The 576,716-nt window shown below is 36.3% G+C and overlaps 1 protein-coding gene, 1 non-coding gene and 1 pseudogene across 3 annotated transcripts; 1 reads left to right on the top strand and 2 right to left on the bottom strand.

Moving 5' to 3' along the window:
• Positions 1 to 127,322: 127,322 nt before the first annotated feature.
• On the bottom strand, positions 127,323 to 127,396 carry TRNAL-GAG (transfer RNA leucine (anticodon GAG)). The gene has a single exon. It is a non-coding gene; the product is annotated as a tRNA-Leu (tRNA).
• A 134,337-nt stretch (positions 127,397 to 261,733) lies between these two features.
• Positions 261,734 to 262,535, bottom strand: LOC134391758 (serine/arginine-rich splicing factor 10-like; annotated as a pseudogene).
• A 21,938-nt stretch (positions 262,536 to 284,473) lies between these two features.
• PDE3A (phosphodiesterase 3A) lies at positions 284,474 to 565,808 on the top strand. Of its 2 annotated transcripts, XM_063075635.1 has the most exons (16): positions 284,474 to 285,448; positions 454,840 to 454,890; positions 513,816 to 514,073; positions 516,104 to 516,258; positions 520,920 to 521,035; positions 532,789 to 533,008; positions 536,252 to 536,337; positions 538,773 to 538,927; positions 540,235 to 540,372; positions 545,472 to 545,583; positions 551,693 to 551,806; positions 551,943 to 552,142; positions 553,881 to 554,084; positions 554,746 to 554,901; positions 557,153 to 557,411; positions 564,977 to 565,808. In XM_063075635.1, exons 1-16 carry the CDS (start codon positions 284,474 to 284,476, stop codon positions 565,216 to 565,218), a joined length of 3,441 nt encoding a protein of 1,146 aa, XP_062931705.1. In that variant the 3' UTR covers positions 565,219 to 565,808. The 2 variants fall into 2 exon arrangements, with proteins under 2 accessions (XP_062931705.1, XP_062931706.1); XM_063075636.1 differs by lacking the exons at positions 532,789 to 533,008; positions 536,252 to 536,337.
• Positions 565,809 to 576,716: the final 10,908 nt, after the last annotated feature.

Raw genomic sequence — 576,716 nt, 5'->3', positions numbered from 1 at the left:
CAGGGGTGTGACAGCTGAGCCATTTCTCTGAGCCAAGGGCATGGTTGTATTTTGGCTTGGCTGGCTGAGCACAGGTCTGGTGGTGGCCCTTCTGCTATTCCAGTTGTTGGAGCCTGATGCAAGGTCATTCTTTCCTCTGTGGTTCAGTAACTGGACTGCCAAGGGTGGAGCGGCTGAGCTGCTTCTCAGGAAGTGGGCAAGGCCATGAGGCGGGGCTACAATGAAGTGAGTTGTCCAGCTTCTTTTGGGTGGCGGTTGGGGCTAGTAGGCAGACCTGCAGTGAAGGGGTTGGTGCAGATGCTTCTGGGACTGCTGGCAAGGCTGCTAGGTGGGACTGTTCAGGACAGAAACACCTGGCCACTTTTCTAGGAGGGGGTGGATGCACTTTATTTCCACCAGCTTGAGCACATATTCATTAAGGTAGAGATCTATGAGCTGTTTTTCTGGGTTGGGGGCTCTGGTGCACACAACTCAGTCAGCTGGTGGGGCTGGGGGTAGAGGAAGAAATGAGAGGTGGTTTGCCTGAGGAGGGTCTTCCTATCTGATCTATGGCTGGGGATGTGGGAGTGTATCAGTTCAGCAGGACTAGAGTTGGCTTCCCAGAATATAAAGCTATAGTCACAGCTACTATGAGCCCAGGCTTCAAGCCACTGGGATCAAGGCATTGTTGTCTTTCCTGTGGGTGTGCTGGAAGGAGGGTAGAAACTTAAGTCTGAGGAGGCATCATGGCTACTGGCCCTAGGGCGGGTCACACTCCCACAAGGGCCCCAGTTTCAAGATGGTGCTGTCCTGCATAGGCATGGGGAATGTACCATTTTTGCTAGTGTTCTAGAGTGATGCAGTGTGTGTATTCTATGCCAAAGGATCTGTGGGCCTCTGTGGTAAGGATGGGGGTTGATGTGGGTCTTCTGCCTACTTTTTCACTGCAAGTGAAAATTTTTCCTGCACTGAACCCAGTGTTAGAGATGTGGTTTCTGAGGCTGTGTGCCTCTCTCATCTCTCTGCCACCATCCTGGGCTTTTATGCTCCACAGGGATCTCATCAATCTCCTGGTGCACTCCTATGCTCTTCCATGGATGCTCCTATCAATATTTAGTTGTCTGTTAGTTGTTCTGGTTCATTTTTGTAGGAGGAACATGCCCTGGGCACCTCTAGACTATCATCTTGCCCTGCCTCCTTCAAATAAATTTTGCTAAATTTAACTTGTCTTAGGTTTTTCTTTAACACTAGTATCTCTAAACAGAAATGTAGTCATAATTGTCATAATTAATTAGTTGTTAAACTAGATTTGGCATTCTAAGTTATCTTTAAAGAAGATTTTGAATTGTACAAGGATTATTGTTACTATATTTGGCAGACAAATGTCAAGATGACATATTTTGTAAGCTTAAATGACCCAGGAAATTAAAGATTACTCTTTCATTTACTCATTCTAAACTATGTCAGTCTCTGTATTAGTTAGGATTAGATTTAACTGTGTGTCAGGAAATCCAATAAACAGGGGTTTGTTGGATTTTAACTCAACATATTTAGTGATCAAATAAAAGAAAATTATGAGAACAAAGTATTATTATTCACCTTTTAAGTCAATAAACCTATATGAAAACAGGAACAATTCTAATATTTTGTGCCAGAATATAATTGGTATAATCATTTTGAAATACAAGTTGGCAATATGTATAATACAGACAAATATTTTGAACAAGGGGATTTGTCTTATAGAAATAATCCAAAAGAAATAATAATGTGTAAAAGAATATATTGATTGTAGCATTTTAAATAGCAGGCAAAATTAGAAACCACCCAAATATTGAGGTATAGAATAGTTATGTAAATTGTGATTCATAAACAAAGGAATGCTATTTAACCATTCAAAATGGTAATTACAAAATTGTATAAACATCACTGAAAATTATAATGGTGTATTAAATTAAAAAGATGCAATAGAGAACTGTACTACATGAAAACCTATATAAACAATAAAAGTATAGTTATATGCAAAAACAAAAAGTTGTATTAAAAATATAATGTTTTTCTTACATTTTAATTTACTGGAGTATATTACCTTTACAATTGATTGGATTCGATGTTTGCATACATTGAAATCACTAACAGAAGGATACTAAAGCACCAGATATGTCTTCAACAAATATTATAAAGTTTTAAAAATATCTGTACAACTAATGAAAATACCTAAAAGGGAGTGTTTGGGCATTCAGAAAGCTAATTGAGCCAGGTTGACATAATGCTACTATGCAAATTAACTTCGATGTTGCAAAATTTTAATCCTGTGATATTCAAGGCAGGTGTTTTGAAATTTTTTCATGTGTAGAATTATCAGTTTGCACTCTGATCCTCTCCATCTTTCCTATATGATATTGCTCAAATCAAAAGGTTCATAATAAATACTTTTAGTCTTTTTAAAAAGACTTTACATTTAAATTTTTAAATTTAAAAACTTAAATTGAAAAAAATGAAACAAGGAGGAAAAATGAAACAAGGAAGAAAAATGAAACAAGAAGCAAAAAAACCTTTTCCCCTGGATATTTAGTAAAAGTATCCCTTCCCATGTCCCCCTTCATCCCTATGCACACCTTTCCCCCCATTTTAAAAAATTGTATTAAAAACAAAATATTTAAATACACATAACATAAAATATACCATCTTAGCTATTTTTCAGTATACAGTTCATTGATATTAAGTACACTCATTCCTACACACACACAAAAAAATTATACTGGAAAGACTTTCTATGCCCTAAGTACCTTTTGAATTTACTGAACAGTTGGTTTAAACTAGAGAATGGTAAGTGTCAAAAGGTTTGATTCTGTAAGTTCCAAATGGTATTCATCTCCTTTGATGTTGAAAACTTACACACTTTTTATAAAGATTTCTCCTTTTCCATTGAAATTGGTGGATGAATCCTCCAAGAGCAGTCATTCTGCTTTTACAAACTCTTGAGGAAAGCAAGGGCAGAGTTGAGCCTTTGCCAACCACATCATTTAACATTTAAGTGCCTACTATGTGCTAAGCTTTTGCGTACAAATCAGAATTACAGCAACAGTCCTCTGATACAGGTGATATTACTCATTTCATTTGGCAGATGAAACTGAAGCGCTGTGATTTTAAGAGGCTTAGCTAGAGCATGTAGGAACCAGGGTTACCAGCAAGACTTTGGTGTGCATGCCCACTGCTGGTCCCACCCACCACAGCTGCCTCCCACGTTTGCAGCATCTCTCAAACAAGTCCAGGTGTGGATGTTCACAGGCTGACTCCCAAAATGCCACACAAAGGTGAATGTTCCAGATACAACTTTTTATCTTGTCTTAACCACTCTTTGGCATTCAAGACTTAAAAAACAAACAAAAAACTCCAAACAACAGCTCCTGGGAGTGGAGCTGGGTTACATTTTAGTGATTGCATTCTAGACACAATTCCCTTCTGAGTCATGGTATTTGCTCTAATAGAATTTTTCTTGTTTGATTGTGTATCTGTTAAACTAGCACATGAACAGCAAGTCTGCAGTACATAGATATATAATATATAGAATATACAGAACATATATAGAGAGAGTTTACTACATAGAACGTATAGAAGTAGAGTACTGACACGAGGACTGAGGTGCCCACACTTAGACTGCATTTCCTTGGATTCTAGAAAGACCAAAGCCTTAGGGCTACAAGGATTCTTCAGCACCTAAAATTAGTTGAAGAGAGGATAGAGTTTTAAATAGTTTGTGTGTGTGTGTATAAAATCTAAGTCCTTCTGACCCCTTTACCCAAAACTTGTTGAGCTGCCTTGCTATATTATCTCTCTCAATAATTTAAGTCTTTGTAATGATTCTACATTGTAAACTTAAAAACCAGCTCCATAATAGAGTTATATATATAAGTATTATAGTTTAGGGCCACTGGGGGGAAAATATACATATGTGCGTGTGTGTGTATATATATATATTTGTGCCAATGAATAAAGGAACAAGTGAGCATTTGTACCTTTATTCAATGGCCCAAGACTACAAGGCTTTTTGGGTTCATGACACTTAACTTTTTCTATTCTATTCCCTCCTTTGCTGAGCAGGGAGCCATCCGTGATCAGAAGTGTGTGGTTTGTAGAGTTAGAGGGATATATTCAATTCCAGCTCTGACGAAAACGATCATTGTGATTTCATTTTCTTCATCTTTAAAATCAGTGTAATATTGCTTACTTTGAAGAGGATCAAAAGGGAAAATGTAGCTAAGTGTCTAATACTGTGGCAACCAATGCCAGTGGCTATTATTATAGCATATCGCTGCTGTCAGGTGGCTAGCCATAATTTCTCACTGCTATCAGTGTTCCTGTTATATCTGGCTCTTTCACTAATTTGTAGAGTCTAATCTGTTTGGGCTTAGAAAACAGTTCCTGTATTGGTAACATAGCAAAATGGACTTGTGCAAGATATTGGCACTGAGATGAGGGTACAAAGTCAAGCCAGGAACAAAACAGGCTGGAAATGCTGAGAAAACATGGACAGCATTCCAAAGCCCAGTCCATGCAGTTGAAACAGAATCAGGGACGTGACTGGGGCCAGATATTGGGGTAACAAAACAGATACCAATGGCAAAGCCAAAGTCCAAGGCTCAGTCTGGGGTTGCAAGCTGACAGGAGCAAAGGAGAAGATAAAGCAGCAGGGCTCGGGGGAGACAGGCTTGACTGGCAGCAATTCTTGTAGCCAGCAGTTGTGCTAATTAATGCTGCTTTAGAAGATCTGCAGTTTTCCACAAGTATACTTTGATATTTTTTACAAGTGCAAGTCTCCAAGACTAGCATCTCTTAATCAGAAAGGAAACTTTTTAGATCTGAATTAAGGTACATAGACACTGAGTGAAGACTTAGGGAATATTTCTTTAAATAATAACTATAAATTTTCATGTGTACCTTTTTTTTTGACTGACTTAGATACCTTTTATTTACCATTAGAGTTTTGCTAAATGATAGATAAATGAATTTTCTTGATGGCATTATGTATAAATAGAGTTGCTTGATGAAATACAGGATGCCCAATTAAATTTGAATTTCAGATAAACAATGATTAAGTTTTTATGATAACTGTATTTCAAATACTGTATAGGATATACTTATTCTAAAAAAAGCATTTGTTGTTCATTTGAAATTTAAATTGAACTGGGAATTCTGTTTGTTTGTTTTTGCTAAATCTGGAAACCCTCTATGTGAATGACTACCATAATATAAATAATAGTTAATAATTATTGAGCACTTCCAGGAACAGTGATACTATTTTAACACACATTATTATACTTCATTCTTATAAGTGTACGAACACAATTGTTATTCTCATTTTCTAGTAATAAAACAGGGACCAGAAAGATTAATTTCTAATAGTTTGCAATTGGCAGAGCTAGAATTCAAACTCAGATCTGACTCTGGAGCCTTAAATAACACACTTAGTATATTTTTATTAATGTAAATCCATACACATAATCTGAGTATGTAGCTGAGAGGGTAAATACACCTGTACTGGCATTCTGTGATATTTGGTTATTTGGATTCTGGCTACAATCGTTGGTAGTTATACCTTAGGGTATACTCATAAACTGCAGCCATTTTATCTTTGTGTGTTTTCTTTGATCAAAAAGAGAAAACAGATTTTTGATTGCTGGAGTTCAGACATTTGTGTTTCTGGGCTTTCTCAGCAGGTGCTAGTTTTCCTGTGTAGTTTGAAGCTGTGTTTTGGTGACTCAAAGAAAGGCTTCTAATCACCCTGCTTCTGATTGTGTCCTGAGACAGAACAATTTCACTTTCTTATTCATTTTGTTACTTACCTAGCCTTGGGAACTCTGTGGAGGCAAACATCAGTTTAATGTGGATTGACTGGCCACTTTCCAGAAGCTAATTGTTGGCAGTTCTCCTTTACCATTAAATATTAAGTATTACAAGTAGGTGAGGCTAATAAAACCACTTAAGAAAATGAATATCATGTTATCATGACACCTAATGATGGATGTCTAAAGCTATGGAGGTTCCCAGCCTTCTTTGTGTTTTGGGATTTGGGAATTTTTGCTTATTTACCATAGCTAAGCTCTTTTAAATGGTTACTTAGTCACTGAAAACCAAACTGCTGCCATCTAAATTGGAAAACACTATTGATTTTTAGGGAATGTATTATCAAGGACCAGAATTTAAAAACTGCAGTTTATATTCCCGGTCAGCCCTTCTGCTGTTACTGGCTCCTACTGGTGGAACGCTCTGGAAGCATTTACTAAAACATGACTAAAGCAATTGTATAGAAGGCTTTTAAATAATGTCCAGCAATTGTATCATTTACTGCATTTAACATTAAGGATTTATGTCAGTTCAGGAGCACGTTATCATTAAATAAGAGATCATTATCCCAGGAGGCACTATAGAAACACATTGATTTTTATTTATTTATTTATTTTTAAATTTTAATTTATCAATATACAATATAGTTGATTTTCGTGTCCCTTTATCAATTCCTCCTTTTCCTCCCTCCCTCTCCCCCTCCCCCACATCAACATCATATCTGTTCACATGTCTTAACAAAATCAAAGAGTTGTTGTGATTGTTGTGTTTTCTTCCCCCCCCCACCTTTTGTTTGTTTATTTACTTATTTTTATTGGCTCCCAGAAATAAGTGAGAACGTGGTATTTCTCTTTCTGTGCCTGGCTTATTTCACTTAATATAATTTTCTCTAAGTCCATCTCTGTTTCTGTGAACGGTAGTATTTCATTTTTTTTTTTTTAGAGCAGAGTAGTATTCCATTGTGTAGATATACCACAGTTTCCTTATCCACTCATCCAATGATGGGCATTTAGACTGGTTCCAACTCTTGGCTATTGTAAAGAGTGCTGCAATAAACATGGGAGAACAGGTATCCCTTCGACATGATGATTTCCATTCCTCTGGGTATATTCCCAGCAGTGGAATAGCTGGGTCATGTGGTAGTTCTATCTGTAGTTGTTTGAGGATCTTCCATACTATTTTCTATAGTCTGCACCATTTTGCAGTCCCACCAACAGTGTAGGAGGGTTCATTTTTCTCCGCGTCCTTGCCAGCATTTGTCATTCTCAGTCTTTTGTACAAAGCTTTTAGTTAATTCCTCTAAAAGCAAAATCAGTAGAAAAACTTAATCTATTAAAATAAGGTCTATGCATCTTGTCTGCATGATATATTCATATGTTTATATTTTTTCATACAAAAGATGGTCAGTATTTCAGTTATTTTATTGCCATTTTGTTGTCTTTAAAGAGACCACAACAAAAACACCAAGATTTTATTTCTTGAGTTCTGGTTTCATATTTGAAAATATATGCAACTGAAACATATTATTTTCAACTAGTTAAGTGTTGTATAGAAACATTCAAATGATTCATTGTATTTTTCACTTTTCATCTGGGTTTGGGTTTTATGGCAATGTAGTCACAGCTTGAATTTACTGTGATAAACTTTGGCAAGATGCAACTATCTCTCATATGACATCAGAGTGTTTGAAGGGAAATGAATGTACTGGTTTCTCTGATGCAAAAATCTGGACCTGAAACAGCAGTTGTGAAATCTCCAAAATGAACCACCAAAGTATAGAATTAGAGTTCTTGTGATAAAAGAAAATAATTTATCAAATTCTTCAGGTACCAAGTGAGCAAAAATATCTTGAAACTTATTGGCTTGATTATCAGGAGACTGGGAATACACGTAGTCCTATGATGATTGCCTCAAACGTCACAGAACAGTTTACAAGCTTCTCAGAGGTCATCACTTACGTTCTTCTTAAATTACGTTTTTAAACACTCGAGACAATGGTGTTTGCATACTGAAGCACATGCCATTTATTTTCATTAGGTTAACTTGACACAATCCTGTACAAAGCATCACTTTTTAAATAATCAGCATGCAAAAGTTTAAAGAAAAATTTACCAGCTGTTGCCAACATCAAAAAAAAAAAAAAATCAAGGTTAACAAAAAAGAACACTATGGTTATAAGTCAGTGATAGAATAACATCTCTTTCTGAGAGCTAATCATCTTTTTTCTGTTCTCTGCCTTCTATTTTAAACAATATCATTATAAAATTGCAAATTGAGGGACCATACATTTTATTATAGTATTTGGAAAAGACAGAAAGAAAAATAAAAGACATGTAATATTCTAATCTTCTGCCATGATTTTATTTTTTTCAATACAACATTTTTTAATGAAGAGGTGTTAATCCACACATGATGTTTTATTTCACACAAAATGAATTAAGTACACAAGAGCTCTGTGAAGGGGTATGTATTTTCACATATTTAGCATCAAATATCTTTATTCTCTTTGTTTTCATGATATTAGAGGGAGTTTTCTATGATAGCAGTTAGAACATCTTTAAAAAGGAAATTTTATTATGGAAAATCTCAGACATATACAAAGGGAGATAATTGTATAATGAACCCAATGTAGTCACTGCCCAGCTTCAAGTGTCAGTAGGTGACTGATGGTTTCTTCTGTCTGTCAACTACTCACCTCCTTCCTGCCCCCATTATGTTAAATCCCTGACATTATATTCTTTCTTCTGCAAATATTTCATTTGAATCTCTAAAAGGTAATGACTATTACAGAAACCCATAATTCTACTATCACACCTTGAAAATAACATTAATGTGCTGGTACTGTCAAATATCCAATTAGTGTTCACATTTCTCATTTTTTTCCAGTTTGTTTATTTGAAAAAGAACCAAATAAAAGCTATTTATTGTGGTTAGTTAATACGTCTTTCAAATTTCTTTAGTGTAATTTCTGGAAAAAGATGGTCATAATGTTTTTTCTTACACACTGACCTTGTCCTTACTACTAAGGTGGTTAAGATAAAACACAATGTTTTCAGATTGATTTTTTATGAATGTAATGCTAAGTAAAATGGTAAGTAAAACAATCAATTTTGATACCTGGATCTAAGCATTGTTTACTAAAAACAAAAATTTGGTGATTTATTTCTTTCCACTTTTATTCAGTTATTTTATTAGTATGTGCATGTAGAAATATTATGAACATAAATTTAAATTGTGACGTTTTTAAAGTTTTGCTATTGATAGATACCTTTTAAAAAACAGCTCTCAGATTGAAATACTTAATTAAAACCATAATATGTTGCTGTTGATACTTTGTATGTCATGCTAATTATACATTTTCTCTTACTTATATCAAGATCTTTAATTCAGTTCCTAGGTTATCTTGATCATGAATTTAGGTTCTTTTTCTGAACCATGGAAGTTGAATATAAAACTGTCAGAAGATATTTATGTACTTCATTTAGACATAATGTATATAATTAATTGTAATTGGTACTGTAGTTGCTAGAAATAAGTTAAAGCAAAATAATCCACCAATCGTTTAATTTACTTTTTGTAAAAACATCATCATATTATACTTGGTTTTGTTCTAGATAGATATGTGTTTGACTTAAAATGCCTTTTGATTGAGTAGTTTCTACTCACAAGAAATGACTGAAGATTTTCCCCCCCTAAATTATTTAATTCACTTATCCAGGGCACTAATTAAAGATGGCATTTGAATATAAAGAGCAAGATTAAGAAGTAGATAATGTTACTGTTATTATCTCTTAACAGACACCTAATTTACTTAGACCAATGGAGAAAAGCTAGAGTTTTTGTTTGTTTGCTTGCTATAGAATGTGTTAAACAATGCAAACTATTTTTTCTCTTTTCTGAATAAACATGTGCTCTTCATCAGACTGATTCTCCAATAAATACACATTTTTTGCCTTCATAAAGGAAATGGAATTGCAACATCGTATCTTCAGTTGAATCTTCTAATATCTTTAGTAATCGAAGTTGCTTTCATATACATATTTATTTCCTGTTAAAATTCTGAACAGCAGATAATACACAGAGAAAGCAGTGGTCCATGCCATCCTTATGCCTTCCTTATCTAACAGTAAGTCTTTAAGCAAAATTTGTGCAGGCAGTGGTAAGTCCTCACTCTAGGAACTCCACTAATGCTTATATGGCACTTAATATGTGCTAGGCACTGCTATAAAGTCCCTTATATGCATTAACTTATTTAATCCTCATACCAACCCTAAAAGAAGTTACTATTAGTATGATCTGCATTTTGCAGATGAAAATACTGAGGCACAGAAAGGTTAAGTACCTTATGGCAGTCACACAGCTAGGTGTGGTGGAGATAGGTTTTGAACCAAGGTAGTATGGAGTCACAGATCTGCTTTTATCCACTGCCCTATACTGTGTAATGAACATCTGCATGTCAGTGGCTGCCTTAGATTGAGAAGAGCATTGACTGTCAGGGGCATGAGAGAGTTAGCAGATTTTTTTATAAAAGAGTGTTAAGACTGGCTTTATGGTCCATCATATGGTAAATTTTGGTAATCTTTATCAAGTGGAAAACTTTGGTAATTTTTGAGTGCTATGCTCTCTATATGACCTAATTGATATATTGAGAACAATGCACTCAAAAATTATCAAATACACATCTCTTTGAAATGCAATGGAATAGTTAACAAAATTTACCATGGGGTAAATCATAAAGTGTGTTTGCCACTATGGATTAGTTTCAGATCTTCTACATCCTTACTAGTTTTTTGTCTGCTTTCTCCCTCACAGCAAAGAGATATGCATTAAGATGATTGTGAATTTATTTTTACTTTTCATCCTGTCACTTTTGTCTTCATATAGTTTAGATCTTTTTTATTATGTAAAAATAGATTTGTTAGCATTGTTATATTTGCTACTCGGTTGATTTCTTTATCACGAAGAATAGTCTGTCTTGCTTTCTGTCATGATTTTTGACTTAAAGTCTTCTAAAATTTATATTAGTATAGCTACGCCATGTTTCTTTTGGTTAACGTTTGCATGTCATACCTTTTTCTGGCCTTTTATTTTCAACCTGTTTTCTATATTTTATTATAAACTGCACTAGTATTTGGTTTTGCTTTTTGTATTCTAAGCATACACGCTTGTATTTGTTTCATATATGTAAAGGGCTCATGCTTGCTTTGTTAATGACTCAATAAATATAGGTATTATTATTATTATTTAGTACTATATACCCAATGCCTGGCCTGGTATGTTGTACAAGCAAGCACTAAATACATATTGGTTGAATAAATGAAAAAATGAATAAGTAAAAAAATAGCTGGTGTCTTTCTGGAACCCCTGCAGTTCATTCTCGGAAGGCTTTAACCTTTTTAGGGGCCTGAAACATGACAATACTGGGTAAGCCCTAGGATCCACCCAATCAGCTAAAAACTGTCTAGCAATGTGGGTGAACTTGAACAAGAACAGCAGATCTCATTCTCTTCCCTTGAAATTTTCAATGCATCTCTCCACTTACATCATCTGATTTTTATATTTTTTTTAGTCAGACTTCCTTCACATATATGAGGAGCACTGAGATTTCTTCCTAGAGAAAGAATAATGATGAAGGAAATAAATTATTAATATTAGTGAAAAACTTGAAAATTAGCATTGCTATATATTTTAAAATATTTTTTGTTCATAGTCAATTTCAAATGGTATAGATGAATATAAAGTAAAAAGAATACATTTTTCTTCTTTATTGAACCCTAGTCCCAGTTTCCATAAGGAAAGTGTTTGCAATTTCATCTGTTTCTAGAAATTATCTACACATACATAAGCCAAGGTTTATTTTTGTTACCAAAGCAGAGAGAGAGAGATCTTATATACAAACTTTTTTTCAGTTTGCTTTTTAATTAATGATTTAGCTTTGATATTTTTCTTCATCAACTCATTTCTCATTTCTTTTACGGACATCATGACATTTCATTGTATCAATATACTGCTATTTATTAACCAGGCTCTTACTGGTAGATATTTTAGTTGCTTCTATTTGGTTGCTATTATACAGAACTCTGAAACTGAAATATTTGCACATACTTTGTAGACTCATGGGAATATTTCTTTATGATAAATTCTTAGAAGAGAAATCTCTGAGTCAAAAAATAAGTGCCTTTGAGTACAGGGTCCTGGAAAGGGCGGAAGGCTCAGGGCAAGTGGTCCATGAGCAGCTGTTTTCTCCCTTGGTGCACTTGCCAGCTCTGAGCATGGAGCAAGGGGATGAGGATCCAGCAAAAAGGCTGAGAAGATGTCCCTGCCAAGAGGCAGGAAAACATCAGAACTTTGGGCCATCCCATGAGGTTGGGGATACTTAAATTAGAAACTTGAGGAGGTGAGATTCCAGTAAGAAAAGAGGGGCAGAGGACAACGTAATATAAATTTTAAAAGACTTTAAGTCAAAAGGCATGCCTAGAAATCAGGAGAAACTATTCTTGATGATAAAGAAATCAGTATAGTAGCCGATATAACTATATTAAAAAAACCTATTCGTCCCTAGTGAAAAATATTGGGCTGACCCCATGGCGCACTCGGGAGAGTGTGGTGCTGGGAGCACAGCGACGCTCCCACCGCGGGTTCGGATCCTATATAGGAATGGCCCCGTGCGCTCACTGGCTGAGTGCGTTGCGGGCGACACCAAGCCAAGGGTTGCGATCCCCTTACCGATCATGAAAAAAACAAAATATATATATATATATATATATTGAAAATTAGGGCTTAGAGAGATTGGGTAGGTTGCTCAAGATTACATAGGTAATAAGTGATGACCTTGCGGTTTCACCCTAGACATCTGATTCCAAAACATGAGCTTCTAAACATTATTATGAACTGACTTTAAAAGTGCCAGTAATCTCTCTACTGAGTGAGGGATGCAGCCAGGATAGTATAAGTGAATATGCACAGGACAGTGAAGAGTGCATAGTGATATGCACTCAAACACATTTCCTTTGCCTCTGGGCACAGAGCTAAACATTTCTCAACTTCCTTTACAATTAAATGGGCTAATGGAATGTAGGCAAAATTGACAAACTCCCCTTCAATCCCTGGTGCCAAACCTCCCCTGTTACTGTCACATATACTTCCCTCATCTCCCTGCTGGGTACAGAAGATCCAGCGACGGGACATGAGACCGTGGAAAGTGACTGTATTGCAAAATCAGGTCCCTGAATTCCCATCAGAAAGGCTGGCTGTAGAAACCTGGCATGAGCTGATTGGATGTGGCATGACTGCAAAATAAACTTTTTTTGTGTATATAATAAACCACTGAGATTTGGGGCTGTTATAGCAATAAGCACATCCTGACATATAAAGTGCTATTTAGGCTAAGTCTTGAGGGATGGGAAGGATGTAATGTACATAAGAGTGTTTCAGAGAGAGAAAACAGTATAGGCAAAGGATCTGAGGCAGGAAAGAAAACCCCATGTACAATAAACTGAGAGATGTCAGGGTGCCTGAAACTTAAGTGAGTGAGGGTGATGAGAAAGGGAAGAGAGGCCTGCAGCCCAACCCTGCAGCTCTCTTTATTCAAATGCAATGGAGAGCCATCCCTGTGTTTAACAGGGCAGTGTCATGATTAACATTACCAAAATATTACCCTGACTTTTTAGCCTATGGTGGATGAGAAAGGCCAAGGCTGCAAATGGGGACAGACAGGCTACATAATTTGAGAGGCCCAGTGCAAAATGAAAATGTGGGGTCCCTTGATGAAAGATTTCAAGACGACAACAGCAGAGCATTAAATGAAACACAGGGCTCTTCTAAGCACAGAGACTGTGTGACTGGACAGGTCTCTTTCCATGAAGTCTGCTGCAGCCCAGTTAAGGGGCTTGTAGAAAAATCTAGAAAAGAGGTGATGATGGTTTAGGCTGGGCTGATGGCAATGAAAATGGAAAGAAGTGCATGGATTTAAGATATATATTAGTGGAAAATTTGACAATTTTTTAATGCATTAAATGGTGACAGGTAATGAAAAGAAGAACCAGCGATGATTCCCCTGTTTCTGTGGCCTGTGTTGGTGTCTGTGCGTCTGAAGAAGCAGGCACCTCTGCTAATCTTTATAGAGTGGCTTCAGCAGGAAAAGCCCTTCACCTGTCAGCTCATTCAGAGATTCTGGGTGGGCTGGCTGGCAGGGGCCATGGGCAGCCTTGCTGCTGGATTTCTTGGGCCGCCTGGCCTGGGGCCTGGGGCCTGGGTCAGTGGGTGGGTGGACCTGGAGATTGGGTCCACAGGAGCTGGCCTGGTGCTGGGATTTACTGGGATGGGCTTGGTGTGGGGGTCTGGGGTGAAGATGGATACTCACTTTTGTTCTCTTTCCTCCAAGAGAAGGGTCTCTCTCCCTGAGTGGCACTGCACAGGCTTGGGGACGGGGTGACATGAGTAATGTGAAACTGTCCTTCCTCCCATCTTCGACGAGTCTTTTCCTATTTCTGTGCTGCACCCAGGTGCTGTAATCTCTCACCTTAGCTCTTGCAATTTTCCTCAGCTCTTGTGAAGGTATTTTCATGCATGGATGCTTGTCCAAATTGATGTTTCTGTGAGGGAAAAAGCACTGAAAATTCCCCTTCCACCATCTCACTGACATCACTCTCTTCAGAATCTTGTTTGTATGTAGAAAGAGTGTTGACAGGTTGAAGAGTTCCCAACTAATGAGGTTGACTTTTTTAAATTTTTAATTTAATTTTTTTCATTGTACATGTTTATGGGGTACAATTTGTTGTTTCAATACATGCATATATTGCATAACAATCTAATCAAAATAGTTAGCATGTCTATCACCTAAACATTTATCATTTCTTTGTTTTCTTTTTTTTATTGGTTATGAATATTCATGGGGATAATTGGGTGGGGGACACGGGTTATAATCACAATTTGTGGTAATGGACATGCTGCCAGTATGGATCTGGCCATTGCATCTTAGACATGAGTGGTGACAATTTGCTTTGTACCCCATGATGTTGACTTTCTTAATTGACATATGAGGCAACGTCATCAGCTGAGGAACCAAAAGACCTCAGGATGAAGGTTGAAGAGAGACAGCGGGTGAGAATAATGACCTTGGGGCTAGAAAAGCAAGCCTGTTAGAGAAACATAAAAGACTGCTCATAGTACTGAATGCTGATTTAATTTAAAAATACATTTAAAATAAAAACAGTCAATTTGGTCATGTGACTTTTCTGTGCAATATTTGGCTGAAAGGAGAATGTAAATGGTTTGATCTATGCTGGATTAGCATTTGAGGAAGCTGGTACATAGGGAAAAATGGCATGAGGGAGTTGAGGATAATTGGGAAAGATCATTTATAAAGCGGGACCACATCATCTGAGATGGAGAAGGAGAAGAGTGAAGCCTGGAGGGGCTGAAAGAAATTGAAAACATGGTGGTTTGGTCTGTTGACGGCAAAGGGCTGTGATCCTAAGGCATATAGGTGGAAGGCTAAATGGTGCTGGTGAGAGAAGGTAACATGTGCAATCGAAATTTTAGGGGTGGTGAAGATTTGGTGTAAACAGTCTAGACTGAGCCCTGGAAGAAGGTGGCAAAAGTAGAGCAGAAGGGAACTACTGAAGTGAGAAGCCAAGCTCTGAGTGGGTCACCTGTGAAGATGTTGGAGTCACCGTGTGTGACAGTAGATCTGAGTTGGAAAGCCATCCTGAGTGTTAAAAGTCTTCAATAAATGATGGCGAATAGATGGGAGGTCAATGGGTAATAGCAGGAGTAAAGGGGATTGAGTATTTTCTCCAGCTGGCATGAAACACAAGCAGGGGATGTGCAGATGAAATAAAGATACAAAATCAGTAGTGATGAGTGATGAAGACACCTATACCACTTGTGAGAGAAGAAACAACCTCCCTTTGAGATGACTGCAGGGGACACTGAGCCTGCGATGAGATCCACAATTTAACTGAGGCAAGGGGTTGCGAGGGCTTTCATGGAAGAGACTCAGGATATAGGCTTGTTTGCTGATCATAGTGTGGGAATTCCAGAGGGCACAGTGTGATGTGATGAGAGTAGCTGACGATTGTGACTCATCCAGGATGACATTCCATTCCAGTGACCTCTGCTTGAATTCTTGCCTTGATGGTATGTCAGTGATGACTGTGGTGCTGCGGGTAGGAAAGAGTGTGTCCTCTCATATTACTTTTGGTTCTGTTCCCAATGACATTCCAATAAAGTGGCTAATAATACTAAAGCAGAGGGGACACTATTTAGAAAGTCTGACGATTCCCAGAATCCCGGATGACCAGCTTACCCAGGGCAACACCGAACCTCCCGTGGTGGTTAGTGTCTCCTAGATCTCTGAAGAGCACTTGGTTGGTCCAAATTATTTACAAATCTATTCTTAAAATAATTTCAAACAGTTCAAGTTATTACTTTATAATCTGATAGAAACAAAACACATTAGATTATTCTTTGAGTTAGAGTACACCTTTGAACCTATAAATGATCTCATAGCAAGAAGGTAAACCCACACCAACCCAAAGCAAAATTAAATATGCAGATAATATGCTGGTGAAATGCCATTTTGCATAGATCTAAATAGTGTTATTTGCTGGTTTTGTGAGTCAAGCGGATGCGCTTCATTTTGAAGCAGCCTTTGGGTCTTTTCACATGATTTGGCTATTCTTAGATTTCTTAGTCATTCTGTCCTCCATGCTAGTCATTTTTCAATTCCATATTCTCTATCCATGGGGGAGATACAGCATTAACTATTCCAAATTTGGCTATGTGGCTTAATACTCCAAGCAAACAGGCTATATATTCATTCCTATTCTTAGCATTACCTTGGGACGTTGAATGTAAATAAAATATTTGGGTGATACACTCTACACTGTAGAATTTCTGGTAAGTGATGCCAGGAAGCCTTGGCATGCACTTTATTGCATAATTGTTTTGATTCAATTTGATTGTCCTCTTAACGACTAAAATCCCAAAGCAGTAGGAATACTTACAAAAGGAACAGAAATGTGGATAACATGGGATGAGCCAAAAGACTCTGCCAATGTTTTATCCACCAGAAGCAGCATATCTTAAGACTAATGCAGGAAGTACATTAAGACCTCCAATAATAAGTTTACAGGGAAGCAATTCCTTTTAATAAACTGAAAATAGTAATAAAATCTTCATCCAGGGTGTCATTAGGGGAGCTCAGAAGTGTAGGTACAAAAAAGTTACAAAGTCATAGTTCGATAGGAAGAATAAGTTCTGGTGCCGTAGGGTGACAATATTAATAATATTGTATTGTGTATTTCAAGATAGCCAGAAAAGAGGATCTTGACTTAGAACCACAAGAATTGATAAATGTTTAGGTGATAGATATGCTAACTAATCTGATTGGATCATTATACGATATATGCATGTATTGAAACAGCAAACTGTATCCCATGGACATATACAATAAAAATTTTTTTTAAAAAAATGTGTAAGCACAAATAGGATTGTAAGGACTGTGGGGAATAAAATTTGGGATTCCCCCTACATGGGATGGTGAATTCAGCAGCGGAGAATGGAGAAAGCCCACCAGATAAGTTAGGGATTTCTCATGTTTTACTGGGAAAACTCTGACCCCCACCAGATGAAATTGACTATTCACTAGACTGATGCTGCTTGAGGATAGAGGCTGTGACTTCCCTGTCCTCGTGTCCCTATTGCCCAACGGGATGCCTAGCATATGAGAGACATTCAATGAATTTTTTTAAAGCAAAAGGAACATCAGTGGTGGGGGGAGGGGTGGAAGGGTTGCAGCAGGCCGACGCCTACCCTTCCCCTGCAGTGTGCTGGGGAAGCCAGCGGATCATTAGAAGCACCTCCTGCCCACCAGCCAGCCTTTAGCCCTGGCCTCATTGCAACTGCTCTGAAAACTCGAGTGGAGGAAAGAATCAAGTCGGTTCCACTTTTTGTCTCTTTCTCCATGTTCTTTTTCCATCAGGAAAGTTTAGGGAACCATATATGCCTCAAGTGCAGGAGAATTCCAGCTCTGAATAGGTGACTTTCAGGAAAAGCATTAGGCTTTGATGTAACTTGTCCAGTAAGGGCTGGAAATCTGGTTTAGGCCTGGGGCCATCTTCTCTGTCCTCAAGAATCATAACCCACTCAGGATAATTCCTGGCCCCCTCAGCCTGCACCCCTTCAGTAAAGTTAAGCAAGTAGACATTAAAGACCAAAATGCAGCCTGTGTGTGCAGTTTTTGCTAACTAGTACCCAATGTGTGGTGAGAAGTTTCATTTTACAATTCACATGAAGATTGACATTTCATGCTTTTATGCATGTTTGAGATAAATTTCTCTTGTACTTAATATAAATACCCCCTACCTCCCCCAGGAAGCCAGAAGAAAGAAGTGTCGCACACATCATAGGATAGAATTCCAAGAAAGAGGGAACGATCTTAGTGTCTTAGGCCACAAGGAGTTTAGATGAAATAAATTTAGAAGTGTATCCACTGCAGCTAGTGATTGGGCCACTGGCATCCTTAGCAGGAGCAAGTTCATTCCATGCGCTGCTGGGAACAGAAACCAGTATTCTGGGGCTCATGAAGTTAAGAAATAGAGACTGAAGTTTAGTCTCTGCTTTCAAAGAGCTTGATTTAAAAGAGAAGGAGATAAAAGGATTGAGACTACAGAAGAATTTAGGATAAGTAATAGAAGGGTTTTTTTTGTTTTTTGGTTTTTTAGATGGGGCAGGCGTATTTAAAAACTTTGAGAAAAGACTTAGTTTCAACTCTCTATATGGATAAACAGAGGCCATGACTACAGGAACCAGGAAGCAGTCAGCTGGGTGAGGGCAGGACTGGCCTCTGGGCTGCAGAACACAGAAGAGTCCTCTGAGAGGAAAAAGAAAATAAAAGGCAGGCAGGTTTTCCAATTCTTGTGAATCTAAAAGGAGACTCGATTGGGGGGCAATAGGAAAAAGCCAGAGTAAGTAAAGCCGTGATGGAAGGCATTAAGGTGGACTGCAGGAGGTAGATCCTGGAGAAATTGCCTCTGCATTGGGAACACAGCCACCACTCTTCTTACAGAGCTCCTGTCGCCCACAGAGTAGGAGCAATTAAGGGTGCCAGCCTGGCTGGGTAAATAAAGATGTTGAAGATACTGGAGAAAGAGTTTGTATCAGATAGAATAAGGTCCCTGAGGACATGGGGTGGGTTGGCATCCTGACCATAGGTTGAGTAATTAACTTCATTAACATCGGACAAACCGTAGGCAAGATTCTGAGCCAAGAAGGAGATTTGGCCTGAAGGCATTTTCTACATGCATATTTACAAGAGATCTAGAAGCAAATTCAACTTGCTGTAACAGTTTAAGAGAAAAATACATATATGCACTAAAAAGGCTGCATATTGTGTTTTTTAAATAAATCTCCAATATTCTTAAACATTCTACAAATTATAGTCAAATAGTCTTCGTGTAATATTTGTATTGAAATGGTGTTCGGTAGTTTTTAAATGGTTATTATTCTTTCCAACTGAAAAGAAACTTCTCAACCTGATTTTCTCTGTACCAGTCCTCCAAAGTACTCTTCTTCATTTCCATTTAATGAAAATCTCTGTACTTATGGGTTTTTGTTTCCTTTGGATTTAAACTAATCCTTCAAGAACAGCATTACCTCTATCAAGCTACTGGAACTCCACTTTTTGGAACTGTTATGTTTACTCCTGGGCAGTGACTTTGGCACCAAAGAGAACTTGGCTCAATGAATATTTTCAACAACAGTGCTAATATAATAAATTTTATATTTATGATTTATACTTTGCTATTCCATTGTGTTTCTCTGAGAAGTCCTGGTGCTTTGTTCTGCCTGTTGATAGTCACTGGTTCCGTGCAATTTGGCATTATTTGAAATCAAAATCTAGTATAACAATGTTACTCTCTGGTTTGATGAAATTAAATACCTGGATTCAAAAAGAAAATAAAATGAGTGGATGGGACAAAAGCAACTAATAAACAAAGTCATACTAAGGATTATTTCCCTTTCTTTTCATTTTCTTCTTTTTGGATAAAAAGTATTAATACAAAGCAAGAAGTTTAATCTTATAAACAGTGTCTTTGCAGTGGATACTGTGTTATTAGATGCTCATTTACTTAAATTTACTAAGTAAAGCTAGTGATCTAAAATATTTAATCAGATTTTGAAATTTGCTTTCCAAAATCAAAGTTTTTTTCAAAATTTTTATTGGACTCTTCTAAGAGTCTTCCATATTTACTATTGCCATTCTACTCTTTACAATAACATAGAAGGCTTTCTTTACTTTGTAAACTTTGACATACACATGTATAGAAAGCATGGACTATTTCCAAAAATATTTTTATTATTTTGCCTTAAAGTTTCGACAGGGTCTGAAAAGAGATAAATAGTTAATGATTTGGAGTTTTGAACAAATGCTGCTCTTTAGTTAAATTGAAGCTCTTGCCACCTGCTAAATCACACTGATAACCTGAAAAATTTGTAGAGAATTTATACTTTTTATTCATTATAGCGAATGACATTTGATTTATGTTTCATGCTAAATTAACACTCCAGAGTCTTGCACTGATTCCCACATAACTGAAATATGTGGATATCTGAAATATGTCAATATCTGAAATATGTCAATATCTGAAATAATCACTGTGTCTTAGAATAATAACAATCAAAGTATCCATTTATAAGGACATTTAGAAAATCAGCAAGCTATAAAATCTACTTGATTAAAGCAAATTGTAAACCACAGCTATTGTTCTATTGGATTAATCAAAGTATCAAAAAATTATAGATTAAGGACGACTGGGTCTGATTCTCTATTTCTAGCAGAAAGGGAACTAAGAATATGTTCTTGTGGATATGAAGTAAACAACAACTCTCTCTCTTCCTCTTCTATATCCCCTTTTCCATTTGTCTCCAAGCTGAAAATAATCCAGTAGGCACAGGTAGTCTCTGGAGAAGAGAAAAACCGTAGATAATACATAAACTAATAGCAGCCATAGGTAATACATAAACTAATGAGCAAGGCTGTGTTCCATAGCTGTTTAGAGACAGATTTATGCCAACTGACTTTAAAAAGATTGTAGACAACACCATCCTCTGGAGAAGAGAAAAACCGAATATGCAAAGGGCATGAATTCTATCTGATAAATTCATTGACTCGGTCAATAAGTTATAATTACACGTTTGGTATTTACCATGCATAAAACTGCGCAAAATGTGGGAGTGCTTAAGAAATTATAAGTGGATTTACTGATCATATACTTACAATTTATTTGGATACATGAATACACTTATGCTTCCCACAAAAGTCTCATCTCTCGGAGTGTTTAGACCTGTACTATGCAATAATACATTAGTCACGTGCCACACGTGCCTCTTGAACCCCTGAAATGTGGCTGATCCAAATTGAGATTTGCTGTTATTTGAAACACACACAGGATTTCAAAAACTTAGTAGAAAGAATGTAAAACATTTCTTTAATACGTTGAAATATTGATTATATGTTGAAATGATAATATTTCGGACATATTTGGTTAAATGAAATATATTATTATAATTAACTTCACCTGTTTTTAAGTTTGTCTAATTTTTTAATGTCGCTACTAGAAAAAATTAGATTACTTATGTGGCTTGCATCATATTTCTGTTGCATAGCACAGATTTAGACCCAGTGATTGGCAAACTTTTTCTGTAAAGGGTCAAATAGATTTTGTGGCCCACACAATCTCCATTGCAACCATTCAACTCTCATTGTAGAGCCATAGGTAATACATAAACTGATGAGCACAGCTGTGTTCCAGCAAAACTTTATTTACAAAAACAGGCAGCAGACTGGATTTGGCCTGCGGGTGGTATCTCATAATACCTGGTTTAGATCATTAACATTTAATGTGATTGTTGATATAGTTGGTTTTTCATTGTGCCCTTTTTTTTTTTTTTTTTGATTATTTGACAATTTTTTAAGTATTCCATTTTAATTTGTCTATTGGCTTTTTGGTTATATTTCTTTTTCCTTTTTTTTTTTTAGTGGTTGTTATGAGGAATACAATATACATACTTAAACTTTAATACATATCTAGAGCTAAATACATTTATCTTAGATCTCTTGATATTGTCCCACAGGCCCTTGAGGCTCTGGTTATTTTTTTAAATACTTTTTTTTCTCTCTGTTCTTCATATGAATAATTTTTATTGATATATCTCCAAGTTCACTGGCTCTTTTCCTCGTCAGCTTCATTCTGCTCTTGAGACTATCCATTGAAATTTTTATTTCAGGCATTGTATTTTTCAGTCTCTAAAGTTTCACTTGTTTTTTTAAATAGTGTATATAATCTCTATTTTATAGGGTATATATACATATATCATTTTTTTGTAGTGCATGTATATATAGTGTAATTTTCTATTTTTTCATTCATTTTGTGTTTTCCTATTGCATAGGACACAGTTTGAATAACTACCTTTCTCTTGGGAATGGGTCTTGGTTAAGTAGTTTGGATTTTATCCAGAACACTGTGAATACTATGTGCATAGACTCCAGCGTCTATGATAATTCTCTGGAGAATGTTGTTTTTGTTTTAGCAGACAATCAACCCAATTAGTTGCACATGGTAAGCTTTGGCTCACTCTCTGTGGGTGATACATTACATCTCTGTTTAGTTTTCTAAGCCTTTACTACAGTGATTTGGGTTTTTCCTACGCAAGTGTGGTTCAGAACCTGGACAAGACTCGTGTTGGTTTATATACAGAATTAGGAGAAACCCTTCAATGACTCTCTCTCTTTTATTCTCCTGCCTTCTGGGGCTCCTTTCTATGATTCATCTGGCAAAAGAGATGGTGGGGTTTCTGAGTTTTACGTGTCTGCACTGTAACACTCCCCAACTGGGGTCTACTCTTGGAGCAAAAATAGAACCAAAATAAGTGAAATTCACCTCTGAATGAATTACTTCTTCAAGTTTTGACTCCACTTCTCTTTATGTTTCAGAGATCCTCTAGTAGTTCCCCTCACCCCCCAGAGATTTTAATTGTGATCAGTAGGAAATGGGCTATAGTAAATTTACTCTGCTATCATAGAGCCAACATCCACTTTATTTTTACTATTGTTTGATTTTTTCCATTCTTTTTATCAACCTTTATGTATTTTCATAAATAGATGTCTTCTGTTAAAAACAAATAATTGTTTATGTCTACTTTGAAAAATTTGTCATTTCACTATAGTACTGTCTGTTTACTTTTAGTGGAATTATTTATATATTTGGATTTAAATCTACGATCTTATTTTCTGCTTTCTATTCATCTCAACATTATTGCTTTATCTCTTTGTCTCCCCTTGGATTGATTAATTTTTATTATTTCATTTTCTAACTAGTTCAGAAGTTACTTATTCAGTTTCTACTCATTTAGCATTATACTTGAAAGTATAAGAGCTATATTTAACTATCAAATCATTATTAGTTGGTACTTTTGCCATTCTTTTAGACAATAAAAGTCATTTTTAATGGTATCTTTATCCACATTTTAATGACCCTTTATTTGTTCTGTATTCTTTTATGACACTCTGATGTTTCACTGGGTATCCTTTTTATTGTGAGTTAAGGACATTCATTGGAATTTTGTACTGGTGGTAAACTTCATTTTTTCTTGCTCTAAAACTGCCATTATTTCTTTTTTATCGTGAAGTATCCTTTTACTGAGTGTACAATGTAAGATCAATGATTATTTTTCTTCAGTTCATTAATAATATTCTGGCTATTGAAAAATCAACTGTGAGTCTCTCTGTTGCTGTTTTGAAAGCAGTCTATATTTCCTCTAGCTCTTTTTAATATTGTCTCCTTGTTTTGATTTTTTTGCAGTTTCACTATGATGCATTTAAGTACAGATTTCTTTCTGTTTATTGCGTTTGATATTCATTGGTTTCTTGAATGTGTGGGTTAATATCTTTACAATTTTATGTACAATCTCACCTAATTAATAAAATATTACCTTTGATCCATTTTCTTTCTTCTCTTTTCAAAGTTTTCTGCCAGCTCTTCCATATTTTATATCTTTTTAACTATTAATGTTAAATAGTTCTGCATAGTTTCTTCTGCCTTATTTTCAGTTTGCTAACTCTTTCTTCAATCATACCAAATTGCACCAATTCATATAATTGCACTTGTTATATTTTTCAGTTAATGAATTTCTATTCAGTTATCTCTCATATCTCCCATGTCATGTTTTGTATTTTCTACTCCCCTACCAAAATTTTAAATGTTGGTGTTAGACTTTTATTGACATTTTAGATGTAATTGTCTTATGGTTTGAGGATGATGATTCCAGTAAGTCATGGTTTTAGCTTTGTTTTGGTTTTGGGGGTATGTGTGTTTCTATTTCCTTGTCTATTGTGTCTGTTGGTTTTCACTCATGGTGTTATCTTTCCTTGTGCACCTGTTTTTATTTGACCTGTGATAATATTATATTAAAATCATTTGGAAAAAATGTGATGCCTCTCATGTGGTATCGTCCTTCATAGAGGATTTTTCTTTGCTTTTTCCAGACACATAGGGATTTTTCTAATATAGGATTACTATAAACTAATTTCAGGAGTTAGGCTTCCTTGGCCTAACAAGTAATGGCATGCTGGGTTGTATGTTCCAGAGGGGACTGGTTACTTCCAGCTTATCCTTTGTAGTGAGTGAGTTATCAGTGTTCTCCCTCCTAGTAAGTTCCTGATTTTTGACTTTCATTTCTCCAGTCCCACGAGGAGACCAAATGCACTGCTCAGCCTTTCAGCTGCTGCTGTAGAATTGGCCAGCGCTCTTAGAGTAAGTATGTATTGTGTGCCTGAGCTTATAGCTTTGATTTCTTGTCTGCTTCCAGATCTTGGTTCAGCAAGTGCTGGGGGATCATGTAAGCCCTTTGATATTTTTGAAAATAATTTTGTCTTCTTATTTATGTATATTTACCATTTATATATATTTATGTATATATACTTATTAATCTTCAGGTTTACATGTAACATAATTTTGCCACTCTTTTTCTTCAAGTTAAAAATGACATTTATAACTCTAAAGTGTATGATAAAATTCAGTGTTAAGGAAATATAACCATAGTGACATTAGTAGACAAGTTTACAGGATTATTTTAATTAGAGAACTTAATAGACACCCTTATCATGCACATCTGTTTTCCATATAAATTAAAAGATTTCTTTCTAGGAATTGTTTAAAATGTCAAGCATAATCTAAAATTTATGCAAACATTGAAATACTGAGATGTGCAGGATCTGTGGGAAAGCAACAAGTATTTATATATAAAATGAGTACCTAAATTCAGAATTTCATGCATTCTTATTAGCTCTTCATGAACGTTTTAGATTAAGACATGGGATAGTTTTAAATATTTGAATGAATTCTTTTTCTCTTTTTGAATTAAATCTATCTCTTTCATTCAAAAAGAGCTCCGATATAAGATTTCATCCTATTTTTTTAAAACTTCAATTTAAATTCTATCATAGTAGCAAGAAATCAAGTAAATGGAATTTTGAGAGAAGTCTTCACTATCTACTTCTAATGGACAAAATACTGCAATGCTACCTGGACAAAGCAGAAAACCAGGAAGGTACTTATCATAATAACAAGTGAGGATTAAGATAGGAGCTTGGACTTGCCACTACTTTTGAATATCACATGTGGTGAAATCCAAAGGCACTGTCTCTTTAGCACAATGCTTTAGCACAAGATTGTCTTGCATCGATGTATATTGTAAATGTTGCATGATTCCCAATATAGCATCAAGCCACAGTCCTGGAAAAGCTTCTATTTATATCTCTTAGAAACAGCTTTTATCAGGAAATATTTTGCCCTCCTGACCAGCTTTCTTATAACCTTCATGAGAATATCTTCATGAGAATGCAGTGACACCAGAGACCTAGGGCTTGCTTTCAAAATAAAATGTTCTATAGAATGATTAAATACATGTAATTAGGATGTAAAAAGGAAAAGGTAGGATCACTACCAGCTGCCTCGGAGCCCCAAACTGAGAGATCTGACCCAAGACATCACGTTCATTCAAAACTAATCTTACTCTGGAGTGGACTCATGAGAGTGTTCAACCTTATGTTTTTCTTTCTTGGTTCTGATGAGCTCCTTTAACTTTTGTCTGAATGTTGGTTCTCTTAAATAAAAGTGAAGTCAGCTACCGAGTTTTCAGGATAAGTTTGTATGAAATAAGTAATGTCTTGATTTAACTACAGTGAGAAAAAAAAACAAACTACTTTTATGACATTTGGTTGTCCCTATTGAATTTAAATAAAATGAAAGCTATAAGTTAAAATCTGCTGGTTCCTGATCACTATAATTTTACAAGAAATGTAAGCAGAGCTTATTTAAGATAAGCACTTGAACAAGCATTTTTTTCTGCCTCTTTTTCCTTTTACTGATCTGAGTTTTTCTTTTAGAATGAATGGTTTTTTTTTTTTTAATTTAATTTTATTTTGTCAATATACAATGTGGTTGATTATTGTGGCCCCTAACTGAAAACTCCCTCCCCCTCCCTCTCCCCCCTCCCTCCCAACAACCTCATATCTGTTTGCGTCTATCAGCTTCAAGGAATTGTAATTGTTGTGTCTTCTTCCCTCCCTCCCCCCGTGGTTTTTTGTGTATTTACTTATTTTTAGCTCCCACAAATAAGTGAGAACATGTGATATTTCTCTTTCTGTGCCTGACTCGTTTCACTTAATATAATTCTCTCTAGGTCCATCCATGTTGCTGCAAATGGCAGTATTTCATTCATTTTTATAGCAGAGTAGTATTCCATTGTGTAGATGTACCACGTTTTCCATATCCACTCATCTGATGATGGACATTTGGGCTGGTTCCAACTCTTGGCTATTGTAAAGAGTGCTGCGATAAACATTGGGGAACAGGTATACCTTCGACTTGATGATTTCCATTCCTCTGGGTATATTCCCAGTAGTGGGATAGCTGGGTCATATGGTAGATCTATCTGTAATTGTTTGAGGAACCTCCATACAATTTTCTATAGAGGCTATTTTGCAGTCCCACCAAATATATATGAGAGTTCCTTTTTCAGAATGAATGGTTTAAGAATCGCAAGTCTTCATGATTTGGGAATGATTTAAAGGTTTATTTCATGAAAAATGTTAATAATAAAGCATTTGAAATATACCAAAAGGTAAGAGTGGAAAACAAAATGGAAATATCCCTGGAGGATTTTACATTTGATCTGCATGATTAAAAACTAAGCAAGGAAAACAATACCAAGAGAATAATGAGTTACATTCTGACCCCAGTTTGAATTGGATGTGCATGTACTGGAGCTTTCCAAGGAAGGATGTGTGCCTTATGCATGAAAAAAGGTTGGGAAGAGGAGACGAGCAAGAAAAACCACCTGGGAAGAAGGGCATGTGATGTATGCCCCCATGAAATTTCAGCATATAGAAAGTACATAACCATTCTTAAAAATAACGTGAAATGAAAGATTGGTGCTCAAACCAAGGTAAACTTTTTCAGCTCTAGAGAGAGTAAATCAGCAGGACACCTTTGTTTTTTCTTCGTCCTTCTCCCTTAGTGATCTGATTGGTACTATAACCATAAAATTCGACATATATTGAGAACTTTAATGTACCACCCCTTTAAATCTTCATAATAAACCTATAAGGCTGAAACTATTTTAGAAATGAGGAAACTGAAAAATATAGGAGGTGAAGTTCTTTGCCAAAGATGACAAAGCTGTAAGTAGTATTCTAGCTCCAGAGTCTGTTTCTTCACCACTTCTATTAAACTCCTGGCTAATACCCTACTTAGCCTCAGAGATTGCAAGACCATGTAGGGGTCTTTTGCCACATCTTTTATAATTTCTTAGAATTCTTAAGATACTTAAGATTCAGAGAACCCTCTAGACTTAGTGAACAAAATCCCACTTGCCTTTATGTTTTCTGACTTAAAAAAATAATTGAAGACTTACTTCATATTCCCATTTAAGGAAAAGACATTTTATAAACAACTGTAACATGTCTCATGTACTGCTATGTTCCGGGTGCTTTTCAATACATTCTGTCATTTAATTCTTGAAGGAATTTGAGGTTAGTATGATCATTAGCTTGTTAATAAGTGACAATACAGACCTGAAACTTAAACCCAGTTCTTTCTGATTTCAATGGAGGTATCCTTTTGAAAATTATTTCAAAGAAAAGTTGAGGTTACTACTAAATATATATGATGATGTTTATAAGATATTTATAATATTGAATACCTCTGGGGGAAGCTATCCAAACAAGGCTGTATCTACAGATGGAATCTGACCACTAGGCAGTCTGAGGAGACTCCCCTGCTGGCAGACTGACGGGCCGTTCACTGAGAGATGGAAGAACTGTCATGAAATTCCTCTAGGAATACTATTCCCATATCTTCTTTTATCCTAAGAAAAGAACAAGAGTGTAGACCACCCTACTTTAACTCTTAATACATAAGTATCTTCTGCCCTCTGGTGTGGAATGCTTTTCCGATAACACTATTTTCCCAGTGAAGAGATACTCATAGAAGACTCTATTGGTGGTCTTAATTATGCTCAAAACTGTACAATATTGCAAACACATGCACACACATACAGGTACACACACATGGAGGGAAGCATTAAGGTAGCAAGAAAAGAAAATCTCAGGTGATTTTTAGAAGATGATTGCTTGAAAACAAAGGAGAGTCAATGCACTTGGCTACTAAGCATACAGCTCCTTAGAAAGGTGTTGGACAAAAATGGAGAATGACTGACTGTGATGAGAGAGTGTGATATGAAGCGGTATCAGGTGGATTTGACAGCAGTAACTCCACTCTTATGCAAATGGATCAAAAAGAAGGTTAAAAACAGAGTTGCTAGTGCCCTTAAGACAAAACTGATTCTGAGCAAAACTGTTAGCTTCTTGGTATAATATTTGTTGCCAAGATCATAGTTAGATACTTTCTCAATGGGCAACAACCCAACTCTGTCAACACATTCCAAGCGTTAAGTCAGGACAACTGACCATGTTCTGATGAAGACACAGTGACCTTGCCCCTCTCAGCATATAACAAAGTGCAAATGCAATAAAGAGACTTTAGAACCAATCCTATTTTGTCTTTTCAAAATATATGGTGCCATTAGAAGAAAAGGACTGTTGCAGTTACTAAACTAAGGTAGGCTATCTTCCCTGTGACATTCTCCAAGGCTTCTAGGTCTGGTATGTGGTAGGCATTTTAATGTTTGTGAAAATGTTAGTTTTTGAAATATTTCAGGATGACATGGCTAGGTGTAACCAAATTAATGTTGTTCTACACTTCATATTAACCATAACAATGGAATCATAACAAGCCAGAGGTTCCATTTTAACCTATTCTAAGCCACTTGAGCCACTTTGATTAGGAAAGAGGCCGGAACGTGGAATAATTGCGCTCTCACGTGCTCTCTCTCTCTCTCTCTCTCTCTGTCTATGTATATATATATATATACATATGTATATATACATGTATATATATGCATACGTATATAGACATGTATATATATATACACACACACACATACACATACACACACATGCATTTTGGTTCAGTGGAATATATTTTCAACTCAGGAGGCTATAAATCAATAATAAGATAACTTTCTGGGAACTGTTATGTTGAAATGATTGTCATTCCAAGTTACCTTTCATTCAATGGGTATATTGATTAGGTACCATGTAGTATTAATTGTGCTGGACTTATTCAAAGATGAGTAAAGCATGAGATCTTTCAGAAACTTACTTTCTAATGGGTCAGATAAAAACAAATAACTTGGAAACAAGTTCTTCTAAGTGAGCACAGAGGAGGTGCACTCAGCCCAGGATGGGTATCAGAGAGGGAAAAGGCATCTGAACACGTCCTAAAGAATGCCAGGCTGACAATAAAGGGAAAAGGTATTCAAAGTTCATGGGAGAGGTGAGAAAATGCACTAAGTTTGGAAGAGCCTGGCTTCTGAAGGGAACTTTAAGTAGTTTGGTATTTCTTTATTGCAAAGTACAAAAGCAGGAAAAGGCAAAAAATGTTATGGCTAGAGAGGGATGTAAATAATAAGCTATGGAGGACAATTTTGTCTTGCTCAGGAGTTTAAATTTTACTTTTTCTAAGTCATGAGAAACAATTTAAGGCTTTTAAATGGTCTGGTAAACATTGGTAGGTTTGTGATTTAGATTGGTGAGTCACTCTGTGTGCAATGTGGAGAGAGTATTTGAAAGGGCAAGGCTGGAGCCTCTGAGCAAGAAAGAAAAATAAACCAAGCAAGTCAACACTTAAAAGGCTACTATGACACAGATCTCCATACCAGATGGCACATCATAGGAAAGATGGTAGCATTCGGTGTTTTCTACGTGTATGAGGCCTGGGCTTTACGTTACTTTCAACTTATTGAATTATTCATAAATCTTATCTAATGTACTTTAAGTGAAACATAAATGTCCAACAACAATGTACCAGAACTTAGCCAGTCTGCTGATGTAGACACCAGCCATACCAAATTGTTGTCTGCACCCCACCCATGCAAGTGTCTATGCCTCTATTCACATTGCTTTCTGCATTTGGAATATCCTCCCTTCCTTTCCTGTCTATCTGGAAAACTCCACTAATATTTCAAGTCTAACTTCTTGTGACTCTTCTTCCATGAAGCCTTTTTTTGCCTTGACCATTCTCTTCTTTGAGCTCCATGACTGCCTGTACATACTTTCATTAAAATATTACCTTTTGCTGATTCCTTACTTAAAGTCAGGCACAATGCAAAATACTTTCACAGACATGTAATCCTGCAATACCCTTACAATAACCCTCTAATTTACCCCAGATCACAGATGGAGAAACTGAAATTCTCACAGATGTGATGTAATCTGCCCAAAGTTTGGTTGTTAGAAAGTTAAGACGAAGATTTGAATCTAAGTATGTTGTATCCCAACATTTATGAAGTTTTACTAATGATAAATTGTTCTATTTCTTTCTCATCTTTTATACTGTGAGAAATTGAGGAACAAAAGGTTATCTGTGCATCCCTATGATGTCTGGCAAGTGAACAATGGATGTTCAAAATTACTTTTTGAATGAATGCATATTTAGAACAATATCACTATTCTAGGTACCTGCAAGTACCTAGGATTCCACATAACCAAATTGGGGCAACATGGTGTCAAATCAGCTGTTTTAAAAATACACTGAAGCAAACATGACAAAATTGGATTTAATTATAGAATCTCAAGAAAGAAGAGTACAGTACAGTGATGTATAATGGGAAAGATCTTTTTAAAGACAGGGCTGTCTGAAAAATGAAAATTTACCACAAACAGTCTCAAGAATCTGAAAATATTGGCTACAGTCAATAAGAGAAAACACCAACTGTGGTACTAGTGTAGTAAAAGTGCATAATGCTGAAAACTTTTTAAATTAATTCATATCTTTATATAAATTATTATATAAATATTGCTGTTAAATGTTAATTTATAATGTCAGCATTTAAATGCCTTCTATATGATAGTTGCAACTATGATTAATTCTCCTACATGACAGTCTACTATATCAAAAATACAATTCTGCTTACTAAATGACAATGACTGTAAACAATTACATATATGATTGTGCCTGCTATATGCGTTACATAAATGATCATTACAAAGGGAAATGTGGTAGATTTCTTGCCACTTAAAGAAATTAAAGCTTTGTAAAAGATATCAAACTTGTAAAGTAATAGAGTATTTAAATTTGGCCAGAGGTGTGCCCTGGACCATTCCTGAACCTGTATGGAATAGAAGAAAGAGATTATCCTGACTTACGCCAATCATTTGGGGTGGGATTGATGGTCTGCAGTCAATTGCAATATCCCCATAGGAAAAACTCACAGAAGGCTTTACAGAGAAAGCGCCATTTGACCTGAAGAGATTAGGGAAAGCAAAGCCCATTCAGATAATTGGGGTAGCTGAACAAAGTTGCAGAAACATGAAATCCCTTAATGTGTTCAGGGAAGAGTGGGTGGTTTAATATAATTGGAGAATAAGGTATAGGGTGTGATATGCCAGAAAGCGATAGAGGGAGATAGGCAGGGAATGGATTATAGAGAACAATATATGGCATGCTAATAAAATTGAACTTTATCTTGTGAGGTGCCACTCAAAAATTTTATGGTGGTGCACGTGTGTGTGTGTGTGTGTGTGTGTGTGTGTGTGTGTGTGTGTGTGTGTGTGTGTGTGTGTGTGTGTATGAAGTTACTTTTTGCCTTTTAGAAAATGTCCATGATAAGGAAAATTGACGATAGAGGGAAAGAGAAGAACTTCAATTTGGGGGAAAGAAAATGAATTTATCTAGTGTGGTAGAAGTAGAAATGGAAATGAAGGGACATGTACTATTCTGAGGGACTAATTATAAATTGCCTCTTTGGGAGAGAGAGCAATCTTAGACGGTGTCTTAGTCAGCGTGGGCTGCTATACCAGTGTACCATAGACTGGGTGGCTTATAAACAACAGAAATTCATTTCTGACAGTTATGGAGGCTGGACGTCCAAGGTCAGGATGCCAGCATTGTTGAGTTCCGGTGAGGGTCCTCTCTGGGGTTGCACACTACCTTGTGTCCTCACATAGTGGAAAGAGGGTGAGAGAGCTCTCTGGAGTCCCTTTTGCATGGCGCTAATCCCATTCATGAGGGTTCCACCATCATGACCTTATTAACTTCCAAATGCTTCACCTCCAAATACTGTCACATTGGAGATTAAATTTCAACATAGGAGTTTTGAGGGGCCACAAATATTCATTCCATTGGAGATGGCTTCTGGTTTTCTGACTTGGGTGACTTGGTAAATTAGGTTGCTATTCACTTATAAAGAAAATGCAGAAAGAAGCAGATCATGGGTAGAGATGGGAGACAATGTATTGGTGTAATTCTGCCTACTGTGAAAATTCAAGCTTTTTAGTTATACAGATGTGAATCCATGTCTAGGTTGTTGCTGGCTGTGTGACCTTGGGCAAATTTTTGAAGAAATCAAGTCAAATTTAAAGAGATATCAATTGAGCTTTTTTGGGAAAAGATACAGTAATCAAGTTAACTAATGAAATATTGAATAATTGGGGAAGAACTGAGGTTAATAAGATTCTTTTATTGAGCCTTTAGCACTAGTCAGTACATGTCCACAATCTAATTTCATAAGCTCTCTCTGTAGACTAATATTTAGAGAAATCCAATTCTAGAGTGTCAATCACAGGAAACCTTAATTAATTAGCTAGTGGGCACATTATAAAATCACTACTGTCCATATTAATATTAGTAGGTTGGTGTAATATAAACATGTGTAAATAACTGTATATAATCTTTAGAGGAATAAACAGCTGATTTATGGTGTTAAAAGATATTTTAGTTGTCGTACTCATACAACATACGATTATAAATATGACCCTTGCCTTTAAGTGAGGACAAGGCAGAGGAACAGAAACAGGTATCTGCAAGAACAATGAAAAGAAACTAAAATATTGCATTCTGAAAACAAATTTCCCCTTTTCCAGGAAACCATACTAGAAAAACTAAAAAGAAATGACTATCGTTTTCGAAATTTATGTACAAAAATCTATTACAAAGTCAACATTAAAATAGAAAAATGTAGGAATTTGTCCTGAAAGCCTATTTGAATCAGGCAAGAGCTGGTTGTGGAGTTCTCATTAAGTATGTAGTAGCCAGATAAAGAGAGGTTTTCAAGAAAGTACATTCATTTTATTTGGAACAAGCCCCTGAGAAAAAAGAAGTACGTCACTGAAGTTCTCTAGACTAACAGTGGCTTTGAAGTTAGACTACTCAGTGGAGCGAACATTTTCTTATTTCATTAATTCTTCTTAATAATAAGCTTACTCATGTTCTCTGGAAACAAAAACCATAAAACTTGTGTATGTTATGAATTCATTTGTCTGCAAGTCTGGAAAGTGTTATTGAACGTAGATTGATGAAATTTATCAATTTCAGCAATAACAAAAAAGCCCACAACATCAGCAGTGAGTGAATGAAAAGTCTTCTGGGGAAGATTTCAGCACCTATTTATGATCCTTAACTTGCTACAAACAGAGTAGTAAGTCTATCATATAGTAGGTCTTCGTATATTTACTGAAGGAATGGAAGAGTTTAGAAAATAAGTAAAGTGCGGTGTTTATTAAGCTGTATGTGTGGCACTTAACTATTACTTATTCACAGGAGTGCGTTCCCTGGCTGTCATCCCATTTATTCAGTCATGACTTTTATCTGACCATTAGTCACTGGTTGATCTCATGTTTCAGAACTTACAGCATATCTGGTATGATATGTTAGAAAGACACCTTGCATTTATAATCATGTATTTATGTCAAAAATCTATGATTGATTTATCAAATAATAAAGATAATTTGTCATTTTCCTTTTGCTTCAATACATGAAGACTTTTTTCTTGCTCCAAATACTAAAGGCTATAAATCTAGTATGACATGTTTATGTATGAGCGGTGCGTGTGGGTGTTTGAATTAGTTCATATAACTTTCTATATCTAGAGATTATTGGGGCTCTTAAAAAAGGAACATTCTAAGCAATTATTTCCTAGTAAGGTAAGTAATTTTCTTACCTTAAGAAGGAGACAAAATGAGGTTTTAGTCTATCCCACACATAGTTGATACATTATGTTTTGTCTAGTAGTTTTTTTTTTTTTTTTAATCAATTGATTTTATCTCTGGAGTTAGGGCTTTTAAATATATTATCCCATCCTGTGCATGTTGAATGTTCTCAATATTCAAAATAAAATTTAATGAGATCACGTGTACGTTTCTGGTTTGTGTACTATGTAGCAGTCATGCTCACTGTTTCTGACGGAACAATCTCATCCTCCATGACCTGTGTATTCCAATTTCACCCATTCATTTGAGGTCATCTTCCTTTTAGGCTGCTTTCTTCTTTCCTGTCTAAGAAGACAGGCAAAATAGAAGCAAACAGTGACTTATTTCATTTTAATATGATTCTCACACCAGAAAGCATGAGAAACATTTAAATAAGAAGGAAAAAAATCAACTTGATTTGACAGTTGTTTGACAAAATATGAAAGTGAATTTGCAAGTGCACAGGGCTGTGAAATCAGTTATATATTTTTGTTCCTACTTTCTCAGGATCTTCTTATTTCTTCAAGGTGAGTTTCCTTGCTGTCCAGCCTGTTGATCTCATGAAAACTGTGGATTCAAGAATAGAAACTGTAGGGAGAAATTTGGCTTCTGTAACCATTGAGATGCTTTGCAGCCCTGATCACAGAGGAATTTGATCTGAGGAAGGCAATCATTATGACTTGCATATGATATATTAAGTTAATGATAAGTAGTTGTTTGACAAAGGAGCATTTTTGACCAAAACTATGTCTGTAGTTATATTTGAATAAGCAAGATTATGCTGGAATTACAATATATCTGTTTTGGAGTCAAATTAAACAGTAATGTGACTATCGATATGTAAATTTGCAGTGATTATAGATTTAGACCATAGATTCTCCTCCTAAAGTAGAGCCTGGGGAAGAAAAACTTAGCTAAACTGAATAGCTTGGGAATTTTTTGTGGTTGTTGGCACTAAGGGGTGAGAGAGATAAGGTGCAGAAGAAATCTCCTTCTACCCTCCAGTTCCAGCACTGCTCACATCCAAGCAATCACCCAATCCTGCCAATGCTTCCTAAACATTTTATAAATCTGGCTTTCCTTTTTATTCTCCATCCCTACAATCACTGTCCTGGTTGTTCTTGTCACCTCTGTCCTGGCTCTGCACAGTCAATGTAAATTCTCATTTCCTTGTCTTTGCTTATGTTACTTTCTTTGCCTAGAACATTTCCTTCCTCCAAATTACCTCATCCTGTATCTGATTAATTCTTTAAAACTTTAAGTCTCAATTCAGGAGATTCCTCTGAGACTTAATGTCAGCTTTTCTGGAAAGACTCCTCATGTCCCTTGGGAAGGTCAGGGGTCCCTCTTCCGTTCTCAGTGCCATGAGTGTAGCACTCCCACTGCACTCGCTACATTGCATTCTACTCTTTTTGTGAAGAAGCAGTCTATCTTAGTTATCACTGCATTCTCTGAACAAAGTACCTGCTCCATAATAGTTGCTCAGTAAAATATTTCTCAAGGGCCTGAAGCTTGCTCTGAATTTCCCCTCTCTAGTAGCACTAGAGTCAGCTTCCACCCTTGCTTCTTACCTTTGTCCAAGACATGAGCTGCTCTAGAAAATGTCTTCCTTAGATATACAAATGGCCAACAGACATATGAAAAAATGCTCAACATCACTCAGCATCCGGGAAATGCAAATCAAAACCACATTGAGATACCATCTAACCCCAGTTAGGATGGCTAAAATCCAAAAGACTATGAACGATAAATGCTGGCGAGGCTGCGGAGAAAAAGGAACTCTCATACATTGTTGGTGGGACTGCAAAATGGTGCAGCCTCTATGGAAAATGGTATGGAGGTTCCTTAAACAATTGCACATAGATCTACCATACGACCCAGCCATCCCACTGTTGGGAATATACCCAGAGGAATGGAAATCATCAAGTCGAAGGTATACCTGTTCCCCAATGTTCATCGCAGCACTCTTTACAATAGCCAAGAGTTGGAACCAGCCCAAATGCCCATCATCGGATGAGTGGATACGGAAAATGTGGTACATCTACACAATGGAATACTACTCAGCTATAAAAACGAATGAAATACTGCCATTTGCAACAACATGGATGGACCTCGAGAGAATTATATTAAGTGAAACAAGTCAGGCACAGAAAGAGAAATACCACATGTTCTCACTTATTGGAGGGAGCTAAAAATTAATATATAAATTCACACACACATACACACATACACACACAAACCGGGGGGGGGGGAGAAGATATAACAACCACAATTATTTGAAGTTGATACAACAAACAAACAGAAAGGACATGGTTGGGGGGGAGCGGGGGAGGGAGAAGGGAGGGAGGTTTTGGTGATGGGGAGCATTAATCAGCTACAATGTATATCGACAAAATAAAATTAAAAAAAAAAAAAAAAAATGAAGTGAACAGCAAGACCTTAAAGTTGGGAGGTATTTTTCCCAGGAAAGCCACCTTAAGATCCTGATGTTTGGCTACATTCGTCTCAGGCTTCCATATCTTTATCTTCCCCATTTCTGAAATTCTGCCCATTGGCAGAAATGAAAGACTCACCTGGATTTTCCGTTCTTCGGGGGCTGGTGCTCGTCTTGACACTTGTCCCACTTCCTCCTCTCCTGCTGTTTCCTTACAGATGTTCCAAGTCTCCTGATTATTTGGTGCATGCAGATCATAGTACTGTGATTTTGTTTTCAGGCTATCGGTGAAGTCTTCAGAGGGGATTTTTCTGAAGAGAAACAAAAGTGAAATTATCAAAAACACTCTTCAGCATGACAGTTTTTCCAAACCGGATGTCTCCATCTAAATTATATGAAAAACAGCAATGGATACATTCCCCAAGCGCTTGTAATATGCCAGGCTCTTTGCTACGTACTTTAAAGAAATTAACTTGATTCTCACAACAACCCTATGAGAGAGGCATTGTTAGTTTTGTTTTGTTATAGGAGGCTAGAAGAAATTTAATAATTTGTCTGAGACCCTCTAGTGGCACAGTCAGGATTTGAACCCAGGTCTGCTCAAGTCCTGGTTCAGAAGCTAAACTGATAGAGCACACTGCCTTCTTATGACCCGTCAGCAAATAATTCCTTTATCTTCACATGTCCACAAATAGTTTTAAAGTTACAGGGTGATGGGAAGCATCACCAGCCCTTAGGAATCAAACTGAGGTCCTCATGTCTGTCCCAACCTCCATTTCACCAAAGTAGGGCTGTCACCACCACTGTGCAGAGCCACAGCAGACACCCAAGAGACTGCAGGTTTCACAGAGACCACCCTGGGCACTCAGCAGAGAGGACTCATCACTGGCCTCACTGTTCTCACCAATTTACCTTGCTATATCTCCAGTTGATTATGTCACTTCCCTATTCAAAAACCTCCTCATTGCCCACAGAATGAGGTCCAAACTCCTAAACTCGCCTTCGGGGCACTTGAGAGCATGGCCTCTGCCTCCAGCCACTTGCCCACGTACACCCCAAACATTGGGAGGAACTCATCATTCCCCCAAAGAACATTCATGTTCAGTCGAGGGGGCTCGATTATGCCCTCTGCCCACACCTCCCCTCCTGACTTCTGCAGCTGGAAAGTTCCACTGACTCGTAAGGTTCAAGGCAGATTCCACCTCTCCCGTGGACCGGAATGATAGGCTCCTCCCTGTGCATGTTTAATTCTTTTCCAACCTTACTCACAGCACATGTCACAGCCTGCAGTGGCTGCAGTTAGTTGTGTGTCTGCCTGTTTCTCCTCCTACACTGGAAGCTCCTGATCGCCTTTGAATTCCCAGTGCCCAGCACAGCATAAGTACCTGAAGGACCTGCTTATGCAACTGCCTGTATCTAAGCAATCTTCTTCTTCGAAGTCCTGAAGTTTGAATAATTGCTGCATTTCTCAGATACGGGGGTACTTCAAAATGTCCATGGAAAGAGGCATATTATCTTTTAATTCTATTTTTCTGCATTTTGAAGTACCCTCTTACATCCCAATGCTCAGTTGTTGGTCTGTGTCAATCCCAGTGATGCCAGCGATGAGCACTGGGAAACTCGCACACTAACACAGATCAAAACCAAAGAAGTGGGGAAATAAAGCAGCTGATTGACAGCACTGTGGGAGTGACGGTCTTCACACCAAAAGTCTAAAGAAACTATCTAGAGAGATCTAAAATGATTCTTCAAAGCCTCAAATGCCACCCCATTCTCCCACCAGACACTGTGAGCAAGGGGCATTTTTGCAGTGATTTTTAACATCTGGAGGGTTTTTAAAGTCTCTCGCTGATTTGCAGATCTCATACCTGAGCTCCTCCGTTTTGGGCACTGCCTTCAGCCGGTTCCTCTCCGCGATGATTTCATCACAGAGCATGTCGTAGGGTTTATCCAGGTGGTGCTCACCCATCACCCAGACCCAGACTTCCTTGTCGGCTCCCAGCTTCCAATGGACCGATTTGCCATTCTCTGAAGACAAAATAAAATTCGGATTAAATATATCTTTAGACAAAAAAAAAAAAAAAAAAAAAAAGAAAATGTCTTCCTTTATCATTCATCACTACCCTATATCCAGCTGTATCATCTCCCCACTTTAATTACCTTCCTATAACTTTCAGGGAAAGTTCAGGATAAAGTTAAAATTCTGGCTTAGCCCTTATACTACCTTTGGATCTGGCCTTGCCTATTTTCCTTTCCAGCCTCACCGTTCTTCTGCATGCAACTTTGACATAGATTTATACAACAACTTGTGCTTTCTCATAATTGACAAGCTTTTATGACTGCATGTACACTTTCTTTTTTACCTAGAACCTCTTCCATCCAATGCTTCCTTTCTTCATCTAAATCCTGTCCCTCTCTTCAAGCATCAACTCTCTTGGGAAAGACGTCCCTGAGTCACCTCCACCCGCATCACCTCCCTGTATTCAAGTCACTACACCCTGTGCTGCTTCTATGATGTACCTATTATATTTCACTGTCTTTGTCAGTTCTGTTTCTATTTTCTCTATATAAGTATAATTTCCTTGAGGGAAGAGACTATATCTGCTTGGATCTGTGTTTTCAGCACTTAGAACAGTATTTATAGTATAGTAGGAGATCAGTTCGAGAGGAAAGAAGGGGAAGTGAGAAAAAGTAAGAGAAGAAGAGAGAAAATCGGACAGGAGGCATGTACTAACTTCCAGATCTTTAAAATCATTCCAAACAGCAATTTCTTTTTACACAAGATGGTCAGTAACTGACTGATCACTCTTGCCTCTGTTTTCACAAAATGTTATAAAATAAAAATTAGTTCTACAATCGAAATTCATTTGATACTCACAAATGAATGGGTTTTGCTGATATTTCCATTTTGAACCCATAGAAAAGGAGATTAATAGGAATTTATGAAGTTAGGAAGTAAGAAAACCAGGATGTGAATCAGTCTGGTCAACATCAATTTTCTGATACCATATGTAGACCTGCTACATAATTTGTGGCTCCACAAATGAAAACATGGGTCATTTTGTTCAAAATATTAAGAATTCCAAGGCAGCAACAGCAGAACATCGAACAAGCTCAATGCCCTTCTAAGTGCAGGGCTCTGGGCAACTGTGCAGTCACATGCCCGTGAAGCTGGCCTTGACATGCTCTTCTGTCATTCTGAGGTGCTGTCCTACTGAGTGCTGAGAATGTGCTTGGCAGCACATTTGCCAAAAGCAAACTCTGTCTTTTAGGACGAGGCAACTTCTGTCCTGTTGAACTAAGAGAAAGTGTTAACGTCGAGCACAAGTGCAGCGTGGAGGTGAGTGTTTGTGTGTTATCTCATCCGTCCTCACCATAACCCTGCACACTGACTGTCCCTTTTGTCTGAGTGCCTTTCTACCAACATGTTCTTCCCCGACTTGAGTCCTCTGCCTCCCTTAAAGCACCAGCTCCTCTGGGAAATAGTTCTTTAAGCCCATTCATCTGCCTGGTCTGAATCAAGGCACTCTGTGCTGCCTCTAGTATGTCACTCATGTTGATTTCACTTTCTTACTTTATATAAGAGAAAATAGAGGCTAGGAGAATCACACAGCTAGGAAATAAATGTTTTTAGACAATTTAGGCTTCCAGCTCCTTTCGTTGCTAATCCAGCATTCTTTCATGCCACTCTAACCTGTTTGAGGTCACTTCCCATTCAGAGTGTTCAGTGCTGGCTGCTCTTGCCATCTCACCTTCCTTTTGTCCCTCTAGAAGAAACACACTGAGGGTGGACAGGTGATACCTGGTTTGCCAGGTCGAAAGTGACACCCTGGCATATGTATATATCTGACCTGGGCTTTGTACTCTGGTGAAGGTGTATCACCCAGTGCATGCTAGGGTAAGTAGGCATCTTTATCTCTTTAGAGTTGGGAGCAAAAAGATGAGCTAAGAAGACTCATTTATCTAAGAACAATACTCAACAAGGGGTCAATTGACTCAGAAAAGGGAGGCCAAAGTTCCACACTTTCCAAGAAGGTTGAAGACAATATTAGCACTCCTTATGAGACATTATTTGCTAAAATGCTAAATGCTCTTAGTGTCTTATTGGAACCACTCTATTAACATAATAAACATTTTACTGTGATTTAGTATAATTTTTGTAGATGCTTGACTCTATAATTTAAATTTTAAAAATACATTTTAAGGGACAGGGGGAAAAAATCAAAATGCATTTAAGGTGTATGTGCTCTCTATTTAAATATAGGAATTAATATAGAGAGCATCAGGGTAGAGATTAATACTCTGAGTGTAACAGAAGATATGTGGATGGCAAAACAGCTTCCTGAAATGTGTTAACTGTGGAGATCTGATCAAGATGAACATATTTCATGTTTAATTGGTTTAATTAACTGAAAATGAGGCAATTGGTTTTTAAAAGGGATTTAAAAACTGTGGTGAGATATTAAAACTTTCTAAACTAAATTCATAAATCTTTGATAATCTGCAAACAGAATAAGGAAGTATTGGTTTAAGGGAGCCTTCTATTAATTAAATAAGGCCATATGAAGTTAAATCATCAAGACTTTAGTTTGTAACCAGATGTTAATTCTCCATAAATAGTAGTATGGTTCATGGTAAAACAGAACCTAATGTGGAATTAATTTTAAAAATTTTTAAAAAATGCCACTTATTTGTAGACGCTCTTCCAATATATTGGGAGGAAACTGAAGAAATGAACAAGAGCCTCCACGGGCACATCCCAGGGAATGTGGCTAATTGTTAAATAGCCCGTCTTTATAGATTTTCAGCCCTTCTCCCCATTGTGGCTAGGGGAGGAGCATTTGCATCCAAAGGGAAACTGTGCAGCTGAGACAGACACATCTAATACAAGACTGATTTATTGTGTCTGCCAAGGTCTCTCGGCATGGGCTTTGGGTCCAAATAATACCATTTCCTAACACTGCATGTATGGGTATTCTTTCAGAAGCACAGCAGCATTGCCTCCTGTCCTTCCAACTCAATCATCCCACTTTTTCTTCTGTATTATTGTAATGAGGGTAATACTTTGAAAAAGTTAAATATACATTCTTTTTTAGCTTTCTGAGCATATAACATTTATTCTAGTTAGCTAAAGAATTCATCAAACCTGGAGAAAATTAAAATAGGTTATTGCAAATAGGATGATGTAACAGCTTCTGACATGGAAAATGCAATTTTTCAAATTCCTTAAGTTTCCTTTCAGAGTATCAAGAACACTGGTGGATGAAGAGAAAGGGAAGAATTAGCAATTCAGTCAGAAATGTGTGTTCTAATTTTTTATTCCTTGGGTTGCTGCTCCAAGACATAAAAGAGAGTAAATAAGTGAAAGCAGATGAGGCCAGAATTGAACTTTTGTGCCTGCTTCTCTCTGGGGACTCTGAGCCTTGCAAAGTACTCCCTACATGACCTTACGAGGTAAATGTTATTAGTCTCCTTTTAAAACTGAGGCAAATAGAGATGAGCAATTTGCTCAAGATAGTGTAGACGGCACAGAGCCTAGGTTTGAACCCGGGACAGATGGATTAACCACTCTTGACTGTCATACCATACTGCCTGTCTTTTTTTTTTTTTTTTTTTTGTCTTTTTGTGACCGGCCGCACCACACTCAGCTAGTGAGCGCACAGGCCATCCTTATATATAGGATCCGAACCCGTGGCGGGAGCACTGCTGCGCTCCCAGCGCCGCACTCTCCCGAGTGCGCCACGGGGTCGGCCCCCATACTGCCTGTCTTTACTGTACTGTGCACATAGTGGTGCTAAATGTTTTAAAAGTTAATTAAAATCATAAAAAAATGGAATAAAGTCAGTAAAATTTTAGTACTTTTCCATTTATGGAATAAATAAATGTCTTATTATATTTTTTAGTTAATGCGATACCAGGGTGTGGCAGTTGCTATACTGGTTTAGCAATATATTAAAATCTCCTAAAATTTTGAGTAGACACACAGACTTTTACAATAGATTTGTAATTTCCTCAGCGTCACAGAAAATAAATTAATCACAACAATAAAAATGATCTTTGAAGCTCTTTTAAGCAGGGTACTTTGTTTATCTTCTAGCCATTCCCTTAGAGATGGTATAAATATGTCATAATTGTTTTGGGAACCAAACTTTTTATATATGGGTGTATTTTGAGTCTTTGTGTTATCTAATCCCACTATCTAACACAATATAAACTATCTCTCTCATCTAGATATTATTTTTACTTTTAGGTACTTGGCTCTTTAACACATTTTAAAGGATTATTATTTTGCAGCAGTTTATATGAACTAAATGAGATATTTCTGACATCAGCTTTTAAAACTCTATGGTTTGGCTCTCTTGTATTTATATTTTTGTAGACTTGGTGTCTCTAGTGCAAGGCTTGCTTTTGCTTGTAAATCCATAGAGTTACCAATTAAATGATGTGGCAGTTCAAATGATGCTAACCACCCAGGATTAAAATGCTCTCAAGCAATAAAGCAGCAGTTGTGAATCACTGGAATTTAGAAAAGTAATCAGTGTAACATGATAGTTGCATGACATTTGATGAATCTGATTTTTAATGTATGAGATCTTGGTTAGAAAACAAAGGGGAGCCTTTTATGTAATTTCATGCATAAGATAGAATCGAGCAGAGAATACATGAATTTTTATTTCCCAGAGAAGTGAGGGGAGGCAAAATTCAACTCTGAGACAAGTGATAAAACCGCAACAATTACATTAATTCAGTTACACAAAAGTTTTCTTTTTACTGTGACTATATGAAATGAATGTTTTTAAAGATATCCTATTTGATAAAAACAAGAAAAAGTCATGGGCAACTTGATGTGACTGACATACTCTAGAATTGCCTTTTCCCTGCTTAGCTGGGGTTGGCTGCCGCACACCAAAGTATGTGTCTAGCTCACCTTGATGGTTTTGCCTTTCTCCGTGCAGATATTTTTATTATCACCGGTCATTTGCTCCTTTGGCCATGATTAATTTGATTTCTATCTAGGTATCTGTGATTATGTGAAAATGGTGTCAAAATAACATTTGTATGTTTATTTTTCAGAAAAATCAAGAATTGGACTGGTGAATCATGCTGTTGCCAATAATAGTCACATGACATAGCTGAAAACTTAATCCTCTTCAATAAATAATCAGCATGGTAAGAATTATACTGTATCCAGCACAGACTGTTCAATTTGTGAAAATAAGTTACGGACTATGTGTCACTTATGATTAGGTTTGTCTGTAACTTACAAATCTCCAAATAACAATATCTTAAACAACACAGAACTTTTCTCTCTCAGGCAAACAGAATCTGAGTGTCACCTATGCAGAGTTCACATGATGGCTCTGTGATTGTCAGGGATACAAATCCCTTCAATCTTGCTGCTGGACCATAGTCACAATGTGGCTTCCACCTCACTGATATGGCTTATTGAACTCCAACGTCTTACAGACCTTCTAGCCAGCAGGAAAAAAAGGACCTAACAAGGGCAAAGTTCAATTATAAAGGAAGAGTGGAATAATGTATGTTGGAGAAAAATTTGCAAATTCTGACCCCACAATATCAACCTAAATTATCTCTAAGTACCAAATTTTAAGGGACAATACGGTTTTAAAAAATATTGATATTCATATTTTCAGTGGTAAAACTTGGAGCATTCTGTTATTTGTGCCAATTGTTTTAGTGAACAATTTAGATTATAAGAACAGACATTTATAACACAAGATGTTTCTAATTGGAAAGAAAACGCTGGAAAAATTTAGAAAACAATAAAGATGTGAAATGTACGTTACATTATCATGATTTTGAAATACATTTTGTGGAAAAACTGTGCTCATGAAGAATTGAAACTTTACTCCACAGAGGTTGAAGAAAATAGAGTGCAACTAAATTTCATAGGTAGAACATGGCATTTCTTAAAAAAACATTGTTTAATATTAAGAGGGTATTGACTGCTCTATGAGGGCAGGAATTTTTGTCTGTTTTGTTCACTGTTACATTCTTGGCACCTAGAAATTCCTTAAACAGAATAGGGGCTAAATAGATGTTTGGTGAATTGATTGATCAGTCAATTGATTGATTAAATTAGACTGAAAGACAAAGAAGAAATATTTTAACATACAAATTATTAGGTGGATTCCTACATAAAAGCATACATCCAATAATAAGTGAAAAAAATTTTACCATGTAGAGTAAATGAGATCAGTTTTTGCTTAGCTTTTTCAATAATGTATTATCGTTTTTGGTATCTTTAACATTTAGAAGTGATAATGATTTATGAGTAAGTAAAAAGGTTGTGAAAAGCTCTCAGTGCTGTACATCTTTTTATGACACCATTCATGATTATGCAAAAATATGAACACTTCCTCAAAACATGTGAGCAGAACAAAGGCATTAGAAGTAAACTATAAAAGCTGTAAACATAGGTTGGCATGTACTTCATCTTGCATTATAGATGTAATTGAGACACATCTGGAGATTAGTAAGTCTTCAAATACGCAGGTGACTGGTGAATCAAGCGTTTGGTTGGCTGAGATTCCAAATTTGATTTTATAATTTCTTTAAAATGCTTTGTTTAAAAAGAAATCCTATACTGTTATTAGAATTATTCCTCATAAGCAATAAAGTAAATGCATTGCATATCCTTTTTCTTGGCCTTCAGTGGAGAACTATTATTTCAATTTTTGTCAGGGAGAGATGGTAAATATTCTAAATGTATTTGGGAAAGAGAAAATATACATCACAAACTAATCTCTAAAGCTTTTGAAGTACATATGCTTCCTCTTCAAAAGAGGAAATATGCATGCATAATGAATTTTTCTGGTTTTATGGAATGAATCCATATAAAGCAACACTAGGATGTTCATTGAAAGCAAGGTTATGTCTGTTTTATTCACTCTATTCCTATACCTGGAAATGATCCTGGCACATAGTAGATTTTCAATACATATTTGGTGTATGAGTGATTGATTGAATAAATTAATAAATGAATGAATACCTAATCATATGCATATGGAATACCCAAACTCCAAATTTACTGAAATTCTGCAAATTCTGACTTCGTTTATGAGTGTGTCAACATAATCAATTTTGGTATTTGGTGTATTTAAGGTGGTGTTCATAATAACAATGCTCAAAGCTAGCACGTAATGTTTTGAGTTAGTCAGTCATTACAGCAACATCTAATGACTCATTTTCATTCCACTTTATCCTTAGGATACTTTAAAAATACCATGGAGAAAAATTAAATTAGTATCTGCCATTGACAGATATTGGGAAATAATTGGTAATCAAATTGATGGACTCAGGAGGATCCTGTGGCACTGAAGAGATTTGCCACATCAGCAGAGAGAAAGTGATGCTTCATTAATTATACCTTTAAAAACATATTGCTGTAATTTCATATATTCCCATAATTCAAATTTCAGATTTTAGCCTGTCACTTCTAACGTATACTCATACTGCTCTGGTTATAATTTGATGCCATATCAACATTATTGCTAGGAATGGCATTAGGGAAATTAAAAATATTTTATTTAAAGTTTCCAGTATTATTAAAATTAATGGTCCTTTTGAAAGATATTACTCTGAAATTTCTCATCAAGCTTTTGTTTTATGTCCTTGCCTAGAGTAACCACCACTACCAGTTCCAGTAACTACCAGTTCCAAGCAATCACAACTGTCTCATAGAAAAATCTGAATTCTAAGCATTAGAATTCAGTCCATCAGGCATCTTGGAATGAGAATATAATCCTTGTTTTAACTGGTTGGAGAGTTAAAAGTTAAGAATAGGACTGAATGGACAGTTTGTAGAAGATAGCTTACCACTTGCCCTTCAAGGAATTCCAGTAGAATTGTGGTGCAAATCTCTGCAGAAATTGTTCCGCCTAAGGTTATCAGTGAATGTTGTGCCAATTTTCCTCAGTTCTAGTTTGTAAAGTGCTAATCCCGTAGCACTGCACTTCCACTTTTCTCTCGAGTTTTGGGTTTTTCTTTGGGCTTTTCTCTCTGGCTGCTTTTACTTTTATCTTCCACTTTTGTATCTTCTGTTTTTTAAGTAGTCGGGATTTGTTGGTATCCAGTTTCTGGTTCCCTGTACCTCTCTTTTAGGATGGGGGTGTTCATTTCCTCTCATGAGCCCCTCCTGCTGAGAGTGTCGTATGGGTCTCACCCCAGAAAGGAGAAAATATATGTCCCCCACACACCCTATCCTGCCACATCTCTAAAATGCACGTCTTCTTTTTTTTTTTTAAGTTTTATTTTGTCGATATACATTGTGGCTGATTATTGCTCCCCATCACCAAAACCTCCCTCCCTTCTCCCTCCCCCCTCCCCCCAACAATGTCCCCTCTGTTTCCTTGTCCTATCAACTTCAAGTAATTGTGGTTGTTATATCTTCTTCCCCCCCCCCGCTTTTTTTTGTGTGTGTCTGTGTGTGTGTGTGTGAATTTATATATTAATTTTTAGCTCCCACCAATAAGTGAGAACATGTGGTATTTCTCTTTCTGTGCCTGACTTGTTTCACTTAATATAATTCTCTCAAGGTCCATCCATGTTGTTGCAAATGGCAGTATTTCATTCGTTTTTATAGCTGAGTAGTAGTCCATTGTGTAGATGTACCACATAAAATGCACGTCTTCTAATGTTACATCCCCATGTACAATCCTTTAATGTCTTCTCAGGATGAAATTGAAATTTCTTAATATTTCCTATGAGGCTTTCATGATGGGGTTAAGGCTCACCCCTCTAAGACCACTCCTCATCATTTAATCTCTAGCAATATTAAAATATTTTCAGTTCTCCAAACATACTCTGTTTTCTCTCCTTTCATGTGCTTCTTCGTGTGCTGAGAGCATTCTTCTTTTAATGGATAATACTATTTACCCTCAGGACTTAGTTTATATGTCTTGTCCCTGAGGAAACCATCACTGCTGCACTGTGGCTTATAGGTGGTCCAGCCACCTGCTCCCTGGCTTGTCCTAACTACTATCAGAGAACTTATCCCCTATATTTGAATTATCTATTTACTTTATTCCCTGCTGGCTTTAAATTTCTTGAGGACAAAGCTTATGACTTGTTCACTACTTTATGTACAGAAAAATACTGAGCATAAATTAAGCAGCCAATATGCTTTTTCATAAATAAATGAAAAGGTAGGTATATTGTCTTATTCAGCATTGCATTCCAAAGACTTAAAATAATTAACATTTTCTTTCTGATTTCCTTAGATTCTATGGATTATTTTTCAAATTCTTGAATTTAAGTTTATATAATGAGACAAATAATTCATTTTAAACCATTTTAAATTATCATTAAAATATGTAATTGTCTTGACCATCTCCTGTAAATTTTGGAACAGAGCTCACTCATCTCATTAGCTCTTGAGTAGTTTATAATTATAAATTTATATTTTTGGTCCAGTATTTGAGAGACTGTTTTCAAATTGCCAAATGATTGGGGTTCTTCTTTACTGTTTCTTCTGTAAATATTTAATTTTACTGTTTTGCAGAGAAAGAAGGTAGATAGCACATTGTTGGGAAAATAGAATAATTTAATCAGGCCCCCTTGCCTGCTCATCTGGTTGGGGGTGGAGCGGCGCATCCTTTGTAAGCAAATTGTGTGTGGGGGGGTGGAGTTAGTGAGCCTGCGCGGCACCACAGCATAACTGGTGACTGCCTTGGGCATCTGTTCCATGCAGCCATGCTCTCAAACCTATGGCTCCACGGCCCTTTTTGCCAGTTACCTGGCTCATAGACCTGTGTGTGAGGGGTCTGGTGACCTAGCCTGGTGTGTGAGGGGTCTGGTGACCTAGCCTGGTGTGTGAGGGGTTTGGGAACCCAGCCTGGCATGTGAAAGATTTGTGACCCAGTCTGTGAATGGGCTTGAAGGTTCTGTGAGCTCCAGACCCAGCCCTAGCTCGACAATTGGCCCAGATGGCAGGATTACAGGCAGGTAAGATAGCTCAACAGACATTTTGGCACTTTGAAATTTATCTGTTTTTTGGCAGACTAATATGTATATTGTTTTTAAGGACCGTGTGCACTAGTTAACTCTCTGTTTAAAGGCTTACAAAATTTCATATATGTAAAATTCTGAATTTTATTATTCTAATTTTTTATATATGTTACATATAATTGGTTAAGGGCCAAGAAATGTGAATTAAACTGAATAATTGTGTCTATGTCAAATTATTGCTAAATGCTGAGAATTTTGCTTTACATGTTTTGATACATTTTATGTTTTCACTCATATTACTTTAATGACCCTCTTTCATCCATGTTTAAAAAAGCTACTTTCAATTCTATTTTGTTCAAATAATGTGGCTATTGTCTCATTTTTCTTGACTTTACCTAATACGTTTTGGGCAATCATTTGGTTTCACCTTTCTATGCTGCTTTGTTTTTGTTACATTAGATGAGATTATTTGATTTGGAGTGTCATGAAAAGTCCCCTTCAACTCCCCTCAAGCTGAGAGAGGGGATTCAAGGAGGCCCTTAAGGGGTTGCCTTGTGTGTATGGGGTCATGGAGTACAGAGATTGCTGCTAGGAAAGCCTAAGGCACAGGCTGCCCTGACCAGCCCTCTGCCAATGTCCTGAGAGAAGGCTGGTTGCCTTATGAATGGTCTACACTGCCAGGGACCTTTGGAAAAAAGACTCCTGAAGGCCACATGAAAGAGAGAGACATACCTGGAGTTACCTCAGAGGCACAATAGACTCCTGAGAGAGTGGAATGGACTTCAGAAAATCAGCGTGAAGTCATTGATGCACTCACACTTACCCAGCTGTGTCGAGCCCTGCTGTGGCCATTTGACATCCATGCTGTGCCACATTATGTGGTAACCAAGACCCCCACCTGGATGTCATGCAGCCCCACATCCTCTCACCCTGTGGTTATACCCCACTGCAGCTACAGGCCCCCTAGGTCTCACCCTGTGGTTACCACAGACTGCTAAAACAGAATTTTTCAGCCTGCTTCTCCTGCTGTACTTTTCTACCCTGAGACAGAGTCATAACCACATAAGATCATAAGATCACTACTCTTGCTCAGTTACAGAAACCTGGAAATGCTATGATACAAAAATAATTGCCCCACTGCATTGGGGTGCTCAAAACTTTGGACATGAATCCTTTTTAGCCAAATGCTGGCATTTCAATAAACTCTATTTTCCTATTTTAAGCCTTGGTGTTTTCTGCCTCTTGCTGCAAGTTCACGGTAACTCACTGCAGCATCATCAATGGACAGGAAGAGGAAACTTCACGTTTTAAAAGAGCAACAGTGGGAGATCCCATCTTCTTGCTCCAGATTGCTTTGGCTATATGGAGTCCTTTGTGGTTTGATATGAATTTTAGGATTTTTTCCATTTCTGTAAAGAATGCCATTGAGATTTGGGGGCTTTTCTTTGTTGGGAGGTTTTTGATTACTGATTCAGTTTCCTTAGTTGTTATTGGTATATTCAGGCTTTCCAATTCTTCGTGATTCATCTTGTTAAGTTGTATGTTTCTAAGAGTTTATTTTTGTTGATTTTTTTCTATTCTCTATTTTATTTATTTCTGTTCCAATCTCTTATTATTTATTTCCTTCTACTAAATTTTGGCTTCTTTTGTTCTTTTTCTAGTTGCTTGAGGCATAAAGTTAGATTGCTAATTTGAGATCTTTCTTCTTTTTTGATGTATGCTATTATTGCTATAAACTTTCCTATTAGAACTGATTTTGCTGCATCCCATAAATTTTGGTACATTGTGTTTTCATTTGTCTCAAGATTTTCTGATTTTTCTTTTGATTTCTTCTTTGACCTAATGGTTATTGAAGAACATGTTGTTTAATTTCCATTTTTTTCCCATTTTCCTTTGTCATTGATTTCTAATTTCATGTCATTATGGTCCAAAAAAACACTTGGAATGATTTCAGTCTTCTTAAATTTGTTAAGATTTGTGTTGTGACCTAGCATGTGATTTATCCTGGAGAATATTATATGTGCACTTGAGAAGAATGTGTACTTTGCTGTTGGTGGGTGGAATGTTCTGTATGTTATGTATCTGTTAAGTCCATTTGGTATCTAAAGTTGTTCAAGTTTTCTTATTTATTTTCTGTCTGGATGATCTATTCATGCTTAAATATGGGGTATTGAAGTCTCCTTCTAACCTGTATTGCTGTACATTTCTCCCTTCAGATCTATCAATGTTTGCCTTATATATTTAGGAGTTTGATGTTGGTTGCATATATATATATATATTTATAATTGTTATGTCTTCCTATTGAATTGACCATTTTGTCATTATGTAATGACCTTTTTTTGTTTCTCATGACCATTTATCACTTAAAGTCTGTTTTATCGGATAAGTATAACCACCTCTGCTCTCTTTGGTTACCATTTGCATGAAATATCTTTTTTTTTCATCCTTTCGCTTTGAGTCTGTGTGTATTCTTAAGTCAAAAGTGAGTCTCTTGTAAACAGCATGTGGTTGGGCCTTATTTTTTTTTTAATCCATTCAGCTACTCTCCATGTTTTGATTGGTGAGTTGAGACTTTTCACATGTAAGTAATTATTGATTGGTAAGTACTTACCATTTTGCCACTTTGCTAATTGTTTTCTTTTTGCTGTGTAGTTCTTTTGCTATTTTGCTGTCTTCCTTTGGGACTGGATGATTTTTGTAGTGATACACTGTGATTCTTTTTCTTTATCTTCTTTGTATTGACTATTGGCTTCTTTCCTTGTGGTAACTGCAAGGCTTTCACAAAACTTCTTCTTTTTCTTCTCCCTCTCTCTCTCTTTTTCTTTTTTTCTTTCTTTTTTTTTTTTTTTTTTTTTTGGCAGCTGACTGGTACAGGGAACCAAACTCTTGACCTTGGTGTTATGAGGCTGTGCTCTAACAAACTGAGCTAACTGGCCAGCTCCAGAACTTCTTATAGTTGTCACAGTCTACCTTGAACTGAGTAACAACTAACTTCAATCACATCGAGTACTGTGCACTTTTATATCCCCTGCATACTTACTCTTATTGATATCAGAATTTACTTCTTTTTTCATTGTGCATCCATTAATACATTTTTGTAGTTAGAGTTATTCTTAATACTTTTGTCTTTTAAATTTTATACCAGGGTTAAAAATGATTTTTGTATCACCATTACAGTATTACATTATTCTGTACTTATCTGTGTATCTACTTTCACTTGTAAGACTTAGGCTTTCATATTCTTTCTTGTGGCTGTTTAGCATTATTTTATTTCAACTTGAAGAACTCCCTTTAGCACTTCTTGTAAGGCAGTCTTACTGATAACAAACTCCCTCAGTTTTTATTTATCTGAGAAAATCTTCATCTCTCCTTCATTTCAAATGGAAATCTTTGCCAGGTATAGTATTCTTGGTATGCAGTTTTTTCTTCTAGCACCTTGAATATATCATCCCACTTGCTCCTGGCCTGCAAGATTTCCACTGAGAAATCTGCTTATAGCCTTACCATGTTTGCTGTGTATGTGATAAGTTGCTTTCCTCTTGCTGCTTTAAAAAAATTTTTTTTGACTTTTGATTCTTTAATTATAATATGTCTTGGAGTAAAACTTTTTGTGTTCAACCTATTTGGTATTTGAGGGCTTCATAAATTAGGGTGTTTATTTACCTCCCCATATTTGGAAAGTTTTCATCCATTCTTACTGTAAATAACTTTCTGTCCCTTCTCTTTCTCTTCATGTTCTTTAACTCTCATGATGCATATATTGGTTCATTTGATGATGTCTCATAAGTCCTACAGGCTTTCTTCACTCCCTTATGTCTTCTTTTCTTTTTGTTCCTCTGAATGAATAATTTCAAATAAGTGAGTTTACTGATTCTTCTGCTTAATCAAGCCTGCTGTTGAACTATCTGTTAAATTTTTTAGTTTAGTCATTATATTCTTCAGCTCCAGAATTCCCATTTGGTTCTTTTTTATGGGTTCTATCTCTTTATTATACTTCTCATTTTCTTTGTGTATTGCTTTCTTGATTTCATTTTTTTTTCTATCTGTGTTGTCTTGTAGTTCATTCGCTGAGGTATTTTAATATTTTAAGATAATGATTTTGAATTCTTTGTCAGGCAGTTAATATTTCCATTTTCTTTGTTTTTTTATTTTAACATTTAATTGTACATATTTGTGGAGTATGGTTTGTTGTTTCAATATGTGCATATACTCTACACTGATTCACTTAGAGTAGATAGCATTGCTTTGTATCCATTGGTCTACCACTTGTTCTCTGCCTCACCATGCCTCTCCTCCCAGCCTCTGGTAACCATTATTCTATTCTCTACTTCTATGAGAACCACTTTTTTAAAATTTAAGATTCTACATATGAGTGAGATCATGCAATATTTGTCTTTATCTGTCTGACTTATTTCACTTAACGTGATGGCCTCCAGTTTCATCCTTGTTGCAAATGACAATATTTTATTTTTTTAATAGTCGAATAGTATTCCATTGTGTATATATACCACAGTTTTTAAATTCATTTATTTGTTAATGGGCATTTAGGTTGATTCCATCTCTTCACTATTCTAATTCCATCTCTTGGCTATTCTGCAATGAACATGGAAGTACAGTTGTCTCTTTATTTATTGATTTCATTTTCTTTGGATATATACCTAGTAGTGGGATTGCTGGATCATAAGGTAATACAAGTTTTATTTCTCAAAGAAACTCCAATACTGTTTTCTAGAATGGCTATACCAGTTCACATTCCCTCCAACAATGTAGAAGAATTCCCTTCTGTCTGCATCCTCAACAGCATTTGTTATTTTCTGTCTTGTTGATAATAGCCATTCTAACTGCAATGAGATGATATCTTGTTATGATTTTAATTTGCATTTTCCTGATGATTAGTTGTGTTGAGCACTTCTTCACATGCCTCTTGGCCATATGTATGTCTTCTTTTGAGAAATGTCTTTTCAGGTCCTTTCCCATTTTTTAATTGAGTTATGTGTGGGGTTTTTTGTTGTTGTTGTTGTTGTTCTTTTTCTGTTGAGTTGTTTGAGTTCCTCATATGTTATGGATATTAGCCTCTTGCCTTATGTGTAGTTTGCAAATACTTTCTCCCATTCTGTAGGTTGTCTCTTAACTTTGTTGATTGTGTTCTTTGCTGTGCAGAAGCTTTTTAGTTCAATATAGTACCATTTGTCTATTTTTGCTTTAGTTGCCTGTACCATTGTAGTCTTATTCAAAAAAGTGCTGCCCATTCCCATTAAGTGTAGCATCTTCCCTATGCTTTCTTCTAGTAGCTTCATAGTCTTGTGTTTAAATTTAGATCTTTAATCCATTTTGAGGTTTTTGTTCTGTTTTGTTTTGTTTTTTTGCAACTGGCCTTAAGGGGATCCAAATCCTTGACTTGAGTTGATTTCTGTGTATGGTGAGAGACAGGAATATAGTTTCAATCTTCTGCATATGGATAACCAATTTTCCCAGCACCATTTTTGAAGACACTGTTCTATCGCAAGTGTAGATTTTTTGCATATTTGTCAAAAATCAGTTGGCCGTAAATGCGTAGGTTTATTTCTGAGCTCTCTATTCTTTTCCATTGGTCAATTTGTCTGTTTTTATACCAGTACCATCCTGCTTTGATTACTATAGCTTTATAGTATATTTTGGTGTCAGGTAGTGTGATGCTTCCAACTCTGTTCATTTTTTTAAAAACTGCAGCCTTGGATTGAATGTCCCCCCAAAACTTGACCTCCACTGTGACTGTGTTAAAAGGGTGGGAATGCTATGATGGTAGCTGAAGGGTGACACCTTAAAGAGGTGATTGGGTTGTGAGGATTGTACCCTTGTGAATGGATCAATCCATTTTTGTAATAGTGGGCATGGTTCTGAGGGCTTGAAAAGGAGGTGCATAAGGAGCTCTCTCTCTCTCTCTGCTCTGCCATTTTCTGCCATGTCAGACCCCTGCATTGCTGTAAAGCCACCACCAAAGAAGATCCTCACAAGATGTGTTCCCTGGACTTTGGACTTCCCAGCCTCTGAAACTGTAAGCAATAAATTTCATTTTCTTACAAATTTCCTTGCTCCGAGAATTTTCTTTTTTAAGTCATGAAAATGGTCTAATACAGTTGTTTAAGCTATATGGGATCTTTTGTGGTTCCATACAAATTTTAAGATTGTTTTTACTATTTCTGTGAAGAATGTCATTGGTATTTTGATAGAGATTGTGTGGAATAGGTAGATTGCTTCAGGTAATATGGGCATTTTGATGATATTAATTCTTCCAACCTATGAACACAGGATATCTTTTCATTTATTTGTGCCCTCTTCAATTTCTTTCACCAATGTTTTATATATTTATATATACAAATAATTTTTTTTTGTAGAGGTCTTTTACCTTCTTGTTTAAATTTACTGCTAGGTATTTCAATTTTTTGATAGTTATTGTGAATGGGATTACTTTTTTGATTTCTTCTCCAGATATTTTGGTATTGGCATATAGGAATACTGTTGATTTTATATGCCACCACTTTACTGAATTCGTTTATTAGTTCTAATTTTTCTGGGTTTTTTGGTCTTTAGGGTTTTCTATTTATATGATCATGTCATCTACAAATAGGGATAATTTTATTTCCTCCTTTCTTGTCTCAATGCCCTTTATTGCTTTCTCCTGCCTTATTTCTCTTGCTTTTGGTATTCATTCTTTGTCTTTAGTTTTTGATAATTTGATTATGATAATTTGATTAAGAGGGACACTGGGGGTGTGCCTCTTTGGATTGAATTTGATTGGTGACCTCTGAGTTTTCTGTGACTGGGTGCTGTCATGTTTTTTTACTCTTGGAAAATTTTCATCCATTATTTCCTTAAATTTGCTTTCTAGGTCTCTTTCTTTTGTTACCTCCTTCAGTTATGTGGGGGTTATTTTTCTTGAAGGAGTCCCATAATTGCTTCAATTGTGTTTCATTTTATCTTATTCATTTTTCTTTTTGCCCCTCTGACTAGATAGTTTCACATAGTCTGTCTTTGAGCTCACTGACTCTTTCCTTTGTATGATCAAGTCTGCTGTTGAAGCTTTCTGTTGAGTTTTTCAGTTCAGATAATGTATTCTTTATTTCTAGAGTATCTGTTTGATGTAATTTTAATTTATTCTATTTCTGTAACAAGTTTCTTGTTCTGCTGCTGGATTGATTTTCAAATATCATTTAATTTTCTATTGTATTTTATTGTGTCTCCCTGAACACCTTTTTTTTTTTTATTTTTATTTATTTTTTTTTATTTATTTTTTTTTTAAATTTTATTTTGTCGATATACATTGTAGCTGATTAATGCTCCCCATCACCAAAACCTCCCTCCCTTCTCCCTCCCCCCTCCCCCCCAACAATGTCCTTTCTGTTTGCTTGTTGTATCAACTTCAAATAATTGTGGTTGTTATATCTTCTTCCTCCCCGCCCCCCGGTTTGTGTGTGTATGTGTGTATGTGTGTGTGTGAATTTATATATTAATTTTTAGCTCCCTCCGGAAAATGTGGTACATCTACACAATGGAATACTACTCAGCTATAAAAACGAATGAAATACTGCCATTTGCAACAACATGGATGGACCTTGAGAGAATTATATTAAGTGAAACAAGTCAGGCACAGAAAGAGAAATACCACATGTTCTCCCTGAACACCTTTAAGAGGGTTATTCTGAATTTTCTGTCATACAGTTCATAAATCCACTGTATTTGGGCCCATTGCTGGCATTTGTAGGTTTCCTTTGATGGTGTCATAGTTTTCTGTTCTTTCTCAATCTTTGTGTGCTTATGCCTGTGCATTTGAGAAGATGGCTACCTATTCCAGGTTTTATAGTTGTTCTTTGGTGGTGTTAAAATTTTACTGCTGAATATCAGAATTTTGTCTCTGGTCTGTTTTTTTCCATCCTGTGGTGGATTAATAGCAACCAGCAGTACTTAAACACCACACTGAAACTAATTTGCTATCCTGTGGTTAATTCCTGGATTGGGGGAAACTTTCTGCAGGGACCAGAAGTTGAACTCTGTGCCTGAGATAAATTCCTTCCTTGTTGCTGTTTTTCAAACTGGGAAAGAGTTTTGGGCACACTAGATTTTAAAGATTGGCTTCTTAGTCACTTCCAGGTTATGTGGGGTCACCACAAACACAACTGGGCTGTATGGAAATTCTGCCCTGGAACTGAGTCTTTCCTGAAAACTGTGCCCCTACAATCCTTCCACACTGACCTGTCTCCACTCTATGGCACCTGTGCTGGTTGGAAGGCCGATCAGCTGCCTACCCTGCTCTTAGATGCACCCCTGTTAGAACAGCTCTTTCCCTCCACCTCCTAGCACTGCAAATGTTTCCCATGAGGCAGGCCCTGCAGGAGTCCCCCAGGAAGACTCACTGACCTCTGGCTGAATACTTTCTCCTGTCAACTGCTGCTTCTCCCTCCTATGCCAGCATAGAGGAAGGCTGTGAGCAGCTTTCTGGCGTGGGAAATAGAATGGTACACTCCTAAGTGCTTTTTATATGTGTGTGGGGGGGTGGGGGGTGTGTGTATGGAAATGGAATAGTGCACTCCAAAGTGCTTTATATATATACACTATTTATTTATTTATTTATTTATTTTTGCCAGCAGTCATGGCACCCTTCTCCCCTGCAGACTCCAAAAATCTTCGCACAAAGGTCAATTAGTAGGAATAGCCAAATAGAAACTCCTGGAGCTCCCATCCTGACCAAAAAAAATAGCACCATTGCATTTGCCACTGACAAAATGAACTTCGCTATCTTTTTGCCTATTTTACTGAAGCCAAGTTTAGAGTCTTGGATAGAAGCATCTGTTTGGAGAAGCCCAGATCCTATGCCAGCACCCTCAGTGCTGGGAGTGGGAGGCAAATAAGGAAATGAGTTTTTGCTCTTTTCAGAGTTTATAGTAGGAGATAGTTCAACAAAACACAGGTAATGGGGAATTCTCCAGATAAACAAAGGTAGGTCAGATTCTATGCCACTAAAGGAATGCAAGGTCAATTTGCCCAAGATCACAAAGCTAAGCAAAAGAGCTAAATCCACCAACTCCAAATCTTTCTACTTTACAACACTGCCACCCTTGTTTACTCAAAGACCAATAGTAAATATTGTGTATGACTAGGTAAATAATAATACCTTAGACTTATATTATTTCACAAAAAATCAAACAAACAAATCCCAAACTACTTTACCACTTGTTTACACTTTGAAGAGTTAGTGGTTTAAAGCAAGTTTATTATTTTATTTAACAGATGACCAAACTGAGTTAAAGGTAAATTAAATGTCTTCCCCATGGTCAAACAGTAATAAATTTAGCATTATTTTATTTTGCTAACTCTGTTTTAACCTATTAGTGTCTGTTACCTGCCGTTTGGGGGGGAAAAAAAAGAATATTCTACAAACTAGACACAGTGAAGGTGAACGGTATGCTTTCCTCACAGAAACTCTTTGTATGATGTAGAAGTTAGTAACAGAAACACTGAAATTTAGGTGATATAGAAAATAATGGATTTGGATAGACTGGACTATGAGAGAATTAGAGCTGAGTTCAATCATCATAGCTTTAAATAATGCAAAGTCCAGCTTAGTAAATGGAAAGGTACTCTGCAAACTTCTTGGCATATTTCCACTTTAATAATCCAACACCATCTGTGAAAACAAAACTAGTATTATAGGCCTCCTCTAAATGGATTATATGTTTCTTAGCAGAGACGTTCAGAGCACTTAGGTATTAGGGGACTCAGGGATCTAAAACACATGCATATCTATCGACTGAGCCTAGATATAGAATTTAAATGTCAGGAAACAGTGGCGGCTTTAAAGCAAAAATATAATCAAATATAATCAAAAAAATTATATATTTTATTTTAAGCTCCTTAAATTTGAGATAATCAAAGGCAAAAGTCTTAATTCATTTGTATGGAACAGAATGATTTATAAAATTCTTTTAGAATACAACTGCACCATGAAGCACTGGCTACTATTGGGACAGTGCAATTACGTGGTCTTATATCATGGGCTAATAAGTCATGGAGTCAGGGAGTGCCCCTGGATCTCCTGGATTGTACAATTCAGTGACTTTCTATAATATTGGGCATGCCTGGCCTGCCTTGCTGAATATAGTGGCCCTGGATTCAGCACTAGAATTAGGTGTTATGATACCTCGTCCAGAGTTTTCTTTACCTTATCTTGTGCTATCCATGGCCTGATGAAGAATCCAGAATAAAGATAAGAAAAGACTTGAATTTTATTATAATTTCACTTGTACTGTAGAAATACTATACACTAAATTTTGAAAAAAGAATCTAGTGATTCAAAAACAAATGGCAAAAATTAAATAGGAGCGAATACCAATTACAAGAAAATGTAGGCCACACTCCAGTAATACATTAGAATTTAAAGAAATCAGAGTCTCCCAAGACCGATAAACAGGAGAATGAATGACTTTCAAACTGATTTTATTTGATATATGGACCAGCACACTTTGTAGATGGTCTAGGAGCAAATCTGCACATCTCTTGAAAAGGCCATATGTTTTATGATAAAACCCAGCCTGAAGTAAGAAATATATAATGTAACTTATGTTTGTTGAGTACTTAGGGAGCAATAACATGAATATTCCAGTGAATATGGTTGTGAAGAAACGCATGAAGAGAAATAAAAGCAGGAGTGGGCAGGTGCAGCTATTCTTCTGTTCTTCAGGACAAGAGGAAAGAAAAGTGGTAGAGTGGGGCATCCCAGTAGAAACAGAAAAGCATTGGAAGTTTTCTCTAGGAGTTCATTTTCCACCTTACTGGGAGCCTCACTGCCCAATACATGGTCTTGTGAAAAAAATCTGGTAAGAAATATCTTTGCACTAACATGATGAAGCTAGATACACACACGCGCGCACACACACACACACACACACACACACACACACACACCTCCTCCATTTAAGTAATATACTGTAATTTGGTGCGCTGATGGGGAACATATTTTGGAATAGGCACTTCAGCACTCTTAAGATTAATTAAAAAGTAAAAGAAAGAAGTGGTCCTTGGTTCTGGAAGATACTTGTCCTTCTTGTTAATCAAATTTCATTTAAGGTTTAGCAAAGAGAAGAGACAGGTAAAGGTAAATCTTTTAAAGCAGGAAAAATGTTTGGGAATGGCAATCTTAAGACTTTTTACTCTAGTTCAGCATATCCCAGCTTTTGGTGTTTGTAAGAATCACCTGAAGTAGGGTAAAAAAATATAGATGCTTATTTTCCTCCCTTAGAAATTTTGATTCAGAGGGTCTAGAGGAGTCCAGAAACTTTAATTCTTAACAACCTTTTGAGGAGATTTTGAAGCACATGGTCTTGAGAAACATGCTGTGATTCCTAGATTTACAAAGTACAGCATTCCTGCTTTGTGCAGCAGTAGCTAAGCTCTTAAAAGTGTGGGCGATACAGCTCTAGAACCTAAAATATAAGGAAGTAAAGAACTTGTAAGAAATTGCAGGGGGCTGAACGAAAGTGGCTGTCCCTATTGTGAGGGATGAGAGGAGGAGGACTTTTGTTTGGAAGGAAAAAAATGGATGACTAGAAAGTCAGGCTTTGCATTCTTTTGTCCTAGTGGATTGCTTTTCAGATATTGTTGATCTTTTGAAATGTGTCCCGTGATCTTATCATTAGCACCAGGGGCTGGTCGCTGGGGTTTTAGTGAGGTACTCTGCCAATTACAAGTGTTAGAATGTACAAAACCAAATAAAATTCAGTACTTTAGCAATGTAAACATCCACCCCAAAAGGTAATATTTTAATCTGTCATTTTAATAGAATACGAGGGTACTTCAAAAAGTTCGTGGAAAGAATGATACTATCTTTCAATTCTATTTTTTCATGAACTTTTTGAAGTACCCTCATATACAAACATGGAAACATTTCTGTATCAACTTATAAGGCATATATATTTCTGTTATAGATTCTCTGAGGAAAACATCTTTAGTACTTTTTAACTATTTGCTTATAGCTGATAAAACAAAAGTGCTGCTTCTCAGAGAACTGAAAACAATAATGAAATATAAAGTTACCTTACAGCTTCCTGGACACTAGTTATCCAAAAAGAGTTCCTAAGCTAGTGTAGGCTGTGAACTTGAATTTATTGACTAAATTAGCACACTCCTAAGAAAAAAATCAGCCAAACCAAAAAATACATAGGAAACTTTATCATAAGGTCAACTTTTCTTTGTGGAAAAGGAAATAGGACAGTCATTTTTAAGCCTATTAATATATACACCATTGAAATTGCTTCTAAAGAAAAGTTAAAGGAATGGAATGTCATGGTAGTGAAACAGAAAATGTTGGAATAAAGTAGAACAAGGTCTAATGCAATGCGCTGCATGGGGAAAATGGAATATGTTTTGACAGAAAAACAAAAGAAATGTAAGAAATTAGGCCAGTAAAAGACCACAGGGATTATTGAGGATGGCCTCCTAAGTCCCCATAGAGGGGCTAAATGTTCTCTGAAGATGGGAACCTGTGGGTCAAATGGACTAAGTTGAATTTAAGGTGAGGCTTGGAAGAAGAAAAAGGGAAACAGTAATTGTGGGATTCCAGGGCTGGGGGGAGACTGGAAAGATTAGTCACATTCAGCCTGACACCTCTCCTTTAAGCTGATGTGACAGTGCCATAGGTATCGCATGTAAGGAGCCTTCTGGTCCCTATTCATTTATCACAGGATACATCTTTAATAATTTTTCTTGACGCTTTTTTTATGCCTACTCCTGTGTCTCACTTCATGCCCTGGTCTTGAGCTTCATTATTTACTACCTATTTTTACCTCTGCCTCATACTCTGGACTTGATAGTTACACTAAAGCTTTGGCTCTAATTTCCTGTTTTCCACATTTGATCCAGTCCTTGATATCCTTGTATCATAACACACCCTCAGCTGCTCACTGCCGAGCCCCAACCCAATTTGCTTTTGCCCTGTGACTACTAAGACTTATGTAGATAAGTTCAAACTATTAACCTTAAAGCTAAAGGAAATAAAGCCCTACAGAAGTTTAGTAGCTTACCAAAGTCATTCAGGTGGTTATTAGTAGACTATCCTGGTCTATTTACATCCATTACAGTTCCTTTTTTTAACCCACAATTCTTTTTTGTTGTTTTTTGTCCTAAAATTGCCTTATTATGCCTTTGTAGATATGTAAGTTTAAAATCTGGCCCTCCTAGCAAAATTTTGAAAACTTTTTTTTTATCATTTGCAATTCCAAATAATAGCACATTGGCCTTTCTTGCATATAATACAAGAGCTGCTTGGGTGAAATTTATGCTCATTCCTCCTCTTGGGTACTTCTTGCTTTTATTCATGCTACTGGAAGACTTAATGACATTCTGACTCATTAAAGAGAACAAGTTTAGGACGTGTCAAATATGTTGCATGTTTTAAAAGCCATCATAATGCTGGAATGCATAAACATACTTTGTGTAAACAGTCCACAAAGCACAGTATTCCTGTTTTGCTCAGCAGTAGGTAAGCTCATAAAAAATGTGTGCTACACAGTTCTAGAGTCTAAAATTTAAGAAGGAGGTGGAGAATCTAGAAAAAATTGCAAGAGGTTGAATGAAAATGGCTGTCCATATTGCACAGGCTGATAGAAATTGTCTTATTTCAGTTTTCCTCTACACGATAAACCGCACTCACAAGGACAATTTGTGTTCAGAATTAGCCATTGCCTTCCAAAGCAGCATCATCTTCTCAAGTGGCTGTGCCCATTTGGCATTTGAGAAAGCATGAAGATTCCTGATTCAGGTCTGGTTATGCTAACTTGATATGCACATTGTAGACAAGAAATTATAGTATTTAGCCTCTGTCTGAGGTAGAGGGAAATTGGGTGTCTGAAGTACCAGAAGGAAAAAGAAAAGCATGTATGGAGCACCTTTGATCCATACATCCAAGGTTCTGAAATTCTGGGCAGACTATCAACATGTAACCCTACACGTAATCCCAAAGGAAGCATAAACAGAGTATTTCCTTTTTATTACCATTTTTACTTACTTTTTCCCAACCTATAAATACAACGAACATTTTCCTGGCTTCAAACTTTATAAAATCAAACATCCTAGATGTTTCAAGTGTAAATTAACTTCTAATAGAATCTTAGAAGCCAAATTTAACTGCTTAGAATTCTATTCTGGGTTCTAGTAATACAGAATATAAAGTTTCCAATAAACTTCAAAGATTGATACCGTGTGTACCAGAAATATAGAAGTCATTGCCTTTAATGCTCAAGTTTAGCTTTTATTTGTTTTAGGCCATCTTCTGAATTTTGGAAAAAATGTCTGGCGTCACAGAACTGCCACTTGACTTATAAGGTCTGACCAATTGGAGGAAATAATCTTAGGCAGAATGAATAGGGAAAAAACTGCCTGGTAACCAGAGAAATGAGAGTAGCTGAGGGAGAAACTTCCCTGTCTGGTTTGGCTATTACTGCCAGCACAATTGTTCCACTTTTGCAGTTAATAGCTTTGAGACTTCAGAAGCATACATATATGAGAGAGTGTCATTAAAAGTGAAGAATTAAGCCATATACGTACCTAAATTATCAGTAAGTCCATGCACTCAAAATCAAGCCTTAAGTGCACAAATTAACCAAAAATTCAAAAAGGAAGTTTTGTCATTACAAGTATTTGGCCACTTACTGATGACATGGACCCAAAATACCAGAGGCACTGCGTGAGGGATGCCTACTGGGCGTGTTTTGTCCAGCTCATGACTGCCTTATTTTGGTAGGAGTTGAGGAGCGTTTCCAAGTCCCCAACTTGGTTCTTCCCCACATATTATTTGTTTTAGTCCATTTTGTGTTGCTATAACAGAATACCTGAGACTGGGTAATTTATAAAGAAAAGAGGTTTATTTCACTTATGATTCTGGGACAGCTGCATCTGGCACGGGCCTCAGGCTGCTTCTACTCATGGTGGAAAGTGGCAGGCAGCCGGCAGGTACAGGCAGATCACATGGTGAGAGGAAGCAAGAGAAAGAAGCAAGAGAGAGACAGGAGGTGCCAGGGTCTTTCAAACAATTAGCTCTCGTGGGAACTAATAGAGCGAGAACTCACCCACTACCCCTCCTCCCCCAGGGAGAGCATTAATCCATTCATGAGGGATCCACCCCCATGCCTCAATCAGTTTCCAATGCTGCCACATTGGAGATCAAATTTCTGCATGAGTTTTGGAGGGGACAACACTTCCAAACTCCATCATTCTGCCCCTGGCCCCCCAAAACTCATGTCACTCTCACAAACAAATACAATCATTCTATCCCAACAGTCCTAAAAGTCTTAGCTTGCTCCAGCACCAACTTAAAAGTCCAAAGTCCAAAGTCTCATCTGAGACCAAAAGCAAAAGTCCTTCCAGCTGTGAACCCGAAAAACAAAACCAAATTTATCTACTGCCAAGATACAATGGTGGAACAGACATTGGGTATACGTTCCCATTCCAAAAGGGAGGAATAGGCCAGAAGAAAGGAAAAAAAGGTCCCAAACAAGTCCGAAACCCAGCAGAGCAGGCATTAAATCTCAAGGCTGGTGAATCAGGTACCTTGATTCCATGTTTGACTGCCTCTGCACACTGGTGTGGGGGTTGGGTCCCCAAGTCCTTGGGCAGCTCCGCTCGTATGGCTTTCCTGGTCTCGGGCCACACTTTACCTCTCCCAGGCTGGTGTTCCATTCTGGTAGCTCCACAGGTCTGGGGTCTCCATGGCAGTCCCGCTCTCACAGCTCCACTAGGCATGGCGCTGTTGGGGTTTCTCTGCTGCAACTCTGACCCCACATTTCTGCTTGGCATTGCTCTAGTGAAGGCTGCCTGCGGTGACTCAACACCTGTGACAGATCTCTTCCTGGGCCCCCAGACTTTTCCATACATACTTTGAAATCTGGGTGGAGGCTCCCAAGCCTTCCCAGCTCTGGCATTCTGTGAGCCTGCAGACCTAACACCACGTGGATGCCACCAAGACTTCCAGCTTATATTTTCCAAACCTGCAGGTCCAGCCATACCTGGGGCCAATTTAGCCACAGCTGGAGCAACCAAAGCAGCTGGGGTGATGGTGCTGGAAGGAGCTTCTTGAGGTGGCCCTGGGCAGCAAGCCCATGGAGGGTGCCTCAGGGATGTTCCCCAAGACCATTCTGTTTCCCTAGGCCTTTGGGCCTGAAATGGGCCCTTCTCTTGATAATCTCTTTCCTTTGTACTAATGTTTTTTGCTTATGGTTGCTGGGCTGCACCATTGCATGCTCTGCTTTTCTACCACATAGCCATGCTGCAAATTTTCTAAATCTTTATGCTCTGCTCCTCTTTTAAATTCTGGCTTTACATCATGATTAGCCGCCATAACTCAGAGTAGGCTCTTAAAAGCAACAACACAGCTTCCTTAATGCTTTGCTGCTTAGAACTTTTTTTGGCCAAATGGTCATGGTTCACAACTCTTAAGTTCCACCTTCCACAAAATCCAAGGGCATGGACACAATGCAGCCAAATTCCTTGCTATGGTGTAGCAAGGGTTATCTTTTGTCCAATTCCTGATAAGTTCTTCATTTCTATCTGAGACCTCATCATCTGCCTGGCCTTTACTGTCCACATTTCTATCAGCATTCTGGTCACAACCATTTAACCAATCTATAAAATCTTTCAAACATTCTCTCATCTTTTTGTCTTTTTCTAAGTCCTCTAAACTCCTCCAGCCTTTGCCTAATACACAGTTCCAAAGCTGCATCCACATATTCAGGTATCTGTATAGCAACACCCCACTCTTCAGTACCAATTTTCTGTAGAAATACCTGAGACTGGGTGATTTATAAAGAAGAGAGTTTTATTTGGCTTATGATTCTGGGACAGCTGCCTCTGGCATGAGCCTCAGGCTGCTTCTACTCATGGTGGAAAGTGGCAGGCAGCTGGCAGGTACAAGCAGATCACATGGCAAGAGGAAGCAAGAGAGAGGAGCAAGAGAGAGAGAGAGAGGAGGTGCCAGGGTCTTTTAAACAATTAGCTCTTGTGGGAACTAATAGAGTGAGAACTCACTCACTACCCCTCCTCCCCCAGGGAGAGCATTAATCTATTCATGAGGGATCTGCCCCCATGACTGCCACATTGGGGATCAGTTTCCAACACTGCCACATTGGGGATCAAATTTCCACGTGAGTTCTGGAAGGGACAACACATCCAAACCCCATCATTATTTTCTGAACCAAATTCTTTCATGGCCCTAAATTCCAATCCTGAACATTATATTATATGAACAACATGTTATAGTGGTGGCACAGGAGGTAGGTTATTATTCCAGCCTAACACCCTGCACTTTTTTTTCTGTACCTCAATATCCTTAACACTGGATCATCAATGGCATCCACACTGAGGTCTCAGTGGTGAAGCTGGGAGAGGTATAACAGGAACCAGAACAAGACATATTCAAGATCTAGAGAAGTACCAAGGATCAATAATGGAATGGCAGGTTGTAAAGAAGGCAGACAGTAGCAAACTGTTAGCATTTTGGTGATGTTTTCATGTTCAGATGTGACAGGGAGATACAGAGTCCAGACCAAAATGAATGGAAGCCAAGACATCAACAGGCGTATTGATACTACTATAGAACATTTATTTCTTTATGCTGCTAAACTCACTAGATACTTTCAAAGTTCATCTATTTGACCACTCAGTAACATTCATACAGTTGACTGATCTTTTTAGAACCACAAGCCTTCTAGATGATACTTTGCCTGCCTTATTTTATTTGATATTCCCAAGAAAACTATGTGAGCTTCTATTTTTATCCTCACTTTCCATGTCAAACAGACCGAGGCTCAGAGAGATAAAGCAACTCACCCTGTGTTACACACCCGAGTCTGTCTGACCTTAGAATCCTAGACTTCAGCCAGTACACTTTGCTGCCTCTTTTGTACCATTGCAAAGAAAGTAAAGACATGAAGGAAGTGATATACAAAGGTGATTAGAGGGGCTAATAGACTGGATGTCTCTATATGACATAAGATAAGGTTTAAAGGAGTAGTGGAGCAAGCAATCTAGAAGCCCAGAAGCTTGCGGTCAGGTGGGAAATGTTAATGATGACAAAAGAAAAGAGTGGGTGATGGAGATAAGAGGAGAACATGAGGAACTGAAGGAACAAGTTATTGGAAACTTCTTTCAGATGAATGTTGACATCACCTAGAATGGTGTCCTCAAAATGGGAATGTAAGATGAGCCACTGGAGTATAAAGAAACTGTTGGAATGTTAATCTAATACCAGTTATAGACTATTTGTTACTGAAAAAGGAAGGTATTTTATTAGTGTTAAATATATGGAAGGATCCTGGTGGCGGCAGTGGTTGTGGCTTCTCCTCCTCTCCCCGTCCTTTTCCTGATCCTCCTCTTCCTCCTCTTTTCCTTGGACATAGATGAGACAATCACATACAATGTATATTTCCCAACACTGTATATTCAGAAAGATAAGCAGAAATTTTACAATACAGAGGGGGTTGACAGTGTATCCACAGTCTACCTAAGCCTAGTGAAGTGCATTTAAGGGATAGAGTATTGGATTTAATTACAATATCCCTTCTTCAAACTGGTAAATGGTTCTAAAAGATTTCAGCAGAAAAACTACAGGCTGAAAAAACTCAGCAATGCAAGAACAAAAAGAAGACAATGGCAGAGCTGCTGTCATTTCCACTCCTAGCAGAAGTGCCTGGTCGGCTGCATCATAAATTAAAATACAGATGATTCATGCCATCAACATATTCATACTCATTGCTCTCGCTGAGTGCACTAAAGTTTTTATACATTAAAAAATGAAATAGTATGAATTTTTGTCATTTATTTCTTCTTGAGCTTTAGAATTCAGCTGTGGCCTTGGAAGGAGGCCTGACAGATGTGGGATATTCTTCACTGGGATGGCCCCATGGGTACAGGAGGCCCCGGAGAAGATTTCAGAAATTGACCTCCTTGGTCCAGCAAGTGGGGTAGGTGGTAGAAGCAGCCAGTTAGGAACAAGAAAGCATGATACACAGCACTTCTCATGTGGGGTGGGCTGAGGGGACAGACAATGGTCCTACGCCCATGGATGCGCTAGTCTGTGCCTCACAGACGGACAGCAGCAGACCGTAGGAGGAGCAATTTGGGTTTCTATATGTTGGGCAAAGCAACTTCATTCATTTCCCCCCTTCTATAGTCTTTGTAAGGTAGAAGAAAAGTTTAGTGGGTTAGATGTGTCCCTGTCCCTGTCCCAAAAGGATATGTTCAAGTCCTAAACCCCAGGACTTGAGAATGTGACAGGTACTTATTTGGAAATAAGATCTTTGCAGATGTAATCAAGTTGAGATAAAGTCATGCTGGATGAGGTTAGGCACTAATCAAATGACTGGTGTCCTTATAAGAAGAAAATTTGGACACAGAAACAGACATATAGGGGAGAATGCCACATGAAGATGGAGGCGGATATTGGAGTGATGCCCCTACAAGCCAAGGAACGTCAAGGATTGCCGGCAGCCACCAGAAGCTAAGAGAGTGTGGAACAGATGCTTCCCCAGGAACTCCAGAGCCAACCAACCCTGCCTATCACCTGGATTTAGGACTCTAGCCTCCACAACTGTAAGAGAATAATACATCTCTGTTGTTTCAAGCCACTCAGTTTGTGGTTATTTGTTACAACCACAAATTAAGGAAATTAAGGAAATTAATGCAGAAGGATAGAGATTAGCTCTCTATTTTAGGAGGAAGTTTATTGATTTGCCCATTACACATCATTATTAAAGGGAAGAATCAAGGCTAGCTGTATGAACTTGGGTGTGTTACTACTATATCTGGACTTCAATTTCCTCTAGAAAAAGAATGGTTTAGAACCCAGAGACAGTTTAAAGTTTTCTTACACTTCTTAAAGTCAAAAATTGTGTGCATAAATGTGTGCTCCCCTCTCTCTTCCTTCCATCCAAGAATCAAACAATTAGTTATTGTACACTATTCTGTTTTGAGCAGGAGTTAAAACATAGTTAGATTAGTACATTCTAGACCAGGGGTTCTCACACATCAGAGTCACCTGGAGGGCTTCATAAGCACAGGTGGGCTAACCCCCGCCGAAGTTTCTAGTTCAGTCGGTCTGGGACTTCGCATTTGTAGCAAGTTCCCAGGTGATGCTGCTGGTCGTCTGAGTACCAGGTTTTGAGAAACCACTGCCCTAGTACATGTCTTCTAAGCATCCTCCTTGATTTTGACCTGGGACACTGTGATGTTCTTGTGTGATAATGAAGTACCCAGTAGCAAGGCAGGGTTCATACAGGTACAGCTGCATGTATGATGGTTGAATTGGTGGAACGAAATGAGAGCATTATCTTCTGATTGCTCCTATAATTGTAGTAAAATAGGTGAGGGTGAGGGTGAGGAGGACAAGAAGTACTAGATATTTGAAAATAAAGTCATAGCTGTGGGATTGTCGCCATGGAGAGGGGGAGAATCTCCTGATAAGAAAATGTAAATTTTCTGGGCAGTTCCAAAGGCTCAAGGCTAAGTGGTTTAAAGTGAGACTGATTAGCAATGCAGCTGGTCTTTAGTCCATCACGTGAACTGCTCATGTGCATTCATGAAATATGCAGAGATTTAAACTAACTAGAACTGGGGTCTTGTTAGGCAAATATAATAAAGGGTAGATGTCCAAGTGTTGAGATTATACACGAGGATACGACAATAGTGATGAACCATGGAATAAGCTGGGAAGGGAGGGAAGGGAGGCCTGAGTGAAAAGATGACAAAATTAGTGGAATGGGCTCAAAGCTGGAGTAAACAATTGCTGCAAGCGAGGTACTGAAAACACAGGAAGGAGTGGTTAGATGCTTAGATTGTGATTTTTGTAGATGATAGAGTAGTATTGATCAATAAATAATTTAGTCGTATATAATAGCAAACCTAACTAAGATTGTCTATATGGGTAAGTGTTCAATTTAATTTGGTCACTTATCAAGAAGTCCCCAGAGAGACCATCCAAGGCTGGTGCACTTATTTATTGTTGCCATCGAGGACTCAGCTTCTCTCTTTCTCTCACTCTTACTTTCTCTCTTTTATATAGTGATGGATGCAGTTTGTTTACCTATTTATTTTTAGGATTTGAAGGTCTATGTTCTTAAGAGCAATTGAACTGCATTTTTTTTTTCTTTCCCGTAATATCCTTCTAAGACTTTGATTTAATAACATGCTGACTTTATAAAAGAAGCTGTGCTGGTCTTTGTTTGTGTTTTCCCCTATTTTCTATAAAGGATTGTGTAACATTGGTGTAATTTTTTTCCTTAGGTGGCTGGAAGAATTCCTTGGTAAAGCCATTGGGGTCTGAAGTTTTTGTGTGTGTGTAAAGTTTCTTAAGAATTCAGATTTGTAAATAGATATAAACTTATTCTGATTTTATATTTGTTTTTATGCTAATTTTGGTAAGATGAGTTTTTCTAAAAATGTACTCATTTCATTTATTTATCAAATTTACTGTCATAAATTTGTTAATAATATCCTAATATGTGTTCCCTGAACCAGCAGCATCAGTATCACCTGGGATATTGTTAGAAATGCAAATTCTCAAGCCCTGTGCCAGGACTCCTGAATCAGAAGCTCTAGGGGTCAGGCAGAGCAACCCGTAGTGTAAGAAGCCCTCCACGTGAGTCTAATGCATGCTAATGTTTCAGAACCACTGCTCTGAATTAAGCTTCAGCAGCAGCCCACAACTTTGGTATGTAGACTTTTTCATTATCATTTTATTCTAATTTTATCCTTTTCATTTTAATTTTTCACTGTGATTTCTTCTTTGATATAAGGATTATTCAGATGGGTTTTGCTTAATTCTTAAATATTTGGTTTTGGTTTCTAGCTTAATGTCAGAAAACGTATTTTATAGGTCAGAAAATACATTTTGTATGCTGTGAGTCTTTTGAAATTTGTCCTAATTATGGCCCAGTATACATTCATTTTTGGCAAAGGTTTCACATGATCTAGAAAGGAATGTTTTCTGAAGTTTTGTGTATAGTGTTAATGTGCATTAATTAGGTCAAGTTTGTTAATCATGTTCAAATCTTATATGTATTTATTTTCTTGTTTTATCTCTTTTTGAGATAATTATGTTAAAATCTCCCATGACAATTGTGGATTTGTCTTTTTCTGATTTTAGTTCTGTTAAATTTCACTTATTTTGAGGCTTTGTTATTCAATACATAAAAATTTGGAATTGTTATATCTTCTCAGTTGATTGGTGATTTTATCATTGAAATGCCCTCTTTATCTCTAATTATGTATTTGTCTTAACTCTACTTCACCTTATGTCAGTATAACTATGGCAATTTTCTGTAACTTAGTGTTTTCATGGTACACATTATCAAAACTTTTTAGTTTAAAATTTTAAGTGTTGTCAGGTTAGGGCTCACAGACCCTTCAAACCTGTTGTACAGACTGGGTCACAGCCCCCTCACATGCCCAGCCTGGTGGGTCACCAGACCCCTCACATACACATCATGAGCTAGGTAATTGGGAAAAGACCCTGGGAGCCATTGGCAGAGTTGACAGGTCCATTCCAATATGAGCTCAGTCCTCAGCTTCCTCAGCAGCAGCAGCAGCAGCTTACAGCAGCCTCCAGCAGCAGCAGCAGTGGCCTCCTGGGGACAGACACTCTGGGGGCCCTGGCAGCAACAGCTTGCAGCAACAGCCTCCAGCAGGAGTAGTGGCCTCCCCATGGCCCACCCAGGGGGCAGGGGGCACTATGCATCAGAGCCATTTGTCCTTTGTACTTAAGTCAGACAATGTGAGTGTCCACGCACATCTACATCAGACAATAGCCAAGGAACACCTAGGCGCACGTGCACAGTTATCATATTTACATCAAGTGCTCGGCAAGATTCCGAACCCCCAAAGGATCCTGACCATTTACTTTCACTTTCCCTACAAGTGTCATTATAATTAAGGTGTGTCTCTTGAAAGCAGCATCCATATACTTGGGTTTTGATTTTTTTTTTTTTTCAGGTTTGAACATTTTATCTTTTAACTGAAGCATTTAACATTCATAAATGTGTCATTTTATCTCTGTTTCCTATTGTCTCGCCTGTTCTGCCTCTCTTCTTATCTATTTTGGCGTACTTGTTTTCTTCCTAATTTTATTCTTTCTCTTCTATTGGCTCATTAGTTTTCCCTTTAAATTTTTACTCTACTTTTAGCAGTTAACCTTTTGCAGCATGAATTCTTTTTTTTTTTTTTTTGATGTTTTGATTTTCTTTTCTTTTCTTTTTTTTTTTTTTAATTTTATTTTGTCGATATACATTGTGGCTGATTATTGCTCCCCATCACCAAAACCTCCCTCCCTTCTCCCTCCCCCCTCCCCCCCCAAAAATGTCCTTTCTGTTTGCTTGTCGTATCAACTTCAAGTAATTGTGGTTGCAGCATGAATTGTTGACTTACTAGAATCTTTCTTATATTGGTACTTTAGCAATTTCCAGAAAAGGCAAGGACCTTAACTACTATAACTCCACTAACCCCTTTCAAATGTTTGCACTACTATTGTAATGTATTTAATTCTACAAGCATTATTATTTTTTATACATTTAGCTATGCCATATATTAACCCTTTCTATTGCTATTTATTTATTTATTTAAATCTCGGCCTCCTTTAGTATTTTCCTTAAGCAGGTTTGCTGTGGACAATTTTTCTTTATCATAAAGTTTTAAAGACTTAAACGTTTATTTTTAAAAGGTGGTTTTGCTGGTTGTAGATTTAAGATTGGCAGTTATTATCTTTCAGCAATTTGATATACATTTTACATTTTCTTTCAGCTTCCATTGTTTCTTTAGAGAAGTCAGCTATTTTCTCATTGTTGCTCCCTTGAAGGTAGTATGTCTGGTTTTTCTAGCTGATTTTAAGATTTTTCTCTCTGCTCTTGGTTTTAAGTAATTTTGCTGTGAGGTGTCTCCATGTTTTCTTTGACTTTATCACACTGGAGATTATAGTATTTCTTGCATGCGTGGCTTCTGTTTTTCCAGGGATTTTGATTCCTCGAATCTTTTCTACCGTGCCTTCCATCATTTTTATTTTCATCTTATCCTGCTCTTTTAGTTGTTCTCAGCTTGACAATTGGACTGAAACAAGCTAAACCATAGTCAGAAATGGAAGGCTTAGGCATTTTCTGTGTTTTGCTCCACTGCCCTCTCAGTATATCGGCTTTGGTCCTTACGCTCTTCAGCTCATGGCTTCCTGTGGCTGCTCCTCCAGGTCACATGTCTGTTCCAGACAAGAAGGAGGAGCAAGAGAAAGAGGCTGCGGACTTCCATTCATATTTCCTGTGGTCACCATTGGGAACCTGGGGGAAAGGTTTTAGCTTTTGCTCTCTCTACTGCAGGTGCAGGCAAGAAAGAGTTGGAAATGATTTTTAGTTAGCCAGTCATCAACATCTGCCACAACAATTATTCACAATGACAATATCTAGGTTTTAACAATGAAAGTGGGTGACAGGTGGGGTAGCAGATAAAGTTATTGAAAGGAAGAAGGTTAAGAAACTGAAACGCTGGAATCTAAAATGAACATTCTACGTGGCTATTGAAATTAGCAAGAATAAGATGTAGTAGGGAAGAGAAAACAGTGATTTGACGCTACACCTTCAATGCCTGTGATGGAAGATTCCTTAAAAGAAGGGGATGGCGTTGTCTGATACTTAGGTTTACAAGCAGCTGTGTGTTTGAGTGTGTGTGAGTGTGTGAAGGAGAGAAATGGTCTACAGCAAGGAAGATACTATATATTTATACTTATTTTCTAAACATTCCATCGCCTCTTATTCCGATGGAATAAAAACCCAAGTCCTCTTAAGAACACTGCTTCTCTTAGTAGCTCTCATAAGTGGAGGGTTCCTCAAACCCCCACCAATGGCATGCAAGTAGCATAGGTTCACTTTGGTTTGTATTGCTACCTTTTTCTCATGTCTCGCTCTTACTCCCAAAGTCACTAACTTTAAATCTGTCAAACTAAACCACATTCCACCTCGCCTTGTTGGAGACAGCTACAGAACTTGTAAGTCACTCTTCCTCATTTCCTGAAGGTCTAAATTTCAGGTTCAAGGGCACTGTCTTCAATACTACCCTTGTCATCCTTCTTAGTGATTTCAATGAAAACATAGATAATACTTCAAATATACTGATTTCTTAACCTCTAAATCTCCTTTCCCCTAATTACCTTGTAGCCACGTACTGTACTCTTGGTTATAACTTAAGTCTTGTCATTACCAATAACCAAAACCTTTTCATGACCTCAATTTCAATTATTCTGTTTTCTGACCACAACCTGCCATCTTTACAGCTTACTTCTGCTGTTAGTCTATCTCAGAAACTTATTCTTTTTTTTTTTTTTTTTTTTTATTTCTTAAGCATTCTTTTTTTTTTTTTTTTTTTTTTTAATTTTATTTTGTCGATATACATTGTGGCTGATTATTGCTCCCCATCACCAAAACCTCCCTCCCTTCTCCCTCCCCCCCTCCCCCCCAACAATGTCCTTTCTGTTTGCTTGTCATATCAACTTCAAATAATTGTGGTTATTATATCTTCTTCCCCCCCCCCCCCCGGTTTGTGTGCGTGTGTGTGTGTGTGTCTGTGTGTGTGTGTGTGAATTTATATATTAATTTTTAGCTCCCACCAATAAGTGAGAACATGTGGTATTTCTCTTTCTGTGCCTGACTTGTTTCACTTAATATAATTCTCTCAAGGTCCATCCATGTTGTTGCAAATGGCAGTATTTCATTCGTTTTTATAGCTGAGTAGTATTCCATTGTGTAGATGTACCACATTTTCCGTATCCACTCATCCGATGATGGGCATTTGGGCTGGTTCCAACTCTTGGCTATTGTAAAGAGGGCTGCGATGAACATTGGGAAACAGGTATACCTTCGACTTGATGATTTCCATTCTTCTGGGTATATTCCCAACAGTGGGATAGCTGAGTCGTATGGTAGATCTATCTGCAATTGTTTGAGGAACCTCCATACCATTTTCCATAGAGGCTGCACCATTTTGCAGTCCCACCAACAATGTATGAGAGTTCCTTTTTCTCCGCAGCCTCGCCACCATTTATCGTTCATAGTCTTTTGGATTTTAGCCATCCTAACTGGGGTTAGATGGTATCTCAATGTGGTTTTGATTTGCATTTCCCGGATGCTGAGTGATGTTGAGCATTTTTTCATATGTCTGTTGGCCATTTGGATATCTTCCTTAGAGAAATGCCTACTTAGCTCTTTTGCCCATTTTTTAATTGGGTTGCTTGTTTTCTTCTTGTACAGTTGTTTGAGCTCCTTATATATTCTGGATATTAATCCTTTGTCAGATGTATATTTTGCAAATATTTTCTCCCACTCTGTTGGTTGTCTTTTAACTCTTTTAATTGTTTCTTTTGCTGTGCAGAAGCTTTTTAGTTTGATATAATCCCATTTGTTTATTTTTCCTTTGGTTGCCCGTGCTTTTGGGGTCGTATTCATGAAGTCTGTGCCTAGTCCTATTTCCTGAAGTGTTTCTCCTATGTTTTCTTTAAGAAGTTTTATTGTTTCAGGGTGTATATTTAAATCCTTAATCCATTTTGAGTTGATTTTAGTATACGGCGAGAGGTATGGATCAAGTTTCATTCTCCTGCATATGGATATCCAGTTGTCCCAGCAGCATTTGCTGAAGAGGCAGTCCCTTCGCCACTGAATAGGCTTGATGCCTTTGTCAAAGATCAGCTGACAGTAAGTGTGTGGGTTGATTTCTGGATTCTCTATTCTATTCCATTGGTCAGTGTGTCTGTTTTTATGCCAGTACCATACTGTTTTGGTTATTATAGCTTTGTAGTATAGCTTAAAGTCAGGTAGTGTTATGCCTCCAGCTTTATTTTTTTTGCTCAGCATTGCTTTGGCTATGCGTGGTCTTTTATTGTTCCATATAAATGTCTGGATAGTTTTTTCCATTTCTGAGAAAAATGTCTTTGGAATTTTGATGGGGATTGCATTGAATTTGTATATCACTTTGGGTAGTATGGACATTTTGACTATGTTGATTCTTCCAATCCAAGAGCATGGGATATCTTTCCATCTTCTTGTATCCTCTCTAATTTCTCTCAGCAGTGGTTTGTAGTTCTCATTATAGAGATTTTTCACCTCCTTGGTTAACTCAATTCCTAAGTATTTTATTTTTTTGGTGGCTATTGTAAATGGGCAGGCTTTCTTGATTTCTCTTTCTGCATGTTCACTATTGGAGAAAAGAAATGCTACTGATTTTTGAGTGTTGATTTTGTATCCTGCTACTGTGCTGAAATCATTTATCAATTCTAGCAGTTTTTTTGTAGAGGTTTTAGGCTGTTCGATATATAGGATCATGTCATCTGCAAACAGGGACAGTTTGACTTCATCTTTTCCAATCTGGATGCCCTTTATTTCCTTCTCTTCTCTGATTGCTCTGGCTAGTACTTCCAACACTATGTTGATTAGGAGTGGTGAGAGTGGGCATCCTTGTCTAGTTCCTGTTCTTAAAGGAAAAGCTTTCAGCTTTTCCCCATTCAGGATGATATTGGCAGTGGGTTTGGCATATATGGCTTTAATTATGTTGAGATACTTTCCCTCTATACCTAACTTATAGAGGGTCTTTGTCATGAATGAGTGCTGAACTTTATCAAATGCTTTTTCAGCATCTATAGAGATGATCATATGGTCCTTGTGTTTGAGTTTATTAATATGGTGTATCACATTTATTGATTTGCGTATGTTGAACCAACCTTGCATCCCTGGGATGAATCCCACTTGATCGTGATGAATAATTTTTCGTATGTGTTGCTGTATTCTGTTTGCTAGTAATTTAGTGAGGATTTTTGCATCTATATTCATCAGGGATATTGGCCTGTAGTTTTCTTTTTTGGTTATATCTTTACCTGGTTTTGGTATCAGGATGATGTTTGCTTCATAAAATGAGTTTGGGAGATTTGCGTCCGTTTCAATCTTTTGGAATAGATTGTAAAGAATCGGTGTCAATTCCTGTTTGAATGTTTGGTAAAATTCTGCTGTGAATCCATCTGGTCCTGGGCTTTTCTTTGTTGGGAGCCTTCTGATAACAGCTTCAATCTCCTTTATTGTTATTGGTCTGTTCAAATTTTCTACGTCTTCACGGTTCAGTTTTGGGAGCTTGTGTGTGTCCAGAAATTTATCCATTTCCTCCAGATTTTCAAATTTGTTGGCGTATAGTTGTTTGTAGTAGTCTCGAATGATTCCTTGTATTTCAGATGAATCAGTTGTAATATCGCCTTTTTCGTTTCTAATTTTTGTTATTTGAGTCTTCTCTCTTCTTTTTTTTGTTAGCCATGCTAATGGTTTGTCAATTTTATTTATCTTTTCAAAAAACCAACTTTTTGATTCGTTGATCTTTTGAATTGTTTTTTGGTTTTCAATTTCATTCAGTTCTGCTCTGATCTTAATGATTTCTTTCCGTCTGCTAACTTTAGGTTTGGATTGTTCTTGTTTTTCTAGTTCTTTAAGGTGAAGTGTTAGGTTGTTCACTTGCCATCTTTCTATTCTTCTGAAGTGAGCGTTTAATGCAATAAATTTTCCCCTCAATACTGCTTTTGCAGTATCCCACAGGTTTTGGTATGATGTATCATTGTTTTCATTAGTTTCAATAAATTTTTTGATTTCCTGCTTGATTTCTTCTTGGACCCATATGTCATTAAGTAGAATGCTGTTTAATTTCCATGTGTTTGTATAGTTTCCAGAGGTTCGTTTGTTATTAATTTCTAGTTTTAATCCATTGTGGTCTGAGAAGATACATGGGATAATTCCAATTTTTTTGAATTTATTGAGACTTGATTTGTGACCTAATATGTGATCTATCCTGGAAAATGATCCATGTGCTGATGAGAAGAATGAATATTCTGAGGTTGTTGGGTGGAATGTTCTGTAGATGTCTGCCAATTCCAATTGGTCTAGAGTCTTGTTTAGATCTTGTGTTTCTCTACTGATTCTTTGCCTAGATGATCTGTCTAATATTGACAGTGGGGTGTTCAGGTCCCCTGCTATTATGGTATTAGTGTCTATTTCCTTCTTTAGGTCTAATAGAGTTTGTTTTATAAATCTGGCTGCTCCAACATTGGGTGCATACATATTTGTGATTGTTATGTCTTCTTGATGGATCAGTCCTTTTATCATTAAGTAGTGTCCCTCATTGTCTCTTTTTATGGTTTTTAGTTTAAAGTCTATTTTGTCAGATATAAGAATAGCTACTCCAGCTCGTTTTTCTTTTCTGTTTGCATGGTAAATCTTTTTCCATCCTTTCACTCTTAGTCTGTGTGAATCTTTATGGGTGAGGTGGGTCTCTTGTAGACAGCATATAGTTGGGTCCTGCTTTTTGATCCAGTCAGCCAGTCTGTGTCTTTTAATTGGGGAATTTAAGCCTTTTACATTAAGAGTTGTTATTGAAAGGTGTTGATTTATTCCTAGCATTTTATTGGTTGTTTGGTTGTCTTAAGTGTCTTTTGTTCCTTGCTTTCTGATTTACTGTTTGTTTTCTGTGTTTGTTGGTTCCTTAGGTTGTACATAGTGTTTTTGTTAGCTTGTTTTCTCTTCATAAATGCCATTTTTATTATACTAGCGGGTTTAGATTTTTCTTGGGTTTTTATGGCAGTGGTAGTTATTTTTCAGGAACCAAACCCAGTACTCCCTTGAGGATTTCTTGTAAGGGTGGTCTTGTGGTAGTGAACTCCCGCAGTTTTTGTTTGTCTGAGAAATATACTATTTGCCCCTCATTTCGGAAGGATAGCCTTGCAGGGTAGAGTATTCTTGGCTGGCAATCTTTGTCTTTTAGTATTTTGAAAATATCATCCCATTCCTTTCTAGCTTTTAGGGTTTGTGATGAAAAGTCTGATGTTAACCTGATTGGGGCTCCCTTATAGGTGATTTGACGCTTCTCTCTTGCAGCTTTTAAGATTCTCTCTTTGTCTCTGAGTTTTGCCAATTTGACTATGACATGTCTTGGAGAAGGCCTTTTTGGGTTGAATACGTTTGGAGATCGTTGAGCTTCCTGGATCTGAAGATCTGTGATTTTTCCTATACCTGGGAAGTTTTCTGCCACTATTTTGTTGAATATGTTTTCAATGGAATCTCCATTTTCCTCCCCTTCTGGAATACCCATGACTCGGATATTTGATCGCTTATGGTTGTCTGATATCTCTCTCAGATTTTCTTCAAGGTCCTTGATTCTTTTTTCTTTCTTTTTGTCTGCTTGTGTTATTTCAAACAGCCCATCTTCAAGTTCAGAGGTTCTCTCTTCAACTTCGACAAGCCTGCTGGTTAAACTCTCCGTTGTGTTTTTTATTTCGTTGAATAACTTCTTCAGTTCAGCAAGTTCTGCTACATTTTTTTTCAGGACATTGATTTCCTTGTACATTTCCTCTTTCAGATCCTGTATACTTTTCCTCATTTCATCATGATGTCTAGCTGAGTTTTCTTGTATCTCATTCAGTTTCTTTAGAATTATCACTCGAAATTCCTTGTCAGTCATTTCAAGGGCTTCTTGTTCTATAGGATCTAGAGTTTGAGATTTATTAACTTTTGGTGGTATACTTTCTTGATTTTTTGTATTTCTGGTATCTTTTTTTTGGTGTTTATTCATTGTGGCAGGGGGTTTCACAGTCCACCGCTTTGAGACTAATGACTAACTAGGATGTTGCTGTGGTTGCCAATTTCGTATGGCTCCCTCCGTGACTGCTCAGTTGGCCTCTAGTGCCTTGTGTGTGTGGTTGACTCAGGTCTTGGGCTTCTCCGGCGAGCCACCTTTCTGGTCAGCTTGGACTCTGCTGGGCTGGTGGGTCACGTACCACAGGGTGTGTGATCTCTGTTGAGCTTTCACTTCCTGTGCAGGACTTCTCCCTGTTCCGTGTGCTCTGGCCCAGGCTGTTAGATCGTGCAGTGGTGACCCCACCGGGTGTGTGGTTTTTGTCGAGTCTCCACCTCCCTGGCCGCACGTCTCCCCACTCTGTGCACACTGTGCTGGGCCGGGGCGTGTCTTCTGCACCCCTCGTCTAAGAGCTGGGCCTTCAAGACCCTGCTCGGCACCACCTCACCCAGGAAGTCTACCAGGTTTCTGCTGGGCACAGACGACCGGTCTCTCTGGGTGCCTTTGTGGCACTATGTAGATCTTTCTCGGGTCTTGTTCACCTTTGTATCCCCCCAGTATAAACCGAGTCTAGCGCCCGCCTGCAGCCTGGTCTCCGGCAGGTTCAAGCAGACCTGGGAACTCTCCTACCACACTATTCCCAACCAGAAATTCGTTAGGCTTTTTTCCAAACTGGTGGCCGCACAGATGGTATCTGCCTCCCAGTAACAGGGAGTTTACCTGGGGCCGGAGTCCAGGGTATGGTGGAGTGACAGTCAGCCCGCCCGTACTTCCTTGCCCTCCCGAAACTGGCCCGGGACGCCCTCCGCCACCAGCCCCGCCAGAGAACCGCGGAGGGAGTGGGAGCCAAGGCCGGTCCGCAAACTCCGGAAAGCCTGGCGCCAGGCCAGCAAGTGGGAGGGCTCAGTGATGGCCGAGCAGGGCGGAGCTGCCCGCACCTGGGAAAATGGAGGCAGCACCGGCGGTGAGTGGGCTGGTGGTGCAGGCGGGGGCCGCTTGGGCATCCACCCCCCGAACAGAGCTGTGCCAGGGATCACTCACAGTGCTGTGCCAGGTCGGGTGCTCGCTCTCTGTCTCTGGTTTGTTGCCTTCCGTGTTCTCGGCGCTGCCGCCTCGGGCTGTTCAGTCGCGGCGCCGCTCGGGCGCTCCCAGGAATCTTCTTTAATGCCGGCCTGAAACCTCGAATCCTGAATAGGGCAGCTGGCCGCCTTCAGCGCGGCCCCAGCCTCCGGGAACCTGGCTGTATCCACAGCAGCCCTGGCGCCGTGTTCCCTGTTTCGAGACTCACTTTTGCAGCTAAGAAACAGTTCTTTTCCTGCTCCACACTTTAAAGCTGTTGTCTGTAAATGAGGCAGCCTCTCCTGCCGGGGGCAAAGTGGCGGTCACCCCCCACGACCGGTCAGCAGCAGCAGTCCTCCCTTAAGAGATGGCGAGAGGAAGGACCACAAGTTTTCAGGCTGCCTGAGTCCCAGTGGCCGCCTTTTCCACCTCAGCTACTCCGTGCCAGCCACCGCAGCCGCCGCCATCTTGAAAAGTAGAAACTTATTCTGCTCCACCTAAATCTACTACCTTTTTGCTGTCGCTCAAATCCTCATTTTTTTCCTTATCCAGCATAAACTCAATTTTCATTCATTATATTAAATAATGCCTTTGTATTTCTGTCCTTTTGCTGTGCTGACCAAGCATAATCCTCAACTCTCTGTTTAGTCAGCCCATATGAGGGGGTCTTCAAAAAGTTCATGGAAAGATTTGTATCATCTTTTTTAATTCTATTTTTTCCACGAACTTGTTGAAGTACCCTCATATTCAGGTGAATGGGGCTAGAAAAAAAATACAGAACCATGGTAACTACTCTCACCTTAAATTCATGACCACAAAATCTCAAGTGTGTCCTCAAAGCTGCCCACAATCTTAACACATTTCTCCAAATCATTTATTCCCTACTAAGCTAGATTTCTATTTTAAATCTTTCCCTGCACAAATCTCCAACACTTCCTCTTCCACCTTACTTTTAGCTGATAACTTTGCTTCCTATTTCACCAAGAAAATAGAAGCCATAAGAAGAGAACCTCTGCACAGTGCTGCACCACTTCTACCAATCTACCTATACCAGTGCCCATTACTCCTTTTCTCCTGTTACTATGAAGGGCTCACCCAAGCACCTATCAAAGGTCAACATTTCTACTTGTGTGCTAGATCTCCTCCCCCTTCCTCAAGGACTGTCACTGCAGCAAGTTTTTCCTCTTTATTTATGAGGATTGCTGTCAGCATAAACTATTCTAAACTCTTTCATTTTTTTAAAAAAACCTTTCCTGACACATTTTTTGTATCAATTAACTTTTGCTCAATAACAAATTGTTCCAAAGTGTAGTGGCTTCAAATAATAATCATTCTACCTTAAACCTATCCTACTCAAGACTTTGGCCTACTACTCCATAGTTGCATTTTACCAAAGTCACCAAATACCTCCATGTGAATAAATCTAACCTATTTTCGATCCGTTTCTTACTTAACCCTTCAGCAGTTGATTATACCTTCCTTGGGAACACTTTCTTCACTTCACTTTCAGGATATCTCATTCTACTGATCTCCTTCATATCATCGAACACTTTAAGTTTTCTTTGCTGTACTTCTCCTCAGTTTCTAAACATGGAAGTGGACCAGGGTTCAGCCCTTGGACATTTCCCCTATCTATTCTAACTCTCTGTGTTACCTGATTCAGTTTCATTACTTAATCTGTATTCTGTTGACTCCCACATTTATATTTCTGGCCTGGATTTGTTGCCCAAACTGTGGAAACTTTTTCAAACAGTTTACTTTTATATGTCTAACAGGCACTACAGATGTAATACAAAAAAACAGACCACCTTATTTTCTTCTAAACCTACTCCTCCATTGTATTTCCCTTCTATCAGCTAATTCTGTTGGATCTCTCTTCAAAACTATCCAAAATTCAACATTTCTTAAAGACTAAATTTGTGCCACCACCATCTGTTGCTTAGATTATTTCAAAACTCTCCCAGTGGATTCATCTGCTTCTGTACTTATGTATGCTCTTTTGGTCTATTCTTAACAAATCAGAGTAATCATTTTAAAAAATAAATATCTTATTAACTTTGTCAAATGAATGAATACTAGGAAGGCTGAATAGATTTTCAAATTTTTAGACATTTGGATTAGCACCTCTCAGAACTGCTAATTCATATCGATGGCCAATTAAAATTTTGTTTTTGCAAAAGCTCTTTAACATTATAGAAATCAACCCTTTATCTTGAAGAAGCATTACAAATATTTGCCCAAACTGTGGTTTGCCTATTGACTTTTTAGTGATATTTCTTAGCCTGTATAGTTTTAAAACATATATTAATCATCATTCCAACTCCTAGATTATGCATACAATTTTCTTCAAATATTTTTATTATTTTGGGTTTCATGTTATCTTTTATTTCATTTGGAATTTTTTTTATATATGGTATAAAGTAGAGTAAGATATAAAGATGGCTTATTGTACCATCATCATTTATTGTATAAACTGGTTTTTTGCACTTCATTCATACATTTATTTCTGATTATATTGGTTTTATCTTTAACTGGTATAGCAAGTTCCTCCCCAATAGTCTTAGAATCCGTGATTACTATTTTTGAAATTTGTTCTTCGTGTAAACTTTAAGACAATTTTATCTAATTCTTTCCTCCTTCCCCAAAATAAGAGGGTTGGAATTAAAATTGGGAAGACATTATATTTTTATATTAATTTTTGGACAATTGATATTTCCCATTCAAGAATATATTTTCTTTTGTTCAAATTGTATTTTACACCCCATAGTAAGACTTCATATTTTTGTTTGTAACTATTAAATTGTATTTTTTTAACCATTTACATCTTTTTAGATAGTTATTACTAATATGGAAAAACTATTTTATATATTTACCCTGTATCCAGCCACCTTACCTAATTATTTTATTAAATATATAGAAACATTTACTAGACTTTGAAATATATAATCATATAATCAGCAAAGTAGATCATTGTATCTCATTTTTTCCAATTTTATATTAATTATTAAATTACACTTCATTATTGCATCCAATAAAACTTTGCCAAAAGTTTAGATAAGTATGGCATGGCAAGCATCTCTATTTTTTCCCCTGTATATTTAATGAAAATGTAATCACTCAGTGATGTTTGTTTTTTTTTAAGCTAGTATTTCCCCTACTTAATTTAATTCCTTCTATTTATATTTAGTTTACAGTATTTTAATAAGAATGGCTACTTATCTTAGAAATTGTAGTTTTATTGACATGATTATATTATTATCATACTTTTGACATGATTATTCTATTGACATGATTATATTAACATGATTATGCCTTACATTTATTATTGTCTTTGAGATCTCTAAGTTTATTCCTCTTTATTAGTAATTCTGCATAGTTAATATATTATAATTAATCAGAATTAATATAGTTTTTTTTCCACTCTGTACTTCCAAACTCAGTACCTAGCTCATTTTGCCTATTCCAAACCATCTTGTTGTTCAGATAAGTGAAATGATGACCTTTTGATATAAGCTTTTCTTAGTGATTATAAACCTCTTTGGAAAGCAGATGTGGTTTAGCATTTTTCCTGTTTAACTTAATTAAATTATTCATCAGAGTGCCTCATACTTGATAGATACACAATAGTTGCTTTCTCCATTTCTCTTCTTTTTCAGGACAGCCAGCTCTGGTTTCTTCTATTGTTCCTTCTACATTATGACTTCACACTCCTACATTGTGATGTTACTCTTTTCTGCATTTGCTCCAATTACTTATTGTCTCTCTTAAAATTTCACATCTAGAACTAAAGCCAGAGCTCCAGATGTGACATGACCAGTAAGAATATTGTTACCTCAATATATTTGAATCCTATAAAGCTATTAATGCAGCCTAAGATTACCTTGTTTTATTTTTTTAGCAATCATATTCTATTGTTGTGATACATTGATTATTTGTCCAGTTCTTTTTTCAAATGAACTGCTCTTGCGGTGACTTTTTTCTACAGTTGCTAAGAATACTTCCTCTGCAGTCAGTTTTTGTGAGTTCAAACTGAGGCTTTTCTAATTTCAAGGTATTTGACTTTAAGCAAGTTATTGAATAGCTGTAGTTCTATCATTTGAAAAATGGGGATATTTTCACTACCAACAGTTTAGAGACATGAACCGTATACAAGTGTGTGTGTGTGTGTGTGTGTATGTGTGTGTATGTATATGTATATATATGTGTGTGTATATATATGAGAGAGATATAGACATATAGATATAGGACAACACATAAAATTTTTAGCACGGTTCTGGGACAGAGTGAGTTCTAAATAAATATTTAAGTTTATCAGAAGCAGCAGTAGTTACATTATTATTTTGTTGTTATTATGTTTTCAATTCACTGCTTGTGCAATTTTTTCTTTTAAAATCAGGATCTTGTATACTTTTTGAATTTAATTTTATTTCTTCTAATACCTATAAATTTCTATAAAGAAATTTTTAAAAATCTGGACAACATTTTGTTTAAGCTCTTGCCTAATGTTCTAATATCAATAGGCTTTCATAGTGAGAAATGATACTGTCTTCTCTTTCAGTTATTAATGGAAATGTTTCACATCTTTCTAAAATGTTGGTGCAGGCAAAATGACTGGAGTTAGCTTATAATCAGAGGTAACAATTATTTCTGTGCTCATATTTCATCAGTCATTTGAAATATAAGCTTGTCATTTATTTTATATTGGTGATAGTCATGCTAAGTATCACGAAGAGTGGAATAGCTGTGTTAAAGCAATACATATCTTCGTACCTACAATTTAAGATCTCTTTTATGTTATCGGTTAGACAATGTAAGTTGTTTAAGCAATTAAATTTTTTAAATGACTTGGCATTAGCCTATTTTCTTCCCATATGTGCAACTTAAGTTTATTGTCTTATGAGGAGTCACTTTAAGGTTAAAAAATAAAATAATAAGCATTTTATATTTTTAATATATTTAATATAATAATTTAAAATTATATAATAATTTAAAATTATATAATAATTTAAAATTATATAATAATTTAAAATTATATAATAATTTAAAATTATATAATAATTTAAAATTATATAATAATTTAAAATTATATAATAATTTAAAATTATATAATAATTTAAAATTATATAATAATTTAAAATTATATAATAATTTAAAATTATATAATAATTTAAAATTATATAATAATTTAAAATTATATAATAATTTAAAATTATATAATAATTTAAAATTATATAATAATTTAAAATTATATAATAATTTAAAATTATATAATAATTTAAAATAATTTAAAATTATATAATAATTTAAAATAATTTAAAATTATATAATAATTTAAAATAATTTAAAATTATATAATAATTTAAAATAATTTAAAATTATATAATAATTTAAAATAAAATAATTTAATATATTTGTTCCCCAAACAAGAAGGAGAAGTACAAGTGAAACCAGAGGGATCTACGTGATTCTGTTTGAAAACAGAATGCAGCAGCCAGGGTGAATCTGGCAGACCAGACAGTTTCTGAGAGCAGTGCCTCTTTTTACATATGAGTGTATGTGTATTTCTTAATGCATACTGTATTTATTTAATATCATTCCTTGAAGCAATACATGCTGACTCATTCTCAACATGTATTTTAGCAAAAGCAGAAAAAATTATTTGCTTTAAATTACTCCTCTTTTCTGGCCTGCAATCTACTTCCCAGCTTCTCCTCTATTTCTTCAATGACTTAGGAAAAGATTAACATGATTTAAGTCCTTATTCTTCATGACTGTATTTATGAGTGGTTTATTCCCTCTTTCTTGTAGACAGAATCGTACATTTTACTGATGTTTTGGCCTATTCTTATAAACTCTGCTGTCTGTTGAGTAGAAACCACTCTGATAAATTATCTCTTTGGGAATAGAAGTATATTTTATTCAGTCAATTATTTTGATAAGTCACATTATATTTGAGTTTTGCAAATTTTATGGATAAACATTTTTACTTGGAATCCCTTTGTTACTCCCTATGTTAATGCCCATGCTTCAAACAATCCTAGATCTTGTTATTAGTGCTGTATGTGGAGAAGAACTCAGTACAGAAATTTTTAAAATGACTTTTTCACACAGCTTCTTTGATACAATATTTCATATCACACACACAATTCAAAATAAAAATAACAAATGAAAATTGGTTGGAAAGACTTAAAGTCACAAAACCCAAGAGACCCCATGCAAGAAATATTGATAAGAATATATCTTAGTTAGGGTCTAGTGATGATCTTTATGTCCCAAGTGTTTGTTTTAAGCTTACCTAGTAGTACCTCTGGTAAGTATTGTTAAAAATTACATATTTGATATAGAGATGAGAAAATTCTAAATGTGTACTCAGGTGCTTGTTCAACAATTCTGGTGTACGGTTTTAAAAAATTGTAAGTTGGGCTGAGAACACGGAAGGCAACAAACCAGAGACAGAGCGAGCGCCCGACCTGGCACAGCACTGTGAGTGATCCCTGGCACAGCTCTGTTCGGGGGGTGGTTGCCCACGCGGCTCCCCGACTGCACCACCAGGCCACTCACTGCCCCGGTGCTGCCTCCATTTTCCCAGGTGCGGGCAGCTCCGCCCTGCTCGGCCATCACTGAGCCCATTTGCTTGGCCTGGCGCAGGGCTTTCCGGACCCTGCGGGCCGGCTTCCTCTCCCACTCCCTCCACGGTTCTCTGGCAGGGCTGGGGGTGTGGGGCGTCCCGACCAGTTTTGGGAGGGCTAGGAAGTACGGGCGGGCCGACTGTCACTCCACCACACCCTGGACTCCGGCCCCGGTAAACTTCCTGTTACTGGGAGGCAGATACCATCTCTGCGACCACCAGTTTGTAAAAAAGCCTAACGAATTTCTGGTTGGGAATAGTGTGGTAGGAGAGTTCCCAGGTCCGCTTGAACCTGCCGGAGAGCAGGCTGCAGGCGGGCACTAGGCTCGGTTTATACCGGGGGGATACAAAGGTGAACAAGACCCGAGAAAGATCTACACAGTGTTACAAAGGCACCCAGAGAGACCGGTCGTCTGTGCCTAGCAGAAACCTGGTAGACTTCCTGGGCGAGGCGGTGCTGAGCAGGGTCTTGAAGGCCCAGCTGATAGACGAGGGGTGCAGAAGACACGCCCCAACCCAGCACAGTGTGCACAGAGGGGGGAGACGTGCGGCCAGGGAGGCGGAGACTCGACAGAAACCACACACCCGGTGGGGTCGCCACTGCACGATCTAACAGCCTGGGCCAGAGCACACGGAACGGGGAGAAGTCCTGTACAGAAAGTGAAAGCTCAACAGAGATCACACACCCTGTGGTACGTGATCCACCAGCCCAGCAGAGTACAAGCTGACCAGAAAGGTGGATCCCCGGAGAAGCCCAAGACCCGAGGCAACCACACACACAAGACACTAGAGGCCAACTGAGCAGTCACGGCGGGAGCCATACCAAATTGGCAACAACAGCAACATCCTAGTTAGTCATTAGTCTTAAACCGGTGGACTGTGAAACCCCCTGCCACAATGAATAAACACCAAAAAAAAGACACCAGAAATACAAAAAATCAAGAAAGTACACCACCAAAAGTTAATAAATCTCATACTCTAGATCCTATAGAACAAGAAGCCCTTGAAATAACTGACAAGGAATTTCGAGTGATAATTCTAAAGAAACTGAATGAGATACAAGAAAACTCAGCTAGACATCATGATGAAATGAGGAAAAGTATACAGGATCTGAAAGAGGAAATATACAAGGAAATCAATGTCCTGAAAAAAAATGTAGCAGAACTTGCTGAACTGAAGAAGTTATTCAGCGAAATAAAAAACACAACGGAGAGTTTAACCAGCAGGCTTGTCGAAGTTGAAGAGAGAACCTCTGAACTTGAAGATGGGCTGTTTGAAATAACACAAGCAGACAAAAAGAAAGAAAAAAGAATCAAGAACATGGAAGAAAATCTGAGAGAGATATCAGACAACCTCAAGCGCTCAAATATCCGAGTCATGGGTATTCCAGAAGGGGAGGAAAATGGAGATTCCATTGAAAACATATTCAACAAAATAGTGGCAGAAAACTTCCCAGGTATAGGAAAAATCACAGATCTTCAGATCCAGGAAGCTCAACGATCTCCAAACGTATTCAACCCAAAAAGGCCTTCTCCAAGACATGTCATAGTCAAATTGGCAAAACTCAGAGACAAAGAGAGAATCTTAAAAGCTGCAAGAGAGAAGCGTCAAATCACCTATAAGGGAGCCCCAATCAGGTTAACATCAGACTTTTCATCACAAACCCTAAAAGCTAGAAAGGAATGGGATGATATTTTCAAAATACTAAAAGACAAAGATTGCCAACCAAGAATACTCTACCCTGCAAGGCTATCCTTCCGAAATGAGGGGCAAATAGTATATTTCTCAGACAAACAAAAACTGCGGGAGTTCACTACCACAAGACCACCCTTACAAGAAATCCTCAAGGGAGTACTGGGTTTGGTTCCTGAAAAATAACTACCACTGCCATAAAAACCTAAGAAAAATCTAAACCCGCTAGTACAATAAAAATGGCATTCATGAAGAGAAAACAAGCTAACAAAAACACTATCTACAACCTAAGGAACCAACAAACAAAGAAACCAAACAGTAAATCAGAAAGCAAGGAACAAAAGACACCTAAGACAACCAAACAACCAATAAAATGCTAAGAATAAATCAACACCTTTCAATAACAACTCTTAATGTTAAAGGCTTAAATTCCCCAATTAAAAGACACAGACTGGCTGACTGGATCAAAAAGCAGGACCCAACTAGATGCTGCCTACAAGAGACCCACCTCACCCATAAAGATTCACACAGACTAAGAGTGAAAGGATGGAAAAAGATTTACCATGCAAACAGAAAAGAAAAACGAGCTGGAGTGGCTATTCTTATATCTGACAAAATAGACTTTAAACTAAAAACCATAAAAAGAGACAATGAGGGACACTACTTAATGATAAAAGGACTGATCCATCAAGAAGACATAACAATCATAAATATGTACGCACCCAATGTTGGAGCAGCCAGATTTATAAAACAAACTCTATTAGACCTAAAGAAGGAAATAGACACTAATACCATAATAGCAGGGGACCTGAACACTCCACTGTCAATATTAGACAGATCATCTAGGCAAAGAATCAGTAGAGAAACACAAGATCTAAACAAGACTCTAGACCAATTGGAATTGGCAGATATCTACAAAACATTCCACCCAACAACCTCAGAATATTCATTCTTCTCATCAGCACATGGATCATTCTCCAAGATAGATCACATATTAGGTCACAAATCAAGTCTCAATAAATTCAAAAAAATTGGAATTATCCCATGTATCTTCTCAGACCACAATGGATTAAAACTAGAAATTAATAACAAACAAAACTCTGGAAACTATACAAACACATGGAAATTAAACAGCATTCTACTTAATGACATATGGGTCCAAGAAGAAATCAAGCAGGAAATCAAAAAGTTTATTGAAACTAATGAAAACAATGATACATCATACCAAAACCTGTGGGATACTGCAAAAGCAGTATTGAGGGGAAAATTTATTGCATTAAATGCTCACTTCAGAAGAATGGAAAGATGGCAAGTGAACAACCTAACACTTCACCTTAAAGAACTAGAAAAACAAGAACAATCCAATCCTAAAGTTAGCAGACAGAGAGAAATCATTAAGATCAGAGCAGAACTGAATGAAATTGAAAACCAAAAAACAATTCAAAAGATCAACGAATCAAAAAGTTGGTTTTTTGAAAAGATAAATAAAATTGACAAACCATTAGCATGGCTAACAAAAAAAAGAAGAGAGAAGACTCAAATAACAAAAATTAGAAATGAAAAAGGCGATATTACAACTGATTCATCTGAAATACAAGGAATCATTCGAGACTACTATAAACAACTATACGCCAACAAATTTGAAAATCTGGAGGAAATGGATAAATTTCTGGACACACACAAGCTCCCAAAACTGAACCGTGAAGACGTAGAAAATTTGAACAGACCAATAACAATAAAGGAGATTGAAGCTGTTATCAGAAGGCTCCCAACAAAGAAAAGCCCAGGACCAGATGGATTCACAGCAGAATTTTACCAAACATTCAAAGAGGAATTGACACCGATTCTTTACAAACTATTCCAAAAGATTGAAACGGACGCAAATCTCCCAAACTCATTCTATGAAGCAAACATCATCCTGATACCAAAACCAGGTAAAGATATAACCAAAAAAGAAAACTACAGTCCGATATCCTTGATGAATATAGATGCAAAAATCCTCACTAAAATACTAGCAAACAGAATACAGCAACACATACGAAAAATTATTCATCACGATCAAGTGGGATTCATCCCAGGGATGCAAGGTTGGTTCAACATACGCAAATCAATAAATGTGATACACCATATTAATAAACTCAAACACAAGGACCATATGATCATCTCTATAGATGCTGAAAAAGCATTTGATAAAGTTCAGCACTCATTCATGACAAAGACCCTCTATAAGTTAGGTATAGAGGGAAAGTATCTCAACATAATTAAAGCCATATATGCCAAACCCACTGCCAATATCATCCTGAATGGGGAAAAGCTGAAAGCTTTTCCTTTAAGAACAGGAACTAGACAAGGATGCCCACTCTCACCACTCCTATTCAACATAGTGTTGGAAGTACTAGCCAGAGCAATCAGAGAAGAGAAGGAAATAAAGGGCATCCAGATTGGAAAAGATGAAGTCAAACTGTCCCTGTTTGCAGATGACATGATCCTATATATCGAACAGCCTAAAACCTCTACAAAAAAACTCTTGGAATTGATAAATGATTTCAGCACAGTAGCAGGATACAAAATCAACACACAAAAATCAGTAGCATTTCTTTTCTCCAATAGTGAACATGCAGAAGGAGAAATCAAGAAAGCCTGCCCATTTACAATAGCCACCAAAAAAATAAAATACTTAGGAATTGAGTTAACCAAGGAGGTGAAAAATCTCTATAACGAGAACTACAAACCACTGCTGAGAGAAATTAGAGAGGATACAAGAAGATGGAAAGATATTCCATGCTCTTGGATTGGAAGAATCAACATAGTGAAAATGTCCATACTACCCAAAGTGATATACAAATTCAATGCAATCCCCATCAAAATTCCAAAGACATTTTTCTCAGAAATGGAAAAAACTATTCAGACATTTATATGGAACAATAAAAGACCACGAATAGCCAAAGCAATGCTCAGCAAAAAAAATAAAGCTGGAGGCATAACACTACCTGACTTTAAGCTATACTACAAAGCTATAATAACCAAAACAGTATGGTACTGGCATAAAAACAGACACACTGACCAATGGAATAGAATAGAGAATCCAGAAATCAACCCACACACTTACTGCCATCTGATCTTTGACAAAGGCACCAAGCCTATTCACTGGGGAAGGGACTGCCTCTTCAGCAAGTGGTGCTGGGATAACTGGATATCGATATGCAGGAGAATGAAACTAGATCCATACCTCTCACCGTATACTAAAATCAACTCAAAATGGATTAAGGATTTAAATATACACCCTGAGACAATAAAACTTCTTAAAGAAAACATAGGGGAAACACTTCAGGAAATAGGACTGGGCACAGACTTCATGAATACGACCCCAAAAGCACGGGCAACCAAAGGAAAAATAAACAAATGGGATTATATCAAACTAAGAAGCTTCTGCACAGCAAAAGAAACAATTAAAAGAGTTAAAAGACAACCAACAGAGTGGGAGAAAATATTTGCAAAATATACATCTGACAAAGGATTAATATCCAGAATATATAAGGAACTCAAACAACTTTACAAGAAGAAAACAAGCAACCCAATTAAAAAATGGGCAAAAGAGCTAAGTAGGCATTTCTCTAAGGAAGATATCCAAATGGCCAGCAGACATATGAAAAAATGCTCAACATCACTCAGCATCCGGGAAATGCAAATCAAAACCACATTGAGATACCATCTAACCCCAGTTAGGATGGCTAAAATCCAAAAGACTATGAACGATAAATGCTGGCGAGGCTGCGGAGAAAAAGGAACTCTCATACATTGTTGGTGGGACTGCAAAATGGTGCAGCCTCTATGGAAAATGGTATGGAGGTTCCTTAAACAATTGCAGATAGATCTACCATACGACCCAGCCATCCCACTGTTGGGAATATACCCAGAGGAATGGAAATCATCAAGTCGAAGGTATACCTGTTCCCCAATGTTTATCGCAGCACTCTTTACAATAGCCAAGAGTTGGAACCAGCCCAAATGCCCATCATCAGATGAGTGGATACGGAAATTGTGGTACATCTACACAATGGAATACTACTCAGCTATAAAAACGAATGAAATACTCCCATTTGCAACAACATGGATGGACCTCGAGAGAATTATATTAAGTGAAACAAGTCAGGCACAGAAAGAGAAATACCACATGTTCTCACTTATTGGTGGGAGCTAAAAATTAATATATAAATTCACACACACACATACACACATACACACACAAACCGGGGGGGGGGGGGGAAGAAGATATAACAACCACAATTATTTGAAGTTGATACAACAAACAAACAGAAAGGACATGGTTGGGGGGAGGGGGGGAGGGAGAAGGGAGGGAGGTTTTGGTGATGGGGAGCATTAATCAGCTACAATGTATATCGACAAAATAAAATTAAAAAAAAATAAAAATAAAAATAAATAAATAAATAAATAAAATAAAAATAAAAAAAAAATAAAAATAAAAAATTGTAAGTTGTATTTTGGGGTTACAAGCTTTAGTCCAGGACTGAGAAAGGAGATAATAGTAATGTGTGAAGTTCAAGAATGTATAATATTGGGAGTTTGGAGATGGTTCATAGCTCTTGTCCTGTTCTCAGGAGCTTTACAAACAAGATGCCAAAGACATGATGGATTGCCTCTGAATACAGAGAGAACAAGTAACAATGACCTGTTGATTGCTTGTTTATGAAAATTAGTTCCTTACTGATACAGCATTAGAAGCAAAAATCTGCTGTATGACCTGCACATGGGATTGAATTGAATGTAGGATATTAGGTCAGAGTGGAGTAGAGTTTTAAAAAACTAAATAAAGGCAATACCTAGCAAAGCTGTGGGTGTAGAACAGCACATGGGTTCTGAAATAAGAAGACCTGGATGTATGTCTTTGCTCAACAATTTGGGTAACACCATCGCTAAGCCTGAATCAGCTAATGTATAATCTGTGGTGAAGATGCCTACCCTAAAGGGTTATTGTAAGGATGAAACAGGATCTTGTGGAAGCACCAGCCAATATTGGCATTACTCACTTCTGTGCTATTGTCTCAGAAATATTATTTTTACATTTCATATATTAATCATGGTATATGTGTCTTCATTACTATGCTGAACAGTTTGACTCTAAATTGCTGACAAATGGCATTTGAGAGGTGCTTAAAAAATATTAAGGAAGTTTAACCTTTGTTAAAATACAATTTTTATAGTGGTTCTACTTACTTCATTGGAAAGTATTGAAGAAAAGTATCAGCAGGTAATTGGGAAATAATGAAAGCACTTGGACATGATAAAGTAGAGAAGGTCGCTTGCAAAAATCATGCCTGGAGGCAGGTCACAAGTTGAAAAGAAACAGTTGCTGTGTTCCATTCTGGGCAGAGTAGTAGAGTATATCCAAAGTGTATCCGAAGTAGTACATTATACCTAAATATTTAACACAGTCTTCTCCCTCCCTTGCTCCATCCTTCTCTCCCATACTCACAGGTTTGATAGTTTCTGATTTATTTGACAAGGGATCCAGCTATTCAGGTAGAATGCAGTAGCCACTCAGAGCAGGCACAGGGTAGCATGCCTTGAGGGAGCTCCTTGAGGCCCTCCAGAAGCTCTAATGTGAGAATGCTTGGAAGCATTCCCAGTGACCAGAAAGATTCCATGTGTAACACAGGGTCTCACTAGATATGAAAACCTTGGTCGATGATGGCTGTGACACAGTTCTTTTTCTTTGGGGCTTATAAGACAGTATGTAGATTTAATACTTCTATTAAAGGGGATGTTTCCAGACATTGGGGGCCTCCTGCTTTTCAAGTCAAGCCCAGGATCAAGTCCAAAGTCAGTGCTCAGGTAATCCCTTGCTGGTTTCTCTCCTTGTGTCCACATACATCCTGGATAATCCATTACCCACAGTGACAGTCTTACTCTGTATTTTGGACTATCTTTTTCTGAAATGGATAAGTCTAATAATGAATTAGGTCTCAGGACCAGAATCTTAGACCCATTCTCGACTTATATGAACAGTCACCAACCTTTTACACATATGCCATTAAAAGATTTAGCTGTCTATATAAAGAAAGTCACCCGTGTGCTTTTCGCCTGGTAGAAGAACAAAACTGAATATACAACTCACATAATTTGTTTTGGTCAGCATACAATGTATTACTAAATAAATTTATTGTTCTTTGAGAAAACTTTGTACTGTGCTCACTTTTAATTAATTAATTTTAATTTTAGTTATACATATTTGTGGGGTACAGTTTCAATACGTGGTGTTGTGTCAGTACATGTATATATTCTGTGATGATTCACTTAGGGTAGATAGCATATCCATCACCTAAGCATTTACCTTTTTTTTGTGGTGATTACAGTCAAGATCCTCTTTTCTAGCTATTTACAAACAGACCATGTAGTATTATTGGTTCTAGTCAGCCTAGAACACCAGATCTTATTCTTCCTACCTACCTATAGCTTTGGACCCGTTAATCCACCTCTTCTTTCTCTCCCCTCCCCACCCCTTTTCCCTCCCTGGCCTCCGGTGACCATTATTCTACTCTCTACTTCCATAGGAACCACTTTATTTTTTTTTATATTCCACATATGAGCAAGTCTCCCCTTTTTAATATCATCAACTTATTCCCCCTTTTGATTCCTAAATCATCACTAATTAGATTCTAGCAGCCATTTCTTCATGCTGGCTTTTTCTTTTGTCCTAGTATTTTTTTCCATAAATTTCATAAATCTTTCTCTCTACTTCCCTCTTCTCTCCCTTCCTCCTTTTTTCTTCTGCATGATTCAAATATCAAAAATATAAAAAGTTATTCAATGATAAGAGTCCTCTATTTTCTTAGAAAATATCTTGCCTCCCCCATGGCCCAGGTAATCACAATTACTTGTTTCCTGTTTACGCTTACAAAGAATTTTTATGTGAATACAAGCCAATAAAATCATAGGTGTTCCCTCTTCTTTTAAAAATACGAGTAGTAACATTGCACACATTTTTTTTTTCATTCAACAATAGATTGTTTTCAATCTTTTGTTATTAGGAAAAGAGTTGGGATGAATAACCTCATCCATACATCATTTCACACACATGCAATTATATATTAGGATAAATTCCTAGAAGTCATTTTGATAGATATTACCAAAGTGCTCACCAAAGGAGCTGTACCAGTTTACACTCTCATCAGCAATGGATGAAAGTATCTTATCAGAATTCTTACCAGTTGAATGTATCGTAAACTTTTGGATTTTTGCCAATCTGAAGAGGGGGATGATGTTTTCTTCTATTTTTTAAATATGTATTTCTCATTTGTGAATAAGGTTAAGCATCTTTTAAAATATGTCAGAATTGTTTGTGTTTGCTTTCCAGTGAACTGTCTTTGCATATTCTTTGCCCATTTTTTCTATTGGGCTGTTGATTTTCTTACCAGTTGGTAGCTCTTTATATGCCAAGGAGATTAATTCCATGTGACATAGAATGGAAATATATTTTTGAAATTTAGTTTGCCGTTGGCTCTTTTCTTTTTTTATAAAGAAACTTATTTATTGACACATTAATTGCACATATTAATGAGTATAGTTATATTTCAATACATGTATACCTTGTGGGATAGGTGATCAACTCATGGTAATCAGCATATTCATCATACCAAAACTTGATCATTTCTTCATGTTGAGAACATTTGATTTCCTCTATTCTAGCCATTTGAGAATATACAATAAATTATTGTTATGGATGCCTAGCACTACTGTATGTAACTAAATCTTATTTTTCCTATCTACTTGCAATTTTGTACTTTTCCCCATCCTCCCATTTCCCTTTACCCTTCCCTTCCCAGTCTCTAGTAATCACAGTTCTACTCTTTGCTTCCAATTTTATAGCTTCCACATGTGAGTGACAACATACAGTATTTATCTTTCTGTGCCTGACTTAATTCGCTTAACATAATGTCCTCCAGCCTTATCCATGTTGCCCCAAATGACAGGATTTCACTTTTTTTCATGGCTGAGTAGTATTCCACTGTGCATATATACCACATTTTCTTTATCCATTCATCTGCCAGTGGACATCTAGGTTAATCCCATATCTTGGCTATTCCAAGTAGTGGTGCAATAAACGTGAAAGTGCAGATATCTCTTTGGTATGCTAATTTCCTTTCCTTTGAATAAATACCCAGCAGTGGGATTGCTGGATCATGTGGTATATTTTTAGTTTTTTGAGGAACCTCCATACTGTTCTCCCTAATGGTTGTACTAATTTACATTCTCACCAACAGTGTATGAGTTCCCTTTTCTCTGCATCCTCACCAGCATTTGTTATTTTTTGTCTTTTTGATAACACCCACTCTAATTTGGGTGAGATGGTTTTTGTTTTTGTTTTTTGGTGGCTGGTGGTAAGGGGATTGTAATCCTTGACCTTGGTGTTAGGTGTTCAAATATCACACTCTGACCAACTGAGCTAACTGGCCAGTCCTTAATTCATGTGAATCATATCTCAAAATAAAATATCTAGGAGGAAATTTAACCAAGGTGAAAGATCTCTATAGTGAAAACTACAAAACACTGATAATGAAATTAAAAAGGACACACAAAAAATAGACATTCTACATTCATGCATTGGAAGAATTAACATTGTCAAAATGACCATACCAACCAAAGTGGTCTACAGATTCAATCCAATCCCTATCAAAATACCAATGACATTCTTCACAGGTACAGAGAAAACAATCCTAAAATGTATATGGAACCAAAAATGCTCCAAATAGCCAAATCAATCCTGAGCAGAAAGAACAAAGCCAGAGGCATTATACTACCTGACTTCAAAATATACTACAAAGCTATAGTAATCAAAACAGCATAGTACTAGCATAAAAACAGACACATGGACCAGTGGAACAGAATATAGAACTCAGAAATAAATCCATGTATCTACAACTAACTGATCTTTGACAGAGTTGCCAAAAATATACACTGGGGAAAGTATAGCCTCTTCAGTAAATGGTGAGGAGAAAACTGTATATCCATATGCAGAAGAAAGAAATTAGACCCCTAACTCTCATCATATACCAAAATCAACTCAAAATGGATTTAAAGACTTAAGTGAAAGCTCTGAAACTACAAGAAAAAAAGATAAGGGAAACACTCCAAGACATTGGAAGAGGCAAAACTTTTATGGCAAAGACTTCTAAAGCACAGGTAACAAAAGCAAAAATTGACATCAAATTAAAAAGCTTCTGCACAGCAAAATAAACAATCAATAGAGTGAAGAAGTAATCCACAGAATGGGAGAAAACATTTGCAAACTATTCCTCTGACAGGGTGATACCTCGAATATATAAGAAACTAAACAGCAAAAAAAAAAAAAAAACCATTTAAAAAATGGGCAAATGATCTGAGCAGACATATCTCAAAAGAAGACATACAAACGGCTAACAGGCAAATGAAAAAAAATGCTCAACATCACTAATCATCAGGGAAATGCCATTTGCTTTTTTGACTATGATGGGTTTTTGAGGGGGTTTTTTGCCATGCAAAAGATTTAAATTTTATGTAGTCAAATGTATCCATGTTTTTCTACCTACAGCTTCTAAATATTTAATTTTTGCTTACCAGTGGTTTTCATTGAACTGATAGGCTCACTTTGCTCATTTTCTGAAGCATGTCTGCTAAATACTAAAATTGGATTAACCATAAGCTGTCAATTATTTTTCAAGGTAAAGATGGCATTTCATGAAAAAAGTGGTTGGTTCCACTCACAGCTTAAACAATTGCCTAAGTGTTTTACTCTTTGGTGTGTAGCAGAAGTGTTCTGTGTAACTCGCATTCTGTTATACAGAATTTTAAGAAGATATATTGAGGTATAATAAAGAATTATTAGCTCACTCGGTTACAATGTGGTGCTGATAACAGCAAGGTAAAGAGTTCAGATCCCCAAACAGTCCAGCCACCAAAACAAAAAAGGAAATTTTTACAGCTTCAACAAAGACATACTTAGGTTAATCTGGAAGTATTTTGGTGTTTTTGTGGGGGTTTTTTTTGGTGTGTGTTTGTTTGTTTGCAGTATTAAAGATTAGCATTTATTTGATTGCCATTTAAAGGAGCCCAGGGTAGCCAACGGAGCTTTTAAGACCCTGGCCTCCAGATAGCTTAGAATCACAAGCATTTATACAGTAAAATTGTGGGTTGGGGGGATCCCAGGAGTCGTGTGTGAATCTGATTGGTTGGCAGTATGGTCTAGTATCTTGACTGATCTTTTCCATGACAGCTTAAGGTCCAGGGTGCGTGCGCATCAAAGCAGGTTTGTAGACAAATTGAGATTGGTATTACAGATCTTATCCTAAGCCATAAGGCGTTTGTTTAAGAAACATTCTGATCTTCAAGTTTTAGCCTAAGGAGCAAGCATCCTGACCTCCAGATCAAGTCTTAAGTCTAAGGAAGTTTGTTTAATCACCTCTCTTCTTACCTTATTATTGTTACTCTTTGGAATCTAGCCCATCCTGCCTGGTCAGCAGTTTTCCTTTTTTAGTTACCTTCCTTTGTCCCCACCATGCCCCACCCCCAGGCTGGGGTGGAGATAGCTGGGGGAGATTGAGGAGGTTTGTTCCCTGGTTTCAATTTTCTCTTCTCTTGATGATACCTCAATCCTGAGGGAAAGTGAGTAGAGACTGCTCTGGCTGTTCTGTACTAAAATGGGACAAAGAAAAAAGGGATTCAGGATTTAAGGTATATAATTTGGACATGTTCAATTTAAAATACTCCTTTGCCCCGGGCTGAATTCCTGGATTCTATAAGATCATAGCTTTAGTTTCTTTAACTATTGCTTTGCCACAGCATTTAAAGATGCATTTTATCAAGATGTATACAAGAAGAAAAAGTAACAATAGAGTAATCCCTAATTTTAATATACCTGTAAGCATGGAACAAATTCCCTGTGGAATCCAAGAAAATACAAGGGAAAGCCAGTCTCCTGTTTCTTGTAATCCAGGCTCTGTAGGTGATACCTGATGGATCCAGGTAGCCTGCTTCCTGACCTTGTCTCAATGTAATTCTACTTCAGATGATTCATTGATATAAATGCAAAGTATTATTTGCCACCATGCAAATTCCTCCTGGTTTGGCCAATAGAATGTAATCTAAGGCAATCTTATTGCCCAGTACTACCTGGGCTAAGGAATTTATTTCAGTTTGCTGTGCCACTATAACCTGAGCAGTTTCATTAGCAATCATTCCTAGAGTTACTGATAAATTTCTAACCATGCCTCTAGGCTAATCGTTCCTAGCCAAGGTACAAATATTTTCGGTAAATTATATCCAGTGCCATCTGGCTAGTATCCCAGTAGGTAACTACTGGGTGTAAAGATTCTTCTCCTTGATCTTAAAAAAATAAAATAAAAAATAAAAACAAAAAATAGTTTAAGTGGCTAGTCCATTGCTTAGATTGGGAGATGTCATGGATTGAGATGGGGGTACCAGATGTCCCAGTAAACAAAGGCCCCCATCTTCCACCTGTTTAGTCAGGGATGACCCCATGGTATCCTCAGGTGTCCCCCACATACAAATATCCTTGTGACTCCCAAAGGACTCCCAAAATGTTTTGTAAATTGAGTCGAGAATCTTGAGGGATGGCTGTCAAAGCAGACTGGAGCCATGAATCTGTTCTTTTCAGGTTTCAAGCACTGGTGTTCTACGTCCATTCAAAAGGGCCCTGGAATTTTAACTTGGGTGGTTGATGCTTACATAAACAGTTAATGGGTCAATATGGTAAGCACTGGGATCTTGATGTTCTGCTCTAATTAAATCAAAGTAAGCTTGAAGTCATATGTACAAAATTGGCTTTCAGTCAGACTCCATAAAAATGTTAGGTTAGTTAGTTTATAAGCCATGGAGCTGTTTACTGGGTGGCTGCAATTAGCAAACTTAGAGTACAAGTTGACCCTCCCTTGGGCATAAGAAGGAGTTAGGAAAAGAAAAGGTAGGGGGCTCCTCCCCATCTCAGCAATCTGGATACTGGAGGAAATTCAAAATTCAGAATTCAATCCAGATAATTAAAAAACTCAAGTGATGGATAGGGCTAGAATCTAACAACAGGTTTACTATAGTTTTCTTTTAAATCTTTCTTAGCAAAGATTTTTATGAAAAAAACTAATTCATTTGTAATATAAGTTTGGTCTTTGGCCTGATTATTTGCATAAAGTGCAGTAAAAAGAATGATTTTTTATACAGGCTCTTTTTAATCTCAGATTAGACTCTCCAAACCCTCTCAAGGCTTAGGAAGAGTATTTCATTTTTGACTGAAAGCACACGACAGTGAAAAATGCCATGAGTACGATTACAGGAAAGTGTCACTGCTTTGATTTCTGCTAAAATGCAAACAATTTTATCCATTATTATTTGGCAGTTTCGGTGCAAATGTATACACAGTAAAAAGGGCAAATAACATCTTGGTATATGATGAAAAATATTTTGACCTCACAAAACTCCTCAAATTTTGCTGGTACTCCCAGATGTTAATATTCTGAGAACCACTGGTCTAATATTTCTTTAGTCAGTTTCCATTAGTTCTCTGCCATAGGCTAGGATAAAAGTAACACATTTCTCTCTGTCTCCTCTCTCCAACTGACTTTAGTCAATAGTGCTATCTTTCTTCAAATTTACCTTCATATTGTTAAATATGCTTAAACATCTGTTAATTGATCTGCCAGCATTAAGTGTATCTTTTGACCCCAGAGATTACAGATGAGGTAATCAGCAAACCTACTGTACCTTCCACCTTCCCCCTCGTCCCACCTGCCACAAATTCCCATCAGTTTCATCATTTCTACATTGTCAAGGTACAAACATTACATTCTGTTGTGTAACTCCCATCCCTACATCATGTCAGCCTTAATCTCATGGCTGGTTCATTTACCATGGTTTTTTCTATCCGTCTCTATCTGGCTGAAGTTTAGCCTATAGTAGTTTTCTCAAGAAATATTTATGGAAACAATATTTCCTGGGTTTTTGTAAGGGTCTTTTAAAAGATCTTTTGGCTATATATTAAAACCTTTGTGTAAACTTTCTTTTCTTGAGTATCTTATACTCAAGATACTGTTATTCTCTGTCTTTCTGCTGTTAAATATTGCTGTGGAGAAATATAAAGCGAGCCTGCTTTCCCCTCTACAAAGAGACTTGATATTTCTGTCTCTCTTCTTTAAGGATTCTTTCTTCATTTTTGAAGTCTAGTATCCTTGAGAGGTTATCTTGGGTGATCTTTCGGTTCAATTTTGCCTGGTTTCTGGTTCATTGTTTTGTATCTCTGCTTTGGATCTCAGTTGTATAAATATTACAACTCCTTTAGTTTATTTTCTTTTTCTATCATTTATCTCCAAAAATTTTATACCATTGTTTTTCACTTTTCCAGTATCTGTTCTCTATATGCTATGTTGTGTTGTTCATGAAGAACTTAGGAGAACACTCTGAGCACTTTTCCTCATCAGGTAAAATGCTGACCGTCAGAGCGATATTTCTTTTTTTAAGTCATGCCCAGCAGAAACATAAACCATACACAGTGCTAAGAAAAAGCAGTTAGTCAGTATTCAGCAGTGCCTGACATCCCAGAAAACTCAGTTTCTTACTGATGTTGTGACAGACCCCATTTCTAGGAACACAGAAGCTGGTCTAGAGGTTTATCTTTCTGTTTCCATTACTGATGATGATAGTGGTAGTGATAGTGGGACATTCACCGTGTTGGAAGCTGCTGTTCTGGTAGGTATCTCAGATTTGCATATCCATTTCAAATTTGGATACGAAATCCGAAGATCTAGCCTCATAATCATAGACCCAAATTCTGATCTCCAATCCAGCTTATCTATAATAAAGCTAGTATTTAGATCTGTCAGACTCTTGTGTTTATATCTCAGTCATTGAGTTAACCAGAGGCAGGGTGGGGCGGGGAGGAATTAGTAAAGGGACACGAAAAACAATTACATTGTATAATGTTGAATATAATAATTATCCTGATTTGAGCATCACATATTGCATACAGGTATAGATATTTAACTCTGTGCCCCACAGATATGCACAATCAACTGTTACAATCAAAAATAAATGAAATTTTAAAAAGTAAAAAATACATACTCAGTTGTTTCTGAACTTACCTGGGTATGAGAAGTAAAGTGAGAATCGTCGCTCCAAACCTCAGAACTTCTGCGCAGTGTAACTTCGTACTCCCAAGCCTCAGTTTTGTCAGGTGTAAAATGGGATTTCATGTATTTAATAGGTTAACGTATATCCTCCCCCCAAATATATGACAATTTCTCTCAAAGAAATGAGGGAGGTTTTTTAGGCCCAGCGATGGTTTCAGAAGTGGCCTCATGGAACTTTTAAAGTATCTATTTGCTGAATATTATGTGTAGGCACTATCTTTCAGGCCCTATGTTAGATTCTTGGAATTCAAATCAAAAGATATTGTCCTTCTTAAAAACTTGGGGTGTGAATTTAAAAAATGGGGGAAAAATGACTATGCAATGTGATGAGTGTTTCTACTGCAGTAAAAAAAAAAAAAAAGAAAAGAAAAAAAGACGGGTATCTAACAGCCTGGAATTGTGGAAAAGTTTTCCCAAAACAGTAGAATTTATTGTAGAATGACATGAGAGACGCTGAACCATTCAGACAACATTAAGTAATTGAAGATGACGCTAGACAGGCAGGCAGAGGTCAGTTACCAAAATGCTTTTCTGTGATGCAATTCGCTGCTTGGACTCCATGCTGAAGGTACAGAAGAGTCAGGAAGGATTTTAAGCAGAAATGGAAAATAGTGATTTTGGTATTTCTGAAATTTCACTCTGGTGACAACACAATACAGTGGACTTAAGTGGGGGGGGGGACAGTAGATGGGACATTAAACATAAATCTGTTTAGGAGTTGGGTGAAAAATATTGGACTAAGGCAGTGGGAATGAAGAATAGAAATGAATTCTTCAATTATCAGGAAAGTGTAATTGACCCAAGTTAGCGATTATTTAAATGAGGAGATGAAAGGAGAGAGGGCATCAAGAATACATTCAGAGACAGATGACTCAAGTGACGATGAGTGAAAGGTTTTTGGGGGAAAGATAAGGTTTTAGTGTTGGATGTGCTTTTTCTTTTTTACTTTCAAAATAAGCTTTTTAATTTTAAAGATCAGTATATTTAGTTACATATAATATGATATATTGTAGATTAAAATTTATTAAAAAGATGCTAAGATAGTACAGAGTTACCGTATACCCCACATCCAGCTCTTCCTTTATTGACATGTTACATTTGTATGGTGCATTGGTCATAATTCATAAACCAATATTGATACATTCTTATTAAGTTCATAATTTATTTAGATTTCCTTAGTTTTTACTTAATGTCCTGTTTCTATTCCAGGATCCCATCGAGAATACACATTATATTTAGTCATCACAGCTCCTTAGACAACTCTTGGCTGTGACACTTTCTCAGATTTCTCTTGTTTTTGATGACCTTGAGATTTTGAGAAGTACTGGTGAAGTACATTTGTTAAATATCCCTCAGTTGGGGTTTGTCTGGTGGTTTTTTTCCTCAGGACTTGACTGGGGTTAAGGGTTTTGGAGAAGACCCACGAGTAAGGTGTTATGACAACATATCAAGATGCGTGCTATCAACATGACTTATCACCGTTGCTGCTAACCTTGATCACCTGGCAGAGGCAGTGTTTGTCAGGTTTCCTCACCGTAGGTTTTCTATTTTTGCCCTTTTCTGTACTAGACTCTTCAGAGGGAAGTCACTATGCACAGCCCACATTTAAGGAGCGGGCAGTTACATTGCACCTCCTTGAGGGCAGAGTATCCATACAAATTGTGTGGAATTCTTCAGCAGGAGAGATGTGTCTCTTCTCTTCCATTTTTTCAATTATTCAATCGTTTATTTATATTAGTATGGACTCCTGGATATTTATTTTATATTTGGGGTTATAATCCAATACTACTTTATTGTTTTTCTCGAATTGTTCTATCTTTGACTGCTGAGAGCTCTTTTGGTTGGCTCCTACAACCTACTGGCATACCCACACCAGTGGGTTTTTTTAGTGCTTCCTTACTTTTTGGCACTGTAAGACACGCCAGGATCATTCTGTTTATTTCCTGCCCTAGTCCTAGCATCAGCCATTTCTCCAAGGAGCTCTGGTTTCTTTTATAAGACAGCAAGGAAATAGATGAGTGTATACTATCCTGTCAATATACACATATCTGTAAATATTTCTATATGTATTCATCAGTATCTATATTAAGCTAGCATGAGTTCATCATCTAATGCCACATGGATCATTTTAGCCTTCTTCCTCTGCTTCCCCTCTCTCCTACTCCAACAGTAAAAAACCTGGTTTCCATCTTTTGCTATCATTTACTTAATTGTTTAATTCTAGTGTACATGGATAGTGGTTTCAAAATTGTTAACCTGTACCCCTGTGAGAAACAACTTTATCAACTAGAGGATATTGCTTATGTGCAGTTCCTTTTGCCTTTAGCGGTATGACTCCACTTATATCTAAAGTTACTTAGGTTAGCAGCCCCCACACCTCTCACTTCAATGAAGCTGCTTCATACTTTTGTAATATAGTTAGGTTATTTTGTCGCAATCTGCATTCAATCCAGTATCCTCAACCTCCTAAATGACTTTTTTTTTTACCTTGCATTAATTAATTTTCTGCTGTAAAGTTCTATGGATTTTGACAAATGCATAAATACATAATTTATCATTACAATATCATACAGAATAGTTGCACCATCCTTAAAAAAATCCCCGGGGTTCACCTATTCAGCTCTTCCTCCAATCCTCAGCCCTTAGAAACCGCTGATCTCTTAACCATTTCTATAGTTTTGCCTTTTCCGGAATGTCATATAGTTGTAATTGTGAAGTACGTAGCCTTTTCAGACCTCTTTAACAAAGCTTAGCTTCTTTCACTTAGCAATATGACAGGCTCCTCCATGTTTTCATGTCTTGATAGCTTATTTCTTTCTATCACTGAGTAATAGTCCATTGTATTAATATACCAGAGTTTATCTATTTACCTATTAAATCTATTTCAGATTGAAAACATTTTGGTTGCTTCCAGTTTGGGATTATTATGAATAAAGCTGCTATGAAAATTTGCATACAGGCTTTTTTATGGACATACACTTCCAAATTTGGATGAATACCTACGGTTGCAATTGTTTGGTTGTATGGAAAGATTATGTTTAGCTTTGTAAGCATCTTCCAAAGTAGCTGTACTCTTTTGCATCCTCACCAGCAATGAATGACAGTTTCTGTCAGTCTGAATCCTCACCAGCAATTGGTAACACTGATTTTTAAGAAATTTTTATTTTATCTAATCTAATAATAGGTGTACGGTGGTATCTCATTGTTGTTTTAATTAGCATTTCTCTAATGACAAGTAATGTTGCGCATCTGTTTATATTCTTATTTACCATCTGTATATCCTGGTATGGTGTTGATCAGATCAAGTTTAGTAGGATTTTTTGTTTTCTTATTGTTGAATTTTAAGACTAACATTGCATATTTTGGATACAATTCCTCTACCAGGTATGCATTATGCAAATATTTTCTTTTAACAATCTCTTTTCATTTTTTAGCACTCTCTTTTGTGGAAAGTTTTTGATTTTAATAAATTCTAATTTAGCAAATTTTTTAATTTTTATTTTTTTAATTTTTATTATTTTATTTGTTTTATTTATTTTTAGAAGCCCTATAGATAATTTTTTTCCCTTTTTTGTTATACATATATGTGGGGTACAATGTTGATTTTCAGTAGTTGTGCACAATGTGTGGTGGTTAGATCAGCATAGTTAGCTTATTCATTATTACAATACAGAATCATTCTTTGTGTCTGTTGACTAATTCCTCATTAGCCCCCCTCCCTCCTGTGTCCCCTCCCCTTTCCACCTCTAATTCTCTAAAAGTTCAACATATTACTGTGATTGTTGTTTCTTTCTTTCTTCCTCTCTGTCTCTCTTTCTTGTTCATTTGTTTGTTTGTGGATTCAGTTCCTGGTTATAAGTGAGAGCACATGGTATTTCTCTTCCTGTACCTGGGTTGTTTCACTTAGAATAATATTCTCCAGGCTTATCTACATTGCTGCAAATGATAGAATTTCATTCTCTTTTATGGCTGGGTAGTATTCCATGGTGTATATATACCACAATTTCCTTATCCAATCATCCATCAATAGACATTTAGGTTGGTTCCATTTCCAGGCTGTTGTAAATAGAGCTGCAATAAACATGGGAGTGCAGGTATCCCTTTGACCTAATGTTTTCCAATCCTCTGGATATATACCCAGGAATGGGATTGCTGGGTCATATGGAAGTTCTATTTGTAGTTGTTTAAGGAACCTGCATACTGTTCTCCATAATGGCTGTACTTTGATTTTAATAAATTCCAATTTTGCAAATTTTTAAATTTTTAAAAATTTTATGGATCATGCTTTAAGTGTTGTATCTAAAAATTCATCACCATACCCAAGATTGAGCAGAGTTTTTCCTAGAAGTTTTAGAGTTTTATATTTTATTTACATTTCAGTCCATATTCTATTTTGAGTTAATTTGGGTGTAAGGTAAAAGATCTATATCTAGGTTTATTATTTTGTTTATGGACATCCAATTGTTCTAGCACCATTTGTTGAAAAGTCTATTTTGTCTCCAATAAATTGTCCTTGAACTTTTGTCAAAGATCTGTTGACTCTATTTGTATGGGTCTCTGTCTAGACTCTATTCCATTGATGTATGTACCTAGTCTTTCATCAATACTCTGATATTTTAATTATTGTAGCTTTGTAGTAAGTCTTGAAATCAGGTAATGTTAGATCTCCAACTTTATTGCTATTTTTTTTTTTAGTAACTCTTTTAGATGTTTTGCCTTTCCATATAAATTTTAGAATCAGTGTGCTGATATCTGAGAAATAGTTTGCTGAGATTTTGATTTGAATCATGTTGAATCTGTAGATCACAAAGAGAAGAACTTTCATTTTAATAATATTGTGTCTTCCAATCGCTGAAGACAGAATCTCTCTCCATGTCCTTTAATTTCCTTCATTAGACTATTGCAGTTTTCAGTATACAGATCCTGTGCATATTTTATTATGTTAATGCCTAAATATTTTATTTTTGGAGGGCTACTATAAGTGGTATTTTAAATTTTTCAAATGTTAAATATTTATAGGTGATACATAAGAAAATAATTGACATCTGTATATTGACCTTCTATCCTGTTATACTTGCATATTAGATATAGGAGACTGTTTTGTAGATTCTTTGGGGTTTTTTACATAGACAATCATGTCATCTACAAATAATGACAGTTTTATTTCTTTCTTTCTAACCTGTATGCCTTTTACTTTATTTTTTCATGTCTTATTGCATGGTTGGGACTTCCAGTACAATATTGAATAGGAGTGGCAAGAGGGGATTGTTTCTTGTCTTGGGGAAAAACATCTAGTCTCTCACCATTAAGTATTGTGTTAACTATGGTTTCTGTAATTGTTCTTTATTAAGTTGAGGAAGTTCCCCTCTATTCCTAGTTTGCTGAGAATTTTATCATAAATTAGTTGGATTTTGTCAAAAGTTTTTGCTATGTCAATGGACATGATCATATGATTTTTCTTCTTTAACTTGTTGATATGGTAGATCACATAAATTGATATTATAATATTGAATCAGCCTGACATAACTGGAATAAATCATGCTTGGTTGTGGCATATAATTGTTTTTATACATTTCTATATTTGATTTGCTAATATTTTATTAGCAAATCTTTCTATGTTCATGAAAGATATTAGTCTGTAGTTTTCTTGTAATGTCTTTATCTGGCTTTGGACTTATAATGTACTGCTGACCTGATTAAATGTTTCCTCTGCTTCTATTTTATGGAAGAGATTACTGACAATTGGCATTATTTCTTTAAATGTTCAGAAAAATTCATCTGTGAAACATTCTGGGCCCTTGTGTATTATTCTTGAGAGGTTATTTATTATTGACCCAATTTCTTTAATAAATATAGGGCTATTAAGATTATCTTTTTCACCCTATGTAAGTTTTGGTGTTTGTCTTTCAAGGAATTTGTCCATGTTTATCGAAGTTATCAAATTTGTTTGCATAGAAATGTTTATATAATTTTTAATGATAATTTTAATGTCTTTTAGATCAGTCTTTCATTTCTGATATTGGTAATTTGTGTCATGTATGTGTATATGTGTGTATCTGTCTGTCTATCTGTCTCCATCTTTCTTTTTTCGTTAGCCTGGTTAGTTTTATCAATTTTATTGATCTTTTTAAAGAACCAGTTTTTGGTTTTGTTGACATTCTCTACTGTTCTTCTGTTTTCAATTTGATTTCTGCTCTCACCTTTTTAATTCTGTTTGATTTAGTTTTAAATTGCTCTTCTTCCTTCAGTTTCCTAAGGTGGAAGCTTAGATTATTAATTTTAGATTGTCCTTCTTTTTTAATAAATGCTATAAATTTCCCTCTACACACTGCTTTTGCTGCATCCCACAAATTTTGATAAATCATAATTTCTTTTTCTTTTCTTTTTTTTTGGGGGGGCAGCTGGCCAGTATGGGGATCCAAGCCCTTGACCCTGACGTTATCAGCACCACACTCTCCAAGTGAGCTAACTTGTCAGCTTCAATATATTATAATTTTCATTTTCATTTAGTTCAAAATATTTTTTAAATTTCTCTTGAGAATTTTTTAACCAACAAGTTGTTTAGAAGGGTGTTGATTAATTTCCAAGTATCTGGATTTTTTCCAGCTATCTTTCAGTTGTTCATTTCTAATTATTTCCATTGTGTTCTGAAAGTATGCATTGTATGATTTCGATTCTTTTAAATTTGTTAAGGTGTGTTTTATGGACTTTCTAGACTATGGTATCCCTTGTTGAATGTTTCATGTGCACTTAAGAAAAATGTATATTCTGCTATTCCTGAGTGAAACATTCTGTAAATGACAAAGAGAACTATGAGGATATTCCTGAGAAGAAACTGAGAAAGAATCTGATATTATATCCAGTGAGGCTAGTAAATGAATGTCAGGATCCAAACTGCTGAGCTCATTGTCACTGGCCTATGTTTCCCAGGCTGAGGACTAACAAAAAAAAGTGGGGGGGGGAGGAAAACTGAGGTTTTCAAGAGTTGGAGAGTAGTAGGTGTATTGACAATGACACATTAGGAGAAGGAAGCCACTTGTGGGTGTGTGTATGAGAGAGACAGAAACAGAGACAGAGTGTTTTATGTTTGAGAGGATTTGGAAAAGAAGTATGTTCAAATGGTTTTTAAAATACTGATTTTTGTTGGTATTTGTAGGTGATAGTTAACCTAAATAGTACCTAGGGCTATAAAATGAGGAGTGATTTCTTATTGTTCCCAGGCCTTTATGTCTATCTTTTGGTCATTCTTAGATAGAGATCATAGATTATCAGATAAAGTACACCAATACAATTTAACAGCAGTTTATGTTGATTTGAGGATAGATATAAAATGTTTGCCTTATCGTGAACTTTTATCTCCAGGCCCTTGGCATTCCTCTTCCTCTCTGTAATTCTAGCCCATAGTACCTTTCCACACCCTCAGCTTTCTGTTCTTCTGCAGCCTTATTGCAATTAGCCTCAACCTTATTCCTTCTCTGGTTGTTCCTCATACTAAACTCTTCACCCATCCTTATGGTACTTTTGGAAACCTCCATTTTGCTGGCAATCAATTTTCCTTCAATCTCAGCCAATTTCTTTCTTTAATAATCTTTCCACCTTTTTCATTAAACTGGTACTTGGACTTCACCTGATTATACCATCTTTTGGGGACTGCTACCCATGACCATTCTCTAATCTAGAAAATCCATACCGTTTGATGACAACAGCCATTTCCCATTCTCACCTTTTTTTTTTTTTTTTTTTTTTGAGGCTGCCCAGTATGGAGAACTGAACTCTTGACCTTGGTGTTACAGATCATGTTCTAACCAACTGAACTAACTGGCCAGTCCCCATTGTCATTTTTGTCACAGTGATTTATGTATTGCCTCCCTCTGATTTCTCTTTAACACCCAAGTCACTGTAATCCTCTCTATTCCATAATTCTGGATAACTTTCACTGTGTCTACAACTGGTCCATTCAATACCTAATCCTCTCATTCCTGTGGCCTTCTGTCTTTTAGTGGTCATTGCCTCCTCTCCATATTAGAAAGCCACATGCTTGGCTCTACCTTAGAACTCATTATTGTCCCGAAATAATTTTAAACAAGTTTTAAGATCTGAAATTCTCTTGGACTCTTATGTGTCTGCCTTTGTCATTACCATTACTCCACTTCCTCTGAACTAATTTTTGTTTCATGTCAACCTCCAGGTACTTGGCTTCTCTATACTTGGCTTCAAGTATATCCACCCCAATTATATTCACTTTTCTCCCTACCCAGCCCAGCCTACTTGACTTTCCATTTTGACTTTGTTCTCACTTACACCCTTGCTATTTTGATCACATCTCTTACCCAACTTTCTGAATTATCAGCGTGGAGAAAAGCTAACCACCTCCTTTCTCCTTCAAGGTGCTGATGGTTGGTGGCAAACACCACCAATCGGGATAATTAGTTCCATCTAAAATCCCCCAGGGATGCTCAACAATCTTCTCTTTCTATCCAATCCAATTCCTTCTTGCCTTACTTGTACCTTTTTTGATGCACATATTACACATTCTAAACTTTTTTACTTCATTCGAGTACCTAAGCATGGCCCCCTTATTCACAGCTGATATCTAGAGAGAACTAATACAATGTCTTACAAGGCTCTTGTTTACTCACACCTTCTTCTTCATCTTTTTTCCAAAATTAATCATTTCCACTCCCTCTGATTTCTAACCCTTTGAATCTTGTCTTTGTAATTTTAATTAAAAATAATAATAGTTGTTGTTAGTTATTATTAATTACATAATCTCACCTTTGAATCTTTCATTCTTTTTTCTCTTAATTCTTCTCCTTGAAGATTGAAGTCTCAATTTGTTTTAAAAGAATACTTTTTTCATGATCTTTCTTTTCTCTTGTATATAACACTTCTCTTCCTCTTGAAAGTGTTATCTATATTTCCTACTGCCACTGAAAGAGAGAACACTGTATAACAACAGTGTGTAGTTTGGATGAGTTGTCAACAATAGTTGCCTTGGTTTTCTGTCAGTCATTATTGTCTCCAGAAATCTGGCTTTCATTCCTATAACTTTATTGCAACTGGACTCTTGATAGTTGTCATTAATCTCCTAATTTCTAAACATAATGATGAGAAGATAATGTTGTTTTGCTACTGTATGCTCATTTTTTCTTTTTCCTTTTTTTCTATTTGTCGTTTTTTTTGTGACCGGTAAGGGGATCGCAACCCTTGGCTTGGTGTCGTCCGCACCGTGCTCAGCCAGTGAGTGCACGGGCCATTCCTATATAGGATCCGAACCCGTGGCGGTAGCGCCACTGCGCTCCCAAGTGCTGCACTCTCCCGAGTGCACCACGGGGCCGGCCCGTATGCTCATTTTTTCTATTCTTACAGGCTCACGTCTGGACATAGAGTATAATCATACAAGGCAAAGATAGAAAAAAAACTGTCTGCCTCATCAACTAGAGATGTAAGTATTGCTGCACTTATCTTTTCTGTGATATTAACTTTAACATACCTTCTTCCTCAGAACAGAAGGGCATGGCCCTAATAATAAGGCAGATGTAGGTTCAAATCTCTAGCCCTGTCACTTATTACTTTTGACTTTAACAAGCTACTCTTGGGTTCAGTTTTTTCATCTGTAATATGTTTCTAATATCCTTTCCCAGAATGACTGTGAATATTAAATGTGTGTAAAAATGCCTTGCTCACAGAGTAGGCACTGAGAAGAAGTTTTCTTTTTTTAATCTCCTGCTCTTACCTCTCCCTTTAAAATGAATTTGCTTCCCATGATATATCTTGTCATATTTTGACCACTCTACTTCTTAAGCAGCAGTGAGCAACCAATGAAGAGGTTTCTACCATTTCCCCTGAGATAATGTTTCACAGATTAAGAGATCTCATTGCCAAGGAATGTTTCTTGATCTTTGGCTAGAAGTAAATAGCCTCACCAGAACCATATATAGAAAATTATGATGAACATGGTTTTAATGCTTTTCCATCAACCATGGACAAAGAAAAGTTAAGTTTCGTTTTAAGTCACTGTCTTGAACCATAATAGCCCAATTTTTTTTTCTTTCTTTTTTTTTTTTTTAGTATTTATTTTTATTCCCATGGTGAGAACTAACTTGTATGTTCCTATGTGAAATTCACATGTACATTTTTTATCTTTCTCAGGAATATTTTTAGATGTCTCTTTCTTCTGATCATTATAGCACTCTCTAGTATCTCATATATTGTTTACACCTTGTTAATGATCTTCAGTAAAGCTCAACATTATAAACATAAGACTGTTAAAAACCAACAGAAGGGCCGAGCCCGTGGCGCACTTGGTAGAGTGCTGCGCTGGCAGCGCGGCGACGCTCCCGCCGCGGGTTCAGATCCTATATAGGACTGACTGCTGCACTCACTGGCTGAGTGCCGGTCACGAAAAAACGACAAAAAAAAAAAAAAAAAAAAAAAAAACCAACAGAAGCCATTTCATTACTTTATGCTATAAAGTTTGCAAGATTTTGGCATAAAATATTGTTATTTCGAACATCGTTTCTTGGCCAGTATTCACTCAATATATATTAGTTCCTTTATCCTCATTAATCTCAGTTAGACTTTAAACAATTCTGACTTTATAGAGCTTCTTTCAGTTTAAATAACAGAACCTTCAAGGTCAACTATTTGCTATGTCAGTTTTACTGTATAGTTTCACCATATTTCCCTCTCAGTACATCCTCAGATAAAATCTGTCACGGACTTATGACTAATCAGGCAAAGTGAAATGAGGTAATTATTTTAGGACTTTGATCAATGGAAATAAATACCCTGGATAATTCAAGCCCCCTTTCCCACTTTTTCTTTAATAACATTTACTGAGAAGTCACAGTGGATATTTGGGTAATTGTCTCAATCTTCTTCCATGTGCCTGAGTAAACATAGCTAATGGGTCTGTTTTACATAATGAACTGTTATGGAAAATTCAAAACATAAGCCTGGCAGGGAGTTTCAGAGGTCATCTGGAGCATTTCACTTTCTCTAGGCAGGCTTCTTGTAAATCCTTCTTGAAAGCGAATGCCTGTCTCTAGGTTCAGATGTGCAGATGACACAAGGCTGAATGATCTAATAAATAGGATTTGGATTTAAAAAAATATCCAAGAAATGGGAATGCTCTTTGAGCATTAGAAAGATGAAATTAATGGGAATAAATAAGTTCTGTGTTTCGCTTCAAATTTCAGTTGTACATGGAGAAATTCTGGGTCAGGAGTGAGAAAAATAACACGGTAGAGTGAGGAAAGAAGGTGGCTGGATCAAATCTTGCTCTCGTGGCCATGTTTCAGAGTACGGACTGATGTGCTGTTCCCACCTGACCTGAGGCAGCTGCCTGTGCTTCTAGTCTGGCAGGAAAGTGGGTGATCATCTAGTGCTTCAGAGACAGACCATCCACCAGGAGAACAAAGGTGCCACGTACTTAGCTTAGATGTTGAAATGACACTATCTAATGGAGTGTGAACTGGAGGACAGACTTCTTCTTTTGCTTCCTCTCTCCCCATAGAAGAGATTCTCTCAGCTACAGAGAAGCAGAAAAATTCAGAGAGGAAAAAAATTAGTTAGGAGTAGGAGCCACATGCAGATACACATGAGTAAGAGATTCCTTACAGAATCCAGAGAATTGGCAAAAAATTGGTGCCTTCTCCAACCCTTTGGAAACTCTGAGTGTAGTTGAGACTGTTGATTCTGCTGTTCTTACTGCTGCAGTCTTAATTATAATCCAAGCACACCCTCCACCTTCCATCCCCCCCAAATTATCTAACATTTGAGAAGAAAGCGGGTTTGTCTAAATTCACCTTTGATTACTATTCCTCTGAATTATGTGTTCCACACACCTTGCCCCCATTCTTGTGGGACTAGACCACTGCTGATTTCACTCCTGGTCTTGTCCTAAATTAATGGATAGCAGAGCTCCTAGCTGCTACCTGCATGACAGCATCTGTACAACAGGATGATCACAGGGCAAGTTTCCCTTCTCTTAATGTCTCTCTCTTCTACTTCTCTATACGATACCACTAGTTATGTGGTTTATTAGATTTGGCTGAATGTCTGGGTTAAATGAAAGAGGATACTCTATATCTGGTTTTACACCTCCCCAGATTTGCTTTGACCCACTGTCACCTGAGTCCTAGTGACTTTCTCAGTAGAGAACTTAAGCTGCCTTCCTATTAGCCTGTCTACTAATGCTGCCTGCCACCTGTCTCAGTCTGTCCGGGTGAGATCCGGGTTTTGGCACAGCCTTCATTATGCCCACCCACATTGGGGCCATAGTGGCTTTGGCACTAACTGGATCCACAGAGACTCTACCTCTTTATACCACTTTCCAATTCAGATGATGCACATCAATGCTGGGGGTGGGATCTGGCTTCCTGGAGTGGTCAAGTACACAACTGGGAAATGCAGAAGAGTTAATGTCCCATGGAATGAATTGAACTTAGACCAACATGGGGCAAGAAACTTAAAAGTATTACATTAAAACCTTCCACTTTATTCAAATCTGTGATCCTCTTTCCACCCCATCATATTCAGGAGATAAATTGTTACCTCTACTTCATGAAGAAAATTCATTAATTTATTTTCAATTGTTCAGGTATATAAGTACCCACTACTGGCTAGCAGTTACTGCATGCAATAAAAAGGAACTATATCATATGAGAAATCCCTCATTTTTCTACTACCCAATCTACAAACCTAGTAACATTGGCTGCCATTCTGCTTTATGTCTCCTCACATGTCATTGACCATAACTGAGACCCATGGCTTTGTGGAGCTGCATGGCAGGCCTGGAAATTTGGCACCTGGGAAAGCAAATGGGGTTGTCATGATTGATTTTAACCAAGTTAAACCAACTTCATTTTCATGTCATGATTGATTTTAATGAAGTTCATTTTCTGGAACTCAGTATATTGCCTCTCTGTATAACCTCAGTGATTTGTTACCTAGAAAGCTGGTAAAACTATCCCTATAGGTTAACCAAGAGGGCATCTGTGACTGAGGACTTACATCCCTATTGCATTTTAGCAGCATGCTCTAATCATGGCTGAGAGCCATTATTCTACCAACCGTGGCACTGCACCTTCCGTATACTTCTCCAATTTTGGAAAGACAGTACTTTGAATATTCCAAAGCTTGCATAATTGAAAATACTACAGTAGCAAACAAACTGCCAGCTGATTTAGACTCTCAATTGAGAAAATAAATGTGTCAGCACATCTGCCATCAACCTCTTCTCTCCTCCTAGAAAAAAAATAATTTCTTAGGAATTTGTGAGGCTGTTGCAGTTAGACTGTATTGCAAATTCTAGATGATGATGTAATGAGGAAATTTTTAATACTTCCTCAATTTAGCAAGTCTTTATAATGTCTACTTTTCCCACTGTAACAAACAGTTCAGTTAGGCATTCTGAAATTGTAAGTCAGATTGCAGCAAGACTTCCATGAGGATTTTCTGTGTATTCTAAGAACCATAATGGTTTGGGTCTACTTGACCACAGTTATTTACACCATTTTTCTACTAGTTTGATAATTATGGTGAAAGTTTATTCCTGGATCCAACCTAAATGAATATTTTAATTTGAGGTATAGCTGAGTACTTTCCTGCAGGTCTAGGATCATGCATGATAGTTCTTCAGGGATAACCTGAGCAAAACCAGGTCACTTCAATGTCCAGTCTTCAAATGGAGTCACATTAGAAGAAAGCATAAATTAATTCTAGAATTGTTTTTTGTTAAAAATTTTTAAATTTATTTATTTATTTATATTTTTATTTGATATAAAACAAAATTTATTGCTTATTGTTTTGGAGGCTGGGAAGTCCACAGTCCAGGGAACACATCTGGCAAGGTGATTCTACAGCAATGCAGGGATCTCTGAAAATGGTGGAGCAGAGAGAGAGAGAGTTCCTCATGCACTCCTCTTTTAAAGCCCTCAGACCCACACCCCTGACCATTATTATTAATCCATTCACTAAGACATGGTCCTACAACCTACTTTTTTTGCGGGGGGGGGGGGGGGGGCTTAAAACTTTTAATTTTTATTCACTTATTTTAATTTTTATTTTTGGCCAGAAAACAAATCTTAATACATTTAAAAAGACTAAGATCATAGAAAATATGTTCTCTGACCACAATAACAGAAGGAAATTTAGAAAATTCACAAATATGTGAAAATTAAACAGCACTTTCCTAAATAAACAATGGGTAAAAAGAAATATCACAGGGAAATTAGAGAGTACTTTGAGATAAAAATCAAAGCACAATGTATCAGTGATCACAATGTATCACAAAGGACTCATGCAGTGCTTAGAGGAACATTTATACTTGGAAAAACCTATATTAAAAATAAGAAAAATCTCAAATCAGTAATGTAAACTTCTACCTTAAGAAAATATAAGAAAAAACTATACCAAAAGCGCATATAAATGGGAAATAACAAAGATTATAACAGAAATATATGAAATAGAGAATTTAAAAACAATAGAGAAAATCAACAAAGCAAAAAGTTGGTTCTTTAAAAAGATCAACAATATTTGCAAACCTTTATCTAGATTGACCAAGAAAAAAAGAGAGAAGACTGAAATTACTAAAATCAGAAATAAAGCAGGGGCATTATTACATTGTCATTATGATTTTTTGTGCTGGTAAGACTTAGTTTCTTTCTCTTTCTCATTTGCATTTTTGTTCTACCATTGGGTTTTGTTCTTTCTTGTGTATACATGGTAGTAATTATTGTTTTTCAGATTCCAGATGCAGAGCTCCCTTGAGGATTTCTTGCAGGGCTGGTTATGTGGTGGTGAACGCCCACAATTTTTGTTTGTCTGGGAAATACACTATTTTCCCCTTGCTTCTGAAGGATAGCCTTACTGGGTATAGTATTCCTGGCTGGCAGTTTTTTCTTTTGGTATTTTGAATATATCATCCCATTTTCATCTGACCTGTAGAGTTTCTGTTAAGAATCTGCTGCTAGTCTGAAAGGAGCTCCCTTACAGGTGACTTGACACTTTTTTCTTGCTTCTTTTAAGATTCTCTCTTTGATCTCTGCCAGTTTGACTATAATGGGTCTTGGAGAGGATCTTTTATGGTTAAATCTGTTTGGGGGTCTTTGAGCCTAGGATCTGAAGGTCCATGTCTCTCCTCAAACCTGGGAAGTTTTCCATTGTTACTTCATTGAATAGGTTTTCCATGCCTTTTCCTTTCTCCTCCCCTTCTGGAACACCCATGCTTTGAATGTTTGTGTGCTTAAGGTTATCTGCTAGCTCTCTTAGATTTTCTACATTTTTAAATTACTTTTTTCCTTTTTGGTTTTTTGTTTGTTTGTTTGTTTGTTTTTGTCTGCCTGGGTTATTTCTAAAAGACTATCTTTAAGATTAGAAATTCTTTTATCTGCTTGTTCTAGCCTGCTGCTTAAGCTATCAGTTGTACTTTTTATTTCAATTCCATGAGTTCTGCTACATTCTTTTTTAAGTGTTCATCTCTTTGTAAATTTCCTCTTTCATATCCTGGATTTTTTTTCTCTTTTCATTATGTTGTGTAACTGAGTCTTCTTGTATCTCAGTGAGTTTCCTTAAGGTATTTGCTTGGAATTCCTTTTCAGTCATTTCAAGGGTTTCCTTCTCTGGAGGGTCTAGAATTTGAGAATTGCCATATTCTTTTGGTGGTATCATATTTTCTTGGGTTCCATATTTCCAGTATCTCTATATTGATGTCTGGTTATCTGGTAGGTCAGTTGCTTCTTCTGTTACTCTGGAGTGGGCTTTGAGGAAAGACACATCCTCTTCTTTTTCTGGTCTCTGCTGGTGACTATCCTTGTGTCAATGCAGTGGAGTGTCTGGCTGGCTTACTACATGGTGACTGTGGCTACTGCTATGGTGTCAAGCCACTTTTTCAGCAGCCATGGCTATGGTGGTGGCTGTGGTTGGCCACCTGCTTGGAAGTGGTACTTTCAGCATGTTCTTTGCCTGCTTCTGGGCGGAGGGGATGGCCCTCAGCTTCTGCCTCAGGACCCTGCATGTGCTCTGTTTCCTGCCTCTAGAATCCTTGAAGAATAATGTCAGTCTTCATGGCAGATTTTTTGAAGGGAGCAAGCAGCATACTACATAGACAAAATAATTCTCTTTAGATTAAACTCCATCCCTGCTTTAACCTTCACTCTCACATGCACCAATAAAAAAAAATATCCTCTTTCTCCCAAGCCACAGACAGGTGCCCTCTTTCGTTTCTGCATTTTCCACTACAAGCATATATAAAGCGTTGCATTCAAGTTCCTACTGTCCTGAAGGATGGCCATCTTCTTGGCTGCACTTATCTCCTTGCAAAGTTTACTTCTTTTCTTATTCTTAGTGCAATTATGTTAATAGGCAGTTCTCCTGGATTTTGACCAATAAAATTCCCTACCTTACTACAGAAGCAACCCAGACAGACACTGATGCCTGGTGCATAATTGTACTCAGAGAGAACAGAGAGCCTACACATTAATATCCAAATGTGAAATGGCTGCTTTTATAGGTTGGGAGATGGACCAGACATTGGAATTGAGTTTGGGGTGCAACACTTGTGAAGAGAAAGTGGGAGAGTATGCTAGGGCAGAGAAGTTGAGCTTCAATGCAGGCCCAACAAAGCCTCTGCCAACCTGCTGAGGAAGTCTGGAATGAATATTGCCCATTGGACTATGCCTTGGAATGGCAAGGTCTTTATACCCAACCTCACTCATTTATTAAGTGTGGAAGGTCCTGGGAAGGACATGGCCTAGGCAAGGCAGGCCTCTTCAGCTGAGGCTGACCCCAAAGGAGTGGAATCTGGAGGCTGTAGGCAGCCCACTCTCTCCTCCACAGAACAAGAAGAATTCTTTTGAAGGGTAATCTTGGCAGCACATCTGTGTCTACCAGTCAACCCTTTGTGCCACTCAAATCTACTTCTCCATAGAATTTCAGGGAGCAGATACTCCAGAATTCCAGTGGACAAATCTTCTGGTGGGGGGAGGGAACACAGAGGAGGGAGATTATTGGGGCCATCTATAATCCCTGCTGCTACTTTTTATCTCAGGGCTGCAATTAATACTCATTTCCTAACTCCTCCATTCCCCATCCTAGATTTTCCTCACCCTCAGCTTATCCTTGATGGCCTTAACGGCTTGGTTGGTGGCATGATCTAATCTCAGGGACCTGAGCCACTGGTCACTATGCCCTTCTTAGGTCAGCTTCTCTGTATTTGTCCATTTGCATTCAGAACTAGGCAAAAGAGCACCAAGAGGCACCGTGTGGATCATGTAGGTTCCACACATATTCCTCCCTGTACTCACTGTATAAAAACAGCCCTTTCTCCTTCTAATGTTCAGAATCAATTACCCTGCCAAGTTAGTAATCATCTTCTTGCCTACTAGTCTCTGAACACAGAGTCTGAAGTGTTCAGGTAGCAGTTGTAGCTTATAATTCAATGGAATGCTTACTGTGTCTTTTAGCAAATGTGTATCCCCCTTTGCAGATGAGGAAATCTAAATATGTGGAGCTCAGACTTGCAGGGATAGGATGCAAAGTCCCTCAGTGGATCTTTGGAAGTGATGATCTGTGGGTCCACTTCTGTTTCTATCTCTTGGTGCTTGGGACTGTGAGAACACAGTACCATATAAAAGTCTTTGATTCAGTGCACATATTGCACCCTAGAAAATGACTTTCCATTTTGCAGAGTATTACCTATGAGCTGGCATCAACTGTGCTTTCAGCAGAGCCTTCTAATGCTCTATCAGATGAGTGGCTTCCAGGTGGTACAGTATATGATGCAACCAGTGTGTGATATGTCATGTGCCCACTCCCACATCTGTGTTGCTGTAAAGTGAATTCCCTGGCCTGACAATGATGTTATGAGAGATCTTATGCCAGTGGATCAGACACTTGGAAGTGCTAGTTGAGGCCTTGCAATAACGAAAGACAGAGGAAAACTTAGAATAAGTATGTATCCCAGTGAGGACAAAAAGCTGGTCCTACCAGGAAGGTAGCAGCCCAGTGTTGCCCATTTACCACCAAGTGGCCAGTTATTCTTGAGGAACAGTGCCTGTCAGGAGCTCGGCATTGGTCTCTGTTGCTGGCATATTGGACATTCAGCCATGGCAATAGATAGATCAGCCTTATTAACTTGGAGTCCATACTGTTGGGCCTGTGTGTAGTCTTCAGCTCTGACCTTGTGTCCACCTTGTCCATGTGTACATCATGCCAGCACTGACGACATCAGCTGTAATGTAACTGACCAGGTCATTTTGTCTACTTGCTTGTTTATTGCTTCTTCCACAGTGGATGCTCTCTTTTGAGCATTGATATGTCATACAAAGTGCTTTATACTTTATGCCGACTCTCATATTTCCATCCAGATGCCTCAGTCCCCACCTCCTTATTCTGATTTTCTAGTCTTTTCCTTTTCATGACCCTGAACAACTGACATTCATTACTGCCCATGAGCCTATATGTATTCTAACCAGATGCACTACCCCTCCCAATGCACCACCAGCGAAAGTTTCAACAATTGGATGGCAACCTTGCTCCAGAGGCTGCGTTCCATCTGCCATCAGTAATAGGCTCCTCATTGTCAGCCAGGGGATGAATGACCAGCTTCCAAATCCCCTTTTATTGATTGCTCATTGGACAACTACTAGCACCAATGATCACTGGCTACAGTCTATCAAAGAAGACAGTGAGATAGAAGAGTTCAAAGGGCAAGTTATTTATTAGGGATTAACACTGGTGAAGGGAAGGGGAAAGAAGTCGAATTTGGCAGAGAAGAAGTCAAATTGCAATGCAGAGCTGACAAATCCTGAACAACCCTGCAGGGAGCTTTTGAGTGAAGATAGCCCATCTGAGTGTCCCATGTTTGGGCCAAAATAGCCTTTGTACTCCTGTCTCACTCAGTCACCAGATGCAGCCCGCCCCCGAGAAAGGCATGACTCCAGATGAGAAGGCTCTCTTGCACTGTGGCCAGCCAGGAAGGAGCTGGAAGCTGGAGGCTGTTGCTCGTCACAGTCCTTTCAGCTGGTCAGTCAGTTCTTCTTTGACAGGGGTTCTGGTCGTGCATATCTGTTTCTACATCAGTTGTGCTGTGGCAGTGAAAAGTTTCTGTTGAGTCAAGAGGAGAAGGGAATGTTTGGTGAAGATGATGAAGACAGGGATTTTTTCCCCACACATTCACAGTTCAAAAGGATAAAATTAAGAGTCTGGGAGATGGACTGGGATGGAAATTTGAGTCAGAGAAAAGGAAGTCTAGAACATTAGGGGTATTCAAACACAGGAGGGGATAGATAAAGAGAGGGGTTTACAGTCTGGAAAATGATGAGAAAATTAGGAAGGAGGAGCATTGTCCATCCCCACATTTCTGAGCCATTTGGTCTCACTGGTTTTAGGTGCAGCCTTAAGGGGAGGTGCAAAAGTTGTTTGTGGAGTGAGACCCTCTATTTCCTCCTGGTCTGCAAAAGTAAATGGCAGCAAAGAGCAGCTGCAAATGAGCCAATGAATCTTGGTCCTGCATGGATATTTAAACTTGGGGCTGGGCGTTAATGTTTCTGTGTCCATATTTTAATCCTCTTAGCTGACTTGGAAAGACTTAAGTCTGAGACTTAACAGAGCCTGTCAGAGCTGATGGGATAATGTAGGCAAGCTTTGCCATTCATTCTCACATACGAGAGATGCCAGTTCTCCAACTCTTCATTTTAACACAGGGCTTAACATCTCTAGATCAGCTACTAAATCATCAAAATTCAGAGGAACAAGCAGGTGCACCTTTCTTTGTGGTAAAAAAGTTAATATTAAAACTGTTAGCATGAACTGTAGGCAGAAATTGAGATTACGTGGATATTTGCCATGTGGCTTAAAGCCTGAGAAAAGTGTTTTCCTTGCTTCTTTCAAGTCTTATGATATCAAATATCATGTATTCATATGTACGTACCCTTAAAACAAAAATAGGATACTACTCTATAAATTGCCATTTTCATTTAACAATACATGATTTACATCTTTCTATGTCAATGAATAGATAATTAAATTATCACTTTTAATTACTACTTATATTCCACTATATGTTTTTGTCATGATTGATTTAACATGGACACATCATAGTTTTTGTTTTTATATATTTTTTTAAAGTCTTTGAATCTCCTAGTCTTCTTATGCCTGTGGACTTACACAATTATTTCTTTACAGTAAATTCCTAGAAATTGAATAGCTGAGTCAAAGCATCTAAATATATATTAAAAGTTACCAAATTGTTCTCCAGGAAAACAGTATAAATTTATACCTAAGATGGGAATACGCAAGAATGTTCTGTACTCTCACTGATATGCATTTAGTTATTTATCTATCTTTATTCAAACTTATTCTTGAAATCTGTCACTAAAATAAGTTTCAGATGTATTAAAAGTAGCGACTATGAAAAACAAACTATAAATTCTGGGTGTTTACTTTGTGTTAGAATGTGGCAGTTCTTTGTAAGCATTAGACCACAGCTAGAAACAAGAAAGGAAGTTTGGTTTCAATTTGAAAAATTCAAATTTTAAAAAGTTAACTTAAAATACTAACTTTTCCATGAAAAAAAAAATGGTGAAAAAAGATAACATATACATAAACTAAGACAAACAGTAAATGTCCTTGATATATAAAATGCTTTTTTTTAGAAAAAGGACAAAAATACACATAGAGAAATGTCCTCAGAACACAAGAAAGTAATTTCACAAAAGAGTAAAACAAATATCCTATAAACACAGGACAAAATAGTAAACTACACTAACAATAAAAAAAAACATTTTTTTAAAAGGGTGTTATTTTTAACCATGAGATTGACACTTTTCCAGTTAGTGAGAGACACTGGACCCAATAGCATTTATTGAAGAATTTATCTTTTTCTCATTGATTTGTACTTGGTATGATTCTGGTTTTTGAATCCTCTATATATTCATCTGTCTCTATAGTCTACCCTCACAATCATACTGCTGTAATTATTGTAGCTGCACAATACATTTCAATACCTTTGAGAAAAAATGGATATTAATGCATTTTCTTTTATATTAAATTTTACAACTCAAATTTTTAAAAGTTGCAACTCATACTAGCTTCAGCAAACGATTTAAGCTCATGAAATCAAAGAAAGTTCTGACAACCTTGCTTTGAGAAAACCATCAAGGCAGCAAAGCCTTACAAATGAGGGAAACGAGAGAAATGCTGGTGAGGCTCTACCTCTGTGGACTTTTCAGCCTTATTCTCCCATTATTCTTATTCTCAGGGTGGGAAACATGGCTGCTAACAGCTCAAGACTTTTATTTTAAGGCCTCAGCCACCACATTAAAACTAATCTTGACTTTTGCCTCTGAGCTTATTAGAATTTTCTGCCAAGGGACATATGAGCTCAGCTTAGGTCAGGCATTCACCATGATACATGGTCCTTGCAGGTAAGTATCTTGGAGGACTATTATACCCTTGGCAGGAAATTTGGTAATGAGTTTTGGAATACATCTGTAGGTTTGTAAGTTGTAAGCAAATTATTCTAAAGTTATGGTTAGAATTGTGTTTGGTGAAATATTTTAACAAGGGGAATACAAAATGTTTAAGTGATTCTGACAATGGTTTTGGGTTTTCTTGTTTTACTGGTATATTGAATTTGCTGTTTGAAAAGTGGGTCTTCACAAATGGTTTAAATGTTGGAAGTACATGCTTGATACTGGCTATAAAAGAGTGCTTATTTGATTTGAAGCCCAGCAACTGTTTATGACAACGAGCAGTCATGACTGTAAAGTAGTGGGGAAAACATTCCCTACATATAAAACTGGAAGATAAGAAAAGGGAGCAGAGAGGGAGGTCCTTTTATTATTTTATTTTGTTATTATTATACAACGAGCAAGAAAACTCAGTTTTGTTCGAAGTTAATCTAAAGAGAGAACTTTAATCGTGACTTCCATTTTTACCACCCATTGCACGATTCCTCCACCTTCAGCAAGTCCTTCCATGCGGCTGTCATAGCACTTGCTCATGGTCTAGCTCATCTTTTTCCAAACTGGTCAGTCTCACTTCCTAACTTGTCAGCTCCTTTAGGTCAGAGACTTTCTTATTTCTCTTTGGGTCCTTAGAAGCCAAACACTGTGTTTAAACGTATGTTGGTGCTCCAGAAATGTTTTTTATAAATAACAAAAAAATAAAGATAGCATAGAATACCAGAATTTAGAGTGGAATAGAAACTAGGCTACTCATTGCTCAAGTGTTTTACATAATTACATTTTATACGTTTTTTTTTTTCCCTAGGCCTTTATTTTTTTCTTTATTGTAGTTCCACATTGTATAAGGTATAAGTCATATTCTCTTCTTCTGTAGAACTGAGCCATTTTTTTTTCTCCCTGAGGTAGGTTCATTGAATTGGAAAACTAAATGTCACGTAGTTATTAACAGATGTTGCATACGGGATAGTATTTCATAGTGGAAGAAGAGTTTACTAAGGCATAGTATATACTATTGCCAATTTGATTTCAAATTAAATGAGTGAACAAGCTTAGACATGTAAGAGCTTTGGGGGATTTTGTGCGCTGTGCAAAATGAAATATCCTCCAGATGAACATTCAATGAACTTGGAATTTAGATCTAGCTCCTAGAGTGAAAACAGGTTATCAAAAATATACTTTCATTAGTTTTATTGGAGTGTAATGTATATACAGTAAACTGCATATGGATACAATATGGTAGGTTTTGAGATACGGATACAGCTGTGAAACCATCCATCATCCCCCCGAGTTTTCTCATGCCCCTTTGTAATCCTCCCCTCTTGTCCCTCGCACCCCTTCTCCCCAGGCCACCATCTGTCTGCTCACTATTGATGAGTTTTCATTTGCTAGCGTTTTACGTAAGTGGACTCATACACTATGTACTCTTTTTTGTCTGACTTCTTTCACCCAGCATAATTTTTCTGAGATTCATCCATGTTTCTTATATATCGCCAGTTCATCCTTTCTGATTGCTGATTTTTATGCCATTGTGTAGATATTCCACAGCTTGTTTATCCATTTACCTATTGATAAACATTTGAACTGTTTCCAGTTTTTGGCTATTGCAAAGAAAGCTGCTGTGAACTTCATATGTAAGTCGTTATATGGAAGTTTACTCTCTTTTCTCTTGGATAAGTACTTAGGATTTGGATGACTGGATCATACGATGCATGTCTGGGTTTTCAAGAAACTACTAAACTGTTTTCCAAACAGTCAGTTTATTCATTATTGGTTAGTTTATTGATTATCTCCTTCCCTCTGCAATATTAGCCATTCTAATAGATGCAGAGTGGTATCGACTGTGGTTTTAATTTGCATTTCCCTCATGACTACTGATGTGGAACGTTTTTTCATGTGCTTTTTTACCATGTGTATCAGTTTCCTTTGACTGCTGTAATAAATGATCCCTAACTTGGTGGCTTAAAACAACAGAAAATTGTTCTCTCACAGTTTGGAGGCTGGATGTTGGAAATCAGTTCCACTGAGCCCAAACTAAGGTGTGGGCAGGGCTCTGCTCCCTCCAGAGGCCGTAGGGGAGAATCTCATTCCTTGCCCTTTTCCAGCATTTACAGCTGGATTCCTTGTGTTCCTCGGCTTCCGGCCCCTTCCTCTGTCTTCCAAGCCAGCAGGAGAACATCTGTTCTCTCTGACTATGCTTTTGTCATATGGCCTTTTTCTCTTTTATGGCCAAAGCTTCCTCTGTCTGCCTCTTACAAAGAACATGTGATACATTTAGGACCCTCTGATAATCTAGGAGAGTCTCCCCAACTCAGTATTCTTAATTTATTTTATTTATTTTTTTTATTTTTATTTTATTTTATTATTTTTTTTTTTTTCGTCTTTTTCGTGACCGGCACTCAGCCAGTGAGTGCACCGGCCATTCCTATATAGGATCCGAACCTACGGCGGGAGCGTCGCTGCGCTCCCAGCACCGCACTCTTCCGAGTGCGCCACGGGCTCGGCCCAGGATTCTTAATTTAATCACATCTGCAAAGTCCTTTTTGGCTAAATAAAGTAGCATGAACAGGTATCAAAGATGAGGGCATGGATCAATTTGGGAAGCCACTATTTAAGTCTACCACGCCATTCATTGTTTCTTCTTTGGTGAAGTATATGTTCAAATCTTTGTCTTATTTTTTCTCCATTGGGTTATTCTCTTTTAATTTAGGATTTTTTTTTTTGTTGTTGTTGTTGTTGTTTTGTTTTGTTTTGCAGCTGGCCGATGCAGGGATTGAACCTTGGGCCTTGGTGTTCTCAGCACCACACTCTAACCAACTGAGCTAACCAGCCAGCCCTAATTTAGTTTTGAGACTTCTTAATATATTCTAGCTATAAGTCCTTTATGAGATATATGCCTTGCAAGTATTTTTTTCCAGTATAGTTTGTCCTTTCATGATCCTAGAAGTATTTTTTTGAAGAGCAGAAGTTCATAATTTTGATTAAGTCTAATTTATGACTTTTTTATGTATGGATGATGTTTTTGATGTCCTAAGAAATCTTTGACAACAAAAATCACAAAGATTTTCTTCTGGGAGTTTTATAGTATTAGATTTTACGTTTAGATCTGTGATATATTTTAAGTTAATTTTCATGTGTTAATTTTCATATGAATTTAAGTTCATTTTCTTGCATATGGACTTCCCATCATTTGAACAGCACTCGAAAAGCCTGTCCTTTCTGCACCGAATTGCCTTTGCATGTCTGTCAACAATCATTTGTTTATGTACATGTGGGTATATTTCTGGGTGTTCTATTCTGTTCCATTGCTATGTCTATCTTGGTGCCTCTGCCACACTGTCTTAGGTTACCATAGCTTCATAATAAGTTTTGAAATCATGTAGTATTAGCCCTCCAGTTTTGTTCTTTTTCAAAGTTAATTTGGTTGTTCTATGTCTGTTTTAGTTTCAAGTAAATTTCATAATGTTTGTCAAATCCTATCAAAAAATAAAACGAAAATAAAAGGAAAATCCAGTTGAGATTTTAATATGGTTACATGGAATTATAGATCGATTTGAGGAGAACTGACATCTTAAAAAGAATTGTGTGTTCTGACCCATGAACTAGGTATGTCTCTCTAATTACTTAGGTCTTCTTTAGTTTTGTTCAGCAAAATTTTTTAGTTTTCAGGCTACTGGCCTTTATTCCTACATATTCTTTATCTGTGTCAAGTATCATTTAAAAAAATATGGTCATGACACTAATATCGAGACCTTAAATCTTCCTTTATATTTATCCAAACATGTATTCTATTTGGCTGAAATATATTCTTTGTCTATCGGGATGTATTTCTATTATTTTTAATATATTTCTGTCAATACATCCCTGTTCAAATAGAATAATCATTTTCTTATCCTTGATTTCTATAGCATTTTACACAGTCCATTTCTTATGAGAATATCAACACACTAGATACATATTATCTTTCCATCATGGATTTGAAGTTAAATTGAAGAACTTGGCAGTTAAGTGGTTTAACAACTTTTCCAGGTTAACAGCTAGTCATCTACAAAGGCACGTTTGATACCTATTTCCTTGAATTATAGGATCCCTGATTATATTCCAGTAAATTAGCTTTGAATTTTTCCCATTTTTTAAGGACTGTGAAATAGGGCTTTGAACAATTCTCTCTACGTACATAGTCATTATCTTAGAAAATATAACAAGATTTCTCAGTATTATACAGATACTTGTTTTAAAGTATAATTGCCAAAAGGCACAGGAGCTAAACACAAATGTCTTTGTAGTCCAGATCCTAAAACACTTTACATCAGTATGCTCTATTTGCAGTATATTACTGTAACAATGAGGAACATTTCTTATCTATCACTGCAAGAAGCATAAAGAAAAATTTTTTTCTCAGATTCTTAGAAGTTATCACACAAAAATCTTAGAATAATTCCATATTACTTATCAAAGGGCAAAGCACAAGGTTGTGGACTAGTAGTTAGTTTTGGAAGGAATAACTCAGATAAATGGCAATTGATACTACCTAACAGTTAATGAGTTTAAGCTCATTTCAACAAATATTTGATATCATTTAGCTACTTCAGAAGCACAGTTTTAGCAATTAGAGTTGAATATTTCAATATGTCTGAAGTTTTAAATATTATGCCATCATGCATTTGAGAAAAACTCTCACCAAAAATGTTTTGTACTTCGTAAGTTTTAAGGCAAATACCATTTTAGTTTGCAACATTTCATGATGGTTTCTAAGGCAGTGTTGATTTTATCTTTAATGCAGAAAACTACTGTCACTGTGAATTGACTAACCTTTTTGTTGTCAAAGGTTTCTACTATTTTTACACCACCCTGGTATGCCAGTAAATGTTTCTCACTTCATTATCGTGCCCAGGCCTTTATAATATCTCTTACTACAGGATGAAAATATTTGTTCACTTTTGGTTTGGATGTTTGTGAGCATGAATGATTGTGGGGAATCAGATGTAGTTGTTAAAAGAGGGTTTTCACTGATGAATAACAAAAATCCCTCAGAGCTATGGGTACATGTATTTTTAATAGTTGCATTTATTTGATTACCATCAGCCATTTGTAGTGTGTTCCAGTTGCTCCTCCATTAACTGACTTAAAAAAAAAAAAAGTAACTAAGCCAAGATTTCTCAGACCTTCTGAACAAGACTGACTTTTATTTAAATATAAATTCAAATTTATAAAGTATTTTAAAAATACTAAATTATGTTTCTAGCATTCAGCTCATTTTGGAGTTAAGGACTGACTAACTTGGATGGCTTGTTATGTTGCTTTTTGCTAGGTTAGAAATAAGTATTTTAAATATATAGCAGAAAATCTACCTCTAAAGCACCTAAATGACCCATTATTAAAGAAACTTACTTTTAATAATTAGACACTGAATTTGTTTACATGTATACTTCAGAGTCCCTTGAAAAAACTAAATTCCCACAGTTGTACTTTCCTGAAAACAATGATGGACTTGTTCTAACCAGATTTATTTAAATTTCTTTCTCAGTTGCTTTCAGGGCAAATAACTTGAATCACTGTGTTGTTCAGGTTGATAGTATATGATGATTTAACCCTTAGAACTCTAGTGCTGTGTATCTTGGCTTCATTCCAAGTCACCAGGACATACACATAGGGCACACTTTGTCTTTGCTGAAATCATGAAAACACTGCAATTTCAGGTTATGTGCTACCTCCTCCAAAATAATAAACTGCAGTATCTATCGCCTTCACTCATGAGCCTATAAAGTGTTCCCCCGGTTCCTTTAAAACTAAATTGGGAATGTGTCCTCTCAGTGGATATGTATTTCAGTGAATATTCATAAAAATGTGTGGATTTGTGTGCTTTTGTTATTTTATTTAAGAAGTGAATTTTCATAGGAAACTAGCAAGGTTTCCATGCAAGATTTAGATCTAATTTCACATAGATAATTCTTCCTGACTCTACTTTTTCTCTGTGAGTGTAAAATTGAGCACACAATTACTTATTTGTACTCAAAGTGACTAAGCACAGCCGCAAGCCGACAGCTTCTAGCATAAAGCAGTCTCTTTTGTTAGCATTCGAAAATGGAAGCCAAACTATGTAAAAAGTAAATTTTAAGATTAACAATGTTTTGGAAGCACCTTTAAAAGAAATCTTATAACTGCATTTGCAATGATCAGGCTTAAATCAAAAGACTCTACCTTGCTGGAGGAGATCTGAGAGATAAGAACACGTAAAGCCTCAGTGGTAAATCAGTTTGATGTAAATAAGGTTTCAAAATGTTTAAATTCGGTTTAAACTGGGTTTTCAGTCTGTCAAAAATATTTCATAATATTTTGCTAAGGTTTTGGTAGAGAGAACACCAGGGAATCAAACACTAATTTTGAAATTTAGAAAATCAAATTGAATATGTATTAGCAATTTTAGCAGTAGAAAATAATTTCTAATTTTCTATTTTGAATCTTTTATGTATAGTCAATGACATTTTCATAATATAGTATTTGAGATATTTTGAGTATTATATTTAAAAACTAGACATCATTTTTGAATACATGGACATTTGTCTCTATCCCTATCTAGCCATAGGTAGCTAGAGACAGATATCTCACATATAACATAGATATCACATACCTTTTGATCATTTTGAAAATTAATTCAGAACGCTTAGTTTTTAAATGTGTTTTGATGACTATATAGGTCCATAAATAATATTTCATTCATTTGTATATGTGTTTAGATACATGTAGTATACATGCTTTGTCTCAGAGAGTTTCCTTTAAAAATATAGAAATCTATAAAACTAACTTAAAAGTGCTTCAAAGGAGCATCATATTTTGAGATAATATAACATGAACTATTATTCAACTTATCGAATATGAATTAAGTACACTGTTCAAATGAGACATGATGAATATCTATTATTTCCTCATGATCTCTCATTCAAAAAGACAAAGCAGAATAAAAGAATAACTTTTTGTTCAGCATGATGGTTCACTGTCCTCAAAAATCTGGGGGAAATTTTGATGCTTCAGGGTTCAGTATCTGACCAGGGGGCTCTACTTTTTTGTGAAACTACGCGGAGCAATTGACCTGATCCTTCAAAGCTTCATCCCTGTGGCTCCTGCTACTCTGGGCTTAGCATCAGTGGTCTAATTATATTCCTCCTGGCCTGAAGAACCTAGTCAGTCCTCACAAGCATCCCCTGACTAGTCTCTGGCCAACCAGGAAAGTAGCATCACAGATGCTAAAAGAGAAAAGACTTTCTAAAAAAGAAAAAAAAAAAATTAGTGGTATCAAACATGAGAAAGAGGTAAAGGAAAAGAAAGAAGAAAGTCACAGTTTGCTGACTTAAGGGTTATTAGCAAGAATTTTCTAAATCTATAACAATGATTTTTCAATAACAAGTACTTTAAAGGTTTTTTGATTAGTTTGGTACAATTTCAGTAAAATAGAGTAGCAAGAGTTATACTGATATGAAGGCATCAGAACCTAGAAGGTTTGTTAAACTATTTGTTTGAGAAGTTTTAAAGAAAAGGAAGAGAGAAGAGTAACTAAGAAAGACAATGAACACCTACTAGATGTAGGGACAAAATACAAATTGAAGAAATAGTAAAATAAATAGTATCTAGTTTTAGAGAAAATACTATGGATCTGTTTGTACGTAGTTCTCACTAAGAATCAAGCCAACCATTGGGGGAAGAAATAGTTATATAACAAAAATCATTCATTCAAATTCACTTTTTTGTTAGTTCACAGAATAAGAATTCAAACTTGTTGGATTTCATTCTCCAGAAATTAGCAATATATTTTTAAGCCAGCTGAAGGAAAGGCTATTCCTGGGAGAATTAAATCTTTCAAGTGAAAAGTTAAGACTGAATACTGTATGTATATATAAACTTCACTATATTGCAACAAACACTTTTGTTGGAAAAAGCAATTTTGATATAGACAAGAGACTCTCCTCCTTTATTCTTTCAGGGGTTTTTCTTTCAAGGATTTGTATTTCACAGGCTTGAAACAGAAGTGAAAGTGGACTTAATTCCTTTCGTCTTTTATCTTTTCTTTTTTCCTTCTTTTCAGCTCAGTTACCAAATATTTATGTTGTGGGCACTGGGCTAAGTGCCAGGGAACAAGAGATGAATAAGACACAGTCCCTGCTATCAAGGGGTTTACCGTCTCGTGGGAAAGGTAGAATAAATAAATACAGGAAATAAAGTGTTGCGGGATTTTTCATAAAAACATGTACCTCTGGGGAAAAAGAAAGAAGCAGTTAACTGTACATAAGGGGGTCTGATAAGGCTTCCCAGATAAAATGATGGTTTAGATGATTATGAGCTTGTATTTGCCAAGTGGACAAAGTGAAAAGAGTGTTCCAGGTAGAGGCAACGGCACAAGCAAAAGTACTCGACTTGAAATATCAGGGAGCGTGCAGGATGGTATAAGTAACTTTGGTATGGCCGGAGCATAAGAGGTGAATGTGGGAATAGCAAGACAAAAGCACCAGAAAGGTACACTCAGGCAGTTCTGAATAGCTTTGTCATTTTAGAAGTCTGGAGTTTGTGCAAATGAGAATAGGAAGCCACAGAAGGTCTTCCTGTTCAGTAATACCTTTCTTGCAGCCATGTGGAGGATCGATTGCAGAGAGGTCTGGACAGAAGGAAGGGGGGGGACAGAGACGTTGCAGTTGTCCAGGTAATGATGAAGATGTGGACTAAAGCAGTAGCTATAGCGGGCGAGACGGAGGAATGAGCACAAAAAGATGATGATTTAAGGAAGTTGCATCAACAGCCATGGGGTGGGAGGAGAAAGTGGTGATCAACAGTTGTTTCTCCTACCTTCGTCAAGATTAGAAGGCATGTAGCCAGAATTCTCTACTTTCTTCTAATGGTCGCTGATTAATTATCATTTATTTTTGTAAAAGATAAGATTTTCTCTGTAGTTCCTCTGGATGGCAGAGTTTCTTTAGTCAGTGTTGCTTTTTTTTCTTTTTTTTCTTTTTTTCTCTCTCTTTCTCCCCTTCTGTGGTGGTGGTTTGTATTTAACAAAGTTTATTTTGGGAAAGGGAGCTTGGGCCAATGGGGGAAAAAGAAATTCATTTCTTTGTATGTATATTCATTCATTCAGCAAACATTTATGTATCGCCTGTGCTGTGTCTTGGGAGATATGAAGAGAAAACGACCTGATCCATAGCCTTAACTTGAAGATTTCACAGCATAGTGGGGAGAACATTGTATAATAATTTCATAACAGAGGTAGGTATGAGCTGCAGTGGAAACATGAAAGAAAGTAAATGCTTGAGATCAGGCTTGAAAGAGGAATAATTTGCCATGAGGAGATGAGCCAGACAGAATGAATACATTTTATGTTCAACATTTCAGACAAATAAGGGAAGCTGACATGTTGACAGAACAAATTGTACAGAATGACCTTGGGAGAACGGTGGGAGATGAAAGCATTTAAGGTATGCAGGAGCCAGGCTATGGAGGGGTCTTCATGACAATGTTTTCAAGAGTGTGACATGACCAGAACTGCATGTGCAGAGGAAAGAAAAGGAACTGACATTAGTTAAGTACATGTGCTAGCTCTGAGATGAGTGCTTCAGATAGAATATCTCAGCACAATGCAAATGCGAAGAGCAGAATTTTGAGACCAGACAAAATTGGGTTCAAATGTTACATCTTCTTTATTAATTTTGAGTTAGGCTCATCACTTAAGTTCTTTGAACTTCTATCATCTCCATAATGTTTAATTCATAACTTGCAGGGTAGTTAAAATGAACAGATATTAGCTATAAAGTGTATGACGGTAGGTATAGTTACATTATTACTACTAATAAACACTATTATGGCTGAAATTCAGAGCCACGTTTGACTCCAAAGAACACATATGACACAGGCCTGGTCAATCAGAATGCTGCAGCCCTTGGCCACAGTGCTTGGTTCAGTAGTGGGGATGGAACTCATGCTGAGTCCGCCAAAGTTAAATGTGAGAATTATATGAGAGATATGATCCAACAAACTTTCTTTTTCTGATAGATTTATAGCAGTGAGAATATTAGTGTAAAGACACTCACCATCTTTTGCCGCCAGGAAGCATGAACCGGCCAAGAAGTAAAGCCAAAATAGGAGGCAGAGCCAGGAAAATGAGAGTAAGTCCTAGTTCAACTGTACCTGTAGTCGGCTCAAACTGTAAACTTTTTTAGATAAGTGAGCTAAATATTAATAATAACCAGAATAAGAACACTAACTTTTCTTGTGGTTTACTCAGTTTGCATTGAGTTTTCAGTCATGTTTATCAATGGCACTGACTAATAAATTTGGAATCAGCAACCTAAAAGCTCACTTTGGAATAACAACAATGTAAGGGTGGAGAGATGGCCAGCAATAAGGGAAAGATATAAGTATGAGGAATTGGAGGCAGTCCCTGAAGACTGCTTGTTCTAGAAGCTGAGCAATTTAAGAACATTTAACAAGCGAAGGTACAGCAGCTCAAGTGGAGGCAGAGTAGAGGATGTATTTATTCCTAAGATGGCAGAGACTTGAGCATGTTTATAGGCTAAGGGAAAGATGCCAGTGGGAAGGAAAAGGTTGACAGTACTGAGAAGAGAGGGAATAATTAATGGAGGGAAAGTCCAGGCAGACGCAGGATGTGATAAATATTTCTGTTGCCATGAAATCTCTAGTAAGTTCTAGTGTCTGCTCAGATGATAAATTTGATTAAAATGTTCTTTCTTTTTTTTTTCTTTTTAGTTTTTATTTAAATGGCTTCTTTTTTTGCTTCTTCAGCACGTCTAATTATATTTTTCTGTCTCTTCTAATCTCTTCTACTTTCCTAAATCATACAAATCTTATAACACCCTCCTGCTACTGTCCCTACTGAAAACAAATACACAAACAGAACTAAGCTAAGGCTCTCTATTCAAACTAGTAAAGGTCTTCGTGGCCAAGAACACTCCAGGATTATTGAAGGCATCTCAGAATAGTCGTTTTGTAGGCTTTCAGGTTCCATTCTACTTTTTTGCCTGAAATTTTGCACGATCTGATGCACAAAAACAATGGGAAAGAGAGTTACGTCAAAGTATGAACGAAATGGCAGGAATCCAGTGGGAAAGACATGCCCTCCTCATTTGGCAGGAGAAGTGCAAGGAGGCAGTGGCTTTGTAGAGAGCAATGAGTCACACTCAAACAGAGGCTCTGGAAGGAATTAGCTCAAGAGAAGGCTGGAGAGCTCCCTGAAATGTATGCATGTCTCAGGCCATTAGCAATATGTGTGTGATCACAGTGAGACACAGAAAACCCTGGGATCCTCAGACCTTCTTTCTGGAACCAGCAGAGAAGTGCCCCTTGCTGCTTTTACCTCTGTGCTATGTGTAAAACCATGGCCCTTCTTCTGTTTTATCAAGAAAAAATTTTATGAGGACCACTTTTTAGAAAACTTTATCTGGACCAAAATATATAATAAGGGTTTTAAATATATAAATAGATAAAGAAAGCCATGATTCTGAAGGAAAGATTGATCTACTCAAAGGTCAGCTGGACCACAAAATTAATGAGCTTGAGACAGGACAAGAGATGGGAGACACATGAGAGAAAAGAAATGTGTCTAACTCTGAATCAGTCAACAAAAATAAGTAAATTTCTCACTGGCAGCAAACAGCTAGCATATGAACAAACCCTAAAATAACCAGGCAAAGAGCAAAACCAAATTTAAATATCAAAATTACCTATTGAACAATATTGTAAATATCAAATGCTATGTACTATGAATCAAAGCTCCCAATTCTTGCTCTAGTAAACTGCTATTTAATGCATTGAGCAGAGACAGGCCATCTTTTTGCAATAATATTAAAAATAAATAAATATAAATATCTATAGACATAAATAACAGCTATTCTCCTGATCCTATTTGTGTATGTCTCGTGGTATTCATATAACTTTGAAGAGTGGTAGTAAATTTCAATTTGACAATAATGAATTACATTTTGAGCTCATGATATAGAATAATATGCCTCTTTGTTATACTCTTGTATGTTTGGATTTGACCAGAAAAAGGAAAAGGAGTTAGGTTTTTATAGGCTGAATTATCAAAACGTGACCTAAATCTCCACAAATTGAATTTTCAGTAAAGTGCTATGAAATGAATAAAATTCTCTAGTACACAATCCAGTTGAGTTTCTTAGCTGGTTCATAAAGTATCATGTGATAGAGCATTTTGTTTCTGAAGCATTAAATAATAGATCAAATGATACATCTGTTAAAGGAGAGGGCCATCTAAAATGGATAAAGAACTGCTAGTATAGAGGCAGCTGTGCAATAACGTCAGAACACGGCTGCGGAGTGTGCCAAAACATCTGCTGATCTCTAGCTCTCAGAATATAAAGCTTTTTACATTTCAAAAGACCAGAAGCACTTGAGATGAGAGGAGAGAGTTATCCCTCCTGGTTTGGGGAACTTACGGTGAAGACACGAAACCTTTTCAAAACAATCGTGATAAAATGACATGAACATTTCATTATTCCACTTTCATTTGCTTGGGAGAATAACCTTGACACTAGATTATTCTAGAATAAAATTGACGTTTCCTCAAATGGTAAACATCTCCGCCATGTGACTAGAGTGAATGATGTCAGCAGAGCCAGTGATCTGAGGCCAACGGTGAACTGTGAAGGATGTCCTCTAATGGCAATTGAAGAGAGGGGGCTGGTTTGGATTTGACGTTTAATAATTGCCAGAGAAGAGTGTTCTTTGTCTCTCCTGCCATTTGAAAGGAACTGGAAGCTGTGGGTACATGAGACCTGATTGTCTCCATTCTCCCTTTGCATGAAAATTCTTGGCCCCTTGCCTGGTTTACTTTATAGTCTGCATTACCTCATTATTATTTCCCTCCGGTGTTCTGCCCTGAAGAGCTTTTCCTGAATATGATTTTCTGTCTCTGCCTTCAGAGTTGACCATGCAGAAATCTAATAAAGAATATCAACGTAAGTGTTGCCCTCAAGGATGTGACAATAGTGACTTTTGCTTGGATATTGCAATCTATTTATTAACGCAGTACTTCTGAGGAGGCCTTCTAAAGGAGTTCTATACAATACATTTTTCCCATTTTACAGATTAAGACACTGAGCTCTATTTAAAAAAAAAAAATGGAACAAAATAGCAATTCTAATGGTCAGGTGCCAAAATATTACAGTAAATAAAAAGAGCTGGCAATAGCATCTTCTCTTTGCCAGAACCTGTGCTAGGCACTAGGCTTTTTAAGTACATATGTTAATTCTAATTCTCTCATTAACCCTGTAAATTAAATGGGATTGTTTTCATTTGCTGCTAATCCCAGGGCTAGGATTTGACCCCCAGCCTGTCTCCTCCCAGAGCCTGTTTTCTATCATATCATGCAATGCTGCCTCTCCATGGAAAAAACAAGTTCATTACATGTTTAAGTAGTCAGTTGTTTCTTAAAGCATTTTATTAACTATTACTTTATTCTCACAAGAATGTTTTGACTTTAGTATAGATTATTAACTTTTCGTTATAGAAGATATTGAGGTAAGTGAAGACATGCTTACAAAGGTTAAATATATAGACAGAATTCAGATCTTCTGTGTTGAAACACTGTGCCATTTACATTAGATGACATCGTTTCTTTTTGAGTGTTTAGTTAGGGATAGACCCAAAGTAGGTAAGGTCAATGATACATGTATCAGGATTTCCACAAATAACCACTAATTTTACATGCCATTCCTAAGGCTGTAGGTAAGACAGCATAGCTCCAATCACCTCTGAAAGGCCCCACCTTTCACCAATGCTACATTGGGGATCAAGCTTCCACATGAGCTTTGGAGGGGACAAAACATTCAAACCACAGCATGTTGAATGAGATTTTGTCCTAAATGGGATGGAGTAACTTGTGGCAGTCCAGAACTTCTGTTAAGAACAACTAGAAAAGCCAGTTAAAATGATAATATCAGAGGCTGCTAAGGAAATAAACACTGGAAGGACTAAGTCAGAATATTTAGATTTGGAGCACAATTAATCATGTGGCTGATTTTCACTTCAGGACAATTGCTGGATTCTGGAGCTGCACAGGATTGAAGATGGCAAACCAACTGATGTCCAATGTATAAGAGTTCTGGAAATTTCTGGTGATTATTAATTTCTCCCTATTTTGTGGGGTGTGCAATACTGTAATGAATAAACATAGGTCCCTTTGGGAAAGCTCTAAAGGCGTCATCATGGTATATGCTTGGCATGGTGTTACAGGGTCTTTCTCTGTAGGGATCCCTAGGGCCCAGTTAGTGGGTTCCAAATCTGAAAATTGTCTCAAATTTGAGAAAAGATTTATGGTATTTTATTTGGGCAATTGCCCTCATCTTCCTACTCCTCCATTCTTGCTTTCTTATTGTTATCGATTTCGAGTGGAATGTTTACAGGTTGCCCTTTTTTCTCATAGGGATGCCATATTCTATTAATCATCTGCATTGTACCCTGTGGGTCAAACTTGCTTGACTCCTGCTCAGCTCATCCTCCAACTTTGCTGGTCATTATGGTAATTGTAGCCTCCTAGATTATTACTAAGCCCTGTCTCTGTTATTGGAATGGGGAAGCCCAAGCATCATCCCAATCAATGCTAATAAGCCGAGCTCTATGACCACCTTTCCTACTGACATTCCTCACTTGCGGAGGAGAACTACCTCTGAACTTCTTAGTGAGGCTCATGACCCTCACACCAGTGATGCCTGAGGGCCTTAGTGATTGTAAAAGTGAAAGCATTCTTCTTTAGTCTGTAGGGAAAGTGAAGGTAAATGGTTAGGGTCCCTCAGATGTTTGGAATCTTGTGGAGCATTTGATGTAAATATGTACGTGCGCCCAGGTGTTCCTTGGTTATTGTCTAATGTAATTGCGCATGTGCACCCAGGTGTTCTTGGTTTATCAGAGTTAAGTATAAAGGATGAGTGGCTCTGGTCCACAGGGCTCACTGCCCCTGGGATGGCCGGGGGGCGGGTGTACAGGGAGGCTGCTACTGCTGCTGGAGGCTGTTGCTACAAGCTCTTGCTGCCAGGGCCCCTTGATGTCCCAGGAGGTCACGGCTGCTGCTGCTGGGTCTGCTGAGGAGGCTGAGGACTGAGGTTGCTTTAGAATGAATCTTTCAACTCTGCCAATGACTTCCGGGATCCTTCCCAATTACCTCGCTCGTGACCTGTATGCAAGGGGTCTGCTGACCCAGACTGGCATGTGAGGGGTCTGTGACCCAGTCTGTACAATGGGTTTGAACAGTCTGTGATCCCTAGCCCAACAAGGTCCTCTGAGCCCTCTCATGGAACATAATCCTCTGATGGGTCTTCTAGTCTTACATAACATAATCCATTGCAGCACACCCATTTCTCTCAGCCTCTTTTCTCCTTCCTCTGTCTGCCAGGGCAATTCAAGCATTTCTACTTCACTGAGTGTTTGCCATTGCTTTTTTCAGACTTCTAAGAGCATGACAGTGATTTTACCCCCATCCCCAGGAGTTCTAGTTAGAGCATTGATTCCTGCTATGGTTTAAAAATTTTTTGTACCCTCAAAAATTCATGCTGAAACTTAATTCCCAATGCAACAGTATTAAGAGGGATGATCTTTGGGAGGTGATTGAGTCATGAGGGCTCTACCCTTATGAGTGGGATTAGTGCCCTTATAAGAAGGCTTGATGAAGGGAGTTCACCCCTTTTTTGTCCCTTTTGCCATGAGAGGACACCTAGATGCTACCACCTATGAGGAAAAGGCCCTCACCAGATGCTGACCCTGCCAGAACCTTGATCTTGGACTTCCAAGTCTTCAGGACTGTGAGAAATAAATTTTTGTTGTTTATAAATTACCCAGACTGTTTTGTGTGTATGTGTGTGAAAGCAGCATAAATGGACTAACACAAGTCCCATGTCTCAAAGAACACCTAAATAAAGAAATTCTTATCTAGTCTTCCATTCTAGCTGCCTTTATCAAGCACCAGCAGAATTCAGTCCCAAGAGTACTCACAGGGCTCACCATTACATTCTAGCTGCAATTTCTTAGGTGGATAATGTTTTTCTCCCTTATCAATCCAAGCACTTGCCCTGCCAGATTATGCTGGGATTTAACCCTAGTTATCAGCCTCACATTTGTGAATGGGGGCATATTCTGAGGGGTACACCTGATGATTCTTGGAGAGAAGTTCCAGTAGCATCTTCTGGCATAGTAGATGTGCCAGCTCTTGCTAGGTGTCAGGCTGGGTCACAGACCCTACAAACCCATTGTCAGGCTGGATCACAGACCCTTCAAAACCATTGTGCAGACTGGGTCACAGACTAGCAGGTCACAAACTAGGTAATGGAGCCGTTGGTAAAGTTGATAGGCTTTATTCAGATGCGAGCACAAGTAATTAGCAGCAGCCCTGCAGCAGCCGCAGCCACCCTGATGGCTTCCCAGGGACATCCCGGGGGCCCTGTGGATCAAAGCCATTTGTCCTTTATTCTGAAGTCAGATAACCAGGAACACCTGGGGGTGAGTCAGATAACCAAGGAACATCTGGGTGCACGTGCACAGCCAATGTATCTACGTCAGACAACAGCCAAGGAACACCTGAGCACACGTGCACAGTTAATGTATTTACATCAAACAGGCTAGGTCATGCTCGGCAAGATTCTGAACAGCTGAGGGAGACTGACCATTTTCCATTTTCCTTACACTAGGGAAGGATGAGCTACTTCTGCAGGCCCAGAGGGATCACAGAGTTGCAGCTTCTAAATCCTCAGGTGCCCCCATTCAGGTGTCTCCGTCTCCTCATTCAGGGTCTCAGGTTTGATCTACCAGGGCTGTGTCTGTCCTTCACATAACAGGACTACTTTGGTTGAACTTTTAAACATTTCTGGGATGCTGCGATACCAACAATTAAGTTTTCAGATTGCTGCTCAATTGTCTGCCCTCCCAAAGCAGGTGATAAGGGGGTCATCGTAAGCTACCGCAGCTTTACAGACAGGCTGTTTAGCTTTCACACAGCTGACAACTGCTTGTTAACAGCCTCAGTCTTTCCATAGAGTGTCAATATAACCTAGCAATAACCAGCCAGCTGGTTATTAGTGTTTTTAGGCATTTTCTTTTCTGCTCCTTTCGTATTTTTCAAATGCCTGCATCATTACAACTGTCACAGCATTCCCTTCCACTCAAGCATTTTCCAAGGTCACCAACAGTGACATTTCTGGCAATTGAACTACAAGTTTGTGCCAAGGATTATCAGTGCTCAATTTTCAACTAGGATGATGTCCTCTTCACCAGCTGGCAGACAGTGAGTGAGCCAGTCTTCCACATCTCTTCAGATCTGTTTTCTTGGGCTAGTCCTGGTACCCTTTGTGTTAGTCCAGATACGCCAAGAAACAGAAACCAAGGCCATACTAAACATGCAAGAATTTAATAGGGGAAATGACTATGAGGGAAATTGAGGAAGAGGCCTGGGAGGCTAGAAGAGCTGTCAGACTACAGCTGAAAAAGAGAGGGAAGGAAGGTTGGAGGCTGGGGAGAAGCATTCTAGAGTATTGCACAGTATAAGGAAGGTTCAACAAGTCTGTTGTTTTAGTACTTGAGACAAAGTTATCGGTCAAAGGAATCTTGTATGTACCAGGAATGGGCCTGTCTCAACATCCCTGCAGTTTACAGTCATTGACTAGGAATAGTCCTTGGGGAGTCTGGCCATGGTGCACACGTGGCAGTAGTTTTCAAAGCGTAGCAGCCAGGGCCCTTGATCAATTACACTCCCATTAGTTGGAGGTCTGTGAGACACAATTCCATGGTGGCCACAGCTGGGTTTTGGTAGTTTTTGACTACAGGTTTTTTCTGGTTTTTTCTTAATTTATAAACCAGAACTTTTCAGGAGTCTTAACAGAAAACCTACTTTAAAAAACAGACGAAAACCTAACAGTTCAGTCTCTTCTTTCTTAACAGCCCTTAACCTCATATATTTGTCTCCCTAACACATTGAGACTGCTGATCTTTTCTTAGATTTTTACTCTATTACCAGCTGCTTTCTACTTGGTGTCTTGGTCTCTTGACCTTTTGACCAAAGCGCAGGAAGTTTAGATATCAGCACAGCCCTTGAGGGCAAATTGCACTCAGAACATTGGGCTCAGTTCTCTGGAATCCCCTTTCCTTCAAGATATTGGCTTCTCAGGTCCCAGCTGCTTTGGGAGACGTGAGTACTGATTTTCATCTCCCCAGGTCAGCAAAACTGCTGCCAGCTCCATGTAACACTTCCTTTGGGCTCTGTGCCGATGTTAGTTTACCTGAAAATCCTCTAAAGAAAGAAAGTAGTAGCAAATACAAGGCTCGTCTTAATGTTTTTCCTGTTCTCTAGGATCTTGGCCCCTTAAGTTTTGGCTGCCTCGGTTGCTCTCTGATGGCATCATTTATTTCATGTTTGTATTTTCTCGAGCTTTCTGAGTTATTCTAGGTAAGAAATTTAGTCTTAGATCAGCAACTGAGTCATAGGTGAGTCATAGGTCATTAAATTTTAAAGCATATGAATTAATACTCTGCTCCTTGGAGACTCACTTCCTCTTAACTCTTTTAACATTTAAATCTACCCACATAAAAGCAAATTAACGTTTTCTTTCTAAAGAGGGAATATATTCTCTATAATCTTTTTCTCACCCATGCCTCATGTCCCTGCAGTACTGTGCTCCTTTTATCTTAAAATAAGATAGACTTTGTTTTGAAATATGGTCATTCAAATTTCTGTGTATAAAGCAAGGACTCAGGTTTGATATTTTAAAACAACAGAACTACATGTGTGTTTGTGTATTGGGAAGAGAGCTGGGAGAAGATTTGTAGAGGGGTCCTGTTCTTTAGCTACTACCTTCTTGGGAAAATGTAATGGTAAATTAACGTTTTAATCAAAACTGTGATAATCATTACATCCATTTACTAATTCTTTAAAATTTCTTGAGTGCAAATGGCATACTGTATATTAGTAGTAAATATATTACAAAAGTATGAAAGAGATAGGGTATACTTGAAGTATTTTTAAATGTATGATGTATAAAGGAAACTATTATAAGTATGCAGTTAATATTACGTTGCTTTCTGAAAATCTAAACTAGCAGTTTTCAGAGTTAAAAATTATTTGCTGTGAGTCTATGTTTTATATACTTAATAAAGAGCTGCTTAAGTTCTGAATTGTATAAATATGCTTTAAAAACTTTTGGTAAGTATTTATTTTTATTGTCATTGTATAGCTTTTGAATGTATGATGTATAAAGGAAACTTATAAGTATGCAGTTAATATTACGTTGCTTTCTGAAAATCTAAACTCTAGCAGTTTTCAGAGTTAAAAATTATTTGCTGTGAGTCTATGTTTTATATACTTAATAAAGAGCTGCTTAAGTTCTGAATTGTATAAATATGCTTTAAAAACTTTTTGGGTAAGTATTTATTTTTATTGTCATTGTATAGCTTTTGAATAGGAAAGAGTATATATTTAACAGTATATTTATGTTTTGGATAACAAGAATTAAATTAGTTAATAGATGTAAAGGTCTTTGAAAAGCATAAATTAACAAGAACAATAACCATGATTTGTAATAAATGTTTAATCCTACAACAATTCTGTAATATAGATCTTGTTTCCATTTCACAGGTGTGAAAATTAAAAGCCAGAGAGTTTTAAATGATCAGCTTAAGTTTGCATGTATCTAAGATGTATAACATATTAGTAGCACATACCTTACTCAACATCAGGGAAATTAGAATAAGTATATTAGGTGGCTTATCCCCTAAGATATATGCTTTATCTTCCTGGAATTTAGTCATTTCATAATGTTACCAACGTTTGGTTGTATTTTCTCAATAACTTCTACTGTATGTCTTGTAGTATATTTTGAAAACTAGCAGCATTATTATTTTGCCAGTTAGCAATGCTTGAAGTTTATCTTCAATAAAACTTAGGCTCAGTGAAAAAGTCTTGATGTTACATAAATTTTTCCTTTACTAATAGTCATAAGAGGACATTTTGTTTTGATTTTTGTTGATGATGAAGATCAAAAATTATGTAATGCTTTTTTTTTTTTTTTTGGCTGCTGGTCAGTATGGGGATCCAAACCCTTGACCTTAGTGTTTATAATGCTTTTCTAAAGATGATTTGTTACCTTTGTTCGTACTTTTTTTCAAATCACATAAAACAAAAATATAATCAAAATGTGCAAATAATTAAAAATCCTCCAAAGTGATTAACCACCATAGCTATAAAATTACAAGAGTGAAATTAATAAGTTGAAGTATATGAAATTAGAGTGAAGTCAAATAACAGGCCCACTTTGTCAATCAGAGGTTTAAAAAAAATAACTTTAAGTATCAAAAGTGATCTTTATAAGTTATACCTTTTAAAAAATTAACATGTTTATAACAGGGATTATAATGGTAATATCTGGATTCTACATGCAATTAATTTTGTAGAATGGATAGATACTACCAATTATTTCAGTGCTTTTTAGAACAACGAAGATACAGTAATCTTTGAAAGAGTTTCAGGGGGGGAAATCTTATTTTTAGTACACTACATAAATTGAGAGAATTAAGTGTCTACAGAATCTCTGAATCCCAATGTGGCAAAATATAAGAAGCTTACAGCTTTACAATGTAAAGCCAGGTGTATTACTAAAGTTTTAGAGACAAAATAAAATATTTTGCTTTATTTATAGTACGTGGTAAAATTAAAACCCAATATTTTAGAGTATTCTACAAGAATTCAAATACTCAAGCAGGCATATGAATTACTGATGTTTACTAAACAACCTATAACCTTATATATATAAATCAAAAGCTATATGAGCATTTATGCATTGTTGTTTGAGTCTTTCATTGATGTCAAAATATAGTTTTCAAAGGTTAAAAACATGACTTTATATAAAACTAAGCACATGCCAAAGATTTATTTAACACATTAATGAGCAAACAAGGAGGGTAAACACATTTCAGAAAAAGTATGGTAGAAGCAAAAGTATTTATAGTGACTGTATAAAAGAATAGTATAACAGGGTTGTGAAATTATCTACAAAACTGAATAATGTCTAATATGGCAAAAAAGAAGGGGGGTGGTTTTGGAGGAGGAGAAAAAAAATAATCTCAGGTTTCAGATGCCAGTTCCATCTCTTCAGGGCAAAATTTATTAGCATTGCTAACAACGTCAGACATGTTAACATCTCCTCTTAGAGAGTTGTAAAATAGCTTAATCAATAGTAAGTATAATTCAAAACAAAATTCTATAATCATAATTCTTGGGTGGGTCGCTAGACAATGCTTCAGTATGACAGTCTCCCTTCGTGATTCTAAGTAAACCCTGGAGATACTCTTGATTAGAAAAAAACAGTTTGTCATAGTGTTTTGTTCAATTACAGAGATTTAGCAAAAGATATTACATAGTTTCCAAATAGTATGCTTCACAACTGCTTTGATTTGGTTTTACGTAATTCTTATTTGTTCTATTCTGAGGCGAGGAAAAAAAGAAATTTGTCACCATTAGATTACATCTGTACTATTAATGCACGTATATGAATTCTGCTTCTTTCAAGGTCCCCCAAATCAACTAAGTATCTGGTCAGCATGAAATTGATATTTTATGCAACTTATGAGGCTACAGTCCTGTAGTCCATAGAAGGTACCAGACCAGTTTTCTGGAAGAGCTTTGTAGACTTTTATTCCATGTATGAGTTACAACTCTTTAATGGTGAACTTATGTTTCTGATTAAGTTGGATTCAATCTCGAATATGACAAGGTTGTCTTCTACATGACCTTAGCTGTACAATTGATTTGTGTAATGGCACTCCAATTTAAAAAACCCCCAAAATAGATTTCTGTTGAACTTTGAAAATAATTACATTGTCATTAAAGTTAGAGATTTAGTAAAACTATTTTTTTAATGTGTGAGAAGAAGCGAACAAGGTATTTAAATAATGTTTCACTTCAGTCTGCAAAAGCATGGTCTAATAAATACAGGCTTAGAGATAGGCTGATAAGTGGCGGCTTTATATAACCATCAAAATATCAACAATATTTCAAACAAAACAAAACATACACACATAAACACACACACAATTTTCCTCATCAGTTCATTCAGTACTATACAGTTAAATATTGTTCTTGATCTTGGGTGAGCAGTGTGCCTCCATGAAGTTGTCTGCTTCTGGAATAAAAAATTCCTGACTCAGTTTTTTGGTACAGTCTTTATGGTCATCTAAGTGATGTCACCTTAACCTCAAAAGCCTGTACTAATGAGTCTGTTTCCTCAGGTACAAATAGTTAAGAACACCTGCTACACATCTTTCTAGGAGACTCTGAGACTGTTTTTCTTTCTTGAAGACCAAATTTCTGGCCCATAGTAGTCTTCAGATAAGCATGAAAAGGAGGCCTAAACTATCTAGTGATGATATAACTGAAAGGCTATAGTTAATTTTTTATAGTAACCAACAATATCAGAATCAAGAAGAGTAATATACTCTATTACAGTATATGCAGAACTGGGTCAAAAGATTTGATCCACGTTTCCCCTGATGGTTGAGTAAGGGCAAGATGATCAAGCTCTAATTTTTTTAAGAAAGAAAGAGGCTTCTATTTCTCCAATGCTCCTCTTTAGAGTGTTTCCTAGAAGGTATTATTGGCTTGATAAAAGGCTAGATCTTTTCCTTTTACAAATACATGGTCTTGGGCCTTCGGCCTTTAGGAACTGTAAACACTTACCTGCAGAATTTTCTCAGTGGTCTCTCTCAAGGTATACAGGAGATCACAGGTGCAGCATTTATCTCTCAAGAAGAAGTTTTAATTGTTTCTTTTCCCACTTTACCATATAAGGTATGAAATTCTATTAAGACTTCATGGACACTTTGAAGCTACCTTTACATACATGTAAATATGAAATGCTGATTTATTTGTTACTTTTGTTTTCTCTCTTTTCAATATTGGTATGAAGGGTCTTTGGTTGGTTTCCTAATTGTTTTCAAGAATTGTGGTGTTACCCTATGAAGTGTGAAATGTTACCCTACTTAGAATCTAACAAGCTAGCCTGCCATAGTTTCGTGGATGCTGGCAGAAGACGCAAGACTTCTGGGTCAGAGATAAAGGATTGTTTCTTACTCATAACAAAGCAATCAGCATGATCTTCATGTTTGTATCAGTTACTCTTGCTTATCTATTCATAGAGGGACCAATGTAAAGGAGCCCAGGTGGATGCTGTACATACAGTAGGTTTGCATCACAGCTGAAGAACCAAAAGATTAGTATACCTGAATCTTTTACAATGGGCTACAAGGAAATGACCTGAAATTTACTTCAGAGAAAGATTATCGTTATCATACTGGCCTGTAGACAAATCTGTCTTCTGTTCTAGAGAGAAACAGTATCTTCTGAGGCAGCTTGCTGTACAAATATTGTTGGAAAGATAATCCAGAGCAAAGGCAGTCAGTGCCTGTGCATATAGCAATGCAGGAAATCTATACAGAATTGTCTTCCAGTAAGGTGAGAAAATAATACTCATAATGAAGGCATTGTAAATCTCCAGGGCCTTCCTGCAAGATGTACAGTCACTAAAACATTTATATTAATAACAATTAATTCATATAAAATTAACTGTCTGATAACCATTGTTTCAGTATTCTATTTTTCTTAGAAATTATCTAGGGCTGCAGATAGCACAAATGAGCCTCTGAGAAGACAAATTTTAAAAAGATATTTTGGGAATACTATCAGCTTTTCTGATTATTAAAGCACTACAAGAAGCTTAAGAAGCTTAGATTGCCTGGTCCCTTTAGGAAAAAATAAACCTAAACATTATGAAAATACTGTTTTACCTTTTATAGTATTATTTTCTATTGATGGAGTTAGGGAAGTTACATATTTCTCGGGAATTTTTTAATCCAAAATTATCAAATTGGTCTGATTTGTCCAAGATTCACCTTGTTTACATTAACTTGGTTTGTTATAGAGAAAAAGCTGCTTCTGAGCTAGCAGCTTTGGTAAGGTGGGGTCTTTTTTCTATTAAAGAGCTAGCATATTTGAAAATATCAAAAGCTTTGTATCTTTATTTCCTAGGGATATTAGAATCATGTCCATGTTTATTACTTTCTATATCAGAACAAACATCACTTACCTTTAGAGACTATATCTAATATATTAATACCCTAAGGAGTAGGAAAATATTTCACATGTAATGAGAAGTCAAGTCTTTTCTCAATTATAGACATATGCACAGAGACTTTGCAGCTTTAATCTATAACATTGGACACACATCAAGATTCAACACATAAATACATACAAATAACTGGTCCAGACACCAAAATGTTTTTTTTTTTTCTCTCCAATGAGCATGAAATATTTTCTTAATTGATTTGAATTCACAAATAGACAAGTAGACTAAAGAAAAATGCCAATAACTCAGATTGCCTAATATCTGACCCACCAGAGAGTAACTTCTGTTTCTATGCACTAAAAATCATTAAATAGACCATGAAAGAAGATATTTATTCTTAGCTATCCTATGTAAACCAGCGGCAGACTGGTTTTCTTGACTATCTAAACTTAGTCAAGAAATAGAAATTAGAACCAAAGAATGATAAATTAAAACAGTAGAGAAACAAAAGTCAGTAAAGTTAATTTTTATTACTGTTTGGCATTCTCTCTAAAAGCCAAAAAAGGATGGGCTTTTCTTGAGCATCTTATTCTTATTGATTTAGGAAGATAGGTCCACTTGAACATCTGAATGAGGCCTCCAAAACTTTTACAGTATAATTTTTTTAAGTTTAAAATATGACTATCATATAAAGAGCATATATCAAAGATTTGTTCATCTGAGTAAGGGAGAAACTAGCAAGGAACATGGGTAGGCACAGATCTTAACAGATGCTTCACCAAAGTTAAACTAGTGGAAAATAAGCATATGAAAAAATGTTCCACATCATATGTCACCAGAAAAATTAAAATTAAAACAATAGTGAAATACCACTACACACCTATTAGAATAGCTAAAATCCAGAACACTGACAATACCACATGCTGGTGAGAATGTGAAGTAAGAGGAATACTCATTCATAGCTGGCGGGATTGCAAAATAATACAACCTCTTTTCAAGACAGTTTGTCAGTTTCTCACAAATCTAAACACACATTTACAGTACAATTCAACAATTTTACTCCTTGGTGTCTACTTAAAGGAGTTAAAAATTTATGTTCACTCAAAAACCTGCACATGGATGTTTATAGCTGCTTTATTCAAAATGGCCAAAATTTGGAAGCATTCAATATGTCCTTCAGTAGCTGAATGGATTAATAAACTGTAGTACATCTAGACAATGGGATATTGTTCACAACTGTGAGGGAATGAATTATCAAGCCATGAAAAGACATGGAAGAACCTTACATGCATATTACTAAGTGAAAGAAACCATTCTGAAAAGGCTACAATTTTGTATGGTTCCAATTTTATGACATTCTGTAAAAAGGCAAAACTATGGGACAGGAAAAAGATTAGTGGTTTCCAGGGGAATGAGGGAGGGAGGGATGAATAATAGGCAGAGAACAAGTGATTTATAAGTCAACGAAAATACTCTCTATGATGCTTTAATATTGAGTACATGTCATTATACATTTGTCCAAACCCATAGAATGTACATTATCAAGACTGAACCCTAATGTAAACTATGAACTTTGGGTGATTATGATGTGTCAATGTAGATTTATCAATTATAATAAATGTACCACTCTAGTGAGGGATGTTAATAACAAGGGAGGCTACATGTGCATGGGGACAGGGCGTATGAGAGAAAATCTCTATACCTTCCTCTCAGTTTTGCTATGAACCTATAACTGCTCTAAAAAATAAAGTCTTAAAAAAGGATCCCCTCAGTCTCTGCTGATGTGGAACTCAGCCATAAGAGTTCACCTGCTTTGCCTTCCCAGAGCAAGAGGTGCTGAGTCCCCACCCCCATCCAATGCTGATTCCCCACGCCTCTGCTGACACCATTGTATGCTCCCTGGTGAAGGTATTTACCTACCAAAACCAGTCCATAAAGTCTGAAAGAGGTGACTGCTGCTTCAAATGTGTCAACACCAAAGTAAGGCTACAGGAATAACAACAACAACAACAACAAAATCAAGGAAACATGACACCATCAAAGGAATACGATAAATTTTCAATAACCAACCCCAAAGAAATGGAGATCTACAAATTGCCTGACAAAGAATCCAAAATAATTGTTTTAAAGACTTAGTAAGCTACAAGAGAATGTAAACAACTAGACAAAATCAGGAAAACAATACATGGGGAAAAAAAAGAAAAACAAGTTCATCATAAAGATAAAAATTATAAAAAATAACCAAACAAATTCTGGAGCTGAAGGATACAAAGATTGAAATGTAAAAAATGCAATTAATAGCTTCAACAGCAGAGTTGGTTGAGCAAAAGAAAGGATTAATAAACTCAAAAATAGGTCATTTAAAATTATCCAGTCTGAGGAGAAAAAAGAACTGAAAATGAAGAGTGTTGAAAACCTGCAGGATTAATTGAGCACCATCAACTGAGCCAACATATGCATCATGGGAATATCAGAAGGAGAAGAGATGAGGAGGCTAGACATTTTCTTTAAAAAATGACAAATAATCCCAAATCTGGGGAAGAAAATAGACATCCAGATAAAATAAGCCAAAGTGACCCCTAAGAGATAGAACTTACAGAGGTCCACACTGAGACACATTGTAATTTGTCAAAAGTCAAAGATAAAAAGAATTTTGAAATTCTGAAAGCAGCAAAAGAAAAGTCACTCATCAAATACCAGGGAATTTCCGTAAGACTATCAGAAACCTTACAGACCAAGAGACAGTGGGATTATTTATTCAAAGTACTGAAAGAAAAAATCTTGCCATCCAAGAATATTATATGCAGCAAAACTATTCCTTAAAAATGAAGGATAAAGTCTTTCTCAGACAATCAAAAACATGACTAGATCAGTCTTACAAGAAATGCTTGAGAGTTCTTCAAATTGAAATGAAACATGCTAAATAGGAACACAAAAACAATATGAAGTATTAAGTCTCACTGGTAAAGGTAAATATATAGACAAATACACAATAATGTAACATTATAATAATGGTTCCTAAATTAATTATAACCCTTATATAAAAATTAAAAGATAGAAATATTAAGAATAAGTATAACCACAAGTATTTGTTAATGGATGTGCAATGCAGTAAAACGTACACTCTGGCAGGAACACAAAGCATGGTCAGGAGGAGTAAAATGTAGAGTTTTGCATGCTGTTAAGTTGTTATCAATCTAAAATAGATAGTTATAACTATAAGATATCTTATGCATGCCTTGTGGGAACCCCAAAGAAAAAAACCTATGACAGATACCAGAAAGAGAAAGAAACAAAGTAAATCACTCCAAAAAAATCAATAAGTAGCAAAGAAAGACAGCAAGAAAGGAAAAGAGGAACAAAACAACTGCAGAACTGACAAAAAAATGAACAAAATGGCAATAGTAATTTTTGCCTGTTAATAATTACTTTAAATATAAATGGTTTAAAATTCCCAATCAAAATACAGAGTGGCTGAATGGATAAACAAGATCCCATAAGATGCTGTCTACAAGAGATTCACTTTAAATTTATGAACATGTATAGGCTGAAACTGAAGGGATGGAAAAAGATATCCATGCAAATGGTAACCAAAAGAAAGCAGGGATGAACAGCTATACTTGTATCAGAGAAAATAGACTTTAAGTCAAAAACTGTCCCAAGATACAAAGAAGGTTATTATATATTGATGAAACAGGTTAATTCAACAGGAAGACACACACACACATATATACAACCAACATCAGAGCACTAAAAATATACAAAAAAACATTGACAGATATGAAAGGGTAAATAGACAGAAATACAATAATAGTAGGAGACTGTGAAACCCCACTTTAGATAATGGATAGAACGTCCAGGCAGAAAATAAACAGCTGACTTGAATAGCACTATAGACCAAATGGGCCTAACAGACATATGGAACTTTCCACACCACATCAAGAATACCTATTCTTCTCAAGCAAAAATGGAACATTCTCCAAGATAGACCACATGTTAGGCCACAAAATAAGTATTAAGAAATTTTAAAAGATTAAAATTTTACCAAATATCTTTTCCAACCATAATAGAATGAAATTAGAAATCAACAACAGTAAGAGAATGAGAAAGTTCACAAATACATAGAAACTAAACAGCACACTGTGGGACAGCCATTGGGTCAAAGAGGAAATCAAAAGGGAATTTTTTAAATATTGAGAAAAATTAAAAAATTAAAATAAAACTTAAAAAATATTGTGAGACAAATGAAGGTAAAAATACAACATACCAAAATGTATGGGATGCAGCAAAATGAGTTCTAAGAAGGAAGTTATAGCAATAAACACCTATGCTTAAAAGAGAGAGAAAGATCTCAAACAACCTAACATTATTCCTCAAGGAATAAGAAAAAGAGCAAACTAAGCCCAAAGGTAGCAGAAGGAAGAAAATAAAAATTAGCACAGGAATAAGTGCAATAGAAAACAAACAATTTAAACATTAATAAAACAATTTGGTTTTTGAAAAAATTAACAAAATCAACAAAACCTTAGTTAAACTAATTTTAAAAAGAGATTACTTAAGTAAAATCAGAAATGAAAGAGGAGACATAAAAGATGCCTCAGAAATACATAAGATCATAGGAGACTATTATAAACAATTATACACCAACAAATTGGATAACCTAGAGGAAATGGATAAATTCCTAGAAACATACAACCTACCAAGACTAACTCTTGAAGAAATATAAAGCCTGAATGGAGAAATAGTAAGGGTATTGAATCAGTAATCAAAAACATCCCAACAAAGAAAAGCCCAAGAACAGATGGCTTCACAGATGAATTGTACCATTCAAAGAATTAATACAAATACTTCTTAAACTCTTCCAAAAAATAGAAGTGGGAACATTCTCAAATTTATTTTATAAAGACAGTATCACCCTGATATCAAAGCCAGAGAAAGACACCACAAGGAAAGAAAAGTACAGGTCAATATTCCTGAAGAACATACATGCAAAAATCTTCAATAAAATACTAGGAAACCTAATGCAACAGTGCATTAAAAAAATAATCACCATGACAAATTGGGATTTAACTCTAGAATACTAGGATGGCTCAACATATGCAAATCAATCAACATGATACACCACATTGACAGAATGAAAGATAAAAACTCCATAATAAAAAAAAGATTATCTCAATAGATACAGATGCATAAAAATCATTAACAAAATTCAATATTCATTTATGATAAAAATCCTCAAAATAGTTATAGAAGAAACTCACCTCAACACAATAAAGGCTATATAAAGAAAGCTCACAGCTCATGACATAATCAGTGGGGGAAAACTGAAAGCTTTGCCTCTAAAATCTGGTACAAGACAAGGAAGTCCACACCATTGGTATTCAACATAGCACTGGAAGTTCTAGCCAGAACAATCAGACAAGAAAAAGAAAGAAAAGGCATTCAAATCAGAAATCAAGAAGTAAAGTTATCTCAGTCCATAGATGATATGATCATATATCTAGAAAACTCTGAAGACTTGGCAAAAACTTTTAGAACTAATAAATTCAGTAAAGTTGTAGGATACAAAATCAACAAACAAAAATTCTTAGCATTTCTATACACTAACAACAAACTATTTGAAAAATAAATTTAAAAAAAATTACAATAGCAGCATAAAGACAATATTACTTAGGAATAAATTTAACCAAAGAGATGAAAGACTTGTACACTAATAATTATAAAACTTTGATGAAGGAAATTAAGGAAGACAGATAAATGTCCAGACATCTCATGTTTATGAATTGGAAGAATTAATATCTTTAAAATGTTCATACTGCCCAAACCAATCTACAAATTCAAGGCAATTCTTATCAAAATCATAATGATATTCTCTACAGAAATAGAAAAAGCCATCTTGAAATTCACATGGAACCCCAAAAGACCCCAAATAGCCAAAGCAATCTTGAGCAAGAAGAACAAAGCTGGAGGCATCACATTTCCTTGTTCAAAGTGTATTTCAAAGCCACTGTGATTAGAACATTATGGTACTAGTGGAAAAACAGACATATAGATAAATGGAATGGAATAGAAAGCTCAGAAATAAATCCACACGTTTATGGTTAACTGATATTTGACCAGAATGCCAAAAACACACAGGGGAAATGTCTCTTTAATAAGTGATCTTGGGAAAACTGGCTATCCACATGCAAGAGAATGAAATCGGACCTTTATCTCACACTATACGGGTAAATTAACTCAAAATGACTTGAAGACATAAATGCAAGACCCAAAACCACAGAACTAATAGAAGAAAACAATGGGAAAAGCTTTCTGACACTGGTCTGGGCAATGACTTCTTGGATATGACACCAAAAGCAAAAATAGACAAATGGGATTACATGAAACTAAAAAGTTTCTGCACAGAAGAGGAAACAGCAGAGTGGAACCTACAGGCAACCTACAGAATGGGAGAAGATATTTGCAGACTATATATCTGATAAGGGGATAATATCCTAAATAAATAAGGAACTCATACAACTCAATAGCAAGAAGGAAAAAAACCACCTGATTTAAAAGTGGTACCAGAATAGACATTTTCAAAAGACATGCAAATGAACAACAGGTAAGTAAAATGCTCACCATCACTAATCATCAGGGAAATGAAAGTCTGTTTTACAGTGAGATATCACCTGACAGCTGTTATGATGGTTATTATTAAAAAGATAAAAGATAACATATTGGAAAGGATGTGGAGAAAAGGAAAGCTTTGTAAACTGTTTCTGGAAATGGAGATTGGTATAGCCATTATGGAAAACAGTATTGAAGTTCCTCAAAAAATTAAAACTCTATCTACAGTATGATCCAGAAATCTCCATTCTGTATATATAACCAAAGGAAATGAAATCAGTACCTTAAAGAGAATATCTACCCTCCCATGTTCATCTCAGCATTACTCATAATAGCCAAAATATGGAAACAACCTAAATGCTAGCTGATGGGTGAGTGGATAAAGAAAATGAGCTATATACATATATGTATACATATACATATGTATATGTATATATGTGTATGTGTGTATATCTATAAATTATTCATTATTTAGTCTTAAAAAAGAAGGAAATTCTGGATGGATATCCATGGACAATATAAATGAACCTGGAAGACATTATGCTAAGTAAAATAAGTCAGACAGAGAAAGACTAATAATGATCTTGCTTGAACATGTATAATCTAAATCAAACTCATGGAAGCACAGAGTAGAATGGAGGTTTTCAGGGGATGAGGAGAGGAGAAAATGGGGTGATTGGGCAAAAGGTACAAGGTTTCAGTTATGCCAGATGAATAAGTTCTAGAGATCTAATGTACAACATGGTGACTGTAGTTAACAATTCTGTATTGTACACTTGAAATTGCTAAGAGGGTAGATCATAAGTGTTCTTATTATTAAAAAAAAAGAAAAAATTGTAACTATGTGAGGTGATGGATATGTTAATTACCTGGATTGCAGTGATCATTTCACTATGTATACTTACATCACAACATCAAGTTTACATCTTAAATATATACTATTTTTGTTAAAAAATAAAAAGTAAATAGACAAAACAGGGTACTCTTAGATAATTAGATAAATCTTTAATATAAAAACTAATTGCATATTCAGTTCCATCCAAACTGTTCATGAAGAGAAAAAAGTATCCCAAACAAAACAATTCCTTTTTTGATATTCAAGTTATTATTGATGCACATTTTATCTAAATTGGTTATTTCTGAAAGTTTCATGGGCCTGTGTTACTATGTATTTCAGTAGTGCACAGCTTATCTACGTGAAAGCTTACGCTGAAAAATTGTACCAAGTTATCTTAAAAGTATACAAGTAATTAGCAGTTTTCTCTGTTCTCTATTCCCAATTCCCTAATGTTACAAAAGCTTGTGTAATTCCAAACTTTCCAAATGGAATGAATTTGTGAAATCATAACATGTTTCCTATTTATGTATTTAAAAATTTAATATTTAAATCCACAACTGAGTACAGTCCCCTGTCCAATGAACGCTACTAGTTATGTTCCTAAATATTTAAACAATTTTTTTGTTGCTGTCAGCCTTCTTTGGCTGAGATATTAAATTTCACCAAATCTGCAGAATATATTCAGTTAACTTTTTTTTTTTTGACATAGGATATCTTCCTTTTATCTATTTATTTATTTATTTTAATTTTATTTTGTCGGTATACATTGTGGCTGATTATTGTTCCCCATCACCAAAACCTCCCTCCCTCCCCCCCTCCAACAATGTCCTTTCTGTTTGCTTGTCGTATAACTTCAAGTAGTTGTGGTTGTTATAGATTCTTCCCCCCCCCCCACATTCAGTTAACTTTTAAATCAATCTTTTAAGATGGAAAACTTTAGAATTTTGTTTTCTTCAAAAAAAAAGGAGATACATGAATTTCTAGAGATCATAGTTAAGAGGTTTTTCATTGTTCTAGAAAAAACAGCATTAGTAAATTTTTGCTCAAATTCTGAAAAACAGTTTATCTTTCTGATCAATTGCAGAGAATACTTCTGTTGCACTTTCGAGTCTTTCACACCATTTAGCAAAATTCCCCTCAGGTGACAGTTTGTAATCCCTCCACCACCGCCTCACCCCCCCCGGAAACACATCTTGGCTTCATATAGTGCAGAGATTCTCAATCTTGGCTGCACACAGAATCATCTGGAAGGATTTTTACAAAAATATTGATGCTTGGGACATACCACAGACCAGAATTGCTGGAGGTAGGTCCCAAGTATCAAGTATTTTCCAAAACTTCTCCAGGTGATTTGAATTTACAGCCAATGTTTAGAAATACTGAAACTCAGTGAATTTTCCAGCTGCTGGGTATTAGTTTGCTTGTTCCTGACATTTCCCCCAAAGTTTTCAAATACTGTAAATCTAAAGGAATTGTTACTATGACATTTTTTTAAAGTAATAGGCTTGAAAATACATTTAAAATTCTTATTTTACTATTTTCTTAGAAATAAACATGTTCTTCTGCTAATATTTGTAAAACTATAGCTAAAATATATCTTGATAGAATGTAAAAACACGCCCCACATGATCAGAAAGTATACTGTCAGTCTAGGTGTGCAGTAAATCAAATTCCCATATTTCCTCGCACCAATGGCTTTAATGTGTGTATATGAGGGTATTTGTGAGTGTGTGTGAGGGGGTAGGATACAGATCAATGTTATTTCAAAGCTGAGAGTAGTTTTCTAATAGAGGAAGATACATACTTTCTTTTAGAAAAAAAATGTTGCTGTTGTCAATTGACGTTTAGATTATGCAAAGGTAAAGTCAATATCCTCTTCTGGAATGAGGAAGTTCAAGACAATAAAAAGCTCTTCTTTCAAGAATAAAAATTGCAAAGAGTTATTTTTACTCTAGGAAGAGTTGCCAGGAATCCCCCCACCTACCCACCTTTTGGGGGGTGTCTGAGAGTGGTTGTCTGGATTCTTTGGAAGATACAGTAAGGTGTGGTGGCTACTGTAATATTGTAAGTATTGCTAGGTGAAGGCTCAGCTGATAATTGTCCAAGGGCATTTGTGGAGTAGCTTGGTCTAGGCAGTCAGAGAGATCTCATATGTTTAATCCAGTTTCAAGTGTTTTATTTGTGTGAGTTTGTGTGTATTTATGCTTTTTGCAAATAAGAAAATTTGGGGTGATCTACCCAAACCCTTAGTAAAATCTTGTTAAACCACACTGGCTGGTCTTACCTGTGCCTTGGGGAATTGGGGAATATTCTGGGCCCATGCCTTGAAAGAAGTGACAAAGTGGAGAGCAGCAGCTGCCTGAGGGAAAATGTCTCGAGGAAGCAAGAGGAGATACAGAGAAGAATGGAAACATGATGTGGAACAGGAAGCAAGATATCAGGGAGAAGTGATAACTAGTATTCTAGCTATTATTTTTGTGCTAGTATTATTCTAGTATTATTACTCTAGTTTTACTTTAATATAAGGGTTGTAAGGAAAATGAAGTGGATAAATGGTCAGGATCCATCAGATGTTTGGAATCTTGCTGAACATTTCATTTGAGTATGATAACTGTGCACGTGTGCCCAGGTGTTCCTTGGCTATTGTCTGATGTGGATGTGTGTGGGCTCCCAGGTGTTCCTGGGTTGTCTGACTCACACCCAGGTGTTCCTGTGTTATCAAACTTCAGTATAAAGGACGAACAGCTCTGATCCGCAGTGCTCCCCACCCCCAGGGACACAAGGGGGCTGCTACTGCTGCTGGAGGCTCTTGCTACAAGCTGTTGCTGCCAGGGCCCCTGGGATGCTCCAGGAGGCCACCACTACTACTGCTGCAGACTGTTGCTGCAAGCTGCTACTGCTGCTGAGGAAGCTGAGGACTGAGCTCATGTCAACAACCTTGCCAGTGGCTCCCAGGATCTTTCCAATTACTTAGTTCACAAACTGTGTGTGAGGGGTATAGTGACTCAGCCTGGCACATGAGGGGTCTGTGACCCAGTCTGAACAGGTTTGAAGGGTCTCTAAGCCCTAGCCTGACAAGAGTACTTCAAAAAGTTAATGGACAAGGGCTGGCCCATGGCTCACTTGGGAGAATGTGGTGCTGATAACACCAAGGCCATGGGTTCAGATCCCTATATAGGGATGGCCAGTTACCTCACTTGGGAGAGTGTGGTGCTGACAACACCAAGTCAAGGGTTAAGATCTCCTTACTGGTCATCTTTAAAAAAAAAAAAAAAAAAAAAAGTTAATGGACAAATGGAATTAAGAGACCATACAAATATTTCCATGAACTTTTTGAAGACCCCTCATATTACCCTAGTATTATTCTAGTAATATTCTAGTATTATTCTAGTCTTCTAGTTATTATTATGTTAGAATTATTATTCTGGAATCTGTAAATATTTTTCAGTGATTCTAGAAACACGTAGGGAGGAGAAAGTGCTCCAAGACCAGTCTTTGGAGATAGATGCTATTAGAGGTAAAGTGAAGAGTGACTCCTGACAGCTGAAGAAGGAGACAAATCTGGATTGTAATAGGAAAAAAAAAAAAACCCAACTACACAAAAATAACTATTTATCCTGTCAGTCCACACATACACTGATATATATATTGCGTATGCATTAATTGTACACATAAACTGGGCCAGTTCTCTAAAATTATTTTCTCAAATGAAGCACAGTATTAACAATAAAAAACATATAGCAAGGCACTTTGCCGGGCTCTATACATATGAAGCAATTAATCAATAGCTGCAATCGTGAGTCTAAGATAGGCCAGTCTTAGTAAAAATACAGAACAATTTGCCCTATACAATGTGTGCATTTTTATGTTTTAATTTTGTGGTGTTTTTGCTTATTTGTTATATATTTGGTATTTCGATTCTGTTTGGTAATTCTGGATGTAATTATATAAAGGAGATTTGTTTAGGGATTGATCCGTGGAGAATCCCTTTCAGGCAAGACAGCCAATGCAGCTGAGGATCATCAAAGATCAGCACAGGAAGGAAATTCAGGATATAGAAGCCATCTGGCCAGACGTAATTTTGCAAATCCTCACAAGGAAATCTAGCTTTTGTTAAGTTACAATGCAGAACAAAAATGTTATACACTCTCTTAATAAAATGAGTGATCCAAGATTTTGAGGGAGGATATCCTGCAGTGCTGTCTTGAAAAATGCTGAGAATTTCCCATTCTCAAATATCTCTAGCTAAAACTGTAAATGAGCTGTCGTGCACTCAAACTTACCGCGTATTCAGTCAGCATACACACGTGTGTCTAAGTGTGAGCCAGCAGTATAATGCCCACCAAACTGAAGGTATCCTGAGACCAAAGAATGAAGCAGGCCACTCTGTATGGGTTACAAGTTTATGATGATGATGGTGATGATGATTGGTGGGTGGTTACTTACAGGGATTAGGTTTGATTTGGGAACATGGAGATACATTGAACATGGGAGAGGAAAACCTACTCCTTTGTTAGACATCACCAACGAAATATTGTACTGGATTAATGGAATGAATCTAATAAAGTTGATTAATACAGAATTTGAGCAAATCCATCAAACATCTACATACACAGGCACATATGATTTTGAATCAGTAACATGTTCACACAGTTCAAACAACATATAATATAAAAATGAACCTGGAATGAATTTTTAATCCTACTCTTGTCACACATTATATGCTCTTTCACACCTTAAAGTTCTATCCATATTAATGTGTTCATAAAGTGCTTCCTCCTCTATTTTTTTGAAACATACTTGATTATACATATTTGTGGCATGCAGAGTAGAATATCATTACCTGTGTATAATATGTGATGATCAAATCAGGATAATTAGTATACTCATCATTACCAAAACATAATCATTCTTTGTGATCTTTAACCACTTTCTCACTAATCCTCCCTCCCCTTTTCTACCTCCAGTGCTCATAATTCTGCTCTCTCCTTTTGCGAGCTGAACGTGTTACTGTGATTGTTGTATCTTTCATTCTTTCTTATTTATTTATTTATTTATCTATTTTTTTACCTCCCACTTATGAGTGAGGAATGTGGCATCTGAACAGTCCTAAACTTTGCCTCTCTCCTGCCCATTCTACTGATGTCACTGTACACTTTTCATGACATTCATTCTTCATGTGTCTTGGATAAGTTCAACTTTGATTCTTCCTTATCTGTGATTTTTGTAGCTTGCTAGTAAGTATCAGGAGGAAGGGATCATTTGGGATCAGCCTGGTGGCTGGCTACCACAACCATTAATGACTATCACATTTCCCAACACACAGTAGCATTCGTACGGCCCAATGTCAGTATTATTCTCTTTCCATTCCTGGCCATTTTCAGTTTTATGTCTTTGCTTGAGCCTTTCCAGTTCCCCAAAATGTCCTTTCTCTTCTGATCCTATCCAAACCTTCTTAAGATTTGGGGCCTAATTCAAGTCCCAATCATTCACTTGGGATGGTCAGTTCATGCTGACTATTGGCACACTGATTACTACTCTTTTCTCCCATACGTACTGTACGCCTTGTATAATTTAGTAGTATCCTGTGCTTTCTCATTCTATAAGCTGTTTGTCTCCAACAAGATGATAAATTTCTCATAATCAGAAATTATTTTTATTTTTCATTTCCTATTCATTACATTCTACCTGGTTGACAATTGATTTTTTTTTTAACCAGTACTTATTGAACACTGACTACATTTATTATTTACAGGCAAATACATTAGCATAATAAGATCTTTTACAGCTCAGTCCTCAGTCAACTTTTCAGCTGTTCTGATCTTTGACTTTGTGTCTACCTTCATGCTCTAGCCTTGCTGAACTTCTCAGCCAATTTCTGGTATCTCGCAGGTTGTTGCTACCGTGCCTTTGCACTTGCTCTTCCCTGTTCCCAAGCTACCTCCCTGCATGTTTATTAAGCCAGTTCCCATTGGTGCTTTGCTTATATCCCTTACAACAGATAGATCAGTTGCTCTTGCATCCCACTAGGTTGCAGTGTCCCGGAAACCTGCATTATTCATGCTGGCAGATTCACAGCACAGCAATCTAAGAGTGGAAGGAAGATGTTCTATCAGTCCAGGAGTTATTACCAAAATAGTCAGAAGTAGAATGAAGGGGAAATCCTATATGTCTGAAATCTAGATTGAGAGAAGCTTTCAAGGAAAACAAGTGGCCAATGGGGGTAAGAACTCAAGAAGTGTGAAGGAAAATGAGAACGGAGAAAATACCTTTGAATTTGACACATAAGAGTCCATTGAGGTGCATGGGCAATAATAAAGTATTGGTGATGAGGAATTGAATATAGCGCACTTATTAGAAAATTTTGCCAGTATAACGGAAGAGAAAAATACAATGGTTAAGCAAAATGTCAGTGTTAGCAAAGGGAAAAGTATTTCCACTGTGGGGGAGATTAATTTGTTGATTTTAACATCTTAACAAACTTTCATTAGTTGTTACTTAGCATGCCTATTTTTCCACACCTTTTAAACAAGTAGGGAAAAATATTTTTACATTGGAATAAATTATATAAGAAAAATAATACTTAAAACAAACATTGCCATTCCGTTATGCCACCCTTTTCTCTCATGCAGTGCAACACAACTCAGGCTGTATGATTATCATTCCACACGGAGGTATGTTTATAAAATGTTTTCCGATAAAATATTTTGCTTGTTTTAATTGTTCTCATTAAGTTTAGCACATACATAAAATCTCACCACCTCCCTGGAGTCTTCATAAATACCTCTAGTTGGAATCCTTATGGAATACCTCACATTCTCAAACTATTTATTTATACTTCTTAGAGCACAAACAATGCAGTCGCTTGTGTCATTGTTTTTAAATTAATAGACTTTATTTTTAAAGCAGCTTTAGGTTTATAGAAAAATTGAGCAAAAAATACAGAGGTTATGATCCAGCTATCCCACTACTGGATATACACACCCAAAGGAAATGAAATCAGTATATCAAAAATACACCTGCACTCCCATGTGCATTGCAGTATCATTCACAATGACCAAGAGATGGAATCAACCTAAATGCCCATCAACAGATGAATGGATTAAAAAAAACTGTGATATATATACATAATGGAATACTATTCAGCTATAAAAATAAATGGTGTCCTATCATTTGCAGCAACATGAATGGAACTAGGAACCGTTATGTGAAGTAAGTTAGGCACAAAAAGACAAATACCACATGATCTCACTCGTGTAAAATCTAAAACAAATAAAAAAGTGGTTCTCATAGGAGTAGAGAGTAGAATAATGGTTACCAGAGGTGGGGTGGGGGTGAGAGGGAGGAGAAGTGATGGACTAACAGGTACAAAACTAGACTATCTACCCTAAGTGAATCATTGTGCAGTATATGCTTGTATTGAAACAACACACTGTACCCTACAAATATGTACGAATGTTAAAATAATGAAAAAAGTACAGAGATTCCCAAATATTTCCCCTCCCCCACCCTCATTTTTATCTATTAACATCTCATATTGGTGAGGTACATTTACTACAATTGATGAACCAATATCAATACGTTATCATTAACTGAAGTCCATAGTTTACAGTAGGGGTCACTCTTTGTATTGTACAATTCTATGGGTTTTTCCAAATGTATAATATCATGTATACACCATCACGATATCATACAGAATAGTTTCACTGCCCTAAAAATCCCATGTTCCATCTCTTCATTTCTCCCAACCCCTAACCCCAGATCTTTTTTATAGTCTGCATGGTTTTGCCTTTTCCAGAATGTCTGTCACTTAAAGATGTGAATTTAAGTTTTACACATGTCTTTTTGTGACTTGATAGCTCATTTCTTTTTATCGCTGAGTAATATTCCATTGTCTGGAATCTGTTCACCTGTTGAAGGACACCTCGATTGCTCCCAAGTTTTGGCAATTAAGAATGAAACTGCTGTAAACACCTGTGTGCAGGTTTTTATTTTGACATTAAGTTTTCAACTCATTTGAGTACAAACCTGGTAGTGTGATTGCTGGATTCTACGATAAGACTATGTTTAGTTCTATGAGAAGCTGCTGAAGGGTCTTCCTAAGTGGCTGTTCCATTTTGCATTCCCGCCAGCAGTGAATGAGAATTCCTATTGCTCCGTGCTCACTAGCATCTAGTGCTGTCAGTGTTGTGGGTTTTTGCCATTCCTATCGATGTGCAGTGGTATCTCACTGTATTAATTTGTAATTCCCTAGACATATGATATTTTCGTATGCTTATTTGCCATCTGCATATCTTCTTTGTTGAGATGTCTGCTTAGATCTTTGCCCACTTTTTAATTGGGTCCTTTGTTTTCTTATTGTTGAATTTTAAGAGATCTTCATATATATATGTGGATACAAGTCTTTTATCAAATATGTGTTTTACAAATATTTTCTCCTAGTCTGTGGCTTGTCATATTTAGATAAATGTGATAGTTGAGTATAAGGTCCTGTAAGGTGGGATTTTGTCTTAGAAATATTTTTATTAAATTTAATTAACTTGGCTAGCCCAATAATATCTACATCAGACCTCAGCTCCTGCTGCTCTCAATTTCCTCAGTGAGGTCTGGAACCGTTGAAAGCCCTGTTTTCAATGTTTGCCAAGGACTCAGCTAGTCAAGAGTGTATTTTAATATGTAAGAAGATTGTTTTTCTAAATGTGTGGAAGCAATCAAATGAGAGCTCATCGTTCTAGTTTTGTAGGTGACCGATATTTAACCTGCATATAAAACTTTCTCACCATATGGTGTACAAGATTGATATAATTCCTTCAGAGAAACCATATGAGTTCTAAGCTTTCAATTATTCTTTTTGGGGGTTTCAATGGCTTCTGACAAAATAACTGAAAAGATCTTAACGTTAATGTAACTCTTTCAAACAACCAAACCACCAAGTAAGTTTTTGTGATACACATTAAGTGACAATAGTTAGAATAAAATTCCAGAGAGTAAAGGTGAAGAAAAACATGATAAAGTCCCTACAGAAAAGACTGGAAAATATTTTTCAAAATATCTGCCCTCTGGGCTTTACTAACTGGGTGACAGTCCAGTCCAGTCCAGGAACTCCAAGTCACTATCCCGAATAACTTAAATCAACCTTATGTTAAAAGTTATAAATTTAGTTGTCAGTTTATTAATCTTCTTTCCAACTGATGATACATAAGCCAAATAAGACAAATGGTAAATTATATTTTTATCTACCTTGACAGTATACAATAATTTTTATTGTACAATAATAATTTGTATTGTATATGACTATATATTTTTGTTTACTTTTAAAATGTTTTCATTATTTCCAGTCATTATTTCTAATCACTTATGTCACCTGTTAGATGCGTCCATCTGAAGGTCCCATGGATCTCATATTCAACGTGATCTTTTTTTCCTACCTACCCAAATCTGTTGTTTTTATATGTCCTGACTCAATTAATGACATTAAGCTGTATCTTGTCTTCCAAGCTAGAATCTTCAAAGTTATACTCACCTTCTAACCATCTTCTGGTCTCTTTTTCCTATGCCCAATCCATCTCTCTTTTGCTTCTAGTGTATACATCTGATACCAATCCCTAGCTTCAAAATTTTAGCTAATGCCCAATTACCTACATGAAGGAATATAAACTGCTTTTAATGCAATATAAAGCCTTTCATAAGCAGGCTTTAATAAGTCTTTCCAAACGTATCTTCCTCTGTGTTCCTAAAATACACTCTGCATTGACTACATCAAACTTTCTTAATTCCTAAACACAACTTGGTGTTTCTTTGATTTTACACCTGTTATCCTTCTGCCCTTTTCACCTCAAATGTTTCTTTCTCTGCAAAATTTTTAAAGAATTTCTGTGACATAATTCATCTTTTTTCCCTCCGTGTTCCCACATTATCTCATTTCATTGCATTGTAATTACTTTTGTGTCTTTGCACCTAAACTATGAGTTCTTTGAGAATGGGAACCAAGCCATTGAATTTTCTTTTTTTTTAAAAGATGACCCGGTAAGGGGATCTTAACCCTCGACTTGGTGTTGTCAGCACCACGCTCAGCCAGTGAGCGAACCGGCCATCTGTATATGGGATCCGAACCCGGGGCCTTGGTGTTATCAGCACCGCACTCTCCCGAGAGAGCCACGGGCTGGCCCAAGCCATTGAATTTTCTGTCTCCATCATTTTGCATGGTACACAGCATAGGGTTTGAAGTTAACAAAAGTTGAGCAAATGAAAGTCTGGGTGAACAAATGAATTATTGATTTACCAACTTCTTGTTTTCAATGTCCAAAAATTTTTTCTGCCTAAATAGAGAAGACCTAGGATGAGTTACTTTTTTTCATGAGTACTATATATTTACATGCATTAGTTTACTTCTTAAAAACATTCATTCAGTGTAAGTTATTTGTTGTTTCAAAGGTAGCAAAGATATTTAAGAACTAAACCCCACCTTCAGTGAGGAATATGGACTCTGGAAGGCAGATCCAGAAACAACTGACTCAGGTAGAAAGCAGTGGGTACTGTGGGAGAGGTTCTTGGTTCTGGGAATTGAAAGGAGAACAAAATTATTTTCATTAAAATAAAATGCCATTTGCTTTGTTTATGAAATTATCATTACAATTTAGACAAGCAGAGATGCAACGAAAACATATTTTGTAAAGAGAGCACAGACAAAGCTGGTGATAAGAATGGTAAGGTAAGTTGGCAATGGCCAGGTTGTAAAGGACCTCATATTTCAGGTTAAGGAGTCTGACATTTGTCCCATAAATTGCAGGGAACTTTTAGGGTCTCTGGACAAAGATGTGACATGGACAAGACTGTCCTCTTGGAAGATTAATCTGGAACCCATAAATAAAATGAATTGGAAAAAAAATAGATTAGTAGTGGAGAGAGCAAAATAGCAAAGTGGAAAACACTCTTATTTGCAGCATTTTGCCTGTTAGATGTAGTAGATACTGGCTGCTTTAGTCAGTTAGCTTCCATTCTTGTAGCAACAGAACTTTGATTTTACATCTTCTCTTTTAGTTCCAGACGTGAAGTATTTGTCCGAGGTTTAGCCTAGACAGTTAGGGCATTTTGTTCTTTTCCCCTGGCTACAAGGATTGGTTCTAGGAAGGACAATCACCCAATGTAGAGGCACCAGACAATTAGACTCAATTCTGGACTTTGTTTTAAATCAGCCAGAAAGCAGACTGCCTTCTGATGGACTGGGTATTGCCATGACATGAGCCTAAAGCTGCTGGGAACTTCCACTGCAGACTGAAAATAGGGACAATCTAAAGCACGTAGAGCCTAGTGATATTGTATGAGTCCTGAATTAAGCTTTGCCTCTGCACCTTTGGTGGCGTGTTGTTTGAAGTCAGTTTGGGCCAGGTTTTCTGAAATTGAAAGAATTTTTGTACACCCATTTGTTTCAGTGACCATCCAAATTATTGAATGGTATCAGCTTTTATGGATGAGGCATTTTGGAGGTTTCTTTCCATCTTAAGAAAGAATGTAAAATACTTCAAAAAGGGCCAGCCAGTTAGCTGACTTGGGAGAGTGGGATGCTGGTATAAACCACGGTCATGGGTTTGGATCCTCATGCCAGCTAGCCTCAAAAAAATACTGCAAGGCTTAGCTACAGGGAACAGTGGGATTTAGTAGAGCCTATTTCATGAAAAATAATGACGAATAGATAATTAATGACTTATGGAAGTAAAGAGCTGTTTTCAGTAAAATAACTTCTGGTATGTGACAAATATGTAAGCTGTGAAGCATCATAAAGAAGTTAGTTCTCAATACCATTTTTGTATTGGTCTAATATTTATTGCCTCATCCACTACCTCCTGGAATTCAAAAAGTCTGCACTCTTCCTTTATGGTCCCTACACTGACTTTCCTTGTTTGTTGTTTTTGCTTAAAAAAAAAATCAGGTAAGACCCATTTCTTCAGAGAATAAGAGCGAATTCATCTTTTCTTAAAGCCCTTAAGAAAACATCAGCCAACCTAACAATAGAGCCCTTTATTGCTGAGTGTTTTACTGCTTTATCCTCTTCAAACCTTGGTTTTCTATTTGATTGGCAGTTTTAACACAAGCTCCACCTTTACCTAATATTACTCTACATTTCAAAAGCAATTTCACTAACAAATAAAACAACATCTAGGCTGACTAAGAAAATTAAATTTGAATTTTAATTTATACTTCACAGAATCACAGTTGCTGAGTGACACCAGTAGTAGAGGTACATAAGAGAAAGGAAAGAGTCTGAAAACAAGAATACTGGCATTTATAAAAGTTTACATAAATGTTCCTTTTGGATTGGTCAAAGTTCAGAGCTTTCATTCCTTGTAGTTTGAAATCACCAGATTTCAAAAATATATTTTTCGACTTGGGTAATGTATTTTTATTACATTGTTGAAATATTTTCTTTAAGCATGACTTGTCACATCTATTATTTAAGCTCTTTAAAATTAGCACTTCCTTTCTCTGATGGAATATTCCATTTCCTCATTTCTTGTCATCTCATTTGTTTAAAAAATTCCTTCCCCTGAGTCCCCTGAAACCTTTTATAATGCTTCTTTACCACTTGGAACATCTGCCCTTTATGCTATTTACCTATGTGCCTGTTGTATCTTTGTCACTCAATTAGTAAAGACTCTCAGAGCAACTCCTAGTACATTACTGAACACTTTATTACCCTCACTGCTAGAAGTACGTATTCTCAATGCATGTGAGATAGAATGAAAATGCATTGTCCACTTAGCTTATAATGGAATCCTCTAGCAATTATTTATTTCGTTGATAGATTATTTTTGTCTCTCCTCTCTGCCCTCGCCCCCAACCCTAGTTAGAACACAAGCTCCTTGAGGACAGGGGTCTTTGTCTGTTTGATTCACTGATGTATTCCGAGCATCGAGAATGGCTCCTGGAACATCGTTTACTCAACAAATGTTTGCTAGAGAAATGAATGTATGACTGAATGAAGCAACAATAGTGAATGAGAGCATCTGTTATTTTAAAAGCTGAAAGTCACTGTACTCTTTTAAGAAACAAAAAACTAGAGTGTAATCTCTATTTCTTGTATTTAGAATCCCAAAGCTACCATCCAGAAGGAAAGTTCTTTAGTGAAACTTGTAAGATGACATGGTGATAGGAAAACAAAGGCAAAGCTTTATTTTTAAGCAATTTTATACATCTGAGTCTGCTCATGAAATGGCTTCCTTGACACCTCCTATCTGCCGTCACCTGGTCTTGTCACACTCTTCCTTCCTCATCTTCATCATCACGTCTCTCCTCTGTGATTCTTCCTCACGTTTGTTTCCGGTCATCTAAATCATGGAGTGCAGATTGGTCATCCCTTTCTCACTGTTACGGGAGAAAGAGGGGAAAGAATAACAAAAGCCAGTGAATGGTGGGATACAGACTAGGTCTGTTGTGAGATGGGAAAAAAAAAAACAACACAGTTGACAAAGAGAAAACTGCTCTTTTATTACAGCACACCAGGGCGAGGTCTTGACAGTGAGAATGGAACTTTCAACTTAGAATGGTGCTTTCTAAACCAACGTGTTTATTTCTAGAATCTTTTTTCCTACAGTCAGCTGATTGGATCGCTTTTATTTGACAAAAAATTAGTTTCCATAAGTAAAGGCATGAATATGTTAGAAATTTGAGAAAGAATGAAATACATTCAAACAAGCAAACAACACTTGTTTTAGCTATTTGAAAAAAGGAAACAGTGAGGACAAGTGCTTCTCGAAAATGGACTTTGGCTAAATTAATTTCCTAAGTCATGTGGTAGAAACCTGTTAAAATACCCAACAGGCCTTTCTATAACTCCTCAAAATTCAACAGACATGAGAATTGCTTAAGGATCTTGTTTAAGTGTAGAGTCTAATTCAGTAGGTCTTGATTAGGGCCTGAGATTCTGCATTTCTAACAAAGCACTAATAAGGTTTCATGATTCCAATTATGCTGGTTAGTTTGCAGACCATGTTTGAGTTACAAGGCTTTACACATTTCCATTTTTAAAAAATATTTTTAGGCATTCATGAAGAGAAAACAAGCTAACAAAAACACTATCTACAACCTAAGGAACCAACAAACAAAGAAACCAAACAGTAAATCAGAAAGCAAGGAACAAAAGACACCTAAGACAACCAAACAACCAATAAAATGCTAGGAATAAATCAACATCTTTCAATAACAACTCTTAATGTTAAAGGCTTAAATTCCCCAATTAAAAGACACAGACTGGCTGACTGGATCAAAAAGCAGGACCCAACTAGATGCTGCCTACAAGAGACCCACCTCACCCATAAAGATTCACACAGACTAAGAGTGAAAGGATGGAAAAAGATTTACCATGCAAACAGAAAAGAAAAACGAGCTGGAGTGGCTATTCTTATATCTGACAAAATAGACTTTAAACTAAAAACCATAAAAAGAGACAATGAGGGACACTACTTAATGATAAAAGGACTGATCCATCAAGAAGACATAACAATCATAAATATGTACGCACCCAATGTTGGAGCAGCCAGATTTATAAAACAAACTCTATTAGACCTAAAGAAGGAAATAGACACTAATACCATAATAGCAGGGGACCTGAACACTCCACTGTCAATATTAGACAGATCATCTAGGCAAAGCATCAGTAGAGAAACACAAGATCTAAACAAGACTCTAGACCAATTGGAATTGGCAGATATCTACAGAACATTCCACCCAACAACCTCAGAATATTCATTCTTCTCATCAGCACATGGATCATTCTCCAGGATAGATCACATATTAGGTCACAAATCAAGTCTCAATAAATTCAAAAAAATTGGAATTATCCCATGTATCTTCTCAGACCACAATGGATTAAAACTAGAAATTAATAACAAACGAAACTCTGGAAACTATACAAACACATGGAAATTAAACAGCATTCTACTTAATGACATATGGGTCCAAGAAGAAATCAAGCAGGAAATCAAAAAGTTTATTGAAACTAATGAAAACAATGATACATCATACCAAAACCTGTGGGATACTGCAAAAGCAGTATTGAGGGGAAAATTTATTGCATTAAATGCTCACTTCAGAAGAATGGAAAGATGGCAAGTGAACAACCTAACATTTCACCTTAAAGAACTAGAAAAACAAGAACAATCCAATCCTAAAGTTAGCAGACGGAAAGAAATCATTAAGATCAGAGCAGAACTGAATGAAATTGAAAACCAAAAAACAATTCAAAAGATCAACGAATCAAAAAGTTGGTTTTTTGAAAAGATAAATAAAATTGACAAACCATTAGCATGGCTAACAAAAAAAAGAAGAGAGAAGACTCAAATAACAAAAATTAGAAATGAAAAAGGCGATATTACAACTGATTCATCTGAAATACAAGGAATCATTCGAGACTACTACAAACAACTATACGCCAACAAATTTGAAAATCTGGAGGAAATGGATAAATTTCTGGACACACACAAGCTCCCAAAACTGAACCGTGAAGACGTAGAAAATTTGAACAGACCAATAACAATAAAGGAGATTGAAGCTGTTATCAGAAGGCTCCCAACAAAGAAAAGCCCAGGACCAGATGGATTCACAGCAGAATTTTACCAAACATTCAAAGAGGAATTGACACCGATTCTCTACAAACTATTCCAAAAGATTGAAACGGACGCAAATCTCCCAAACTCATTCTATGAAGCAAACATCATCCTGATACCAAAACCAGGTAAAGATATAACCAAAAAAGAAAACTACAGGCCGATATCCTTGATGAATATAGAAGCAAAAATCCTCACTAAAATACTAGCAAACAGAATACAGCAACACATACGAAAAATTATTCATCACGATCAAGTGGGATTCATCCCAGGGATGCAAGGTTGGTTCAACATACGCAAATCAATAAATGTGATACACCATATTAATAAACTCAAACACAAGGACCACATGATCATCTCTATAGATGCTGAAAAAGCATTTGATAAAGTTCAGCACTCATTCATGACAAAGACCCTCTATAAGTTAGGTATAGAGGGAAAGTATCTCAACATAATTAAAGCCATATATGACAAACCCAGTGCCAATATCATCCTGAATGGGGAAAAGCTGAAAGCTTTTCCTTTAAGAACAGGCACTAGACAAGGATGCCCACTCTCACCTCTCCTATTCAACATAGTGTTGGAAGTACTAGCCAGAGCAATCAGAGAAGAGAAGGAAATAAAGGGCATCCAGATTGGAAAAGATGAAGTCAAACTGTCCCTGTTTGCAGATGACATGATCCTATATATCGAACAGCCTAAAACCTCTACAAAAAAACTGTTGGAATTGATAAATGATTTCAGCACAGTAGCAGGATACAAAATCAACACACAAAAATCAGTAGCATTTCTTTTCTCCAATAGTGAACATGCAGAAGGAGAAATCAAGAAAGCCTGCCCATTTACAATAGCCACCAAAAAAATAAAATACTTAGGAATTGAGTTAACCAAGGAGGTGAGAAATCTCTATAATGAGAACTACAAACCACTGCTGAGAGAAATTAGAGAGGATACAAGAAGATGGAAAGATATTCCATGCTCTTGGATTGGAAGAATCAACATAGTGAAAATGTCCATACTACCCAAAGTGATATACAAATTCAATGCAATCCCCATCAAAATTCCAAAGACATTTTTCTCAGAAATGGAAAAAACTGTTCAGACATTTATATGGAACAATAAAAGACCACGAATAGCCAAAGCAATGCTCAGCAAAAAAAAATAAAGCTGGAGGCATAACACTACCTGACTTTAAGGTATACTACAAAGCTATAATAACCAAAACAGTATGGTACTGGCATAAAAACAGACACACTGACCAATGGAATAGAATAGAGAATCCAGAAATCAACCCACACACTTACTGCCATCTGATCTTTGACAAAGGCACCAAGCCTATTCACTGGGGAAGGGACTGCCTCTTCAGCAAGTGGTGCTGGGATAACTGGATATCGATATGCAGGAGAATGAAACTAGATCCATACATCTCACCGTATACTAAAATCAACTCAAAATGGATTAAGGATTTAAATATACACCCTGAGACAATAAAACTTCTTAAAGAAAACATAGGAGAAACACTTCAGGAAATAGGACTGGGCACAGACTTCATGAATACGACCCCAAAAGCACGGGCAACCAAAGGAAAAATAAACAAATGGGATTATATCAAACTAAAAAGCTTCTGCACAGCAAAAGAAACAATTAAAAGAGTTAAAAGACAACCAACAGAGTGGGAGAAAATATTTGCAAAATATACATCTGACAAAGGATTAATATCCAGAATATATAAGGAACTCAAACAACTTTACAAGGGGGGGGGGAAGAAGATATAACAACCACAATTATTTGAAGTTGATACAACAAGCAAACAGAAAGGACATTGTTGGGGGGGAGGGGGGAGGGAGAAGGGAGGGAGGTTTTGGTGATGGGGAGCAATAATCAGCTACAATGTATATCGACAAAATAAAATTTAAAAAAAAAAAAAAATGACACTGCACTTGCCCAGTTCCCAGAAATTATAATTTAATTTACATTAATTTAAAGTATTGTAAATTCTAACTTAGTCTGACATACATATTTTAAAATCTCCCCAGGTGATATTAATTTGTAACCAAGGTTGAGAACCGTTCTTTAGGGTTAAGTATGGATGTTGGGGAAGGGTGATAAATCTCTGCAGAAGGGAATTTTAAAAATCTGTGGATAATAAAAAATTTTAAACACACACAAAAAAAAACAACTTTACAAGAAGAAAACAAGCAACCCAATTAAAAAATGGGCAAAAGAGCTAAGTAGGCATTTCTCTAAGGAAGATATCCAAATGGCCAACAGACATATGAAAAAATGCTCAACATCACTCAGCATCCGGGAAATGCAAATCAAAACCACATTGAGATACCATCTAACCCCAGTTAGGATGGCTAAAATCCAAAAGACTATGAACGATAAATGCTGGCGAGGCTGCGGAGAAAAAGGAACTCTCATACATTGTTGGTGGGACTGCAAAATGGTGCAGCCTCTATGGAAAATGGTATGGAGGTTCCTTAAACAATTGCAAATAGATCTACCATACGACCCAGCCATCCCACTGTTGGGAATATACCCAGAGGAATGGAAATCATCAAGTCGAAGGTATACCTGTTTCCCAATGTTCATCGCAGCACTCTTTACAATAGCCAAGAGTTGGAACCAGCCCAAATGCCCATCATCAGATGAGTGGATACGGAAAATGTGGTACATCTACACAATGGAATACTACTCAGCTATAAAAACGAATGAAATACTGCCATTTGCAACAACATGGATGGACCTTGAGAGAATTATATTAAGTGAAACAAGTCAGGCACAGAAAGAGAAATACCACATGTTCTCACTTATTGGAGGGAGCTAAAAATTAATATATAAATTCACACACACACATACACACACACACACACAAACCGGGGGGGGGGGGGGGAAGAAGATATAACAACCACAATTATTTGAAGTTGATACAACAAGCAAACAGAAAGGACATTGTTGGGGGGGAGGGGGGAGGGAGAAGGGAGGGAGGTTTTGGTGATGGGGAGCAATAATCAGCTACAATGTATATCGACAAAATAAAATTTAAAAAATAAATAAATAAATAAATAAATAAACCTCTGAGATTTAAAAAATTCAAAAAAAAAAATTTTTAAACAGCTATGTAATTTGCAGTCTCTAATTATTTTATTTTGGTTTTCCTACTATATTTTAAGATTTTTTTTTTAAAGAAATACCTATATTTATTTATTATGCTCCTTAATTAAAACACATGATTTATCTGATTAAATTTTAGATATTTTTTCTTTTGGAATTTTTTTTTTTTTTTTTTGCCTGCTAAACTGAAATGAAAATAGAAATAAATGGCATAATATGTACAGTTAGATGAAAAGATAAGCCTGTTTCATCCTCTCATTTTACAGTCACTCCAAGCAAACACAAGGGAGTTTAAATGAAACAACCAGTTACCGGCTGAGCCAAGAATACACTTTCCTCTTCTCCTGTCTCCTAAATTATGGCACTTTCAGTGACATGGGTTGCATGCAACAGACTGTCAAATGTAGAGGGTTAAAAATCTCCCATTTTTCAAATTTTCACCAACATATTCTACTCGCCCAAAAGTAAAAAAAAAAAATTGGAATCGGATTCAATTTTAGCTTCCAGTGACTAGCTAATGAGGTAAAAACGCCTATGTTCAGCAATGTTGATTAGGAATGTTTTTCTAGTAGGTATTCAGTTTTCAGAAATATTTTTAACTATGACTGTACTGTTAATAAATTTTTAGAAACATCATTGGGCAATTTTCTCTCTAAAGTACCATCTTCTTCACTCTATCTTCAGGTCAGTGGTAGGGGTAAAATATGGAATTTAGAGAGTTTAACTCAGTTCACATTCTAAGTCACTTTAATGTAATGATGCTAAAAACACTTAACTTTGAACAAATGTGTTATTAACAAACAAATATTTTTATAAGCTTTGGTTGCCTGAAAATTATGAAAATATCATTCAGCAATGATTAGTAGTTCCAATTTCTGATGTTACAGCTTCTCTAGTTTCAGTCTTCTACATAGCCATTTTGCTTTTGGAGGCATAAAATTTAAACCAGTTAACGCAATGTACCACTTTGTAGCTGTTGAAAAATACAAGCACATTTTACCTAAGTTTACACTGAAGACATAGGAAACTATTTTATCATTAAATTTGTGGTGATTATTTTACATTGAGAGGAAAATATTGTAATCTGTTGAGACAGGTGCCAAGAGTTACTTCAGCATTCAAATAACAAAACAATGTTTCATTTATTGTATTTCTTTACCTACCTAAACTGAATGAGTTTGGCTTTCCTGCAGCCTTTACTGTGCTGCCAAAGCGTACCTTCTACACTCTGATCATATGACTCCCCTGCCTAGAATTTTTCAGTGGTTCCCCATAGCTTTCCGTGCAAAGGTCTAACTCCTTAGTTTAGCATGTTGCATGGCCTTTAGTGTCCTGGCTCCTGTCTGCCTCCCTAGGTTTATCTCCTGCTATTCTGCGTAAGTCTGTCTCTAATCATCTAGCTGTTCAGTGTTTAGTGGGGACATCCTATGAGCCAATTTTTGCTTTCTCTAATCACCCCCTTCAATCATGTTATGTTAAACTTCCCAACCCACTGGATAGTAGGTCCCATTAAAAATACAAATTTACTTAGTTCTTTAATACTTCTGATTATTTAAAATTTCTACATTTTAGAATTCAGAGCTCATTGTATTTTAAACCTGTTTTACTTCCCTTTCCCAGGGCCCCCTGGTTTTGTGGTTTAGGGAGCATGATTTGCTCATTTCTTCCTCTTCTCACTCCCTCACCTTAGAGTGAAAAGTAGTGTCTGCCTCTAGGACACTTCCGTTTCCTCCTCCTTCCTGGCTCTAGCTCCTTCCCTAGTGTACTGGGGTAGTCAGAGGAAGATCCAAAAAAAAGGCGGGGAGGGATGAGTGTCTCTTATCGTCATCCGACACTTTTATAGTTCACTGTTAGTGGTTGCCGTTTTCTGGGCTAACAGTGACAGGCCATCAGGGCCTCTCTGTTGTTGAAATCCAAATGCTTATGCCCTGCATTGGGCTCTCTTGGGGGCCTTCTAACTTGACAGTCCCCAGGTGTGAGACAGCCAGCCTGACCTTGGCCTCTTACACCCATCTCTCTGTCATGACACCACCAGCCTCTTGCGTTCGGACCCCCGACTCCCACCCCCACCCCACCACCACTGGTCATTTTGTCCTTTGGTCTGGCATGGGACAGATGGCTCCATCTATCCTCTGCAGTTTTAATTTGTCCACAGACAGCTCCCACATTCTTCTCATGCCAAATGGATGGCTCAGAGGCTTTTCCATGCTGCCCACCTCCCTGCCCCCACACCCTGGCTTCTTTCTCCAGTTCTCTGGTGTTCAAGGAGGCAAAGGTAGGAAATCCAACGAGTCTACAACCTGCACACGTGTCCAAGTTGACAGTGAGGTGCCAATCTCTCTTTCTTGCCAGGTGGCCCGTTTTTATTCTGCTTTTTAAATCAACACCTCGCTGTCCTCATAGGCCCTATGGGCTGATTCCAGGGCCCAGGAAAAGCCCCATCCCAGTATTATATCACATGATTCTGCAAGCCTGGGTGTCCTGGAAAGGGTCATCCTGTGTCAGTTCTCCTTTCGAATCACTCTGCCTCCGTTTTCCCTTCTATAGCTGTCTTAAAAGTTTACCCCACACTTCACCTTCACAATGAATATGTCTCACTTCTAGTGTAATCTGTTGCTTTTTTTCAATGAATTAATGACAAAGTGAATATCTCTCTGAGCTCTAATTTAGTATGGTAATCTTTGATATACTTGTCTTTCTTCCAGAAGACTATAAGCCCCTTAAGAGCAAGGAATATTTCTTAATGGATCTTATTTCCCCAGCATTTAATACAGAGATTACTATGCAGATTGTGAAAAATGCATGCATGTTAAATGAATAAATGGATGAAATAATATTATATTTATTTATTCTAATAATAGCTTGAACTGTAGTTACATTATTAGATACAAATAAAATAAATTTCATGATTTTAGAAAATATCACCAAAAAGTGAAATTAGTAATGTGCCACCTGTAACAAGTACAAAAAAACTAACTACTGAGTATGTCTTTATGGCCATCTTTTAAAAACTATTTGTGGTTGATGAGAAAGAGTGTTCAGAAAATAAGGGAAGCCATGTGGTAAATCAGAACTAGTACAGTCTCTGAATTCCAAAGCCCTAGAATCAAACAAGTTGTGCCACTTATAATCTGAATAAACAAACCCTATACCTCTCTGAGTGGAGATTAGTAATAATTTTACCAGAAAAAAATTATTTCAAGGGTTAACTGAGAATATGTATATGAAGTCTTTTAAGATCTATAAAGGATTATAGAAATACAAGTATTATTTACTATTGCTGATATTTCAACATCTCTGAAAATCTGGGAGATTTTACCTTTATTTTGTAATATTGGATATCTTTACTGAGCATATTTCTGAATATATATAATGGAAAATAACCTCCAGAAAACTTACTGTTTTTGATTAATGCCAGTGGGAAGACATAGCTAATACTTATTCCAGAGATTTTGCTATTTTTTCCTGATCAAAATGATTAATGGTTTTTCTTGTTTTCATCAGTCATACTCAAAAGGCCCACTGTACTTGAAGTTTTGGCATAACAGCTTACCTAATTTAAAGATAAACTAATGAGTTAGGTTTCTTTTTCCCTCCTAGTTTTGAGAGTAATAGACTCTGAATAATTTTTGAATACTCACTACTGATAGTAGATGACTCCTAAAGTTGCTTGATTGATTACAAATCATACTAAATTAATCCTTAAAGTAACTTCTAATTCAATGGGAAACTTGAACTTGAAAATTTAAGTGCTTCTGGATGAAAATTCAGTAAAGGTCTGCTTTAAAGATGTTCTCTGTAAGTAAAAATGCAAAATTGGGTTTGAAAAAACTAATTCAGAGAAATATTTATGGCTTTTCCTCTTCTGATAGTCCTATTATCTGGGGGAGTGAAAGGGGGTGTAAGTCCTTTGAAAGATGTTTTCTTATGATGCTGAATCTTAACTTTGTTTTTCAACTAGGTTGACAATCAAAGTTGCTTTAAGTGAAAGTAAAATGAGTAGAACAAATAGGATTTAAAAGTTTCTCTATCCTAGAGAGGGCCGCTTGACTTTCACCACACTGTACTCTGTATAAATGAAAATGCTTCTACAGAGATTTCTAACCCAGAAAAAATTATTGTTCTTTGGGCCAATTTTATGAGCAACATGGTAATATTGATGTATATATATTTTTAAAAAATTTTTTAAACCCAAATAACTGTTTTACAGTTTCAGTAGGTCATCTTTTTAAAAGATTACCTTGACTATAATAATTAAAATTATCTGAGTAAGTGAGAGAAACTGAAATGAGGGAATACAAAGGAGAGAATTAGAGAAAGCTCTAATAAATTTGTAATGCTAGAAGAAATATTTAAGGACATCTTCTTAGAAGAATGGAAGATTGACAAATGAGTTATAATAAATCCAGTTGTAATGCCAAGAATGATTCACCTTTCTTTCAAGTATACTTAATATTACTCTGGCAGGGAATAGTCTGTGTAATATCCAATCTATTAACTTATCTTTACTTTTTTAAAATTGAAGTTACAGATTTAAACACAGGCTGTGTGTGTGTGTGTGTGTGTGTGTGTGCACATATACAAGTGTACTTCAAAAAGTTCATAGAAGAATTTGTATTATCTTTTGTTTTTCCACGAACTTTTGAAATACCCTCATGTATCTGTGAGTGTGTGTGTGTTTAGCATATATCTGAAATTTACTAAAAGTAATTCAAAGTATGTTTTTAAGAAAAATTATTTGTAGACTATTGATTATATAAAATATTCCAAGATGAAACTGACTTTCTAGACTATTAGGAAGTGGTCAAATAGGGAGAAAGATATATTTTAAGTGAGATACTTGGATGTTTTTACCATTATTATTGACAATTTTGAAAAAAAAAAAGTTACCATAGTTACTGTCTTGGTGACACAAGCGAGAAACTTCTTTTTTAGATAGTGGTGGTCGTGAAGTGACGAGGCAGCAGAAGCTGGTGGGCGAGGACAGGCCCGTTTCCCTTGCGTAGGTCTCAGTGAGTGTGAGATAAAAGAGTATAACAGATTATACTGCCCTTAGAATTGGAAAATGGCAGCTGAATACAAATTTTTCATATATCAAACCCTCTCCTGATAATCTGCCGTGGCACTATCTATTCTCCTATCCTTGTATTTTTTTCTTTTAGAAGTTGGAGAGAAAAAGAACCAAGAACGTTTGAGTGATCCAAGCCAGCTCTTCCTCCCTTGATTAGCATCTGTCTCCTTTCCACTGTCCCCTCTTCATTTCTAGTGGTGTTCTAGGACCACTGTATCCCCACCATTGACCTTGATTTTCTCTTTTTTCTCCAAACACCCTTTCTCCTTCTATCTTGTATTTGGCTCAGTGTCAATTCTCTCATATTGGAAACGTCATCGTCATCTCTGACACCATCTTACTCCTCTTGCATATTTAATTTAGTGTGTCCTTGTTCTCCCAAACAGCCTCTGTTCTCCCCTGACATCAGTCTTGGAGCAAATCTCAGCACTCTGTTTGCTCTCTTAAAGAAGATCAAGGAAAAAAGCATCATAAAGAAGTGATATACAGTACCTAAAATTTTCTTGGGCAGTGAGGGAAAAGAGAAAGAGTCACATCTGACACTACACAACAAAACTTCTTTAAAAACTCTTGTTGTATGCATCTTAACCTTTCTCAAAATTAGGCATCATGTGTTTTCACTTGCCCCCTTTGATCCCCTGCCATCTTCCATGAGAAGAAAATGCCCGTGTAGATCTCGCTACTTAGCCTGGGTCCAGCAGTCAGCTTATAGAGGAGACCTGACCCAACTGTAGCCCGAAACATCCTAGCCCAGCCAACCTGCAGACCCCTGAGCAAAAAAACCAACCACAGACCCATGAGCTAGAAATAAATATTTGCAGTTACAAGATACTGAGATCCTGGGTTGTTTTGGGGAAGATCTGATTCATACAATACCCTATGAACTTGAAAATTGGTCTAAAGATGAATAAGCATTGGATTGAGTAAAACAAGTAAATTTAGAAAGGAGTAGAGAGAAAGGGAAAAGAAAGACAAGACTCCCCAAAGTTCTAGGCATTTACATATTTTATCTTCTTTTAGTCTCACAAACACTATGATATACTTATTTTTATCTCCAATTTATAAATGAAGAAGTTAAAGACATACACAATGTTACCAGTAGCTATCTCTTCCGAATGTGTTAAGTCTGTGTGTGGGGGGTGCCGCTGGACTTTTACTTCTTATTTTATTTATGTACTGTATTAGCCCATTTCTGTTGCTTATAACAAAATATCTGAAACTGGGTAACTTATAAAGAAAACAAAATTTACAGCTTACAGTTTCAGAGGCTGGGAAGTCCAAAGTTAAGGGAACACTTATGGTGAAGGTCTTCTTTGATGGTGGCTTTACAGCAATGCAAGGGTCCCACATGGCAGAAAATAGTGAGACCAGACAGAGAGATAGCTCTTCATGTGTTCTCCTTTTAAAGCCCTCAGAACCATGCCTCTGACCACCATTATTAATCCATTCACTACTGCATGGTCCTACAATCTGATCACCTCTTCAAGGACACACCTTTCAATTACCATAATAGGATTCCCCACAGTAAGCAGTTGTTGACCACTTTCCTGTCCCTTGTGCTGGCTGACCTATTTCCACCTTCCTTAACTCCATCCCTTCCTCTTCTCATAGAAAACCTTCCAACTGCAACCAAGGTAGACACACCTGGCCCTGCCCTGCCCCCCCAATTGTTGAGGTGAAGAACAACAGTATTCATGCTTCACATATATCAAAGAGCTTGTTAGAACCCCAGGCGAATGTGCGCTGAGATGCTGAATGCTTAAACATGTGAGCTGCAGATAACCCTGCAAGAAGGTGCTGTCTGTACACTGGACTCTTCCAAAGTCAAATAAACGGGGACTAGGAAGCTTTATTCCAATCATCCATTTGCTGTTAAGGACCTTGACCCTGTTTTTGTACAGTTCTGCCACAGCATTTATATACCACATCTTGCTTGTTATTGTCTAAGAGGAGAATTTGGGTATTAGCAAAACTGAGAGTGTTTTCTCATTCCATTTTCCTAGGAATCTATAGGGTGTGAAAATGATGAGGAGAATATATTTTCCTATGATATCCTCCACTGGTAAATAAATCTAGAGGTTAAAACCATTCTTTCAGGCTTTCATCTCCTAATTTCAGAAAGAATTGCTGACATCCCCACCATTAGAACAGCAAATGCAGGCTTATCCTAATACATAAATTAAATCAGAAGCATCTGCTGAAGGAAAAAGCATCTGCTGGAATGTCACATCATCCAACATGAAATATTTGATTTTTCTTTCTAACAACAGAAGAACTAGACCCTAACACATCACTTATTAGATAACAATTTCCCACAGGCTTTAAATGACCAAAGGTACAGGGCACTGATGAAGGCATAATTTATTTGCTCCTGCTACAAGACCACAGGATGCAAGACAATTAACTTATTGAAGTCTGTGATACTCAAAGTAGCACTGTAAGTGGGAATTAGGACTTTTGGAATTCAAACAAGAAATATATTCCACAGAAAGTCCTCTTGGCTATCCAGAAAGGTTTTAGCAGCCTTACGGGCTTCGGTGACTGATTATTTTAATATGGTAGTGATTGCAATCTCGGCTTGAAAGGTGTGATAGAAGAACATTTCTAAATATTTATACACATTGAGCCAAAGTTTTAGTAAAAAAAAAAAAAAAGTAACTTTCCACTAGGGAGTATGACTACATAGTCAAATGTATTTGCAACAGCTCTTTGTGCATATGGTCATTTATCAATAATCTGAACAAATTACCAAATACTAAAGAATAGAATTTATGTTTTATTTTGTAATTAAAGATCAAAATATATTGCCTCCTCCTTGCTTTTGCAACATATAATCAATCTCTTTTATGCAAAAAAAAAAAAAAAAAAAAAAAAACCTCTTAAGAAGTAAAATAGCATAATTACATCTTCTCTTACAGCATGTGTCTCATTTTCCAATAGATGCATGTACGGAGGCTTTTCTCCATAAGCAGCTCTAGTGTGGTGTGTTGCTAAATTCTGCTAAGCTACAGAGGGATTGAGACTGAACAAGAATTTGTGTAAACCCCATTTGGTGTGATGTGTGTTAATAACCAAGTATGATTCGTTGATGATAAAGTCAAATGACTTAATGCACATTTACCTCGCATGCCAGCATATGGTTCACATAAAGTCACAGTTATATTACCAAGGTGTTAAATGTGAGAGCTACACCAACAAAAACAAAGGTGTATGGTTTTATACAAATCACAAACATTGTTTTTTGTTTTTTGTTTTTTGTCTTTTTGTGACTGGCGTACTGTGCTCAGCCAGTGAGCGCACCGGCCATCCTTATATAGGATCCGAACCCAGGGCGGGAGCACTGCTGCGCTCCCAGCGCTTCACTCTCCCGAGTGCGCCACGGGGTCAGCCCAAACATTGCTTTTAATATAATTATTTTGAAATGTAATATGGGATTTGGGTTATATTTTTCTCAGCAATAGCATAAGCCAAGAAGCACAGATGTATAGAGTTTTAAAGATTAAAAAAACCAAAGTTTTCCAGTGATGGAAACTGAGAAATCTTTTTAGAATAAAGAGTGAAAAAGAATTATTATCTTTCTCCATAAGGGGTATACATTACTAGATTGCAGAGAAGAAATAAAGTTGCAAATACATACTTTTACTATTAATTGTCTATTTAAACCTAGTATTTTACAGGTATGCAATACAAAAATTTGTGTTATCTTCTTATTCCTTCTTTTACAGTAGCCAAATGAATATCACTGAAACACTTAAGAATGTGTGTAGATAACTACTTTTATAACTTAAAGTGTCATGCTGTCAACGCCTTAGGCAATAACTTACTGACTCTCCTTTTACTTTTTTTTTTTAATTAACAATTTGATTGAAATGCCTACTGCTAAGGACATTTGTATATATTTAATTCATAAGGTTTAATAAAATATTCTCCAAAGCCAACATTTTTATAATTACTTATTAATTTTAATATCAATGGAAAGAAGAGAAGTTGAGAGGAAAGACTATGTGCAAGAGTATATTTAAAGTCTTTAATTACTCCAGGACATTTTAGGTTGGTTTGTGGTTGGACTTACTGTGCACATACCCTGTGAAATAGATCCAGGACCCATATAAGTAGACATAGAAATGAGACAGGTGATGGCACACTTTAATGGAAGAAGAATCCTATGATCACACTTTGAAGATGGAGCAGTATGCTTCTAAATGTGAAATTTTCCATGAATGGAACTGTTACAGCAGCCAGACAATCACTCAGCAGAGATGTTACAGAAACACCTACCATTTCCCGTGGTAGGGTTTTTGGATGGAAGATGAGTTGTCAAGACATAAGAAGTTGGAGGTCCCAGATAGACTTCAAAATGTAGGGAAAGTGCATCCTTCTGAAGTTGAAGTCCACACTACAGTTATGCCTTCTGCAAAAGTGCTACACAGTATTAAATGATGTAGAAGGGTCTCTTTGATTAGAGTCTCCCAAAGGGCTCGGTTAAGAGTGTAAATCTCCTTAAAACATCAGTGTAGTCTGGAACTCATATAAAATAAGTTGTCATCTATCTGCAAAATCTTAAAATTAATGAATTCATGCAATGACTGAAACTTTTGAAAACTGATCAGGAGTATTGAATAAAAAGGAGCAGAATTAGGACATATGCAGCAAGATTTATTTAACACTGCAGAAGGAAGAGAGAGAATATATCAAGTATGATTCCATTTCAAGCTCATTTAGGGGTAAAACCATATTTTATTTATGTCTAAGCTCAAGCACAGGACTGCAGTTTGTACAAGCAGACCTCTAAGTAGACAGGGTTTAAATAGACATGACCTCTGGACAGATGAATTAGAACCCCCTCCCCTCGGGGGTTGCAGTTCTACAGGGAACAGATTGGTAAACCACAGGGAGGATTTCAGGCTTTACATGTCCCTTGTCTCAGCAACTTTGGAAGTTACACAAATTGTACCTCAATTAATGGTGGCCTGTGTTGAGTGAATTAATAAGTAAATGGATAACTATGTAAAAACATGGGGAATTCTAATTGTTTTATAGTTTCTGGGAAGACGCAATACTAGGATAAAAGGTTGTCTGGAAAAAATGACCCCTAGAAGACTACAGAGGTCACTTTTCCTTGATTGCTATAAAGTTTTATTCTGTAAGATATAAAAACAAATGCCTTTTTCTCTTTTCTGTGGGTTCAGGAGGGCTCTGTTTTAGTTTAACTATTTCATCCAACATGATTACTGTCTTGGGCATTGTTGTATTGCATAAAATTTATTAAATAAATGTAGGAAATAATTCAGTCATTTGAGAATTTGGCTAATATCAATCAATCCCCCCCCCAACTGATCAAATACTTTTAAGTGGTTGAAAATAGAGTTACAGAATGTGTACAACTACTCTAATTCAGAAATGCCTCTAACAAGTGATTACTACCTTCTGAAACTCTACATGGAAACATCAGCTGACCAATCTGCTGCTGGAAGTCTTACCTATGGAAAAATGCAGGAAGAATTTTGGAAAGGCAGAAAAAGGACAACATAAATGACACAAAGCATATATATGCTAAATCTAAGTTCCATGCCTCAACTCTTAACCTGTTAGGTTTATAATCTCTCAGTGCCCAACAGTGGAAGGATATGGTAAAAATAAGGAAGTATAACAGTTTGAAAATGAGGTGAGATATAGAGCACTTTTTTAAAAAAATTCATACATAATAACTCAAAAGGCATTGGGGCCATTGGATATATAAGCAACAATATCTCAATGGTCCCTGAGGGTATTCCTGCCTTACTGGAGATTCTACTGTCATTCTGATCATAATGGTGATTGCTTTCTATTCACTTTGTTCAAAAAATAGAAAATTTGTGATTACTGCAAAATGGCTAAAATATAAAGCAACTAAACATTTCTTATTGTTAGAGCAATGTTTTCTTAGCATGATAGGAATATGTGTGTATTTCAGTAGTTGGTTGCAGAAATCATTTCACTGTGACTTAGCCTCCCTACAATACTTTGGTGAGAGAAATAGTCAGTACTAAAACCACCACGTGATGACTATTTGTCCAAATGAGGATGTACCTGATGATAAACCTTGTAGAGGACAAGGCTATTAAGCTGGTATGAACGTCTATTCCAGTACAAGCTGGATAGGATAAGGGCCCATTCCAGCAGGCTGACACCTGTGCCATCCCAGTTGCTAAACACATGAATATCATCTCTTCAGCACAGCCTAATTCCTCTTACTCAATACCCTTCTGCAGGAGGCCCCCATTTCCGCACCAACAATACCTAATCCTAGATTTAGCTCAAACTTCTCAACAGCACTACACATCTGACCCAAAGTTAACAAGGGCACTAATAACATCCTGTGTGTCCCGTACTAAATAGAGTCTTTCCATTCTACCACTTTCCAGCTGTGGAATCTTGGGCCGCTAACGAGCCTCCCTTTGCCTGAGTTTCCTCACTTTTTAAACAGCTTCATTGAGGCATAATTCCCATACCACATGTAATAGGGTTCTCCAGAAAAGGAGAACCAACAGCATATGTTTATATATATCTCTATATAAGGCATATATATATTTTAAGGAATTCGCTCACATGATTGTGAAGGTTTGGCAAGTCCAAAATCTTCAGGGTAGGCCGGCAGGCTGGGGACCCAGGGAGGACTCATAGTTGTAGTTCAAAGGCAGTCTGCTGGAAGAATTCCTTCTCGCTTAGAGTGGTCAGTCTTCTGCTGTTAAGGCCTTTGACTGATTGGATGAGGCACACCCACATTATAAAGTGTAAGCTGCTTTACTCAGAGTCTACTGATTTAAATATTAATCTCATCTAAAAATGCCTTCACTTCTAAAATAATGTATGACCAAATATCTGAGTACCATGGCCTATCCAAGTTGACATGTAAGACTAACCATCACACCATACAATTCACCATTTAAAGTATATGATTCAACATATTTTAGTATATTCACAAATATTGGCAACCATTATCACAGTCAATTTAGAACATTTTCATCACACTCAGAAAGAAACCTCATACCCTTTAGATATCATCCACTTATCTCCCCATTTCTCCCAATCCCAAACAACCACTAATTTACTTTCTGTGTCTGTAGATTTTCCCATTCTGGACATTTCGTATGAATGGAATCTCATAAGATGTGGTCTTTTGTGTCTGGCTTCTTTTACTCTGCATGTTTTCAAGGTTCATCCACGTTGTAGCATGTATTAGTACTTCATTCCTTTTTATGGTTTGATAATATTCCATTGTATGTATAAGCCACATTTTGTTTATCCATTTATCTGTTGATGGACATTTGGGTTATTTCCATTTGGAGGCTCATATGAATAATACTCCTATAAATATTCATGTACGAGTTTTTTTTTTTTTTGTCGTTTTTTCGTGACCGGCACTCAGCCAGTGAGTGCACCGGTCAGTCCTATATAGGATCCGAACCCGCGGCGGGAGCGTCGCTGCGCTGCCAGCGCAGCACTCTACCAAGTGCGCCACGGGCTCGGCCCATGTGTATGAGTTTTTTTGTTTGAACATATGTTTTTATTTCTCTTGGGCATATTAGGAGTGAAACTGCTGAGTCACATGATAATTCTATGTTTGATCATTCAAGGAGCTGCCAGGCTGTTTTCCAAAATGGCTGCACCATTTTACATTCCCACCAGCCGTATATAAGGGTTCTAATTTTTCCATGTCCTTGCTAACACTTGTTATCTGAATTTTTTTTATTGAAACAGAGTCGATTGTACATATCTGTGAGGTACCGAGTTGAATATTAATACCTATGTGAAATATGCAATGCTCAAATCAGCATAATAGCATATTTAACTTTATACAATGTAATCATTTTTCATGGCCCTTTACCGGCTCCTCCCTTACCCACCTTCCCCTCCCACTTTCACACCTCTGTTTGAATTTTCTCTCTAGCCATTTTAGTGGTTGTGAAAGGGTGCGTCTCATTGTGGTTTTGATTTGCATTTCCCTGATGATTAATGAGCTGAGCATGTTTTCATGTGCTTATTGGTCATTTGTGTATCTTCCTTGGAGAAATATTTATTTAGATCCTTTGCTAATTTTTTAATTAGGTGATTTGTCTTTTATTATTGAGTCATAAGCTTTCTTTATATATTCTGGATACAAGTCTCTTATCAAATATATGATTTGCAAATATTTTCTGCCATTCTGTGAGTTGTCCTTTTACTTTCTTGATAGCACCCTTTGAAACACAGAAGTTGTAAATTTTGATTAAGTCCAAATTATCTATATTTTTCCTTGCTTCTCCTATCATGTCTAAGAATCCTTGGTCAAATCATGCATATTTAGTATTATATCTAAGAATCTTTTGCCAAGTCTGAGGTCATAAAGATTTACCCCTATGTTTTTTTTCTAAGAGTTTTATAGTTTTAGGTCTTACCTCTAAATCTATGATACATTTTGAGTTAATTTTTGTAAATGGTGTTAGTTAAGGGTCCAACTTCTTTCTTTTGTGTGTGGCTATCCAGTTGTTCTCAGAACCATTTGTTGAAAAGACTATTCTTTTCCCATTAAATGGTCTTGGCACCCTTGTCAAAAGTCAGTTGACTATTGACACATGGTTTTATTTCTGGACTCTCAGTTTAATTCCATTGATATATATGTGTATTCTTGTGCCAGTACCATGCTATCTTGATTACTGTTGCTTTGTAGCAAGTTTTATAACAGGGTAGTGTTTTTCTACTCAGCTCTTTTTTTTCAGGATTGTTTTGGCTATGCTGTGTCCTTACAATTTTATATGAATTTTAGAATCAACTTGTCAAGTTCTGCAAAGAAGTCAGGTGGAATTCTGATAGAAATTTCATTGGATCTGTAGGTTAATTTGGGGAATATTGCCATTTTAACAATATTAAGCCTTCCAATCCATGAACGTGGGATATTTTCCCTACTTATTTAGATCTTCTTTAATTTGGGAACAATGTTTTGTCATTTTCAGGTTATAAAATTTGCATTTCTAGTGTTTCATTTAGACTGTTTTTTATAATTTATGATGTTACTGTAAATGGAATTGTTTTCTTAATTTCATTTTCCAATTGTTGCAAATGAAGTCAGTTCTCTTGGGAAGAGATTAAGAGCTATCTGTTTTGTGCCCTACCTCTCTCTCAAGCAAAACCTCTGACCCAGGACACTGGAGCTGGTGGTAACAAAAAGTCACAGTTCTCTCTGGCTGACCCTCTCATTAGCAGCTAAGTAATAGGTGGAGGAGAGGGGACAGAGGCCTGAGTTCTTCTCAGCTTGCCTCTCCTACCATGGAACTACCACCTCATGAGCTGGAGCAAGGGCAATAGGACCCCAGTATTCTCAGTGGTACTGCAGCCATGGTAGGGCCTCCCATTACATGAGTGGAAGCTGGGCAGAAGAAGGGAGCCCCTACCTCATGACAACACTCACTAGGAACTTAGTCTCAGCAACAGTAGCTGGGGGTAGGATGAGAAATGCTGACATCCTGTTCCTCCCTGGAAGGAAGCCCTGTGCTCTTGGCTGCACCAGACTGAAGTAGAATCCTTGGCTTGCTGAGATGGATGGGAGAAGCAGCAAAGAGGTCTTGGTTCAAATATCACCGATTGTCACATTTCTTACAGGATGTTATAGATTTTCTTGGATAGATGTTTATTCATTTGCTGGATTCTTTTAGAGGTTTTCAGTGGTTGTATTTTCATGATTTTTACCAATTTTACTTACTGGGGAGCAGTTCTGCAAAGCTCTTCACACAGTCCTGCCAGAATTTCATCATTTAAAAATAGAGATAATAGTTCCTACTTCATGGGGTTATTGTAAAAATTGAATTAGTTAATACATGTAATGTACTTGGAACAAATTCCTGCCAGAGTAAGGTATTAATTAATGTTACTTGGTAATGATTAGTACTATCATTGTTTTGTTTTAATTATTTTTTATCTATTAAAACATAATTGATTATACATATCTCTGGCATCCAGTGTTGACTATCTGTGTGCAATATGTGATGCTCAAATCAGGATAATTAGTATATTCAACCTTATACAGTGTAATCATTTTTTGTGGCCCTTTACCAATTTCTTGCTAACACCCCTCCACCTCTCCCTTTCCCAGCTTTGGTGGCCTCAGTTCTGTTCTCTCCTTTTGAAAGCTCAACAAATTATTGTGACTTTTGTATCTTTCTTTTTTATTTATTTGTGTTTTTTTAGCTCCCACTTATGAGTGAGGACATGAAGTATTTCTCTTTCTGTGCCTGTCTTATTTCACTTAACATAATTTTCTCTAAGTTCATCCATGTTGCTGCAAATGACAGAGTTTCATTCTTTCTTATGGCAGAGTAGTATTCCGTTGTATATATATACCATATTTTCCTTATCCAGTCATCCCTCAATGGACATTTAGGTTGGTTTCATATCTTGATTATTGTAAATAGAGCTGCAATAAACATGGGAATGCAGGTATCCCTTCAACATGATGATTTCCATTCCTCTGGGTACATACCCACAGTGGGATTCCTGGATCATATGGCAGTTCTATCTGTAGTTGTTTGAGGAACCTCCGAGGTTATGGGTTCAGAACCTGGTACCAGCCAGCAGCCAAAAAACAGAACAAAACAAAACAAGAAACTGGACCTGTACCTATCATTGTTTTATTGATTATCTTTATGATTACCATTGGCAGTGTAGAGTTAGGTTGAAAGCACAGGCTCTAAAGCCAGGATGCTTGCAAGGCTTTTTTCTAATTTATCGTGTGTATTTTTTCTTAAATTGATTGAGCACCCAAGAAACTACTCCTTTCTCCCCAAAAAGTGCCAGCACCCTGACCCACATATATTTCTTTGGTTCTTCTCACCAACCCATTTCCCTTTCTCCCCTGACTCAAGTAAATATTATCTTGAAGCCAACTGAGATTGGTTAACAAACCATTTTGAATATATACACACTTTTTTTTTTTTTTTGCTGGCCAGGACAGGGATTGAACCTAAGACCTTAATTTTAGTGGCTCTATGCTCTAACCAACCAAATTTATAAAAGTTTTGTTAAAGTTTCTTTTGAAGATTTAGGCCAAGGGCTGTAACTTGTAGCCCTTGGCTTCTACATGTCTATAGGTAATAACAGCATATATTTTGGAACATTTACTATTTCCCGGCACAATTCTTTGTTTATTAATTTTTATGTCTTATTATATCCTTGAAGAAAGTACTCCTGCAAAGCCCGCATTTTTAACCCCAATGCTATACCATTTATGTAAAATTATATGCCTATATCTGTATAAAATACTTGAACAAGTTCATGAAAAAATAGAATTAGAGATAATATGAATCTTTCCGTGACCTTTGATGCACACAGAAATTTTCCCCACCTTGTGAATAGAAGTTACCTCTGTGTGATGGGATTTTTATAATTTTTATTTTCTTCTGCCTATTTTTTTTTTTAACAATATCATGTAATAGAACTAGAAAGTAAAGTAAAAATCCTAGTGCAACTCTACAGGCAAGAGCAAAGCTAAGTTAAGGTCTGTGTAATAAATGACACCTAGTGACTAGGGTAATTAACTTGATACCTTTGTGTGGTACCATTTTGAATCTTGCTCTGACTTCCATAGCATGTTTTGTTGTGTAGAAATTAGAAATCAATCAAACCATGTTCTATTAATGTAATTAATTATATTTTGCACAAGATGTTTTGGGGAGAATTCATTGCTTTGCCCTTGTTTCTCTCCTTTTTTCAAGCCTGACCAAAGCCTAGCCTCTGAGTTCATAAGCACCTGCCACAGTTTACCTTGGGATTGATACCTAATATTCCAACTTAATTTCTGGGAGGAGGCATTCAGCTTGATTAAGGGTTTTCTTGCTCTCAGTGGGATGTCAAACATCACACTCTTCATCAGTAACTGAAGAAGGGGAGCTCTCTACTACTTGCTATTATCTCTTTCAATTAAGACTAAAAGACTGTTTTATCAAACAAGAAAATATCTAGAAATAAATTATTCACATCTTTTGGATAGACTTCACAAAGTTTGTTGCTGATTTTTTTTCTGTTTTTTCTTTTTTCCTTTTTTCTAGTTACGAAAAAGGCAATCAAAACACAATTTTGTTCTTGGAAAATGAAATAGAATGCCATCTTGGTTTTTTTTTTTTTTTTTTTAAATATGTAACATATTAGCTACTTTTTATTTTCCAGGCCTTGATCTGCTCAGTTTTTCCTTCCTGTTTTTATTTATTTAGGCAACTGGTCAGTATGGGGATCTGAGCCCATGACCTTGATGTTATAAGGCTGTGTTCCAACCAACTGAGCTAACTGGGCAGCCCCTAAAATGCCATCTTATTTCAAGTAATCTCCAAATGTGAAATAAGATAAAGTAGAAAACCTCTTCAATTTTATAATAGCTAAGCTAAAAAAGCTGCTTAAGAATATGATAATTTTTAATACAAGTACATCAATGTGTATTTCAAATACTTGTAAGTTTTCCTCATTTATCATTGTCCCCTTTATTGGCCAGTCTTTTTTTTCACTAATGTAAAAAAGAATGTGAGAATATTTCATTTATATTAAGATAAATGCCTGTAATCCCAGCCCAAATTAAAGGGTTGTATGGGTGTTCGTATATTATTAGAATGCTGGATCTAAGGAAAACCTACACTGAAAAATTGAATTAATAATTTATATATTAAATGACTGTTTTAAATTTCTGAGGGTCAAGGAATCTGAAATACAAGTAAGATATAAATCCTGAAATAATGTGCAAGCAATCAGGCTTCGGCAAGGAATGTTATCAACATGGACCACATGCATGACATGGTGCTGAAGATTTTAATCAGCCAAAAAAAGAAAATACTTCTAAGAAAAAAAAAAAAACCCTAAACTCTGTTATGAAATTTTGATCCCATATTTCAGAACTGATAGTCCAATTTTTTAATGAATTTGTTTTTCCCCCCCCAAACTCATCATTAATTAAATGATCTAAATCTACACAGTCATAAAGTTGTAGAACTGGGATTTCAATTGAAGACTGTGTATAAGAGCAAAAATGTTGAAAACGACCTAAATGCTCAATACTAAGGGTGTGGCTAAATAATAAAAGATAAATTCATGCAATGAAATGTAATTAGCTATTAAAGGCATTCTGCTGACATGGAAATAGTGAAAAAGCAAGGTATAAACACCTAGTAAAATTACATTTCTGTTTTTAAAACTGCAATAGATATGTACAAGAAAATAGGTAAAAGGGCATATTTCAATGTTGTAACAGAAGCTTTTTGGCGGGGGGGGGGGGAGAATTACATGTATTCTCTATTGATTTTGTCTATTCTTTTTTTTAAGTTTCTGGGTTTTTTCCCCCCACACAAAAAAGTCCCAGTTTGCTAGGACTGCCATAACAAAGTATCACAGACTTGGTGGCTTAAAAAAGAAATTTATTTTTTTACATTTCTAGAAGCTAGACATCCAAGATCAAGATGTCAGCAAGGCTGGTTTCTTCTGAGGCCTCTCTCCTTGGCTTGTAGATGGTCATCTTCTCCCCTTTGTCTTCACATGGTCTTCCTCTGTGGTCTATGCACAAAGTTTCTCTCTTATAAGGACACCAGGCATATTGGAGTAGGGCCTGCTTGAATGATCTAATTTTAACTGATAACCTCTTAAAGATCCTCTCTTTAAATACAGTCACATTCTGAGGAATTTGGGATTAGGATTTTAACACATGAATTTTGAGGGGTCACAATTAAGTCCATAACAGTCATGCAGTAATGTTCATATATTCCTTTTGCAAAGAGAAATACAGGAACTTCATTTCAACAAGATAAAGATTTTTTTTTAAGCCCTTTCTCTCAATATTTCCAATTTAAATAAATTAATTGGTCTTTTTGTTTATAAATCTCTTTGGAGTTTGGTTATTAGAAGTCTCTCCTTCCGAATCCTGGTCAACTCTATTTAACCTTTGGAGCGTCAGCCTAGACTTCGGGTGGTGATGACCCCATCAAGATAATGCCCACCTGCAGGCATTTCCTGAGGCATCTGCCTAGTCCATTTCTGATTAGTTTTTTTTGTTTGCTTTTTGGTTTTTGTCTTTTTCGTGACCGGTAAGGGGATCGCAACCCTTGGTGTGGTGTCGCCCGCACCGCACTCAGCCAGTGAGTGCACCGGCCATTCCTATACAGGATCCGAACCCGCGGCGGGAGCGCGACTGCGCTCCCAGCGCTGCACTCTCCCGAGTGCGCCACAGGGCCAGCCCCCTGATTAGTTTTTGAGTTGTAACAGCTTCCTCAGCCAACTGACTCCTCAGAAAGATTTTTAATTTAATGTTAGAGGAAGAAGTAATTCCAATCTGAAACTATGCAAAGAACCTGTAGTCATGTTTTCCAGACCACAGCAAGTAAAACGAGAAATAAATTCAAGGAAAGTTTTTCTGAAGGCAGTCAAGACATGTTCCTTCTCTTCTGTGGGTTCTCCTAACATTGTGCTGTGGGGACACCATGAACAGTGGAACTTTGAGGAAAAAAAAAGAGGTTGTAATCATAGAACTCTGAAAACTTCCTGACCATGAGTCTCTCTTGTAGAAGATATTGCCTAGTTTTAGTTTAGTTAAAAAAAGGGGAGGGGGAGCAGGATTTTAAAAAGAGGAGTAGCGAATACAGAGAATATTAATGAAGTGGGAACCCCAAAAGGAGGAGAGTTCAGCTTCTCTTACTATAATTGAAGAGCTGTGAACTGCATGTATTTACATATTCTCTAAAACATGTTTGAAATAAAGATCTAACCTAAATCACCAAAGAATATGTGTTTATAAAAATTCATAAATTTATTTTTATTATATTTCTGTCTAAAAGAGTACAGTTAATTTGAGCAAAATAAGTGGGAAAATACTTTTTCTATTACTTCACCAAAATCTTTTGTGTCTGTTCTTTTAAGGACACATGCTGAGTCATAAAGTATTTCCAGGTCATTTCTTCAGTGGCATTAATTTGTCCAAATTATAAGTGAAGAGATTTAGGGGGTGAGCACAACAAACTAGACCATGGTTTCTTACTAACTTCTTCTGTGCTTATAAAATAAAGTTTTCTTATTATCAGAAACAAAACAGTTTATAAAAATATACATGCATTAGCAACCGTTTTATATCCATCCAGATGTAAGTTTATAATTTATATCAACTGAATTCAAATGAACTTAGATACCTAAAAACAACTTAAAAATATGTCCTCAACCGAGGGAGTCAAGTATATAGACTTAAAATGATCTTGAATGCAGATCTGCCTTAGAGAAATATCCTGTGAAGGTTAATTCTAGGTGTCAACTTGATTATATTAGGAATGCTGAGGTAAATATTAGGTAAAGCTGTTGTTAAAGGTGTGTCCATGAGGGTGTTTCCAGAAGAGATTAGCATGACAGCCTGAGTGGATTGAGTGGGAAAGACCCACCCTCGTTATGAGCAGGAACCATTCAATCCACAGGGGGCCCGAAGAAAAGGAAAAAAAATGGAGAATAAAGGCAAATCTCTCTCTCTCTCTCTCTCTATCCACTGGAGCTGGAATATGCTCTTCTCTCCTGTTCATGAACATCGGAGCTGGAGATTCTTCAGCTTTTGGGTTCCAGGACTTAGACCGAGGACACCATTGGCTTCTCTGCTTCTGAGGCCTTTGGATTTGGACTGAGCCAGCTACCAGCATCCAGTTTGCAGATGGCCTATTGTGGCACACCTCAGCCTTCATAATCATTTGAGCCAACTCCCCTAACAAATCCCCTTTCATATATTTATATACATATCCTATTGATTCTGTCTCTCTGGAGAACCCCAACTAATACGTATCCACATATGGCAAAATCATTGCATGTTGACATGAAAAGAGAGAAGATATGTCTAAAAAATAATTCTAATATCAATTTCTCTTTTAATATTTCAAGCACTGCAGATCTTATTTTTGTAAATGAACATTTAAAAGCAAATCTTTTATCGTTTGTTTGTCTTCCACATCTACACATGTAAGCATTTAGCTCATTGCTCTCTAGCACAGCCCTCGTTACTATGTTCCTCTACCCTGTTAATACGTTCGATTGCTTAAATGGTTGAAAAAAAAGAAAATGAACAATTCCTGTCTTCACTCTGAACTCCCCAGTGCCTAAGGAAGTGTTTGTCATATAAAACAGGACATGATCTCTGGCAGTACATTTCATTTGAAAAACTTGTAGGCTTCATCAAAGCCACATTCACATAGAAGTTGGTGGGTGGCAACACAGATTATTTTCTAATTTAAAAAGGACCTGCATAACTTTAGTACTTCTGATGGCCCAGAAATATTATTTGGCACAGATTAAAATAAGAAATAAATCACCCAAGTGTAATTGCAACCTCGTGACCTGCCAGTTACCTGTGTAGACTAGACCCTGTAAAATTTAGAAACCACCTTTCAGAAAAGAACTGGGAAATTTGCAAATGAATTAGAAAGTAGGCCCCCTGGCAGGATCAAAACGCTTTTCCTCATCTGGTGTGAAATTCTTTCTGTGTTTGCAGCCAGCTATTAAACCACACTAGAATCCTAATTTATGACATATTTCTGGACTATTATACGATAATTGCAGAATGTGCTGTGATAGTTGAAACAGAGCAGCTGAATTAGGCAGCAGGGTGGCCTTAAGAATGAGTGAAATATAATTTTTTAGAAAATTGGACTGGGGAAAACGTGGATGGACCAGAAGCTAAGTGTTGTATATTAAAATAGGGTTGGAGGAAGTCAGGAAATCTGAGAAAGTGAAAGTCTGAATGTAAAAACAGGCTCTGAATTCTTCTGGAAAAAGATTATTACATTAAGCTCCATCTCTTATTCCTTGTAAGGGCAGGCAATACAAGCACTCTTAGCCAAGGATAAAAATAAGAACATTTTCAGTTTTCTTTTGGTGTTTGTTATATTAATGACTAGAACATTTCTGAGCTTTCAACAGAAGCACAGAACCTTACTGGGGAAGGATTTCATAGTTTAAAATTCACATGAAGACAACAAATTTCTGTTCCGATTTACTCTAGCAGCCATATCTTTGTCAATTCATGTACAAGGGTACTTCCAAAAGTTTGTGGAAAAATAGAATTAAAAGTTAATATGAATCTTTCCATGAACTTTTTGAAGTACCCTTGTATTTATGACTTAGTGTGTTATGCATGCATTTAGGTGAGCAAATCAGAATCCATTTTATGTATTGCATTCATTTCTTTTAAACCCATATGAGAAGAACAACAAGAGCTGGTAGTTGTCTTGTTTATTCACTGCTGTGACCCCAGCATTTAGGACAGTGCATGTCATCTAGTAGCTCTTAAATACCTATTCTTTGAGTGAACACATTCAGTGAGAGCATAATTCCTCTGTTCGGCATAAATTGAATTTTTCTAAAATCTGTCAACCAGTTATTATTATGTACTCACTCTACCAACTGCACAGATCATTTTAACTGTTCTGTACCTGTAAATGCTTTAAAATCTGAAAGAGCAGACAAAGTCCATACATACCATGATCCAATGTCAACAAATATTTGCCACAATTTTGCAAAATGCAGCAATGGGAGGAATTATCTGATCTACAGAATAAAAATTATGATATCATAGTGTTCTGAAAGCCAAGGGAAATGAAGATGCCAAGAAATCTAGGGTTGTCAACAAAACAAGTACTGCAGAAATGTGAAAGAAGATGAGATGGAGAGGAGGGATTGGACTTAGCTTTTAGGAGATTCAGTTGGAGATTTGGTGGGAGGCCTTACATTATACACAGTGACTAGGAGCCTCTTCTCTGGATTCAAATGGCTTAAATTCAAATCCCAGCTCTGCCACTCAGGAACTCTGTGCCCTTTCTGTGCCTCAGATTCTCCATCTGAATGCTGAAGGTGATAAAATGGTACCTAACTCATACAGGACTTGTTCAGGATTAAATGAGTTAAAATAGTTGTGATATGTTTAGAACAGTGCCTACCACACAGTATACACTATGACATGTAGAAATGTCAGTTTTTATGGTTATCAAAACCGTGGGGAAAGGACTCAGTTTTTAAGAGCTTTGGAAAGAGTAGATAGAGAAGCTTCTCTATGCCAGCATTCTACCAGTGAGAAAACCACTGGTATACAGCTCTTAGGTTTAGCTGTGCAAATCTAAGAGAAACACCTATGTAAGTCTTAGTAACTACAACCTGCTCCTCTTAGGCAGCTTCTGGCATGACCTGCAGTGATTCCCACCTCCTGGTATTCACCCACTAATGAAATTCTCTCCCCAGAGTGTGGGCTGGACCTAGTGATTGCTTCGTTTTTTTAGAAATATTTTACTTTTTGAGCAGTTTTAGGTTCACAGCAAAATTGAGAGGAAGGAATGGAGATTTCCCATATACCCCCCTCACCCATACATGCATAGTCTTCCACGTTGTCAACATCCCCCACTAGAGTGGTACGTTTGTGACAGGATGAACCTACATTGACACATTACCATCACCCAAAGTCCACAGTTTACATATTCAACACCTCAAATACTTATCATTTACTCCTCCTGTCTAACCAAAACATTGTATCCTTTGGCCAGCATCTCTCCATTCCCCCCACCCAGAGCCCCTGGTAGCTACTATTCTACTCTCTACTTCAGTGAGTTTGGTTGTTTTAGATTGCACCTATAAGGGAGTACTGCGGCATTTGTCTTTCTGTGCCTGGTTTATTTCACTTAGCACGATGCCCTCCAAGTTCATATATTTTGTAACAAAGGACAGAATTTCCCTCTTTTTTGAGGCTGAATAGTATTACATTGTCTATGCAGACCACATTTTCTTTATCCACTTACCATTAATGGACACTTAGGTTGATTCTGTAAGCTGGATATTGTACATAATGCTACAATGAGCATGGGAGTGCAAGTATCTCTTTGAGTTCCTTTTATATTTTGAATATTAACCACTTATTGGATGTATGGCTTGTGAATATTTTCTCCCAATCCACAAGTTGTAACTTCACTCTGTTAATTGTTTCCTTTGCTGTTCAGAAGCTTTTTAGTGTGATGTTATCACATTTGTCTATTTTTGCTTTTGTTACCTGAGCTTTGGGGTCAAATCCAAAAAATAATTGCCCAGACCAATTTCGTGGAGTTTTTCTGGCTTTTCTCTAGTAGTTTTATAGTTGCAGGTCTTATATGTTAAGTCTTTAATCCATTTTGAGTTGATTTTTGTGTATGATGTGACATTAGGGTCTCATTTCATTCTTCTGTATGTGGATATCCCATTTGACAAACACCCTTTATTAAAGAGACTGTGTTTTCCCATGTGTGTTCTTGGCAACTTCGTCAAAAATCAATTGACTATAAATGTGCAGGTTCATTTCTGGGCTCTCTATTTTGTTTTATTTGTCAATATGTCTATTTTTATGCATTGCCATGCTGTTTTAATTACTATAGCTTTGTAATATAGTTTGAAGTCAGGTAGTGTGGTGCCTCCAGCTGAAGAGAGTGACCTCTTTATCATAATGCAATGTCTTTCTTTATCCCTGATAACTTTCCCTGCTTTGAAATCTACTCTGTCTGAAATTAATCTAGCTACTTCTGCTTTCTTCTGATTTATGTTAGCATGGTATATCTTTCTCCATCCATTTACTTTTATTCTGTATGTGTCTTTATATTTATAGTGTTTCTTGTAGACAACATATAGTTGGGTTCTCTTTTTTGCTCCCTTCTGAGGATTTCTGTATTTTAATTGGTACATTCAGAACATTGATACTCAAAGTCATTATTGACATGGTTGGATTAATATCTACCATATTTGTTACTCTTTTCTATTTTGCCTTTGTGCTTTGTTCCTATTATTGTCTTTCACTCTTTTTCTGCCTTTTGTGATTTTAATTGATCATTTTGTATAATTCTATTTTCTCTCATTTCTTAGCATATTAGTTATACTTCTTTCTTTACTTCTTTTGGTGGTGACACAAGAATTTGCAGTATACATTTACAATCAATTCAAGCCCACTTTCAAATAACACTGTACTGTTTTATGGGCACTGTATTTTATACTAACAAAATAATCCTAATTCCTCCCTCCTGTTCCTCGTAATATTGCTGTCATTTCATTTTACTTATATGTAAGCATGTATAAGCATATAGATATACACATATAAATAGATATGCATGTATACGTAAGAGGTGTGCATAAGCATGCATAATCAAATACATTGTTGCCATTATTATTTTGAACAAACTGTTATCTGTTAGGTCAATTAAGAACAAGAAAATGTAAGTTTTTATTTTATTTTCTCTTCAAGAGTATCATTTTCTTTGATGCTCTTCCTTTCTTTATGTAGATTTGAGGTTTTGACCTACATTTTTTTCCTTCTCTCTAAAGAATTTCTTTTAATGTGTTCTGCAATGCAGGTTTATTGACAACAAATTCCACCCATTTCTGTTTGTCTGAGAAAGTCTTTATTTCTTGAAGGACAATTTCACAGGGTGCTGAATTCTAGGCTGGTGGAATTTTTTCTCTCAATACCTTAAATACGTCACTCAACTCTTCGTGCTTGTATGGTTTCTGAGAACAAGCTGGATATAATTCTTATTTTGTTCCTCCATAGGTAAGGTATTTTTTTCTTCTGGCTTCTTTCAGGACTTTTTTCTCTATCTTTGATTTTTAATAGTTTGAAAATGATGTGCCTAGGTGTGGTGTTTTGGGGACATTTATCCTGCTTTGTGTTCTCTGAGCTTCCTGGATCTGTAGTTTGGTGTCTGACATGAATTTGGGGAAATTCATTATTGTTTAAAATATTTCTTCTATTCCTTTCTCTCTTTTCCTCCTCGTATTACTGTTACACATATACATATGTGCTACATCTTTTGTAGTTGTCCCATGGTCTTGGATATTGTCTTGTTTTGTTTGTTCCTTTTGTTTTGTTTTTTATTTTTTTGTCTTTATTCTCTTTGCTTTTCAGTTTTAGAGGCTTCTGTCGATATATCCTGAAGTGCAAAGATTCTTTCCTCAGCTGTGTCTAGTGTGTTAACAAATCCATCAAAGTCATCCTTCTTTTCTGTTACATTGTCTTGATCTTTCGTATTTTTTTTTTGTTCTTTCTTATGATTTCTATCTCACTGCTTACATTGCCCATATGTTCTTGCACATGTATGTCTACTTTATCCATTAAAGCCCTTAGCATATTAATCATATTTGGTTTAAATTCCCTGTTTGATAATTACAACAACCCTTCCATGTCTGGTTCTGATGCTTGCTCTATCTCTTTAAATTGTGTTTTTTGCCTTTTAGTATGCCTTGTCATTTCTCCTTGATAGCCAGACACGATGTACTTGGTGAAAGAAATTGTGGTAAATAGGCCTTTAGTAATATGGTGATAAGGCCTGGGGGAGAGAAAATATTCAATAGTCCTGTGATTAGGTCTCAGTCTTTTAGTGAGCCCATGCCACTGGACTGTGAACTTCCCAAGTGTTTCTCAGTTTTTTTCTCCTCCCATAGGTGGGACAAGATAGCTAATGTCAGCTGGAGTTGAATATTTCCTTTCTCTCATGCAGAAGGCTAGAGCTTGCTGAAGTTGGGTATTTTCCTTCCCCCAGGTCAGTAAGGCTCTGATAAAACCTCAGCAGGTTAGGCTATGGTTAACTTGTGTCTCTTGAGACCAGAACTCATTAAGAACAGACTGTCTTGGTGTATTTCAAAATGGTTTTTGTGAACTAGCATGTACATGCACACATGCAGATACCCATACACAGATTCACAGAGCTTCAGGAAACAATATTTATTCTTTCTATATACAATGTACTCAGATATTTTCTATTCTATTAACTTCTTAAAATAATGGTAGGGACACGAATTTCACTTTGTGACTCATCAGCAAATTATAACAAACAGTTTGGAAAACACTGGTTACTATAGTCCATAGAATCAAATTTCCTGGGTTTATAACTCAGGTCTACCACTTAGGTTGTGTACTTGCCAGAGCTACCCAACCACTATCCGTGTGTCAGTTTTCTAATCTGTAAAATGAAAAAAGTAATATAATATAAGATGGTCTTGAAAATTAGATCAGATAATACAAGCAAAGCATTTAGCACAGAACTTTGCATGCTGAAAAGGCTAACTATTCTTATTTAATTTTTTTATTTTAATGAAGTTTTCCTGTATGTCCTTTAATTTGGGGATATAATTGGTAATTCTATCCACTTCTGTGGCTTGTTGAGAACAATTATTGAAGCACCATTTAAATTCTATTAAAATTACTTATTTTTCTATCTTTCATTTTCTCTTCCACTCCCACCCCATTCCTACTAAATTATGAACTATTTGAGGGCAGGTATTATTTCTAGTTATTATTTGTTTCTTTAATACATAGCACAATTCTTTACACAGAATAGGCATTTAATAACTACTGAATGAATAAATGAATGACAAACTCTATTAGTCAATTTTTGTGTTGCTTGTAACAGAATACTTGTAACTGGGTTATTTATAAAGAACAGAGGTTTATTTGGCTTATGATTCGGGGACAGATGCCTCTTTGTGGACCTCAGGCTGCTTTTATTCATTATTATTCATTATTTATTATTCATTATTCATTTTATTCATTATTTATTATTTTATTTTTTATTTTATTTATGGTGAAAAATGGCAGGCAGCCTGTGGGTACAAGTAGATCACATGGTGAGAGGAAGCAAAAGATAGAGAGAGGAGGTGCCAGGGTCTTTTAACCAACCAGCTCACACGAGAACTAATAGAGCAAGATCTCACTCACTTCCCCTCGTCCCCCAGGGAGAGCATTAATCCATTCATGAGGGACCCGCCCCCATGACTCAAACAGCTCCCAACACTGCCACGTTGGGGATCGGATTTCCACATGAGCTTTGAGGGGACAACACATCCAAACTCTATCATAAATGCATAAATAAATGCTCACCATCCCAAGATAGCCCACTTAGTTTTTAACACCTGTAATTATTAGAAAGTCATGCCTTCTAGCAAGTCAAAAATATGCTTTCCACATACTTCTTTTCCTGTCAAATGGGCTCATTGTAAATCTATTTTCTCCCTCAAAACAGTTTTATATTCTCTCCTTAATTATCTTATAAGAAAAACTGTCAGATGGGACAACAGGATTTATAAATCCAAATTATCTGAATGAAATCTCCAATTTTCAGTGATTCCTGACCGCCATCTCAATCATCTTCTCTAAATGTATCACACTTCACTAGCGTTCTTACTAAAATCTGATACCAGTTTAGAATAGGTGAGAGCAGGCAAACATGGCGAATCATTCTCATAGTCCTAGTCTTACATTAAAATTCTACCAGTGTGTTCCAAAATTATTTTGGCCTTTTTGGAGGGGAGGGTTAAAAATGTAATAACCCTTCTTACCAAAATATCCACTTTACACATACATTCTAAAATGTAGATTCACTTTTTTATTTATATTTATCCTTATTAAATACTTGATCATGCAGTTTACATTTAGACAATTTTTTAAATCTTGATTTCCTCATACTAAATTAGCTAGATTTCTCAGCTTATACTATTGAAAAAATATAATAAACGTGATTTCCGTGCTGTGTTAATGTAACTGATAGACTTGTTGAACATGATAGGGTAAAGTAATATCTCTAGACACTGCATCTTAAGTTGATATCCGGCTCCATTTATCAATACTCTGGCTAGAATTCAATCAGTAGCAAATTATTGTATACTTAATTATATCATGCATATCCAAAAGGTCATTAAAACAGTCTATGCCACTTTTTTTGATTTAATGGAGATATTTTAATGCTATAGCATTATCATAGAACTACCATTTTCTACCTGTGTGGTCTGGCTATTAAAAAGCAAATGAGTTCTCTCTTGCACAGCCTGTTCTTAGTGAACCTATATTGAACTCCAGGCATTACATTTTAAAAGAGCTAGAAAACCATTTATAATCCCGTATTACAATTTTAAAGATCAAAATTAAAGCTCAGTGGTCTGTAGTTTGAGAAAATATGTTTGTGTTCTTTCTGATCATTGGGGGAATATTTCCTATAGTCTAGTAACTGTTACCTCTTTTTTATAATTCTGCAGCGATCTGAAAGTATTTGAAAGTAACATGGGTAAATTCTTTCTAATAATTTCATTTAAGCATGTTACTTTAACCAAATTATTTTCATTTACTCATTTCATTTGTTGATATTAAATATGATTCAAATAAAGGCTTCTACTTTCAGCTATTATGGAATTATTTTGTAGCAGAACAGTGCTCTTGCCAAGAACAACTCAAAAAACAAAACAAACACAGTGTGCTCACAGACACACATACACACCCATTCCATATATATATATTGTAGGTATCAGAAGGCATGAGGGGCAACCAAGACTTAAGGAACCATGACCCCAGAGGGAAGGAAACCACAGTGCACAAACAGGTGAGTTTGCAAGCAACAAGTATCTTTTCTTCAAAGCATTTGCCTATTACTTACATGACAAAGTGTCAGCAATTGTAACAGAAGGCCACTACTAAAAGGGAGTGAAGCCATCAGAGTTTTTGGCAATCTCCAATCAATAAATGGGGGAGGGAGGGTGGGTTTTCAGGATGCCAAGGACGTGAGGACTTGAAGGGCAAAGATCATGGTAAGAAAGGAGGTGCAGAGAAGTTAACGAGAAAGTTGGCAGTTCTTTTTCAAAATAGAAGAGAATTTTCAGCAGTCTAGGACATGGCAGGGTGAAACTACACAGTTTTGTAAAACCTGCAACCTAACTTTTGGTTAGGTCAGTTCCAAATTAGACGGAGGTACCCCGCTCCCACTGTCTGTCTGCCAGATGATAGTGTGAATCCTCTCTGGCAAAAGATAACATTATTACGAAGCTCTCCAATGTTTATATACAATGCCCGTAATTTAATAAAAAATTTCCAAGCACACATAACAACAGGGCAAAGAGAAAAGCGGTGAAAACAGCCCACAGCTGAGGCAGTTATTGAATTATCAGAAACAGACTTTAAAGTAATCTTGAATAGCACATTCAAGAAAATAACTGAATAGATAGAGAATTTTACTAAATAAGTTGGAATTTTTTTAATCAAATGAAGATTCTAGAATTTTAAAATGCAAAAATTGAGATTTATATCTCAATGGATGAATCTAAATCAGATTTAACACAACAGAATAAATGTTTAGTGTACTGGAAGATAAATCAGTAAAATGCATTCAGCTAAAACACAGTGAAAAAGGATGAAAAATAGATCAAAGAGCATAAAATACACAAGAAATATGATAAAAAGACCTAACATGTAAAATTGTAGACGAATATAGTCAAAATGATTGGGAAGAAAAAGACTGAAGATGGAATATTTATAAAACAGATATGAACACATTAAAAAGCTATGGTAATGAAGACAATGCCCTATTCATGCAAGAAAAGACAAATACACAAATAGAACAGAAGACGATTCTATACAAATTCAGACATATTATATATATTCTCTTGTTTTATGATAAAGATAATAGTGCATCAGGTGATGAAAATGTTATTTTAAGGAGTGGTGTAGGAACAGATAGTCATACAGCAAAAAATAAAACGAGGTGGGTTACAAATTTAAAGGTGGAAAGTGAAATAAGAAGTTTTTAGGAGGAAAATGTAGAAAATCTTCATGGACTTGGAATAGTCAAAATTTCTAAAATAGGACAGGAAACCACAAATATAAAATAAGTCAATAAATTAAGCTATTAATCATGTTCGTCAAAAGAAACCATTATGAGCAGTGATGTCAGCCAGATGGACAACTATTCCTAGCACTCATCATCCTGCCCTGCCCCCGCAAATCCCAAAGCAACAAGTAACCACAATTTGACCAGAATAACTAAAGGAGCATCCTGGAGGACTGCAGAGGAGTAGCAGAAATGTTGTACAGCACAGAAACCCAGAATGGCTGCACAGAGAAGGGAAGAAAACACCTTGCCTTTGCCACTCCCTTCTTTAGGTGGGATCAGCTTGGAACCAGGAGGGACTTCTATCTGAAGGGAAAAGGTGAGCAAGAGAAGCCCAGCAACTTCCATGACCACAGTGGACACCTGCAGTCTTTGCCCACTGGAGATTCCTGAACTCCTCATAGGCCCTGAACCCAGATGAGGGAGTTTCCACACAGGTTTGCTACCTCCGAAGAAGAAGCCAACACCATGCCCGTCCTCCCATGTCCTAGGCTGCTACTTTATTGCAACATCTTAGAACTGGAGCCACTGCTAGAGTGTGTTCTGCTCCAGGGAGGAGTAGCCATTGCACCTCTCTACTGCACCACACTACCTGATAGCATGCCAACCCCACGCCAAACTGCTGCTATGCCTTCCCAGCTGAGGCCAAACTGCCACAAGGATGTTCCATCCTCCCCCATCTCAGTTAGCCCTGCCCCTCAGGGCCCAAGCTGACATGGTGCCTGCTTCCATGGGAACCAGTGCTTTGGCTGACCCATATAACTGTGCCTTCTAGAGCTGAGATGATACGGCGCTCCATGTGCCAAGGAACCAAAGCTTTGGCTGAACTATGCCACCCTGCCCTCTAGACTGAACAGCCACAGTGCCCTACCTCCCTGGAATTGGACATACCCCCTGGATTCCAAGCTACTGAAGTGCTCTCCCTCCCCAAGAAGTGCAGTCATCGCTGTGTTGCTCCCCCACCCATGAAGCACAAGCCATGGCTGTGCTCCACCATTTCTGTGTTCTTAATGCCACTACACCTGGCCTCTCAGTGGCTGGGCGACTGCTGTGTCTTACCACTCCAGGGTCCAGAATCACTACTACATGCTACCTTATTCCCCATGAAACAAGTTGCTACTATGCACTGTTGGGTTTAGGATGAAGTTGTAGCTATTCCCCAGGGTCCAAGCCTCCAGAACACCTCTTCTTCCCTGGAGCCATGCCAGTGCTGCATCCTGCCACCCAGGATCAGAGTCACAGCTACATCCCTGCTCCCTGGGCCTGAGCTGCTAGGATGTGCCTCAGAGTCACAGACTCCAGCTTCATGGACAATCTGCATCCACCCATGCCTCAGAGAGTGAACCTGTGCCTCAGGTTTTACGTGCCACAGTAGTTTTGCAAGGCCATGAACCCAGGAACCCAGCTTCACAGCTGTTCTGAACACCTATACCCTAGAGCCCAGTGTCACTGCAGCTGTCTGTGGACCATGTCAAATCTGATACCAAGAAGGATCCCCTCAGTTTAAGACTCCCCACTGTGGAGAAGACAAGAACAGGAGGGCCCCTAAGTCCCTTGCCATCAATGACCCTAATAACCTATGCTGACACTGCCACAAACTCCTGTAGTCTAGACCCCTGAGTTACCTGCAGCCATTTCTGATGTTGGTCACAGCTGAAGAAACTGCATGGAGACTACAATACTGCTGCTACCTGGACCCAGAGTCACCACACCTGCCCAACTTAGACCCTCAGACCCATCTGTAGTTAAAAGTCTTTCACTATGAAAGTTACTCTGTAAATTTTGAAAGAGGTGACGGCTCCACCATATGTACAACATCAATAGAGACACAAGAAACATGAAAAAACAAGAAAACATGATACCACAACAGAAACACAATAATTCTCCAGTAAATGACCCCAAAGAATGATAGTTTGTATATTGCCTGAAAAGAAATTCAAAATAAGGATTTTAAGAAAACTCACTGAGATACAAGAAAATATAGATAGTTCAATGAAATCAGGAAATCAATTCATTATCTGAATGAGAAATTCAACAAAAAGTTAGGTATCATAAAAAAGAACCAAAATAAATTTTTGTAGCTGAAGAGCTCAATGAATGAAATAATAAATACAATAGAGGGCTTCAACAGCAGACTAGACTAGATCAAGCAAAAGAATATGTGAACATGAAGATGGGTCTTTTGACATTACCCAGGTGGAGAATTAAAAAAAGAAAACAAAATGAAAAAGTGAAGAAAACCTATGGGACTATGGGACATCATTAAGGAAACAAATATTTATATTCTGGGAGTTCTAGAAGAAGAGACAAAGAAAAGACAGAATGCTTATTTAATAAAATCATTGCTGAAAATGTCCCTGGTCTTGGGAGAAATATAAACATCCATATCTGTGAAACTCAAAGATCCACAGAGTCAACCCCCTAAATCTTCACTGAGGCATATTATAATCAAATTGCCAAGAACCCAAGACAAAGAGAATTTTAAAAGCAGTAAGAGAAAAGTAACATGTCACATACAAGGGAGTGACTTATTTTTGTAGGGAGATTTCTCAGCAGAAGCCTTGCAGACCAGAAGAGAATGAGATGATATATTCAAAGTGCTGAAACAAATGAACAAACAAAAAACCTTCCAGCCAAGAATACTAGACCCAACAAAGCTGTCCTTCAGAAATAAACAAAAATTAAAGTCTTCCTTAGATAAGCAAAAGCTGAGGAAATTCATTACCACTAGACCTGTCTTACAGGAAATGCTTAGGGAGCTCTTCAAGCAGAAACATAAGGACAATAATTACTATCATGTAGACATATTAAAGTATAAAACTCACTGTTAGAAGTGAATATATAGTCAAATTCAGAATACTTTAATACTGTAGTGATGGTGTGTAAATCATTCATATCTCCAGTATGATTGTTAAAAGTAAAAATGGTCAAAAATAACTATAGCTATAATAGGTTGTTAGGAATACACAATACAAAAAGATAGAATTTGTGACATCAAATACATAAATCATGAGTGGGGAGGGTAAAGGTCTAGAGTTTTTGTATGTGACTGAAGTTAAGTTGTTATCAGCTTAAAATAGTCTAACTATAATATGTCTTATGTAAGCCTCACAGTAATCACAAAGCAAAAAACTACAGCAGATACACAAATGATGAAGATAAAAGAATCAAAGATTAGCACTACAGAAAATTATCAAATCACAAAGGTAGTCAACAAGAGAGGAAACAAAGGATCTGCAAAAGAAACAAAGGATCTACAAAACAATCCGAAAAAAATTACAAAATGGAAAGAGTAAGTTCTTACCTATCAATAATAACTTGAATGTAAAGAGATCAAATTCTTCAATCAAAAGACATAGAGTGGCTGAAAGAATAGAAAAAAACATTTAACTATATGCTCACTGCAAGAGACCCACTTCAAGGACACACATAGGCTGAAAATGAAGGAATAGAAAATATTTCATTCAAATGGGAACCAAAAGAGAGCAGAGGTAGCTGTACTTAAACAGTAGATAAAATAAACTTAAAGTCAAAAACTCACGAGACAATGAAGACCATTTTTTTAATGAGGAAGGAGTCAACTCATCAAGAGGACATAACAATTATAAGTGTATATATACTGAATATTGGAGCACCCAAATGTAGAAAAAAACATAATGGACATGAAGGAAGAAATAGATAGCAATACAATAACAGTAGAGGATTTCATACCCAACTTTCAACAATGGGTAGATCAAGGAGACAGAAATTAATAAGGAAATACTGGTTTTGAATTGCACTTTAGACCAAGTGGATGCAACAGACATTTACAGAACTTTCCATCCAACAGCATCATGATACACATTCTTCTCTAGTGCATATGAAACATTCTCCAGGATAGATATTATGTCAGGCCACAAAATAAGTCTTAACAAATTTAAGAAGATTGAAATCATTTCTAGTATCATTTTCAACCACAATGATATGAAACTAGAAATTAATAAAGGAGGGATATTGGCAAATTCACAAATATGTGGAAATTATACAACATGCTTCTAAACAACAAATAAATAAAAGAAGAAATCAAAAGAGAAATTTAAAAATATCTGAGACAAACAAAAGTTGAATCACAACATACCCAAACCTAAGAGATACAGCAAAAGCAATTCTAAAATAATAATTTTATTATTTTAGTTTATAATAATAAATACCTACATTAAAAAAGAAAAATTTCAAATAAATAGCCTGATATTATCCCTCAAGGAACTAGAAACAGAACAAACTAAATCCTCAAAGGAGGAAGTTATAAAGATCAAAACAGAAATAAATCAAATAGAAAATAGAAAAACCACAGAAACAAATTTATGAGTGAGTTTTCTGAAAAAATAAACAGAATCAACAAATTCTTAGCTAGACTAAGAAAAAGAGAGAGATGACCCACATAAATAAAATCATAATGAAAGTTGAGATGTTACAACAGACACCTCAGAAATAAAAAAGGATCGTAAGGGACTATTATGAACCATTATATGCCAACAAATTGGATAACCTAGAGGAAGTGGATCAATTCCTAGAAAAATATAATCTGCCAAGATTGAATCAGGAAGAAATAGAAAGCCTGAACAGAGCAATAACAATCAAGAAATTGAAAAAGTAATTAAAAACCTCCCAACAAAGAAAAACCCAGAACCAGATGGGCTGAAGCTGAACTCCATCAAACGTTAAAAAAGCAATTCATACCAGTCCTTCTTAAACTCTTCTAAAAAAGAGAGCTAGAGGGAATGCTTCCAAATACATTTTATGAAGCCAGCATCATCGTAATATCTAAGCTGGCTTATTAAACACACCACAAGAAATTTTTTTAAAAAAAAGAAAAAGAAAAACAAGCCAATATCTCTAATGAACATTGATGTAAAAATTGTCAATAAAATATTAGCAAGCCAAATTCAATAACATATCAAAAAGACTATGCATTATGACCGACTGGGATTTATTCTTGGCATGCAAGTCTGGTTTAACATACACAAATCAATAAACGTGATACATCACATTAACAGAATGAAAGACAAAAACCACATAATCATCTCAATTGATGCAGCAAAAGCATTTGATAACATTCAACATTCTTTCTTGATAAAAACATTCAACAGTTTAAGGAGAGAAGAAAAATTCCTCAGTATAAAAAAGCCATTTATGAAAAACCCACAGCTAACATAATCAATGGGGAAAAACTGAAAGATTTTTCACTATCAGCAAGGCAAGGATGCCCACTCTTAACACTTCAATTCAACATAGTACTGGAAGTACTAGTAAGAGCAATCAGGCAAGAACAGAAAATAAATAGGCATCCAAATCAGAAAGGAAGAAGTAAAATTATTTCCATTCGCAGATATGATCCTGTACATAGAAAACCCCCAAAGATTCCACAAAAAAAAGGGTAACATAGGATTATGGATATGTTAAATTGCTTGACTATAACAATCTTTTTACTGTCTATATGTGTCCCATAATATCATGTTGTATCTTAAATATACACAATAAAATTTGTTTTTAAAAAATGAATAATTATTAAATTTTCTTGGAGAAAGGAAAAAAAGACACCATTAGGAGACTGAAAAGGCAAGCCATTGAGAGAGTGACAGTATTCTGCAGTATATATATTCAACAAGAAATTCATATCTAAAAATCCAGAGTATGTAAAAACTCTTACAAATCATGGGCTGGACAGTTAGCTCACTTGGGAGAGTGTGGCCCCGGTAACACCAATGTGAGTGGTTTGGATCCCCTTACTGGCCAGTTGCAGAAAACAAAGCCAAGCAACGAGAACTCTTAGAAATCAGTAAGAAAAAGGCAAACAACCCAATAGAAAAAAGGTCAAGGAACATCATAAAAGAGGCCTATAAGTGCATGAAAAGTCTCTCATGTTTCAAGGTAATAAGAATTTATAGCACAATATGGTTCCTAACAGATAGTTAGAAGTTTTTATAAAAGTAAATACCTAAATATTGGTGTGAATATGAAGCAACTGGAAGTCTCATTTATCACAATCGAGACTGTGAATTGGAACAACTTTGGAAAACCATTTGTTAGTTATAAAATTTAAAAATAGGAACACCCCGTGACCCAGCAAGTTTACTCATAAGTATAGGACAAATAAAACTATGTAAGGTTACCAAAAGGCATGTAAAGAATGTTCACAAAAACATTATTCTAAGTACTATACATAACCCATATGTCTCAACAAAAAAATAGATAAATAAGTAAATTATAATACATTCATAAAATGTTATACTACAACAATGAGGGTGAATAAACTGGTACACACAATATAAATGGCACACAAATAATGTTAATTGAATTAAGCTAGACATAGAATGGTATACACTGTATATGCTTGTTACATAAATTTTAAAATAAGCAAAACTAACTTATGGTCCTAGAAGTCCAGATGGGTTACTTTTAGGCAACCGGTAAATGTATGGGGGCAGAAGGGACACTTTAGGGTGATAATGCTCTTTTTCTGTGTCTAGATAATGGTTATATAAATGTGCTAACTTTGTACAAATTCATTAAGTTGTTCATTTAAGATTTGTAGACCTTTCTGTATGTATTTGATGTTTCATTGACTAGTTTGTGTAAAAATTCATTCAAATATCAGCCACTTTTTAAAAAAGATATGTTACATTTCACATGGGAAACTTGTAGAACAATGTTGAAAAAGTAGCCAAAACTATTTTACAGACTTAAGAAAGATCCAATTCCCTGGCTTGTGGGTGAAATATAAGCTCTAAAAAAATGAATGAATGCATTATTTAATTAAGTCCAAAAATTTTTATTATGTCTATTTTGTTCCTGGCATCGTGCTCTAAACTGGGGATATAATAATGAATGGTATTTATTAAAAAATGCAGAGCATTTTGAAACTGAGAGCTGGTATGTTTTAATTTTCTATTGCTGCTGCAACATATTAGCACATACTTAGTGGCTGAAAGTAATATAGAGTTATTATCCTATAGTTTTGGAGAATAGAAGTCCAAAATGGGTCTGACTGGGCAAAAAACAAAAGTGTTGGCAAGGCAGAATTCTTTTTAGAGGCTCTAGGGGAGAATTCTTTCCCTTGACTTTTCCAGCTTCTAGATGCTACCTTCATTTCTTAGTTCATGGCCCCCTTCCATCTTCAAAGCCAGCAATTGTAAGCTCTTCCCTGCTTCTGTTGCTACATCTTCTCTCTAAATCTGAATCTCCTGCCTCTTTCGCCTGTAAGGACCATTGTGATTATGTCAAGCCCTCCCACACAATCCAAGATAATCTCATTTTAAGATTCTTAACTTAATCTTATCTGCAAAATCCCTTTTGCCGTGTGGGTTCACACATTCATAGGTTCTAGGGATTAGGACGTAAACATCACTGAGGGGGCATTATTCTGTCTACCACATGATACTGCAAAGTAATTCCTATAACTAAGTATTTCCTAATTGAATTTGTATCTCTATCAAGAGAGCTCTGAGACCTGACCTAAAAGCTAGGTAATTCCTTTCAAAATACTTCATCATGGTGGCTCATCATGTTTTATGTTGTCATTGGAGGTGGAAGGGGAATTCTGGGGAATCTCTCTTTTTGAGTTCTTCCCATTGTGATGTATTCTGGCTGGCTGTGAGGAGTTCAAGTTATTTGAAGCAGCAAATGTGTATGATCTCTCCTACAACTACAGTACTTACTTTCAGTTTTAAATCTTGATGAAGACCACGGTGGATTTGGGGGGCAAAGGAGCTGAATAAGCATTTTTCAAAGGAAGACATATGGATGGTCAAGAAACACATGAAAAAATGCTCAACATCACTCAGCATTCAGGAAATGCAAATCAAGACCACTTTGAAATACCATCTCACTCCAGTCAGGATGGCTAATACCCAAAACGACTGAGAATGATAAATGCTGACGAGGTTCCAGAGAAAAAGGAACTCTGATACACTTGTTGGTGGGACTGCAAAATGGTATAGCCTTTATGGAAAATGATATGGAGGTTCCTCAAACAATTCCAGATAGATCTACCAAGTGACCCAGCTATCCCACTGCTGGGAATAGACCCAGAGGAATGGAAATCCTCTTGTCAAAGGGATACCTGTACTCCAATGTTTATTGCAGCACTGTTTACAATAGCCAAGAGTTGGAACCAGCCCAAATGTTTATTTCTTTTTATTTTACGTGCCATTACCCTTCACGGAGAACAGGGAAGCCATATGAGAGCTGAGTAATTCTGCTTTGCTGCTATCTGTATTACTTATAAGCCATCTCTTCCAAAAAATGTGCCACCTCTACCTGCCCATTACCCATGCTACTGTGCTTGCAGTTCCGTGGGAGAGCCAGGTCCTCTCACACATCCATGTGTTCACACATGCTTTCTTCCTGTCTAGAGATTTCTCTCCCCCAGGTCTTCATTTGACGAACGGCTACCTATCCTTTAGTCCAATTTAGGATATATTCCCTATAAAAAGCTTTTCTGGCCCTTTTCTACTCCCATATAATCTGGGTAAATATCCATATATGTGTTCTGATAGAATTCTAAGCTTTCTTCTTTCAAAGCATGTATCAAACTGTATTATATGTTTAATGTTTTATCTTCACGATTAGTCTGTGAATATCTTTAGGTAAAAGTATGTTTTATTTGCCTTTGAACCTCAGACATTCAGATGGAAGGAAGGAAGGAAAGAGGGAGGGAGAGAGGAAGAAATAGTGAGTCAATCAGACTTGATGTCTGTTTAAAACCTGTTCCTAGTTATACTATGTGAGATTGGACTAAATTAATTAACCACTCAGTCTCAGTTTCCTCTTCTCATGAGGACAATAATGGTTCTTTTTTTAATTATTATTTGTTATTATGAAGATCAAATGAAATAACGTAGGTAAAAGTCCATGTCAAGAGTAGGTTTCATAAAAACCTATTGACAATTCACTATGTCCCAGGCATTGAGCTCAGCATAGAAAGTACAAAGAAGAATAAAACATATCCCTGCCATTGAGAAACTTCAATCTGTTGTGAATGTCAAGGAAACAGGGGAAGGAATTGTTTTCTTCTGCTGTGAGGAGAGAGAGAGTCAAAGAGAGATACAGACAGTGGCACTTGAGCAGGGTCATAAAGGCAAATAAAGCATTTGCTTGCTTGGAATGATGAAATGAAAAAAACGAATACAAACTAGAAAAAACCAAAAAGTGCCATGGTGGTGCAGAGAGAACAGATTACTTTTGTCCAGAAGAGTCAGAGAAGGAAAGCTTCGGAGGAAAGACGACATTTAGGATAGTCCAGAAGGACAGATAGTATGTTCTCATTCTTCGAAACCCCAGCACGAGGAAGGACATCCTAGGCAGCCATCAGACTAGATGGCGAGGCTAGTTTGGCTACAGCATAGGCTGGAACGTGAGGACTGCCTGCCAACTCCCAGGGGAAGTTTTTTCTGACCCCCACCTGAGGGTATGAGCCTGGGCAATAGCTGCTGAAGCCAAGAAGGGAGTAGATGACTCAATGACAGATGGGGCAAAGTGGCCTGAAGATTAATGTCAGGAACAGCCAAAGTCAGAGGAACAACACAATTGCCAAAAGGAAATCTGAGAGCAAGGACCAGTAGCCAGAAATGGACGGATGCCATGGTGTCAACATAGAAGCAAGGCAAGTTCCCAAAGGCTGATGCCCAGTAGCCTGGCAGGGTTTGCAAGCTCCAGATGAATACCGTTGGGGACAAGATTTAAAACGAGGCTGATTAGGCAGAAAAGAGAATCTGTGAGGGTCAGATTGTTTTGACACTGTAAATAAGGTGGATTTAAGAGCTAATACAGGAATTCGTAGGATTAAAAACCTTTAGTTTCAGCCCTTGGTGTACGGAATTGCTCTCTTAACTGGGGCAGAAAATACCACCCTCTCTACTCACCTACTTTTGTGGCAGTCATGTGCAGTGATGCTAGTGGAAAGATTGGAGCAAGTCTCATGGTGAAGGATTTAGCATGCCAGAGTGACAAGTTTGTCCACAATTTGGAAGGTAATAGGGAGCCATGGAAAGATTTTGAGTAGGGAGGCCACATGCTTGGAGCTGAACTTTAAGAAAATCAGCATAAAAGATGATGACATCATGATATTTTCAATAAGTAGAATTTAAGTTATAGAAAGTCTAAATTAGAGACCATTTCATATATTCGTTTATGAAGAATAGGCAATCAATATGGCAAGCATTCCTTTGCTAAACCTCTATTCTGTGACTTGCAACCAGGCCAGATGATGGCGTGTTTACGAGCTACCTTTCATCACATCGTGCTCACCATCTTGTTGCCACATGTGTGTGGATGGTGGTGTCGAGTGTCTCTCTAAAGAGGAATCAGAATTAGCATTCTCATAAGATTCTGCTAGTGCACCCTGAATGTAATGCAGGCATGTTTATAGGCAACTGCGGTCATGTATCCTGCTTATACCTGCTGTGATGGTTTAGCATCAGAAATGAACCTATTGGAAAATTTTTTTTTTTTTTTTTGTCTTTTTCGTGACCGGCGCTCAGCCAGTGAGTGCACCGGCCATTCCTATATAGGATCCGAACCCGCGACGGGAGCGTCGCCACGCTCCCAGCGCCATACTCTCCCAAGTGCGCCACGGGCTCAGCCCTGGAAAATTTTCATACCTGGATGTGCTAGTGTCTGAATCCCTCCAGGCCTCAGGGATGGGAATGTTCCTTGATTATGTCCAGTTCTTATCTCAGAGAGGAATTCCCGAGTCCACTGTTCCCAGGTGGCATTTGTTCCTTCCTTCTATATGTTTGTCTTTTTTTTCCTCATTATCCTACTTGGCCCCATCTGAAGTGAGCACTGGAGATATGCCCTTCCCGGGAGAGAGGGGTAGAAATGTTCTCAGCCTGCTTCTTGCCTGTACAAAGAGAGAGGCCCAAGGATCATTTTCTATTTAGAAAAAGATACTTTCTTAGCCAGGACCCATGGTATTGACAGTTATAAACCCTTAAAATGATTGGCTTTTTATCTATTAAATTCCAGTTAGCTCCATGGATGAGTAGCCACAGTTCTTTTCAAGATACACTATTTATTTCTAAACCTATATATTTCTAGACATATCTATTTAATAAATAAATAGATATTTAAGTATATATAAAACAAATCTAAGAAGTGTATATATACACACATACATATATTTTTTTTCTTATACAGATATATCATGCATACATATATATCTTTACATACATATATATATTTCTTCTTCATGCTTCTCTCATGATTTTTTTATGAGTACCTTGCTTGGAAATATTGAATTTGGTGGGAGAGCTACACCATTAGTCTCTATTCACGGAGTCATTTGTCCAATTTTAAGAATTAGTTGGGTGCTGCTTTAATCTATTCAGAGGTTTAAACAATGGGGAAGCCAAGTATACCCTTGATTTAATTCTTACCACAAAGCTATGTTTTTATCAGCCTTCAGCCTCAGAGCATTTCTTAATTTTATTTTCTACTGTTTAGGCTTGAGAAATAGTTGTCTCTTCCATCTCTATAAGACTCTATATGTGGCCTCCCTCTGTCTCCTTTCATTCCTTTCTCCACATCAGTCTGCTCTTTTCTAAGACCCTGTTGTTCTTATACTTTACCATGTGCAGACAGCAGCAATCAACAACTGCACTGACATTCTGTACTCCACCTTCCAGAGCTACAAGCTCTTCGGATATCTTATCGACCTTCTAAGTTGCTATAGACTGAATGTTTGTGTCTCCTCAAAATGTACATGTTGAAACCTACTCCCCGTGTGAGAGTATTTGGAGGTGGGGCCTTTGGGAAGTAATCAGGTTTAGATGAGGCCATGGAGGTGGAGCTGACATGGTGGATTAGGGCCTGTATAAGGGGACGAAGAACCCAGAGCTCTTTCCGCCATATGAAGATGCAGCATGAAGATGGGTGACCATCTGAAAACTAGGAAGCAAACCCTCACCAAGAACACGACCACGCTGACACCTATCTTGGACTTCCAGCCTCCGGAAATGCTAAGTTTTATTTAAAGATAACATATGCTAGCCCCACAAGCACAGTTTACACAATAAACTACACTGCACTTCAGAGGAGGAAGTAAACAGCTTGTGCTAACAGGACATGTTTTCAATGAAGTATATTTAAACCTGAAATTAAGTTAGGCAAATTATGGAAAAGCACTGCTTTGATTATGCTTATGAATGAAGTCCCTCTCTCACTAACTTAACGGTATAGCTTCTTTTTTTTCTTTTCTACTTTTGCCCCAACTGAAACCAAGTCTAGACTAAAAAAATAGTTAGAAATTTAGCATCATTTAATAGCTATTTTCCTCGATAGAGATATCTTTGCTTACTTCAGTAGGAAGTGTGGTGCAGGCACGTGATCAGTAGAGAGATGAGGAAAGTGTGGTCAGCAACCGATTGGATCTGAGCCCCAAAACAGACATCAGATATTACCACTTTGAGTCACAATCATCAGGACATGAAATACATCTGAACTGGTCACTTAGTTTCCTGTGACATTCAGTCAGCTCAGTTCCCTTACAGGGAAAATTCTATTTATTTTCTCTTCTGTTTTGTAAGTTCTTGATTGAATCATCTACATTAGAGCTGAAACAGTTAAACTGATAGATTTAAAAAGGATTTTCAATTTTTCATTTCTCTGTACAATTCAACTACCAATCCCTTTAGACTTTTATTTATCATTGATATTATATATATATATTTGTTTTCTAGTAAGCACATTTTTCTGAGCAGTTGTTATCCCTTCCCAAATAGTAATGCTATTTTGTTATTTTACTACTGCTTTTCAGATAGTTTTTTTTTTCATGTTATAAAAGCAAATCTGCAGTTTTCCTTCCATTTTGTAGGCATATTCTTTCATGACAAAAAAAGAGAAAAAGATAAAGATAGAAAGTAGCTTTCACAAATCCCTTAATTTTTCAAAAGACAAGCTTTACAGACTTTTAATATTTAATTTGAGATATTCAAAATAGATGTTTTGAAGCAAGTATGCCCTTAGTTACTAAAAGACAAAAGAATAAAGAAGGGAGAAATTTAATCAGCGTGTCTCAGATTTGCAGAGCGTCTCTTACATGCAGTAGCTTGGGCCAATACAGATGTGACCAGCCTACTTCATTTTGACAGAAGGTGCTTTTATTTTAGTTTTCTTCAAGTAATCAAAAAGAGAAAAACTTATGGTGTCAGACAGACCTGGCCTGGACTCTCAGTATCACTATCTAAGTATTCTTGAATGGCTTAATCCCTTTAAGCCTCATTTTCCTTATATAGAAAATAGAGACATTTATGAATAACTTGCAAGGATGAAAATGAGATAATACATATAAAGATCATGGCAGTGCCCCTAGGACATATTATATATTCAATAATTGTGTGTTCTTGCTCCTTTTTTTTGAAATAAACCTTTGTTATTGCAGCTCAGTAAGATTGTGCGGCTAATAAACTGAAGCAAAATCAGTCTTATCCCAACTAATACAGGAATTGGCACCTACAAGTGGGATGATAGGTACCAAATAACCTACAATATGTGGCATCAGACTAACAGTGAGGAAACTGATCCTTCGTGGTGGAGGCACAGCAATCATGCTACACACAATTGAAATAGCTCACATCTTAGTTGGCTTAGACTGCTATAACAAACTACCATAGACTATGTGGTTTAGATAACAAATATTTATTTCTCAGTTCTGGAGGCTGGAAGTCCAAGATGGTGTCAGCCTGGTCATGTTCTTGGTGAGGGTTTGCTTCCTAGTTTTCAGATGGTCACCTATCTTCATGCTGCATCTTCACATGGCGGAAAGACCTCTGGGCCCTTCACCCCCTTATACAGGCCCTAATCCACCATGTCAGCTCCACCTCCATGGCCTCATCTAAACCTAAGTACTTCCCAAAGGCCCCACCTCCAAATACCCTCACACTGGGGATTAGGTTTCAACATGTAAATTTTGAGGAGACACAAACATGCAGTCTATAGCAGCTTAGAAGGTAGATAAGGTATCTAATGAGCTTGTAGCAGTACAGGGTAGAACACAGAATGTCAGTGTGGTTGTTGATTGCTGCTTTCTGCATATGGTAAGGTATAAGGAACAGGGTCTTAGAAAAGAGCAGACTGATCTGGGGAAAGGAATGAAAGGAGACAGAGGGAGGTGACAATTTTAGGGTCTTATAGAGATGGAAGAGACAACCATTTCCTATAATTTATAAAATACTTTTACATCCAAGGCATATTTTTGAATCCATAAAAATCCTGTGAATAATCAATATTCCCATTTCACAGTCAAGGAAACAGACCTCAAGTAAGACTGAGCACTCTACCCAAGTTCTTAAAACCAGCAGAATTGGGACCCTTCATTGCAAAGTCTGGTATTTTCACTGAAATTTCTATCTCATTTGTATTGTTGATAAACTTTAACCACACATATACTGAATACCAAGAGAAGCTTCTTGAGCAGACTATGTCTTGTACATTTTTTTCTTTTTTTTTTTGGAAGCAACCCTTCACAGGATGTCCTATGTACGGTAGTCATCCAGAAAAATCTTTTGTCAATAATAATAATGACCAGTTCCAAGAGTCTCATTCCAAAGTAGGCCTACAAAATATTAGTCAGCTTTGAGATGTATTTCAATTGTATTTAAAAATATAGTGAGATGAGTCTCCTACAGAATATTCTAGTAGTGAGATTCAAAAATGGTTGTTTGCTTAGTCAGTCTTCAAGATTCTGGCTGTGGATTAAAATAAGCCAAAAAAACACCTGCTCAACATCAATAGCTTTCAAACAAAAATAAAATGTTTAAATTTTTAGATATTTTTAAAAATTTTTTCAGCCTTCTGAGAAAAGTAATCGCTTACTGCCTAGAAACAATGAGAAGATATCAGGGCACAAACTTAAATGCTCCACGGGAGACTGTAATATAAAAGAGTACTTTTTTGTTTCCTTACACCAAAAAATTATGATGAGCTCAGTAGTTAACATCTTTGACAATGTATTTTTATCAGAGATAATTGATTTACAGTTGAAGGGGAAACATTTCTACAATAAAAGAAATATAATTTCAAATCTTTTAGCATCATTTAAAAACTAATTTCTGCGCTCAAGAGGTCTCAAAATTACTCAGCTCCTGAATAAACTTCATGGCCTTTGTAAAAATAAGACAAAGTGCATTTTCTCTGGGAGATAATTTATGTTCAAAGAATTACCACAGACTGGGGCTCAAAGATTCAGAGTCTAGTGTCGTCATCCATAAATCTAACATCTCTAGAAAGAAAATGCACTAAAAGGCAATAATTCAACAATGCACTATGGATAGTTTCTTTTTGGAAACTCCTAACAGCAAACCTTTTGGTTATTCCTCAGAATAATATGTTATTCCTCAGAAAATGTCATTTTAAAGGAATATATACTTCCTTTCCTTTTTCACAGTTTGTTCATGTTTCCAGAACAAACTGTATTGCTATTATCATTGAAATGGCTCCTAGTAAGAACTGCTGTGCATGAGACAAAAGTGTATGAGATGGGAGAAAAGCAGTTTTCCAGCATGATTCCCATGATGGTTGTGGCAGTGGGAGTCCTAGGCCTTTTGGCTAAATAACTGAATGTAATTTCTACATGGCATTGTTTTATTTAATCCTCATAAGAACTGTGAGAGGAAAACTATGGCAAGCATTTTTCCCATTACGTTGATGAGAAAACTAAGGCCCAGAGAAGTCGAGTAGTCAGCAGAGTGTAGGCTTGCCTCCTTATCCAGTAAGAATTTCACTGTGTGAAATTATGTTTTATTCCAGGGTTAAGCTTGAATAAATGGACTGATGGAATTATGCTTATGGGAAAAGAAGAGAGCAGCAGTAGTCTATAACCCCTATTCCTCTTACTACTTATGCATCAAACACAGTTTTAATTAGCATCCACCATGCATGGGACAGTCTACTTGGTACTGGGGTTATAATGATAGGTAAAACAAACATGGTCTCTATGCCCAGGGAGCTTACAATCTAGCAGGAAAGAGAAACAGCAAAGAAATACTGCCACAGATATTTAATCACATCTGTGTTATTTTTGTTGGTAATATGGAAGAGGAATATGCCCAGTATTTTCATCACAATGTGACTCAATCATTATGAAGCACTTACCACACGCAATATGATGGATTAAAATACAAAATTAATTGTCCTCATTTCTATGTGCCCATTTAGTCACTGAAAATTCTTAATTTATAATATCAATGGCCTTTTTTGATCCCCTTCCCCTAGACCAGCACTGTGGTGTCCTTTCTTTCCAAGACTATCTCATCAGAAGCTTAAATGTAAACAATATATATATTCTTTTCTTTTCAGATTATCAGTTCTGGTGGAAACACTTGATTTTTCCAGATAAGTAACAACTGAGGGCCTATGGGACTTCCTCTGATGTCATCAGTGCTCATGGTCAGAGCCTTATCTCTTATGTATTCAGCAATCCTGATAAAATCATACCATGAGAAAGATCGTTGAACTGGGAGGCTGTGAACCTAAGAGGTCTGACTCTTGTCACCTTATAAGCTATGGGACTGAGGGTAAGTTATTGCCTTGCGCTGGCCTCCGTTTTCCTCATGTGTGAAAATTGTCTTTAAATACTCTAATGTCACTTACACTCTAGGAAACAAACTCACCACACTAACGAACTTCAAAATTTGTTTAGATATAAGAATCTGGCTGTGTATTTTGTGTACAGATTATAAATTTCAATTGTTATTTTGACTGTCTTATGTAAAAACTATAGCTTAGAGAGGAGAGATTTATTTTAAATTCAAGTCACTCCACATACAACAGAAAGCTGAGTATTTTTAGATTATTTAGGTATTTCAAAGTGAAAACCAGCTGATACCTTTTACTCTAGTCAACAAATATCCACAGTTTAGTTGGTAACTGGATGTTCAAAAGCCCACGATAAAGTTTATTTTTACAGTCTGCCATGGTCTGAATGTGTCATTCAAAATTCATGTGTTGGAAGCTTAATCCCCAATGTAACAGTGTGGTCAGTAGGGTCTTCTGGAAGGTATTTAGGTCATGAGAGCAGAGACTCATGAATGAATTAATGCCATTATAAAAGAATTTGACAGAGGAAGTTCATTCCCTTTTCACCCTTCCATCCCTTCTGCCATGTGAAGTCACAGCTTTCCTGCCCTCCTGAGGATGCAGCATTTCCACACCACCTTGGAAGCAGAGAGCAGCCCTCACCACACAGTTGAATCTGCCGGTGACTTGATCTTGGACTTCCCAGCCTTCAGAACTGGGAAAAAATTAATTTCTCTTCTTTATAAATTACCCAGTCTCAGGTGTTTTGTTCTAGTAGCACATAATGGACTAAGACAAAACCAAAGAGTTCTGAAAGTAGTCTAGTGAGTGAGCAAGAGAGGGAGATAATTTCCCGGCTGTATTATTCAAGCTTTTCATAGAAATCCATAAAAATTAGCTTGTGCAGGCATTCTGTGACATTTCTGTGGCAAAATATGAGCAATTTGAGTTAAAGTATGTGGGATAGGCTGGAAGAAGCATATTAGCATGCAGTACTTAATGTGAGCTCCCCTCTCCCTTTGGTGACATAAATGAACAATTTGCAAGCAGCTTATTACCTAGCCAAGTTAAAAATTTTCCATCTGTTTTTTTAAACACCATTTTAAAAAACTGATGTCTGTCTGGGGACAATTCAAGAGATTAGCACATATGGCATAGTGGCATAAGTCAAGATGGTTTAACTTTTTAATTTAATCTAATAACCACATTTAATGTCTTGTAGTTTTTGAAAGTTTATCCAGAACTTAAATGGGGTTGGATTTCATTCTTGTCTTTTGTATTTTCCTTTTCCCTCTCTCTCTCTCTCTCTCTCTTTTTCTATGTGTGAGATTAAAAAAAAGAGAGAGAGAACATTTCCTAAAACCTCATAGAAACTTTTGTAGAAATTTAAAACAACAAAAACACCATCCTAAAAAATAAATACCAGCAAGTTAATTAAATAAGATAGGCACTTAAGACAGAGAAATAGCTAGAAATTGATAGAAACTCTTGAATTCCTCTTTGATTTCTCTTTAGCATCTTAAAGGGTGGTTGCAGCACTCAAAATTTCTGAATCAAACAAGACTTGGTAGTGACTTCACAGTGTAAAACCAACCTGAATTATGGAAAATTTCTTATAACCAAACAAATTCTACTTCATTCCAGCCTTAGATTAATATGGCACTTGCTTTCCAAATTAAGTTTTGTATATTTGGACTATATTGGATTTTTATAAAACTTGATAGCAGCAACTCATTAAAGTAAGCTGAATAAAGTTAAGGAGTTTATTTGTTATAATGTTAACTTTTTGTATTCTGATTAGAAAACTAGGCATATTTCTTTAATGTGGCTAAATTTTCCATTATTGTCCATGCAGGTATATAGTTGCACTATTTTTAGAGCCAAAAGAATTTTTCCCTGATTTTTCCCCCTCCTACACCGTAAACTCCTCCTTCATGTCTCCATCATATTTTCTTTTTGAACCACAGTTCGATCTTATTTAACTCTTAAGTGGGCACCACCTGGGTGTCCCACAGGCACCTAGATCTCAGTCTGTCCAAACTGAACTCACTATCTTTCCCATCTAGTTGGCTTCGAGATCTCTTATTTGCTCTTAGTTATTGGTGTAACCATGTCAGAAGCTTCTAATTATTCTTAATTACTTCCTGACCCTTAACCCCTGATCCAAAGATCACTGAATCTTGTCAGTTGTAACAGAGAGTGGTCTTTGAAGTTTAAGCTTCTTGATCTTCATTTCCACTGCTACAGCTGTTGTCTAGGCAAATCGATAGAAGTAGCCTTGAGTAGCCATGTGTCTAGCTAACACCTGAGCTTTAATTTCCTCAACTATCAGTAGAGGGTGAATTTACCTCAGGGTGCTGCTGTCACATTAAATGAGATAATGTATGTAAATGAAGCATTTAGCAGATTTCTGGCATTAAATGAGTTGAAGGTGAGGGATGAAAAAGAAGGGAATGTCACAGTCCCTATTGAGAGGACAGAGAATAAAAAGGCTTGACAGCCCACTCAGGAATAAGTACTGCTTAGTTAAATATCAATAGCTTTTCATATTCACTGCTATTAGATAAGGAAACTAGGCTCAGAACTTGGCTCGATAAGATTTACTCAAAAAAAGAATTTTTTTTTTAATGCAAAGTAGAAGAGAAGAGCTGATTCAGCACGAAGGACAACTAAACAGCACAAAGATATACATATATTTGCATGCTAAGTGCACTTCAAAGGAAAATATCCCCAATAAGTGGTCAACTGGCATTTTCAGTTCTTAGTAGAAAATCATGAGATATGATTACCACAGCTACTTTTGCAACACTTTACTTTTCACATTCATTTATTTACTGTTAAATTGACATCTAAAACTGTATGCAACATTTTATTTTGTAGTTGTCTATGAAAAATTAAAATTTCATGATGGCCCTGTACTCGCAACCTAGAATGACAAATAGTAATAAACTTCAGGCTGGGAATATTTTTATTTTCGTCTTTCAACCAAGCTTCACTCATTTGCAGTGATTATTTCTTTCTTCTGACCCATTTCAAAACACTGTTCCTTTTATCTTGAATTGATTGGAGCTAATTGTATCTGCCCCTGCCCTGAGGGAAGGAGCCATCCTTTGGAACCAGTGCTGTAGCACAGTAATCAGGAATTGTTTGAGACGAGCAGTGTCTAGTAGCTACCAGAAGACAGAGGATATTGGAATCAGAAAGATCCCTCTGATATTTCTTTCTACTGCTAAGAGAGAGACATCATGTGTCAGTAATTCTGTCTCCTCTCAGGTCAGTTTTCCTATGATCAATATTAAGAAAGAAAAAAAAAAAGACTTCCATTCACTTGCTAATTAAAGCTGTATCTGTTTTCAAGTAACATCAAAATGTTCCATTGTTTGTCTAGCCTAAATGAATTATCCTTAAGCTTTCCTTTCACTGCTTTAAATAACAGTCCGTGTCTAGCCATAGCTGCCTGTTTTCAACATAAAACTGCAAAAGCCATGGCTGCTTCAGTGATTGTGGATTACAATCTATTCGTGGTATCAGAGCAAGTTCATTAGAGCAGAAATCTATAAGGTCTATTAAATTTGTCAGCTATGTTTAATAGTCTTTCACATTGGTAGAATATTTATACTTACTATTTTTTAATTTCTTTTTTATACCAGAGACTATCTGAAGTTGATAAAATTTCTTCTGGGTTTTTGGAAGATAATTTGTGTATCATTTTTTCAAAATATGTAGTTATTTTTGTATGGCATCTTGCTTTGTTTAATAACCATCAGTATGTTTAAATGAAAAATTATGTCAGGTTAGTTAGTACCTGTGTAACATGGAAGGTGATGCTTAAGAGTAAGACGTTTCAAACAACAAAGCTTCAGGAAATGTGAGGGATTTGGATTGGTTACATCTAAAATGGGGTGAAAAGGCAGTGACCTCATAAATGTTCTGGAACGTCAGGCTTTGGCATGCAGTGGTGAAAGACTAATAAATCACTCCCAGTGATTACCTCGAATAAAGCACCACCATTAGGAAGACTAGACAACAGTGAGTGGCCACCACTCCCAGACAGTGAGAAATGTGAGGAGTGCAGAGAGGGTGACCGCCTTTGACAGTATCTGTAGATAAAATCAAGCTCAGATTCTTACACTCTTGACTCAAGACATAAAATTAAAATGAGGTCACTTACATGCGTTTTATTATAAAATACACATTAAAGGAGACTTATGACATATACGTACAATTTAAGATAGAATGATAAGACAAATAGGCATATAATTGCCACCTGGCTTAAAAAATTAGAAAACTAGCTGCAACTTAAGTACACTTATTCCCAATACACTGTTTGGTTTTGTCTGCTTTTTAGTTTTAGATGCTGATAATAAATCATGTTTTTATCTGTACTTTAGTGACTTTCCCCCCAAATTATTATTTTTTGAGTTTTAGCCATGTTGACACCCTAGCTCAATCATCTTTAAAACTGCATAAAAACAACTATATGAATTTAAGGTGATTTATTTATCTAGTCTCCCATCCAATTATTTCCACTTTTTTTCTATGTAAACCATGCCTTTATTGACATATTTGTATGTATCTCCAGATATGCATGTAGAAATAGTTCTCTGAGGTACTGACTCTTTGAAATTTGTTTTGCTTGCATTATTAAACAGCACTTGTTTAGAAATGTTGCAGATGTTCCATGTATCCTTGAAAAAAATATGTGTTGCAGTTTGGGGGTTCAATTAATTATATATATATATGTATATGCATGTGTGTGTGTATATATATTTACACCCATGCCCACACATGTATGTGAGCAAACTTTATAATTGTACTTTTATATCTCAATTCATAGTAATTTCTTTTCTGATTGATTTAATCGATTATTGAGATAGGTATATTAATTTTCTAATGTAATGGTAGATTTATCTATTTATTCTTCTGTGTATTTTGAAAATATGTTGTTGAGTACATACTGACTTAGTATCTTATTGAGATGTTGAATCTTTTACTAATAGGAAGTAACTTAGAAAGCTACTCATAAGTAAAGAAAGCTGTTAGGTGTTATGTAAGCACACATGCAAAAAGATATATATCACTCATTAATAATACAACTGAAGGTGAAAAGAATCCCAAATCCCTCAGGACAAGTGAAAAAAAGTTTTCAAAGTAAAGAGGCTGGTATGGCTGCTGCATGGGTCACAGAGAACTATCCTCACACAGGATTTACATTAAAGCAGAGTTTCAAAGTTTAGTAGGCAATATTTTCTTTTTCTTTATTTTAGTAGGCTTTAAAATAATAGTGCCTCTTTCATTCAGTGGCATATTGGAGTAAGTGAAATAAAATAGCTGGATACTTAATCCATTCTGTCCATCTTTGCCTTTTTTTCCTGGAAATTTTAGTCTATTTCCATTTGTCCAAAATAAGTTTATTTATAGTTGTTATTTGGTCCAATTTATTCCATATTTTTACCCTTCCAGTATTTTAGTTTTATTTTATTTGTTTAATCCACAAATTAGATACTATCACTGTTCTCTATAGTCAAGGTTTGGTCAGGTTTGCCCCTTGTTTCCATTTTCTGTCATCAGTCCTTGAATCTTATCTCTTTCTTCTTGAATCATTTTCCATCTTTCTAATGAACGTCCTTTAGAAGTTCCCTTAGCAATGTATGTTAGTATTAAAATTTAGTTTTTGTTTGTGTACAATTGTCTTTATATCACTCTCAAACTTGGAAAAATATTTCACTGGGAATATAATTCTTGAGTAATAGTTACTTTCAGCATTGAAAGGCATTGTCTTTTGGCTTTTGGTTGCTGTGTAGAAGTTAGAGGTTAGTTCTAATCTTATCCTTTTACTGGTAATCTATTTCTTTCTGCATACTTTTAAGATGTTTTTGGTTTTGGTATTCTGCAATTTTATACTACAACAAAAAAACGGTGTATATTCTCCTGAGGATTCGTTGGATTTTTAAAAACTGATTGTTTTTCTATTGAAATTTTCAGCCATAGTGTCTCTTATTCTGAATCTCTAAAGAGATACACACCAGAACAATTTGCTATAAACCCATAAAAGTTAACTTCTCTTTCATGTTTTCCATCTTTTTGATTGTCTGTTGTACATTCTGTGTAATCTTCAGTTCTACCATCCTGTTTATCCTTTCCATTTTTACTTGTTTCTCATCTGCTATTTAATACATTTATTGAATTATTGAATTATTGAATTATTTATTTATTTTTGGCGGCTGGCCGCTAAGAGGATCTAAACCCTTGGCCTTGGTGTTAATAATATCATGCTCTAACCACCTGAGCTAACCAGCCAGCCCTGCATTCTTAACAAATTTATTGAATTCAACACGTTCTGAATTCCTAATGTGTGTTCCAGACTCTTTTTCTGTTCTGTACTGAGAGTGCTACTCCAGGTAGCTAAACCGCTATAGTACCAGAAATAGAAGACAGATGTCCAGGATAATTTTTCTAATATCACAGTAAAAGAATTTCTTAACTCTTATAACTAAAGGGCTAAGAAACGTCAAAATCATTCTCAGAGTTTACCTTGAGAGATTTCTTAGGTAACAGGGGATTGATCTGGAACAAATGGGGCCCTGAGAGTTGAAATGAGGAAGTATAAGAAAATCAGAAGACTAACTAGAGAACTCTGAAATTGACCATTGTCTGAGCTTTCTCTACCAAAGCAGCTTTTCCTCTCCCCCTTTCTGCTGTTGTCACCCCTTTGCCTGACTAGCCAGTTCGTCTTCTAGCTTCAGGATACTGTTATTTCTTTACCTGAGATAACTGCCTTCCAAAATAAAGTCAGTTCTCGTTTTATCAAAATTTAATAAATTTATATCCCAACTTGCCCTTGGGAGTTTACACACCAGAAGAGGATACTTACATAAAAATTGCAGAACTCTTTTAATATATGTTAAAAACCATCTCACGAATATTTTTAGAAATGAAATTTTAGAATGCTCAACTAAGCAGGGAAGAATATAACTTTATTTATTTATGTATTTATTTTTTTTGTGTGTGTCTTTTTGTGACCAGCTGTACTGCGCTCAGCCAGTGAGCGCACCGTCCATCCCTATATAGGATCTGAACCCACAGCGGGAGCACTGCTGCACTCCCAGCGCCGCACTCTCCCGAGTGCGCCACCGGGTCGGCCCAGAATATAACTTTAAATCAATTTGAATTCGCTAGTAATGATACACTTACTAGAAAACCCAGATTCCAATAGCTTGCTGGATGAACTAACACAGATTTCATTCAACATTGACCTGCAAATACAAATGATTCAAGAAATGAATAGAAAATAAAAAATAAAATGGTAAGAATAATTAAAACATGTAAGTATATAAGAATATATAAATTTCCCTTTTAAAAAAGAGCAATGTATTTTCAAAAGGCTATTAACACAAGGACACAAAAAGCTGGAAAAAGAACACTATCGGTGAGGCCCTTTAGAATATGGAGGCAATTTCTACCACATTTGGTGTCCTGCTTTGACCCTTTTACCAGGTGGCTTGAAAAGCTGCCAGTTTTCAGTAGTGTTCAGAGCAAGAGAAGACCCTCCATTAGCCAGCCTGCCTTATGGCCCCAAAGGTACAATGATGCTGGAAGTCTCTGTGACTAATCAGGATGCTATATAGTCTGCAGCAAGCCCTCTAGGAGAATCGGTATCTCTTGGAGTTCTCAAGCAAAGCCAACCTGTTTATGGCAAGTAACAGTACTTTTTTGAGAACGAGTTTCTGGCTTGTTACAGGGCTTAGTTGCTAACCGAATGCTTGAACACAGTGGATCAAGAGAGTGTGACTCAAACTGACCGTTATGAATTAGGTACTACCAGATCTTCTATTTATTCATCACTAATTCAGACATGTTAAATGATTTGCAAAACTAAATATACCTTTACTATGTGTAGTGCACTGTGAATTTTTTTAAATTCTATTCAATTTTTAGATTCTGATTGCAACCCACTAGATTTATTTCAAAACCCAATAAAGGGCAGTGACATGCAATTGGAAATATCTCAAAGGTCTGGTTTTGAAGGGACAAGCCAGTTGAAAGAATTCCACTGTGCCTGCTTGCACCTCATGGCCAGAGTCTCATTCATTCTTCACCTGTGGCGCCCAGGGAGCCTGTGACTAGTTGATGAAGAAGAAAAAAATTAGCTGGGAGCAATAATTCTGTATGTGATGTCAATAAGCAAGTATATTAATGAGTTTCTGAAGTAAGTAAGGATTTTATAGTTCTTTTTGCCATAACATCAGCCTCATTCACAATTTTAAATAGTGAAAGATCTATACCTTGATGAATACTATCGTCATTTTCTGTCATCTTAAGGTAACTCTGCTTTGTTAGAACTACAAACAGGAATATTAACTTTTTTTTCAAGTATATTATCTAGTTTTAGGAATGTCAGTTTATGTTCTTCTACAATCAATATTACATATTTGCAGTCCTCCTAATATCAAAAATTTTTTATCGCTGGAGGGGTCTTTAGAAATCACTTTTTTCCAACCCTCATTTTATTGATGAGAAAACTAAGGTTTATAGAGAAAAAATGAATTACTAAGGTCACAGAGTATTGAGTAATAGAGCCAAGTCTACAATTCACTTCTTCTGATACCTCAACTGGTATTCTTGTATACTGCTTGTTTGTTTTAAAGTGCCTAATAAGGAAGCTTCTCATTTGCAATGTTTAGCAATAGGTAAAAATAAGCACTTAGCTTCTGCTACCGTTTGAATGTTTGTCCCCTCCAAAGTTTATGTTAGAACTTAATCCCTGCTACCGTTTGAATGTTTGTCCCCTCCAAAGTTTATGTTAGAACTTAATCCCCAGTATGTTATTTAAAAGGTGGGTCCTTTAAAAGGTGATTGGATCATGAGAACTATACTCTTATGAATGGATTAATCCATTCATGGATTAATGAGCTAATGGTTTAACGGGTTATCAGGAAATAGACTAGGGTCTTTATAAGGAGAGGAAAGAAGCACGTGGAAATGCTCTTGCCCAGCCCTCACCGTGTGATCCCTGCATTACCACCGGACTCTGTAGAGAATCCACACCAAGAGGAAGGCCCTCACCAGACGTGCCCTTTGACCTTGGACTTCCTAGCCTCCAAAACAATAAGAAATAAATTTGTTTCTTTATAAATTGCCCAGCTTCAGGTATTCTGCTGTAAGCAACAGAAAATAATGGAATAATAGAGCTTCATCAGAATTCCTTTAAGGGGTAAGTAAAGTTAGTCACAAGCTGATTCTAATTAGCTTTATGCCAGTTCAAGTAAAATTCAGGTCCAGAAAAAGTAAAATATCCCTGGTATAAGTACATTCTTCCACACAACCCAGATCATTTAATGGCTGAAATACTAAACACAAATATTTTGCTGAATAAACTTGAATTATATCTTTTCTAGACATAACGATGTGGGAAAATGAACAAAATACTAAGTTAACTTATATTGATACTTTTGTTTTACAAAGTGTCCTTTGGAAGCCAAATGTAGCATCTCCACCCAAAGATTTACATGCATACTGAGATTTAAATACTTTTAAAAGGGGGGCTCTGATAATATCACTATTTAGCATATTCCATAAATCTTCCAAATTGCTAATCTCAATAAAAGTAACGACAAAGTAAAACGGAAAAATCATGTCCCCTATGTCAGAGTGCAACTCATATTTATGCATTGTGGCCCTAGATACTTCTGATACTTCTCCATCTTACTGAACATGGCCCTTCTCACCTGGAGGTTTACGAGTGGGTTTGCTTTTGTCCACTTTCTGCCAGCAATAATAAATTTGGCTGTTCATAAATTTTGGTCTCCATGATGCAAAATGGCAGTCATCAACTTTATTTTTATTAGTTTATGCCAACCTCTGTTTCCTATTTCTGCTATTTTCTATCTTTTCTTCTGATTCTTTACAAATTTGTACTCTGTTATGTAATACTAGAGTTTCCCACAATTACTGGAAAAATTTACTTAAGTGTTAAATCTGCCTCTGGCAAACCAAGAAACCCAGACATTCTTTTATGCAAAACAAATTCAATAACTCTTGGTACTGCTATTATAGTCATAAAAAATGCACATTTTCTAACATGTCCAAAGCCAAAAGAATTGAGATTGGACAACTCGACTTTTATCAGAATCATCAATTTCCTAGTTACCATGTTGGGTACTTTGCATTGAGTTAAGAGCTTTGAGGGCATCAGCTCAATTAATCCTCCTAATATCATTTTATGAGAGAGGTACCATTAGTACACTCAGCCCTCTGTATCCATGGGTTCTGCATCCATGGATTCAACCAACTGCAGATCAAAAATACTAAAAAAAGAAAAAAGAAAAAAATTGTGTCTGTAGTGAACATGTACAGACTTTTTTCCTTGTCATTGTTCCCCAAACAATATAGTATAACAAATGTTTAGATAGCATTTACATTGTGTTAGGTATTATAAATAATCTAAAGATGATTGAAAGTATATGAGAATATGTGCATCAGTTATATGCAAACACTACACCATTTTATGTCAGGGACTTGAGCATCCATGGATTTTGGAGGTCCTGGAACCAATCCCCCACAGATACTGAATAATGACTCTATTCCATCCTCATTTTCTGGACAAGGAAGCTGAGGCACTGACAAATGTACTTTGTCACCTGTATTAATCCGTTTGTTGTTGATTATAACCAAATACCTGTGTATTAGTCCGTTTTTTTTGCTATAACAGAAATACCTGAGACTGGATAACTTATAAAGAACAAAGGTTTATTTTGCTTATGATTCTGGGACAGACAGCTGCATCTGGGGCAGGCCTCAGGCTGCTTCTACTCATGGCAGAAAGTGGCAGGCAGCCAGTGGGTACAAGCAGATCACATGGCGAGAGGAAGCAAGAGAGAGAGGAGGTGTCAGGGTCTTTTAAACAACCAGCTCTCACAGGAACTAGTAAAGCAAGCTCTCACTCAGGACCCCCACCCCCCAGAGAAAGCATTAATTCATTCATGAGGTATCTACCCCCATGACTCAAACAGCTTCCAGCACTGCCACATTGGGGGTCAGATTTCCACATGAGTTTTGGTGGGGACAACACATACAAACTCTATCGACCAGAAACTGGGTAATAAAGAAACAGAATTTATTCCTTACGGTCCACAGTCCACCATCCAGGTGGCATGTCTGGTGAAGGCCTTCTAGGTGGTGGCTCTCCAGCAGTGCAGCATATCACATGGCAAGAATGGCAGGAGGTAGGGAGCTAAGCTTCTCACTTGCTCTCCTTTTAAAACCATAAGAACCATGCCCATTACCACCCATTAAACCACCAACTTAGAATGGATTCATTCATTCAGGAGAGTACAGTCTTAACAATCTAATCACCTCTTTAAGGCCCCACTTTCAATTGCCATGCAGTGGATTGAACGTCCCCCCGACCCCCAAAGAACTCATTAAAGCTTAATCCCCACCATAACTGTTGGGGGTGGGAAATCCTATTATGATGATTAAAGGCAAGGCCTTGAAGAGGTGATTAAGTTCATGGTTTAATGGTGGTCATGGGTGTGGTTCAGGAGGCTTTAAGAGGGGAGTGGAGACCTCTGGTCAAGATGGTGAAATAGACGGTCCTCAACGTCACTCTCTCCCATAAATCAACACATTTACAGCTATTAAAAAGCAATGACAGCCAAGCTGGGGCTTCTAGAGCTCAGGGGAAGAGGAGAAGAGAAGTACGGAGTGCATGAAGGCAAAGAAGCCATGATGAGAGAAAGAAAAAACCACTCTGTCCATTTCAAGCCCCGGCCACTTCCAGGCTGGAGCTGCTGAGTGCATGGAGCAGGAGCCAGCAAAAGCCACAGCTGTGCCCTTTGGATGGAGTTGCTTGGAGGTGGCAGGGGAGAAGAGGGCCTTGGTGGCCCCCAGGCCAGCAAGACCACTAATAGTGTTCCCATGGACCCACGTAGGACTGAGGAGCCACAAACACTCAGTAAAGGAGTGACTCAGAGGCTGGTGAGTCATTGCAAGGGACCAGCGCACAGCCCATCCCATGGGAAGTGTTTGCAGCACAGTTGGTGGGGGAGAAGGGCCCACTGGGAGAACCTGGGGCACAACAAGGACAGCTGATATGCCCCCCAATCAGTGCAGGACCACTCAGAGGAGACTGGTCAGGAACATAGAATTGCAGGGGGTACGGTTGAATGAAAAGACTCAGGCCCAGACCATAGTTTCTATACAACCCAGGTGCACTGGATTGCATGAGGGTTGGAAGTAGCTATAAAGTCAACCATTAAACTCTGAGCTGCACAAAAAAGCCTTCCCTAGGGAATCAGCAGCAAAGCAGCAATTTGGTTCAACCACTGGTCTCCACAAGAAATTTCCACATTTTAGAAGTAAGCAAAGGACAACAAATTAGTTCCAGAGCAGAGTTTAAGTGGTGAAAATAGCAAATAATCCAACACAGAACTGAAAGAGAAAAAAAGTACCCACAACCAGAGACAAATCTTGATATTAGTAAGGGTCTCATTTCACCAAAGAACACCTATAATACCTAGAAGGACCAGAAGTCCCCTGGGCTACCAAGCCAGAAAGTAGGGAGTTCCAGGGGCATCAGCAATGCCCCCTGACACCCACAACCAGTCCCGAGGTTGGGGCATAAGAGCTTTTGCCATGCCCCCCTAACACAAGCTGCCAGCCCAGTGATGACCATTGAGCTGCTGCAGGAAGTGCCCTGGGCTATCCTGAACTGGGATTGTGTGGGGCCTCGGGCCTCAGTATGCCCCCCTGACACCCACAGCCAGCCCAGTGATACCACTGAGCTGCCATAGGAAGCGCTCCAGGCTCTCCCAAGCTGGAGTGGTAGGGGGGCTTCAGGCCTGGCCACACACCCCTGACATGTGCAGCCAGCCCAGCAATGACCACTGAGCCACTGCAGGAAGCACCCTGGGCTCTCCCAAGCCAGAGTGGTGGGGGCCAAGGGCCTCAGCCATGCTCCCATGACACACACAACCAGCCCAACGACAACCATCAAGCTTCAGCAAGAAGGGCCCTGGGTTCCCGAGCTGGAGTTGTGGGGGGGGGGTTGAAGGCTTTTGCAACACACCCCTGACATCTGCACCCAGCCTGGCAATGAACAAGCCACTGCTGGACCCCACCCTGGTTCTCCCCTGTGGGAATGAGAGGGTGCCACAGGCCTCAATCCTGCCCCTCCTTCCTCCTTCTTCTATCACATTTCCTTCCCCTTTCCCCTCTTCCCCTCCTTCCCAAATGCCCAACTGCTCTGCAACAACATCCTAGAATGTAAAAAAATAACATTAATAAAACTGCATTTTCTTAAAAAAATATAAAGAAATACTGTAAAAGAGAGAGATGGGAAGAAGGGATGGAAGGAAATAGAGTGAACTATAAGCCTATTTTAAATAAATAAGGCCTGAACAAATATCTCTCCATTACATGAGAAAACTGAAGATATCAGTTCTGAACGATAGAGACAAGCCCAAATACGTAAAGGAATTTAGTATACAGTAAAGGTAGCCTTTTAAAATCATTGGAGGAATATGGTATTGGAAAAACTGACTGATGTTGAAAAAATACCCACCTCATACTGTATACCACAAAAGTGTATTCCAAATAAAGAGCTAAATATAGCATGAAAATTGTAAAGAAAAAAAAAAAAGGAGAGTGCATGAGGAGCTATCTCTCTACTTCTGCCGTCTTGCAGTGTGATACCCTGAGCCACTGAAGTCACCACAAAAGAAAGCTTTCACCAGATGTGTTCCCTGGACTTTGGACTTCCTAGCTTCTGAAACTGTAAGCAAAAAATTTCATTTTCTTACAAATTGCCCAGTTCCAGGTGTTTCTGTTATAAGCAACAGAAACAGACTAATATAGAAAATTGGTACCAGAGACGTGGGGTGTGGCTTATAATAAATACTTGAAAATGTGGAAGCAGCTTTGGAACTGGGTGTTGAGGAGAGCCTGGAAGAATCTGAAGGAGCAGGGTAGAAAAAGCCTAGCAGCTGGTAGGAGTTTAGAAGACAAGAAAATGGGGGAAAGTTCGGAGCTTCTCTCTCTTTTTTTTTTTTTTTTTTTTTGGTGGCTGGCCAGTAGGGGGATCCGAACCCGTGACCCTGGTGTTACAAGGCTGTGCTCTAACCAACTAAGCCAAATGGCCAGCCCCTGGAACTTCTTAAAGACTGGTTAAATGTGGAGTAAATGTGGGTACCAGAATGCTCTCAGAAACATGGACTGTGAAAACCATTCTAAAGAGGTCTCAGATAGAAATGAGGAGTTTCTTGGAAAGCGGTACAAAGATCGCCCTTGCTATGAACTGTCAAGGAACTTGGCTACATTCTGTTCATGCCCCAAAGTCTTATGGAATGTGAAACGTAATGATGCTGAACTAGGGTATTTGGTAGAAGAAATTCTAAGCAGCAAAGCATTCAGGAAGTTGCATGGCTACTTGCAACAGCCTACGCTGAGTTATGGCAGAAAAGGCATGAGGTAAAGCCAGAATTTATAATCCAATAGAAAACAGAAGGCAAAAAATTGGAAAACTCTTCAGCTTAACCATAAAAGCAAGGGAGTAGCCCAGCAACAATTAGCTAAAGAGATTTGTACAGAAGAAAGGGATTATGAAGGGAAGGGGAAAAAGACATTGAAGGCTTTTAAGAGATTGTGGAGACTGCATCTTCCATACAAGCCTAGAGGCCTAGGGAGACAGAATAGTCTTGGAGAACAGACCCAAAGTGCCCTCTATGGGCTAACCAGCACCACCTTGGGAAGCTACTTCCCCCAGCAGCACCCCAACTGCTTTGGCTGCTCCAGCTGTGGCTAAATTGGCCCTAGGTGTGACTGGACCTTCAGCTTTGGAAGCTACAAGCTAGAAGGGTTGGCAGTGTCCACTTGGTGTTAAGTCTGCAGGCTTGCAGAATGCCAGAGCTGTGGAGGTTTGGGAGTCTCCACCCTGATTTCAAAGGACGTATGGAAAAACCTGGGGGCCCAGGAAGCAATCTGTCACAGGGGTGGAGTCACTGCATAGAGCCTTCACTAGAGCCATGCCAAGAGGAAATGTGGGGTCAGAGCTGTAGCATTAAAACCCCACCAAGGCCATGTCTAGTGGAGTTGCAGGTGTGAAACCATCATGGAGACGCCAGATTTATAGAGCTATGAGCATGCAACACCAGCCTGCAAGAGCTATAGCATCACCTGAGACTAGGAAAGCCACAGGAGTGGAGGTACGCAAGGATGTGGGGACCCAACCCCCATACCAGCATGCAGAAGACATCAAACATGGGGTTAAGGTGTATGATTTGCCAGCTTTGAGATTTTAGTGGCTGCTCTGCTGGGTTTCGGAATTGCTTAGGACCTATTATCCCTTTCTTTTGGCCTATTTCTCCCTTTTTGAATGGGAATATGTACACAATGCTTGTCCCACCACTGTATCTTGGCAGTAGATAACTTGTTTTGATTTCACAGATGGGGCTTTGGACTCTTTGAGTTGAAACAAGTCAAGGCTTTGGTAATGAAATGAATGTATTTGCATGTGAAAAGGACATGAGTTTTGGCGGATCAGAACAGAATGCAGTGGATTGAATGTTCTTCTCAAACTTACTGAAGCTTAATCCCCACTGTAGCTGTTGAGGGTGGGAAATCCTATTATGATAATTGAAAGGTGGGGCCTTGAAGAGATATGATTAAGTTGATAGTTTGATGGTGGTCATGGCATGGTCTTGGAGGCTTTAAAAGGAGAGCACATGAGGAACTCTCTCTTTCTTTTTCTGCCATCTTGCAATGTGACACCCTGCATTGCTGAAGTTACCACCAAAGAAAGCTCTCACCAGATATATTCCCTGGACTTTAGACCTCCCAGTGTCTGAAACTGTAAGCAATAAATTTTATTTTCTTAGAAATCACCCAGTTCCAGGTATTTCTGTTATAAGCAACAGAAACAGACTAATACACCCACCCTCTTAACACTGTCATGGTGGGGATTAAGTTTCAATGAGTTTTGGTGGGACATTCAACCCACATCATCCCCTAAGATGCAATTGCTAGCAAGAGGAAAAACAAAGCCATGAATTCAGGTGTACCTGCAATTAGAGAATGGCATATGTGATGTTTTTTACATAAGTAAAAATTATTTAGGATGTCTTAGCCCATTCAGGCTGCTATAACAAAAATACCATAAGCTGGGTGACTTATGAACAGCAAGCATTTACTTCTCACAATTCTGGTGGCTGGGACATCCAAGATCCAGGTGCCAGCAGATTCTGTGTCAGGTGCAGATCTGTTCCTCATAGACAGTGCCTTCTAGCTATGTCCTCATATAGAGGAAGAAGTAAACAAGCTGCCTTGGGCTTCTTTTTGTGTGTGTGTGTGTGTGACCGGTAAGGGGATCGCAACCCTTGGCTTGGTGTCTCCTGCACCGTGCTCAGCCAGTGAGTGCACCAGCCATCCCTATATAGGATCCGAACCCGTGGCGCGAGCGACGCTGTGCTCCCAGCACTGCACTCTCCCAAGTGAGCCATGGGGTCGGCCCCCCTTGGGCTTCTTTTATACCAACACTAATCCTATTCATGAGGGCTCTGCCCTCATGGTCTAATCACTTCACAAAGGCCCACCTCTTAATACCATCACCATGGGCTTAGGATTTCAACTTATATGTTTGGGGGTGGGCGGGGGTGGGGGACACAAACATTCAGACCGTAGCACGGATATGTAAAGTAAGTTCAGTAGAGCATTTCATTCTTATTAGTAATTCTCTTATTTGTTAATAAAAATGCTTTCTAAAAACAGGGGGGGGGACGGCTACTTTCATACCATATACTCAAATATGACCAAATATTTGATGCCTCACCTTAGTTGTGAAGGATGGAATTTTTCAAAATAAGAAATACTGTCTAATAATTGGAAAAATGATGGCATAAGATTTAAAGCAGGAATCACAAACTTAAATAGCATCCAGCTAGATAACATGTGAGTGATTCAGAAAGGTTCGGTATCGTGGTGACTAGAGAACATGACCTAATCCAGTGGTTTTCAAAGCGTGTCCTGTGACCTGCAGCATCAGCATCACCTGGGAACTCTTTAGAACTGTACATTGTTTGGTTCCATCCCAGACCTACTAAATCAGAAGTTGAAGATGGGACCCAGTAATCCACCTTTACTGGCCTTCCAGGTGATTCTGATGGATGCTAAAGTTAAATATTTGGCTCTATGGATTTTAGTCACTTGTTGCTAGGAGGGGCCAGGAGACCACTTGGTGAGGCTTTCCAAATGTTCAAGATGTGCCAGAAATATGGAATTTTATGTGAATTTTGAAGATATCATCTCATTGTCTTCTAGCAGAAAGAGTTGCTGGTGAGAAGTTTGATGCTAATTTAATCCTCATTTCTTATTGTTATCCTTTGGGTTTTTTTTCTTTGAAATATTTTAGAATTTTCCCCATATTTCTTACCATGTCAGTCCCCTCAATTATGGATGGAAGATTGACTGGGAACCTTGTGTGTCAATAATCAAGATATCCTTAAGGATATATGGGCAGGCTGGCTAATGACCCTTACCATAGTCTACAGGAGGTCTTTATGCTTGGAGTGGAAGGTTTAAAGTAATTTATGCATAAATTCTTTGATGTATTTTTCTTCCCCCCTTCCTTGTGTCTCTTGGGGTAGCTCTAAGGTGCCTTAAGTTTTACTTCAAATCTCTCTCAGATCCCTATGCTAGGAGATGTAATCCTACTTTATTTAAAGAGAAGTTCTTGAAGTTTTAGCCTAAGCCAAAATTAATCAGTGGCAGCTATTCTGAATTCACAGGCAGTAGTAGTTTAGGGTAAGGGCTACAATTCCCTCAGGTGATTTGCAAACAGTTAAATTAATTTCCATGATCTACTTCTCTTTGCATTTGTTAATTCTGAGATAGGTGCTCCTTAAAGGCTCTCATTTGGCTATTGGCTCTTGCTCTAAATGTTTGAACATTTGTTTGTTTTTTCTGATTTCTCTGGGAGATCTTATCTGCTTTACTTTTTCAGATTGATCAAACAGCTGCCATTTGTTTTCTGCCTTCAGGAATTCCTCATTATTCCTTGTCTGCTGATGGAATCCTTCCTTATATATTATAATAGCTTGCAAAATATGGGGTCAGGTGTATTAATCAGGGTTCTCCAGAAACACAGAACTAATAGGATATATATAAATATATAGAAATATAAATATATAGAAATATTACGACAAATTGGTTTATACAATTATGGAGGCTGAGAAGTCCTATCATTTGCCATCTGCAAGCGAGGCCTGGGAAAGCTGGTGTAGTTGTAGTCCAAACCCAAAAGGCCACAAGCCAGGGAAGCCAGTGGTGTGAGTACTAGTCCAAATCTAAAGGCTCTAGAACTAAGGGGCAAATGGTATAAGCCATGGTCCTAGTCTGAAGGCTTCAGAACCAGGAGTGCTGATGGTTGAGGACAGGAGAAGATGAATGTCCCAGCTTAAGCAGAAAGCAAATTCACCCTTCCTCTGCTTTTTTGTTCTACTCGGGCCCTCCATGGATGGGATGATGCCCACTGACATTGGTGAGGGATATTTTCTTTGCTCAGTCTACCTATTCAGGTACTCATCCCTTCTGGAAATGCCCTCACAGACACACCCAGAAATATGTTTTGCCAGCTATCTGGGCATTCCTTAGCTCAGTCAAGTGGACACAAAAAATTAACCATCACACCAGGTTAACCCAACTGCCTCCTGTTGGAGCAAAATGGAACATTTAGTTCATAACATCCCCTTATTCAAAAGGAGTTTCTATTTTATAACAAACTCTAAATTTCTCACAATGGCCTGCAAGTCTCTCTCCAGTCTGTCTCCTGCACACCCCAGTGACTATTTACTTTTACTCTTCCTGCTCTCTCACTCTCTTCTATCACACTGAATGTCTTGCTGTTTCTCAAACTTGATACTATGGGTCAAACGTGCCACCTCAAATTTCTTGTATTAGAAATTTGACCCCACTGTAACAGTGTTAAGAGGGTGGGAAATCCTATTATGGTAATTGAAAGGTGGGCCCTTTAGGAGGTGATTAGATGGTGAGGTGTGTTCCCTGGTGAATGGATCGATCCATTCACAGAATAATGGGCATCGTTCTAATGGCTTTAAAAGGAAAGCAAGTGAGGGAGTTAACTCAGTCTTGCTCAGCACATTCTCACCCTGCATTTTTAAGAAAAAAGGCCCTCACCAGATATGTTCTCTGGACTTTGGACTTCTCAGCCTCTGAAACTGAAAGAAATAAATTTTATTTCTTTATATATTACCCAGTTTCAGGTATTCTATTATAAGCAACAGAAACAGACTAATACATGTGGCAAGTGCATTCCCTCTCCTAGGCCAAGTAGTAACCCTTCCCTCTCTCTGCTATACACTTTCCCCAGATGTTCTTACAGATCAGTCCCTTAATCTATCCAAGTCTCTGTTGCATGTCACCTCCTCAAAGGGGCCTGTTGAGCCCACCTTATCAAAAGGAGATTCTCTCTATCCCCTCAATCTTGTTTTATTTTTCCTGAAAGCTCTTACTTCCTGATAGTATGCTATATATTTATTTGTCTAACCGTTCATCACTCTGTATCCAGGACACAGCACAGTCCTTGGCATCAGTAGGGAGGTGATAAATACCTACTGAGTGAATAAACGAAATGATAATATCCATTACAAAATCCAACATGTGGATGTTAAACGTTTGTATTCAGTCCAATTTTATCATCTATTTTTTGACTAAATAACAGAAAATGTAAAAATAAAAGCATTACTGCAAGTTCAGTTTATTTCTATATTCAAATAAGTAGTACAGCAGTAGCTAATACAATAAATTCAATAATTTTAAAATCTGAAAACATGCATTGCTAAATGATGGTAAAATAGATTGTGTTATTTCTGAAAAGCCTCTGTGAAGATGTACAGCTTAATCATTAAACACAAGGAGGTGAAGAGACCATTTCCCTCCTCCCTTCTGAATAGTTTATCTTCTGTTCCATTTATTATTAATAGAGCCCTTATCACCATAGCATCTATGCTTCATTAGCAAGCAGGAAAGGCAGGAGTTGAAAACATATGCCCTCTGAACTGCTCATTTGAAAGCATTCTACCCAAGAGCAAGAACCTTAAACTGGAATGGAAACGAATATTCTCAGTGACCACAGACTGTCACCGTACCTGTCTGGGCCTCAGTTTCTCGTTTGTAAAATGGAAAGTTTGAAAATGGGTGACATTTAAAGTCTCCTTTAGCTCTAACCATCTGCCGTTCAATAACTCTAACTATGGCTAATTTTAAGTACATTTCTGCAATTTTTTCTATATTTGTTTTGTATTGTATCATAGCAATTACTGATTATTAAAAGATATTTTAAATCAACGATAAACAGAAATGCCGCATGAATATAAAATCTCCATAAGGAAACAGTACAGTTTTCATCCAGGGTTCTCCGTCTTAGCTAACATGTAAGATAAACATGTGGAAAGAACTGTAACGTAATAATTAACGTCATGGAAACTTGAGACACACTGGCGAGGGTAAAAGCGGGTTCAACTACTCTCTAGATAAATAACTTCAGGCAAGTCATTTAACTTACTGGTGCCTCCGTTTCCTTATCTGTAAAATGAGAATACTTCCAAAGATGAGTATGAGAATTAACTTGACTTATTTGAGTGAAACCCTGAGAACATTACCTAGCATCTAGAAAGCACTGTTTAAGTGTTCTCTAATGTTATTGTATAATTCAAAGGTTAATATAAGAATTAAGTAAGAAAGCATATTAAAATAACATAATATCTAGCAGAAAGAAATTCACCAATCCAACAGTATTTATCGAGGGCTTCCTCTGTGCCAGACACCTCTGTGCCAGACACCTCTGTGCCAGACACATATTAGGCACACAATAGTGAATTTCAAAAAGTCCTTGCTTTCCTGGGGCTTTCACTCTATGGGGTGGGGGTGGGGGGTGGGGGGGGATAGAAATGTACAAATAAGCAACACAATGTAACGTTTCAGTAGTGAAAATTGTTAAGAATGAAATTAACAATTTTGGAAGAGAGAATGTTCCGTGTCCTATTTTATTTAAGATGGTCAAGGAAGTGTTGTCTGACAAGATCCATTTTTTCCCAAGTTATATGATAAAGTAAACTAATTTTACCAGGGTACTTCAAAATGTTCAAAGAAAAATTTATATTATTTTTCAATTCTCTTTTTCCACAAACTTTTTGAACTACCCTCATATAAATGTAAAGTGTGAATGCTAATATTATCGTATTTAATTAAAATGTATTATGTCGTGAAGTAAGGTTAGAAAATTGATTAGAAAATTGAAAATTATAGAGATGTCCAAAATTATAGCAGTACTCAAACCTAGGTCCTTGGTTCTAAATTCAGGATTTTTTTCCACTACTCTACATAGCCCAAACAGTAATATATGTAATTGGCTACATGCTGACATTTTTAAATACCTCAATATACATTACTAGCCTTTTCTCCCATTTATTTGCATTTCTGAGGACCAGATTGCAGAAGATAATTTCATTTCCTACTTACTGTACTTTTGTGGTCTTTGCCTTCAGATGAGAAAAATGTAAAATTTATTATTTCTGTACTAGTATCTCACAAGTCAACAGATTTTTCTGTTATACAGCTTCTCATTCTACGGTAAACAGTTTACGCAATATACCAATTTAACTTAAATGAAGAGAAAATATTTGAAATGCTAATAAGTAGTTTATTGCAATAGTGTAAAACAGCAGTTCTAGAATATTAGTTTTAGTAAAGCACTGAAAACTACTCATCTTATGAGACAGACTGTGAGCCATAAAGAGCTGCAAATGTGAACAGGTGAGACGAATACCTGTGCTACACAAAGACACTGATTTTTACAGAGAGCCAACATCTGGAGTGGAGCGGGCTGCCTTTAAGAGTCCACTGGGTATCAGCAAAAAGAAATTTATATTTAGGACAACTGAGAGAAAGTAATAAGTAATTTAACATTCTTATTAAGTATTTCACCTATTAATCAATAAAACATTTTAAAATAGCATAATGTGTTTTTAATTCATAAGACTAGCTATATAGGAAGAATTATTTTTGAAGCATTTTAAAATACAGTCCCATTAATTCATTAAAAAAAAAAAGTGGAGGGACAGGAGAAGAGGAGCAAGATGGCCGACTAGAATGATCTGGTGCTCGTCCCTGCCACAGAGACCAAAACTACCAATAAACAACTATATTTTGACTAAATGACTGAAGAAATATGCTGCAGAGCACCAGGGGAGAGACAAAAATCCTTGTAAAGCTCGGAAGGCTGGGATAGCACCACAGAGAGCAGAGCAAGGAATCCCGCCTCTGCCTCGCTCTCCGCGCAGGGACCAGACCAGCCTGGAGTCAGGCAGAGAGAAGGTGAGCTGGAAAAACCCCAGTTGTTCCCACTGCCACCACAAACACCAGCAATTCCTGCCACAGGAGAGTCCTCCAGTCCTCACAGGCCCCACACCCAGTTTGGACAGTGGCTGGGAGTTTGTGCAGCTGCACAGCCTCATGGTAGAAACCCAGGGAGAGGGACCCCCCACTCCCCACCACCTAAGTAGCTGTGGCACAGTGCCATCTTGAAACCAAACTCACAGCTAGAGTGTGTCTAGTGGGGGGGAGGGAGGGGAGGGCTGTAAAAGCTGACTCTCTCCATCCTGAGGTTTCCACCTTTGTTCTAACCATGTTCACACAGGAGGTACTGGTAGGACTATGACTCTGGCTGCCTGGAGCCTAGGCCAGACAGAAAGACCAAGACCCCAGTGTCTGAACCCAAGTGGCACTGCCCCCACCCCTGCCCCCCACCAGGAGAACAGGCAGACCTTCTCCGTGGGGAAGCTGCCAATAAGTGGAAATCTACCACATCTGTGTGTGCTGCCTTCATAACCCTTTTTCCTGCTGAGCCCACAGGTGCCCATGCTGACCTGACAGCCAGTTCAGTGGTAGCTCCACTCCCCCAATCCCCCCATGGCCCTCCACAGAACTCCTGGGCCCTGCTGCACTAGTTACACCTGCTCCCCGATCAATAGCAGATTGGGTGGCAGCTTTACCTTCCCATGACAGGCCTCTACAGAGCTGCTGGGCCCTGTTGCACTACTGTACACCTGTTCTCTGATTGACAGCAATTGGGCAGCAGCGTTGCCTCCTAATAGCAGGCCTCTTACAGAGCTTCCAGGCTCAGCTACATGCTTGTAGGCTTGCTCTAGGCAGAAAAAGCATTTGACAAAATTCAACATTTCTTCATGATAAAAATTCTTAACAAGCTAGGTATTGAAGGTATGTACCTCAGTACAATAAAGACCATATATGACAAACCCACAGCTAACATAATACCGAATGTGAAAAAGCTGAAAACTTTCCCACTTAGCTCAGGAATGAGACAAGGCTGCTCACTTATATCACTTCGACTCAATACTGGAAGTCCTAGCCAGAGCAATTAGACAAGAGAAAAATAAAGGCATCCAAATTGGAAAGAAGAAAGGCAAACTGTCACTGTTTACAGACAATATAATCTTGTATATAGAAAACCCTAAGGACTCCACAAAAAAACTGTTAGAAGTAATAAACAAATTCAGTAAAGTTGCAGGATACAAAATCAACATACAAAAGTCAGTAGCATTTCTATACACTAATAGTAAACTATCCGAAAAAGAAATCATAAAATAAGATACCTAGGAATAAACTTAACCAAGGAGGTGAAAGACTTCTACGATGAAAACTATTAAACTTTTAAGAAACAAATTGAAAAGGACATAAATAAATGGAATATTGTACCATGCTCATGGATTGGAAGAATTAATATTGTTAAAATGTTTATTCTACCCAAAGTAATCTACAGATTTAATGTAATTCCTATCAAAATACCAATGACATTCTTCACTGAAATAGAAAAAACAATCTTAAAATTCATATGGAACCATGAAAGAAATCCTGAGAAAAATGAACAAAGCTGGAGGCATCACACTATCTGATTTCAAATTATACTACAAAGCTATAGTAACCAAAACTGCATGGTACTGGCATAAAAACAGACACATAGACCAATGGAACAGAATAGAGAGCCCAGAAATAAATTCACACACCTACAGCCAATTCATCTTTGACAAAGGTGCCAAGAATACATGTTGGGAAAAAGACAGTCTTTTCAGTAAATGGTGCGGGGAAAACTGGATATCCACATACAGAAGAATGAGACTAGATCACTACTTCTCACCATATACAAAAATAAACTCAAAACGGATTAAAGATTTAAATGTAAAACCCAAAACTATGAAAGTAATAGAAGAAAACATAGGGGAAATGGTCCACAACATAAGGCTGGGCAAGGGTTTTTTAAATAAGACTTCAAAAGCACCACCAATAAAAGCAAAAATAGACAAGTGAGATTACATAAACTGAAAAGCTTTCACACATTGAAAGAAACTGTTAACAGAGTTAAGAGACAACCTACAGAATGGGAGAAAATATTCGCAAACTATACTTCTGGCTAAGGGTTAATATCAAGAATATATAAGGAACTTAAACAACTCAAGAGCAAAAAATCAAATAAACCAATTGAGTAATGGGCAAAGGATCATAATAGACATTTCTAAAAAGAAGACATGCAAATGGCCAATAGGCATATGAAAAAATGCTCAATATCACTAATCATGAGAGAAATGCAAATCAAAACAGTAATGACATACCACTGCATTCCAGTTAGAATGGCTATTATCAAATGGCAAAAGAAAACAAGTGTTGGTGAGGATGTGGAGAAAAGGGAACATTTGGACACTATTGGTGGGAGAGTAAACTAGTAAAACCACTATGGAAAACAGTGTGGCAGTTCCTCAAAAAAATAGAACTACCAGATGATTCAGCTATCCCACTACTGGGTACATACCCAAGGAAAATGAAGTCAGTATGTCAAAGAGATATTGGCACTCCTATGATTATTACAGCACAATTTACAATAGCCAGGGCATGAGATCAACCTAAGTGTCCACCAATGGATGAATGGATAAAAAAATGTGGTATATATAAACAGTGGGATATTATTCAGCCATAAAAAGTAATGAAATCCTGTCATTCGCAGCAACATGGATGGACTTGGAGATCATTATGTTAAGTGAAGTAAGCCAGGCACAAAAAGGCAAATCCCATATGATCTCACTCATATGGAATCCAAAAACATGAATTGATGTTACAGAGACAGAGAGTAGAACAGCAGTTAGCAGAGACTGGAGAGGGTAGGAGGGAAGGGAAAACAGAGAGAGGTTGGCCAACAGGTATAAAATCACAATTAGGTAGGAGGAATAAATTCCGGGGTTCTATTGCACAGTAGAGTGACTATGGTTAACAAAGTGTTGAATATTACATAATAGTGAGAGGAGAGGCTTTTGAATGTTTCTGCTACCAAAAAAAATGATAAATGCGTGAGGTGATGTTTATTTTAACTACCCTGACCTGATCATTATACAACATAGATATGTACAAAACACTAGATTGTACCCCATAAGCACGTACAATTACAATATGTCAATTAAAGTAATTTTTTAAAAAAGAGTAATATGTGACAGTTTGTCAATTAATTATCTTTTTAAGTTTTTTGCAATGTGATTTTCTTCATTTAAGAAAAAGAAAAAAAAAATCTGATGCCTTACTACATATGGTAAATCCTGCATATGGTTAATACTATATAGAAAAGAGCACATAAATACTAACCGCACAATCATGTTGCACATTATGCTTTCCCCAAAAGTGTTTATATGCATGATCTCATTGGACATTCACAGTTGGATGTAAAACATTGAGAAGAGTGCCTGGCCCAAAGCTAACAGTAAATGATGCTATTTGGTTTTTTTGGTCTTTTGGTTTTTTCCTAGCAGTGCCTCCAGCTCAATATGTCTGAATCATACTCCTTACCCACTCACCCACCTCTACAATCTCTGCTCTTCCTCACCTGGTTTGGCATCACCTCGACACTCTACTCTTTATCCAGGGAGACATCAGTGACTCCACCTTCTCTGTCAACCTCTGTCTAACTTTCTACTTAACCACCATCATCTCCTCTACATTCACACTGGAAATGCACTGGCTCAGGTTCTCATGATTTTTTTTTGCAAAATTATTACTGCAATTACCTTTCTCTTAATCTAGAAGAATGCCCATCCCTGACCCCCTTATAATTCAATTGCTATACAGCTGGGGGAAGTGATAGTCATGTTGGTTGCCTAATTAACCTAAATATTCTCCACTGGTTTTAGGATGATAGCCAAACTCTCTTCTCCTCGGCCTCATCTTTGTTACTCCTCACTAACCCAATCACATCCTGCTGCTATTTACTCCATACTGAATCACGTGGAGTTCTCAGATCACACTGTGTTGCCTTAAGCATTCCTGCCATTGCACAGGCCACTCCATCGGGGAGGAACATTCCTCCCTCTTTCTTGGCCTGGGCAACTTCTGCTTATCTTTCAAGACTTGGCCAGCATCAATTCCTCTGTGATGATTACCCTAATGACTTCATCTCCGCAGCTGCCCCTTTGAGGTTCTGTGACCATATTGCCCTAGCTTATTTCTATCATGAACTAGGATTAACTTATTAAATATTTATTGAATGCTGAATTTCAAAGATAAAGGACACGATCTATGCTCTCAATTTGCTAATTGTTCAGTGAGAGAGAAAACTAAACATGATTACCGTAAATGTTACATCAAAAGTAGGTCTTTTCCATGCTGGCATATAAAGACCCCATGTTCTCTTATCCTGCCTGACTTCCCCACAATGTTTTCTTACGCCCCAAGGGCTCCATTTCAAAAATTTACTTTCTTCTCTTCCTTTCAGGCCAGAAAATTTCTTTACAAAGTCACCCCCGCTCTGGACAATGTGGGCCAGGCTTCATATACAGAGAGTTAAATCAATGGATTTTTTACTTCTCTACCTTGCCTGCTGTGTATCTGGCGTATCTAAACCCAGGAGGCATCCTGACTGCTTTTGTCACATTTTTAGTTTTCATGTACACATATACATCCCTATTTTTTATTCAAGCCCAAACTAGTGACTGGACCTTCCTTCTTTCCTTCATTCGTCTATCAACAAATACTAGTTGAGTACATACTATGTACTAGACAGTGTTAGTTGCTGAGGTAGAGTGGTGAACAAGACAGATGGGTTTTGGTCTTGGTGGAGCTTTAAGAATCTGCCAAGGGATAAACATGAAATAAATAATTATATCATTAGTTATTTAATTATAATACTGGTAAAAGAAAAAAAAGGAAGAAGTGATTTTGCTAATGAGGTGCTTAGGAATTTAAAGCTGTGGGCAGCATTTGAAGGATACGTGGCTTATGCTCTATTCTCTAGGAGTACTGCTGCCCTCAGGTGTGTCCTAGTTAAAGAGAAAATTTCTGATCTGTGCTACTCCAAACACACTTTACCTCAATTTGCCTGAGTAGTGTTGGAAAAAGAGCAATTTGATTAAACTTATTGATATGAAGGTATCAAAGCCCTAACAACTTATGCCCAACACAAATGTGCATGCACACACACAAATAAATGCAAAAGTGGCTTCAAGAATCTTCCCTTTCAGGCTTCCCGTCAAGATGGCAGAATAGACAGTCCCCAGCATCACCCACAAATCAACCAATTCACAACAATAAAAAAGCAATGACAGCCAAGCTGGGGCTGCTGGAGCTCCCGGGAAGAGGAAGAGAGACCTACAGAGAGCATGAAGGTGGAAGAAGCCACGATGAGAGCAAGAACTGTTCCCACCATTTCAAGCCTCGGCCAATTCCAGGCTGGAGCTCCTGAGCACACAGAGCAGGAGCTGGGAAAAGCTGCAGCTGTGCCCTTTGGATGGCGTTGTTTGGAGGCTGCAGGGGAGAAGAGGGCCTTGGTGGCCCCCAGGCCAGCAATACCAGTAATAGGGTTCCTGTGGACCCACATAGGAGCAAGGAGCCACAACAACTGAAAAAAAGGAGCCACTCAGAGGCTGGTGAGTCACCACAAGGGACCAGCACATGGCCTGTCCCATGGGAAGTGTTTGGAGTGCAGGAGGTGTTTGGAGATGGGCCACCAGGGGAATATTGGGGCACAGCATGGACAGCTGATCTGCTCTCCAATCAGCACAGGACCACTCTGTGTAGACTGGTCAGGAATATAGAATTGCAGGGGGTGCAGTTTGCTGAAAAGACTCAGGCCCAGACCAGAGTTCCTATAATACCCAGGTGTACTGGATCTCACAAGACCTGAAAGTACCTACAAAGTCAACCATTAAAACCTGAGCTGCACAAAAAGCCTTCCCTTGGGAGTCAGCAGCAAAACAACAATTTATCTCTACCACAGGGCTCAAGTTCTGGTGCCCACAGGAAGTTCCCCCATTTTAGAAGTAAGCAAAGGACAACAATTTATTTCTAGTGCAGAGTTTAAGTGGTGTGAACAGCAAATAATCCAACACAGAACTGAAAGAAAAAACAAAATACCCACAGACTAGAGACAAAGTTTGATATTAACTAGTAAAGGTTTCACTCCACCGAAGAACACCTATGGAACCTGGAAAGACCAGAAGCCCCCTCGGTCCCCAAGCCAGGGAGGGGGGGACCAGGGGCCTCAGCCATGGCCCCAAAACCTGCAACCAGTCCAGCAACAACCACCAAGCTGCAGAAGGAAGAGGCCCCCAGTGGGGGCTGAGGGCTTCAGCCACACTTCCCTGACATCTGCATTCAGCCCAGCAATGAGGAAACCACCACTGGAAGCCCCCTGGTCTCCCCTGCAGGAATGAGGGGGGTTCCACAGTCCTCAACTATCCCCCCTCCATCCTCCTCCCACCGTAGTTCCTTCCACCTTTTCCTCTCCCCCACCCTCACCCAAATGCTCCGCAACAACATCTCAGAATGTAAAAACAGATGGAGCCAGGGACCAAACCCTCCTCCCACAACCAGACATGCAGCCGCTGCCACAGAGCCCACCTGGGATCCTGAGGCATGAATCTGAGGATGACCCCTCCTTCCACATCCAGGCAAGGAGCATGCCAAAAACACCACTTCCATGTGGGTGGCCCACCACAGCCACCATAACAGCCATGGCTGCTGCAAAAGTGGCTAGATGCCATGACCACCATGCAGTTGGTCCATCAGTCTCTCGAGTGCATTGACACAAGGAGAGTCAGCAGTGGAGACCAAAAAGAAGAGGATGTCTCTCTCCACAAAGCCCATTCCAGAGTGACAGAAGAAACATGTATACTACAATAATATTGGGGGACCTGAACACACCTATCTCAGTACTAAATAGATCATATAGACAACACATCAACAGAGGAACCATTATTCTTTCAGAAGGAGAGAAGAAATCTAGGATTCTCAGAGGTGGGAGGGGGAGGGAGAGGGGGATGGGGAGAGATTGGACAAGGGGCATAAAGAATAAGTACGATTTGTAATAGTGTGTATACTAATAATATTGATTTGATCAACATACGTCAACATTGAACCCCCAAAATATGTATAATCAATTATGATTCAATAAAAAATAAAATATAATAAAAAAGAATCTTCCCTTTCATATGTTAATTTTTTTCTTATTGAGGTAAAATTGACAAATAAAATTTGCATATATTTACATGTACAACATGATGTTTTGATACATATGTATACATTGTGAAATGAATACCATCATCAAGGTAATTAACATTTCCATCATCTCACATAGTTATCATTATTGTATGTGTTTTGAGAACATTTAATATCTACTTTCTCAGTTTTCAAGTATATGATACTTTACTATTAACTATAGCCACGAGCTGTACAATTGATCTCCAGAACTATTCATCCTGTCTAACTGGAACTTTGTTCACTGTGCCCAACATCTCCCCATTTCTCTCCTACTCTGGTCCCTGTCAACCACCATCCTACTCTCTGCTTCTATGAGTTTGAATTTTTAAAATTCCCCATATAAGTGAGGTCATGTGGTATCTGTTTTTCTCTACCTGGATTACTTAATTTAGCATAATGTCCTCTAGGTTGTCATAAATGACAGGATTTCCTTCTTTTTAAAAGCTGAATAATATTCCATTGCATATGTATATATATACATATACATATACACATACATATATATACATATACATATATATATATATACACACCACATATTCTTCATCCATTCATGTGCCGATGGACACTTAGGTTTATTCCATATCTTGGCTATTGTGAATAATACTACAATGGACATATTTAAACTGCAGAGAATTGACTTAATAACATTAATTCTTGATGTGCTCTCTTCATTGCAGACATTGTCAGCATTCTGTGGAGAGGCATTACATTAACTCCAGTGCCTAGTGTGGCTATATTTTAGTTGGTAACTAAATATAACTAAGTGCACCATAAGTGCTCTTTAATATTCATATGAGAATCATATAAATTGTTTGCTAAGTTCTCGAGAAAGTGAATAGAAAAGGGTTAGGAGGGTAAGCTCTAGAGTTGTTATGGCCCTGTAACTTGCTGGATTTGGAATCTTTTTTTTTTTTGGCAGCTGGCCAGTATGAGGATCCAAACCCTTGACCTTGGTGTTATCAGCATGACACTCTACCTAGTGAGTTAACTGGCCAGCCCCTGGATTTGGAATCTTGAACAAGTAATTTAACACTCTGGTTCAATCTCTACATGAGTGCAATGAGATTAAAAAAAAAAAAAAAAAAAAAAAAAATATATATATATATATATATATATATATAGGTTTGTTGTAAGGATTAAATATGTAGATGTACACAGAGCACTTGACATAGTACCTGGTAGATAGAATGTGTTCAATAAATGCTAAGTAAACATTCTTATAGACTAATTTTTCTTCCAAAGGTGAGAATTAAATCATTTGGATTGTGCCTTAAGATTAAGAGAAAGTGTAATACATTTGACATTAATATCCTACAAGTGTGATGAACAGAATAATGTACCTCCAAAGATGTTCAGGTTCTAATTCCCAGAACTATGAATATATTAGCTAATATAGCAAAGGAAATTTAGCAAATGTGATCAAGAATCTTGAAATGGGAAGTATGGCCTGGATTATTCAGGTGGGCCCAATGTAATCGCAAGGGTTCTTATAAGAGGGAGGTAGAAGGGTCAGAGAAAAGAGAGTCCATGTGATGAGAAGCAGAGGTCCAAGCGGTGCCCTTGCAGGAAGGGGACCAGACACCATCCTTGGAATGCAGGCAACCTCTAGAAGCTGGAAAAAGAAAGGAAATGGATCCTCTCCTAAAGACTCCAGAAGGAGCTGGTCCTGTTGACACCTTGACTTTAGCCCAGTGCAAATGATTTTGGACTTCTGACTTCCACAGTTGTAAGATAATACGTTTGTGTTGTTTTCTGCCACTAGGTTTTTGGTAATTTTTTATAGCAATAGGAAACTAGTACACACACATTGGCCTCAATTTTCTCTTTCTTTTTCCAAAGCAAATTTCTAAAGTTAAAATGGAAAACTATAATTCAATATACAAATATGTATTGCATGCACTTTTCAAAGAAATGTAGAATTTTAGTTTTCATCACATAAGCAATTGAGATATTTTTCTCCTTTAGCTGACTGGTTAGACCTAGATAAACTTATCATATCTGCTTCCTTGCTTATCTTCCAACCCAGCATCATTAAAACTGACAAGAACTAGGTATTCTTACTAAAGATTCCAAACTTTAAATTGGATGTTCCGGAGTGGAAGGATGGGTCAGTGAAATATGAGTATGTATATATGTGTGTGTGTACGAACTCATTATGCTAATATTATTGAGTATAATTTTTCCTAAACGCTATTTTTTTTTAAAAAAATGCTAAAACTTATTTCTGCTTTCAAAGTCCTATTTCTCAAGTTTGATTTTGCCTCTCTCTACTGATTTAGTGTTTATTATATGCCAGATATGATACTATTCATACTTTCAAAGGAGATAATATCTTGTGCTATAAAATGAGTCGATACAGGGTTTCTTGAAATAGAAAGCTTCCCTAGTGCATTTCTAAATATATCAATTTTATAGATGTGTGTAAATGATTTATATACACAGCTTCTCTTGAAAACAGTTGTTTCACAGTGAGGAGCACCAGTGTGTGTATAATGTTTGTAATTGGACATGTCTTATGCATCAACTATAGTGTATGCATTTAAAAACATACCATTAAAAAGTAGAACAATTCCCTAGGTTAGTTTTGGAAAGCCAAAACTTCTGTGTTGACGTACCGAATGCTTACTTGGGATCATTCCTATCTCATGCACATTGCTTTATACTGATGAAAGAAATTGAAAGTGATTTTTCCAGATTTTGTTAGTTGGTTTTGGTTTTTTAAATTTTTATTGTATCAAAATTGATTATACATATTTTTTGGGTTCAACATTGAGATATGTTGATCAAATCAATATTACTAGCATATATATTGTCACAAATCATAATTATTCTTTATGCCCCTTGTCTAATCCCTCCCCATCCCCCTCTCCCTCTCCCCTCCCCCCTCCAATCACCCTAGATTTCCTCTCTCCCTCTGAAATAATAATGGTTACTCTGTTGACTTGCTCCCCAAATGATCTGTCCAATGCTGAGAGGCATGATCAGGTCCCCCAATACTATCATAGAGCAGATGCCTCTTCCGTTACTATGAAATGGGCTCTGTGGAGACAAACATCCTCCTCCTTTCTTTATCTCTGCTGGTGACTCTTCTTGTGTCAACTCACTCCAGCGGCTGGTGGACCATCTGTGTGGAGGTTGTGGCATCTAGCCGCCTTCACGGCAACCATGGTTATCATCGTGGCTGTGGTGGGCCACCCACATGGAGGAGATGTTTCTGGACTGCTCCGTGGTGCTGGCAGTGTGCCTGGTTGTGGAGAATGTCCAATTCCCGGTTCCGTGCCCCGGGTCCCTGAGTGGGTCCCAAGGTGCTGGCGCGGTGTGCCTGGTTGTGGGAAGGGGGTCCAGTCCCCAACTCCTTATCCTGAGTCCCTAGGCATGCCCCGAGGCACTGGCATGGTGTGCCTGGATGTGGGAGGGGGGGTCCAGTCCTCTTCTCCATGCCCCAGGTCCTAGGGCAGGCCCAAGGCACTGGCATGGGGTGGCTGGTTGTAGGAGGGGGGTCCGGTCCCCTTCTCCATGCCCCAGGTCCCCAGGCAGGCCTCAAGGCATTGACACAGTGTGCCTGGTTGTGGGAGGGAGGTCCAGTCCCCTTCTACATTCCCTGGGTCCCCTGGGCAGGCCCTGATGTGCTGTCTCGGCATGTCTCATTGTGGGAGAGTGGGTACAGTCCCAAGTCCTTATCCTGGGTCCCTGGGTAGGCTCCAAGGCACTGGTGTGGTGAGCCTGGTTGTGGGAGTGGGGGTCTGGTCCCCTTCTCCATGCCCTGGGTCCCCTGGTGGGCCCTGAGGTGCTGGCATGGTGAGCCTGATTGTGGGAGGGGGGTTCCAGTCCCCTTCTCCATGCCCCAGGTCCCTGGGCAGGCTCTGAGGTGCTAACATGGTGTGTCTGGTTGTGGGAGGGGGGTCCAGTCCCATTCTCCGTGCCTTGGGTCCCAAGGTGGGTCCCAACGTGCTGGCGTGGTGTGCCTGGCTGTGGGAAGGGGGTCCAGTCCCTGGCTGCTAGCCCTGGGTCCCCAGGTGGGCCCCTAGGCATTGGTGGTGTGCCTGTATGTGGGAGTGGGGTCCAGTCCTTGGCTCCAATCCTTAGGTTCCTGGGTGGGGCCCCAAGGTGCTGGTGGTGTGAGTGGTTGTGGGCAGGGGTCCTGCCCCTGGCTCCATGCCTCATATCCCCTGGTGGGTCCCAAAGCATTCATGGTGTGCCTGTGCTGGAACTAAGTTTTTGTCCTTTGCTTACTTCTAAAATGGGGGAACTTCCTGTGGGAACCAGTACTTGAGCTGTGTGGTTGAGGTAAATTGTCCTGGTGGGCCCCAAGGCATTCATGGTGTGCCTGGGCCAGAACTAAGTTTTTGTCCTTTGCTTGCTTCTAAAATGGGGGAACTTCCTGTGGGAACCAGTACTTGAGCTGTGTCGTTGAGCTAAATTGCTGCTTTGCTGCTCTTTCCCTAGGGAAAGCTTTTTGTGCAGCTCAGGGTTTAATGGTTGACCTTACAGGTACTTCCGGCTCTCCAGATACTCGGTTGTGAACCTGGGTTGTGTAGAAACTCTGAACTGGGCCTGAGTTTTTTCATCAAACTGCACCCCATGCAATTCTGCATTCCCAGCCAGTCTCCTCTGAGTGGTCCTGCACTGACTGTGCGGCGGATCAGCTGTCCTTGCTGTGTCCCAGTGTTCTCCCAGTGGGTCGGTCTCCCCCACTGCCAGTGCTGCAAACACTTCCCATGGGATAGGCCCTGTGCCTGTCCCTTGTGATGACTCACTGGCCTCTGAGTGGCTCCCCCTTTTCCAGCTGTTCTGGGTCCTCGCTCCTGCGTGGGTCCACATGAACCCTATTAGTGGTCTTGCTGTCCTGGGGGCCGCCAAGGCCCTCTTCTCCCCTGCCGCCTCCAAGTAACTCCATCTAAAGGGCACAGCTGTGGCTTCTGCTGGCTCCTGCTCCATGTGCTCCAGCATTAAAGCAGCCGCGGCCCAAAACGCTGACAGCAGTTTTTTCTTTCTTTCATCGTGGTTTCTCCTGCCTTCATGAGTTCCATAGGTCTCTCCTCTTCCCCTGAGCTCCAGTGGCCCCGGCTTGGCTGATGTTACATTTTTATAGTTGTAAATTGGTTGATTTGTGGGACAGAGTGACACTGGGGACCGTCTATTCCACCATCTTCACCATCATGCCTATCTCATGCACATTGCTTTATACTGATGAAAGAAATTGAAAGTGATTTTTCCAGATCTTAAAAAAAAAAAAAAAAAAGAAGGAGGGAGGGGGAGATGGGAGGGGAATGGGAGAAAAGGAGCTTTAGTCAATTAGTAAAATGCTTTACTTTTACTTAATTCTACTTGCCTATAAGAAAAAAATGAACAGATAATTCTCCTTAAAAGATGCTATATAATGCCTCAACATACTGCAATATCATAACAAAAATTTAAAGGTGAACTTAAAATATTGGTGGACTAATGGGTACGAAACTATGCTATCTACCCTAATTTGAATCATTGTGCAGTATACGCATGTATTGAAACAACACATTGTACCCCATAAATATGTACAAGTAAATGTTAAAATTAAAAAGAGAAAAAATGAGGTTAAAATATCCACCTGATGTTTTAACCATGTATTATAGCATTGCTTCAGAAGTAAAATTAGAATAAGACATTTTATATTTAAGAATGTGCATATGTGTACTTGTAAATTTCCATCTTTTCTCTGGTTCTTTGATATTCCCTGTGCATACGACATACTTCCTCAGTCTTCGGTCATAGCTAAAGACAGACGGCACAATGGCTGCAGCTTTCCAACAGCAGGGATTTGTCGGTTCTGGACAGAGATTGCATCACACATGCCAGCTCAAACATGGACATTTCCTCTTTCTGTTTTCCTGCTCACAAAGGCCAGCCAATCGAGGGTGAAAACCCTCACACCTGGCACATTTGATTCAGAATCTCAATACAAATGATCATGCTTTCATTCCAATGCCTCTGCAGGTGATAGAAAGCAAGCTGCCATCTCTCCAGGAGAGGACTGCAGCCAATATGTTCACAAGAGCTTTTCTTTTCATGAAGAAAAGTATTTATCAGGGCACTGTTTGGAAAATTTGACAGTCAGTCATTCTTAAAGGAATTATTAGGTTTTAAACCATGGTCAGAGAGTAAAGAGGAATGTGGACTCCAGCTATGGCTTCCTTGTGGATTCCATATACAGTAAATCTAACAAAATGAGAGGTTTTCCCACTTTCACCTCTCTCTCAAATATGACTTTGTGTCTCTAAATCTTTAAACTTTCTCACAGAAAAACTAAATGTCAAGGGGAAAATCTCCATGGTATGGATGATTATTTTCTTTTCATACATTTAACAAATACTTATTAGGATATAGTGATAAGTATTTGTGAAACAGGCAAAGAGGATTAAATTGTGTATTAGTTTTCTACTGCTGCATGACAAATTACCACAAACTTAGCAGCTTAAAATAAGATTCATATATTAGCTCACAGTTCTGTAGTTCTGAAGTCCAGCACAGTGTGACTGGATTCTCTGCTTAGGGTATGACAAAATCACATGTCAATTGGGTTGAGTATTCATCTGAAAACTCTAGAGAAAAGTTCTCTTCCAAGCTCATTTGGGTTGCTGGTGGAATACAGTTTCTTGTAGTTGCATGTCTAGGGTCCCTGATCTCTTTCTGGAGAACATTTTCAGCAACTACAGGATATGCTCAAATCCTTTCCATGTGGCCCTGTCTATCTTCAAGCCAACAATGGCATGACAAATCCTTCTCATGCTTCAAATATCTGACTTCCCCTTCTGCTACTGGTGGGAGAAGAACCTCTGCTCTTAAAGGGTTCATGTGACTAGGTTAGGTTTATCTGGATAATCTTCCTATTTTAAGGTCAACTGATTAGTAACCTTAATGACATGTGCATAATCCCTGTTGCCCTGTAACATAATATAATCATGAGAATAACAATGGGGTGGGAATCATAAGGCCATCTCAGAATTCTGCCTACTTCACTGGGTGTCCTGTTTAGCATACCCATCCTGGTTATAGCCACCTTTTATTATTTTTAAGCTATATCACAACTTTGTAAGCTCTAGAAAACTAACAAGGCAGGTGATTCTTACCCTGTTGGGTAGAATGCAATTGATGTTTGCCCTGTGGATAGATACCTTTTGCATCTGTTTATGAACTCATTTCAGCATTCCCTATTACCTATATATGAATGGATCTTTGTAACATCTTACTGATTCCCTCATTAAATAACAAAATATCCGTGTGTTCATTTTATATTTGTATGAGTTATAATTTTATTTTTTTAAAAAATTTGATCCTTTAACAATATTTATTCTGTTAGTTGCTCTTGTGATTCATTAGCATACAAAGATGCAATCTCAGATAAGGTCATATAAAGTTTGGTCTTTTGAAAATTTAAAAGTCTACTAGAAATAAAGGGTATAATTATGTGGAAAAATGTTGCTGTTTCAAGAGAAGTTTTATGATAATGCCTTACAGAAGATATGGAAAGACTTGTGAATCTCAATTTCAGCAATTCAATAAGCATTTTTTTGTGTAAGGAAGGAATAATGAGTACATATATTTAGTAATATTAAGAATGCTCTTCTTGAGCTTTCTCTACATGAAGGACAGCCATGAGTAGGCAGACTTACTGACTGAGAATCCAGAGAGGCAGAGAATTGATCTTGATATATTCGTGTTGTTGAGTACGCAAATGGGACCATTTATGAAACTGTTATACCCTATCTTTTATAGCTATAAGGTTCAGTGGCCAATATTCAATCATTATCCCAAAATTTGTAATTGCATTTGATTTGGTAATTCTTACATCACCATTGTTATTTGCTATTAAAATCTTTAGAGTACCTTCATATAAGTCAGGTATGGTATTTACTCACTGTAAAGTAGATACAGGTACTTGTCTTTGAAAGAAATTTTTAAAAGAATGGGTCCGTTAATTCACTTACTTTTGTGGAAAAAAAAAAAATGTGGCTGGTATTTTTTTTTCTCTTTAGCTGACTCAAATTTCATTTTAATATGTATCTCAACACTACCAAATAACCTCTTAGGTTATTTAACCCAAGAGGCTTAATGAGCAATCATGAAAAAACTTTGATATTACATAAGGAATTCTTAAGTACTATGTAAAGGAAGTAGCTTTCCAGAAAGTTATGTCATTTCCAAAGTAAATGTTAGTTGTTCCTAGTGCAACACTGATTAAAAATATTCCTAAATCTACAAAGGATTCTTTCCATTGTTATTTTAGAATCATATTCAATCCTTATAATAATTCCAGTTTATTATTTCCTTCATTTTGTTTTTATTATAGCATGTTTGCTTAAATTACTGCAAGCAGAAAATAAGCAAGGACTTGTTTTGATCCAAACATTGATGTTTTAAAGGTTGTATATATATTTGTTAAAAAGAACATGTAAAAATTTTAGGAGCTTCTGTAAGAAAGAAAATACAAAGTTTAACCCAACTTTCCTCTTTGCTAGCAGTGCAACCGCTGCTACAGTTTTAAATAGGCTGTTTGTTGTTTAGACATTCAGGAAAATCTAAAAAAATTAAACATACATATACATAGTTGCATAGTAGAACACGAATATTAACTGCAAACAGTAAAAGAATGAAAATTAGAAATACTGTCAAATATACAAAGGTCCTAGAATCAATCATTTAAACACATTTCACAAACAGTATTTAAAAACCATTTTTTTCTGTTCTTTTCAGGCAAGGTCTAGATTACTAAAACCAAAATTGAAAAAAGTAATCCTGTAAAAGGAATCATTTCCCCACAATATTTCTTGCTTATATCTGCAAGCAAACAGTCTGAGATTTTTTAGGATGCTAACTTTTTATTCTGAAATGTGATTCAACATGTCAAGTCACTTTTATTGCCCTCCCTCAAAATGATCTTTCAGAGCAATACTAGAAATTATAAATATTTAAGAATATTACTACTTCCTCATTTTTAGCCAGGTACTACACTAATAATCAAAAACTCAGAGATGTGAGCTTAAAACTGACTAATCCTTTTCCCGAAATTATTTAAAATTTAATGGCACCACCGAATCACCTAGAATGGAAGTGTTGTCTTTCAGTCTTTCAACTTGCCTCAGGTTGAATAAACTGAGTGGTGTAGAGCAAGCCTCCCCCAGAAATAAGGAGGCAAATTTTAATACAAATTCACACACCAAGTGCTGTAAGCATCCAAATTCAGTTCTTTGAAACAATTTTGCTTCTAACAGCAGTAAGAAAACTAAACAATATTATGGTCAACAATGCTCCTTAAATTTTAGAATAACTACATAAGAACCTTCTTTTCCCCTTAAAATTATTTCTGACATTATTGACATGCTCAAATTTTAAGGTGAGTTTTTCTGATGTTTGTATGTTCCAAATCTTCATGGAAACCACAAAAAAAAAAAAAAGCAGTGAAGTCTCCATGTTTCAATCAGGAACTCAATCTCCCTGAAAATGCTACTTAACCCAGGCGGCATCATTCACCAATACAGTGGGATTAACAAAAGAGCTATTCCACATTGTGTCAAATTATTATCATGGGCCTAGATATCAACAAGACATAAAAGCCCACCTTAAACCCAAATATGTCTGAGCAGTCAGTGTTGTACTGTGGCTACAACTTCATTTTTGTGTCATTCTGTCTTACAAGCAAGCTACATTTCTAGGTTAACCGTTCTACCAAAACTGGATATTAAAATTTATTTTTAATAAGACAAGGTTGCAAATTATGGTCACCCTTTTTTCACAAAATACTTCAAGTATAAAAAATGAGAATCTTTATAAAAATATAGACACCCCACAAATCGGTAGCCGTCTATAACATTAAACAAAGGGGACTTGTAAGTGTGGCTTCACAAAAGCACATCATTTTCATTATAACCATTGCCTGGTACAGGTGAAACTAACAAATGTTTTTTTAAGCATCATTGCAACATTGCATTCCTGATAAGTAAACCAAACTGTGAATGATATATGCCTAAAAATTATCATGGCTTATACTATCAGTGGCCACTGGCTTGGGACTAGTCCAAGACCTTAATTTAGATTTTGACATAGACCTAGACTATGTTCTTGACTGAGATTTGGATATTGGTGGTTCTTTTCCTTGATTCCTTTCCATATCTTGAGCCAGACTTACAATGTGTTTTGGAATCTGCATTAGAGGTGCCTCTAGTTTTGGTGTGAGATGCAAACCTAGAACATGATTTAGCCTTCATTTCTTTCTTGGGCTAAGACTTGTACTATGACCTTGACCTGGATTTAGATCTTGAAAAAGATTAATTTCGGTGTTTGAATCTGTCTTTGTCTGCATAGCTTCTGCTATGCCGTGGTCTTCCAGTAGTCCTACTGTTTCCAGGTCTATAAGATCTTCTATAGGTGGAATGAGAAGACTGATTTCTTGATCTCCTTCTTTCATAACTTCTGCTTCTGGAGCCTCTGTATGTGACATCATCACAGTGTGAAAAACTGTACACATCCCTTTCGTCCTTGGCTTTCACCTGATTTGGTGTCTTCCCATCCCATTGTGCAAAGTGTATTTCAATTTGATGCCCACAAATCCATTTTCTGTCCAGATTATGTAAATCATCTTTGGTACCACAAACATCTGCAAACTGATCATATGCAAATCCTCTTGGACGGCGAGTGTAGAAATCAAGTGGAATATACACATCAACTATGGGACCACCACAACCAAATTTGCACCATAAATCTTCAGATCTGATGTCGCTGGCCACATTCCTGAGAAAGAGACAGGTACTGGGGGGCACAGGGGGCATGAGTCTTGGCCAGGGGCACTAACAGGCTCCAGCGGCGGATCCTCAGACACACACAGCCAGAGGTCTCCCTGGTATGTTTTTATGTATCCCTGAAGGATATCCAGATCTCTTAGGCAACTGATTATACTTGCCAATTTTGATCGGTTCAACATTCTGCACTTGAGTTTTAGACCAACATTTTGTTCCATTTGTTTCAGAATATCACAGATTATGATGAATTGTAATAACAAAACATACGAAAGTCTTTGTGTGTGAATGCTCATCAGTGCCCAAAGCTGGTGTTTTAGTTTGCTAAAAATAATCCCTAATTAAGTAGATGAGACTCAGAAATTCTCTTTATACATAAGTGGTGTAACTTGGGAAGAAAGGCAAAAGAGTTAAATTTGCTTAACCTTGTTTCTAACTTTATATTCTGTTATTAAATGCAGGCAGCAATCCACCAGAATGTTTTCTGAAAGTATGTTTTAAAAAACAAATGTCTTAAATTAGAGTCTATGAAAAGTTGCTTATTCAGTTGAGAGTATCTTACTTAAAAAGCTTTGTGAACTTTAGAAAGAAAGCAAAAGCCTGTACTTGCCCTTTATTCTTACTAAGAAAAATATTCTCATAGGAAGCCTCCTATCGTGACTCATTTACAGTTTTGCCTCCGTGAGAAAGGAAGAAGCAGCTGACGCTGAAATCAGTACTAAATGGGTAAAAGAAATTTATGTTAGAGGCTTGTGTGAGATTTCCTTTAGCATGATGAATAATTTGTCATTTCCAGATTTAGTGAGTAGCAAGTTCACCCTTAACCCCTCTCACTATTCTGTTTTGTTGAAGGCATTGGGCCAAGTAAGATCAGGCTGTTATGTCAAAATCATGAAATACAAAATACTACTTTTAGACTTTACAAGTAGAATACTTCTATTTAAGTCAATTATATAAATTGTGTTTGTTTTATTTGTATTACTATAAAACAAACTCATGAGATACTCTCACTTTTGAAAGTGACCTAGTATGATGTAGAAAATATTTATAAATGAATCCAAGGGACAAATAAAGTCAATGAGCACATTCCAAAAAATCAGTGGCCACTGGCTGGAAAATTTTTTTTCAAATATGATCAAAAGCTGTGGTAAGATAGACTTGACATATAAATATTACACCTTTCCAGGATCATTTTCCAATGCCTTTGAACAGTGGAGCTCTCTCACGGCCACGTTGAGCTGTACTTTGAATTTCTTGCTTTGATGCATTCCTGATTTTATTGCTGTTTAAAGGCGAAGTTTGGGTTTTATTTATTTTAAAAGCATTAGAGAAATATTTGCAGAATGACTGGATTTATAATAAAGACTTCTAACAAACAGATCAGTTAATAAACCAAGAGAATGGTACCATTATGCGTTCACTTAGAAAACTGATAGAATTTCTTACTTGATGACTCTTAAACACGAATAATTTTTGAAGCTTTTAAAAAGCTTTAATGGTTTTTCACACAAGGATAATCAGGTTTAGAATACATGCCACTTTTCTGTTAGATCTGAACAAATGAAACATTAGAAACTTGTTTAAATATACATCACTGAATGAAAGCCAAAGAGATAATAGGCTGGAGCATTGCAGGGCCAAAATAAGCAATTAAAATGGGAAGAATTCAGTGTATACACATGTGGCCTACATTATGACAAGCAATTGTTGGACCAGTTCTTTTGTTGTTGTTGTTGTTGTTGTTGTTTTTTAATAACTAAATTGATATTAGGACTCAACTCACTTGGAGAATCTTTCCTTTGGCCAGCCCAGACTTCACATAACTTTTCAAGTCCTCCCCAGCCTCCAAAGCACCATTCAAGTTGGGTTTTCTCCATGAAGTTTTTCCTGGCTAATTAAATTTACTTTGATTTCTTCTCACCAACAAACTATTAGTACCATACATGTTTTACTTCTCTGTACAATGCATTGTATTAGTTTTAAGGTGTGTTCCTGTGTGTGTCTACACACATGTGCATGTTTGTTTCCATGTACATACAACTCTTGTCTCCCATGCAAAAGGCTGCATTTCTTAAAGCAGAGTATATGGCCTTGTGTCTTTGTATTTCCTATGGTACCTAGTGTAAAACATGTTATTAAGCATGAAATGGTTTCACTGTAAAACTTCAGGCTGCTGAGGCCAAAAGGATTTTTAATGGGGTACACAGGAATTATACTGGAGTCCATGTTTTTGCCTAGTGGGGGATTCATTTTCAACTTGGACCTAAGTTGGAATTTATTCTCCCAGCCAAAAAAGCAGTAGACTATACACCCCCTCCTTGCAACTGCTACAGCTCTGGCAGAACACAGAAGCAGCAGACAAAGAGCACTCAGAGAAGACAGAAAGTTGCCAGGCTGCTCAAATAGAGACAGAAGCCAGTCCCTGTGTAATAAATACTAGCAGTAGCCATTTAGCCGACAGCAAGGAGTGAAACAGCCTTCATATTTAACTATATACAGTTTATGAAGACTATAGGAAAATTTGAAAAGCAACTATAAACTAAGATTTTTCTACTATTAGTAATGAGAAATTCAATGCAAAGAAATAAGTATCCCAATATAGAAAAGCCAGGGGTATAGAGAAGAAGATGTGCATGCCAAATTGACAACAGATAAAAAAAAATTAATCTGTGTCATATCTGGACAGAAACACTTCACTAGTCTCACAAGCTAATAATATAAAATTAGAAAAGAATTTCTAAACTCTGCTCAATATCATTTCTAGTTTGTTATGTATACTTATCCTTAAGTATAAGGAAACTGTAAGGCTATTCTTATTTAATACTATTCCTCATAGAGCCTTGAGTTAAAGAAACCCCCTAGGTATCAGTAATGACAGAAATCTGAACCTAATAATTTGTGGGCATGATTCTGGCCCCTATTTTGAACACACCAGGGCACCATTCTTCACAGAGGATTGCTATTTTAAAAAAAAGCTTATTCTTACAGGTTGCTATACACTAATACTTGACTGGCAAACACAGCTGTACAATAAATACCTGTTGATTTAGCAACTCCAAATATCATGAATATAGGAATTTCTTCTTTTGAATTCATCTCTAAAATAAAACAGAAAAAAACTACCCAGTAATCTGTGTACATCTAAAAGAAAATAGCAGCATGAGGTTGGATGCTTGATAACCTGGAATTAAAAGAGAAAAACAGCTGGCTGTTATTAAGCATTAGAGGGTGACATTTACCTTGGTCAGTTTACCTAGGCTCAAAGTTTGACATCCCAGCCAAAATAATCTTGTCAATCACCCTGAGTTTGTGAATGTCAGGGAGGCTAACTTGCATTTTCTGAACTCATAAGAGGCTGAAAAATGCCAGCTTGGTTAATTTACTATGTTGTAACAGAACTCGTAGTCGCAAGTGACAAAAACCCCAATATCAAGCTGGCATAAGCACAAAGGGAATTTATTGATTCAAATAACCAAAAAAGTTTGGAAGTTTGGCTGCCTTGAGGTTGAGTCTCAAACAACATCACAATTACCTGCTTCTCCATCTTGAATTGATTTTCCCCCACATGTTGGATTCATTTGCAGACATGATCTTCATTCTTAATTAAAAACTTACCACCGCAGCTCCAGTTTTCACATCCAGGGTGGAAGGGATAGCCTCTCTTTTCCAGCCACCCTGGATCTTGTTGTCATGGCCCTCACAGGGTCACACGCAGTGAAACAATCGCCAGGCGAGGGAGATGGGATGTTGTCATTCATGTCAGCCAGTCCTGGGGCTGAAGATGAAGTCAGCCCCACCTTGATGATGTGGGCTGAGTGCAGGGAATATTATTCCTCAAAGAAACAGCCATGTGTTACTAGAAAGTAAGAAAGATGCTGGGTGGAGGGGGGTAGGGGGGCCAATTTCATTATACAATGAGAAATATAACTGAATAGCATGTTTACCTCAGCCTGACCATCGTATTCTTTTCCCCTAAACAAGCTAAAAATGCGGATACAAATTACCAGAAACTTTTTTGGCGGAGAAGGAATTAGATTCAGGGAAATGACTTGATGATTCTAATACTTTGTAGCAGCATCTTACTGTATTCATCTTCATAGTAATTGTTAACATCTGGGCTTCAGCTTGCCAGGGGCCTCCCTGTAGCCTTATATGTTATCTTCCACACCAATTGTAAAGAAAATTCTAGCTGGTTAAGAAAACTCAGTTTTAAATTTGAGACAGCCAGTTCCCAGCAGAGATTAATTTTAGGACTCTAATCTAGAATTTTTGCTCTTGTATGTCAGACTTCAGTGGACTCTACAGACTGGCCCGTTTCCTGACATGGCATTCAATTATTATAAATCTTCCGTTTTCTTGAAAATAATAATAGTCCATTTACTAAGTGTGTAATTTAATCTCTCTGGATCTCAGATATATCAGTTTCAAATGAGACTATCTAAATTCCTTGCATCCTTTCTCCATGACTTTCTCAACAAAGGAGGTCATTAAAGTGTCACTTTTATTTTACATAATGTATACATGTTGTACTTTTGCTAAGTTATCATGTGGTATCAAGTGAATTTCAAATCTCAGTGGCTTAGATAGATAGATTTATTTCTCAGTCACAGTACTTGTCGGCTGGGGCTCTGCTCCATGTCATCTTCATTCAAGAGCAAGTCAAATGGCAGAGGGAAGTCTGCCATCAAACTGACATTTGCTGGATGGAGGCTGTTCCTCTAGCCTTGTTCTTGAATGAAGATGTTATGGGGCAGAGCCCCAGCCGACGAGTATCAAGGAAGCATTATATGAAAATGCAATATTGATGAGGCCTTAAGGTTCTCTCTACTCTGAAGTGTTTCTGTGATGTCCAAGTCAGTCTAACGCAATAGTTCTCGTAGTGTGTCCTGGAGCCAGCAGAATCAGCAGAACCAGGGAATATGTTAGAGATATAAACTTTCAGGCCCACCTTCAACCTAGTGAATCAGAAACTCTGGGGCTGAGTCCCAGCCAAGTCCTCCAGTTGATTCTGAAATGCACTAAAGTCTGGAAACCATTGGTCTAAGGAGTATTCTTAAGCTTCTAATACTTCAAGCCTGACTAGGTGGTAGCTCTGTTTCTCAGTGGCTAAGGGCACATCAGCACCTTTTCATTTCGTCTAACAGAACCTAGTACTGTTTATAATCTCCATTTGAAACAACAAATCCTATATAGCCTAAAATCTCAGCTAGATCGTTGACATGGATTAGTGTGAGAAATATTTCTATATCACCACATATTTGCCTTAAAAATATGTTTTAGCTATTTGCCACAGTATGCCACTTTGACCAATGTTATATGATCTTGAAATAAAAAACCTTGTCTTATTTTAGGGTTCTGCTTTGCCAAAAATATTTATGGCTTTCCCAGCTTTGCCAGGATAGAAAAGCTGCAGGGGTTTGGTTTATAGCAAGCCGACTTGTGTAGGTCAAGGAGGCCTGTGGAAAAATCTGAACTGTGCCTCTTTCCCAAACCAAACTCAGGCCACGGGCCAAGAAGAGAGAAATAAACACTTAGGTGAAGAATTGTTCATTTCTTCTGAAATATTTAAAAGATCTTTCCTAACAACGCTTGATTTGGGATCAGATAAATATGATTAAAAATAAAGTTTTAGAGGCAATTAGTGAGTTCAGATTTTGGGTTGGGTAATGCTTTATTTCCAGCCCATTTGAAATCTTCAAATCATTTTGGGATAATACCTCTTTAATAATCTGTGGTTCTTCGTTTACTTTACTACATACTGTTGTTATTTTGATGAATGTGTCAATATGATTTGAGCATTTTTGTAGATTTCTTAAGAAAAACTGTTTAATCTATTTTTAGGCCACATTTTTTTAAAATAAAAAGGATAACTTTTATATCTGAACATTTTATGCTGTTTTATTCTTTCTTCTGTGAAGTATTTACAATTTATGCACTAGATATGTGCCTGAGATTTTTGCCTAATTGCTCTCATTCTTTGCGTAATATCTTCCCTCAGAAGAAGGTACTAGCCTGGGACAGGACATAAAAGCATGGTGATATATTGATACTTAACATGGAAGTGGAAAGGGGACAAAGCACACCTTTTAAAGTTCGTATTTACAATCCAGTTTTCCCGGAACATTTCAGTTTGGGGGGCATAGATGGACAGGGTGTTATAATCAAAGAAATGGGTCAAAATAATGCTAATATTAAAAACTGTATTTTCTATTAATTGCAGTATCTCTCTGTCTTCCTTAGGTAGCCCCAATGCTTATCACGTGACTCTGTTCACATCTCAGTGTGATGACATTCCCCTTGTGACATCACCCACATTTTGGGATAGCCTTGCCTTCGTTTCAGTTGCAGTGGTACTCATGGTGAAATAAAGAGAAATATCTTATCCTGTTAGACTAAACTGTACATATCTGCTTCTTTTCCCATATTGGCACTTTTTTCCTCCATTTGACTTACCTTTTTTTCCCAAAAAATACAGACCTCTTTTCCCAAAAAATCTGGCACAAGCTTTCAGGGCTGTTCCAGAAGACAATTTGTGTAACATATTTTGCCTCTTTCTTCTCCTCTAAATCCTAGTGTGTCCCAGCCCAAATTCAAAAACAATTATATCAAGATTATATCAAGTGTGGGTCCTTTTTTCATTTTACATAGTGCATGACAGGTCAAGAGGTCACTGTTTTTGCCAAATTGCTTTTTTTTTCTTTTTTAGGGGAACTCAGTGCATTCTTCCATTGCCATTCTCCTGAGGGTGATGATGCCTTTCAAAAATATAATCCTAGCCAACCATCCCAAACGTAGCTAGAGATGACCAAATTTGTAGTATATGTAGGACTTTCCACTGTGACTCTGAGAACACATAGAAATAAATAGAAATAAAGTTTTTGATTCAGAAAATATCATTTCTGTAATTTCAATAGTCATTATCTAGGTCAACCTTTCAGGGGCCCAGAGAAGGGCAAGGCTGAGATGAGCTTTGGGAGTGAAGGGGTCCTGTGGCTCTGCCACAATATCCTCTTACCTGATGGTTGCTGTACCAGGAACAAGCAAAGTGGCCAAAGTGCAGAAACATAAGGAAGATGATAAGGTCAAGATCTAAGACAGTAGGTAAAATATTTTACTTAGTGGAGCACTGCAGTGGGAAAGGAACCCAGAGCCACTGGTTGGAGAATGAAATGCACAGACAGTACAGAGACCAGTAGGTCTAAAAGGGGTTCCCAAGGACACAGTCTGTCTAGCACAGTCCTCTTCTTATGAGCAAGGTGAAGAGCATAGACTTTAAAGTCAACACTATTCCAGACCTGCTGAAGCAGTATTTTGCTTTCCTTTCCATTAATTGGAGACTGGGAGCTTCCTTAGACTTGACTTTACATGTCAGGGTACTCTGCTCATTGAATGCAACTTTGATCAGCACAGCCAACCCTTTATTCTTTGATTTTAACCTTCTTTCTTTTGCCCATTGGATGCTTCTTTCTGTGTTGCATTTGACTGCAACCTTCACCCTCACTCTCCACTTCCCCACACTTCATGGCTGACTCTCTGATAAATCTTACTAAATGATTATCTACCCTCTACTAAAACACCCTTGGTGAAGGAACATTGCTAGCTCTCAAAGTTGTTGATCTTTTCGTTTTCAAATGGCTTTAATTGTTAGTAAATTCTTTTTTCTGTAGTTGGGTCACAAAAGCTTTATTCTACAATATGGTTTTGCAACCATATACCTGTGGCTCAGGAAAAACTTCAGGCAGGGAGGCACAAGCGTTTGCAGAAAAGAGTTCTAGGCATTTACCAGGAGAGTAAGCACTGATGTGTGAGGCACTACCAACATCTGCTACAGTTCACTCCTTGCACCACCCAGTTTCACTCATGCCCTGCTTTAAGGTAAGCTGTTCTGTTACTAATTCTACAAAGGGGTAGTCAGTACCCATCCCCTTACACACACACACACACACACACACACACACACACACAATTTCTGAAACAAAGACAACAGGAGGATTAGTGGAATAAGCTACAAGTTTAGCTACTGCAGGTGACCCCAAAAATTATAATTGATATTCACAGTTCCCTCTTCTACCACCCATTTCAGAGTCCCTTTGCTCTCATCCTCAGCCAGCACTTCTATTGGCCTAAGTCATTTGCCTGGTTGGGTAACACAGACCTAGATCCATGAGGGTTCTGGGACCTCAGTTGCCCTGATCTTGTCAGGTTATCCCTGAGATGGAAACACCAAGAGGCACCTTGGTGAATTCTCTGAATTCCAGTCGTATTCTTGCCTACTTCCATTGTGCAGCAGCAACCCTATCTCATGATAATCAGTATAGTAACCCCTTTCTTTGCTTCTTAGTCTATTGGCATGAGATGCCCAATATGTTTAGGCAGGAGCCAAAGTTTTAGGTGTAGTGAAAACAGTGTCCCCAGGTAGAGGATTGGCCTCAACAACCCTCCCCTTCCCAATTGTCTGCACCCTTATGAGGTCACTTAACATTTGTCAGGCTAGCATCAGTCTGGCCTGCTATGATGTGTGTAAGCCTAGCACTCTCTGCAGTCAGAAAAAGTCCCCAGGAAGAGACCAGCTGTAGGAAGTCACTAGTGAGTAATGGCCTAGGGGATATGGAAGGTGAACTGATAGCATCTGCTACAGTGATACTATGAAATATTTGCTATGAAAGGTGGCATTAGATATGAGGCTAAGAACCACCGTGCTATACTTTGAACATATATGTATATTTATGTCACATATTCTCATCTTAATATCTATTGCTTTTATCAGTCAGAGTATCATTCCCTTATACTATGCTATCATTTGGACACCGAAAGTTTTTATGTAAGAAAGAGTTGGGGACAGGAAAAAATAAAAATAAATAAAGTGAAACAGGTATAACCTGGTGTCCTCCCAATTTCAGGACCTCTTAAATGAGGACAGGAAAGACAGTTGTAAATATAAGCAGGACTTGAAATATTCAGTTACTGAGCATAACATGTGAGTTTTCCACAATCAAGTGGTAACAGAGAGTAGTCTGTTCAAATCCCACTTAGTTCTATGGCCTGGGTGCAAGAGGGAACTTATTTCAGCTGTCAGCCCAAATACATTGGTTAAATTATTACCATTTTCATTTAGAGGCAGCTGAGAAAATATATGCCAATTACTCCCAGTGACCACTGGACTCAGGATGTCTTTTCATTCATTAGTTATTAAGGACTGGGCTTTTGTAAGAGGAGGTGAAGGTGACACCTCTCTCTCTCTGTCTCTCTTTCTCACTCTCATTTAACACCTCCTTCATGAGGGTGTTGTGAGGATTTCTGCCTGTGTGGTAATGAAGTTCAGTAGCCTGTTTGGAATTTCCCAGTGGAATAGGTGTTATAAAATTTCAAAATAAAAAATATTCTACTACTAATAAGGATGTTGATCTTGAAATGCAATATGAAAACCAGAGACTGGAAATTTAAAATTTGTAATGAAATGCTCTAAAGCTGTGATCTCTTTAGACCTTGGGAGTTCAGCAGGGGTGGGCCCAGGGAAGACTTGGATGGTAGATGCTGCAGGATGTGGTGGCGGTGATTCAGTAGGTGGCCCTGTTCCATCCCAAGGTGGTGCGGAGCCAACTCCTAGCCCTGGGTTATGGAGCACTGGGCTACAGGAGAACCATCTATTGGATGAGATGTAAAACTGAGGTTCTGACCACTTCTGCTCATTAAAAATTCCAGGGCATTTTTATAAGGTTAAGGATGTATCCTTGTGTTCTGCAATGGGGTTCCAGTGGCTTAGCAATATTGGCTTTTTCTTAAGGTCTAGAAGAAAGAAGATGCATGAAAATTTCAGGAGGATGATTAACATTTTTTCTATGGGAGAACATTCAGACAGATTGATTCAGAATTTTACCCTGAACTCTTATTTTACAAAGTCGCAAAACAAAACACCTGTGTGGGTAACTTTTGGGGGGGGGGATATAAATGTATTCATAGATGAGAAATCCCCTTTCTCAAATAAACCTATGTACTACAAGTAAATTTAAGAAACCTCTCCAGTACTAATATACTGTGATGAAATGACTTGTACTTTGGGAGTTTCTTTTGGTTTTTTTCCAGTACCTTTAATAATTGATATTTGAGATATGAAATGGTATGCGATGCATTGTGAATGACAATAGTTATTTTAATTTAGGATAATGTGGGAATTTTTCCTGATCTCTTTTAGCTATGTGTCACCCATAACTTCCAGAACTCCGAGTTATGTGTCACCTATAATTTTAAATGTAATATATTAATTATAATAACAAAAATCAAAGCAATAATGTCAAATTAATTCTTAATAGTAAATGGACTAAAAGTTGTCATTGATGGGTTCTTAGAAAAGCAGAAAACAAAAACGGAAAGAAGAAAAGAAAAATCCATGTAAAAATCAGGTCAGGAGAGCAGATTGATTATCAGAGAAAACATAAATTCTTACATACAAATGGGTACTTCGAAAAGTTCATGGAAAGATTCATATCATTTTTTAATTCTATTTTTCCACACTTTCTGAAGCACGCTTGCATTTAGTGGTCACTCATTTTCTGGGATGGGGGAAGCACATTGCTTTCTTCCACGCAGCACTTACTGTTCTTACTGAGCTCAAAATACCCCATTTCTAGATTTTGGCTAAAGGAAACCATTGAGCCTAAGCTCTGTATGTAATTTGCCTTTTCTGTGGAAAGTTACCATAGTTCTGTGGTTCCCGTAGAATGAAAAAAATGCCTCACAGCTTCAGGCAGAGAACAACTCAGATTAACTAATACGAGTACTTCCCTCTCAGTCCCTGAATGGGAAGTATTGATTATATTGAGAAGCGCCAGACAGTGCTTTCATTCCTGGACTCCATGTTAGTGGGGGAAATAATAGACATTAAGCATTTTGCTTTTTGTGTTTAAGTGTGAATAATCGTTATTTATAGACACTGATTACTTCTTTTCTTTCTACAGTTTCTACAGGTAATTATTTTTTAAATGCTGTATTTTGACACTTTTGCTCTACTCTTACAACATAGTTATTGTGTTAAAGTCAACCAGACATTGCATAGTCATAAATGAAGGAGCTAATGCTTTGGAAGAGGTGAGAATTTGAGAGACAGCGTAACAAATAGCTCTGGATTCTGTAAGATCCAATGCAGCTACAAATAAAAAAAAGAATTGTAAATGTAAGTAATGTAGGATAACTAGTCAAGTGACAGTGTTCTTTCCTTACGTTTCAAGATTATGTATATGTATATATGTAAAAAATATATATGTAGATGTGTAAAATTGCTGGACCATGGCATCAAAGACCTGGCATCCAGACTGAATTGTGAAGTACCTTAGGTGAGTTACCTGAAATACCTGTGCCTGTTTCTGTATTTACCCAATTAGGATGTGTTATCTGCCCTACCCATTTCATAGTGAACAATGTTAATAAATCATTTTTGAAAGCAAAGAATAACACTATACTTAAATACTTGTAAGCACTTATTTTTAGAAAAACTGATTCATAATAGTCAAAAGACTAAAGTATTATATTTCTGTTTTGCAGTTACAATTTTATTTTCCCATTTATTTTAATTTATAAGATACATAGTAATTATTTCAAAATAAATTAACCAAACATCCAAAGAATTCCAGTGTGTGAACCATACAAAGAAAACCAGTAGGTTTTCTTTTAATGACATACTTAAGCACAGAAAGAATTAATAGTGATTCTCCTTAGTATCAGAGATAATGCAAAATACTTTTTCTTTTTTTCTTTTTATGTTGTAGATTCACATGCAGTTGTAAGAAATAATTCAGAAAGGTCCAAGTAACCTTAATCTAGTTCCCTCCCATGGTAACATCTTGAAAAACTATTGTACACTATCACAACCAGGATACTGGCATTGATAGTCAAGATACAGAACAGTTTCATCACCACGAGGATCACTCCAGCTACCCTCTTATAGCACCACACACACTTTCCTTCCACCTAACCTCCCCCCCAACCTTTGGTAACCACTAATCTGTTCTCCATTTCTATAATTCTTTTCATTTCAAAATGATATATAAGTGAGACTGTACAACATGTAACTTTGGGGGATTTTTTTTCAGTTAGTGTAATTCCTTGGAAATTTATCCAAGTTATTGTGTGTACCAATAGTTCCTTCTAATTGCTGAGTAGTAGTCCACAGAATATACTTTTTAAACTGTAAACACACCTTACTGGGAATGCTTCTTTATCTAGGGGAACTTCCCTTTTTAATAAAGTACATAATGAAAGAATAATAACACGTAATGAGAAAGCTATCTCTTGCTGAAATCTATTTTTTTTATCTTTAGCTACAACAATCACAATAATTTGTTGAACTTTCAAAAAGAGAGAAGAGAACTGAGGTGGGAAAGGGGGAGGGAGAGGAAAGGTTAGCAAGAAATTGGTAAAGGGCCACAAAAAAGATTACATTGGGTATAATGCTGAATATACTAATTATCCTGATTTGATGATCACATATTGCACACAGGTATTGACATTCAAGTGTGTACCCCACAGATATGTACAATCAATTATGTTTTAATAAATACATTTTTTAAGAAGTAAAAAATAAAAAATAAAGTAACAATGAGATAACCTTACACCTAACAGAATGCCAGAAAATAAATAAATAAATAAATAAATAAATAAACAAACAAACAAATAAATAAATAAAATTTCTGGTAGTTTTAATGAGATATGAGCAGTACTGATATGAATATAGCTGGAAAACACAGTTAGTGTACTTTCAATTTCCATTAACATAAGTGTGTATCCTTGATCATGGGAAGTAAAACAGTAATTTTGTTCTCTTCTGCATTAGCCAAATCAGACATGGAACATTTCAGAATGATGTTGAGAAGCAGGCATGAAGGTTGCAAAGGTATTTAAGAACGAATAATCGTGTCATCCAACAAATTGTGCAAAATGGTAATTCCTCTCTTGCAGAAAATAAGGCTCCATAAAGATTGCAGATATTTAAAATGCTGTTATGTATAGAAAGTAACAGTCTTATTTTGTATTACTCCAAAAGCAGAACTGGGAAATATGAGAAGAGGCAGTTTACCTCAATGTAAGGGAAGCTTTCTAAGATTAAGAACTCTCCAATTCTTATCTGTCTCTTTTTTGTTTTTCATTTTAGCAACTAGTTTTATTTTTTTGTCTCTTTATTACGGCAGTTTAATATTTACTATAAGACAAAACAAATTTAAAAATAAAGGGATTTATGGACCAATGTAACTGGAAAGTCTAGGGTTCAGTGGGCTTTAAGATCAGTTTGATCCAATTCTTATGTCTCTTAAAGGTAGTAAGGAGCCAAGACTATTATTCAATGAGAGAAAAATAACGTTTTCAGCAAATGTGTTGGGATAGCTAGATATCCACATGTAAAAGAATGGAATTGGACCTTTTCCTAACACCATGTACAAAAATTAACTCTAAATGGACCCAAGACCCAAATGTAAGAGCTAAAAATATACAACTCTTAGGAAAAAATAGAGGGGTAAATCTTCATGACTTTGGATTTGGCAATGATTTCTCAGATGTAATACTAAAAGCACTCACAACAAAAGAAAACTATAGATAAATTGGCTTTCATCAAAATTTAAAAATTTGTGCCTTAAAGGATACCAAACACAACACAAAGAATGGGAGAAAATATTTGCAAATCACATCTGACAAGGGACTTGTATGCAGAATATATAAAGAACTTTTACTTACAGTGGTCTATCCATTCAATGGAATGTAATTCAGGCACACAAAAGAATGAATACTAATACATGCTACAACATGGATGAACCTTGAAAACATGCTAAGTGAAAGAAGTCAGACACAAAAGGCCACATGTTATATAATTTCATTAACATGAAATGTTTAGAATGGGTAAATCCATCAAGACAGAAAGTAGATCAGTGGTTACCAGAGACTGGGAGGAGTGGGGAATGAAGAGTGACTATTAATGTGTTTAGAGTTTCCTTTAGGGATGGTAAAAATGATCTTAAATTAGATAGTAGTGATGGTTGTATAACTTTATGAACAGGCTAAAACACTGAGTGTACTTTTTATTTTTATTTTTATTTTTTTGACAGTTGGCCGATACAGGGATCTGAACCCTTGACGTTGGTGTTACAATCAACTGAACTAACCAGCTAGTCCTGAGAATACACTTTAAAAAAGTGAATTTTGGGCCGAGCCCGTGGCGCACCTGGTAGAGTGCTGCGCTGGGAGCGCGGCGACCCTCCCGCCGCGGGTTCGGATCCTATATAGGACTGACCGGTGCACTCACTGGCTGAGTGCCGGTCACGAAAAAACGACAAAAAAAAAAAGTGAATTTTATGGTATGTGAATTATACCTCAATTAAAAATACGAAAGTAGGAAGATTCCCCATCTGGAAATTTTCAAGCGTAAGAATTAGGTGAGAGAGAGATGTGACCTTTAAATTCTCTTAGATTCAGATTATTTGGGGGGGGATACATTAAATCAATTAATAGCAAGTTGTGGAGTCAAGAAGCAGGAGATTTGGGTCCTGTTGTCTTTACTGCTTTATTAGCAGTAAATCTTGGAGCAAATTTCAATATCGGGGTTTTGGTTTCCTTTTGTGTAAAATATGTTTCACTGACATCACATTCATTGTGAAAATTAATTAGGATAATGAACATAAAATTACTTTAAAAGCTGCAAAAGCCCAATATAGATGTCATATTAGAATATTTCCAGAATTGTAAAATATATACTTTATATGCATAATTTTCAAATCTACTTAATAATTTCATTCTAATTTAAAATATGCTTTCTCCTTAGATACGTGTAAAGAAAAAGAGCAGTGGGTGATTGATTATTCAGAGTAGATTTTCAATTAGTAAATAATTTAATTGAATTTTTTTTTCTATCTCCCCTTCTATCAGTTGCCTAATTCTAGACATTTGGCTGCTTATTAAAATTTCCTCCAAAGTGATAAGGTAGCTCAAAACACTCCATTAACCTTTAGAAACATTGGTGGGTTTCATAGAAGAGAGGATTAAATATATAAACCAAAAATGTTTCTTTGCTGTATGTAAATTTTGTTCTGGCATCCTGCTATCACATATACAAAAAGTAACAGTTGGAGTGCTATTATAACTCTTGCAGGTAAGTAAAGCCTAACTTGAAAATTCAGTGGTGTTGGAATATAAAAAAGAAACAGGCTATACTTATATTTTCCTTTCTGTCGAGTAGCTCTCAAATTTTTCTCAATAAATATGCTTTAGCTGAAAATGCAAACCATCCTTAAGTTCTAACACTTTAGAATGGTCTGCACATCAGTAACAGCTGAAGAGCTGAATTATTTACTTTTGAAGTCAGTAAGAGCTCAGTCTTGGACTATTTCTCAGTAATTTATTTGGCAAGCACTGCATTTTCTTTCTTCTACTTCTCCCAAAAAGTAGATACTTTTTATACTATTACATATTCCTTTTAAATTTTAGTAAAATTTATTCCTCTTTATAAAATAGTACCTTGAGGTGTTCCTTTAAAAGAGAGGCCCATTTCTGTAGACTACAGAAAGTATGGGTTGTAATTCATTCATGAACTTAGTGTTAATAAAAATCTCTGCTCACCCTTCCCCTATTGTATGTTCTGTTTACCCTTTTCCCCAACAACAAAATACTTATTTCTTTAATTTTCTTATATTATTACTGTATAGCTCTATCCAGAGACTAGCGGAAGAGAATTTTTGTTTTGTTTTTAAATTAAAGTTGATAGTCTTAAAGAATAAGACACACGTAAATCTTTATTATTCTCAGGATTTTGCCAATGTATTGCTTGAATTTTGAGATTGGGTTGTTTTTAAAGTAATTATTACTGAACAGAAATCAGGTCACATTCAGTCCAACCCCCATCCTTCCACCTGCATTTACTTCCACATACACATTGAAAATTACAATTCATAATGATGGGTCTGAGACACTACAAGATTCTGAATCAACACAGAAAGATTCTATTGAATTTTTCATGCTGTTCTTGCTAAAGCAGAGATGTGAAATAATTTATTTTAATAAAACTCTTTAAACTAGCAATATAAGCAATTTCAAAGCTCTTATCATTACTTATACTATCTACAATATGTTTCTATTTGTATAAAATCAGATTTACATATAAATGCATTGTTCACAGCCCTTTTGTTTGGCTCAGGTGCTCTGTACCCTACTCTTGTGGCCTTTATAGTCTTGTCCACTGAGATCGAGACATTGAGGGTGAAAAGAATTCTAGAAAGGAAAACACGAGTTTTTACTTTCACATTGAACAACACCTTTTGGTACATACATACATGAGACTATTAAGTGAAAAGCATGCAGATTGCATAAAACAAAACAATTTATCATTATTTTGGGGGCTTTAACGACATATGAAATATTTGTATTTTTATACAATAATTTCGTTTTCCAAGAGTTACACTGCTCGCAGTTTCCGACATAAGAGTTGCTGAGGTTACTGATGTTGGTGATGAGTTACTGATGTTATCAATGAGAGTTACAGACATGATGCAGAACACATCATGTATGGTAGGAAAGATTTGGATTCCAGGCCTGGCCATACGAATTTGACTATTTTACAAATCAAACTTAGTGTGTCTCATCCAAATTATACAACTAGAGAAAAATCATGCATTTGTGTTGTAGACCAAATAAGGGAATGTATGGGAAAGTGATTGGAAGGAAGTGCAAAGAATATGAATATGGTTGCCAGCAAGGTATTGGAATTTGCCCTGTGTTTATTTTAACAGTCTTCTGAAGAAGGTTTTATATTTTATTAGTGAATCAAACATTTGGTGTCTCAAAAATTCCCAGCTAGTGTGCTACAAGTTACAGGAGTGCCTGAGATTATAATCTCTTTAGGCCCTGTGCCTGAAGCCCTTGTTTGCTTTGTCCTTTAACCTGATGTGACAACATGTTATTTTCTTCGTGTGCTGCAAAGTGAAAAAGGTTTAGAAGTCCTATATCTAAAGCACTCTGATTTCCTTAACAATTTATTTATAAAAGGTGGAGCCAGTCATGAACAACACCCAAAATGTGATGCAGGGAATGCCAGCTCTGTGTCAGACAATGTCAGTATAGAGAGCATGGAAGATGGTGTAAATTGGATGCCCCTCACAAACTCATTGAAGCTTAATCCCTAGTATTTTTATGCTAGTTCACATTTGCATATCCAAAGCTGTTATTAAATTCTTTGGTAATAAAGAAGGGCAGCAGTTTACAGAAAGGGAAGGCAGATGATGCATTTTTTTCCCCCTGAATGTATGTAAAATAATAAGTATGAATGTGGTCTATTTTAGCAAAACACTTACTTCTTTTTAACTTAAATTCAGCTCCTAAACTTTTGTTGTTAATTGGCATAGTTGGAGACTATTTCATAGATTGTGATGTGATATAACTTTTTAATCAGTAATTTATATTCAGACATCTCCTATTTCTGGATTTCTCAGTTTACTTGCTTCCCAAATGCATATGGTTAAATTGCTTTTTCCTTATGCCCCCCAGAAAACTGCTGTGGGTTATGGACATTTTATCAGGTAATCAATACAAAGTTTTCAAAACTTTGACTATTACCTGTTTTTTCAGTAGATGAGTAATTTAAACAGTAATTTTTTTTTTTTTTAAAGCAACATTCTGTAAAAGTGCTCCTTGCATGATTTTGCCTGCAGTTCTGCTCTGGGCAATGGAATTTTCAATGCAAAATTTAGAGGGATCTGTCTACTTGCGCATTAAATGTAAAAATATGTGGAGATGATCGTTAACTCAGGACTTTACAAAGATAATAAAAATATTTTTCATTTATTCTTTTATTGTTTATTCATTTACTTCATTCATTCATTAATTTATCAAGTATTTATTTAACAAGTGTGTACTGAGCTTCCATCATGTACCAGGTGCTATTCTGGTAATTGGAGATACACAACCAACAAGGCAAAGACATTCATGGTCCTTGTTCACATGGTACTTGCACCCTAGTGAATGGAGTTAGATGATAAACATGAAAACAAATACACGAATAAGACCATTTTGTATAGTGAAACAGGATAGTGTTATAGTGAATGACCAAAATATGTGTATGCACATGGGTGTCCCAAAACTTTTTGATAAGCTTGTTGGGAAAAAGCCATTCTAAAAGAAGTAACATTTAAGGTTAGATCTGATGGAGAAGGAACCAATCATGTGAAAATCTGTAGAAACCAAAGTCCCGAACAAAGTTTTCAATCTGACATGTATAAAGAACACAAAGATGGCTTGAGGTACGAGAGATGCATTCTCCACTACCGTAGCCACTAGCCAAGCGAGACTATTAATATTTAAATTAATTAAAATAAAATACAAGAACTAAGTTCCTCAATGGCACTATCCAGGGTTCAAGTGCTCAAAACCTACCTGTGGGTTAATGGGTATCATCCTTGACAATGCAGAGTGCATTTCTGTCACTGAAGAAAATCCTAGTGAAGTAGAATTGGAGTAGAAGGAGAGGTCAGAAAAAGTGGCTTGGAAAGATCATGAAGGTTTTTGTAGGCTGTTATGAGAACTTTGGATTCTGCAAGTGCAATGGGAAGCCTTTGGATGATTTTAAGCAGGGGAGGAACATCATTCCATTTACATTTTTAAACAATCATTCTGACTGCTGTGTAGAAAATGAATCATAGAGAGGGCAAGACCGGTTAGTTATTGTAATCGCCTTAGCTATGGATGATGTTGGGTCTAACAGAGTTAATTTCTAGATCCTCTTCACAAAGAGCTAATAAAAACACATTATCTAGATTTGGCTAAGAGGAGAGTTTTATCAAGTCAAATTTGAATTTTTCTTTCTGTTGTCCAGGCCCTACTGTTTACCTGGGTGTATATTTTCCTTATTCTTTGGCTGTATAGTCACTTTCTTGAATTAGGACTCATCACTGTAGAAATGGGCAGTATTTATATGTGCTGGTTCGATATCTAGTTTATTTATTGTGGCTTATTTCATTTAATATACTCTGTGCTAACTGTAGTTTGTTAGTCTCTTCTTTCAGTTAATATAGCTCTGCAGCTTTCTGCATCTCTGAAACATGAGTGTTTTGTTGCTTTGCTCACCTGCCTCTGGGTTCTGGATGGTAACGGAGGAAAATCTACATTCTTTCCTTTTGGTAGGCCATTTAACTTTTCGATTGTAATTTTTGTTGAAAGTGGGGAGAAGCACAGATGCCAGGACATTGCCTGTTATACTCTGAAACAGTTCCAGGATGTCATTGTTTAACATACAGACTTAGCATTCTTGTTTTGCTGCCATTAGCAAATGCTATTTCTTTTGTACAACTTTTAAAAAATATTTACTTTTCATCTTTTAAAAGTTCAGTTTTTATAATAGTATTATGTTTTCTAAAGAACTGAGATAATGGTGTGTTTAGAGGACAGAGAAAATTGAAATATTCAAAATTCCCCTCACCTCATTATGCTTTTCTTTCTAATCTTGATATATGCCCCGATTTTTGTAGTTTTTCATTTTAATATGGTATTTTTGATGCCAAGGGATATTAGAATGATTTTCCAGTCAAAGTTTTTCACTCTGAAATATCCCAGGTAGGAGCTGGCATATGAATCATATGTCTAAAAAGGAAACTCATGAAAGTATGTGTGCATGCTAGGGGGCTCATTTGTCTTTGGCAAAGACATCGCCTCTCCTGTTCCCTTAATTATTAAACAGATGGTATCCACTGCCATTGCCTAGCTGCCCAATTTGTATTCCAGTGAGGTAACACAGTTCTGGACATCTGACAGAGAAACGCTGAACCATCACAGTTCCTCATCTTCATTTATGTCATCATATCAATATTAATACCTGCCTGTAAGTAAAGCAGGCTGTTTCTCATGAAGCTAAGTCTAAAACTTAAGCCATGTTTTCCTGCCTCCATAAGTTAATTCTGTCTCATGTATCTCCCTTGCCTTCTTTTTATTGCTTCATTTCTTCACACAAAATATAGTGGCTCATCAAACCAACTATCCAAATACTCCAGGCTGTAAACATGCTTTAACCTGGAAAGTCAAGATAATTAATACAAAATTGGATTATTATTATTAGTGAGGGCAAATGACATCTAAGAAACATACTAAAATTGAACAAGAGGGGACTGTCATGTTCTTGTTTTAGTTTGAAAAAGAAACTAGCTCCTAAGGAACATTGCTGGAGTTCTTCTTTTAAGTCCATTGAACAGATATTAAATTGTTTTTCATAGTTGGCCAAAAAAGTTCACTTTAAAATTTTCCTTGAGTTTCTCAAACACCAAATTACTGGTAATCACTAATAACTAGGGTCCTGGTTTTTGTCACATAAGCTTTCTTTATTGTATATGTAGAATTTCACAGCCATAGACAGTTTTCTAAGATCTTTCCTAGTGTTAAACCACCTGTTCTCACCTGTCCCTTGAGATATTTCTTTATATTATTTCCTGATTAACTACCTGGTTTCTTAACTTTGTAAACCTTGAGGCTATGGTCACTTAATCTTGTAACTTTACCATCCACAGTCAAAAATTGTTGATAATACTCATACACTGGATTTGTTTTCTAAAGTTATTATTATTTTTTTTTAATGAATGCCTCCCCCCACCTCTTTTGAATAATGCTATTGGGGTCTAGAAAACTGGGTGAGATTCTTCTATTATTTGGACCAACAGGACGGGCTTGGGTTCTCAGCTGAAAACAGACCTTCCAACAGGAGCAGCCAAGGCAGTACCATGCCACCTGAAATTGGTTTGCTGTTGTACCTGACTTGAGAACCTATGAGCATCTTTGAATCACTCAGACAGGAGATGTGGCTGTCATTTTCAATGACAGTAGGAAATATCGCTAGCCGAGCACAGTCCTGTTTTCCCATCGTCCTAGGAAGCTCAGCCTCAGGGCCAGCCGCAGACCCCCGCACCTCTGGGCTTCGGTGGGCTGCACGGTCGACCGGCCGCAGCAGCCTCACCCCCAGCGTGCAGGGTGTGCGTGCTGTGCTCAGCCTGGGAGCAGCGCCTCCCCCGGGGGAGGGGCGGGAGCTCGGCTGAGAACGATTTCCGAGGGAGTTGCCTTAAAGAAAGCAAGCGGAGTTGTTGATCGCTCCAGCTTCCCGTTTCACACAGTTGTAAGCAGTCGTCTCCACTCGTTTCCCTCCTGCAAAACTGCAAATCGTCACCAACCTTGCACCAGAAAAAGGGTGTGTGCGTGTGTGCAAATCTCATTCTCCCTTACCCACCCTTCCCCCTTCCCTCTCGCCCTCCCCTCCTCCCCTGCTCGCTCTCCCTCCCTCCCTCCCTTCTCCTGCCGCAGCCGCCGGTCTCTCGGACTGTCTCTTTCCGACGGGACTTAGCAACTTCTTGATTATTTCTCAGCCCCTTTTCCATTTTTCCCACCCGTTGCCATGAACTGGACCGACAGACGCGGGGTTGGTTTTGCTTTCTGCCCCAGGGAATGGCGATTCGCGACCTGGGGCCGTGCCGGGGAGGATCGGCCGAGGAGAAGGAAAGAGTGATAGAGGAAAGAGCGGCAGGAAGGAAGAGAAGGGAGACCTCCATCTGCCGCGGGCCCCGCGCGCAGCAGCGCGGCGCCGAGCCGCGCCCGGAATGGCCCCGAGCTCGCCCTGCGCCCCCGCCTGCTCCAGCGGCAGCGGCCCCGTGCGCGGGATGCCCCGGGCCATTCTCGAAATCCTGAAGTAGGAAGAGACCCCGGAGGACACAAGTCGGGGGTGGGGGTGGAGCAGAGGATTCTCAAAAGCGTTCAAAGAGAGAAAAGGCGAAGCGTGGTCGGGCTAGCTTTTAACTTGAAGAAGTCTCTAGCTTCTAGCGTTCTCCAGGAGTTACTCGAAAGCTGAAACTTTCAGTGGATTGTGGGTCGGGGGAGAAGAGAGAGATTCGGCCGGTGGGATTGGGAAGAGCGTGTGCGCGCGCGCGCGTGTGCCCGGGGCCATCGGGGATTCGGTGAAGAGGGCACACACCATGGCAGCGGCCGGCGAGGCCATCCGAGGCAGGGACAAGCCGAGCCAGGCTGCGGTGAGTCCAGCCCCCGCGGCGGGCCGGGACTGCCACCGTCGTGCGGGCCCCGCATCGCTGCGGGGCTCGGGCTGCCGCGGCTGCTGGGGAGACCTGGTGCTGCGGCCGCTCCGGCGCTCCCGGAAACTTTCCTCGGCGCTGTGCGCGGGCTCCCTGTCCTTTCTGCTGGCGCTGCTGCTGAGGCTGGTCCGCGGGGAGATCGGCTGTGACCTGGAGCAGAGTAAGGAGGCGGCGGCGGCGGCGGCGGCGGAGGAGGAGGAGGAGGAAGCGGCCCTGGGAGCAGGAGGGGGCGTCTTCCCGGGGCCTCGGGGAGGCGCCCCCGGGGGCGGCGCGCCGCCCAGCCCCTGGCTGCAGCCCTCCGCGCTGCTCTTCAGTCTCCTGTGTGCCTTCTTCTGGATGGGCTTGTACCTCCTGCGCGCCGGGGTGCGCCTGCCTCTGGCCGTCGCGCTACTGGCCGCCTGCTGCGGGGGGGAAGCGCTCGTCCAGATTGGGCTGGGCGTCGGGGAGGATCACTTACTGTCGCTCCCCGCCGCGGGGGTGGTGCTCAGCTGCTTGGCAGCCGCGACATGGCTGGTGCTGAGGCTGAGGCTGGGCGTCCTCATGATCGCCTTGACTAGCGCGGTCAGGACCGTGTCCCTCATTTCCTTAGAGAGGTTCAAGGTCGCCTGGAGACCTTACCTGGCGTACTTGGCCGGCGTGCTGGGGATCCTGCTGGCCAGGTACGTGGAGCAAATCTTGCCGCAGTCGGCGGAGGCGGCTCCGAGGGAGCGTTTGGGGTCCCAGCTGAGTGCTGGGACCAAGGAAGATCTCCCCGTGTTTAAGAGGAGGAGGCGGTCCAGCTCCGTGGTGTCCGCTGAGATGTCCGGCTGCAGCAACAAGTCCCATCGGAGGACCTCTCTGCCCTGTATACCGAGGGAACAGGTAAGCACTGGCAGCTGCTCTCTCTTGGCTCTTGGGAAAACGTGCAACCCTTGGGGACCGGCGCAGCGTGGAGGGAATCTCCAAGCGCTGGGAACTAAAGGAAAGATAGCCTGGAAAAGTAGAGTGGCATAACTTTAGACTTCGTGAGAGACGAGCGGGTTTTCTCTCTCTCACACAGTATTTTATGACCTGAACAACAGACACACGAATAAGTAACAAAACTAGATGGCATTTGCGGGGTCTTCCGCAGCTGGGCCAACTTTTTACATCTGCTACACCTGGTGTATACCTTCCCTACACTTTTAAGTACTCTCCTCCCTTAGCAGAAATTTCAGAATTAAGTTTAGTTTTTTTAGCACTGGGTGATTTTTCAACACGTGGATTTTACTAGGTTTCTTTCTATTTGTTTTTATAAAATTTCTTTCTTATAAAGTGATAGGTAAATATTTATGAAAACCAGTAAAAAGATTCTAGAGTAAATAAAGAAAGGCATGCTTGACGGTGAGGTATTGATATACACTTTCTGGTTTTGCAGTAAGTTGTTCTTGGAGAGACTGCATCTGGTGGCACCCCGTTTGTTTTAAAATATAATTTAAGGGCATGCATTATTACATGTTAGTGTGTTTTGTATCATAATCATAAACTTCAATTTGGGGAATAGTATGTTTGAACTTCAGAAGTGTTCAAAACTATAAACTGTGCTGTAGTGTCAATTAAAAATATTTCTTTTGAGTATGTGTATACTTAGGTGGATATTTAGAAATTCAAATGGATTTATACAGGTTTTACAGTAAATAATTGATCCAGGAAAATATTTCTAAGGTTGCTGGTGATATATCTTTCAGAAAGGAGGAGGAGGAATCTGGAATTATGAATAAAGTTGTAAATAAAAGTTTAGTCAGTTTCGGGGGTAAAACTCCTTATTAAATGTTTTAAGACCATGGAATAGTTGCTATAAAGGGCATAAAGGAACAAATCTCAATTTGAAATACAAATTGTATTTGAAAAGACATACTTAAGTGTTCACCTCTGTGCTTGAAGCAGATTTGACACTTGATGGGGGGGCGGAGCTGGTTATGTACAGCAAGTGGAAATTTACAGTTTTCTCATTTAAATTTATGCCCACCTACTGTACCTTTAGGACAACTTTAGGGAGTGAAAGAATATCCTAAGATATAGCAAGCCTTTTCTTTTTAGATTATTCTGTGGATACTAGGTATTTCTAAGAAGTAGCAGTCACCATATGGTGTGGGTAGCTAGTTTCTGAAATGAACACAGATGTGGTTGTTTGACATTATGTAGCAGAGTGGATGACAGCATCATAGTCTCTGTTTATTTTAAAACAATTTGCTTGTTTAGCTTTTTGTTTAGATAAAACAAGTATTTCTAGGGTTTAAGCTTACTCTAAGAGTGAAGGAAAAAATAGTCTACTGATTGATACTTAGTTTGGGTAGAAATTTGGAAATCAGTGGAATAAAGTAAGTTGTCTACTTAAGGGTAAACTAATTAGAAGGAAAGCATATTTGAATTTCTTTTTACAGTTATGGGAGAGAATGTCTTTTAAATGAAAACACTACTGGTTTAAATGTTTAGAACACACTGTGTTTTAACTTACAGGGAAATGTGATGTGATCATTGCAAAACCGAACCATCGTTTCTAAGGAAAATCTGTGATTTAAATCGTAAATAACTTGACTCCAAATTAATATTATTTAATCTCTGAAATTAAATTTCTGAAATTTCTTATTGACACTTAGAAGTTAAAGAAGGGTGGATTTAAGATAAGAAGGTGTTTAGTTAAATTAACCAGCAGTGTTAATTAACCCACAGATTTTTATTGGTTTTCTCTGGTTTGAATTGATAAATGGATAATTTGGATAATATGCAAACTGACGAGAAAACAACTGAGCATTACATTTTTAAACGTTTTGCTGATTAATGCTGTTGATAAATGCATATGTGTAATCTATTTCGGTAATTTTCTTTGGTTACTATTTTTTTAAAGATTGTGTTTATAAGGAATGTTCTGAAGTGGGAGACTTTATCTCTTCTGGTTGATGGAAAAACAAGATTTCACTTAGCAGAAATTTAGATCCTTGAAGTTTTAATGAGGGCATGGGTTAGCGTACGTGTCACTGAAGACTAGTTTTTATATATGACCCATTAAAGTTGTTGCTGAGCATAATTGTGGGGAGTGGGTGGGAACTAACATGGAATAGTATCTTATAAGATAGGGCAATATCTCATACGTTAGCCTAACTGTGTGAAAAGTTCAGGAGCTATACGGTAACTGGCTTATCTGTTTTATCATAAGGAAACAAATGTCTGATTAAAGGTACAAAGTGTACTCCTGTCATTTGCATACTTTATGAAGTAAAGAATCAAAATAATTATAAAACAAGTATATAACACTCCCCTGAATGCTACTTGATTAGTTCTTTTCTGAAAGAATGTCTACTCTCAACTCAAGACAGTATTCATAGGCAACAAGTGAATTTTAAATAGTAGTGTAAGGATATAAATCTTAGAGACCTCTTGAGAATTTAGTTGGACCTTGCTCATTGTGAGAGAGTTTCAGCATTTTCTTCTCTGTATGAATGACAGTGGTCATTTGCTTATGAACTCTCTCTCTTCAATTCTAAAAGTACAAAGAGAATATATGATAAAATTCCCATAAGACAAACTAAATGACATATATTTTTCCTGTCCTTTCCTCTTTTTCTTCCTTCTTTCCTCTCCAGAACTATAAGCCCATAGGACCATTAAGTTTATAGATTGGATATTACCTATGGAACTGAGCTTTGCAGCACTGATGATAAAGTTGATTTCAAGCAAATAAAGGAGAAATGGGTTTAGTCTTTGGTCATAGAATTAATCAGGCACTGGGTGTGTCTGTGAATGCAAATGAAGGGGTATTTACTGTCAGTAAAGAACAAAGTTTACAGCATCTGCTTGGCTTTTTTAGCTGGGTCCTGCCAGCCCAGTATCCTCAGCCTGAGGCTGATTTTGTAAATGAGAGTGTCAAACCTTACTGTTCTGGCTGGCAGTGTTAAGTAGGCAAGTGTCCCCTTAAGGTTTAAGTATATGTTCTCAGTGGACTTTCACGTCAGAGAGCAGGTCTCTCTCTCTCAGTTACCACTGTACTTCCCAAACACTGGAATATACACAGGTTTCTGGAATTTCTTGAATTATTAGATATTATGCATGATTCATAAACGTTATTTTTCAACATAAAATTTTAATTACGCAAATTTCAATATTTGGAAATTGCATTTGAAGGGGTGTCTATTCTCTTTACATATCATACGATACAATTAGTTACTCATTCCTTTCTAATTGCTGTAATCACCTTACACATCCATTTTTGAAAGATTCTAAAACGGTGCAATTTTATTTTAATTACACGTTAAGAAAAATCCAACATTTTTACTTATGGTTTTACATAAAATAAACACAAGGCATATGACTCCGTCAATGCATTTGAAAACATTATTTGTGATGGACGCAACAGCAGTCGGAGAAGTACATATATGTATGTTATATTGTGTAATTAAAACCTAAAATTATTTCCTATGAATATTTTCCCTAAGCTCTCAAACATCTTTAGCACAAATGAATGGATTGTTTTAGGAATGTAAGTTGGTTATCAAAAGAAGAGTCAAGTTTTTCGTCCCTGATATGAGAAAGACATTTTTAAGCAATAAAGCAAGTGAACAACAACAACAAAAAAATAGAAATGGGTATGTTTTTGATGGTGGGAATTATGTCTTTGGTAAAACGTATAATTTGTTTGCTTTTATAGTACAGATAAAATACAGAAGTATTTCTTTTGAAGATATAGAGCATTTTATCCTTTAAATTCCTAAATACATTTCATTATAACATAAGATATTTTTCAAATTGAATAAGTTTCAGAAACAATCACAGACTTTTAGTTGAATTATAGCTTCTCTCACATTTCAGTAATGTCACCCAGCTTATGGTGGTACAAAGAGCAATTCTGATTATTTATGACTTGATGACAGAATTAAAATTAATTAATGTTGACTTCTGAAAATATTGAAAAAAAAAAAAACCCCAAGATTTTCTTATCCCTTGGGAAAGGTGAGGGAAAAGAATGTTTTGTTTTTTTTGTGGGGACAAAATTGTGATTTTACTTTGTGAATACAGATATTGAAAGCCTACTGAAAAACTGTTTTAACTGACAGAAATAGTCAATGAATCTATATAAATTTACAGAGGTTGGAAGGAGTGAAAACAGTAATTTTACTCTTTCTGTATTGAGTCTAACGTGTAAAAAGTTAAAACTGTGGAACTGAAAGAAATGCTGTGTATGCTGGGCTGTCATGTTAATTAAATAAACAACCAGAACAGTGACTCTGTGTATGAAATACATTTTGAAAAGCCTGGGGGAGGGGGTGCCGGCAGGCAAGGGTGAGTGACACTGGCATGAAAAAACATTCATTATATCTGTAGTGACATTTGTGTGAATTTGTTGTTTTCTATTAGGAGATTCAGCTCTGAGAATAAGCTCTTCAGGACTCTAGTGGAAGAAAGGCTTTACCAAATTTAATTTTATTTCTCTTTTAAATAGTTCTCATTTATTATGTGGAGGTAGGATGGTGATAAACCTCAAAATTAGCAGTATACCTATGAATTATATCTGAAGACTTTCAAGTGATATGGTTTGTGTCAGTAACAGCCCAGTAGAGTCTATGTCGAGTTCATTGAAAACTCTTGTTATTTGATCTATCGAAAGAATGAATTTATTTTGGGTGGGAGTTGTATTTTTCAGAAAATGTTACTCTTGAGAGATGTACCCTCCTGCATGTATGAAGATCAGTGCGGCTATCGTATCACATAGCATCCTAAGAGATGTTGGCATGCAGAAGCAGTGCCTTTGTGCTGGGCCATGGGGGAAGTTTTTTTAGCTTTGTGAAATGATGCACAGCCCTACATGTTTATGGTGAACTGTTTATTTAGTTGCCATGCGTCTCCTGTTCGGTGGAATCTTCCTCCTTCCTCTTTCCTGTGTGATCTTTATAATTGTATCTTCTAAAAAAAAAAAAACCCCTCAAATATGGATATTGAAAGCTCAATTTATGCTTGTATTCATGTGTTTAATGAGGGTTTATCATATAATTTGAAGAACCTCAGGAATCTCCATATTCTTGTACCTAAAAATGTGTTCTGTCAGTATTCAAATGAACGTTTTATTTTTCCTTTACATAGAAATTTATATCCTTTTAGTAATTACCTATATATACTTATGTTGGTAGTATTTTCTTTTTCTTTTTTTTTTTTGTAAAAAGATTTTTTTTTTTTTTTTTTTAGTAAGGGTGCCCTTGGGAATTGTTTTAACTTTGAATTCAGAATGTAAGTTTTTGTTATTATTGACATAAAATACAGGGATTTGATCACTGGGAAAAAAGCCTGAAGGATGTGCCTGAGTTGTAGTTCAGAGGAAGATCTGTTACATAACAACTGCCAAAAATATTAGTTGGTTATACCTGTTCATCGTGAATACATACTATTGCATTAAAAAAAAGATGCTGCCCTTAGTTAAAGTGTTATTCATAAAGGTCTTTGGGCAGTCCACCTATCAAATGTCAAATCAATACATTTTATTTGTGCACTAGGCCTTGTGCTAAAAATCCTGCAAATTATACACAGACAGATATGACACAGCATCTGTCTCTCCAGAGCTTAGAGCCTAGTTAGGGTGATGAGACATCAACAAAAGAGAAGGAGAAGCCACGGTAAAATATCTAAATGACCTCTTAGACAATAGTTGGAGGAATACATAGAGCAGGTTTTTAACCTGGATGCAGGACCTCTTATCTCTTCTCTGAAATTATATGCAAAACTTCATTCATTTTTATGGGGAAATTGTCTATAGTGTTATAGAGTTTCAGAAGATCCTTAATACTTAGTGGTTAAATGTAAATGGTTTAGTCTTGAGCCACTTTACATTTTAAAGAGATGAAGAATTTTTTTCTTTGAAGTAGAAATTAATTTAATGTACATTTATAGTACATTCTGAAATCAAAGTAAAAATATTGAATTTAGGACATGTTATGTATCGATATAGCATGTTGATTGATTGCTTTCCCATCTTGAGGTAGTTTATGACCATAAGCAGCTGGTTTCAACGATGTCTTAAAATGCTTAATTCTGTGCCAGGCAGTAGTTAGTAGACTAGAATTAGTCTGATTTTAGAGAGGAGACTGACTAGACAGCCCAAGGCAAAGTAGCTTTTGTCCAGTTCTTCTTTGACTTAAATATGCTGCTGGTGGAACAGAATAGGAAAGGAGTCAGGCTGGTAATTTTACGCCTAGGTATCATTTGTGATTTTACACATGGAACCAACTCTAAATTCTCATTTAGAATTAGATAAGACAAAACTTTTTGAGCCCTCACAATGAGTTTTCTGGCCATCAAATAGTACCAGGCAGCCTCTAGAATGTTCTCTACACGGTCCTATAAATGAGTATCACTTGCGTTGAAAAGTCTAACTTTGTGGAGTCTTTATCTCATCGAACAGAAGTATACAACGGTGGCTTAAATGTTGATTTCTCATTTTAGTTTTTCAATAAATTGATTTTAAAATGTTCAGGATTTCAAAATTCAAGGCAAAAATAATCTGCAAATCAGTGAAGCATTTCTTTGTTAGCAAAAACAGCTGGTTATTTTTGTTTATCTAAATTATTTTGCACAGCTTCCTTAGGAATCCATTAAAATGTAAGTAAATAAGATGTAATATTAAATGAGGTCATGAAGAACATAACCATTTAGAATATGGAAAGCTATTTGGGAAAAGTAACTAAACAACTTCTGCATGTTTGATTTGATTAGAGCTGGCATTTATTATTAAGGAATCTGTGAATGATTATTAAAATTTTCAAGTATAACTAGTCCTGCTGACATAGTAATACAATTACTTAAGGGTGCTCATGTTCTTTCACGCTGAGGACTGACTATAAGGGGCCCGTGTCATCTGGGGTGTGTGTGTACGTGCGCACACATGTGCATGTGTGTACGTGCGCATGTGATTTTTCCCTGCCAGGAAATTGCTTTGGTTGTATTAATTTAGTGGAGAAACAGTGTCACCCAGTGGTTTTGATGAAAACAGTCTTATAAACATTATAGATAAGTGCTGTTCAATAGAAAAATAACATGAGCCATATATTTAATTTCGCATTTTAAGTAGACACATAAAAAAGTAAAACAAAACAGGTGAAGTATTCATAATAATGTTTTATTTAACCCAGTATATGATGTCAACTTGTAATCAATATAAAAAAATCGAGATATTTTGCCTTTTTTGTAGTAAGTCCAAATATCCAATGTATGTTTTACACTTAAATATCTCAATTTGGTCTAACCACATTTTAAGTATTCAATAAACACATGTGGCTAATGGCTAGCATATTGGACAGTGTAGCTATACATTTTTAAGTCGATGAAGTACTTGAATACTAATGTCACCTCTTCAGTTATAATGGACAATCTATGTATATTTATTAGTATTTAGTATTCAATATACAATCTTTCAAATTTTATGTGTAATCTCGACAGCTTGTTTTTGCACGACTATAATAGTTGTCAAGTCTTTTTTCCTCATTTCCTTCATTTCAGTTTATTGCACGTGTTTTAAAATATTATTTTAATTGGAGGGGTAGTTTACCAGAGTCCAAAATGAAGGACCTTTATGTTAACTTGTTTTATAACACAGTATCAATATTTTCAGTTATCAATTTTCCTTTCAAAGTTTGGTATTGACAGAGATTGCTTATGTATCCAATGTGAACACATCACATGCTCATGGTGATTAGTCTGTAATTGGGTTATCTAATGTCTCTTTAGAAATGAAAGTGCACATGTTTGTAGTGCAGTTCATTATCTTTGTAATTTAGGAAACTAGAGTGACAAACCTGCTGGTAGCTTTAGTGAATGAAAATTATGTGTCTGTAAAGGGCTGACGACTTCTGTTACTTAGGTAGACACCACCTTCATGGAATCAAAATGAAAATGGTTCCATTTTGTGTACAGAGAGGAGATTTTGATAGTGTGGGATTTCTAAACTGAGAATTGAGATTAGGTGACATTTGAAGTCGTTTTGACTTCACCCTGCTGTTTGTGATTTCAAATTGATTTCAGATGAAAAGTCTGGGAATTTTTAATGTTGGGTCCCTCCTATCACCTCTCCTCAAATCTGTAAATTCATTAATTCTAGGTATATTTCCAATGTTACACTGAGAATTAATGAGAAAATTACTTTTTATGTATGGTGTGTTCCTTTATATACCTTGATGTATAGATTGTTTTTTTCAAAGAATGCATTTATTTTGTGTGTGATGGTTTATATTTGTGTGTGATGCTTATAGTGACTTTTGAGACAAGGCCTATTATTAATCTTTGCATCACAGAATAAAAATAGTGAGATATATATATTTTCACATATCACTTAGGAAATAATCTAAAAAGATCAAAAGGCAATAGAATCATGGTATACAAAGAAGCACATTTGGATTAAATGAAATACTGTGGACTCAGGCTCATTCCTGGTGAAGCTGACTGTTGGGAAAGTGGAACAATTTGGTCAGGCTGCCCTGGCCTCAGAGCCTGTTCAGGGTCGTTCGGTAAACATTGTGTGGGTGGAGTGAGTGCACCCACACGGGGCTGCTTTGGCTGGTGTTTTTACTGCCTTTGGTGCCCGCCCTTTGCGGCCATGTTACTCTAGACCTGCAGCTTCCAAGGACCATGTGGCTGGTTGCTTAGCTTATAGACCTGCATGAAGGGGTTTGGTGACCCAGCCTGGCATGTGAAGGGTTTGTGACCCAGTCCGTGAACGGGCTTGAGGGGTCTGGGAGCTCCAGACCCAGCCCTAGCTCAACAATTGGCCCAGTCAGTGCAGGATTACCGGCAGGTAAAAGAGCCGCAACAACTAGTGTGGTCGCCTAGCTTTACAACTGGTGTCATGAACAGGACTAAGAGCTACACAATTGGCGCTGTGAGCAGGATACGTGACATCAGCCTTAGCCCCGCAATAGCCCTTGTGTAGCCAGACACTGACTTAATTTAGACTTATTAAAGGAGGTAGCTGAAAAATAAAATGCCATTGTAATATACGTCTCTTACTTGAGTTTGTATTTGAATGGAACTAGTCATTGCCCTGGCTGATTGTGAAGTTGCTTTAAATTAATGTACAGGTTGGTCTTATGATTATTTTTGTTTTGGCCTGTCTTCTTTTCCTGTCTCTCCCTCTCTCTATGCATTTTGTTTCATGTTCTTTTTACCTAATAGATTCTTGTCCCTCAGGGTGTGTTTAAAATTTTAAGGAATGCCTTTCTGTTCCCCATAGTAGCTTGTTAGAATATTGAAATAATTTTATGCAAGAATCTTGTGGTTTTGCTTTAATCTGATTTTAATACAAATTTTCCTTCTTCCAAAGTAAGTTTTAAAGAACCGAATATTTATGCTATGTCTGTGACAAGTGTTTCTTCCTCTATAGATATAATCCACTTAAATAGAAGTAATGGAAGTTTGAAGTCATAGAAATATTATTTTCGGGATGAATGTTTTATTTTGTGGCAGCTGATGTGCTCCTACGTGGAGTCAGCACCCTTAAAATATGTTTATGCTAGCATGAACACAAATAAAGGAAATAGTTCTTATTTTTATCCTAAGTATTTTAGTGGATCAGATGAACAGGTCCACTTAAGAAATGCTCCTTACGAGGCAGCATTTGTCCCTGTAGTATGAAACATCCTCTTGTTTGGGAGTTAATATTTTGGTGTCCTGCCGCCACAGTAGTCTCTTAGAAAGTTTGTTGAAGTGCCTGTGCTGCATTGAGAATTTGCTTTCTAGGCTCAGGAACTAAGGAAGTCAGATTCAGACCATGACAGTTTTCATTATAACAGGAGTCAAACTTTTTAGCCTCCTTTTGTCAACCATAACATTTCCTTTAGAAAATTCTGGCCAAGTGCCTTGCTCATTGTAGGTACTGGCTGGCTGGCAGGTTAAATAGATGGAAAAGAAATAAGATTTTTACCCTGAAATATTTTATCTTCCTAATTTCCCGACATTGAGCTAGTGACTAAACTGATTTAAGGAAACTTCTATAGAGAGGAGAAAAGAAATAGACTATCTGTCTGCGAACTTACATTTTTAATATGATGCTTGTATTTTTGTTACTTTAAGAAATATTCTTATTAAATAAATAGAGAAAGAAAAAACAATATATTGAACTTTCAGAAGGAGAGAGCAGAACTGGGGTTACTAGAAGTAGGAAAAGGGGAGAGAGAGGCGATGAGCAAGAAATTGGTTAATGGAGAAAAAGAATGATTACATTTTATAACTATGAAAAGCTAATTATCCTGATGTGACCATCACATATTGTACACAAGTGTTGGAAGTCAACTCCATACCCCACAAATATGTATAATCAATTAAGTTTCAATTAAAAAAAAAAAAAAGGTATTTTCTTGCATGTCTCACATTAGGGCCTAAATTTACCTGTGCCCTTATGGTAGGAAATCCTATGTTCAGCATGAGTCTTAGATATTTATTTGAGCTCATTCTCAACTGAAAATAACCAAACTACCACCAAGATCATGGTAGTATAAACTTTAGAAAGATCTCTGAAATTAAAGTACATTTTAAGAAAAATTAAAATTCAAGTATTTTCATATTCAGTTAATTAATTGCAAGTGAGTAAACTCTGACTTTATTTTCTCCCATTACTTCCTGTGGAGATCTGACAGGTGTTCTTCAGCTGTCAGCTTTTTACACTCTGTACTCTTGTGAGAAGTTCTTACTGAATAGCTGTATTTCCTCAAAAGTTTAATGTAAATACTATCTCTATTTTATCTTTTGTGATCACTTACAAGATCTATTTTCAGATAGTTGCTTCCAGAGATGACATTGTGAAATTGGCTTATTTAAATTGTCATCTAACTTTAGTGCCAGTTCATTTGTGCTGAATGATCTAGAAGTTTGGTAGCATAATTTCAGAAACAAGATGAACTGAAAAATCAACCCTTCATAGTTTTATTGAATAACCAATTTTAGTTTCTCCAGTCATTTTTCTTTGGTGCACTTAGTTTTTAATAGAACTGGACTTATTAAGTTAGAAAATTTTAAGTCAAATAAGAACATTTTGTTGCTGCAGTTTTAATACTTAATGGAGATATTGTCATATCTTCTTAGTGAAATTAGAGGTAGCTCTTCTGATATGGTAGGCAGATGTCACGACCTTTGATAAGTTAGGAGGACAATGTTTAGGAAAAAAAGTTACTTCCAACTTTATTTTATGGTGACAAGTTCCATTTTGTCTGTAGATGTCAAATAGTCTCATAGGTAATTTTTCTAGAAAAGTTGCCATTACTGACAACTTCTAGAGTTTGAGAGTTCTTTGAATATATTATTTTTTAAAAATATGAATATGGTTTGCATTTGAAAAAATAAATTACAAACTGAAGTTAGTTATAAATTAATTAGGAATAATCAAAATGTAATCAAGGCATTTGTGAATTTGACATTTTTATAAAAAATTTAGAAGCAAAATCTTTTAACCGTATTTTCATTTTGGAACAAGAAGCTGACTGTATTTTTATATTGTCTTGCATAGTGTCTGTTTTTACTCTTAATGATTTGTTTTGTTATAATTGGAATTGTTTTTGCTAGATAAACAGGACCTAAATTACAAGATAGTTATTAATGCAGTAGCCTCATTTTGTCCAATTCTCTCCATTTCTTTTTCCTTGAATAATAATTGTATTGACTTCCTCTCCCATTAGAGAACTACAACTAGAGGTTTTCAATGGAACTTCTTTAAGCAGTTAACTAGTTCTCATGAAAAGTGTGAGAATTATGTGGAAATGGTGGATACAAATATAATTGAACACTGGTTAAATTATCTAAAAAGTAAAGTGCCATTCAGAAATGAAAAGTACACATTAAAAAATGACTGAACAAATTAATGCTAGTATTTTGTGCAGAAAGAAGACTAGATCAAAATCAGATCGGTTTTCAAAAAATGTTTATTGTATGGTCTCTTGGGGACATAATGTTGTTACACTTAAATTCTAGAACTCCTCATAATTTGGAAAGAGGGGAAGAGCCTGAGAGAGTCACTTCTGGATGTTCGGCAGGAAGTCCAGCTGTGCATTGATGGGCTCAGGCTCTGTGCTTAGACTCAAAGCTCTCAGGTGATGGTCTGCATGAGAAGGCGTAATGCTGTTCACAAACATTCCTGACATTCACTACTTTTCAAGACATTGATTCTTATAAGAATTTCTTGCTTTTACTTATAAACGTACCCTAATGGCAATCATAAGTGACCTTTTACCTCCTATATAATGAGAATAGATTAATAATATCAGCAAGTAAATGTATCTTCCTTAAGATCCCAGGACTCTATTTCACATTTGTTATTTGCTACATTCTAAGTAGCAGTACATTTCCCCTGGTGACAATTATTCTTATATAACTAGAATGCCCTATTAAAATATTATTTATGAATTGTAACAGTACATGCCTCTGATTAATAGATTAATCAGCTTTCTTTAGATGCTTTCAGAGTGCGAGGAGATAGTTTCATCTACTTCATTTGGTACTTTGTAAATTGAGCTGCATACTGTAGTTCTCAGCATTTAGTGTGAATAAAAATCAGCCGGGGGAAACCTATTGAAATGCAGATTTCTAGATCCTACCTTCAGATATTCTGATTGAGTTAAGCATAGAGTGGGTCCAGACATCTGCAGTTTTCTGAAGCACCCCCCAGGTCCTCATTTGAGAAAGAAAGGGCTATAACTTCTGTCTACTAAAACCACCCAGGGAGTTCTGACTTTCACAGTCTGATTCCACAAATAGTTAAAAAGTGCTTGGCTCAGACAAGAAGGCTCAGTATCATGGCAAGAAAATTAATTCATACACATACACACACATTCACACTATAGTTAATGAACCTATTACATTTATAAATTTTTCACTTTGATTTCCCTATTGAAGATACCTCAGAGAAATTTTGAACCTTCTGCATATCAATTTCCTCATCTGTAAAACAGAAATAAGTTTTTCTCCCTATCTCATCTGACTGTTTTACAGCCTAAATAAAAATAAATTGCTATATAAATGTTAAGTAGAGAGAGCACAAGGGTATTTCAAAAAGTTCATGGAAAGATTTGTATTATCTTTCACTTCTATTTTTCCATGAACTTTTTGAAGTATTCTTGTATATGCACTAGACTGAAACAGACCACAGCTCAGAAATGTATATTAGTTTCTTAAACATGATCGTCTCTGCACCATAGGAATAACATAACCTACTCTTAAGGTTGTGAAGTTTAAGTTAATGGAAATAACGGACAGGGGTTCTCGTCAAACATCTCTCCCAGATGAATAAGAACAGTACCTATTCCTGCCATGTCTTTGAAGCCTGTAGGCTAAATATCAGAAAGCACAGTGTAAAACAGTGCAAACAAATTTGCATTGGATTACAAAACCAGACTTGCACATCTTGCAAAATATGCAGATTTTATGGAAGTTAATTACAATGCTGTTAGAGAGTTGCTTAAACTGCAATCAAAGCCGCTAACAAATGAGCCCTGAGAGCCAGATAAGGCAACAATGGAAGGAGAGAAATCCGACAGGGATGTGGACAAGTGCTTCGGAGAAAACCATCTGAGTGAAAAAGAACTAAGGGAGACATTTAGGAAAATTGATGGCGTCCTTCAACATGTTTTTAAACGTGGTTGATAATGCTGTTGAGAGTCAATTGTGCAGTCTGTCACATAACCCCATCCTACAGGACCTTGATTTGTGCTTTATGTTTGATTTGTGTTCTAGCTGCCATTATAATCCATATTTTGTCTTGAACACAATTATTTTAATAACTTTTATTTTCATTTTTTCATGGTAAAATCCCATGTGTACCATTCCTTTTTCTCACTTTTTACCTGTGGTACCATTATCATCGAACAGCAGGGATTTCCTGCTTATTACCTATGTCAAGCAGCTAGTTCAGCTCTGGCTCAGCGATGGCCCTTAGCAGAGGGAAGTGGTTGTTTATTTCATGATGTTAAAATATTCTTCGAGATACTCCCTCATTTGAACGGCTTTTTGGGCCCTACCCTAGGCTTCAATCCTCCAAACACTTTTCTTCCAGATTTTCCAACTTACTGAATGATCTTTCAGTCTGGTCTGAGGTGGTTATTTTAGTTTGGTCTCAGCAGCAGCAAGAGTCCTGCGTAGTCTCACTCTACCATCGTGGATTTCGATTTAGAAATTCTGCCCGTGGTAGTTATCTCTTTCCTAACTTGGTCATAGGAGGTCCTCAGGTTTTCACTGTCATGCGACAGGAAGAGGCCAGCAGATCCCATGGGCCATGGAAATCATTGGAAGACTGTTGCTCCAAGAGTGATGGGACACCATTAAAGGGTTTAGAGCAAGTTGCGTAGGATCGCCCAGGCTCTGTGTGCTGAGTGAGAATATTTGTTAAGATGGAAGAAGGGACACCAATTACAAGACTGTTGTGATAATCCAAAGACAATTGGGAATTGCACTGAAAGACTGTAAATATATATTGAAAGCAGTACCCAAATTGATGTGATTGGCTGATCTTCTCTTTGAGGCTAGAGAGTGAGTTTCTTTAATGTTTTCTCTTTTATTTAGGGACTTAATATTAAGGGAATATATACTTTGATTTCTTGCTTTTAAAAAATCTGGGTTGACTTTTTCTTCTTCCAATTTTAACTTCAGCCTATGCCTTCTAGAAGATGTACATTTTGTGGGCCTCACTTTCAGGAAAAGTCATCAGATCTCCTTACATGAAAATCAATTCTAATCAAACATCTCAAACTCTTCCGTAGTTTTTAGTTTGTTAGGATATGATAACATGGGTACAATAAAAGTTGGTTTTCAGATTTTATTCTGATAGAAACATCTTTATTTTTTAAATAAAAACAAAAATTTTAATAATTTGCTATTCCCATGCTCTTCCTCTTAAACAGATGTATTTTAGCTATTTTTAGATGTATTTTAAGCTATTAGGTCTCTAACATCTTGACCCTAATACAGCAAAAATATTAGACTGTTCAAAGAAAATTCAGGGCTTTCTCTTCTTTTTAGTCTTGGAATAGTCTGCCCATTTTCATCAAAGGCGGGTTCCCTCTACCTCCCAGACCTTCCTATGGAGGGAATGCGTCTGTTGTTTTCATGTTGACTCAACAGTTGTCAACCTACAGAGCACTTCAGTGATAGGTGCTATATAAATATTTAAATTACGATAGCTTGATCCCACTGTAACTTTGCAGAGTTCACTAACTCTATGCTGTGGTTAATTTATGATTATGAAATACTTTACAGACTGCTTGGGAGCAACAAAAGGGATTTAGAACAAGTGAAATGAAAAGTTTGTAAATCACTTGGCCAACTACTTCTGAGGAGTAGAAAGAGAAATCAGGAAACAGAATTGAGGATAGGTCATGTCATTATCTCCAACACCCAAATGCGTAGCAGAAAGGAAACTTGTCACAATGGTAATTGTTTGTATGGGACAATCATGGGTGATTTTTACTTATTTTTCTATCTTCTGTCTTTTCTAAGTTTTCAGGGCTGCACACATATCTTATAATTAGAAAATCAATGAAAACTTTACAAAGAAATGTAGTCATTTGGCATTTTTCCTTTGGATATGTTAATAGAGCACTTATTAGGGCCATTTGCCTGGTAGTTGTTTGGCTTACAGAAATGGAAATTGCACCTCCAGGTGCTTTTCTGAATGGTAATGTGACATTCAGTGTTGGGTAAAACACATTTGGAAAGTAAAATGCTTTTGCCTTCCTGATTCTTCGCCCCGCTGGCTAGACAGGCTTAAAGTACCTTTTAAGATTGGGGGTCCAAGGGGCGTATGATCCTCCGAAGTAGGTCCCTGAAACTACAGATCAACATGCAGACAATTTTTACCCGAAGCCATAGTTTAATCAAAAAAATATAGATGTGTATCTATAGTTTCAAAATATAGATAATTTGTAAAAACTAAAACATACTCCAGTATATGCTGAAATATGTTTTAGTTTTTACAAAGGCTTTTCAGCCTATTTTTGTTTAAAAAGGTGGTAACAAAACTGTACCATTACAACTATGATATTGAGATGAACGTGAAAACTAATATTCTACTAAGAGGAAAAAATTCTTTATAAAACATGTATAAGGAGAGTATTGGGCCTGCCTCATTGATTATCAGACCAGTAAGTTTGCAAATAAAAATCAGCTCTATAATAATTAGATTTCAAAGTTATAAACATATTTTTAGAAATTGCTCTGCCTGAGAGAATTATGTGTACCAAAGTACTTATTAAGTATATAATGTATAATTTTTCTAATAGTTTATGTATAGTCTATAAAGAAAACGTTTTCATTTTATATTTTAAAATTTTATCCATAATTCATATACACAAATATGAGTTATTTCTATATTTTGCTTTTTTTGTGTCTGACTTACTCTGTATATAGTATTCATTTCAGTTCAGCTAGTCAGGATTTTGTTGAATTTTTTTTTTTCCCTGCATTTTCTGCATAAGACTAAGGAACTTTGTACATTTCCGTTTGCTATTGCTTGTTTAAATAAATGAATAGGGAAAGAAAGCAGTGTGTATATAATATTTTTAAAATGACTTCTATGTCTGGGATTATTAACGTGCTTTTTCATTGAAGAGCTGTAAATTTCTGCAAAAATAAATTGGAGAATATTAAACACATTCTGTTAAGTACCTAAAAAAATAGACTGTGGTCTCACTTAACCAAAAAGAAAAAAAAAAAGAAGAAAAAGATAAAAATCTTTCCAGAAGTAAATCTGATAGAATCAGAGATGGTAGTTAAACAAAAAATTAAAAAAATAACCTTTTCTCAAGCATTCCAGCCAGTTTTTACTGTTCTCTCCAAGGAGAGTTAGCAGGTTAGCAGTAGCTAATTTTGTTTGAGATGGTTGACTTAAGGTGACAGAGACTGGTAGGCACTTCCTTTCTGAGTGTGTGTGTGAGGAGGAGAGGAGGGTCACCACTGAGGTTAGTAGCCTATGGCTGGAATCCGGATCTCAGCCTTGCAGGTTATAGATGCAGTTTTTCCATAAAACCAGAGGTTATCCTTTGCTGAGGCACACTAATGATCAACCTGTCCATCTGTCAGAGTGTCAGGTTATTAATTTACACTGGGGAATTTAACTATAAGGAAGATCTGAGTGCTGGTCCTTACTAGTGCTTGTTCCTAGTGGGAAAGTCACCTTTAGCATGGTTGGCTCCTAAACTGCAACTAGGGATCACTAGCTTGTGGGAATTCTCCTTGGGAAACTTAAACTATTTGCGCTTTTTATTCCAGGACATTTGAAGAGTGCCCACGACATGTGAGAAAGTGTGGTGATTGTGAGGGGAGGTTTTAGAAATGGATGGCCCTTATGCCCCTCTCTGAGCTTATGATAAACATACTACATTATCTTTACAAATGATTACTATCTTACACAAATGATTACTGTGCCAAGTGATAAATGCTTTGAAATACAGAAAGTCATGTGAACTTTGCCCTCCAGAAAGGTCACAGCTAAATTTAATGCTCGAATACCATCACCCTCGTACCATGGATTTCTGGTAAAATTCTGCCTTCCCATCTTCTCTTTTTGATTGATGCTTGCTTAACTTTTTCATGTGTTTGTTAATAGTAAGCTGACATAAAGAATGTATCTAAAATGAAACAAAAAGAATGTATCCATAAAAGAACGTGTCTCTATATTTCCCTTGTGAGCATGAGGCCCAGAGGCTATGAGAGAGGGAAAGAATGAAACCTGTTGTTATGGAGCTGGATCCCAGGTGTGGAAGGCATATTGTGTTCTGGAAGAGGCAAGGAACAGAAAGCTTAGCCTTTGTGGTGAGGAGAAAGGTGCGGTGGTGGGAAATTTTAAGAGATGAGATAGGAGAGTTGGGGTGGGGGATGAAAATGGAGGAATTTGGACATTATTTTCTGTGCACTGAATTTTAAGTTTTTTAACCCAGAGAGTGATGTGAACAGATTAAACATGATTTTGATAGCGGTATATTAGATGAGTGACAAACTGGATACAGGAAGAGATTTAAGAGGCTTTTAGAAAAGTCCTAGTTAGAGACATTGAAGACTTGTTAAGACAGTGGTGAGGGAAAGGAAAGGTAATTTGAGAAAAAATTAAGAGCTGCAATTGGCAGGAATAGTCAGTGATTGATGGGGGAAAGTGTTAACCAAGGGCGTGGACACCTACTGAGAGTTGGGAACCTGGGAAACTAGAAAGATAGCGATGCTGCTCATTGAGAGACAAAGTCTCACAAGAACAGTTTTTGTTTGTTTTAGTTTTGGGGTAAGGGAAGGAAGATGATGTGTTTGTTTATTTGATTTGGATATATTCGATGCGTGTGTTAGTTTTGCAACCTCATGTGACCTTGTCTGCTTAAAAGTGCCCAATTTTATTTATTCACGAAAAAAATATTTTAATACCAGAGTCACATCTGCTCAGTATATACATGCCTTTTAGAAGTGGAGACTTCTTGTGCCTGGTCTGTAACTGCAAACACAGAAAGATCGTAGGCTTTGGCCATTTTAATAAGTACAAAGACTATCACCCTATTTAAGATTCGATGTTAAAGAGGGTTCTAATCTTACAGGGCAGACAACTTTGTACTCTTGGTGCAGAATCTTACCAGTGAAAGAGATTACTGACTCTGTACAAACTGCAGCTTCTGTATAAGCCAAGGCAATATACTGTTATAACCTCTGATCACATTTTAAAAGTATATGGGCAACGTTCTTATCCTTGAACAGATGAATGTTGGATCATATGACTAGTTAAAAACTTACTTTATCAATTGAGACAATCTAGACAGTCTAGAGGAATTAACCTTGTAATATTACCAGGTTGAATTCCACTTTGATTTTTTTCCTTTGGTTATCCTAGGTATTTAACATGGTACACACCCACACACAGACACACAGACACAGACACACAGAGTAGGCTATATTCAATGATGCTAGCTAGCACTCTTGATCAAGTTTCCATAAGTGCAATATGGTATCTGGTCTTTGCCCACTTAGTGAAGTTTCCCACACTTTAAAATCTCCATTGTTCTCTACATTCTTCTAGACTTGTCTTTATATATCGTAGTGAATTTTTGGAAGACTTTTTTTTGTTTGTTTATGTATGCATGACTTTTTTTGGAAAGCGTCATTGCTGTTATATTGTAGGGTTGGAGGGAAGTTGAAGGTAGAACCAAATTTATGAAATCCCTCACAAGTGATCCTCAGTCATCTTTTGCCTAATCATGACCGTGGTAGGTGACCCAGTTCCCTTCCTTACCATTTCCAATCTCCCTCTGTTCCTCTCCTCTTGTTTTGGATTTGATGATCTTCTGAAATTGAGAGGCTTAGAGCCTGGTACAGTAGTTTAGATGTGGTATGACTGTGATTGTCACCTTTTTGATACCAAAATAATTTTGAACCTTTTTTCAACATATACTTGCCTAGACCTAATTATATCAAAATGTGGGTAAGCAGGCAGGGGGATGTGTGATTTTGTCACATGCCTACTTACAACCATTAGTCTAGTTAGTGAGACACTTAATACATACTAAGATTGCACTTTCTTTTTTTGTCAGCATAATAATAATCTATAATTTATATTTATTTAGTTTCTATCAGCTACAGCTTTGAAGACCTTCACATTAGTTAATACTACACTCTATCAGTGTTGTGCCTTTGGAACTTTGGACCTTCTGTTCTTGTTTGGCTTAGATGAAAACAGGAAGACAGCTAAGGTTCCTGCTGCATTAAACATCTCCTGGTGATTTATGTATGGCTAGAATAATAAAAACTGAGAGGAAGAAACACTATGTATATGAAACTTGGTCAAATTTTAAGGAATTAAAAACTAGCTCCATTTATCCACTTTCTCTTCATTCCAACTTCAACACACTAGAAATCTGCAGCGAGTTTAATAATGCCTTGGGTTCTTGTAGGTATAAAACCATAGATACGAAGAGAATCAGTATAGCACTATGACATTTTGCCTATGATTTTGTATATAATACTTAACAAAATATTAAAACAATTTGACAAATTTAAAACTATCAATAAAGGCCTAAAATGTAGCTGAAAAAGGAAGCCTTGAGAATTAATGCACCAAATTATGGGTGCTTTTGGAAGTAAGGTGGCACTGTCAATGGTGACATGAACTTTTCATCCTAGGTGAGCTCTTTGAGATGGCAGTGACAATGGCTCTTTGTCTTCTACAAGGGTGATTATCACATGCTAGGCTTTTTCAAACACTAACCTGCCCTCGATTCTGATATCTTCTCTCTAGGGGGACCTCCAAACCTCCTGAATCAATGCTGTAGTGAGCCACAGTTACTGATGTGTGTGTGTCACATCTATCAGGTATGTTGACGTGAGAAAAAAAATTTTTTTGCAAATCACAGCTCTATAAACTCAATCCAGGAAGGGCATGAACCTAATTTGTGGACCAAGAGAGCATTTACTTTCCTGTACAAAGTTCTTGTAAGGAGAGATTTAAATGAATATAGCTCAGAGGAAGGGCCTTTTCAGGAGTTTCATTTGATATCGGTGAAACAGTCTTGCAAAAGGCAATTATTTAGCTCAGTATTTTCACTGGTCATTTGGATTTTATTTTTGACTTTCATTACTGGTTTTCTAGCCTTGAATGACAGACTGTTTCATAATTTTTTCCCTATAAAGTTATGCCTTATTATTTACTTTCTGTAGTTTATAAGTTCATGCCTGTGACTTATAGGGAAATCATAAAAAAATGAGGCAGAGTACCAAGAGCACTGAATATTTCAAAAGGATATCTCTGCATTAAAGATGGTATGTATTACTCTTTCATGAGCTGGGATAAATAAGAAATCTCTTTGTTGCACTTTGAGCAGTAAGAGAAGGTTTGCTTTTTTCAACATTGCAGTGAAATGGACTACTAAACTAAGGAGTTGCACCTGAAATGTTTTAGGCTAATTTAGTTAAATATGGATTTGTATAATAAATGAGCTATTAGAAAAGCATTGTAATTATGTTGAACTCTGTATTCTTCTAGAAGTACCAAATTCTGTAATTATGATCACAGAAGAAAATATGATTTAAAAATATTGGTAAGATATATAAGAACTTGAATCTGTTGTTCTGCTTACTCTGTGTTTTCAAATTTTTAAATAGAGTATTGTATTGATTATCAATTGGGGCTAATTTTGTCCCCAGGGGATGTTTGGCAATGTTTGAAGAATTTTTTAGTTGTTAGGATGTGGGGGGGTGCTACTGATTTGACATCTAGTAAGTAGAGTCCGGGAATGCTGTTAAACATCCTAGAGTGTCTCCCTACTGTCTCCACAAGAAAGAAAGATGTGACCCAAAATGTCAGTAGTGCTAACATTGAGAAAATCTTAGAGTTGTGCATTTATTTATATTAATACTCCATTTGGATAGGAGGATGAAATAAATGGAAACTGAATTTTTCCTTATTCTAAGTGTGAAAATAGTAATAGCAGGATCTATTGATGTGGGGCTCAAATATAGTATGAATGATCAGGATGAGGGATTTTTTATCAGATTTGGGTTGTGATATTCACTTCAGCTGCTAATTAGTCATCTGGCCTTTGGGTAAAATGATTAATTCCTCTGAGACTGAATGTATTCATTTATAAAATGCGGATAATAAATTCTGCCTTACAGGCTTGCACCTGTAAGGTATTACATGTTCAATAAATGAGAGTCACTGTTATTGTGTTTAGAACGTAATTTGGGATTGGCAACATAGTATTTATATAGTAATATAGGAAGAGAGAGGGTAGAAATATCAGTAGAGATGAATTTCTTGAACGAATTGTAAGGATTTCTCTGTAATTTAATGAAGAGATGTAGTATTGAAATGCATAGTATTTAAGTGTGTGTCTGTATTATACATATATATACACATACTATATATAAAACTAGAAAAGAATAGTTATATATACCCATATGTAACTAGAAAAGAATATTTGACAATCTGGTAATATCTATAGGAATATAACCTTCAAGACAGGAAACTAGCATTAAGAAAATGCCAAATTTTTAACAGAGATTACCAATGGGGTTTGTTTTAAAAAAAAATCTTTTCCTTTTTTTATTTTATATTCTTCTATATTGTTACATTGTTTAATTTTTTTAAATATTCTTTTTGTAATTAAGAAACATTATGACAACTAAAAAAACCCTCACCGTTTCCCAGTACAAATGTTGAAAAATATGCTTGTTAAAACATTCCTCCTCTAATTTATGGGGTTATCCTTTTTGCTAGTTTATCTCTGTTAGTTGGTTTCCCACTTTAGTCACCTCTCTAAAAGTGGTTAGGCTGTAGGAGCCATTAACATTTTACTGGCATGATAAAGCTGGTCATATTAATGCCTTTATCACCTAAGTTGGCATGTGGCACTGTCACCGAAGCCAGTGAAGTTTGGTCTGGGTGGTGAGTAGAGGAAAAGCACAGGAGAATTTATTACTTGTTTCCAAAGCCAGAACTCTGTCCGTAACCAGGTCCTCCTCAACAGTTTATTAAAAACTTGAATAAAAACATAGAAAGCGTATTTACTAAATTTCCAGTTGACAAAAATTGGGAGGCACAGGTAATAGTTTAGATGATTGAACATCAGTTTCAAAGTGTGGATGGATTTGGAAAAATGGGCAAGCATTAAAAATATTAAATTTAACAAAAGAAAATATAAATTCCTATGAATTTAGTTTTAAAAATAATTTTATAATTTCATAATGAGAGAGGCTGGGTCATTATCTAACTCCCATTTAAATAAGGAATAAATACCTAAGGGTTTGGTTGCTGCAATTTCAATGACAGTATTGATTTAATATGTGGAGGCTTCGAGTAGAGGATTTGTTGGGTACTTATTGAACTTTGTTTCTTTAAATCGTTTTATAGAAATATACTAATAGCCATCTCTCCACGAGATTGTCAGTTTTTTCAGGAGCACTGGCAATCTCTAATTTAGTCTAACATCTTTTCTTAGACAGAGCAGGAACTCTGACCTTTATTTTCAAATGAGTAATTACGAAGGCTTAACCAATCTAGGGGAAAGTTGAAAAGTACCTGGTGACCTGTTGCATAGAAGAGGGTGAAGTGTGGGAGGAGGAATTATCAAGTTAGCATTATTCCAGAGGAGAAATATCATGGCCCCCTTGCAAAACTGTTATTATTACACATTTTTTGCCCTTAGTGATAATATGGGTAGTAACAATAACTTATTTTTATTTTCTCAATTTAGACATCTCAGGTGTCTCACTCAGGGTTATCAATTGATTTCATTCAAATCCATCGACAAAACTTTTATCCTGATAACCTTGCCAGTGCTGTTTTGAAAATCTGTAATGAGTGTCTGAGATATAAAAAGCCTTCACGGTAGTCCACGTGAGAAAATGATTCTTAAACGTATAAATTAAATGAATGGAAGTAGACGTGGACAAGTTTGTTTAGCACCAATGATTGGGTATATTATTCTTGAACCAAAACTTCTGTTTACTCATTCATTCCTAGAAATTCAATATCTCTTAGAAGTCTCAGTGCTAGTGGAAGATTTTATTTATTTTTCTAAAAAATGGTAATAACATATACATGACATAAAATTTACAATTTTAACTATTTTTGAAGTGTACGGTTCAGTGGCATTAAACACACTCACATTGTTGGGCGACTATCTCCATCATCTGTCTCTAGAACATTTTCATCTTTTCAAACAGACGCTCTGTACCTGCTAAATAACTCCTCATTCCCACCTCATCCCAGCCCCGTTCCACTTTCTGTTTCTATGAATTTAACTAATCTTGATATCTCATATAAGTAGAATCATAATAATATTTGTCCTTTTGTGACTGGCTTATTTCACTTAGCTCAGTGTCTTCAAGGTTCATGCACGTTGTAGCATGTGTCAGAATTTCCTTCCTTTTTAATGTTGAATAATGTTCTATTATATACATACACTACGTTTTGGTTATTCATTTATCCATGGATGGACACTTGGGTTACTTCCGCTTTTTGTCTGTTGTGAATAATCTTGCTATGAACATGGGTGTTACAGATAGGAAGATTTTAATATTCCTTAAAAATGACAGTAACGTAAACCTTTTATATGAAACCACAAAATTGACAAAGGAGCTGTAGCAAGTATGGGTGGCTTAACTGCATTTTTTTGTAACTAGTACACTTTTTCCAAACTGATCCTAATCGATCACTTCCTTGTGGAAAGATGAGAAATTACAGGAAGAAAATAAAAGGTACACAAAGGATAGTTTTGGCATATTAATTAGGATCTTTAAGTTTTGGGTTAAACCTGAAATTTTAACACTTGGCTGATCATCACATACAGGATTCAGACTATTAAAGAACTGAATGGGAAAAGCTGAAAATACTATGCTTTTTAGTTGTTTTCCATTAGAAAAACAAAGACTCTCATGACAAATAATGAAAATATGGACCTAACACATCTGATTCAGGAGCACTTAATGCTTTGTTTTTCATTAGTTTTTCTTCTACAAGGAGGAGATAGATTAGTATTTCTTGCCTATAAAATCAATATAGGAATATTCTGAATTCATAAGACTGTTGTAAGGATGGTGTAACCGTTTTTTCAAGTCTTACGAACCTTTGTTGAATGTTGCTGTAAGTGCTCAATTGTGTATTCATATTAATTTTCAATCTCTTTATTGCAAGTGAGGCAAAGTTTTGTGAGCCAATGATTGAACTGGACAGAAGGAAGTGCAAGTTAATTTTTCTAGTCTAAAAGCTTTGTAAGGACCCTCTGCTTGCACTGTCTGCACAGTTCTCCATTTGTCCTGTTTGTGTCCCCTTCTACTTTGAGACATCCATTAATAGGTACTTTAACACTGATCCTTTCTCTGTCCCAAACACACATGCGTGCAGGAGCCAGGGGTGCAGGTGTCATTTTACCTTCTAGAGGTGTTTCTATGTTTTGGCACATGTCCGACTGAGCTCTGTTTTTAAAAATGAGGAGCTGGTCCCTGAAGCCAGAGAGATTCTGAAGAATGAAAAGACTCGAGACTCCTGCTGTTTAAAGGAGCAGCACAGCCAGACCCTGAGGAGGGTGGTGTGTATACAGGAGCTGAGTCCTTTGTTACAAAAGCTTATGTTGATTTTTTAACACTGTTAATATTTTAATTCACATTTTTGTCTATCTTGTTGGCTTTTCCCCCCATTGCTAATTTCCCTCCAATATGCTAAGCATTTTACAGATATCCCAATGAATTCTCACAACAAGATTAGAGGTATGTATTATTATTCATGTCTGAAGCTCAAAACGGTTAAGTAACTTACCCAAGATCTCATTGTTTATCAGATGCAGAGCCTGGATTTGAGTCTAGGTCTGTCTGGCTCTGACGGGTTCCTGTTTCCATTGCACTAGACAGCAAAAACATCACCAGAGTTTACAGGACAGCACTTTCTAAAAAAGTGATAATCCTTATGTCAAGCCTTCCCCTCCTAGTCTGCTCCCCTCACTGTGCTCTCTTAGGGCCGCATCATATCATACTTGAATGGGCTATTGTGGCAGGGGACACAGGAAGCCGTTGGCCTTCCTGTCCCCAAGCTTTCTGAATATTAATTTATTCCCTGCACTACTACACTATATCTTTGTGATGTATAGTTCTAATCATGAGAGCAGTTTTGTTGAATGTTAGTATAAAATCATGTCAATCCTTTGACAAAAAATTTTTTGTAGTTGTTTGTTGCCCTTCAAATAAAATAGACACCTCTTCATTTGGGATTCATGACCCCCTCATCTGTCACTCCTATCCTTCAGACTTTTAAAACTGCTACTTCCTTTGTCACATCGATTTTCTAGCTAATTTAAATTGCTCACAGTGCTCCCACATGTGTGTTCTCTCTCTCCAGACAGGTAGGTAGATCTGGAGTTCTGATTTCTATTACCATATTATTGCCCTTGCCTCTGATGTTCAGTGCTCTATCCTGATCTCCACCCACCTCAGGTTGAAATCTTACCCATCCTCTACCTGCTTCATGATGCATTTTCTGATCATCACAGTTGGAATTTCTTTCTTCTTCCTTTGAGTCTCTATAGCACTGTATCTTTTACTCTCTATGGCACTTACATTTTCCACCTTGGTTTGGGAATATCGAGAGTGACTTCCTTCAGGTGGATCTGTGTATAATTGAGCCTGCCTCACAGAAGAGCTGTGTTTACCACAGTGCCACGTCGATGGTCAATACGTGTTTATCACAGTGCCATGTCTATGGTCAATACGTGTTTTTGAGTGAATTAGATAAATCATAACTTACTTGTAGATAGCGCTCGTACATATAGATAATATCTTAAGTATACATCAGCTCATTAAATCTGACAATAATAGTGTGGAATTTGGTGGTTGTCCCCAACTTGTGGATGACACTTGGAAGTTCCCAGAGATGGGGTCAGGAAATGTGTGTGGAGCTTTGTGGATAGTGTGCTCCTGTGGAAGTTGTAAGGCGGGACTCCAAGTTAAGAAGTATGGAGTTAACAGGACCTCTAGGACAATTGAATTTTGGGTTTCTGAACCCTCGTTATACTTTGGACTCATCTTCAGGAAATCAAAAATAATTTACCAAGGCCACCTCGAAAGGTTCTGATCTGGTGGTCTATGATGAGCCCCAGATGTTGGTATTTTTATTTTTAAGAGTAACAATTTTGAAAAAATTTTTAGTATTCGGAATTTATGGGAGAAACTTAGGAATAGAAATTTATGATTTCTATTATAAATACACTTGAAATTGCTGAGCAAATCATTAATAGACTACTTTTTCTTTTTATAAAGTAGAAATTCCATTTCCCTTTATTTCTACAGTATTGTCAAAAATTAATTTTTTTTTCTGATGCTAAGTTGAAAAATGGGTCTGTATCCTGGTTGTAAGGGAGCACCCCTTCAGAAGCACAGGATTATGTTGATACAATCCTAATACTGAGCCGTGAGAGTTAAATATTTTATGCCGGGTACTCTGAGTCAGCTCATGTTTCTGGAAAATGCGAGCTTTCGTACCAATAAAGATTATATTTAAAACTCAACAAAGAAAAAAGAAAAGTCTTGTACATTAATGAGAAGTATTTAATGAAAGAAAGTTATATAGGAATAGAAAAAAACTATTTAACTCCTTCTCACTGTATAGAAATGTCTGATTTTTTCTCACCTTAAGGAATTCCATCACATGAATTTTTATTGTTGCTGTTAAATTGGTAACTAAATTTATTTAATTTTCTTAGTGTGTGGGTGGGTACATAGTGTGCAGTGATTTTAATTAATCTTTTTCTTGCTTGCTCAAGGTCTTCATTACCAACTTGAATTATTTTAAAAAGCAGCAGTTCAATAACATCTTCAGAGACAATTAAAATTGTTTAGAGATATTTTCCTGCTGCTGAATGGCTCAAATTTCCGTGCTTGTATATTATTATATGTGCCTCTTTAAATTTTATTTCCTCCTGTATACTTAGCTTTCCAATGTGTTTAGCAGACATCTGTGATTTTGTTTCGAAGAATTGCAGTTTGCAGGAAGAGCACTTAACCACACTTGTTAAGTTAATAGCCTTATTTATTCACCGTTGTAGTCATTGGGCACTAGGTGGAGGCCTGAGGGTGACAATATATCTTTTCCTGTGTAGGACAGCTGTTGGGATTTGTGACCACAATTGTATTTACCATCCAGGAGGCTTTTTTTTCATTACAAATAGATTTACTACTGCGTTATGAATGAGTTTGTTGGAACTGCTTCCTAAAGAAAACAAAGATATTTAACATGAAAGTTCTTAAAATGATAATTGTGCGGACAAAGAAGGAGATTTAGAAGTATGACAAACTAAATTTTGTCTTTTTTTAATAAGGTAAAAAATATTTGTCATTTTTGTTTTAGGGCTATTTCAAATCGGAGCTTCAACTAAAAACAAAAAATGAGGACTATTGATTATAATGAATTTTTATTTAGGTTTTTTTGGGCAGTCAGAAATTTAATCAAGATTTTATCTATACATATATGTAGTATATAGATTTACCTATCTATTTTTGGGAGACTGTAGACATAGTAGGTATTCATTTTTTTTAAAACTTTCTAATTCTAAAATTTGATTTAAAGTTCAATCTTTAGATTTCTACTTGAACTTCCTAATGAATTATTTCCTTTCAAAGGCTCTTCCTGGAATTTCTCTCTTTTTGGCTGGTAAGTTTGCATATCTAAAGTTAAATCATTTGGCAGAGTTTTGAAAAAGAATGCTTTAAAAGACCGAAAAATGTAGGGTGGCTTTTGAGCATTCTAGAATCAGAACTTTGAGAGAAACTAAAACAGAAGTTATACAACATCTCTGTAGAATGTGTCATTTTCTTAAACAACATCCGTATTTTATTAAAGTATTTTTGTTTCTCTTAATAAATTCATTAGATTTATACCTTTATTTCATAGGGGATATATTATTTTTCTCTCCCCCTTTTTCTGAGTTAAATTTTAGCAAAAGTGACTTAATTATAAATTTGGAGATGCATTGGGCTTAAAACTATTTGGGTCCTGGATTTAATAAGATCACACTTATGTAGAAAAGCCATATAAATGTGGGTTAAAAGAAAAAAGATGAAAACTCTGGTAATTTCCAAGTTAAAAATTTAGTACTGTAAGTTCCTTGAGGTCAGGAACCACATCTTTTAATTTTTTCTTTATCCTAAATTAAACCTATGAAAGTACTATATACATGATAGACACTCATAAATACTCTTATTGATTTATTGGTTATATTGAATAGTATTAGCAATTCTAGCTTTCCTCCCACTGATCTGGCTTTAGGTAGTATTTCTCTTACGGAAATAGCAATTCCTAGAGGTTTAACTCTTTGACCTGTCTGTCTCAGTCCACCCTATTCGTGTATATCCAAATTATTTTCCTGACCAGGCATGATTCATATTTCTTGCCAGGCACCATGGCCATTCCACATCTGTGTAGCTTATATTGTGTGTTTTTTTTTTTTTTTTTTTAACAGAAACTAGCACACAAATCCTTTCTTTAAAATATGCATTTATCTACTGGCTAACGCCTGACAAAGAACTGATGTTGTCTCCCTACTGCTTGCTTATGCAGATACAGCGTTTTCTCCTAGCTCTTTTCTTTGTAATCTCTTTCCTGAACATTCATTCTGACAGCTGTTTTGTTCAGAGAGAGAATGAATATAAGATCAGCTTTTCTGTGTAAAGCTTTGGACTCAGTGTGAAGGAGAGAGAGTTGTCAGGAAATGGAAAAAGGGAAAGAGGACGTAGGAAGTGTGATCCATACTACTTAAATGACTGCTTCTTTCTGATCCTCCTCCGTCCCCTCACGGTTTTCTCTCCATCTTTGTTCTATGTATTTTGTTGATTCTGCCATGTCAGGATCTACCTCCAGGGATACCCAGGCCTTTCGTGGTGTCTTTGTGCACATCCTCTCCTTACCCCAATCAGTACGTCCCATTTCCTGGGAGCCTGCCAGGTTCCTTCCCACCTTCATTGCTTCCGGTCCTCAGGGTGACTCAGTTTCTCTTCTGCACTTATTACACTCCCATTTGTTCTTTATGCCCTGCTTCCACGTTTATCTCATTCACAAACCTGCGGAACCTATACAGCTCATTCTCGTTTACCTGAGCTCCTCATACATAGCACCTCACAGGTTAGCATTTCTGTACTTTATCTCATGTAGTCTTACTTCCCTGACCACATCATAGACCTCCTGTTGTCTTTCTCCCCAACTTTATTGAGAGAGAATTGACAGATAAAATTCGTATGTGCTCATGGTGTACAATGTGATGATTTGATATACATTGTAAAATGATTATTGAAAGAAAGTGAGCCGAAAGGCCGGGTACCCATCAAGCTTTATTAAAGGAAAAGAATCTGCTGGGCTGTGTGGTGAGAGAGCTCATATAGGGTGCCACGGGCTGGCTGCTACAATCAAGGAGAGGCCTTCTGCTAATGCAGAAGCTATGCACCAGGGTGGAGAACTGCGCCCTTGTGAAGCAAAAGGGTTTCTGTTTCTCAGAAATCATGAGGTTTCTCATAAAGGGAAGTAGGAAAGGGTTGGGGCCATTTTATGCTTGGCCTTGCCTAAAATGGCACCGGTTATGTTCAGAACCTGTCAATTATCACCATCAAATTAATTAACACATCCATCACTACACATACTTACCTGTGTGTGTGTGGTGAGAACACTTAGATCTACTCTCTTAGCAAATTTCAAGGAAACAGTACAATATTGTTAAGTATAGTCACCATGTTGTACATCATATCCCTAGAACTTATTTATCTTATAACTGAGAGTTTGTATCCTTTGACCAACATCTCCCTATCCTCCCCACCTCCCCCCACCAGCCTCTGGCAACCACCCTTGTACTCTCTGCTTCCATGAGTTTGGTTTTTTTTAGATTCCACATAAAAGTGAGGTCATGTGGTACTTGCCTGTGTCTGGCTTTTTCACTTAGCATAATGTCCTCCAGGTTCATCTGTGCTATTGCAAATGGCAGGATTTCTTTCTTTTTTATGGCTGTAAAATATTTCATTGGGTATATTCTGAAAAATGTATCATTAGGAAATTTTATTGCTGTGCAAACATCATAGAGTATACTTATACAAACCTAGATGTATATAACCAACTATACACCTAGGGTATATGACACAGCCATTATAATCTCATAGGACCACTGTTGTATATGCAGTCCATTGTTGACCAAATCATCCTTAGGTGGTGCCTGACTATACACACACGCATGCACACACACACACCATATTTTCTTTATCCATTCATCCATCAGTGGACACTTAAATTGTTTCCAAATATTGTCTCTTGTGAATAATGCTATAATGAGCAAGGGGTGTAGGTATCTCTTTGAGATACTGATTTCGTTTCCTTTGGGTTTATGTATTCCCAGAAGTGGGATTGCTGGATTATATGGTAATTCTATTTTTAATTTCTTGAGGAGCCTTCATACTGTTTTCTGTAATCACTGTACCAATTTACATTGCCACTAACAGTGTACAAGGGTGACCTTTTCTCCACACCCTTGCCAATACTTTTTATCTTTTTGTCTTTTTGATAATAGCCATCCTAACAGGGGTGGGGTAATATTCATTGTGATTTTGATTTGCCTTTCCCTGATGATTAGTGAGGTTGAATACCTTTTATATCCCTGTTGGCCATTTGCATGTCTTCTTTGGGAAAATGTCTGTTCCAGTCTTTTGCCCATTTTTAAATTGAGTTATTTGGTTTTTTTGCTGTTAAATTTTATGAGTTCCTTATATATTTTGGATATTAACCCCTTATCAAATATATGATTTACAAATATTTTCTCCCATTCTGTATGTTACCTTTCATTTCGTTGATTGTTTGCTTTGCTGTACAGAAACTTTTTAGTTAGATATAGTTCCAACTTTTGTTGCCTATGCTTTTGGTGTCATATCCAAAAAATCATTGTCAATACTGTTGTCAAGGGGATTTTTCTCTGTTTTCTTCTAAGAGTTTTATAGTTTCAGGTCTTACATTTAAGTCTTTAATCATTTCAAGTTAAGTTTTGTATATGGTATAAGATAAGGGTCCAGTTTCTTTCTGCTGCATATGGATAACCAGTTTTCTCAGCATCATTTATGGAAGAGACTATCTTTCCCTCATTGTGTATTCTGCTGCCCTTGTCGGAGATTAGTTGACCATGTATGTGTGAGTTTATTTCTGGGTTCTCTATTCTGTTGCATTGGTCTATGTGATAAACATCCTGTCTGAAGCTTCTTTGCCTTATTGGAGGTGGGATTCACAGTGGTATTACACACACTTTGGGATTAAGGCAGATGTTGACTGCCAACTGTGTGACCTAGGGGAAATTGCTTAGCATCTCTGTGCCCTTTTCTTCATCTATTTAATCGGGATAACACTTCATATCTCATAATGTTATTACTTAATCTCAAGATAATGCTTACAGCATCTTCGAAAATGCCGGGCACATAGTGGGATGTTAATATTATTTCCTTTTCCTCATAAGTACACGGTTGTGTTCAGAACAGGTATTCACTAAAAACTTTTTTTTCTTTTTTTTTAAATCAAGCAACTAAGTAGTTAGAGTCCAACTGAATGGCTGAATTTTTAGAAAGGCAAAAGAAGGGGATAGAGTTAATTTGATATGTCTTCATGTAGGTATTCTTGGTCTGTAAATGTAGTAGCTCTAAATCTAGGAAAATGAGCGCTATTATCATGTAGTGTATAGCTGATTACCAAGGTTCCCAGACAGGGGTTGGTGGTGTTATTGGGTCTTGGATTAGATTGAATAGATATAGGATGATGTAGGAGCACTCCCCAATTCCTTCCAATACAAAGATTCTGTGGTTTAGAGTTAAATTTTTAATTGAATATGGTAATGCTTATTTGTAGAGTGTCTGGTTAATTTTTATTAACATAATTGTTTTAAAAATTATTTTCAGTGTCTTCCATAGTATATAGTTGTACTCTTATTAGACTACACAAAGAAAAGCAGCCAGAATATAAAAATTGGGGGGGGAGGGCGTGGCGCTAGCTGGTTTGCTCAGCTGGTTAGAGTGCAGCCTTATAACACCAAGGTCATGGGTTTGGATCCCCATACTGGCCAGCTGCCGGGGGAAAGATAAATTGTGTGTCTGTGTGTATGTGTGTGGAATTTCATTATGTTTCAGACTTCTATTGTACCAAAGTATAATAAAATGTATTTTCTTTTAAGTAAAACTTCATTAGAAAAGTCACATATAAAACTTAATATTTTGGAAATCTATAACAGTATGGATGAAATTAAAAAATTTAAACATGTTAACAGTCTCCCTTCATAAAATATTGGTGTAGGACCTATATGTCTTAAATGAAAACTTATAGTTACAAAATTTGATATTTTTAATGATGTTGGGTACTCTGGTATTTACAACTGCTGTTTGGTTCTATAGTTGTTAGAAAATAGTTCGTAATTAAGGGCAACACTCTTCTGAATGGAAAATTGGCTCAAGCTGACTTTAATTTGCAGATGGCACTCATTATAGAGTTTCTTTTCATAATGATCATTCTTCATTTTTATTTCAAAGATTAAATGGATTTATACATAATTTTTTTAACGTTAACACCTGTTCTTACTTTTTTCCCTATTCAGAATTTTCTTCTCAAATATTCCACGTTTGTATTCTGTAAACTATATAAACGACTTTTAAAGGAAAATATATAATCCTGAATGATTATATAATTTACTGCCATTCTTTCTCTTATCATAATTTTCATTTCGTTTAACACATATCTCAAATCTTTTAACAGACTTGTGTCATAAAAAATTTAAAATCTTTGACAACATTAATTATGTGTACATACATTATTTCTGCTGCATAGTTTCTCAGTGCAATGATGAATCCATTGAGGATGTGGACGATAGAAAGCTTTAAAAGGGTGGCTTATATATTTTCCTTCCTTGCTTCCTTCTTCTCTCCCTTCCTTCTAGAAATGGAATATTTATTTCAAATGAAATCCTATGCAAACTTAATAAATGGATAGGCTAGGACAAACAAATCAGACCTAAGTTATTCAAGGCTGTGGGGGCTTCAGCTACTTTATCATCTCCACCGGAATTCCTCTCACCTAGATTCTTGGACTGATGCATCTGAAATCTGGAGCTTGAAAGTAATATTTAGTAGATCATTTGAGTTCTTAATGGTTGTTATGTTTGTATGTCAATAACAGGTTGAAGCTACAAGCAACATTCAACCTCCAATAGGCTTTCCTTTTTTAAATTCTATATTAGCTATTTTCATCAACTTTGGTCACTTCTACAACTCTTTCTAGAAAATGTCATTTCTCAGATTTGGATGTATTTACTTATAACTAGCTTTCTTATTTAAAGATGAACCAGATCTCTTTTCCTTAAAAACAAAAGAAAACAGAATTCTTACCAACAATTTGATGATATGGATAGAGAACATTTTCTTTTTGGGAATTCTTAAGAATGTATTCATCTCTTTATAATGAGTGCTTTCAGAATGAAGTCACTGAATAAAAAATATTTAACATGAAATATTATAGATGGAAATAATCAGAGAGGTGAGATAATAAGTCTCCCATCTCAAAGAGTAATTGTTACTATAGTATTTCTGTGACAAATGTTTACTTAGCCACTATTTGAATACCTTGAAGGAAAGAGTGCATATCACATTCAAGTCAATACAAAGTGATGTGTGTATAAGAAAGAGAAATGCTTTGGATCCTAATGCACATTAGTACCAGTTGTGATTCTGCTGCATATTAGTTATTTGATACTAGGCAAGTCAGGGAGCTTCTTAGCTTTGGTTTTTCTGTTAAATGAAAATTCCAGCTCTGCATGTTTGTTGAATGATTGTAAATAGATTGTTTCATATACCAAAGTTTTTAAATAGAATATTGTTATAGGATGGTTGTTGCTTGAGTCAGAAACTTCCCTGTTGTAACTGTGACTCCTTTATTTTCTGTTCTGTTTGCCTCTTAGGACTCTCCTTAGGCTAAATATGTCCTTTTGCCTGACTTGGTTTTCATGTCTTTTAACATCTTTCTTCTTCCTTGGGATACATTGTTAATTCTTACAGGGGTATTGGGCTGTATGTTTTGTAACCATCCTCAGGAAGCCACGCTTGTTTGGCATGACTCAGTTATCATGACTGTATTCAATTGGACTCAAGCTGAACAGTGAGATTCTGATCCAGGAATTTGGTATTGGGTCCAAAGGTGTGTTAAGTCAGTCGTGTTCAAAACACAAAGCTGTAGGGCTAAGGAGCAGAGAAAGTCAATTTGCAGAAAGAATGCAACAGATATAGGGAGTGGATGCAGAGGGAGAGAGATCTGAGTGACAGTGGGGCTTTCATGTTCTGGTTCTGCTTATTCCCTGAGGCTACACTGTTTCCTGTCTGTCCCTCATTCTATGACTAACCCTGCCCTAAGTTTTCTAGGGTTAGTTTCTGTTATTCCAACTACTGCTTGTGGTCAAAAGATGCTGTTCATTTTCTGTTTTGGTGAGAACAAAAACAAAGACAGACATACCCTCTAATATACACAATTTTTATTTGTCAATTATACTTCAATAATGCTGTTCAGAAAAAAGGTGTTTATTTTAAGACCACCCCAATTCAGAGGTATCAAAATGTGAAAAAATATTTCAATATAGCAGTCTAGCAAAAATCTAGCAAAAATATCTCAATATAGCAATATTTAAAAAATATCTCTTAAAATCTACAGCTCAGAATTGAACATGACAACCAGCTCCCCTATACCCCTGTCCCCCCAAAAATTGCGTGCTAAAATAAAACCCAGCATATTTCCTGTTCTGTCCACAGAGCCCTTATCTATTGTCTCCAGATGCCTATGAAACATTTCCATTTAGATGTTCCCATCCAACATATTTGACAATTCATACTCTTCTCCCCTGTCAGGCTGAATCCCCTTAAATTATTTCTGTAACAACAGCATTTACCCCATTTTCTAAGCTAGTAGCTAATGATCTAAGAGTAAGTTGGAATTATTTTCTTGTTCCTTCAGTTGACATCTGACATTAAATTTTGGCGTTTATTTTATAATTGATATTTTAAATTTTGGTATATACATAACATAAAATTTACTGTTTTAACCACCTTTAAGTGTACATTTCAGTGCTATTAAGTTCACTCACATTGTTGTGCGGACCATCGCCAACATCCATCTCCAGAACTCTTTTCATCTTGCATAATTAAAACTCTGTGCCGGTTATTGTCAAAGCCCCTGGTAACCACCATTGTACTTTCTGTCTCTCAGAATCTGACTACTCTAGGTACTTCCTGTAAGTGGGATCATGCAGTATGCCTTTCTGTGACTGGCTTTTTTCACTTAGCATAATGTCTTCAAGGTTCATCCATGTTGTAGCATGTGTCAGAATTTTGGCATTTCTTGTAATGACATTATGCAGTGTCTTACTCCTTTTCCTTCATCTTTATTCCCTTGTTGACACAGGGTCTAAGCCTTTATCATTTTGCGCCCAAGTCGCAGAAATAATGTCTTACCGTAATCTATAATGCATGAGTAATCTGCCTAAACATGCCTTTTATCTGGTTGTTGACCACAGGACTATGAATGGCGCTCCAGGGGTGGTTGATGTAACACAGAGGCCCTGAATATCCTCCTCCTTGCTAAAAATATTATGCTTTCTCACCTAATATTGCCCATCTAGTCTAGCTCCTTCTAATTAATTTCTAGGCCTCTGTAATCTAGATCGACTCCTTTCTTTTTATTATCTCATTTTGATGTGCTTACATTTATGAGCCACCAAGGGCTTTTATTTCAACCAGTCATTTAACTTTCTCTGTGTTTATACTTATCTCTTCTTCTTTTTGCCTTTAATTCCTCTCAGATGAACATTTCAACTTCTTATGACCTATCCAAATACCGTGTATTCTGCATAGCTCACCTTCATTAAAACTTCGTAATTGCTACATCCTAGTTTATAGTTCTTAGTTACACTCTTACTCTTAAACACTCTGAGTATAGATTGTGTTGTACCAGTTAATGGTTTCCTGTCTAGATTTCAGTTTCTTGAAAACATATACTTGTTTCTTTATAGCTCCACATTAGTAAGAATAGCGCAAATATACATTAAGTGGGCAATAAATATTTGTGTTAGTGGCTTTTTTATATTAATAGTACAATGATAGAATAAATTATGGATGTGCTATAAAAGCTTTCATGACACAACTGTCATTTTCTACCTCACTGTTGTTTCTTAACCACCCACCCTTAATTTACTTGGAAGTGGCTTTAAGTTTGAAAACATTTAAGAAATTTATAAGTGTTCTTTTTGCCTCCTGAAAAGCACACACGCAACTTTTAAAATTTAATCTATGTTTACTCTAGCATTATTCCAGCATTAGAAGTACTTGATATATCCATAGGCACTTATCATTAGGTACCTAGCCAAGAAAGAGAAAAACAAAAACACAACCAAGTCAACAATATTGACAACAGGACATAGACTGCTGTTACTGCATTAGAAGTGCTAGATCTTCTATGTAGATGGAATATGGGATATGTGGAAGAATATTATTTAGCCCTTTTGCTTTTGTTTCTTTGAACTACTCTATCTTACCTTAACTCTCTTCATCCTTTTCCGAATGACCTTAAACAAGGTCATTGTTGAGTAGGAAGGGTGATTCTCAGATTTCCTTTTCCTCCGACTCAAGTAGATGAGACTTACCATTTTGGCCTTGATTTCCCTCCTTTTTGTTAGCACTGAAAAATAGTGTACTACCTGTAAGCATCAAAGAGTGAGGGAGTTCATGTTTAATGTCTAAAGATACAACGGTACATCAGAAAGTTCAAGGAAAAATAAAAGATTTTGAAAATCTTTCCGTAAACTTTCTGAAGACCCCTTGTATACTATCTCATACCACTTATGTGGCAAGAAGCATATATTATACAATTCAGTTCAATAATGATGCATTGAAACACCAGTTCATCCTGTGCTAGGAATAAAATGAAAGAAAAGCAATGCCATCCAGTCTTTATGGATTTTATTGTCTAGTAGAAATATATTAAGTAAATACAAGTACATGAATATAATTAAAGGAATGTAAAACATGGATAGCAAGTGAATTTTGTCTGTGGAGCTATTGAAAGCCCTCGATCTTTAAGACAAGACCTAAAAGTTGATAGGAGATGGGTAGGCAAGAAGGGACTCAAAGAGTTTTCCAAGTAGAGGAAATAACATGTGTGAAGACAATAGGGCAAGAGAGAGCCTTTCTGTAGAATGCTGGGGGAAGCGAAAGTCAGGCAGCATGGTGGAGCAGAGAGCGGTGAGAAGTAATGACTGCAGGGAAAGTTGTGGGGATCTGAACAGCAGACCTGAGAGGAGACAGGTGGGGCCAAGTGGTGATGGGCCTATTCCTGTTTGCTAAGGATTCTGAAATAAACCTTAGAGGAAGCTATTAAAAGGCTTAGTCAAGGATCTGTCATGGTTCAATTGATGTTCTAAAGTGAACATTCACCTGCATTATGGAGAATAAAGTTAGAGTAGGCCAAGAATGGGTGTGGGAAGACCAGCAGCCTGTATGATGGAGCGTCGTGCCTTTGACAAGAGTGATGGCTAGAGAGAGGGGAAGTAGAGGGATTTTAGAGATGGTTAGTATATTTTAAAAATCATGTTCTGTAAATTTTATTAGATTTCAAGGAGTGACAGAAAGGCAGGAGGCAAAAATAGCTTTCAGGCTTTTATTTTGAGTAGTTAGGTGGAAGATGATGGAAAATAATAAATTATTCCTGAGATAAGGAAAACTGGCAGATTCTGGGGAGATGGGCAATGAGGAATTCTGTGGTGTTATATAATATATATGAATAGAAGATAATGTATGTTAATATACAGTACAGTATTTATCTCTACATATGTTCTTATATGTCTGTAAGGTACAGATTTTGAAATCATTCATCCACTGATGGCAAGGAAGTCCGTGGAAGTAGACAAAATTTCTTGGGAGTCTGTAGAAAAAGAAGTGCTCTTGAGAACACAGATATTTAGCAAGTGAATAGAAGTACATTTAGGATAGATAGCTGTAGACTTAAAATTATATAGCAGGAAAAAAATCTTGTACATCACCCTATATGATATAATCAAAATAAAAGATAAGTAAAATGAGGTTCCATCACACTAAGTGGTTTTCTCCAAGTTATGGCATAGAAAGTCTCCTAGTTCTACCATTCTAATGTAGGTTTTTAAAAATCCAATTCATCCTTTTACTGGTAGTTTGCCTGCATTAAATTATAAGTTGTGAGGGTGCAAGAAATTTTGTTTTATATATATGTGTGTTTTATTTCTATAATATTTATACATACAATATTTATATATTATACATTTATTTGTATATATACATTTTTATTTATATATATAAAAATAACACCCTTTGGTAGAAGCAAATTTTAAGACATTTCTTGAATAATCAGATTTGTTAAAATATGAAACACAGTGCCTGGCAAAAAAAAAAAAATAGATAATACTTGCTGAAAGAATGAAACGTACAGATTTCTGAGACTTTAAATTCTTTAAAAACAGAGACTCATTTATTTGTCTTATTACTCTGGGCCAGGCACAAATACAAATATTTGTACACAGTAGAAACACCGTTATGTTGAATTATTGTTATTTCTTTCTGGTAGCTATCTTTTCTCATGGTTTAAACTGAGGGCAGTAATTGACATTTTTAAAAGCCAAAGGTTGATTTTTTTGAGTCTAGTAAACAAATACAAACCATTATTAGACATAAAAGTATGTCGAGTAATAAAACTCTGATTATAAAATACTCATTACTTTTTGAGCCTAAAGATCAAACCCTACAGGCCTGCTGATAAGGTTAATAGCACATGTTTTTAACTCTGCAAAATATCTTTTATTTAAAGACCTTCTTTTTTAACCACAGAATGTCCAGATAGTTCTATTCTATTTATTGCTGATTTCTCTCTTTCTATTTTTTACTTTCTTTTTGTATCATGCCCATAGCAGCTGTTTCCCTAACCCTTACCCCAAACCACAGGCTTTCCCACGCTCCTTTTTTGGCTCTCATTTGGCATTGATTCTTAGTTTGACAGATAAAACACGTGTCTGAACTGTAGTTACAGCCAAGCTACAATCCATCAGGTTTTCTGTAGGGGTGATTATACTCATTTCATCCCCCAAAAAGGTGATCATTTTACGATAAAATATTCAGTTCACTTTGAATAAGCCTTTGGCCCCCTCTTGTTTCATTCCTCTTTCCTTGGTAACATGCTGACAGATTACTCTCAGGTTCTGTAGGTTCAGCGTGAGCAAATTTTGTGGGATATGTAGAGTTGGGGGCAGAGACACAACAGCAGCACGGGCTTCAGTTTTAGGTAGAAATGGCGATCAGTTCATACTCGGACGTGTACTAGCTTGTGACTCTGCATGTGATATTCAGTTTCTTGGGTTTTAACCTCCTCGTGTAAGATGAATTAATATCTACCTGCATTTTGAAACTTTGGTTCAAAAGGAGTCATTTTGGTAGATTCGAAACCAGCACATATTAGCCACATCCCTGTTTCATTTATAAATATAAAATAAAGGTTATTAATCCTAAAGTGTGCATTTATGGATCAACAATATTCACAGCACAGTATTAATTTTTGTTGCAGAAACATTTCCTGAGTTGATGTATGGATGTATGTAAAATGGTGGTGTACAGAGAAGGAGTAAAGGACCTAAAACAGATGAAAATTCTCACTTGTAGACATCCACAACCTTGGATTTAAGGATCTGATAGTGGTCTAAATTATATTAAAACAAACAAAAAAATAAACTACTGTTAGGTTAGTTTTCCTCTGCAGAATAATTGACAACTAAATTAAATTTCTTGTGAGTTATCTTTATTGTCCTGTTGTTCCCAAGAGCTGTTTAATATATTTTAAGTGTTCAAGGAAGAATTAAACAATAATTTAATCAATAAGTGAAATAATAAATGAATTTAAGACATAAATTTAAAATAATAAATTTAAGACATAAGTGGGTACAATCCACCTTTGTGTGTGTGCATGTTTCACTAAATAGTCACAATTTAAAATAAAGCCAGAATTATACGTTCAAGAAACATTAAGCAGTCACTATGTGCTAGAAATGATAGAATAAATAACATTTTCTAAAGTTACATGTGCTTTAAAGTACCCCAAATTTAGGATTGCTTTCCACATGCCATATAAAACAACTTAATTCTTTATTGCTATGTATGTCAGTTGCATCTTTTTTAGGCTTTCTCTGAATGCTTTCATCATTCCTTATGACCCTCAAGAAATTATGAAAAATCAGAAATCACCTTATCTGATTTCTTAAATTTCTAGACAGTTTTTTTTAAATTATGTGAAAATTATTTTTTGCTCAGGTACCTCATACATGTATGAGCGTGAATATACAACTCTAGGCTATACTTAGTCACTTTTACTTTAGAAAGAGAAATTGAATTTAAATTTAATTTATTCTTCCTTTAGAAATAGAACTTTGTATAGCTATAAAATTATTTAAATTCACATTATACACTCTTAATTTTATATTCAAAGTACATAAGGTGAGATATTTTGATTTTTTTTTCCCATATAAAAAAATTTATCCTATTTAGGGATTAAAATTGGTCATTTTTATTTAAACAGAAGTACAAATTTTACAAACGATTTTTGAAATCTCAACCAAGGTACAAAGGATAGTCAAAAAGTTCTTGGAAAGATTTGTTTTTTAAGTTCATTTTTTCCACAAACTTTTTGAAGTACCTTCATATATGTAATGTGTATAAGTGATGAGAAACTTTGTTCTTGCAGCTAGAATTTATGCTGTAATATGGACATTGATACATATAAGTAAATACATCTAACTTAACCTTACCCCTGTACTTGATATGTCATTGGTAGAGTTATGTATGTGACATTTATGCAGCAGTCCTTAAGTTTTACTTTTTGAAAGAGTAAATTGCACTACACAAAAGTACTATTATAGAAAAAGGTTATTTTAAGTCTGATATTAGAATGATGTAGTTTCCTTTTCTGTTTTACTTTGAATTTTTAAAATGAGTTGATTTGGAAACAGATTACTAAGCCACAAATCATATCTTCAGGAATTGATATATTTAATAGTATTTTACAAAGTTACAGTAGCAACCAGAGTCATGAGAGGTAAAACTTACCCTTCTTTTAATTTTCTATGGTAGCAATTCATAAAGGAAAATGAAGGCATGGACTTTTGTCTGTCAAAGGTAGTTTAAACTTTGAAGAGACATCAGGAACTGGATGAGTTCATTTACCCAGTTCCAGCCAGAACTGCCCCTGAATTGTCCTATTACTCATGTAGGCAATTAAAACACTGTGATTGCCCTACTAAAAGTGTGAAAGAATGCATACGCCCCACAATTGTTATACAGATCAAGATTTATAGAACATGTTTGATATAAAAAATGCAGGATAATAAAAGCTGATATTTGTAGCATGCTTATAATATGTTCTAGGCAATTTACCTACATTGTCTCTGAGTTTTGTTATAAAAATTAAATGAGTTAATATAAAGCACACATGTGCCTTGCACATAGATGTTATCTATTTATAATAACAATAATGCCAATTATCGATTTAATTATAGATTACTATTACTAAGATAATAGAAGGCTAATAGGTGGATGAGCCTGGATTTGAATTCCAGACTGACTCCTAAGTCCATTCTCCTTTTGCACTGAGCTATTCTAGTTTTCCCAGGTAAGGAATCTAGGATGGTCAGAAAATGTCCCCAGAGCTTCTCTGTAAGTGCCTCTCAATCGTCAGTGGGTTTAGATCAAGTTATTTAAACTGTCTCAATTTCTCCTTCTGTAAAATGGGTATAAGAAGAATACCAATCCTAGATGTGTTGGGAGGATTAAATGAGACAATGTGTATATATTGCCTAACACAAAGTCTGGTGCATAATAGGCACTCAATAAAGGTTATCTGTTATTGTGGCTTTGAGGACTGTATGTCATATGACTGATTGCACTCATTATTAGTGCTCAGCTTGTGGCGTGAATCATGTGCACCAAACTTGATGGTAGGCTTTTGTGAACTAACCTCACCGCCGGCTGCATCTTAGTGTGGTGATAGACCTTCCTCATCCATTTCATTTAAATTTTACTTAATGTAGTTACATTTTTAAACAATGGTTAGCTTAAGACCTTTGTGAAATAAGAGAATGGAAGATAAAATAATGGCCATTAATATATTTTGTCAATGTTCTCCCAGTACTTTATTAATGCTTTTCTTTTTGGGGGTGGGGGGTGGGCTGGGGCTGCTGCCTGGATGGGGATCCAAACTCTTGACCCTGGCTTTTCTATTTTACATAACTAGGATAGTATTATATATTGATTGGTTTACTATATTTCATATTAATAGCATTTTATAACCATTTTTACAACATTAAAAGTCTGCAGACATCACTTGTATACTTAATATTCTATGTATGATTATGTCATATTTAAGCATTTCTCTCTTGTTGGGCTTGTTGATTATCTCCAGGTTCTGTCAATATAAATATAATGAAGTGAATATTTTTAGACATCCTTGTTTGCATTTCTGATTATTTTTTCCAGATACATTTCTATATGTGGGATTATAGATTAAAGACACTAAGTACTCTGTGCCTTAAAATAATGGCTTGCCATCTAATAATTAAAACTGGAAGAAAATTTCTTTTCAAAATGCTAGAGCAGTGGTTTTTAAAGTGCTGTGACATCTCTTTTGGGGTTGCTATTGAGAGGGGAGAGCTATACACTGAAGGTAACTTTTTTCATGTCTCTCACTTATACCAAGTGAAACTTTGTTTCTTAATAGCAAGGATGCATTTCAAAATGTCAGGTTTGACAGAAAGTAAAGTCGAGGTGTGTTGCTTCATATAGCTAATGCTTTTATTTTGTGATAAAATATAAATATTACATTTGTCCCCCATTTTATATAGTCATTATTGGATACTAAAGACCAATAAATTAGTATATTTATTTAATGAATAAAATTTAAAGTTATACGTTAATCCTGTGATTCAATTTAATATTACTGAAGAGAGACAGTGACATGGGGTAGTTTTAGGAACTTTTTTTTTTAATCAGGTGACGAATATTTTACTGACTTAACAGCTGTCACCAAAATTTCTCTTAGAAAAAGTATGGAAAAATATTTAGATATGGTACAAGTATGGAAAGAACACCATTCTTTTTCCCATCTACCTATTCCCAAAGGGCTTGCACATCAGATGGAACCAGGGCTTCAGCAAAGAGAGAAAAATCTGCACTGCAGAGAGAGCCTATTTTGGAACATTCTTGGCAACTTGCAGAAGAGTAAGGGAAGGAGAAGGTACAGGGGACCAAGGACTGGCAGAGAACTGAAATGTGACCTTTACCTATAAATACCCTATATCGTCATCCTCAAATCTCAGTCAATTCTCATAAATTCATGAATGCTTACTTCCAAATTTTACATTATATTTTTTTGCATGATTTGAATTTTTAAAATGTTTTAAAATTTACTTTTAATTGACACGAAATAGTTGTACATATTTATGGGGTACAGTGTGATGTTTCAGTACATGAATATGACGTATTATAATCAAATTAGGGTAATTAGCATATCCATCACCTCAAACATGTACAGCATTCAAAATCCTTTCTTTTGTATGTTTTGAAATATACAGTGTATTACTGTTAACTTTCCTCCCCCTACTGCCCAGTGGGACCCTAGAACTTGTTCCTCCTCTCTCACTGTAACTTTGTGACACATGAGAATGGTCTGAGCTTCATGCTGAGGTTGACATGATGTGTGGTAGAGGCAGCCTTGGAATATGCTAGTGTCCAAGAAGAATGAAATTCAGCTGGCAATTACAAGTAGCAGGAATCTTGGCCAAGAATAAAATTGGTGGTCAGGAATTTTCAACTGACTGGAATTTGGGGGCATTCAAGGCCATTCTACATGTATTGAAGGGATAGGGAGGCCCCAGGTAAAGACTTGGTTGCCTTTTTAAAAAAGATTTGTAAAGAGCACTGTCTAGGAAACATCAGCCTTACTTTTCATTGTTGTCTGGAACAGATTCGCCGAAGGATTGTCTGCACAGTGCTACATAAAGTCCCCCTCGATGCACACCAGATTTATCTCTAGGAATATAGGCTTCTAGTCGCTTCTGGGTAAAGCTATAGTTATTTCACTTTGTCATCACATTCCAGATAAGTTATTGGGCAATAAAAAAATAAATGTCTTGCCCTTTATTCATATACCCTAAATTGGACAGCATTTAGACTGTAATAGGAATAGGGAAAGGGCAGGTATACGAGTGTGAGACTTGTTCAGTATTGTCCCAAGTAGTAGAAACTAGGACCAAAGAAAGAGATGCTTTTTTTGATCATTCAAGGTGTTTAAATATGAGCTGAAACACAGTTTGGTGGAGGTAAAATAGAGGACGTTGAAATGGTAAAACCGCAAGTGTGTTGATAAATTAAGTAGAATAGCTATATTAGATAAACATATCTTCCATGAATCCCCAAATTGTTAAAGTCTCAAAATTAGCCACCTCAAAATATTATGGCATTGATTTTTAGGCACATATATTTGCATACTTTTCTAGGTTTTTTTTGTTTTCTTTTTAAAGTTGATTTTTCTCCCATTTGTATTTGCCTTTGAGGAAATATAACTTTCATGTTCTGATGTTCAGGAGCCATTTTATACTAATAGTAGCTCTAACTCTGATGATCAAATTAGTTAATGTTTTCATACGTGTCTTTATCAGATTTAAATGTGTTTTCACACCAGATAACAGCTCAAGACTGTGAGACTGTTCTGTTGGCTATGAGGTTTGTTGAGTTAACTGCAGCCAAGTTAATCTGTAGAATTTAAGAATTATACTGCCATCTGTCTTAAGGGTTTATAGCTCTGGTATAGAATAAGCAAATAGCATAAAACACTTGTACTTGTGTGTGCTGCTCACCGTTTTATTGGTAATAAAAAAAAAAAAAGACATGCTCACTTTTGTGCTTGGAAACAGAATCTGTTTCTAACCTTTGCTATTAACAGGAAGTGGGAGAGGTGAAATGAGGCCTGGTTTTGTGGCTGGGCCAGAGCACTCTGTGTTCCTAAGAGTGGTATTCAGGTTTCATGTCCGTCTAGCTTCTTGCTCCTTTGAATAGCTGGCCTTTGAAGTCCTAAAAACATAGATTGGTAATGAGCAACATAAAGTAAAGAGTGGGAAATATTTAGAAAATCCAAACTCTGAGAATAGCCTGTCTAGGATAATTTGGATCAGATTGCATTACAACTGTATTTTCCTTTCCCACCCAAAGGATGACATTTTACTAATATAATAGTATAAATGTCCTGTATAACAATAATTGAAAAGTCTCAGCTTCACTTTCGTTTTTAGATAGAGCTATTTCTACATTTATTTTTAAATTTTAGGGTAGCACTGCTGCTGTCTAGTCTATTAAAATGAGAACTCAGCCCTTGAGGTGCCTTTTTTTATAATTACAAATGGGAATTAGAAGAGAGGATTCTAATATAGTTTTTAAGTTGTACACTGGATCTAACACCTTTGAATAAAAATAAGCCTTTTTATTCTATTGCATGTTGTGACTGAGGGCACCAATTATAACATATATAGTGTCCTGTTTTAGAAAATATTATTCTCTGTCAGGAAAAAAAAAAAAAAAAAAACAAATACTTATTTCCACCAAGGTCGTTTTCTAAAAATAATACATAAGAATATGAAAGTAGCTGTGTATAGACTTAGGTGAATACTAGAGAATTTTTCACTGACCGAGACTATAATGTCTCTGTCTCCTTCCAAGAAAGTAAAAACAGGCAAATTTTGTTAAACAGTCCCAAAGGAAAGACATATTTATATATTTTGGAATATATGAATTTTAAAAGGAAACCTGAGTTACTAGCATATCTCTATCCTGCCTTGGAGATGATTCTTAAAACCATAAAGATTACTCTTTAGTTGTGACTGTCAGAATATAACACACACGTATTTTTTGGAGATTATAATTTTGTAAAACTGATACTTTTATGTAATTTGTATCATAATTATGTTACAGTGATAGTTTAACATTTCAGTGGCATGATATTAAACTTGAAATGCTAGAAATCATTGGAATACATAGCCAGTGAAGACTGGGTTGATTTTAGTTATTTTTGGTTTTATATACAGTATCAAATTATAACACCATACTCTATGTTCTGGTCTCTAAAAAAATGTGGCCTTCCATTTATCAAAATGTATTTATACATACTAATGAAACGTTTTAATAAAGTATACATATTTATAAAATATATAAAGGAAATATATACACAGATTTAAAATAGAGCCCTATAAATCCTTGTATCTACATAGATATGAAAGTTACAAAAATAATAGCAATTAGATGTCATATATGTTAGGAACTCAATTTCCCCCCCAAATCAATCAATCAATCTCTCTCTCTCTCTCTCTCTCTCTCTCATTTCTCTCATAGATTTGATGTTCACACTCATTCATATATCTGTCCTGGTTGACTTCTTTCTTTAGACTTTAATCCTGAAATATTTCACACTATGCATATAGCTAAGATTGAAGTGTTTTTTTTAAGAGCACACTTTTCATAATGCCTTGAACTTGTTTTTCTGTGGCAGACGAAAACAACCTCATGCACCTGGACAAACAAAGGTGTTCCTTTAAAAACAGACTTTCAGAATCATTAATTCTGGTGTAGAAATAATTATGAAGGTTAAATGGACTCTCATGCGTAAGGTTTCAGCACTGGCGAGTAACCGATCTGTGATTTGCTTCTCTCTTGTTTTCATCTTCCCCGTGCCACCTACATTATTACCCTGTCTCCTCTTAAAAGTCTGATTCCCTTTGTAGCCTGTGAGCCAGAGACAGCCCACCAGCTTCTTGTCTCCTTTGGTGTGCAGGGCCGGCTGGCTGAGATGATGTGCACTTGTGCTTGAGCACGTTCCAAGGTAAGGCTGGGGATGGGAAAGACAGGACTAGAAGGTGGAGTTTTTATTCATTTGGGTGGGAGAGAGGTAGGAAGAGCACATAGTACATACAATAGTAACCAAGGGAGAAATATCTGGGGTGTGAGTGGAGTAATTGTATTTAGCGTAAGAATGAAGAAATAATAGTGTCTTTCAGTGAAGTGGAAGTTGGTGAGAGATGATGCAAACTAAAAGTAGGGAAGTGTTGGATTTTTACATTTTTTAGCATAACCATAATAAACACGAATTAAGTAAAAATAGATATTATGAAAGTAAAACTTTTAAAGGATAATTTTTAGCTTGAAATTCTCAATATATTATAGTAATCATATTAGTTCTTGCTGTATCATAGATTGGCTGTAAAATAGGGTGGTCAATTTTTAGTTGCTAGGAAAAGAAGGGGTAGAGATGAGAAAGGAAAAAGTAGTGGTTAATGGAGACATCGGCTGGAGCAAAGCATTTTGCTCCTTTTATATTTGGGGGAGGTAATTTACATCAGCAGACCTCTCACTTTTTCTGCCTCTTGATCTTCCTCCTTCCTTCTTTTAATTGCTTCCTTTAGATTATAAGTTTCCATTTCAGTAGGAAAATTATTCAATAAATACAAATAAATGTAGAAAACCATATGTGAATTGCCGAGCACATTGTAAGCTAAGAATGTGAACATATGCACATGATTTTATCTTATAAAAACATCCTGTCATTGAAAATTATTAACATAAATTTACAAATGAATCAACAATGATGTGCTCCTATCTATGCAAAACAAAAAAATGTTTGAGAGGTAGTGTCGAATAATGTTTATTGCCTTATGGATAATTTCCATTGGAGCTACTAGGTATACACGTCATATATCTACTCATTGGAAAATAATAGAAAAATATACATTTCCAAACAGCTACTAACAAACTTTGATAAGTCTTAACAATGACTGTAATTTTTTAAAAAGCACAGAATATCAGCAATAGAGCACTCATTTCAAGACAGTGGATCATGATGCAATGACAGCAGGATTCTATCCTAAATTCCATCATGGCCCTCACAATTTGCTGTGTCTCTGTGCACAGCACAGCAACCACACTTCAAAGCCAAATGAGGACTTAGCATGCTCAGGAAATCCTAGTGATGACATGTTTTTAGTTTTACTAGTATGTAGCACTTAGTCTTAGGCAAATAGACAGTCTGTGGAATTGTGTCATTTGTTTGAAAGAATTAAAAGAACATGTTACCTTGAATTTGCAGGAACACACCTGGGCTGCCAAAAATAAGAATTTAGAGTACTTAAAGAGGCACACTCCTGGATTGGCTTAGGTGACTAGTAATGAATGACTGGTGGTAGTGCATGTTTCTTGGAGTAGTTTTATCTTTAATCACCAAACAAGGTGGTGACATACATAAGCTGTTGTTCTTTTAACCAGAAGATGGGTGCTAATAGTAGTTGAGGGATTTATTTTTTTCATCATGCAATATTTCTGATGGTCCACTTCTCACCATGCTTCTCTCCTAAGGGAATATTTCACTTTTGAAAATAAAGTCTCATTACAGTTTAATCAAATGCTTATTGTTTAAAGTTTATTGTTCCTTAGGCAACCTCCAAGGAACTTTGTAACTTTTAAGAACAAATATACTTATATGTATATTTATATGAATAAATACATTACAAAATTGATATATACAAAGAGCTAGCACTTATGTTAGGCCAGATATTATTCTAAGTGCTTTACAGATATTAATTTTCTAATCCTTTCAACAGCCCTAAAAAGTGACCTTCATATTTAGGATTGAATATAAAGTCACACTCAAAATGTCTATGACCTATTTCTGTCTCACTTATTATGGTTTTATTTTATGGAACTAAGATAAACATATAGACATATGAAGATGATAATGATGATATAATATTTTATTTCCCAAGGGTCTGGCACAGTGCCTATTTCACCAAGAATTTATTTAGGGTAGAGAGGTAACATAATATAATTATTGTGAACCCCACTTCTGGAACTAGACTACCTGGTTTTAAATCCTGGCACTGATTCTTACAGATAATGTGATTTGGGGCAAGTTACTTAAATTATCTTTGCATCAGTTTCTACATTTGTTAAATGTGCATAAGAATAGTACCTACTTCATGGAGTTGTTACCCAGATTAAATAAATTAACATTTTTAAAGCCCTTAGAACAGTGACTAGCACATATTAAATATAACAATAATACAATACAATACATAAGTATGTATTTGAATATTTGAGACTTCCCCAAGGGAAAATACCTAATTCTGTTCATGAAATTTTAAACAATGAGAACAGTCACTAGAATAGAGTTTGTAACAAAATATAGTGGATTATCCCATGTAGTTATCCTTCTCTTGAGCACATCTGAATTCTCTGCCTGTGACTGGAGCTAGTGGTTGCTGGCTCCAAGTGAGAACTGAATATGAAAATTTTTAGTTTGTGGAAAACATCTGGAGGTTTTACTTGACTACAAACTTAATATGAGGCAACTGTATGATGCAGCTGCTTAGAAGGAAAAAAAGAAAAAAAGAAAAAACCCTTGAGGCTTCCTTGGGCAGTATAAATAGAAATAAGAGTGTCCACATCAGGGGAAGTAATATCTTTGACGTACTTCACACTGGACAGATCACAGTTGGAATACTGTGTTCTGTCCAAGACACTACAATTTTAGGAAGGACATTGACAAACTGGAGTGCCAGAAGTCTGGAAATCATGTAAAAAAAAGAGGAAGTAGGACTGTGTAGCCTAGAGAAGAGAAGACTAACACCTGTCTCCAATTATTTACAAGGTTGCTATTAAAAAAAAAAAAAGGACTAATGTATTGCTATAGAAAACAAAAGAAGAATCAGTATAAGGAAAGTGACATGTATATTTTAACTCATTATTAAGGGGGAAAACTAGTGGAAGTAGTTTGTTCTTAACAATGGGTACTGATGCTGGGTCCCACAGCAATAGTAGACGAATTCCTGCATGTGATTGAAGCTTAGATCCGATTACTTGCATTCAGTAAAGTCAAATTTTTGCATTCATATCATCATTAGGCTTGGAAAATAAAGATGTTAGATTCCTAGAAAAATCATTAAGAGTTCAACGCTGTTACATGATTGCATGAATGGTTAAAATTAGACTTCATGGCACTATTGGCTATTCTCCATAATGAAAGGAGCAAAAAGTTTGATATAGTTGGTTCACTTTTATTCCGTCTAGTTTTGAAATCTTATTTAAAGATGGCCAAAGAACACTGGGTGATCAAGGGACATAGAAAGATATGGTGTTCGCACAAATTTCAGAAATTCTTCTAACTTAGGTTCAGCAGGTAATTAAGAAGTCTTTATGTGCATGTCAGCGAAAAAAGTTTGATAAAGTACTAGTTGAGTATTGTATGGTGTTGGGATCTGATCAGAGAAAACCCATGGTGCTGGTCCCTGATCTCTAGTTGCCGTCAATATAAGGAAGGTAGAAATGTTGTATGCCTTTGGTTTTTTTATATGGACAATATTTTGAGGTTCACAACAGTATACTAAAAGTTCTCTTTAAGGACTAGGTAAAATGAAAGTGTGTTACTGGGAAATACAATAAATAGGAGATAGCTATGGTTTGGCCTTGGGAACTGACTTTGTGCTTAATAGGCATGTTTCTCTGTCAGTATTTCATTCTTGTGTCTTCAAATAAGCTCTTCTTAAGGGTTAGATATGTCTTAGTTCTTGGAATTATTTTAAATTCATTTTGCCAAAATATTTGCCCTTATTGTATTAATATTACCAGTTTCAGATATTAGATTATGTTCAATTTCAGCAGTGTGTTATAATTTCTTTGAAAAAGCAGAAAATAGACTTCACAATCTTACATTTTTATCAAAGGAGACAGGTGTTTTAAATTTTACTTAATAAATTTAACTATATCATGTATTTCCACATAGGATAGACTGTAAAAAGTAAAGATTATCTAAATCCAGAATTAAAAAAGCACATTCATATTATTATTATTGCATTGTTTGATAATATTTTTTAAAATCTGGAATACAATGTAATCCTCCCAAACCATTTAAGTCAATAATGAATTTCTTACTCTTCTTTGGAACAGAAATGTATACGTTTTGGGGATTATTTCTGTAAATCCACGTAGGTGGTTCTGGTTGGCCAAATCACATCTACCTTTGTCCTGACGTCTAAACTATTAGGACTTGGTGATGGATTGTTTAGGCCACGTCCTCCACATAGAGTGTCTGCTTTCTGCTGTAATCTGTTAAATTGTGGAGAAACATCACAAATCAAATCATATTGTTTGAATATTCATTATTTCAACTTTTGATAAAAAATGTATCTTTTAGTGTAGATGAGAAGATGAAAGGGGGATATAATTAATATGTATATTAAGTACAGTCCATAATTTTGTATTTTTTTATGTTATAAAACGTGCAATAACAGAGGTTTCATACATCCAAGTGTTCAGATTGCAAACTGTTTCCTTTTGTACCTCTATTTCAAAAGTAGTTGAATGAGTGCCATCAAAAGGAGTTTAATTACTGGAATATTTTCTTTGAAAAAGCATGTTTTAACGTAATCTCAGTTTTTCAAGTGAAAAGATTATTAGGCAGATATCGTGATTGGGACGTAGGGAACATGTCGACTCTAAGTAACATTGTTGTTACTAACGTTTCCCTTTCCTGTCTTCTGGTTCTGATTCTACTGTATGAATTCTCCGTTAGGATTTCAAGGATACAGTTGATAGTATGAGTAAGCATTTTTATTAAGTAATGGTTTCGAGTGTAATTGAATTCTGTTGCTTAATATTGGCTTTGATAAATATAGGTCAGAAAAATGGCATACATGCACTTGACTTCTTATTTATTTCTTGTTTCTTCAAACAGTTACTTTTTTGGCTGTGTCATCTTATTTTTAACCCTTGTCTCCAATTGTTCCCTGGTAGAGTGCTGTTTCAAATGGTTAATAATTTGAGGGAATGGGGGATGGGCCTTCTGAGATGAAGGACATTTTGAATGCAAGGCTGTTTAGATGTGAATATCATACTAGTCACATCTGTGTTTGTGAGGTTCTATGAGATGTTCTCCTAGGCTACGAGCAGTTTCACCCAACTAACCCTGTGGGGTGGGAAAATGATCCTAAGTAATGTAATAGGCTCACTTTAAATGAGAAGGTAGGTATCCCTGAATAAACACTTTGCTGAGCCCCTACCGCATATGAAACACATGGGGAGGGAAGGATTACAAAAGAGAGAGTTGATACATATAGATTTGACTGGTTGAAAGAGTATGTTTACTTTTTGTGGTTATTATTGTCAATGGTTTGTTTTTTTTACTCCATCATTTATTTCTCATTTTGTCTCAAATACTGAAGCATCAAATTTATGTCCCATATATCCTAGACACTGTTTCTTTATGTTATTCTGACATCTACAGAATAACATAAACACCCAAATGCCAACATCTGCTGCAATTTGCCTTATGTTTGTAGGCTTGAACTCTGAAATGCCCCCAAATGTTTTAAAAATTTATTTGTGTACATTTTCAAAATAACCTTCCTTTGAGTTCTCAGTTTTATGTGAACTGTAGTTAAACTCTTTTTTCCATGACTTGTAGCATATGGTATTTAACTGTTTGCTAGTGTCGCTTTCTCAAGTAAACATATTTGTACAAAGGCATTTTTAGAGAGCAGTACACTTAATCAGAGGAATTCATCCAAGGTGACTCTATTGCTTAAACAGTGCTTAACAATTAAAATATATATGGCTTAGCACACTGTTTCATTGTCTTTCAAAGTTCATTAAAATATCTGATCTTTGGGAAAGAATAAGCTTTTAAAAATTTTTAAGGCAAAGTAAACATTTTGACTTTTCATCCAGAAATGTCTGTCCCTAATGGAAGAGTATCAATTGTCATTATGGCCAACCAGTATCTACCCTGCACTTTTGAAAATCATTGATTACATGTGGCTTGAAGACATAATTGAACATAAATCTAGGATTGGAATTTTCTGACCTAATAGATTATAAATTGCTTTCCATAAATTGTGCCCTTCATGTCGTTTTTCACTTTTTTAAATAATCCACTGAATTTCTTACATCTTTTCTTTTGTTCAGATTATCACAAAGAAAAGGCCTCTAGCATTTTTCAATTCTGTTAGCCCTGCAACAACACATTCATACTAATATTGGAATGTATATTCACTATTCTAATTGTGGCTTCTGAGAGTGCAATTGTGTGAAGTGTTAGGCATGTTAGCTGAATCATAAATACAGCTGCAGACACTTAGAGGATGATTGGAGATGTTAGTCACAGAATAGTTTGGAGTCTTGCTTTAAATCATACAGATAACCAGTGGCCAAGTCATAATCGTTGCTCAGGTTTTTCTAATACTATGGCCTAGGGCTTTTCCCAGGAAATCAGGTCATCAGGACCAGTGTGCAGAAGTAATAAAACAAGTTTGCAAAGTCTGATCTTCTCAGCCACAAAAGTCTACAAAACAAACATTTCAAAACTTGGAGAAGGAATTTAGTGACTAAGATGTTAAAGAGTAGTGTTGTCATTTGTGCTTTCGTGACCAGTAGCAAAATGGTAGTATGGCTAGAGAGTGGGTTTTGTGTAGGCTTTGGATCTAGATGGAACTGGACTTAATCTTGGCCCTCCCTACTGTTTTCTGGAATTGTGGCATTGGACAAGTCATTTAACTCCCAAAACTCTGGTTTTCTTCATCTATAAGATGTAAAATGGTTATAATGTTCTTATTGCAATGTATTGGTGAAAATTAGAGATACTGTATATAAAACATAGTGTGCATGGTGTATGATTTAAAAAAAAAATTGAAATGTGATACCAACAACAACTTCTTCTGAAAGGGAAAAGGAAGTGATTATTTAAATCTTCACAATATTTTAAGTCATTAAAGTTCTACTAAAATTGTGAGATAATGTTAGCATAGACATATATGATAATCAGAACTTCGTGGACAATTTATTAGTTCTCCGGCTATTTATTTTTAAGTGAAGCAACTTTTACCTTTAAGAAAATCAAAGAAACATAAAACTAAAGATTACTAAAGTGTTTGGAGTAGTGATAGTATAATTTATATCGAAAATTTCGAAACAATTCCTTTTTTATCCCCTAAATGGAAAATTTCTATGTAATATTTAGGAATATGTTCTTTTGCTTAAATACCAGTTAAATGCCTTCAGTAAAAGGCAAGTACTGATTGCTTTTGAAGATGATATGAGCATTTTGTCTTTAGCACAGGTCTGATTTCAAGGCTTAGAAAACAACATGATTAAACTGTTTCAGATATGTATGCTTAAAAAAAACTAAGAAATTAAGCAGTCTAGAAATTGTTTTAGATGGTTTAGCATTTTACACAGGATGAATTACTTCATAATATGGGAGAAATTTAATAATCGTTTCTAGATTTCAACTACTAATACCTCATATCCCCGCATCATCTGGATTTCTTCTGTGCATGCTCATATGTTGTCTCAGGAAGTCGGCTGCATCATCTTGCATGGTTTGAAAAACATTGAAAGCTGCAAGGAGACAGTTTGCATCCAGGTGTTCCAAATGCTGGTGAGCAATTTATAGTGTGCTGCTTTCATAAAAACAGGTGCCCTGATAGCCTCCCCATGTATGAGTTCTATCAAAAGTTAGTGGACACAAATGGCTCTTGGCTATGCAGGGGTATGCTGATCTACAGGTGTTTTACAGTCAAAGCCCCAGTGACTTGAAGTGTTCCCTGTCCTACATTAACATTCTTGGGTCACTTGCATTTTCCGCCAGTCGTTTATCTGAATACCATATGCCATGAAACTAATGTTCCCTGTAGCTCCCTCTAATGGGCCTGGCAGACTTTACAGTCTTGGAAATTTCCATGTCTGTCAGAGATAAACAGTAACAGTGCCTGTAATTGAAAGAGTGGTTAACTGCCAAGCACTCTTCACTGCTGCTTTTATTTCTTCTTTATAAAAAGAACAAATTATCTGAAAAGGAGCAGAAAACCCACATGTATTTTAAAGGATTGTAAAAATACAACAAAAGGATTTTTGGACCTCTCATTGTCCTGATGCTGGGGAAATTGGCTGAAGAAAAACCCATACTGATATAATTTGATTAATCTATTACCTTGGGCACAAGTTCTGAAAAACTGCTTTAAAGTATATGAAGTAGAAGAAGACAGTCTTGCTGAAAATTTGGAAAGTGGTATTTATACCAATGGTTAGTGAATACAGAAAATAAAATTGAGAACTTTTATTATTAAATTTAAATGCTACACTGAGAAGATTCTTTTGTGTTTTGTGTTTATTTCTGCCTCTCCTAATACATCCGAGTTCAAACACACACACCCATCCCTGCAAACATGTCTATATTCAGTGAAATGTTAATGCAACAAATCAACACTCTACTCAGTTTGCTCTTTTCTGTGCAGGGAGATACTTCCTCCAGGGAGGAAGAAAGCACTCATGGTTCTTGGTATAGGAAATTCCTAAGCTATATCCTTTGCAAAGCTATTTGTTTTAATCAAGGAAGTTTTGTTAATATTAATAATTTGATATAATCCCATAGTTCTTGATACACACCATGCCTTAAATGAAGCTCTGTATTCTAACAATTTTTTTGTTTGTTTTTATCTGAAGGAAGATTGTCCATTTTGTTTTGGAGATTAATTACCCAAACTTTTCATTGTATGTTTTGGGGCAGGGTGCATTATTTCACTACTGGACAGTAAAAGTAAAGCACTGCACTGGAAGGAAGAGCTGCAAAAGCATGGAGTGAGCAAAGTGGAAATGGGCTACTGTATAGAAATTTAGCATTTCATTCTAACACACACTACATTTTGCAGTGAATCATACCCTGTTGTATATGTAAGTATTGGCTGCCACCTGAGTCCTGAGCGCTTCCGTTCCCTAGTTTTAGGATACAGAAACATAATTTCACTGAGCTTGAAAGAATTGTGTTGCAGCGACGGTAATATTTATGGCCTCTTTCTATTTTTGGTTTGCTGCTCTGTGGAGAAGGATGTTTAGTGTGATAACTACCTTAAATCCATGTTCTTGCACAGGGCTGCAGATGTCTCATTCCTCAGCTCCAGGCAAGTCAGTCTTTGTGGGCTGCAGTTACTGCCACAATATTTAAATATTCTAGATTCTTCAGAAGATTTTTCTAAATATCTCTATTCAGTCGTTCTATTTCTGAGAGTAATACTAGCCTCAGATTTTCTCATTTGTTGGGGACACATTATCTGACCATCCTCATCACTATTCCAATGTAGTTTGCATATTTATTTGTTTATTTGCCATTCTGTAATTCTGTCTGAAACAGGTTGATTTTATGTTTTGAAAATAAAAGATACAGAATGAGATGAGGGTACAAGAAGAATGAATGAACTAAAAAAAAAAAAAAAAAAAAAAAAAAGTTTTGTGTATAATTAAAATTCCAGAAACAGTTTCTCTGTGAAGGTTTATAAGGTGATTTTTTTGTTGTTCACTGAAATTTGTTCTGCCATGTAGGTTCCCGTGGGTGGAAAAGTTCTCATCATTTGAGAGGATATAATGTTGGAGGTGAAAGATTTTAGTAGCTCCATGATCTCAAAGTAATTTCCTTAGTTGCCTTTCTAAGAGTGTTTCCTTACATTTAAGATGGGCATGTTGGAGTTGCTATGAGGATTAAGTGAAGTGAAGTGGGTTAAGTGTTGGGACATTGGGCCTGCCATTGTGCCTGGTCAGGAAAAGCAAAACAAAACAAAAAAACAAACACCACACACACGCTCCTGCTGTGTAGATGTACATGGAGCTCTAATATGTCTACATTTTCTATGGTATTAAATTATATTTCAGTTCTTTGAAATTCAGTTACATACCATAAAGTAAACAAATAAACTAAGAGAAATCAAGAAATGAAAGATAATCTGTGTGCATATCTTCCTGGTTGTGTATAAACCTTTTGAAACAAAATGTGTTCATTTAATACCTCAGTTTAATAACACATTTTGCCATTGCTGTAAGGTTTGAAGTTTCTGTTTGCTGAGAACTGAAGCGAAGTTTTAAAAGAAGTTGGATTGAATGGCCTGATAACCTGACTTCAAGTACTAATCTATAAGCATTTTTTAAATGTACAGTTATTTCGCAGCAGCGTTTCTTTTTTCTTCACAAATCTTTTGCAAAAAACAGTCATAATGTGCCAGTGATGACGAAACACTGAACCAGAAAATAAGTTTTTACTTACAAACGGACAAGCTGAGGTCTGAGGTTGTTAAAGATTTGCTCAAATTCACATGGAAGTGGCTCTATTTGATTTCCCTGCTCACCACTTACTCTTTTTCTATGACAAAAAACAAAGAAGTTACTCTAAATACATTATTGGATTCTCACTGTGTTTCTGGGATTATGTGAAATTCTGGGAAATTTCTTAAAAAAAAAAAAGCGATGGGGGAAATGGAGAGGTATAAGGATCTAGTGTATACAGTCTGTTGCGTACAGTTAACAGTACTGTGTTGATACTTAAGAATTTGCTAAGAGGATAGATCTTAAGTGTTCTTATCACACACAAATAATAAATGAGGTAGGAGGAAATGAGGAGGTGACGGATAGGTTTATGGCATAGATTGTGGTGATGGTTACACAGATAATATACTTATCTCCAAACTCATCAAGTTGTATACATTAAATATGCACAGCTTGTTGTATATCAATCATACCTCAATAAAGTGGTTCAAAAAGAAAAAAGAAGAGCTTCAGTTATTTTTCTCTTCTTCCTTTTTTCCATATCTTCATAAAAATTCAGAGGGCCAGTTCCTTAGTTTATTTTTCTGAACCATATCTTTTTTAAAACCTGTATTATATTTCAAAAGCAATATTTGATTTGGTACCCTGCCATTTACTAGCTAAAATGTTCTCAAAACTTTGGTGAATGGTTATTAAATAATAGAAATGTATCTTTTAGAATGTTTTTGCACACAAGGAGTAGAAAACACAAAATGATATACATGGTGAAAACAAAAGTATATTGTCTCACAAATGGAGGTCTGCAATGTCTTAGGAGTGAGTTTATCGAGGAGTTCTAGCTGCACTTTCCACAGAATTCTCTTGGTTTTGCTCTCCTTCCTGTAGCCTTGTCTCGTTCTGTAGCAACATAGGTGAAGCAGTTCCAGACCTCCTGTCCCAACGTAATGAGTAGATGAAGAGTGGGACACCGCTTTCCCAGTACCCTCAGGAAATTCTTTTATCTTGTTAGCCTGATTGACCTGTTCTGAACTATTTTCTGCAAAGGTCGGTGGAATCACTCCGTGACTAAACTGACCTTTGATGGGATACAGCAGACCTGTGACACTGGGTTACATGGGAGAGGAGTAGATACCTCCACAAATTGGGGTTCTATTAAGAAAGAGGAAAGGGGGAAAGATGATGGACAGGCAACCCTGCCCCTTAGAAAAACTGGAGATTGTGTGTTCCTAATATTAAGAGACAAGTGCAAATCTGAGATTATAAAGTAGAAAAAAAAAGTTGAAATATGGGATACATAAGTGATACACAGCCTTGAAAATTACATCAATTGGTGGTGATGTATGTTATTACCTTAGCTTCTGCTTGGGTTCTCTATATGCAGGATGACTTTTAAAAAATTATGAACACTTTGACAAACATTTAACACTATTTTCTCAGAGCAGCTACTTATTTCCAATTTTATTTAGCCTGCAGTTTGTTTTTAATCCAGAACCTGATTAGGTAAACCTTTTATAAATATTGTGCCATATTTCACTGTCAGAATTTTAGGAACAGCATGAAAGTGTTTAAAACTTCACAAAATGTAAGTTCAGTAAGGTTGAGAAAAGTATGGGCTGCTGGAAAGGTATTTCTGTAACCACATAGACGAAATATATCAGATTCATTGTTTATAGAATGTTTTCCTGTTCACAGGCTTCCCAGATATTGAAATTTGTCATGCATAGATGGATTGTGGAGAAAGCAGGCACAGATGAAATTCCTAGATAGTCCCATGTTTTAAGTACGCTTCTCTCCCTCCGCTCTGACCAATGTTCAATACGAATTGCTTATTCTTATAAGTAGAAAAATTGGGTGGACCACTATTTTTTTCTACTCTGAGATGAGTTTTCATTTACCTTGAATTTGATTTGTTCTTCCTCAGACTCAATATTTCTGATACCGGGAATATGAGGCCCCCACGTTGTTAAAAACAATGTACAACATTGATATCGTTTTTAAATGTCATTAAAGAGTTTAATGTTGGTTGATTTGTTAAATCAACACTTGAATATTGAAGATGACTTCTTTTTTCTGCATTTCATTATTTCTTTTCATTTTACTGCATTTCAGCTGAGTTACTGTCTTTTGACTGTTGCCTGTTCTTGATCACGATGACTGCGTGTGCCCCAAATCTTCTGTGGCCCAAGATGGGACATATGCATTTGCAAGGTTGTAAACTTAAAATTTGTGTCCATTGAAATTCCCCAGGGGCTTTGAATTCATGTCTGTGTTGTGCCTCCTTAGAAACTATCAAAGAAACCTCTATTGTTGTCTTTCTTCATGAGCCAGAGAAGTTGTTTAGAATTAAATGTTTTTAGAGTGTGTTGGCTAGTTGTTAGTAATTCCTAGCCCTGGTAAGGATCATGGCCTGGCAGGTGCAATGGACATACACGTCATCAAAAGTAGGCATGATCCCTGTCCCAAAAGGGAGGGTAGTCTTATGGCAGGGACAGGTAAAACAAATACATATAACATTGTATGAGATCTAAGAAAGGGAAGTACTTGGTGCTATGAAAAACTTATGATAGCCCTTTTTTTTACAAAATGCTGAATGAACCAAGATCTGAAGTAAAATAAAAAAATTAAACTCCCGCAATATCGTGAAGATTATGCTTGAAATAAATGTGAGCCTTTGGCTGTCTTTCTCTTATTTGAGTTGATATGGTATTTGTACAGGGTAGGATCTATTGCATTGGGATTTTATTTTTCAGATACTAAAAAAGTAATTTTTAGTCAGTTTGTAAAGAGCAAAGGGTCTCTAGTTCTCTCAAGGATTAAAAATTTTTAAATAACCTTTAATCCATATTAACATGAAAAAGAATCCACTTACTACACGTTTAAACACATTTTAACATTCATCTCATTGTGTATTGTTATAATAAGACTTCGGTTATTCATTTGTTTTAAAAAATATACAGCACCTTCTACATCCCAGGCATTTTTCTGGGTGCTTGGTTGTAGCAGAAAACAAAGCAGAAACAGCTTGGAGGCTCTTGAACTCCACTTCCAGAAAGAGCCTGTCTCTGAGAATAGTTTGGACGGGAGATCCTTCCCATTCTCACACTGTCGTGGGGAATCCCACTGCATTCCTTGTTCCTGTGTGTTCCCATGGAGTCTCTGTTTGTGAGATTGACTGTGGAGCTTTTTCACCTACTAACTAACATTCATGATCTGTGACTAGCCTTTCTATTCAGATTGATTAAAAATATCTCTCTGCTGTTGAATGAAATCTAGAGAATCATAATTCTAGTATTCAGCTGTATGTCATCTAACAGAAGTTAGGCTTGTCTTTCAAATTAAAAAAAAATCATTTGTTGTGCAATATGTACTGAAATAGTGAACCCCCCAAAATCATATGCCGTTGATATTCCTTTTTTTTTTTTTTTTTTTTACCCCTGGTTATACAACTGCTGGAACTATAGTATAACAAAATCAAAGAAAATTTGTCTGGCAGGTAAGGAAGATGGGTGGTGTAAAAGGCACTGCTGTAGTGGACAGACTCTAGACTGGGGTCACAACATTTGAGAAAGATTCCTGGATCTGACTCCTGCTAATTAGGAGACTGCAAGTAAGTTACTTAGCTAGATCAATCTGTTTTCTTCTTTTCTAAAATATCAATTATATCTCCTCTGCTTAGTTCATAGCCATTGCAAGGATCATGTGAAAAATGTACAGTTTTTATAATGTAGTATAGGAACAGAGCTAGAAATGGTCAAATTTCAGACTGCAAATGTGGTCTAACCATTCTTAGTACAATGTAATGTCACATCTGGGCACAAGTTAAATAAGGGAACCTGGATTTTGTCCCCACCCCCCCCTCCTTTTTGTATTTCTGATATTGCATTAGATGGGCAAAATTGAGATTTTTGTTGGGAGAGGAGTGTTTGTCATGTCCCTCTAATCACATAGGTAAAGATGGACTAGATCTTTGCTACTTAAAGTAAGGTTCATGGGTCAGCAACATCAGCTTTACCTGGTAGTTGCTGGAAATGCAGAATCTCAGGCCCCACTCCAGACTACTGAGTCCAAATAGGCATTTTAACAACATGCCTCATGATTGTATGAAAATCGTCCTAAGCAAGTGGGCTGACAGATTTCTAAGACTACCCTGATCATTCTCAGAGACTCTTCAGGGTGTTACAGATACAGTGACAGCAACTGCTAGATGTTTTAGCACCACCTGGGGGAGTGGCGGGGGGTGGGGTTGGGCAGGAGGGAGGCTTGGGTTATACTGAAAAAACATGCTGCTTTCTGTTCCCAAAGAACCATTTTAGGGATGAAAGGTTTATATTCCATTATCAGTCCCTTGAGCCCACCAGTGTTCAAAAATGGGTTTTTTTCCCAAAACTTTTATGATGCTAAAGTCAAACTTCTTATATTGGAATAACAGACCAAAAATGACTGACAGTTATAGTGTCTGGGATTAAGGGGGGAAATACTTAGTCAGAGGAACTGGGAATTTATCAGGAGATATGAATGATTTCATTTCCAGGATTCTGGTTTCTAGTCACCTCTGCTCTCTGAGGGTAGTGAACAAGGGCGCATTACGCTGCCTGTTCCAAGGTCCATGAGACATACATTCTCAGGGGATCACAAATATATTGTATTTTTTCTCTCTTGCAGAGGGAACTGAGACCCACAGAAGCTTCAATTCTCAGTAGAGATCAAATGCATATTTGAAAATTGAAACTAATTCTTCAGATACTGAAACCTTTTCTATATAATTGTAAATTAGTCCCTGCTTCAATCCTTAGCAAGGTTTAGGATTAAATAATATCGAACTACTTTTCCCCTTAGGACAGTCCTTTTTTTTTCTTCTTCTTCCCAAGATAGTTGAGCTGATTTTTAATTGTTACTCCTCTGCTGTTAACAGTGGTTGTGACAACTTCTTTCTCCCCTTTTTTCTTTCCCTCCTGCCTGAGGACCTGGGTAAAATTTAAGACAGTTTTCTGAGCTTGATATCTGATTCCTTGGAGTACCTCTGGATTATGCTACTAAAAAAAGGTGAGGGTGTTGGGTGGTGTGAGATAAATCAGCTTTGAGACTAGAAATTAGTACGAGGCTTGTGACAAAATTTCAGACCTCTATTTGCAATTTTGCTACAAATTAGTGAAAACTTTGCTATGGCCAGCATTTGGGAACAAGTGTTGCACCTGACTCAGCCTGACTCAGCAAATACTGAGTGTGTCTCTACTACGTGCAAGTAATATTTTAGGTGCCAGGCCTGGAGTGGACCAATAGACCTGTACTCACACAGCTTGCATTTTATCATGATAGACATCCTTTCACCTTCATCGCTCAAAAGTTTGAAATGAACTCAACTCAGTTGAGTTGCTCATATGGAAGCTTTTTTTTTTTGTCTTTCCCCCAATTTAGCCAAACCTCTTTTTATGTAAAGAGAATAGATTGTTTTTCTCAAACTATCAGTCAAAGCAGGAAATCGTTCTGTAGTTATTGTCTTCCAAAGCACACCCATGCGTGACTATTGCTAATGTTGTCTTTTCTTGGGATCTCCAATAGCTCGTTCTCTCTAGTAAAGAAGTCTTCCTATTCTTGGATGTAGAGAGTGTTGCTGGAAAGAATTCCTACTATTTTCTCCAGAGTTCACCAAGTTACTCTATTTCTCTATTAAAGAAGCTCCTAACTATCCACAGGTGTACAGCCTGCTAAAATTTTTCATTTATCTTTGGCACAATCAGCTTTTCAGTATTTACTGTAAGGCTTTAACTGCATAGGTATTCCTCCTTTAAAGAAGTCTGCTATATATAATGTTAAAGCAGCGTTGTCATGGCTGTTATGCTGTATCTTAAGCCAAATAACATTTCTCAGCATCCCCGGGTTATGTGAATACACCGAAATAATTATTTTCAGATGTTGACATTACACTTAGTGATTTAGTAATATAAGAAAAGATGACTCAAAAGTCATTCATCTAAAAAGCAATGCAAAATATAGTAGGGACAAATATGGTGTGTGCTATAATGTAGAAATGTTGGAGTGATTTAGCTTCCTGTCATAATGTATTGATCACGTAGGACATGGGCTGTGCTTCTGAGTTAGCATGTTACCTATGATGCAACTGAAATGCAGAGATGTGCTTTGCATCCAGTTGAGTAACTGCTTTTAATCATGAGCCAAACTTGTGATTCTTGGATTCTCTTGTCACTTAATATTTTCTGTTTTTAAAATCAGCTTTGAAAGTTAAAAAACTGAAATGTTCACTTGGTTTCAAAATATAATTTTTCTATAATAATCTCTAAGATGGTGATAGGACTTTAAAAGCCTTTTGCTTTAACAAGAAGGGGATGAAAGCAGTAAGATTTAATTGTTGGAGAGAACAAGACTCAGCTGGAAAAATGCTCTAAATTTATTTTTGCCCTAACATTCATATATGACAAACAGTATGTATTTCGACTATTTATATTAACTTCTAGTCAGCACAGGAAAAGGAGAAACATGAAGTTTTATTATACTCAGTATAGATTCTGTACATTCATGAAAGGGGAAATTATCATCTTTTAATTGTGTTTAAATGTCTGTAGTAACATTTGAAGAAAACCAAATAAAACCATTTGATGAATGACTTATTGAACTTGAAAATAGTCAGATCACTGAGTATTACTGACTGCTTATCTTGCAAGGCAAAATATTTTGATTTTACAGTATTGTTCATGCTGTAGGCAAAAGGGGTGTCCACTAAATTTTTCTTTCAAGTACATATTTCTGTCTTTACCTTGTAATCTTGCAATGCATAAATCAAAATGTTTCCAAAGTACAAGAAGTTTATTGTATTGTTTAATTATCTGTTTCAAATTATAACTTTAAAAAGAAAATGGACACCCTCCCCCTCCCCCCCCAGACAAATTTTCCATGACAAAATAGTTTTAAACATTAGGATGTTGCATAAGTCTGGAAAAATAGGAACAGACAGCTAATAGAACTTTGCTTTTGTAACATTTTTTTTGTGTGTTAATTTATGTTGTTGTTGTACCTATTTTGATATACTTTCAAAATCAATAATAATTTTTTTGTGTATGTTCTTTCTGATTGTTTTTATTTGAGCACTGAATAAAAATAAGGACATTTAAAAAAAATCATCGTGTGATATAAGACTCAAAGAAGTCTAATTAAGCCTTGACACTAATAGAGCGTGAGAGAAACCTATGCAAGGAGCATGTGAAAAAGTTTACATTTGTGGTGAGGTATGAAAAGTTAAAGTGATGTATTCTAAAGTCTAGGATACCACCCTGCTTTACGTTTTACATGGAGGAGTTAGGATTTAAGTTTGGGCCTCCAAAAGACTTAAATTCCAATGTAATTTTTAAGGGAAAAGAAATTGATGAGATGGCTTCATGATCCTGTGGGTGGCTTGAGTCTGGAACTAGTGAAAAGTTCATGGAGAATAAAGGTCAAACCCTACTTCAGCAAAGCTATAATCAGGATGGTAAGCAGGAACTGTTCCCTACACCTCTCTTAATTTTATTTGATCACTTAACCTGAGGCTTGGGCTGGGCCATATGTTTTTCAGGTTATAATGATCAAACTACTGGGCCCAGTTGCTTTTCAAGTGCAGTTGTATTTCTCGATAAGTCTCATGGCTTACACAATAGTTCTTGAATGTTTGTTTCCTACAGCCTAGATGAAAGGTATGAAGGAACACTGGGTTTACTTGGCAGAAGAGTCTGGGGAAAAATCAAACTTTTTCAACAGCTAGTTGTTTACAAGTATCCTTATCTCCCTTGTGACGTCTTTATGGCTATGGGAGTGAAGAATGCCATCTGACTAATTGTGGAAGATTAGCTTTCTTCCCTTTCTGCTCCTGGAATATAGGAGCTAGGGGCTTCCTATCAGAGATTGCAAGTCTTCTTTTAGGATTTGTCACCAACATGCCATGCCATCGTAGAAGAATGACTTAACCTGTTTAACCTTTGAGTATTTATAGGGAAAAACGGGGAGAAGACTACCAGTTTTGTGAAACAATTGTTGCTTCTGACACTTTATGAATAAAACCATATTATACTTATAAGTCATAATAAAATTATATGTTAGCCTTGCATCTAATTCCTTGAATTCTTCAACAGTGGAGATCAGTAAGTTCAAGGCATTACAACTTAGTACTTTGGGGAATACACGTGGATAACTAAGAAGTAATGCTGGCTAAAGGAAAATAGAATGTAGTTGAGAAAAATAAAGCCTGCAAATAATATATAATCAAGCGCCATGAAGCAGTTAGAAACTATGTTACAGTTCAGAATTGAGAGAGATTATTTCCTGGAGCATAGGGAGCATTCAGAGAAGTCTTCATGGAGTAGACAGTATTTGAGCTGTGTAAAAGAACAAAATTACAACCAGTTTAGTGGAAGATCTCAATTGGTTTTATTGCGATTCTAGAATCAGGCAACACTTTATTCCGTAAAATATAATAAATATTCCAGTGAGCCAAGCAGAGGAGGCTTGTTTTATAGACAGAAAAAGGCTAAAGAAAATCCGAAACAAAGAACAAAAGGTGGATTGGTCATTTCAAAGTTAATGTCTTTGTAAGGTAGGGACAGGAAGACAGAACAATAGAAAAATGACATCAGGTTACTTCAGGTTAAGGCTTAAAGCAGAGGAAACTTTATTATCATTGTCTGTTGAAGATTTAAGGTGGCCTGGAAACTGGCCACCTTTCTCCTGACATCTTTCTCCCGACTTCTTGGAAGGTCAGATCACAGCCTAAGTGACATGGAATTAGCAGAGGTGACTCCATTTTGATTTTTAGCTGGTCTTTTGGGACCTAGTGCAGGAACTTAGTCCAAAACAATGGCCTCCTATAATTTTTATTTAACAAGTGGATACCAAAGGGTGAGTGGAATTTTGAGCAGGTGTAGATTGGGGAAGGACATAGTCAAAGGCAGCATCATTAGTAGAGGAAGAATAATAAAATATGACATTGGAGCAAAATGGCTTATTTATGGCATGGGTCATAAAATGCACTAGATTGACAAGTTAACCCTCACTAAGAGCCAAAATACTTTGCTAACGTCATTTTACATATATTATCTTATTTAGTCTTCATGATAAACTCAAGAAGAAATTAATGGAGAAAAGAATCCAGGACATTATACAACTAGTATGTGGCAGAACTGGAGCTTGAAATCAGAGACTGGGCCCTTGACCACTAACCTCTATTCCCTGATAGTGGAGGATATTTTTTACCACAGAGAATGATGTACATTTCATTCTGTAAGTTGCAGTCACTCGTGGGATGCTTTTGAGCAGGACAAGTAATGTGTCCCTCCCAGATCTGTTTATCTCATCTCACCCTTCTATTCCCACCCATTCCTCTCCTCAACCTTGCCTTCAAACCATAGAGAGAAATCTTTTGGAATTACAGATCATTTACTTACAGTGTCCCCAGGGTCTACAGCATACTTTTCTTCTTTCCATGGTGTACGATGCCCTGCCAGCTGTGTAGCCTCGTTTGGAACTATGTTCCATTCTTTGAAGTCTCTTTGTCTTCTTGTCCCTCTACTTTTCTCAGGTTAGTGCCTCCTTCTAGATGACCCTTTCACACCTCTAAATCCCCCCATCTCGCCTGCTTTTATCATTTATCGTTAAGTATTGAACTGCTCGTTAACTCTTTACTTCATACAGAATTTGAAAATCTATTTCCAGACATGTAATTCTACGCCAAAATGGAATTTAATCATTGACATTACATATTTCATATTAAAATGGCTTTTGCAATTAATATATTTTTAAAAACTTCCAGTGTGTGACATTGAGTCACAACCAGGTATGTATACTAGTTAGGATAGGTTAAGCTAGTTGGCAGTAACAAGAACCATAAAAGCTCTTAGTGGCTTATAACAAAAAAGATTTCCCTCATGTCCATGTGGGTTGGAGGAAGACTCTGCTTATCATAGTTACTTCTGAAGGAAACTGCACTTAACATGTGCTTCCACAGTCCAGAGCTGGGGGAGACAGCGTGGTAAATCACACACCGGCTCTTAGCACTTCTAGTTGGTAGTGACGCCTGCCACTTGTGCATTTCACTGACCTCCTGTGGCCCCACTAGATGTCAAGGAGACAGGGAAGTGCAGTCCTACTATGTGGGAGATAAATGGAAGCATTTAGTCAATAGCACTGCAATTGTTAAAGATCAGAAATTGTAGGACACTTCTTTTGAAGTTTATGTTCATCAGTACTTTGTAAAAATGTAGTCAAATCTAGCAGAATGGAAGTCAAAACTAAAAAAACCTTAGGAGGTGTCTTTTAAAGTTATTATTTCAGTTTAAAACACTGAGCATTGAAGCATATGCTTAAATTTAATAAATATAAGCACTTAATGGCTGGGGCACAAAAATGTATTAAAACTATATTACCCACTGATAGTGCTGAAGAAAAAGCCAGTTTGACAACAAATAGTCTGAGTGATCCTGGGTATATATCCTGCTTCAAGGATCATTTTTTTCAAGGAGGCCATGATCATCTTTCATAATTCATCAGCCAGTGGTAAGGAGCAGAGTTCGAATGAGTCAGAATTCCACACTGAAGTTCTCCTCTGTGGATGTGCTGAATTTCATAAAATCATAACATTTTTCTTAATATTTACCTTTGGTTTAGTTTTGTCAACACTCATTACAGGTTTTTATTTATGTTTGCCAGAAGTTACGTAGAAATCAATTTAAGGAAAATTTAATTTAAATGTAACATTGAAAAGAAAATCTTTATCCCCATCTGGAGATGTCGTAACTGTACTGCTGTGGTCTTCACCTCTCACCTGAGTATAGGTAATCGACTACCTGTGTAGTCAAAGATGTGTGAGAGGAAAAATTATGAACATATGGTATACTGGAATTTCTTGCTGATATTTAGGAATTAACTCATTTTCCGGGGTAAATCGTGACTGTCAGTGTGATCAAGTATATAAACATAAAATGAGAAAATCTGAAAGAAGTATTTGTTTGAGCCAAAGAATTGGTTTCTGACCAGTAATTGGTTTTTCCTGTGTGTTTTTTAATTGCACAAGAATATCTCCTTCCGTTTCTCATGTGTAAGTTGTTTTTTTTAAAGTTTATTAATATTATTTTTTTACATTCAAAGATGTTGCAGAGCAGTTGGGGAGGGGGATATGGGAAGGGAGAAGGACGAAGGGGAGGTGTGGTTGAGGGCTGTGGGCCCCCCTCATTCCTGCAGGGGAGACCAGGGGTCGTGTGTAAGTTAAATATGGTTGAGTAGGTCTTTTTGCTTTCTTTTGCCTGACAGTAATTATGCTGAAAATTATAAAGAGATGCATTAGCATAAGTTAAAGATGAAATATGGTAATCATAAAAAACCCTATTCCATGAAAAAGAACTTTCTTTTTTAAAAAAGAAAAATAGGTATTAAGTGTTGGTCAACTTTTTTCATCTAGAAAAATTTCTTATGGAACACCACTCCTCTGCCTCAGAAAATTTGCCAGATTGTTTAAAACTTTCCCTAAATGTTTGTACTCCTATAACCTACTAAAAGAACCAACTGATTCTGTATGTGCCAGATTTATGTCCATTTAAAGGCAGGTTCATTTGGCTTGCTTCTTCGTGGCAATGTGAGAGAAGGAAAAGAAGGCAGGATCTTGCAGTACGGGATTATGCTGCAGGAAGTTAAAGGACAAGAGAGCTTTACAGTTATTGAACACTTGAAAATGAAGTTCCTATTCTTGGTAGTTTGGTGCATGTAGAGGCTGTATGGGGATCTGAACTGTTGATCTTGATGTTATAACACCGTGCTCTAACCAGCTGTACTAATAGGCCACCCCTGGGGTTTTCAGATGATACAGCACATAATTCCTTTGCCCTCTATTGTGTGATCAACCTGCAAATGCTTATCAAGTACCTGTTAGTTTAAAGTCCATGTGGCTGAGTTTTTATTTGTGCCCTGCTTTTCTCTCCCAGCTCCTAACCTCTCCGTCTTGAAGGCTGATTTTCCATGTACATTAAATCTGTCTTCCATCTAATAAGCCTTTGCACTGCCCACTTTTTGATGCTGAATATGCTTGAACCACAAATAGCAATACTTCTTAAAATCACAAGCCCATGCAAAAAACAAAAACAAACAAAACTTTTGCCAGACCGTTTACAATCCTAGAAGTCTAGTCAGTCACAGAAGTTTATTATTCTAATTCTAAATGCATTGATCTTATTCATCAGTTACTGTGTTTCCCTATATGTAGCAGGTGGTTGAAGAATATCATTGACTTGACAGCAAATTATTGATATTTACAAGCTCAAAAGCTACCTTATAAGTTTTCAGAATGAAAGAATTAAAAGCATTCATTCATTCTCTCTAATCTGAACAGGTCAGACTGTGGAAGAAGTGAATAGGATGAAGTGAGAGTGTGTGCTTGGTGAATTAAAACCAAACAGGATTTCAGCAGATGAAGGGAAAAGGTGAAGCAAGCCTTAAATTGTGTGCTTCAGAAATGATGAGAAGATTTGGACGGTAATAGCAATAGGAAATGTTTACTGTGAACCTTGGGGTATATTCAAAGGAAATCAGCTTGTGTCCTATTAAGGAGTCCAGGCTCCAGGGTTGAGCCTATGTGTATCAGTAAATCTTACACTAGGAAACACCTAATGTCAAGCCTTAGAAAACACTTTACACTCTGGCCAGCTGACAGCGAACCCATCGCCACTGCTAGTAAAATGATTCCAAAAGCAAAACAAGCTGGCAGAGATTGCACAAATAAACAGGTTAGGAAAAAGCAAAACGGGCAGATTTCAGAAGGTCATTTCTGTTGGGTTCCACGTCGTCCTGCTTCCACTAGGAACAAGTGGACGCGTGGGGGTGAAGCCTGACACCAAGTTCTCTAGTGCTGCAGGAGTAAGTGTTAACAGCTGGGCCTGTGCTCTCCCCAGCTCTGTCCTGGAAATATTCCACCATTCAAGAGAAGCAAACTACATACTTTGGGGGGAAAAAAAAATTCCCTACCATATTGCACAAATCTGTGTAAATCTTCTCATTTTGTCCCCTTTTCAGAGTTAAGTCACAAAGTAACTGTAAGGCTTTTCCAAATACTTTCTTAAGCCTGGAAAATTTTTCCTCAAGACTTACAGTATGTCCAAATGGTTGCAGACTATAGTCAAATGTAAGCATATGTGTGCACATACGGAGCGAAGCCAGTGTTTAGAGTGTGGGTGGCAGTGTCTTTAACTCAGACTCAAGATGCTTTCCACAGTAGTGGGAGATATTAGGGGATTAACTTGAAATTCTTTAAAAGCAAACAGAATTTTGGAAAGTCCGAGGAAAATGGGAATATGGCTTCACCTTTTATTTCTCACTGACGGCACACATGCCTCCCTCTCTGTGTTGTTTATTGTTTCTCCCAGATGATCTTTATATACCCAGTTTTTGGAGTATACAGTCATTGCCCTGTACTCATTTTTTCCTTTCTGGAGGTATAAATAGACTGATGACGCCCTATGCTCTCTGCAGTCTGGGCATCATTCATGCCGTACATCTCCTTTCTAGGTCACAAAGCTTTTAAACAAATCAGCAGCGGTAGCAGCCAGTGAGAAGATGAGCATATGATTCCTTCCTCTCACCTCAGAACCGTGCCTTTGATAGCATCCAGACAGCAGCCTGTGGAAACATGACATTTGCGTGGTTCAAGAATATCAGAGGGAAAAATAGCCATTCTTACCAAATAACTTAAAAATAGCATAGTCTGAGCATTTTCCCCTCCCCCCTTTCTCCCCCACATGCCTGAAGTGGAGCCCTTCCCATCCAAAGCATAGCTAGGAATTTGTGTTTTGTGAGAATTTGAAGAGCCTGCCTCTCCTGCTACAACTGCCTTCCCCCTTTGTCCAATTGTATAAGCCCAAGTCATGAGAAAATGTCACCTCCCCTATACCTCTCTCCTCTCCAGTGAAGTAAAAATGGCCATGCTTCCGGACAGTCATTTGTTACTGAGTGCCCATGGCGTGAGTGTTTTGAGGTGGGGTGAGGGAGGAAGGGTATTTCTCTGCTCTCTTTCAGCTTGTCCACTCTGCTTTGTGTTTCATCGTATCTGATCTAGCACTTCCCAGGAAGGTTAATTCCCAGAGGTAATTAACATTTGGGGAAGGCTGGGAACAATGTTGGTGGGTAGCAGGGACAGTGCCCTCATAGTCATTTGGGTTTGTGTCCTGGATCCCCGGTACACATCATGTTGGTCTGTCAATACTTTTTAGGGACCTTTATTCTCTATTTCACTTATTGAGTGGCTGCTATGTGCCAGACTCTATCCTAAGCATTTCGAATACCAGTTAACAAGTAGATAAATCTTCTGTTCATTTTAAATCAGGCAGGCCGATCGTTCTCTATGGGTAGCTGTGGGGTGTTATATAGGTTGTTTAGGGATGATCAAAATATTGGGGCAATTGCTTCTTTCCCTGGATGTCTGGGGGAAAGGCGTTCCCAGCAGAGAAAACAGCAACTATACATCTCACAGATCAGGGTGCCACAGAGCACCAGGGTAAGAAGAGAGTCACAGAAGCAGCAGGAAATCCATGCTGAGGACTCTGGGTTTTATTGTGACAAGATGTGGCATTACAGAGGAGTGGCATGTTCTGACGTGCTCTGACTTGCTCTTCAGAAGAGTAATGTGGAACGCAGATTGTGGAAGGGCAGGGGTGTGTCAGAATTCCGAGCTGGTCAGGTATCACCAGGGGTAAGAAGTATAGTGTAACAGCCATGGGCACTAAACAGAGATTGAGTGTTTGCTTGTGTGCATGAGAACTGTCTCCGGACTCGGAGAACATGTTCTAGGCAGGAGTTAGAGTGTAAAGGGTGAGCAAGTGAAAAGCCCCGTTGCCCGCAGAAAGGTGTTTCAGGTTTACAAAGCTAGCTGTTTAAATCCAGTTTTTAACCTTTTCATCCTTTCAGATATTTCAGCAAAAATTCTAATATTTGGAAGTATGCCTTGATCACTTGAAAAAGGCTGTTGCTGGAGGATAAAAAGTCAAATATTTAAGAACATGGTTCAAACTTCCAATCCAGAAAAGTTTCAGACCTTAGCGTGTTAACATTTCTGAACACTGTTCAGTGGTCTTTAATTCACCTATAGTTTCTAATTTTTTTGTGGGAGAAAGGATGAATGATCTTTCTGAATGTGAGAGGAATCCCAAAGTAAAAGGAGATGAATTTCTCTCCCTTTAATTCCACCACCCTGGTGTCTGGAAGAATTTTCTCATGTACGAGATGAGAGTGCCGAGCTTCTTTTGGAAATAGCTGTATTTTATGTTCATTTAGAAATGTTTGTGTCTGTCATACAGTAGCAGTTGAACATGGCACATAGTGGTCTCTTTAACTTTGTGTTTTCTCCTTCATCTTGTGTGCTGCAATTTACCACCTTTCTTTTAGTTACCCTGCTTAGACCCAACTCACCTGGGCCTTGGTCTGGTCATTCTGCCTTGTTCATGTCTGAACAATCTTCTCTCTCTCTCATCGCCTAACCAAAATGCACTGCTCCTTTAGGTCTCACCTGAGATGTGACGTCCTCTTGGTCATCACAATGGTGTTCACATTCCCAAACCCCAGTTATGTATTCATACTACGAATCATGGCTGTCCTCTGCGCTTATCAGACTAGTTCTCACAGTGGCTCACATAGACTAAGTCGTGCAAAGGCAGCAATGGTCTTGTTCATAGTTCTTGTTCATGGTGCCTGGTTTAGTGTGTGAAATGTAGCAGTCAATAAATGCCTGAAGAGTATACTTGAAACAAAAGAATTCTTTTATTTGGAAGTTAGTTGTTTTAATATGTAATTTTCAACATTAGAACTGAAATCATCTTTGATATCTACCTCTCCCTCACCTATTCATTAAATTATTCACAGTGTTTTGACAGTTTTCCTTTGCAATTTGTCTCTAAATGGACATCTTCTTCTCATTGTCCTAATCAAGGTCCTTGTTTTCTTTGCCCATTGGTAAAATAAGCTGGGAAATGCTGGTTAAACAATTCATTTAATTACCACAGGACCTGACAAAACTTTTAATTGAAGAGCATTGTACGGTTTTATAAGAGTAATGTAGGACAGAGCATTTCCTGCATTTGTTTGATCAGAGAACCCTTTTTTCCATCCCAGAGCATCTTGCATCGTTAACGATCTGTAGAACCCACCTGGAAAAATGCTGGCAGAGATTGCGGAACAGCTACCCTATCTTCATGGGCTGAGGATCACCTGGCTTTAACTTAGTGACAGACATCAGCCATAGACAGCAAACCTGTGGAAAGGAGGCATGCCAGCTCCTGATGCTTGTACAATCCCGTGGCAGCTCCCACCATTAACCTTGATTACGTGAAAGGCCCTGAGTAGGGAACTGCCCCATACTCGCCTGCTGGAGATACTGCTATTTCTTCTCACGGTGCTGAGGTCTGCCTGCTTTCCATGATGTTGTTTTGATATTATTTTAAAGAGTTGACAGCCCCTGTCTTCAGGCACCTTCAGAAAGAACACCATGATACTCTTATTTAATGCCTGTCTATACCATAGGTGTAAGGGATTTAAAAGCCAGCCTCATGGAAGTTGGGTGGCAGGATTATGAGCTTTTGTTTTCCAGGTTTATGCCTTACTGGTTTTGTATGACAAATTTGCTGTTATCTATATATCTATCTATATCTGTTCCTTTGCTGAGGTAAAGATATACAGGTCGCAAAAACAATGGGAAGAGAGAATCGTGATTTGTCAGAGTATCTAAGAACTAAGTAAAATAAATCTAAGAGGCCAGAGAGGAAAGCCTGCAAACTTCAGATACTTTTTGCCCTTGTTTTAAATATAAATAGGGATTATATTCAGGAAATCATATTGTTGACACATTGATTATCCTGATATGCTTTTCCAGTTACTAAGGGAACTGGAACATTTTGCAGTCATTCTTCCCAGCTCTGTAGGTCTTATATCCAACATTTGATCTATCTGCAAATCCTATTCCACCCAACTTCAAAATACAGTCGCTCCTTGGTATTTGTGGAGAATTAGTTCCGGGGTGGATACCAAAATTCATGGATGCTCAAGTCCTTGATATAAAATGGCATAGTCATTGCATATAACCTATGCATATCCTCCCGTATGCTTTAAATTCCCTCTAGATTACATATAATACCTGATACAATGTAAATGCTATGTAAACAGTTATATCTCTTAGGGAATAATGAGAGAAAAAAGTCTCTACATGCTTAGTACAAACCCACCTCTTAAAAAAGAATATTTTTGATTGGCGGTTGGTTCAATCCATCGATGGGAAATCCACACATGTGAACCCGCAGATAGTGAGGGCCGATTGTGTATCTAGTGTGTCACTACTTCTTACCACCTCCACAGTTACCATCCTGTTCACAGGCACCTGAAGGTTGCCTGAATGATCACAGTAGCCTTCTAAAAGGTTTCCTGCTTGCACTCTTGCCTCCTTATAATTTATTCGTCACACAGCAAGAAAACTAATCCTTTGAAAGGTGAGTCAGATCAAGTCATTTCTCTGCAATCTTGTGATTGCTCCACTTCTCATGGAGAATAACATTCAAAGTTCTTCACACAACCAGTGCGCTCAGCCACGATCTGTCTACTGGTTCTGTCTTTGTCCTCATCTCCTAACGTTTCCCCATTGCCCGTTCTAGCCACATGAGCTCGTTGCTCTTGTGTGAACCTGCTCAGCATGTCCTTACCTTGGGGATTTTGCATTTATTATTTCCTCTGCCTGGAATGGACTTCCTTTCAAATATCCACATCATTTATTCTTTCATTTGCTTGCAGTTATCTGCTCCAGTTTTCCTCGTCAATAGTGTCTGCCTCATCTTACCTTATTTAAAGCAATACATACACCCTTATCCTCCCCACTCTATCTGTACCTGACTGCATTTTTCTGCTTTGTCCATATTACCACCGGCCATTAGTTATTTTCTTTCTGTCTGCCTTCCCAAACTAGATTATAAGCTCAGTAAGAGGAGGACATTGTTTATCTTATTCATTGCTAACAACAGTACTCGTAACAGGATTGCTGGCATATAGGAGGCATACAACAGATGCTTGCCAAATAAATGAAGGTGAATGTGTGAGCAAGCCTTCTTTTTTGTATTTGTATTCACTGTTTACTAAGAAATGGTAAACTGCTTTTCAGTAAACCCCTGTCATGTCTGTATGTTCATGCTGAAATTGGTAAGCTTTCTTATTATAAGCATATAGGTAAACATCTTATTAATTGTTGCTCTTCCATTTTTCTCTCTCTGTTTTGTAGCATGAGGGCAGGTGAGTATTTAAAAATGTTGAAAATTTTGGGAAAAGATCTAAGTAGAATGATCCATTGAGATAACTCTTGACTCTGCCCGAGCAGATTTTAGGGACTGTTACTGTGTGCTGTACCCAAAGCTTCCCTGTGTTAAAGTATCGTAGATCTCTGGAACATTTCTATCCATGTAGCATTTTCAGTTTTAAAGAAATTGGCATTTGATCACAAAAGATGATATTTTTCCTTGATTGAAAATACATGAAGGAAAATCCTAAAAATTATGGGATGACTAAAAATTAACTGCGCATTTAAATATTTAAACAAGTGACATCTTGACAAACTGTAGGTTCCCATATGAGGGGATTATCACATGGGATAATTGGAGGATTATGGGATACTTTTAGCAGCATCCCTCTGACACAGAGAGTACATAGTTTAGGAGAGAAAATTGGAGGCATTTACTATGTTCAGCCCCAAATAAATTTGCTGGGTGGTGGGAGTAAGTCATGTAAATTAAGTTTGCTAAAATACAGAAGCAGGTCGAATTTTAAAACACTGAACACCTAGTAGGATGTTCCCTGGGAGTTAGTTTGCTTATGCAATATATCACATCACCAAAGAATAGATACTATACAATTTGGGGAGGACTTAATAAAACAAGGATTAATATTTCACATTTGAACCATATGCCTTACCTTAAAGTTGACTTATAGGAAATTGTGCTCTACAAATGTTGGTGAAAAGACCAAACCCCTTATAACCTAAATTGATAGCTACAAAGCTGAACTAATTTATAACAGGCAAGAGTTGGAGTAATAAAAACATGACTAACTCAGGACAATTCTCTAGATATGCAAATAATAAAGGATTCTTTCCAAAAAGTTTGCTGGAAATTCAATTAGGTATATGTGTGTCCATGGGTAGGGTTTCCAAGCATCACATGGTAGTTGAACAACCAGTGATTTTGTTATTTCAGTTTATTAGTATAGAATTCTGATAATTCTTTATAGTTCTCCTCTTTCTTTACAGAGTAGCTCTTCATCCCAGGTAAAAAGAATGAAAGCCATGGACTTGCCCACAGATATCAAGCAAAGGGCTATGCTTTTGGATGAATTTGCCAGCTGAGGAGCGTTCTGAAAACAACTGTTCTTTCTCAGACTAAGCATGGAGATGCTTTTGTCAACCAGACTTATGTTTTGCTTTACCCTCCCTTGATAGTTGTGCAAAGCCTCCTTCCCAGGAAATCTTTTAGTCCTCTTTTATACAAGGCTAATCAATTGCTTCATTCCCAGAAATGTGTCTATTTCCAACAAAAAATAAAAAACAAAACACAAACTTGAAATTTTACATAGATGTATAATTTTAAACAAAGTCCAAGAAAGGATATTAAGTGGGGCGGGAATTTCCCTCTTATTATGGAGGCAGTGTAGGGAAAAAATTTTATTTTCTAATTCAAAGCAAGGAAAGTTTTTTTATTTATTCATTTTGTTTTGTTTTAAATATTAACACTTATGTGCTTAGACCTTAGTTTGTACAGGTATCCTAGATTTCTATAGGACTCCCAATAGTATTAAAGTTGTAGTTTTTCACTTATGGATAAAATGAAATGTGTGAATTAAGGTGTATGTACATATGTGTTTGTGTGTGCGCATACATATACATAACTGCCTTGGATTGAATGCCCCCCAAAACATAATCCCCACTGTAACTGTTGAGGGTGGGAAGTCCTATTATGGTAAGTGAAAGGTGAGGGCTTGAAGAGGAGATTAGATTGTAGGACCGTGCAGTAGTGAATGGATTAATAATGGTGGTTAGGGCTGGTTCTGAGGGCTTTAAAGGGGAGCACAAAGAGTCTCTCTCTGCTCCACGATTTTGCAATGTGATACCCTGCCGTCACTGAAGTCACCACCAAAGAAAGCCTGTTCCCTGGATGTTGGACTTCCAGCCTCTGAAACTGGAAGCAATAAATTTTGTTTTCTTACAGATTACCCAGTTCTGTGTATTTTGTCTTAAGCAACAGACACAGACTAATACAATAACACATATCAAAATATATAGAGAGATACATACCTTAAATCATACATCTTTTATCCTTATATAAGATATTTAACTGCAATTCTGTATACATCCATTTTATGTATAAATTTCTATATATTGTTGTCTTATCTAAGTGGCTGATCCAGAATAGAATAGAGGTTTCCTAAACTCTAAACACAAGTGGTAAAAAAGGCATAATGTCTCTATTCAAAGGTTAGGGTTAACCTACTTTTGGCAGGTTAAAAGTCAGAACACTTTTTTATCTGTTAAAAAATAACTTTCAGTATAATCAAATTTGTCATAGTTGGTTTATGGCAGTGCTACAAATGTTTTTCTTTTTGGTGTCTGGCTGGTATGGGGATCCTAACCATGACCTTGGTGTGATAATGCTCTAACCAACTGAGCTAACCAGCCAGCCCCCAAGTTATTTTTAAAGAACTTATAAACTATACTGTGATTAAATTAGTAAACATGTCAGATAAATTACCATTTAGAATGATTATTTTATTTCCCTAAAATTGCCATGTCTCGAGCCCATGCTCTGTAAGTTTTCAGTGATCTTTATTTATGTGGTTATATATTATGATTATTCTGGTGACTCCTTTAGATATGAACTTTACTAGCTAGAAGATGATGTTTGGCATCTTTTTTTTCAAAAATATTTCCGGATATTTTTTTCTTCTTAATTTCAGGACCTTGGATCCTGTAATATGCTAATGAATTTTCATCTTTCTGTATGTGTTTATCTTCATGTGGATGTATTTGATTATTTATAAACCAGTTAGCTGTGCTGCTTGTCATAAGAGTTCATAGGTCTGTGCCTGGTGACTTTGGAGCTTTGCCTCAAGGTTCTTAATATGTTTCTGGAGAGTCCTACTATTGACTGCCTCATCTATAAAGATTCTGCCTGCCTTTTCTATTTCTCTTCAATGTAGTATTGAATTTGATGCCACCATTTCCATTTTTTTCAATAATAGATCTTTTACTTATCCTGAATTTTTTCAAGTTGTATCAATATTAATTTCCAAAAAACTTTTTTTGGAATAAATATGTAATGTTGGGAAAATCTTTTTGTATAGGTTTAAGAGCTGGGTTGTAGTTTAGAAATGGCATCTGATCAGTAGCCCTCTTTTGCTGCCTTATTAGCGGGTCCTTAGAAGTACAGAAAAAGATGTATGCAGAGAATGGCATTGATTGGCATTCACCCTATTGCCTGAATCTGGGAGTAGTTTTCTCACTACTGCAAGCAGATAGAACTGGAATGAAACCCGTAATCATTTCCTCAGTTTTGCTATGCTTGTCTGAAAGTAAATAGGAGGACAAGCTGTCTTTCCTGAGATGCAGAAATATAGAGCAGTAACAGGCAAAGATACAAGATAGGTTGTTGTCCAATTTTTGCATGGAAGCAGCATTTTGAGGCCATAAGAATGTTGTCTACCACCACGCACAGTCAATAACTGTTTACACTGGTCCACAAAGTGATTGAAAAATGCTTATGGCAAAACCTTAAGAGGGAAAAAAGTTTGGATTTATGAAAAAGGAGTATGTAAGGAAATAAAAAATATGTAAATTAAAGTACATAGTTATAAGGGTGAAGGAAATATGTCAAATGTTAACAGTACTTCCTTATCAGATGGAGAAATTAGGGTGGCTTTTTTCCCCAATTTAATATTTCTTTGAATTCCTCAAAATGTTTACAATAAGCATATGTTATTTGTAATTTTTGACTGAGTATGTATGAAGTTGCTATTTAAACAAAAGAAAAGAATGGGTGGAAAGTATAAGGGCACCACATTTTTAGCATCTGCAATTTCCTTGTAAAATTCTCAACAATCCAGTGAGGTAGGCATTCCAGTGGCTTGTATCAACATTATGTAATTATGAGTTGTCAGGCTAGGAGAGTTGTACAGTCTCTCTAACTGCAGAGCCATTGCTCTTTCTTCTACACCTTGTTACAAATGGAAAATCATTCTGATGTAAAGCTTCAAAGGCAGAAAGTATACTAAAGATATTCGTACTGATAGAGTAAAAATTTAAAGACATTTTTGAAGATACTAGCATAATTTATATCTTTTAAAATTTACATATACCTTTTAATGTGTGTTTTTATTAGTAATGTATGAAGAAAAAATGTATAATTTAACCATTAAGAGATTGTTTAACATTTTAGACTATCTTCTTTATATTTGTGTTGAGTGTGTATGTGTATATTCATACATCTAGGTTGAAAGGTTATGCAGCATTAAATATATACTTCAAAATTTTCCCATTTAATGCTAGTAATGGTAGGAGGAAAAAATACTTTTGAGTTATGCTGGTTCTGTTGTGTATCTGTAGTCAGAACCCACTCTAATACGAACAGCAAGATATTGAATGAAAGCGGTCAATTACAAAGAAAACAGAAGGACTGGAGGTATAATGGGGAGAAAGGGTTATTTTCCAAAGATCAGAAGGCTGTTACCACTCAAGACTGGAGGCCAAATTGCATTTGATGCTAAGTTGCTGGAGTGGCAGCTATTTCTGCTGTCACCCTTACAACAGCATTGTGCTACTGTTGCTGAGTAATCCCCCAGGAGCCAACACTACTAACATTTCTGAAAGTATGAGGCTGGATGGCACCGTCACCTGCAGTGGTTCTAAGCAGCCCTCTGCTGCTGTTGCCTGTGCAAGAAGCAGAAAAAAATAACATTCTCTTTCTTCCACCTTCCACTCTAACCAGTGCCTCCACTTGGCAGAACCTGAGAAGAAGCCAGCTGGCCAAGGAATAAAAAAAAAAAGTGGTGTACAGTTTTCCAGCCTCATGTGAATCAGAAAGAAGGGGCTGGAGATAGCCAATAAACAATCTGCACACGTTTATTCATTTACGCATTTTAGTAATTTCCTTCTTTCATGCCTCTTGTTATAATAACTGACCTGCAAGGAAATAATCCATCATAATAGCAATTTATTTGCAGAAATCACATACTGTAATTTATTAGAAGTATAATCTTGTAAGAAAGGGAATGGTTGGAGAAACAGAATGGTATCGAGAAAGATAATGTGGATTCCTCTGAAGCATCTCATACATAGTTTATAAGAACACAATACAAAAAGCTAAAATCCTGCTAAATTAGAGAGAGGTTTAAGCTTTTGAGGTAATATAAAAATTGTTTATGTGAATGGTATGGTGGAATTCACATAACTGATCAGTTAGAACAAAGACAGTGCTATTTTATTCATTATGGAAATAATTTTAGCAGTTTTAGGATTATTAGCAGTGCTTTAAAAAAGTGCTGTTTGAAAAGATGGCTTCAGCCCGATTATTTTAAAGCCTGTATTGTTCGTCAGTTTAAGTAGGGAAGTGGGAGTGGGTGATCTCAGAGGTGTTCTGCAGTTTCTACCCCTTTTTTGGCTCACTACTCCCATTCATATAGTCAAACACTACCCTCCCTTAGTCATTCACATCATAGATGAATGCCATTCTGTTTTTAGCTTAACCACCATCATTTTTGATAAAATGTAAGTTTTTGCTTAAGCAATGCATGCCTAGTCTAATATCATACAGCATTTCTTGAAATGCAGAGTCCATATCAGTAGTGGTATAAAAGATTATTTTAGATGCAATCAGAAATGCTTGTAGATAATATAAATGTTTAATAAGTTATTCGCTTTTCAGTTCTTCCCTAGTTTTGGGGGGAACAGATCTCAATGTGGAGCTAGTATCCCTTCAACACTTACTGATCACTCTTTGTAACAAACAGAGCAGGCCTCAGGCTTAGAGTGTTTGTCAGGAAATAGCATCTTGCTAGAATTTAATGGCATGACATTTTTATCTCATTGACTTTAGTTTTATGGCCACTGATACTTATATAAAGTTTTACTGAGTTTCCATTTAAATAGTGATATAAAGTTTTAAAAAATAAATCCAATTGAAGAAAATTCCAACTTAAAAACACTAAGTGTACAATATTATGGCTGGTTGGTCAATACCATCTTAGAATCATGAAGGTCATTACTTTGTGAATAATTTTTGGAAACAGTGATTTCCATTTACTTCCAACTTTTCCTTCTTTCTAATTAGTTTTACATAGACATATTAAACATAGACTGATAGACTTAGCTGGAAAATCTAGATTAAAATGATCAATTTTATTTAATTTTTTCTCTGAGTAATCTATATCAAACTTTGGGCTCAACACAGTAAGTCAAAGAGATGACAGTGATGATTGATTATTGATTTTTTACAACTATGATTCACATTAAAATAACCTTATAGAAAAGTTTATTAAATTTTGACCAGTTGGTTCGCCAAATGCATAAAAGACAGATGTCGATCAAAATATCAATTACAAGTTTATAGTATTCTGTCTTATTCTAAAAATAGTTTTATTTATGCACAGTATAATATATCAAGCTGTAGACAGCGTCAGAAGATTTTAAAAGTAGCAATTAGGATGTCAATACTAAGGGAATAGTAAAGGAAAGAAAAGAGATGAAGAGCTGCTGTTCTTCTTTTTCTGAATTTGATAAAGAATTCGATAAAAAAACTTCAGTGCTACCCATATAAAGATATAGTTGACATCACCAAACATGGGCTATTGCCAGTCTTGGATCTCACTCATAACTTGTAATTTTAGGTAGAAAATATGATAAAAGTATTATCGAAAAGTTCAAATCAGTTTCAAAATTTTTGAGACGATTAAAAATTAAACTACTATTGGATTGTTTGTGAAGATTAGGAGTAGGGTTAGGCCTCTTATCAGAATGTATTCTTCTCAGGGTTGCCTTATACAGCATTCTGATTTGTTTGGTCCATTTTCAATTTTAGTTTGATTTGTTTGGATTTTTAAAAATATTATTTTCAGTATCCACTCTTACAATTTATTCTCAACATTTACTTCAAGCTCTCTTGCAATTTGGTATTCATTTAGTTAAAAAGCTCTTGTAAAATATCAATACACTTTAGGGGAATAAAATTTATACTCTGATTATACCCAAGAAAAATTTCCTCAGCTATAGTACATTGTCTGTGTCTATCCAAAAGCAGGAATAAAAACAGTTGCTGTTGCTGCCAATGAGACTATTTGAGAATAAATATGAAAGTAGTTTACAGGTCATTTAAGTTCCAGGCATCAAAATTGTTATAGTATGAAGAGCTATCGACTAGGAGTCAGAAGACGTTTAGCTTATCAGTGACAGAGTTGGTGATAAATATGTGATCTCCCTAAATCACCATTGCTTCATCTGTAAAATGAAAATGACTGTCTTTTTCTTTTCTGTCATAGTATGCTATTTGCAGTATTAAGCATGATGATAAGTAATTTTTAAGTATTTTTAAACTCCACATAAGTATGTTATACTCGTTATTTGTTGCTCTATCAAATCTTAATGATATATGCCTTATAGCTAAGCATAGTGCAATTTATTTCTAGACGAGGAGTTATCTAAGCCTGTGATAAATATGTCAAAAGGAGGTAGTATTTCATTCATATCACAGCATATAATCTCTAGATCTCCAAGGATATACGATGAGAAGTGGGGAATACTGTGTATTCTGAAATATTAATGACTCCTCTCTTGTTTTTATTTTTCGTATTTGTTTCAGTACTCCCCCAAAGTATTTTGAAACATTGCATTTTCTAATTATAAAATATGTACCCACACTAAAGAAAATGCAGAAAAGCATCAGGAAGAGGACAAAACGTCACAATCCCACTACCCAGCCTGGGCACTGGTCATATTCTGGAGTAGTTCCTTTATCTTGTATGTGTCTATGTGTCTGTATGTATTGTGTGTGTGCATATGTGTGTAGTTCTTGTTTTAGTTTTATTTGATTTTACGAAATGAGGATCATACTGTATAAAGAGTATATGCATTTTTTATAGCTAGATTTTTCATTTTCTTTGTATTGTTTTTCTGAAAGGGAGAACCATTTAAAATTTGTTGCTGCCTAGTCTAGGTTGTTAATGATGATATTTGCTAATCATACTGCTATGTTCACTATTAATTTGATGTCATAATCATCATTCTGCACCTGTCACTAGATTGCTTTGTTCTTGGAGTGACTTTTTCCTAAAAATGTGCCCATATTAATTTTTTTGAAATAATGGGAAATTTTATGGGCTTCATCAGCATTATCTTAAATAAACACAAACATAATTGCATAATAATCCAATGAATACGCCTGTGATATTTTAAATGGTATTTCAGTAGATCCACAAATAGAATATGCCCCCTTCAAAATGGGGGTTACATGTACTTAAAAGGCAATGTATTCACCTAACAAGGTCCACTGCCAGTTAGTAAACTAATACCTGAATAATTTTCCAGGTCTTTTTTTTTTTTTAATCTCTACGATATTGAGAATATCATCATTTTGTCTATTAATCAGCAGATTTTTATTATAATTCTCTCTTCTGTACTTCATTATGTGCATTCATTCTATAGGCCCCTGACATATTCTATACACATGTAAGGTTTTGTCTTAGATAGTTGTGATGGTGAGATGTTTTACCATGGGCTGACTCATGATGACTTTCAAAGGCTGGCTGTTTTTGTACAGGCCCCTAAGCCCATACTAATTTCCATGAAGGATAGTGTGTGATGCAGTTTTCTTTCTCCTTGAAGACTGACCGCAGGACTGTACATTGCTGATCTGGTATTGAATGAAATGAGACATATTGCGTACAAACAGTTTCTCATGTGTGACTAAGTTCTGGTCTTTGAAATGGCTTATCCAGAGTTTACCAGACATACCCAACTAGTTACTATCAAACCATATCTTATAGAAAGGAAACCATATATTTTAGGATGAACACTCTCACCACACTAAGAACCTATAAAATATCATACTCTATTTATACCACTAAGCAAATCTCAGTATAATGAATTAAAAAGCAGTTAATAACATGTTAGAATAAAAAAGAATCCTGAAAATGAAATTAGAAGTTTAGCCTTTGTGCATAACTGTTTACTTCTGTTTTTAGGCTCATGATACCCCATTTATTTATTTTTATTGTTTTAGAAATTTGAAGTCACACAGAGCTTGTAGAAATTCTGTATGATTTTTTTTTCTTTTTTTTCTTTCTTTTCTTTTTTTTTTTAGAAATTACCGGTAAAGATGACCCTTGACTTGGTGTTGTCAGCACCACACTCTCCCAAGTGAGCCACGGGCCGGCTCCTTGTATGATTTTCTTAGTTCATCAAACCATCCTTTCTGAGGACAAGTCAATAAAATTGAAAGTTGCTTTACACAGTTTCTACTCTTTATCAGTGTGTCGCTTTTCATCTCTACAGTGTTTATATTCCAAGAACAGAGTAGCCCTTGTGTTAGTTCATATTAAGTTGTTCTATTACATGTACCTACAACTCTGATACTATTGCTTCTATACCAACACCCTAAGCTAAGTACTTATGTGTTCTAGATTTTAAGTATCTTAAGCACTTTTTAAAAAAAATTTTTTAAATGGGAACATGTCCAGAATAAAATCAAAAATATAAAAATTGAAAGTCCCAGAGGTGGATGAAATGGGGAAAGCAGATAGGACAAATGGTTCCTACTTCTTAGAACTTGGGAGACTATATCCAGAAGAATGTTCCAGAAGAGGGAAGAATTATAAATAACACAGACTTGTGCCAAAAATATTACTCATCTTAGATCTCTCTCTGAGAATTTGAATTGATAAGAAACCATGTTTAAATGGAAGCGATGCTGAGGCCATGGCTGAGTGTGAAGGACCAGTGACCTAAGTCAGCAGGTTAAAACCTGACCCTCTGGCCCATTTATTTTTTTCTCTCTGACTCTTGAAAAGCATGTTCCCGAGAGATCTATCGAAATAGTCACTGGGAGTCCTGAGGCCCCACCCTTTGTCCAGTACACTGAACTCTGTTATGCAACTTGGAAATTATTCCCATTCCAATTCCTCACAGCCAAACTCTTGGAAGTCAAGCAGAGACACAGAATGCTTCTGTGAAGCACAAACACTTTTCAGTGACAGCTGCAATCTGTGAATGAAATGATTTCTTGTTACATGAACCAACAAGTTTTTTAGTTTTTAATTTTAAATTTTATAAAGCGTACAAACAAAAAAGGTTCTAACAATTAAGAATTTTTTTCTGAATGAGAAACATTTTTCCTGTGTTTCCATAAGATGTGGAAGTGCTGGGTGAGATGGAAAGGTGCCAGCTGGGGACTGTGTGACAGGGTGCACTGAGTTGTATTTAGGTGATTATAATGTGATATAATGAATAGTCATGAGTAATTCTTTGAATGTGAATGCTTTTTTAGTTTTGGTGTACCTTTAAAGAAATTGTTTTAAGACTAAATTATGACTAACATATTACTTAAAATGTCTCATATAAGAGGCTATTTCATCTATTTTTGTGTTTCTGGCTCTGTTTTTATGTAGTTGATGTTCTAGACAGGTCCAATCTGAATATAGAAACAATTTAATTTATTAATAAGTATGATTACCTGATTGTGGTTTTGTGTGTGATAGATGAAGTTTGAATTTTAGGAAGAATGTTTCTTACTCTTTCTCCTTAGTCATTACCACCTGCTCTAGTTACTAAAGATATCCATCTTTTCCCCTCACCAAGTTTTGGTTCAAAAGATGAATGAAATCTTAAATGTGTGCTTCTCATCTTACGATTATGAGGGGAAAAAAATAACTGTCATTTGAATTCCAGAGTTGAATTCCAAATTTGCAAAAATAAGCACAGATTTCATTAGCTTTTTGGAGACATCTTTGTTTTTCTCATTGTTGGGTGGGCAGCCTTTGTTAAACATGACTTCCAAAGTTTTTCCTTAGTTCTTGAACTACTTGACCTCTGTGTTATTTTAATAAGTACACTCAATTTTTATCTAATTGGGAGTAAAAGAAGACAGCTATTAAACATAAATTCTGAGTTATTGGTTGTTTTCATATCCTAAAAAAATTCTGATTTAAGTAATGGCAGATAGACTTAGTTAAAATGATAGTTCATAAATATGTGAGATGTCTGAAAGAGATTCTTTAAGGAAGAAGATAAAAGAAAGGAAACCAGTGATAATGCTCTTCTTTTGTTTGAGTATCTGGGAATCTTTAATCCTGAAATGAATTGTAAAGATAGTCTAGGAATGTTGGTCAATGGATAAGAATATTTCTTGAAACCTTATTTAAATTACTAGCAAATCTGCCTTTTGTAGCCAGCTTTGTGATTTTTGTCCTTTATGTTCAAGCAAAGTAAATTGCATTGTTTAGGTTTTAAAATAGCAACATTGTTCTAGAAGGATTGCACTCTATTCTTAAATTCATTATAGCATTATTTTTCCATTTGCAACTGATTTCTGTGTATTCCCTTCCATACTCTGAGCTGTTTCTGAATCTCTCTTTCATTTTAATAACATTTTCCATATTATATATTTTGCATTTGTATGTATTGCTTATTATTATTAGTCTTTTGTCTGGAAATTAGAATGGCTAATGATTAATCTCTCTGGATCTCATTTTGTCATCTGAAAAATTGTTCCAATAACGTAGGATCTATAAGTTTGATTGTAAAGATTAAATGTAATGATAAAAATTGCCTGGCATGGCATCAAAAACCTGGTACATTCTCACTAATCATGCTGATTGTCTGGCTACGACAAGGGCTACTGTGAGGCTAAGGCTAAAGTCTTGAATCCTGCTCACAGCGCCAATTGTCTAGCTCTTAATCCTGTTCCTGACACCAATTGTAAAGCTAGGCGACCATGCTAGTTGTCTTGGCTCTTTTACCTACCGGTAATCCTGTGCCAACTGGGCTGATGGTTGAGCTAGGGCTGGGTCTGGAGCTCCCAGACCCCTCAAGCCCATTCACAGACTGGGTCACAAACTCTTCACATGCCAGGCTGGGTCACCAGACCCCTCCACACCAGGCTGGGTCGCCAGACCCCTTCATGCAGGTCTATGAGCTAGGTAACCAGCCACATGGTCCTTGGAAGCTGCAGGTCTGGAAAAACATGGCCGTGCAGGGCTGGCGCCTGAGGCAGTAAAACACCAGCCAAAGCGGTGCTGCTGTGCGGTCTCACTCACTCCACCCACATGATGTTTTCTGAACCACCCCTAAACCAGCTCTGAGGCAAGGGGAGCCTGACTAACTTGTTCCATTTTCCCAACACTGATATAAACGTGCAAGAGGCAATTCAAATCAGACTGATAGCAAGGATTGCCTAGTTGTTCAGTTTCCACTGAGAATCTCTGTACTTGCCCTTCCACCAGTAAGCAGCTTCGTGCATGCCAGACGTAAGAGAATTATTTCGCTGTTGTTGTTATGACTGTTAACCTAACTACTATTGAGAGGAATTAACAATGAGTGCTTAAGAGGTGTTTGTTCATTGCATGTTAGTGGTGGATTGGCAAGCATCGGAACTGGATTTTGTAGGAGTTCTCTAAGCAAAGGACAGAAGAACCACTAACCATCTGCTCAGAGTTTCAAATATCTTTTCTGGTGGGAGTTATTTGTTAAATAAGTCTAGAGGAGAGATTACCAAATAGCTTATTTTGCACACTGTAAGGCTGATACTTTGTCACTAAGTGACACATTAGATCACTAATGTGGTCTAATTATTTGAGTCCTCACAATTCCATACGGAACTGGGAAGTGAAGTCCAAAGCCTTGGAGCTCACTGCCTCTTCTCTGCATTTCTGAATCCAGTTATATTGTGCTTGAAAATCATTCATCAAAGTGTGAGAAGTCAGAGATGCTGAACAGAGATCGCCCCACACCATTATCATTATTATTTTTTATATTTTGGCAGATTTTGAGACATATTTTTTCATGTTTGACTCTGAAAGACCTTTGAGCCATTCTTTAGCCCTGAGAGTGACTGACATTTTCCAGATTTTCCAAGCTACCCTAATACTCAGTATCCTATTAGTTAACCTGGGTGTGTCATCCGAGATCCATGTTTGCCACCTTCAGAACTTCATTCCTCACTTGTATTATGTTGTAAACTCCTGCCAGTTTTATATCTGCCAACTCCTCTCTGTTCTTGCCACCTTAGCCCATCCTCATTCCCCACCCAGATGGTTGTCATGGCCCCTAAGCGTCTTCTGCTTCTAGCCTCTCACCTCTCATCTGTCTTTCACATTGCTGAGTTACTTTCCTAAAATATACATCTGCAGCATACTTATTCAACATAGAGACTGACTTTTTCTGAATTTAATAAATTAATTCAAATCCTCTGTGGTTGATAATAATTATTTAGGAACTATTCTGGTTGAAAAACACCTCAAGTTCCCTATCAATAAACACAGGTGCTCTTATACATTTTTTAAAAGACTACATACTGAGTAATGTCTAGAGAAGCATATTTTTAGGCATAACATATATTTTTGATGACATCTGAAAGGAAATATTATGTTGGAGGAGTAGGGAAATAGTAAGTTATTTAGGAATAAAAACAGAGTAAATTATTTAACACAGCTTAACAGTGCTGTAATTGTAAATTATGCCTCAGTTCTGAAGTTAAAGGTCAGTGTGGAAAATGAAGGGAGACAAAATAGATATTCCCATGGCAGAACTGTTGGGCTTTCAGGAAATTCTGAATGACGTTTTCTGCTGATAACAACTTTGGAAAATTGCATCTCCCTGTTTTCTGGATTTGCTTTTATCTCCGTCTCGGAAATCATATCTTAATCTCTTTTCTGGTTTGTTCTATCCCTGCCACGTGTTAACTAAACTCAGATTGTTATTTCTGACTTGCATAGCAGTAATCGTTCAGTATCATTTATTATTTTCTTTATTTTTAGGGTTTTATCTAAATATACTAAAACTTTGTCTTATAAAAGAAATAATTTTGTTGATGGAATTCATGGCACAAAATTGGAGCTTTTAGAGTAGGTATAGGGAATAGGTTTCATCTTGAGTGTTCCTACTTGAGCCGGAATGCTGTGTTAAGAAGGCCTCTGAGGCTGTATCTGAGTTCACTGGGAAAGAGAGAAGAATGAATTCATGATGTTTGAGCTGAGTTCCTACATAGGGAGGGGGTGGTGTCCCAGGGACTTTCCTTGGTTTCACGTATGACCACTGTTACTAGAGTTTGAACCTAGAACCATCTCATTACCAAGCTAAAATTTTAAGTAACTAATCTGAATTGCTTCTCATAACAAGGTGTAAAAGGTCAGGAAAGTGTGTTGTTACAGCTTACGATATTTTTTTCATTTAAAGTATTTTGGACAGGATTGGGGGACACCTTAAGCATGTGAGTGTGTGGAAGTGGTGGAGCTGAGGTTCATCTCCTTTCTTCTTAAGTCACATAACAGTCTGTGATTTCTGAATCTGTAATAATGAGCCTTGGCTGCCTGGCTGGCTCCCTGTCTTTCTCTCAAAGCAGCTGTCTGTAATCTAAGGAGAGAGCCCTCACCAGAAACTGAGCATACTGGCACCTTGATCTTGGACTTCCAGTCTCCAGAACTGTAAGACAATGAATTTCTGTTGTTTAAGCCACCCAAGCCTGTAGTATTTTGCTATCACAATCTGAGCTAACTAACACATGTACATTTCCAGGCTGTATCCTGGAAATTGATTCAACTGATCTGGAGAACCAGCCTAGCATTTGAACTCTTCAGAATTTCCATAGGATTTTGTAGTGCATATGTAGGGTGGAGAACAACCTAATTTTTAATTTGTCTATAAGTGGTTTTCAGCTGTGTCTGCATATTAAAATCTCCTTTGGAGCTCTAAATATGACAGATGCAAAGTTCTGTCTTGGATCAATTAAAGCCAGCAGAGGGCCAGGGCATTGGTGTTTTAAAGAGCTCCCCAGGTGAATCTAACGTGCAGCTAAAGGAAAGAACCACTGGCCTAAATTAATCCCCTTTCCTCTGTGCTTCTACTCCATAAATCCCAGTTTTTAGAGATAGAGTTTGATCGTACTCTGTCTTCCCTCTGGGTTTCCCTTTCCACATCTCAGAGCAACATTGCTATTATTTTTGAAGAGCAAATCCACAGTTTCAAAACCATCTTTTTTCTGTTGCCTCAAGTTCTTTAGTACTTAAAATTCCAGAATCAGGAATGAAAAGGTAAAAAAGTGTGTGGATTTTCTAGGTTTTTGGAATCTTGGTATATTTGTATTTATTTAAAACTGCACATTTTAAAGAAATAACGAATTTTAGATTTTCTAACAAAACAATATTTGGTATGAGATACGTGTTCAAGTTGTTTTTTTTTTTTTTTTCCCTGGCCTTTTCATTCAAAAAATATTTACTAAATACCTTTTATATATGCCTACCAGATACCGGCTTTACACTCGGGTTGTAGGGGAGAAGGTAACATTTAGAATAGTTTTTTTTTTTTTTTTTACCAGCATAGCACTGACATGATTGGTCATTAAGGACATAGATCATAAATGGCCCCTCTGTTCGTACTGTGCAAATTGGCCCTGAATTTAACACTGAAAGAGACAGATAACATTCCTGCTTCCTTAAGGCCTGTAGTCTCTTGTGGAGTCTTAACTTTGAATGTATGTTGACATAACCTAGGTCATTCTTGGGTATCACCCCTAGAGATTCTGATTTAGTAGCTCAGAGTTAGGGTTCAGGAATCTGCATTGTTAACATATTTCCTGGGAGACTGGATGGGAAAAGACAACCAGGAAGGAGCTCCTCAGATGTTCCATGAAGCAGTTTGGAGTGTCTTTAACAAATTCTAGCCAACTCCATGCATTTTTCTTACTTTTCAGGGTTTTTAGTGGAAAATCTCTACTGTCCGTTGGCCTCCTTGAAGTTCCTTTTATGGAGAGTTAGCTTTCGTACATTCCGACACCTTCGGTTCCTACCTTCACTCCCATTGCAAAGCCCGATCAGTAGAAAAATTCTGGAAACTTAAAAGAGAAGCCACTTTTTTTCCCCCTGAAGTTGCGACTGTTTAGTCAGATATAAAATTCTCACTCTTCAGTTGTTAAATCTCTCTCTGAATCTAGTCATCCCTCAGGGGCTTTATTAATCTGACTGCATTATCACAGCTGCAACTCATCTTAAGAACTATTTCTCAGAAAAACAGTAAGTAGCTAGTGACTGTATACTGAGAAAAAAATAAGGAGCAGTTTAAATTCTAAATCTTATCAGGGTTTCCTCTGAATTTTTTTTTTTAGATTGGAATGTGTAGCTTTTAATCTTGTTTTGGGGAATTTCTTAATTTGGCTTGGACTAAAGGGAAAATTGTTTGGGAGCATAAACAGTTTAATATGTAAAGACATTAAGAGTGCCTATTTTCAGGTTTACATTTTAAATAAAATTACTATACCAATATGGCAAATTTTAAAAATGTGTTTCAGTTAACATATTTTTAGTGATGCTCAATGTAAGCACATTGTGTGTGGTCTTATATGTATTAAGTTGTAAGACCCATAGCTTTTTCAACCATCAATAATGAACAATTCAAATGGGGAGGTAAATCTTAGAAATGATATTTAATTTCCTGCTATAACAGTTCTGGTGAGTTGTATCATTGAATTTTTGTATCTGAAAACTTTTAATTGTGAATATCATGTACATAAAATGGTATACATAATATATGTACAGTTTGGAGAATAGCAAACACTCATGTTTTACTATCCAGCCGAAGAAATAGAACATTATCAGTGGCTGTCCATCTCCCTGGGTGCTCTACCCTGATCCTATACTCTCTTTCTTACACAGTTAACCTGTAGCATGAATTTTGAGAAAACCATTCTCTAGCTTTTCTCTGTAGCATGATGTCTTAAAAATATGCTTAGCATTGTCTATTCTTGAACATTCTAACATTAAAGACATACTGTGTGTGTTTCAACCATGTTGATATGTATAACTATAGTTCATTCATTTTTCCACTGTATTTTAATTCATTGTCTGAAGGTACCATAACGTAACATAATTATCCATTCTAGTATTGATAGAATTTTGGGTTGTTTTCAATATTTTTGAATATTACTATTTAACAATATGAATAAAATTATTATGTGGCTTCTGATGCAAATATACAAGTATTTCTGCAAGGTGTACACTAGGAGTGAAATTGTTGGGTCCTGTGGTACGTGCTTGTCCAGTTATCCTAGGTAGAATCAAACCACACTCCAAGCAGTTGTAACATACTCTCATCCCCACAGGGTATGTGAATTCTAGTTCTACAAACCAAAAATCTGGTGGGTGAAATTGACTTTTCAGATCCATGATTAAGTGAGCCTCTTTTCGTATATTTAGGAGCCATTCCTAAAATCCCTCTTCATGTTTTTTTGCCCACTCTGTTACTAGTGGTTTATCTTATTATTTCGTAATATTTCTTTATATATTTTGGATCCATAATCTTTTGTCAGCTATATGCATTGCAAGTATTTTTTTCTTGAGATATTTTTGAATTTTTACTCTCTTTAAGGTGATTTTGGTAACAAATTATTTTTCAGTTTTAATGTAGGTGTATTAGTTTCTTATGGCTTCTATAAGAACTTGCTACAAACTCAGCGGCTTGAAACAACACACATTTACTCTCTTCCAGTTGTGAATGTCAGAAGTATGAAATCAGTTTCACAGAGCCCAAATCAAGGTTTTGGCAAGGCCTTTCTCCCACAGGACACTGTAGGGGAAAAATCTTTTCCTTTCCTTTTCCAGCTTCTAGAGCTGCATTCCTTGCATTACTTGGCTCCTGGCTTCTTCCTCTATCTTCAAAGCCAGCAGTTTCGCATGTGTTTCAGTCTTCACGCTGTCTTTTGCCTCTGCTCTCCTTAAGTCTCCCTGCTTCTTTCTTCTATGGATATTTGAGATTACATGCAGGGCCCATCTAGATAACCTAGGATAATCTCCCCATCTCAAAGTCCTTAATTTAATCACATCTGTAAAATTTCTTTTGCCATATAAAATAATATTCACAAGTTCCAGGGATTAGGAAGTGGATCTCTTTGAAGGCTGTTATTCATCCTACCAAGGCAGATTAATTTTCTTCTGTTATTTTGTTGTTGTTGTTGGTGGTGGTGGTGGTGAAGGTGAAATGTTCTGTGATTGCTGCATCTTCTCAGGCCAGATTTTGATTATTATTGGTCAGAAATGAGTGACAATACAGTTCTGTCACATAAGGAGGAGGGCATGTTTCTTTTTCCTTACCATATAGCACTTATGCCAAATGTCTTCTTATCAAATTCTTGAACTCCTCTTCTGTCTTTCACATTGAAATCAGTAGCATGTTCACACCCTTGGCCCAAGTGTCTTCAGTGAGTTCACACTTGATTTTCCATGTGAGCTCTGTTACATGGTAAAATCTTAATAAAGGGTGAAAAACATGACGCAAAGGCCTTTTGCAACCCCTTTGATTAATTAAATGATTCATTAGCTTTAAGCATGCTTGGTGTGTAATGAACAAAGGAAATGCCTTTAGTTTTGGGTATCTGGAAATTAATTGGGATTTAAGTGGGCTGAAGACAGAGACTCTACTCCTAATAAAGGAAGAAATTGAGAAGCAGACATTCTTGGAACTATTGGTGGGGAATGCAGGAGGCTGGTGCTAGATAAGCATGCAAGTAGGAACAGGAGTGCAGTGAGCCAGAGCCAAGGAGCCAGAAACACAAGAATTGTTCAAATGCTTTGCTTTGTATTTTATAGTTCATGCTAGAAGTTATGTAGTGTAAAATTAAGTGTTTTTCTTAATCCAAATCTCTTTTCTTTAATCAATTGCATTTTAAATAATTTATTCTCCTTTCTTTTGGCACATAAAAGAAAGGTTTGTTCTGGCTTTTATTCTTATTTTGAGGGTTGTGGCAATATTTAGAAAAATACTAGCATAGCATTGCTGTTATTAGCAAGCAAAATACTAATGTCACATTTATGTCTTTAGACTGAAAGAAATCAATGCCTTGGTAAAGTCTGGGCCAGGTGGTAAAGAACAGACATGTTCTGATACTTATATTGTGTTAAGTAATATTTGATTTTATGATATTTGAGTTTTGTGGGATAGATTTGATGGATGTTATGATCCTCATAGTAGACTCATATGATCCTCATTGTCAACTCTTCTGTGATTGATGTATAAAAATAATTAATAAGAGAATTTCAGGAAACTTGACTGTTTGAGTAAAATAAGTAATTCAATAATATTGCTGCCCTAAATATGGGAACTTAAAGATAACGTTTCCTACCGCTAGTCTATCTCCATCTTTTCCTGCCCAGTTCTGTCTTGTGGCATCGTACATACCGTAAGCCTACTACAGGAGAATACAGTTGGCATTGAAGAGGAATTTATTCCAAGTGATTATCTAAATTATCCAAGATGGGGAGATTCTGAGTCTGTTAAACATATGCTTGGGTCTGCAGGGATTCAAACAAGAGCCTTGGGGTTTAGATGAAAAGTCCTTCTCCAAAGAGCAAAAAAATGTGACAACAAAATTCTAACCCTTGGCAAGTTCCATCAAACCGTTTAGAATCAATGGGCTGAAAATGTCAGTACTTGTTAAACTATACATTGAAAATTAGTAAGAATATAATTGGTGAATGTCCTATATTTCTTTCTGCCATTAACAGTGAAGTAGCAGCTGAGCCTTTGGTCTAACAGGATCACTGTTGATTATGAATAAAAGACAGAACACAGAGAAATTTTCTACTAATACTGTTTGGGAATTCAGTGCAGATGGGATAACCTTAATTTTGTCCATATACTCACCACTGAGCTGTATTTGGAGGCTATTGTTCTTTCCAGTAAACACATAGGGAACACTTACTTACCACTAGGGTACAAAAAAGAAAAGACATGTTCCTGACATTTTCAAGAATTTTGAAGACCATTGGATAACCTTTGTAGCAAAGAAATACTATACATTTGATTAGGATTGCCTGTGAAATCTGGAACTGCTAAAAGAAAAATGTGAATTAATATTTCACTGTAAATACCTCTTTTCTCTATTTTTAAAAAAACACATCAAAAACCAAATATGTGCCAGCAAACTTGTGTGCCTTCTTATTATGATTATCATGCAGTTTGCAGGAAAGGATTCCAGCCTTCCAGTTTCTGATCAGCAATAACGAACCCCTGCTCCATTGTTAAACAGATACTTTATTTTTTATAGTCATAAAGATCAGCCCTTCCAGCTAAGATGCAAACTGTTAAGGTCACAAGTCAAAGGAATAATTCAATATCTAGCTAGCTAAACAGGAGATTAAAAAAATAACCTAGAGTTTCTGCTAAAATCTTTTGTCTTAGACATGAAACAAGTGAGGGTGTTTGCTGCTGGCAAGAGGTTGAAGGGAGAGAAGCAGAGCACGGGGCAGTGGGGACGTGACCTTGAGAGTTACAGACACAGGCCTTGGTTTCTAAAATTGAATGCAGAAGATGCAAAGAATCACTTTTCTGTAACACATTCTGTCCAGTGCTGTTGTGTATTGGTGTGTTCTTCAGGAGTTGCAGTTTAAGACAGAGGAAATCTCATGAATGACTGACATGATATTCTACGTCATGGGGAGAATGTTGATTTAATCTGTGTGATTCACACATTAGCCAGACAACTCACGCTTCCTCTGTTTGTGTTAAAATGACAAATATCTTAGTAACAACTTCCTAGCATCATTTTGGACATGAAGAGGAAGGCAGTTTACTTTCTTCCCACCATCTCCTTTATCTACAATTGAACCTCGAATTTCTTAAGATTCAGAGAGGTTTAATGAAATATGATGGGTAGTTATATTTCCCCCCAACTTTGTATATGGAAAATTTTAAATATACTGAAAAGTTGAGAGGACTTTACTTTGAATACTTATATACATGCCAGGTAGATTCCACCATTAACATTTTATAATATTTGTTTAATTACATATTCGTATATCTCTTCAACCCTTTATCCATTCACCAATGCATCTAAATTTTTTGATGCATTTCAAAGTAAGTTGTAGACATGGTAACACTTCTCTGGAATCTATCAGCATGCGTGTCATTAGGTAGAGTTTAATATTTGTTTACAAGTAGTTATGTTTTGAACTGAACTATTCTAGAGCCACTTGGCTGGAAAAAATACTTGTGGGGAGAAAAAGCTGCCAACAGAAGGAGCAGTTGAAAATTGGCTGGGAAGGTGTGCAGTTTTTATCTTGGATTAATAATAGCTTTCAATTATTTGCACCATTCTAAGTATTTTAAGTATACTATTTGATTTGATTTGATCCACACAACAACCCTAATACATGTATTGTTACCTTCAATTTACTCAAAAGGAAATCAAGATTTGTAGAGGTTAAATCATTTGCCCAAGGTATTTTCATCAGGGATAAAATTCATATCCACAGGGCTGAGCCTGTGGCGCACTTGGTAGAGTGCTGCGCTGGCAGCGCGGCGACGCTCCCGCCGCGGGTTTGGATCCTATATAGGACTGCCCGGTGCACTCACTGACTGAAAACGACTCATGAAAAAACGACAAAAAAAAAAAAAAAAAAAAAAAAAATCATATCCACATGTGTTAGACTTTGACTTGTGTATTTTTTAAAACCAGCAGATTGATGAAAAAGAAATTCAAGTATTTCTCCTGTTTAAAAAAAAATCTTTAAAATATATATTGTGCTTTCAAAATTAGCCAATGAAAGCTACATTTTCTTCCAGTTGTGGCTATGACACTCAGAAAGGTTTGTCAATAAATTTGTGATTCCATATTTTTTTTGGTCTATAGGCTGGTACTAATGTATTTGATATTAAATAAAAGCTAATTTATACTGTTAATGTAGAAACCTGACAATTATCTCTTAGAGGGATTATTTGTGGTATAAAATTTATTGTTCAGAATTACACTCATTCCTAATATCTTAGTTTTTCCCTCTTGATATGATTATGAGGGAAGTGAAGATATTAGTTATATATTTTTTAGAAACTCAAAATTTGAGGTTAGTATTGGTGACTTAAGTTATTATAAATATTAAGTTGATGTCCATTTTTTAGTCATAAGTATCCCTAAGGGAAACAAAAACATTACATGCAAAAAGTAATGTCTTTTTTTTTAAGTCATTACATTTTTTGCCATTTTGTTTCTTACTTGACTCTGGGGTTCAAGAGGAAGAGAAACAATGTAATTTCTACTGAGGGAATCCATTTCCCATATATACTTTGTTTCATTGAATTCTAGCAAAGAAGCTTCTAAAACAGCTTGAAGCCTTTTGGAGGGGGCACTAGTTCTAACACATTAATATATAATTTTGATTGTTGAGCTATTATTTCTTGAATGTGTTATGAATTTAGCTGCCAGATAATGTCAACTAAATCCTATGTGAAGAGATGCTATATGCTAAGTAAACCAAAGGTCTTGTTTTTAATAGTTCCCAAGAATAAACAAACATGTGTTTTGTTGTACTAATTAGGAATACATATTTCTTCATTCTGAAGCCTTCCGTGATGTGTCTTGATTTATAATTCTGTGCAGAATCCATGTATCCTTCCTTTTTTTGATTTAAAATTTTTATTAAATATTATTTTTAGTTGACAAATCATAATTGTCCATGCACCCTTTCGTATGTAACTCAATATGCCAGAGAGTTTTAAAGGGAGTGAAGGATTTGTAAAATAATTAAATAATTTTAAAAGAATTCAAATATTCTTGATTTAAAGGAAGAAACCCGTAAAGATTTTTTTCTGCCTCTTTGAGAGACCCTAAAACAACTGATACTTGTTGAAAAACATCTTAGCAGCCCCCCTCTCACCCCTCCATCTTCCTTTATAACAACCAAAATTGGAGCTTGAAAAGTCTTTTCATGATTCATCTGCTTCAACAGCTTGCCTTTCTCCTTGTCACCAGAGTAAGCAATTCTCCCCAGATCTAACCTTCTGCCAGAAGCCACAAGTTTGGCTTCTTGGAATCTCAGAAGAGATTTCATTTCTCAAATAATTATTTAAAACAAATAAATAAAATATGTGAGACTTTAAGGTTCTGCAGATGACTCATGTCCTTCCAGAAGAGTCTGTCAGCAATAGCAGTATTCAGAATGATGATTGTGAGAGAGGGATACTTAACTTTTAGAATTATCCTTCATTTGCATTTGTTTTTAAAGTGCTCTTACAGGTCAGGATGGTTTATTCCTATTGACAGCTTGGCCCACGTGGAGTAAATAAGGGAGCTGTGTTTGGAGGCAGCATGCTGAACTGGTAGAAGTGATGATTCAAAAGAGGATACTGAGAAAATAAATATACTGATAGTTGTAATCAGACATAAACACCCTGGGCTTCCATTTGCGTTTTATACACACTCATCAGATCAAGCTTCTGGAAACACTTAAGTTATATTACGTAATTTATAAGTACTGGATCCAGAGCCCGTAACTCCAACCACATACTGCCCTTAGTGAGCCCCTGATGACTCTTATACTTGTTTTTTTCGTATTTTCAGTACCTATCTGGCACAGTGTTTGACATTTAATAAATGCTCAAAAAATATTGGATATATTCAACAAAATTAAAAACTGCCTTTAAATGTAATATGTATATATTATTGTAAAGGTAAAAATTTCCAGGAAATACTTTTCATCCAGATATACTGCCTATTTGAAATATAACTTAAATGATATTTTTTTCTTTTTTAGAATCAGAGCAAGTTTTAGTATTACAAATTCTTATTAAAACCAGGACAATGTCAGTATTTTATGGGCTCTTTTAATATTATTAATTCTAATGTAAAAAGTCCCTCTGTTACTATGAATCTCAAATCATTTCCAGGTCAAAATTTTGGCACATTCATTTTAGCCTAGATTTTTTGTTGGTTGAAAATTCTACCAGCTCTCTGAATTTTCTCAGGTTTTTCCCTCACGATCTTGATAAAAGAGCTGAAAGTAATTACACTAATTTGAAAATGTATACCTTGTGACATTTCAACATTTGGTAAAACCCGCAATTTCTTGTGGCCAGGTTTCTTATCTATACTTTTGCTTAGAAAAATGGCAATTTGCTGAGACTGACTTGATTTTTCAGGTAGTGCTGCGGTATTTCTCAGGAGTGACTGCTGAGCTATGGTAGATGTTCCTTCTTAATGACTTCTTCCTTCTTAAGTTTTTGTCATTCTCTGAAAAGATAACTGACACAATTAATAGAAGTGGAAAAACACTGAATGTATCATTTTTCTTTATATGAACTGTATCAAATGTAGTATAGTTCGAAAGGTACCATCAGTGATAGAGGTTTGTTGCAATGGGTACTGAAGGGCTCTCTTTTTGTGGGTGTAGTGTGATTGTACTGGCAAGTCCAGGGGACCTTTATGTCACTCTTTCTTCTTGATCAGTGCCAAAGTTCTTATGCTTTTATACCTAAATTCTTTCAGTGTGTTCTTTGTTCTTATTCCATAAGCACATCTCATGTCTGTTGTGGAGGGCTACAATAGAAGAACTACCCCTGTTGGGAGTTAAAAGGAAGTTAAGGAAAAGGAGTCTGACTGCAGAAAAATATTTTGGTTGCTCATCATATTATCTAAATCTTGCCCCTTTGAGTTTATGATTGAACGTGAGCACATTCACAAAATGCTTTCCTGGAGCCAGTGGGACAAAAACTAGTTGGAAAGTGATTCATATCACACCGAGGACAGTTGGACCAGAGATTCCTGCAGCTGCAGCTGCTTAGAAGATTCTCACCCTTGCTTGAAATCTTTTATGAACTTTTATTACTTGAAATATTAATAGTGGAACGTTATATAACAAAATCCGAAATTGATTTTAAGTTGATTTTATGTTAAATCTTTTTTACTTAAAAAGATTTTAAATTGACTTAAGCAAAGTAATTGGTAGGTATACAAAAGAGCAAAACTGAGGAAGTTTAGTGATCTAAACCTGAATTCCCTGAACAATTGAAAGGCTGGTTGGTCGTGATTTAATGATCATTTTCTGAGTCCTTTTTATCTGAGGAAAAATTTTCATTTGGCTATGGGGACAGTAATGCCGATGAGCTCATCTGTCTGTGAAGTTCTTGCTGATGCTTTCTGGCCTCGTTCAGTAGCTGTGAGGCCAAATCCCCCATTGTCTCTGAAGAGAAGGTGCAAAGTTTGAATCTCCTTAGAGATGTCAGTGGCCAACCAGTGGGAGAGATTTGGGAATTAGTGTCACTACTATAAAATGACAGTTCATTGTGGTAATATCACAGGATAAAACTCCAAGTCAAAGCAAGGGAACATCATCCTGCTTATATAATATTTTTTAGCAGTATACTTTTAAAATTATTTCCTTCACTTTGTCATTTACATAGTATAGCATTCAGATTTTAAGACTTCTTCTGATTGTGGATGAGCTACTGTGTGTACAAAGCATCATATAATTTAACATGCTCAATCGTGTCTTCTAAAAATATTTCTTTAAAAAATTACAGCATTTGCAAAATGAATACAGAAGATCTTATTAAAGAAATGCCTCAATTAATTGCAAGACTATTAGGAATAATTTTTCTTTAATTGGTCTGTTGACCATTTTCATCTCATGAAAAGGAGTTTTCCTCCTCCGATGTTTGTTTTGGATTATATAACTTTCTTTTCTGTCCTTTTTTTTTTTTTTTTTTTATACAATGTTTTGTCCAAAATCTATTCCATTCAGCTAAAAACCATAGGATAGTGAAGAGAGGAGTATTTATGACTAACTTTTTCCACCATCTTCTCACAAAGATAAGTTCTAGTGGAAGAATCTCCCAAACAAATCAACCCAAACTAGCATTTACAGTGAAGGTAGAACACCATTCAGGTTCTGAAGTGAAACCATTGGAGAAATTGTCTTCACTGATCTGACCTTAACCAGCTTCCCTGGTTAACCAGTGCTGTCTAGTCTCTCTGTTAGAAGTACCAAGTGATGTCCGTCAGCTGTGTTTCCAACTGACAGACATCACATTCCCTAGCCAGTTCACACCACTTATCCTTACTACTGTAATTACTTAATTGAATTAAAAGTCATATAAACTGCTGCAATACAGACAAGAAAGTATTGTTGCTGTTTCTAGAAAACTTGGTTGAATGCTTTCTTTGAAAGACTTGATGAAGACAAAGTGGATATAACATATGTGTTAACTTAGGTGTGGGTGACGTACATGTGAAATACTGGGAAAACTGGAAAGATCCAAGAACTCTGCTGTATTACAGGTGTTTAAGTTATCTTCCTTTTAAAGATGCCATGGAATATCAAGTAGGAGACCTAAACCTTGAAGAGTTTTAGCCCTTCATAGAAAGACTGGTGGATGAATGTTTCAAGTTAAAATTGAATTTTTATTATATGCACTTTTTTTTTTTTTTTTTCTTTTTGTGACCGGCCATCCTTAATAGGATCCGAACCCGTGGCGGGACAAGTGCGCCACGGGGTCGGCCCTTATTATATGCACTTTTAATTTGTTTAAGTGATTCTCTGCTTCAAGTGACTCTTTCCATCACTCTCACCAAGTTTTTTGTCTGCTTGTTTTGTTAAGTAACTGCTAGTCCCACTCACCTGGATAAGAAGACTTTTCCATACTCGTATATAAAGTCCAACCCTAACCAATCTGGGGTTACTGTGGGATCGACTCCTTTCTAGTTGCATATACAGTAACACAAATGAAGCAGCCAAAAAAAAAAAAAAAGTCAGAAAAGCGTTTTATTTTAATGTTTATTTGTATCTTTTTAACAACATTAAAATGAATCCCATTTATTGTTCACAGCATTTGTCTCAAATCCCTCGAACTCTACGTAGATTCCTGGCTTGAGCAATTGATTCAGACTCTCCAGGGAAGTAACTTGGTAAATAGATATTTTTAACAAGGTCCCCAAATGATGTTTCTCTGGCAAGTATGGAAAGCTCTAGATATTTCTCCTAATTGCTTTGACTCTTAAGATCATTTAACTGGAAAATGAAAAATATTTTATTTTAGTGACTAAAATTATTCATTGCAAACGTGCATTCTTTTTTCTATGCTCCAAAAAAGCGTGATGTGGAAGAATGTTTCTAACTCATATACAGAATAAGTGACCAGAAAGCCACGGCATAGAGAAATTTTCTCTATTCCTTTTTGCCTCCCCCCTCCCCCCCATGAGCTTTCCTTAAATGCTTTACTTGGGAGCATATAGGAAAGAAAAAATCACGTACAGATTGAGGAAGATAAAACTGAATTGTAGGTGGAGAAGCAGATTCTGGCAAAGTTGAAAAATGCAAAACATTAAAGCCCAGTTATACATAATCAACCTGGCCTAGATAGGATGCATGTTAAAATAAAGTAAAAATTGTTCCCCAAAGGGCAAAATTGAGACTAAGTGTGTCTGACTGTTTCAGAGATAAGCACTTCTATAAGCACTTCTTCCAGTGTAAGAGGAGAAGCTGGGGTTTTTGTAAAACAATCTGTGTAAAGCCGTATGGGAACTGTCACTCATAAATATCCATTTAATCAGATGTCACTATGTTTTTTAATGTTTTGGAGTTTGATGCAGAGAATGTACTTTTATTTCTTCAACAGCTGCTCTTTTTAAATGGGTGCAGCTGTATTACAGATTTAATTTGCAACAATTGCTTAATTTTTAGTTGGTTGCTTCCAGTCTTTCAAAAGCAGCGTTTCATGTTTCTGTGGAAGGGAAAGGCTTGGTTTCTGTTTCCTAGAAAGTGCAAAGTACAATATAAAGTAGGAATTAGGCAAATAGAAGTTTCTGCTTGATTTTTTAAAAATGTGAAAGTGATATTTCTTCTCCTTATACCACCTGCTTTTCCTAGATACCCATTTTCAGATCACAATAACAGAGATTTGATGCCCACACATCAGAGTCTTCATCTCAAAACTTCTAAAACACCATAATCTAGAATAAATTCCGGCAAATGACTTGAAAATGAGAAAGAAAAAAGTCATACCCATTAATTTGAAATGTTGTCTGCTTGGAGAATTACCTTGTATCAAGTATTTGTTGCTTGAATTCAAACTTTAACTTTAATACATAGAGATATTTGTATCTGTGTGTTTCATTAAATTAAAATGCAAAACACACGATGTTCTTTTCCTGTTTCCTTATATTATTCTATCTGTTTCTAGTACATTTAAAAATTTACTTCCTGGCTTAGTTGTTATGGGGAACTCATCCTTTTGCATACCTTAAAATTTAGTCTATTTTAAACTCAAACAAAAATTAGGAGGGAAAAGTAAATAATAATATTATAGTATGTAATATTTATCCTGGTCTTAATAGATTTTACTTCTGATAGCCTTTCATTCTCCAAATAAAACTGTTAGTATAGATGTATAAAAATACAAATGGGATTTTTAAAAGGTGACAATCTTTGTTCATGCGAGGCTGTCTGACAGCCCTGGATGTGTGAGCGTGCTGGATTAAACCTTGTAGGTTACTTGTTTCGTCACTTCTCCCATAACCACTTGACTCATAGTTTAGCGATGAGTTTTTTTTTGTTTACGTTATGCCTTCTTTGTGTGAGTACTTCAAAAAGTTCATAAAAAGATTCTTATTATTTTTCAATTCTATTTTTTCCATGAACTTCTTGAAGAACCCTTATGTTTTCAAAGGTCTCCTTGTATATGTATTAGAGTCTTTTAACTGTTACCTAAGTATTTCTTAATTTCTTTATGTAGGAGGTATTGCAGACAGAATTGTATAATGAATGTAAATTCATATCCCTCCCCCAACCCCCACTCCAACTAGTCCCTCTTAGTTATCTGATTATTGCCCAGGCTTACCATTAACAATAAACTAGTCATTGCAAATACCTTGAGGCTTTTTATCTTTTGTTTTTTCTTTCTTAAAATTTTTTAGTTGACACATAGTAATTGTACATATTTATGGAATACAATTTGATATTTCAATATATACACATATGCTATATAATGATTAAATCAGGGGATTTAGTGTATGTATCACCTCATGCATTTATTATCTCTTTATGATGAGAATATTCAAAAGCCTCTCTTCTAGCTATTTTGTAATATGTGATACCTTACTACTAACCATAATCACCCTACTGTGCAATAGAACTTATTCTACCTAATAGTAACTTTGTTTCCATTGGAAAAAAAATATATATTTATATATATAGAGAGAGAGACAGAGAGAGAGAGAGAGAGAGATAATTTGGTAGCAAAGTAGTCTGTTTTAATTTTTATATGAGATTTTTCCTTAACATTTTGTTTTAATTGTATCTTTTTTTACCATTTCCAATCTTTTTGGGCAAGGGAAGACGTGACTTTTGGCTTACCTCTCATCTCTGCAGGAAAGGGATTTTTCTGTGTAACTCAATGTGCTTATTCTTTCTCACTTTAACACTGGTATCTATTAGTGGATTATAAGCTCTGTTAAATTTAATAAACAGGGTCAGAAAACTTTTGACTTGAATTTTGTTTAACCTTTCTGCTTTGTCTTTAATCTTCTGTTCTTTATGGCATTATCCCATTTCATTTTTATATCTAAGATAAAACAAACTTTGAAATGTTCTTGTATACAAGTATGGCAGTACAGTATAAAGCAACCAGACTTAATGGAAAATCATCAATAATAATTGATGCATGGATGACTAGAACAGTCAGTTGTCATTTGTGTTTAAAATATTGCACCCTCTTTAAAGACTTCTATCTTTTTGTTCTTTTTCCTGATGTGTGTGTGTGTGTGTGTGTGTGTGTGTGTGTGTGTGTGTGTGTGTGTGTGTGTGTGTGTGTGTTGATGGGGGGTGAGATGGGGAGAAAGAAGTGAGTCTTGAGAAAATATCTTGGTCGTTATTATTAATGGGCTTAAAGAACAGCAAAGTTTCAGCATATTCTATTGAGGTCATAAGTAGCATGTGAAATTAGACAATGGAATGTCAATCTTTGTATTCAGTTCCCGGAGCTGCTGTAACATAGTACCACAAACTGGGTGGCCTAAACAATGGAAATGTATCATCTCACAGTTCTGAAGGATAGAAGTCCCAGATCAAGGTGTCAGCAGAGTTGGTTCTTTCTGAGGGCTGTGAGAGAAGGATCTGTTTCATGCCTGTCTCCTAGTTGTAGTGGACTTAGGCATTCCTTGGTTTGTGGATAGTATTCTTTCTTTATCTTCCCTCTGTGTATATCTGTCTCAGTCCAAATTTCTCATTTTTATAAGGACATAGTCATATTGGATTAGGGCTAACCCTGATGATCTCAACTTGATCATCAGCAAAGGCTGTTTCTAAATAAGGTGACATGCACAGGCACTGGAGGTTAGGACTTCAAGATCTTTTGGGGAAACACAATTGAACCCATAACAATTCTGAAACTGTCTTTGTCCTTTTGTGATTGATTTTTAATAAGTTTTCAGAGTACCTTTCATCTCCATTCTCAGTGCTTAGAATAAGACAAAATAAGCCAGTTTATTCAGGTGTATTTATTGAGTAGGAAAATGCGCTGAGATTTCATAATGATGCATAATGAAGTTATCTATTTTCTGTCATATATGTGCTGATATGGTTTTTTTTAACAAAAACTAGTAGATTATAAGAATTCACCTAACTACATTTACATGGAATTAGTTTCCTTGTAACCTGTGATATTGAATTCCCTTTTTGTACTTATTTATTTGACTTTACTTTTAATTGTTATTACTAGTTTCAATGCATTTGTGTTCTCTTTTGGTATGGCAGACTATGGAGTGCAAAGATTTATTTTTTCTGGATTAGCAAAAAAATAGAATAAAACAGTAAGTGTAAGAATTTAAATGAGCTCTTTGGAACATAGTTACCTGGGAACATTATAAAGTACATGAACACCTAGATTGAAACACTCCTACCTTGCAGTGTTTACTCTTGGGGGGTTAGTATATATCACCCCTTCACTTTCCATTCTCCCAGTGACCCTTTCCCTCTTTCATACATTCTACTCCCCTCCCCGCCCCCATGCAGTCCAGTCCTGATTCTGGACTTGGGGGTTTTCCTTGATTCAGCTCATGATACTAGTCACCATTTGAAAAGTGCATGCAAGAGTGTTGTTCGGTGTTGGTGAGCAAGGCCTCTTACCACTCAACTACAAATTAAAGAGCTGTGTCGAATTAGTCTGATCTTCACTGACATTTTAAAAAATTCATCTCTGTTTTAGTTCCCATGAGACAAATGTGTCTTTTTAAATGAGCAGGCTTTTAAGAGACTTAGCTTCTTCTGCACTGAATGCAAAATATCATTTCCAGAGTTTAATCACATTATTTTGCCAGAATTTTCCAGGTTCAAAGTGACATTTTATATTTCAGTAAATATGTTTTAATTACTAATTATTCGGAAATCAACTAATAATTCTTCTGGAATTAATAAGTTATTTGGGAATCATCAAAGAGGTTCTCTTCCATATGCAGTATTCCAAATTCAGGACAGCACTCTGAATCTGAATAGGAGTATTTAAAAAAAAGATTTCACTTTCTGTTTATTTTTAAGAGTAGATTTTTACTCATGCCTATTTTCTTTTTGTCATTTCTTTCTTCATTAAGGATTCTTGTATTTTGTTTTCATTTGAGTGCATGGGTAAGAGAGGAATCCATTTATTTTGTCTTTTCTACAGATCCATACAGAAAATTTCTAGTGAAAATCAAGTCAGGCTGCATAGCAAGCTTGTGGTCAGCTCCTGATAATACAAATAAGCCTTGAGTGGGCATGAAAAAGGACAGCCTTCCTTATCTCAGAGCCTTATTGCCACTTTAATTTTTTAAAAATGTTGTTTTGGGTATAAGTAAACTACTATAGCCATGAAAATAAGCCAGAATAATCATTTGTTTTGTCCTATGTATATTCCATATATTTATATGGAAGAGTAAACATTCAGTATGTAGCTCTCTACCAGTCTCTATAGAGTAAGGTAAATAATTTATGCCTAAATGTATTAATGCTTAACTGAACTGTTTTATATATAATCATATGTAATCATAAATTATATCATTTATTTAAAATTTATAGTCAAGTCTAATTCTTGCCTCACCTACGGACTAAATAGCTCTATTCTAGTATAATTAAATCTGAAAATAATGTTTACTGATTTCGATTTAATGACAGATGGGTCTTAGGCCAGGATAACAGCTATAGCTGGGAGACATTGATCATTAACATTTATGCTCCAATAATGAATGACCTGGATTTTTTCCACATGCTTGCCCAGGGAATACAGGGCTGTGGAAGTGTTGACGTCATAGAGCCAGAAGGATTGGGGCCATGGTATATTCTCTGCTGGCAGTCATTCATTAGTAAAGCCTGGGTAAGAGAGTTGGATTTGAGTGACATCTGGAGGCTTTCCGTACCTAGAGGTGGGGGAACTCAGGGTTTGTGTTTTTTCTGGTAAGCTAGATTCAGCTTTTCAGAAAAACCACATGTGTAATAGATGGATTTAACATTTCATGCCAAGAGGGAGTGAAATATTGGAAGAATTGAAGGAAAAGGACTGATCTACAGTTTCCTCCCTTGAATGGACTTGGTTAATTTAATGTGAGGTGCTAATATAAAACATTGCTTGAGCTATGTAGACATCAGGGATACATGTCTCTGATTAGTATTAAATGCATTTAAAAATAAAAATCGAAATTTTCTTTATCAAGAAAATTACAACAGTTGTCCTTGAATATTTGGAAAGGAATAGTCTAAAGTGTCTATATATAAAGCAAAATTACAAATAATTCGATTTTCTTGCAAGAGGTCATTATACTGTGGGAAACTCCCTGTGAGCATTGGAGAAGCAGTATGAGAATGTTGTGTTTACTGCATGGAAAAGGAGAATAGAAGGCTTCTCTGCATTGTGGCTAAATAGAATAATGATGCATAATGAGTTGGGGTGTGACTTAGACTCCAGTTCCCTATAAAATGTACCTTATGATCAAAATAATTTGATCATGAAGATTTGATGAAATATGAAGCAAGTTTACTGCATTGAACATCAGTAATGTCCCAAACAAGGCTATAAGATTCCATGGTGGTTAAAATCTGGAATATAATATTTAAAGTATAATACTAAACACTTTTTTCTGTTGGTTCTCATCTCTTCAGGAGAACCGGAAACCAATATCTCCTTGGCACATTATTGATGATAGGAATAGTCGTTTAAAAACCCTTTAATATTTTCCTCTGTATGTTTTTTTTTGCAGTTTATAAAGTGTCAATGACTAGCACGTTGTCTAGACCTCGTTAGAGAATGGTTATCTATACTTTATGAGGAAACTTTGTACTCAAAATTTTCAAATAATATTTTAACTACAAAGTGGGTTATCTGTCCTAAGTAGGTTATTTATAGGTACATCAAATTTCTTTAAAGGAGTAGTCACTAGTAGTAAACAGTATCAAATCTCATTGTTGTCATCCCGTTAATGTTTAATGTGTAATACTTTACTGCATCTTTATTGGAAAAATGTATAATAAAGTTTAAATATTGTGGAACTATAAAATATAGACACTTCAATTCCCACCTATAATCCTACTTCCCAGATAAAATTCCTATCAATAATTTAGTGCATAGGTTTTCAGTAGTAAAAAAGATATGTATAACAGCCTAGGGAGGAGGCAGTGTTGCTTGATGGGTAGAGACAGAGTACAGGCTCAGAACTAGACAGCCAGGGTTTGAATCCTGTCTCTGCTACTGCAGGAGTCACTGTCCTGGTAGGAAATAGATGACTTAATCAAAGCAGTCACTGAAAACTGTGAGGAAGGGACCAGTTACGGGAGTGTTAAGGGAAGCAACAAGCAATGATGAAACCACCTGGGTTAGGAATAGGGGAAAGCTATGATCACCCCTAACCCCTAGACTGAAAAGCACAAGGAGAGGGAGCTGTTGCTGGAACCCAGTGGGAGCAGTACCTGTGGGAAGGGGGTTCCTGAGCAGGAGCTGTGTTCATGAGTAGAGAAATGCAGCCGCTATCGGATCACTGCATGGCATTGAGCAGCTGCGGGGAGGGGAGCAGAGGGTGGTTATACTCATTAACCCCCCCAACCTCTTTTCTTTATTCTGCATCCTCTGGTGGTCACTCACACTGTCTGAATCCAAATGGGGTCCACGGACTCTAGAATCAAGGTGTTGAAATTTGTAGAAATCAGCCTCTTTAGGACAGAGTAGGAAGAGGGAGATAGAGATGAAGAGTAAATGGAGAATTAAAAGCAAAAGTACTTACTAGCTGTTTGCCCTAAGACATATTACTTACAAATTACTCTGTGCTTTATTTTCCATATTGGTTTAATGGAAAGAATAATAAAACCAGTAATACAAGGTTATTGTGAGGGTTAAATGAATTAATATGTACAAAGTGTGTAGTGAGTACTACCTCTATAGAAACTGGTCAGTAAATATTATTAATATTATCATTAATACTTTATGAATTAATTTTATGTGCACTATTCAGCAATTTGTGACTTTTATTTAACAATATATTTTGATAACCTTCCTTCACTCCCTTCCTCTCCCCTACCCCCATACATGCACACGCATGCACACATGCACACACATACAAGTATATAAAGCTGTACCTGAGTATGCACGGGGAATTGATTCCAGAACCCCCACAGATACCAAAATCCGTGGATGCTCAAGTCCCTTATATAAAATGGTGTAGTATTTGCATATAACCTATTCATGTCATCTCATATATATTAAATTATCTCTAGGTTACTTATGACACCTAATATAATGTAAACGCTATGTAAATAGTTTTTATACTGTATTGTTGGTTTTTTTGTATTTTTTATGGTATTTTTTTTCCTGCGTATTTTTGATCTGCAGTTTGTCGAATCCATGGATGTGGCATTGCAGATACTGAGAGCTGACTGTGTGTGTATGTATGTGTGTGTATACACACACCTGCATATATACATACATATGTATACACACACGTACATAGACACGTACCTCACTTCTCTCTCTACACACACATTCACACTCATAAACTCCACCTTTTAATGGCTTCAGAGTATTCCATCGTATGGATATACCATAATACATTTAAACTTTTTCAGCTAGATAGGGAGTTAGACTATTTCCAATATTTCATTATTATGCACAATACTGTAGTAACATTTGACCTTTTAACCCCTAATTTTGGCTTCAAGAGATGCCAGTGAGTTTTGTGTACTTTGAGTCATCTAGATTAAATCATCTTCAGGCCACTTTCTAATGAGAAGGAATGTAAATGAGTGACATTAGTACAACTGTTCAAGAAGTGGCTGATGCCTTTTATTTTTTGAGGTCTTAACCCCATTCAATTTTATAGGGAAAGGAAAGAAAGATTTTTTTTATGACCTTTGACTTTTGAAGGACGGTTTTTAAAATGTTTTTTTTATACTACAAGATGCCATGCACTTAGGTTTCATATTGTTTATCAAAATATTGATAACTATGTAATCAAATTCAGGGTCAAATATTTGGACTAATTGACTTTGTTGTCATGAGTCCAAAGAAGCACAATAATGGATGATGGACTTGAATCTCATGCTGTGTGTGTGGAAATTGTCTTAATGGAATAATGTATCTGTGACCATGCTTGTTTCTTATATATTGTTTTGACCTAGAACTTTTTTTTTTCTTTACATGATGAATTGTAAAGTAAATCCTTTCTTTCCTATGATGTAAATTTTATAAAATTTAGTTGACAAGTGTGAAAAAAAGTGACATTTATTTATTTCTCTCCTACTTCTGGGCAAAATTGGGGTGGAAAGTAATACATGTCATTCTTATTTAAATAGTTGAGAATATTTTGTCCCAAAGTGGGGAATTTGAGACTGAGAAAAAGTTTCCACTTGGTGTTTGTTAAAGATAAGGGAAGAGAATTGGAGAAAATAATGTTTTAAACAAGTCTGCAAAAAAACTCACTATGGTTTGGTGGCACTGATGGCTATCTGTCTTAAGTACAATACCACTCCATTTCATCAAATAAGTGATTTATTACAAATGCGATTGATATTAAGAAACAAAATCTACAATGTTTTGTACTTATTTAAAAATATCTTCTGCCTAAAGTCATTCAATTTGAGAAGTTGTCCTTGTGGGCAGTTGAAAAGAAAATGTTTCATGAATTTTCATGCACCATCTTTTGCTCTAAATCTGCCTGTTTCAAATGTGTTCATTCAGTGCCTGCTTGGAATTTTTCTGTCCTCTCCCTTGCTCTCACGATTCTTTGACCATTCTTTTTGTGGTCCTTAATATATGCTCTGTTAACCTGCACCTAGCATGCTATCCAAAAACTTAAAATGCTTTCAGTACATCAGATTTTGGATTTCTCTAATTTGTAACCATAAGCTCAGTGTTTTGAAAGTTAGGATAATACAAAGAAGGAAAGAAATATAATTATAATCTTATGATTCTGACAGAAACAGTTAATGTTTTATGTATCTTCTTAATCATTTTATACCTTTTGCCTATAACAATATAGTATACTTAGTTTTGAATGTTTCTTTTAAACTTAAGTCTGTTTTCCAAGTATTTTTCCTTGTATTAAGTGTTCAAAAACATTTTTAATGGTTATATACCAATTTATTCTACAGCTATAATAGAACTCACTCTCTTGTTAGGCATTTGTATTTTTTCCTGATTTTCCCTATTACAAATAATAATGACAAAAAAAATTGTTTAAAAACTTTCAAGGGGCAGAGAAGATCTCTTTACAAAATATTCCTAGAGGTGAAATTACTAGGACAAGTGGTATGGATACTTTTACGCTTTCCATCCATACTGCCAAATTGCCTTTCAAGAAGGTCATACCAATATACACTCCCATCAGCAATGTGGGAAAGTGCCCGTAACTTTTTAATTGGATTTCTTTGATAAGAAGCCAAATGGACAAACATTTAACAATGTTTAAAACATTTAAAGAATGGATGACATTTAACAACATTAAAACAAAGAGAAGAGAGTCTGTTAAATTTCTGATACTGCGCTGAAAGAATTTTACATGTTACAATAAATTTTATAGTTTTTATTCTCATGAAAACATCAGACTACAATAATATCTTGAATTTATTCCTATTTCCCCTTCATTGGCACTCTTAATGTCAATTAAAATAAGCAGTGGTTGAAGAATACTGTGCCAGGCTTCACAACCCTGCTGATAATTTATCCTTGGCCTTTGTGGTCTAGAGGGGCTACCCCCATCACTATAGATGAAGGCATGTTGGCTAGTTTGAGTATGCTTGTTAGAATCTATTCAAGAGGGCTTTCAGGTCACTGTAATGGAAACACCCCCACAAACAAACCTAATCCTCAGAAATCTGACATGATGGCTCTGATTCCTGATGCGAGTTTATCACTGCACCTCATTCATTCATCCATATGTTTGTCCATCCATCCATGAAACATATCGAGTACACAGTGTCAGGCATCCAGCCATCGCTTACCTCCCCGTTGATGATGCAGACAGCACGGGCCAGCACAGCACAGGCTCTCTTGAGTCACACAGAATCGGCCCCCGCTTCTCACCTCTGATCCTAGTCCAAAGAAAGGGGTCTGGAGCCTGGTGCAATGTTCTTCAACATCTGCTTATTTCAATTGACATTAAGTGTGCCAAAGAGGGGGCATGTGAATCAAATGCAAGGTATTGTAGTCTGATGACTTCATGAGGATAAAAATGATACACTTTTTAAATCTTGTGCACTTATTTAGAAAATATCCTCATGAGATTAAAAAAATAAGTTAATGTGATTCTGATACAACTGAGTAAGTACTTTATACCTGTCAATCCCAGAAATGTAATTTCTGATCTAGCAGAAATATATATAATGTATTTTATATATAATATTTATTATATATTATATATAATGATTACTTGAAATGTATTAAATTCTTTACAATCTCTAAACTGGGTAAAGGGCAAATTTGTGCCCTTAAAAAAAAACAGGACCATGAGAAAAATACGTTGGGTCAGACTACTCAAAACCTATGCAACTTTGTAACCGGAGTACTAACAAATAATAATAGCTCTAAACAAAACACTAGTGGCACTAGAAAGACATGTTAGTGCAAATAAATAAATAAATACTGCATTAAATATACAACTCTACCTTAAAGAAAAGAAGGTCGATTGCTGGAAAGAGATGAAGAGTTGAGGCTTCTGAGAGGTGGAGACAAAGGCAGAATGCAAGATCAGAGCAAACAAAGCCACACTGGATACTTCCAAGAGGGAATCATTGATTAACTGGACAGAGAAGAAGGCGGTGGGAGTAAAAGGGCATCACGCACATGACTCTGTGTGTTTCTCTGCACCTTGTTCTCTTCAGTTGTGCTAGTATACTTTGTGTTCTGCCGCTGTAACTTAGTGGTTAAAACATTAACCAGCTGGGGGAAAAAAACCCCAAAACACTCTCATATGTCATTACATCTTTTGCTATCCCACTATTTACCAACTGTGTATGAGCTAATTAACTATGCAGAAGCATGTGTTACAGCAGAAAAGATTTGCTAGAGTTATATGGAGACTAAAAAGAACACTGGAAAAAATATATGTCCTATGGTTTTCCTATTTATCCATGTTAAGCATTTTCCACTATAATCTCTGTTATGTAAACTGATAATTATACCTATGGTGTTTAAGCAACATTTACACTAATGTTAAGTAATATAAAAACCCAAGTCTCATAGATTGGTGGGCGCTGTGGAGTTTGTAGATTAGGTTAAGTCTCCTCTGACTAAACTACAGGAACTCTGTAACTCTTCTCTATATCTTAAATTATTTCGAAATAAGTTTTTTTTTTTAAATAAGGCTTTTACTTGACTTCTTCAAGCTTTGTTTTAAATTTCCTTTATCTCTTGTACTCAGACCTGTAATATTGAACTTTGTTTTTCTGATGTAGAATATATCACATTGAAACATGAAAGAGAGGGACCAAAGATCACACATGTGTTAAACTTAAAGGTGGAAAGTTGGCCACATGCATGTCTTTTTGCACTTTTGTCCTGTGGAAAGAAATGACTAAAATCACAGCCTGTGGAGTCAGGCATGGGTCCCGATCCAGGCTCTGATATCACTAACTGTGATCTTGGACAAGTTATTTAGCCTAACGGTTCTACAGTTTCACATTTGTATGGTGGACTGAGGACCATACTTCTTAGAATTGTTGGGAAGATTATAAGAGGAAATACTGTAAAATGCTTAATACAGTGCTTGACATTCAGTAGCTTCTCTTCATGGACTTGTTTGAAGTTATTAATCCTTGGTTATCTTTGTTACTATGTCATTTCAATGGACCTTTACAAAATGGTTGGAGATAAGCAATAAATAGACTTTCACAAGGATGGCATTTACAATTTGACTGTAGAATATTCCTGAAGTTGTTCCTTATGTCTGTTTCAGAATACAATGACAAAAATGAGAATAACAAACTGAGTTTTATAAACATTAAAAATAGACGTGAGTCAACTGTTACTATTCATATAAATAGACTAATAATGCAAAGACAAACATTTTCAAACAAATTGCTCTTATTAGCCTTGTTCAGTTTAATAGATCCAGTAGTCTACGACGTCTTCTCTCTCTCATCCTCTGTACTTGCAAATCCTCACAACCATCCCATCGGTTTCATGCTCTTGTTCCTCCCATGTTATAGATAAGAACTGAGTTTAGCAGCATTCAGTGACTTGCCCTAGGTCACTCTCCCTGGTAAGCAGCAATGTCTGCCTTAGAACACATGCTTGGGCTCTTAGAAACCATTCCATCTCGTCTCTCCATCACTACTGTACAAGCAAGAATCTGTGCCTCCTGCCTGGGTTTCCACAGTTTTTTTTCACTGTGTTGAAATTGACACACTTTTTTTAAGTCAAATTCTCGGTCATTCTGTTTGGTGAGAATATTTAAAGCAAAATGAGATCCAAGTCAATATATACAGAGACATCTAAGAGTTGTCCTATAAATGAAAGGACCTCTTGAAAACAGAGAACACAGAAACCATATTATGCATGACATATAGTAAAGTAGAATGCATCATGAGAAAAATATTCTAATAAGAATTTAGTGCACTTTATTTTATTTGGAATATTATTATCTGTTATTTTAAAATTGACAATATATGTTGATACTCGAAAGAAGGAATTTTTTATACAATGTTTAAAAGAGGAAAATGATTTGTCTTTTTACTCTGAAAAGAATAGTCACCTGTGTAGTAACTGAAAAGCAGTCCATAAATATAAACTTGATTCCCTAATAATTTTTATTTAGACTTTAACTCTTTTTTCTTTGTAGTATGGTCTAAAATTCTTTCTTCCTTTTCTTTCTTCGGGAATTTTTTTTTTTTTCTAGTTTGTTATTTGGACTATTCTTTAGTTTGCTAAGCAGAACTCTATAATGAAATTGTTCAAATGGGTTTCTTCATATTCTTTTAAAAATACATAAATTTATGTATCTTGCTAGTGGGCTTCTCTAATTTTTTAAAATATTTGATTAAAGTGTAAAAGACTTTAATTTTTTTACTATAGAGAATTTACACGTGTTACAGGTAAAAGATAATAAAATATTGAGAGGAAATCGTGCCTCAAGCATTGGAATTTTCCCTTTAATTCTCTGCTTTTTGGGCTTACGAACGTTCTGAAAGAGTAAGCTAGAATAATTAAGTCAGAAAAGAAAATATTCATAGAGTCAAAGGTAATATTAAAGGTAATTCTTTACAGTACTATAATCTCTGTTCCCTCAGCATCAAGTCAAGGTTTATTTATTGGCTGGGCAGTGCTAAGTAAATATCTGTAAAATTAAATTAATGAAGGCATAAATTATTTAGCATTTTAATCCATTATGTACAATATTACCACTCTAAATAGATATAAAATTATTCCCTCAACCTGTTTGTGTCATCTTTTTGGTTATTTAAATAGAGTAAAACTTTGTTTAGTTCAATAGAAGTAAGTTGAAACTATTCATGCAATGAAGTAGTTAAGTTTTATTATTCTTATTTTCCTAGCAAATTTTACTAAAAGAGTTGCTTTCTATTCATCTAATGAGCACTTACAAAAATGAAGCTATTTTGTAATAATCTTAAATATTCTAAGTGATCATTCCAGACTATTTTACAGAATCCAAGTGAGTTTGATGCCATGGTAATAAAATTGGAAAAGGATGCTAGATTTTGAGAATATAATGGTAATAAAACAATTGCATTCTTGCTTTTGATATATCAAATTTAGTTCATTAAGCTGTCATTATTCCAGTCTTATGCTAAATAATTTGCCTAACTCTATGCAGTTCATCCTGATATCAAATAAAGTATGTATAGACTCTATGCTGATTTCAATAAACGCTGTATTTGTTAGACTTCCCAATTTGAAACCCTGAGGAATACAAATAATTGTTCATTTATTTGTAAATGATACTTCACGAAATAATATTAATCCAAAAGATTGCCCTCACAAATATCTTGTGAAGATAATATACCTCAGATGTATTTTAAGATAACATACCTCATATTATTTATGGGAATTACTGTTAACAGTTGGTACTTGCTACTGAATCCCCTGACTCATTCCATACCCAAGTGGTAGATTTTCAGTTTATGTATTAGAGAGTCTGGGAAACGGTAAGGATCAGCTCAATGCTACTGATCACTTCCAAGTGTTTTTTTTCTTTTAATCTTCTGAAATTTATCACTTCAAGTATGAGCCCAGCAATCATACAGAAAAAACAGTCAAAACGATGCCCAGCATAGTCAGACTTTGGAGCCTTTGGAATGAGTCCCCCTCCCTAGAAAACTCTTCCCCTAGCATACGCCTGTGGCTTAATCTCTCATTTTATTCAGGTCACAATTCAAATGTCTTTTACCAAAAATACCTTTCCTGAGGTAATTTCCCCCAAAGGGTGGGTTTGTTGTCTGTCTTCCTCACCAGATGAGGTCAAGTCGGGGACTTTGTTCTGCTTTGTTCACTGTGATGTCCCTGCTGCCTAGAGCAGGTCTGGCAAGTAGAGGGCATTCAGTGTGGCGTTGCAGAACACGTGACTGGGGGAACGAATGAACTGCGGAGCTAAGAAGAACTTCCCACATCATGTAATCTAACCTTTTAAATTTATGTAAAGGAAACTAAGCCTGTATATGAAGGAAACTAATGTTTAATTGATTTCCTCAATTCAGTTACATGTTGCTTAACCTCAGGGGTAATACATTCTGAGAAATGAGTCATTAGGTGATTTCATTGTCGTGTGAACAGCACGGAGTGCGCTTACACAAGCCCTAGGTGGTATAGCCTCCTGCACACTTAGGCTATATGGTACAGCCATTATAATCTTATAGGCCCACCATCCTGTATGTGGTCTGTCGTCAACTGACATGTTGTTATGTGGCGCGTGACTGTATTTGGTGACGAGGGATTGAGAAATAGTAGAATCTCAGTTCAGTACTTTTTTGTGACATTTTGTGACATTCACTTCTGCCTATTAAAGGCAGTATAGAAGAGGGTTAAGAACTGATTTATGGGCGCTAGACAGACCAGGCTTTGGCCAGAGTTCAAATCCTAGCCCTACTGCTTAGTAACTGTGTGACTTCATGACAGATACTTAGATTTTCTAAGTCATTTTCCTTCACTGTAAATGGAGATTCTGCATATCTCATTGGATTATTGTGAAGGTTAAATGAGATAATGTATCACAGAGCCTAACACAAAGCAAACTGTTACGGCTGTCATCACCATTTAGTAATTAATGTATAAGCTATATGGATATTTAGTCTATTATTTGCTATAATATTACAACAGTGGTTTTTTCTAAACTAAATATATTTAAGGCTCCTTAGTTCACCACGGATGGTATATGAAGTTTACTAGGTTGATATGTTAGTTTAGAATACTAAGTAATATATTAATATGAAGATTAATTTCTATACTAGCTTACAATACTAATTAATATTAAATATTTATCAATCTAGTGTTTCTGACTCATGGAATTTTAACAGGTATTCCACAGAAAAACTATTCTTTCAATTAAAACACTATTATAGTCTTTCAGACTTTTTTATTATAATAGTTTTTTAGTCTTTTTTTAAGACTATTTATTATAATAGTCTTTTTCTATAGAAAGACTATTCCCTAATAAACTTTAGAATAAGCGGGACGTAAGTTCATTTAAAGAGGTTGAAACTGTGAAAAAAAAAAAAATTCAAGAGAAAATGCTTTTGTCTCCTTCCTATCAATTTCTTATCCAAAATAGAAAAATTTTCATCAGTCAGGAACCATTCAGAAGAAGACACAGTAATGTTCTAGACAGAGATAAATATATAAACACTTATTAATCATTCTCTATCTCACAGTGTCATCTAACTTGAATTTCTATTTTTCCAGATGAGTCATATGTAATAATTCACGTTATTAAGAGACCAGATTTTCCACATGTGTATAATTGTTATAAACTGCTATATTAATAAATTTCCATGTGTGGTAGCTTTGTTTATTTGGGGTTCTAATTTTAAAATAGACATGATTTTTGATATTCATTAGAATTTATATACATTCTAAGATCTATCATTTTTAAATTGCAGTTTTTCAAATGTAATAGAATCTGTAATTTATTGTTACTATTAGAAAATATGAATCAGTTCCTTAGCTTGAAAATTTTTGTTCTAGAAGAAAATGCTGTGACAACTGATTGTCTTCACAAGGGTCTTGGGCTGATTGATTCATAATCTAAATTTAGGGTCTTGGCACATCAGAATCTTAGGAGAAAGGCTTGAAGTTGCTTCTACTTTATTAATTTAGAAAGAGAAGTGCTAGTTGGATCTGAGAAAGTGGATGCCAACCTATGAATACCAGATTGGACTACAGTTTCCTTATTCATACACTTAGCTTAAGTGATTTCTAAAATCTCTTCTCCTTCTCCCTTTACTTTTTTCTGTTACCCTATTGACATTCTGCACGCAGATAAACATTTATGTACCCACATGTAACATGTACACAGTTCCTACACATGGAAAAGTATTCACGCCTGATCACAGAGGATACGTCTTAGTTTTCTTTCAATCCCAAGTCCTACAACTGGGCACACTTTAGACTTTCAGTCAATATTTCTTGAATGATTTTTGAAATATCTTTTCATTTATAAAGAAATCATGTCCTTATGAGTGTATTAGTTTTCTATTGCTTCTTATCATAAAGTTAATGGCATTAAACAACACAAATCTATTGTTTTATACTTCTGAAGGTCAGAAGTCTGTCATGGATCACACTGGGCTGGAATCAAGGTGTTGGCAGGGTTGCATTACCTTCTCTGATTCATAACAGATTGACCCATTGGTTATGTTGTGTAATTCATAACACATCAATTCATTACAGAATGCCAGGGTTCTCTGCAGTACATGGCCAATTTCATGGAACTTGACCTATGAGTCTCCATCTCTCCAAGATGCTAACTTTGCAAACCTGTGTGAGTCTTTTTTGTTAGTGCCTTTCATTTGCTTATCTGTAGATTGCATATGATATCTTAATTTGTTTTACTCAATGTTCAGAACTAATAAGATCACAAGGAAAAAATGTTCTGTAAAGTGTAGAGCTTTCTTTCTGTATATGGTGTTTCTCCAGGCCTTATTAAAGAGCCCTTTTGTACTGAAGTGTTTTATTTACTTTAATGTAAACATGCACCATGGTGAATCTGCACATTACTGAAAATAACTCAGTGTTTTGTCAAATAATACCTAGTACTGCTTCAAATGTTAAACTTTCTAGCAAATTATATAAAGGAGATTTGTTTTGCCTTGTTTCTTTTTGAAAAAGTAATGTTTATCCAAGTGTCTGTTGCTGGTCCCATTTTTCTTTCTGTAGTTCTGTTACATAAATGTGAACCTTTGGTACCTCAGCAATTCTAAATATATTTTTAATTAGGAAGTCTCCAGGACAGTGGTTTTCCAAGTTATTTTGCAAGCAATAGAAGTATTTCTATTACGTGGAGCTGACATATACGAAGCAAATATACGTGGAGCTACTTATATTGACCATACAGATGAGAGGCACCAAGTTCATGGGTTAGTGCCCCAAGAAACACACATTACAGTGGGTTTCAGTGAACAATGGCTATTTATTTGAAAAATATTTAATACTAAATTATACAAGATAATATATGGTTGGTACAGATCATGGAGCTATGGGGACTATCAAGGTGTGTGTAAAGGGTGTGTGTGTGTGTGTGTGTGTGTGTGTGTGTGTGTGTGTGTGTGAGTTTTGTACAAATTTATTATGTAAATGCCAATGCTAAGTCAATGTTTGTTCCCTGAGTTAACCTCTCCTACAAAACTGTAACCCATATGGAAATTCATGTTTAAAGTTATTTTCTTGAAAGTTATACAAGTATTGTAAATTCATAAAATAGGTATTTATATATGAGGGTACTTCAAAAGTTTGTGGAAAAATGCAATTAAATGATAACATGAATCTTTCCACAAACATTTTGAAGACCACTTGTATATTGTTTATATAATGTGCATTATATATACACATAGTATTTTATTCAAATATAACATTGTGTATAGTTTTGAAATTATTTTTTGCACCCGTCCACCATTAATGGAGAGAATAGAGGTTACAGTGTAAGGTATTTAGTGTATGAACGATTACATGAAACATTTTTTGTAATCGTCTCAGAAAAAAATTTGGCAGGAATTTTTGTAATATTAACATATTTAGATTGGTCTATAATGAGACATATAGTTCTGTTATTTTTCTCAAACTTTGCATATTTTGTAGTGAAGTTTATAATTTTATAGTAGAATTTATAACTTGGCTTTTAAACATCTTTAGGGATGGTATTTGATACTTCTACCTCTTTAATTGTCTAAGATTTACGTCTTGGGTAACTGAAGCTACTTAAAAAGTACAAGAGAAATAACATACATGAAACTTTTAGAGCCAAGTATTGGGAAAGAAAGGGAATTCTATTTGTTTTTGGAAAATACGGCATCAAATGAATAAGCCATTATTTTTATGTTCTGTTTTAGAGAAATAGGTTTCTTAATTTTCCACATGTCTACAAAATTTAGCTCATATTTGACGTCAGAATAAAGTGTTTTGTGAAAAACAGGTGATTTTTCAGGAAGACTATTGACTTATTTAATAAATAAAACTATAAAGTGTTTTAAACATTTTGATCAAAATTCCGAAAAACCTCTATATTTTAATTCTTTCTTTATAAAGGGTTATTAGACTAATTCACATCAAGGGCCTTTATTATGTTACTGGGGGTAATTGTGCACCGTTCTGCATCCACTTTTTGGGTTCCTTTTTTCCCTTCGCCACAGCCAGAATGTAAGCTACATTTCTGTTTGTATTGGGCCTTTGAGAGATTATACAGCTAATGGAAAAACCTACATATGAGTCCAAGTTCTGCCTCTTCTAAAGTTCACCTCCATAAAGGAAGTGGTAACGCACAGGGAGTTGCTTAGGCTTTCTCAATTTAATTTACTAGTCCCTAAAAAGTTCTTGTCTGTAAAAACAGGGAAGTTATAAGATTAAATGACATAAGGTATATAAAAGTGCATGGCATAAGTTCAGGGACCCAGAAGTGCTTTACTTTCCCTGCTCTATTAACTAGAAATTGTGTCAGACTGACAGCTCCGAGATTTATATCTTCAGCTCAGACCCCTCTCCTGAGCTCCAGACTCCTATATGCAACTGTAATAGCTGACCACTTGGCTTAGGTATCTAACAAACATCTCCAGCTCCACATGTGCCAAAGGGAACTTTCAATCCAGACCTGCCCCATCTGCAGCCTTCCGAATTCCAGCATTCCAGTTACTTTGACCAAAATCCAGAAGGCATCCTTGGCTGCTCTCTCTTACACATCACAGCCGATCTACCAGGAAATTCCATTAGTTCTGCTTGCAAAATAATCCAGAATCTGACAACTTCCCACTACCTCTGCTGCTACAGCTCTGGTCAAGTTAACATCATGCCTAGCCCTGATTATTACAGAAACCCCTGAGCAGTTTTGTCTGTTTCCACCTTTCCTTCCTTACTGTCTGTTCGTAACAAAGTAGCCTGAGTGACCCTTTAAGAACCTAAGTCAGTTAATGTCACTTCTCTGCTCAAAACCCTCCAGTGATTCCTCATGTAAGAGTGAAAGTCTAAGACCTTATGACTGTCATCAGAGCATGTGTAATCGGGCTCCTACATCTTTGTCATTACCTCATCTCTTCTTACCTTTCTGCTCACTTATTCTGCTCCAGCTAACACTTACCCTTACTACTCTTTGTATGTGCAGGTGCACTCATTGCACTGGCTGTTCTCTTAGCCTGAAACTTTTTCTCCCCAGATATCCTCATAGCCCATTTGTTCTCTGCCTGTGTCTTCACGTCTTTGACCAAATGCACCCTCACTATGTGGCTTACCCCGACTGCCCCCATCCCCGTACTACCAGTCTTCCTTATCTTACTCTTAATTCCTCTAGAGCACATATCACCACTTAATACATGATAAAATTTATTCATTTATTATATTCATTATTTATTTTCTCTCTTTCACTAGAATGTGAGTTCTACAGTGGTAACTACTTTTTTCAATTTTGTTCAGTGATATTTCCCAAGCATCTAGAACATAATAGGCACTCAATATTTGTGGAACATAATAGTTACTCAGTAAACATGGGGGGACTTCAAAATGTTCATGGAAAGATTCATATTATCTTTTAGTTCCATTTTTCTATGAATTTTTTGAGGTGCCCTTGTATTTGTGGAATGAATTGGGTGTACAACGATTAGATCAGGAAAAAAAGTGTATTCCTAGACTTCCTTACATTTTATCCAGTACTATTTATCTAAAAGGAACCCATTTAGACAGCATATCCTTTAGCCAGTTTGCAATTTGGAAAACAACTTGGAAGCAAACTAGATCAAGCAATTAGAGATATGGCAGTAGCTTTGGAATTGGACTACCTGGGATTGATTCCTATTTCTGCCACATAAGAAGCTCATTGTAATTATCAGTTTTGTTATTCATTTTGTCAGCCTGAATACTTGAAATAATTAGCCAAGTAGTTGATGCCCGAAAACAAGAAAAAAAAAATCTTTTTATTTTCAGTTTTTTCCCCAGTACTTGTTTTTCTTAAGCATTCAAAAATCCACAAATGTGGTCATTCATATTACTCTTTGGAGAGGACATCTTTTCAAGAATTATATCTCCAAATGAAAAAAAAACTCGATTATAATTTATTTACATATGTCTTTCTCACATGTAGCCAGCAGTTTTCATTCACTGACACGTGTATTCTGTCACCAGTTCTTAAACTGCCCTTCTTATTATGTTGGATTTGTGACCTTGTGCGTCACCAAGAGCTGTTCTCAAAATGTAGATTCAATTATACTAACAGACAGGCCAAATATCTAATCTGCCACCATTAAAGCTATATTAATCTGCTTCTATCCCAGTGGGGTCTTGGCTTGGATCACAGAGAGAGACCACATCTGTGACCACAGCTGCTTCCTTTTAAGCAGGAACCACAGGATAATATTATGGACAAGAGCCTTTTAAAGAGTGTGCATGTAAAACACAGTTTTCAGTATCTGTGTAAGCCTTGTCTTCAGTGTTATGGGCTTCTAGTTTACCATCCATTTTTCTCCATTTTTTTCCTTTTTTCTCTTTGGGATAGCTACTGCATTACCTTCTTACTGTTTCGCTGATCAAAACCTTTTTTCTAGAAACAACCTGTCATTTATGTCTTAGTGTGTACTATTTACCCTGGAAGTATTTGTTTTAATAGCTTAATTTTTAAGGAAATAAATAGTATGTTTTCCATTAACAAATAGATATGAATTAATTGGTAGAACTATTTTGAGAAGGCCTTTTTGGCACTAAAAAAATCCATCCCAGCAGGTATCTCAGCCTACTCCGTTATTTTATAATGCCCAGCCCTGAATTTATGATTATGCATTTCCCGATTTCTTTTGATGCTAGATGACTTTTAGTGTTCTTCTTTTGTTTGTTAAATGTCTTTTCTTCTCTTTAGAGCAGGTTAGAAAATCCAAAAATGAACAGAAAATGAAAACCATATATAGTTCTACCACTCTCTAGGAACTATTACTGTAATGCTGGTCTTAATTCACAATTACTAGAATTGGAAAATATATTTGAATTACTTACAAGTTTGATAGGTAAAAAAATAGCTTTTTTTTTTTACTTATGAAGCTGAACATTTTATGTTGTTTAGCCATTTGTATTTTGTGTCATGAATTAATTGTCTGCCCCATTAACATTTTAAATTATAATAATTTCTTATTATATGCGATGGTAAAGCATTTCACATGTGTTCAAGTAACATCTGAAATGCTTTACCATCACATATTTATTTGATATATTTTTGAAATGTAAATTTTTAATCATTTTATGGTTAGACATTATTATTCCATTTAAAAAATTCTAAAATGGCGTTTCGTAAGATAGCAACAAATTTAATCAATTCTCTAATTTTTTGGTTTAACTGATTTTATCTTATTATTTATTTTAATTTATTTTTTAATTGAAACATAATTGTATATATTTGTGGGGTGCAGAGTTGACCATCAACTCAGATCATAATCAAATCAGTGTTATTAGCATGTTCACCATTTCAAGTCAAAATCATTCTGTGTCCATTACCCAATTTCTCCCAAACCCCCTCCACCTCTCCCTTTCACCTCTAGTAACCATAAATCTGTTCCCTTCTTCTGCAAGTTCAGCTTATTATTGTTTCCTTCCTTCCTTCCTCCCTCCCTCCCTTCCTCCCTCCCTCCCTTCCTCCCTCCCTCCCTCCCTCTTTCTCCCTCTCTCTCCCTCAATCTCTCTCTTTCTCTCTCTCTCTCTTTTCTTTATTTTTTAGCCCCTACTTATGAGGGAGGACACGCACTATTCCTCTGTCTGTGGCTGGCTTATTTCACTTAACATAATTTTCTCCAAGCTCATCCATGTTGCTATGAATGTCAGAATTTCATTCTTTTTTTTTTTTTTTTTTTTTTTATGGCTGAGTAGGATTTCATTGTGTACATCACATTTTCCTTATCCAATTATCTGTCAGTGGACATTTAGGTTGGTTCCATATCTTTGGTTTAACTGATTTTATATGTAGTTCTTGAATATTTTTGGAATTCAGTTATATGAAGGATAGTTTGAATATAATAAGCAAATTGTGGTTTCCCCCCAAATCGCTATACAAACTCGTCAGCCGGTTTAGTTGAATAATGCATGTACTCTTTCTGCTGGCATGTGATATGTTAGATCAATTAAAATAAGTTATAAAAAAGAACCCATTGGAATTAGAAAACTAGGTAGAAATTTGTTATGTTTTGTTTGTGGTAGAAACCAGGTAGTGGAGTGGAGAAATGGATGGGAGTAAGGAGGTGAACAAATCTAATTTGGATTAGATTTTTCGATATCCTGGGCTATGAAGAGAAATAGAAGAAGAGAGAAATAGTTGGAAAGTGGTTTGGGGGATAAAAATCTGTATTTGTAAAAAGATGGGAGAGACTTGAATGTGTTTGCTGAGAACAAAGAGAGGGCGGGGATGGAGAGGCTGAAGATTCAGGATGGATCTGGCAGAGGATTTATGGAACTAAATTTTGGAAGAGGCAGTAAGAGTGAATCTAACCCCTGAGTGGCTGAAGATGGATACCTTTTCCACTATAGGAATAGAAGATAAAGACAGGTATAGCGTGGGTGTATTTGTATTAAGGAGGACTTGGAGTTGAGGAAGTTTCCATAACATGAGTGCTATTTCTCCTATGAAGTAACAAGGAAAGCATGGGTTGAGAATGAAGAGGAAGGTCATGGATGTAATTTACTTGTGCATTTCTCCAGTTGTTTGCTCAACAAGCAGGTATTGAATGTTGCCATATGCCAAACTGTGTACTAAGACAGGAAAGTCGACCAAAAACAGTGTGCACATGGAGTGTCTCAAACCACTTCAGTCATGAGTTAACCAGGCAGCCACATGAAGAAAAGGACTTTGTTACTTCTGCACTGCAACATCTAACCCACCATCAATTCAAAAACAGAAACTACTTGACAGGGTGTTGTCAGTTTAAAGAGAAGAACATATTCAGTTTGGTTGATGACATCAAAATAAAAAAGGTGTGATATTGATACAGATGGATATATATGAAACCAGGGGATAGTATACACACAGGAATTTCCTTCCTATGAATACTGGAGTATTCATTGCTGCACTCCAGTAGCAGTGAGCACACCTAGCACTGATATTTTGATTTCTAATACCATCACAAATGAAAGCAATCAGGGCTCCATGAAATAAAGAAAAATGGCTTATTGTAAGGCTGGTGCAGGGAATATAAAAAAACAGCCTGAAGTGTCTTTTAGTGCTTCGAGTTCCCAATGGCTAAAGCTGGAATAATCTGGGAAACAAAATAATGGAGTATTAAATTATAACACAAAGTATATAATAAATATTCTTGAGCCCATACTGATGGAAATGATTAATCAATAAATAGATAGGGCTGAATAGATATTCTACCATGTGAAAGAACTTCAAAAAAAATTTTTAAACATGAATGGTTTATTTCTGAAATTTTTCATTTAATATTTTCAGACTGCAGCTGACCACAGGTAACTAAAACTGTGGAGAGTTAAACTGCAGGTAAGGGAGGACTACTGAATATGACACCATACCAAAATATCTATAGATTTAAATGTAAAAAGTAATTTTGAGAAAAACATTATGATCTTAATTTCAAGTAATTTTTGTGGATATTCCATCACCTCACCCCATAAGTGTGGGCTGCTTGTAGTGATTTCTTCCAGAGAGTGCAGTGTGGAAAGGGGCAAAAAGAAAAGAGTAACTCTACAGAGGAGAATCGGCTGCCTCAGCCAGGTGATCAAAGTGAACATCAGCAGCAGTAAGTATGTTCCCATAATATAATGTGTTAAGATTACCAATTCACTTATGTGGTCTTCTTCCCCCAAACCCATAACTCCATCTAATTGTGAGAAAAGCATCAGGCAAGCTTCAGTTGAGTGGTATTCCACAAAATACATAACCAGCACCAAAACTGCCAAAGTTTTTAAAAACAAGGAAAGTCAGAAAAAAATTGTCACAGCCCAGAGGAGCCTGAGGAGACATGAAGACTAAATGTATTGTAGTATCCTTGATAGGATCCTGGAACAGAAAAAAGACAACAGATAAAAACTAAGTATATGTGAATATATGCGGTTTTCTTAATGATAATGTGTCAATATTGATTCATTAGTTATGACACATGGGCCATACTAATATAAAATGTTAATAAGAGGAATACTATCTGGATTGGGGAGTAGGGATGGTATATGGGACTTTGTACTATCTTCACACCTTTTCTGTACATCAAAACTCTTATAAAACTTTTATTTAAAAATAAAAAGCCACATTGCAGATCATATATACTCTCTTTGGTTATTATGAAGCTATTCTTACACCAAGAAATGCAGATAAATCCAATTAGTATTGTTTCAATCTATTGAATGCTCCTTTGAAGAATGCAGTGGTAACTACTTTCTTTCATATCTTTCAACAGAGAAAGTAGGTTGAATAGTCAACATCTTACAATATTAATATTTGTGGTTTAGGAAATGTTATCTCCAAGAAAGTTTCTGAGAGCTTGTTTTTAATTACATAATGCAGTATCTGGCAGAATGTAGCACATTTTAAGCTATAAGCAAAATAACTTTCTGGGAATTTCTGAGCATCTAGTTAGGGGCTACATTTACCATTATTAAAGGCATCAGGGTACTGCTTAGTGAATTGCAACTCCATTACCTTAGGGGGTCCTGTCACCGTGAGAGTGATGATACGTTTGGTAGTGCCAGGCTCCAAGGAAATTGTTCATTGGAAGAAAGAGACTCAGTGTAAGGTATATTATTTATCATTATTGTGACAACACCTGTCATTTTATAAACATGTCCATTTAACAAGGTAGTATTATTCATAGTGAGAGTCACCAGATTCCTGTGCATTCTTAGTCCTTTGAGCTTCTTTTGAATAAATATGGTTTTGTTTTTTTTTTCTTTTTGCAGAATTAAATACATAGAATTATTTCTACCTTACTGAAGGATGTTGCTGAAAGCCTGTTCTTCTGTCTGTATATCTATTTCTCTTTTAACATGACATATACCTGTGAGCAGTGATTCTCAGTCTTTAGTGTTTTACATGTCGTCACTTACTGTATTGAAAAATCTGGGTCCCACTACCATAGAATGAAGTCATGTTGATAGTCATTCAGTGCATATGTATTTTTATTTATGTTTATGGTATGAATTTATGCAATTTTAACAGTAAACTATGTTACTATAGTATGTTAGAAATATTTGAGGGAGGCAAGTAAGACCAGAGAAACTAGACAACTTAGTGAAATATTTCTCTCTCTATGAAATGTATGTGTCTACCAACCAACATGAATAAAAATTACAGTTTGATGTGTGGTGGGAAGAATTTGCAAATTAAAGTTTATAGTGAGGGGTTTGAGAGAAAATAATCTGAGTAACATGAGGTACTTCAAAAAGTTTGTGGAAAGATTCAAATTATTTTCAATTCTATTTTTTCACAAACTTTTTGAAGTACCCTTATATTCATAAAAATCCTTTGTGTCCCATTTACACTACCTCTGTGTCCCTCTGGTGGTATGAATGTTATTGGGAAAGATATTCTAGGATACCATTTCTTGTTCCATATACCAATTTACTAGTTATATCTGGGAGTTACTTAATAATGACAATAGAAGGGCCTTTACACTAAGAACATTTCTCAGGTTAAATGATAAATATTTATATAATTTTTTCTGCATTTTTGGTGCAAAAGTTCTAGGCAGGAATCTAAAAAAGATAAAAACTTGTCATTGCATTGTTTAAATGTATTTTCTATGCTTATTTAGTTGAGCTGAACTCAAACATTTAAGTAACAGACTTTTAAAATTTGTAATAGGTTTTGTATTGTGCCCTCAAGATGTTTGCAGCTCAGTAAGGGTCTAGGCACCTAAGCAGAAAATTACAACAGATTTTTTTTTTTTTAGTGTAATAATAAAAGTGAATACATGGTGTTTGAACAGGGGAGGACCTAGAAAGCTGTTTAAGAAAGTGGAAGTGATAGTGCTTTGGGCTGTGTTTTTAAAAAAGAAGTCAGAGAGGTGGGGATGGTTTGGGAGGTGGGGAACAAGAAAATATTTAAGGCAGAAAGAGGAAGAAGCAAGAAAGAAATAATGAAAATGCAGGGAAACTGCACCCTGTTCTTTGTCACTGAGGCATCAGTTAGGGTACACGTGATAGAAAGCAAATCTACAGAAAGAAACAAGACCAGATCACGGAGGGTCTTTCATATCGTGTTTAGGATCCTTTATCCTGTCATGGAGAACAAGACCATGTCAATGTCAAAGTTGTGTTTCTAATTGAATTCTGGCACAGTATCAGTGAGAACCACAAATTTGAGGTGGAAAGTTTGGAGGTAGGAAAATAATTTGGAGTGTGATGACATAAATAATGAGACTGCTGATGAGTCCTCAGCTACTGGGAATGGGAATAGCGTTATGAGCTCAAGATGAGGGGATTGGTAGAGGACCTGAAGAAAGGACCCATCTTGTGTGCTTAGAGGTTGGATGGCTGGGGGGATGTGCAAGAAACAATACAAAAGAAGGGATGTTTGATAGGGGTGAATGGGGGTTTCAGGAGATGATAAACTCATTTTTGAACTTTAGCTTAAGGTTACGAGGTACATTGGAATAAAGAAGTTCAGCAAAGAACCAGGAGTTCAAGGTGAAAGTCTTTCAGCTTTAGAAAATAATGAGAAATATTGAGGGTAACATCACTTTCCTCTGAAGAATTCTAAATTTTTTTTCTTTAGACCATCATTGTATGAGGCCATTTGCTGTGGTCCATTGACTGAATTAGTAAAAATGTTTGAAGAGTTAGTGTTATCAACTTAAAATAGAAAATCTGAAATAATATTGGACTTTTTTGCTAGTAATCTTGTAGTTAAAAGAAAATACCAAATACTTGTAATACATTTTGTTATATATTCCACTGAAGCATAATTACGAACTCTGGAGACCATTTTTCTTGTATTAAAGTATAATTTTCAAAACGCTGAAATCATGGTTTATAGAAATATGAAATGACCGTAAGTCAAAGACTTTCTTTACTTCAGTTAGTGAGGAAGCACGTAAGATGTTAAACCCAGTTCATATGAGAATTTGACTTTCAGAAATTTATGTTCTCAACCAGACAAAATTAGTTTGCATTGCCACGAACAGGTATCATTTGCATTGCTATGGACAGAAAATTTAAGGTCCATCCCTAGGATTGTAAACTAGTCTAGTCAAAAACAATCAGAGATGCACTTTCTTATGTATAATCCTCAGAGGAATCACTAGAAATTCCCCAGCGTTCCATTGAAAAGACACTCAGTGATGTCTTTTGTCTATTGAAACTTGTAAAGAACCTAATGAGCAACCTTGAAAAACTTTTGAAATAGGCACATGATTTTGATCATGGGAAACCACAGTCTTTTTTAATGGGCCACCCCTTGTCTTTTAAATATGAACGTTGCAACATCTCTAATGAGAACTTGTCTTCGAATGGCAGAAAATAAACTATTTCATTAGCAGCAACTGCTTAGAATTTTCCAACAGCTAAAAAAACCATCAATAACATTTATTTTCTCTGAATAAAAATTTCAGTTCTTGGAATGGTTGCAAGGTGGGTTTTGTATTATTTTCCTCAATTTACAAACTGCTGGAGGTAGTTTTCCCCATTGTATTAGTTTCTCTTGGAATTTGTGGAAAGATCCGCTAAAAAATTACTTAAGAGTTTTCAGTATTCCCAGATTTTGATGACCCTCTCATCAGTCTCCTATATTAGGAGACTGTGTTGCTATATTTGTTGTTCTAAACTCTTTAGGACCACACAGAACAGTACTGACACATGAGATACAGATTCCTCTGAAATTTTACTGAGATGATTTAAATGAATTAGACCAACTTCAGTCAATTTATTAGTCAGTAGGACTTTAAATGATATTAAATGAGATTAAAATATTTCCAGATTTTAATCTATTAGTTTAAAGGACTGTTACTTTTTTTTTTTTTTTTGGCTTAAGTGAAAGAAAAGAAGTAGTAGTAAATAAAGCACACAACTAGGACTGAGAAAACTAATTTCTGAGCTTTTGCCTCTGCCACGAACCACCTGTAGGTCTCTTATACTTGCAGTGACTCTCAACATTGACTGTACAGTAGAATCACTTGGGTAGAGGTAAAAATCCCAGTTCCCAGGCATTAGTATTTTTAATGCTCCCTAGATGATTCCTATATGCAGCCAAGGTTGAGAATTAAAGCAAGTTATTTCACATCTCTGAACATCAATCTTCCTATCTACAAAATGTTTGAGTTAGCCTATGTGTTTTCTTGTCTTATTTTCAGTACTCTGCTGAATGGGGTTGTCAGGTTTTCCTTCTGAGTTTATTTCTTGCATTTGAATTTTTCAAAGAGGATGTCAAAAATTTCAAGGCATAATCAAATGAATCAATAACATATTTTAGTCCATACCAAATATTTTTGTTATTTTTTTCAGGTCATCCTAGGATATTGTATTTGCTTATTAAAGTAATTGATATAATTTGGGAAATAATGTACTTTTGAAGGAATAGTCTTCTTTTATAAACTATATATAAACATTCTAATTTAGTTAAATTTCCTAGAAGTCATTGGTTCCAGGAAATCCATAAATCACATGTGTAAATTATATTCTTTGTGTTGTGTTTAAAGTAAAAACATGTTGATCATTTAAAAAAAAAAAAAAAACTTGGGCCGAGCCCGTGGCGCACTCGGGAGAGTGCCGCGCTGGGAGCGCAGCACCGTGGGTTCGGATCCTATATAGGAATGGCCAGTGCACTCACTGGCTGAGTGCCGGTCACGAAAAAGACAAAAAAAAAAAAAAAAAACTTTTGCTGCATTTTGATAATTTTTGCTATGAAAATCAATATGGAATGGAAATAAGTGTACTGTTTCTAAAAGAACTGAACCTTTGAAGTCCAAGAACCTGGTCTAAGTCCTGTTTCTACCACATTTATAACTGTGTGACCTTGAAAAAGTCATTTAAACTTTCTGATTATCAGTTTCCAGGTCTGTAGTTGTTATGTTAGCTTTTCAGTTATAGATTTATGCAACGTTAACTTCTCTTGTATGAATTATAAACTTATTGAGAGTAAAGCATCCTGGCAAAGCTGAAGAGGCAGTGAAGCATAGTGAAAAGAATATGGTTTTTGGAAGTGAACTTGACTTCAAACGTTAATTCAGTGTCTTACTAGCTGTGTGACTTTGGCATGTGACATAACCTGAGTTTGTGTAAAATGGTTTCAATAATAACTGTCTTAGTGGTTACTTTGTAAGGATTTCATAAGACAATATGAGTTAAGTGTCTGGTACACTGTCTAGCACGTAGTAGGTACCAAAAAATTGTTGATGATGATTATAATATACCACTAACATGTTAAATGTGCTTCTGAATGCATGGTCTCAGAACACATGCCAAATATGTAATACACTGATTCCTCTTTTAAGAAACTGAGTATTGATGAATGTATAACACTCCTTATCTAAAAACTCCCATCTTTTACACCTCTGTAGGTGGTGATTTGAAAATTTCCTAGTGGACAACAGTTATATTGTATTAGATTACCACAGATTGGAAGTGCTAGCCCTCTGGGTACCTCAGCTGTAATCCTGGGAATTGGGTTGCATTGGAAAGAATCTAAAATAAACTGATCTTCTGCTGGGCATTTGGAGTGTTCCAACTAATTTAGAACCCAAAGCAGACTAGAGTATCCCAAACCTCCTTTAAAGTGTAGAAGTCCAGTTTGTTGCAAAACGTGCCTTGCTTAGAGCTGTTGGGGCAAGAGACGATGCCAAAGGAAGTTTTTGACCTGTGTTCATCTTCGGTAGATTAGAAGTGATAATTATCATGGAATATAAAGAAAGGCACATTGTTATTTTTTTCTTGGATTTTTATTCAAACCCTGGAAAAGGACGACTATTGAATGTTCTGTTTAACCTCAGTATTCATTTTAGTGCAGTCTCTGACTAGTAGATAGTAATACCCCCAGGTCTTGCTTTTTGTGATGTCAATTAGTGAGCTACTGATGAAAGTCATTTAAAATCTGTTTAATAGAGTAGCACTTAAAATAAGTGGAAATGTAAAAGTAAACTATGATTTCCCTAATTTGTATCTTTCAAAGTGTGAGTTTGATAATCATGTAATAAACATGGCCAGTTCTACTTCCAATATATTTAAAATGTTCTATAATCAACAGTCATTACTTGGCATGTGGAATATCTATATATTTACATAAGTAAAAAGTTAAGCCTCAAATGTCTTTAGTTTATGCTGAATTAGTTCTTTCAGCATATGGGATTCTCAAGTAATTTCTAATGGGTTTCTTTAAATTTTCAAGTTGTTCCACTGTGACTAATAGTGAAGATGTTTACAAAATCAAATGTGTTTATTTTCTAAGTTGTTGAGTTATATTTTGCTTTATGTAGTTAGGCTTCACTAATTAGGAAGAGAAATAGGAATTTTAATAAATTTAATAAATTGCCAATTATATTGAAATAAATGTTATTTAAAAGAATCAGCCAAAAAGAATTTATTTTCTTCTGTTAAGCTGAAAGCTATACCTAGGATTAGGAACTCTTTTTCTCTCAATACAAATTATAGAATTTCAAGCAGGAAGATCATCTTGTCTTGCCCTTCCCTGTATAGATGGGAAACAGAGCCCCAGGAGATCACATGGTTTGCTCAGTGTCTCAGAGGCATTTAGTGAATGGCAAGATTGCCAGTAAAGCCATGTGCATAAGAAAATAACTTGACTTCAAAAAAGAAAAAAACACAAAAGCAATTGAGAGCATGCCTAGAGGACTGTTCTTTAAAATTAAGTAAACTGCCATGCACTTTGACTACATGTTCCATGAGGATTTCATACTTTCTAATGAAGTTCTAGGAAATGGCAAATAATTTTGAAAGTTCTTTCTGATCAGCAGGTGTCATTTCTTGCTCTCATTATCACTGAGGCATCCGTCTAAGCATTCAACAAGGTTTGATCTAACAATTAAAGTGATATAGGTACCGAGAATAAAGCAGGACTATCAAAACAAGGCTCTTGTTCCTGGCCGACTGATACTATGAAGATGGGATTGGAGGGTGGGGGTTAGTGTGACTCTGAACAGGGGGGAGAAAATGGTTAACTTTCCCTCTGAGGATGTTCGGATTGCTTGGTTTTACAAATGGTGTGTGACTACTGTAGCTCATATTTAGAATGAATTTCTCAATTATATAATGGGCACTCTGATGAAATAAATAAACTTTTTTACTGACTGCTGTGTTTCTTATAGCTCCCCCCTGTAGCAAACTGAATATTAATTATGACCCTATTCTAGTCAATACCCTTGAAATTATATTTATTTATAAATACATATTATATATTTATTATGCATTTATAAATATAAATAAATAGATGAGTATTATTATACATATAGATGAATGAATGACTGTCACTGGAATGTGATTGTGGGTCTGTTGTCATACTTTGCGGTTATCTTAAAGGCCACTCCTCAAGGCAATGTCACATTCATTTTTAAGTCTCCCATGCCTGGCATGCAGTCAGTTCCTGATGAAATGTTTTTTAAATTAAACAAGGAACGTATATCTCAATTTTAGATATCTACAATAATGAAGGATAGTGATTTTTTTAAAAAAATTATCTTTTTCTATGTGCTAATAGAACACGTTCTATAAATTTTCCTTTTGATCTCTTTAGTTATTAAATTGTTCTACATTTATGAAGTGCCTACTTTGTGGCAAGTATTAGTTTAAGTATTTGGAATACATACGTAATTTAGACACAGTATGTGCCTTTACCTGCCTACTACCGATGAATGAAGAGGGTAATGGAAGTTAAGAAGGTAATGAAAATGAACGTGCTGCATTGTAAAAAAAGAAACGGTGTAATAATTGCCATATATGAAAGGCATAATTTCAAGTAGCAAAGGAGAGGAAGGATTTTTGTCTAGTTCGGTGATTTTCTCAGCCCTTTGGCAAAATGGAAGGGGCACAGGCAGGGAAGGCTGCACTAGGGAAATGACTTTTGAAGTGGGTTTGAAAGATGAGCAGGAGCTGGCATAGGGGTGGAAAAGGAAGGTAAGGCCTGCTGTGCACCAGGTACCCTGCTGAGAACTTCAGAGGCAACGTCTCACTTCAGTTCTCTTCACTCCTTCCAGGTAGATGTCCTTAATCCCCAGCTAAGATTCAGAGTTTTAAAAACTTGCCCAAGATGATTATTCAGTGTGGGCGTGGAGCTTTGACCATACGTTTGACTTTAACACTAAAGTGAATTGCACCATAAGTCATTGGTATCAGTAATGAACAACCCAGCATGTTTGGAAAAATTCAAGTAGTATGTTATCACTGAAGCACAGGTTACAAAGAGAAGCAACTGACGAGGTAGAGTAGAAGCGTGAGATAAAGAAAAACCCTCTGTGCCACGGTCAATACACTGGAATTTTTTCTGTAAGTTATGTGGAGCCCTGGATGGGTTAGTTTTAGGCGAGGCAATAACATCCTGATTCCTAAAGAAATTCAGGAGCTAAAATCAACAGCAGATTTAGCAGATTGTTTGACTTGAATTTCTGTTCAAGTTGGCTTTATTTTTTCCTGAATGCAGTTGTTGGGAAGTGATTGAGTTCCACCCTGGTGTATGCTGGATATCAGCCAGCGTAGGAGTAAAACTTCTCCATGAATTGTCAGCCAAGAGACACTCAGATGCTTTAAGAAATATTTATAATTGCTTTTCCATGGTTGCCAATGGAATGAGAAACTTTTTCTATATTGTGATTTTTTGATTATTGGTTCGTTTTAATGTATGTTTACAAAAGCAAAATAACAGGACAACAAATATCTGATCCAGTTGCCAAATTATTTCTAGGATTTGCCCCAAGGTTTCGTGATCCCTCTGGTGCTTACTGGCTTCATGCACTCAAAAGCACCCATCATGAGCTCTCAGCCCTGTGGCAAAATGAGAAACAGGGTCAGAGTAAGGCAAACAGAAACCAGAACCAAGTGTTGTTCTGAGAAATAGGCTCATGTGTTTTGTGCAGTGAGTTGTTCATTGTGCTTTGTACTTGGCAAGCCACATGGGACTCGTGCTCAAAGGGGGTTGAAGATCTGAGATAGAGAGGAACCAGAGGGGAGACGTTGACTCATGTCATATCTCCTTCCCCGCCGCTCTGATAGATCCTTCTTCATATCCACTCACAGTTTGGTCTATGCCTCTCCTACGGATGAAAACATATTTTGTTCCAAGTGTTCCACATGTAGTTCCTTTCATTTATTGTAGTCCTTCTCCTTCTGCTTCAAATATATTCCTGGCCCAACTCCTGGCTGCCTCTCTAGGAGCTTTTTCCTTTTCTTGGGCTTGTAAGCATTATTAGATTAATATGCAGGTGTCTCGAAACAGGCTGGCTGGACGGGAAGGAAACAGGCAGACATAGTTTTAAATTTAAATTTAGGCATCTTTTGTAGCCAGGAAATGCTGCACAGTCTAGCTGATGTGGGATTAGAATTTATGTTAGGAAAGAGAAGTGGTGACATGAATAACAGAGAACTTTTTAAAAACAGTCTAGAAAGCTGTAGATGTTAGGAATGCAATAAGACATCTTGAGAGGTGAGTGACTAAATTAATTGAGTGCTCAGTTGTGAATTAGTGATTATTGAAACTGTGCACTGTCTTGATTAACAATACATTTAATAATGATTGGTAATGCCTTGATTTCCAATTTGTTGTACAGCCCATTTAAAAAAGATATATGTGTATACTTATACTACACTTTGTTTCAGGAATGTTTTGAGATAATTTATTTAGAATCTGATGCCCAAGAAATGTCTATTACATTAAAACAGGCTTATTCCAAAATTATCCTTTCATTTGTTCAACCAGTGTTACTGAGCATTACTCACGTGTTTTAGGCCAGGTTCTCTCCCACATGTTGGGATGTAGTGGTGATCGAGACAAAGGCTCTGCTCTCAAGGAGTAGCACTCTGGAGGGCAGTGCTTTTCAAATTGTGATCTCCCAGACCACTAGTATCAGCATTGTCTGGGAATTGTTGAAAATGAAAATTCTCAGGCCCCAGCCTATACCTACTGAATCTGAAACTCTAGGAGTGGGGTCCAGCAATCTTTCTTTTAAGAAGCCCTCCAGGAGATCGTGAGAGTTTGAGAATTACTGCCAAAGACAGATAATAAACAAATGATGAAGTATGCCAGGAAATGCTGAGTGCTATGAAGAAAATGAAGCAGGGAATGAAGATAGACAGCACCTGACTGATGCAAGAATAACTGGGGGAAGGCTTTGCAGTATTCTAGGCTAGAGATTTTAGTGAGTTGAGGAATGGTTGGAATCGTGATATATTTTGAAGGCAGAACCTCCAGAATCTGCTGTTGACTTAATTAGAAATGTGGTATGAGAGTGCAAGATGAACCTAAGGTTGTTGATGATACCTACTGCTGTTTGGTGGCACCTCATAGTAAGATGGAAAATGAAATGGGTAGGGGAAAGCAGGTTTTGGGGGAAGAATAACACATTTGATTTTGGAAATGTTAAGTTTCCAAAGCCCAGTAGCCATTGTGTCAGTCCATTTCTGTTGCTTATTACAAAATATCTGGAACTGGGCACTTTGTAAGAAAACAAAATTTATTGCTTACAGTTTTGGAGTCCAGGAAGTCCAGAGTCCAGAGAACACATCTGGTGAGTAGTGTCTTCTGTGGTGGTGCTGGGATCTCAGATGGCAGAAAACGGCAGAGCAGGGAAAGAGACTCTCATGTGTTCTCCTCTTAAGCCCTCAGAACCATGCCCATGACCACCATTATTAATCTATTTACTATGGCATGATCCTACAGTCTACTCACTAACTTTTCGGTTACCGTAATAGAATTTCCCACCCTCACTAGTTACAGTGGGAATTAAGCTTCTATTGTATGAACTTTGGGGGACACAGTTCAATCAGTCCACAGCATTCTGCTTCTGACCACCAAAGTTCGTGTCCTTCTCACAGGTAAGTACATTCATTCCATCACCAGAGTCTTAACTTGCTTTGACTCAAAAGTCCAAGGTTCAAAGTCCCATCTGTGAAATCAAAACAAGTTATCTAACTTCCAATATACAATGGTGGGACAAGCATAGGGTACATATTCCCATTCAAAAAGTGAGAAATAGGTCAAAAGAAAGGAGTAACAGTCCAAACAAGTCCAAAACCCAGCAGGGCAGGCATTAAATCTTAAAGCTGATGAATCATGTACCTTAACTCCATGTTGGATGTCCTCTGCATGCTGGTATGGGGTTTGGGTCCCCAAGTCCTCAGGCAGCTCTACTCCTGTGCCACTCCTGGTCTCAGGTGATGCTTTAGCTCTTGCAGGCTCGTGTTGCACACTGGTAGCTCCACAATTCCAGGATCTCCATGGCGGTCCTACTCTTATGGATCTACTAGGCATGGCACTGTTGGGGTTTCTCTGCTGCAGCTCCAGCCCCAGATTCCACTTGGCATTGCTCTAGCAAATGCTGTATGCATTGATTCTGCCCCTGCCACAGATCTCTTTCTGGGCCCCCAGGCTTTTCCATACATCCTTTGAAATTAGGGTGGAGGCTCTCAAGCCTCCCCAATTCTGGCATTCTGCAAGCCTGCACACCTAACACCATGCGGTTGCCACCAAGTCTTCTGGCTGATAGCTTCCAAAGCTGCAGATTCAGCCAGTCTGGGGCCAATTTAGCCACAGCTGAAGCAGCCAAAGCAGCTGGGGTGCTAGTGTGGGGAGCAGCTTCCCAAAGTGGCCTTGGGCGGTGAGCCCATGGAGGGCACCTCAGGCTTGTTCTCCAAGACCATTTTGTCTCCCTAGGCCTCTGGGCCTCAAATGGAAGGGTGGCCTCAGAGGCTTTTGCAGTACCTTTAGGGCCTTTTCCCCCTTCTCTTGATAATCTCTTTCTTTTGTACTAATCTTAGCACCACTGCATTTTTCTCTTGAACATGCTGTCTGCTTCTCTACCACATGGCAAGACTGCAGATTTTCCAAATCTTTACACTCTGCTTTCCTTTTAAATTCTGGGTTTATATCATGCCTTTTCTGCCATAACTCAGTGTAGGCTGTTGCAAGTAGCCATGCAGCTTCCTTAATGATTTACTGCTTAGAAATTTCTTCCACCAAATACGCTGGATCAGCACTTGTGGTTCCACCTTTCATAATACCTTTGGGCATGAAGAGAATACAGCCAAATTCCTTGCCAGTTTATAGCAAGGGTGATCTTTGCCCCAGTTTCCAATAAGTCCCTTCTCATTTACATCTGAAATTTCCTTAGTGTGGCCTTTACTGTCGATATTTATATCAGTATTCTGCTTACCACCATTAACCAGTCTTTAAGAAGTTCCAAACTTTCCCTCGTGTTTTTGTCTTCCAAACTCCCACCAGCAGCAAGGGGTTTTCTAGCCTGCTCCTTCAAATTCTTCCAGCCTCTCAGCATCAAGTTCCAAAGACACTTCTGCATTTCCAAATATTTATTATAAGCAACACCCTTCCTTCTCTGGTACCAATTTTCTATATTACTCCATTTCTGTTGCTTATAACAAAATACACAGAACTGGGTATTTTATAAAGAAAATGAAATTTATTGCTTACGGTTTTGGAGGCTGGGAAATCCAAAGTTCAGGGAATGCATCTGGTGAGGATCTTCTTTGGCGGTGGCTTTACAGCAATGCTGGGGTCTCACATGGCAGAGACTCTCATGCACTCTCCTTTTAAAGCCCTCAGACCGTGACGATGACCATGACCACCATTTTTAATCCATTCACTCTGGTATGATCCTACAATCTAATCATCTCTCCAAGGCCCTACATTTCAATTACCATAACACGATTTCCCACCTTCAGCAGTTACAGTGGGAATTAAGCTTCTAATATATGAACTTCAGGGGACACAATTCAATCAATCCACAGCAGCCATCTATGAAGATATATGAGTCTGCCATTCACAGGGAAAGTTGGAGCTAGAAATGTTAACTGGGGAGTTGTCATCATATAAATGGCGTTTAAAGAAATGAGCCAGCATGAGATCACCAAGGGAATGAATGTACCAAGAGGATGAAAGTGGTCTGAAGATCAAGTCTTGGGTATACTAACATATAGGGATGGGGGACAGAGAGTACTAGGCAAAAGATAGCAAAAAGTTTAATGAATGCAGAATAATGTTTTGCTATATTTATTCTGAGATTGGTAAATTGATGTGGCAACATTCTACCCAGCCCCAAGTTTAATATCTTCCTTGGATTTACCACTTTTTTGTTTGGTTGTCCTTGGTGACACAGGCCAGGGCTTCTTGCCTCACAAGTGTGTGTTCAGCATTCCTGGTTTATGGGATCAAGGCTCCTGGCTCCCTCAACTCTGCTGTTGGCTTTTTTTGAAACTTGGGGATCATGCATCCACTATACAGAATTCTGCTTAGGGGAAGAGAGACTTTCTTTTCCTCTTATCTCAATTGCCATCTTCAGACTTTTTTCTTTCGCCCTCGCCCTCGCCCTCGCCCTCGCCCTCGCCCTCGCCCTCGCCCTCGCCCTCTCCCTCTCCCTCTCCCTCTCCCTCTCCCGGACATTCAACAGGAAAATTCTTTGGTCCACAGAGCTAAAAGAAAAATTGTCTTTTTTTCCCCCTTTGTTTTGTTGTTACGTTAATAATACCTGTATCATTTTGATAGTTGACTTATTTAGTACCACCTAAGCAAACGTCTTTCTTAATGTTGAATTCAAATGTTGATTTTTGGTGTCTTAGAACTGATGTTTTCTGATGTGATCATTGGAATGCCCTGAACTATTGGCCAAAGCAACAAGGAAATTTATAATTTCTAACTGGGCATATGATTCTTGGGAAAAATTCCTGTGAAATTTGAATTATGAATGAAAATAATCAGTAAATGACTCACTTTGTAGAAAGGTTCTTTGCCTTAAAATGATTCACCAAATTTTACTGGGTATGTTAAAAATGTTACTTGAATTGCACATAAACCATATGTCTTCCTAAAGAGGTATATAATAAGGTTATTCCTTTACATGTATATATCATTGATACAAGGTGCTTTCATATATTTAATGAAACAAGTTTGTAAAGAGAAGAGTGGTTAAATAACTTATTTAAGGTCTCATTCCTATTTATTGGGGAACCAAGGCTTAAACCCAGGGGTCCTGTTGTCAAGTTCATTTGTGCAACTACCCATTTCAGCCCTAGGAGAATACCTTGGAAAGTGAGTGGGGGAAACCCAATAGGAAACATACTCTGTAGAATGAGCTTTCACCAGTACTTCTGATTTAACAAATTCTACTACTACCCACAGTCTTTAGATTTAAATGACAGGGTTCCTTCGCAGTTATAGCTTCATTTAGCCCTTTACTGCCTTAGTATTCTAAAGCTATGCAGTATTTTAATAATCATCTGTCCAATTTCCTTGTTTTTGATGAGGACATCATGGCATAGAGTGGTAATTACCTGCCAAAGTTTATTTCTTAGAAAACAGGAGCAGTCTTAGGTACCTTTCAGAATGTGACAGAATATTACCAAGATCATGGTGTCTGTTTACCAAAAGATGATCAAGTTCATTCTCTAAATCTCAAATTTAGTCAGGATACTACTTATGCCAACTTTAAAAATTTTTGTAATAGCTGTTTTCTTTAAATTTTTAAATTGTGAGGTTTAGCACACATTAAAGAATGTATATAACATACAAGGTTACTTCAAAAAGGTCATGGAAAGATTTGTATTATCTTTTAATTCTATTTTCCATGAACTTTTTGAAAAATGATAAGAACAATAATAAAATGTAAAATGAACACACGTGTGCCAACCAGTGAGCCTAAGAAATAGACATTCCACACTGGAAGGCCCCTGTGGGCCCCTCATGTGTTTCACCCCTTCTTTGTCCTCAGAGGTAACCTCTGTGCAGTATGGTCTCGTGGTTAGGAAGATGTCTATACACAGCTGCTCTGGACCCCTGGGCAAGTTGTGAATCCTCTGTGCCTCAGTTTCCTTATCGGTATAAAGGGAACAATAATATAAATGTGTGAAAACTAAATGAGGTCATCTCTGTAGTGTGCTTAGAAAAATATGTTGCGTAGCAACCATTATTTGTTTACTATTTTTGTTATTATATTGAATTTTATATTTGGGAGACTTTTTAATGTTGCCCACAAGATGGAATTTAAGGGACTAAAAATTGGTTTTAAGGCAATAATATTATTGTTCCTTTTTCAAATCTGAGTATAAATATAAACATCTTGATTTCTCTTGGGCCTTGTAGACGTTGTCCATGTATCACTGCTTTATCACTGTGTTCTTTCAAACTATCCTTCGAAGATGCTTCCATTGCAGCAACATGCAATTTTTTTAAACAAAGCGTCACTATTTCAATCTAACACCAGTCATTTTTTATATGGCTTATTCTTAACAGGATTTTGCTCTTCTGCTGTGTAGCAGTGCTGACTGATTGCATCTGAATACAGTGAAGGGTGGTAGTAAAATTTGACTGACTTTGTAAAATATTACATCTTTGGGGGGATTTGGGACTCTCTGCTGAGTTTATTAAAGAATTCATTTAGGAGTATAGGAGGATAAATGATTTAAAGAGAGATGAGGAGAGCTGGCAAAATCAGAAGACCTTGTGTCTTGGTCCGTTTTGTGTTGCTATAACAGAAAGACCTGAGACTGGGTAATTTATAAGGAAAAGAGGTTTATTTGGCTTAGGATTCTGGGACAGCTGCATCTGGTGTGGGCCTCAGGCTGCTCCTACTCATGGCGGAAAGTGGCAGGCAGCTAGTGGGTACAAGCAGATCACATGGTGAGAGGAAGCAAGAGAGAGAGAGAGAGGAGGTACCAGGGTCTTTTTAAGCAACGAGCTCTCGCGGGAACTAATCGAGCCAGAACTCACTCATTAATCCCCCCTCCCCCAGAGAGAGCAGTAATCCATTCATGAGGGATCTGCCCCCATGACTCAAACAGCTTCCAACACTGCCACATTGGAGATCAAATTTCCACATGAGTTATGGAGGGGACAACACATCCAAACTCTTGTCACCTTTTATAACAAAAGTGAAAAATCCCAAATTGCTACCTTACCAGTATTGAGACCCAAGAAAAAATTTCCCACTTGAGGATTTTTGCTTTTTCTCTGAGTATTTATAAACAATAAGTTTTTCAAATAAAAGGAAATACCGTCATACTCTAGTACTTTGTTTCAAAGTAGGTGACACTTTGGATGCTCATGTACAATTCACCAATAATGTATTTTGAAACTCTTGATGCCATTTTTCCTTGTCCTCTCAATTTGTGCAAAGATTGTGCGAGATCTCTGTTGGGACATACACATCACAATTGATGGTTGCTGCACCCAGTAGAAATTTCTCACCTTCTATTCAGCTGCGTTCTATTTTTCACTAATGAAATTATCTTTATTCCTACTGATACTATTCTCAAGTTGACTTCTAGTCAGCAGCTCTGTAGGAACCTGTCTGTTGGCTTTCAGATTCTGTATTTTAATGGGCCAGCAATATTTCCTTTTTATTGAGATTGTATTACATCTTTTTTTAAAACTCATTTGCCTGTGATTAAGTTTTAAAACTGTGCTCAGGATTCAAAAAGAAAATTCACTCTTCTAGCAAATCTGCTTTAAAGAAGTGTTGCAATTAAAGCAAGTCAACATAGGAAAAGAAAGTAATAAGGGCATGTATAATGTGCCTTCTAAACCCCTAAGCATCTGGAAGCAGAGATCTATGTTCCGTGAATGATCTACAAATCTACTTAATGAGTTCATAACAAGGCATGTGGTAATTGGGGCAGAGAAGACTAAGTAAAAGCTATCATCCATTCAGTTTTTGAAAACATTTCATGCCTTTATTATAGCGCCAGTCTTAAGATGATTTTAATTTTTTTACTTGCTGAATCTCATTTCATATCAACATGAATTTGTATTGATTTGTAGTTGATGATGTATCCAAGTCCCTCAGTGAAATAAATTATGAAGCTGATAAGACATCTTCATGTTTTAAGGCCATTAGGACACATTTTTTCTCTGTATTTTTTACATGATGAATATTGTAGCAGAAGCATAATTAAATAGCTAATGGACATTTGAAATGATTAATACATCTCACCTTTCTGAATAGATAGCCAGGAGAGAGTGAGTTAAGCATTTTTAACCTTATAATTGACGGTAATGTTTATACAACCTAATAGTTGCCCCCTTTCCTCTCTTTTTCTTCTCTAATAATAAAAACATTGCTTCTGGCATTCAGTGAGTGTCAGATAAATAGAAAGGCTGTGAGCTTGATGTGCTGTTTCTTTTCTTTTTTCCTTGATCCTTCCCCCTCCCAACCTACATTTCTTGGCATCTTTTTACTCTCTGTCTGTTAGAGTTCTGACTCTGACGTAAAGGACTCCCAGTGAGTGACCCTCATGGCAAACCTGTAAAACATTATACAACATGAATAAGAACTTTCTTATTAGATCTGCAGCTGGCTGGGTGCAGACATATGGCAACAAGGATGTTTTGGAAGAAAGGCATTGCTTGACAAAGAACCCAGTCTCCTGAATAAAGGTTTACACTGGCAGTCCTTGATGTTTATAATACCCATTGCCAGGGGCAAGACTTTTTCCCCCCATTATATTGTTATTTTACTGTTTAAACCCCATCACTTCATATGTTGAGGTGGCTTAAATGTAGAAGCAGACATTTTATGTGTCTGTATAACTTTAAAAGGGAAAAAAGAAAATCCCCACAAAATTTTCTCAGGCTCTGCCTACCCAGCTGGAAGCGCTTGATTCTCTGAGGCCCAGACTCAGATTGAAAGTGAGGGAGTTTGTGAGAATGGACTCATTCCTTTGGAGCAAGATTTAAAATGAGGATCAAAGGACTTTGTGATACCCTGACAACTCTGATAGTTTCTTTTGGTTATTGTTGTCTTCTTTTTATTGGGAGTAGTGTCTCTCAATTGCTAAAAATCTAGGTTGGGAATAATTTGCAACCTAGGAGGTTGTCAAGATGATTACATTTGATTTGCCACTTCTCAGTCTTTGCAATGCAGTGCTGCTTTCATTTCATTCCCTTTCTCAAACCCCAGCTAACAGCATTATGAAGAACAGTGTTGTAATTTGTGATCTGCACTAGCACACTTGGGCTGAATAATGTGAAATGTTCTGCTGGTGGCAGTTGGGTAGTTGCCCCAGGAGGAATGATGACACTTTGAATCAGAGGCACAGGGACAGATATGTTAAATCTAGTGTCTAGCCAATGTAAATGAATGAAAGTTTCTGCTTCTGTGCAGATTATCTATCTCCTTTTATTATGGATTCTTTGTAACCATGATGATGTTTATAATGTACAAAATCTTTGATGTGGCCTTTATCTTCCTAGTCTTGATTGCATCTATAGTAATTTAGTAATACGTTATTGCTAAATCAGATATGCCCATTATACTTATCTAATGGGATTTTTATTAGCATCTCCATTTGACAGCTGACAGTTGAGGCAGGAAGAGGTACATGACTTTCCCAGAGCACACATCATGGCAGAGGCAGGTGGAGCTGGGATTGTAACACCTAGTGAATAGGTGCCCACTAACACTTTTATGAACACTATGATTTACCAAAGTGTGTATATCCTGAGAAGTGTATTTTTAAAGGAAAAAAAATAGTGTTTATGAAGGATAGACTCTAATTTTGAGAAACTGAAGAACGTTTGTAAATATGTTAATAAAAATAATATTTGAAGTACTCTGAGCTATGAATAACCTTTTTTTTTTCTGGTTTTTATCTTTTGATGTTAAAAGTCTTGGTCAAGACAGTTATGTTTTTCTGATTTTGTCGATTTTATCTATCTAATAAGAATGCAAGTCTAAAATATGTTCTAGAATCATAAAAATCATAGCTACAAAGATTTAGAACATCTAATCTGGAAATCATGTCTCCAAATTAAATTACCAGAAGAATTGTATTGTCAATCATTATACATAACTGGTCCTACTTAGGCTTTTCTAGAAAGTACAGAAGGCAGCACATTCGGTAAGTGCTATCAATACTACTCATCAAGTGTATTTTTTATTTTGAGAAAATGAAAATTGTTCCATTCATCATTGCTTGAGAGTCCCTTTAAGCAGTATATCTTTTCTATTTAAAGTTGAGAAAACTAAGATCCATGTTATGAGTTGAATGTGTCCCCCCCCACCAAAAAATATGTGAAAGTCCTAAGTACTTCAGGATGTGAAATTATTTAGAAGTAGGGTCTTTATAGAGGTAATCAAGTTAAAATGAGGTTGTTAGGGTGGACCCTAATCCATCATGACAGGTGTCATTTTAAAGGACATTGTGGACATAGAGACAAACACACCCAGGGAAGATGGCCTTCTGAAGACAGAGAATCCAAACCATGTATCTACAAGCCAACATAAGATAAGAATTGCCAGCAAACCACCAGAAGCTAGGGAGAGGCATGGAGTGATTCTTCCCTTACAGATTTCAGGCACCATCATCTCCGATGTCTAGCCTCCACAACTGTGAAATAACAAAAATTACTGTTGTTCTGCACCATTCAGTTTGTTGTACATTATTATGGCAGCCATAGCAAAGCAAACTAACACATCATAGATATTACTGGTCACAATCTCATGGTGAATTTACTAATAAGGTAGTCAAGACTAGAACCCAGTTTGATCCTCAGGTTCAGTGCTCAGTGCCTGCCTCTAGAAATTAAACTTTTTCTTTTCTTTTCCTGTGCAGTTAAATGCATCATATTCCACAAATTGCTAAGAGGTACTGTCATTCTAGTATTGCCCCCCCTTTTAAGTTGTCTTTGTATGTGAATCGTTTCATTGATAACAGGCTCCTGAAATCTAATAATTTCAGGTAGAGATTTTATTTATTAAATAATCGAAGTTGAGGAGGTGAAAGTTTTTTAAACATTTCTTTCACTTTCCACAGTTGACCAATGTTATCTAGAGAACACTATAATTATTATATTTTTTCTTTCCTCAGTGTGAACACTCAAACTATACCTTAGAAACTGTGCCACAATCCATAATAGTCATGGAATTAGAGTCAGCTAAGGTTGACGTTACTACTGCATCTCACGGGTACACCCTTCTCCAGATAGCAGGAATAAGATTCAGAGTCTACATTTCATGAGATAAGTCTAATGTGAGTATCAAATAATAGATGGAAATATAATTTTTCAAGGATTGAATATAAGTCTTTGAATCCATATTATTGACGGTAAAAGATGTTTTATTCAGAATTGGCACTCTGGTAAAAAAAATTCTACCTTTTTCAAGTTAAAATTAGGAAATTAAAAAGAGAAATGTGTATGCCTCACTAAGCTCAACAAATTAAAAAATGGAACAAGGATCAGTCAAGTCCTCCCCCAGACCTTTTGATCTGTGTATATTAAGTTGGCGTAATGCTCTGTTCATTTTGTAGAAAGCAGCCATTTTTTAAAACACCTTCATACTATGATTAATTCAAACCTTATAGTAAGTCAGAATTGGGATCCTGAGAATGAAGAGATTTGTTGTCTTGTTTGGGTTTCAGCCAAGAAAAGCTCTTTTTCTTATGAAAATCCAGAAGTCTCCTCCTTTGAAATGTTACCCAAAACTAGGCAGCTTGATGTTCCCAGGCGCTAACAGGACACATTTCTGATACCCACACACCTCTCCTCCTAGCTTCATGCTAGTAGACCAGTTTCTATTTTTTTCTTATATCCTAAAGCAAAATCGCTCTATCGTTTGTTCTACAAACCTCAGCAAAAACAGTGCCCCTTATCTTAAAAAATAAACGTGTCTATGTGAACACATTTCCCATATTTGTTCTTGCAGGATGACTTTTAGCACATTATAAGCAGTTATCCCTTTTATTCCATCATTACAGGGCAAGGTAATGTTTATTTGGCATGAAGAGGAGTTATCTTAAAATCAAAGATAGTTCTATATTTCTGATGCTTGACCTCGTGTTAAATTTACAAAATGTGTAGTCAATAGCTTTAAAAAATATTTTGCAAATTTCTTTTATTCACAATCATTACATCAAATAAGAAAGCACTTTTCCTTTTGTTTTTTCAATCACCGTATCATAAAAGCCTTATCAGATGGGTAAGGCAAGTAGTGCCCCCATTGTACATAGGAACTGAAGCTCAGAGAGGTGAAATAAATTTCTGAAGGTCGCTTACATAGCAGAACTGAGACTTAAACCTTAGTGTGAAAGTTACTCAGTCAGAAAAAAATTTTACACTACATTTATTTGAACTTTGGGAAGTATAGACTCATTAGGGAATTTCAGTGTCAATTAAGACATTGGCAATTATTAAATAGATGATACCACTATTTTGACAAGATTAGTACCTTGTAAAAAGACCTGAGATGTTAATTGAACACTCTCTCTGAGTTATCTGTTACCAGAGGATCAGTTTTACATTGAAAATTCTGAGTGATTTTTAAATTGTTTATTCTGTTTCTTAGGCTTCTATTTTTTATTCAGTTTTAAGTACTATGAAATGAGTTCCTTTCTAAAATATCTTATGTTCCATTTTCAAGTCTGAGAGATCTGTTTTCTGTGGTTGCTAAATGGATAAATTTATACCTTTAAGTTCCAACCTCTTCCCTCAGAGATGCAAGTGGCAAAGAGCAAAATATAAAGCAAATACATTGGAAACTATCAGGAACTTCATTTTTCATTAGTTTATGTTCCTCTACTACTATATTTTCTGAATACAAATAATTACACATGTAGAATCATCCTTACTAAAAGCTACATAAAGAGCTATAAATAAAAGTAGTGATAGACGTATAAGATAAAAAAGGCGAACTCCGGTAAAATCTGTGATAAGGAATAAAAAAATATAGATAGTAGCAGGCATTTGTTGCATTCTTATTTAACATGCATTAATTAGTGGGTATACCATATAAGTATTTGAAATTTTTTAAAAATTTTGTAAATTATTTTAAATAACCATAATCAGTAGCATTTATTAAGAGCTTAACAGAACTGTTTTGTGTATAAAATCAGTGAGACAAAATTTCTGATCTCTTAAGTTTACCCATTAAGATTGACAACCCTGACGTGGTTAGACGTGACAGGTAAGTGACTAGCACTCAGTGTGAATATTTAGCACTACTGACATGAGAGGCAGACATCTAGGTCAAACAGGCACATTTGTGTCAGGTTTCTGTGTATTATTATTTTTTTTTTATGGAAACTTACTCAACTCAGTTTATAAGGAGGTATTAAGGATCCCATGCTGGAGGAAGCTTCCAAACATAATGCAATTATGGTATTAACAGTATATTTGAACTCAAGCTGTACTACTGTTTTCATTGGATCATTACTCTTTCGTCCATGCTCTATCGTTACCTTGACATTCCAGCGTTTACGTAATTAATTAATGAGCTGATTTGTTAGTTCTGCAGCACCTACGAGGTGCCAAGCACAGTGCTAGGCTGAGTGAATGGAAGACAGGCCTGCCATCAAGGGGTCTGCATTTTTTCAGATAGAAATTTACAGTGCAGTATGGAAACTGCACAAATTGTGAGTAATATGTTCCTCTCTCTGAAGCTGCTCTTACTCATCTTTAAATCCATATCCTCCGTCTCCTCCATCTCCTCCATTCTCGTCGTCTCTGCCATGACTCAGGTCCTCCTTATCTCTTGCCCAGATTCTAGAACTGTTTCATAACAGGTCTTTGTGCTTGTGGGCTTTCAACCTTGCCTGACCCCAGTCTTTGAGACCCACTTTTGTAGATGGTGAAAGCAGTGACCATCTTAAACTCGCGGTGTATGTTTTCCAAGTTCTTAGCCTGCCATAGGGGGCTCCTGAAAATTGTACTCAGAATTGCCACCCTCTTTTTTAGTGCATCCTAAATACAGGTCATCAGTGAACTCGCCCTTTTTTCCTGAGCAAATCATCCATGTACTTTCTCATTCTGAGCATTCACCAGTGGTGTTTCACCCACCCACCAGGATCCTGCAAGCCCCTGTTCCTCCCTCCATTTCTTTATGATAAAGCCCCCTTCAGCCTTCAAACTCCATATTAAAGAATTTATGCAGCCTTTCCTGTCATTGAGGAATAGATATTTTAAGGATTATAATATTATAATTCTTCATGTACATGTTTTGTTTCCCTCAAGAGTATGAGAGTTCCTTCAAGGTGGAGATGCATTCAGCTTTTTTTCTTATATAACCCGTGTCTGGCCGGAAGCAAGCGCTGAATAACCATTGAATTAGTGAATGATGAATATGGAATATGGGTCTCCTCACAAGGCATGTGTGTTTTTGGCTTTCTGAAGGCCTTCATCCTTTGCTATTTCCATTCCTTGTTTGGTCCTTTCAGTCAGTGAGATGGGGTGCTTTACCTCTAATGGGTAACAAAGGTCCCATGACAAAGCATTTATACTGATCCCCTTGAAGTGTATCATGAAATTAATGTTTTTATCTTTTCATTCATATTCACATTTATACTTAAATGTCCTGAGTGAGACATGCCCTCATGCAAATCTGTGTAATTAAAGATATGGAAATTTGAGTGCTTGGCAACCACTCTAGACCTTCAGATACATTTTCTGGCTCAGGGATTCTTTAAGGGGGCTCCGGCTGCTATTGAGATTTAAATTACCTATTTAAAGGAAGAAAAGAGTAAGAATCTTTTTCCCCCTTTGAAATGTCAATCTTCTATCTCCTTTTGTTGGGTTCTCTAATTTATTAGGCTTTGATTTTCTTTGGTTAATTATACCTGTTGACACAGTTGCAACCTCATGCAAAAACGGGTGAAATCATGAATTTTTAATAGTGTTAATCATTGAATGTGAAAGGGTGAGATGCTCTTATCCCAATTCGAATGTGTCTTGAATTGACTAAGTTTTTCCTGTGGGAATAAGAAGGGGATGAGTGTGAAATTTAATAAAAAATGTATATCATTATTTTTACACGATGTGTAGCAGGGGTTTTCTAAGTGGTCTATCTTGCCATTAATTTCTCTTTCACAATTTTCTCCATCACACAATCTGGTGCTATGTTGATAGGTTTGTCTTTCTAAAACAAATATGTTCATATAATTCTTACTTCGAAGTGTCTGATGTCTCCTCTTGCCTTTAAAATACATTCTGAACTCTTTAACATCATGCACAAGGTTCTATTTATCTAGGCCCCAATCTACCTAGAATTCATATCTTAAAACCCAACTCAAGCATCACATCCTGTCTTTAGTTCAGCCTTCACTGGTACCTTACCTCTCAGGGAAAAATTCATTATTTCCATAGTTGTGTTTTAATAGCATCTATTCATTCAGATGTGGAGGAAGAAAATGTGGAGGGGGTAAGAGCTCGTGTTTCAAAGGCAGACCTTGCTTCTCGTTCTATCTGTGGGACCCTCAGCAGGTTCTATGAAGTCAAGAGTTCTCTATTAGTCACAGTTCCATCATTTGTGCTAGAGGGAAAATGATATTGCTCCTGGGGGGTTATTTTGAGGATTTTAAAAATAATATAACATACTTACTGCATGCCTGGAACACAATAAGGACACAAACATTAATGAGAAAAACAAATGTTTTGTGTGCTTACATTTTATTTTAATTTCCTTATGTATTTCTTTACAGTATTAAGATGAGATGTCCAGAATTCTGTCTTCATCAGACAGGCAGCATTCAACAGCTCTTTGGATATAATATTGGCTTAGATGATTATTGTTAATATATTTGAAAGTTCACGTACTGGTCAAAACAATAATTATTTAAAGAATTATTACAAGTGAAATTGACACTCAAATGTTTTGAGAGGGATTTTGCTCACTGAAAACAAAGGACCATGGAAGCTACTGTGTGAACTGCAGTTTAGAATAACAAATCGCAAAACCTTAGATATTGCATCTCTTCAGTGGAGAATTACTCCTGGAGCCAATTTAGGAATGAAAACAATATAAGTACTTACAAAATCTCCATTTGGTTCATACTCTGCAGGCGGAAAGTGGAAAGATTCCTAAACAATTCCAGAGTAGCTAGTGATAGGAATAATGGTCACTGTGAACATGCTTAGTTCTTCTATTAGAAATAAGCCATGCTTTTATGTACTGTTTAATACAGCTAAAATATCTTATATATAAGGAAATTAATTATAATTCCGTACTCTATTCCACAATATTTTCAACAGCACTTCTCGAATTTTAATAAAGATGATGAACCTAATGTTTATCTGTTTTCCCTTAAGGAGCTTCTTTAGTGTGACAGATGTGTGTGCATAGAGGTAATATTGAAATATGATCCATAAAATTTACTCATTTAAAGTATATAATTCTTTTGGTATGTTCACAGAGTTGTGCAACCATTGCCACTAATTCCAGAACATTTTCATCACCATCTCCAAAAAAAACCTATGCCCATTAGTAGTCATCCCATTTCCATTTGTCTCCCTACTACCTCCAGCCTCAGTCAATCACTAATCTATTTTCTGTCTGTATAGATTTGCCTATTCTGGACTTTTATTCTAAAAGGAATCAAACTGTGGTCTTTTGTGATTGACCTCTTTTAATTCACATAATGTTTTGGGGGTTTATCTATCTTGTAGCATGTATCAGTACTTCGTTCTTTTTTATTGCCAAATAATATTCCATTGTATAGACATGCCACATTTGTTTATGTATTGATTAGTTAATGGGCATTTGAGTTGTTTCCATGTTTTAGCTATTATGCATAATGTTGCTGTGGATATTCACATTCAAGTTTTTGTGTGGATGTATATTTTTTCTCTTGGGTCCATACCTAGGAGTGGAATTGCTGGATTGTATGATAAGTCTATGTGTAACATTTTGAGAAACTGCCAAATGGATTTCTAAAGTGGCCGAACCACACTTTGTATTTGCACTAGCAAAGTATGAGGGTTCCCATTTTTCCACTTCTTCAACAATACTTGTTATTTTCTGTATGTGTGTGTGTTTTTCTGAAAAAATGTTATTATGGTCATCGTAGGGGCTGTGAAATGGCATCTTATTGTGGTTTTGATTTGCATTTTCACATTAGTTAATGATATTAAGCATCTTTTCATGTGCTTGTTGACCATTTGTATATCTTCTTTGAAGAAATGTGTATTTAATCACTTGCTCATTTTTAAAAATTGGGTTATTTTCTTTTTATTGTTGAAGTGTAAGTGTTCTGCATTCTGTATACAAATATTCTGGATGTAAGTTCCCGCATCAGATTTTTGATTTGCAAATATTTTCTCCCATTCCCCAGATTGTCTTTTCACTTTCTTGATGCCATTATTGTATGTTTATTTTTAAAACAAAACTCAGACAAATTATATTCTTAAGGCTAGATTTTAAAGTTAATGTTCATTTTAATGTTTAGTCTAGCATTTTTTTGGATTATTCTCTGAAATTCTTAGGTTTTTGAATTAAAGCTATAAAATTTTGAATAACAAAATTCTTAATTTCCTTGTTTCCCATACTGTGCTCTATGATACACAAGATGTTCTGTAACAAATGAGTTCCGTTCTTAGGAAGAATGTATTTGAGAAATGTTATTTGCTTTATTTCTTACTGTGAAGTCATAATATTAAAGGCTATGTGATGTTCTGTATTAAAAATAATATGTCTAGCCCAGCATTCAAAAAATATGTTTTAATTATGTACTTTTCTAAAACAACTATTAATACCAGGTTCTCTGATACGTACTTCAGAAATATTGTTTTAACTTATTCTCTGAAGTGGTTTTACCAGGTTCACAGCAATATATGCATTTGTCCTTTTTTTTAAAATTCTAGATCCATATATATGGTAACAATGGAGACTGAGACACCCACAAGTTATTTCTACCATGTTTGTTTAATTCACAAGATTGAATTTGATATATGTGTTATATACATAGTGAGAATCAAAATAATAACATAGATTATTCCTCTATATATCAATTTTATAGTAGAATGTTATATTTTTGCTTTGGAGTGAATCCAGCCTCAGTTAATGTGCGTAGTTAATGTCCTGTTTCTCTTACATTTCCAGGGCCTTTTCCAGTATTTATTTGTTGCCTGCCATTGCTGCTACTCTTCCACAAGTAATGCGTGCGCACGTGTCTGTGCGTGTGTGTGTGTGTGTGTTTGCATTGTGTATGTCTACTCAAATAGAACTCAGTGATGACATTTTCGTGGCTTTAGGATGTTGGGGCAGAGGCAATTATCTTTCCCTCATGGTCACTTCATGTCAGATGATCATTGCTTCATCTTTAGAATCCTGTATTGCTTCCAGACAGGAAGAATGGGAAGTCAGAAAGGCAAGAGAGACAAACTAGCCAAGTTTTCCCCCTTTTAAAGAATTTTCTTGAAAGTTTCATACAGTGAACTCTGTTTATATCTCATGGACCAGGACTCTGTTCCATGACGCTCTGTCTGCAAAGGAGTTGAGGTTGGGAAATGTAGTCTTTTAGCTAGACACATTGCTATTGCTATGAAAACTGGGTCTCTGAATAAGAAAGAATAAGATGTATAGGGTATGGACAACTAGAGCCTTTGTAACGTAAGGCAAGGAGTGACAGAAAATTCTGAGTTAGAGCGAAGGGGCAGAGATTCTTTGCTACTCATGTACTCTTGTTGGCATCCCTGAGCTTACAGCACCTCAGAATATCAACATTTCCATCAAGAGGTGCCACAAGATTTTAAAACTAAAACAATAGGCATGTTATTTATTATAATTTTACAAACCTATATATTTCTCAAGATGCTTTTTTACAGCAAGAGAACTCTAAGTAGAATAAAAATTGAAGACCAAGAAATATTTTCACAACTGTCGAATTTTTTTTTTTTTTTTAATCAACTCCTCATTATTTAAACTCCCAACTGGTTGAATTCCTTTATTAAATTTTCTCCTGAGCAAACCAGTCAGTCATTCTTTAAAGAAGCACTTACTAAGTTTTTTAACTGGTGACAGTCACAGTATACATAGCAAATAAAGCCGATGAAGTTTCTGCTGTCCTGAAACTCACTTTCTAGAATGGGAAACAGACATAAGCAAGTAAGGAAATAATTAGGCAAGATTATTTCAGATTGCAGTCAATTCAGGAAACAGACATGGTCATATGCTAAAGAGTAACGGGGAAGATGAAGGTAACACTGGCCTCTTTTGTTTACTCCCTAACCCCAGCACCTAGTACCAACCTGCTGCAGGTTAGGTGCTTGATATGTATTTGTTGGTGTTGGATGAATGGAAGGATGGGTGATTAGTCAGTCATGAAAAATGTCTTTTAAGGAGGTGTTATTTGAAATAAAACTTTTTTTTGAAGTAAAACTTGAAGAATGAGAATGAGTCAACAGTGCTAAGAAATTCCTTCCAGGCAGAATGAACAGCATTCAAACATTGTAGGTTATAGTGCTGAGTTCAAATTTAATTCTAAAATAAATGAGGAGCCATTGAACAGTCTTACATGGATTATCTCATCTGAGCTTCATAAAAGTTATGGGAAGTGGATGATATTATCTCTTTTTTACAAAGGAGAAAACTGAACCTAGAAATGATGAAGTAACTTCTCCAGATTCATGGAGTGAAGTTGGGATTCAGTCACAAGAAATTCAGTTCCATAGTCGGCCCTTAACCACTGTGCAATGTTGTAAAGACTCAGTAATATACTATGTAATAACTACAGCAACTTGCATGACAGGACCTGAATTGTTAAATCAGCAAGAAAGAAAAGAGCTAGAAATAAGATCTCTGCCAATTTAATGAATTCAGTTTTTAAAACGTTTTCTAATAGTGACTTATGAATTGAATATACAGCATAGTCTCTCCGAGCCTCCTCTGACCGTCCGTCTCTTTCAAAGTCAAAATTGTCTTCGTTTAATACATTATAAACTGGATTATTCTAAGGGGTCTAGTTTATGATTCTAATGAACTCTTTGAATATGCGGAACTTGAAAATAATTAATTTAGTTAGAGTGACAGTAGCTTGAAGGAGGAAAATCTTTACATGTAAATTCAAGTGGGGAAGTCTAGTTTGGGTAACTTTTAAAAGTTGTGACTATATTTTGCATAATTTATTGATTCTAAAAAATAAATTTGCCACCTCTAACTATATTATCTTGGACATTTGGGACACATCCTGTAGCCAGAAACAACATAAGAGTAGTCATATCATCATGACAGCTTCCAAAAAATAAATAAGTGTATGTTAAGAAGAAAGTCACCCCAGAATTCCTGTAAACTGACAATAACTTTCAGTTATAAAATGTGACTTTCTGATCATTTTTGAATTTCACAGTTCTTAAATTCCTTAATAAAGGATGAGAAACTAAAGAATTTTATGTGGCAGTTTCATTAAAGAGCTTTGGCTAAGACATAGCAATGATGTACAAATATTTTGTGTGTACATTTCACACATACACACCCCCCTCCCCAATTTCTGGAGTACAATTTGTGATGAAACATATTTTATGGTGAAACATTTAATACTTCATATCATGAAAGCAAAGAAAATGTACTTATTAGTTTGTTTGTTTTTTAATCGTATCCTTCCTTTAAGATCCACTTCTCTAAAAACAATAATCCAGTTTTCAATTTAGATATATAACCAAATAAGCCAAGAATCCCATGCACTGTATATTATTGATTCAAATTGACAAGGTCAGTGGTAAGTTGACACATCAGTAAAGCTTCCTCTTGTGCAAACCATAATAATATTTTTTAATAACCATCCTTAAGTAGCTATTTTACTATTTCCTTGTGTACTATTATAGAGAAGAAAGTACTATTTACTTTTTTCTCTCCATACTCATTTTTAAGTTCTTTCTCTTTTTATGTTTTGCTTTTAATAAAGGCTCTGGTATGTGGTAGTTGCTTAAAGAAAAGAAAAAGAGTAAATCTCTCAGCTCTAGCAGTTGAGGTAAGAAAAGGCAGAGAAGCAAATGCTAATCCTTTCTGTACCAGACAAGTGTACGTGTCTTGTTAAAATCCACTAATTGTAGAAAGTGGAACTGAAGTAATCTTGGCGATCCTAAGTTTGGAGGAAAAAGAAGAAACCCAAGGGACACGGAACAGGGCTGGCAAATATTGGCCTGTGCCACTTAATCTATCCTTTTTTCAACAACCCCCCAAAGTGAAGTTGTTTGAGGAGGACAACATGGAAAATAGCATGGAAAGTAGTGTGGAAAATGTTGGAATTTCGTCTTTTTGATGAAGTTTTTTTGGCACTAATGAAAAATATGGCTAAACATTAAATGAAATAAGATTTCATTTGCAGGAAGCATTTTTGGAAAAATCGAACTCATATTAAGAGGAAATAGTATGAAAATGAATTTAGTATTTTATGTCATTTATGAGACCTAAAATGAGTTCAATGTTTCAAGTTACATGAGTGATTGAGATTTGTTTTAAAAATTACATTACTGATTTTTAAGATCATTTCTAAAAAGGATCGTTTAAATAGAGAATTTTCCTCTGATTTAATTTTGTTCCTGCATGTAACAGCTTAAAAAATAAGTATTAATATATGTGAGAGGTCTTCAAAAGTTCATGGAAAGATTCATATTACGTTTTAGTTCTGCTTTTCTATCAACTTTTTGAAATACTACCTATATATGTGAGTGTGTATATGTATATATAAATGTAAATATTTAGGGGCCAAAATAATTTTTCCATTTTTAACACGTTATTAATTTCACGCTATAGTCTAAGAATTATATGTATTTACACCAAATGCAATATGTCAGAGTGTTTGATGAAGAAGAAAACATTATAGCTATCCAAATGCAATACCTCATAAATTTTGTTGAGATAAAGCTTTTGCCACAACTGAGGTTGTGTGTGGATTTCATTTTTTCCCCAGGATTTTCAATTTTTTTCCTAAGAAAAAAGATCAGTTTTATAGATTAGTCTCATGAAGTTGCCCTAGTGGGTTTAATTGAGTTTTATTAATTAGCTTTGAATGAGGTCTCTCATGAGATACTGTATAAATAGAATCAAAATGTATAGGAAAACTGAGAAATATTAGCATGATCAAGCCTAAAAATAGCAGGTGAACAGCTCAGAATGATAAATTAGGCTTTTATTTTTGTTTATGTTTTCTACTCAGTTACCCAAATTTGCAGAAATAATACAAGAGGTAGTTTAGCAAACTACAAAATACAGATTTATAATTACATTCAGTTGTGCTCAGAGGTTTGAGTTTCACCTGAAGTAAAGTTCATAGAGTTAATAAAGTCATAATGCTTTGTTTAATATTTTACAAGAAAACTACATTTTGTTTTGTCTCCTCAGAATTTTACAAACTTTTTTATTGTGGTTATTTTAGAGACATTTGCTTGGAATTTTTGTTTTGTAGGCTTGTTTTTTTAGACCTATCACTTGCGTTGGAAATCTGATTGTGTTTTCAACTAACAGATAGTACACCTGAAGTTTCAAGTACTTTCTATATTGAACAGACTCTATCATAGCTTTTGCCCTAGCTGGTCTTCTCAAGCATCTGTCATTTGGGACTCTCAGACATTTGCTACTCTTTGTGCCTCAGGAAGATTAAGCCATCACATTCCTCTCATCATCAAGGGGACCCAGTAATATTAAAATTTGGATTTTCCAGTTAGGCAGAAAATCAATCTGAATCTGATTCAGTAGATTCAGTAGAGTCCATGGTTATGCACATGTGTTACCTGTTACCTGAGTAATGATGCATGCAGTTTTGTTTTCATTATAAATTTGATCAAAATTTGTAAATCGTGTGTTGGCATGGTCAAGGAATGGATTTTGTCCATTCTAGATTAATAGAAAGTAGCCCATATATGTTATCTAAATTATGCTTCTCTCAATAATTAGGATGAAACAACATCTAAATAATATATAATTATTAATAGTGATAAAAATAATGGCTAACATTTAATGAGTTTTTACTATGCAACAGGTACTATACTAAACCTTTTTTATATAATGACTCAATGTTTGCAGAAACCACACAAGTTAGATGCTATTATTATCTAAATCTAGAGATATGGAAGCTGAGGCACAAAGCCATTAAGTAACTTGTACAAGACCATGTATCTAGTAAGACTGAACATCATGTCAGAGGTGGGGTTTGAACCTGTCAATCTGGCCTGTACAGCTTGTATGCTTAACCACTATGATATACTTTGTTAATGATTCAGAAGGTACTTCAAGATCCTATGGTGATTCTGGGTTGGAAATTGCAACATTTGTTATGCTTACACAGATAGAGCACAGAACCAGATATATATACCCAATAAATATTTATTGAAAGAATATGTGAATAAATGAGTGAGTTGGTGAATGCAGAAATGAATAATTTGTATCAATGAGATGTGCTAATAGAGAATTTGGTATAACTAAACATCTGGTATATAAATTATTTTGAGGTAGCTCCATAGCCAACATTTTAAAGTATGATTAATTTATACTATTTACAAAGTCTTTTCAGAGAAATTAAACTTTCCTCTCATTCCACAGTTTTAAAGGAGATGGAGAATAGAGAGTAGACAATAGATTTTGGAGAAATAAATCCATCACATTTACTATAACCATGAGTTCCATAAAGGCAAACCAATTTTCTTAGTAATATATTCCAGTGCCAAGGACTTCATACTTAGTTTGGACTCAATAATTATTTATTGTGAAAAGTAGTACAGCAGAGGAAAAAAGATGTGTGATTTGCCATCAGCTGTCCTAAATTTTAATCCTTGTTTAACCACTGGCTAGTTGTGATACTGTTTCACCTCTCTTAACTCCTTTCCATATCTATAAAATAGGGATCATATACTTCTTATGTTTTTTGATTATGAAAGAAAATAATGTATAAGAAAAGCATTTAGAAAACTATAAAAAATATTTCTCAAAAGTGTTCTATGGAAAACTGTTAATCTTTCTTGAAACAGAAAGGCTCTATGATCAAATACTTCTAGAAATGTTTAAATTAAGTTCCTGCACTTTAAAACTTCCCCAGACTTTAACATGCTAATATATACTAGGCATATTAAAGGAAGAATTATATTATGCAGAATTTCACAAGCTTATTTTACCTTATTGCCATTTCTTCATAAAATATTCCACAAAAATTATTTAAGCTGTTGAAATTGATGTAATTGCATTATTATCAATAGTACCCGAAACGCAAATTAGCAGTAAAAGTTACAAAAATTCTATGCAATTAAGATAGGCAAGATGTAGTAAGTGAAAAATAATGAAAGTTTTGTAAGATTAGTGGCAGCATACAGGTTTTAGCAATGATTGTCATTTTGATAACAGTTTCATAAATAGAATTATGGAAACATTCTAAACCAGAGTGTGGGAACATCAGTATTATCATTTTCAGAAATAGAACTTGTAATAGTGAGTCTGGGATTCCAAGTTCTCCAGTATCTGAATTTCTCTCTATCTGAAGTCTTCTCCCTTCCCCAATGTTAATGAAATTTATGCTGGCTGCTAGGTTGGAACGGAAAGAGTCAGGATCAGGGATTTAGTATTTGTCAAGTGGATAGAATTTAGGTTGTTATCACCAGTTGGGAAAGGAAAAACTATCTACGAACGTCAGTCATTCACTGCTGTATGTATTTTCAGGCTCTCGATGCTTTAAGGTCAGTTCTAAAGAACTCTTTTTTTCCTGCTTTTTTACCTGAATACTTAAGATGGGGAGTTTAGGAGAAAGCTAAATTATCTTGGGGACAATAAGAAAGATATTTAAATCCTGAGAAAGGTCTTGGAGGCAAGAAATGCTGGGACCAATAAGCTGAAAAAGACAATTCTCTTATCCCACCCGAAGAATAAAGGGTAAGAGGTGACAGCTGCTGAGGGAGAGGAAAGAAAAAAAAAAAGAAAAGAAAAGAAAAAGAAAAAAAGAAAAACAAAGGTTTGTGAAGCTCTTAGAGATATGTAATGGATTTTTTCGTAGCTCTTTGTTGTATTCTGTATAACATAACAATGTCCTCTGTCTCCCCATGAAATCCTCAATAAAATCAACATAACTTGATAATAATCGATGTCACTTGATAATAATGCCTTGGTTTGGGTGTGGTTAGATGTGATAAAGCAGACGTGTGAAGGTAGAGTGTTTGTAAGACTATGGCTGCTAGTCATATCTGGTTTACCCAGAAGAGTCTACCAGTTTGTAAAATAAATTATAAAAGGAGGATAAATTTTTTTCAGCACCACCTGTATTAGGTCTTTCTAGGCCCCCAAACCCTGTATAGAACCCTGCAGGTCTTGGTGACAGTGTGTGGGAGCCCTAGGCATTCTGTTAGTTCCTTGGCCGAAGGCCACAGACTTCCAGTGTCCCCTTTGTGAAGAGCACAGTATAGTCTTGACATTCTCACTACATTGACAAGTGGCAAGGGAAAGCAACACCAAGGAATAAGAGCAAATCCCTTAAAAGGACTACAAAAGGGCTGAGCTGGCCTAAATTGTCCCTCACAGACCTTCGCAGTCTGGGGACTGCCCTCTGGTAGTGCCTGTGGGTGGGAGGGGAGGAGCAGTTCAGGCCCATCTTCTCACAGGGAGTTCTGGAGAGAGACAATATAAGAAGTAAATACATTAAAGAAAAGGGGATGGCAAGGGAAGAATCCAAAGCAACATGCCAAGGTGAAAGAAGAACTTTTAATTTGCTTATCAAATTGGAAACTCTATGCTCATTAAACTAAATGTGGAGTTAAAAGATAACCCCTGCTCTTTTGCATTTTATGACTCTTAGAAAACAAAATTCATATATAAAGGGATCATAGAATAATTGTACTCTGCACTGATTAGCCTAAGGTTGCCTTTGGAGTGTGGTACATGTTCTGTAAATTCTTGTTGTATTGAATAGAATTAAGTGAGAATTTGGGGGGGGGAGAAGAATTCCTGATACATTAGTATTTCCTAGAGAATATTCCTTGTAATTTTTAATTAATGGAGCTAAAGATTTACTTTTAGACCAATTTTATGCTAAGACAGGGAGCAAATGCCAAATCTATATCTATGAACACAAAGATCCACCCCCTTTTTAAATTTTAGCTTAGGACGCCTTGCTGTGCCTTATCTGTACCATTCTTGCTCCTGCCTCAGGGTTTTGCATCTTCTGTTTCCTGTCTGGAAATGCTCTTCCCCGAGACGTGGGTCTGGGTGTCTCGCTTTATACAGTTCTCTGATAATATGTCACTTTTTCAGAAAAGACGTCTCTGATTTGCTTGTATAAACTTAGCTCTGCTCCTAGTCCCTACCTGCCATTACGTACTCATTGTCCATGCTTTTACCGTGATCTAAGCTTCTTCATAGCTTATCATCACCTGGTATGTGTGTGTGTGTTGCTCTTCATCTTCCTTACCTGGAATGTAAGAATCATGAGAACAGAGATGCATCTTGTTTGCTCACTGTTGTGTAAATTGTGCCTAGAACAGTGCCTTGCACATAACAGGCATACAATAAATATTGTTTAATGAATAAACGATGGATTAGAAAGTTGTTTGTGGATAACTTTTACATTCGCATATGTATATTATTATTTTCATGTTTTAAAAATATGTTCTAGTAATTTTCAACAAGTGAAAAAGAATAGTTTTCTTGGGAGTGATGCCAAGGTCACAGGGGTGATTGTACATCATTACCTTTTTTCTTATCTAAAACCTCTCACCTCTTTCAAGTACATGCAAAAAGTAATTTTTTGTCCCATCTAGTCATGGTTCTCCTGTAGCTTTCATCCCTTCAGTAACAGTTTGATGTTTTTTCCCTACCAGAAGTCCCTAAAAAAAGGCATTAATTTTGATATAAACAAACAGTAGGAGAAAATAGCACAGGGAAAAATATGTAAGCATTAATGGGAAATACTTTACCTACAGAAAAATACTTCCAACTATCTTCATTTCTCATGCTATTATTAAAAATATCTCTGCTTGGGTAGAATCTTTTTGTTTCCATGCTGTTTTCTTTTTTACTTCTCCTGTGAACTTTTTAAATTCTGTGTCTGGCAGTAGTTTTGTTTTCCTTGGAACTAAGTATTGTTTAACATACTGTTAGCTGAAGGCTGTGATGTAGGCATTTATTATTAAAAATAAAAGAGAGAGAAGACTTTATTCCATAAGGATGAAAATGATGGCATGTCAAAGAAGTTCATATTTTTAAAAATGCTTTTATATAACAGTTCGTATTTTTCAAGGAAGTATACTTTGTTGCTGGGAATACATGTAAGGGTCTTCATTTTGCCTTTCTTGGTTAATGGGATCTGAGAAAGAAAAGATACTCGTTCCTTTTTTTTTTTTTTTTTTTTTTTAAAGAGAATTCATCAGATGGAAAGATTTTGTTTGTCATGTGTAGGCATAACCTTAGTGACGTATATATCCCCAGACCTTCTGGTAAGATGCTTATTAAAATGTCATTACCCAGAGGAGTAATCATGGTTAAATAGCCAAGAGGGTATTTTTTCTAGATGGTGAGAGTCAAACATTTTTTCATCCTGAAATAGTCATGTACTCTTATCAACTAGAATATATTTGAATCTCCTATATTTTAATTTATTTTTTAGACTCTCTCCCTCTCTGTTGTATTTTTCTTGAAATTTATATAAGTAGTCTTAAAATTATAAGCATTCCTCTTCTTTATTAGTATGATGTAATCCTCTTCAAAAAGAGTATTATATCATGTTAATAAACTTTCTGACTCTTCTCAGAATTGTTTAGGTATCGTGCTGCTATTCATTTATCCTGAAAGTTTAGTGCAGATGAATTAAATTGCAAAAAGAAAAAATTCCATAGTTTCTACTTCTGTTCCTCATTGTCTGTGTCCCATTGATGTATTTTATCTAATCCCATGATAATGTTTAATGACTATATTGGTTGTCTGCAATTTAATACTAGTCCTAGCCTTTTGACTGAATGTTTCAGCTTTCTCAATGATATAATATCACCATTTGCAATTGATTCTGAAATTCATTGGCTTCACCATGTGAGCTATCTTTTTTACTATTATAATTGACCGATATTTTTCACTTGTAGTTATTAGCCAAGAGATTAGGGATAGGGAGGTGTCTGTGTACTTTGTAAAATATTTAGCCCTATGGTTCTGTTTTAACAGGAATACTTACCAGCGACAAATGCTTCATTTTAGTTTAAATAGTCTGTAATTTGTTAAAAGGGCAATTTGTCATACTATGGATAGTTTTCTAAAAAGGGTAGTAAAACATTCTGCTTATTTTAGTTTTTGGACTATGATCTGAATACACAGTGTTCTTATGACAGCAAACTAAATTTTATGTACAAATAGTATAAAAATCCATATGCTATCATGTGCTAATATGAAGGTTACCCTCAGTGACTTCATGACTCCCCACCCCGTCCCCAGCTAGTGCCCAGGATGCTGTAACCATGGAGAGCAGTAGAGCCCCGATACTTATCCCACCCACACCCCACCACCATCTCTTTCTCTGCATTTGAAAAAAATGACAGAGAATACTATAAGTTCATGCACTTATAACTGAGATAATAAATGCTAAATTTTGGCTCAGATTATTTTAATTAAAATAGAATCTTGATGGTAAAGCCTTTGAATGATTTCCTTAAGCCCAAAGTGGAAAGTATCCTGTTAATTTTCTTTGATGCTCTTCTTATTGACTAGAGAACATCTCTATTTATCTCATTTATCATATGCAGAGTTAGTTCCTTTTTGATTATATTTCACATAGCATGTAGATTTCTGTAATTTTTTTATTATATTGAAAAAAGTAGCAATAGTATATATTTGAAGATATTACCACATTTTTGCTCATCTCGTACCTTTCAAATATAATATAATAATGATATTACTATGTAATATAAACATGTAAGAATAGAATGTAATTCCTTTCCTCTATATCTCTCATTGGTTAGTTGTATAATGCTAGGAAATAACTCTCTCTGATGCATAAAGCAGTAAAATTTGCCAGTGTATTTTATTTCAAAAGAAAAAGTCAGATATAGACAGTGAATTTTTGGAGTTTTATTTTGCAAGCTCTGATTTGCAAATTATCAAATTGATATTCTCCTCTGTAGTAAGTAATGACCCAAATAAGTGTATATTTTGAATGTTTTTGTTCTTCAACTAAAAATCATGTTTAAGGTAGTTAATTGGCAGAGGACACTGAATTCTGTGCTTTTCTTGTTTAAGTTCTGGTCCTGGAAAAATGTTACTTTTATAACCTGATGTCATCATCAAATTTTCTCTCTCAACTCAATTTTTGTGGATTAGAATTTGTGTATATGAGATTTATTCACTTCTTTTTACTGTGACAGCCATGCATAGTATAATTTACCAAGTTTTCCAGCTCCTTTTAGTTTAAACTGATTAGTAGGGAAGATAGCAGTCATAATAGTCAGTCTTTTACAGTGTTCTTTTCAGAAGATTCTGATAAATCATTTCATGAGCTGCCTACTACTGAAGTTCCTCTCTTTAAAGTTTTCAGAAGCAAGCATCTAGTTTTCCTGTTATTAATGTAAGGTATTCCCAACTCCTCAATAAGGCAGATGACTGAAATGTGTCAAGAATTGTTTTTGATAGTCTACTGAACAACTAATTAAATGTTAATTTTTATGTTTCTAAGTCATACTATTTATTTCATTAGTTGATTACTATTTGCAAACCTTATAATCAACTTTAAATTAGTATTAATGAATATTTACTACAAGATATAATGCCAATAAATTCAGAAATTAAAAAATATTAAAACATTAAAAAAAATCAACGATGTAAGCATACAGTTTTACATAATGATTTTCTGAGCTAATTTATCCAAAAGTGTGTGATCGCCAAACTGCGGTTAAATTATTGCAATAATTGCAAGGATTGCAATGATTGACTATGTCTTATTAAAAATGATTAGTTTAAAATACTTTGTTACATTTTTCACTTACTATACCATGAGTATTTCTGTTGTAATATTTTATAAAGAACTTTAAAGCCAAACTTTAATTGCTGTATAGTATTCTTTTCTATATTATAATTTATTAAATAGTTTCCCTTTTATTGGATAATACAGTGATTACAATTAATACAGTAATTAATTGTAATTACTGGATTTTTACATTTTGATTTACTGGTTCAAAGGGTATGAATTTTTAAGAATACTAGACATACTTAAATTATGTTTGTAATATATGTGTAAATTTATATGTAAATATACACAAATATAAATATATTTGCTATGTACTAGAATATGCGTACTTATCTCCCTAAGTTCTCACCAATATTTAACATTATTAATTTATTAATTTAATAGGCAACAGTAGTATCTTATTATTTATACCGAGTTTTTTTCAATTCTAATCAAGTTAAATTTTCTTCATAAGTCTATTGACTTGATATTTATTCTGTGAATTGTTTTTATCCTTCGTCCTAGGGTTGTGTTTGTTTCAAATTTGTAATAACTCTTCTTAATGTACTGAAGACATTATTCTTTACCTACCATTTACTGCACATATTTTACCAATTGACATTTGTACAGATATTCTGAAATTTTACATAGCCAAACCAATTGATCCTTTTCTGTGACTTTTATAAAATCTTTAAAACAATTTCGATGTCTTTAAATCTTTTTATTTTTCCAAGGCAGGTTAAATGTTAACTGGATTTTATTCTATTTTACATTTACAGTTTCTTTACTTTTAATTTAAATCTTTTAAATCTAGAATTAATGTAAGTGTTTGCTATAAGGTTGAGCTCTAATTATATTTCCAAAAAGTCAATTTCTCTTTTTCATTTGTCAAATAATTCATCAAATACTCATTGATTTTTGATCTCATTCATATTTTGTTGCTACATATGTATACTTGTATTTATTTCAAGCTGTCCACAATAACTCATTCATTTATATTTTGAGTGTTAAAGCATTATCTCATAATGTGGGTTAAGTTTTATAATATATTTTAATAACCTGAAAGATATTTTCATCCTTGTAACATTTTCTAACTGGTTCTGTGTGTGTGTGTGTGTGTGTGTGTGTGTGTGTGTGTGTATATTTGAGCTGTTCAACATGATGTGTATTTTCTGTTGTTTTTTGGTGGCTGATAGGTATGGGGATTCAAACCGTGACTTTGGTGTTTACAAAATCATGCTCTAATCAAATGAGTTAACTGGCCAGGACCCTGACATGATGTTTTGATATACATATGTATATGACGAAGTTATTACTACATTCAAAGAAATTAACATATCCATCATCTCACTTAGTTACCTTTTTGTGATGAGTATCTAAAATCTACTCTCTTAGCAGATTTCTAGTGTATGTCATTATTAACTGTAGCCCTCATGCTGTGCATTAGATATGTAGACTTACTCATCTGACATAAATGGTTCTTATGTGTTCATTGTCTTAGATGAAATTTATGTTTTTGTTTTTTAAATGCTATTAACTTATGATAAAAATCGAATTAAACCTGTAAATTTGTTTGAGTAGAGCTAAGCACTTAATTATTTCATAGAATTCTGTTTTCTTAACCAATAGCATTGTATATCCACCAGTAAGGTTTTGACATTTTCTGTTCATGGTTATCAAACATTTCTTGATAATGTTCAGAGCCATATTATTTTTTATTATTGCTATCGTAAACAGTTTAGTTGTTATTAAACTTACTGAGGAGTCATTGCTGTTATATATATAAGGTAATAGTGCATATAAATATATTTATAGTCCATCTTGTAAGTGTGCTAGCTTATTAGTTGTAAGTAATTCTTCACTTGGTACTCATGAGTACTGAATGTACTGGACAGATGAACTGAGGTTTCATTCCTCTCAGTTGATATCTTGTGTTTCTTTAATATTCTCCCTGTTAAATATTATTTTCAGTAAATAAATGTCCTGCTTTGTAAGCAAAGTAGCTGAAGACTATTACAACTAGGGGAATCACAATAATATTTTATAGTCTCTGTTATTATAAAAAAAATCTACGTTTTGTGACTTTGGGGGCATACTTCACAATTAATTTTACTCTTTAGAACGCTCATGTTTTTGTGATATTAATGAAACAGAGTTAAAAATTATTGAAATATTTTAGCCTTCTGGTTTTTATCATTCATGACAGTAAATTAAACTACATTCTTGGATTACTCAGCATTGTTTTCCTAATAAACTGAAATCTTAGTGATATGCAAATAAAGTTTTAAATGGTTTAACATCTACCTGGATGTTTCTGACTAGGAGCAGTAAAGCTATATACACATTAGCAGATTCTTTTTGCCACAGGGTGATATTAAAATACCTTTAAGGCAACTAGAAGTTGAAATATTAGCTATCAAACCAAAAGTTTATTACTTTAGGTATGTTAATTTATTCATGGTGGCTATTTAATTCATTAGTATTAGAACAAATATTTCAAAATCTAATTATTCTTTAAAAGAAAGAGTAGAGATATTTGCCATGTAGAATGATCATTTAACTTATTGAAATTATTGTATTCTCTTTATAGCTCATGGGGCATTCAGAGTGGGATCACAAACGCGGGCAAAGAGGGTCACAGGTAAGTTTACTTTCCTTTTTTCCTTTTTGTTTCTTAACTCTTTAAGCCATGAATTTTTTAAAACTCAAGAGATAGTAAGAAGTAGAGGGAGGAAGAGGCAAAATAATCATACCATTTGTTTTTATTTAAGTTAGCTGTAATTAAAGTCTGGACTTCAAACCCTGAAGGCAGATGCTAATATATTCCTCCTAAGAGCGTTCTGGTCTTCAACACTGGCCGCGTTTATAGATTTTATATTCATCTTGTCTCTGCAGAATGCGTCTTGATCAGCAACCTCAGTCTCTTGATTTTATTCATTTCCTTTGATAATTTTTCCATGTATTTTCTTATTTTCCTCTATCTTTCTGTTTTGGATTAAATATTTTATAATCAGAGTAAACTCTGAACTAATTAGAAGATTTTGTCTCTAAATTAACTGTCTTCATCTAAGGGAAATAGAAAGATGAAAGGACCTATTATTTTTGAAAAGAAACAAATTCTAACCTTTTCTATATTACCAGACTGTTTTCATTGTCTCACTTTATGTCTTAGGCAAGGAAAAAAGCTTCCATGACGCATTTATTCTTTTTAATGACCTAATTAGACAATGTGGATTTGTTTTGCTTCCATAATTACTTTGCCTGACAGAATAAAGACTGAGTTTTACACTAAGAAAATTATCTCTTCTCCTAGGGTATTTTGTGAAGAAATACAGAAATAATTTCTCTCAGAGCAGCCTATGTTTACCTGACTGTAAACAGGCAAAATAAAAATTAAGTGGGTGGATATTTTTACTTCTGCTGCTCACATTTTGTATTTGCCACTAAAAACTATGATCAAAAGAGAGTTGGATCTGCAAGACTCTAGGTGAACGTTTATCGTGAAGCATGAACTTCTCCCAAGTGTTTTGCAAAGCTGATGTGTACCTGTGTTGTCGTTAAGTTTGTATGAATAACTGTATTTAATTTAGGTCACTGGGAAAATAAAACCAAGTCAATCAGTTGTTTTAGTTGAGATTTTAATAGCTGTGATTTAATTTTTGTCCATTATCAGTTTGATTAGTAAATAATATAAACCAATTCAGTTAAACTAGGATTATCCAAAAGAACTTCTGCTTTGCTTTCTTTTCCTCACTCCCACCCCTCCTTCTCGGTGTTCTCTGACAGCTCTCCCTTTGTATACATCTGTAATATTTTAAATCACAATTTGCTACAAGGATGGTAATGAAGTGATAAAATTAACATAGAGTAAATTCTTTGTGATTCTAAACCAATAAAAAAGTAAAGGTGAGCACAAGTAATAGAGTGCATAGTTTGATTATTGCTGCCAAAGACATTTTCATTTTCAGAACAGCCAAGTAATTTGTTGAGGATATGTGCCTTTAAGGTAATGTAGTGTTACATATATATAAAAAATTATTGTTTAAAGTATATGTAGTATTTACTCCCTATATAGCCTACTTTGATATGATTTAACTTCATGTTTAGATTGGTCACTCTGTCAGTATAAATAGAAAAAAAATCTCATATAGGTACAGTATTGTTGGTGTTAAATATAAAAAAAATACAGAATGAAAATTTAAAAAATTTCAGATATTGCACATAGTTAGAAAACTTCAGAATTCCACATACACATATAAAATATTTTCATAAATAAAGTTTGATTATATTTGAAAGCCTGAGGTGATTCTGAAGAACAGAAACATTAGAACATGCTTGCATGATTTCCATTATAAGCATTAAGGTCTTTGGATTTTCAACTAGCAGAATAACTATTCTAAATGTACCTTTGTCTTACTTTGATTTCTCAACTCAGTTAAAAATTGTCAAAGTAAAAAGCAAAAACATACATACCAAAAAATAAAAGCAATAATAACTACAACAAAAATGTTATTCTTTGGAAATTCAAGGTAGATAAATTAGGCATTAAGTAATAACCTCTTATCTAATTCCAATTCCCCACTGGAAGAAAAAAAAAAAAAAGATGTTGTACCTATGTTTTAGATCATTGAACCCTTCTTAGGCTACCATTTTCTTGGATAATATATCTAAAGCCTTTCAGGCTTTCAAAGGGAATTTCAGATAGGCTGCATTTGAATGCAGATCCCTTAATATTTTACTAGTACTTTAAGGTCTTGCCTAAATCCCCTCTCAGTTTAGCTGAATTTGGGATGGATTTTTAAGCACTTACTATGTGTATAGCACTACAGTAGGTCTAACTTTGAAGAAAAACTGAATGACAAGGCCACCACTTTCCAAGAGCTGACAATTACGGTTGGAAATAGAGCAATCCTTGTATATATAATTCACATATAAGGCAGTCTGGCAGATGTGATATTAAATATATAAACAAAGTGTGATGGGATTCAGGTGGGAGAGTGAATTTTTTTCTCCCAAGTAAAACTAGGAAATACTTCTTAAAAGTGGTGATATATGAGTTTAGCCTTAAAGGAGGGTAAACTTTGAAAAGTGCAAGGAGAGGGAAAGGTAGGTAGAAAAACTTGAGCAGAAGTTTGAACTGTGAAGAGTGCGAGGCATGTGTGGATATGTGTGAAATTTTTTATAACTTCTTTGTAGACATTTATTGGATGGGGACTGTTGCAGAAACTACAGTGAAGGCACGATCTAGAGAATGCCATACAATATTGATTCAATGAGAGGAGGAAACAGAGAGGGTGAAGAATTTGAAATGGAGTCCTAGAAGAATTAGTGCCATCAACAGTGACCATTAGCAAAGTGAAGTGAGAAGTGAAAAGGACAGTTCCAAAAGGGAGTTTCAGATAAATTGTGGAGGAACCATTCTGGTGCTCTGTTGCCAGATGAGAGCAGAAGATGTCAATTTGGACATGCTAATTATACATGTGATAACAGAATTATACCAACAGATAGACTCCCGGAAGAAGAATATTAAAGGGAAAAATGGAATAAAGGCTGAATCTTGGGGAATAGTCACTGAGGGCTAGGAGGAAGCTGGGGAGAGAGTTAATGCATGCATGTGTTCTCTCTAGAGACCAGTTGGAGGAGAAATGATTCAGAATCAAAGTAGGGTTCTTTTGAGTTATACATCAAGGAGAGGGCTGCGACCATAGAGAGAGGTTCAAGAAAATAATATTAAAAAAAAAAAACAGAAAATTCCATCGGGCTTAGTAATTAGGAGGACCTTAGTGAACTTTGAGAAAGCAGAATATACAGGGATTAACAAGAGAATAGTGTAAGATTGTAGAAAGGTGTCTTGGAGGAGCTTTGTTTTAAAAGAGAGGTAGGATTGTAGAAAGGTGGCAGCAGAAGTGAGTTAAATTTTTTTTTTTAATTTTTTTGTTTGTTTTTGGTGGCTGGCCAGAACAGGGATCTGAACCCTTGACCTTGGTGTTACAAGGTGGTGCTCTAACCAACTGAGCTAACTAGCCAGCTGCCAAATTTCTTTTTATGTTAAGGTGACATGTGTGTCTTAATAATCACTGGCAGTCAAAAAGAATCAGTATGGAAAAGAAAACACTGAAAAGTCTCAAAAGTGAGCTGATTAAAGACTGAAAAAATGTGCAATTCAGGGAAGGGAATGCAATTTTTTCCAAAGTGATCCTTTTGGCACCTGTGCATATGTTTTCCCTACATACAACCAACCCAGAACTCCTACTCCACCCCCACCATTTACACTGTTTCAGAAAAACTGGCCGTTAAGAGTATTCTCAAATGAACTACTGGTTAAATCCACCAAAAACACAATAAAGAAGCCTTGGAAAGAAAGTAGAAACATCTACCAGAACAAGACAGAAGAAATAGGGATAGATATTACAAAATGAAAAAAAAAAATGCTGTGAACCTAATGACTTCAATTTTGTTAGTAGAGACAGGGTGAGTAAAGTTGGGGATTAATAGTGGAAAACTGTGAATGGTAGAAAATGGAATGAATGTTGTTTTAGATGTCTAAAAAAGGGGAATGGCTGGGTGTCTGAGCATCAAGAAATGCCATGCAGAAAGCAGAAATCTGTATCAGGTACGAGTTTGCTAACCTGCAAGACAAATTTTAACATATTTTACTTTGATTTAAAAGCCATGAATATACATCTGGTGCTTTTTTAGCCTTTGCAGAATCAAAAATAAAAAAATTTGGCCTTCAAGAAGCATATAGTTTTGTCTAAAGTCAGCCTTAGTTATTACCAGGATAGAGTTAAACTTCTCCTGGCTTTCCCCCTAGGAGCTTAATAAATAAGGAATTTTCTCAAATTTGTCTTCATCCTCCAAAATTTCATATCAAATACTTGTCATATACAAAAATACCTCTCTGGCTTCAAGTAAATTCAGCACATAATTGTATATGACTCTTTTGACTCAGAAAGAATTTCATTCAAGTTGACTTATTTTACTTTATTCTTGGTAATTGTCTGACATAATTTGTCAGCTCTCTCACTGCTTCCTGGCGATATTTCTTTTTCTTTTTAAAGCATATATTCTCAAATAGAAGATCATCCAAATATAGGAAAGATGCTAAATGATAAATAAACTTCCAGCAGCATCCAGAATTCTTGTATCTGGCAGCATTCCCAGTAATACCAAATGAAGTCAAGGGATGAAATTCTCAGAAGGCAATTAGGTTTTTTTAAAATTTTTCTCTTTAAATTCTTGAAGAAAAGTTTTCCAGTGGGAAGTTCGAGAGGAGATAAAAAATTGCTGTCCTTTGGAAAGCTTAAAAGTGCTAGGACAGTATTCCAGATAGCCAGTAATTTACTTATCACTTGGTTCAGAGTCCTTGTGGGAAAGATGAGTTGAATTTGTGAATTTATAAACTTCCTAACATTTTCATATACTAGGAACCAGAAGGCCTTTATTTATCAGTAGTGAAAGACTAGCGAGTTCATTTAGTATATTATTGCTGTCTTACTACCAGCCAGGCTTTATCCACTAAACTTAAGATTACTTACTGAAGAAACAACTTTTTGTGTTATCTGTCTAGTCTTCAAATGATTGAAGTCTTTCTTTAGATAATGAAATTCTGGTTTGTATGTTTCTAAATAATTTGAAATATTGTATATACAAGATAGCTGAATATTCTGGTTTTAAAAAGTTATTAAATACATTAGACTATTACTATCTTTAAAAATGATCTGTGGCCATTTTGGCAGTGTTTTTAATTGTCAAGTACTGGCAGCTTTAAAATGTAAACATTCTAAAACAGAAAGCAGCTACCTATATCAGTGAGTTTTTGTAGCACTGTTTTAAGTCTCAAGGATGAACTTTGATGGGAAGTCGTCCTATTTCACTTTTTTGCTACCCGGGTATTCAAGAGAATAGATTTGCTAATCATAGCTACTGAATTTGATTAACCTAATCATTTGCCTACTAATGGTCTGATTCAGTGACAGGTCAGTTCTTTGGTGGGTTAAATAATTTTTTTTTGATGAGAGAATGCAAAGAGTAATTTAAATGCCTTCCATACTTATCTGGAATAATGCCATAAAAATTTATTAAAGTTAACTTTTTAAAAACACATTTTAGATAGATGACCAGCCATGTTTCCTAGGAATTTATTCCAAGAGATTAAAGTGAGCAGATTGGAAATCTATTACTGTATTACATCTCCCAAATTCTGATGTTACTAAGGAATACTTTATGCCCTAGAGAGAGCTGGCTGCCAGTGTTACTTTTTCTGCAAACGTAGTGTCTTTCACTTGCATTTCCTCCTGCATTCACTCTTCCATATGTTAACCTAACAACTGTTAGTACTGTTTAGAAATTATTCCAATAATTGTTTCATTTTTGGCAATTTTCCAAGGAAATTATTTCGTTTTGCTTGTTGTGTTATGAAATTTGTTTTAATTTTGTTTATATGGACAGGGACCACACAACAGCTATTTGCCTGGGCCCCACACATCGTAGAGGTGGCTTTGTCGTCAATAGTGACAGGAAGGGATCTAAATATCATATCCTTTTTCTCCATTAAGTCCTTCTCTACATGTTTTCAATTTTATCCTTTAGTCAGATCTACACTGTTGGACAATCTTTTTTTTACTCTTATCCTACTCTGTGTAATTGCTTTTATCTAGTTACCATTTAGTGTTAGATCTTTAATTTGCATTGACAAACTATAAGACACAGTCTTAAAATATTTGTCCTGGTAGAGATCTTGTTGACGCAGTGTCAAGAGGATGCAGAGACATTTCTTTTTGTCCTCAGATGAAGGAAAACGGTGTTTCTCTTTTACAACTGAACCCCCACTATTTTATTACTTCTCCAGCATCCTTGGTCTCTACCCACTAAATGCCAGAAGCACACCCCCCACCCCCCAGTTGTGATAAGAAAAACGTCTCCTGCCACTGTCAAATGTCCCCTGGGAGTTAAAATTGCTTCTGATCGAAAACCACTGAGATTACAGCATAATCTCCTTGCCCAGTAGATAGAAGATAGTAAATAAATATTTACTTATTAATTTTGATACTTCATATAGGAAAATGGGAAAACGCTTCTTCAGGCATTTATACTTCCAGGCTTTCAGGTTCCATCTTTAATTCTATCAAATGGCAATTTTAGTGCACATATTCATTTCATTGGGAAGTAGTATTTTCACAGTTGAATTATGTTCTAGAAAACTGGGGAGGGGGGGTAAAATGCCCTCTTTCCACACTTAACATATTCAAGGCATTTGCAGGAACAGCTGGAGAGAGAATGTGGCTGTGTCCACCCAGTGGTTGCATGGAGCATGTGTTTCTGGTGAACTGACAAATGACCTTGAGTGAGTTACTCTGTTAAAAGTCCTGGCCTCTTTAAAAGAGCATAGATGGACAGGAATCTAACAATTCCACAGGAATAAAAGGGAAAATTGCCACTGGCGTTTATGCTTTTATTTTCCCCCCATGTTTATAGATTAGTAGACATGTTTAATACTTATCGAATGACCCTCTTTAACTTGGGGACTGTGGGCATCATTCACATGACATGTGCATTGCCCTTGTGCTTGTTTTGCCAAATCACAACCTATGGTACCTTATATGAAACAAAACAGAGCAATGAAATAAGCGACCATTGATAATAGGTGTTTATCTGTAAGAGCTATAAATAGCAATTGTCAAATTTACTAAGTGTACAAAAACATTGAGAGCAGTAAAAACAATAATAGTACCTATCACGTTGAGCTGCAGTTTCTGACCACTTTTGCAGTTGCAGCTTTTATTATATTCTTTTTCCCCAGATATCTTTATGTAAATATTAAGAAAATTAAGAAATGAATGCAATTAATTAATTGCATGTAAGTCCCTATACAGTAAGTATACTTTAGGGAAACTGATTTTGCAGTTTTAAAGTTTTGTCTTCCACTTGCTAGAATAACAGAAGAAAAACATGCTAACTTGAGAATAGTTAGTTTTATCTTTGAATTGCAATATCTGACAAAGGAAAATAATTTTTATCATGTGCTGGGAGATTTTATGCAAGCTCTGGCATAGATTAAGATCTTGTCTGAAAGGGAGGTTTTGAGGTGTGGATTTTTGTGGATTTTATTCTACTTGTAGGTGAAGTTGATAAAGAGATTCTCACAGAAGACAAAAATTTAAGACTAGGATATATTCACTAGAACAAATCATCGGATAGAGACGGAGGTGAAGGTGAGGTCAGGTGAAAAAGGTCACTTGGCAGTTAGAAGGCCAGTTAACAACAGAGGGTGAATTAAGGCAAAATAAGTGGAAAATGGTTGATCTTTTAAGTTGAATAGGAACATCCATTTTGGTATACTAACAAAAAAGACCAAGATACAGGTTTTTTGTACATTCCTGGTGAGATTTTTAAAAATATGGAGAGTGATGTTTTTATTTAATTTCTTATTAATGCATGTGCAGATTATATGTATAATTATGTATTTCTAACAGCATTGCAATCTTATTTATGGTACAGGATTTTTTCCCTTACTCCCATTCTAGGGGACAAACTAAAAGTTTGTTTAATAGCATTCCTCAAAAGATTCTGTATTGTCATCAAAGATACTGATTTTTAAAAAAGTTTTACATTGGGAGAACAAAGATTTGCTTGGCAGTTCTGTTCTTAGCATTAAATGATTGTCTCAGTTTGTGTCAAAAGCAGCCATCCTGTAAGTGTAAATAAATCCAAGGAACTGGGGCTGGTAATTACAAAGGAAAACTCTGGAACAACATTAGAGATATGAATGAACCGAAATTATCTTAAAAGTCCCCAAAATGAAGCATCTTGTCAGGTTTGATTTCCAAGATCATAGGATTTTGGAAGGGGAGGGGTGTTTTTTTGTTTGTTTTTTATGTGTGTGCTGATGCATTACACAATGACCAATTCCTGGAAAACTCTGAGTGTTGCAAGTTAAAGCTGGTTCTTATTGGAAATCTGCAGGTTATCGAACTTGAATCAAAATAGTTTTGCTGAGTTCCGTGGCCCTGTGGTTTTAAATACTTCTGGGTGACAGTTCACACTTGGATCTCTACAACTATTTCCATTTTAGAATTTTGTAACCATGTTCTTTTCTAATCATTTTAACCTTGAATTTAGAGAACGTTGTTTACACAGTATCAGGGATACACACTTAAAAGAGCAATTTAAAAGAAAGTTTGGGAGAAAGAAACTCTCAGAAGATTGTGGGTGAGACAAACAGATGAAGTAGAAATTTCAAAAATAATTCACCATGATCAGTCAGGAAGACAAAGAACATGAACAGTTGTAAAAGCTCCGGTTCTCAAAGGACTTGTTTATCAAAGATGATGCAGAAGAGACCCAAGGGAAAAAGGGTTGGTAAATATGAAAAAGATCATCTCATGAAGTAAGATAAGGCCTTGGCAATTGCAGCATGTTGGGAAGGTTAGAACATGCATAAGAACCCTCTGATTCTGGGAATAAGGATTTGGGAGTTTGGCATGTCTCAGACCCAGTTTTACTGCTCATTGTCCCTAGTGACTTGGTACCATAACCTGTTGACAGTGTTCTTCTGGTACCTCATAATTATGGCAGTAAGATGCATATTTACTGTTTTATTAATTATAATTATTATAATTGTATTAATTATAATTATTGTATTTTTTGTCCTTTCTGTGATTTGTGTGTGTGTGAAGTATTCCAATTCACTATAAATGTTTGTGAGAGCTAATCTAGGACAATTTCGTTTTCTTTTTTGGTGCAGAAATATATAAAATAACTTTAAATAAGTTTTGCTAAATAGTATAATTCCAGCAATCAGTCTTATTTTATACCGATTATGGCAACCGAGAATAAGGTGAATTTTTAATAAATATTTCTAAAATAAATGAAAATATGTTATAATTTGTTAACTTAGAGTTTAATTTATTCAAGTAAGTTTTGCTGGACCAGTGTGTTTTGAGAAAAATTCTGTTAAGCCATAATAAAATATAGCAACCCTCTGGGATGTGGTAAAATTATTTCTAAAGCGTAAATAATGATGCCAAAACCAGTTTTGTTTTATTTATGCTATTCCTCTGCTTTCAGGCTTATTCTCTATTCTAAAGCATACAGGTAAGTTGAGATTCTCTCATGTTTAACATCCATGATGCCATATCGTAGGATAGTGTTTTATTACTTTGACTGTAAACTGACATACTGTATGAGGAAGAACTTGTTATGTTGGCATTAATTAAGGAAAAGATAATATTTAAATATATACTTTTCCATATATTTCTAATTCTCAATGCCTTTGGCTCCTTCCTGCATTCCCAGTTTTCCCTTTGCTCTTATCACATGAAATTTTTAAGTGCAGGAGCCATCGTGTCTCATGAAGCTCAGGGATCCGAAATCTACATAAGGACTTTAATAGAAACTTATGACACATGATGTGACCAGGCTTTTCACTATTTTTTGCTATTTATTTGGCATAAAATCAATGGAACAAACTGAACTTGGCATTACTATTTCTGTTTAAAAATAAGAAAAATATATAATTTTACCATTTCTTATGGTTGGGTCTTGGCACAGTGGCTTTTGTTTATGGAAAAAGACAGGAGAGGAAAAAGCATTACTTTAACTTCACATGATAAATAATCATACCAAACTGAAATTTCTTTAAAAAGTATTTGCTCTTTTTTCCCCCTATTATTACAAAGCAGATTGTTGCTAATTCAGTGCAACTTTGAAACAAAAAATAGTGTTAATATTTCTTTAAATAGCATTATTGGTTTAAATGCATCACTAAGCTTATATATAACTTTATAGAGATATTCCATTAGGATTTAACCAGTATTATGCCTATGCATGAGTAAGAAAAACCCTTAATTTTATTATGGATGTTATTTTCTTTCAATACATTATTTTTATGTCCTTCTTTCATCACTGATGGTCATAAAAATTTTAATCAGTAGACACAGTATAGGAAGTAAGTAATTTTTCCAGAATGAATAGTGTATTATGTGTGTAGCTAGAAGCATAGGTTTGGCTCCTATTTGTTACATTAGATATTGAATGGGTTGAAGCTCTCTTTTTTTGTGTGTGTGTATCATGCAATATTTTAACCACAGCAGTGAGTAATATAAAAAAACCATATATTCACCACTTTGATTTAATAAATATTAATATTTTGCTATATTTGATTCAATATTTGTTAATTGAGAGCTAGACAATTGCTTAGAAATATTCTTATTAAACTTTTTCTAATGTACACATTTTTTCTCATTAATAGATATGTACTTAGTAAAATTTATTTTATATATCTGACCCTATGGGAATTAAGGAAATACAGAAAAAATTAATTTAGAGTGTAGGGAAGAGAATTAGAGAAAATGGAGACAAATATGGAAAAGATTAGTTTTTCAAGGGGATAAGAAAGATGGGTTGATTTTTATTTTTTTAAGCTGAGTACATTGATAAATATGTATATGAGTAACATGTACTTTAATACCATATGGAATAGGACCTGGTGTATCACCACTATATTAATAAATATGTCTTCAGAAATGGGTTATAATAAATGCATGAGTATAGTTATAAGTATACCCTGTATTAAAAATAAAATCATTTTATCTTTGGAGATATTAAGAAAAAAATAAAAGGAATTTTATTAACATTAAATATTATTTTCCAAATAGACTAGTTTTGTTAACCACACTTAAAGTTTTTTGAAATCATATTTTAGAAAATCATTCTTGTGACAGTCATCAGATCAGCTTCTTAAAATCAGCTTCATTTACAGGAACTATAAAATTGGAAAACAGATGTCTTCTAAAAATGTAACTTTCTATACATTGCATATAAATTTTTTATTTTTATTTTATTTTATTTTATTTTTTATGGCTGGCTGGTACAGGGATCCAAACCTGTGATCTTGGTGTTGTAAGGCTGTGGTCTAACCAACTGAGTTAACCAGCCAGCCTGCATATAAATGTTTAATAGTTATTTTAACAGCTTTAGAGACAAAGATGTTCTATATATTTTTTATTTTTAAAGTTTATTTAATCATTTATATTGGAGTTAGGGGAACAGATAGTTTATCACGTCATTCATAACCTTGTAAGGATTGTCATATTTGCTTACACAATAGAATAGCTTTTGCAGAACAAAATCACAGGATAAGATAAGGATTGTAAAAACACATTAAGGCATAATCCTATTTGATATTTTTATCATAAGTATCTAATACAGACCAAAGAATGCACACTTACATTTTGGCAGTAAAAGCAGGATATGCAGCTAATGTGTGAGTGACAGAATAAGGATTTAGAATATTTTCTTATTAAACTCCAGTTAAAATAGTAAATTAACAAAATTAAACTGAAGAGGAGGAAATAAAATTTTGCGCTTAAATTTTTAATAAAGTTCCAGTATGGAAAGTACCTGCATATTTATTTATAAGTAAATGAAGAAACAAAAATAAGGTGTAAAGATTTGGGTTGACCTCAAGCCCAGGATCATAAGGCTTTTTTACCATCAAGTGCCACCTCGGGCTTCATTAACAGTGGTAGTTATGGCACACGGAACAGAAGAATTAACCCAATAAAATCTGCACTAGTCAGATGACCCCTGCAGTGTTGCATTCAGTTCTGAATACAAGATTTGAAAAAAGGTGTTGAAAAGCTGTTGCATTCACATAGATACTATATATGTCTAGAAATGATGTCCCAGAAGTAAAAGTTTAACTTTATAGAAGAGAACTTATGATGAAAGGCAAGAGTGGGATAAAAACTGCTCTCTTGAGTCATCAAAAGTGTTAGAAGGGGAGTGAGATTTTTTTCTTTGTAGTCTTATAAGATACTATTTGGACAAGTGGAGAGAACACAAGGGCAGTCAGATTTTGATGGAATATGAGGGAGACATTTCTAGCCATTTGTTTTGATTTAGAAACAAAATAAAAATAAAGTAGTGGTTTTCCTGATTATGAGATTTTTTAAATGATATGTAGGAATGTTTCTATTAAAGTAGGTGAGCTAATTTCATAAGCGTATTTCATAACTTCATGTTTCTTTATTGTTTCTGAATAGTCAAGATATTAAAATCTTAATCTCCTGCACTAGTATACCTCTCAGTTTGCTTCAAAGAAGAGTCCTGTAACTGTGCTCTTCATTTAATGAAAATTTCCGAATCTAGGCAAACCGCAAGTTCTAAGCTCAGAGCTAGGCTGTATTCTGTACATAGGAGAATAGTCAATTTCCCTTGGGGAGTTATTTTAAAGCAGTCATTCCTATGGACTAGGAGTATTCATTCAGTATTACCTAGAGAGTTTATCAGACATTCTAATTGAAAAGGTTTTAGATGGAACTAGGAAATTTTTATCTTAAGAAGCTTCCCAGGTGATGTGAAGACTGTTCATATTATTGTACCATTGAACTTGAAGGTGGTGGTATGGATGGCAAATGGATTTCAGTGCCTAAAGTAATCTCCTTTGTATCACTCCTGCCTGAGATTCTAGGGTTAGAGCTGAATTGCTTCACTACCCCATGCCTGTTCATTTACAAATTGTGGGAGCTTGCATTTTAGATTGATATCAGTCAATTATTCATTAGTAAGGATGAAGAATATTGATAATATCATTTGCTGAGGGGATAAGAGCATAGGAATGAAGGTAGTAAGAACTGAGTTGAAAGCCAGGGAAACAACATTGAGGACTGATGTATGTTTCTCTTCTCATAACCTCTTTTGCTAGAGCAATAATGAATGTTGCATAACTCCGAAGAGAACCACTCACATTGTAATCTACGTGAATGATGCCCGCTGGAGTTGTAGAGTGCATAACATGCACCGCAGCACACATGACCCTTTTTAGCCATTTGAATTCACTTCTGTACTTTATAACAGAATGACCATTCTAAAGTCTAAACATGATCATATCATTCCAATTAACTTTCAGGAAAATGACTCCTAGTTTTTATACCATCTTCCTTCTCTATCCAAAATAGATCAAATTTCCTGTTCTCTGGATGACATCATGGTATTTCACTCCTCTGTGCTTTAATAAACACATTTTCTCTGCCTGTAACAAATATCTTTTGTCCTTTTTATCTTCTTAAATCCTTCTCCAGTACACTTGAAACATCATTTGAGTCACAACTCTTGTTTAAGACTAATTGTGTTGTTGGAGCAATTTTGCATCCATCATGCATTTATCATAGAGCTTAAAATACTATGCAACATTTCCCACAGGACTAAAGCCTCTCATTTCCAAAAACTGTCTTCTTTGAATGTCCCATAGTGACTGCCACCAGCAGTTGTTCAAGTAATGTTGAGTCAGTGAATGAGTGAATGGGGCATACAGTGGGAAATTAGAGTGCACAGAACTTTAATTTAACCTACTTCACAATTAGCTGTGGTGTGGCCTAGCTTTACTTGAAGGATAACTGGTGTTTCAATCAGTGTTGGTAAAGCATATTTTTAAAAAAATAAAAATTGTTCTAACAGAATCTGAACTTTAAAACACATCTTATTGCTGACTGTGTATGACAATAATATTTTTCAAATTGTAGAGCTACCACTGCTAAAACGTATGATTTTTTGTTCTATAATGATTTTCAGCAGAAATTATATTAGAGAAGCATAGTTGAAGAATTTTACAAAACAAAAAATCTAGAAAGTAATTCAAATGAAGTTCATAATGAGCTTGTTCAGCTTATTTCCTAAATATATTTTTAGTTCATTTTAATGGGATACAAAAGTATCATCTAGGACCAAAAAAAACTTCCCAGCCATAGTTCTAGGATGATTTTTAAGGTGCTGTGAAACTATCTTAGAATGTTAAAGAAAATGTTTTCTTAGCTCAGAACTTTGCACTGAACTCCCAAATAAAAAGCAAAATCTTTCCACCCAAAGATAAAAAACTTATGTGTCATGAAACTTTATAATCTTTATCTAGTACCAAATCTACATTTATCTAAAGATTGAAAAATGTCCTTCCTTCTGTATTTTTTTTTCCTATTTTCCTTCTGTACTAGTTGCATACTTCGAAGTTTTGAGATTCCATGTTAAAATTTATGAAAGATCATAAAAACATATAATATCCTGTCACAGCAGCAGGGAGTAATAAATATCTGTTGAAAGAATAACTCTTTGAGCAGACAAGTCATTTATACAGAAGATATGCAAATGATGCAAGTGTTTTAGTGTTCCAAACAAGATTATTCACTACGATGGTCTCTCTAATCCTGTAGTTCAGGTGTGTATTTCATGCTTTACTGAGAAGTTATCTTTGAAATGTATGAAATAAAAAATCAGAAATGTAAACATATAATATCTTCCCCCCATATTGGTATTGGTTGGTATTAATCAGTCATTACCAGACAAAATGACTATCCTATGTCTCTAACTGTACCAAACTTTCCCAACTTGAGTGTTGATTCATCTTAGACTAAAGTGCTAAACTAGAGGTTCCTTGTGTCTTTTCTTTTCACTAATCTTGTTGGTAAGTTTTTCTTATTTGATAGGTAATTTCTCATTGCTTACTATAACAAAAGATAAAAGATGTAAAATAAAATACTAAACATATACCTTGATTTAATCAAAGGAAAGAAAAACCACCATTCATTGAATATGTATTGTTTTCTTTTTTTGGTCAGATACTGTACTAGGTACTTTATTCACATGATTTATTCAAATCTACAAAACAATTCCAGAAAGTAGATTATTTATTTAGTTAAGATGTTTGAGCACCTCCTGTGTGTGGGCACAGTGCTAGTAGTGAGGCAGTTCCATGGAAAACAGGACAGACAAACTTTTGCCCCTCATGAAGTTCATATTCTGGAGTTCTAGATAATGTCGTCACACCTTTACAAATGAAAAGATAGTCTTGGACAGTTTTCATGACTTGCGAAAATCACAGAGCTAGAAAGAGGTAACGTTGTGTTCAAACCCAAGTCTGTCTGACTCCAAAAGGCTGTTTTTGTCTCTACTAGGCTATATTTAAGATCTTATTTATCATGAAGAAAGATATCAAAACACTTTACCAGATAAGGTCAAAATTCAGTGTTTTTATACTGATGCTAATCACCCTCATTTAAAATAGATAAACTCATTTTATTTATTCATTTTCTAAACCTTAATTTCAATTAGAAATACGGCCCTATGTTGTGATGGAAGTCATAAATTTAGAGTCAGAAATTGAAATAACTGCAAGGTCAATCCTTGAGTAGCAGGTTTTCCAGTCTTATAAATGTGTAGAAACAAACATTTCAGAATTGCTTTTCTGACAAAAAATGGTGATTTCAGCCAACAGAAATATACCACTGCCTATTCTGCTGCCAAGCCTTCCTTACATAAATTAGATTTATGATGTACAAGACATTGAAGAAGTTTCACTCCAAACCTGTGCAAGCGTTTAACCTTTCCACTTTACCACGTATGCAGTAAGAATGTTAAGGAAGTTAGTTTATTTATGATGGAGTAGAAATTACCTCTGCATATGAACTTTGGAAGACCTCTGAAAGTGCTTCAATCTCTAATTTAACCAGCAGCAGTCTGCTGAGGTAGAATTTACTATACCTCATCTTCTTAAAGCTGTACATCTGTGAAAGCAAAAGGTTGTAATTAAGTTTTCCTGGAATATCATGAAACTACACATCTTAGCATACAGTCCTATAGGGTTCCACTAACTGGAATGAAAGACAGTTTGGTGTGGTGGTGAAGAGAATTTTATCTTTGAAGTAATTTATCTTTGAAGTAATAAAGATCCCAACTCCATCATAATATGTATATGTGACCTTAATGAGTTATTTAACCTCTGGACATCAGGGTTTTCTTATCGGGGAAATGAGACCTATACTTTGTAGTTTTGTTCTATTGATAAAGTACATTGTGAGGCATTAAATAAAAAAGAGTATGTGACTAAACACTCATTTAAATGAAAGTTTTTAACACCAACACCATCATCACTACCTGTATCTCCTATTACACAAGCGGTACACACAGCATGGTGGGTCCATGCCTTATCTCCCATCCAATCTCCCATAAAATGTACTACTGATCTTCCCTTGGGCTACGAAGAATCAATTTTACAAGGTCACTTTTGTCTAAATGTCTTTAATACACCCATTGATAGCATTTTCTTTTTGTCTTTGTTTCCCCAAAACAGCAAGATATCTCAGTCTCATTGTACAGCAAAAAGAGACTGTGCTCCCTCATGAACTGTCCTGCTGCGTGACAATTAGCAGGAGCCCACCCTTACACACGTTTCTTTGATATATGAGGGATGGCATCGTAACTTAGCTCCAAAATGGAAAATAGCTTCCTTCCAAGTTTCTATAAATGTCGTTTAACATGTTATTTATTGACTTATCTCTGATCACATGGGTAAGATAAATTATATGTCTGATTGGAATGCCTGCTTCTCAAGCAATTTATAAGGAAGAATATAATATCATCCATAAAGTATTTCTCAGGAATTTTCCATGGTAATACTAATTTTAATGTCCTATATTTCTCAAAACAAATTAAGACCAAGTTTGACCTTCTTTTTATTTGGCATCAAGCAAAATGTTAACTTCAATAAATTTCAGCCTATTAAATAGTTATCTAACTATATTTCATTAGAGCTCATATTTTATTTAAAGTTAAGCTATAAAATTAAGATTAAGCTGTAAATAAAGCTCTGATTAAAAGTAGGGGGGGAAATAAAGCTTTGATTAAATAAACAATTACAGAAAAATGAATTTTAATCTGACCATAGAAAGGTGGATTTTAAAGAAAATCTTATCAGTATACAATGTAGTTGATTTTCGTGTCCCTCTACCAGTTCCTCAGGAAGGTGAATTTACGGCAGCTTCACAAGTTGGTTTGGGTGCATAGTTTGTGATTAGCTAGCTGAATAACCAGGCGACTTCAGAAATCATCCACTTCTGTGGATAACAATGTGGCCTCCGAGATGGGGAGTATTTGGGAATCTAATAATGTAATATACATTATTATATAATATATAACACATATTACTCTTTAGATTTTTGGGGGATCAACTATAGATGTTAATCCACGTGAAAAAGAGTTGTTTTCTACTTCATTCTGAATTAGGTCACAAGGTCCTGTTAAACTTAGCTGTTTATACAGTTTTCACTGAGAGGCTGTTTCTTTCTTTCACTGCCCCATCTTTCTTTCTTCAGCTCAAAGTGCTTGATTTGACCTGACCAATGAACTCTAATTACAAATTATAATCTGATAATTTCATTTAGTCTCTCACACACGATGATTGAAAAGAAGGGTATTTTTTAAAAAAAATGTACAACTAAACTCAAATGCAAAAAACTAATAGAAATTATTAGTTCAGCATTTGCATATATTCACAAATCAAAGAACTTACACCTAGAAGCTATTGCCATGTCTTAACTGCAACTTTTATTATACTAATCTATTAAATGAATTTTACTGAGAGAGTTGCTTAAATTTCAGCATTACTGGTATTTAAACTTTCTAAATGGGGTTTTGGAGTAAAATATTATCCTACCTATCTGAAGCAAGGAGTTTAAGAACAAGCTTAGTCTCAAATACTGAATGAATCATGAATAGTATTTCGTATGTTTTAATTTTTAAGTCTACTGAATGTTAGATTAGCGGGAAATAGCAAAATTGACTAAAATGAAGATGTGAACATTCTGAAATAAAGACAGTACTATATACAAACTAATTAAAAACAGAGGGATGAATAGTTTGGCAGAAGCATTAGGATATCTGGAAAACAGGAAATAAGGATTGCCTTGGTCTTACATAATGTGAAAGGACTAAATCCTCTTCCAGCTATAAACAGAAGAGAGGAACTGACTCTTTCAGCATTTAGCAGTTGCTTACCAGTGGAAATGAGATTAGGCAGCAAATCTTCATTTTAAGTAAGCTCAATTTATGGAAATTCACAAAAATAGAATTTTTCAAATCTAAAAGTTTTCTTGGCAGTTACCTGAAGATACTGATAGTGAGAATGTTACATATCCTTTCTTAGCACATGCTGTGGTAGGCAAGGATTGACTTTCTCTGTTTTCAAATGGAATGCATCCAATTGTTATAATTCAAGACTTAACAACCTAAAAAGAATAACATGGAAATATGCAAAGGAATAGAAGAAAAGGATAAGTTGATAAAAGTAAATGAATGTATGCTTTCCAGTTTATAGTTTTAGATCTTTGAATTCCAGAGCCACGGACAAGTTTACAATTAGTTATTTGTAATTTTTATTATGCTTATGTATAGGAACACTATCAGTGTTCCTGTAAGTGTTCGTTCTTTCAGGAACTGTTCTTTGAGTTTCTATTTTGTAAGTGCTATAAATACAAGATTAATGATGAAGCATGATTCTTATATACCTGGGGGAGAAAAAAAACCCAGCTATCCATCATTCATTCATTAAAATTTTCATTCAACACCACGTATGTCTTCTGCCTGGCAGACACTGTGCTAGGAATTGGAGATAGGAACACGAAAACCAAGTTGCCGCATTCTTAGTCTAATGGATGAGGCATCTCCAGTGCAGTATGGTTGGTACTGTGTTAGCGACATGCTCTGAGGATGACAGGAGCACGTAAGAAGGATGCATGAGTAGACTAGCTAGTCAGGGAGTGCCTGGTAGGAAGAAGGTTACTTTTGAGTTCACCCTTGAAAGTTGGTAAGGATTCAGCCCAGGGAAGGGATCTGGAGGACTTTCCAGGCCAAGGCAAAGTGTACAAATGCTTAGTGGCATCAAAATTCAGTAAAACTGGGCAAAGAGTGCTGGTTAGGAAGTGGCTTGAGAGTGTTGGAGGTCACGTCTTGCAGGACCTCGTATTTTAAGATGACCCTTTCCTAGAGCTTTTTAAAAACCTTGGGTTGAGAATGAACATAATTTAATCTACAATCGTTTAGGGAAATCATTCTAATAGCAACATAGATAGAAGATGGATTAATCAACACTTTTAAAAGTCATTCTGATAGCAAGAACTCAGGTAATAGATGAGTTGGCAAGAGGCTTAAGGCAGGAGACAAACTAGAAGACTCTGACAGTAATACAGGTAAAATGAGAGCTGGACAGTGTTGAAGAAATGCTGAGGAAGGTTATGTCATGTTAGAAAGGCCACTCTCTAAAGCCTTCTATAAATTAGGTACTCCCCTCCCCCCACATCACCATCACTTACTACCTCAGCCTTCTGTTTCCTTTAGAATATTTACCATAATTTGTAATAATTTTTGCTTTACTCATTTATCTCTGTAAATGGGCTTACCCATATATGCTTTGTTCACAGTTCTGTTCCCAATGCCTAGCAAAATATTTTGCACAAAGAAGCTGTTTAATACATACTTATGGATGTATTTATCAAAGCATGTACTTTACCTGTTCTTTACATGTATATATGCTTTTTTCCCCTCATTGAGGTAACTAGGTATACAGTATAACCAATAACCAAGATAGGAAATACAGAACTAGCAAATTTAAGGGAGAATATGGATTCAATTTTGAGCCCATAGAGATAGTTTCACGTAGAAGTCACCACTATCTAAGAGGTAATTGCATGTATGATTGTGAAATGCGTGAGAAATGGCCAGACTAGAAATAAAGATTTGGAAATTTATGAGTCTTTTTTAACTGTGCCAGATAAGTCCACTCAAATACAGCGAGGAGAATGAGGAGATGGCACTCTGCAAGATGTCACAGCAGCAGCAAGTGCAGTAGCCCTATAATAGAAGTACTTTAAAGGAGGAGAGTGTTAAATCCTCCCATGGTATCAAGTAGGAACTGGAGCAAAGACTACCCAAACAAGTGAACGACCCAAACAAGGAATCATGGAATAGTCTTCCAATTGTATGGAGGTAGCTAGAGCAAAGTTACATGAGTAGGTGTGCTCTGGGAGCCCATTGAGTAGGTCCGCATAGCTAGAGCAGCACTCAGAGCATGCAGTCCACGTGGTCAGGAGTGTTGGAACACGATGAAATGCTGCTTTAGGTGGGAACCACTGTGAGATGCCTTGTTTGCCCTGCTGAGGAGTTTGAAATTCAACTGGTAGGTAAAAAGAACCATCAAAGGAGTATAAGCAAGGAAAGTTTGCTACATTTAAGTCTCTCCTCTTCCCACAATGTCATTGAACTATGTGTTTTTCTTTGATCAGTGCATATTCAGCTGATTGTGTGCTTTTGTATAATTTATACAAGACTAGAAATCAGGATACCTGCATTCGGATCCTCAGTGGCTTAGCCAATAACCAGCTGCATGATCTTGAACCAGTCACATAACCACTTTATGGCCCAGCTTGCTTAATTTAAAAAATAATGACGTCAGGCTAGAGAAAACTGGTAAAAAAAAAAAAAAAAGAAAGAAAGAAAAAGAAATAAGACAATTGAAGCAATAGTATTTAAAAGATGGGAAGAAAGTAGACCTGCAAACTCAGAAACAAAATAATAACAAATATCGGTTTAAAAAATTCACCGGAGTAGGAGAGGTGCTGTCCTATGAAAATTTCACTTATCTCATTACTTTTTCCAGGGAGAAGCTAGATAGCTTAGGGTTAAGGAGTCAGAAGAACTTCTTAAAGATACTTATGCATTGGGTTTCACTTCATCTCCGGGGGTTTCACACTATTCCAAGGGAGAACAAGGCAGGAGTTAGTCTAATGTTCTCCCCGAGGCAGGCTTAATAAATAAGCTCTATTCCTCATGATCTTTATGGCTCATTCAAGGACAGCATCAGTCAGGGTAAGTAAGGAGGTGCTGCAGTATGAAACAGTCCTCAATTCTCAAATCCGTGAGGTTTATTTCTTACTCCATTGTGTGTTGTCCATCAGGCTTCAGCTTGGGCTCTGTTCTGTATTGTCTTCACTCCAAGACAGAGATGATGTAGCAGCCACTGTCTGAGGCTTTATTAATCACAGTGGCAGAGGAAAGAAGAACTCTGGTCGATCTAATTTTGGCAATTAGGTGCCATGCCCTGGAAGAAGTGCGTATCACTTCTCCTTATAACTTACTGGCCATAACTCGTGGGATAGCACCACCGAACCACAGAGGAGTCAGGCAGCTGCCATCCTTCCATGTGCCCCAAAAGATAGAGATTCAAAAATAGTTTGCAAGCAGCAATAGTTACCACCCCATTCTGCCTTTCTTGTCATCACTGTTTGGCTTACTCTCTCTAGTGGAAGAAAAATGTACTTAGTCTTTTCAAGAGAGACAACCAAAAAGTTCCATCCAGTCAATATGCACACGATGCACAGTAAATCTTCTTTGGGGAGTGTATTAGTTTGCTAGGGTTGCCGTAATAAAGCACCACAAACTAGATGGCTTAAACAGCAGAAACTTATTGTCTCACACTTTTGGAAGCTAGAAGTCCAAGATCAAGGAGCCAACAGGGTTCTTTCCGAAGGTTATGAGAGAGAATCTGTTCCACGCCTCTTACCTCCCTTCTGGTGGTGTGCTGGCAATCTTTGGTGCTCCCTGCTTGGAGAAGCATCACCTTGACCTCTGTCTGCGACTTTGAATGGCATTCTCTGTGTATGGATGTCCGTCTCCAAATTTCCCCTTTTTGTAGGGAAACCAGTGATATTGGATTAAGGCTAATCTAATGACCTCATCTTAACTTGATTACGTCTGTAAAGACCCTATCTTCAAATAAGGTCACATTCTGAGGTACTAGGGGGTAGGACCTGGGCATATGAATTTGGGGGGGACACAATTCAGTCCATAACATGGAGTGATGTACAGTAATTTCTATATCAGATTTAAATGTGGCTCCTTTTTATCCAAAGACCACTCAGTGAGGTTATCAGCCTCTCCACTCCCCCTTCAACTACTACGCACATGTGTGTACACACACACACACACACACACACACACACACACACACACATCCTCACTCACTAATACACAGGTGGAAAATAGGATCATCACAATAAGCACTATCATTTGGAAAGGGAAGAAAAGAAGTCACACAGCCTCACTAACTTGAAGCAATTTCAAAATCCTACTGGGAAGCTGTGTGAAGGTCCCTTATCCTGGTGTTAGATACATTTTTTATTGGACCCTGGTTCTGCTTCCTGGGATAAGGCCCCTGTCCATTGTTCTCTAGGCCCCTGGCTCCACACTGAGAGGTTCTCCCTGATCTTTTTATCATCCATGACCACTCGTAATGTGGGCATTGACTAACATGCCCTCCTGGGTGGCTCTGTGGCTTTATTTGATCACTTCTACCCATAGATCTTTGGGAGCTTAAGAGTTGTCAGTCCTGAACACTGGCTGTCTTGGTAGTGCAACCCTCTCAAAAACATAGCTCCTTTTAAATTGATTCTATGTGACTTTTTTTTTTTTTTAAGAAACAGATTTAAAAATTATTTGTTTTTAAAAAAGCAATGAAAAATAGAACCACAAGAGAAAACTTAAGAGCAATGAATGTGTGTAGTTCAAAATCAGTAAGATGTTCAGGAGTAAGAGCATGAATGTAAGACATTTTGTTGTAGGTTACCTTGTGACTTAGGGAATTTTTTTTAGCCTTTTCTAAGCATGGCTAAAATTGTGCCTGATATTGATAAGCATAAGTTCTGCAGAATGATGATAATGTTAGATATCCAGCTGACATAAGGAAGCTTTTGTTAAATCAAATGTACTTGTAATATGATCTAAATTGTTTCTAGCATGCAGATTGAAGAGATTCAATCTCAATGCTGCTGAAGGAACCAGTTGTTCTGTTTTACTTTGTGGCTTGTACCCTCTAAAGTGCTGTTTAACAGCAATAGATGTGAGGCACAAATGTGAACCACATATTCAATTTTAATATTTCTAGTAGTCATATGGAAAAAGCACAACAAAGTGAAGCGAATTGTAATAATACATCATATTTAACAATATATAATAAATATTGTAATTTGAATTTGCAATCTATGCAACAGTAATTAATGAGGTATTTTGCTTTTTGTAAAAAGTACTAAGTCTTAAAATTCTGTTATACAACTTTGTTTGCTAATAACCATACTTAACGGTTTTTGCCTGGATGTACTTCTTAGATTTGCTATATTTCTCTGTCCTTTAAGCCTTATGCTTCTCACTGCCAATTTAGAGCCTAATAGTTTGAGACTGTCAGGCTTTGTTGGAAGAACCTAGCAAATTTTTTATGAGAAAAGCGTCTTTAGTGTATTCCTTATGTTATTTTGTCCATCTGGAGGGACATGTTGAGTACTATAAACTTACTTTGATTTTGCTCTATAATATCTTAATCCATTCACAGGTTTTATAATGGGTGTTAGGGTGATATTTTTGATTAATCCCTGCCAAGGCTACGTCGTAATAAGCATTTTTAGCTCAGTGTCCTCAGCTTGTTCTTCTGCCATTTGGGGACTGGAAGCAGTTGCCTCTTCCTTGTTCTTGGCCCTTTCTATTCCCCTTTCTTCTTCCTTGCAAGCAAATCTAGTCTTTTCTGAGCTCATTTGTCTCTTGTCATACCTTGTCAAACACAGCGCACGGTAACCGTGATACTCACATGTTTTCCAATCTCTTTGCTAGAGCTACAAGTCCATTAAGTCCGTCATTTCTTTTCCAAGATACTGCAGGCAGCAGTGTTACTATATGTTCCTTTTCTGCATTGCGTGAACCACCTCCTTCCAGCCACTAATGGCTGATTTCTCACACCTGCCATCAGGCCCCTACCCCATTGCTTCATATCTTAGGGATTTTTTACAGCAACATCCCATTTCTGGGTACCATTTCCCAGTGTCTTTCTGTTATGCTGTCAGTAGTGTATACAATGATTCAGAGCCGCACCTTATGTAATGTTTTGTTAAAAATAAAACTAAGGTTCTCACACTCCTTCTATTGTGCAAATAAAATGACTGAAGAGGCAAATAGAGATGGAGTGGGTGAAGGCCTCTTTGACAGGAAGCAAAGCAGCAACTCAAAGGTTGACTTAGAGTTGATTCATTCATAAAGGAAATTATAAAAGCTTTAGGAAACAAGCTACTATTTGGTAGGAGACCATGCAAATTAGATCAAAATTTAATAAATATAAAAACAAAATATAACCAATTAAAATTATATAGCTAGCATTAGAGAAGTGTCTGTTAAATTCACTTTGCTCATGTTATATTTATCATGTGTTAAGCCACCTCTTGAAAGCATCTGTGCCCTTAATTTTATGATCTCATGACTTGGGGGTGGGGGATTGTGAGGATGAAGTAAAGACTTGCTGGGTGATTTCAGTAGGGTTCAAAGACATGGTTTCTTTCCTCAAAACTTACAGCTTGGATCTTTAAATGAGGCACACGTAAAGCTTAGGAGAACAGAATATAATATTGATGGGCTAATATAGACTACAGTGGATAAAAGTTGGAGAGGAGAAAAACCAGTATAGGCTGAAGTCTTCAGGAATAACTTTTTAGAAGCTGATGGTTCTGAAGGATGAATACAAGTTAATTGGGGTGGGAGAGAAGAAAGGGTCATTTCAAAATTGAACTCTGAAACCTCACTGCTAATATTAAAAATATTCTAAGGTCCAAAAACATTTCGTCCATTTAGTGCTGTGATCATAGCAATCAATGAACTAGTGTGCATTTTGACAAGCAGGGGCCTTCTGTTTCTTTTTGGTTGCTATTTCTATTGATCATGGGGCTAGGCAAATTGCTGCAAATTATATTTTGCTATTTATTTTTTGTGACACAGAGAGCAATAGTGTGTGCTAAGTCAGAGGAATAAACGCACAGCCTAGTATTAAAGTCATGCTCTTCCACCCCCTCTCCACACACTCACACGTTGCTTTCCTGGCAAACATGCAAATATGCAGGCATTTCCTAAAAGTGACAGCTAATGGTATAAATTAGCCTCTTGAATCTGGTTCTGGCATTTTCAAAACTACTGTATGTAGCACATAAAAGATAGTGGTGAAATATGAATAATAAATAGAAAGAAGAATGACATGCCCTCCTCCTGCTTTCAGAAGCAAATGGAGGGTTTCACTATCAAGAAATTACAGCCTCGAGGTTTGTTTATTACTGAGATTTTCAAATAACCTTCCTTACAATGAACTAATTTGGGTTTGAGAAAAAATAGCATAATACAGTTTTTTCTAAATTTCCTTTTAAAATTATGAAAAGAACTCAGAATGTTGGATTTAATTGCCAACAGAATAAAGACAAACTAGAAATAGTTTATCAGCATGGCAAATATATTAAATTTAAATAGAATAGCAGGTAAAATTGAATGCCAAATGGAATGCTTATTGTTCAAAATTTTTACACTTTTATGGCTTTGTGGTATAATTCTAGTTTATGTCGGTTTTGGTTTTGTTTGTTTTGCTAAAGGGTCATCAAGCAATAAGTAACTATGTAATATTATTACAGATCATGGCCTGAGAAACCTATGAGGAGCTAAGCAGGAAATGCTTTATATTTTAGAACCAAATATCTAAAAACACCTAATTGCCTTTCTTTCCCATGTTAGAATTTGTTCCTAAACCAGCTAAATACCTCCATAGACATTGAAAGCAGAGCAACGTAATAGAGATTACATTTTTTTCCCCTTTCTTTGGAAATGGGCGTGCACTATAATATTCATGTACACATGTTTCTAAATGCAAATCTGTAGAGAAATCGTCAAATACCAGAATTTTACAATTGGGCACAGCTTCATTGACTAACAGGTTAAAGAAAAAAAGCTCTTTTCAAAGACTTAATTCTACATTAATTCTACATTCTAAAGCTGTATATTTGGATTATTTAGTTTGGGGATTTTTTTTCCCCCCCAAACTTAGCAACTGTCTGTTTTCCGATTCAGTTTTTTTTTTTTAACCAAATTTTTTTATTGGTTATGAATATTCATGAGATACAAAGCTATTTGTCACCCTTGTGCCCAAGATGTGAAGGCCAGATCTATCTGTCCATCTTTCTTTTTTTCTTTCTCTCTTAGCTCCCACTTATGAGTGAGTACATATGGTATTTATCCCTCTGTGCTTTGCTTATTTCACTCAACATAAGATTCTCCAAGCTCATCCGTGTTGTTGCAAATGGGAGAATTTCATTCTTTTTTATGGCAGAGTAGTATTCCATGGTGTATATATACCACAGTTTCCTTATCCAGTTGTCCATCGAAGGAAATTTAGGTTGGTTCTATATCTTGGCTATTGTAAACAGAGCTGCAATGAACATGAGAATGCAGGTATCCCTTTGACATGATGATTTCCATTCCTCTGGCTATATACCCAGAAGTGAGATTGCTGGATCGTAGGGAAGATCTATCTGTAGTTGTTTGAGAAACCTGCATACTATTTTCCGTAGTGGTTGTACTAATTTATAGTCCCACCAACAGTGTAGGTGTGTTCCCTTCTCTCCACACACTCACCAGCATTTGTTTTTGTTATTCTCCATCTTTTTGATAATAGCCAGTCTAACTGGGGTGAGGTGATATCTCATTGTGGTTTTAATTTGTATTTCCCTGTTGACTAGTGATGTTGAGCATTTTTTCATGTACTGTTGGCCATTTGTATGCCTTCCTTTGAAAAATGTCTATTCAGCTCCTTTGCCCCTTTTTTATTTGGGTTATTTGTTTTTTTACTGTGTAATGGCTTGAATTCCTTGTATATTATGGATATTAATCCCTTCTTGGATGCATAGTTAGCAAAAATTTTCTCCCACTCTGTAGGTTGTCATTTCACTCTGTTGATTATTTCCTTTGCTGTGCAGAAGGTTTTTAGTTTAATATAGTCCTATTTGTTCATTTTTTCTTTTGCTGCTTGTGCTTTGGGGCTCATGTTCATAAAGTCTGTGCCCAGATCTAGTTCCTGAAGTGTTTATATTTTCCCATAGTAATTTTACAGTTTCAGGTCTTATACTTAAGTCTTTAATCCATTTTGAGTTGATTTTAGTATTTGGTGAGAGGTATATATCTACTTTCATTCTCCTGCATGTGGATATCTAATTTTCCCAGCTCTACTTATTGAAGAAGCAGTCTTTTCACCAATGTAGGTTTTTGTTGTCTTTGTCCAATATCAGATGGCTGTAAGCCTGAGGGGTAATTTCTAGATTCTCAATTCTGCTCCACTGGTCTGAGTGTCTATATTTATGCAAGTACCATGCTGTTGTGGTTACTATAGCTTTGTAGTATAATTTGAAATCAGGTAGTGTTATGCCTCCAGCTTTATTGTTTTGGCTCAGGATTACTTTGACAATGCAGGGTCTTTTATTGTTCCATATGAATGTTAAGATTATTTTTTCCATTTCTGTAAAGAATATCATTGGTATTTGATGGGGGTTGCATTGAATCTGTAGATCATTTTGGGTAGTATAGATATTTTCACAATGTTAATTCTTCCAATCCAAGAGCATGGAATATCTTTCCATCTTTTTGTGTCTTCTTTAATTTCTTTCAGTAGTGGTTTGCAGTTCTCATTGTAGAGATCTTTAGCTACTTGATTAAATTGATCCATAGGTATTTTATTTTTTTTGTGACTATTGTAGATGGGCTTATTTTCTTGATTTCTCTTTCTGTTAGTTCATTATTGGAGTAGATAAATGCAACTGATTTGGGGCATTTATTTTGTATTCTGCAATGTTACTGAAATTATTAACCAGCTCTAGGAGTTTTTTGATAGAGTCTTTAGGTTTTTCTATACATAGTAGTATGTCATCTGCAAATAGGGACAGTTTAACTTCATCTTTTCTAATCTGAATGCCCTTTATTTCTTTCTCTTGCCTGATTTCTCTGGCTACTACTTCCAGTACTATGTTAAATAGAAGTGGTGAGAGTGGGCATCCTTGTCTTGTTCCTGTTCTTAAGGGGAAAGCCCTCACTTCTTCCCCATTCAGGATGATACTGGTGGTGGGCTTCTCATAGATGGCTTTTATCATGTTGAGATACTTTCCTTCTATACCTAATTTGTTGAGAGTCTTTATCATGAAGGGATGCTGAATTTTGTCAAATGCTTTTTTGCCATCTATTGAAATAATCATATGGTTTTTGCCCTTGAGTTTGTTGATGTGTTTATCACATTTATTGACTTTCATATGTTGAACCATCTTTGCATCCCTGGAATGAATCTCACTTGATCAGGGTGTGTAAATTTTTTAACATGTTGCTATATTCTGAAAAATTCTAAAGCCACATTTTACAAAAAGACATCTCTTTCCAAATTAAAACCGAAGGAAATATTCTTCCATGATCAGTCACTTTAAAAATGGAAAGAAGACACAACTATCATAGCAATTCCTTGAACTTGTTAAGACAAGTGAACAGATATGATGTTGATGTGGGGGAGGCGGGAGAGGGAGGGAGGAAGAGGAGGAATTGGAAAAGGGACACAAATATAAACTATATTGTATATTGATAAAGTAAAAAAAATGAATATCAAAGGAAATTATTTTGATGGAAATGAGTCATTTTGTAAATAACACATTCTGAGTTATTAATAATTATTAAATATAATAATAAGTAATTATAGTAAGTAATTAAACTTTGAATGGTTTATCACCATTTATCCATGTTGCAAGCTAGAATCTGGAACAATATTCATTGCAACTACACATTGATATTTATAGCAGTATATTTAAGACCACAGACTTTTTTCATTTTTGGACTTGCTTTTGTCTATCTGTAAATGGAAGTATTTATTCTGGTGTGATCCTTGATTGCACTTAACAACAAGTAGACTGTTGTAGAGTTAAGTCCATGGTGGAATATAGAGGTGAAAAAATAAAGGAAAGTGCATTTAGAAATAATATTCTCCTATAATCTTAATATGTGGAGGAGGAAGAAAGCTAATTTTAGAAATCACTGAAACTTCTTAAGAAACTACTCCCCCCAAAACTCTTGAATTCTGCCGGACAGTTTATAAATTAGACTTATATTCTAATCTTTCCCTCTCATTGTATGAGAACTGACTTTTTGCTTACAACATGTCTCCCCAGGTAAGCCCCTGCCCAAATCCTGGTTGGTTGGTTTGTTTTCCCTCAGAACTCATATTCTGAAAATAATCCTCTTACCCCCCACTTGCCTCATTCATAGCATAAATTTTTGGATATGGAGACATTATTTTTAAGTCATTTGAAATCTCCCACAGTTTCATAGCATCGATAAGTAAATACTTTTGAATTAGTAGGTCATGAAGAGTAGGTATATACTTTTTCCAGTCATTCCTAGGCTATCCTCAAGGAGTTACTTTATTTGCCCTGCCTTAATTCTTACTGGTTATTTCAGTAGGAATGAGAGGATTGATAAGAACCTCTTTGAATGGGATTTCAGTAAGGACAGTATAGAAGTTAATAAGAGTACAGGCTGTAGAGTTGGAGACTATCTGGGGTTACATACAGGCCCGGTCATTCAACCTCAGGTTGCCTTAAGGTGCTAGAAGGGACTACTATGTGAATTGTGAATTCCTTGGTGCTTTGAACAAAAGAGAATGCAAAGATAGACTGGTTGCTCTCTTTAGCAAGGTTTACACATAGGCAGTATGCCTTGTCAAATTTTGATTTTGCAGGTCCAGAAATTCATTTTTGTGTGGTAACCTAGAAAATCAAATTCTGATTTTCCCATCTTAGTTGTGGGGCTTTGAGCAAGTTATTCAAACTCTGTGAACTCATTTGTAAAATACATATAACATTAGTACCTACTTCCCAGGGTGATATGAGGACTCAATGACATAATATGCAAAGTGCATAGACTGGTCTCTGGCATAACATAAGCCCTCAATAAATGCTAATTTTTATTTACTTTACTATTTTTGCTTTTTTGCATTGATCAATGACAATTATTTTAAGAAGCTACTAATGTTCCTACAAAAAACAACTTTCATTTTTATACCCTACAAATAGTGGGAAAAAACACAAATGGTATGAGATATGTTATTAATTCTATTATAACAGACAACAGGGGAGCTGCTGTGTTTCCATGAAGAACTGTGAAGTACAGAAGAGATTGACCGATGAGAACAGAACTAGAACTGATTTATGAAGTCAGATCTTGGCTCACCTTCAGAAAGCATCTAATGACTGTAGCCTTCAGGTGTTAGAAGGGACTACTGTGTGAATTGTGAATTCCTTGTTGCTTTCAACAAAAGAGAATGCAAAGATAGACTGGTTGCTCTCTTTAGCAAGGTTTATACATAGGCAGTATGCCTTGTCAAATTTTGTTTTTGCAGGTCCAGGAATTCATTTTTGTATGGTAACCTAGAAAATCAAATTCTGAAATATTAACTCATTAGAGAATTACATATGAGTGAGGTGAAACTTTACCAACTCAAAAAATGCGTGGTAGGTTTGTCAGGAAATTGTAGATTTTGATCAACTGCCCAGGACTTTCTACAAAGTAGTGCATGACACCACTCAGAGTGCCAAATTGTTGATCAGAAGGATATAGAACATAAAATTAGCATAGTATAAATCTGATATTCTTAAATCTTTTATATCAGTAGAATGTTTTCACCTGTGGAAGTTTAGCAGCAGCATTCTCCCAATATCAGAACCTCCTCTTTACCCTGACGGGATTTACACGTTTTGATTATGCCTTAGTAGCAACCTGTGTTCTTAACTTCACGTTTATATTTCCGAATTTGATATTCTAGGTTACCTCACAAAAATGCCACATTCTTGATTAAAATATTATTTTTTTAGATTGACTACAAAATACTGTTGAATAAGTTCTGTTGTTCTTTTCTTACATTTTAATCCTTAGGAATAACTCAGAAAAGCGTGACTATGAATATGAGATGTTTTACATCGACTCAAGCTCTGACTAGTTCTTACACAAGATTAAGGCCTGTTCTGTTAAATGGATCTATCTCAAGTATTCCCTTAAAATTCTGAATGTCTTCTTTTTCTGGTCATTTTCATTTTTTCATGTCCTTGCTTTCCTTCCCCTATAACCACATTAACTGGTTTTTGGACAGTTTTATAGCCTGTTTTTTTTTTTTTTTTATTTCTCTGTTATCTTATTATGTTAGTTAGACCTTTTTGCTCATTATTTAAAGCTTAAAAGTACAAATCTACTAATAGTACTTTGATTTCATTCTTTCTCCAGTTGCTAAATTGACATTTTCTTCTGCCTAATTATGTCAGAGCCTCTTAGATTTCTTATTTACCATCCCTAAACCAACACATGCAGCTCATAAAAAACAGTAGTTTCCAGATGACAGGTGTTTTTTTAAAAACTTCCTTAGTTTATGTGTTCAGTGAAGATGTTAACTTCTAAATCAGCAGCTGCCTAATGACCTTTTGTTGCAGGAAGCTGTTAGAAATCCAGATGAAGTCCTGGAACTGAAGCATACTTCAGGCTTAGCCTAGAGCTGTACTTTCCAAATGGACCTTGTTGAGTTTTTGTCTTACTCCATAATGTATTTGTTCTTAGAATTTTCCAGGTTCACCCCAACTTGTAGGCTATTTACTTCCTTACCTTCTCTTCCCATTCTGCCATTTAACCAAAACTGCTAAGTTATTGACTATCTTGTAATGCTAGAGTGTCAACAGACCTGCATTTCATTCTGTCCCCACCATTAGCCAGCCAGCTGAGGGACATTCAGTAAGTAACAAAATCTCAGTGAATCTGATTCCTCATATGTACATGGTAATCTCAATTGCCAATTGATTAAATGGGAAATGTGTGAAACTGTCTACATGCTAGTAGGCATGTAGTATGTGTTCAATAAATCCTAGCTGTTTTCCTTCAGCTATCTTTCAAATTATTATTTTTTTCTTTTTTTGCATTTTTTAGTAATGATATTTCAGTTTTGACTTTGGTTGATGTCTTTTCCTTTCTGTTTCTTTGCTGTGTTTGCCTTGCCTTTTTTTCTTCTTTCTTTTCTTTCCTTTCATTTCTTCCACAAACATATATCGAACATAATACTGTGCTAGGCTATCCCTCCCTTAAAGAAGTTCACAGTTGTGTGGGAAAATAGACATGCACAATCAAATTCAAAAACTAAAATGTGGATCTTTGTGCCAGACATTTGCAAAGCAAAGCAGAGATGGGTCAGCCCAGGCCTCCTGGAGAAGAATAGTAGCTGGACCAAACCTTAAGGATGAGTAGGAAGGCATGGACAAGGCCATGTGTCTTCTGTGTAGAGGAGAAATCACAGAGTCAAGAAACAACCTGTTGAGAAGAAACCACAGTATTTCATAGAAAGGAAGAATGGCAGGAGTTGAGGTGGAAATGATGGGGAAAGGAGAGCTGAGACGCTGAGAGTCTGGAGATGCCACCCACCCCTCTAAAGTTAGTGGGAGCAGACTTTCACATGATGCAGCTCTCCCATTATTTCTTCTCACCTAACCCCCACCCTCACGTCCTTTCCTGCTTTAGCTATTTCTACTAATGGGACTGTGTCGTATTCCTCAAGTGAGTTGGAGTAGGGTTAAAAGTTTAAGAGGGAAGTATTGAAAAATTTTAACCTAACCATTGTTAAGTTACTTTAAAATTACTCACCTAACTTATGTAATTTCATGAGATACTATAATTAGAAAATAACAGTGTTAAAAGTTATTTTCCGTATTGGAATTTTTAAGATTTTCACAAAACTTAGGGAAGATAAAGCATTAGGTCTGTAGCAATAATTAATTATTGCAGTAAATAATTCAATCCAAGATTGAATGGAACCCCGTGCTGCATTAATTAATTAAGGCTAACTAAAGCATACTAATTAGACTTATCTTTGGTATATAATATTGTTTTTTCAAAAATCTTTTTTATCTTGTAATGGTCAGACTAGATAAGTAAAGGACTAATGATCTCTTTCAAATGTGTATTCTCTTACCTTCAGGATTACTCCATTTGGAGCCTGTAAAGGAGCTGATCAGTTGGATGTTAAGGAGGCCTCTTTACTCTTTACTATGAATGGTGCTTGCCCATTTTCTGGAACCAGCTAGTTATTATGAGTATTCAACTTGTCCCTTGTAAATAAAAAAAGCCATAGTAGGCAATAATGACTTAAAAATTACTCTGCCCTTCTATATTATGTGCAAATGTTAGGGTGGCTTTTTTTTTTTTTTTTCCAATTTTTATTAGGACTTATGGAAGGGATTTGTATTTGATGGTGTTTCTTCTAGAATTCTACAGTTTCTTTGACAAGAAGTACAAACATTCAGTTAACCTGTTTGCTTTTGGTTCAACAATTCATAAAAATATGTTTTTCATAGAGTATATCTAAGGCAAAGTTGCTTGATAACTATGTCATATAACTGCAACATTGAAAAAGAAATCTATCCATCTAAGCTTCTAGTGAACTATTGAAAGAAGCATGTATGATGTGTAAGTTCTCAAGCCAATGTATTCAGCCTAGGGCTGCAGACTTGTTCTCAGTGTAACACTGCGTGTTTATTTACAGTGATCAAAGAGAGAATGTGTTGGATCAGAAGTTAGATGAATAGTTTTCTTTAACACCTCTACTCAGAATAAACGTATTTGAGTGCTAACAAATAGAAAAGGCTGTAAAATTTTGTTTTAATGTAATAATCTATACAAGCTCTAACTGGAATTAGGAGTGCTGGAGCCAAATACCACTGCAGCTTTGATGGTAAAGCTGTTTTTTTAAAACGGAGCAGATGAGAAATAGAGAGAATCTTTTCAAAACACCACTTTGCAACTGTCTTTCTCCTTAACTAAAAGTTGGAGCTTTTTGCCAGGGAGGAGGGGAAAGCGAAGTTGGGGGTAGAAGGGAACGATGAAGAAGGCGGGAGGGCAGTTGTTTTTCTGTGCCTGCTGACGTCAACGAAATTGCCAGATGGCATTTGAATGCTTTGCAAAAAGACAGGAGCCTTTTATTACAGCTGTCACATGGGGTTTCATTCATTTGCATTCCCAGAAGTGGTCTAAAGCTTTCCCTAACTGTAGGAGTAATGAGGGCTCTGTACCTTCTGAGACCCAGAGGGCCTTTTGTAAGAGGTTGTTACCTTAAGTGGCTCTGATAAGGGACACATGCTCTGAGGATGGTGTGTTTCACTGTCAGCTCCAGAGGGCCATGAGCTACTCAGCTTCCATTAGGACTGTAATGTGATCATTCGAAAAATATTCTCTCCAGATCTTTTGTAGATCATGCCAGCCATGGAAACGCACTCAGTAGAACCTGAAGGGTTTAAAATGGCAGTGGTGGGCCATACAATGAGAACACAGTTCTGTGACTTAATCCCAGGACTGAAAAATACTTAATGTCCAGCAGACCCGTGCATACTGCAGACAGCTCTGCTCTCACATTCTTACCCCATGCTGCCTTGTTGTCCCCACAAATGCACCTATTTCTGGGGCAGGTAATTAGATGAATTGATTTTCAGAGCCAACTTGTAATTGAAAAAAAATATTTATAACAGAAAAAAGATTATTTGTCATTCTTGCTTTAACTCATATTATTCATGGTAAATAATTTGCATACTAAAGTTGACCTGAGCTATGTTACCCAGGTTGCTTTCTTCCTAACCCTTACCCGAAGTCAATGATATGATACATGTCAGAGGTAGAAGTTCTAATGGCAATAGATCCATGTGTTGTGCTGAATTAAGAAGCATCAGACATTCCAAGGCATTGGTGTCTGGAGACTAGAAAGGTTTGAAAACTAGGTACTGTGTTACCTAGTTTTGATCCTGTGCCTACACTGTCGGTCGTAATAAGGTACTTAAAGTGGAACTCATTGTTCTGTTCAGTGAAAGATCTTCTTTCTTGTCAATGGCAACATACTACATGGAGGTTAAGGCCACTGGCCTGAGTGATGGGCAAACCTGGAGCCATTTTCCAAGTGCTCTATTATGCTGCAAATGAAACAAACAAATCCAGCCACTCTCACCATGCCATGATCCAAAGGCGCATATATATATATATATATATATATATATATATATATATATATATATATATATATATATATATATATATATATATATATGGGCTTGGCCTTGAAATATTTTCCAAATGTAAACAGGAAGAGTGGATTTGCTGTGGAGTATTTTGTTTCATCCTGATTGCACTTTCTGATTCTGCTGCAGGGATTAGGGAGATTTAGGAGGTGACAGATTATAAAAGTTTCAAGAAGCACCTTCCAGCTTCCTCTGACCAGTTTTCCCCCTCTCAGCTGCAGGGGAAAAGGGCACATCTAGGGGCATTATCGGTATCTTGAATAGTATCTTGAGGTCAGTAGCAGGGAATGTAAAAGCAACATCAAAGAATAATAATCCTTAGGAGAAAGGAAGTATCAAGAAACACAATCCAAATGGGCAGGGTGGTGGGAATTATAAAAAAAAAAAAAAAAAGGTGCAAATTGAGATTACCCACTCCTATCCCAGACAATGCCAAGGTGTTATGCAGACAGAATGGATGTAGAAACATATTCATGAATAAATATTTCACACAGGTTATACTCGGGCCTAAATCTCAAGAGTTTTCAGGTTATGGTAGGTCTGTGACACGTTGTGTTTCATGTTTCTCCAAGAATAAACCTTAGGACGTTAACAGTGATAATAGCAGTGTCCTACTTTGCATGTCCTAGCTCCCTGTCCACTTTGAAAGTACGGAGCACTTGTACTAGGCAGAAGTGCTGCCATTGTTGGTATTATAATGGTTATTATTCATTGTCACTACTTTAAATGTTAAGGCTTGCTGAACATTACCAGAATTAAAACAATGTGTCCCTCAATGTAGGGCAATAGTCCTTTTTGGTATAATATGCTTTCCCCTCGATGTCCTGAAACAGTAAACCTATGTCTCATTTATTTCTCAGCTATAGAAAAATAGTATTCTATTAATTCATCTCCCTTAGTCATGAAACGTCTTTGATTGTACCATAAGATGATATATTGCATACATTGGCAGTGCCACAGTTCAAAGACAGCACAAAGCCAATGTATATATTTCACTGTGTTTTGAATTTATGTCATGACTAAAAATTGGATAACTGTCAGGTTACCTTAGCATCAAACCCCCATTCAATCATACTCTAATAACACCAGCTTTTTCAATTAGAAGCAGTTACTATATTACTTTTTATGGCCTGGTATCTCAATGCTGAAGCTGCAATGCAAAACAATTATATTTTACAAGGAAGTAGCCAAAAGAGCATCTTCATGCTGACACACAGACACAACCTTCTAATGCCTAAGGCAAATTGCCAAGACATGTACATTGTTAGGGATCAGAGGAAGCCAGGATGACAGGCTGTTCTGTGCTGAGTCCACTTCAGGAGCTGGTAGAGGTCCAGTTCTTTTCCTCAGACTAAAAAACTGTCTTCAGTCATCCCCCCTTACCCATGGTATCACTTTCCATGGTTTCTATTACCCACGGTCCGAAAATAGGTGAGTGTACTACAATAAGATATTTTGAGAGAGAAAGAGACCGTATTCACATAACTTCCATTACAGTATGTTGTAGTAATTATTCTGTTTTATTATTAGTTATTATTGTTAATCTTTCACTGAACTATCTGTGGTTTCAGGCATCCACTGGGGGTCTTGGATTGTATCCCCCACAGATAAGGGGAGACTATTGTGCTAAGTTCACCCAGAGAATTCAGGTTTGACAGAACTTACGTATTTTAACTTATCTCATGTGAGGTTGATTAATAAACGAGAATGCCAGTGTACTCATTTTTTTCCCAGGAAATATCGTCAGATTGTAATACTCATTGTGGCTGTCTGATATTTTATTTTCAAAGTAAGAAAATCTGCCTGGGCAAACAAATCAGTAAATAAGTAAATGCATTCATTAATTCGGCAAACATTTTTATGTGGCTACCGTACACTCTGATGGACACTGGTGATAAAGGGTTAAATAAAAATACATAGTCTAATGGTTGAGAAAGATATGCAGACAAATCATTTCAATTTAAGTGCAGTGATTGACATGTAATTAGGGTGTTATGAAAATACAGATGAGGGTACCTAACTCATCTTGGGTGGAGTGGGGAGTTAGAAAAAGCATTTTTTATAAGAATTAAATGTAATGGGGTAGTAGGAATAAACCAAGAAAAGGTGGTAGTGAGTCCTGGAGGCAGGGAAAGTGGACCTTCTAGACAGAAGTAACTACATTCACCAAGATGTGTATGATTAAAGAGTAGTGTGTGGGAAATATAAATAAATAAGTTATTGAAACTGAAGGTGTGTAAAAAGAGGGGCAAGCTATCGAGGAGGTAAAAATGGTGGGACTTGGTGATTAATGAAGTGAGGAAGAGGAAGTGAGGGTTTCTAATGTGAATGATTTGATGGGAGTTGGAGCCACTGAGTAAGATACAATAGCCAGGGAAACCCACTGAGGCAATGGTGCAGGATTTGGGTGCTAGGCTTGGAGACATCGTGTTGCCCATCTCCTCCAAGGAGTCAGTAACATGACAGGGCTCAGGGCAGAGGTTTGGGGCAGGAGATAGCTTAGGAGTTGTTAGCTAGAGGAGTTGTTAGCTGGAAGAGATGGTAAAGATCATATGAAAAGCATGTAAACAAATTTAGAAAGAATCTATAGAGTCAGAAGAGCAGTGGACTAAGAGGAGAAACCCGGGGAAATGGCTTTTTAAATGTTGAGAGATGGGAAAATGAGGGAAATCCAGAAAAGAAATGTTCAAAGAGAAAAAGAACTGAAGGACATGATACCAAGTGAACAGAGGGAGGAGAGAAGGCTGCAAGAAAAAAACTATGTCCCCAGTTGTAAGGTGCTGTGAAGAAGTCCACTAGTGCAGGGACTGAAAAATATATCCTTTGAATTTGGCCATTAAAAACCACTGGTGTATTAGTCCTGTTCTGTTGCTTGTAACGAAATACATGGACCAGGGTATTTGATATAGAAAATGAAATTTATTGCTTACAGTGTTTGAGGGTAGGAAGTCCAAAGTCCAGGAAACACAGCTGGTGAAGGTCTTGGTGGCGGCGATGGCGATGGCAGGGTATCTGTCACATTGTGAAAATGGCAGAGCAGAGAGAGACACTAACCTCCTCATTCACTCTCCCTTTAAAGCCCTCCAAACCATGCCCATGACTGTTTTTAATCCATTTGCTACAACATAGTCCTACAGTATAATCACCTCTTCAGGGCACCACCTCTCGATTACAATAATAATATTTTCCATCCTCAACAGTTACAGTGGGAATTAAGTTTTAGGGGGACATTCAACGCAAGGCAACTGGTGATAATAGCAAGAGCTATTACAGTTGTCCTTGAAGCCCAGCTTCCGTGGATTGGGATATGGCTGGAAAGAAGATGAAGCCACTGAATCTTCACCGTCCTTTCAAGAATTTTGGTAGAGAAATTGGATAGTAACTGATAGTTGTGAAGATTAGGGACAGCACATGGGAATAGAGAAGGGCAAGGGATATCCTGGCAAAGGAGAGACTTGAGTGTATCCAAAAAGGTGGGACTCGGGTAGATTCATAGGCTGAGGAGAAGACACTAGTGGCTGTCAGGAGTTTGCTTGGTAAATGTAGTCCTACAGTAGAGAGAACCCAATAATCTTAATGGGTAGTGTCATCTTCCATTAGCTTACTGTGTCCTTCTCAAGGTCAAGGCTTTATCTGCCCTTTCTTTTGAAAATGCGAGTTTGCCAGCGAGGAATATTTGAGTTCCGTTGAAACAAGCTCTTTCTTTCCAGCTATTCCTTTCTGATATTCCTTATCATAACGAGTCAGCAAGTATATTTATCAAAATAGATTCTTCATGACAGACATCATTTTCAATATGGCATGTTCAGTTTATGCCTAAAATCTCACCACAGATGCCAGTATCTCTCTCAAGCAGAAAGGCAGTATTTCACAGTTTTAGGTGGGTTATATTGTGGAAAGATGATGAATCATCTGTTTAAAGATGTTTTGATTTAAGAGGATTTTTTTTTAACGTCCTAAATCTGAAGGACAAAAATATTGTCTTTTAAGAGCATATGGGAGACCTATGTGCTGATTATAATGGAAAGCTCAGAAGGTATTATTTGTCTTGAGGGAGCAGAGAAATTGACTATACATCTCCAGAATTACCTTTCTTTAAAGGTATAAATGAGCAGCCTGCACAAAATAAGAGAAAAATGAACACTGTATACTATAATCATTCTATTTTTTAAAACTTCAGCATCAAACTGTTATGTTAGCAATGAGTCAAAATCTGTTCACTCTTGTTTTTTTCCATTAATGTTCGAGTATTTTCCACTGATGTAAGTGTGCCATTACTTTTACAAAGGAAGCCCATTTCTGTGAAGTACGCACCTATGCTCGAGTACTCATCAGGAAAAGGAGCTCTGAAAATCAGCAGTGGACCACGTAGTCAGGAACTAATGAAAATTAGAGAGAGCAACAGGGCAATTAGTGCACGCCGCCTCTCCTTTCTCCAACAGCTCTCTTTGTTCAATGCTCATGGCAGTCTGTGTTTGCCAGTGAATTGAGAGTGTTTTATTGCAGGCAGTTGCCTTAAGTAACATGATACCCAGTAGGAGGTTGTGACGACCAGAAGGGGGTCTTGTTTGATGACAAGGGCCAAGCAAAGGCACACTTTTCAGTCTTATTAGAATCACTGAGATTCTGTAAACTTTTGAAGACCATTTGTAAGAACAGCACGTTGTGTTAGAAGACAGCTAGAACTCCTTCATTTAATAATTATGTTTTTTCAGTTTTTATAGTATGCTGAGTACTAAGATTATTAAAATGAATAAAAATTGTTCTTGTCCTTAAATTCACAATCTGGCAAGAAATGTAGTAACAAACAATTAGCAATAGCAAAATATAATCATAGATACAAAGTATTATGGAGGCTTCAAGCCTGAAGTGATTAATTTGGTGTCAGTCTGGGAATGAAGCTAAAATGTTTTTATGCATTAAAGTTGGATTTTGATCATTATACCAATATAAGAGAGAAATGAAGTGCTAGGCAGAAGTAACTCAAAGGCATGCGGTTGTGGTACCATATTTGGGGAGATAATTTAGTGGGAGGATAGTTGGAAACATGAGATATTAGTAGGGTATATGGAGATGTAACTGGGAAAATGGGTTTAAGGATTAAATGTTAAGACGCTTAAAGCCATGCCAAGAAGTTGTGTCTTGCTCTACAACTTTGGAGAACTATCAAGTAGCAGAGCAACATATTAATACCTTTGTATTGGGAAAGAATGAGTTTGTGGTAGGAAGAAACTGGAAGAAAAATTGCAGCAAACGCCATGTGAAATAATGAGAGAGAGACAGTAAGGCAGGGGTTAAGGGATTTTATTATTTTTTTAAAATTTTACTTTTTTGGCGGCTGTTCACTACAGGAATCCAAACCCTTGACCCCTGGTGTTCTTACACCACACACTAAGCAACTGAGCTAACTGGCCAGCCGGGTGAAGGGATTTTGTAGGGAAAATAAGTTGAAAGAATTGTTCTAAGTAGAAATTTCCAATTCAAAGACTGATTGATGTTGGAGGTAAGAAAGCAAAAAGATTTTAAAACATTTTTACAAGAGTCAAGGTGTCCAGTGTTGGTATGATTTTGTTGTTAGCCAAGATGGGAAATACAGGAGGAAGGACGATTTCAGAAGAGGGAGATGAAGTATTCTCTTTTAGAAAGTTGCGTATGAGATAGCCATGGGATATCTGAGTGAAGTGGCCACTGTTGGAGCTACCGATTAGTAGGTGTTCATTACAATATGGGTGGGAGCTGGGAGGGAAGGACAGATTAAGATGAGTAAAAAGGGGCTGGCTGGTTAGCTCAGATGGTTAGAGCGTGGTGTGGATAACAGCAATGTCCAGGGTTCAATCCCTGTCCTGGCCAGCTGCCACAAAAACAGAATGAAACAAAACAAAAAACCCCCAAGATCAAAAATATTAGAAAGGAATGACAATTAAGGAGGGAAGACGAACCAACAAAGCAGACACTTTATTTTCAGAGAGGCTGGGGGAAAAGCCAGACCAGAGGAGGAGAAAGAGGATGAGATGTTGGATGTCACCAATGCCTGGTGGCAAAGGAAGACAAAGCCAGGAATGTTGTCCAATTGGATATTTTCATTAAGATATTGATTGCATTTGATAGAGAATTTGTGAGGGGTTTCAAAATTCTGATAGATTAGAATTTTTAAAATGTTTTTTAATTTTTCAAAGGGTTTCAGAATTTTTAAGGGGTTTCAAAATTCAGATGGGTTAGAATTTTTTAAAAAATGGATAGCACATTTGATGGGGTCAAAGAACAATTTTGTTAGCAGGGGAAGTGCTAACAATGTTTGTAGTTGAAAGGAGGGAAAGTGCAGAAAAAAGAGAGTAAGAAAAACACTAATGCTATCAGTGGTAGAAAGATGAGATTAAAAGCACAAAGTAGGAGACGTATTAAAACAAAGAAAGATATTTGCTCACTGAAGCAATAGGGAAGAAGTCAAGAATTATGAAGACTTATCTATATTTAGAAGTTTATATAAAGCAAAATTAAAGTCTCTGATAAAGAATTAGATAACTTTTTTATGTATTTTCTTCCAGAAAGAACTGGAGAAAGGAGAATTAATTTAAACTAAGTTGGTACCTTTTTGCCAAGCACGGTGCCTGAGCAAAGTGCTGTGGGGGTGGAAAATAAATACAAAATGACTCTTATCTTTAAGAAGCTCACAAAATCCAAACATGTGTAGTAGAGTGCCTTTGCAGAGGAAGATTTAATGAATAGTATTTTGATTATTACAAGTCACATCGAAGGTGGATGGCAGGTGATAATCTGCAGCTAAGGCACAGACATAGTGTGCTGGGCTGCTCTGTAGAAGTGAGTTACTTGGTTCAAGCAAACTAGCCCATCACTCATAGCTCTTAGTGGGCTACCAGGGTCTGCTGACCCTAGTATGTTCAAGGTTTTTTCATTGTCTCATAATATTCCCAATATAATAAGATTATAACTAAAATTGATTTCTTTAGCTGAAGTGATTAAGCCAGATTTGTAGACAGGTACATTATAAACTTTCATTTTTATTACCACCTACTTAATCTACTCATTGTGAATACATTTGGTAAAAAGTTATGCTGTATTAGTTAGAGTATTTCCAACCATCAATCAAACATTCCTGGAACTAGCTGTAGCAATAAAGAAATGTTATTATCTCTCATAATAAGAAGGCCAGAGGAGGGAAGGCTTCAGGGTTAGTGAATTCAGTGGCTCTACAATGTTATCATGGACCTAAGCTTTTTAATTCTCTCTACTCTGCTACTGTCTATAATACTGGCTTCATCTTAATGCTGATTCCACTTGTGATGCAAAAATGCTGCTGGCAGCCACACGCATCCTTCAGAAGGAAGAGAGTTGCCTTTTCTAGAAACACTAAGCCAAGTTCCCCTCATGTCTCACTGACTCCCATTGACTTGACCTACCCATCCTGGAGCCTGTTTGGGGGCTGGGATTCTCATGATTGGCATAGTCAATCACAACATACGCTGCCTGTGTTTGGAAGAGAGTTCAGAACTGGGGCTTTCCTAAATGTCTTTGGGTATATTTGTTTTGATATGAAAATATTGCCATGGACCCTAGGACGACTGTTGAGGCTGTCATTTGATCCAGCAGCCCCAAGACGTGCTTTGTGGGCATCTGCGCAGCCATTATAATTTCTTGAGCCAGTGCAGAGTATGGCTGATGATAGCAATAATATAGTAAGTTAAAATTATTTGTTAGAAATATTGAAACTAGTAAGGAGACCATTGGAGGCTAATTTAGTTAGACCTCACTCTATATGGATTTTATAGTGTGTAGTTTCCTTCAGAGCCAGAACCTGAAAGGATTCGTTGCTTTTATTCTACGTTCATTGGTTTTAATAAAACTTTGCCTATTTGTTTTTATGACATATTTTAATAAAAGCTTTTACACCCCACTTCAGTTCTTATCTTCTTATTTTAAGTTGAAATAAAACTAAAATTGAAATGATAGCTAAAGAGGAATTCAATACCAGTTGTTCCCTGTGTGCTTCCTAAGGATCCCCAGAAAAAGGACAACCCATATTTCTAATTAGTGATTTTATTAACCTTATAAGAGTATAATTTTAAAAGATCATTTCTGAAGTTATCTTGTCTTTTTTTTTTTTTTTTTTTTTTTTTTTTTGCATAAATCTTTGTTTTAAAGAACCTGTGCTGAGTATCTACAAATCACTGGCTCTTTGTATTTCTTAAATCTGCTGTTACTGCCATACTAGCGGTGGTGGAAGCATCAGCTGAACTAGCAATTATGTCTACGAGGAGAAAACAAATTTATGACACAAATCCTGCATGACTCACCGTTATGACAAAATGATTTATTTGCTTGCCTGATTTGCTCCTTTGCTCAACAACACATTGTTGCTAAATGTGTGGAGTAGGGTATCATTTTGAACAGCTTCCCATACAAAACCTTGATGATCCTGTCCAACATCTGCCTGTTAAATATCCTGGTGAGCCACCAGGTCTGCTGACCCTAGGATAATCATGTTTTTTAATTGTCTCATAACATTCTGAATATAATAAGATTACAACTGAGACTAGTTTTTTAAACTGAAGTCATTAACCCAGACTTGTAGACAGATACATTGTAAAATTTTATTTTCATTACCACCCAAGAGAAAAATGATGACAAATGCCTCCCTGTCAGCAACAGAAGTCTCCATAAGAGCCCAGAAGTTTTTCCTTCTAGGGGCAAATCATATGAAAGACCTGGCATAAGGATGGGAAAAAGGGAGAAAGAATAACTGGCATTTTTCTTGATGGAGAAGTATTCATAGTGGGGTCTTCTTTCTGGGAAGAGTCTAATTTGACATTTTCAAAAAACATGTGAAGGAATGGAATGTACCATGAAATCTTGGAGTTTACAGGTGACATTAACAAGTTTCCCTTGATAATGAGAACCCAAGTTGATAAAAGTTAATTGGAGGAAGAGTTTACAAAAAATTGTTTAGCAAATTGGCAAAGATATTTTTACATCATTGAAGGTAAGTGACTGTACATAGAAATAGTACCCGCAATATCGACAGGCAATTTGGTCTGGTGATTAATGGTGTGGGGGTTCAGATCCAACAGAGAGAGTTTGAATGCTCCTTCTGCCACTTACTATCTGTGGAACTTTGGGCAAATTACTTAACCTTTTGTGCACTAGTTTCCAATTTTGAAAGTCGTTCCCTTTATAATGACATGTTTTAGAACTGTGAATTGCATCCTGAAAAATTAAGAAATATTACAAACTTTTCATATTTTACATACATCTGCTCCATATGCAAAATGGTTCTCAGATAAGCTGACTCCATCCCTTAAAACCAGTTAGCAAGAAGCAGACCCTCAGGGACTCCGAGAGGGGAGGGAGCTCTGAGTTCCCTACTCTTTATTAGGGGGATCAGGAGCTGGAGAGCCCTGAAACCTGTGTTTCAAAGGTGAGACTTAGGTGTTGAAAAGGGTTGAAAAGATATTGTCTCAGCTGTGAGAGTTCTAGTGGCTTAAGATTTTGAGGGAAATGCCAAGAAACCAGACGTTTCTACATTTGAGTGATGGGTATGTTTCCACCTGTTTCTTACCCTTCATGTGATTGTCTTCTCTGGAGAAATGGTTTGGTTTTTGTTTTTATCCTCCCTTGAGGAGAGGTATGAATGACAATGGTGACTCAGTTCAGAATGGCAGTTTTCAAAATTTGTGTGGAAAAGAACCACAGGGCCAGATATTGGTGTTTTGAGACCTGCCTTTGAGAAGCAAAGACTTTCATTTTGAAACAACTTCTTTCGCTTTCCTTATAACCAGAGGCAGTGGTGATACATCTACATGTTCCCTCAGTTTCCTCTCTTATCCTCTGATCCATTTCAGTCCCCTGAACAGCTTCCACTGGACTGCAAGCTGCTTGAGAGCAGCAGCCCTGATTCATTCATCTGCATAGCCCTAGTGTGTAGCCAGTACCAGGTACCCCACAGATGTTCACTTCATATTTGTTGAATAAATAAAGCAGAAATGGATGTTTTTCTAGTGCCTCCATATTCCCTTTCTGAACTACACCATTAATAAAATGTGTTTCTCTTTCTGTTAAAATATTGCGACATAGTTGAAATAGGGTGTGTCTGCAATGGAAAACAAATAAATTATACTTATTATGTGTTAACAAAAGTTTTTTGTGAGCTAGCTCAGGAACTTCTTCACCATTTATAACATTGTTTCTTTAGGGAAAAAAATGCATTCTATATTACAAAAAAATTGATATACTAGTGTTTGAAATTTGATCTATTTATAAGTTTGGAATTCTTATTACTTAATTTATGTTATTTTTGATTAGTTGTAGAAAATGGAATTTATAGAGTTTTTAAATACATTTATGAATTGTTCAATGTTGTATTAAAACAAGTTGGGGCTATTGAGAGCATCCACCTCCTGGACTGTCTACTTTGTGGAGGGCTACTACCATGAGATACCAGAAAAGACAACAATTGATCGAAACCAATCTAGATTTTATACACTCACAAGTGAACTGTTCACATATTACTTTCTGAGGTCTCAGACACTTGAAGAGACTTCCGAAAGAGGGAACTGGGAGAATATTGTAGACAGAGTAAAGAAGACTATTGCAAGAATAAAGACATTGCATTTTCATGTCCCCATATCTCATGAGTTTACAAGTGCAAATGATTCTCCTTAATGTTACTTTCGCTCTTCAGGTATGCTAGTTTCTCGTGTTCGTTGTCGTGGCCGCCTTGGTCAAGTATGTCTTATTCTAGGCCACTCCTTGACCTTCCTCAAGCCCAGCCTACTATTTGATTATATCCTTTTCCTTCTCAGACATCTTTCATCACTCAATTACCAACTGATAGAATTTGAAAACTTTGTCTTTTATTCATAGACACGTGGAATCTGGCATCACACTTCCTTTTCAACCTTATTTGCTGCTAATGAAAGGCAGGAACCTTCCATGCCTGAGACACTGGTCAACTTACTAATAGAATCCCACATCTGTCTTTCTCAGGCAACATCCCGCATTCTGACTTCTACTTTTTCTAGACCTGTTCTTCCACCTCACCAGAATCTCCAGTCTAACTGGTCAGTCTTCTTTCTTTTCTCTCTGGTAGACCCCTTCTGGTTTCAGTTTATTGACTTTTCATTTGAAATTTCATGCCAAGTAACACTGGAAGGTACACAAATAACATGTTGGAGTACATGGTCTTGAACCTCAACAGGTCCTTCAGCATTGCCTGAGAATCTACCCAGCTCTTTTTTATCCCTCTTTCAAAAGTTCTTCATTCTCCTTTGTACCTCTCACCTCAACATTGCCCACGTCGCATTCTCAGCAAGAGACTCACTGCCTAATTTACAGTCATTCTCAGCAAGAGACTCACTGCCTAATTTACAGTCAATAAAAGCCAAAGTATAAGAACTTTAACTAATCACCTGTAAGCCTACCAACATTCTTCTTTCTCACTGTTTTCATGGAAAAAATATCTCCCATTGTGAAAGGTTGCTCCCACTACCCCTTACTTCCATGTGGATCGTCATCTGTTTATCGTTCAATACTCTTTACTATGCTTTAAACCTCTCGCACTATGAGCTCTCCCCTGCAACATTTCTGCTTGCTCATGTGTGCAACTCTTTAAACCCTGTTTCTCTCTGGATACTGACATATCTCTACCTTCCATTTCACAGCTAGTTTTCATGAGCATTGCCTACATTATCTTCATTTTCATGTCTTCCTTTCATTGCTCAATTTACCGCAGGGTGGCTAGCAATCTTGCTACTTCACTGTTCTCTCTGATGTCACTAGTAACCTTCCAGTTACTAAACTAATGGGCATTTTTCAGAATTTACTAATATCTCAAGCACTAGGTGCTGCTGACCATTTCTTCTTTCTTGACAAATACATTTCCTCGGCCCTTCGTCTCTATACTTTTTTAGTTCACAGTTTCCCCTTCTCATTTACCTTCATGGGTTTCTCTTCTGCCTGATTCTTAACAGTTGATGTAGACTCTGGTCCTGCCCTCAGTTCATCTCTCCTTTCTCATTATATGCTTTCATGGCAGCATGTTGTTGAAATGACCATACATATGTCACTGATGCCCAAATGTGTATTTCTAGCCAGATTTCTCTCCTGAGGTGCAACTTGAATAATCCCATGGATACCACATATTTATTCAGAGTACCTCAGCATCCCCATCAGAACTGATTACTTCTCCTTTGATACCTAACTTGATGAAAGATTCTTAGCTACCTGTCTTCACAAGCCATGATTCTGAGAGTCAGCCTGAATCCTCTCTGCCCTCACTCTGATGAGGTCACTACTCCGCAGGGTTACTCATTGCCTTTAGTAATCAAAGCTCACGAATGTGGCTCGTGTTCCTGCCGTGATCTATTCCCTCAGACTTCTCTAGACTCATCCTTTCAGCCCGGAGCACTTTGTACTTGACTGATCTTTGTCCCCAAGAGGCCATTCTTTCTCTACATCTATGCCTGTTAAGATTTTCTCTTCTTCCAGAAAATACTCACCTATACACCCTATTCCTTCACTTACTCTTTTCATGTATGTACCAGATTACAGAAAAATTTGTAGAGTTGCTTCCTTTATCAGTACAATTACTTCTCCTTGGCAGTTTCATACTTTCTGCATAGTATTTATTCCAGAATTAATTTGTTAAATATAGTTTTTGTTCATTACTTCAGTATTCCAGTTGAACAATTCCTATTTTAATTTTAAGTGTGAGATTAGAACATGAAATTGTGCTAGAAGTTTGAATGTTTTAGGATAGCTTCCAGTAAGTATAGTGATTTGTTTTAAGGAAATACCTTGAACACTGTAATTTATTTGTCTTTTTACATTTCCTTAAGCCACAGAATTGGAAAGAGGGAATTTTCTTATCTTTGGAAGGTTAGAGTATTTTACTTATGCATTTGTCATTTCTGGTATTATTGAGTGTCTGCAAATCACCAGATGCTATACTAGGCTGAAGAGTTAAGTGGGTGAAGGAAACCTAGCATCCCCCTTGTCCTTGTGCAACTCTCAGCCTAAAGGACGAAGACAGACCTTCATCATATAATCACACACCAAAAGTGGAATTGAGAACTGTGACAAGTGCTATTGCAAAGAGGGTCTATGAATACATGCGAGAACTGGTCAGAGAAGCAAGGTTTCTCAGAAGTTACAGCTCCCACAGAGTTTTGTCTGTTTTCATTTTTTGGTACTTCTGGTGTGTGAAGTAAAGGATTATCCCCAACAGGTATTTACATAGAGTTGAGTTCAGATGCTACTATAGAAGTTCATGGAAGATATCTTGGACTAAGTAGTAGAAACAAATCAGTAGCATCTTAAGTGCCTATTGCATACAAGGCAGGAAAAAGTCCAGTGATGATAAAACAAATGCTAATGAAAGCTAACAAAACCATTGTGTTCAAATGCACAAGTTGATGTTTTATGTCTTATAAATATTTGAATCACAACAGAAAATCACATGTGGAAAACTTTAAATTATGTATGGAAATGGGTCATGTTTCTAATGGGTCTTATAAAAATGGAGAAAGGTTACAGAACTAAAATGTTTTGAAAGTTAGATCCTGAAGATTATAGCATTATTTTAATTTATCATTAGTTTCTACCAATAGTCTTATGTAAGTTATTCTTTTTCTTTTTTTTAGTGTATTTTTGTTTTCTATGAAAAAAGAAATTAAACTCTCCCTGTTAATCATGGATCAGCATTCATTCAAAAAGAGCCATCAGACAATTAGAGTTCTTTAAAAAGGCAGAATACTGCCATCTGTTGTTCACTGAAATTGTTTTTAGGCTCAGCAAATAGAAGCCTCAAGTTCAAGTTCAATAGCAATTCTTAAAATTTAACAAACAAAAGACCACATCAAATTCATCAACTTTCTGAGTTTATACTTACTTCAAAGATTCTTTTTAAAAACATTTTTATTGTAAATTGACAATTTATAATTGTATAAATTTATGGGGTACAAAGTGATGTTGTAATTTATGAATACAATGTAGAATAATTAAGTCAAGCTAGTTTACATATCTATCACCTCAAATATTTAACATCTTTTTCTGGTAAGAACATTTGAAATTTACTATCTTAGCAATTTTGAAATGTACAGTACTCTTATTAAAAATATTCACCATGTGTATTAGTCCATTTATGTTACTTATAACAAAATATCTGCATCAAGTCGAAGGTATACCTGTTCCCCAATGTTCATCGCAGCACTCTTTACAATAGCCAAGAGTTGGAACCAGCCCAAATGCCCATCATCAGATGAGTGGATACGGAAAATGTGGTACATCTACACAATGGAATACTACTCAGCTATAAAAACGAATGAAATACTGCCATTTGCAACAACATGGATGGACCTTGAGAGAATTATATTAAGTGAAACAAGTCAGGCACAGAAAGAGAAATACCACATGTTCTCACTGATTGGTGGGAGCTAAAAATTAATATATAAATTCACACACACACATACACACACACACACACAAACCGGGGGGGGGGGGGAAGAAGATATAACAACCACAATTATTTGAAGTTGATACAACAAGCAAACAGAAAGGACATTGTTGGGGGGGAGGGGGGGAGGGAGAAGGGAGGGAGGTTTTGGTGATGGGGAGCAATAATCAGCTACAATGTATATCGACATAATAAAATTAAAAAAAAAAATATCTGGAACTGGGTAATTGGTAAGAAAACAGAATGTATCGCTTAACAGTTTCATAGGCTGGAAAGTCTAAAGTCCAAGAAATGCATCTGATGAAGGAAGGCCTTTTTGGTGGTGATGGTGATGCAGGGATCTCACAGGACAGATAGGAGAGCAGAGAGAGAGACTTTCACGTGCTCTCTTTTTAAAGCTTTCAAAACCATGCCCATGACCACCATTAAACAATTCGCTATGGCAGGTCCTCTAATCTCCTCTTCAAGGCCCTACGTTTTAATTGCCATAATAGGATTTCCCTCCCTCAGCAGTTACAGTGGGAATTAAGCTTTAATAATTTTGGGGGGCCATTCAGCCCACTGCACCATGCCATGTAATATAACTAAAAAGTAGGAAAAGAACCCATCATCCTTCTAAGATTTGTACCCTTTTACAATCATCTTCCCATTCCCCCACCTCCCAACTTTTGTATCCACCTTTCTACTCTTTGCTTCTTTGAATTCAAGTTCAATTGTTTTACATTCCGCATGTAAGTGAGAACATGTGGTATTTGTCTTTCTGTGCCTGACTTATTTCACTTAGCTTCATGTTCTCCAGTTTCATTCATGTTGTCACAAATGACAGAATTTACTTCTTTTTTTAAGGCTGAGTAGTATTCCATCAGGTACACATATCACATTTTCTTTATTCATTCATCTGTTGATGGACACTTAGGTTGACTCCATAACTTGGCTGTTGTGAATAGGCTGCAGTGAACATGGGGGTGCAAATACCTCTTCGACAAACAATTTGAATCTTTTGGGTAAGTACCCAGAAGTGGGATTGCTAGATCATATGGTAATTGTATTTTTAGTTTTTTGAAGACCCTCCACACTGTTTTCCATAATCACTGTACAAATTTACATTTCTACCGATAGGGTGCAGGGGTTCCCTTTTCTCCACATCCTTGCCAACATTTATCTTTTGTCTTTTTGATAAAAGCCATTCTGACAGGTGAGATGATACTTACATTTCCCTAGTGATTAACAGTGTTGAGCATTTTTCATATATCCATTAGCCATTTGTGTGTCTTCTTTTGAGAAATGTCTATTCAAGTCCCTTGTCCATTTTTTAGTTGAGTTTTTTGTTTTCTTGTTATTGAGTTATATGAACTCCTTACATGCTTTGGATATTAACCTATTTCATAGATTCTTAATTGTTCCTATAATATTTAAAAACTCGTGCTCACATTAGAGAATCCGGCTAAGTTCTCTTTGCTTCTCATTTCTTCCACTAACAGAAATAATAATGCTTTTTATTTATACTTACCCAATCCTTCCCACATTCATTTGTGGGAGAAATCACATGAATAAGTCATTGCCTGAATACCTCATCTCATTGCCAGCCACCTCATCTTTTCTAATTAGGAGAAAAAGAGAGAACCAGCCTGAAAGGCAAAGGCAGCTAAGGTTATCTTCTCAAAGATGTGGGTGCTTACTTGAGTAAGCAATTTAATGAGTACGTTTTATTTCCTAAATAACAAAACTGTATTCGATGATGAGGGTTAATTTTGAGTTGTTGGGTGAATTCGCTAGTCTGGAAAGTACTTAGAAAACATAAACAGGGGGAATGTTTGAACAATGTTTAGCTTATTTGCAGATAGATTGTAGAGAAGTATATAAGGACATAAGGCCGTGGACTACCTCCCGTTTGGTCACTTGGAATGCTCTTTGATTATCAAAAGAGAAGGAAGTTAAGAATTCTGGTAACTGCTGAAGTTTGCTGTGTCTCACATCTCAACGGGACCTTCCAACACAGATGTTGTTGGAAAGCAGTTTGACGAAGGGCCCTATATGTTTTCCTCCTACTGTACATACATATTATCTTAAGGAGAAAATCCAAATGTAAACTCATATTCCCTGCCAGAAAATTAAAATAAGCAAACATCTGCTTCCTTAGAATGGCCTTTAGCCAAGGTTCAGCCTACAATGAGTTACTGCAAAATTTTCACATGATTTCATTTTTTAAAAATTTCCCAACTGACTTCAAGTCTAAAATTATAAATGGATCCTATGAAAGTATAAACACATATGCAATTTTGCTGGCTCTGAGGTCAGAACCAGTAATATATCAAATATCATTTTATCAAATTTAGCTCATCTTCTAAATTAATTTAGTACATTAAAGACCATGATACGATTTCCCAGTATAACAGCCTCCTAGGAAAAGGTTTAGAGGGCTTGGGGTGGTAAATTGTGCTATAGAGATGTAAAAGGAACAGCTTCTAAAAACCCTTCACACATCTTTTCCCAGCACCAAGGACCAAAGTTGGGTAAGAGAAGTCCCAGTGACTCCTTTTTATGTGTCATCTCTTACACTGTTTATTCCTCTCTTATCCCAACTCCCTTTTCACCCTGAGAAAGTTCTTCCCATGCTGTGTTTGCCTACCAGGGTGCCTCCCAGGATGACTAAATAGAAGAAAAAAATACTTCCAACAATGGAGCTAAGATGCCTGCTTTTAGAATTCTTTTCACATACTGTGTCATAAATCATACCAGTGCAATCAAGCGTATTAACTGAAACCAGGGCTTTTGTACAATCTCTTTTTAAGAGTCTAAAATTAATCACAGAACTACTATGAGTATTTGGGAGTAAGGAATACAATCTTTATGACTGTATCTAGAATAAGAAGTGGAAATATTAAATATCTGGGTTTTTTATTTTATCATTCTACTTTGCTTCTGTTGGTAGAAAAATCATATCTCTATTCTGTCTTCATTTATAAAGGAGCTACTGGCCCATTACATGTAGGGGACAAACACCCACACACACAATATGCATCTCTTTGCACACACAGTCTTTTTAAATGCAATCATAATAATGTTTCCTGATTTGATCACTGCACGTTACATAAATGTATTGATCACTACACATTGCATACATGTATTCTGTACCCCATCAATATGTACAATCAGTATGTTTCAATAAAATAGAAAATATAAATAATAATAATAATATTGGTGATGTTTAATATTTATCAAACGTGTATTTTGGGCCAAACACTTAACCAAGGCTCTTTATGTGCATGATCTCATTTAATCATCAACAGTACTCTACAGTAGATATTATTACTAACCCCTTTTTAGAGATGAGAAAACAAGAACTAAAGAAATAAATGAATTTCCCCAAATCTTAGATCTGAAATTTGAACACAGGAAGTCTGAGTTCAGATCTTGTGTCCTTAAAAACCCCATATACTATCCTATAAAATGAATATTTGATACTAATGAATGAATAAAACTTTCTGTCTTATATCTCAACTCTTTATAATTTTGCTTTCCAACTTCTCACATACACAACATTACAAGTTATATAAGTGATGAAAACATGCACTTGTACCCTTTTGTTCTCCATATGCTAATTCATAAGCCAAGCTTCACTTTCTATCTCTTTTTCCAGGAGTGGTAATGAATAGCTGTGACATGCTTAACAGACGTACTTAAGACCAGTAGTTGGTTTGGAAATTTAAAAAGTTTTTAAAGCAGAGAATCAGAAAAATATGAGATACGTTTTCCATACCTCTGGTAATGTATTTTAACTTCACACATATAAATATGCAGGCTTTTGCACATCCTTTGATGAAAAGCCAAGAATGTTTCTCGTTGAGGATGTGTCCACTGTATTCATTGGAGCTCCAGGTTGTCTTTTCTACATGCACCACACTCATATTTCATTATATGTTATTTGCCAGTTTCAGTTTCTTTATAGTGGAAATGACTTAGGAACTTGAAAACATTCTGAGTTGAAAATCCTTCAGGTATGTTACGATTCTCTTTTTGAGTGATTACAGTTGTATCTCCCCTAATTCAATGGAAATCCATTTTAGGGCCTCACTTTTACAAAAGTGTATTTGTGAAGCTTAGGTAAATCTATTCACCTTAGTTTTCCAAGGAAGCAACTCCATTTTTATTCACAAAGCATTGACTTATAGATATTTTATTAGCATGTGTCATTTACAATAACAAATACAACTGGCCTAAACAGATTTAGGACCAAACAAAACTGACACTTGGCAAATGTTCAACTCAACTATTGAGAGAAGAATGTGGAAGTTCCAGAGAATTGTCTACTCCTGGCAAGCACTCAGTGTACGCTAGGCATTTTACCATGGGAAGGAAACAGCATCGGTTATAAGGTAGAGCTTGAATAAGATTAGTAATCAATAAAGCAAGGACTTTTCTAAATCTACGTAATAATTTTAAAATCTTTTAAAAAATGTTTAAATGCTTAGTGATGGCAAGAAGTAGTTCTAAAATCATTTCCTTTTTTCTTCTTTGATGTATATGTGTATATGAACATTATTAGATACATGATTTAGACATATAGAATTGGAAGAGACCTTCAAGAGATCCAACCTAGTTCTCCAATTTTAGAGGAAGCGATCCTGACTGCTCCAATGGATATAGTATTGCCTATCAAAAACCTGTGGCTGGTTTTGGAAAACATCATAAAACTTAAAATATTTTTAAGTGGCCTAATTTGAGACATGTAGCATTTCAACTAAGTTATCAAGATTATTTCTCAATTCTAGTATTTTAGCATTTGTCAGCTATCTTTAAATTTTACATAGACTTATAAAGAGAGGCTTTTGTGCTGGTTCTAATTTTTTTCCCCCAATTAGAATAAACTAATATCCAAAGCAAATCACACGTCAAATAGTTCACTGAGTCAGAAGAATTGAGAATTACACATTTTTTGCCTCTGGGGAAAAGACGTATTCAACTTATTTCATTAGTTACCATTTTAATCTTTGCTTTAAAATATGTAGAAATCAGAGCTATAACTTGATTATACTAGTACTGCCTCAAAGGAAATTTATCAAGAATTGGATGCATTATCTCCACCGTATCCCCACATGCTAGATAATCTCTCTAATCATTTTAAACAACAAATTTCTGTTGACACCACCATTTTTCCAGTCTCTCTGATTTTTCCCTTGGGCAACTTCACTTTCTTAAAATGATGTGGATTCTTTGTTTTCGTTTATCTTGTGCGCATAGTTATTTCCTAAGTTTTCTGAAAGATTTTGTCTTTAGAAATTCTGTGATTCTGAATAATATTTTGACATAAACCCAAATACGATAAATAATCTGACATATTGATTTTAGATAAATTTATTTTACATTGTGTTAGTAACTTGATCACATAAATGTTAGATTTTTTTTATAATTTGCAACTTATGATAATTTATGAAAGATGCCTTTTGTAGAGTGCAAATTCTTTCTGACCCCCACGCATATTCAAAGATTCCCCCTTTATTATATCAGGACTACAATTTTAAACTTTTAGCACAGTAGTAGTAACAGTGAAAACAAATTTTCTATAGTTGAATTGATAGATACGTATCTAGTCTAGGAGCTATGTTTAATGTTAATTAGAAGTACATTTGTTATGTCTTTTTAACTTCTTATCTATAGCCCCCAGTTTTCTGGGCCTTTGGTTAAAAGTAACTTGGAAGCAATCTAGATCATACTATATAGCAAGGCCACTTAGATTTGTGAAAGTCTAAATCCAGCCTTAGGTAGGAGGACATCCTGAAGATGGTGAAGTAGACTGGGGGGTGGAGATAAAAGGGGAAAAGGAAGATGTTTAAAAAGTGGGTGCATTGACAAGTGGTGGATTTATCGAGAGAATCAGTTATTTTTGTTTGATATATAAAAGCGCACTTTCCTCCACTGTTTATTATACTTAAATTCCAGGTTTTCTATTTAAAGGCTGCAATTCAAATTTGGTTGTCATTTAAATAGTGTCTAGGGATTTACACTTGTATTTTCTTAAATGTTAAATATAAATATTTCTATTATAAGGAGAGCCTGTGAAGTAGAATGTTTTATATTGCTTGGTAACTTTTTTTAAAGGAAAAGATTTGTTTGATCATCTGCGCTGTAACAAGGGTCAACTGCGGTTTTGTGCTTCGTATAGCTCATTGCTGCACTCAGATAGTACCAGGCTGTTAGTTTAAGACTTTCCCTTTAAAGTGGCTTTTATATAAACTTAACATTTAGTATTTATTATCACTATCTGAGATTTCACCAGTTACATGAAATATTTCTGTGTAAATGATAAATGTTTAGGTGGTAAATATGCTAACTATTCTGATTAAATCATTATGCAATATACGCGTGTACGGAAACAACACACTGTACCCCATAAACATGAACAATGAAAAAAATAGAACTAAAAATAAAAAATAGAAATTAAATTATTTATTTTTTTTTTCAAGGTTGAATAGGCATGGAAATACCCTTTTGTGTGAGTCACTCAATTTTTTCCTACTTTGTAAATGATTTTTAAAATTCTATCAACACCTGAAGCCCCGTCTCCCCTAAAATTCTTTAATAGTGACTCCCTGGGCATGCCCATGTCTTTATAGCTTGCCTGCTGTTTATTGGAAGAGCAGCCAGCCGATCTTTCTGTCTTTCGGCATTTCTTGTGTGGTTAGTCTTGGGTTTGTGGCAGACAAATCTGATTGTTGGTTTTAGATTTCACGCCTCATTGAAGCCTTTAGCTATTAGAGCCAGAGAGTGGTGATAACTTCTTATGGGTGATGTAACTTCTGACTGTTACACAATATTGATCCTGAATCAGAAAACCAGTAAAGCAAGGACCTGACTTAATAATAGTCGGGAGATTTTTTTCCAACGGTAAAAGTGTTCACTTTGGTTTCTTAGCCAATTCTGGTATGGTTAATTTACTTCTTACTGTCTTGAATGTTGCTTTTGTTTTCACTTAAAAGACCTTTGCTTTCACAAAAGCTGCAGCATAGTGACAATGAAATACATAATGTGCTTGCTTTCTATATCTGTGTAATACTAACATTGACTTAAAAGGGTGAATTTTCAGTTCTGTTTCTATTTTAAAGTTACTTATTAAAATTTTAATATTTGTTTTTTCTGAGTATATAAGAAATGTATCTATTACTTAAAAAATGAATTATAAATATAAAAAGACTCGTCCTTCCACCAATAATTTAAAATTCTAATCCTAATTTTAATTGCCAATGGACATATTTTACTTTTTCTTCAGATTTATAAATTTTATATATTGAGAACATATTTTAAAAATCTCTTTAAATATTAATTAGAGCATAAACTGTTAATTTCATTGTCAAAAAGTTTTACTATTTTTTTGTCCTGAAAACAAAGTTTGACTTAAATTTTCAAATTTTTATGGAAACAGTGCAGTGACTTCTTAGTTTAAGTGTATTAGAACAACAGGGTAGGAATAAACTTCACTATTTCAAAGTATTACACTGGGTGAGTTTTTCAGAAACAAAATGATTACAGATGCACTTGAAAATATATTTCTGAAAGGAAATGTTAATGTAGTTTAGTGACACTTTTATGAACATTTAAAAAAATTAACAATGTAGGAACATATATGAAATGTGCATGATTATCATAAAACTATAAATACTGTACTTAGATTTTTATATTGGTTTATAAATAGGCCTACCAACAGAGAAAAAACAGGGGCACTATGATTACATAATGCATTAAATAATTACAAATATATTTCAGAATATAAAATGAAAATTTCAATATTTCAGCATACTGGTCTAGAACCTGAGCTGTGAAAATAAAGTATTTGTGGGCTGAGCCCGTGGCGCACTCGGTAGCGTGCTGCACTAGCAGCGCGGCGACGCTCCCGCCGCGGGTTCGGATCCTATATAGGAATGACCGGTGCACTCCCTGGCTGAGCGGCGGTCACGAAAATAAATAAATAAATAAATAAAGTATTTGTGTTTACAGGCTGGCATTTCCATTTTCCAGCTACTGATTTTGGCAAGTTATTTGTAACTAATAAAAATGAATCTAGTAATAATACCGGCTTTGTAGACTTGTGCTCAATAAATGTCAGCTGTCACCATTATTATTATTATAGTTATTGTTATTATTTTGTTGGTAAAAGACACACCTGTTCTATATAATGCCCTTACAGAATAATTTTTCCATTATTTATAGTTATTCCAAGACTAGATATCTTCATGGATGTTGGGTTTTTTCAAAATTGTGATATTTTTCTGATTATAAAAATAGTACATGTTCACTTTTTCTATGACATATTTTGCCCCCCTCCGAACAATATTTTCTAAGCATTTTCCCAAGTAATAATTTATGGATCTACCCAAACCTCTTAAACAAGTGCATAGAATTTTATAATACATTTATATTACAACTTTTAAGAAAACAATTTCTTTATTAATATGCATTTAGTGGTTGCATTCATTGGTGGCTGATATCAGAGAGTAGTGTTATATACTCTTTGTGTCCTGTTTTTATATTTTTACATATTTGTAGAAGTATTTCTTCAGACCAGATGTCTATGTTGTTTTGATAGATTATAGGATATATACATTTAAACTGCAAATTGATAGACCCAGCAAAATTTTCTACCAAAAAATATTCAATTATTTTTCTCATTGCTCATTTCCCCATCTACTACTAATGCTTGGTGCTATCAGTCTCTTATTATTTTGCCAATTTGGTAAGTAAAAGTTGTTTTTATTATATTAATTTACATTTTAATTATTAGGGAGGCAAGTAGCTTTTCATCCCTATTTGATTATTTATATTTTATTTGAATTATCTATACACCTTTATCCAAGTTTGCCTTTTATTGATTTTTTAGAAGCTCAAGTGTCACATTAAAATATTACCACAATTAAAAATTTATGGTATATTAATGTAATGTTACTTTCAGAATGAAATTTATAAGTTATATACATGTAAAATGTTGAGGTCTTCATAATGAGTGATTGATACGAAGTTATTTTCCAGTTCTCTGAAACATCTCATCTTTTAAAAACTAGTGTTTATCTCTTTAATCTCTTCAAACATGGTCTACCAAGTTCTAGCATTAAAAAATGTTAGAACACAAAAAGGGCTAAAATAAAGCCAGAGCAAATTTTTATCAAAATGGGGACTAGAAATGTGATGTGAATTTTACTGTGCTGAAATCCTAAAGAGTCAACTGTTTATTTTCCAGTGAAAAAGCCCAATTTAATTCTCTGTGCCTCCAGGTTCAGGCCTTTTCTGACCTGCCCTTCTCTTGGTTTGGTGTCTCAGTCTTCAGGAACCAGCATAACTGTGGACATCGCCGTGATGGGAGAGGCTCATGGCCTCATCACCGACCTCCTGGCAGACCCCTCCCTGCCCCCGAACGTGTGCACATCCCTGAGGGCAGTGAGCAATCTGCTCAGCACACAGCTCACCTTCCAGGCCATTCACAAGCCCAGGGCCAATCCCATCGTTTCCTTCAGTGAAAACTATACCTGTTCTGATTCAGAGGAAAGCTCAGAAAAAGACAAGCTGGCTTTTCCCAAGGTGGGTCTTAATGACATACTACTTAAAGGGTTCAACTTTTTCCTTTATTGTCTTCTAGGTCTCCTTCCTGTCACCCCGAGCCCATCTGCAGATTCATGTCAATTGCTCAGGGAAGAGGTGTTGACCATGGTGACAAAAGTGACACAAATTGAAACATAAAGGCTTCTGTCCTCATACTTGATAGTTTTCTGTAAATAGAAAATTTAACCTTTTTGCATTACCTTTTTTATTTTTAACTTTTAAGAAGTTTTTACTTGCAGGGAGTTTTTATTTTTATGGGCTGAGCTCTGTTGTAGGTGATAAGGATATTGCAGAAAAAAAAACTAAACAAAAAATAAACAGACAAAAATGTCTGGTCCATTCTGGGACAGATTCTGTTTAAAATTAATTGCTTTCTAAAACTGAAGATTCCTTTCCTCTTTGATTTCTTACTATGATATCCCTCAAAGTACCCTCATGGCTTTCCCAAACAGAGCAAGTTTTGAACTCAGAACAGTTTTCATTAATTGTAGATAATTTAAAGTAAAAGATGGCCTTAGTGATGTATGTGATCTCACATTTTACATGTAAAAAGAAAAACTTATACGCATTCCTTCTTTTTACGTATATGAGTGTTACAAAAGTAAATGGTAAGAGATAGGACCCTGCTCCCAGTTCAGATCTCAGTGTTAGTTAAAAATAAGTCATATTAAAGACCAAGAACATCAGAATTTCAGTGGTCTCTGGTACATCCAGCAGAGTTATTAAGTAGACAAGCAGCTGTCCCCTTGAGTCGGTGGCCAGTCAGTAACTTCCATGTTCCTGCTACTGTGAGTCTGTTGATTCAGGAATGTGATCGTCATAACTTTGTCAATTTAGTATTCATAGTTTCCTTCAAACCTTCACTTCCCTGAAAAAGATATACCCAAGCATAATGTGACAGGAAAGATATGGGAAGAGAGATTAACTATTTCTTTGGGTCTCAAAACAGACTTGAGTTCAGTGACAGATTTAAGGCAAGAACCCTGCTGTTTGACCCTTTCTCTTTCTACTAAATTACCTTCTAAGGTGCATATTCAAATCTTTAAGAGACACTGGAAACTATTTCATATGAGAGCTGTTCTTGAATCCCAAGGTGCCATATACTTCACTTCTCAAAAGATTGTACCCTTTTCAGAAGAGCAGAATGTGTCTTTGTAAACCATGCCTACATGGTTGGTTTATTACTAGTAATTAGCCACAAATAAAAGTGGGTTGAGGTCCTACCTATTATGACTATTGCTGAGGCTTTATTAGGAGAACACCTTCACTTTAAATTTTAAGGGTCAGACTCTGTTCAGAGTGTGGTGCTCATTCTGGTAATAGTAAGCTGATGGTGCCACATATCCCACCTAGGAGGTGGTGGAAGAGGAAATCGTAAGAGGCAACAAGACCCTGGCAGAAGACCCTGCCAGCCAGCACATTAATCATATTAATTAATCATAATGATTAAGTCACATTAATCATAAGAGAGGCAGTGCATTTTGTGAATGATGCTTACACTTAGCTCATATCATTTTTAAATCATGCATTTAGCTCATATCATTTTTAAATCAGGATAGTAAAATTAAATCAATAATTCTGGGGGGTATAGACTATTGTGCAAATTGATATAAATTAACCCATGCCCCAAACAAGTGACTTCTAAGGAAAAACTTCTGTTCATAATAACTAATATGATATGTATGCGTATAGCTGCTTAAGTCATATTGAACTAATATCACTATAAAATTATCCAAGGGTTAATTGATTCTCATTTCTATAATCCCATATTTGCATAAGCATTGAAATGAGGACCTCAAAATGGTATTTTTATAATATTCATTCATTTTGGCCAGTGAGTTTTTTATTGAATTTTTGAGCACCCAGATTAAAATGTAGGTGGTAGATGATATCCAACCAATATAGTTTAATCAATTCATTTCTAATTAAAAACTCATTTTCTTCCACTATGTTACATCAAAGTTAGTGATATAAAGTATGCTTGGTAATAAAATCAAACTCCTTCCTAGCGCCTGAGAAGGAGTTTGCCCCCTGGCTTGTTGAGACGAGTCTCATCGACTTGGACAACCACCACCTCGGCCACAGGTCTACCCACCTTGGAGCCTGCGCCAGTACGGAGGGACCGCAGTGCCAGCATCAAACTGCATGAAGCGCCTTCACCCAGGTTAGACTATGCTCCTGCTGCTTTCATGCTGCTTAGACAAGTTACTTAACAAAAAGGAGTGATGTTACAGAAGGGAGGCCCAACCAAACAACATTGGTTGGAGGACAGCTTTGAAAATGGAAAAGACGTGTAATTTAAATGCAGAGCAGTATAGGGACTAATATTGGATAATTAGGCTTAAATTCTGTTGTGGGGCCTTAAATATAAGTAGGAAGAGTGATCTGAGGTGATCTCTGCCAGTGTGACCTTGGAAGGGACGGGTTGAGCCCAGAATAAAGGTAGGCTAGATTTCACCTACGTTGAGCTCCATACTGAGACCCTTAAATCAAAAGCATCCAACCTGACATTTGCAAATGATTGTTAGATGCCCCTAGCCCACCAGACCAGCTGTCCTAGTCCTGTATGAAAGGCAGAAGAGCAGATTAAAAGTAGATCATTTTTTTTCTCTTTTTTTGTGGCTGGCCGGTATGGGGATCCAAACCCGTGAACTTGGGGTTATAAGGCTGTGCTCTAACCAACTGAGCTAACTGGTGTTTAACTGTTTTTTCCACATTAATGATTGTGTTCTAATAAACCTGTAGAATCAGAAGCAAACTCAAATGATTTTTTCGTATGTCAGTGTCATTTACTCCATCTTATTTCCTGGACTTTTGTGAAGGTTCTAAACAGCACCACAGTAGGAGACTATGCACTGTTTCATACACATTTCCTAAAGTTTGAAATTAGAAGTCATTGGTAATATTTTTCTCTAAAAATACTAACCATTGTCAATTTCTACAGCAGTAAATACCAATAAATGATATAGTATTATAGTTAAATGTTGCTTAAGAAAATGAATTATGTTCTCAGTGTATATCTTGAAAGAAGCTGCCTGTTTTACCAACCTTGCCAAGTTTGCTGTCTTAGTATAGTTCATGCTCCGTGATTTTCTTTCCGTAGAATCTACCAAGAATTCATTCATGCCTTCTCAAATGTCTGTCTATTATTCTTTGTTATCTCTGGTCAAATCTCACTTCTCCTATCATGTTCTTCTCTTAGTCAATTAAATGAACTTGGGGGCTGAAATTGAAATCATCACAGGAAGAGGGTTTTAAGAACTTTTACAAGGTGAACTCCCAAAGATTCTGTCATTCAGCTTTATAAAACAAATATTCATACCTAAATATTTTCAAAAGAGATAAGGAATAGCATATGATACCACTCATTCTCTTTCTCCTAAAAATACTCATACGTGTCTTGCCTAGGGATACTTTTTCCCACATTCTAACTTACTATCCTTTAATTTCACTGTCCTATAAAAAGTCCTGATACAAAATCTGAGGGATACAACTTTTTCACCATTTCGAAAAAATGAAATTCATTCTGAAAATAATTTGAGCCCTTTAAGAGAAAATCATATATGAGTAAATGGCACCATTAAACACAACTAGTTTGGGCCTTGATTATAAAGTTAAAACCCTCTTCATTTAGGAGACTTATTGCTAAAACTGCTGATTAATTTCAAAATAGATTTGAGTTTTGGCCCTGAAGCCTTTTCCTTTTTAGCCATTTTATTTCTTCCTTACAATATCTGTCCTTTTATTGGGGCTCCATAAGGACTGTAGTGATTAAAATAACAACAAGAGTGAGAAGAAAACATTAGAAACAGTCCACAACTTATATCCATTTAGGTATACAGCTGGATAGTTTACTCCTGAGTAACTTTAAATACAGTCTGGAAGGAAGGACACTGAACTAAGTGTCAAAAGGATCACTTAGAGATGTCTCCCATCTCTGATGGACCCTGTCACTCAGAGATGTATGTCCTGAGACAAGTCATTAGCCTGAACCTCAGACACACTACAAGGAATCATTAGGGGAAAAAAGGAACTATGGCATAATTGGAGAGGTAAATTAGATGGAAGAATACAACAAGGTGCCTTTTTAAAAAGCAGGCTTTGGGGAAATAGAAAAGGTTGAAATCATACCTAAATAATTCCAAGTTGATGTGGGAACTGAACATTACCTCTGTACGAGTATATTAGACAAAAACGGAAGCTGTAAACTTGATAAAATAGACTATAACTTGGTAAGACTTTAAGGACTTAGGATGGAGTTGTTATGGGGAGATTAGGGTAAAAAGCCACTTTTGTGAGGAGGGTTGAGATCTTCCATTACAGGCACAGATAATTTTCCTCTGCTGTGTCAACATGAGGACACCAAGTAAAGATTTCCCTAAGCTGTTTTCCTCTCCAAAATCCAAATTATTACATGTTCATGAGATTTAAGCAGGAATTGGAAGTAAGGGTCACTGAAAAGCTAGAAATTATTGTGAGAATCACATAAAGCAATATATGAAGGTGCCTGTGCACTATACTTTTATATATAATATAATGAATATTGATGTGTTATGTATCATTAGCAGTATAACTAATATTTAATATATTGAGAATGAGATAGATACAGCTAGGATTTTATTTATCTTGAGTTCATTAAATCCTCATACACTAAAGGTGCTCTACCACTGCACTTCACAAACTTTTCAAAAAATGAGCACATTTTAAATACTTTTATTTGAAAAAAATAACACTCGTAGCCTTCATAATATATCTTTTTGAGATATAAAAAATTCAGTTAACGTTAAGGTCTTATCTTTAAAAAGTCTACTAGAAATGTAATAACCTATACAATGTATCATGTACTGAAAAATGAAAACATTTAGGCCACATATCTATTACATAAAATTTCTTCACAGTAAATCTTATCAGTTAATCAGTTCAGCAAAATGAATTGAAAAGAACTAGTATCATAAGGAAATAGCAGTTATAGTTTCCTATCTCAGATTTGAAGATTTCTTTGATCTTATTATTTCCAAAATCCCAAGCATGTGTGAAATGCCTAGGATGAGATTTCTAAGAACATTAAATATTGTGTATGCTTTTCTCAATTGTATTTGATAATTGCTGAAGTTCATGCCACATTTTCCATGTCTCTTTTATGACATACAAGGGTACTTCAAAAAGCTTGTGGAAAAATAGAATTAAAAGATAAATACAAATCCTTCCATAAACTTTTTGAAGTACCCTTGTACTTGGTAAACTGCTATTAGAAATAAGGAGAAAAGAGGAAGATTTTAAATACCTGGGTCAATGGTTGAAGAAAAGTCTTTCCAAAGATGAAAAAAAAAGAGAGAAGAAATGACATAACAGAAGTGTCAGAGTGTCAAATCAGCCTCAACACAAATTACAGGTCTTACCCATTGCCGAATCTTCTACTAATTAAAGGATATGGGCAGTAGCAAAGCACATGCTCAGCATTCTTTCCTTCGAGAGGTCTGAGACTATTAGTGCAGTTCCCCAAAAGTTCTTTTATTACACATCAGCATATGTTCTGGTTTGGATTTAACATGCAGGGCTCTAAGTAATGCATGCATAATGTTGCTGGCACAGAGAGAGTGTTTTGGTGATGGAACCTCTCCAAATTATCCCTGTTAATCATACAGCTTATATGACAGTCTCCATACATCCGTGACTCCATACATCTATCAATTTTGGGCTTATTTATAATAAGCCACTCAGACCAGGCACATCCTGCTTACAGTGCCAATCCACAAAAGATCAAATTGTCGAATTATATTCATGCAAATTATAGATTTAACCCAGTACCAATTTTACTTACTAGTGCTTGAAAGGACACAGGTGTTAGCAAAACACAGACTAAGCATTTTTCCCTTGGAGCGGCCCAAGATTGTCAACACAGCTTCCTAAATTCTTTTCTCTCCCAAATTAGGATGGATTCTGGTTCAGATTTAACATGTAAGGTTTTGAGCAATACATGCAGGGAAATTTTGGCTTGGAATACTACCAAAATTTATATTCCACTCATTACATGGCTTATATGACATTCTGTAGCCCAACCCTCCATAGATCTGTTAATTCTAGATTTATTTACAATAAGCAACCTAGACAGACCAAGTACTGCTAAAAGCATTCCCTTGATGAAGACTCTCTGTTACCTTTCTCCTAGTAGCATCCAGCCCATCACTGGCATGTTTACACACTGATGATATTGACTAGGAGAAAGGTAATAGTCTTCCTCTAGAGAATGCTGGGCCATCACTTTCTTTCCAAGGTATCATCAGTAAAGAGGAATTATAGGCTATAACCCCATTGCTAACCTTTCCTTCACTAGGAAATACCACACAAAGACATTATCTTTGATTATATAAGAATTTAATTTTTAAATGTAGATGCACCAAGAATAATAAATATTAAAGATCACTGACATAAGCATTATGACATTTATAGCTAATGTGAGTTCATCCGCATCTTAACCAGTTAATCTGAAAGGTTCTTTTAGAAAATCTGTGAGGAACATGATCATAGAAGCAGAATAAGAAGGTGTTTGAGTCTTCTTACTTGGAAAAAAGGAAAGTTATCTTTCCTCTTTTGTTAACCAAGCATGACTGGTGAGTGACTGCTGTATCCCTGCAACAGAGACTGAGTTTAAGTAACCTCTTTTGTCTTTTGGAAGTAAAGTGATTCTGTCCCTGATCCTGAACCAGTGTTCATACTGGCAGGTCTATTGTGTAAATAATAGTTGGGTTCTGGCCAGACTTGCGCCAATGAGTGATGAATACTTTCTTCATTTTTCTGTAAATCCTGTCTTTACAGTGCTGTTAGTCCTGATTCTTGGAATAACCCCGTGATGACAACCCTCACCAAAAGCAGATCCTTCACTTCATCCTATGCTGTTTCTGCAGCTAACCATGTAAAGGCTAAAAAGCAAAATCGACCAGGTAACTAATTTACTGGGAAAAAAGTTTATATTCTGAATGTGCCATCGTGGAGCAAACCAAGCCTTAAGTGTTGAAGTATTCTGAGGGTACCCTACATTCAGATGTCTTTGGCATGATTATTCTAAAAAGAAAGAGCCTTAATAACCAATTATTTAAATTTCCACTTTTTGTGATGATGTAGATTCTTTCGAAGTCGCTGTATCAGATTTCTCATATTGAACTTATTGGATGAATTCGAAGTCAGTGTCACCATTAAGGATAATCTCTAGAAGCATCACCTTATAATATAAATTTCAACAGTATTTTAGTGTTTGTTAAACAAAAATTATTTTTCCAGGAATATAGTATTTAACTGGGTTTGAGGAAAAGCTTCATTTACTATACATGATGTATAAAAAACTATTTAGATATCAAAGTTCAGAACAATTAAGTTTTAGGGAGGAAAGTAAGAAGATTTGGGAGAAGATTAGCTCATTTACTCAGGGTCTGTGCTGACTGAAAACGGGGATACAGTTTTTGTCAGATTCTGTTTCTGGATTGCCCTCTTCCTAGAATCCCTTGTGAGAGCCTGGCATGTTTACTCAGACCTCTCATTGTTGGAATGTTCTGACTTCAAGTTTTCACTTCTCAAAACTAGAAAACTTGGATGAGATTTTCACTACCTTCCTCCTTAGTTTCTTAATTTCCTGTCTTTAGCAGCTTAAAATTTCACCAAAAAACTCAAGGGGAAAACTGCCCCCTTCTCACTGAGATATTAGACATTCAAGTTCTGGCTTCCAGGACAGCCCCAAATTTCCAGTTTTTATGTCATTGGCCTCATGACATTGCTAAAAGCTCTGCTGGCTGGCCTCCCTAAAATCTGAACCCCTCTGCCTGGAGTCTGAGCCTCTTGCTCTGTGCCAGTAGTGAGTAAACAGTGCTCTGAAGGGAAGAACCATTAAGAGCACTTTGGCCTACCCTTCTGAGGTTCTCTTCTCTCTGGCATCCTAGTCTCTCACAACTGGGGCTTTGCCTTGATAACTTTTTTTTTTTAACTTCAGCTTTTCTGTTCTCAAAGAAGCATGTGTTTACTACAAACTACTGCATCATAGGCAGAAGCAGAAGTCCTCAAAGTGGCAATATTTATATGAGGGTTAGAGAAATATGTGAGTGATACATTCCACTAATATTTCAAAAGAACAAAATAAAACAAAAACAAATAAATAGTAATAATAATAAGTTGAACTATTGAAAGGAGAGAGAAGAACTGGGGTTACTAGAGGTGGGAAAGGCAAGCGGGGAGGGGAGATAGTGAGAGCCTGGTTAATGGACAGAAAATTACAGCTAGATAAGAAAACTAAGTCCTATTAGTGTACAGTCAACTCAGGAATCTATAATTAACAATGATTTACTGAATGTTACCAAACAACTAGAAGAGAGGAGATCAGATGTGCACATCACAAAGAAATGATTAAGTTTTGCAATGATGAATATGCTAATTGCCATCAACAGATCATCACGTATTGTATATATGTATTGAATATAACTCTGTGTCCCAAAAATATGTACAATCAATATGTTTCAACAAAAAATGAAAAAAAAATGGCTGTTATCAAAAAGAAAATAACATGCTGGAGAGGATGAAAAGAGATCTCTCCTACACTGATGGGAAAGTAAATTGGTAGAATCACCATGGAAAACAATTTGGAGGTTCCTCAGAGAACTAAAAATCAAGCTATCTTATTACCGAGCACTCCCACTACTGGTATACACCCGAAGGAAATGAAATTAATGTATTAAAGAGACACCTGCACTCCTATGGTCATGGCAACACTATTCACAATAGCCAAGAAGAGTTGGAAACAACCTAGATGCCCATCAGTGGATGAATGGATGAAAAAAAAAACTGTGGTACACAATACAATATTATTCAGCTACAAAAAAAATGAAATCCTGTCATTTGCAGCAACATGGATGGAACCGCCAAGCAGTACCACATGATGTCATTCATATGTGGAATCTAAAAAAAAAAAAAGTTGGTTCTCATAGAAATAGAGAGGAGGGTAATAGTTACCAGAGGCCAGGAGGGGCGAGGGATAGTGGGGAGGGGCAATGGTGGATTAATGGGCACAAAGCTTTGCTTTCTGTTCTGAGTGAATCAATGCACAGTATATGCATGTATTGAAAAAACACACTGTACCCCACAAATATCTATAAATAAATGTCAAAATAAAATTTTAAAAGTTAAAGAAAAATTTCTATAGTCAGCCAGAGAAAAGACAAATAACCTTTTCAGGAAAGGCAGTCAGTCTGAGAGCAGAATTGTCAGAAATACAGAGTCAGAACATGGTAGAGTATTCTCTTCAGTGTTCTGAGAGAATCTAGCAGTCCACCTAAAATTGTGGGCCTGGCAAATCCATCTCACAAGAATAGGAGTGACCTAAAGACATTTTGAAATATTAAGTCAAAACTTTACTGCCTACCAAATATTTACTAAGGGAATTTGTGATCAATGTACTCTAAGAAGAAAAATATCTGAGAAAAAGTCTGAGATCTAATAAAAATGGTAAACAAATAAATTTGAAAACCATGAGTCAATGCAAACAAGCATTATGAGCATAAATAATGTATTTTCATATTTATGGGTAGTTTTTTAAAGATTTTTTAAGGACAGAATTAAAATACTGGACAATAATAATATGTAACTCAAGGGATGAAATATGAATTTAAGTGTTCTACATCTTGTGTAGCTCAGGAAGGAAGTTCAGAAGAGGATACTGAAGCACAAAAAGGTTAAGTAACTTGGCCACGGCCACACAATCAATCCTCAGTCCTTTCTTTTGTCCTGATGACTTCATAGCAGAAAAAAATTGAGAACAAGTTGGCAGTTTAAAATTAGGATTTTTTGGTTCTGTCCTTGGCTGGGTACAAGATAATGGAAGGATTGGGTTTTCTCTCTCTCAGTTTCTTCAGTTTGGTAATAAAATAATATTAAATGACCAGCATGATAAAGTGAAGAAGCTAAAAATTGTGTGTATTGGTCCATTTCTGTTGCTTATAACAAAATACCTGGAACTGGGTTCTTTGTTCCCAAGCGCTGCACTCTCCCAAGTGCGCCACGGGGCCAGCCTTGGAACTGGGTACTTTGTAAGAAAGTCAGATTTATTGCTTACAGTTCTGGAGGCTGGGAAGTTCAAACTCCAGGGAATACATCTGGTGAGAGTCTTCTTTGGTGGTGGCTTTACAGCAATGCAGGGGTCACACATGGCAGAAAATGGTGGAGCAGAGAAAGAGAGAGAGAGACTCTCGTGCGCTCTCCTTTTAAAGCCCTTGGAACCACGCCCATGACTACCATTGTTAATCCATTCATTAGGGCATGGTCCCACAATCTAATCACCTCTTCAAGGACCAACCTTTCAATTACCATAATAGGATTTCCCATCCTCCATAGTTACAGTGGGAATTAAGTTTCTAATATGAACTTTGGTGGACACTATTCAATCAATCCATAGCATTACATTTAGGGCAGACACTGGAAATGACAGAGCAAATGATGGAACAGCTTTACATTCTTGTGTCCTACTCCCTGATGCATATGACTGCACTCAAGAAGACAGGGCAAAGTATAAAAGGAAAAGAATGTCCACATAAGATACTGCAAGGGCAGATGGTAGAAATTAGAGCCTCAGACATAGCAAGAGTGTCAACTGCATTCTTGCCATCAAGTGCATAAGCTATCTCCACCATGATTACTTTAGAGGTGATTTTGCATTGTCATCTTTAGACTGCTGTCATGGCAGAGCTGAATGTTTATAAAATAACATATATCCCCTGCATGCTGAATTCAACTAAGCAAATCTCTGAAAGTCTGCCAAAAGGGAGAAAAGCATCCATCAAGAATCATAAAGTTGAAATGAGATTACAGTTCACCCTTATCAGAAGGGCCCTTCTGTTTTGAAACCCTTGCCTCCCTGCACTGATGGCTTGGGTTGACGGAGCTAAACAGGTGTGCCATGTTGGATGCAATTGACTGTGATGTCACCTGGTTTTCAATAAATTTTGGAATGAGGCTGGGAAAAGTGCCTTTATGTGGCCAAGAGTATAAGCAAATGGAATTAAATGAAGTGTGAAGACAGTCTGAGGAGGAATGGAAGAGCAATAGACAGTGAAGTGGGGGGAAGCAAGTATGAAGTAAAGAACAGGTGAAATGAAAGATGAGTTACCTGTTTCCAGAGGGGACTAATGAAATCTGTTCTTTGGGCAAATCAAGTGAACAGTGTGTATGATAGCTCAGTCAATCAGCATTAATTTTAAATTGCTGAAACAACCAATTGTTGTGCAGTTACTAATATAAAATACATGGATGAAATCACATAGGAGTCCTTTGATTAAAGCATAAAAATGGGAGATTTAGATATAATTTGCATTTTCATCTTGCTCTTCTAGTATGAATCACTGACAATGTGGAACTACCATTGCGTCATTCAGCCTTTAAAATTCCTCTAAATGGTAGTTATAGCATTTGTAGTAGGCCTTTCCCAGATTCTTGTAAGTTTACGCTGCCTATTAGAATGATTACAGACATGTTCACACTTATAAGCTAGACTGAAGTTTTCCTACATAAAATTTTGAAAGAACAGAAAAATTTAATTATGGTTGTGATTTTTTTGCATTTTCTTTAGGTACTTTTTTTAATACTGAATTACATTTTGAGTAGTTAAAAAGACATAATATTGGTTCCTATATTTAACACTTCTGATTAATATAAAATGATAACTCTACAAAGCATATACTGTATATTTCATTTAATCTTCAAATAACAGTATGTGGAATATCAGTAAAGCATTTGCATTAATATATGGATCAGATTTCATTACACAGGTTTTGATGCATCATAACAAAACATGCTTTGTCAAGTAAATTACTTAATCTGCATAATAAAAAATTAAATCTGAAAATCTTAAAGGAAATATGAGCCTTAAATCTGTGAGTCACATAAAAGATCTCAAAAATCTCAGCATAGCTCTTGCACCAAGAGGAGGCCACAATGGCAGGAGAGCCTTCTATAGCTTGGCTCGCACTGGCTTCCTGCCAGCAGGTGGGCAGGAAGAGCTGGGCCTGGAGTGCCACCAAGATCTGGTGCATCCGATGTGGAGGAAGGGTAGCCAGAGCTTCTGGATAAAGAATTGTTCTCAGGACTTTAATAAGCCTGCTGATTAGCTAATTATTGCTTTAGAACCTTCAACCTCCATACGCAAGACTTGCTTTGATCTCATCTGCTGTAATGATGGTATGAAAGATGTTGGTCATGGGGACTTCTGATCAAGATGGCAGAATAGATGGTCCCCAGTGTCACTCTCTCCCACAAATCAACTAATTTACAACTATTAAAAAGCAATGACAGCCAAGCTGGGGCTGCTAGAGCTCAGAGGAAGAGGAGAGATCTACAGAGTGCATGAAGGCCAGAGAAGCCATGATGAGAAAAAGAAAAAAACCTCCCCAACCATTTCAAGCCCTGGCCACTTCCAGGCTGGAGCTGCTGAGTTCATGGAGCAGGAGCTGGCAAAAGCCACAGCTGTGCCCTTCAGATGAAATTGCATGGAGGCAGCAGGGGAGAAGAGGGTCTTGGTGGCCCCCAGGCCAGCAAGACCACTAATAGGATTCCCGTGGACCCATGTAGGAGCAAGGAGCCACAACTGAAAAAAGGAGCCACTCAGAGGCTGATGAGTCATCGCAAGGGACTGGCGTACGGCCCATCCCATGGGAAGTGTTTGGAGCACAGGCGGTGGGGGAAACGGGCCCACCGGGAGAACACTGGTACACAGCAAGGACAGCTGATTTGCCCCCTAATCAGGATAGGACCACTCAGAGGAGACTGGTCAGGAATACAGAATTGCATGGGGTGCAGTTTGATGAAAAGACTCAGGCTCAGACCAGTGTTTCTATATACCCCAGGTGCATTGGATTTCACTGAAACCAGAAAAGTCCTATAAAGTCAACCATTAAAACCTGAGCTGCACAAAAAGCCTTCCCCAGAGAATCAATAGCAAAGCAGCAATTTAGCTCAACCACAAAGCTCAAGTACTGGTCCCCACAGGAAGTTCCCCCACTTTAGGAATAAGCAAAGGACCACAAATTAGTTCCAGCACAGAGTTTAAGTGGTCGGAACAGCAAATAATCCAACACAGAGCGGAAAGGAAAAACAGAGTACGAACAACCAGAGTCAAAGTTTGATATTAACTAGCAAAGGTCTCATTACACAAAAGAGTACCTATAACACCTAGATGACCAGAAGTCCCCTGGGCTACCAAGCCAGACAGGGGGGACAACCAGGCACACCACCAGAGCCACAGGGCTCACCTGGGGTCCTGAGGTGTGGAGGTGGAGCCGAGGACTGGACCTCCTCTCACAACTGGGCACACCACCAGTGCCATGGGGCCCACCCATGGTCCTGAGGCATGGATCTGGGAAACACACCCCCTCCCACAACCAGGTACAGCACCTTCACCACCAACAACTAGGAAAGGAACATACCAAAAACATCACCTCCATGTGGGTGGCCCACCATAGCCACCACAATAACCATGGCTGCTGCAAAAGTGGCTACATGCCACATCTACCACACAGATGGTCCACCAGCCACTCGAGTGCATTGACACAAGGAGAGTAACCAGCAGAGACCAAAGAAAAGAAGAGGATGTCTCTCTCCACAAAGCTCATTCCAGAGTGACAGAAGAAGCATCTGTTCTACGATAATATTGGGGGACCTGAACACACCTCTCAGCATTGGACAGATCGTATAGGCAACAAATCAACAGAGTAACCATTACTCTTTCAGAAGGAGAGAAGAAATCTAGGGTGATCAGAGGGGGGAGGGGAAAGGGGAGAGATTGGACAAGGGACATAAAGAATAAGTATGATTCACAACAGTATATACGCTAGTAATATTGATTTGATCAACATGTCAATGTTGAACCCCAAAAATATGTATAAATAATTTATGATTCAATAAAAAATTTTTTAAAAATCTCAGCATAGATTTAATATACAGGTAATTGATAGGAGTATAATTTATAAACAAAATTTTTTTAAAGTGTATTTCTGACTAAAGGGATCATTTAGTTAAATTCTGATGCATGCATATAATAGACTATAATACAGATATTAAAATGTAGTATGACAGAATTTTAAAATACTTAAAAAATTTTAAATTTAATTATCTAGTTAACTTTTAACTATTTTAACTTTTAAATAGGGACTTAATAATGAGACAGTGTTCAGAAGACTACCAAAACCTTATATTCTATATGATTCACATTATATTAGTCCTTCTCTCTGAATACACACACACTATACAGAAATAAACATTTGAAATAAAAGGCATCAAAATTTTTCATATTAAAATGAATATCAGTATGTTATAGAAGTACAGTTGATTTTTTAAATTGGTTTTTTACTCATATATTTTGTGCATTTCTTACCAGTGAACATGTGTTATTTTTATTTTACAAGAATAGGAAAATATTAATCAATGAATCCATGAGCTATTTATTTTCATTTAAGGAAAATAAAAATCTTTTGCATCTATAATAAGCATTTAGTCTTACGTTGTAAGTTAATTTCAAATGAGCAAACTCTCCCTTTTTTTTGATAGTCATCTCTGTACCACAGAAATATTTATGATCAATTATGTTTCAGGCATAGAGAACAAATAAATAAAAGCAGAATATCAGCAAGGTAAAAAAATAAAGATGAATATGTTGTAAAGCAAGTACAGTAAAATATCAAAGGCAAAATGTAGGTGGTGGGTATACAGATGTTTACCGTAAAACTCTTTTGGCTTTACTGTATGATTAAACATTTTAAGAACATTGGAAAAAACTTTTTTAAAAATAGATATATATTTTCTGTTTTGAAAAAATATTAGGGCTGACCATTTTCCTGTGAGTATAAAAAAAAGGCATGTATTTATCAGACAAGCTGATTCCTTTCTTGTTCAATTAAAATTAAACCGAGAGAGGTTTATAGCACAAAACAGATGGATTCACTTAAATAATTCCCCTCCAGTATTGTTTATCTTCTCCCTTTGATTGCCCAGAGTTCCTTGTGTCTTGACACACATTTTCTCATGCTCTCAAGAACAAGGAATTAAAGCTGAATTACTCAAAGGAATTGGTATTTTGGACTTGTTTTTCAAGTTATATTTTTAATTTTTTGTTTTTAAGTGTTTTGATTTTTAAGTATTTCACATTAGGACAGTTTGAATCACTCAAGGATTTATATTTCATGAGCAATGTCTTTTTCTTGGAGTCTCTTAAAATTACTCAAATATAAAATGAAGATAAATGTATTTGAGAGAATGCATATTTATTGAATCCCTTCACTCGTGTGTGCGTATGTAAACATTTGAGTGTGCAGAGTAAAATTGGATGAGGCTTTCAAAGGTCACAATAGTCATCCCTCCAACTTTAAACATGATTACATTTAAAGCATCTTAGAAAATCTCTTTTTAAAAACTTGCAAAGGTTATTTCCCCATTTCCTTGGAGAATCTTCTTCCTATGTCTGAAATCATTTATCTGTAGTCTGTCCTTTCCAGAAAGAAAATTTGGTTATTATCTGCATTTTATCTTTCCATATATTTGAAGACTAACATAATTATTTGCATTCTAATAGTATTGGCATTTCCAGTCTTTTCTGTTTTTTAAACATTAAGTGAACTATGATAGTGCACACTGGGATAAATAGTTTGGGTTTGGAAAAAAGGAATTTATACATTTATATATTTATCTTCTCACCTACAGAATAAAAATATCCCTGCTTCTTATTGTTATTGCCAAGACCCATACTTGTTAGAAGTGTTCAAAATATGTAGACCAACAGTGTTATAGAAGCAAAGTGTTTTTACTCTTTTATGGGTTTCTTTAAAATATCATCCCAGGCAGTAAGTTTGGAGTCTTAAAGTCTGCTTGTTTGTTTGAACTTAATCCATGGGTTCCAAGCATTCTAATGGTTGTGTAGATTTTTAAATTTGTATTTGGGTGAATGGCTTGTCTCTGAGGCTATCAGCTGGCAGCTACTAAAAATTAGCAACAAAAAAGTCACTCTTCTCATGAGTGCCTTCAGAAAATACATCATGTCAAGATAGAAATGGACATTGTTCCCATGGGCTTTGAACTATACTCTGTAAAAAGAAGTGGTAGAAAACTGTCCGAAAACTCACAGTTCACTATCAAAATATAATTAAGGAATTGCCTAAAGCAATGCCTATCAGGGATCTCTTTTTTTTTTTTAAGACACAGCACTGAAAACCTGGCCATGGGCCTACCCAGCCCTATCCAGCCTTGCCCAGCAACCTCTCTGACCATGTCCCTGCCCCTTTTCCTCCTCTTTGCTAAGCTGCCAGCCTCTGACCTCCTTGCTGATCCTCTGACATTCCCCAGGTAGGTCCTTCTTTCTGGAACACACTTTCCCAAAATACTTGTCTAAATGTCTTCCTTATTTCATCAGGCCTCTGTTCAAATTTTAACCCCCAGAGAGGCCTTGGGGACCATCTTATCTAAAGAGCATTTCTGTCCTCTGCCCTCTACCCTCCGCATTATTTTTCCTCATATCATTTGCAATTACATGACTTATTTTCTTCTTTTCTATTGGTTTTTCTTTTTTAGTTTCTGTCTCTCCCAAAAGACTGGGAATTGCAGGAGATTGGGGACTTTGTTTTGCTCACCGCGGCATAACTGGAATACAGCACACAGGAAATATCTGTTGAGTGAATAAATGATTGAGTTACTTAGTGCAAATACTTGGATAACCTTCAAACACGTCATACCAGAGTTCAGTTCCTTATTGACTAAAATGCTTTTCTAAGATTATCTGGAGTCTCTGTCTGCCTTAATCCAAAAAAAAAAATCTAAATTAAACCAACCTTTTTTTACGTCAGAGCATACTATATATATATAATATATAGCAGCGAAGAAATGGGAAGAGATTTAGAGCTTGGTGACAAATATATTTCCTTTATCTTATAAATTATAACAAAATCTAATTATAAAATTTTAGAACATGAAAATTGCATTTATTCTGGAACGTCCAAATAAATTGGTTTTTTTCAACTTACAACCATTTAATACTTCACAGCATATTTGTAACCCACTCACTGCATACAATGGTACAGTGATACATTGGTTGGGAAACTCTGTGTTAAAAATTTAGTGAACTTAATTTTCTTTTGGCTCAGGAGACTGTGTAATGTGAAGGTTTGTCAGTATCTTGGTAAAATAACTAAATCTTTTAAAATAGAAATAGAAATCAAAATAAAAATCATAAGGCATGTTGTAAGGAGCAATACAAATACTGCCTAACAGATCATGGATTTTTCTTCCCCCTTGGTCTGTCTCTGATAGAAGTATAGTCTAATAAACCACATTTTACTAAGAATAGCTGGGCTCACTACAAATTGTCCCACTTAGTACTATGTCTCTGGGAAGTTATTTAACCTCTCTGGGTCTAAGTCATTTTCTGTGTTAAGTATAAAGGCAGGGAGGTGGTCTGTTCTGACCAACTATTACTGATCAGGAAATCAGTAATAGAAATGTTCAGAAAAGGACTAGGAGAGGTTGCTGCATGCTTAAGCAAAGCAGAAGTGAGATTTGTCATCTTTCAAAACAAAGCAAAAGAAATAACACTGCCAACAAGAAATTTAAAAAGAAAATTACAAAACCCTTCAGCAAGCTTAGAGCTCTCTTCAGTGGACCAGAAAACCATGGGGTGTGACAAATCAACTTTTGAGAGAACTGGACACTGGGGGCGAGCTTGGCTGCCAGCTCAGCACACACAGCATTCGATGATGTCAAAGTCTGTGGCTGTAAATTTCCCCTGAGTTGTGAGAAGTAGGGAACAACTTTTAATGATTTCAGTAGGTTGTTTGGCCATAAAATTGTGAAAACCAGTAAGCAGGTAGTCATTCAGAAGTTATTTTTCTCTCTTTTTTTTTTTTTTTTCCAATTTAAAGCACAGGCTACCTTCTCAGTGTTCAAAGAGTATCTTCAGAAGACATGTCTTCCAAAAGCAGCACTTTGAAATCTAAGCCAGTGGCTTGTAAAATTCTTACAATCATCTGTAGTAAACATAGACAGTTTGGCACAAATACCCACATTCGTAATTTAAGCTTTATGCCTATTGTTTGATCTAAAATGAATCATGTTACATTTTTTAATGTTTTCTTCAAAAATCATTTTGAGCAAATACTGTTTTACACAAAAAGGTCCTGTTCCACTGAAAATGTGAATGGTTAATAAAGTGAATTGCCTCTCAAAAATTAAGCATTCAACGACTGCCAATACCAGTTAATGTTCAGAACAATAGCAGATTCTGTGCCTGTTAAAAATTTCTCATCCTAACAGAAGGCAAACACATGAGAAAATTTTCACTTTTATTTTCCTGTCAGAATGGCAAGAAGTAACCAACCTGGGGGGAGAAAATAATATCCTTCTATTCTGAAGTTACTCCAGGACACCAAGACTTTAGCCAACATTGGAGGTGCCAACATTGCCATCGATTTTTTCATGATGATTCATTCTTCACATTTCATGCTGTGGAGACACCCCAACCACACACCCAGTGTCCAGATGGTGACATGCGGAGGAGGCCAGCCCAGTGGCCTGAGTCTGCATGTGGTTGTTATTGAGCTGACAGGAGTCCAGGTGAAGTTGAAGAGGCAATTTTGCATTTCGAAGACATTTGTTTAGTGACTTAATAACTCCCATTCTTTCTCAGGTGTCCTCACTAAAATTTCACCTCTTTCATCGCCTTGCTCCTCACCTCTCCAAGGGACTCCTGCCAACAGCCCGGTCAGCAAAATTTCTGCAGTGCAGTTTCCAGAATCTGCCGACACAACTGCCAGACATGGCCTAAGTTCTCACAGGACCTTAACTTATACTCAGAGTGCCCCTGACCTGTCCCCCCAGATCCTGACTCCACCTGTTCTATGTAGCAGGTAAGCATTTTATATTGTTAAAACTAATAATGAAATTAGTAATAGTTTACCCCACAGAAACCCCCACCACCAGTCCACACAGCTGTGTTTAGGTTTGCTGAAGTGGTGGACAAGAAAAAAAAAAAAAGGCTTTAACAGAAACTTAATTTTTCAGTGGTTTTTCTATTACTAGAAAGTTTAGAGTTCAAACAGTCCATAGAACTAATCTTTGGAGATGATACCAAGTAATTAGTTGTGTATTTTGTCTGCTTACTGATAGAGAATACATAAAATATATAATTTAAAAATTATATCAAGTAATCTTGTATAATTCAACATTTTGTTGGAATGTTTTTTACTTGCTCTCCAGGGAATGTTTTATATTGATTTAAAAGATATTTCTATCTTAAGTTTGCATTTTCTATTTTAACACTTTAAAAATGTATGAATAATACACGACACATCATGGCTAGAACTCAAATAGTTTTCTGAGTACAATTAAGCAATTGCTCGTGCTGTTCTATCAGGTTGAAACAGAATTACAAAGTGTTGTCTATCGCAGAGCTTAAGAAAAAAAGGCCTCCCACGGCTGGAGCAATTATTTTGCCAACATTGTCACTTAAAAAGAAATACCTTCTCTTACTGATTAACAGATTTTTATTCTTCAGTAATAGTTTAAACTTGAGTAATTGATCTTAAAGCATTGCACTAATTTTGAAGTAGAAACGAGTTGAGTGTTTTTAAGTATAATCTTGAGACAGTCTTGAGTAAAGTGATATTTTCCCCCGAAGGTTAATAAGGATAGCTCTTTGAATAAAATTGTAGCATGTTAATCTTCTAGTACCAAATATTGGTTCATAGTTGCAGATTTCCAGATTTTATCAATAGATTCAGATCTAAGAACTAGCAATTGACATTAAACCTCACAAGTTTCATTTTCATATACTTTGGTCATAAACTCTATAAGTCAAATAAATGTTATTTATTTTGAAATATTTATTTTTACTTCCTTTCTTTTTACAAATATTTTTAAATGGAAAATTATTTGTTTGTTTTTTTGGCCAGTGCCAAAGCAGAAAGTTATTCTACCATCCAAGGTTATTCGGTCACCCTTCTGTGTGACAGCTATTTTTATAAAATAATTTCTGTGGAATATTAATTCTGGTTTTTCCCCACAAAAAAGATGTTTTCTGTAGTAAAATATAGAGAAGATCTATCATATTTCCCTCTTAAAGATCTGCAACACATGTCACTTTATTCAAAGCTCTGAGAAGTTCTGCTAAAAGAACACCTCTTGATTTTTGTTTCATCTAGTGATTTCTGAACTTACTTGACTACAGAATCAATTTTTTTAGGTTAACACCCAGCGATTGCTTATGGATCTAATGTTTGGCAGAACACACTTAAACATTGTGGTATTGAATGTATTCTGAGCCAGGATGAAGTCCAGTGGAGTCATCTGCATCAGGGACATCTGCTTCCAGCTTTTCTAGGGAGACTCTCCCACTGTGGATTCCAGACTTGAGGGAAATAAGTTGCCTAAAGAAAGGAGAGAGATGCCCAGAAAAGGTCTAGCATTCACATGGCTTTTATCATCATAGTATATTGTGTGTTCTCAGCAGGAAGAATGTAGTAGGATTCTTATAAAAGAAGTTTCGGAGAAAAACAAGGGTATTTCACTGTCTACTTGTTCAGTAATGTTTATAAATCCAGTAGTGTGTGTTTTATTTGTTTGGACTTTGTAAGTCTATAATTCAAACCAGGTTTTATTATTGCCTTCAAGGCAGCCACCCATGTAGGCGCACAGAGAGCTCCATCAACACACGACTAATTATTGTGGTTTCCCCTGCTGAACTCGAAAGGTTTGGCATTGAATCCCAGTCTCTTGGCTGTTTTAATGTCTATGCAACAAGCTATTTTTTTGGCATAGGAACTGGCATATTTGAATTACGAATTTATGTAGTTTTTTTTAGGTACTATCTTACAATGAAAAATCTTAAAACTAATAAATTGTACTTCTATGAAGCTTCACCTGAGAATATAAGCCAATCAGTTGCATCTACTTTCTTTTTTCTTTTGTCCTGTCATTTTCTTTTGATTCCCTAACTCAAATTGATAAGATTTCATAGTTAGAAATATGTTGTGTGTAATGTTTTACTGCTCACATTCAAGGGTTGAAAAGTAAATTTACATACTTTGAAGATGCCCTCTTGCTGGAAAATAGTTTTCTCTACTGCACATGCTAGCACAATTCAGGGGGGAATAAATTGATGAGACATTTAAGATATTAAGCAATGAACTTTTACTTATTTCTTTTCATTTTAGAGTGGGTAATCTGTGGTTAAATAACAGACAAATAAAAAAACCCTCTGAGACACTTTGTGATATTAGCCAGAAGGAAAGAACCCAGCAGCCAAACACAGGACTGAGATCTAATCTTGAAGTCTCTAAACAAGATAAAAGAGAAAGGAGCAAGTTTGGGACTTTCTCAGGCCATTTGCAGAGTTACTTTTTAATTTTTTAAATAGTCAGACTGTTTAGAAAGGAAAAGTATCCTACATCTTCCAACCCTGTCTGTTAAAAGAGCACTTTTCACCTGTCAGGTAGCTTCTTTTTTCTTTTGGTTGCTCACAGTTCCTGGTCAATTGTATATTCACACTTCATTAAACCATACCTCTCCTTTGCTTCTTTTCTTAGAGCCTTAACAGGTGGCCAATGAATCAGAAAAAGGAATTCATTTTTATTTTGTGGCTAAAAACAAAATCGATATGCTCTCATTCCATTTTAACCTATGCTGTCCTTTCTTAAAGGGCTGTTTGGACATAACATGTCTTCACCCAAAGAAATAAATCTAATCATGAGGCACAAAGGTATTCCTTTGCGGAAGATATTTTTGACCAAATAGATGTCAGCACTTCTAAAATTACTACTACAAATAGGTGGCAGCCTATCCCAGGATTCTCTAAATAATGTAACAAAATTTTACCAGCACTTTCACCTCAAATGTGGTCTAGACCATGGAGGAAAAGAATGCGAGTCAAATGAAATTTCCAGTCATTTGTATTGATCATTCTCTCACAAACAAGAAAGCAATATACTGTATATCAGCATCCATGTATAAGACAAAATGATTTTTTTTTCCATGAGACAAATTGAAGGTTAAAATATTTGATTATTGTTGTCTTGCTATTCACATAGGTGGTATGTGCCTATGATTTTTTGAAAAGAGAAGGATATAATTGTAGCTCTTCTACTATTTCTCAGCTGTGGCAGACCATATTCCCAAGGGAATCCTGCTGATGGACACCTGGAGAGAAGTGGTACAGCCACTCGGACACCAGGCAGAACAGGTAATTTATTGTTTTGGATTCTGTTCCTCAAAATGGAAAGAGCTTTTTTTTTTCTTTTTTTTTTTCCTGATCAAAAAGGTAATCTATATTTCTGATTTTGTACATTACAAATTTTGAAAACCAGGGGAGAAAACCAAAATCATCCATAATCTTACTATGTAGAGTTAATTATAGGTAAAGTTTTGGTGCGGAGTTGTCCAAAATGTTTCTATATATCTATACATATATGTATATATTTTTTTAAATTAAAAGCCATTTTATATAATGTGCAGCACTATATAGAAATATTATTTTATCTTGTTACTTTGGACATTGGAAGGTCATCTGTTTTAATGAGCTCTCTGGAGGTCGCCATTGCAGAGCCTGAGAAATGACCCTGCTTATATCACTGTAAACTGAACATAGTTTTTCCTTGAGGCAGTGTAATGGAGAGGTTAAGAACGCAGGCATTGCGGCCTGGTTTATTATTATTATTATTATTATTACTATTATTATCAGTGTTAAACCTACAACACCTTCACAGGCTGTGAAGACTAGAAGGGTAGTGCGGAGGGTGTAGGGCAGGGTGAAGTGTAGGTTTAGGGACAGGAGAGTGCTTAGGATGAGCAGGGACAGTGTCATGCCTTCTAGGCGTAGGAGAGAGGATCGGAGGTGGGATCGATATATTAGTAGTACTACGAAGGATGTGGTATATGCTAGGATAAAGTTGATGTAGACTGAGGGCATTTTAGCAGTTATAAAATGTCGTAATTTAATGGGTCGAAACCAGTTGTTTTGGTTAAACTAATTACTGTATTCAGCTCATTCTAGGCCTTTTTGAGTTCATTCGTAGGCTAGACCTAGTGCCAGAACAAGGATTAGGATAAGTGCTATGGTACAGATTAGTCTGAGACTGTTTGGATGGCTCTCAGGAATCACATCCTGATTCTGCCACTTGCTTGCCTGTAATCTTAACTTTTCTGTACAGTTCCTTCATCTGTAGAATGGGCATAATAGTAGTACTACCACAGAGGACTGTAGTGAGAATTAAATTACCTAAAGTATACAAAGCACATATTGCTTATTATAGTGTCTGGGTTGCTAAAAACAGGGTTTGCTGCTGTTGTTATAATAATTATTATTTTATTTTTATTGACGCAGCCCTAGGGACTTGCTTTTGTTAGAGCTGAGAGTATGCAAGGTAGAAAAGAAAATTGTGTCAACTCTACAGTTTAGAGTGATAGAGCTACCAAATACTTCTTAACTATCTGCCTCAGCAACTCTTGGTAGACACTGAGGCACAGGAAGTGTAAGTAAACTGCCCAAGGTCACACAGATGGTAAATTTTGTCAGTAGAATTGGAACTCAGGAAATCTGATGAAGTCTAGTTTTGTTTTGTTTCTTTTATGGTTATTGCTTTCCATGGCCTACAAAATCTTCACCTTCCCCAAGGTCACAAAGGTAGTCTCCTGCATTTTCTTCTAGAAGCTCTATCATTTTAGCTTTTACATGTAGGCCTGTGCTCCATCTCAGAATAATGTATTGCATGGTGTGAGGTAGGGAGTGAAGTTCATTTTTTCCCAATCCCACTAGCTTGCTTCAGCATCTTTGTTGAAAATCAAATGGCCAGAATCTAATTTGGCAATTTCTACTCTTTTCTGTTTGATCTCTTTGCTGATACTTAGGCCAGTACCACACTGTCTTGATTACTGTAGCTTAAATGTGAAGTCAGCTAATGTATTTCCCCTAACTTTGTTCCCCCTTTTCAAGACTGTTTTGGATGTTCTAGGTTTGTTGTGTGTCCTTATACGTATACTAACTGATTTTTCTTAAGTTGCTAGTGAAAGATAGGCTTTTGTTATAAAGCCTATTCCAATCGGAAATATTTTGTAGGACTTTTCCAAGGACCCATGTTTCTTCCTTTTTTCTTATGCAACTTCTTGTGCCTCAGTTTCCTATCTGCAGAGTGAAGATAATAGTAATACAATAATACCCACCTCCTAGTATTGTGGAGAAGGTTACATATGTTAGCACAAATAAAGTGTTTTCAGTGGTACCTGACACATGGCAGGAACTCAACATAACTTCATTCAGGTGCCTTACTTAGCTATGAGAAGTTTCTCAAGGGCTTTGCCCCAGGAGCATGTTCTTCAGACACTTGGTAGTTTTTGATTGGTCTTTTAGTTAGCACACTTTACTGTGGACTGAATGGGGGGGCAGTGAACGGGGGAAGATCAAAAAAGAAGCCACAGACTTTTAAGGAAAAAGATTGGGTCCACAGGCTCTCCCATGTTCTTAAGGCCATACCATCACTCTGTGTTCTACAAACCACTTTATTCCTGGGTGTGACAACTCAGTTTCTGTATTTACCATATGCATTTCAGGAAGACTTGCTTAAATGAGGTCCCTTTCTCCCATTGCAAGACTCATAATGAGCTGTTCTCTTTCAATTACAGATGACACTGCTCAGGTTACCTCTGACTATGAAACCAACAACAACAGTGACAGCAGTGATATTTTGCAGAATGAAGATGAGGCTGAGTGTCCAAGAGAGCCACTGAGGAAAGCATCTGCCTGCAGCACCTACGCTCCTGAGACCGTGATGTTCCTGGTAGCCCCAAATCACTTAACTCGTTCACTCACTCAGGAAACTGGCTGCTATGACAGAGCTTGACTTAGAAATAGATCCCTGAAGCGTGAGGTTTACAGACGTATCTCATTGAGATCACACATGTATTGTAACCATACCCATATGTCGTCATACAATTTTTCTCGGTCCAAGCCAAATAGATCTCTTAATGGTTCTGTTATTTGGTAATTAAAAGCACAAGTATTTATCTCCACACATGTTTACAGATATTTCTTAACCCAATCAAAAAGTGTAAATATGTATAGGAAAATGAGCTCTTTTATTCAGTGAAACAATATTTTATAAAGAAAAGAAAAGAAGGAAAGTGGAAGTATACATTTAAATAGGGTTAATTTGAGGGAGGCAGCAAATGGTAGAAAGTCCTTGTTTGTCATGTAATTACCAATTGTTGCTCTAATCATTTTTCTTTTACCATATTTACCATTTCTGCTTTTAGATCAAATAGATCATCAGGTAAAATAATTTATGTTTTCTTATCCTCATTATTTTCTATTTTCTTGGTAAATGTACTCTGAGGAGTACCCTTGTTTGGGACCAGTCATAAGACATCTTTACACTTGCACGGTGCGTGTTTCTCAGGAAACTGTAGATGACCTGAATTCAATTAAAATCCCTAAAAATCAGGCAGTTGTTATTCCACAGGGTGAATGCTGATTCTGAAGCATCAGTATAAATTCGGTCTATTAGAGTAGGGGCAATTAAGCCCCCTTCCCACTAATGGCTTGCTTTTTAGAGTCCAACATAAGCCAGGAAGCTTCATCCCAGAAAAATTACATAACTATATAAAGAGGTAAATTTACATATAATTTCAGAGTATTCTGAAATCCTTGAATCTTATTTAAGAACCCTGCAGTAGACCCAAAAGCAGTTATGTTATTTATTTTATTTTATTATTTTTTTATTGGTTGTTAATATTCATGAGATACAAAGCTTGATATGTGGGACCTAAGAGAGAAGGAAGGAAGGAAAGCAGTTATGTTAACTTATGGAAGAAACATTCATATTTTTGCTGGAGTATATGTGAACCAAGGATAGGCAGGCACCTAACAATGCAAAATTCATAGTCTGAAACAGCATGCAATGCTTTCCTTTTTTCTTTGGGGTCAATGTCTTTTATCTTGATTCTTTTTTAAAGATCACTCATTCACCCTGGAATGTTTGGTCATTTTTTTTGCAAGAAACTGTAGTTGTTAAATTGAACTTACCAAAACACAAATTGCTTTGTAGAAAAACTGCATGTCATTAAAATGTTTTAATCTTCATCACAGGAGAAGCCAATTCTTGCTCCTGAACCTCTTGTCATGGATAACTTGGATTCGATTATGGAGCAGCTAAATACTTGGAATTTTCCAATTTTTGATTTAGTGGAAAATATAGGAAGAAAATGTGGCCGTATTCTTAGTCAGGTAAGAACTACATTCATCTATATGACTTTAAATATAGGAAAAACAATTCCCTGGTTGCTTAAAGCTCTGTCTGTTCTTAACACCTGTGGATAGGTGTTGTGTGGAGAAAGGAAATTTCAGCACACAACATTCTGTAGATTCTTTGGTGGTGGGTTCACAAAAGAAATGGAAACTTTAAGTCGGTAGAATACCATGTTCTACAACTGAAATATTATGTATTTTTTAAACAAAGTTGGGGAGGCAGGTAGGAATATACCTGCAAGATGGACAAGTGATGTAAAATTTATGGAATTTAGCAAAAGAAAATTAACACGAGCCCCTACAAGAAGAAACCTGCCTATTTATAAACACTAATTTATTGTCTGTAATTATTTCCAAGGACTATTTTAACTTTTGAATATTACAGTGCAGAAATATTTTTGCCCAGTAGTCTGAGAAACATATCCAATAGAGTTCTCTGTATTTGAAAAATCGAAAACACCTTTATTTATCACAAGAAATAGAAAATGGGAGCTGTTGCTCATAATAAGCCTTTGGCATTGTTTTCCTTAGGCTAGATTATTTTCAAAGCTTTCCAGATAAAGAAATGTTTGTTTTGCTGAGGGAGAAAGAAAACATACAGAAATTAAGAATTTAAACAGATGTTTAAAAAAAAAAACAAAAAACCAAACTGATGGATTTGCTGTATTATCGAACACCTACCAAAATACACACTCTTAATTAATTAAAGGGGATGATGCAATAATATTTATCAACCTGTTTTAAAAGGTTTTAAGTGAGTTCTTATAGATCTGAATAAATATCCCAGCAGAGATACTGAAGACTACCAAACTTGTTAATATAAGATTTTGGTGAGAATTTCAGGATCCAACCCAGACTTATTGGGATTGTTAACACTTCTCTGCAAAACACTAGAAGAGAAATCACTGAAATACTTATTTCCACTCTGTGCATGAGATGAGCTTTCTTCAGACCTCTCAACAAGTTCTGAGTGTGGAACTTCAGGGTGAGGAGTCTAACTGGTGAAGGTTTGGAGGGAAAAGATAGCAGGACTTTCCTTTAGTGTTCAATTCCACAAACAGAGAACTAGTCTAGTTTTCAAGAAGAGCAACACATCCTGCTGTAAAGGAATTTCCCATTTAGTAGGGAAATTGGTATGTGTCAAAACAATGACAGTTTGACTTGTCACAAAGTGGTATACTGAAATTATTAATGGAATTTGAGCACAAAATAATTACAAAGTCTATATAATATGCAGTTGTTGCCTTTGCCAAACTCTATACTGACGGTGACCATGTTGAAGACTATAATGGCAGCCTTTTGCGCTTTTACTAGAAGTTGAGAGTCCCAGTCTTGTTTTCGTCCTTTCTCAGTGGTAAGCAATGTCCTTTATGCTAGCTGACCTTAAGGACAGGTTTAAGGGCATTCATTTTATCCAATCCACCTTAACCTCATACCCCAGGGTTCCTCTTGGAAAGTGTTGTATCCCACTTTCTGAAACCCTTTGCAGACTCTGAGTCTAGGAGAGTGATCTTTCCTGGAAATGGGCCTGTAAAGGTGCCTCAAGATGTGACAGAGGGCCAGAAAGTCTTCTCTGTTATCTTTTACTGGACAGTGTATGGCTTGGTATGGAGAGAGAAATCTCACATTGTTTTGTATTTGATATACATCACAGACTCCCCAAACTCTTTAATCCTTTTGGTGCTGGTATTTTTTAGTTTAAATCTCTATTTTGCAGAAGAAGAAAGAAAGGCTTAAAAGAGGATATTCTATTCTTCTAAGGTCACATAGTCAGTATTAGACCCAGGATACAAATGCAGATTTATTCATATCAGAAGCCCAGGCTTTTTTACATTCATTCAACTGCTTCTCAGTCGTCTATAAAACACATTCACTTATGTCTGCAAACTGACCAAGTGGGGTATTTGACCAAGTTAGTATTGTAGAGAGTCTTACAGCACAAGGGACAGTGTGCCAGATATCTCTGCAGGCATCTAGCTTCCCTTAAAGTTCTGCAAACTGGGTGTGCGGGAGGGTAGAACCTGACCAGCATTGCCACAAAGTGTTTTCCAGGAGTCGTGCATAGCAGTAGATGACAGAAAGATCAGGTATCATTAGTAATTAGATCACAGCAAAATTTATCAATGCATCTTCTGTTCCAGTCATCTTTCAAAATTAAAATAATGCATTACTACGTGATTCTTAGTAGTCACTATTTACTTGCCCAGTTTATATAACATTGAACTTTGAGAAAATGCAGCCTTGCTGAGTAGAACTTTATGAGTTTTTTTCCCTTTGATTTGAGTTTACCAGTACAAAAAGCATGAAATTTTGATTATGGAAAAGGCGATTATTATTATTATTATTTTGCCTTTTAAGACTTCAGGATAGCTGAAGTGAATTAACATGGGCATTCCAAGAAATCACCTTCTGGCCAAGACTATGCAGAAAAAGTCTCACTTCAAAAGATTTTTAAAGAAACATGCATGCAATGGAAATGACTTCTGCCCTTTGATGATGATTATGCTTATTTTAACAAATTTAAAAGGACATCCTTCAGATTTTGATATAGTGTTTATGCTCTTCACAAATATTTATCCAATTAATGGTCTTTTCTTTCTTTATGAGTTTGGAATTACCATATGTAAAATTATTGGTGGTTGATTTTAACAGCTTCTTGATGAAAATTCTCATGTTTTAAAATCTAAAATTTCCTGTTGGCTTAATTTTTCAATTTGTCTTTGAAATGCTTTAAGAGAATCATAGGAAACTTTAGTTATTGGCAATCCTAACAATATTAATTTTCAAATAATGATGGTAGGATTTGAAGCAATTAAAGTACATAATCTGAACCCAAAATGCTTAGCTTGAATTCTGGCTTTGTGGTCTTGGACAAGTCACTCAACTTCTCTGTGCCTCAGTTTTCTGTGCTTTTAAATGTTAGTAATTAGTAATACCTATCTTATAAGGTGCCGTAAGGATTAATTAAGTGTAAATAATTAATATATGTGAACTGCTTAAAGCAGGCATCTCACTTAATGCTGCGTGTGCATGTGTCTATGCACAGCACCTACTATCGTTATTTTTGAAGTAACATGCATATAGTTAAATCCCTTAGATGCTTAAATGCAAATATAGTCTAAAACAGTAGTGAAAAGGAGATAACTAAAAGAAGAAGTAGCTTGAAATATGACAGAAACCACAAATTTTACTTTCTGGTGTGTTTTTTAAGGAGAGAAAGTAGGGATGTTATATAGAAAAAGGGAAAAAATTAAGTACGCTTGTTCAGAGGGAAGAAAAGTATATAGAAGTGGAGGTGAAGATATTATACCATCTATTTCTCAGCCAGCAGCCAGGATGCTCCTTTTGAAAACAAGTCAAGTAAAATTATTTCCCTGCTCCAGTGTCTTTTCAATGGCTTTTTACCTCCTTATAATGATCAATCTGGCTCTCAAACACCAAGACTACCCCTCACCCCAATCCTACCCTGTAGGTACCTTTCTAACTTAAATTTTACTCCTGTCCTCTTTCACTCTTTTAGCCACACTGGCCTTTTTGCTGTTGATCTTGAGTACAGCAAGCATACTTCAGGGCCTTTGCACTGCCTCATTCCTCTATGTGGAAAACTCTTTTCTCAGCTGTCCGTGTGGCTCACTCCACACCTCCTTGAATTCTTTGCTCAAATGTCACCTCTTAACTATGCCTACTCTAACCACCATATTTAGTGTGGCAACTGCCATGCCTTCCCTGTATTCAAGTCTTCCATCCTGCTCTACTTTTTCTTTTCCCCACATGACTTATCACTTGCTGACATAATATGTAACTTACTTATTATGTCTCTTGTTTCCTCCCTCCACTGATAGACCATAAGCTCCATGAAGAAAGAGATCTTTGTTTTGTTCATAGAAAATTGCATAAAAAATTGTCTAGCAACATAGTAGGCAGTTGATAGATATGTTAAATGAATGAATTTCTTTTTTATGTATATACACACACATACACGTATGTGTGTATATGTATATATATGTGCACACATATAATGCATGTGACTGATAGTCATTGAATAAATATATGCAGTAATTAAAAGAATATTAATGAATGTGAATAGGCTTAAATTCAATAATAAAAGATATTGACTATTAAGCAATATATTGAAAATTTAGCAGAAATATTCCAAGAGAATGTATTAAGAAGGAATGCAGGCAATAAAAAAAGGATGAATAATTCTTAAAGTCTATTGAATTATAACCAACAATGTGCCTTTGTGACATGAAGTAAGCCCATTTGAATTGGTGCCATTCTCCATTCTGTCACATGAATGAATAATCATTTCCCTCCCCATTACCTTCTTCTATTCCTTTATCATTTTTTTCTCTTCTCAACATTTGCATGTCAAATATGCCAATTATATCCAAAGGTATTTAGTTGGTTTAAGTCATAAGAGCTGTGGAAGTAATTTGGGAGGAAAGCAGATATTTGGAGGAGGAAGAAAGAAGAGTAAGAGAAAATAGTTTGACATTGTTACTTATACTTGATTAAAATAAATCTTTTCTATCTATATATTTCAGTCAAAGCAACTCTTTTCCTCTCTCCCATAATTCTTTTCCCTTATCCTTCACTAAGGCACAACTCTTTATCTTATGGAAAGTGTTTTGTTGTTGTTGTTGGGTTTTGCGGGTTTTTTTGCTGTTGTTTTGTAAATAAGTCCAAATTAAAGCTTTCTCTGGTTCTGTATTTAGTGCTTATAGTGTGTACTACACACTTAGCAGTTTAGTATGTAACATCTCCAGTTATTGATATGACACACAACTTACTACCTTGGTTTATTGTTATAGTGTGTACTGTATCTTCTTTGGTTATTTCTTGGGCGTATGCTTAGGCTTTATCTTTAAAAATATATAACCCTTGTGGTCAGGAACTGCAAGAGCTTGGCACATAGAAGTCTTCCATATTTTCTTGATTTATTATTCCTATTAAGTGTCTCTACTGGCAATAAATTAATAAGGTTGATGGAATGCAGGTCTTTTTATCCCTTGTTCTCTTCATGTCTAACACACACTAAAGGATGTTTTGAATGGCTGTGTCTTTCTCTTTTACAGGTATCATACAGACTTTTTGAAGACATGGGTCTCTTTGAAGCTTTTAAAATTCCAGTTAGGGAATTTATGAATTATTTTCATGCTTTGGAGATTGGATACAGGGATATTCCTTGTAAGTATAAGTGATTTCCGAGATAATACTTTTGAAATCTATCAGTTTTGCTGCGGGTAATGGGATATTGAATCATTGACATTTAGCACAGCATGACAGATTGTAGACACTCGATATGGCCACATTGTGTAGTGATTAGGAGATATAGCCTGTGTTATAACTCTGGCTCCTTCATGAATCAGCTATGTGAGACCTTGGTTCTTTCTTAACCTCTATATGCCTCATTTCTTAATCCACAAAATGGGTATTATAATATCTACCTCATAGGATTGCTAGGATCAAATGAGGTAATAATTTTAAAGGGTTATGATAGTGCCTGGCACATAGTATGTCCAAAGTGGTCGATAAATAACTAAATGTTAAATTTATTGCTCCGTTAGTAATCTTCCCCTTTTATTGTGTGAATTTAACTTTTGTTATGGCATCTGAAGAGTTAAACCATTAAATGTTGATGTTTTCTCAACATAAGATAAACTTGACTGGTTTTTAGAGAGACGAGAGGATGATGGTCTAATTAATAAAACAGAAAAGAAGTGACATCTGGAAGTAGTTATGAAAAAATGGTTAGAAACATCCTTAAAATCAGATAAATGTGAAAACCCAAGGGGAGGACACAATCAATTATTCAAGCTTTGGGTACTGTGAGGATAAGTTTGCCATTTATAATAATGAGGAATTGAAATGCAGAGGAAATGTTAAATTTTCAATACATAGCACTTCAGGTATCATCAGTCAGAACACATAATGAGAATTGTCCTACAATGCTACAAAATGTGTAGAACTGGAGAAAATCTCCATAGGCCCAACCAGGGAAGTTGTGGAAATGTGTAGAAATGATGTGGTACTTACAGGGAAAAAATATGTAGAAAGAAAAATAGTCGAACAATATATTGGTTGGAGCATGTCTTAGAAATGTGTTATTTAAGTCATATTTTAATTTTTAAGCTTTAAATCGGCTTTTATGCACCTTGGACTTCAGAACCCCGTGTTTTTTTTAGTAGCTACAAGGAACTGAAGTTGAATAAAATATATGTGGATACAGATAAAGCACAAGTATTTTCAGGAAGGGGTAATGCATTATTAACCTAGTGATCCATTATTAACATGTTGCTTTTCAAAATGCCATCTGCATGCTACATTGGGATACAAATGCACAGCTGGTGGTGTATGATAGGGAAGAAGAATGAAGAATTGAATCTACAAATGAGATTTGTTGGAGAATATGGAAGCAAATGCAGACAAAGTAGGACAGTTGGAGTAGGAGAGGGGAGCTTAACAGCACCAAGTCCCTTGGGAGAGTCTGGCTAATGAGGCCATGGAAGTTGGAAAAGAGATGAAAGAAGGGTAGTTTGAAAGGATCTCAAGATAAGCCTTGCTTTCTTAATACAGTTTTCCCAGGGCTCACCCTGGTTGGATGCCAGTGATTGATATAAGTGTTAGTGATTTCTCAAAGGTTAAGGAGTTACACAAACAAACGCTTGTAGAAAGGAAGCTGCTTGAAAACACTAAAGAAAAGCTCCTCACCACACTGAATTTCCAAGTTAATGTTATACTTTCAAATGCATTTTAGTGATATAATCAGCCGTAGACAAGTTTCATTGAGTTCAAATAGATGCTAAACTCCATAAATAGAATAGCAACTACCTTTTCTCTATCATTAAATCATAATGAGAGATGACCAGTATTTCAGTATAAACAGTCTCCAGATTCTAAAGTTTATTATTCATTTTACATTTTCTTACTATATTTTTATATTTTATGAGTGACTAGATGTTTCCTTTTGAACTAGTGAGTTCTTCATTCCACATGAAAAGAATTTGTTGTAACAAATCTGTTCATTCTATTAGAAGCCCCAGACTGTTTCCCTAAAGGGAATTTATTTACATATACAGGAAAGCTTCAGTTTGATTAGTGATTGCTTTTAAATAGTAATACCTGTATGTGCTGGAGTTGTAAATTTTGACTAGTAAGGATATTTATTAAAAGCTCTGCTTATCGTTAATTATAATTAGCATAGACAAACATTTGCTGTATGTCTACTTATTTTAACATTTACTCCTAGAGAACTATATTTCTAATGGCTTTATGTAAATAGATCCATAATTAATTGGAAAAAGCCTAAGAGGATCCAAAGAGAAAATGAGGTTGGATTAACTTTAGTATGACAATGTGCTAAAATTTAGAAGCTAAAATTTAGAATTAGATCAAAATTTAGAATTTTGATCATAGTACACCTTTAGTAACTTTCAAGAGAAGAGGGAAAGTATGAAAGCTTTTAAATCTGTAATCAGAACTTTGACTAAAAATTGAAGAGTCTAGTTTTAAGCATGAATGTAATAGGTAGATAGAAATTTCATGGAATAGCAGTGGGTATGACAATAAATATAGGCAACTCAGTGATAGAAATATGATGAAAAACATATTGGTTCAATAAGGATTAGGATAAGTTAAAGTATGTTCCATTGCACAAGGAGATAAATAATGTTCGGTATCATTTGTACTTTTTTTCAATTGGGCATTTTGGCTGGTAAAGCAGATAATTATCAGATGATATTCATTCATGGATCCAAAGTTATTTTTGAGGGTCCTTTTTCTATTTTCAAAGACTTTCACCTCTAAAATAGATTCTTCCTAATACTCCTCATTCTTACTATGCAAGTTTGAGAAATGGGAGGATGCCCTGGAAGCACCTGTGGTCATGTGGCTATTTAAAGGCAGCAATGAGAATAGTCTTGCTCAATCTATGTTTCATTCAGTTCAGTTAAGCTATATATGAGGTGCCCACTGATGTTAAAGCTAGATACTGAGGTAACACAATACAAGCTAGAGTGACAGAACTATCACAATATTAGCTATATTCCAAAGGAAAAAAATGGTAGCAGTGTCACTTCTGCTCTTTACTACTTTCCGTTGCCCAATGGTGCATAGGAGCACAGAGAGACTTTTAAGTCAAAAATCTATACATTTGGGTCTGGAAATCTATAAATTTTACATTCAACTCCAAACCCCCATACCAGCTCACTTCAAGGCTGTGCTTGAGGGATAAGGAGAAAGTTGAGAACACAGGTGAGGCAAGACAGAAGAAGGGGATGGGCAGACACTGGGCAAGAGGTAGGGTCACATGTTAGTGTGTACATGTGTGTTGTCAGGAAGTGGGGATGCCAGGGGGCAAGGAGGGAATTCTCAAAAGAGTTAGGACTTTGTCCAAAATATAGAGATGAAGGAAGGGGGATAATAATAGTAAAGATAAAATAGGGATAGCTCTGATATCAGTTCTTAACCGTCTCAGTTGGCTGCCACGGTCAGAACAAGAAGAGGAATCTTTGAGCATGCTTATGTATCATAGAGAAATTTGTCAGTACTGCACCTTGCACTGACCTAGCTAGCTTCTTTCCTGGGTGCCTTTGCTCCTGGGTTGGGTCACCAGAGAGTTCATGGCAAGGGCAGCAGCAATAACGACACTTGGCGTAATTCTTGCACATAGTGTATGCTAAGTAAATATTTGTTTAATAAACATGTTATTGTCTGCTTTACACGGCAGATGGTTTTCCATTCTGCTTCAGTGATCGATGACATAGTAATTCTCCTAGACATACAAACAATAACTAGGCATTTATATTTAAGGAGGCAGTTAGATTTAATTTGTTGTTGTTATGTTTAGTACCTTTGAACCCATACTCAAAAGCAAAAGGAGCATTATTTTGTCATATATTGTCTTTACCTGGCAAAGATTCTAATAAAAGATTATACTAGCATCATAAAATGTTTGGCAGCTTTTCTTATTTCTATATTTTTAGCTCTAAATTATTTTGACATACAATCATTGTTTTGTTGAAAGTTTGGAAAAATTACCTAGAAAGTCTTCTTGACCTTGAGGTGAGGGACTGGACAGGCACAGCACAGCTCAAGAGCTGCAAGCTCAGGTGTAGTTGATGCTGTCTGTTCCTCACTCCAAAAAGCCTCAGCCAATACCCTAGTACTGCCTCCATCCACCCTTGCAATGCTGGGCTCATGCGTAGGTTTCTCTAACTTGCAATAGCAATGGTAATGACTTGCATGTAGTAATCTTCCCAGCTTGCAACAGGACAAAGGAACTTAGCTCACAGGTCCTCTCCCAACATCTCTCCCAACAGTGGCACCTGCCACCCACACTGTCGTTTTCTTCCTATACCAGATTGTCACTGCCTTCTACTTCCTCAAGGGCTCAGAAGAGCTTTTATTTCAGCTCTTCAATCCTGTTCTTACAAATCCAGCATTGATTTTAGGAGAAAGTCAGCGATCTACGCTAGTTTACCGTCTTGTTCTGCAGCAACAACTTATTTTATGTCTTTGATATTTACATTAATTGCAAGTTTACTGTGTATCAGGACTTTAAAATATATTCTCTTCTGTAAATCTCACAATCGTGCTATGAAATTAGCACGATTATTGTCCTCACATTTTTAAGATACAGAAATGAGACTTTTTAATCTATCTTATTTTTAAGAGAAGGAAATGAGTTTTAAGTAACTCACCCATGGTAAACGGGTAATAAATATCAGAGCAGAGACAAAATCAGAAATGTCCCAAATCCAGAAAACTCTAGTATGACCAACTTACCAACTTTGTACATAGTACAGGTATAGACATGAAGTGTAATTGTCTTGTCTATAAATTATCTGTCAATGGGATGGACTTTATCACTTGAGATGGTCTATACTCAGGAATATAGACTCCAACCTTAATAAAATTACCTTTTGAAGTACTGGATGATATCAGTATTCACATCTAGCAACGACACAGGTACACACGATTTGCTATTTCCTGGTCAGGAGTCTAAGAGTTCTCTTTCTTAAAGCTCTTCTGAGGAGATCTTTTCACGTCCACACCCAGGCTCTTCAACTGAATTCCTGGGGTGTCTACCTGAGATTTCGCTACATGTGTTCACTTAAAGACTGACTCCTAAGAGTTGCCAGAAATGTGGGAAAATAGGCACCATCTCCCTATAGACCACCTGGGTGCCGTCAACACCACACATGTTGTAGCTTCCTCCCCTCTGACCAGAGAGCAGGTGTTTCTCTCATATTCCTGTCTTTCTTTTTGTTCTATACTATGTTTCTCTTCTCCTCATCTGTTGAGTATTATTCATAAATATAACCTATTATATTGGAGAAGGAAACACCATCACGTTTGGTTTGTAGAAATAAAATGTGTAAAGTTAATACATTTAGGATAAAGCATACCAATTAATGAAGTATTAAGAAGCGGCAGATAAACAAGAATAAAATGTGGAAGAATTGCACGTGAAAAAGAAGGTGAGCCAAGAGCACACTGAGCATTTGATTGTGGTTTGAAAGAAGCTGACTTGCACATATAAACTAGGATCCTCTTCCCATGATAATGACATTATGACTAGTGGATGTGAGTTTTCCATAGTTTTTATTCTTCTAAATAGCTCAACTCCCTACATTATTGTACAAAGAGGTTTTTATTTTTCTTTTTAGTTATTTCTTAGAACAATATCCCCAAATTCAAGTTTCTAGATCAGAGAATATCATTGATTTTGGCTTTAAATTTTGCTTGTGAATGTAATCTACATGTAAAAGATACTCATTTTTATCTCAGTGTTTTAAGATTGATATCACAGAAGAGTGATATTATGTTCTATTCACAGATTATATTTAGGTGCCTTTTATCAGAGATGAAATATTAGGTGGTATAGACCATTGGTCTGATCCAGTTGAACTCTATTGTAGCTCTTTCTTTTATTCTGGTCCTCTGTACAGTCTTACTTACACAGGATCGTGGAAATAAGTACAAGAGTAAACATTACAGTTGTTTCACATAGTGAGTTTCCTGTATGGAGAGGTTTCTGATAGACTGTGGATACAGATTTTTCCACTTTAGACATATGCATGCATAATGAATGTTGTATTGTTTTTTTCTCATTACTATGAATATTATGGAGTTATGGAAGAGTAATCAAAGAGTATTTGTCCTAGAAAGTTTGGCAGGCTTTCATTGGGGCATTACAATGGTAGGTCTAAACTGTTTATCCAGTAGATGGCAGTCTTAGTCCTTGGACCCCAAAGTTCACAAATTGTTGAGTGTTTCTTTGCACCGGTTACAGATCATAACAGAATCCATGCCACTGACGTGTTGCATGCTGTTTGGTATCTTACTACACAACCTATTCCAGGCCTCTCAACTGTGGTTAATGATCATGGTTCAGCAAGTGATTCAGGTATGTATTAAGTACACGTGTTCTTCCTTGTGGAAGATGGGAACAAAAGAGTGGTTTTTTAAAACAGAAGTCAAGACAAGTGATATGAGTTTAATACTTTTAAAGAATTTCTGTTACTTTCATTTTCTCTTCCCAGATTCAGACAGTGGATTCACACATGGACATATGGGATATGTATTCTCAAAAACGTATAACATGCCAGATGATAAGTATGGATGTCTGTCTGGGAATATCCCAGCCTTGGAGTTGATGGCACTGTACGTGGCTGCGGCTATGCATGACTATGATCACCCCGGAAGGACTAATGCTTTCTTGGTTGCAACTAGTGCTCCTCAGGTAAATCTTTAGATTTTTACTAAGGGAAATTATTCAATTTGGAGATTTCTCTGTATACATTGGATTTATAATAGATACCAAGTAAATGTAAACCAAACTGTACTTAGTCCTAGGATAAAATTCTTAAGAGACCGTGCTAATTCTGAAAATATATCATGGTTTGTTCCAAGATATTAATGGCAGGCATGCACCTTTGTGACCCATGGGGATCCCTTCTCAATTTTCTTCTTTGGAAGAACATCTACTTGAGTTCATGTTAATGAACTTCCTTAACAAAGAAAAAGCAACCTACACAAAAAAAGTCCCTTTCTGAAAAGATTAGAGAACCAAATCTTTCTTAGGTTTTTAAGAATGTAAGGCTTCTTTGTATATAAACCCATTCCATTGAAATATATGTATTACAACAATTATGATTCTTATGATGTATCTATAGGTTAGTAGAAATTTAACATAAACTTTTTTCATTCATTTGAGGAAAATTTTTTACCTCAACATAGATTCCAGCATAGATTCCAAAGACAATGAATAACTTTGAAGAGGTCCATGTTGGTGTGTATTTAAATCAAAATCAAAAATTAATCACTAATTATCTAGCCATCTCCATCTACACAATTAAACTCAGTCAGTTTCCCCTTGATGTAGTCAGCCGGACCCAAGTTACTGGACATCCTGAGATCCTCTGTTCTTCTTTCTAGAGGATCTAGAGGCCATATGGTCTCATATTTACTCTTTTTGTTTTCTGTTTGCCTTTTGTCTTTTACACCACTCACATCCATTTCTACAACCTCTCTTACAGACTATCTATTAATTTCCTTGAATATTGTAAGAATATCCTGATATTTTTTTCCTGACGACCTACTTTATCTTCTTTCCACATATTCTTCACACACCAGAATTATTTTCCCTAAAAACAGGCAAAAATCCTCTTGCCAGCACAATTTATCGTTCAGATTTTCCTACACATATCTGCTTTTTTACTTACCTCGGTATTAATATTTATGTTTATGTGCTTAGTCTTTCCTTTTTGTCCTTGTGCCATGTTTTTCCTCTATAGTCTGTTTCACACAGCAGTCTTTAAGCATTGTGTAGGCACCTTCTTCTTCTTCTTCTTTTTTTTTTTTTTTGCAGCTTCCCTCAGCATTATTAGAGATTTTCAAACAAGTCGATGCTTACCATATTACTCTATATCTCCAATTACTACATAAAGGGTGACATTTCCTGTGGTTGATTGTGGGGTGAGAATGTTTGAATTGTGTGCTTCTCAGGGATCCTGTTCCTCTTTAACAGTTATATATGTTGAACTAAGAGAGGTAATTTTATACCAGATTCAGAAAGTAACTGAATTACCTCCTATTAAGGACATTGATATATTTGTATTTTTTTAATGTTTAAATTTCTGCACCCTGCAAAGCAATCTAAAGAAAAAAAAATAAAGAAAATCTATTTATTAAGGTAGGCTAGTGCCCCTCACTTGCGAGAGTTTGGAATAAAGTTTCAAGGAAAGGAATTTATTTTACAAAAAAGGAAATTTAACCAATCATAGTAACCAACAGTCATTGTACAGCAATAAATGATGCTTAATAATCAGCAATCACAAGATTACATTTGTTTCTTCCATAGGGAAAAAAGAACTATTTCAAAAGCATTGCATATTTTTTTTATTTTTATGGTTCTATTTTTTTTTTTTTTTTTTTACCTTAAAAAGTTGAACTCTTCTCTCTCTTATTTATTCGCCTAGGCGGTGCTATATAATGATCGTTCCGTTTTGGAGAATCATCATGCAGCCGCCGCGTGGAATCTTTTCATGTCCCGGCCAGAGTATAACTTCTTAGTTAATCTTGACCATGTGGAATTTAAGCATTTCCGTTTCCTTGTCATTGAAGCAATTTTGGCTACTGACCTGAAGAAACACTTTGACTTTGTAGCCAAATTTAATGCCAAGGTAACTAGATTTGTGCCAGTCTTCATTTTATGGCTACATTGGAAGATGTCATGGAACCAAAGCGTTCAACAAAAGTGGTTGCTATCAATTCTTATGTGTCAAATGTGAAAATAAAGTGCAATGAAATATTTAACCATATAGGAATTGGTCCCAATCTAGAAATCTGAGAAGTTGAGGTGCTATCTGTATATGTTATACTTTGTGCTAAAGAGGAATAATAATTCTGTGATTGTGGTTTTTTTGTTTGACCTAATTTGTCTCATGTATATGGTGTCCTAATACAAATTACCTGGAAGCAGTAAAGGTCAGAAACTTGAAGCAAAATTTCATACATCAAGCATAAATGCCCAAGTGCTAATTCAAGAAAATTTCTTACCATTTGTAGCTATATTATTTTAATAATAATTGATAATATATGCTAATGTTAAGTAGCATTTCTTGTCAGTTCCATAATTAATAATTATTTTATTCATCATGTATTATTTTACTTTGTTGAACTATTTCACTATTATGCATGCCAATAAAATTATTTTTAATAGTTGAGAAGTTTCTCATTATTTGGTATTCTGATCTCTACATAGTAGGAAGACACTAAATATTTCATTGTTTTCTGTCCTGTTTCGTTGAGGCAAAACACATTTTAACTTTGTCCCTCAAACAGGTGAATGATGATGTTGGAATAGATTGGACCAATGAAAATGATCGTCTGCTGGTTTGTCAAATGTGTATAAAGTTGGCTGATATCAATGGGCCAGCTAAGTGTAAAGATCTCCATCTTCAGTGGACAGAGGGTATTGTCAATGAATTTTATGAACAGGTAAATAACTTAACTATTTAATCTATCTTAATCTATACTTAGGCTGCTCATGAATTCACCAAATCTCCCAAAAGCTATAAAAATGTGATCACTGTATTTGATATTCATACTTTCATCAGAAAATGCACTGGCCAGTTTTGATCAGAGGATAAAAAATGATGCGTGTAGAAATTGAACTAAACTATAACTATAGAACTCTAAGATAAAGTTATTTGCAAGCATTTTGGGGTAAGAAAATGTTGAGATAATGAACCTAGAGAGACATTAGGAAAACTTTTGAAATATTACTCTTTTATAGATTTATTTATTATAGTAGAAGCCAGTTTAAATTTTCACAGAGGAATGTATATCAGATTAAGTTCATTTATTTTTCTAATAGTGTTAATAATAGTATATGAAAAAGCTAAAAAAAAAAAAAAGAATAGGTGAAATAGGTGTTTTATCTGTCATGATAACATGAGAGACTACAAAAAATCTACCATAATGACATAAACATTATCCTACCTGATCACATAATACTTGAAGCTTTCTGTTTAGTATTGTGAACTACTCTTTTAGGAAGACATTATGTTAAGTGAAGTATGTCAGGCACAGAAAGATAAATACTACATGTTCTCACTCATGTGGGAGCTAAGAAAAAAAATTTGAGCTCATGGAAGTAGAGACTAGAATTATGGTTACTAGAGGCTGGGAAGGGGAGGAAAGATGAGGAAAGGCAAAGGTTGTTTAATGGATACAAAACCACAATGAGATAGAAAAAATAAGTTCTATTGGTCTACAGTAGTGCTAGGCATCTATAATTAAGAATGATTTATTGTATGTTTTCGAATGATGAGAAGAGAGGAGCTCAAATGCTCTCATCACAGAGAAATAATAAAGTTTTGGTATGATGAATATGCTAATTACCCTGTTTGATCATCACACATTGTACATATGCACTGAAAGGTAACTCTGTACCCCATATATATGTACAATGAATATGTATCAATTAAAAAAAAACATGGAGGTAATGGAGCACGGGTAAAGGCAGGAATCAGTGACATAAAAAGACACGAACAAAGTAAAGATATTTACCCTGAGAGAAAACAGAGGTCTTCTAATGACTTTTCAGATATTTAAAGGACCAATATACAAATTTAGGGATAGGTTTATTATAATGTTGCTGGGAAGATTAAAGAAGATAAATTATATAAAGTACTTAACACAGGATCTGATTCCTAAAAAAATGTTATGCCCCTCTCTACTGCCCTAAAAAGGGTATGAATTTAACCAGTCTATGGAATTTATTGGGAGATAGAGTTCAGGTCAATGTGAGAAAGAAATTTATATTGCTAGAGATGTCCAAAAATAGGATGAGGTGCCTTATTAAATGACAAATTGTCAGTGGACATATTTAAACAGATTAGAATGAACTTTTATGGTTATTCTAGTCAGGGCTCATATATAGAATAAAAGGTTTGTGCTTTAAAAAAAAGTAATGTATTGCCTTTCCTAGGAATGGGATTAATTCATAATTAATCCTGAAATATTGAAATGCAGAAAAAATGTATGGCTAAAGGAAAATCCACATATGATAATTTCACTACTCATTTATAGCCACTGTTGGTGTTAGTATTTTTGGTATATTTTCTCAATTAATTTTGCTAGGTAACTTCTGGTTTGCAATCTGTTAATTTTTTTTTCCAGAAAGATTTGAAAAAATTCAAAGTAAAACATTTATACAGTAATGCTATTCAGCATAATAGATAAATAAGAACATCAGAAACTATATAAACACAGAAGATATCATTCAAACAAAATCTAGGATAAAGTAGCAACTTCAATTGAGCAATAAATTGTTTTAAGCTTTTGGGCAACCAAGGCAAAAATGGACACATGATAGATTATATATTTGTTTGATAATTATTCCCAGCATCACATTTTAAGATGCATTTATATCCTCACATAAGTGATACTGAACAGTGTGATGAGAAATATCTACTAAGACATTAAACCACTTCTTGTATCTCCCCTTCATAAATAGCCAAAGTCTCAAATCACACAAGTAGTAAATAGCAACAGAGTACATGGGGTCTTCAAAAAGTTCACAGAAAGATTCGTATTATCTTGCAATCCTATTGTTCCACGAACTCTTTGAAGTACCCTCATATTTACACATTTCAGATGCTTGATAAGTGTTGACTTATATTTTAAGCTTACCTTGTCATTTGCCTTTCTAGCTAACTTATTCGTGCTAAATTTCTATTTCTAGGGTGATGAAGAGGCCAGCCTTGGGCTACCCATAAGCCCCTTCATGGACCGTTCTGCTCCTCAGTTGGCCAACCTTCAGGAATCCTTCATCTCTCACATCGTGGGTCCTCTGTGCAACTCCTATGACTCAGCAGGACTCATGCCAGGCAAATGGGTGGAAGACAGTGATGAGTCAGGAGATACTGATGACCTAGAAGAAGAGGAGGAAGCAGCAGCAGCAACCAATGAAGAAGAAACCTGTGAAAATAATGAATCTCCAAGTAAGTTACAAGGTCTAGTTCTAATGTGTTTTTCCTGGTATTGTTCAGATGAATTTTATGCTTCTCAAAAATGACATATTTTAAGTCCAAATATCATCTGCTTGGTTCAGTCATGGATAGCACCCTTCTGCAATTTCATAATAATAGAAATTACAGACTATGGAATCTATAATAATGCCATGGATCATGCAAAGATGTGTTCTCTGTCATGGAGTTAAAAAAAATAAAAATTCAAGAGTTGAAGCCTATTCTTCAGAGTGTCTTAATGATTTAGAAATGAAAGGAATTATTCTTACCATATAGAACAATCACAGGCTTTTATTGGCTTGGTTAAGGGAAAGCCACGTGAAAAGGTGAGAGATGGTATTCATTTGTTCATTCAACAAATATTTATTGAGTGCCTACTCCATGCCAGGCATTTTTCCAACTGAAGGTAGAGCTGTGAACAAAATAAGCCAAAAATAAAGAATTCCTTGCCCTTACAGATTTATATTCTAGTGGGGTCAGCAGACACTGCAAGGCAAATCAGTGTACCTTTAGTAAGCTAGGTACTGATAAATATTAGAGTAAAAAGAGAAGAAGGAGGGAGATACGAAATATTAAAGAGAAAATTAAAAAATTTAGATAAGATCGCTAGGGAGAGGGAAAATCTAAATAAGAGAGAGTTTTTTGTTTTTGTTTTTTGTTGGTTTTTTTCTTTTAAAGAAAAGGACCTGAAAGAAGTTCAGGAATGGTCTATGGGGATGTGTGTGAAAAGAGGATTCCAAGGAGAGGAGAAAGCAGCACGTGCCAAGGTCCTAAGGGGGGCATGGCTGGGTGTTCAAAGACATTAGGAGAGCTGAGGTGGCAGAAGCAGAGGAAAAGGGGGTTGGAGAGCAGCACGAGAGCGGCAGTAGGGAGCCAGATGATGTAGGGTCTGTGCTTTAAAGGCTACAATCAGGGATTTGGATTTTTAGTCTGAGTAAGATGAAAAATCATCGGTGGTTTTGAGTAGAAGAGCCAGTGGGTTCAACTTGTATTTTAATTGGATCGCTTCAGCTGCTATATGGAGCATATTCGGGAAACTGGGGTGGGAGCAAAGGTAAAAGTAGGGGGATCGGTTAGAAGACTGTTGAAGTTATCCAAGGGAGAAATGACTGTGACTTTGGACCGGGGTAGTGGCAATAGAGACAATGAGAAGCATTAAATCTGGTGATTGCTTGGAGTACATCATGTGGCCAATATAATCCGTTTAACTTAATTCGCAGTAAAAACATTATTCTCCACCCCTTTAAATATACTGTCCTATTTCTCCTGCCATGAAAAAAGTAGTGACTGATAGCATAATTAGTACAACCTATGACCCTTACAGTGACATTGCACAAATAGTTTCTGTGTGGTTTCTGTCTACCTTCAGAGATAAAGAATATACAACCTTAACATTTTTCAAAGCCTGTACCAAAAATATTACCTGTAAAAGACATTCTGATCGTTTTGTTGCTATTTTTATCACAGTCAGGAAAATACACAACTTAGTTTATTTCAGTAATCTAGTAAGGAGATTCTCTAACCTATATTGATCCATTTTGCCCTAATATAAATGCCCTGTTGTAAGCACACATTAGCAGAGGCAAGGAGGTCATTATCAAGTACAGATTTAGAGAGTTTTGCATATTTAGTCTTAGGTGATATTTTTGTTTAAATTCTGTCCTGTTAACCTTTGTACAGAATGGGGGGAAAAAATCAAATGTTTTCTTTCAGTATCCTACTATAAAGCATCAGAGAAGTAAAATATAATTACTTATAAAGAGATTTCCATTAGAAATTTTGTGCTGATCTTGGGATTCAGAGCTAGAAGCCAAGACTTTGGATTCATGGTTTATTTATTCATTTGTTCATTTAATAAACACATATTACTTTCCTCTTTTTACTTTGTTTGCATTTCAAGCCAGTTAGTTTGCTGTCTTACTGAGGAGAGGACAGTTTTCCACTGAATGAAGGATATCAGAAGGTGTCACCGGTTTTGCCTCTGGAAAAGCTCTGTTCCCATAGTCTTAACTGATTGCTATTTGAACTCAAACACACTGAAAACACAGACACACAATCCAGGCATCAGGAATTGAAAGACCCAGGCCAGGAGATTTAACAGGCTCAGCTTGTCAACCTACGCTTCAGCAGCAAATGCTGCAGTCAAATGTTCTATTGCTTTCTGTGCTGTAGGGTTGGGTTGCCAACACTGTCCGGATTCTGAGGCGTTGCTCACTTGATCCTCACATTTTTCTCAAGTCCACTAAAGCAGGAATGAGAATTCTGTGGATTGTGTTCACTAATTGTTCTACAAGTTATCTGGCCACCTTACATTAAGATTTAAAACATTCCATCCACAGTTATTTGATACTGTAACTTTGGAAATATTATTTTCGAAGTATTTCTTTACAGCCAAGAAAATGATCAATGTTGGGCAACGTTAATATTTACTAAATATTGGCCACATCAAGTAATGGAAATTTAGAAATGGAAGGGGAATTTGTGCTCACCTATTTTAGCTGCTTCACTCTACCAAAGGTTAAACGAAGGCTCAGAAATTTAAGTAATGTCCTAACGTTGTTTAATCAGAAAGGGAACCGGGTTTCCTAATTTTTAACCTCACTGTTTTTGGCTCTTAGTAATTTTAATTTCAGGAATCATAGTGGGTGAGATGGTTACCTTGATTTAGTCTGATAGTTAGGTTTCAGAAAAAAATTAAATTAAATATGCTCTAACTTCTGCAATTTGTAAAACTTGGAGATCTCCCAGGAAACACAGAATAAAATGTTTCAATATGGGATCCTAGGAAAAGAAGGCTTTTACCCCACCTCATAATTAAATCTGAGAGATTCCTACAGTGAACTAAGAGGTTTCTAATGAAGTACTAAGCTGCATTTAGAATTTGAGCAATGAAAGGCTCTTTGTTCTCATTTCGAAATGTTCCAGTGCTGAACAATTTGGCTCCCAATACAGGCATGTTTTAGACCACCTGCAGACTCTAATCTACGCAAATTTATTTGGTACAAACTTTCTTCTACGTCACTTTATTCAGTATAATTCCAGAGAAGGTTTATTGCTAACATTTAGCAGCATTAATAAGAGAACAGCTGCTCTCATGGGGGCTGCCCTGAAAGGAAAAAGAGAAAAATTGAGCTTTTGTTAGTTTCTCTGTGAATGCACTTCCATGAATGTGTATAACTTTAAGATGGAATCATCACCTTGACCGGTAGAGTGTTTCCTATAGCTGTGATTCAAATCTGAACTTCAGCCAATGATCATCTGTAATGCTCTTGATTCAAAGGATTAGGTTAAAAACTATATTAACATTTTAAAATTTCTCAACAGAAGCTGATTTTCATTTAACTGTGATAAAAACAAAACAGAAATAAACTAGTAGATAGCTTTGGTAGAAAAAATGTTTTTAATTTGCTTTTAGAAATATGATGTTTTAATATATTTTATTCACTTTGATGGAAAGAATTCAAATTTATTTAAATTTTAGTTTGTATATATCACACTTATTAGGGAGCTTTCCAATGAAGAAATTGATCTATGAGGTCACGCTCCAGGGCCCCATGCCCTTTGCCTGTGCCCTCACCTACCTGAAAGGCTGCAAGCCCTTTCTTCATCTGGTGTATTTAATTCTCATGCTTTACATCCAGCTCAGCTACCATGTTCTTTGAGGAAAATCCTGCCTATTCTCCCACAGGGGGAGTCCTCTTGCCATGGTTTGATGTGTCAGAGAGAAATTGTACCAGACGCTTGCTTGTTAAAAATAGAAAGGCTTTATTTGAGACTATTGCAACAGGAGAGAGAAACTGAACTCAAACTCTGTTGAAGCAAAAGGCAGAACCATTTTTATGTGCTGGGATGAGCTAGTGAAAAAGTGTTGGAGGACCCTTGGGGGGAGTTGGTTGATGTGATTAGACCATTTGACTGGTGCTCTCTGAAGTTAGGCTTCTGTTCTCCCACAGAGACTAGAAGGTAGGGTCCTCCCTCCCTCTATCCTTCACACTTTTTCTCCTTCTTTTCTCTCTCTCACTCTTTCTTCTTTTTTAAATTTCATTTTATTGTGGTAAGAACACTTAACATAAGATCTACCCTCTTAACAAATCTTAAAGTGTACAAGTTTTAGAGATCTGCATACAATATTGTACGTGTAGTCAATAATACTGTATTGAGTACATCATTCTTGATTATTGCATTTGAAAGGCATGGTTCTGGGTCCCTGAGAAAGACAATCCTGGGATATAAAGCTGTCTGCAGGCTGGGAAAAAGATTTACCTATTTTGCAAAAGGGCAGAGAAAGGATTTGCTGTTATAAGTTTTCTAAAATAAATGTTCTAAGAAGAGGGATGCCAGGGTACTATAATCTGGAAATCTGCCTAAAGTTTAGTCAAACTAGAAGGAATAGTACAGCCACCTTGGTCACAACTGTATGTCTGTCATAAAACAGCACACATATTTCAGTTTTGGTCATCTTGGCTTTCTCTCCTATAGAGTGTAGGCCCCTTTGAGGAAAACTCTAAGCTTAATTGATCTTTGTTTCTACAGTATCTAAAAAAGAGCTTGCCAGTTGGTCAATATAAGTTTGATTGTTCATCTCGTAAATGATGAATGCAGTAAATATATAAACTTTAAGTTTTTGCTTATGATTCTGCCTGTGTCTATTTCTTCTGGAAATCATTCAGTTTAATAATTTTTGTTATGTATCTGTATGGTTCAAAAGTAATTCAAGATAATCTAATAATATCCTGATTCTGCGATACGTTTTTAAAAATGATCTTTTTGTCCTATAAAGTGCAAGAAATTTCTGTGATGTATTATAATGACACTGTTCAAAGAACCTGTAGCCCTTCCACAAAAATGTTGGCGGATGGCCTCTGATACACCTAGTTCCGTTCACACGTCCCATACAATTGGCTTTGTTTTTTGTTGCCATTTTGCTGCTGTAAATATTTGTTAGTATTTTCTCCCTCCTTTTTTCCCCCTTACTGTGAGTCATAACTACTTCATTAGGTAGACCCAAAGATCCCTTTTGAGCATCCCAGTATCTTGTATGGCTATTTCTTTAATGTACTCTCAATTACATCAGAGTTTCCTATGGACCACTTTTTCATATTATTAGCATTTTTTTTTTTTTTTTTACCACTTATCAACACTTCATCATTTACCTGGAACTTTGGAACAGAAACTTGAGAGAAAATGATTCATTTAGTAAACTCTTACTGAATACTTACTAATGTCTGGGGCTTCACCGATGTACACCCAAAAGGGGGAAAAAGCTTCTGTCCTAGGGAAATTTACAGTCTAATGGGAAGATCATAGCCTAACTTCCAAATTCTTGGCCTAAGTCTAAAATGGTCACTCAGATGAGGATCATTAATGTACTGAGAGTTACATTGTATTTTGGTTGCTTAGAAAGGAATGGACCTCTCTTCTGAGTTCATGACCAGCTGCCTACTTCACCTCTCCTCTTGGAGGTCTCCCTGACACTTCAGGGTCAACATTCATACCCCTCATGTCTGCTCCTCATCTAATATCCACTTTCTCGGTAAATCTTACCACCATATACTCAGCTATTTAGACCAGAAGGCTCAGGATTGTCTTGGATTCCTTCCTCTTCCTTATTCCCTACCTCTGATTAGCTGCTAAGTCCTCTTGATTCTGTCTTACAAGTATATCTCATATTTATCTCCTTATCTTCATTTCTATCACCCCCGTCCTAGTCCAAGCCACTATCATTATGCAATATCCTCCCAGCTGGGTCATTTCCTTCTCTCTGCCACTTTCAAAGACTTCATAAGACTTAGCATAATTGTTCACTCTCTATCTTCACTAGAGTCAAAGAACCATGCTAGCGAGCATTATATATCTGTCTTGTCTATCAGTGAATCACTAGAGCCTAGCATACCACTTGGTATATATCGGGTGCTTAATAATTAGATAAGGAATTAGAAGCCTAAATAGTGGATTATGACATTAATTCAAATAGTCTTCTTTAAAACATCTTATATTTCTTCTGCTGAAATTTGTTGTATTATAATTCCTCAATCAAGAGATATAATTCTGTGCAAGTTGTCTTTAATACTTCCATACTGAAAACCTTAAATCATTTGGTCACAAGAAAATGTAATTTATTTATTTATTAAATGCATATTTGCTAAGCCATGTCATGTATAAGATCTGTACAGGTCTGTGCAAGGCTCCCTCCAAAAGCCTATCGTCTAGAAAAGGAGCTAATACCTAGAATATATGAAAACAAGAGAAGTGCCTTGAAGAGGAGGTACCTTATTTAGGACGTTTTTGTTACAAGTGACACAGTTCCAATTAAATGAATATGTGCCGAAGGGGAACATTATTGGTTCATATAAACACGATGTTGGCCAGGATCAGTGCTTACTTGCTCCCGCTCTTGTCTCTATCTCTCCCGCCTGACAACTTGTTCTTTCATCTTTGCTTTCTTTGTGAAGCTTGAACCTACAGCCAGCTCTAAGTTTACTTCATCCCAGATACTCAAAGCAGAAGAGAAAAAATCTTTGATCCCCACCTCTCTACCCTACACCTATTTTGTGCCACTGGGAAGAATCCCAGGGAAGGATTCTGATTGGTCTTACGTGGGTCACATGCCAACCCATAGGCCAATCACTGCAACACGATTGTGTTGTTAAGATGTGGGTGAGGAAATAGAATTTGACAGCCTTTTCTAGATCCACATAAATGAAGGAAAAGAGGAGAGTTCCTCCCAAATAATTGTGGATGCACAGTTACCAGAAGAAGAGATAATGAAATGAGAAGGAGAAAGGGGTGGGTGGGAGAGAAACAGTATCTACTCTGGGGTATATGAAGATATATGAAGTAACATGAAAATTTAAAAGAGAGATTATATCTTAAAAGAGGAATTCAGTGCAGTCTCACTGGATCTTAGAAAAATGAATAGATATGAACTTACAGCGACTGGAAAGAACATTTCAGAAGGAGAGGCAGTACCAGCTTGAGAGTAGAAAAGCCTGGAGTATACACAGAAAACAGAGCAGTTACATATACATTGAAGCCAGGCTGCAGAAAGGGAAGACTGCAAAAGGGGGTCCGTGCCAGCTTGTGGGAGAAGTTTCAGTGGGGTTGGAAATTAACATTGTAGGCTACATGAAGCAGAATAGCTTCAAAACTGTCTTTAAAGAGATAATCGTGTGGACTTTTGTGAGTCCAATTGGGTGACAAAGGAAGACATAAGAAGTTATTCTAATGGTCTAGGGGAAACGTCTTAACAGCTCGGATACAGTAGCAATAATACCGAGATACAAGCAGAACCCTGTACTGGACATTATGAAATGTTAAATACTGTTTGCAGTTATTTCTCAGTGATATTTGAATGGTTGTTGCGATTTTCCCTTTCCTCCCCCATTCTCAAAAACTGCATTATTACGATGTACAAATCAGGTGATAGATATATGTATGCATTTGGTACTTCACTCCTATTTGTAATCTGAAAAGAAAGAACTTTCATGTGATCAGCACACAAAGAAGTAGTCTAATTTGGTGTTTTGTCCTGTTTTAAGGAAAGAAGACTTTCAAAAGGAGGAAAATCTACTGCCAAATAACTCAGCACCTCCTGCAGAACCACAAAATGTGGAAGAAAGTCATTGAAGAGGAGCAGCGATTGGTGGGTGTAGAAAATCAGTCCCTGGACCAGGGCCCCCAGCAGCACTCCTCGGAGCAGATTCAGGCCATCAAAGAAGAAGAGGAAGAGAAAGGCAAACCAAGAGGAGAGGAGATCCCAACCCCGAAGCCAAACCAGTGACGATGGAGAGAACGAGCCGTGTTTCCAAACAGATTTACTCGTCACAGACTCTTCAAGCCAGCACAACACTTAGACACAACACTGTAGAAAGAAGAGAAGATGGCAAATGGCTATTGCGTTTTGGGATTCTTCACATTTTATGTGTTTATTTTTACAGTGAGGTACATTGTTAAAAACTCTTGCTCAAAGAAGCTTTCACATTGCAACACCAGCTTCTAAGGATTTTTTTTAAGGAGGAAATATATATGTGTGTGTATATATAAGCTCCCACACAGATACATGTAAGACATGCACACACCCACACACACGCGCACACACGTACACACTGAAAGCCAGGGTTACTGGCTCCACAATTTAGTAACAGTCATATTAAGATATATAGTGGTCACTGTGATATAATAAATCATAAAGGAAAAAAATGAATCACAAAGGAAATGGTGTGGCTTAGCAGGGAAGCGGTGCAGCAGCAAATGTAGGCTACCGACTAAGCAGCTTTTGCTCTTAGTACTGAGGGATGAAAGTTCCAGAGCATTATTTAAATTCTGATACATCTTGCCAACACCGTGTGTGTGCTTGTGTGTGTATGGGTCTGTGTGTGTGCGCGTGAGTGCATGAGAGCGAGCTCAGGAGTGTGCTTAGACTGAAAGGGTGCTTGTGTGCCTGTGCGTGTATGTAAAGAGATTTTTGTGGTTTTAGTAGTTCATAGAATAGCCGTAGAAGACGACTCAGTACATGTGAACAAACAGAAGGAAGTTTTTTCTGGAGTGTCTCTGAGAGGCTGCCATCCCAAATGTCCTCCATTTAGCTTCTGTAAAGGTCCTTTTGCAGATAGAGGACATTCATGGGCTGGGTGAGAGGGCCATGTGATCGGTACTACTGCTATACACCACTTGGAGGCACTCTGTCATCAGCCTCCAACCTAGAAGACTGAGGCATTTTCCAGTCTACTGGCCTAATGAATGTATAGGAGCTGTTTGTGGGTATGTATGTCACTCACCTAAGATCAAATCACCATTTAAGGGGATGGCATTCTTTATATATAAACACCTAGGAAGGAGCTGGAGTCAGGTCTTTAAATCAGGTTAGAATTCTGAAAGGATGCCAAAGAAGGCCTGGAAAATTACACTTGAAGTGATCTCGTGTGTTGTCTTAATTTGCTGCAAAATGTGTGATAGAAAAAGAAAAAAGAAAGGCAAACACAAACCCTCTATGGGTTGTAGAACAGGAGAGGAAGGAGAAAATTTCAAGCTTGGGTTTCGGTGTTGATGTAGGGAAAGTTGACAACTGTTGAAGATTGGCTCTGGGGGCTGAAGGTCCCACTGCCCACCCCTGTTGTGGCATTCCACATGCTGTGTGATGGGATAGCTTCTCTCTGCAGTCTGACCCATTGTCATGCTTCTTTTGGCAGGGGAGATTATAGAGGGATTGTTTAGATATTGGGCTGTTATTGGAAGTCTTTTTTATTTTTATTTTTTTGGTTTGTTTATCTACACTTGTTTATGCTGTGAGCCAGACCTCTATTTAAAACGTTGATACTCACTTTCAATATTTTATTTCATATTATTATATATGTAATGAATAGTTATCTTGATGTAAATATAAAGATTTTTTTGTTTGTTTCTGTAGATAGTAAACTTTTTTTTTAAAAAAAGGAAAAGGGAAGCATTTTTATAAAGTTATATTTTAATCACCATTTTTATACATTGTAGCTACTATCTCCAAGCCCAGTAAGAGAGTGAAGATTCATGTGCATGAAGGTCTATGGACAGCCACTCATCTACCTATTCTAATTTAAATGATAATCTGATATGATTATTTTTGCCAATTAAATGAGGATGCTGCAAAGAATGTTTTTTTCACTAGTAACGTCTGTTAACTGAATGACTTTTGGGTCCATGTCTCCCAGATGAAAGACTTTCTTAACTACTACCAAATTTTTACAATTGATGTCCATTTCTTTCCAGCACTTTTTGGTTATAACTCTTCCTTCAGTACTATACACAGACCTGCACATCATCTAAACAATCCTAGCTTCTAAGCAAACCTTGATTGTGATTTTTACTTTTTATTTCCTCTGAAGTCATAGAAGGGTGTGTTTACATTAAAAATGACTTTGCTTCTCATGAATGGATATTGCATTTTTTCCTTCCACAGCATGATTTTACAATCTGTGGCATTTTTCAAATAAGGTAAAGATAATATAATAAAAAATAAACATGGTTTCAAGGCAAATTTTCCAATAAGAGGGAAATGTAAAAAGGAGCAAATGGATGTAGACTCTATCTAAATAATTAGACTATATTTTAGTATATTTCTGAGTTAACAGCAGATCTTCATTATTTTGGAATTACCGAGTTATTTTCATTTTTTTAGTATTGCCTATGTGTCTCTGTGTTTGCAAAAATTACTCGGAATCAAATACATTTTCCACAGTGAATTTAACTGTTTTCCTTCCCTGGCAAATATGAGAAGAGAGAAAAGGGAAAAAAAAAAAAATTTATACTAGTATATCTCTTGCATCTAATTACTTAACGAAAATAATCTTTTCCCCTTCCCCAATTTCTATGCATCTCTAAAATAAATACAAATTGAAGAAAAAACTAAGCGTGAGCAAGTGGATTGGCAGAACAGTTGTGAGTCCATAACCATATATTGACAGTTTTATCAAAATCGCATGGCCCCGGGAAGGCTGCCAGAGTGAAGTTCTCAGCAAACTGTCTGGTTTTGCTTGTTTTGTTTTAAAGTACATGAAATAATAAGAATAACAGTGGTCAGAGCAATTAGAACCTCTTCATTCCAGAATTGTGTTTATCAGTCCAGGCAGACTGATAATTTTTTCTTCAAAAGCAAATTGCCATGATATTAAAGCTAGAAGTCAATTGAAATAAAGGGATAGAGAACCACCAAGTGTGTGACTCATATATATCCAGTACACTCCAAAGGATGCCGAGAGACACAGAAAAGATATTTTCTGCTAGTGATGCTATTTTCTCCCCTTCTCGGTGACAGCAGTATTGCTGTGTCCACTTCCAACTCTGAAGCTTACTTCCTGCGGTGCCAATGTATTTGTTGCAATTTACTACATTTTTATATGAGCTTGTTTATAGGTGCCATTAGATAAACTCAGGTCTTTCAAATGAAGGAGTTTCTAGCCCACTTAGGGACAAGGATATTTTATAGACAGCCATAAAATCAATGGTAGGAAAAGGTGGAACTGCTTCCCTGGATACCCATGGTTGATCTCTGTTAAGTAAAAGACCAGGTGTGTTCTGAGTGTCATTAACATCATTTTCAGCCTTCTAGTAAAGTATCTTTCCAGTCATCTCTCTAAGCTGACCTTTAGAAAATTGTTACCTTGTTGAAAAACCATTTTTTGCTTTGTTTTTTTTAACTGTAATTTTTTTTTTTTTTTTTTTTGGTCTTTTTTTATAAGACATGGTTATGCTGTCAGTAAAAGATGAAGACAGTCGCTCTGTACGGGGATGTACATATCTCTATTGGTCTTCATCTGGCAAGTGAAGGAATCTCCTATTATGTTTAAGGAAGTATCTACTTTCTAAACACAGAATACCCAATTCTGTCCCATTTTGGTTGAATTCCAGAACAGATCCTAACCATGGCAAGCTCAGTAAAACTGAAGAAAAGGAAGTAAATGTCATGCAGACTGTTCATATTACATGTGTGTAGATTGTTGACTTCCTATTTCCCCATGTCCCCTGCCTGCCTTTCCCAGAGAACTTTCTTTGAAGGTAAAAGCTGTGCAAAAGGCATGAGACTCAGGCCTATTTGTTTAAATAATGGAAAAAATAAGTTATTTTCTAAGTAATAAAAATATGAGAATTATCACTGTAAATAAAGTCTGAGGTTTGAAATGACTGATTTATAAAAGTGAACTATTTGTGTGATGAACAACTTCTGACTAATGAGAAGTAGATTCTCCAGATATCATTTATATTCTGCTTTGGGAGGTATTCTTGGTGCTTCCATGTCAGGATGGGGATCTCCACTGTCCTTGTCATTTATAATATTTCTAAAATAATAACGAAAACTACACTAAGGGTCTTATTGCCCTCTTCCGTACTAACCCTGATTCCCGTTGAATGCCTTTTTCCTGATTTATGTGCCATTTGCAAATAAACTGCATTTTCAAACTGGTGGAGGCCTCCAGTAAAACAGTTCTGTGAACTTTCACAGTCTAGAGTCAATCAAGAATCTCCTTATTCTGCAGATTATCAGCTAATCTGTATGAAAAAAAAAATCAGTAAAATTTCAAATGCTAAGAGCTCAACTTTAGATAATTGGGAGCTAAAATTTCTATGTACTTTTAAACCAAACTGAGGTTTTTTTTATTGTCTCTCCTAATTAGCAATGAAATATTTTATGACCATTGTTCTAGGTCATTCATTTCTCTCATGATTTACCCATGAAATAAAACTATGAATTTGCTAATATTGTCAGTCCATTTTTAAAAATCTGTTCAAGTAAATTTAATATTAGGAAACCAGCTAGCCATTTTAGATAAAGAGCATTTCAAAACTCAATTATTTTTAGAATTTCTAATTGAGAGAAAGACCAGTTTTAAGTTTTATATTCATATCATATCAATTTGTTCCTCTAGAAAATATTCAGATTCTTACTGGAAATTTAATTGGGGATGAATTGAACTATAAGCACTGAGTTAATTAAACTATGATTTAGGTAACTTACATTAAGGTTTGTCCAAGTATTTGTATGTTTCACCCCAATGAACTATGGTCAGAGAAAAAGAACAGATTTTTATGTACCATGGGTGTTAGGCAATTTGGATTATTGCCTAACACATTGCATTTGTTGAAATAGTGTCGCTTTTACCTTACCTAATGGTGCTTTTACTTTACCTGAATGGATCATTGTGTTCCCACTAGCAAATCATTCTAGTAGCAGGTTAACAATGGTGACAAAAATAATTGAGTATATTTTTTGCTAAATATGTTTGAAAACACAAAACTCAAGATAAAGGCTTTATTTACTTGGTGGAACTACATGTTAATCTGCTTATTCAAAAATACTGGTCCAGTATAAATTATTTCAGTGTAGGGAAGACCATAAAGTATTTGCACATGGTGTTATATGTAGATGGAAGATAAAATTGGCTTTTGACATATGCTTAAGATTACTAAAAAAAAAAAAAAAATCCGTATTTCCGGTCTAAAGGCAACTAGTTCTTCTGCATATCATGTTTTCAAAGTTGATTACCTTGATACACTTTAGTATTCCTGGATTTCTGCTTCCCTGAGGAGTTGCGGAAAATGAAGAAAAGCCAAACCTTCTTCTTTTATTTAAGAATTGCTGAGCATGTTCATGTTCAGACAGATTTTCTCACTGCTTCACATCAAGAAGTGGTTCTTTAATCATGGAAATTATTTAATCAAAAAATGCTTCAAAGAGTAATATTAAATCATCATATCAAAAATATTAAAATTTGATTTCTTGAACCAAAGCTGTATTAAATTTTTTTATTATTATTCAATTAAATTGAAACCCACAAAATGACATTCCATGGTACTGAGATGCTGAATCTTTTAATATAATCAGAACTAGTATCATGTAACAGAAAACTGGAAAGAAGTTTTAATTCTTTTTCTAATGTCCTTCATGCCTCATGGAATAAACTGTTTTATAATGGGTCCAATACATATGTAAGATCAAAATAAATGTATTCCTCATACCTTTGATTAAGTGTATGAATTATAGTCTGAGCTCTTCTTAGTTATCCCAAGATAAAGGAATGCATTATCCAGCAATTTATCATGGCTTAGGTTTTTGTAAAATAAATGGTCTGTTAATATAAACTTTATTTTACTAAATTCTAACAACTAAAAAGCCAAATACTTCACTATTAAGAACAATTAAACCTTATTAATTCTGACTTTCAAAGATGAAGCCCCGACCAGTGAATAAATGACACCTACTGCATTCATCTGCCAAGCATGATCAAGTGGTAGGTTAGAATTTAAAATTAATTAATCGAAAAGTAATAAAAATTGTATTTAAAGGTTTAATGCTTTCACTAATGTTCCGTGTCATTAAAAGGACCTATTTCAAATGAAACAGAAACTACAGCAGGGAATCCTTCCTTTCCTCTTTCAAAAACAAAAACCAAAAAGAAATACAAAGAACAAAGTCAAGCTCATAGGAGAAAAGTATGGCTTTTCTTCAATTTTACTTCTCTAACTCAATACTAGTAGAAAAATAATCAAATTCTCCCCTGCCATCAGAAGGCAAAAGGATGCTTTTCACCTTAAGTTGTGTTTCACTACACCTGGTTTCATTGTGAAGCCCATGGCACTAAGCAGCAAAAAAAAGCAGAGCTGAGGATTGGGAGTGAACTCTACGTAAAACTTGAAGGACATCCCAGGACACCCCTTCATCTTTGTTACAAACCCGCTGTAGTTGTTAGTTACTCCGGAGTCAAATGACTTAATAGATCCATACTTTAACCCTGACTTCCTTTATTACAATGAGCACTTATACGTGTTTCTGAATGTGAATTCAAACTTAGGGCTTGGAAACCGCTGCTTGAATACCTTCCAAAGAGAAGAATTTTTATTTTATTCTAGTAATTTTACTCATATAATAGCAAAATATTCAGATGTTTAATAAGAATTTAAAAATAATTGTTTAAAGATGTTCTCTTTGTGTATATAAGTTGTCGGTTGATAGAATTTTCCCTGTCACTTTTCTTTTTAAAATTCCCAACTGATTACTTTTATGACTCAAAAAAGACCCCATATTATATCAGACATTTCATTTGAGCTATTTATAAGCATAATCCAGTACTATAGTGTTGCTATGTTTAAATAATAATCCTAAAATATCTATATATTACCTGTTAGCGGTTTGACTTCTAATATATATTTTCCATTAGTTTAAAAAAATCACGAATTTTTTAATAATCTGTGTAAAATATTTGCATGGGATTTTTAGCATATTATGTTTACTTAACTGGTGGGGTTTTTTCCCCACATTTACAAGTGACAGTTTATGTCTTAATATATTCCCACAGAAGAATGCATATCATTTTTGTTCCAACAAGGACAATTTGTTAGTTAACAAGCACTGGAAATAAACATTCCAGAACCCACCCACTTCCTGATATTTATTCCTAAAGATTTTATCATGCAAATCACAAAATCAAAATTGGTGCTTTTATAAATATTCTGGAGCTATCAATGCAAAATAATGAAAACTAGATTCTCCTTGGCTTTCTATAAGGATATTACGATATGCAACTGAAAAAATTTTAATCTGCATCCAGAGCATTTTTGGTTTTGGTTGGTTTGGTTAATTTGATTTGGTTTTTAGCGTTAAAATGTGTTCTGATTCCCAATAGAGCAGTTGTTCTGATTAGTCATTACCACTTTTCTGACAAAGAAAAATGTCACTGGAAAGTTCAAATTAGCATGTCCCAAATATTTGGCCTTGTAGGATATTTATAAACTAGAGAATATTGGATTAACTTAATTTAGTGTTCCTCAAAGGCAATATTTTCAAGTAACTGCCAACCAAAGTGATACTATAGGGCATGTCATTTGTATATGACAATTTTTAACAACGTAATTACCCCTCTCAGCAAACCTGATTATGTTTATTAATTAACAACTTTGCCAAATTTATCAACTTATAGAAACACAAGAGTGAGACTTTGGAACCCAAATGACCATTTTGCAATTGAAATAAATCTTATCTTTCACCTCTATCTTGCACTTAATATATGTAGCAATACTTAGTGTCATCCAATGACAAGTATTTGTTAAGTGACTTAGTTAATAGCTGGTAAATGTTTTGTAAAAGATAGAATCTGTACAGAAAAATATCAGATAAATTGTATTTATTTTTATTATTTTTTAGCTTAGACACTATATTGATGCTCCCTTTTTGCCAGAATTACTGGAAGTGCCTCTTGGTTTTATACATATATTAATATTACGGTAAATATAAACTCAAAATAAAATTGTGTCATAGATGATAAATGTGGATGTTACAATGTGAAGATAATGTATGATATAAAAATAGTTCTGTGGTATCATGTTTGACGTGGTCATTTGTGCAACCCGAGTCCTCCAGTCTTCTGAAGATATCCTTTCCTCTCATGTTCAAATACAATGGCTTGGTGCCCAACCTCCTCTGTAGTAAGACATCCATTGACCTTCCTACAATTTCCAAGGACCAGTGGGGAGTTTATATTCCCATGTTCACATCTCCTTCCCTATCACTTATGAATTCTTAGCCACATTAGTAATCATCGAACTTTCCACAAGTAAGTTGTGTCCTTTCTCTAACCAAAACCAAGATAGTCAAATTTCTGGCATTCAGCTTCTGATTCCTGTAAAACAGACAGTTGTGATTTCTACCCAAAGTTCCCAAGGAATTAATTCCTCAGTCTACACATTGATTTCCTCATTACCTATGAGATAAAATCCCAAGTCCTAAGCCTGGTATTTTCAAAGCTCCTTTCACTCTGGCCCTTAACTACCCGCCCCTCTCCAAAAGAAACCACCCATTGGTAATTTATATTTCTTTGTCTCAGGCGAATATATCCATGGGATATTTACACACTCTGTGCCTTCACTTTTTTCCTCTCCCTCTGTGTATGTGCACACACATACACGAATATTCTTCCAACTATACATCACAGCGCAGGGCAAGGTTGACTATGTCTTCTGAGTTGTGAACTTTCTCTCTCTCCCAGGGCTTTCCTCTTATGGTGAAGCTGTGGTACTCAGTGGAAGGAAAACAATAGCTGGGCAGTCCAGTCTGAAACTTCCTCTCCCTTCAATTAACTGCTCTCAAAACTGGTCTTACGGGGCCAAGCCCGTGGCGCACTTGGGAGAGTGCGGCGCTGGGAGCGCAGCGACGCTCCCGCCGCGGGTTCGGATCCTATATGGGAATGGCCGGTGCACTCACTGGCTGAGCACCGGTCACGAAAAAGACAAAAAAAAAAAAAAAACTGGTCTTACGTTAGGACAAGTAAAATTACATGGTATTACGGGTGACATCTAATGGAGCCTGAGATCCAGACCAAATTAAAGGGATGACTACAGCTGTTCTCTGAAGTAGAAAGCCTCAGAGATTGGATTAATATGTGCCTGGTCATGCTAATCCACACTTGATCCAGCTCTGCAGATCACCCCTATGCCTGCTGAACCACACGGGGTGGAGCTTGGGATATGGGTATGACACCCTGACCAATGACAAGAAAAATAAATAAAATCAGTTCTTAAATAATTAGAAAGCCCTCTGCTTGTTAGGATAGATTTAATCAACAGTCTTGTTTATTTTGGTCCTTGGAGCTACTTCATGCCCTGAACATTCTCTCTGACATCATCACTGGCTGAAGGAAGCAGCCCCAGGCCCAACTCTACTAACATCTGCCAGATGTGGAGTATGGATGAGCTGCCCGTGCTGTCTGGGATCTTCTGGGCAGTGGGATGGGCGTGGGAGGGTTGGCCTCATGCTTGTAGTTAGCTCTCAGGGGGGTGGAACAGCTCCTTGCTCTACTGGCTCAATGAGACTGGCTTTTCCCCGCCAGATACCAAAGGCAAATTCTTTAAGGCCTGGTCTGTGGTCTTCAGGGACTTTGAAATACATAAAGATGATATATTAGTCTTCTATTTCTGCTGTAATAAATTACCACAAACTTGTTGACTTAAAGTAATGCAAATTTATTAGCTCACAGCTCTGTAGGACAGAAGTCCAGATGAGCTTGGCTGGCTTTTCTGCTTTGGGTCTCTCACAAGACTGAAACCAAGGTGTTTGCCAGACTGGGCTTTTCTCTGAAGGCTCCAGGGTAGAATTCCCTTCCAACCTCATTCAGGTTGTTGGCAGAAACAGTTTCCTGTGGTTCTAAGGTTGAGGTTCCCATTTGCCTCTGGCTTTGCTGGGAACCCCTCTCAGCCACTCGGATTCCTCCTGGCATTGCTGCTTTATCATCCCATTTCCAAACCAGCAATGGCACGTGATTCCTTCTCAACTTTCAGACTTCCTAATTTCCCTTCTGATGTATCTCTTCTGACTTCAGCTGAAGAAAGCTCCCTGCTTTTGAGGGCTCATGTGATTATATTATGGGGCCCAAATAATCCAGAATGATCTTCCTGTTTTAAGGTCTGTAGTATTAATTTCATAAGAAAAGCCACTGTGCCATGTAACTTAACATATTTATACTTCCTGAGGATTAAGTTGTAAATATCTTTGGGAGCTATAATTCTGTCTTCACAAAGCAGGAAAACGATCAGGAACACAATGAAGATAATCAAAGCATATGGGCAACACAGTTGTTCTTGTAATGGAAGCTTATGCTCATAATAAAATTGGTGGTTCAATTGCAAAAGCCAGCAATGACAATGGGGAAAACAAGACAGACCCAGTCTAAAGAATGTTGGAGCGACCTATTGAAGATTGAATTAGAATGACAGCAGCAACCCTCGAGAGGTTGGGGTACAGTACAATATAATGCAATATCAACCAACTATTTTGCTTCTTATCTCTGAAACTTTTGATTCTGCTTCTTTGGCAGTTTCCAAGTGAGTGATACTTTCACCAGAATACAAAATAAAGGCTACCACTTAGACATTTAGTTCTCTCCTGTTACTGAGCCATCAGGAGAAGAAATGATTGATCCCAATTTACCAAGCTGTAACATGGTTTCTGATACAAAAAAGTGGCAAGAAAGAGTGTTCAGGTCATAGAGAATTCTCTGTGGAGCATTTTAGTACTTCCATGCTGAATAGTAATGTAGAGGGAAACTAGAGCTACCTAATAAAAGTAGGACTTCTAAGGAACTTGACCTTACAGAAATAAAGTTTTGGGTCTTCCCATCAATAAAACATTTCAAGCAACTGTTGTGCTGACTGTGGGCAAAAAATAAAAACAAAAACAAAGTAAACATGGATTATATAGTGGAAAGCAAAAGTTATATATACCAACCTTGGCTTCATAGGCAATTATAGAAATGAATTTGGAATTCATCCATTATCACTTTTTATCTATATCTATCCATCTAGCTATCATTTATTTAAAACTCAATTATGGAAATTTTCAAATATTTCAAACTACAGAAAATTGTATAGTGAACTAGCTCACCATCCAGCTCAAATAATTAATTAATATGCGGCCAACCTCTTCCATATATACTTCTAAAAGTTTAGCACTTCTCCCCAAAACTATTTTGAAAATATTCAACCCAACATATTCTTTTATTTATAAATAATTTGTAAAAAATACTTGTATTTACCTCCAAAAGATCTGTGCTCTTAAACAATAGCAACACCATTATCATCTGTAAAAAAACTAACACAGATTCCTCAATACAACAAATATCCACACAGTGTTCACATTTATGAGGTTATAAATCTTTCAAAAGGATTATAAAATCTTCTCATAGGTATTTTTTCAAGTAGGGATACAAACAAGGTTGATACATTGTAATTGGTTGATTCATTTAATAAGTTTTAGTATAC

This window comes from Cynocephalus volans, chromosome 12 (assembly GCF_027409185.1).
Source record: "Cynocephalus volans isolate mCynVol1 chromosome 12, mCynVol1.pri, whole genome shotgun sequence".
Classification (NCBI taxonomy): domain Eukaryota; kingdom Metazoa; phylum Chordata; class Mammalia; order Dermoptera; family Cynocephalidae; genus Cynocephalus; species Cynocephalus volans.
Note: the sequence above shows the minus strand (reverse complement) of the source record. Positions and strands in the feature narration are given on the sequence as shown.

Excerpts from the sequence above, each read along its gene's own strand:
- PDE3A (XM_063075635.1), top strand. The coding sequence starts at position 284,474 with ATGGCAGCGGCCGGCGAGGCCATCCGAGGCAGGGACAAGCCGAGCCAG. Across the intron at positions 540,373-545,471 it reads GTGGCCGTATTCTTAGTCAG|GTATCATACAGACTTTTTGA; the intron begins GTAAGAACTACA and ends TCTCTTTTACAG. Across the intron at positions 554,902-557,152 it reads TCAATGAATTTTATGAACAG|GGTGATGAAGAGGCCAGCCT; the intron begins GTAAATAACTTA and ends TTCTATTTCTAG.